This window comes from Calonectris borealis, chromosome 6 (assembly GCF_964195595.1).
Source record: "Calonectris borealis chromosome 6, bCalBor7.hap1.2, whole genome shotgun sequence".
In the NCBI taxonomy this organism is placed as follows: domain Eukaryota; kingdom Metazoa; phylum Chordata; class Aves; order Procellariiformes; family Procellariidae; genus Calonectris; species Calonectris borealis.
The window spans coordinates 41,046,640-41,618,890 of record NC_134317.1 but is presented as its reverse complement, the minus strand read 5'-3'; the positions used below and the strand labels follow the sequence as shown (position 1 = coordinate 41,618,890).

The following is a 572,251-nucleotide window of genomic DNA, read 5'->3' as shown; positions in this document are numbered from 1 at the left end:
AGGGGCAAAGTCTTGCCCTGATTCATGCAATGGACATTTGCAGCCATGTCTTCCAGCACAATGACCGGGCCAAGCTGGGCATGGAGCCGGAGGGCGGAGGAGTGAGGTATAGTGTAGGGAGGCCAGAATTTCGGCTGCCCTTGCTCCATGACAGACCACTCCAGCACCCTCTTGAGCACTAACTGCAGCAGAAATGGGTTCAGATGGTGTCAGCAGCCAAACTAGAATTTCTGCTTTAAAAACAAGGGAAGCATTTAATGGGTTTTTCTTATCCTTTTTTTTCCCCCTTTCTTTTCTTTCAGAAATAGAAAAAATGAGAGTGAAAACCATAGCGGTCACTAGGATTGTGGAGCTGCCCAGCTTTAATATTCAGCTCACAGGTCTGGGGTCTGCCCTGAAATCCCAGCTCACAGGGAGTCTCCAGTCCTCCTGGGGAAGGATTCGCAGGTAAGCTTCAGTATGAAACCCCTAAAACCCACGGGAATAAGTTAAAGACGACACAAATTTTTCTTTAGAAATCCCAATTTTTAAGGGAACATCAGGATTTTCCCGAGGTTTGACTCATCTTGCTTTGGAAGGGCTGCAGCCAGAGACGGAAGCGCAGCTTCCCAAGGGGCGGTGGCAAGGCTGGGATGGAGAGCTGGGAGAGACGAGGTCTCCAGCATCGGCTGCTGTGGGGAGGGAGGATCGTTTCCGTGAGGCAGAGCTCAGCTCTCGCGTGCTTGGGAAATACTTGATAACACAAACTTCTTTTCAAAGTCCTCACCTTGTGGGTTTTTCCTATTTGCTTATTGGCCTGAAAGCTTAAGTTTTTTGGAATTGGAGGTTCCTTTTATTTAACTGAGAAGGTGGCCATGTGGCTAATGCTTTCTTGCCTAGGGTAATTTCCTAGGGTAAGTGTCTCTCTAGCTCATTAGCTCTGGGCTGGGATTCAGTCCATCGACTGGCTTCGAATGCGGTTGTTTTCATTTCTGTCTTCCTTGGCACAGGGGGGACGTAGGCCATGACTAAACTTTTCTGGCTTCGGTGCCAGGGCAATCGTGTGAGAGGTTCCGGGGCTGAAGAAAATGCTGAAGAATCACATCTGAAACAGGAGAGCTTTTTGCACGTCAGGCTGCAGATAAAAATGAGCAACCTCAGGCAAAATTCAGGCAAAAGCTGTTTCTCTTTGGCAGGCCAAAAACCATCCAGCACTTTCCGGTACTGGTCAGAAGTGGCAGCAAGAACAAAGGGCAAATGCAAAGGGCATTTGCCACCTTTCTCCTGGGCTGGCCCAGAAACCTCTGCCCTGATCCACTAGCCCCGACTGGCCCATTGCCGGAGGGTGGGAGCCCCGAGAGATGCAGATGGGCGGTTGTTTAAGGACTGGTGCAGCGAGACCACGTGGGCTCGGGGAAATGTCTGTTATTCTTAAGTTGCCCAGGTCAGCTGGGTGTTATCTCAGAGCCGCTTGGTCAACAAACTCTGTGAGCTGGGTCCAACAGGAACTGCTAGTCCAGGAGCTCCCAGCTGGTGTCCAGCACAGTGCAGGCTTGGGAGACCTCAGCAGCAACCTGAAAATGAAGAAAAGGCTGATATTGATAGTGAAATCATGGAGATCACAAAGTAGATGCCTCACTTCTGCATTACTTAGTGACTCTAGAGATAGCTGACCAAAACAATATATATATATTTAAGAAAATACAGCATTTATACAACTGTCTCCAGAAACTGCGGCGCCTGCTAGAGGCACTGGCAGCAGTCACTCTCCCTTACACTAATTAGCAAAGGCATGTCTCAGAGCTGTCAGTGAAGCTGGTTTTTTCTTTTGTTAATGAGGCTGGTTTTGGTCTCGGGTATAATTTCACTCACCATATGTGGCTTCCTTTTCTGTCGGAGGAGGGAAATGGGGAGTTGCGGTTCGGTGGGCAATACTGGAGCACCCCAAAGCCTGTGCAGAAACCCACCTGCAGGACAAAGAGACAATCCTCCTCCAAAAACCTGCAGTCTAGGTCAGTGCTTGTGCCCTTGTGATAGACTTAGCCCAGCTGCAAAATAAAAAAAATTAAAAATGCCCTGCTGTCTTTTCTCCCTGGTAATGCCTGCACGAAAGTTAGGTTAGCCCAAGAGAAGCAGGACCGTTGTCCTTTCTGTGCCCTGAGAGGCATGCTGGGGAATGCCAGGGCATTAAGACAAATGTGTCCTCGCTTGCAGGTACCACCCCCATGGCCGTCCTAGGACTGAGTTCCCCTGAGCTCCTCCAAGAACCCTTTTGCAGATGGCTGGAGGAACGTGTGGTGCATGCTAGCAGTTCTTGGCGCCGGCCCAGGACCTGCTGTCACCCCTCTCTGCCTTTTTTTCATTGTTTTCCTACAAACCGATGGAAGGCTTGTAAAAGTACTGTGCCGGGACTTTCATGTTAAACCAGGTCACACCTCTGCTTCTTCCAGTGGCTTGGCTCCAGCTGAGCTCAGCTCAGGCCACAGCAAACGCTGCAGAAAACTCCCTGGCTTTGCTGAAAGAAAAGGCAAAGCGGGTCGGTGAGGGGCTAAGCGTCACCTCCTCGCGTCTTAGTCCAGCAAGCTGGTCCCAAATAGGGACCCAGAAAATCCATGTCACCCCACTCCTAGCTCATGCCCTGCCTCACTGGACAGCTTATTTTCTGCTACCAATCCCTTAGTCCGTGGAGGTTGAACTGGGGGAAGGTTTCTTGCCTTGCTTAGATGGTCATCGCACCATCAGCAGCACCGTGCTCCTGCTCCGGACACAGGCAAATCGTGCCTCTCACCATCCACCTCCTACACTTTGGTTTTCCCTTTTGGTATCTACCTGGCTGTCATTCATTTGAAGGAGTTATGTAGCTGTCTGATGTTGCCTGGTCCTCACCATGATCAAGCCATGTCACCTTTTCCACCTCGTTGACAGAGGGCAGGATTTGTGTTGGTCCTGTGGCCCTGCCGGCCACCGGGCAGGAGGTCCCTGTGCGCGCTCGGGGCTGCACGAAGCCGTAACAGCAAATAGTCCCCACCCAAGTTGTCTGAAACTGTTATTTTGCAAGACTGGAAGTATCTGGCCAAAAAGTAAATACATAAATGGAAGAACTGTTTTTCTTTTTGGTTTTTTTTTTGTTGTTTTTTTTTTGATGAATATTTTGTACCAGGCAAATAAACCACATAATAAAATCATTAATCTCAAAAGAAAAAGAAGTGAAAAATGCAATTGAACCGTAAGGTGCTATAAAAGCAGTTAGTACATAAGGTAGTAGCGCTTTAAAACAAGGACTGGACATTGCTGCACTGCACCGGGATGGTGGAGGGTGGCAAAGCACGAGGCAGGGGTTTTTACACCTCTCCAAAAGGTCTCCAAACAGACGAGGAGAGAAGAGCATCCTCTTCTGCTGAGAGGCAGAGGCCGTCTGTGTGGGTCTAAGCGGAGGTACAGAGCCACGTGGAGGAGAGGCCATGTGCTTGGATCAATCTGGACTTAGAAATCTTGTCTGGACTTAGAAATCTTGCTTTTTGCTCTTTTCCTTCTCTTTTTGTCTCCTCCCTGAGCACAAGAGACTGATCCTCCACCACCAGCGTGAGCAAGGGTTGTGGTGTCCTGTGCCAGCAGGAAGGCAAAGGGAAACACAAAAATCCCAACACGTGAGAGGTATCGTTATTGTCTTCACTTGGTGAGACAAACTGTTAAACGCCTTAAATGAAAGGCACCTCTAGGGAGAGGCTTTCAGCCAGCATATAAATCAAAAAAGTTCACCTAACTTTTTCCCTCCCATTTGTGCCAGTGTTTTAATTCTGTTTGATTTGGCAGCCCACGTTCATTTTCAGAATATTAACGAACTGAATTAAATAATTGAATCTTTTCCTTTGCAAACTTCCTTCCCTGGCTCATCGCCAGGTTCGTACCGGGAGGGGGACCAGCTACTTCTTTCAGCAACAAAAATACACAGCAAACAGCGGGCTGGCTTCTCGGTGATCTACCTGGCTGACCGGCACACATTTCCTCATTGTTCGTGTGCCCGAGGGGAATGTACCCCAGGTTTGGGGGTCCCCAAATCCCGGCAGAGGGATGTGGACCACCGAGCAAGCTCCGGCATCGCCGGGGCAGTGTGCGTGGGCTGGGTGCAGGGTGCACGTACAAGGAGTGAACTCTCCAAAGCAGCTAGCAAGCTGACTTCTATTTAATTTTAGGTTTTTTTCATGGACCACTTATCGCCTGTAGTGTTTCCATCCCATAACGGAGCTGTTCCTGAGCACAAAGGAGATTCCTTTGTGCTTCGTTCAAGGGCTTCTCTGTAATGGCAGGTGGGTGCTTGGTGCCACGTCGCCATCCCCTCCGGCAGCATGGGGAGCCCCCGCATCGTGCCCATGCCCGCCCCCTGCTCTGGCAGCACGCTCAGCCTGCGCCAGCCGACCTTCTCGGCGACCCACACCACCTCTCTGGGGACTTTATTTTTTATCCTAGCGATTTTCCCCTTGCCAAAATAACATCAGGCTCTTGCCCACGGAAATAAATTTCCTTTTATCGTTGCTGCTGTTTGATGGTAGTGTAAGTGAAGATGAAGGGGCAGCTGCTGTAGAGGAAAGTGGGATGATAAAAAGAGGAGTCAGGAGAGAGACTTAGGCTCTCACGTGGATTTTGGGTCAAAGTCTGACGTGTTTCAGTGACACTTGTCAGCCCTGACTTAGTGGGGCCCAGCAAACATGGACTGAACAGCACCCACATGGATTTTAATGAATTTTAAAGAACTTCGCAGGACTGTTGTGCTCTGTTACACACCCGATAACATTAAAGCTGGGCTCAGAAAGCTTAAGTCTATCCCAAAAACCAGAGAATGCAAACTCAGTTTTGCAGCAGTATGAAACAGGCTCTTTTGTATCGGTGGGAAGGGAGGTGTGTATTTAGGGTGATACGTAGACCTACGGTGATGGTTTCTAAGCCATGCTTTCTGAAGTCCCCTCGCGGTCCCCCAGCACAGCACATTATTGCAGATGCTTTTTCCCAAAGAAGCCGCATCTCCCTGCCGTCGGTGCGAGCTGTAGGAGACCCGGCTGCTCCCAGGGCTGCGGATCTCTCCACTTCCCAACCACGTTCATTTTATTGCCTTTTGCCCACGTGCCAGCTCTCTGGTTTTTCTCCCTCCTTGGGAAATATCAGAGTCAGCCTGTGGTCAAGTTTTCACGTTGTAGAGATGAATAAGCCCATCTCTCCTCGTGCGCCCTTGCAAAAAAACTCTCAGCGGGGTGGCTGGCTGCATTTGCCCACCCCACCAAGGGGATAAATCCTCCAAAAAGGGTGTTTTTGTGCAAGCCCAAACTTTTTTAAAAACTAAAAAAGCAGGAATGTCTTTGGCTTCTTCACCCATCAGCCTGGCCTTGGTCATACATCCCTGGGTGCTTCTTAGCTGTGGCTGTGGTGGGGAAGTTGCTCGGATACCTTGCTACCAGCCGGCTCGGCATCGCACCCTTCTCCTCGGGGTTTGGGCTTTTTCCTGCCCCTGTGAGAAATAAGTGGAGTATTTAGGCTTTCACTAATTTTTTTTTTTTGCTTTTAAGCTGTTTCATAGAAAAACTTGTTTTTTGCTGTCCAGAGGGTTAAGGGAGGGAGGATTAAGGTTTTTCAGCTTTGAATCGGTTCAGAAGTGGGACAAGGACATTTTTTTCCAGCGCAGCCCAGCAGCATGCAGTTACCTGCCAGCTTCACGCCCCGAGTGGCTGCCAGGAAAGTCGGGCTCTCACGCCTGGCTTTCATTTGCTGTGAAATATCGCCTGGACGTTTCTTCTGAAAAATGACAGGGAAAACAGCCAAATAATGAAGCTTTTGAGGACACATTTTCAGCCCAGCAGTCAACCCCGCGCTGCTGGGAGGTGAAAGAGGGATTTTGGATGAGCAAAGGGCTCTGCCATGTCTCACAATACGGCAAAGTCCCCAGGAAAACAGAGGGGGTTAAGTAAAAGTAAAGCTCGAAGTTTTTCCCACATTAAGGTATTACTATATTAATGTATTACTAGAAAGCGCTGAGTTTCTTTAAGCCCAGCTTGGGCAGTCGGTCGCTGTTGCAAGAAGGTGTTTGGCCATCCCTGTAAAACATGAGAAACCGCACGCTGCGGTAAAGCTTTCTGCAGAAAATAGTGTAAATGAAGTAAAGGAAAAAGATACTAGTTGGAGGAAATTACTAGAAATTCTGCCTTGGATCAGCTGGTAGCAACCCCTGAGTTTCTGGAAAATGGCACAGCCAAGGGCTCAGGGTGCTGGATGGGTTATTGGTTTATTTTTACTGTTTCCTGAGGATTAAGCCACGTTGGTAGGGCTGCAGTGGGCATCCAGTGTGTGACTGTATCAAAGCTCGTTTAGCAGCTTGGTTAACGACTGGGATAGTACGAGTGCACTGTGAGTTAAAAAAAAAAGACCAAATGTCATTTTTGCAAATAGCTTCCCGAAAGCAGCTTGTGGCCGGGAAAACGGGACTACTGGATAGAATAAGCGGTAGTCATCTGAATTGCTCAGAGTCCAAGCTAGTGTATTTTTCTCTTTTCAAAGAGAAGCAGCTTGGGGCTGCCCTGGAAAAGGTGCATCTCCTGGGTGTCCTGGGGGTGCTGGACAGGGAGGGTCTTGCTGCTCATGACTTATTGGGGTCTGAATCGGTCTGGGGCTGCATCTGCCGCACCTGGGCTGCGAGGAGGTTTCCTCCCTCCAGAGCACTCATCCCTTTCCCAGCATTTGAACACCCAAAAGCTTCCTCAGCTGCCAAGAGCTGCAAGGACCAGACCGTGATTGGGGTTGAGAGAGCCTGGGGCTTTGCTGCTGCCCGTTCCCTCCGAAACGTCAATCTGTAAAAGTGTAAGGGTTTGCACAGTGAGCCTCCAGGAGAAACTGGCCTTACAAGAAGGGGTCGTAAAATATTTTCCATTTTAAACAGAGAGTTCCTCCTCTTGCTCCCACCCCACCAAGGCTTTGCTCTCCCCGCTCTGCGGGGAGATGCTGATGGGGTTTCAGCGCTGCCTTGTGAGCCCTCGAGCCTCTCCAGAGAGTAAGTAACTCAGCCTCTCTATATCAAAAAAATACAAAGCCACCAGCTACAAATAAAAGGCCCTGAAAATGCTCTACCACCAACCAGGGGTGTTGGCAAGAGGTGCTTGTGGCATGGTGGTTCCCCTCCAAAACAACCCCCTCGTTTTACAGCTCTTCTTCCCCTTGCCTTGCAGATGGGTCCGAAATCAGAGCAGCCAGTGTTGTCCTCTCCTGCCAGGAGGATGAGGACCACCATCACCATCACCAGCAGTGTTTCCCTAAGGCAAGTGCTGGCTCTCTACCTTGGAGACAGGTGAGGTGACCTCAGCAGAGGAGGAATTAATGTATAGACGATGCTATATAATCCCTAGAGTCAGCAGGTGGCACTCCTACAGCTCGCTCTCTGCACACATAGGGCTGCATGGGAACTGAAATTTCTGGCCCCAGAGCAGGGCAGGTGTTTGGGGATGGGAAGATCTCGGTCTCCAAAGCTGCTGCACTCACTGGAACTTGAACTGTTGAACTGTTTCTGCCTTCTGATTCCTAGCAAGGTTGTTAAAATTAGACAAAAAAAGATATAATTTACCCTGGGTCTAGGATAGTGTCAGTAAGAGTTGAATGAGTTTTGCTCTCCAACTTTTCAACACCGATTTATAATCCTAAACAGTAAAATAATTATTTTTCAAAGCTCTCCCAACCCCAGGACATCTGAGCACAAAAGTAAACCGGCAGCTGAGGGGAGCCAAGAAAGGGCAGCCGGCTTCATTGGCGAAGCAGTGCAGCTGGCACGGTGACTTGCAATGCAAATATCCTGCCACTGGCCCGTAGCCTGCTAATTATGGCTAATTACATTGCACAGCAGCTGGTTCATCAGGGAAGAGGCTCTTCACCAAGGAAAGGGGATTCCCTGTTCGCTGCAGCCCCGCAGTGCAAGAAGTTGCTCTTCTCCCACCGCTCACTGTCGAATAGGGAAACAAATTATTTTAGGCTCACGGGCTGGTTTCAGTCTGGTGGACCTTGAAGCTTGATGCATAAAACGGCGACCAGCTCACATGCCCTTCACCGCAGCCGGAGCCTGAGGGGTGTGCCTGCCCTCAGACTTCATCCCGCTCTGGGCTACGAAAGGTTTAGGAGATGCTGGGGCAGCCCTTGGCATCTCCCGAATGTGTGGTTTGGCTCGCTCCTTATTTCCAGCAAGCTGGTAAAAGGTGCCCAGTCCTGGTCTATGAACGCGGCTCAGCAGACAGACAAGTCCTGGGTTTCTCTTATATATCTATACGTGCCACGCGTGATCCCGAGGAGGGAAGCACCGCATCCGTGGAGCCTGACGGTGTAATGCGGGACCATGTGCATGGCAGCAAAGCTGCTGCCTCTGCTCATACCTAACCTAAAACTCCCCCGCTGCAATTTAATTGCAATCTAATTAATCTCGGCTCCTATGCAGCGAGTAATTTACTGGTTTTACACGAAGACTGGGAATACAGAGGAGGAAAGGCATTTCCCTGCTCTTCGTTGGGGTTTGTCCTTGATTTTGAGGCAGGAGAAGTGTTTTTTTAAACTCCTGCAAGTGCGGAGGGAGTGCAGGAATGAACGTGATGCTTCCTGTGGTTGCGATACCTGGTGCTTATCATTAGGAGGATTAGGTTCACGTTTTTAATAGGAAACGTGTGCTGGCGCTGTAAAACCTAGGGCTGGAAGAGATGCGTGAGGTCATCACGTCTTTTTCTGCGTCAGCGCAAGACTTTCCCTGCAGCCCTTTTCCAGCAGATTTCAACTCGCTGTGCGTGTCCTCGGCGGCCGGGCTGCTACCACCTCTGGGCTGATTGCAAACAGGCTGACGCGCTCGGTCGTGCATCTCCCTTCCTCGGTAGCTGGCCGACGCTCTCACATCATGCTTCTCATTCCTCCTTTTTGCTCTTCCAAAACATCTCCGCTCCACTCCCTTCTCCGTGTCCCCACCCTCCCATCTCTTCTCCTGGGTGTCCTGCCCTGACCCTTGGCCATGCACAGGGTTTGGCTTTTCCTGGCCTCGGTGCTGGCACAGCGGAGGGGCTTCAGGCAGCGACGTGGTGGTGACGAGCTGCCTGTGAACCCGATTTTTCAACTCCAGCCCCGGTGATGAGGTGCGAGGTCGGAGTGGTCCCTGGCAGACCCCTGGGCGTGGGGAGGAAGCTGCAATGAGAGTGGTTGCTACAGTAGAAGGATGGAACCCCCCGTCCCGCTGGGGCTGGGTGCACCAGTCACCCCATTTTAGGGCAGGATAGCATCCCCGCGGGTGATGCACGGAGAAGCAGCCCCCCCTGCTCCACCCTGAGCTCCCCGCGGCGCGCCTCTGGTTCCCACGCTAATGAGAAACAGCTTGAAACATGCTTGAACCTCACTCGCTTTTTGCACATTTTCAAGAGATTAGCGGGGCTGGGTTCACCGTCGGGAAGAAAGTTTCTTATCCACCTTGCCTCGCTAATAAAATCACTTCCAGAAGATCGCAGTGCAGGTGGGATGGCCGTAGCTACGCAAGGGCTGGATTTTCTCACTCACCCCATGTTGGCATCGTCAATATTGTTTGCACGATTTGCTGGGTCTGGGCGTACAACCAGCCTCCACCGCCATCCTCTGCCCGGCGCTGAGGATGAGCCAGCCCATGGGTGTCCTCCAAGTTGGCTCCCACGGGGACAGTAGAAATAAAATCCTGCCTGACAGATGCTTTTACGATTCCCAGAGGATGGTTAAGAGGCTTTATCTGTCGTTTTATCACATGAGGAGGAGTACTAGAGTACCCAAGGTACAGGTGATGGGCGACGTACCAAAATAAATGATGCTTCTTCCATCAGGCCATGTCGTAGCTGACCTGGGGTCATGAAAGGGGGCACAAAACATGGCCATCGTACAAGACTATGAGAGGAATAGCTGTTGTGCACAAACAGAGCAATGAGGAGTACGTGGGGTTTTGGTAACAGAGTTCATCTGTGGCTGAAGCACATTTCTGCAGAATTTGTGCAGTTTTTCTGGAAAAATTTAATGGTATTTTTCACTGGATGGACTGGCTGTGACATGGAGAGGTAGGGGATGAGCCGCCCCGTAGGCTCTCCCGCGGGACCCTGTCTCCACGTGGTGATACTGGTCGTGCAGGAGCCAGAGGAGATGATGGCAATAGCACAAATATTAAAGCTGTTGCTGTTGTTGACCAAATTCTCCTTTTTTTCCACCAGTCTGGCCCTTAGAGCAAGAGACAGCAGCCGTAACGTCAACGAGGGACCTCTTCCAAATCTCATGCGGGGATTCATGGCCACAAATCATCCTCCTGTCTTAACCAGCTCAGAGAGGAGACGGGCCAAGCAGGGTCTTTAAAAACACTTGCTTTTCTGAACAGCGGGTTATTTACTCGCATCCCTCGTTGGCTGAGTGCGTGCTGCCGTGGTCCCCCACCGCGAGCCTCAGGGTCAGCCCCTTTGCCCCTCTCCTGGGCAGAGAGGCAGAGTGATCTGCTCGTGCACGTATTAAATACACGCAGGGCTCAAAGCACTTCTTATGGGCGCAAAAGGCTTTAAAGCTGATATGAATTTTTCCCCCATTTCGGGGTTTAACGGGGAGGCTGTTATCGGCAGAGAAGGGGCTCCCTTGGCTTGGTGGCCTGCCCCGGTCCCCATCCCACCCCTTGTCACCTCCATGAGTTGCTGTAGACCCATGTGGACTTGGCCTCAAGTTTTTTCTTCTTTTTTCTTCTTTCTTCTTTCTTTTTTCTTTTTTCTTCTTTCTTTTTTCTTTTTTCTTCTTTCTTTTTTCTTCTTTCTTTTTTTTTTTCTTTTTCCTTTTTCCTTTTTTCTTTTTTTTTCTTTTTCCTTTTTTCTTTTTTCTTTTTTCTTTTATTTATTTTTATATAGAAATATATTTTTTCCTTTTTCCTTTTTCCATTTTCCTTTTTCCATTTTCCTTTTTCCATTTTCCTTTTTCCTTTTTCTTTTTTCCTTTTTCCTTTTCTTTTTTTTTTTTTCCTTCCCTTTCTCTCTTTAGTCCTCCTTTTTCTTATGCTGCCTTTTCTCGCTTCCCCTTCCCTCCTCAGTCAGGCTGGCGGCACCCCAGCAATGAGCTAATGCGGCTCACCGCTGGGTCCCGGATCTGCGTGGGAGGCAGTGAGACGATGCTCGGCCGTGGCTCAGCCCGGTGCCGGCCGCGGTCGGGGTCCGGCCCCAGCCCGGCGGGCATGGGGCTACCGTGTGCCATCAGAGCCGGGGCAGGCGAGGGGCAGATCCAGACAGCCAAGCGCTCGTTTTGCTGGGGGAGCTGGGAAGGGATTGCAAAAGTCAGATGGGGGCTGAGCTTGGGGTCGGTCCCGGCTGCTGGATGGAGGAGTGCAAGGGAAAAGCATCACTGCACCCTGCAGAGTGGAGCGGGCTGGCTGCCCCGAGGCCGGGGTGATGGGCCCTGGGGTCTGGCTCAAGCCCACCCCATTGGGAGGAGGTCAAACCTGTGGGAGGGTGTTGAGCGAGATGTAACCCCCCCACTCCAATTCCTGCCAGGCTGACGGCAACAGGATGGCATGAAGTCACCAGCACGGGGAAGTGATGGTAGCTGCCGGAGAGAGGGAAGGGTGGGCTGACAGCGGGGTGAGCGGGGGGACCCCGGGGAAGCCAGCGGCTCCGGTGTGCCGGCACTGCCCTGGCTGTTTGCAAACGTGCTTTCTCCTCTATAACCTGCCTTTTAACTTTGCAAATAAGCATCCCTTCGCAAAGTCTCTCTCCTCACCAAAAATTAAAAAAAAAAAAACTCAAAAAAATCAAACCAGGGAGGAGTTGGGCAGCTCCTTAGGTCTAAGGAGGACCTCCGGGCCACCAAGGTCTGAGGTGGCCAAGCCACCATGACTCCCAGGGACGGCAGCAGGCAATGAGGGGTCCCAGCGGTTCGTAGGAGGTGCAGAGCATCTCAGAGGAGCAGGGGCATTAGGCAGCAGCGTAATGGCTTGTAGGGGGATATGATGTACACCATAAAAGCTGGATGCCCTTTGAGGCCCAGGCTTTTTGCTTTCTTGGCTGACTGTGTTCTCCTCCATTTCCATCCTATCACTCATGTCCGTGGCGTATCCGTCATCCTTCAGCTGCTCAGCAGGCTGGACAAACCTCCCTTGTATATTTTAATGTTAAATTTCTTTTTTCCTGTTGCCAACCCCCAAAATTAGGCAATTGGGTGTTATTCCTAGGGGATGCAATCAGTGACAAATTTGGGATTGCGCCGTCTCCCTTGGGATAACCATATCAATCAATTTCCAAGTGACTTTCCAACATATCCCTAAGCTTTCAGCAACACTTCTTGGAATAAGTGTGTGCTTGTTTTAAAAAAATGCAAATTGCAACTCCTTTGAGCGAGAGGGGGATTGCCTCAGGCACAGATGTAGTGATGCACAGAAACACGTACATAAAAAGGGCAAAGAAAACACCTCCTCAGCCCCCTTTCCGCTTGGCCATCTCTCTCCTGCATCTCTTGCTCCACATCTGCATGATGTGCCTGCTACCCTCGTCTTTGTGCAATACAAACCTGCTCTGGTTTTATTTCAAAATACTCTAAGAAATATAATCCCCTATTGTCCCGAAGCGCTGGGAGGTCTTTGAAGCAAAGAAATGACCAGAAGAAGGCCTGGAAGATGCCCTCTCCTTCTCTGTCCAGCCCTGCGCACGTTCAACTTCCAGGTGTTGGACTTTCAGAGCAAATTAATGACCGATGGAGAATTATTTGTGTTTTCGTGCTCTCCAATACTGCGCTGCAAGAGCCTTACGGTGGTGTTCAATGGGAAGCTTGCTGCAAGACGCTGCTTGAGCACCTCAGCGTCGTCTTTCCAGCTCTTCCAAAGTCCGCCGTGGGCTGCTAGCGATGTTCCCAGGGCTTTACAGCTGGGAAATAGCAGCGACCTCCTGAGAGAGCCTGATGTCACAAGATTTTTCAGCTTGATTTCCAGAGCAGTGGTCTGGATGTGCTTCAAACTTCTGACTGCTTTTTCCGAGCAGAGTTGTTGCTCGGGATTTTTGTCTTTTTTTCTTTTTCTGGACTCTTCCTTCCCCGGCGCTCAGACCGTCTTGTGCAATCGGTGTCCCTTCGTAGACACATCTGTGAAAAATGCAGAGATTTCCTGAGAGCGGTGCAGTGGAAATTCCTGAGATTTCTGGTGCAGACAGACACGTACGGAGCTGAGGCTGGAGAGGAGGAGGCAGCATTTTAGGAGATGGCTTTTCTGCAGAAACAAAGCCTTTCCACTCATCCTCTCTGCTCTGCACCTGCAAAAGGCTTGGTCAACCCATGTTAAACCAGAACTGCAGGTAGACTCAAGCATTTGTCGCTGCGCCGAGTTTTCCTAACTACTTTTGTTCCCCTGGCAGGCTGGGGGCTTGCAAACGGGGCTTGGACCTCCCCTTGCCGTGCACAGCGCGGTCGGCTCGAACCAGCCCTGGCCATGCACGCTGCTCCCTGCCATGCAGGAGATGCTGTCCCCAGCTTCCAAACGTCCAGGTGATTTCCATGTGTGGCTGAGAAATGCCAAAGGAGCGAAGGCGTGATGAAAGTTCATTGGAGGTAGTGGATTTTGGCGATGCGTGGCTACCACCCCTGGTGCCAGCTCCTCCCGTGCTGCTGCTGAGGCTGGGAAACTCATCACACGCAGCTTCTCGCACGCCTGGAGGAGCCCGGTGGGATGCGCACCCCAGATAGCGAGGGAGGCTTTGCAAACCGAGTCAGGATGAAGCCCCGACTGAGGAGCTGCCTCTGCCTAGGGAAACCCATCTGGGAAAAGGTTTGAGCCCACGCCTGCGAGGGAGGGGAGCCGGGGACGGGGGCACCCGGGGATCAGCACGGCACTGGTTCGGTAAATCCTTGAGCCCCCGTGGAAGAGAGCTGAGCTTACCACTTACAGGGACAGGCTGTTAAAGAAAATTTGCAAGAGGGGGTGTTCTCCTCCCCATCTTTACGTGACCACCAGCATCAGACGGCCCCGCGATGGAACACAGCTGTAGGGACGATGCACAGGGCTGACCAGAATACAGCCTGCTCTTTTGCAATGAGTTTGGCTCCGGACTACAAACAAAAATGCCTTTTTATTCCCAAAAATAAAACTAAAAAAAGAAAGAAAAAAAAAGAGGCAGCGTTCCAGCAGCTGCCTGTAGCAGCGGCAGAAGAAGAAGGGTGGAAACAAGGTGCCGTTTCCAGTGCGCCGCTTCCTAATCGAGCAATGCTCAAATGCCTGCGGCCAAAATTGGGGGCTTTGGATGAAGGGGGGTCAAATGGACCAGGGATGCCTTAGAGAGATTAAAAAAGCTATTGAATGGCGCATAACTGGGGGACAAACACCCTTTGGGGTGTTAAATGGAGATGTGCAGATGATGGTTGCTGGTTCCCGAAGCCGTGGGGTGCTGCAAGCCCAATGTGGAAAGGGTCACCATCCATTTCCCTGTGCTCACACCTCTTCCCAAGGCAGCTGGGGCTGGCCCGTGTTGGAGGCAGAAAAATGGGGCAGATACAGCTTTAGTCAGATTGGGGAAAAAGCACTAAAAATGGGAAGTAACCCTCAAGTCAGGCTCTTTAATCGGGGGTTAACCCCATCCCCGAGTCCGCACCTGGCTTCCTCGCTTGCCTCCCACTTGCAGGATTAAGCTGGCTTCGATACCAAGCACTTAAGAGCTCCTTAAACTCTTCCAAACAGCAGATATTTTTCTAGTACAAACAAGGCTTTTGCACTTGTCTGCTAAACCCAGCTAATCCGCCCTATCCTGCTGGGAAGTGGGAGAAGAGGGGCTCTTTGGGCTGCGTTGCGAGGATGCTCTGACTTGGCCTATTTCAAGAAATAGCCTCCCTTGGGAGGAGAATTATAATTTTCCTTGCTAGGAGAATTAGCACGTTTCCTAAGATTACGGGCAATGTGCAGATGTCGCCTAAAGCAGCTACTACGAGTTCCGAGGTTCCCACGCTGCACTTAGTCTGTGTTATACCACTGTGTAATGAGCTGTAACCGTCCTCAGAGACCTCGTGGGCTTGTCCACTGAAGTTTTTCAGGGTCACATTTACATTTTTAGGTTCCCCGTTAGACAGCTCGCTGCTTTTAGTCCCGGATTGACGCCTACAACCTGCTCTGCATCGGCAGGCTTTTCGGTGTGAAGAAGGAGTGCAGCTTCCAGGCTGCTCCTCTGCCTTTCTCCCATGGCTGCTTCCATCCTGGGGGAGAAATAGCATTAAATAAAATAGCTCAGCTCAGTAAGGAGCCAGTCTGGGACCACCTGCATCCATTGCTGGGGTGGCACTGAGGGCGATGCGGAGCTTTTGCCCATGGTCTGCATCCCAAGGAAGAGGGATGGGGGACGGAGAGCAAGAAAGCGCAGAGAAAATGAAGGAGTCTTAAAAACGCAACGGGGGTTGGTGGGGATTTTGAGTAATTATTTTGGAAACGGCTTCAGGAGCTGGCAACTTTTTACTGTGTGTCAAACTGTCAGCCGGTCCGTCCAAAATCCACCCCTGCATAACTCCGAGTGCCGCCAGCCCGGGAGTCCAGGGAGCTGGACGTTCCACCCGGCGAGCCGTGCGGGGACCCCAGCACCCAGGGCAGGAGCGAGGGGTCGAGCTCGCTGGCTTTTCCAAAATGATTTCTACATTTCTAGCAGCCTTAAAAAAAATGAACTGGGGCAAAATGTAATGCTGTGAGAGCAGCAGAGCTGTGGGTTAATGGGAAATGTCAGGCTTGCTCTATTTAATCCTGCTGCTGCAAAATGCCTCTTTTAAACCATTGATCATCTTTTACTTAGAAAACTGTTTTTGCCACAAAAATTGCCAGATTTCCGGGGGAAAAAGCATGAGTGTATCTAACTTTCCTTTCCAAATGGCACTTGTTTAAACTTTTAGTTGCTAGACTGTAAGCGGTAACGCTGTCATCCGAGACTTACCTGCGCTGCCGTAAAACCATCAGTAAATACCAGGATGCTCTACGGGCTGGAGTAGGGAAACAGCAGTGAGCCGGGCAGGGGAGCCTGAAACACCTACGCCATAGAAAAGCGGCCGCAGCGGTCCAGTTATTTCCAAAGCAGGCTATGTCATGCCCTCTGCAATATTCCAGTCAATCTAATGCAATGCTCATTTTTTTTCATTAACCTCCAATGCAACCTCCCCATCTGCAGAATTAATCACTGCTGGAAAGCTAGACGGGTACTTTAGAAATAACAAACTACCACCTTCATCCCTAGCAACTTTTTTTCAGGCCTTTCAGTTCCAATCCAGTTCATTGACCACGCTCACGATCTTGCAGATTCCATTTATAAGCTATACATATTAATTGCATACACGCTTAAATAATTTCTACCTTTTTTCAAGCGTGACAGCTTAACTGGACTTTGCCCACTAGGATATCCTAAAATTGAGACACTCGCATCTTAGATGAGATTCCCAGCTTTCACCCCAGTTTTGGAAGCTGGTTTTGATGGGTTCGAGAGCTGGGTGTTATTCCCGGGGTATTTCTCTGCCTGTCTAGGCACTGAGCTAGGAGAGTGCATGCTTCAGGCTCTCAGTTTGGAAATCCCCATTGTTTGCACCAGGCTGTGAAACCATGCAGCACAGCCTTCCCAAAAACTTTTCATTATGGGTGGCCAGAAGTCGCCCCTTCCCCGGGAACGCAAGGCAGGACCCGTCTCTCTCCCACGTCTCTCTCCCACTCGTCTCACTTGCTCCCTGGGTGGGAAAAATCCCAAAAGATGGGTGCCTCGACCTCCTGCCCTCATTCCCTCCGTACTTGCCTTTCCCCAGCCCCACTTTCCCGGAGGCCACAGCCATGCAGATGTGCAAATCTTCAATTATCTGCCCGGGTTATATCTTTATAATATCAGATTTTAATAGAGTAATACGGTGAGGTCATCGCAGCCGGCTGCACTTTTATTTCGGCGCGGTCGCTATAGCAGCAAGGGTCGAAACAAAACATATAGTTCACCAAAGCAAAGTTTCCTGGCTGATGGTGTTCATTTTTCTTTATGAGCTGACTTTGGAAGACAGCGGAGCGGCAGCTAATGGAAACTCAAACGTCTTTCTCTCTCCCCTGTCTGCTCCTCCGTCTCCGCAGCAATCGAGATAAAGGTTAGACATCTGGTTCGGATCTGCTCTCTTTAACCGAAGAAAAGACCCGCTCCTGCCGTCTCGTAAATCATCCCGCAGCTGGAGCGCAGTCCCGGCTATTTGCTGGGGCTGTTTACCCCGCCACGTCCAATTTAGCCATGGGTTTTGCTTGTGGAAAGGCTGCGCTTCCAGCGAGCTGCCTGCTGCCATTTTGTGAGCGGTCCCCAGCTGCTGGACGGGTGGCAAGGGCTGAGAAATTATCATGGGTTTAAAATTATCTCGGGATTTAAAGCCATCGGGGTGCCGGTCTCGGTGGCAGGCACGCTAGCAGCAGTCAGCTCAGCTTGCAGGAACGGTGCTGGCGTGTGGCGAGCTCCCTGCGAGATGCTGCTGCCCCGAAGAGCTTAGGGGCACGCAGGAGCCGTAAGCAAATGAGCACCCACAAAACCTTGCAGATTTAACATAGCATCTTCCGCATCCACTTATCTCAGCTTATCATCTCCTCGTTACTCAGAGGTTTAATGACTTTAGGGTTGGGAGATGTATTTTTTCCATCTCCCAAGCAGGAGGCTGAAGCAAGAAGGGACGAAGGGTAGGGTGATGGCCACGCAGAAAACCCGTGGCCGAGGAAATGCCCAGGCTTATGTCTTAATTATCTGAACATCCTTTCTCCAGACTCAGCTGCTTCAAGTTTATCTGCTGAAGCACTTGGATACAGTCCTAATTTCCAGGAATGCCTGGCGCGGAAGACATCTTTTTCCTTAAACTCTTGACCTTGCAATGTCAACACTCGAGGTGTAGGGCATTGCTTTGGCGTGCCATTGCTGGAAAACCCGCTTTAAGTGAAAGGAGCTAGGCAGGTACCTGTGTACGTCTATATACGTTTAGACTGGCTTCTTTTACTGATGTAATAAATTTAATACTGGCTAATAAAATGTGTCAGAACCACTTTGCCTCTCCTTGTAAAGGTTTCCCAAGAAGGCTATGATTAAATGCAAAGCTACAGCATTAAGAGAACCTAACCAAGCATCAAATGCCGGTGCTATCCTAAATTTAAAGGTCCGGCTGCAATGCTTAACTCTGCTACATGTCCTACTCTTCATTTTTATGATACCATCGGTATCATAAAAGGTTATGTCTTTGCTCTGCTATTGAACCCGGTGGTTTTCACCAGCTCACTTGCATCCAAGGGCAGCACGTTCATCCAAAACCCTCCGGGTTTCAATTACAGCAAGTGAGATTTGAGACTGGCTGTTGCTAAAGCCATGTAATAATTTGTCCCAGGGATGTCCACTCTCACCCTTTAGGGCAATTGCCCTAAATCTCTGGAGTTTTCTGGGAACAGATTAAACAAACCTTTGCAGGGCTGATGTAGGTTGGGTTGACCCTGCCTTGGAGACGTGCATAAAGTCCAAGCAAGTCTTGGATTTAATGCTTTGTCTTCAAGTCCTAATGCTAATTCTGTCCCAGACAGCAGAGCTACCAGCCTTTATTTTACCAGTGACCCTCCTCGCAAAGTATTTCACACTAAGGTTGCCCAGAGGAAGCCACAAAGTCCTACATCCCCTCCTGCATCCACACCTCCTTTTAGGAGTGGCTCCTGGTTGTCTAAACGTGGGCCCCTCCTGCAAGTCAGGATGCTCAGTGGTGGCCGACGATACCTGCGTGGGGTTGGAAGACATGGTAAAGGTTGTAGAAAGCCCCCAGGCATTGTGCAACTGGTGCCCAAGGGTTCTGAAACGACACATCACGCTAGATGTAGGCAACCATATCCCACCCTTATTGTCTATATTGATGGTCAGACCCGCCTAGCGTCGCTTCGGGGTGCCTCGGGGCATGAGTCCCACAGGCGAGCTATGCTAAAACCTGTGGCCAGGCCTATCCAAAAGAAGATGCGAGCAGGTCAGAGTAGGAGGAGGATGCCACGTTACCCTCTCCACTGACGCTGAAGTTTTTTACAAGATGTCTTGGCAATTAGCAGAGGTGATGTAGCTGTTGTGGTCTGGCAATGAGAGGTGCAGTTTATAGGGAGCGATAGTATCTTTTATTCGGCTGATGTGCCTCAAGAAAGCAGGCTTTCAGGCATGCAGGTCCCGTTCGGGCCACAGCCCGAGGGTTTGAGAGCATCAGCCCAACCATGGGACATGTCCTCCAGCAGCTCGCTCAGGGCTCATGCCAAAAGACGGAGAGACTTTCTAAACCGCTTTAGACCACAGAACAAATCTTCACCAGGAGACTTTGCTTCCAGTGAAGCTCTTTTATTTCACAACGTGCCCTCAGCTTATGGGGAAGTGCCGGGCTTGAGTCCAGCTTTTATGTCTTTGCTGTCTCGCTCTCGGGCAGGGGTGGAGGACTGATGCTGTACCTTTCAAAGACGTGGGCGGTTTTGATGCAGGAGATTTAGATGGGACGTCTGCGTAAGAAGTCCTGCTTAAAGGACTGTGTCCTCTGGATTACAGCACATACATCCATCACGTCTGTCTTGAGTTCACCAACACAGTGCCCGTGTTTCTTTCAGGATGCTGCAAAGCAACGGTTTCACAAAGGGATGGGAACTATTTATCCAGAGCTAATTTGTCTGAAAAAAAAAACCACATTAGGAGAGCAGCCCCCTCCCCTAACATGGGGGGTTTGGCAACCGGGGGGGACGGCAGCCGGATCCGCAGCACGGGGATGCTAATAAATGGCGAAGGCCACCCCAAAAGCAGCGAGGCGCGGATGTTGGGGCTAACCATCGGCAGCCAGGAGCGGAGCGCGCTGCTCGGGGCTCTGCCGGGCTGGGCTGAGCTATTTTTACTCCCGGTCTGGTCCCGCAGCCACGCTGGCAGATGCGCTCCCAGCTGCAGATGACTTCCATGTGTAACCCCACGCGGCCGCTGGCCGGGGGCCCGGGGCGTAACGTGCTTCCTTAAAAGGCTCGGGAGAGGCGACTGCAAAGCCCCGCAGCCTCGGGGATGGGAGGGGATGGGGGGCCCCTTCCCAAGCTGTCTGCTCCCCCCCGGCACGCTGTGAAATCCCGGGTTGTGCCTTCGCATCCCGGAGTGGTGCACGGTCCATTGAAAGCAGCTTTCCCGGAAAACGGAGGCGGCACCGGCGTTGGGAAAACCTCTCCCACGCTGCAGAGGGGTGGGAGGCTGGAGGGAAGGATGATTCGTGGGTCGCTTTAACCTAGCTGTAACTTTTATACCCCGTGAGAGCAAAAAAGGGGGTCTTGGGCATGCCCCCGTGTACGGTGAAATGCAGGGCAGGCTGCTCTGTCCTCCGGAGCGGTCACAGCTGGGTGCAGCCATTGCAAGAGCCAATTATAATAATAAATAAAAAAAAGTTACCCATTCCCCTCTTTTTTAATGAAGCCCTTGTGATGTGCTCGGAGAGGGTGCCAGATAAACAGCGCAGCTTCCCAAGCGCGGATGCCAGAGCTCAGCTCGTCCCCACTCGAGCAGTGTCCCTGCCGTCCTCGAGCCCTGCGGAAGTGGCTTGGTACTGACGGGAAATTTTGGGAGCTGGGCTGCTCCGCGTGCTGGGAATGGCATAAAAGCTGGAACACCGAAAAATGTAAATCCCCACGGGGACAAAGCCCAGAGCAGCCCTACGTGCTCCCCTTGCCACAATGAATCTGCAGCCCCACTCACCTGGACAAGTCAAGGTGAGACTCTTGGACCCCCGTGGATCGCATGCAGCATTGAACGGGGAACCTGAAGTATCTGGCCAGTTTAATTTAGTCTTGAAAACGGTGTTATGGAAGGCAAATCCTGTTGGGAGGGCTGCTTACAGAGGCATCGTGTACAACACGTGGAGTGTCTCAAGTCATGGTCCTTGAAGACCCACCTGAAGTGCTTCAGAAAGCGGCAGCCTGAAGTGTGGGGCAGGTGAGCACCAGGTCACCTTCTCCTCATGACAGTCCCACCCTGACCCATGGAGGAAGACACTGGATAAGCCCTAAATTGTAAGCTTGGTCTCCTTTCCAAGGTTTAACCCTGTTCTCCAGAAGTGAGTAAATGCCCTCTCCCCTGTGGACCTGCTCTGGTTTTGGCATTCAGCTGCCCCTTCCATGGCGTGTGTCTGCAAGGCTCACGTCTTCCTTCTCAGCACCTCCACCGGGCCATGGGAACCGTTATCAACCCCCGCCTGCAGACTACAGCTGAGGTTTGGGGAAATTTAGGACCTCAGCCCCACAGCCCAGAGCTGCCCTGTGCCCTGGTGGGGTCGAGTTCATCTGCTTCGTGCTTTTAAGGGGGATTTTTGGAGGGGCAGGGAAACGTGCATTGTTTCTGTGAATTTTAGCTTTCTCTCTTTCTCGGGTCAGCTCAGGTGAGGACAGGAATACCCTGGGGTAAAAATCATCACGGCTATGGGCAGCAAAGGAGACACCTGAAAATGCCCATGGGGTCATTAAGTCATGCAGGTTGGAAGGGACCTCTAGGTGCCTCTGGTCCAACACCCTGCTCCAAGCAGCGCCAGCTGAGGCCGGGTTCCTCAGGGCCATGTCCTGCTGAGTTTAAATTCCTCCAGGATGGAGATATCACCATCATCTCCTGAGAAATCCCAGTTTCCACCTTTTTCCAAGCTGGAAAACTCCAGGTTACCAGCAGCATCTCAGTGATGTCCCCCTGAATATCCATACTACCTCCATCCTCGCTTTAAGGGCCACTGGGATTTCTCTCCAAATAAATGGTTTCCAGACCCTGGAAAATCACTCCACTGATGCCCACCATGGCTTTTACAAAGACAAAACCATGAGTTTCTCAAAACCTCCATTAGACTTTATTTAAAAGTTCTTTGTATAGACTTCCTGACACAGAATCCACAATAAAAATAAAATCCCCCTCCCGCCCGCCGCCCCCCCCTCCCCAAATTGCTTTGCTTTGTATTTTATAAAACATACAACATCAGAAGAATGCCAGAGGCATCCTACACCACAATTTAAAAATTTGTTAACTGAGGCCTTGGTCCCAGCAGTGCATTTGCATTCGGAAACCTTGCTTTTCCTTGCTAGTTCGGTTGGCCACATACGTTACAAATGCATACAAGAGATCTAGTTTGAAATCTAATCCAGCAAAAGGAGAAAAAAAAAAAAAAACAACAAAAAAGGAAGAATGAAAAATTGAACCGCTTGTTTATCAGAATTAGCTACTCTCTTACACGAAGGCTTCCCCTGTAAAGTTATGCTCAGTTATGAAAACGATAAAAGCAAGCACGTAACAGTTGCAGTGAAATTATTACGATTTTTTTTTTTTTTTTGTCTCATTTTTACGGTGCCTTAGATAGGCAGACTGCCGGAATCAGAAAGAAAGGGTAATTCAGGGACGTGTTCAGAGACAATAACAATCTGCAATTAGGTAAATATTTGGTAATGTTGAAGCTATACAATATAACCCGGACACATGTAGCACTCAGTCCACAAACAGTTTAGCACCATATTGATAGGTCATGCAGCAAAACACTTTCTTCAAGGTTTGCTTGGAAGTTAAAAGCATGAAATAGTACAGTGCAAGGTAGTCTATACCCTTAGCTTCTATAGGGGTAAGGTGGCAATGGCTGATGCTCCTGGCTGTCTTAGAGGTATATGTTGGCAGGTCGCTGGCTCTATGTTCCTATCGTCGTCACCACGCCAGGGTTGATGTTACCTGAAAAGGTTTGATGGAGAAAAAGAAAAATAAATGAGGTTTTTTTCGTGCATGGGAAGCTGTGCAGAATATTGAAGGTAAATGGAGTTGATTGCCAGGACTTGCTATGGAGTCCAGAGCACCACAGCCAAGCTCGCTACAGCCATGCACCGGACTGGAAATGCCAGGGAGCTGGCTGGCCCCCCCTCTCCAGCTGCGCCTGCGCTGCTTACCAGGGACGCAAACTTTTTCACATTCTTTCTGCGTGTTAAATCTGTTCTCATTGCCTCCGCAGCCGCCGTACCAGAACCGGGCGCAGCTCTTGGTCTCGGGGTCGTAGTACCATTTCAGCACAAAGTTCCTGCAGGTCCCCTCGTCTTTTTGCAGCCGGCAGATATCCGTGACTGCAGATAAAAACAGGAGCAAGAAGAGTCAGCAATAGCACTCCTGGATGAAACACAGTCTCTCTGAAGGTATGTGCATGGTAGAGAAATGCCTGTGAGCAGGGTTGGCATGCAAGCTCAGAAAGGGCAACCACAGCATAGGCTTCGCACATCTCCTGCGACTAAATCCCATGTCTTAGTTTGCAAAGAGAAGGTCTTTCTTTGGATGTCTTTGCCCAAGAGGACACCAGCCCTCATCCACAAGCCCTCGGCCGTGTTGCTGTCATGCAGCCGTGGAGCGATGCTGAGATGAAGGAAGAGTGCTGCACAGTTGGCAGGTCTCAGAACTGGGAGAGGACTGGCTGGGCTGCAAGGGAAAAAGTATCTGCACCGTCATTTGCCTATTAAAAATACTGGCTTCCCCCGAAAAGAGAAACCTTCTATGTGAAGATGCTCCCGGACCTACCACACGCTGCCCTGTGGCATCCTGCATCCCTTGCTGGGTGCGCGAGGAACAAAATAACAAAGTATCTGGACGTGTTAAAATGAAATTGCCAAATAAATAAAGTAAAAAAAAAAAAAAAATCCGAGATTAGCCACTAATTTACCATCAAGTCACAAACAAGGCATCCCCTGCAGACAGGGATGCAAAAGCAGCTCGTGGCACCTCTGCTCAGCACAGCGTAACCGTCAGCCATCAGAGTTAGTCCTGGAAAAGCCTTGTTACCAAAGCCCCGAGTCGGGCAGAGCCCCAAAATTTCTGGTATCACGCTTATCGCTGCCACTTATCAGCGGCACGGCTTCAAGCTGCTGGTGTCCAGCCTGGGGCATGAGTAAAAATCATTAAGTCATCAGCCAAACACGTATCAGTAAAACAGCCAGCACCAAAAAATGAATGGGGGCGAGGGGGAGTCAGATGGGCAAAGCGTGGAGTTCCTCTTGCTAGAGGGGTATTTGCAACCAGGATCCTTTTTTTTAATTAAGGGGAGGGGGAAAGTCTTTTACCTTCTTTTTTTTTTTTTTTTCCCCGAAAGCGAAGATAAATCAATGTATACAGAGTACACCAGCAATGACTGCTGGGGAAATTCAGGTCTTGAAGTTATCTTCTGATAATCTTGTCTTAGGATCGTGCCTTTTGTAACCGAAGTGCCAGAAATCAAACTCCTTAAAGGACTCGTCTCTTAAATTGTGGTTAATAGTCCCAAATATAGGGGAATATATAGTGAATATAGGGAAGAGTATATAGGTATAGGGTGAATATATAAAAAGGTGTATTTGCAAGCAAGTTTCTTTGGGGGCTGATGAGAGCAAAGGCATGCTAAACCCATCTATAGTTTTCACGGGAAGCAGGGCGCAGAAGATTATCCCTGAAATCCCGACTAGAAAGTAGGTCTGGCAACAACCCCTACACAATAAGAAAGCCCCGGCGGCGGGTTTACTTTAAAGGAAATTGCGGCTGGTGCTGGCAGCTGCCCAGAGCCCAGGAATGCTGCAGCGAGGCCGGGATGCTCCCGGGATGAAGGTGGAAATGCCCAGACCAATATCAGGCATGCTTCTGGGCAGACCCTGCCAAATGTCTAAACTCTTTCTGCCCACTCATTTCAATTGCATTTTTCCCCTCCGTGCCGTGAGCGACGGAACAGATCGCTGCCAGAACAACGCTGTGGTCAAAGGGGTCAGACTCAAGTGGTCCACGCCGCTGCAGTCGTGAAGGAGATGGGTGGTTTGAGCATGGGTTTGCTGTCTAGATAGGAGGAGCTGGGAATATGTCCTTACCAAGAGAGGAGACATGTCTGAAGGGATGCTCCTGCCCATCGTCCTGTTCTAAATGCAGCTTTTTGAAGCAGGATTTCTTTTTTAATCTCCGTTTTTCCTTGGAATATGAAATCAATATTGACCTTCCAATTCAGCTTTGCTTTTGGGCTCCTACAGCCAAAAGCTTCCCTATGCCTTTGGCAGGCTCTTTGCCTTTTATTATTCAGATTCTTTTTTTTTTTTTTTCTCAAAGTCCATCTCCCTTTTTTCCTGCCTTCCAAACCACTGAAAGCCAGCAGATGTGAACACAAGAATGACTCTACCCCAAACCCCGTGCACCCTTTCGGGAATCCAACCAGTAATGAAAACGTTCAGCTAATGGGAGGTATAATACAATTTTTCTCTGCGACACGGAGTCCAGGCAGCCCAGCTTTTCCCCACCCCCTTCATCCCCTTTGAGAGTGGAAGCAGCCTTCAGGATCAGCAGATGCAGAGGGAAATTCAACCACTTTAGAGGCAGATCTGGCTTCAGGAAATAAATGAAACAAAAGCTTATCCAAAAAAATTTCAAAGCATTGATGGAGAGCAAGAACTAGGCAGCTAAAATGTGCTTTAAGCTGTGGCTGGCTCCGGCATGTTTGAAAGATGGGGGCAGCCACCGTAAGGTGGGGTTTTAATTCATCCCATGGGGAAAATGCGCCCAGGCTCCTCAGTTGCACTTACATTTAATTTTGTCATGGTAAAAAAAAAATGAAAAAAAAAAAATATATGTAAAAAATTAAATAATTCAAGGTTGTCACAGCATTTAAAAGGCTTCACATGGGAGGTGGGTCTGGTGCATGTTTTTGCACCCAAAGAGCCCTGAGGTTTGGGAGACCAACTCATTTCTCAGTGTCGCCCCTGGCTCCGGTACCTGCTATGGGCTGAACCGAGAGCCTGACCCAACGCCCAGCATTTTAAAAGCTGAGCTGTACGCAAGCTCCTGTGTCTCTTTTTCCGTGGTGGATTCAAGCTCTGGTTTTGCAGAAAAGAGAATAAAGCGGTGAATAGAGCGGGGGACCTTGGCAGGGCGGGCAGAGACGCGAGAGTCCCTCCAGGGCCCCTCGGTTGCTTTTCTTGACTATCTGCCCAGGGCAGAACGGCGCCAAGTTCATGAAATATCACTTTAGCCTGAACAACAGTTGCTGGAAACATCATCGAGGCATGTGACGATGATCAGAAGGGGCTGGTCTGTGGGACGGGGCTAGCAGAAACACACACCCGCTGAAGAAAAACACATCAGGGAGGCTTCCCTGCTCTGTGAGGGTGAAATCCTGCTCTAAATGGAAGCTACAGGTTTCTGCACAAGTCACACGCTGCTTCCTCTGGCTGAAAAGTCCTCGAACTGCAACCCATGGGTCTTTGTCCATGATGCCCGTTTGCAGCCCAGAAGCACCTTGCAATCTCTTTTTGCAAGCAGCTGCCACCCCAGGCACCTCCACGGCTGGTGGTGGCCTCCTCCTCGCTTGCCCGCATGTTTCTGCAGGAGCACCCACAGCTGGACTCGGGCTGCACCGCTGCCAGTGACAAAAATTCCCAAGACTGATTTAAGGAGCCTAAAATACACCTAAGAAAATCAAATGGGTGGGAGGGGTCCTTAATTTGCCTTTTCAAACCCTATGAGGATTAAAGCCCTTCCATTAGGTACCAGAGCTTGCTTCACTCCTAGGTTTCCCTCCCATCTCTGCAAAGGGCCCTGAAACACCACTAGAAGGGGGAAGCTGCTATGACAGCAAGGCTTTGCTGGGGTCGGGTTCCCATCCCAACCCCTTGCTGAACCAACACGGGTGATTGCAAGTCCTACCTCCTTCCCAGGTCTTGAAGAGGTTTGCAAACACAACCCCTTAATCTCAGAAACAACTTGAGGAAAGGAGGTGGTCATTGCCATTTTCCTGCGGGCTCCTCCCTCAACTTTGATTTTTGTCTTTTGGTGCAAAAGGAAAACATCTGCACGCAAGACCCAAGCCCCGGGGAGCAATTTTCCATCGAGTGTTTTGGTTACAGGCAGTGAAACGTTTGGCAATTCTTTACATCTCAGCAAAGGCACACCGCTGGGTGGTGGCATTGGTTAATCATCCAGCGATAATAGAAACCGCTTTGGGACCGTGCCACGCTCCAGTTCAGCAACTCCACGCTTCTCACGAAATCCAGCCCGTGGTTTCGCCATATAGCTGTGGTTTGCACGCAGGTCGTGCAAACACATGTCCTGGGGTGACAACAGGCATGCAAGGTGACTTGCTCATGCAAAGCAGATGGGAGGGCATGGTCATGTCAAGGAGCAAATGAAAACCAAGTCTATACTACTGGTGATCTTGTACTGAACAAGCTTGGATGCATGCTATGAAATGGTCAAGGTGAAATAATGGATTTGCTTTGGTTTGTGATTATTATTATTTTTTGGGGTGTTACCTGACGATAATCTTTTCTCAAGGGGTGGCTGCTGCATGGCTTTCTCAGCTGCTGCTGGAGGAAAAAGCGCGTGGGTTTGGATTTTAAATGTTGTTTTCTCTCCAATCCAAACATTATTTGACAATATGATAAAATACAAAAGGATTAATCCTCACGTGGTACTTACATGGTTTTAAGCATTTGCTAATGCACTCAGCTTCGGCCTCAAATCTATTGGCATTACCACCGCAGCCACCATACCAACCCTGGCTGCAGATCTTGTTTTTGTAGTCAAAGAACCACACAATCTGATAGTCCTTGCACTGCATACCCATGTCAAAGTCCAGCAAGCAAGGGTCTGGCCAATCTGCATGTCAAAAGGTGCAAAGGTTAAGTGACTCTGAAAGGGTTAAAAGCTGAAAAAGCAAAGAGATTGAAAAGAAAAAAGAAAAAAAGCCCGGTACAGGACTGGTGGCATCTCCTTGTCGTGCGATTTCTCTTGCTGAACGCAAACCTTTCCCAGCCTCCAGCTTGCCTCTCCCCGCTCTTAATCTCGTCATGCATCCAAGCCCCAAGTCCCTGGACCAAGGTGGTGGGAGCCCCTTGCTCCCTGCTGGCGCACGCAGGATCGGGCCCTCACGCAACTCCCCCCATCTATTTTCTAAAGCTATTTGTCCTGGCAGTAACTTTTAATCCTTAAGTGTGTTTATTTTGACTCTAAAGGCAAGCCACACCTGGTAGACTTTAAGGCTTGATGAGGATTTAAACATATGTTCCTTTCCTGCCCAGAAATGATAATTTAGGTTCAAATCCCAGAGTTTTTATTAGCAAAGATAGGTCATCCGTGCTAGCAGCTGCTTTACCTATATAAGGAGGGCAGAATTTGGGGCTTCCTCTGAGGTCCATCGGAAGATTTATGGACGGGTCTCTCCCGTTGCACAGAGAACTAGAGAAGACTCAGCTAAACAACCCATCCCAAATCCCCTGCCCTGTTTAACGTCTTTAGCCTGTTGAAAAACTTCAGCTTAGCATCCTCGGGGAATGTTTCCCCCAAATTGCCGGCTGCCATAAATCCTCGGGCAGAGACGTTTGCTGCAAGTGGGTCAACAAGAGGAGCTGAGATTGAGAGGTCTGCGTTGAAGCGCAGAGTGAGCACACAGCGCATCCAATTTTCCTTCGGGCAGACCTATAGAAGCCTACACACCTTGTTTCCAAAGGGCTGGCACACAAGGGGTTAAACAAAGCCACGGGGTTGCGTGTCACCTGGTGGGGACAAGCCAGGTGAAGACTTCAGAGGGGATGGCAGTGCCAGGGAGAGGGATCACATGAGTGGGAACGCATGGGAAGGGTGGGATGGTGGGACATGCAGCAAGGCAGAAATGAACTGGTCCCTGCCTGGCACAAGCCCTCCGCTGCAGCAAGCTCCGGTGGTACCACCAGCCAGGTACCACCAGGCATGAGGTCCATGCTCATCCCTTTCAACGCGAGCAGCCAGACCCCAACAGCAGCTTTGCAACTCTTGTTGGCTGAACGCACTGAGCAGCAGCATCTCCCCATGCTTCTCAAATCACCTCCGGAAGAAAATGAGCCACAGTGCAAGCAAAATGCTTAAAGAAAAACATGAGTGTGATGATTCAGGGATGAGTTTTGGATGCCAGATCCGTAGTTGGTGCCTGCGACAGGACTGTGCTGCTTTACGAAGGCTGAGAGCCCTTCCAGACCCTTGGAGGAAGGGTTGCAGCCTGGCACTTACGGTATTGACTGAGTGTAATAGCACCGATATAATGAGCTTGATGTCAACAAAAGCAACGAGATGACGTATGAACAGCTACAGTGATTATGGGTTATTAACACAGGTTAACGGGATTAACAACAGAGTAGGAGCTGACAGCTTGCTCCTTTAGCAGTTTACTACACACACCACTGGTGGCAGAGATAGGCAGATGGGTGAAACTGGAGGGAGGCTACCAATTAGCCAAATTTATGCAAATGTTTGACACTAACTCCCCTGCAATCCCTGGCTGTTGGTCAAGCCCTTGTTGAGAGCTGTGTGTTAAACCAAGGAGCCAAGACCTATTCTTTGCCCCAAAGGGGGAGCGAGAGTGTGAACAAGCATCAGGCGATGTTCTGCATCCACGCCTGCATCTACGTGTGCCGGAGAGGCCGTGGGGCACAGCCTGTCCCTGGAGAGCAGCCAGCGCTTGGGTCCTGGCTCATCGCCCATCCTTGCGGTGGAAACAGGACCTGGTTTGAGTCCCCCATGAAGATCACAGTGACTTCAGGGGGCTCTGGATCCAGCGTGGGGCAGAGACCCCAATACAGGGCTCAGGTCTGCATGGACAAGGCTGTCATCTAGCTCATAATCTGCTGGCTCTGCAAAGCAAAGGACTTGCAGATCCTTTGGTCCTAGCGGGGCTCTGAGAAGGGCCGGGTTTGGGAGCAGGCAAGGGGAAGAGCAGTGCAAATGGCCAGGCTCTCGGTGAGGGTCCTGGCAGAGCCCCCCAGCCCAGCACTCCCACCGTCGCCCATACTCACCACCTTCAGGCCCTTCCAGCGGCTCGGTGTTGAGCATCATGTTGGCCAGGGACATCTTGGGCTGCGCCGGGGTCTCTGGGGGGAAGAAGCAGCGGGGTCAGCCAAGGGGAAGGGGATCTGCCGCAGCGCCCTCGGCACAGCCATAAACAAACTCACTGGCCCCAGCTCCAGCACGGGGGACGCACACAAGTCGCAGGAGTCGGGTCTGGATCTGTTTACCCTAGCACATACATTTCAGAAATGTTTATTGGAGGCAGCTGACGGGATGAGTAATCCACAACCTCCCAGCCACGCCGGGACGGGTTCTCCTTGCTCTTCCCAGCCGGCGGCTCTGCTGCACGGTCGCGCTCATCCTCAGGGGTGACTGTGAAGGAGCATCCCCAGGGTGGGACTTTGCTTTGGATGGTCCCTGCTCACCCCACAGCATGCAACTGGAGGGGTCTGGAGGTGCAGATGTGGCCTCTCTGCGGCCACTTTAGCTTTGCTCCTCTGGCCTTAGAGAGGGAAAAAAGGCATCCTCCAGGGGAGCAAATAGTCCATAATGGACCTTCTTTTGTTCCCCTGCAGCCCTCAAGGATTGTCCATGCATTGCACGCCTCTCCTTGACCACACTCGTCCCATCACAGCCTCACATCTCTCTAGGAACCCTCAACTCTTGTTGAGGGCTCTCACCAGGGGAAGAAATCCCTTGTGGTGGAAAGGAGAACGTGGTACACATTGCATCACGCTCCTTTCCAGGGCAACCTGTGGTTCATTTTCCATGGGGCTGGAGGGCAGGAGGGGGCTGCAGCTACAGGAAGGGTTGGATTGGCTTTCCTCTGGTGGAGGGTATGGGTGTGGGAAAGGGAACACCCACGTACCGGTCACAGCTTGTGGCACAGGTGGCATCACCGCTGCCTGCCCAGTTTGTTCCTGTTTGAGATTTACTGTATGGGAAATGCAGCTTCCCTGGGCATCGAGAGCTCCAACTCGGCACATGCGAATGTTACTTCTACACACTGATGTCTTTTCTCAACATTTTTGTGGGCACATTTATTGCTTGCGAAGGTAAAAGACTTCAGACCTGATCCAAACCCACTGAAGCCAATGGAAAGGCTCTCCTTGGGCACTGAAATTGGCTCTGAAGTGCCAGAAGAAGCTGGATGCAACACTGGCAGGACCAGCGCAAACTTCTCCACACCACCAAGCCAAGTCACCTCTACGCCAAACTATATTAAAAAAAAATTGGCTGTGTCTTAGGTAGCAACTTTTGGCCATGCCGAAGGGTTTGGTGAGGTTTATGTGTGATCTCTACACATGGAGCTTGGATCCGCAAAGGCCTAAACCCTCCGTGTAATCTCTTCTTTGTGGGTTTTTTTTGGACAATATAGTACGCGAAGCAGATAGGTGGCTATGGAAATGGCGATCGGGCAAGAAGCTTTTCTTGCTTATTTTGCAATCAGGCTGGACTGAATTTATTCTGTGTTAACCCAGTTTGACTCTTATTATTAATTACAGCAATGCCGGCTGAACCACACCAAGACCCATTGTGCAAAGCCTCCTGCACGTACAATAGGACAAACCCTGCTCTGGGACTGGCTTTCATTCTCCCACAATCTGTGTCGATTTAACACCAGTGAAGTGACAACTTGCATCGGCCAAAGAAACACATTTGCAGCATTTCATAACCGGGTCCTGCTGCTGGTCCGGAGGATGCCAGGCACGCAGTGACACAACTGAGCATCGCCAGGGCCAGGATCATCGGTACCAACTGATTCCCTCTCCCTTACATGGTTTTTTTTCCATTTTTTGTGTCCATTTTATGAAAAAATACGTTTGCGTGTTTTCCTCAAGAGGTACTTACTTGTGCTGAATGTCCCTGTGTAGGTTACTTTGGGTTGGGATTTCTGGTAGCCGGTAATGACGACAAGATATTTCTGTCCGCTTCTGAGTCCTCGGATGACGTGCTCAGTGCCGGTCAGGTTTTGCTTCTGGACGAGAGAGTGGTCATGCGCTAAGGTGATGGTGATATCAAAAGCGTAGGCGTTGTGTGTCTCGGGGCTGGCCCAGCGCAGCCTGGCACTGTTCTCGGTGACATCTGTGATCTGGATGTCGTGGGTCTTTGCTGCAATGCAAAATAGCAGAAGAAGCAAGGACTTGAAGAGAAAACTCTCAAGGCAGAAGTGTCTCAGTGCTGCAGGATCTCCTTCCCAGGTCACAGCAAATAGATTTGTCTGCAGCCAGTCGTGGCATGTGCAAACCAGGCTGTGACTCTGCTATCTCAGATGCCCAACCCAGCACACTGCAGGGAGGCTTTTTTTTTCATAGCCTAGATGATTTACCAAGTGGTTTATTTATTTTTTAATAATCTGCTGCAATCTAGCAAATCAAAGCAAATATTTTTTTTTTTTTACGAGATTTACACAGCCTGAATTGTGATTCCCAGCACAACTTTCCCAACAACTGTAAACGTGTCCAGTCAGATCCTTCTCTAGGGTGCAATGGATTCACTGAACTGCTGAAGATCTTCAAGCAACACCTGCTTAAGATCGGACATAACCTTACACAGGTCAAAGAAGCTATTATGGAAAGGTCTTCCTGCTATGGCAGAGTATTGGACGAGACCTTTATAAATGCTGCTTGCAAGCAACGGTGGAGCAAGAAACACCCAGAAATGTTTGTTCCCCACAAGCTGATGAAAGCATTAACCTTGCAAAAGCCGATTGCTTTTATTTATTGCTTTCTAGTTATTATTTACATGGGGACATGCATTCATTAACTAGTTAAGCATCCCTGTGCTTTGACACATGTTCTTTGTTACTTGTTCAGCTAGTGCAGAGCTGCCTGCACCCCCTTGCAAAAGCACATGGGAAGACTCCTTCACATGAACTGTGCTCACATGAAAGAGCTTTAGCGTTCCCAGATAGGTCTCCGCACTCATTCAGTGATGAACCAACTGAACTAACTATATTAGCTACAATTAGGGTAATGCTACAAGGAAAACATAGAAAGCAAACGGGCCATACAAGAAAGAGAAGTCCTCTGTCGCTGTACTACTCAGCTAGGCAGCGGATGATGGATTGTCCCATAGTTAGATGTCCTGCTTGTGTTTTGCCCAGAGGCAGCCTGTCCCCCACCCGGTTTTGCAAAAAATTCTCAACCCAAGTTGACAAAGCCTTAACCCCCCAGTGCAGATTTCCAGTTTTGCACCTAAAAACTTGTTTCTGCAAGCACGAAATTTGGCCTCTTAGTGACATTTCCCATAGGAATAATCCTCTCAGGGAGGAAGAAAAGCCACAACCCTTGTACAGACAAGCGAGAGGCACTGCTCGCGTGGGGAGAGCCTTTCACGTACCGCCTTGTCTTCTCCTGCCGCCTGCCGCGGCGGCCGTGGTGCTCGAGGTGGTGCGGCCGGTGGCTTTGGTGTGGGCGGCGGTGCTTGCTGCGCCCTGCGCGGTGGCGTTCACCTGGACCACGGTGCTGGTTGTGGTCTGGTCGGTGGCTCTGGTCCGGGCCGTGGTGCTGGCAGTGGTGGTTCTGGCACGGGTGTTGGTGCTCGCAACAGGCTTGATGCTCGCACCGACCGTGGTGCTGGCACTGAGGGTCCGGCTTATGGTCACGTTGGGTGCCACGTACCTGTCAAAAGCAAAAGCAGCTGATACGTCTTTTTTTTCCCCCCTTATAAGCAGAATTTTGGAAGTGGAGGGGAGTTGACATAGAAACCATTGGCAAGAACCCCCCCGAGGTCAATAGTCTTTGTCAGCTTTAGATATGCCCACGGCCAAGCAGTGAAAAGTGCTGCAGAGCACTGCCTAACGCTCGGGGCGCAAGTCTGTCTATACATCAACTTTACACACATAAGAGTGAATTCAGTAGGCAGATCTGCCTGACTTCAAGGGGCTCGACCTTCTAAAGCCAGGACAGCTCTGTACCAGCGATGAGTGAGTCTTGGTGACACAAGCTTTCACTTCTATTCAGAAAATATTAGGATATGATGGGTCCTGAATATCAGATAGTCCAGGGCAGCTCAGCCTCTGAAAATAGTTCATTGAGTGGAAAACCCCAAATTAATAGTAATTTGTGGAATTCCTGACCTGCATGATGGAAGTGGCATATACCTCCTTCATATCCTTTATACATATATAAATATGAAATTTAACCCAAATTTAAAATTATATGTGTACTTGTCTAACTTCCTCTAGTAGATATATCATTGCTTTTTTGACACAGCACTAAAGGAACTAGTAAAATGCTGATAATCCTGATTGTTAGCATTGAAGTTGCTTTTTCTTTCTTTTTCCAAACAGGGACGGGGAAGTGAAGGCTTCTCCCCCAGACAAGCTGTTAGCAAAGCTCATTCTCTGGCAGACAAACCACTACTTACACTGCTTTGTGCCCGGCGTGCCCGGGGCTCTGGCTCTTGGCTTTCTGATCACTCTGGAACCACTCACACTGTTTTCTTATCTCTGGAGACAGGTAGAAAGCAAAGTCGCCTAAAGACAGAGAGAGCCTGGCATTAAACACTGGTGTTGAGGGTGGTGGTTACCTACCAACAACACATTACATATATTTCTTCTTGATTTAAAAAAAAACCTCTTCTCTTCTTGCTTGCTCTGATAAAAGCTATGGAATATCTCGAATATTTGGTGCGGTTACTGCAGCATCCTGGGCTGGGAGGTTTGTTATTCCAATTTACAAACATGAGAGCAGTAACTACAAGGTACCAGAGGGCTGTGTGTCTTGGTCTGTCACATGTAAACAGTTTTCTTATAACAAGGCACTTCCAACCACACAGTTAATATTTTTTCAAAAGTTAGAAGTTTCCAGGACCCCTGTAAGCGGTAAATGGAAAAAGCAAACTGAGAAAACCTAAACATTTATTTCCAGGGAAAGATGTGCTCATGTTTGCTCCCTATTTAGTGCAAGACATTCCTGAATTGGTGGTTTATTAGCCCAGTAGACTGATTTTCAGGACTTTTTTGATAAAACTAGCTTTCCTAGAAAAGGTCCATTTCTTGTCCTTGCTGGCCAGGTCTGTTCAGGGTCTCTGGCAGCTGGCTCTAGCTGGAGATCCAGCCGGGGGTCTCTAGCTAAGCTGAGGTGCAAATTTTCAAGGCACAATGTGCACATCCCAAACACAGCAGCATTATTTATCCCTGAGCAAAGAATCCCATTCATCTGGTCCTTAAATGTGCATACAGCAGCTCCAGATCTCAGCCTGAGCCGTCGAAACGCCTGCTAGAGGTGACGTTTATGCTGAAGTTGGGAAGAAAGATTTGGGTGGTCAGGGAGCTCGGGGGGAGTGCTAGCAGGCTGCTGGGCTGCAGAGGGCCAAGGCTCCCAGCAGAACCAGACCCTATGGGACATGTTGCAGATGTGACCGGCGAGCCAGGAAGGATTAGGTCAGATCCCACAGGTGAGCCCATGGAGACCAAGTCAAATCAGACAGAAGCGCAAACTCTAGTTGGTGGACCAATAGACTGCATGGGATGGGATGGGGAGGCCAAAGTGAACAAAAACCAGACATATTCAACTAGGTAGACCTATGAGCGGCAACAAACAGACCAAACAGTACAGAACTATAATATAATAATATATTAGTTATTATTATATTATAATTACTATATAATTATATAACTATAAAAAGAGACTAACTTCAGCGGGCCCCACTGCCCAAAGAGGTAGCCAGGCTAGAGCCCACCCAACCAACAGGCAGGTAAACCAAACCTGGCAGATTAACCCCTCTGAGGTCACACGTTGCCCCTTCCATAATACTTTGGCTGCAGGATGTTATACTTACTTCTGATAAAAGATGGCAGCAGTCTCCCAAAGCGTAGTAAGGGCTCTTCATGAAGCTCTCCTGGTTTATCGACCAATTTGAAGAACACGTCGTTTGGCTCGCTAGCTAGGCTATAGATATTCTTGGTATTCACCTTCCTGCCAATGCCCAAGACAACAAAGAAGTACCCTTTGCATTTTGCGTCAATAACAACCTTCTGCAGGTGCTCAAGTTCTTGTTTATTCACTTTTCCGGTCATCATCAGAACTATGACTTTTAGATCCCGAGGGTTTGGTGCACTTTCAAAAATATGAGCCATTGTGTGTTCAATTGCACTTCCTATAGCCCTCGTGCCATGGAGCTGGGTCATTTGGTTGTGAAGGTAATTAATGATCTTCTCTTTGGATCCATAATCAGTTAGTGAAAACTCAGTTTTTACTGGTGGGAAGCTTGAGTTGGTTTCATACTCATAAGGAGCTTGCTGGAGAACTGCCACTCTTGCGTGGTGCTGAGATACTTTTGGCTCAGAGCTGATTTCCAGGTTACTTATGAGGTAGGAAATGTACTTCTTCATCTCGTTGAACTGCAGAGGAGTGGTGGACTCTGAGCTATCCATGATGAAGGCTACGTCGGTGTCTACATCTGTTGGGGCTGCCCTTCTGTCTCTGAATGCAGGTCTCTGACTACCAAAACCACAGACGGGATCTGGGTCACACACATCTAGGGAAGAAATACAGTACGTTTCACCTGGAGGAACTGAAGATGACCCTCCCTCGTCATTGTAAAAATTTCTTGTGTCATATGAAATACTATCAAGCCATGGACATTCACTGGTCCATTGCTTGATACCAAAGTAATTTCATCCCGAAACACATTTAGTTATGCATTTAGTATTTTCATGCGCTCCTTTGTCCAAAGGGATCCCTGAAGCGCTCTGTCATAAATGGCAGAAGGCCATATTTTAGAGCGTTTAGCTATCGGTATTTGGGCTGTAAAAGTGGGAACCAGCCAAAAAAGGAGCTTCTCTTTACAAAGTGGAGAACACCCAGAAAGCCTCATTCACAACGCCAATGTTTTCTGCTCAACCTAAGAATACGAATCCCTCGTCTTCAGCAGCAAAAGGGCTGACTCCCAACTGGGCTTCCCTTCTGCACCACTGACAACCGACTGCTGCGCGACCAGAAGGATTTGGCACTGTCTAGAGGAGAAATTGGATGCTTTACCGAGACAAATGTGACAAGTCAAGAGCCTCTGGATAGTTTCATTCAGCTGACTGCCGCTGGTTGGAAGAACAATTGCATGTCCAACCGCTGTGTTGTTGATCTGGTTAGATGCAAACAGAAAAACATGGTGTTAGTAACGCTGCCTTCTGTTGTTTTCAGCTCAAAGCAGGGGAGGGCAATCCACAGCTCTAAGAGATACTCTACTCAGTGTGCTGCTTTTGGTGGATCCCATTTGGAGGAGCCTAATGCCCCCAAAATCAGCGAGCGGGACTAGTTTAGAGACATAAACTCCAAGAAAAGGGTCAAGCACTTGAACCAGCGCTCAGTGTGCTTGTCTGGGGCTATTTTGTTGCTTTAAATCTCTGTACGTCCACTCTCCCTCTGCCAACAAAGCTACTGTACCTCCACCTTCCCACCCTTTGCCTTTCTGTCAGACCTTTCTCACTATGGGGACCGTCTTTTCTTCTGTTTCATACCATTTCATACCACACCTGGCGCCCTGGGGCATGGTCTGGGAAACAAATCATAACCTCACTAGCATTTCACAGCATGCGCCGTGTTTTGGATTTCTCTCCTAATAGACATGCTGGATGAGTTCTCAGCACTAAGCACTTGAAAGGCCTGTGGAAGCCGACCACTGCCTGTAGGAGCAAACACCATCAATCTCCCCAGCAAACCAAACTGAGGTCATAAGCAGAAAATGAAAGAAAGGGTGAATGACCCCAACCTCCAGAGCTCTGGTGAGAACCGGGTCCTGCCTGCTGGTGAGGAACACGGGCATGACGCCGGCATCGTAGAGTTTCAGCACGGCGTCGTTGAGCTGCGGGGAGGCTCTTGTGTCCCCGTTGCTGAAAAAGACAGCCACCTTCCTCATAAGGAAGCCGCTTCGGGCACGCTTGAAGGTATTCCTGGCCACGAAGGACATGGCGGTCTCCAGGCTGCGTGGCTTCGTGGTCAGGGTCGCCTGGAAGTTTTGGATCTGCTGGAGGAGGCTCGATTTCTTCCTGGCATCAGCAAAGCGGATCTCTGTGGTGACCTCATTGTTGTAGGTGACCAGAGCCACCCGGGCACCCCGAGGACAGTTGCTCTCAGCGATGGTTAAGTTGTTGACCACTCTGAGCACGGTTTGTTTCATCCTGTTGAAAACATCCCTCACGACACCCGAGGAGGTGTCGATAGCGAAGGCCAGCTCGGTTGGGAAGACTGGGCACTCCTTGGGACCTGCCAGAAACGTGCATTGGGAACAAACAGTGCCCCAAATAATTGTCAGAGTGCAAGGACCACGTCCTCGGCAGGGGTAAATCATTCATACCGCATACGTGGGGAGAGAAACAATTCTGGCACACGGTCACACTGGGCTTTAAAGGACTGAAGGTGACTTACCATAGCAGCAAGCTGTGGAAAAGATGGGGAAAAAAAGGAGTTTGGTCAGTGCCATTCGTGTAACATGATGGGCATACAAGGGTAGAGACGGGGAATTACCAAAGCACTGATGTACTCACGGCATTTGTCTTTGATGTTCCGCACAAGCGCACATTGCTTTAGAAAATAAAACGAAGGGAGAAAGGGCAAAAAAGAGATATGTGACACAGCCAACAAAAGAGTATTTCAAAACAAGAGATAAATGACGCCACACTTACATCTCGGGATTCTCCTTTATCACCTTTAAGTCCCTGTTTAAAAAATAAAGTAAAATTGAATGCAATGTGTATTTTCAGGGTGCCCCATGAACCCAGATGGAATAATTGTTTAACCACGGGTCATGCAGAAGCCAAAGGGAAACCTGCCTGTTTTCAGTTGTGTTTCCAGCAAAAGAAGGAAACGTTTTGCCCTGTGAGGAGTAAACCTAGCTGAGGCCAAACCCAAAAGGGACATTTACAGTGCTCTAGGTTCATGTGCAAAGCAAGCCACGTCACCTTGGTCTTTCTAGGGTGCTCTGTGCCAGTCAGATTTGGTCATGGACCATATCCTCTGTGGGGTGATAAATGATAAAGAGCTGAGAACTTCCTAGAAGGAGTTTTAAGTGGCATATTGCCATGGGGAAATCCTAGTGCCTGGTAAGAGCCTGTCTCTCGACTTTTTTCCTTCTGCTGTGCATTGCAGTTTGAGCACGGGTGAATGATATCAATGATAAAAGCTAGTCAGGAATTTATAGAGACAGATCTAAGACAAATAAACAGGAATTTGCCCAGCTTGAAATTAGCAGGAGATGGTGATGGGCATATTTTTCAACGCCTGGCACCAATAGGGACCACTACTTTTCTCAGAGAAGCAATCAGGAGTGTCTCCAGGGGGGAAGCCAGAGGCCCCATCAGCAATGCAATGACCACTTACAGATGGTCCAGGGTATCCAACCTCTCCTTTCTGACCGGGTGTCCCAGAATCTCCGGCATTTCCCTAGAGAGAGAGAAAGCAGAGAAGTCCTCTCCATGAACATCCGCAGAAGGACTCCCAGTAGCATGGGTCAACACTTGGGGAAAAGATGTGTACATCTTTCAGGCCCGTTCATGCAGAAGGGAAAAATTGTATCATGGTCCAACTTACTCTGCGGCCTCTGTTTCCTTTAGGGCCAGGGCCTCCAGCAACACCGCGGTCACCAGGTCCACCCTGGTTGGGGAAAAACACAGACGGTTGCTCTAAATCTGCACAGGACCATAGGTAACGGCCACATTGCTTGGAAAATTAATGCATAGCTCACGGGCTGCACCGTACCTTGGGCCCTGCGTAGCCTACGAAGCCGCGTTCTCCCTGAAACAACATAAAGGTTTATTTGAATATGTTTTAGAAAATGAATCTGATTCTGCAGGCAGATCTGTAACAACTGAAGGAATTAAATGATGGAGGGAAAAGAGAGAGAGACTGCAAATTCATTTTGCAGTTTTGTTCCTCATATGATTAATGAAAAGCAAATAGCCGCTCTTTTTAAGGTCTGGTTGCTCCTCTAAGGCTAGTTTCAACTGTAGAGGAGCTGTCAGAGATGCTGGCGCGTTGTTTTCAAAGAAGTCCCACAGACATTCATGGGGCTCTGTGGCTAAAAGGTACAAAACCATTATGCTTCCTCCTTGGAGAAGCTGATTTACGGAGACAAAACCAAGACAAAGGCAGAGGGGAAAGGTTCGAAGAGTCTTGCCTGATTTTCTCACCAGGGTACACATAGGGCTAATGTTTGTGTATCTGACTTCACCTAGGCTCTGCCCTTGCCCATCTGCACTGGAGACCTTGGCTACTTTCTTGTCCTTGGTAACTCATGTTGGGAGATGGCCATGCTGAGCATCCACCTACCTTCCTGCCTTTAGGACCTGGGCCACCAATTCCATCTCGTCCATCATCACCCTAAAATTGGAAAGCCAAAGTCATTAATATGCAGTCATATGTGAATAGCTCACAGATCCAGCGGCATCGATAGAAAGAACCCACAGATGCCGCAGGCCTTTGGGAAGTCCTTCTATAGATGAAATTATTGCAAGAAAAAAAAGCACAAAAAGGTGGTGCCAAAACTACAAATCTGAATTAAAACCTGCTTAGTATACAAATATAATGTGTAAAACCCAGGTGGAAGCCAGCAATGGGGAGCAGATTAGGAGGTCAGTCAATGCTAGGGCTGTACTTACAGCTCTGTCTGATCCAAGCTTGTCCTCCCTTGCTTTGTACAAACCATTTCTTCCTCAGTTGGCTCCTCATTATACGGACTAATGAAAGCGCTCACTTAGTCCGTATGTCCTTTTTATAGGTTACTTAAGACTAGCACACGGGGTCAGCTCAGGGTGTCTACCCAATGCCTCATGCAATGAGCCAGGACGAGGCCAAGCAACTCTGGACAGCCTCTGCCCTGCTGACTGACCTCCGAGATGTTAAAAAGTCACTTTTCAAGTGAACATAATTCACCTCCTCGAAGGGACTACCATTACCAACTACCATGCCAGCTGAAGACATAAAGCTGATTTCCCTCTCTCATATTGTACTATGGAGGATGCAAAGTCCCTAGGGGAGCTAAACCCTCTGCTGCGAAGGACCGTGGCCCATTTGCTACAGGAGCAGGTTCAGCCCAGCATCCTTAAAGGTGTGAGTGCACGGCCACGCTTACCATCTCTCCTCGTGGGCCCTGCTGTCCATTTGGCCCTTTGGGTCCGGGGTTTCCAGGCTCACCCTGAAAACAGGAGCATCTGTTAAAGCATGTGCTGAAGTTCCAGGCAACTCTGAACCTTTCCCACTCCCATCAGCACTGGTTTCTTTACATAGACCAGTCTGCAGTGGTCCTTGCAGCAGAAAGTCATGAGTGGACCTAGACGGCCAACAATGCTACAAAATGCTTGCTCTTTAGTGGGACCTGTAGTGATTTCAGGAAAGCTGAGCTGAACTGGGGACCAGCCAGCTCCCACCACAGGATGGTGTTTGCTTTTTATAAATGCTGCAAAAATAAAAGCTCCCAAGCTCTGGAGGTTTTTCCAGCGCAAACGGACAGTGGAGCAGCCACGGAAATGAACCAGTGTGTGTGAATCTGGAGGGATTAAACCATACGGAGGGTTTGGAGAGATCCAGCACAACCACCTTCCCATCTGGGCATCAGCTGAGAATCTGCCCTGGAAAATTACTTGGGAATCTCAGTTACTCAATTACTTTTGCCTCTTTGTTCAATGAAACGGGAGCCTAATGAAACAACCAGAGCACAGACCTTGCTCTACTCCACACTGTGCAAGCTAGTGAAAATGAGCTAATTTTGCTCCAAGAGGTTCATCTCAAGTATTTTTTTAAGCTCACTCCTATCCAGAAGCTTTTCATTGCTGTTTTAGTTGCTGATGCCCAATGCTCATGAAGACATACCTTTCGTCCCAGGGGACCGATCCTGCCCCGCTCTCCTGGGGTTCCTGTTGGTCCACCACCGGCCTGGAACGGCAACAGGGAGAGGCATGTTGGCAACATGTCAAGAAAACTGGGTGCCAGAAACTAGGGGATTGGGTGACCATAGAAATCATGTATTAACTACTAGGGTGCCTCTCAAAGCACCTTAGGAAATTCCGAAGTCTAATTCATGGTTGGGAAGATCCGAAGGACCAGGTCAGTTCAATGTAAATGTCAGCAGCAACTTATATTGTCCCTAGAGACCCGCCCTGGGAAAGGTGTAAGCAGGAGGGGCAAAGTCCTGCTCAGGATGGGGAAATGCAAGATGTGTCTGGCTTTATGGCCACGAGTCTTGCTGGGCTATGCAGCAGGAGGGAGAAATAAATGCATCGGGGGTGCCCTCAGCCCGCAGTGAGGTGGTTATGCTCTGGCTTCAGGGGTTGAAACATCATGGAGGATGCCCTGCCAGTCACACAGGGATGTTCTTTAATTAAGGTCGCAAACAATAGTGGGCCAAACTCTGAAGTCCTGACCCCTTTGTGGTTGCTTTTAACCCTTTCTTTTCTGCAACTCTTGCTCAAGAAATCTTTAGCGTAAGTTGAGCAGAGAATCATACTGGAAGAGTGTGTTATAGAATCATAGAGTCATTAAGGTTGGAAAAGACCTCTAAGATCATCAAGTCCAACCGTCAACCCAACACCACCATGCCCACTAAACCATGTCGCCATGTCTACACATCTTTTAAATACTTCCAGGGATGGTGACTCAACCACTTCCCTGGGCAGCCTGTTCCAAGGCCTGACCACTCTTTCAGTAAAGAAATTATAAAGGGAAACAGAGTTGGAGCCCTGGAGGGGGTGAATGGAAAGACATCAGCTGCATCTTATTGGCTCAGCGAGATGTTCTTGCTGATCATAGTTGGGTCAATGGCTGAGAAGCAGTTAGAAGGGCTTACCCTGGGTCCAGGAACGCCCTGCTCTCCTCTTATGCCTGGCGTGCCAAGCTGGCCAGGGGGACCCTGTGCAGGGAGAAAAGAGAGACTCTGTCAACACACATGGGCAGAAACGCACCAGCGCTACACGAGATCGCAAGGGAAAGCGAATGCTACAGCTCCCAAGAGATGGTTTTCAGACACATCACACCTTGGGTGGTGTGAATGCAATGGCAGGCTTGATGTCCCGGGGCAGGACAGCCAGGCCACAGTGCACCCAAAAATACCCAAATTCCGACAGTCCTCGCTGCTGAGACTCTTTGAGGAAGTGGCTGTGATGAAATAACGCAACATGAGGTAAGACATTTACTTTGCTGTAAGCTCACTGACCTGTGGCCCTCTCATGCCTTGTTCTCCAGCCGGCCCTGCTTGACCGAGCGAGCCCTTGGTACCCTTGAAGTGCAAAATAGGACAACGCAGGTTAGCATGGGGGGACATGGTCAACACCATGGGGAGGGAAAGGAGATCTCAGGGCATTTACAGCTGCATAAAGAGCAGGGAAGAACAGTTGTTTGGGGTTTTTTTGCAGAATATGGTCATAGCAGAGAATGAGCACAGAACTGGTGGGGTAATTTGCCTCCTGCAATCAACGGGCATCAATCTCCTTTATGCTTCGGTCCCATTATGCTGCTCCAGCAGCACGCGGAGATGAAGCACCTGACCAGGGAACGCTGCAGAGGACGGGCAGCCCCAGGCACGTGGATGGCCGGTTTTGCACCGAGTCCAGCAAGGAGCATACAGGGAGATGAGCCTGAGGAGGAGGAGGGAAATTTGGAGGAGAGAGGAGGCAGAGAAGCAAAGCCTGCATTTCTCTTCTCTTGGCACATCCCTCTGGGTGCTGTGGCTGCCTGGCTGGTGGCATGGCAGGAGCCCCAGGTGTTGTCCCCATCACCACTTACCTTAACTCCTATCGGTCCCCTTCGTCCTGTCATACCCTGCGAACGAAGAGACGATGAGACTTGTTACACAAGTACGTAAGCACACGTTTCTCTATTGCTTTTAGATCCGTGAATCGCCGCCTCTCTTAGTCCAAAATTACGTTTGAATACTTTAAACTACTGGGGAGAGAGGGAGAGAGAAATCCACACAGCCAGCTCTCTTAAATCGAACTTTGGCCTGTTTTTTCCTTCCTCGCATCCCCCAACCCTCCACCACACGAGCTGCTTCCTCACGCGTGCAGGAGCGTGCCACAGTCCCTGGGCAGGGGGCAGGCGGCCGCGGAGCAGCAGGGAACGCGCCCCCAGAACGTCCCAGCTGCACCAGCTCCAGTTTGGGTTTTGCCTTTTAAAAACCAGCAGCCAAATGCAGATGCCCCAGTAAAGCAGGTGTAACTCCACTGATCTTGGGCACTGAGTTACTTGCATGGGAATAAATTCAGGATTAGACTTTTAAATGCAAACCAGCAGGCATTTTCATTCTGAGGGTTTTTTTTTTTTTCTCCTTTATTTTTTTTAGGTTGAACTCCTGACGCTTGTGAAACAAAATACATGGGAAGGCAGGAGGGAAGAAGTTATTGTCAGTCTAAGCTCGGCCGCCGTGGGTCTGGCAGCTCACCTTCCTCCCGACTCCACCGCCTTGGCCATCCAGCCCCTCCGGTCCCGGATCTCCCTAAGGGAAAAGCAAAACTCACGTGAGAGCCCTGACACGAACAGGCATTGGGAAAATAGGTTCAATTCTCAAAAATTTCACGCTCTCGCACAAGTTACTCGATATTCTCACATCGGTGGAAATCCTTCTAACAACTCACGGGGGCTTTCCATCAAGTTTCTGAGCTAGCACAAGCCGACATTCCCATTCTTTGGGAAATGCCTTCTGACATTTTAAGACGCATTTGTATTCTGAGCTGATACGAAAACAAATGGGTTTTGAAATTTTCCAAGGAGCGTGTGGGGTTTTTTTCCAAAGCTTTCAGGTGAATCAGGACATCCAGATTTGGTATCATTTAAACAGTTCTCTGCTTTTATATATGACTCGCAAGAACATATGAAGTTAATTTCCAAGTACAAAGTTGTTTTCTGTGACAAGATCCCAAAAGGCATTGTAAAATAATAATTAAAAAAAAAGCACTTTTTACACAAAATATCTTCTAAACTGACATCTTCCCAGAGAAAGTTTTGGTTGCAAACCAACAACATTTTCTAGTGGAAAAATATTCCATCTGACAAGGCACAGTGAGTTTAAGAAACTTGCACCTTTTTGGCAGTATCGTTTTTTTCTTACTTTCTCTGTCCCATCTTATTGTAAAAATTAAAAAACAACAAAAGACAACAAAGAAACTTTACCATTGGTCCAATTTCACCCTTTTGGCCTCTGGATCCCCGTTGAGTATTATCAGCTCCTGAATCTCCCTGAAAGCAATAGAGCAATGAGAAACATCTGTGTTAAGTGGGACATGAAATTCAGACATCATAAACTGCTCCGCTATAGCTCAGAACCAACATTTCTTTTCTTTTTTTTTCTTTTTTGATTGAATTAGATGAAGTATTATTGGTGTTTTCAGACAGACACAGCTTTTCAAACTGAGAAATAATCATATTGAAGAAGAGGAGGAAGGGGAATTTTAATATAATGAAACAGTGATTGACAGGTATCAAAAGGCATGTGTTACCCACATGTCATCTCCCAGTCCTTGCTCTGTCGCTGGACCTGCCACTGTCAAGCGGCATTTAATAAGCCTGAGCGCATGCTTGCTGATGACCCCCAGGACTGGTGGAAAGTGGGTGGAAAATCAAGAAGATGCCTTAGCAATATTTACCGGGTCTCCGCGAAGCCCACGGTCACCTCGTTCTCCTCGTTCGCCTTTAACTCCCTTATCACCCTGCGAGAAGAGACGGGGAGTTAGCGAGAGCAGCCCTTGCCTGCCGAAAGCATCTCTGCTGCTGCGCACCTCTCCCCGAGGGGAGCGTGAGGGCTTTCCACCCTCCCCTGGTTCAAATCCACCTTTTCACCATCATTTAGCCCCGTCGTAAACCTGATAAAAGCCTACCCTCCTGCCGGAGTATCCCTTGTCTCCCGAGGAGCCTGGCAAACCCTTGTCTCCCTACAAAAGAAAAATATTTTATAAGAATATTTGCCGCTTTTGGGACCCCGCCACTGAAACATCTTGTTATAAAGAGAAAAGCGATTAAAATGACTGACCTCTTCTCCATCAATGCCATCCAGACCCATTTCTCCCAGTTCACCCTGCAGAAGAGAGGCGAGGGGCAAATGCTCACCGAGGGAAAGGGGAACGGGGAGGGGGATACTGATGCGTCCACACGCTCACGCTCACCGCCGTGGCGTGAGGAAATCACTCCATACCTTCTCTCCTGGGAATCCCCGAGAGCCCTAAAGAGATCAGAAGAGGAAGTTATTCCACTTTTGCCCGGTTCATCGCTGTGGGAAGCGATGGGGAAGGGGAGCTGTGCTTGGTGGCAGACCCAGAGCCAGAACCAGGGCAACCCCAGGGCTTGCTGCACCGGGGTTCAACTACCCCTTATTTCTCTCATGCCAATCTTCTTCTTTAGCTGCCTCCTCAACACTCGTGCCGAGATGAAATATGTGCATCATGGGTTTTAGCCACCTGATCCAATAAAATAGTTTACTTCTTAGCCACAACTCTTTCTCCACTGACTTTCTTTTCTCCCTGCACCCGTTTTTATATGAACCCAGATCCAGTCTCGGTGGCTTTGTCCAAGGCTGGACAGCTTTTTAAAGAAAGTCAGTATCTCAGCTGCAACTAATGGGCTTGGTTCATGCACTCCTCTGCTCCCTGCCAGAGGATCCTGTGGTCAGAGCAAATGGTAGGAAACATCCCCTTAATATCACTGAATATTTCCCATAGATATTATATGTTTCACCACCTTTTCTGGCTTGTGGTGTGGCTGCTGTCCTGAACCATTTGCTCAAGGTTCCTCTTTAAAGCAGCAGCCATGGCTTACTTCTCTCCCTCCTCCCCAACAGCAGATTTCCATCTACACACCCAGCCCCGGGCCAAGACACGTACACGCCATTTCTTGCTGTTAAGAACAAATCCATCTCTTCTTACATCTTTCCCCTAGAGCCAGACTGCAGAAAATAAATCAGCCTTGTCTGCAGATTGAGCCTGGGTCGCTGGGCTGCCCTTTTGCTCTTCATAGCAACGCTAAAGCCATGACACCTGCTGAAAGCCTTGGTGCTTGGCCAGGTGGACACCACCATTCGAGTGGACTTGGCGGCCGTTGCGTGACATCCTAAAGCAGCACGAGTTGCCCTCAGTGGACTCCCACCAGCTGGGCTCTGGGTCTGCTCCGTGCAGGCTCCTTGCGCACGTACCTTGGTTCCTCTGTGCCCAGGGCATCCCTGGAAACCCTGCGTCCCGTTCACACCCGGTGGTCCTCGCTCACCCTGTTGCATGGAGGGGAAAATGCAATGGTCAACGTTTGCTAGCTAAGCGCGTTTCTTCAGCTAACTGCATGCGTCAGCAAGCGCAGGAGGTGGCTTAGAAGCACAGGTGCAAACGGAGCATCAGGTTTTGAAAGGTCAATGTGTGGCCATCCCACCATCTCCTGCCCACAACCTTCCTCATGCAGAGACCAACTGCAAGTCTTCATCACTTCCCAAGCTCTCAGCAATGAAAGAGCTTTACAAAACCTCTCCTTCAAAAATAAAATGACAAGACGAAACCCTCAGAGCTCTGCATAGATGTCTAATCCCATCCTGACCTTAAAGCCCCAGGAAAACAGTGTGTCGCACATGATATCTGACAGCAGCGTTTGGCCCCTGCCTGTGCTATTGGAAAAGCGATGAGCATCGCCAGCCCCTTGGCCTCGGCTTCACCTCCTGGGCGTGATGTGTGGCGAGTTGTTTATTCCAGGGGTGACGTGGGATTCATGAAGTAAGAGTTTGGATGAAACAGTGCTAGTAAGAAGTCATGGGATTCATGTTGTCTGCTGCTGTGATGGATAGAAACACCCCTTCTTGGTCCCATTCTTGGACTAACTCAAGTCTTTCAGCTGCATTTGGTATGGATAACTTTGGCACAGGCTGCAGCTTTAATGAAGTTGGGGATTTTATTGTGTTCATAATCACCCTGCCCTGCTCAGAGGTGTTTGGGACCAGCTGCAAACATTCCCACCTGCCTTGGAGGAATAGCACAGAGCTGGGTCACATCAAATAATGGGAGTTATTCCCCCCATCATGCCTTCTCCAGCTCTCAAGGAGCTCCTTACTGACCTTCTCCCACGAGCAGCTGGGACCAGCAACTCAGGCCATCAGGTGGGGGAAACACAAAGTTCTGCTTGCTCTCTCGTCTAATCCACGCCCACATACCCAGAAGAAAATATTTAGTGAAAAAGCCTCCAAACACTTCACTAAGGTGAGGTCCCCAATTTGAGCAGTACTGTGCAGAGCAGGGACAATCACTCACCGGTCCTCCTTCATCACCAGGATAGCCTCCGTAGCCAAGATCACCCGTGGCGCCCTAGAAGACAACAGAGAGCATTCCGCATTTCTTTCATAGTTCTGCGATCTCCCTCTAAATTGATATTCAAGATTTCTCTAGATTTGCACAAAGCAGCTGCTTGATCATCTGTGTAAACAAGTTAATGAGAGAAACCATCTCCCCTTGACATCCCTAAATTGTTTCACAAGACACGTCACCCCCTCCTTCCAGCCACTCATCCCTGCCCTCTTGGTTGTTTTACAACACAGAGGCTGTGAGGAAAGGGAAGAAGAGCAGCTCTCAACCGCTGTGCATGGCCCAGGGCCAGTTTTAAAATGGGGGGTAAGTGGAGATGACCTCCCCGTTATCATCACCCATTACAACGTACACAGTCTGTACGTCACCCACCCATCACCACCGTGGTGGACACTGACCTTGCACAGGGACCCTTCATCCCCAGATGAAGTGACCTACCTTTGGTCCTATGGGGCCCGGCACACCTCTGTCCCCTCTCTGCCCCGAGCACTTGCATGGGACCTTGCAGCACGTCCTCTCTGCGATGTTGTCCTGCAGCAAAACGCACATGAGACAACGGGAAGGTGTTAGAAACCCAGCAGAGCCCCAATGCCATAACTCCTGCAAGCCCTCGAGTGCAATTGCTCCTGTGCCAAGCACAACGTCGGTCCGGCAGCATTTTGGGGTGTCTCTGCCTTGAAACACCCACGACAGCAGGAGAAGGAGGTGTATGTTGGCAGACTGGTTGGGTTGCATGGTTAGGAAGCAGCAGTCAACGTTATCTTTTGGACATCAGAGGCAAGGGTTTAAATGGGAACTGCATGGGGCAGAATTCGTAGAGAGCATTTAGCAGGAGATCAGTCCCCAGAGCGGTGCCTGTCACTGAAGAAAGCAATCTTATCTCTAAAGAAACAAATCCAGGCTGTGGAATAAGCCATGAGAAAGTGGTTGCAGTGAGGAACTCGCCAGCAACCCGCAGGCTGAGAACAATTTGCGAGCATACAGCAAAAGAGGGAAAAAAAAAAAAAAGATAGATATGGATTCAGAGAAATCACAGCTTGGTTTTGCATCATCCAATAGAAAGAAAAAAAAAAAAAAATCACTTTCTTTGCCAAGTACATTGCTGGCTGCAAACGTTTCCTGCCAGCTTTGCACATTTACATTTTGAAAGGATTTTCCTAGGCAACGGAATTACTTGGGGATGGGCTGAAGACTAGCTCTTATCCCAAAACCCAAGGTTCGCTCCCAAGAGGCTGCACTTTGATTTGCAGAGAAGGGCCCAGCAAGGTTACCGCAGGGATCAGTGGTTAAGCCCAATCTTATTAAATCTACTGGAAAAGAAGCTTAACGATGCTGGTAGCAGATGTGAAGTTGGGAGGAACTGGACATACTGAGGTTGATGGTAGCAAATTAACTCAACGAACTCAAGAGGGACTACATACATGGGAGGGAAGTAAATCTATGAAGAAGAAAAGGTAAAACTCCTTCATCTGTTAAAAGCATATCTGAAATACAGGCAGTGTATCAACTCGGGGAAGGAAACCTAGAAAGCAGTGCTTCTGCAAGAGATTTAGCACTGACAAGGCATGACAGTGCATTACCCACAAGGTTAAAAAAAAAAACAATGGTATAAATATAGGCGGAGGGCGGGCTTTTTGGCACAGCAGCTTTTGACAGCATCTTATCCCATCCCGTTTGACCTCATCCCATCGCGCTTAATGTGCTGTAGCCTCGGCTGGAGTACGGCTTCTCCAGGAGTGGTACGAGACTGGGCAGCGCCATGATCTGCTCTTAACTTTATTTGCTGTGGCATCTGTAAAAAGAGCTGACGTGAGGCAGGGAGGGGAGAGGAGCAGAGCCAAGAGGGTGTAATTGAACCACGGTTCAGCCCCGCAGGAGATCCAGCCGTCGGCTTTCCTCCAGCATTACAAGGCAGCGCTGCCGGTGCCAAGTTACTTACGAGCTGCTCTGCCAGCTCGAAATCCAAGTCCAGCAGATTAACTCTGAGCGGTCTGTTGTAGGTGAACCCACGACCAAACTCCAGCTGCATCACTTTGTCAAAATTGCTCACTCGGTCCAGCCCGACGAAGATGAGAGCGTTGACACCTGAGAGGGGGGGAAGCAGAAGGGGTTGTGTGACGGGGCGAGGTGCTCTGCAGGGCCTGTGCACCCTCCCCTGGAAGGATAGAATCATCATAGAATCATAGAATCATTAAGGTTGGAAAAGACCTCCAAGATCATCGAGTCCAACCGTCATTATCTGCCTCTTCGATTGCAAATGGAGCTGCTTCAATCAAGAACAAGCATCTTCAAGCACATTCAGTGCAAGTTACCCACAGGCTTAGGTGCCAGCAGGTAGCTAAATATCACAGGAAGGCAATGAAGAACAGCAAGTGCGCGTAGAAATCATGAAATCCTTATTCATTACTATCAAAAGCTGGTGGATTCATGAGAAATGGTGGTAAAATGGGCCACGTGTTAACATGGACTATAATCACTGCCTTGAAGAGTAAAAAAGTTACCTTCTGTATGCAAAGCAGATGAAGCAGCCTCCAGCTGATCTATCGAGTCATCTGCACCATCAGTAAAATGGATTATGACCTGCGAGAGAAAGATATTTATGTCAGGACCCAGAATATTTCAGGTGTGAAACACAATCAACGTGCAACCCAAAGGGCCTTCTTCCAAGGGACGTTTCATCTGAGAGGAGATGGGGGAATTGCTACGCCCTTTCCAGGACACAAAGCTTTGCATTTCTGTGCCAGATTTCAGTACATCGTACCATGCAGGTGTTTGTTCCTAAAGCGTGAACAGAGAAATCTGGAAAGCAATAGTTTGCAGCCAAGCAGTGCTCATGGGTACTGGCTGCAATAAATTTACTTATTTGATGAATAAATTTATTTATTTAATTTATTATGAATTAACAGTTGCTTTGCCAACTAAAATGCATCAGAAGTCATCTTTCCTGGCCAACACCATCCCAGTGGCCTTGGTTTTGACATACCTTGGTGCTGCCGGAGGGCGCGGATCTGAATTTTTTCAGGTAGGACCTCAGCGTATCTGCTGTGAGAAAATAGGGCCCGCGGGTGCGCATGCCTTGAAACTTCTCAAAGAGCTCAGGCTGGTACTCGGAGAAGTCCAGTCCCTCCACGGGTCCCCCCCGAGCCTGGGCCATGATGGCTACCCTGACGTTGGGTGCCTGGTTGCCGGTGCAGCTGATTTTCTGCATCTGCGTTATTCTGTTCAGCACGGACTCCACTCTGGACTCCAGACCCTTCTGGGAATTAAATATATTTTGGCCGGGCCCGACATCCGTGACGTCGAAGCCAAGTATCACATCTAAGTTGCAATCTGAAAGGGAAATGCAGAAAGAAAGGAGAGGAGAGCGTCACCGTTGAGCAATACAACCATTGCTTTTCAAGTAATGACCTTCCTAGTTATTCTATTAGTCGTTAGAGAAGACACTCTGCATTGAGAACTGTCACCATTTGATACACAAGTGCCTCAGGCTTCCTTTCATCACAGTAACGATAACCTGGGAAAATTTGCATTTTATTAATTTTAATTTTTTTTTTTCCCCGTGCAATTGTTGCTTAGCATGGGGAGGAGCCTACTAAACCAAGTCTAACGGAATTTTGCATTTTCGGCAGGCAGCCAAGACTGCTGCTTTCTCTCCACTGCATGAAAACCTGTCAGTACTTGCACAGTGTGCATGCACCTTCTGCCTGTGCTTGAAGCGACCGTCCTCCAGTCAGGGGGATGTACGGGGAGGTGACAACCAGACGAGTGATCTCAAATCCCTGAAAGGTGTGGCCAGGATTTTTATGGGATAGCTGGGAATTAGTGCAGAAAGAATTGAAGTGGCTCAGCTCAAGCTCGGGAGGTGATGCACAGTCTGCCTTTCTGCAGGAATATTTAGCGTGGGCTTGGAGCCACCCTGCAGCCACCGAGCTGCCCGTTGGTCTGGAGCACGGGGAAATCAGGCTGCTGGATGCCTTTCGTCTGGATGTAACATCTCCTGCGCCTACACGGGCTTTCAAACAGGGAGGTGTTTGAAATTTCTGTGATATTAATCACTCGAGAAGCACTCACGGTTACCACCAGCAGCAGTTTGCTTTTCCCTTGCGCTCAGTTTTTCATCTCGGCTGGAGCTGCTGCTCAGTTTAGGGCTGCTGTGGCTCTCCTTCCAGAGATTCGGGAGATGCCTCTGCTCAAAAGCCAGAGGGCTGACCCATGGTCAGTTGTGCTGGGACTAGGACTTGCCGTACTGTAGTAAGTTAAGCCAGCAGCTGGGAGTCTGGTCCGACGGCAATACCAGCTCGTGTACTCACTCCCAGTAGCCAAATCATGTGATTCCTTTTTAAGGCAATTTTACCTTAAACTACAACCGCTTGTGCCCTAGCTTTTTCTCATACACCTGTCACGAGATCAAGTGGGCACCCTGGATGATCTAGCAAGAGAAATTCTGATTTCCAGCACACCATGCATGCCAGGGACCGAATGGCCAAGGAGTCCAACTGGCTTGTTATAAACACAGTGGGCAAAACAAGGACCATCGCTTTCCGTTTTGGCACTAAACGAGTTGGTCTGCCAACATGCTGCTGGCATCATATGCCTACACATCTGGGGAGGAAGGCAGCAAGATTTCGTCTAAAGGCAGCTAAATAAAGAAGCCCCTCCGATGCGGTGGTAGGAGACCAGTGCTTTAGTGCCTGCCTGTCGTATCTGAAATTATTCCACCACGACTGCACCTCTGCGGTGATGGTACACCAGTCATTCACGTGCTGAAGCACACGAACAGGCAGCTCGTGTACCAAAGGCAGCCTAGCACCTCGCTCACGGAGGAGGTCTGAGCCCGTGGTGCGGCTCAGGCTATAGGCAAAGCACAAGAGCAGGCTGGACGAGTCCATCAAAATGCGTTGGATATTAAAAGCCACACTCAGGAATGATCTGAGCACATTATGAAAGGATTGCGCTTACCTCTTGTAACGTCCGTCGTTCCTGGGCACAATTTCTCCTCCATAGCGGCTTCCAGCGTAACCAGGACCTGCTCATTCAGCTCAGACAGCTCCTGGGCTGTGGATGCTCTGAAACTGGTGGCACTCTCGCTGGCCAGCCTGCTGACTTCCTTCAGGTCGATGTTTTTCACACCGACCGCGAATACCTTGACGCCTTTCTGTGTGATTTCCAAGGAGGCACTCGGCCCGTCATCTGAGGACTTCCCACCCGTGACGATGAAGGCAATCTGGGGCACCCTCTGGTCGATTCGGCTGCCAGCCTCCTTCACAAAGTGTTTTGCCTGGATGTGCTTGATGGCCGCGCCAGTGTTTGCCACTCGGCCACCTTTGTAGATGACTTTGTTGATGGCATCTAAAATCTGAGGTTTGGTGGAGTAGTCTTTGAGGAAAAACTCATCGGTGACATCTGAGTTGTACTGGGCCAGTCCCACCTGGATAGAGTCGCCATCCCTATAAATGGCGTCCACCACAGAGTAGACAAACTGGAGAACTTCTTGGAAGTTATCCCTCCCCAGATTGATGGAGCCATCCAGCAAAAACACAATGTCAGCCTGCTTTTTACCGCCTGAAAAGATTACAAAGAAAACACAGTTATTAATAATTGTTCGTGGCATCTATCATATTTAAGATGCTTAGTGTTTTCTGAAGCAGCGTTGTGTTTCTCTCTTCTTTCTACCTTTTTAGTTTCATTGGTCTTTGGCATGATTTTACATCTGTACAAGAAGAAAGGTTTTATACAACACATTTATTATACTTCATACAACACGGCTTGTTTTTGTGATAGACACCCTCATCTCATTTCAAATTTAATTCTATTCTTTCCTATGCTCAACGAGATCTTCTTCAAAGTCTTCTTTAAAGCAATGTGACTAAATGGTTGGGAATCAAAAGGTGTTATTATGTTGAGCATAGGAAATAATCATTTTCACATTATACAAATTCTATCTGTGCTCTGTCCGGAAAAGTCTACAGGGTGAATAGCAGTCTTACCAGGTCCTGGAATAATAGGGGTTTCTGTTGTAGGTATCGGAAGCTCTTCAAGAATACTCTGCACCTTCTTTTCTAAAGTTGGGAGTCCTGTGAAGTCCTGTACCACAAGCACGCGCTCAGGATCGTTGGTAATGACCTGCAGCTGGTTCCTGTCCACGTTCCTGGCTCCAACACCCAGAGGCTTAATGCTGGTTGAAGTGATCACGTTAGCAGGCCTGTTCACGTCATCCTGGGACCGGTCTCCGAGGATGACGACTAGGTGCTGGGGCACTCCATCTTCTATCCTGCTCCCGGCAGACTTGATGAAGTAGTTCTTCACCACGTAGTCTAGGGCTTTGCCAGCGTTCACGGGGGACCCCCCTCTAAGCCTCAAGCGCCGGATGGCCTGCAGGATGGCATTTTTGGACTTGTGGGTCTTCAGGTAGAACTCAGGGAAGACGGTATTGCTGAACTGCACCACGCCAATTCGCACTTTGTTTGGCCCAACTTCCAGCTGCTGAACAATTCTGCTGATGAAATCCCGAATGTGAGCAAGCCCATCGGGCCTAACACCGTCGGAGCTGTCAATAAGGAAGACTATGTCCTTTTCATCACCAGAAATATCTGCAGGGAAGCAAGAAGAGAGGAAACTATTTGTGTGCCAAGTCGTTGGCTAAGCTTTGCAGGAGGGTTTCTGTGCTATCTGCTCTCGTGTGATGTAAAACTGCACGGTATATTTTAGCCAACTTTAAGCATGGTGCTTGTGTGCAAGTGTGCATGCGTGTGTTAACAGTCTGCCTGATATTCGAAGCATGCATTACTCAGAGCCTTATCTGTTTTGTTCATTAACGCTCTTCTCTGGATTTGTTAACGTTTCCAGCTTCGTTTTGCCCCAGATTTATATCTCTTTCCTAGAGAGCTGCTGAATGGGAATAGGCAATTGTACTTATTGAGGTATTCGACTTGAAAACCAAAATAGGTGCCGTATTTAGGTACTTGACTTGAAAACCCTAAGTTATAATGTATTTAGGTACTCGGGTAGAATTTCCACATATCTAAAAGTTTCCTTCTAAAACTGTACATGTGCTACACCCTTGCTTTTAACTAAGGAAAACCTTGGTTTATAGAGAAAGGATGGGAAGTTATTTACACATTTGGGCAACATTTACTTGAACAGCAACGCAGAGGCAGCCAGTGTTGACAGAGCCTTACCTATGGGGGGCTGCACATCTCCCAGCAGCCGTCTGATTTGGTCGCCAGTCAGGGTTTCGATAGGAGTCAGCAGCTTCTGCTCGAGGCTAGGCAGTTCCTGGAAGCTGGAGACTTGGAATACATAATCAGGACTAAGGGAAATCTGTACCATCTCCTCAGGTTCCACGTTCTTCGCTACCACCATAGGTGCCACCCCCACTTGTTTGACTTGGAGCGACGGGTACTCTAAGTCATCGTCGGATTTGCGGGAGGAGAGGATGATCAAAAACTGAGGGATGCCCTCCTCTATGCGGCTCCCGGAGGGCCGGGTGAAGATGGTCTTTGCCACAAACTCGAGGGCCTCCCCCACGTTCACCTGCTGGCCACCCTGTGGCCGCAGCCGTCTCACGGCGCTCTGCACCTCGTCCTTGGTGGAGTGGGCGTTGAGCAGGAACTCCACGTGGGGATGCTCACTGAACTGGACCACCGAAATCCTGGTGGTGTCAAAGCCCACGTCCAGGTTGTTCACTATCCTCTCAATGAGATCACGGATGAGGTAGAACTCCTGGGCGGCATAGCGGGAGCCGTCAACCATGAACACCACGTCCCTCTTCACACCCGCTGCAGGAAAGAAGGCAGCAGTCAGAAGATGCATCTGGCATTGCTTATGGAGAGCAGCTACATCATCATCTACATCACTGGCCCATGCCTTTGGCCATGGGGAGGATGCTCATTGTTTCGTTGCCTGTGATATCTCCTGGGAGCCCCAGCAGGCAGCTCTGGGTTCAACCCAGGGACAGGACCAGTCTGCTAGGTACATTCCCAGGCAGTGCAAGGACAGCAACTTCCAGAGCAAAGGAAGCAAGAGGGAGCAGGGGAAACGTGCAACAATAATTCCTTGTGGGATCTCCACCCAAGGAAACATAGCCTGGTGATGCTCCTTACTCAGGGCAGGTTGCCAGGCAGCCTGGGGTAGTTTTACACTCAGTACCACCCCTCTTTCTTTGGCTTTGTCCTCTAGGAAAGCTTCTATCCTATTATTTTCTCAGCTTCTGCCTTTTCAGGATGACTCTCTGCTTCCTAATAAAATGTTTTCTGCAGTGGTAATTCAGGTCAGAGCCTGAATTATTGCTGAATATCACATAAATGGGGATGGAGGAAAGCAGTCTGGCTCTGAAGGGAAAGAACAGATAGAGTAGGATGGTGGACTTCAAAGGGACTGATCTGGGGTGGGTACCCTTCACCCCAGGCATACGCTGGCTGGATTTCATTCCAAGCGAGACTAGAAATGGAAGATCTGATCCTTTTCCTGACGCCCGCTTCCAGTTTCCCTTCCCCCAGTGAATGAACGTGGCAAATGTAAGACACATCAGCAGGTCTTACACTTGGCAGAAAGCTGACCTTGATTTATAGTGGTGTGAAGGTGTCCCTGTAGCATCTAAATGACGCAATTCCCATTCCAGGAGGAATAGCATGGACTTAAAATCCATCAACTTAAAATAAGATTAAGGTCATAGCATTCACTTTGTGGGTCTTCCATGTGGATACAACATGGACCACCTTGAGGGGACTGGGCTTAAAGGTGGCCCAGCTTAATTACATAGCTCCTACCAACCCTAAGTACATCAACAGTGAGACCAAGATGGACTTGGAGTCTTAGCCGTGACCATCTTTGCTTTTCTCAGTTTGTGTTGCAACCATGATGTTACTAAACATCATATTTTGCCGCTGGCTCTCGGTGCAGACACAAACATCTTCTCACCTGGGCTGGGTGATGTAAAAATCAGATCAGGGGCAAGTGATTCTATCTCTTTCTTGGTCAGCCGGATGACTCTGTTCGAGACGACCTGCTGCACCGTATCCAGCTGGCTGAAGTCAGGCACAGAGATAGCAAAATCGGGGAGGAAGGAAATCGTCTGCAGCTCTGTGAGGTCGGCATTTCCAATCCCAATGCCAAAGGGCACTGTGCCACTCGTCTTCAGGACCACCGAGGGCCTCCTCACATCGTCCTGGGACCGGTCAGCGGTCAGGAGAATCAGGAACTGCGGGACGCCCTCCGCTATCCTGCTGCCACTCGACACCGTGAACACGTTCTTGATGAGATAGTCAAGGGCTGCTCCAGTGTTCAGAGGAGATCCTCCCATAATCTTCAGCTCCTGGATGGCGCTGATGAGATCTGCTTTGTCTTCGTGGGTGTCAAGTAAGAACTCAGGTTGTATGACGTTGCTGTATTGTGCGACGGCAACACGAACCTTGTCACGACCGATATCCAGGCTTTCAACAACTCTTTGGACAAAGGTCTTCAATAGAGGGAAACCTCTTCTGACACCATCCGAGCCATCGATTAGAAACACCACATCCTTCTTCTCACCTCTCTCAACTACTGTTTGAGACAAGTAAGGGAAGGGGGGAATAAGTGAGATTCTCTTTTGCAGTGATTATTATTCTCCGCATACATTGAACCGAAGGAGTACAAAAGCTCAGGGAGGGGGAAGTGAGGTGTCAGGACGGGTGATTCGGTGCCTTTGCAATCCCTGGCGAAGAGGCAGATGGGTAGAAGTCGGTGGCAACCGCAGTGCAACGCGTGCCATGCCTTACCCACCGAGTCATAGAATCATAGACCCATAGGAAATAGGGTGCCAAGGGACTTCGGGTGCCATCTCCTACCTGAGGTTGGGAGAAGCCGTCTGCTCCCAAGGGGGCTGGGAAGCTGGCACATGGCTTTGCAATATGCAACAGGAGTCTGGGGCATCAGGAATCTTCTGCTCCCAGAGAAAACTGAGTTTCTAAACGAAACGGCATACTGCAGAGAGGGTGCTCACAGGGAGCCAGTGAAGAGAGGGAGAAAAAAGCTTTTCTGAAGTATCACTGAACTCAGAAATAAATAATCCTGCGCATGCTCAGATAAAATAAGAATTTGCTGGAAGCGACATCCAACTGAAAATGCTAAAATGCTTTTCTAAAATGCTAGACACTGATTTTTTTTTTTTTTTTACTAACTTCAAGCACAAAAAAAATGCTAATAGTGACCAAACATTCTTTTTTCTTTTAAAATCAAGACTGTGAAATGTCAATGATCAGAGAACTGTTGATGCATTCTGCTATTGACTAACATTGGCTCAACCAAGCAGAAAACATCACTGCCTCTGAAACACAGCAACTGATGGATGGCATTCCCAAAAGTGCCATTGGCTTGTTTATAGCAGGGTCAAGTGGGACAAGCAGGAGCTCGATCTGTCCCTCTGAAGAAAATCTTAAATATCTGCTTATGAATGCTAGACATATAAAGAGTTAACAAGGGCAGTTGAAGTCTTAATGCGGACTTCAGATCAAATTTATTATTTAAAAGGAATGTTGGAAACTTGGTGGGTTAATGGATAGGACTGGAATATTAATATAGCTTGTGTTGAGCAATACAGGTAGGAAGAGGGAGCAGACATTGCCTAGTATATCCCAGCTTCATACACTTCCTCTAAAGTTCAGGAGCAGGGGAGGAGAGTCCTATCAAAAGTCTCTGGGTAGCAGAAAAAGAAGAAAAGAATATGGGTACTCTTATGAGGTGGCTCTCTTTTAGCCAAGAATACCAGGAAAAGTAGGTGAATGCAGCTATTTGTGAGCAATTAGCACAATTATTCACAGTACTTGGTGGTCAAAGGGATTCAAAATGATCTTGACAAGACTGAAATTGTTTGAGAAGGGAGGATGCAATTCAAGAGCACTAGTTGCACTAGTCTACGTTGAGGCAGAAGCTGCACAAATACGGGAAGGGCGATGATTCCGCATGGAAAGGATGGGCTAAGAGATGACCAGGGGACACCATTGTTACACTCTCGTCATTTGGAGCAGGCTGACATTGGAGAGACAAGGGTGAAAAGGTAGAAAACCTGCAAGACCTACAAGGAAAGATTGAATGAGCTGGGTACACGGCTGGTGACACGAGGACCGAGACAAGATGTACGTGGCAAGTACATAAAGTACTTCATTTACATAAAGTAAATGAAAGGCTGTCATACAAAACACAGGAATGAGCTGACATCTGTATCCTTCTTGAGTTGAAGGAGAAGGCTTGAACTATGACTAGGAAGGCAGAGGTTTGCCGTTAAGGAAAAGTATCTACTGATACAGATAAAAGCAATTGAACAGATTGATTATGGAGGCTGGGAAATCTCCTCCACCGGAGGGTTTTCAGAACAGATTAGACCAACGTGAGCTGGTTCTGGACAAGAAGATCCTGTTGGGGACAAGGGTATGTAGCAGATGGCACCCTGAGATCCCTTCCAGCCCTATTTCTTTTTTATGTTTCTATGATTCTAAGTCCATCTGCCCAGGACTTTTACGAGGAGATGATGTGGATGTTATTACACTTTTCCTTGTCCCCACCTGCTGTTGGGAGACAGGTTAATTCTCAAATTAGGGCTCAGGAAATCACACAGCTGGACATGCATAATTTCCAGTACCGCAGTGTGAATTTATAATTGTGGCCTTGTGATTCTTTTTATGATTTTTTTTTTTCTTCAATTAATCCATACTCATCTACTGAGCTTGTATCGGTAACTGAGTCAAGAGCATCTAATTTATTGGTACGTAGGTAAAAAATGTAGAAACTGCCGTCATATCCTGTAAGAAATAACGGAGCAAGAGTGAATCCAGCGCGCTGCAGTGCTCCTTACGCCCTACCACTCCTCCAGAAAAGGGAGGATGGAAAGAGAAATCGAGACAAGTCTTTATTTGCTTCTTCTAGCTCTTGCCCAGCATTGCACATCAATTTATTTAAGATCTCTGGGGCAACAACTCACTGTTATTTCAGGTTTGTACCATGTTTTACACACTGGTAACAGCACCTACTGCAGCTCTTGCAGCCGAACAAAAGGCTTTTTCCTTACTCAGCTTTAAAATTCAGTTTGGACCCTAACGCTTTGCTGGATCAGGGTCTGACCAGAGGAATATCCAAGTACAATAGCAGTTTCTACATAATCGTTTTAAACATCACCAGACCCAATTGCCCCAGTTCCCAAATTGAGGGGAGCATGTAAGTGGTGGCTTTCAGCCTCTTGGAAACCCCGGGGGTCCCTGTACCTGTTGGCTGAAACTGGATAGTTTTCAACAGGTTGACTATGTTTGGCTGAAGCTCTGAAATCCGAGGGAGGGAGTCGACGTTCAGAATGAATTGCGGGGCGTAAACGATCCTTTCCAGCTCTACAGGGTCGGCATTTTTGGCTTTGATAGCAAAGGTCACAACTCCAGCTTGCTTCAGAGCATCTGACGGTTGCTCCACATCGTCGGTTGATCTCCCAGCAGCAAGGAGGACCAAAAACTGAGGAACCCCTTCCTCGATCCTGCTTCCAGCTTCCTTCACAAACAGCCTCCTTATAGCTTCATCTAGCGCAGCTCCAATGTTCAGTTGCTTCCCGGTTTTTATCTTCATTCTTTTCACTTTGAGAAGCATGTCTTGCTTAGATGGGAGTTCAGCGAAGTCAAATTCAATTTGGATGGTGTCACTGAATTGAGCTACAGCTACTCGTGTGGCATCGGGACCCACGTTCAGGTCAGAAATAACTTTGTGTACAAAGTCCCGGACGGCAGGAAAGCTACCCAAGAGGTTGGCTGAGCCATCAATCAGGAATAAAATATCTTTCTTGCTTTCTAGAATAAATTCACAAATGAAAAGAGGGGAAAAAAAAGATATGAAGGCATTTTTCTTCTTAAAAGTCATCCTAGAAACTTCTCTGCAAATTAGCTGGGTTTCAATATGCAAAGCAAGTGATTTTCATTTACCAACGTTTTCAAAGGCTACAGGATTAAACAGTTCCTTTGACTTATTTATTGAGGAAGAAGGGGAAGCAAGGACACCGCTATCCTAAGACTCAATAAATTCAGGCACCAGGTAGTCATATCATATATTGTATCACACCATAGCAGTCATATCAAATTTGGCTGTTTCAGATTACGCCAGTGACATTTATGGTTTAGCAATATGCCGATGATACAGGCATGAAGCACAACAGCAGTGGAGGGTTGGGTTTTTTTCTATTTAAAGGCTCAGTAGATAACAAATAGACATTAGTTCATATATACATACACACACAAAGCATTTTCTGTATTCTTTTAAAGTACTTCTCCCAGTTGCATCACAAGGAGCATCTAAATCCATAGGAGAGTTATGACTTTGGGAGGAGAAAAAGGCTTTTACCTGTTTCCATTTGATGACCTTTTAATCTCATTGAATATCCAAGGCAAAACCAAGCATCTCATATCTGTGTGTCTTAATATCTTTCATATTAATCTTAATGGTCTCCTTTCCATACTAAACAATCCTGGTCTTCATATGCACATAGCCACAATAAGGGAATTAGTGAGCAAATACCTGTTTAAAAAGGGTTAAACTTGCCAACAGCTGTTGGAGGATAACTTTGAATATCTGGAGTCAAATTCAGCCTCTGGGACAGCCTGATAACAGCACTTTGACAAAGTGGCTCCAGGGAAGGATTCGGCCACCTGTACCTGGCTAGACCCCTGCTCCTCTGTGCTCTTTGGCAGGACTTTAACCTTTCCACGCCACTCCTTGTGGCCAAAAGTGCATGCTCCCATTCCTGAGCTAGAGCAGACGATGCATTTACAGACTGTGACATTATCATGGCAACAGAAAGGGAACACCTGAGTAAGTGGCTGGTGGGCATAGACTCACTGGGATCCTCCTTCAGTCGTGACCTGCCAAAAGACTTAAAATCGTGCTGTCTTTAAAGCGCGCTAGCAATGACTTGAACAAGATGAAGAGCTGCCAGTGTCAAACCACGTATTGACGGTTAAGCACAGCCCCAACCACTTTGATGACTCAGGGCCTTGGACAGATGTGAAGGTGTACATCGGGAACAAACAGTCAAGAGAAACAAGATTAACTTAATGCAGTCAACATGAAGGAAGGTAGGTATTACCTGTTGGGGCGAGTGGAACCTCTTCCACACCTCCACTAACATATGTTGTTATAGGCTTATTTAACTCCTGGGGTAAAGCTGCCAGAGCACTGAAATCATCCATAAAATATACCATTCTTGGATTAAAGGCAATCTGTTCAAGTTCTGCCTTATCCGCACTCCTAACTCCAACAGCAAAAGTCAGCACTCCGGCCCGAGCTAATTCATTGGAAACTTGCAAGAAGGGATCGGCAGACCTCCCTGCCGTCACCAGGACTAGGACCTGCGGCACTTGTTCATTTATTCTGCTCCCACCAGCTTCCGTGAAGTGATTCAAAAGCACAAAGTTCAGTGCAGAGCCAGTGTTCAGCACTGACCCCCCCTTGGGCCTCAGCTGCCCCATACGTTGAATTATGTCTGATTTGGTTTGGTATGAGTATAGAAAGAACTCGGTTTTAGGAGTGTCGCTAAATTGCACTAAGCCAACTCGGATTTTGTCACTGCCGACATCAAGGTAGTTAACTAGGGTGGCAACAAAGTCACGCACAAAGGGGAAGTTGGCATTTCCGACGTTGAGTGATCCATCCAAAAGAAAGATGATATCCCTTTTGGTTACTTGAACTGCAGTAGAGCACAGAAAATAACATGAGACATCACAGAAAACAAAAATAGAAATTTTTTTTCATGTGTGCATACAGCATACGCTGTACACGCATGTAAACATTGTTAGGAGGAAGGGGGGAGAAAAGGAGGAGTGTGATCAGCACAGAAGTAACAAGGACATTGCTGGAAATGACTAAATTGGAGGTTTCTGACTTGTATTGAAAAGTCTTAAATGTCAGGTTTATCAATGAGGCTCAGCCTCTCTCATGGCAGAGGTTTTCAACGGCTGCCAATGCCAGAGTTGCATCCCCGGGGCCAGATCCTTAGCCAGCAAAAGGCAGCGTCATTGGTTTTGGTGGAGCAACACTGAATTACACCTACAGACACCTTGCTTATCTGCAAGTCACCACGCATTTACTTGGGGCTTTCCAACGAAGCTTTAGGGAACGTTTCTGCTTACTGGCACCTAAAGTGTGCTTTGACACCCAGCGCTATCACCCCCTTATTAAGCAATCCCCCGTTCCTCGGGGATGCTCCCGTGCATCCCTAGATGTTGAGAACCATGTCCTGCCCTGCAGTGACTTCCATGGTCATGCTGTGCAGCCAGCAGCGGCTGGCCCGCGGCACAGAGTTAGGCTCCACTTGCATGGGAAAACACTTCTGCCAAGTAACAGATTTGGTTGGTATTTTGAGTGGGTATTAAAAATAGCTTTTACTAATAGGCTTAGAAAACTGGTCCAGACGAGGCTGCAACGGCTGCCTGAGACACCTGCCTTCTTGACATTTTGATATTCTGCATTTGATGCAGAAAACTGCATTTTGATGTCTGCAGTTACAGACATCCATTTTTGGGGCTGTTGAAGGGGGAGAAATTTCCCACTTTTGGCAGTAACCAGCCAGTTCTCAGCTCCTTTTTTAAGACCCCCAAGGCACAGATCTGCAACGTCACTCCAAAGACACCACAGGATCATCCCCCTGTTCTTTTTGCTCTAAACACATCACGTCCAGATGACAGACCAAAATGCCAAAACTTTAAATAAGATCTCAGAGAACTGATGAGTGGGTTCATCCAATGCATCCCCCCTGGATGCCTTCCTGCAAATAAGGTATTCGAGAATATATTTATGCCCATTGCTAATTCTATTCATTATCTTTCTGTTGCCTTGTCCCTGTAAGCTTGCTGTCCTATATATAAAATATATAAATACTGAGATATTAAAACCAAAAGGGAGAAAGGGAGTACTCTTTGGAGCACAGGCATTGCTCTCAGATTTTACAGATTGTCTTGGTTTTCTGTATTTTTAATTTTTTCCAGAAAAGTGCCAGTCAAGCACCAGGGTGAGACAATATCTAGTTGAAATGTAACAGACTGCCCAGTGTCAAAATCAGTTATGTTACTAATAATAGTCATTTTATGGGGTAGGATACGATTACTTGCTTATTGTGTATGTGAATAGCTGTGAGTACAGTAGAGCAAAAGGACTGGAAAAAAAGAGAAGCTGCATGAATGAGCTTTAAAGAACAAGGAAGTATAGGAACATTTTTAATTTACATTGAAAAATAAAAATGTCAGGTTTGGTGTATAGCCATGCAAAACTGTATTAGCAGGAAACACATTCTGAAAAAAAGCTTATTAAATGATAAGTCCCGTGATATTCATCTTAATTAAGGACAAGTGTTGGCAAACTGATTTTAAAATGTCTGCTCTTCATGTACATCAGTCATAGGCTTTAATTCTTTAAGGACTCTTTCAAAAACTCAGTTTCTTTTGCACTGTGGTTTATAATTTCAAATTACTTGGAGAAACTAGAAAAAATATGGACATGGTTCGACACCCACTTAAGCCAATGGGAACCTCACTATTGACCTTACTGGGAGCTGGAAGAAGTCCTGTTTTTCTAATGTTTATATGCCATGAGACAGAAATGCAAGGTTCAAATATGATCCAGCACAATGTTAATTCAACCTCAAACATCTCTATTGGGAAGAAATCTTGAGAGATTTGGTATAGAATCTATATGCAGCTAGAACACTTCTTGAAATGCAGGGGAAACTGTCTCAAAAGACATGACTCTAGCTATTGGATTGCTTCCAAAGTCTACTGATGTCAATGGCAAGACCAAGTAAAAAGAATCCACTGGCTTCACAGGGCTTTGAATCATCTTCTAAACAGATTAAATTAAAATCAACACTGCAATAGTCTCATACGCCTCTTAGGGCTTGAGCTGAGTAAATGATAAGAAAACGGTAAGTATGTTCTTAGAGGGTGAGTTTCAGTCCAACAGTGTCAGGCTAGCTTTCTCGGAACATCTCCGTGAACAAACTTGCTTATTTTCTTTACCCTCAGAAGAAACTTTTAAGCTTTCTCGAGCAAATATCCACTACAGATGATTTTCAAACTGGGAAGAGATTATAACATTCACAGTGTGCCCTGTTCATAGGTTACACAAACCCTAAGTGAGAGAAAAAGCCTCCACTGAACAATTTCAGTACCTAACTAGTAAAGCACATCTTCCACATCCAGGCCTTTAAATGTTGGTGACAAATATGGAATGGGACAAAATCTCCAGGAAGGAATGACAAACCTGTAACAACAATCACGCTACCAAATTCACCGATCTGTTCATGCACGTTTTGCAAATCAAAGAGACAACATTTAGCTACGCTGAAATATGTGCTTGATGCTTTTTTCTCCCTTATCTCTAGATGTCATAGAATAAGACAAACATAGAAACCACATCTCCTTAATTAGAACAAGGTAATTAATTACCTGATGGTGGTTCTTGGACAATTAGTCCTCCAGAGAGCGTCCGGATAGGTGACAACACTTCAGGAAGAATGGCTTGCATGAACTGAACGCGGAAGTCGTTTGGGTTGAACACAAAATCTCGCTCATGGGCAATTTCTTGAAGTTCTGCCAGGTCGGCGTTTCTCGACCCAATGGCAAGGATCACTATCCGGTTCCTTTTCATCTCCGCCGCGGCTTCGTCAACGGCATCCCTGGACTTACCACCAGTGATGAGCACCAGCATGGGGAGCACCCCTTCCTCCATCCTGCACCCAGCAGCAGTGGTGAAGAAGTTGCTCCTCACAAAGTCCAGTGCCGAGCCAGTGTTGAGTGCCGTACCACCCATGAGCTTCATTCTCTTCACGTTAGCCATCACATCCTTTCTGCTCTGGTGGGTGTTAAAATAAAACTCTGGCTTCACAGTGTCTGCGTACTGCGCCACCGCAACTTGGATCAGGTCGGGTCCAACCTCCAGCCTTTGGACAATTTTGGCAACGAAATCACGAATTGAGTTAAAGGGGCCAGTCCCCAAAGCAGTTGAGCCATCTATCAGGAAGACTATATCCTTCTTGTTCACTTCAATAACTGCAAGTAACACATGAACATAATGTTAGCGGAAGCCTTCACCACACTCTGCGCATCAATTCTACATCAACAGTTCAGCAATGTTTAGGACTTCTTGTTTGCTTGAAGTACTGTTACTCTCAACACCTCTAAAAGGGTCTTGCTTTCAAAACAGAAATTTTTTTTAGATTCTAGCAGAGGGCTAATAAGAAATCTGATTGAATGTTTCCCCCTTCTAAAACACAGAAGAGTTGAAGAGTTGCAAGAATTGCATTGTTTATAAAACTTAATATTAAAATGCCTATAGATATCAAAACAAGAAAGGCAAACAAACCGTCAGGAGAAATTTTGGCACTCAGCTGGCACATGAGATAAAATAAGCAGGTGATGCTCCCTCTATCTACAGCGGGCCATGTGAATCATGCCAGAGCATGGTTTGGTCTCAGAAGGATTAGGTTCCCAAGAGCAGCGACACAAGTAAAGAACAGTCTCCACTTATTCAACATACCTGGACTTTGGGTCTTCACATCCTAGATCTTATTCCTTATCTAACAAAAATAAGTTATGATTTTTCTTGGCACAGCTAGCCCAGTCATGGAAGAGCTCAATTATATTCGGGTTGCCATGTCTTTAACAAAACGAGTCCCCTAGGTTGTAATCTCTGAAACTTTATTATTGACGATGGCATAGGACACAGAAAGAGCACAATCATCTTTCCAGTTCCCTGGCTAAGTTTGAAGGAAGATAGTTAGGGAGGAAAAAAATCCTGTTGTGCGGCATTGGAACCAAAGAACCATCATATTTAATACAGCAAATGTACACGAATAAACAGTAAATATTAACAAGACCAATACCATTATGATAAAAGCATTATACATGATCATCAAGGGAGATAATCTTAATACCATCTTTTAGATTATTAACTCACATCATCACCTCCCTGATTTCATGCCATTGAAGTGAAAAAGCAAACCTTGTGTTGCTTCCAAGTTATGATGGAGCATTCTGGATCATTGTGTTACGTTGGACTTGGCACATCCTTCAATTGCCTACCCAGCTAAGAGCTCCTGAAATGGGGTCAATATTCAAGGTGGCAGGTCCATCACCTCCCGGGCTCGCTGATACGTCCAGCGCACAGCCCGGGGGAAGAGGAGACCCAGCATCGTCGGGATCTCACACCGCTCAGGGCAAATGGTAGCAAATACTCTCTTGTCCTGCCTGGATGGAAAAGGGCAGCCCTTTGGCCCATCAGGGCTCCTCTGCGTGGGGGCTATTTACTTTGGCTTTGAACAAAGAACAAAGCTCTGGTTGCAGTCCTCCTTGGCTGGACACCAGCTGGCCACGGAAAGCAATGCTCCCAAAGGCCAGTCTCCATCAGGTTTCTCATTATGGGCGAGTGCCATGAGATTGGGCTACCCCAAGGAGTGATTTAGAACTGGAGATGACATCTGCGACTCGGCTGCCCCCTTTGCCCTTGGACCCCGAAAGACCTCCCTCCGCAAGCGTGAGCCTTTGCAAAAACCTCTCGCAGAGTCCTGCTGGAAATTGTTTGAGCAAGAACCGATTGTCAAAATTTGAAGCTTAAAATAGCCCGCCGTGGTGCTGTCGGACACAAAATGATGAGAACCTGCACGAAGCGAATGTGGTGGTACCCTCCCTGAGCTACAGCCTCACGTGAGCTGCCGGTGGCTTGCAGTTGACTGCCCAGGCTGTCAAAACAGAGCCACTCACAAAGCAACAAGGATTCATTTAAATGATCCCTTTCCCAGAGCCATGATTTCCAGCATTCATCCCCCCAGCCAGGTTTTTTTTCCTCATCAGTTACTCCAAGGAGGAGAGGGCTGAAAACAGGAAACTTTTCAAATGGATAACAAGGGCTGAAATCTCTGCTTTGTATCACCCAGGAGAGATGTCCAAAGCGCTTCCTTAGCTTGTCAGCAGCTAGATACCCAAAAATGGAGACCCTGGAAACTTTTGACTTTATATAGAAGTTTGTGGAAAACATCAAAGGGGCTTTGCAAAGATGAGGGAGGCTGGGAAGGAATAGCTCCCTCGGCTACTCATTCCTCTTGCAGCTCTCAAATCCTGCAGTATGTTTCCTTAGAGAAGAGGAATGCAAGAACCGAAACCAAAACCCACAGGAAGAAACACCCCACGGTGCTAATTTCAATGGACACAATTAAAGCAAAAGCATTTAAGCAAAGCTGTAAACATCTCAGAGGGTCTGATCCAGAGCCCAGTAAAGCTGATGGCAAGTGTCCCTGGAATTTCAGAGGATTTGTGATCAAAGCATTATATTTTTGACTCTAAAAGTTGGGAATGTTGTCAGCATTGAACCCAGCCCTGCGTAGTTCCCTCCTTATTGCCATCTCAGCTATCTTTGGTGAAGCACTTCATCTAATTTAATCATCCAGGCTCCCCCAGTAGCTAAAGGAGAGGGGAGAAGAGAGGCAGAAAGGCACTTTAGTCACCCGTTCATCCCAGGAGGACTAGCGTACAGCCGGAGAGCTAAAGTGAAGCGAGGGGACTTCAGTATTTCACAGGAAAACGCTTGGCACCTCAATGGGTTTGGCATCCCTTTCGGGCTGCGGTGTGTCTCCCAAACCAGTGCTTTACGCTGCAGACTTCCAAGGCACTGATGTGAATCAAGCAGACCAGTCAAAATTAATTTCCATGGATGCTAGGGAAAGGAAATTCCCTAAAGCTCCTGGACCCACTTGTCCATTTAGCATATCCATCTATATGTAATTGCATGGGCTGATGCTCCTGTAGTACCTTCCACAAATGAGCTGGCATTTTAAGTGAAAAATACGCAAGTGCAGATGAAACCAAATGTACCAACATTTTTAATCTTGCCATTCAAACTGTTAAAAATCAGAGAGGCAGAAAGAGAGGTTTTTCCATTGACTCGCATGGGTCCTGGCATGCACATTTTAGCTAGACATGCAGACTTCAGCTTATTTAGCTAAATATGGTTCTCATGGGGTGCTACAAGCAAAAGTTCTTTATGTTCTTTCCTGGAATAATCAAGACAAGGTCATAAAATGATCTTTTAGGCAAATTCCTCCCTTTGATTTGAGCCACGGGATAGCAATCATGTTTAGACATAGATCAGCGAAGACATCTGGAATGCAGTTTTATATGTCAACATACATCATGAGTTGAACAGTATGTACACAACTCCAGACTGGCACTTGGATCCCAAAAGTGTTGTTTGCATTAAGCGTCCTGGTAATTAAGTGCAGCAATTCCAGCCTGGCCCTTTCCAGGGGCCTCTGAAATACGACATATTGTGTCTTTCATAAAGCCTCTCTATCAGTAAGTTTAACTCAGTCATAAAACCGTAGGGTGAGAAACTCTTAATCACCTACTTGCTCCATAAATCTAGATATTCATTATTCTAATGCACCCAAGTTAATGCTAGTCCAGAAATAATGTCAATGGGGACTTAAGAGTGACAAAGTGACCTAAGTGGAATATTGACACCTACCTTTTCAGTTCATTTCCCTTGGCTTCATGTAAACTTTCTCAGCTTACAGATTGAAGGGAAATATACGTTAGCAAGGTAGGGATTGCACTTCAGAAGAACTAAGGGCTGTTTTGCTTTTAAGTTCAACAACACAGGAATTTCACCCTTTTCCCGAGGATAGTGCACAGTTTCGATGACATACAGGATTTTACTGTTTTAGCAAGCTGATAACTTCAACCCTGTGAAATAGGGATCCATTTAACATCCTTGTTAGCTTCCCCAGCCAAATTTCATTCTCATGACACTTTCAACTATATAATGTAAGCTTATGTGACATAAATGTTTTCAGAACTGACAGTGCTGCGGTATTTACTCCCGGGGTGCTTAGATACCCCAGTAAGGATTATATGAGCTTTTTTATACTCTGCTTGTGTCCTTTAAAATCCCATCCCATGCCAGTTATTGGCACAAAACCTCACAGTTTCAAAAGATAACCCACTGGGCAAATGAGTTTCTGCACATTAACCGCAGGACTATTTGTCTTTCCTGTTGTTTCTCCATAACCAGACCAGAGAGATGCATTGCAGAAATAAAAAAATTCAAAGTAAAAAAAAAAAAAAAAAAATGTTTTTAAAGCGTGCAAAAGCTCATTCATTCATCAATTCATCGAAATGCAACAGTCTAGAAAGGCATACATACCTTCAGTCACAATGGTTGGGGCCTCTAACAAAATGAGTCTTTGGGCCACTCCAACAATGTTGGGCAGTAATAATTCTCGAAGAGCATCAAGGTTACGGATATCCAGGGCAGTAAATGCGAAGCTTCCATCAGTAGCAATCTGCTGCAGCTCTGCACTGTCAGCATTCAGGACCCCAATGCTAAACGAAAATATACTAGCTTGCTTCACCGCTAACAAGCCCTCTCGGATATCATCACTAGACTCTCCACCACTTATCAGCACTAAAATCTGAGGCACCGCTTCCTCTATCCTGCTGCCTCCCGCCTGGGTGAAGAGGTTCTCCACCACAAACTCCAGTGCCGCACCGGTGTTCGCTTCCTCGCCACCGCGGAAACTAAGTGCCTTCACGGCATCCAGAACATCCGCTTTTGTGGAGTAGCTGTTCAAAGCGAACTCGGTTCTGGGTTGATCACTATACTGCACCACCCCAATGTGTATTTGCTGAGCTCCAACTCTGAGGCTTTCAATCAAATTTACAAGGAAATCACGTATGGCTTGAAAATTGACACTTCCGATGTTGTTTGATCCGTCAATAAGGAAAATAAGGTCAGCGGACTCTTGAGCTTTAAAAAAAGAAATGCAAAAGGTGAAAGCATTAAAATGAGTGATTACATGCGGTTGTACAGTGTTCTGACATGTTTCTTGGAAAACCAGTAAGAAACATGAAAATGAGAAAACAAAACACATGTTCACTGAGGAGGTGACGTTTGCCTCTTAGTTCTGCATTCTGATTGAATACGAGCTCCCAGCCCCATCCCAGTAGCATCCGCTACCCATCAAGAGACGGCTCGAGCAGACACAACCTGAGACAGTGGCTGCAGTTACACGGGGGTCAGCATTATTGGCAGGCGAGGAGTAAACTTGGCAAAATATAATTTTTGGAAATCTAGATCCGTTCCATCGGCAGCCAATACTGTCCAAATATTTAGACAGAGCCGAAAGAAAAAGGTGGATTTTGGTGGCAATTCACCCTGAAGACAGCGAGTGAGGACAGTAATATTCGTAGGAGGTTTTCCTCATTGCAGTCTCTTTTTTCTTTTTTTTTTTTTTTTTTTTTTTTGGAAGAAAAAAGCCGCCGTTTACTGGATGCATGGAAAGTTTCAGCCTCTCTGTTGCAATTCTGCTCTTTTGTTGATTAAAAACAGCGGCTGAATGGATTGGCTTCTCCCACCATGAAGGATTATTATTTGAAATGCATTTGTTAGAAACAATTGAAAAGGTTTTGGTTATTATTCTTGCACAGTAACTCTTTTACCAGCTGCCAGCATACACACGATGGTATTTGACCAGCAAGCTGACCTGCACAATTGTCAACCCGTGCCATGCAAAAATTGTCTTGCTTTAATTATTTTGCACAAAGATGCATTGATTATCGATAGAGGGGTCTGGTCTGTATTTTTCATATGGACTCTGGATATTCAATCAAGGAATGCAGAATCAGGTTAAAACAGGGTGATGAAATCAGTCATGACACAATTATCCAACTCTATTTGTTGTGACTATATTCAGATGATCGCAAGCATCTGCTGAGAATATACACACACCAAACAAAACTTTTATATGGCATGAACCTGGTTGTTGAGGGGGAAGCATTTTTGCTGTGAGACTTACCGAAGCAGACCCAAAATGTCCTGGTGTCTGCTCTTACTCCTTTTGCTGAACTAATTTTACCATCAACGTCACCAAGAGCTCTATGCATGCAAAAAGGAGGGGAAGAAGTCCCCAAAACGTGTTCAGATGTTTCCATGCTATTACTCTCCGATCTTGCTAAGAAATCAAATTTCAGACTATTTGCAAATGAATGACAAGCAACATTTGGAAATCCCACCCAGCTCTCAACTTTTGAAAGCCGAAGGTGAAACCAGTAGCAAAACCGGCACGTAGTTTAGCAAGGCCAGGAATAAACCTGCGGAATTTGCTATTAACCAATGGTGTCGATCTTTTTTTTTTTTTTTTTTCCTGTTTACTTGTTTTTCTAGTAAATGTTTTCATATATCGCAATGCCACCAAGAGATTCAAATAATGCCGCAATTCCAGCGACAAAGGAGAAGGTCTCCAGGACATCATCGCTTCCCCGGGCCAACTCAATAGCCAGTGTTGGCTTGAAGAACATCAACGTGGTTCAGAATTGCAAAGGGCTCCAGGATTTATTTTTCCATCGAGTCGAAATTTAGGGGTGTCTTTACTGTTGTCTTTACGGTTTACGGTTGTCTTTACTGTGCCATTTTCAGTTGGGAAGTACACTTTCTACTTCATCATATAAATGAAAGGGAAATCTCAAAGCGGTTGTACCCAGTGCTGCTTTAGATGCCCTGGACATCTTTTTGAGAAACGAGGTTTCGGATACCAATGGGCGTCATCACGGCAGCATGGGTCGCTCCCGCAGGAGAGAAAATAGATATGAAACAGATGCGTTGGATAATTTGTCATCACTGTAAAAAAAACCTTGTACTTCAGTGCACATTTATGGAACAAGCTGGTGCTGGAGAACAAATAAAAGCATGCTTGTTACACAACTAAGCGAGGAGGGTCAGATGAGACAGACAGCTAAGATTTAACAAATACATCAGGGCAAACTTGGGGCTGACTTTCATACTTACGCTAGTCAGCTCTGGGGACTGCCACAGACCAACAGCTTTGGTACTCTATACTGGAAGTTCTATGGGACTGGGGTTTTTTTTACATTTCTGTTTCACATTCGGGCTTATTTCTAGCATAACATCCATGGCATTTTTATACATTTTAATGCTACATGGAGTTATCAGCTGAATAAATGACTTCTTAAACTCATGCAAACAGTTATTTGTACCATGCTTTGCACACTATTGTCATCCAATGTTTAGGACCTGTAACATCTTTTCCCATGTTTAATGATACTCTGTAGATCGCCCATGCAAGTCACACAGGGGCAAAACTACAATAGAAGGATTAGCTTAAATTTGTGTTATGGAGTGGAAGGAAATTCTTGCAAAAAATATCATTGAGTAGAAATGAACTTGGAAATGCATGATATACATGAAGTAGGAATTTGCCTTTAAAGCTTTTAAAGACATGTCTGTGACTCCAGATCTTTATGTACTATGGGGTTACTGCTGGCGTGCCCCAGAGGAGGACAGCCAGCCACCAAAGATCAATTCCCCTGTTGATTTCAACGGGGAAGCACTGGGGTCCTTCATGGCGAAGATGCCAAACAGCCGCTGCAGTGCTGTCAGCAGGTTGGGTATAACATTCATTTTCCACATATATTGACACGATTTTCTTAAAATTGGCGAACCTTATGTCATCTTTCTGGGGCAGCTGCTTTTCTTCCCTGTGGCTTTCACGTCATCTGGATATTTGCCCTGTCAAGCACTTTGCACAATAAAAACACACGTGAGCACAGCCTTTTGGTGTTGCTCGGTGTCATGCAGTGATGGAGAGCACCCAGTGGGGCTGGCGTGAGGGTTAATCAGGCAAGACAACACAGGGGGATTAATGTTACGCTGCCTCATTACACTGCCGTTGCCTTACATCACCCCACAAGCTATTGACCTTCAGATGGAGTCTCAGGAATAAAAAGAAAGGTTTGATCTCTGGGACTTCTGTTTTGAAACACAACAAAGCTGCTCAGAAGGCCCTTTCCACGCTGAAATTTCATAAACAGAGGAGGGACGGAGGAAGACTGTCTTTTTTTTTTCCAGGCAAATTGGGCCCCTGGCTTGTGGTCAGCGCAGATCCGTTGAAGCCAACACAATTTGCAGAGAGGTTTCGGTTACGGGAAGGGTCCAGCGCTCCGGCAGGTGGAAGCCATCGGCTTGTAAAGAAGGCATTTGAGTGGCGTCGCAAAAGGGACTCTCCAACCACACACCTTCTCCAAGCGGATGAGGAGAGAGGCTAAGGGCCAGCTCAGGGATGGGGTTTCAGCGGAGAAGTTCTCCACCGAACTGCTTTTGCTGTCTTCAGCCAAGAATGTGACTTTCTGGAGTAGCACATTGCCTATCTCCCCCGCTAGCTGCAAGGGGACATCCCGCGTGGTGTCCCCACAGCCACCAGCGACCTTCTCAGTCTCCAGAGGGTTTTCGGTCAGGACCTCAAAGAGTCACCATCACGGCTGGTGCGTTCATGCCCTATTTCCCTGCCTTGGGAGTGGATAGGATGGGGCAATTTAACAACTCTGCAGAGCTCCCTACGTTTGCATTTCCATGCCATGGGTGCAAAAGGATGGCCAAAGTGGGACACTGCCCATCCAAGGGCTCCTGCGCTACCTCCTGGCAGCTCTGGCAGGGATGCCATCTCGGTCTGCAAACAACGGCACGCTCGATAGCTACAAACACGGGGCCACATGCTTCAAACCTTTGTTTTTAAACCTCTGAACGTCCATCTCAGTCTTGCCCCTACAAAGGCTTTAAACAGCGCAACGCCAGCAGATACCATGCTGATGGGAGCCATCAGCAGTCAGCCATTACCTGTGATGTCTTTAACCAGTCCTTTGGCCCCAGCCTTTTCTGGAGTCATGGATGAACGGACACTCGCCACTAAGTCTCCAACTATGCCGTGGAGAGCGGTAAAATTCTCTAGGTTGAAAAGGTGCATATCGAAGGGTTCGCTCGCTATTTCCTTTAACTCCCCTTCCACTGCATCCTGCACGCCGACCGCAAACATGTTTACACGGGCCGATTTAAGGACAGATGATGGCAGAGCCACATCATCCTGGGATCGTCCGTCCGTTAACACTATAATAACCTGGGGGACGCCTTCACTGGCTCTGCTTCCAGCAGCTTTAGTGAGATGGTTCTCGATTAGGTACTCTAATCCTTTTCCAGTCTTGGTGCCTCCCCCCATGTAAGGCATGTTGGCAATATGGGACAGGACGTCTCGGGTAGAGGGGTAGGTATTTAACTGGAACTCTGTGTGGGGGTTTCCGCTGAACTGGACCAGGGCAAAGCGAAAATCATTTCCTCCCACATCTAAAGCTTTTATAACATCATACAGAAACTCTCGAACGAGTTGGAAATGTTCCTTCCCAATGCTCCAAGAGGAATCCACTAGAAATATTATATCAGCCACGGCAACGGTTTTGACAGCTTTAAAAAAACAGATGGGGGTTTAGGATTTTCTATCGGTCAGCGCAAGCATGCCTCCTCCTCCTCCTCGCCCAAACAACCGACAGCCTCTTTCGCATGGTGAAAGTGAAGCTTAGCTTCCCCTTATCGCCCGCAGCAAAACGAGAAGCGCTGGAGAAAAACCAGGCAGCCATCAGCGCCCTGACACCGCAGGCGTTGGGGGACAGCATGCGACCTACCCTTCCCGGGGAGGGGGAGGCGAGATGCCTCTCCCCTCCCGGACCCTCGCCGCACGGGTTTGGACACCAGCCCTGGGCCAGACAAAGACGCCTGCAGCTTCACGTGTGAATTTAGGTTCGCTCAGCTTCTAGCTGCCCATGGTCTCCTGCGCGTTTTTTGCTGACTCAGGGCTTTGCTGGCTCTGCGGCGGTGCTCGAGGAAGGAAGGGCTGCTCGGTTTAAGCAGCCTGGGTGCTGGCATGAGTTTTCTGTATTTTTCTTGCTGCTAACACCCCCCGCCCTCATGACACCAGCTCTGGTCCCAAAGGCACCAGCACCTCCTCTTAAAAAAACCAAACAGCCTTTCTGCAGGTCAGTGGCAGTGCTCTTCTCACTGCAAAAAGCCCTCCTACACATGCATGGAGGGCAAAACAGCTCTGCCCAGGACAAAACCCGCACGGGGCCACCCTGGGTGCACGTTCCGCACCCCCGTCTCCCGCAGAGCATCTCTAAAGGCACGCCACCGGCCAGCCACATGCTCGGGAAGGTACCGCGCGCATTGGCTAAGGTCTGGGTCCGAAACGACCCTCAGCTGAGTGGGGAGCTGAGGAGCAGAAGGTAAACCACAACGTACCATCGACATGCATGTTAAAAACCAAACGATGCGAACTAGCGGCACGTTTGTACAGCGGCGAAGTCGGGTAAAGCAGTCCGGTCTTACCTGCTTGCTGCTGGGCATGAACCAAGCAAAAGCCTGAGAGTAGGAGGAAAAACATTGCCGCGAAGGGCAAATGTCGGTGTTTCCTCATTTTGGTCTTTTATCTGAGTTTTCCTTTTATTCTCTTTGTTTCAAAGCACCCAATGCGATACCTAAGGGAGAAAAACAGGGAGAGTGAGAAACAGCGGCAGTGCCGGCCAGGCACGGATGAGGGACGAGATAGAAAAGCCAAACCATGTGGGTTTGCAATGCTTTTGTGGCACTTTGGCAAGAAAAAAATATTTTAATGCTGGACAGAGACTGCTTCGTAGCAAGCATTTCTTTGGAAGAGGACTCATCGCTCACATAATTGGCTTTTAATCGCCCCTGAGGACTTTGATGGCTTTCTTCTTGCCTATGCTGTCCCAGGTAATACCTAATATATAAGAAAATGGTCAGCCTAGGTTTCTACCACCAACCCTCAAAATATATGCTGGCCTTTCACTTGTCCTCCTCGCCCATGGATGACCAGCTGAAACATCTTGGCCAACATGTTCCTTCTTGCTGTTGCCCTTTCTTATTTTATTTTTTTACAAACGCCACAATAATAATTGCTCTGAACAGCCCTCTTTGCCTCAGCTCACCTTTTCAGCTGTCCCAAACATACAAATGGAAATTTAATTACTCCAGACCCAAGTGCACTGCGTAATCTGGCTGTACAGCAAAAAGCCCTTGGAGTCCCCCAAGCTCGCAGTCCCGGCGGTGGAATAGCCTGCGCCAGCTGATCACATTTTGGAAAGGCACCAAGAATAATATTTTACGTGTTGGAGCCAAAAATATAATTTATGCAAGTTTCTTATCTGTGATCCACCTGGCAAGCCTTCTGAAACAATGTCTCCTTCAGGAAAGCTGTGTCTCTGTTGTCATAGAGATGGCCAATTTATTATTTAATCTTCATTTCCAAGTCTACAGAGCAGAAACCAGCAAGGCTTGCTTAACTCAGAAAATATCCTCCCAAAAGGGAATGCAGTGATTTAATACTTTTCATTCCCCAAAAGGAGCTCAATTACTCAAACGAGCCAAAAGTGATCCAAATATATCAAGCTATCAACCAGGTCATCATAAAAAAGAAAAAAAAAAAAAATCAATGTTATTATTACCATCTTTGCCAACTCCATCAATCCATAAAGTTATGACCAATACAAGAGCCTAGGAGGGCTAGGGGGAAGACAACCCCCCCTTAAGGAAAACCAGGGTAGTTGCAGAGATAGCCATCGTTAGCACAGCCAGAAACAGAACCAAGTGCCGGGAATTAGGGAAAAATTGGAAATAAACATCTGAACAGCTGATCCCTCTTCCACTAAAGAGACGCTCCTCAGGGCTATCAGAGGGGGTTCAGTGGAAAGGAGGGGACAACATCCACCCTGTTTCCCGAAACCTGACACAATCCTAACACTTCCACTGGCTCCCTGTGTGTCAAAGCTGGGTTGGGGTCTGCTCCTTCTGGGAGAAGGGGTTTGCAGCGTTCGCTCTTCCAGGAGCTCCAGGTGGCATTTATGAATGCCATACAGCACGAGTCAGGCAAAAGCTAGCCCCTACCTTTCCCCCCACATTTGCGTATAATAATAATAATAATAATGACAACAACACCACCACCAGGTGGAGAGACATTTAATAGGCACCCAGAGCCAGCAGCTAGCATGCAGCGTTAATTAAGATGTGACAAGTCTTCCCTGTTATTGGCAACTCCTCAATTTATGGAGGCAGCTGCTGCAGCCTAGAGGTATCACTGTCATTCATAAAAAGACTGAAAAATCATCCTTGTTAGCTGGCACCCATCCATCCCCCCGGCCATCGGAGTCCAAGCCAAACCTCCCAGTGCCTCCAGCGGGAGCGAACCTGCTCTGCTGGACCGTGTCCCTGATTTGCGGCTTGCTCCCAGAAAATCTAATTTCACCCAAAGAACACATGGGGAGGGGAAAGCTGGGCTCTGCTTCCCCAGGGGTGCAGGATCAGCCATGGGCATCGCTGCGGGGTTCGTCCCCGAATACAGAAAGGTCTGTAGGTCCCAGTGCTGAGGTTCGCAAAAAGCACTGAGCTTGTGACAACCCATCCAACCCCACTGGAGCATCTCCCCTCTGGGCAGAAGAGGTTTATGGAAGAGCTGCAAATTTTTTGAGATGGGCTTGCCTTGCATCATCCACTGGGAGTAAAAATGCTGCTAGCAATGAATGAAAAATGTGAAATAAAAGGCACACTACGGAAAAACAGCCCGTTAAAATAATGTACGCTGTAAAAGTGCTAGTATTTCTTTTCCGAAACGCAGGGAGTTATGTTATCCTCCTGTTTATTAGCTGCTGGCATCCTATCCTTCTGCAGGCGCAACAGCTGGGGTGAACAGAGCATCAAGATAAACCAGTGAAAATTAATGTCTTGCCAGCTAATAAATGACAGGACCGAAGCAAACATTTGGGGGTTTTTTGGTTTTAACGTTGAGCAGCTGCAGAGAGCCTTATGGGGCTGTTTACAGCCATGAAACGCAGCAGAAGGGAAAGGCAAATCTCCCCGGTGCTACAAAATCTCCGCCGCCCGCAACACCCCCCATGACCCTCCCGCAGTGGTTGAGCAACTGGGCTTTACATCGAATGGGATTTCCAAACTCAATGGTGGATCTACACCTACATCTTTAGGGTTGCTTTGGCGTGAAACCCCTTGAAAAACTGCCTTGCCCATCTTCAAACAGGGAGCCTGGGGGAGAGCCAGGGGCTGAGCCCACCTCCGTTAGGTCCCTTTGGGTCATGGTTCAGCCCCGGAGCCTTGCGGCAGAGAAACCACCGGCTGTATTTTATGTACCTCCATCCTGGCAAACCCAAACGGCTGAAAGTCACGAGTCAGCCCTTGGGGTACCATGAGATAAACCTGGATATCACAGTGTATTAAAACAACACTCAGTCTCAAGCTTTGGTTTATTTGTCCTGGCCAGCTGGGAAATACAATGCCTTTTTCAAGCAATAATAACTTGGCTGTTCTTTTTAGTCACCTTCTTTTCCGTTTTAGCCTTTAGGAGGCCTCCAGATCTATTTCCAGCTTTCTCTGTGACCTCCGTCATGGTATTTTTAGTTATAGGAAAGCCGAGGGACTTGTTCATCAACAAGAGATGAGTTTTAGCATCACGCTTCCCCAAAACCATCCTAAAATCACAGGAGCAGAGATTAGTTATTAGAAGGAAAGAAGCAGCAAAGTCTTGCAGGAAATGATTGATGTCTCTCAGAAGTCTCTAACAACGTGTGGAAAAGAGGAGCATTTAAGCACAGGTGTTCCTGATCAGGGTTTTCCCTTATATCCCCCCCTCCACAGCACCCTTGTTAGCAAAGGAGGAAGAGTTGGGTGCTTGCAGAAAGGCGTGGGTGAGGAGATGGTCTTCCTGTAGGGGATGGCCCTTGAGAAGAAGAAAAAGAAGCAAGGACGGTAGCTTTTTTGTGGAGGTAATGTGCTTTTTGGGGAGTTTGAATCAAAACTCTGCTCAGATCTGGTTTGACTGAACCAACAGCAAGTTTCTGGCTCAGTGAGAAAAGTGGGTTTAAGACAGTGAATGATGTGATGTTTATTGCTTGGAGGTAGGTCTTGCTTGCCTTGCTTTGCTCAATGTATTCTTGCTTTGAGTCCCAAATTACCACTGGTCACAGAAGCTGGAGGTGGTACCAGCTTGCAGAGGGTGGAGGATAAAACCAGGGATGTGAACTCATGCTAATTCATTTTAATTCTTGATGATGGCAAGTATCTGTTTTTCAACTTTATTCTCCTGGATTGTTGTTATTTTCAATAATGTATTTTCAAAAAGGCAATTTCACCCTGGATTTCTTTTTTAAATTAAAAATTCCTTGCAGTCCTGGGGGGTGAAAGCTCTGGTGGAGCTTTTGATATAACTGTTGCAAGCTGGAAAAAAATGCTGAAAAACCTGGCTACTGAGTGCCTTTAGAAAAGGAAAGCTTTTTCCTGAACTGTTAAAAATTAGCGCCAAAACCTGGGGAGCCAGTCTCTTAATAATTCATGTGCTAAAAGATTAACTCATGTAGTCTTCAATAATCTGAAGTTTTTATGTCTGTCTAGAGTTTATATAGTGTGTGGTGACCTCTTAATGTTACGGTATGTCCTCCATTTCATCAGAAGATCTACATCTGTTACTAATAACGCTTTCAAAAGGCAATCATTTCTACCACTAACGCAATGAAGTGATTTCCTTAAATATTTTTCCCAGCAGCTATTTTTTGCTTATAGCATACTTTGCTGTGCATAAAATCTGACATTTTACATAACTTTTTTTTATTTGACTGGATGTTTCAAATTCACTTTCTAAGCAATCATTCATTTGTGTGTGTTTGGTTTTTTTTTTTTTCACTAAAGTGTAGTTAAAATAAAACCTGTAAAAGTGCAAAGCAGATGAGTAGACTTAAAAAAGCAAAACATGAAAGACAGGAAAAAATTACTACAGCTGTTACGTATCACTTTGATTCATTACATGTGCCTCTCAGCTGGGCTGGCTGGCTTTGAGAGGGAGGGGAAGTATCTATGGCTTTGGTGCGAAGAGAAATGTGATGTGTGTCATGCATAGATATGGATGGGTGCTAGGGCAGGTAGAGGGAATAATTAGTGGTGTTGCAAAATAGCTCTTAAACCTGAACTCCCAGCTGGGCAGTGCTTCAGGCACTGATGCGCTCTCTCTCACTGGACTGTAAGAGAAAGGAATTGGATCCCACAGCTCGAGCTGTCGGAGGGGTTTTCTGTACCAGCGTTTTGTAGTTGCCTGGTGCTTTTCTTCAGGGCTAAAGGGCTGAGCTGGGCAGAACTGACCCTTGGGGTGTGATAAGCAGGAAATCCAAAACTAGTGATTTATTTGTGAGATCTGCTCCCATCAGCTCTCCCTCCCCACGACGCTCTTGCTGCTGCGGGGAGGCGAGCAGCCTTTGGGGAAGGACAGAGGACCCAAAGGAACCGCGGTAGGCAGAGCCACAACTTGCGTGCTCTTCTTCTGGGGGACAAACGGCCTGGGTTTGGGCTTGGCCTTGGGCAGCCTGTGCAGCTTTGCTAGCTGGCACAGCCAGGGACCTTCGGGTTGAGATGCCTCGCTGCCCTCAACCACAGTATGTGTGGTCCAATTTTCCTGCCCAGTCCTAGGGGCATCCCCCAAAAATAGCTTGAATAGAAGCCTGCAAAGCAATTGTGGCCCTAAATTCCCTTTGTATGTGGGGTGGGTTATCTTGCACTGGGAGAAAGATGTGGATTTGCACCTGGGTTCCAACAGCTTTTCTGCAAGGGGATGGGGCAGGACCAGAGGGAGGGCAAAGCATTGTCCTGCAGATGGTGTGGGAGATGACATGCTGCGAGCATCCTTGGAGCCCTCTAAAAGTCTGCTCCATGAGGGTGTCGGGGTCAAAACCAAGGGGCCTCTGCCTTCATCTGTGTTTGCTTCATGGGTATCTCCCCATGCCTTATCGTCACCCTATTTCCCAACCAAACTGCTCAGCCTGAAATCTCCTTGACTTGGCTGTTCTCTGCTATATGCATGTCCCTGGGAGGCAGCAGTGAAGCTGCCTTGCCAGCGGCTTGAAAGTGGACCCCAGCCACCCAGAACAACTATTTGCAATCCCAATAGTGGGATGTACATCCAGTTGTGGCTGTGGAGCAAGCAGGGGGGAGAAACAGCTCCTGAAATCCTGATGTGGAGCCATGATAGTACAGATTGCCCTCTGGAGGTGATGCATGCTCTTCTCTCTGCTGGATTAATCACCCCCCTCAAATTTCTCTACACTGTTAAGAGCTCTGAACTGGGGAAAACATTAGCCAAAAGCCCCTCCTAGCTAAATGTCACAATTATTCCCTGTGAAATAGCTCAGTCACCTTTGAAGAGGGACATAAGCCTCCCAAGCCTCTAGGCACCTGGCCACCCCTTCATCATATGGAACCAAGTATCACCTGGCCACACAGTCTCCAGAGAAGCAAGGCCATTTCTGGAGATTTGGGATGAGCTGTATAGGGCAGATTCCAAATTTATTCATGGCTCTGAGGAGTTAAGTGGAGCCATTTCAATTGGCACCAGCTCTTTTGAAGGGTTTCCATTAATGTTGCTGCCATCTGGCATTGATGGCACTGGGAAGGTGAGGGTTGTTGGGTTGAGGGCTGCTCCTGAAAACATTTCTTCCTACAAAGGTAGACCTGAGCATTAAAAGCAAACAAGCCTAAAAGGGTGGAAAATCTTCCTGCTTTTGCAAACCACTTGAGCTTTGATTTTTGAAAACCAGCATTCAGCAAAGCGACAGAGTTATGTTGCATTTATATCCTACCCAGGCAAGTTCCCTGGGTGCTAGCATTTAATATGAATCACATATTCATTTTTGTTCTTATAAGCATGCTGTTGGCTTAAAATCTGGTTGTTTTCTTCATCTGAAGACTGAGACTAAAATAGAGTAGTTAATAAGAGGAAAGGGAGTATTTGCTAAAAAAAAGAGGAAACTCCCTCAAAGATCAATGACTCTTTATGTATAGTAACCTAAGCCTCCCAGTGCCTCTCCACCCAAACAAATCGGCTCCTTAATGTGGAACACAGATCACTTAAAAAGGTGGAAAAAGTGATGGGCACGCGGAGCGGTAAGGCTGGCTGTGATTCACAGCAGAGAGCAGGCATGCAATGCCCCGGCAGCCAGCCCCGCTGCCGTGCATGCCCAACACGGGGGCAGGTTCATCCCTTTGCTGCAAATCAAATGCATCCAGGCTGGGAGAATACAGTCCAAGGCTGGCAAGAGTGTGCAGTTACCCGAGTTTGCACTGATGGAAGGAATAAGATGTTCCCTTCCCTCCTGTTCCCAGACAGGCACGTAGCAAAAGTTAGGAGAGGAACAACATTTTTTTTTTTTTTCTTTCCTCCTTGACATGTGGGAATAGAGTGGGGGCTGGTTTAGCTCACCCTGAAATTGGGGAATGTTAATGCGTTTGAATGGAAAATTGTAAAGATGTTTGAAAAACAGGAAGGGAACCGGGGAGATTGCTGAAAAATGGAAAGGGAATGAATGAATGATGATGCGGCAGCAGCAAGCGTGCAGCCCTGCATTCCTGTCCTTAAAAACACCATCGCACCCCTGGTCATGGTCAACCTCTCTGCAAAGACCAGGGTGAATGAGGGTATAAGGTTGGGGATGGAAAGCCTGTTGCCCTGAGCTCTGGTACTGGTGAGTCAAGGGATGGTGCTGGGGAGGTGCAGAGCTGGGTCTCTGCTCCGCCACCGCGTTCCTACGCAACCTACCCCCCCCAGCTGGAGACATCTCTGGCCTCCACAAAGCTCCCAAACTGGGCAGTTGTGCCCCAAAAACAGCACTATATAAGCACAGTAATTATCCAACCATAAATACTGAATTTTAAAATTTTTTTTTAAACCAGTAAGTAATGGGGTAAAGCCAGAAGTTTGGAAAATGCAGCATTCCTCCCCTGAGAGCGTACATGAATCATCGCAGCAACCAGAAATGAGCTGAGAGTTTCCCATTGCACCCGCTGGAACCAGAGTGGCTTTGGCCACCTCCGCTCCAGCTGGTTTTGGCCCCTGTGCCTTGTCAGGAAACCAATTTGGCTGCAACCCCTTCTTGCCCTGGGCTCCGGTTGGGAAGGGAGGGCTTTGCTGAGCCAAGAGGGACGGTGGCAGGGGTGTCTCCACGATTAGTCATAGCCACCCCCTCGGCAAGAGCATCGCTGTTTGCAAAGCCCTGGGGAGCAGAGGGCAACTGGGGCTATGGGGGAAAGGGCTGGGAAAGGCAGGAGGGAGCAGGGATGGGGGCTGTGGAGAGGGGAGGTGACTCCATGCAGGACTGGAGAGCCCTTGGGGGGGGAAAAATATCTGATGTTTGGCCAATTTCCCCTCTCCATGGATAACCATAAGAGGATGAGGATTGTCCCTGGAGCCACAGCAGTGCTGGCCCACCCTGGAGCAGCAGGGACATTCCCGGCAGCGGGACCTGTGTGGGGTGGACAGGCTGACAAGCATCTCTGGCAAGTTCATCCTACCTCGCCTTGAGGTAGAAGGGGTGAGGGCTGCTCTCAAACAACCCCCCACCCTGGGGGCATGCCTCGAGAGCAGTGAGACACCCTTTTAGCTGGAGTCCCTGCAGGGTCCCATTCATGCACCCACCTCCTTGTGCCCAAGCAGCTCCCCAAATCACTACATGCCTTCCTGGGAGCACCCACCCCACTGTTTCCCGGGGTATCCCGCTCCCATCCCACCAAGAGGCTGCTGCAGTGATTTCAAGGCATCAAAGGCAAACACCATCCCTACAGCAGCAGGGGAAACGCTCTACTCGGTGCTTTTGAATGAATTTAATTGTCCTGCGGTGGTGGGGCCAGGCGTGTCCCCGTGCACCTGCGGTGCATCGGCTCGGGGAGGAGGATCCCGGTGTGAGCAAGCCCGGCTGCACGGCTCCGTTTTTCCAAGAGCAATGCAAGCCTGGAGGTAGTTTTCCTCTAAGGACACTGCTCTGCACATGGGATGGGTTTTGTCCAAAATTCCTTGAAATCTCCCCAAAGACTAACACCCCGCCGAGGAGGGGAAATGCAGCACAGCAGCTCCTGAGCCCAGGCGAAGGGCTCCCGTGTGAAAAGCAACACTTACCCCTGAATGAACCCAAAAAAAGTTGCTTATTCCAGGATTTTCCACTCCAAAGCGCCTCTCACCCTTGCTTCATGGTGTGCCAGCGCTGCTCAGCCTTCCCGGTCCCCGCTCGCTTTGCTCGGTGGGGTGCAAGCACCGGCGGGGCGAGGGAAATGGGGGTGCGTTGGTCCCCGCGAGACGGCCGCCGCGGGTCTGAGCGAGGCCGGAGGAGGCGGCTGGCGCGGGAGTGCCGGGGGGCCGGGCGATCCGGCGTCGCAAATGGGATCCAGATGGTTGGTGCTGGCGTTCCCGGGGCTGAGGTCAGAGCTGCTCATCACACGCGGTCCCATTCCCCCCCCCCCCACCCCGTCTCCCCGCCCTGGGGGACGCCTCCGCGCTGTGTGGCTTCCCCTTCCTGCGCTGGCTCCGCCGCCTCCAAAAAGTTTCTCCCTGTTGTCGGTGAGAAGAAATTTATTAAAAAAAGAAAAAAGCCCTGCGGGGTTGCGGGAGCTGATTTAACCGTGCCTTTCGGTCGGGAAGGGCCGGACTGGGGTGTCTGGAGGAGCCAGGACGTGCCAAGGACCATACCAAGTTACGCAGGGCTCCGGCAAAGCGCCGTTTGGAGATGCTTGAGGCTGCGGAAAGCTCAGCCTCTCGCCCCGCACAGCTACGAGCATCAGCGCAGGGGGAGAGAGTCTCTTCTTACTGCAGTTTCCTATTTACATATAACAGTTTGGTCGTTTTTTTTTTTACCTGCCCAGATGGGGAGGAAGAAGTGGGGGGGATCATGTTATAGCATAAGTTACAAATAAATGTTAGCCCCTTAGCATAAGGATAAATATTTTAAAGTATATATAGCCTAGTGGAAAGTTTCAAGTAAAAGTTTGAACGTTCCTGACCGGTAATTCTGTTTTGTTTTTTTTTTTTAAATCTAGGCACTGTGAAAAAATACTTTTAACCTTTTATTAGCCTATCAGGCAGATTTGGGGGGCTAATTTTATTCCTCTGCCTTGAGCAATAGCATGTCACTGGCCAAAGTTAAACTGGCCAGTTCAGTCTGGACTGGGTTGTGTTTTGCAAGAAATGGTGGTATGGAAACATTAATTCTTATCTCTTGCTCGGTTCCATATAAGGCTGAAACCGAGATGGTGTCCCTGGAATCAAATAGTCAAATTCTCTTCATTTCAAATGGGGATTTATTATGTTTGCTCTAGGGTTTGTGCTGTTTGAAAGACTAGCCACATAAAGAAATAGCTGGAATGCTTCAGGAAAGTGCTGAGCCCTCAAACTGATGCAATAGCTCGTTTTAGAAATGGTGCTTGGCTTGGCGCTTGCAGAGACTGAGCGCCGACCTCGCAGAGGGGGATGGGGGAAACAGGGTCCGCTGGAAAGCAATGACGAACACATAACAGGGGCCAAGATGGGTGAGGGACAGCTGCTAAGGGATAAAATACATATAATGGAGGTGCACCTTCCTGGCAGAAGTGTCCGACCCAAATTATTTTCCTTCTTAATTCAGCTGTCAGGTGGGAGAGCCCAACTGGGGATGCTGCGGTGGTACCAGGACAACCCCATAAAGCAGCAGCACGTGGCCATGGGTGCTCTCACCCCGTTGCAGCCTCCTCCTGAACAGGCAGGCGCGGGCGATGTGCTGCCCTGCATCTTCTCCTGCCTTTGGGCTTTCGGGCTTTGGGCTTTCCTGCTGTCACCTGTACGACGCACTCAGCAAGAATTACATCCACCGAGTGGGGTCCGGCAGTTCCAGTTTGCCACGACCGTGGAAACCAGTACGGTTCAGTTATACGAGCTCAATGGCAACGGGTATCTGTATTGCCATTAGTTGAGATAACCTTTAAAAACCAAAGTTTTCTGTGTGGCAATGAAGGAACGCAAGAAAACAGTTTTAAGTGACTGCCAAAATGAAAATAAAACACGGGAAAGCTCCAGCCACCCCAGAGCAGTAGTGAAAAACAGCCAAGACAGAGGATCAGAGAGAAGTAATGTAACAATATTGGCAAAACGCTATGACCTGCCTTGTATGCCTATGACAGCTCACTTGAGAACATGTTTAACTTAGAAGTTAGTATTTATTCTTTTCGCGATGCAGAATTTGTCTTAATATGGTTTTAATATTGAAGTGACTTTTACCAAGTGCTCTAACAATTAAATGAGACTACGAGAGGTCTTAAATTCCCATCTGATTGCCTTTATGACTGCAATAACCAAGCTGAAAGGTTTTCCTTTCCAGAAAGGGGCTTTGTAGCTGGCGCACAGGGGGAGAGCAGCCAGCCAGGGTGCTCGGGGTGTTTTGGGGTGGGGTTGTTTATTTTTTTTTTTTCCTTCCACTCGTGATCTTTTCCAATCCTTCCTTTAGCAGTTCCCTCATATTTGCGTTGGTGACCCCTTGCAAAGCGGTCTCCAACCGCAACAGGGAACCTGGGCAGGTCCCCACCGCGGCTGTTGCGACGTTCCAGGGGTCGCAAACTCCCTGGAGCAAAATCCCTGGGGAAGCGTGACATCTGCAGGGACAGACTTCTTTCCATCCCCAGATACCAAACAAATCCTCTCTGATAATTAGTAAAAGACTGAATCGCATTGCATTGGTAATTTTTAGAGGCAGCTGGGACTAAGTTTAGGAAGATTTCCTCCCTGGTGTATTAATAACTAGACGTGATTAATGCTATGAGTCAGGAAGAGGGTTTTGAGGAATTCTCTTTCCACCCACGACAAAAAAGCCCTGTGTGCCCGAATGCAAAGGGGACCCTGATGTCCTCCCATCCCATCCCTAAGGGTCTCGGCTAGGGACCCTGAAAGTGATTCGGTGAAACAGGCAGGGAGTGGTGAAATTTTGCAGTTCTTTTCTGCGTGCGGATGCGCTTCAGCTGGGTCATTTTACCCCCAATTTAAGAAATGCTCTGTGGATTTCCCCTGTGTGATTCACACAAGCACAGGGCGGCCGGCTCCGGGTCACGTATGCGTGGGGACACCCGGGAGCATCCCGCCTTGGCTCCATCCTTGAGCACCATCTGCTGGCTTTTCCTCCAGGGACTCCTCAGGCATCCGCCAAACCCAAGGTCATCTTCTTTCCCTCGAATAAAACCTGCTCCTGCAAGACGGGGCCGCTGCTTACTCTGAAATTAGTGGGTACCACCAAAACCAAAGGTTGCTCTGTTATTTTTTTCCATCACCAGCCTAAGCATCTGCACAGCGGACTGGAGGCACGGGGTCCGGCTGTGGTCCTCGCCCCCTATTTCAAAGAACAAGCTCTTTCTTCTCCTTGCAAAGCAAGGCAGAGAGCTGCTCTGCTAGAACCGGGGCAGGGTTGCAGATTGCATTTTCATTTTGCTCGCAATAGATGGTTTTCATTAGTTCCAAAGGATTTGCCGTTGCTTTCATCCAAATGCTTCCCCCGTCACCAGCACCCCAGTTAGGAAGTGGTCCAGGAAATATTTTTCTGAAGCTTTTCTTGGTTCTGCTTTTCTCCTACACTTTCTGTTTGTCTGTCTGCCTCCACGCAAATGTCTCCCGATGTATTTGTGCCACATTCGATACCACCCTCGACTTTGAAACAGCTGGGGGGAAAGGGCAGGAGCATCTCCAGAGCGTGCAGAGAGGGTGGGGAGAAAGTGAGCTGGGCAGGTCAGGGTGGGAATTTAGGCAAGAGAAGAGCCGCCTGGCTCTGCTCATTCCCATCTCGCAGCCCTGATGAAGAAATTAAAACACTGCTACAACATCTCCCTCCCGTCCTTGAGGATGAAGTTGTGATAGCAGATTCAAAGCAGGCTGCGCTAGGAGGGGGCTTGGGAAAGCCTTGGGGATGCTACGAGCATCCCAGCAACCTGGGCTTAATTGCAATCAAGGGCACATCTCCTAATCGGCACCAGGAGAGGGAGGTTTGTGCCCCAGCACAGGTCGGTGGGGTGGCTATTAGTGTGTTCCCAGGGCTGCTTGGGGTAGTGCTGGGGGAACTGTAATCCTGGGATCTCTCTGCCACCGGCCGTATGAATACGGGTGATTTGTCGGCTCTGCCTCAGCTCCTTATCTGTAAGACAGTGGGGTTTGCCTCCCTAGCTTGTGTCAAGGGCAAAACGCAGCGATCAGTGTGACCGCTATAGGAGAAAGAGCTGTTGTGTGGAGTCAGGCACAGGTTGGGGTCTTTTGATCTTGGTTCCTACAATTTCGAAAAGCAACAGCAGGAAAAGCCTTAAGAATGAAAACAAAAATTTCAGCATCTTCCATGTGACTGGAGGAAAAACCCTCCTGGGAGGAGAAATGGTTTCAATTTTAATTGAAAAGTCATTTCCTTCCTTTCTTCCTTCTTCAATTGTTATCATTTAAAACCAAAGGTGCGATAAAAGCTTCGCCTAGTAGGGCTTATTAGGAGTTACTTTTATTAATATTATTATTTATTAATATATATTATTATCAGAGTTACTGAAATGCATTGCGCTGTGTGTCTTTTTTTTTTTTCCCAAATCAAAGCTTTTAAAAATCTCTGCGCATGCTAGAAAACATTTTTCTTTGGATAAATCGGTGATTTCTTAAAAGGACGCCTGTTTTGTTGTAACATTTCTGAGGCTAATACCGCTAATAAATCACGACAACAGGCTAACCCCAGAAGAAGCAATAAAAACAAACCTACACCAGGGCTGCGTGTATTATCCAAGTGTATATATACTCTTAATCTACGGCCTATAGGAAAGAAACTCGGAGCCCTGACCAACTGCATCCTGCAGAAATCCCTCCTGCTGGAAGGGCTTTTCAGTGTCTGCGATGACAAGGAACAAACTACTCTCAAATATGTGAAGAATGTGAATATTTTCCCCTCTAACACGATGTGCAGCTTGTAGGTCAGTGATGTGAAGCATGATGCTCGGCTTCTAGGAAAAATGCTAGCTGAGCCCTTTTTCAGAATAAAAGATAACTCCGGGAGCACGCGTGAGATGCATTTTGGCCAATGCAGACGTTGCTGGATGTTGCTTTGGGTTGCTCCTGTTTTCTTGCATTAGATACTTCCAGGTGATGCCTCGCACAAGGGGAGCAAAAAAAAATCTTTCCAAGTCTTGGCCTCCGTGTCCTGTGGCAACTGCATAAAAAAAAAAAACGTTTGAAATAGGCTGAATTTCAACAGTTCGATGAAACTTCTCATTTTGTGATGGAAACAACTGTTACTAATTACCGGGGAGAGAAGTGAGGTGGCTTGAAAAGAGCCGGAGTCGGGGAGAAGCCAGAAATACTCGCTGCCCACGCGGGCGGGATGATGTAACGGCAGACGAGCCGAAAAGGAATTATAGGGAATTATTCATACCCATGAGTGAGTGTTATGTTAGTCGGGAAGATACGGCAGAGGGAAAAAGACCTGAGGGTTTGCTGTAGCCGGTTCATTGGAAACCTGCGGTCATTGCGCACCAGCGGTAAAGAGAAAAATTCATGTGTTATGCTAAGAGGGAAAGGACTGGAAATATAGAGCTCTGTAGTGACGTACCATACATCCCAGTCCCCAGGGGGTATGTTCTTGTTAGGGTTCCCTATTAAAGGAATAAGAATATGTATTTTTAACTTAGCCATGTGGGTTTTTTCCATGATAAATGGAGTTTTCCAAGAGCAACTCTTGCTTGCGGGTAGGGTGAGAACAAAGCCAGGGGAGCAGCGATGCTGGAGTCTGAAACACCCCATGGGGATGGTGACCCACCGCCCAACCTCGCCAGGGCTGCTGCTTCTGCCCTGGGGCACCAGGTCCTGAATCAGCCCTATCCATGCTTTCCGTGATCACCGTGCCAGGTGGTCTCCCAGAAACACTGCTGCTTTTTCATCTTTGGAGCCGATGCTAAGCTGAACAGGCTTAATTCAGCTGTGAAAATCGGGCTGCTCCCCTGAATTGAAAAGAGCTGTGAATTAAGGGGAGAAAGAAACCATCTTGTGCTCAAGGTGATCACATGGATTTGAGCAGAGTTGAATCCCCACTCCCCTCTCCACCTCTCATATCACACAGTTTCTTGCTTTCCTCCCTGGGCTTAATTCCTTCGGCTTCATCCCACACCTGATAGTCCCTCTCTGGTCTCCTGGGCCTTAATATAGGACTGGTATTTTCTTTCCTGAGGCTGTAAGTGACCGCAGGAGCTGGCCGGCTGCGGGCAGCAAAGCCTTGCCTCCCGCAGCAGCGTGCTTCCCTGCCTGGGGAGGGTTGTGGTGGGCAGAGGTGGCTGCTCCTCCCCAGGACATCACGGATCTGCTGCAACACAGAGGGTGACACCGCATCTCCCGGTGAGAACAAAAAGTAGCGGTAGGTACTGAGCATCCTCACGTTGCGTCCTGGCATCGCTGTTGCTAAAGGTATCCCAGGGTGGGATGCACTTGTTTCTCCTCTTCTCCTCCATGAGGGGGTCCTTGCTGTCCCCAAATTGGTGGCATGGGGCTCCTCATGCCAGGGAGTCCCGCTGGGTGGGCACAGGGGTCCAGGCTGCGTAATCTTGCTCTCTCCCTTATAAACATCCCGCCGCTTGATGGGGAGCTGATATAAACAGCACCTCCACGTCGTAGCTGTTTTGTTTGGAGTTAGCATTAAAAAAACCAAACAGGAAATAGCACGTACGCGGTCGGTATGTATTTATTCCTCAGGGGCTTGTCTGCGATTTGCGCCGAGCATGTGGTACAACTTGTGCTCGAGATGTTTGTGTCTGAGGCATCTGGAGATGCTGAGTTTCTACCGAGGAGGTAAAACTGTGGTGTTTCCACCTTGCCGTTCGCTGCTTTGGGTAGAGCTGATAACACATCATTTGAGTTTTCCCCTGTAAATGGCTGGAGCTCCTTTGGAAGCTAAAAAGCCAAGGTTTTTGCCCAAACCCATCTAGAAACCCACTTGATGCATAGGTGCATTTCTGGCTGGTCTAGGGGATTTCCAGAGCAATGTATTTTTCTGCATGAGCTGCATCAGAGACGCAGACGCCTCAATCTTTAATTGGATGGTTTTTCTTTAAGCAAATATCGGTTCCTCAGCACTGCCAGGTTATTCACACACGATCAAATGCAAACTATAAGTAAGTGGAATTAACTTAATACTAAATAAAGGTGTCACAGAGTGGAAAAAACCAAAACACACCTGATACAAAGCTGTACAAATGACCAGATATAAGCTCCCATTTAAAATCTGGGTTTTTTTTTAAAAAAAAAAAGCTTTAACAAATTATTTGCCTGGGGAAAAGAATGCTGTTTTGCTGAAGTTTGTAAGTTTGGCAAGTGGATTTGTTGTTTGTTTGCTTTTTTTTTTTTTCTGAGGAAGCCAGCCTGGTTTTACAGAGCCAAAGGAGAAGTTGAGTCTTTTCATCCTGTAGCTCAGTTTTGGGGAGCAAACATTGGCTGCAGAGGCTCAGGAGGTTATGGAAACAACTCCCTGTTACTGGGCAAACCTCTGTGGCAATGAAATTTTTCCCTCCCCCTGCAAACTTAGGCATCCCTTTGGGCAACCGCCTCTTCCCGCAGGCACTTGCAGCTCCAGTGGTGCCAGGGCCCTGCTGCAGCCCCTGGGCTGGGGATGTCCCTGGATGTGAAAAATCAACCTGTCCCAGGGCAGGAAGAGGTGGGGACGGCTTTGCGTGGTTACCGTTGCTGTTTATCGCCCTTTCCAACCGCTCATGGCAGAAACGAGTGGAAAAAAAGCCTTCAGCGCTCTTTATAAAACCCGGAGCCAGCAGGCTTGCCAGCCTTACTAATGTGTCCTCCGTCAAACGTCTCATTCATTCATTCTGCAGCGGAGACACGTGAAAATGGCATCATTTCCCCCAGGCAGAACAACAGCACACTTGTCCCTAAAACATCCCCGTGCTACGTAGCAGCAAGTCACCTGTCAACCACAAGCAAGCTGGAACGGGGCTGATCTTTATGGGACTGAGCATCTATGCAAGAAAAACTCAGGAGGAGCGAGCTTGAGTGCCAGCAAAGCCTGATGGAGTTGTTCTGGCTCCCTGTGGTCCATAAATAACGTGGCCGGGCACGCTGGCCCCTTCCCTCTGGGATGGCACATCACCACTCCTAGGGAGGAGGCGCGTGGAGAAGGCGAGTCTTGGCAGATGATGCTCTCTCCTCATTTCTCACTCCCAAACCAGCTGCCAACGGGCCCTCTGCGCCGTCACCCCGAGGGTTTGCCCGCAAAGGCGAGCTTTCCCCCGGCAATGGCAGAGTCCAGCCCAGCGCCGGTCCCTTCATCTGAACCTGCTCTCCAAAGCTCGGATGCCAGAGTTTTTGAGCGTATCGAGCCTGATCAGCTTTCTCAGGGCGTGTTTTATCTTCTTGCGAGCAAGTATGGGTGAAACATGTCTAATTCATCCCCCTCCAAATATACGTAACCTCCATCATCCTGTCCTAATATCAGCCTATCTGCAGGGTGAGGTGGTTTTATTGTGAATTTTCAAAGTGGGGATGATTCGGAGCTGAATTGAAGGTGAATGTGCTGGGGGCTGTCTGCCTTCCACCAGGTAATGAGTTGTTTCAATAAAAAAATGGAGCAGTCAAAAAAACCTCTGCTTTTCCAGTCTGGTAAATGGAGATGGGGTAGAAAATGTTCTCCATCTTGAACGCCCGTTCTCCACCAAACCTTCTGGTAAATGCTGAATCAGCAGAGGCTTGCTGAGTGCAAAAAGCCATTATTTCAGGCTATTTCTGGGCTTTGTAAAGATGCAAAAAACTGCAGCCCAGCAGCTTTGACAGAGTGCTGCTGCCCAGCAAGGCAGCCACGTGCCAGGGCAAGGTCTTGCATCCGAGATAACTGATGCCCAGCCTTACTTCCGTGGGATTCACCAGTCTGCACCTGCACTTGCGAGACTGGAGGCTCCGTACCGACAGGCTTCTCTTCCTCTTTGGGGATGGGTCCCAAAGCTTGGATCTTCTTGCTTTGCTCTGTGTGTGGTTTTTTTCTGCTTTGTCTAACACTCGGGGGTCTCTGGTCCTCCAGACAGAGAGGAGACGGATGCCAAGTGGCTAACGAGCACCATCCACAAACACCAGCATTTCTTTTATTTGTTTCCTCTCCCAAATCGCAGCTGATCTGCGTTAGGCTTCTTCCTTGCCTTTGGAGCAACCTAATACTTTTGAAGATTCTTTTTTTTTTTTTTGTCATCTGGCACTGGCAGCTTTGATTCCTCAATCCATCGAACTTATTGTTCTTGAATTAGAAAGACTCGCATCCAGCCTGGCTGCCGTTGACATGTGTTTTTGCTTTGCGGGGTCTCGTGCCAGCAGCATCTCGCACGGAGGACGGGTTTTCTCTTGCCGCTTGCCATCAGCGCGGGAGCAGCTTTGGCAGGGAGGTGGCAGCAGGCACCGCGGGGAGATGGACCTCCCCAGCTTTTGCTTCGTTTGCAAGGGAAAGGTAGAGGTACCGGTGACGAGGACAGGTGTTTGGTGAGTTACTGCTTTGGTCGGTCTTCCCAGGAAAGTGAAATGCTGGTGGGTCGCCAGCTGTCCCAAAATCACTCCTAACATGAGTCAGACATGAAGGTAAAAGCTAAATGAGTTCATTGCCCTCAAACGCAAGGCTCCAGAGATGTATTACCCTACCTGGGATGGAAACCCAGAAATGAAAGAGGAAATCACCTCTTACCACAGCACGTACCTGCCCCTAGCTCCAAGAAGCACTCTCCATCTCTTGCTCTGCTGAAACCTGCCAGCACAGCTGCAGCACCATCGGCCGTGACCCAGTCCTCTGGCAAACCTCATCCTCCAGCCTCTTCCCCCAGAAATGACTTTGGAGATGAAGTGGAGTTCATCCTTACGCCCGGCTTTGAGGAAACCTCACGGCAGGACCACCTTTGCTACTCACTCGAGGTGCTTATTTTCGGTGCCTACCCCAAACCTCTCTTGCTGTGCTGATTCGAGGTGAAGTTATCACCAACCAGAAAATAATTGTGCTATATATTGGGTGTTTGCGGTCCTTTTTCGCCTGTAAGGGAAGCATTATCTACAGCGAATGAAATGCTGCTGGCAGGCTGGGTCTTAAACCTTAGTGCATGGCCCTTCCTACCCCGTATATCCAAAATCACGTTGAGTGCAAACAAGGAGAAGACAAAAGCAACTCGCAGCTATCTCTGGGAGGAGGCGAGATGAGCACCCTGCCAACGGGCTGTCAAGGCAGGGGGTTAAATTCCCCCCTCTGCTCCAGCTCCTCATGCTGGTCTTGGCATGACCTCCACCGGGCTGCCCCTAACCTTCTGCCTCTGTGAGGGCACCTTCTCTGGTGACAACAGCATTTTGAGTGCTAACAGCGTAAGGATTGACCTAGAGATGGCTGGCCACACCAGCACCCTCCTGGGGGTGAATGTATTATTAGACAGCAGCTCATAACCTGTCTTCTGCTGGAGATCCCTCCAGCGCAGGGTACACAACTTGGTGGTTGATGGAAATGGCCATATCCTGCAAAAGCATGGCCCAAGCTGCAGCATCGGGGCCCGAGGCTGCCCATCAGCTTCTCCAGATTGCCATTCCCCCCCAGTTTGCGCGCGCACACCAAAAGGTGAGCTCTGGCAGGGCTCTTACATGATGCCCAGACCAAGGAGGGGACGCTGCCGCGTGGCAGCTCATGGTCCAGTCTTTGAGCCGTGGTGAACCAGGGTGCCACAGCAGCCTTGCAGAGCATCCCGCTCCCTCTTCCCCTCCAAAACCTGGCACCGAATGGGCATAAAAACACCAGCCGGTGCCCCCCGTTCAAGGGAGAGTGCTGGGGCAGAGAGCAACCCTATACGGAGCTAACGCCAAAGGATTTTTGTGGATCTGAAGCACTGGTTCAGTAATTTGACCTCCTCCTCTGCTCTGCAGCAGGGAGGCTTTGGTGGAGCAGGAACGTGCAGTGATGTACAGAGTACAGCATGTACGTCGCTCGTGCTGACAGCAGCATGTTCTCACTAATTTCTCCGTTGATCTATACTCTCGAGCAGGCTGCCACTAACATCCTCTCGCTGTGCCACAGAGGAGCGCATGCCTTCTCAGAAAACATCTGGTCATCGAGTTTCGCCAGCTCTCCGTTCTGGGAGTCCCTGGATCAAATTAGACACTCGCGGGCTGAATGAAAAGCCATTGTATGTGAAATATTCCCTGCCGAGACTTGCGTCTTGGAGCAGGCAGCGGGGATGTCCGCAGGGTGCTGACGCTTTGTTTCCCTGGAAGGGCTGATCTGCCTTAACAGCGGGAGGACCATTTCGGGTGAGATGAATGCAGTAACCGGATACCTGGCAGGGGGATGCTCTCCCTGCACCTACGGCATCATCCTGGCGCCTGGATAAACCCCCCGCTAAAGGGAACAAGCTCAGAGGGTGTTCAGGGATCACCTCTATGTCCCACATCTCCCAAGGGTTGCTGACTCCTGTAATGTTTTGGGGGCTTGGGGTGTCACAGGTAAATTGACATTGCATTAGGTGTCTTTAAGCTGACCTATATGGTTGTAGAGGTAGGAGGTCCCATATAGAGGAATGCCTTGGAGGCAGAGGTTTCCTCCAGCTGTGCTTTGCTGGAGCCCAGGAGCGCTGTTTTGGGTCAAGGCTGTGCAAGGTGCTGTACAAACATAGGGTGGGAAACGACCTCAGTCCCCAGGGATTCTCGGGCCAAAGGACAAGATCGAAGAGGTCAATGGCACAAAGAGAAGTTGAAAACACTCATTTCCCCCAAAACTGAGTGCTTCCATATCACAAAGTGGTGGCCCACAGGCATCACAACGAAGTCAGAGTTGGCAGTTTTTGATTGGAAGGGGGGGGGGTATTTAAAGGAAGATGCTGCAGGGGTGTCTAAATGTATAGAAAACACGGGTCAAATTTTCTTTAGTGTTTAATAGCAGGAGCGATTTTTACATAAATGACCTGAAACTCCCGAGAAATGCCAATTTGGCCTGTACTCAACTAGGATGAGGAATACCAGAAAGAGAGAGGAGGAGACTTGGGTTTTTTCCTCCCGTAAGAGGCCAACCCTGGCCGGACTTCACCGGTCATGGGATAGCACTTGGGATTTTCCTTCTCTACCAGGAGAAGGAACAGGGAGGAGAAAAGGGCAATTGTAAGCCCTCTCCAGAGGCTGGGAGAGCTTTCCAAAGGTGAAAAAAACAGTAAGAGGGCCTCTTAGAGATGGTGTTTGTTACTTTTCCATGGTTTAAGCTTTTGGGAGGGTGCGGAGGACACCTCTCTGTTGACAGTACCTGGCAAGAGAGCTGTGAAAAACTTGTTTATGAAAGAGAAATATGCAGTGCCTTGAGTTATAGACAAAAATCTGTGTTTTGTGTCCATGCCCGGCCCCAGGCTGGGGCGGTGGAGCACGCAGAACATGCCTGAGTTCGGGAGCCCGGGCTGAGCTGTTCCTGGGCATCACATCGCCAGAGATCGTGGTTGCCTGAAGTTGCAAAGAGGGTTTTCTAGAGAGTTCCTCTAGAAAAGAGGCCCTGGGTCTGGTTGATAGGAAGAAGAGAGGCACAGCTATTCGGTGGCGTGTGATTTTGGGCATGAAGACTGTGCTCCTGGCCCAGAGCTCATTTGGGTGATGCTTTGGATGCTTCCACCTTCAGGTGATGGCCCAGATTTGCTCTCTCTCTGAACAGAGTAAGGGGGGGTGGTTTCAGCATCCAGAGCTGAGGCAAATACCTCCAGCCTTGAGGTATCATTTGAGGTGATGGGGGCTTTAATGTACTTGACAGATAGCTGTTCTCGCTGCTGGGCTGGCAACCAGGAGAGAGTGAATGGGAAGGCATCAAGATGCGCATTAGGGATGGAGATTTCTCTCAGGGTTAATGTACAGATCAGAAATCAGAGCCCTCAGCTTGAAAGCGGCAAAAAGAGAGCTGCTTTTGCAAAGCAACAACCCTTTTTACTATAAATAGTCCCTTTTCGTGTGCTGGCTTCCCATGCTTGCTGCCTGTATTTTTTGCTGGACTCCACAAGGTGGCACAAGGAAACTGCTCTCTCCAGAGGAGCATCCCCGGGCTGCTCGGGCTCCCCAAACTGCACCTTTCGGCACTGGGTCTGCATCAGCAACCGGCTGGGGGGCTTCAGCTCTAGCCACCAGCAGAACTGGAAAAAAAATCCTACATGGGGATTATTCTTTCTTAGCTCAAGCAATGTTTTGCCGGGTGCCCAGAAAGGACACGTCGAGCAGGGTGATGTGCAGGACGACGCTTTTCTTGCTGTTGGGAGCTTGGAAAACAAGAAAGGATTTGGGGCTGGTCATATTTTGATTGCTGCACCCATGTGGGGATACCTTCCCTTCCCCATAGCTGTTTATTGGGGCCCTTCTGACATGGGGTACCCGCGATGCCCCCGGCCCTGGGTGCATCCCAGGATGAAATCTGAATTGCACCAGAAAAAGCCGCAAGAAAGCGCGCCTGGTCTGGCTGGAGCTCTATCAGAAATGCCAGCAACGGGGGAAACCACAGCTACGGACGCACGGGAGGTTGTTCTTCTTTTATGAAGTGGAACATGCTTTCTGGCTGGGATGGGCTAAAAAGTTTTTTCCTTCTCCTATCAATCCAAGGACCTCAGCAAGACAGCTCTGCCTCTCCCGCTGCTCGCAGCCTTGGTGCTCCTTCTCAAGTCTGGAGTCATCCATGTTGTAACCTGCCAACTCCGTCATGTCCCGCAGACCGTCCTTTACCCCACCAGCCAGAGAATTTCTGGGTGGCAGTTCCCGTCTCCAGACCGAGCTAAGTCATGCCTGCTTCAAGCCACCAGAAGTTAGACACTTCAATTTTGCATCTCCCTTTGGCAAAAAAAACCCCAAACAACCCAGGCTGCCATTTCGAACCACGCCACAAATGCTTTTCCTCATCGCCGCTGTTATTCCCGGGGCGAAGCGGGTTTGGCAGCTCGGATGGAGGGGGGACAGGACTCATATGACTCACCCAAAACCACACGAACACAGTCAGGCTTCTGGTTCCCCCTCCAGCTTGCTCGCTCAGCCTGCCTCAACGGCTGGAGGAAAAGAAAAGCAGCTTATGTTCGTTTATCACCGGGTGTAACCAGAGCGCGTTGATAAGCAGATGACTTATCCGAGCATCTCCAGCGGCCGAGCGAGATGAGCTGTATCCTGCGGAGCCAGCGTGTCACGGGTGGCTTGTGCGGTTTAGAGAGCTTTGCCGGGGGGGTGCTTCAGGCCAGCTCGCTTCCATCGCCTGCTCGGTGCTGTGCAAGTCGCCAGCTCCGTGTTTACCTCTGCGGAGCCAAGGCCTGGCGTTGCTGGGGACTTTTTTAGGGACAGGGAGGTGACGAGGCTTGCAGAGGCTTCGGAGAGGTGGCTGGCGTTTCACAGACTAGGAGGCACCTAAAATCTGGCAGAGACAAAGGCCTCTCGCCCTGCCCGCGTGGCTGGGGTGGCAGAGGTGCCACGGAGGACGTAGGCGAGGACCTGAGCTGGGGGACCTCAGTGCAAAGCTGCTGCTGAGGTGCTAGCTGGGAGCTTCATGGGCGATGCTCGGGTGAAGGACCTCATCCCTCGATATTCCCACCACCAAGCCCGCGCTGCAGCAGGCTGGCGATCTCGAGCGTGAGCTCGCAGAAACAGGAGGGACAGGCAGAGCCCAGTTCTGCCCCCCTGTGCCCCAGCCAGGTCTGCTCTGGCACAGCCAGCCCTGCCCCGCAGCGCAGAGCCTCAGGGCTGGGTAAGTCTCTGAGGATGCTAGGTTGCACGACCACTACATCATATAGAGAGATATATATAAAAAATATATATGTAATATTATATAATGTGTGCATCCCGCAGTGATGCAAGTGGCTCCGGCTCCACCTGGGAGACTGGCACCCTAGCGCGGTCGCCCGCAGGGGTAGGCTGTGAGCGATGGAGAAAGGACAAGGGCTGATGTTGGTTCCGCGGCCTGAAGCAGCAAGACGAGCAGGAACGGTGACGAGAAGCATAGGAGCAGGATCCTAGCTTGAACCTGCTCATCAGACGCTTGTTAGATCAGCAGGGATCAGCCCTCCAGGCTGTCGCATCCCCAGGGATGGCGGGTGCCTGGGCTCTGGCATGCGCCCTGCCTTCCCCCCATCACCCCAGGGAGCGGTGCCAAGCCAAGGTAATGTAAGGAGCTTTCCGGATTCAAGGAGCGGATAATTGCAAGCAGGATTCTTTCCTCACCCTTCCTCCTCTGCAGCCTCTTCGTATTTGGAAGAACAACTCTGCTTTCCCTCCCCCTGCCTGCTCCAAGCCCTGGCAAGTGGCCACCTCATCCCAGCAAGGCGATGGGAGCCAGCAGCACTTTCAAAAGAGGACGGGAATAATGGAGCTCGCTGGTGGTACGGGGCAGAGACGGACGCATGGAAACTCATTAGAGAGCAGATCGACCGGCAAGGCTCTCCTTAGGCGACCTTGCTGGGAGCGCTTGCACGGCGCCGAGGTTGCCAGCTGCCTCCCACCAGTCCTTCCCATCCCTCCAGGGTCGCGTCTGACAGGGAGAAAAGCAACACACTCTGTCTTTTCTAGCTGGAAGGCATCTCACGTCTTGAGCAAGGAGGGCAGTGAAGCACTGGGACAGCTTCAGGAGGGACCAGGGAGCCTCCTGAAAGCTGGAGCTTCAAAATAGAGCCTAGGGCAGGTCGGCGGGCTGGAAACAAGCTGCAGCTCAAAACAAATCCCGTGGCTGGTGCCCAAGCCACCCAGCTTGAGAGCAAAGAAGGGTGCTGCCGAAAAGCGTGGGAAGACTGGCGTAGGGATGGCTGCCAGGGCAGGCATGGCCAGGAGGTGCCCAGGGCTGGGTGGCAAGAATGGAGCAGGTCCATCACAGGGATGCTTCTTCAACCATCACAAAACCATCACAGGGAGCTTCTTCAGGCTCTCCGCTGCTGGTCGGTGCAAACCCAAGCCACAGCAGGTAGCGTAAAAAAGCCACGTGGTTATGGAGGGGATGGGTTTTGGCTGGACATCCATGGAGCTGCAGGCCACGGGGCTAAGCCAAAGGCACTGCCCATCTGCTTGTCCCTAAGCCTCCAGGCCCATCTCCTGGGCTCTGCACCTTCATTTCCATGCCCGCAACTGCCTCATCGTACGCCTGCCCAAACTTTCTCCAACCCAAGACATGCCTTCCTTACACCCTTGCTTGGAGTAAAGGCGGAGACGTCTCTGAGCAGGATGCAGCGGGGCAGGTCTGGGAGTGCCGAAGCGCTGCCTCGCATCGCAGCGGATTACTGGGAGGTAACAGCAGAAAAGATAATTATTTGTTTCAACGTTTATTGAAAATAAATAGAGCAATAGTCTGAAAATATCCCACAGTGTGGGCGCACACTCACAGCCAGTGACTTAGGCGTGACGAACCCGTACAGACCTAACAAAGTAGCTCAGGACAACTTTCAGCCTCTGCAAAGAAAAAAAAAAAAGGCTACTAGACAGGATGGGGGAAGGAGAATTTTGCCATTAGGTCGGCAGAGGTGTGCCAAGCTGCTCTTCAGCAGCAGTGACTGGCCCCAACGCCTGCCCTCCGCCTCCTGCCGGGGGGTCACGGGGAGCCAAGCTCCAGCCCCGTTCCCCGGCGCTGGCTCTAAGGGTCAAATACACTGATTTTCTGCTTAACAGTTCAGAAAGTCATGTCTTCCTCCTGGTCAGGAGCCAAGCGTAGCTTATCTCTACCCCTCTGCCACATGACATGATGCTCCTCGGGGGGTTGAGAAATGCGTCGTGTGCAAGGTTTTAGGGTAAAAAGAATTTAGATTTTAGGATTTTCATGTTAGATAGCTCTTTCTGTGGACTTGCTTGGTTGCTGTTTCCAGTGTTTAAATACTGAAGGCAAAAGCAGATTGACTTTGTTTGCAACCCAGTGCCCAGGAGCAGCCCTGGGGAAGCAGAACCCAAGCCACCTCCAATCCTGGTTCCCGTGTGCCCCAAACCCCCCATTCAGTGAGGTAAGGGTGCTCGGGGTACACAAGGATTTCCAGAGTGGAAACCATCCCGCCTGGCCTCGGAGAGGCTGTGGTTTAGTCCGTGGGGTCTGCGGTGGGGTCCTCTGCCTTCCTCAGGGCTTTCATCACAGAAGATGTTGAGCCCCTTCCTGGTCCTTTGTCCTGATCGCCGTCTTGGGTGAGTTACAAAGCAAAAGCCAGCTGTGATCGCTTGCGTGGGCAGTCAACAAGACCTCCAGGAGGGTTTCTGGTTTGGGGTTTCCCACTGGTGAGAATGGTCTTGCTTTTCCTGTTCCCACCTACAAAGCCTTTTCCAAGCTGTTTTTAGGCTTGATTTTTCCTCTTTTTAACACCTGCGGATCTCCGCTGATCTCCAGGTGCCCTTTAGACAAGTGGAGTCCTTTGTTATCCGTTTCATTACGCTGTCTCCCCAGCATCACCTCTTAGCAGACAGGCAGTAGCAAAGGACAGATGCTTGGGGTCTGTTTCTTCTTTGCAGTGATATCAGCCTCTTATCATGGTAGAGACCCCTCTGGGCTTTAGCAAAGCAGGAACGAGTTCAGCGATGACAGCCTGTGTCTTCAGACAGCCTGGAGCAAGCACCCCAGATATGCACAAGCCGCTTCATTTCTCAGGCGGTTAGCTCTCTAAAACTGTGTTTGTTCCATTTTTGACCCTGCTAATTGTCTGAACAGGAACATCCAGTTAGTGCCCTTACCCGATCACTCTGATCTTCTTCTCGTCTTCATAGATGCTCAAGCTGTTTCCAGTGTAACTGGTGAAGCCTCCAGCCCCTTCCACAGCCTTGTTTTCCATATGGATAGTGTTAACCCAAGTCCCTGCTGCAGGCTGAAATCCCAGGCACAGCATAATTACATTTAAGATTTAAAGGAAAAAAAAAAAATATTAAAATTGTCAGGATGACCCTCTTGGGCATTTGCTGGGATCGCTCGAGTTTGATGTCTGCAGCAAAACTTCCACTTCATCATTGTCAAAATGGCGTGAAAAACTCTAGGTTTTACTGCAAGCTGGATGGGACTATCCTAGAATAGTGCAGCTGGTCCATGCCCTGCCTCGAGACAAGATGGCAAATATGGATGGCATAGGGATGGACTATGGCGTATGCTGTGTTGAAGCTGTTTGCAAAGACCTCCACCTCTGCCAGTGACGACAGAGGAGTCCTCAGGCTATTCTAGGCTATTGCAATGGAGGGTATTTGAACATGTGGGTTAAAGTCCAGCCCTCTGAGATAGGTTAGGACATAGTCTCCGGAGGGAAGGGGTAGAAATCTGACCATCATGATCTGGTCTGGTCTCCTTGTGGAGCACTGGAAAGGACAGGGGATCAGTGCTCTTGTTGCCAGCTGTAAAGGAATGGGAACAGACTGGCCTGTCTAATGAGCAGTCTTCTCCATCCTAGATCTCGTGATCTTTGAAGTATCAAGGTACTCTTGGCCCAATCCATCAGCATTTCGCATTTAAGATGTATTGAACCGTTGGTCTCTGGCATAACTCCTACGTCCGTGTTAAAGTCGATGATGAACTTTAGCGGGACCCAGGTGCTGACCCTGAAGGTGTTTCTCAGATCACATCTCCAAGACTGTGGGTAGGATTTGTGTGGTCTCCATAGTCCACGTAGCCCAGAACAGTCTTTGTTTTCACCCGTTGCTGCTGGGTTGCGATAGGACGTAATCCATTAAGACACCTGTGTCGGAAGTGACCTTGAATTCATGTTGATTTTGTAGGGATTTACTCGTGTTTGTTCAGCTTCTGTTTACCTGGGTGATTCCTATGAGCTGTAGAGGGTGATGGCCTTTGCCAAGTATTTTACCACCTGCCCAAAGACAGATGCTTGAATTACATTTTTGATTACTGCAAATGATGTGTTCCCACAGGACCAAGCTCACCTGGCTTGCTAGGGAAAATCCTGCTCCTGTGAAAAACCTTAATTTCTGGTGGGAACTCTCCCACCAAAAGCTAGCTTTTTGTTAGGCAAGTGTCTGGGTTTCCCTTCATATTAAGGCACTGATCGGTGAATAGAGGTTGTGGCATTTGCTCCTTTCCAAAGGCAAGCTGGAAACAGAATAGGGATGGTTCAGTCTCGCTCGTGTTGGTAAAACAGGTGAGGAAAGTGGAAATAATTCCTGGTACATGGGAATATCGGACTGCGAGTGATATGAGGGCAGTATGGTGAACTTGGATCAGGTTTTGGTGCATAGTCCTCTCTGTAAACAATGCAAAGATGCAGCGCTTCTCACGTCAGGTTGACAGTAGCCTTGCGGCATAATCCATCAAAAATATGATTAGATCCATATTAGAAAAAAAATGGGGTAGATAAGAGAAGGGAGAGATCACATATCCTACTGCACCACCATCCAGACTAAAGCTTTATAATGTTCATATGGTTAGGAAAAATGTCCTTACAGTTTCCACCCTATAAATGATACTTCACAAACTTTGTTTTCAAGTCTTCTGTGACTTTAGTTTTCTAATTGCAACAGATGTCAGAGCATCATTTTCCATGATAATTAATGTTGAATGGCCATTTTCTTTAAGCGAGGCTGTTAGGGTCATTCCAAATGAGATGTGGTCATGCCGTAACATAATTAAGCAGTCGTATTAATAGATAAAACCCGTAGCGATCCCTTGCGGGTCCTGTACAGAAATAGCAGTGGCATTGTACATCCCTTCCCTGTCCTGCTTGTTCTGCTCCAGCGTGAGGGGGATGATAAGAGGTCTTTGTAAAACTGCCAAGAAGCTGAAGGGAGAAGGAATGCCATCCCAGCCCTAAGAGATCTCATGACTCTGAGGTGATTGCAGGGGGATGGTGGGAGAGGCAGAGGCACCCATGAAATTGCCTCTGCCAGCAGCTAAGGCTTCCTTAGGGTCAATGTTTGCTGCTGCCTTGTTTGTTGGAGCTGCCCTGCTTTTGCTATGCTCCTGTGAATAAGGGTCTTGTGTTTTCTCTGCCTGGAGCTTGGAGATGGGCTGGAGCCACTGGTGGATGCTACTGGTCTGACTCCACCTGGCTTTTGGAAACTCCTCTAGTTTGGCAGGGTGCTTGGGATGACCCTACACCGATGGGAGCCAAAACACCCATCGGAGTCGTCCATGGAGTGAGGAGCAAAGCTGGAGTTGGCACCATCGTAAATCAACCCACCCCCCAAGCATCATTTCAGCAGCTTATCCCAATCAGCCTACTGGTTGTTGCCTGCAAGACCCTGTTTTCCCACCTCCGAGGCTGCGGGTGCACCACGCTGTGCTGCAGTCATCCCGGCATGGCGATCCACCGCAAAGCACCGCTTCTGCGAGGTGGAAGCAGCGTGGCGTGTCCTTCTCCTGCATCCCCAGGTGGCATTTGACCCGCTGTTTGCATGCACCAGCATCGGTTTTACGTGCAGGGTGGTGGGAAGCTTGTGCAGGCACGTCTTCCCTCTGCAGCATTTGGGGCAGCTGTTTGGAAAATTAGGCATCGTTATACTTGGAGAAATTGGGGTTTTTCCCCTTGGTTTGGGTAAGCAGGGTCCTCTGCACCTGGAGATGCCAGGCTGAAAAATGAGGATGGGGGAGTGAGAGTGTTGGCTGGTTTCACTGGGGTGGCATTTGCTATCTTGAGAAGAGACTGAACAGTATCCTCATCCACGGTTTTGCTGAACTCTGCTTATGGGTTTACTTCCCATTATCAGAAAAAACACTGTAAAATGGACGGCTGGAGAAGGTCCAGGCCACTTGTCCTATATATCAGTTCACAGTTGTCTTTCAAAAGATTACCAAGAACTGAAAAGATAACAGCTCATGTGAATATTATTTTTAAAAGAACAGCCCTGCTTCTAGAAGGGCATGTTTCTCTTAAAGAAGATACTCCAGAAATCCCATTCTTTTATCATCTGGCGAGACAAAATCAGAAATTGAGTCCGAGCTCCATCCGTACCTGGTTTCCCAGGAGAGGCTTAGCTTGTAACACTTTTCTCTCTCATTTTGTCACCCAGGTACCCAGACCCTCAACTCAACTGGGCAGTTGAGCCTCCAGCTAATAGGAAACACATAACTCACCTTGTCGTTTGCATCCCTGCTCCTAACATCCACCCCACGCACGCGTGGTCACCAACAGGTGCTGGTGAACTTCATATAACATCGTTTGGCCCTAGGACATGGGGTAGTGCCTGTGTGAGGGGCTCTGGGTTTGTTTTTTCTTTCTTTTGCATGAGCTCATAAGATTTGGGAGCCTTCATTCATGGTTGGATGATAGGGGAAAGAGCTGCGGGCAGGCGGGTTTAATTGTCCTTCTCAAAGCAGAGGATTGCTGGAAGCTGGTGGTTGCTGGGTCTGGACCGCTACAAAATTCCACAAATTGCTTTGAAAGAGGGGGAAAAAAAAGTCTTTCTTTGCTGGTATATACGCCACCGAGCTGGGGAAGGAGAGTTTCCCTAAAGAGACGCAGTTCCCAGGCCAACGTAATACTTGAAATTTATTTTGTTTCCCACGCGGTGGTTTTCTGGCAAAACCATCACTTTTTGGGGGTATTGGCACTGCTGCGCACTTGCATTTTTCAAATTTTCATGGCATAGCAGGCCATATCTTCCCAATTTTATGCAACCTCCTTATCCTTTCGGAGAAGAAAGTATTCGGATCCGGGCGGCGCAAACCCCAGCGTTGGAGCTCCTGGCGCGATTGTACCGACAGGCCCTGGAACAGGCTCTCCTTGTGATGTTAATTAATATCTATTGACCCGCGCTGCTGTTCGGATGCAGTGGGGCGCGCATGGGCTCTCAAATACGCTTACGTAAGGAGCAGCCCAACTGATGTCTGGCTCCTGCCAATAAACTAATTGCTTTTGCCGGGACCTCATCTCTGCTGGGAGAGGAGCTAGAAATCAATTTCTGGCTTCCAGCGAAGATCACGCGTTCCTGATATCCAAGCTCAACATTGCAACTGTAATCATCACCTTTTCTGCATAAAATTCATCCAAGTTTGGATTCCAAACCCTTTTCTGGCTCTGTTCATAGGGTTTAATCTAATCTTTGTTTCAAGTGAGTTACCGGGGTGGATAATTCCCTGCACCGCAAGCGCAGTGGCTGAGCGGCAGGGAGGCTGGTCCCATCAGGCAGAATAGTTTTCCTCTTCGGTCTCTCCGTCTTGCTCTGTGTTTAGATAGCTGTCGGGGAAAAAAAAAAAAGTGTGGTTAGTATCGGTATTTGCTCCGATGAAGATGAGAAATGGGTTTCTTTTAACATCCAAGGTTTGGGGAATTCCCGTTTTACTGAGCAAGAGACCAGCTTTGATAGTTGGATTATTGCAATATATATCCCTTTGGGTATGTGCTATGTTTAACATTTTTCTTAAAATCCTGTCAAACCATCTTTTCTTGCTAACTGTAAACGAGGGGAACGCTGCGTCCTAATTAAGCTGCTTGCTACAAGCGAAGCTCAGCTTCCTGAATCGCTGCGAGAGCGGTTAGCAAACGCAGGAGGCCAGTCCCCGGCGCGGCAGTACTGGTGGGGGGGAAGCCAGATGCTCTTGATTTTTTTCCTTACAAAAGCTGTTGGCAGGGGGGAAAATTGGCTTAAGGAGATCAGACACAGAAGAGCGAGCCGGGGAGGCTGGTGGTGGGGCAGGACCCACCGTGATGGAGCCGGTCCCCCCGGGGTGTGCAGGCACGGCTCCTCCCGGGGATGCTCAGCCCCCTCCCAAACCCCGTGGCCTGCCTTCTCCGGGGAGGCGTTTGAAGGTTTCGTTTGATTCGCGCACCCTGCATAAAGCAGGCAGCTAATCTGAGAGTAAACATCTCCTTTAACTCCAGCCAGGCGGACGAGGTCTGGAGCTGCCTGCAGCTCTGGGCAGGACCCCGGGGGAAGGCAGGGCTGCCCGCCCGGGTGACGGGGAGTCCCCACAGCAGATAGGCACCGTGCCAGTCCTGCTCGCCGCCCGTCTCCGCGGGTAGGCTCGCCCGGCAGACCGGCTGAGGTGCTGCCAGGAGCCGGCTCGCCTGCCCGCAGCTCTGCCTCTGCCCGTTTGTATGGTGGGGCCGAGCTCTTCCCCCTCCGTCGGCGTCCCGGGGTACGGGAGAGCGAGCGCTCGGGGTAGCGAGTAACGGGACTGGGTTCGACTCGCCGGGACGAGATGGGGAGGAAGCTGGACCTCTCCAAGCTAACCGATGAAGAGGCCAAGCATGTTTGGGAAGTCGTTCAACGGGACTTTGATCTGCGGAAAAAAGAGGAGGAACGGCTGGAGTGAGTATCTGCTCTCTGGTCCGTGAGGTAGCCGTAGCCGCGGATCCATGTATGTCCTGTTGCATGTGGGTTGTAGGAATAAAGCAACGCATTGAAGAGGAAGAGCCAGGACCTGGCTGTTAAAATCAAACCAGGTGGTTAATAGATTACGTTATCAGCGGTGAGGTGATGCGTTCGGGCTGCAAAGGTGCGAACTGGCGCCGTGCCGCCGGCGGTGACGTGGATCGGTGTCACTACGGCGATTTATGGGGACAAATATCTGGGCACCGCTCAAGAGATGCTTTTGTGGGGCTTGACGGTGGCGTGGCTCTCACGGAGAGACCTTACCTTAGAGCAAAGTATGGGATTTGGCTCCCTTGTTTTTGTTTCATGGGACGGTTCTCGTGCGTTTAGGACAGGAGGGGTATTCCGTGATTCAGTGGGTCCTGGGAGTTCACAGACCCCTGAAGGATCCTGGAAAAATAGCTGAGTGGAATAGCAAGCCTGCTGTAGTAGCCTTAAATATGCTATACAGGGGGCCATGCTGTTCTGGGAAAGTTTTAAGGGGCCACAGATTAGGAAAAGATTGAAAATCACTGGAGCAGCAAATGGATGTATAGGGCATTTGAGAAAAGTGCTGTTTAAAAAATGTTCAGTCAGATTAGATTAAATTTTGAGCATGAGAAGTTGTGGGTTTTTAGGCTTTGTTCATTACCTACATCAGGCATTGAACTTAATAATTTCTTAACTTTGTTTCAAGAAGCTGCAGCGTCCCTGTTCAGGGTCTGGCCACGTTCTCGTTACTATCCCGATGGGATGGCCTGCGTTCCCAGGCTGGGTTTGGGCAGAGCTGTGCCCCCGCCGAGCCCTCGTACCCTCCTAGCTCCGAATGATGTGACCCAGGGCTGGTTCCAATGGCACGGTATTGCTCTAGGGACCAGGAGCTCGTTGGTTCCTCTATCGGATCCAAAGGGAAAGGTGAGGGGTGAGAGTCGTCTTCTTCATTTGGGATATCTGCGTCTGAGCTGTGGAAGCATCCCCCGAAAGCTTGCCATTGTGGGTTTCCACGCAAGGCTGCGTAGGACCCTCTCCGTTCACACCATTAGCCACGAGAAGCTCTCGGTCACATATTTTTGTACCTCCTGATTATTTTTTTTGCCTAAGATAACCCAGCCTGTGTGGGAGGCAGGGATAATTCAGTGTCACCGTCTACTGCCTTCCTCTGCTGCTAGCTCTGAAGTGCGGGACGGAGATCAGACAAGGGTGTTTAAAAAAAATTAGCACCCTGGAAAGGGTGAATGTCTCCCTTCTGATGGATCTGAGCTCTGCCTGGAGGAAGGAGGTGGGGACCCACCTTGCTGTGCCCTGCAGCAAAGAAGTGGGCGAGGTGAATTCCTTACCTACTTGACCTTGGTGCCAGACTGGCTTATCTGGGTCCGCTCTGATGCCCGGGAGGCTCCTAAATTGAGTGCCTTGGTGCGAGAGGGTGTGCAAGATAGGGGGAAGGTCTCAGGATGCTTCTACCCAGCTGCTGTCTCTCCTAAGCAACGTTCCCTCTGTCCCAGCAGTCACGGCTTTTTCTTCTTTTTTTTTTTTTTTTAATTTTTATTTTTTATAAAATTGTCATTTAATCCTGTCCCACCGAGGGCTGGCATTGCCCAGGTCTCTAGGGGAGAGCACGTTACCTGGTCCGAGGCTTGGTTGCCTCTCTCCGCAGGCTCAGCCACAGCCAAGTCCATCCATCAGATATTTCTGTAATACCTGGCACAGACCAGACCACCAGTCTGGGAAAGTCTGCCACGTTCCTGCATGCCGGACACGGAGCTACGGGAGCGTTTTCTGCCTGTAACAAGCTGGGACATGATGTGAGGTTATGGGAGACCCTGCAGCCATTCACCCTGCTCCCTGTGCTCTGACCATCCTCATTTGGTTTTTTATTCATTTGTTTTTCTATTCACTGGGCTTGTCTCAACCTGCAAGCCTCGAAGAAATGTTCCCCCCCATTGTTGGGGGGTCATCTTCTTCCCTTTTTGTTACTTCTCCGTGTTTTCTTTTTGGCAGAAGCTATTCACCCGCAAGGGACAAAGGCTTCAGCTGGCCAGAAACTGCACAACCACGTGAGGGTAATGCTTTGCCCAAGAAGTTAAATAACGGCCACTTTGTGGGGGCTCTCCCTGCTTCTTTCCATAAACACCCCTGCCAGCAACTCCCTGTTTTTGGGACGGCTCTCCTGGAACTCAGCCGGACCGACCCCGCTGCAGTTTGGCATCCCACCGCCGCTGACTTATTCTGCCCTGAGCAGAGCGGGGAAAGGGCTGGCTTGCGCTCCTGCCAGCAAGAGGAGACAAGAGGCATGCGGTTCCTACGGGTTTTAAACTGGTTTGGCTGAGACTTGTCCTTCCTTCGGCAGGTCTCGTGGGCGAGGGAGGGGAGGTGAAGGGAACCAACCGGTCTGTGGGAACCAGAAAAAGCAGTCCAGTGAAAGACGAGATCCTGCTGGAAACAGCCTGAGCGCGGGGTGGAAAAGGAGTACTGAGCCCATTCTATTTGGGGGGTTTGTTTTTAGCAGCCACATATAAATTTTTCTGCTGGACATTTGCACTAGGTCGTTCGAAACACTGCTAGGAGGGCGAACAGCTGAATATAAAAACGAGGTGCCCAGTTCAGTCTTTATACTGATTTTTACATGTCCCAGATCCTCGGTTAATGCAAGTTGGTATCGCTCCAGTGTAACAGCGAACACAGCCTGGCGTGCTGGCAGCGAGCTGGCGATAAGTCATCCCCCGGAAATAAAAGAGAGCTGATCCCTAACGTGCAAACTGATTTGGTTAAACAGAGATTAGCTTGATTTACATTCATGTCGTTCCCACCACCAGCCACGTCGCTGCTCCCGTGGACGTCCTGGCACCGCGCTGCCACGCCAGCAAGGCTCCTGCTGCGGTCACCCCGGCGTCAGCCCGTCTCCCCGGTGGCTGGGGGGCACCGGGAGCATCACCAGAAGCTTTGTGGTCCACGCTGTGTTTCCTGAAGCAGCCTCCAAACTTGATTACTTGAGCTTTTTGGCCCAAATTGACTTCTGCTCGGGAAAATGCAGCTTTCACTTACTATGAACTAACATAGTAGAGAGGAATAAAAAACACAGAAAACAACCTTCTAGGACCTTCCCTACAAGTCAAACATTGCCTCTCAGCCATAGCCCCAAAGACAAACATACCTGAGGTCGTGCGTGGCATGGGGAACAAACAGAAAGCCTTTGGGCAGCGCGGGGGGCCCCCGCCGGCTCGGCAGGCATTTTAGCTGGCCCTGGCTGTCGCTGAGAGTTCGGCCTTGGACAGGCACTTTTCTGCACGGGGTCCTGCTCTAACAGCCGTGTCTGGAGAGCAAAGGAAGCCTGTAGTGATGGACTGCTGGGAGAAGTGCTCTTGGAAAGCACTTGGCTTGGCTGGGCTTTCAAGGGACCATCGTCAGCATCTCCTCCAGCTGCTGTCCTCTGAACAGCCTCGTCCCATGTCACTTCTGCCCTTAGTAAAAGTCTCCGCTGAATTTAGCACGGAAGGACTAGATCAAAACCCCTTTTAATCCTTTTTAATCTCAGCGGCAGATCTTAATGTATAGTAACCTGCCCAGAATCTGGAGCCCACTTCTTTGTTCAGCTTATTTAACTCGTGATATGTTGTTAGATTTGCCCTACAGCTGTTTCCACAAGCTGCAGGACTCGGGATGTTGCCTAGAAAATAATTCTTGAAATGGTGGAAGCATGATGGGGTTTGCCCCGTGAGGGTTTGCAGTGAAATGCTAACAAAACCAAATTTGGGATGTTTTCTGCAGGGAGTTGAAATGCAAGATCGACCAGGAGAGCAGCAAGAGAGAGTTTCTGACGAATCAATCCCACCTCAACGAAACCCACTGCGTCCACTGCCTCCAGCCCTTCAAGTTCCTGCTGAACAGCAAGCGGCAGTGCCTGGACTGTCGCTTCTACACCTGCAAGAACTGCAGCCGCTACAACAAGAAGGAGGAAGGCTGGGTCTGCGATCCCTGCCGTCTCTCCAGGTACCGCTCCTGCGATGGCGGGCGAGGGGCAAGGCGAGCCTCGGGGCTGAGGCTCAAGAAGAGTCGCCCAAACTCAGCGTTCCTTTATGCTGGTTAGAAACCAATTAATCTGGTTAGAAAACAGGCTGCGTTTTTGTTAAGTGGCGGTTTCTGGGTGAGGGTCTGGTCACCGTGAGCGTGGCTGGACTGGCTCACCTATACGTCCATCCTCTCTTTGGGCAGGATGGTGAAGATCGGTTCCCTGGAGTGGTACTACGAACACGTGCGATCCCGTTTCAAGAGGTTTGGAAGTGCCAAAGTGTTGCAGTCCCTCTACGGCAGGCTGCAGCCGGGGCAGGGGCTGAACTCCCCATTTCTAGGTGAGGAGGAGCGGCGGGGTTTCTCCTGTCCTGCTGTGCACGGGGTGTCTGCGCAAGCACCGTGTTGGGATGTGCACCACGGGAGGAACGTCAGCATTGGTGCCGCTCTGAAGTGCCATGTGGTTTCCAGAGGGTGCAAATCATTTTGGGGAGGAAGCAGAGGTTCAAAGCGGTGTGTTCATACTGGGGGCAGCAGAGCAGATGTTCTTGGTGAATTTTTTTTCCTCTGTTAAGGTTTAAGGTTTTACCACAAGACCTGAGAATATCTCGTGCTTAGTTTTAAAAGTCTCATGTCCTGCAGTTTGTAAGTATGTAAGAGTTTGTCTTTCTTTTAGCTCTTTTTTTAGGGGATAGCTTGTGAAATTAATCCAAGTTTAACCTGCAGGTCCAAAAAACTGAGGGTGGATAGAGGCAGCACTCATTTTTTTCCCATGATCTAATGATTTTTACAGCCAATCTGATGATGCTCTGCCACTAACAAAACTGTATCAAAATTGGTGAGTTACCTGTCACCATAGCTATGTTCTTCAGAGCTTTATGGATCTTCAGTATTTCTAAGATTGGTCCAATACTGCATAAACACGTGCTGAAATGTGTTATTAATAGGGTACTATTTACTGGGTATCTGCTAGTTGCTGTTCATACACCTCCTGCACTGCTTTGCCTATTGCCTTGGAAAACCAGTGTGGATTCTAATCCCATCTTGAGGAGCCACAGAAAAGTTTGCACAAATACCATAGACAGGAGCTGATTCAACTGGTCCAATCGTCCTTTTATCCAGACCACTCATGGCAGAAGTATCAGAAAGAGCGTGGAGGGTAGTGGCATTGAATACAAAATTAATGGACTGAGAGACTGATTTTGTGCAGCGTTCAGTCTGAAAATGCATCAGACCACGCAGAAAGAACAATCCGAGAGAAAATCAAACCAAGCGTGAGGACAATAGTGCTTTAGGCTTCTTTAAATTGAGATTCTGATGTCTTTTTCAAAACGAGGTGATTTTGTTGTTATTACTTCATTAACACCGGTGAATTGGCTTGACCCTTGAACAAGCAAGAACCTCCTTTTGGGACGTATCTCGGGTTGCAGGAGGTCCAGCAGAATGACGTGAGACCATTGCGTTTTGCGTGGCCGGCTGCTGTCGGCTGTGCCTTCCCCTGCTGCTGCACTCCCAGGCGCGTTGCATCAGGACTGTGGAAGGGGTGGCAATAAGCTCTTTGACTTTTAAAAGTCAAGTCCTGTCTCCGAGTGCCTGTTTTGCTCTCTCTAAAGAGCCTTTTTGACGATTGTGATGGCTAGAGAATGAGAACTCCGGTTAACCATAGCTCTGAGGCTTGTTCTCTGTGAGGTACCTGGCGAAAATGTGTTTGTTTATTTTTTCCCCACCATTTTTCTTTTCATTTAGGTCTTCATGACAGAGTTTACAGCCTGCCAGACATTAACAGTAAGTAAAAAAAGAGAATTGCAACAGGCGGCTTGCAGTTCAAGAGAGATTTCCGCTGTCTTTTTCTCTCCATGCCCTCTGGCTACGGGCACTCCAGCGCCGTTTGGTGTGGCTGGACCGGGGAGGACGTCTCTCCACTGCGGTGGAGGTGGACTGTAATGGTCATCTCTTGCGCTGCGATACACCTGGGACCTCCAAGGGTAGACTTGGGCTTTTAGTTATATGCCAAACTCGAAGCTTGCAAGACTCATCATCTCAGTGCACTTACGTCATACGCTTAAAGCTGGCCATATTCTTAAGGAACCCACCAGTTCCTTAATTTGGGACTTGAGGTTGTGTTCTTTAGGAGCCCTTGCCGGAAAGATTCACTGCACCTTGCCATTTGATATAGGAAAGAGCATTTTGCCTACCTTGACTTTGGACTTGGGCTGGCATTTGTGCTGTTCCCAGTGTACTGCTGGGCTTGGCAGTGATCTGGGCACAGAGGTGGGGACCCAGAAAGGAACGGGTCACTGCTGTATAGCGGAGCTGGCTGATGGGAACCAGCAATAGCAGAAGCAGAGCCATGTTGGGCTGAGCTGTGGTGCTTTCAAACACTGGAGTCACCCGGGTGGACCTCGGGGTGCTCTCTACGGTGCAGGTGTCCTTCATCTTCCTGCGGTGGTCACTTCCACATCTGTGATGGTACACAGCTGGAAGGAGAAGCAATGAGAGACCAGCCAAGCTTTTGCAAGATCAGGTGCTAAGAGTAGGTTAGCTGCACCCCAAAGAGCTTCTACCCTACAGACCTCAGACTGTGGTCACTGCCTGCCAGCTGCAGCACATGGGGCTATCTTAAGATGTTCCTGTCCCTTTCCCATCCTTTGTCCCCTTCCCTTTACTTGTGCGACCTACTGGCCACGGTGTAGTATGCAAAAAATTAAACAAGAAAAAAAAAATTGGGGAGGTATTTCTAATTTGGACCTTTTCACCCCATATAAGAAGCATGGCCTCACCTACAGATGCATCGGTGCGACCACCACGGTGGGGACTTACCTCCCCCAAGAATGGGGTGCAGGAGCTGCCCATACACAGCATGCCGTTGTCTCCCCTCCAGGTGAATGCCAGCTTCTCACCAGCGGTGGCACCGGGGACGACAGCGATGACGAAGACGATGTCCTTCGTGGAGCTGAAGCAGAGTGCTACAGCAGAGTAAGCATTTCGTTCTGGGGCCCCTTCTGCCTCGCTCTGTGTCCTCAGCTTCTGCTGGCCTGCCTTGGGTGGTGGTGGCGGTGGCGGTAGTGGCGATGGCAGTGGCTTTCTGTGCCACCTTCAAAATGGGGCCTTTCTCTCTGTTTTCCTCCTCTGAGATGAGCCCCTCTCCCAGTTTGCGTAGAAACATCCAAGTCAGTAAAATCACAAATACTTGTTCTCTGGAAAAAAGACCCGCTCTTGACACTCAGGAAGTCCCCAATTAATATAAAAGTCCCGGCTCCTACCCATATAATGAGAGTCCACCTGGTTTTTCACTAGAAGAAGAGATACCTGGTAGAGTAGCAAAGCACAGCTGGGTCCATGATCGAGTTGTCTCCTGGGTTTTTCTGGGACTATGTGTACGGATTGAAATGCAGATTAAGAAGCCTGATGGGAAGTGTATTTATCCCCGCAGCATGTGTGAAATCTGCTGGTGTGTTTGAAATGCTGGTACAGTTACATACACACTGTCACGTACACACCACCCCAGCCTGCGGCTACGGCTATGGGCTGCATTTCATACACTTGATACTTCATTTTGATCTGCTTCTGAAGTCTTGGAGGCTTGTCCAAGCCGCTCCTGCCCCAATGCAGCTGATGACCTCCCAAATATCTGGGGAGATCTGCCCACAGCATCCTTTCTCTGAAGACACGGAGATGCTTCAGGACTTGAAAGCATCTCCTGGATCTCTCTCTGAGCTGTAACCTGGCTCAGCTTTCCCGTAGTGCCTTTATAAACCAGGACAGAGCTTCTCACTGTCTGCTTGTGGCCGCAGTCCTGATCCAGAGACTGTGGAAATCAGGAACCCACTTTTCCTTGACTCCAGCCTAAGCACGCCCTGCGCAATAAACCTGGCTCCCTGCAAGCAGGACAACGTCGGATCCGAATTTTCTCTGCAAAAAGCAGGAGCCTTGCTTTGGGCTGTGCAGCCTCAGGCAAACGAAGGAGACAAGGGCCCTCCCTCCCCCTTCCTTCAAGTTCAACTGTGTTTTATGGTGAATTTTCCTTTCTCGCACTTCGTACGCTGACTAAGATGCGCAAGACAAAGCGCCTGCTGTCTGTCCATTCCTTTGATTTTGAACTGGACTCGGAGTACTCTGCTCAGTCTCGCCGCCAGTCTGTGCAGCTCTCTCCAGCAGCCAGCAGCCCGGATGCTTTCCAGGTACTGGGAGAGTGCTGGGAGGGTTCCTCTCCTCTCTTCTTCCTCCCTGCTACCTTCGCTACCTCCTCCTTCAGCTGGTGTCGAGAGGCGATGGTGCCGATCCTCACTTCCCATAGCCCCGCTTGCTACCCCTTCTCCCGCTCCAAGTGCTTTGCCTAAGGCTGAGTCAGGAGTAGGACATCTGACCGAAGCGAGGATGAGTGGTAAGATGAGACAGCAAGACGCTCTCTGCAGACAACAGTTTTCTTGTGTTGTCCCAAGGCTACGGGACACCCCAGTTTCCAGCAAGCTTTTGGAGGTTCAGTATTCAAAGGGATGAAATGAAGCCAGACTCCTCTCCCATCACCCCATCCAGTTTGGGGCTGGTTTTGCCATGTGGTGGCACTGGGGATGTAGTTGGCCAGCAGCTTTGTGAAGCACACTACCCTTCTGAGATTGAGAAGATGAATCCTGCAGATTCATCTGCAGCGTGACTGCAGGGGCGGCACCTGCAGGGTGGGGGTCCCCAGCAGTCAGAGGGGAGAGAACACAGGGAGAACAAAAACTGTGTGAACACTGGTTATGTCTATATAGGAGACTATATGTGTCTTAGTGGCAGGAGATCCGGACCAGGACCCATGGGCAGCTCCAGCACGAGTGGCTGCAGTGAGCTGCGCCCCGTGATCCCAGCGAGGGCTGGGGGTCAGCCATCCCCACCTTCCAGCTCCGGGCAGCAACGCAGACGGGGCTGCCCTGGATGTGGTAAAAGATCTTCCAGGCTGAGGTGCTTCAGATCAAGCTTTCTGGGCTGCTCCTCTTTGCCTTTTCTGTTGAAATTTCACTTTAAAAAAATTAAGCAGCTTTGAACTTTAAACTGTACCCCGGGGTAGTATTAGGATGTGCTGAGATGTGTAAAAAATGCTTTAAAAAAAAAAAATTCACACCATCCCACATAAATTGATAAGAATTTTGGGCAAACAAGTAGATTCATTCTTTCTTTATCTAAGCCCATCTTTATGCAGCAGAATTTAACGTGAGTCTAGGGAGGGCTGGCCTCTGTCGAGATCATCCGAATTAGATTTATCGGTTGCAAATTATTTGAGGGGCAGAAGGTGGCTATTGTTTAAATAAGCAAAAGGGCATGGTGTTTTAAAAGAGTAGAGCTTTTTGCAGCCCAACTGAAGGGACTCTGTGCCTAGTTCTCGTAAAAATTAACAGTGCCCTCTGGCAGTGATGAGAAGTATTGCTCAGGGTTCATCAGCAAGATAAGGCTTTAAAATGGATTAGGAATTGGCATTATAAAAGGTTAATCCATGCACGTATTGGAGGATAAAGCTGGGAGCTGTTGGCAAAGGTCGGGAGAGGCAGGGAGACCTGGCGGGCAGCTGCTCAGCAGCAATCCTCATCTCTCAGTCCTTCCCAGATTTCCCCAACTCAGCTGAAGATGCCTCCCAGAAGGAGTCCAGGATCACGGAGGCAGATCTGGTCTTCCATCACGTCTTGCAAGAACAGGGATCGGGCGTGAGTCCTCCGGAGCAGCACTTCAGCACAGAGGTTCGGCTCACCGTCAATTCACGGAGAAGGAGCCTGGAAAGAAATGTAAAACCTGGTAGGTGTCTCTGGCCAGGCTCCTCTTGTATCTTGGGGAAAAGTGGCTGCAAGAGTTGGACCAAAGTGAAAATGTCTTTGATTTTTTTTGAACAACCTCAAAGCCACTAAAAGGTTGGAGTGTCAAGACAAAATATCCATCTGCAAAATGACTTTTCCCCCTCCCCCTCCACTAGAGAATCGCCTGAAGTTATTTGGTTGTAATGGGCTGGTTTTGTCCCCAACAAACTCACTTCTCAAAGTCAGAAGGGTTGTTCTTAAGGTGTCCAGCCCTTTCATATCTGGAGGTCTTGTCCAGAGCAAGAACTAGGTACGATCAAATGACGCTACTAGAATCATTAAGGTTGGAAAAGACCTCTAAGATCATCGAGTCCAACCGAAGCCAGACTAGAAGCAACGGGATGTGTTTCCTCCTGCAGGCAGCGACAGATGAATTGAACTTCTTGCCAAAGGATGTTGTAGGAGCAGAAATTTTAGAGTTTTAAGAGGACTTGAACTGGAGTAAGACTAGACAAGAACTGGAGGCAAGCACTGGGGGTTGCTAAGTAGCATCCTTATAGCTGGGCAGGGCGCACCGGCAGGCTGCGGGATCTGTGGTTTCGTGAGTCTATAAATACCCCAGCAAATGACGGTGCAGAATTTGCCTTTTACTACTATTGTTTTTCCTGCTGTGATAGCAGCGGCGGGAGGGTTGGGCACTGGCTCGCGCACATGCAGCTGTAGAATATATACATCCTTCTGGGTCTCCGACTGCTTGGTTGTATTTTCAAGTGCTTGATTTTCAGGGCGCTAGGAAATACTGGATAAACCTTACTGTGCACTGTTTAAATTCGTACTCTGAGCCCCTCTGGAGCGACACAGCAGCACGGCCCCCTGGCTTGTGAATTCCATTTTCTCTCATTGTTTTTGTCTCGTTTGAAGTTCTCCATTAAAAAGGAGAAATTCCACTCTTTTAAATACTCTATCCTAGATTGGTACCTCTCTAGCCTGAGATAGACATCTTCCAGCACCTGAACAATGCATGAAGGGCAGTGTCCCAACCTGTGCCCCAACAAAATTGGGAAGGCAACAGCAGTTTTTGGGGAGGGGTCTGGCTGTTTGGGGCATGAGAGAGCAAGGACAATGCTCCTTGTGCCCAGCGCTATCTCAGCAGCGCTGTGTGGGACCCTGCTGAGCCAGGTGCTGTGCGGCCACAGCGGATGGAGCTGCAGCCTGGCCCAGCGTAGCCATCCTTAACCCTGGTCTTTCTTGCAGAAACATCACCTGTCAAAGGACAGAAAGTGTGATTTGGAGAAGTGCTTCATTATTTGCTTATCTTAAGGATGGGGCCGATGTCCAGGAAGTAACTCAGGGGTGTGAATCTCTTGTACCTTTGTGCTGAAGCCTTCTCTCTCCAAAGGCAGCCCCTGGAACGAGCAGCCCCGGTCCCGGTACTCTGCAGATGTGGACACCTCTGACGAGGACGTGAAGGGAGCCCAGTTCCCTGCCTACCCGCCCCACCACGTGAAACGTCGGAACAGAGCCTCCTCCCAGGAGAACGTCAGCCACTCCGGGAGTCAGGTACCAAGCAGCTGTTGAACCTCTTGTGAGACCAGGGCTGTGAACAAGCCTCTCTTGCCATAAACAGCGCTTGTTATCTGCCAGGTGCAGGGTGGTTCAGAGGAGAAGAGAAGCAGTGGTGGCAAACCAAGGTAGTCTCCCAGCCAGGATGCACAGGGGCAGTTTGGTGCCCATGCTTCCCATCTGCGGGTCCAAGAGGGAGCAGAGCGGCTCCCGGATCTCTGTAGACTCGAGATCCCTCTCCTCCTCCTCTTCAGCTCAGGAACTGAAGAAGCTGGGAGTGTAGCCACTTTGCATTGCCAGAGCAATGCAGCGAGCCTATGGGATGACCTAGGAGCTGGTTCATCCTCGGTGTCACGTCATGGTGGCATGGCACCAGCAAGATGAATGCCCAGGCCATGTGCTGCCCTCCGTGTTGTGAGGGACCTGCCAAGGTGGTTGTGAAATGGGAGCAGGGCTGACACCTGGGAAGGTGCATTTAAGACTCATTTATTCATTAAGGTGAGGAAGAACAGACTTTTCTCTGCACCGTTAGGATGATGCAGAAGTACTCTGGAGCTCTGTGCTGCTTGTCCCAGGTCCTCCTCCCAGCCCTTCCACTTCTACACCCGTGGCAAAGAGAAAATCAGGGACCGGTGCGTCACTCCACCCATGCTGCTCTCGCAATAACAAGCCTGCCTTCGTTGCTGTTAATTTTCCCAGCCTGTCCTTATTAATCTGCGAGTTACTTATGGTTTTCTGTGTCCCCAAAAAGGCTTTCTTCAACTGAATGCACCGGTGCTTTGTGATCAGACCAAGGTTTGGAGAGGGATATTTAATAAGCATCAAGATCCTTTTCTTCCTTTGCAGTGTGTAGTGTTCCTGCCCCCGGTAGGACTGGGTCGAGACGACCCGTCCCGTATCTCTCCTGAATGATGATAACAGGGGGAACAGTCTAGAGAAGGGTGTCAAAAAGGCTGCGAGCTTGTGTTTTAATTGTCAAGTAAGGACCTGCCGTTCCTGATGCCATCTTTGCAAATGGTGGGTAGTGGGAATGGTAAAAAGTATCCCTCAGACCTCTTAAGCCGCAAAATGCGTGGTGATGTCTGACTACGGGGAGACCTGCTCCTTGTTTCTGCTCACGGCTGGTAATTTTGCACGTCCTGGACCCCCCTTTGGGTAATCAGTGGGGGGATCTGTACCCACAACCATCCCTCCCGCTTCATGTCCCTGTGTAGGGAAACCTTTCCTTTGCCTTTTACTTCTCTCAGCACATGTTTTAATCTGCAAATGCCATTCCTTTTTCAGTCAGTGGTAAATGAAAGAACCCTGGATTGGGTGTCCTTAATGAGGCCACGGTACGTTAGGCATGAAATGTGCACTGTGCTTTGCAGTGGGGAAATGGGGCCAAATTCCTACCAATGCTTCAGATGACTTCCTTCATCAGCTGGGCAAGCTCTTGCTTCAGGGCGGTCCGGAGTGCTTTGTGGTTTGCTCCGTCACACCAGTACAAAGGCTGCTGTGGAGCCTTGTCACTCTAATGGTTACGAGACATCTTCTCACTCCCAATTTAACCCCATTTGCTCTTATGCCAACATCGTTCATTAGCTTAAATAGCTCTTCATCCTTCCTGCCCTTTGTGCTGCTGATGGGTTTACAGCTAGCAACCACCCTCCTGCAGAGCCTTCTCCTCAACCAGCAGGAAGAGACCCAGCTCTGTGCTGGACCATTAACTTCAGAACGATGCACGTGTGCATCACTGTCGCCGTTGGCCAAGGAGAGGCCAGGTACAAGCCCAAAGAAGAGAGAGGGCAAGAACATCCAGGTTTTGGTGCCAGCCAGCTCTGCTGTATTGGCAGAGCTGGAAGAGGTTCAGAAGAGGCTGGTGTCTATCCTTTTGTCCTGAGGTTGGAGGAGATGGAGGGGCTAAGGCTGGCAGGAGGGCAGAGACAGGCCACAAGGGATTTGGGACAAGGAGCAGCTGAGGAAAACGGTGGCTCTTGAGCTGTTTACAGGCACTTCCAGGGTATGTCATGTAGTCATCATCAGGGCTTCTGGGGTAACCCAGCCCCTCATGGGACATCCCAGGGGACGGCGAGGATGGCTGAGTGCGACTCGTCACCCTGGCACTGCACTTCTCAGAGGCTGTGCCCTTTGGCGATTCAAGATGTTGGCCTGTGGGGTGTAGGGTCCAGAAGCATGTTTGTTAACCACCGTTAACCCTGTATTAAATCCCATAGCTTGGCTTCAAAAGCAATGTTTTCCCTGTAGACACCTTGTTGGCATCTGAAGGTTTCAAGAGGTGGAGAGCTCAGCTCTTTGCCCTGCATTGCTTTGACCCCACAGATGAAAACCCTCTTTCCTAAAACTGCCTTAGGTGCAAGTTTGTCAAAATATGTTTGATCTGAAAATCGCTTTTGCTTTAATTCTGGAGAGGATATACTGTTCAGTCCCAAACACAAGAAACCTAACTTTTCCAGTGACAAAAGCAGAGGCTGTTCCCTAGCCCTGTGACTCCAGGAGCTGAAGGTGCTAGAACAAGATTTAAAAAAAAAAAAAAAAACCACCACTGTTAAAAAAAGCTCTTAAACCTGATGAGACATGAAAAGAAGCCCTGAATTGGTAACTGTGCAGGTTTTTGCCTTTAGGTCTTTAGAAGCCAGGTAGAAACAGGACCAAGCCACAAGGAATAGCACCAATTTACCAAGTTTCTCCCCCAAAGCTGTTCTGCTGTACCTCAAGGCAGCTCAGTGGTTCTGGATTCCTGAAGCTTTGATGCCATCTGGTTCCTCTTCTTTACATAGAGCTTCTGTTAGAGATCTTGGGTATTTGAGAGACTGGAGGAAGCACCTCTGCTAGAGTCTGTCTTCCCTCCCCAGCAGCCCTAACTGCTGTCCTCCTTATGGGCTGTGTTTTAAGTTTCTTTGCTTTACATCTTTTAATACAGAGCAGCATTTGCCAGCCTTTGTTTTGCGGAGAGCAGTGCAGGGCAGTCCAGCCCCCGATGAGGATGCACCCTAATGGGGTGACCACCGCGTATTAAAACCAGCCTTGCTTGGGAAGAAGAACAAAAGCAAGCTCTTCAGCTCCTATCCTTGTAGCCCATCAACAGCAGACCATGCATTATGCTCTGACCTCTCTGGACCTCTGTGTTATGGTGACACGGTGGTGCCGGGTGCTCCATTTGTCACCATCTCTTCCTCTGAAGCTGATGGCCCATCACAGACTTCTCATTGTCACCAGGAGCAATGCAAGAGTCAGACCTTAAACAGTACTGAGAAACCACTTAGAGATGGATTGGATTGCTTCCTGCCTGTGGGTTTAATGCTCTTTAAAGATGCTTTCAGTTCGGGATGGTAATTACAGCCCTCTGCTCTCCGGAGTGTCAGGTTTTTATATTCATCTTCCCTTAAGCAGATGCAATCTCTCCAAGCTGTTGTGAGGATCTAATTAATCGAACACTAGCAAGCACAAAAACTAAGTGAGAGGATGGAAATGTTATAAAAACAAAGTCAAGCCCTCGCATCTCTTTGTTACCGCATTTACTTACTGCATTTGCTGCTCGTTCCCCTTTGAAAGGGAGGCAGCCACTCAGAACAGCAGTGATGTGGGAGGTAGTGTTATAAAAGGGGCAATATTTCTTATCATTTGTGTTTTATTTGTTTGGATCAAAGGAGAAAGACTTTTTTTTTTAAAAAAAGAAAGCAAAACTTGGATTTCTAAAAGGGAAAAAAAAAAAAGCTTTCTTTAATGTTTTCAGTCATTTAACCACAAAAGTTTGTCTTGGCTTTTGAGCATAGAAAGTAACTTCTCTTTGATTTTCAGGATTTTCTCTGTTCTCCTCCCCTTCCTTCTCCTCTCCTCTCCTTCCTTCTCCTCTCCTCTCCTTCCTTCTCCTCTCCTCTCCTTCCTTCTCCTCTCCTCTCCTTCCTTCTCCTCTCCTCTCCTTCCTTCTCCTCTCTCCATGCCCCTTTTTTCAGTTGGAAGAGTGAGGGAGAAAAGAGGGGCAAGCATCTTGGTAAACTAATGCATGGAGAAGTCAGAAAATTTCAAAGTGTGTTGGGGAGAACTTTCAGGTTTAGTTTTTCTATCTGGAATTTTTCATGGGAAATCCTTACCTTCTTCCCTCTTCTTTTCCAGCGCTGTATTGCCAGGGGGAGGATAGGGTAGTAGCTGCTTGAAAAACGTCTTAGTAGGAAGTGAAAATTGATGTTGACTTGAATTTGGGGCAGCATGCGAATGATGGCAAGATAGATGGCTTTGTTACAGCCTGGTGCTTTTGTCTGGACAAGGGGTCAGTGATGTGGTTTTATGCTTGCTGCTACCGATGCTTTGGTGGGAATTGTGGTGTGCATTGCTTTGAGTTTTCCAGATTCGAGGAGAAGCTGTGCACCTCCTGGAGCTCTTCAGGGTATCCAGGGCCATTATTCCTTAATGTCTTTTAACTCAGCCCTCTTGCTGCTTGCTTTCTTCTGCTGGTTGCACTGTTTTCTCACTGTCCTGGCAGTGGTGGCTGGTCTGTTCTCTACTCCTTTTCTCTCCCTCTCCTTTCCTCTAGATTCATGAGCTCAACAAACGCATGTCCGCAATCGAACGCATGCTGAACCGCTTGGAGGAAAAAATCCTGGTGCGCTCTGATGAGGTAACCGGGCAAAGCCGGGGCACTCTCTCTGCGGGGAGAGAGCGCGGGCTGCGCTGGTCCCTTCCCCTTGTCATCGGAGGGGCTGCTCTGAAACAGCCGGCATTGCAGGGAGAAAGCCGGAGAGACAAAATGGCTCGGATTGTTTGATTTTAGTCTTCTGTTTTGGCCTTTGAAGGCTCTTCTCTACGTTCAGGTGAGGTGCCTTAGAAAACGTTGCATGGCAGGACAGAAAGAGAAGCAAATTTAACCCATGGCATTTAGGCCCCCGTGCAAGCTAGAGCCTTCCTTGCCCCTTCTGCGCAAGGAAAATTGGGTTTCAGGTTGATACTCTACGAAATGCTAATTTCGGGAGTATTGTTAAGTGCGTGTCGGTACATCCACAGATGCTGTGATGGCTCATTTGAAATCATGGGAGAATCAATTAGTACATGTGAGGAAGTTACCTAGTTATTGTGAATATGAGATCTGAGTCAAGAAGGGTTGCTGTATCTCTTCTGAGCTGCCCTTGTCTTATCATGCCATCAAGCTTGGAAAAAACCAGCTAAATTAAGTTAAACCTGGGCAGCGATGTAAAATCTGTGAATACTTAGGTCACTCAACATTGATTAGGGGTTTCTAATTTTAGACCATGCGCTCTTCTTTTCCTTCATGCGAACCCATCACCGTGAGCTGCTCTGGCGGCTGATGGCTCGGTAGAACGGACAGTGATAATTATAGAGAAGTCCCCTAGACGTAGATGAAACAACGCAATTCCTTCTTTTTTCTAAAATTCATAATGGGGATGGCCATGTCTGTAACCATTCAGTGTTTCTATCGGTAAATCTGACCAAGGGAGTAGGAGACCTGCACGCTTGCAGGTTCCCATGCTTTGTTCCCATGTCTAGGGCAGATCAAAATAGAGGCAACAGGTCTAAACTGCTGCGGGACGGTTTGAGGTTCATTATTAAGAAAAGCTTTCTAGCAGAAAGGATAGCAGAGCCCGGGAATAGGTTGCCTGGGAGAAAGATTGCCTCCTGCAGATGCCGTTGTTCAAGATCATTAAGAACAGCTTAAACAAAAACCCATCAGGTATGACACAGATAATTTTATTCCCATCTTAACGCAAGGGACAGCGAGTTCAGTAACTTCTGGAGATCCCTTCCAGCGCCTGGGAGTTTAATAGGATTCTTCTCCATGAATTGCACCTAATAACAAGACGGGTGGAAATATGCCACCTATCCTGCAGGAAAATTTGCTACGTCTTTTCTCATCGCAAATAAGATTACTTAGAGGGCCCACGGCTGCTTCCCTCACCCTGGTGGACCGTGTCTTTGGGTTGCTGTGATTCCCAATGAAAATAAGGTGATTTTTGGCCACAAATCCTCCAAGCACACCTTTTTAAGTGGGGGGGGGGGGAAGGCAATTTTCCACAGGGAAAAACAAGCAAGTTCTGCGTGTGGGGAAAATGGATGGGAGGTTCTTTAGATCAAGAGTTTGTATTCCTCATGGAGCTGGAGTGCAGCTCGCTGGGCTCTGCTGCTCCCCTGGGCAGTCTGGCCGCCCCTTGTGAAAATGAGTGCGGAGAGGGGACTTGAAGTCCCCTTTGCAAAGCCCATCTGTGGTAGGACTCCTCAAGCTCGTCTGCTGGCCAATCTTGCTGAGTGCGTCTGGACCTGGGCATGCCCCATTGTCCACCACAGGAGACTCTTACACAACTCCCTTCTGCTCTTTCAGTCTCCAGCCCCAGACTCCCAACTTGATCCTGATGCTGAAGAGGAGGAGTTGAAGAGGAAGCTGGAGGAGTTGGCTAGCAACATCAGTGACAAAGAAGTCTCTTCTGAAGAAGAGGAGCGTGAAGAAAAGAAGAGAGTGAAGAAACCAGAGATGAGTTCCTCCAGTGATGACATGGCCAGAGATGCTCAAAAGGTAATCTGTGTCCTCCCACACATACCGTTCTGGGCTCCACCTGCGGTTCCCTCTGCTCTTGGTGGTTTATGGCTTACACAGTGATAATGCAACTCTTCTTCTGTCCCACACCCCCACCTCAATGCCTCCCAGGGCTGTCTGGCTCTGCTGTCTGATTAAATAGGGTATTGAGGGATAGGGAAGTCCCAGGGTGTTAGATCTGGACCTTTGTCCTTGTAGGCTCTCCCAGTCTCATCTAAGAGTCAAAAGTCTCATCTCTTAGAGGTCTTGCAGACTACTGCCCATCAGGGAAAGGTACACAACCTCCACATCGATTTAGAAGAGTTGTCTCAGGATCTGGATATCGTTACAGAGAAGAGAGTCCTGGGGTGGGAGGAGAGCTCGGTGATGATTTAGTACGGGCCCCATTTGTCAGGCACCTGCTACAGCTTGAAATGTCTCTTCCAGACCTGTCAGTGCTCCTGCACTAGGCAAGGGACTCCCAAAATCCCTGGTCCCACTTTCGCTCTGCTAGGTCAGCATCTCCTGTACTCACAGCACTGTGCTGGCTCCTGTCCCCTACTCAGTGGTGGGTGATCCGTGGGGACATGGGTCAGGGAGAGGAGGAGGGACACAACATCTATGCAGCCCCATTCCCATCACCCCAGAGAGTCCCTCACCCCCATGGCCCACTGCAGCTCTGATTTATCCCCCCTGCCTGCTGGGTGCGTTTCGGAGATCTGCTTTTCCCCCGTGTATCCCTGCGGCAGAGCTGGCGAAGGCGTTCGTTCGTGTGCAGCCTTGCAGGGGAGAATTGCTCCCCTGGTTGGAGAGCAAGAGCAGACGGAGGCGCTGGACCGCTTCCCCCTCCCCTCGCCCGGCACGCGGTAGGGCTGGGTGACAGGGGTGAGCAACCGATGACGGTTCAGGTGCCTCAGAAAGAAAGGGAGATCTTGTGTGTCCCCAGTTGTGCGGAGCCTCCTGAGATGGTCCATTAGCACAGAATGGAGAGGTCAGCGTTCCCTGTTGGGTCTCTAATGGCTTATTTGTTCACCCCCTCCCTCCTGCCTTGGCGGTGGATGGGGTACGCGTGCTCTGACACATCCGTCGCTGGCGAAGGAAGCCGAGGCTACGGAGACTTTTGTTGTGCCACGAGGCCTCTCTTTAACGTCTTTTTGTTCCTCAGCCTCGCAAGGCAAAACCTGGCGGCTGCTGGGCTTGGCGAGTGTGGCTGCCTGTACACACGCGGTGCGTTTAGCGAGTCTGTCTCGGGTATGGGTGTCTGCACGGCTCTACATAAACTCTCGGGATTAGAGCAAGCGACTGTTCCCAGGACAGCTTCCTTCACGGTTTCGGGTACCGTTTGCTGTGCTCTTACCGACGCCGGATCAGCGGTGCACTGCATCCTTACCGAAACCCTCCTTCACCGCCTCCTTTTTCCCCAAAGCTGCTTTAGATGATTGCTGCAGCCAGACTTAACTACCACGATGTGCATCTTCTTAGTAACCATCTCCAGTGAATTGCAGCACAGGGGATAAGTGGTAACTCACCAAGCCAAGGTAATTTAATTCCCGTGTGAGCTGCTGATCTGCAGCAGACAGAGGCTCAAACCCTGACCTGCACTGGAGATGTTCGTGGGGTATCAGTGTAAGCTTCTTGATTCTTGTAAAGTGAAGCCTGGATTCTCCAGATTTGCTACTTTCTTTGACCAAAACCCAGCTATGAAGCAGGGAGGATACAGGCACGGCGGTTGTGTCTCAGTGGGGTCGTGCAAGCAGGTAACACAGGAGCTATACGACAGCTCCTACGCAAAGAGAGACCCAGCTGGGTTGCAACAGCTCAAGCAGAACCAAATCTGAGAAGTGAAGCAAAATTCATCTTTTTGCATCGCGGCAACACTCCAAGTGTCAAATATCTTCGTGCAGTATTGAGTCAGAAATGCCTGCAGCGATGTAGTCGGACCAACCTTGGTCAAAGGCTATGTCAGTGTGGATTTTTTAACAGCAACTTTCCTTATATTTAGTTATATATTCCTTATATATAGTTATACCAGAGCCAGGCTTGGATTTGGCATGATTCTGAGTTTTTGTTTTTATGCGAGTCTCCTCTCCAGTCAGGAGGAAGTCTTCTAACTGGGGAACACTGTGATGAAAGCACACGTTTCTAATGGAAAACGTGAAAAAACTCTGCTGTACCATGAAGGCACCATAAAATGCTAAAAATATCAGCTGGACTGAGTTAGCTGGTTCTCTGCAGGACGACTTGCCTGGAAATACGTGCAGTTGTAAACACAACTGTTTGTCTCCAGTGCATATATCACCCCCATCTCCTTGGTTTCTAGGGAATTATCAGTTGAGAGGGAGATGATGAGTTTCTTCAGTCTATTTTCACATGTGCTTAGTGCCTCATCAAGTGAAAGGCAGCACTCAGGAGCGTTATTGCCATCAGTGCTCCTTGGGGTGGGAAGGGGACATTAGTCCCAAGTTCTGGCAGTGTGGCAATACAATAATTTTATGGGTTGGGTTGTGTTTTTTTTTTTTTTTTGCCACAAACTTAAGGAGTTATTTGCATCCATGCTCAGGCCTGCTGAAGTGTAAAGCAATATGCTGCAATTAGACCTTAACTGCTAGTAACCGAGTGGCCTTCAGGTGGCCAGGTACTGCTGCTGTCAGACAGCTCCGGTGGCACCGCTTCCAGTGAGCAACACATCCCTTGATAACCTCTTTTCCAAGCCTTTTGAGATTAATTCTTTTGTCACAGCCATCCTCCAGAAAGCACGGGCTGAGATCAAAGCTCTGCTTTAGCCACGCATCCGTCTTTGGTGGAGAGCCCTTCAGGAACAGCGTAAGCCCTTTAATTATCGCTTCTCCATCTTTCTCCAGCTCCTGAAGGTCCGATGCCCCTTTCACCCCCGACTTGCGCTGTTTTTTACACCACATTAAAATAACGTCCTTATTTTTTTCCCCCCCTCCCACCTTCCGCTTTGGCTGTGCCGGGCGTTTGCAGAGATCGTCGGCTCAGGCTTTGAGCGAAATCACGGACAAAGTACTGAGAGCCATAAACACCACGGAGAAAGCGGTGTGTGAGTCGTTGCGTGGAGAAAGCCAGTGCAACGGCGGCTGTGCCCTCCCCGCGGGGCAGCTTCCCGGCCTGGGAGACGGAAAAGAGGTGTCCGAAGCCTACCATGAGCTTGAAGAAAACGTAAGGTTCACGAGAGCTTTCTGCAAGCAGGGAGGGCATTGGGGGCGTGGGAATACAGAGGGAACCCCCCCCCCCCCCCCCCCCCAAAAAAAAATTTCTTGTTAGTGGGTAGGTCAGCATTAATGGAGTGGGCATCACAGAGGGATTAAAGAGTCTGGTCTTGTCTGACAGTGGCCAGGGCTGTCTTAGGAGGGAGATGGCACAACAGCAAGTGCAGATGCTCTGTCTTGTGGCTTCCCTTGCCTCCGGTCCCCAGTTCCCCCTGGGTGAGTGGCAGGGCGAGAGGACGAGTGCGGTCCTCAGCTTGCTGGACCATCGCTTTGCTGGACTTCGGCAGTCCTGTGCTCCAGCTGCAGCAAAAGCTTTTGTCCCGCTTCTCTCCCGCGCTGCGTTTCATCGAGGCTTTTACAAACGAGGAGAGCGTGACCTACCTGTTCGCTAAGGCCGACTTGCGCCTGGGGCTGCTGGGCTCGTGCAGGTGATAAGTTTACATCTAGAGCATAATCCCCTGCTAGGTTTGTGTGACCCTCTGAAGCACCGACAATTTTTTTTTTTACCTACTGTAAACCCATATGAATCGATTCCCCGTGGGAAATGGATTGCATCCGCAGTGCCGTTTACCAAGCTGCAAAGAAACAGTTCAAAGACGGGGCGGAGAGTCGCAGCTCCATCTGGGTGGTTGTAGTTCGCTCTCAGAAACATCCTGCGATGGGGAGTAGGGTTTTATTAACACGCTCTGCGGCTCGTCTCTCGTCGGGGAAAGCTTATACATAAAAGCAGGGAGGTGCTGGGAGCAGAGTGTGCTCAGAAACCGCACCACCTGGCTGGTTTCTGGCCAAATGCAGCATCCCAGGGGAAGAGGGGTGGCTGGATGAAGGTTTTGAGGTTCCCCCTTTCCCAGGAGAAGGGGCTGGGGCTGGGGAAGATGTGAACTTTGGGCTTAGCGCCGCTGCCGTCAGCGGTGAGGTAGGGGCGAGACGGTGGGTAGATGATGGCTACTTGCTCATCCTGCTCTTCCCTCGGGGGCCCCGGCTGAGTCACGGCTGGCTCGCAGCTCTCCGAGGGATGCCACCCGCTTTGGAGGGCACCAACAACAAATTGTGTCCCTGTGACTCACAGGTTGAACGGCTTCACAGAGAGCACCCACAAATATTTGCAACCTGTTACGGCCTCAGGGTTTGCACTGGGATGGGTGGGACCTATGGGCCGTTGGGGAGTGTTGCTGTGGTTTGGGTGGGTGCTCGGTGCTTCAGTACAGGGAGCTCATGCCAGGCAGTTTTGCACAATACCCAGCCCAGGAAAAGCGGAGAGGGCTGGAGGAGCAGGAGTTGCATTAGCAATACCACGATTTTGCGATCAGCCAGCAAGACAGAGGCCACGACCCATCTGATTATTTTATGCGATTGCATACAGACATATTAATGTCTCCTAAATCGCCTTGCTTGGACTTGCGCCCTTGTACTAGCCCAGGAGGAGGCAAGTGACAGCAAAACCAGTGGTTTTATTGGGCCAGGTCCTGTTGGCCTTGTCTAGACAGCAACGGTTACACGTTGCTTCCCGCAGCCACCGTGCATCCCAGTCACTCCCTGGTTCTCCCCACCTCCCTGGCTCCCTCGCACGCGTTGTTTGCTGGGGCTCTCGGCCGGGATCACTCCCGCGTGTCCAGAGCAGTCCCTTGTGCAGGGGTCGGGTGGATTAACCGCCCAGGGCCAAACTCCCAAATCCTGACCCTACTCCCAGGCAACCCAGCAGCGCAGGCACCCTTAGAAAAGACTACGCGGATTTGGAGAGGCAATCTGTCTCCTTCCCGGCTCCCTGCCACCACGGGACATGGCAGCTTGCGCCTGTTTGCAGGCACCCGCCTCCCCTCTGAGCACACGGCATGAAGATGCTGACGGTGCTCCAGTAAGTCACCAAGTTTTGGTCCTTCCTGTGTTCCCATTGAGCCTTTTACCACTTCACCCCGTTGGTAATTGCACTCGAAAAGCCCGGGGGAGGGAGGAAATGAGATGAAAAGCCCTGCCAGAGCTGACTGGTACTGTCTGTGCTGCAAGGCAAGGCGACAGTCGTAAAATAGCAGCAGGAGCTGTTGTGTCTGGGGCTGCGGTCACACCAGGAGAGGAGGACTCCAGGGAGGTTAATTCTGCAATGTGGTTTTTTTTTTTTTCTTGTATTTCAGGTGTACCTGACTGCTGGGAAGACCTACCGGCTTGAGAAGACCCTGAAGGAGCTTGAGGAAGGGGCTCAGCACAGCGGCACTACCGACTCGGAGCTGTCGGAGCTGGAGGACAAAGTGGCCTCGGCAGCCGCTCAGGTGCAGCAGGCAGAGAGCGAGGTGAGGGCTTGGCTCTGAGACCTGCTTTGCCCAGACCCCCGGCCAGTGACAGCAAGCGAAGCCAGTGATGGATCCTCTGGCCACCATCTACATGGGTTTTTTTTTTTTCCTCCCTCTAAAGATATCGGACATCGAATCTCGAATTGCGGCTCTATCCGCTGCAGGGCTGACAGTGAAGTCGGTGGAAAAGGCGAGGAAGAAGTCGAGCGGGCAGGTGAGCGTGGAGGACAGTGGGTGTGAGAGGTCCCAGCCCTAGGACGTACCTGCTGCCCTGGGTCATTGCTGCTGCCCCTCGCTGCCCCCAGGCTCCGAGAGAGGATGTCCCTCTGAGGATGGGGGACAATGCTGATTCCTTACCTTGCATCAAGGGAGGATTTTGGTGGGGACCGGTGCTCTTCCCGGGGCTGCAGGGAGGGCATGCAGGGTTGCTGCATGCACCACAGCCTGGACTCAACTCCGGTATTTCCATATTGATTTTTATAATTGCAATCCATCAGGCAGAGTTGCTGCCATAGCAGCGTGCTGCCTCTTTTGCTCACCTCAGGATCAACCCAGGCTAAACAAAAGAGGTGAAGATGCAAAGAGAGGCAGACCGAGTCGTCTGCCTCCTCTGCATCCCCAGAGAAACCCCCTCTGCCCTTCCTCTGCCCGCAGGCTGCCTGCCTCCACTCCGCCGGTCCCACCAGCAGCAGCCCAGGGGAGCCTTCGGATGACGTTAAAGTGAGTATGTGTTTAACCTCTGCTGGCTAGTGCACCTTCCCGGTGTGCATGTGGCACGGCTTCAAACCTGGGGACAACCGGGGTCTTCAGAGAGCTGCTTTTGAAGTGGTGGCCTTGGGGCGGGGACCTCTGTCCTCCCATCCCCTTCCCCACGGCAGGCTGCTCCCCTTCTCTTGCAGGCCATGCCCGGACCGCAGGGGTTCAGGAAGAAGTTTAACAGTCCTGTCGAAATTGCCGGTAAGGACTTGTGGGTGGGTGGGCTGGGCTTTGGGGGACGCTTGGTCCTCTCTCTCTGCCCCCAGTTGTGTGTCTGCATTGGGGGTCCCCTTCCCTGTGCTCGTGGCCTCCTGTTAGGACAGCCGCAGGGGAAACCTGTGGTGGATAACCTGGAAAGGAGGAGGCAGCTGGCAGGATCGGGGACAGCGATGGCAGAGCAGAGGTCAGGCTGAGATGGCTCAGTCCTCCAGGAACCAGGACTTTCTCTGCAGCCTGGGCTCCTGCCACCCCAGAGACCGGGGAGACATCTGCGTTACTTCATCTGTAGCATGCTGTTAGACCTCAAAGCCCGCCATCTCTTCTGACAGCAATTTCTTCCTAGCTTGGTCATCTTGGGCAAGGTATCCTTGACCCTGTCGCCCACCTTCCTCAGCCACTGGTCTCTGGTGGGGATCAAGAGGCCCTCCACAGCCCAGCTATGGCAAACAGCAGCTTGGGAGTGCTTTGAAGTAAACAGTGACCTGAAACTTGGCACAGCAGCTTGTATGGCAGGGGGCAATCACTAGAAATGTTTCATCCTGACCGATAATCAGCGAGACCCATTAGGAAATGACTTTTCTATTTCTCTCTTATCTCACCTCATAAGCTTAAAGGCAGAAAGAATGGCTCTCCTTCCAGATAATGGAAGATGAAGGGAGGGAAGGGGGGAAAGATCATTTAATGCAGAGAAGAAATCGTGTTTCCCCCATGCACGCAATTAACAGGCCCGTTTCCCAAGCTGAGGCTGGTAGGTGGAAGGGTCCCTTCTCCCCGTGCTGAGGAGGAGTTATCTGCTCTCCTTCCTGCAAAGGGCAGGCAGATAAAGGCAGCCCAGAGGACACGTCAGCCCCGCGAGGAGATACCGCAATCGGGACGGACGTCAGCAGGCAAGCCTAATCCCCGCTGCCTGGGCTTGGGCGATGGGGCGACTCGGTCTCCTGACCGCCCTCCCCACAGGTCGATGACTTGCAAAGTTGGGCCTGCAAAGGTGCAGTTGGCAGAGGTTGGTGGCAGAGAAGGGGAGATGACTTAGTAGGTCAAGAGAGTGTCGTAGGCGTGGGGGGTAAGAGCTCCTCAGGAGCTGGGCTTTTGCCGTACCGTGGAGGTTTCCAGAGCAGAGATCTTGGCAGTTGACTGCTGGCAGGCTGACCCAGCTTGCACACGCGCGGGGACGGGTAACGGGACAGCCTGTGCTTGGGACCGCTGTAGGCACAGCCCAGGAGACACGTCCAAAGGGGCTGGCCCCAAAGTTGACCTGTGTGTGTTGCTCAGTGCTCTGGAAACCCAAGTAGCAGCAGCTTTTGCCTCCCTGTTGTCAAAGGGGTTCCCACCACCCTCCTGGAGAGGGAAGTGCAGTGATGCATCCAAAACCACAGCAAGTAGGGGATAGTAAAACCCAAGCCTCTTTAGTGGGTAACTGAAACTGCTAGCGAGGTGGATGAGGACCTGCTGCCCATCTCTCTTCATTCACTACAGGTCTTGACGACTCCTTTGACCGCAACTCCGTTTACCGTGGCTCTCTGACGCAGAGAAACCCCAACGGGAAGAACAGGAGAGTGGAGCGGCTCTTTGCGGTAGGAACCCAGCTGCCCGGGAGGATTGCTGGCCTGAGCTCCATGTAGGACCTGCCTCCCTGGGCTTGCGCAGAGGGACCTGTCCCTCCCCACGCTCCCTTCGAGCCAGCAGAGCCCCCCTGGCTACCAGCGTTGGTCCCACCATGCTGGTCGGTGAGGGCAGGCACGCCTGGGCATCACCCCATGAGGTCTGGGATGTTGTAAGCCCCAGAGCAGGGGGACCAAATAAGATGTACATCTTTGAATTCTTGCTGCCCGCGTGGTCCATGGGATGGGGCAAGTCCTCGGTCCATGCGGTGGCAGCTGGAGGGGATGGGGAGCGAGCTGGCCTCGTCGCCTGGGGTGGCTTTGGGTGGTGTGGGCACGGCGGTGAGCTGAGGTTTCTCCCTCCGGTGCCTTGCAGAAGCCTGTGATGACCCACTTGTCCTGAGGAGAGGGGGACCCTCCTGCCACCGCATTTCACCGATGATACAAGACCTCAGCACAAAGCCTCGCTGCCTTCCCCCCAACGCTTGCTCTTCCTTCTCCCGCGCCCGTCTCTCCCTGAAACCCCGGACAGGAGGGAAGCCGAAGGCCGTGGGCAGGGGTCTTGCCAGGAGCTGCTGGGGAGAGGAGCGAGGTGCTGGGGTGTGGACACATGGCCAGGGGCTCTCATGGGACGATGCAGGCGTGAGGCCTCAGCTTTGGGCAGCTCTTTGGTACCAGGTCAACCAAGGGGACCAGAGGGGTGCAGAGCAGGATTGACCTCCTCGGAGGGAGCTGGACGTCAGTGTGGCTTTCCAGCATGGGGACTGGGAGCAGTGACATGGCCCAGCCCTTCATAAAAGGCCAATGTCATCTGCCACAGTCATTGCATCACTGTCAGAGCCTGTCCCTGCACTCCAAGGCTGGTTCCATGCGGGGACAGGAGCTGACAGCAGGCACAGGATGCCCTTGGGGTACCCTAGGTAGAGCCAGGCATCCCAGGCTGGGATTCACATCCCAGCACTGGTCCCAGCTCCCTGCAATGTCCCTTGGAGCATCGCTTCCCTTCCCTGAGCAGCAAAGCAGGGTGAGAGCAGCACTGGTTCCCTCCCAGTGAGCGCTTGGCCAACAGATCTTTGCACGAAGCTACGCAAACACCCACTGAGGCTTCTCGCCACTGTGCCTGAAGCAGCTGTGACCATCTGGGGACACGAGTGAGGCGGAGCTCGCACAAAGCAGTGGCAAAAAAGCTGGAAGAAAGGCTGGAGGCCTTGTTGGGGATCGGTTTGTTCTTCCAGCTCTTGAAGATGTCCCCTCTCCCTGTGAGGTTAAACCAGCAAGTTCAGAAGGACTCCAGCAAGCAGAGCGTAGGCGCTTCTCTGGAGGCTTTCCCCGCTCTGCCGAAGGGTCAGCCCATGCCAAGAGGTGCTTAGTGGATGAGCACGTCCCCTGTCCCTGATGATGGGATTGTAGGACCTGGTAGGACCATCTGATCCTTTGGAGGAGATGGCCTTTGGGGGCTGCAGTGGCCCTGGGCTCCTGCCAGGTGACGGCAGCATTGGTAACACCCTCCCCCGGAAACCCCAAATTGCTCGTTTGCCTCCAACATTTAATTCTCCATGTCCACTGACCCAGGTGGATCAGTGCCTGGCCCCGTACCCATGCCCAGGACATCGGGACAGGGAGGGGGTTGCTTTCTCTTGCAGGAAACTTCGGAGGAGGTTCATGTTAAAAAAGTTTTGCTTGATACCCCCTGGTCCCTGTCCTTCATAGCCCCCACCTCCCTCCCTCCGCAGTGGGCAATGCGGGGAGGACGGTTCGCAGCCGGAGCAGGGATGTCAGACCGATGCTGGCAGTTTCCCATCGATGGCCACTCGGACGGGACCATTTTAGGCTGTTTTTGTGCATCCGAACTAAAACCACTTTAATTATGAGCGGTAGTGTGAATTCTCATGCAAGTAACACGTACGTTTGGCTTTGGTAGTAGTAGAGACTGCTAATTGCCTAGAAATTGGTCCCGCGGTCGACCCAGAGCAGTCTTGTAAGTCCATAGTCTGGGCCTTCCAGCTGGAAACAAAACCAGTTTCTTATTTTAAAATGAAATCCTTCTGGCCTGAAGTTCAGAAGGGTAAGTGCAAACCACTGCCGTTGTAGAAACCCTCCCAGACACCGCGGCATTGCCGGGTGCATCTCTTGCTGCTCAGCCGGTCTCGGTGCTAGGATGGCAGCTCCTCGGCTGGCAGAAGGGAGCTCCACCAAGATCTGGGCAATGCTATGGGTTTGCACTCACCCTTCTGGTGCCAGGGTTCAGCCTTCCCCCCAACAGCACCTCTGTTTCAGCTGTAACTCAAGTCCTTCCACGCAAGAGCACGGACGTTTGACCCTCTGAAGAAGTCCTTGCCGCGAGCCTCAGCAGCGCAAACTAAGGTGTCGTTTAGGCTGTAGTCACCCACGTTGTTATTTGCCAGTGTCCTGCCCCATCTGCCTGTGTAGAGATTATATATATGTACACTAAATCATGCAATAAAGCCAATTTTGTGTCCAGAACCTAGGACCTGTTTTGCGGTGTCTGTTCTTTCAGCTCACTTGAGCTCCTTTCTCTTCCCATCCTCTCCTCTTAAAATGAAATCCTTCTGGCTGGAAGTTCAGAAGGGTAAGTGCAAACCCCTGCTGTTGTAGAAACTCTCCCAGACACTGCGGCATTGCCGGGTGCATCTCTTGCTGGTTTTAAAACTAGGCAGGTGAAAGCAGACAGGAGCCGAAGCAGCGGCACCGAAGCAGAACGTGGGGAGATGGTGGTGAAGGGGATGGAAATAGAGCTTGTCAGATGCTGGCCACAGAGCCTGGGTCAGTGGTACCCAGCAGTGAGGCCAGGCGGGCAAAGGGGATGTGCAGCGTGGGGTGAGACCTCCGACATGCGTAGGAGCAAATGTGGGAGCCGAAGCAGCCTGAAACACAAGCCCGCACAGTCAAGGGGGTGCTTTAAATCTGTATTAAATAATAGCAACGACCTTGGGGTGGAGAGAGCCCTGCTGAGCCCAGGGCCTGGGCTTCCTTGGCTGGTGGGTTTTTTTCTCCTCCTTCCATCCCTTTCTCTGCCTTTGATGCCCCTCCGCAACCTCTGTCCCACGCTGCTCCCGTGACTGTCCCCCAACACTGGCTGTGCTCGGGCATCGGAGCTGAGATGGAGATCTGTCCCAGGGCAATGCCAGCCCTGCATGGGGGTGCCAGACAGACCCCTTTCCCCTGCCCACACCCCACCAGCGATGGTGTCTTCACCACCCTGCCAACACAGAGATGTCCCTGTTTCGGGATGTCCCTCTAAGTCCCAGTAATTCCCATTTTGCCTGGGGGTGGACATGTGTTCGCACTCCGACCAGCCCCCCCGTGCTGGGGATCCAAGCTGGCTCCTCCAGCATCACATCTGGCAGAACAAACATCATCAGAAATCTTTACCTGGGGGTAGGTTAACTCATTTAAAAAAACGGGAGGTTTGAAGCCCCCACAGCACAAAGATGAGCCCACTCCTGCCAGTCGCCTTCCCCTCTTCTCCGCATTTAATTTTCTGGTTTCCTTAAAGCAGCTTTTGGGGGTGGTTTGAAGGTGGAGGGTGGTGGCACCTGGTGTAACCCCTGCAGTGGAGCCGGTTTGTGGCAGCGGGACCCCAATGCGCGGCCACAGCATTCGGGGTGGCATCACCCACTGACCCTCCAACGTGGGTTTGGGGCGAGGGGCTCCCTGTGAGCGCGGTGATGGAGCGGAAAACTCCACCGGGTCGAGGACAGGGATTAACATATTCCTAAGCTATCTGCCTCGGCCAGCGGAAGATAAAATGCTGGTCCCTTCTGAGTCACGAAAATCCCTGTGCTGATTTGATGAGAGGGGACAGCGGGGAGGGGAGATGTCCCGGCTCGGTCCCCGCCGGGGCTCGCCTCTGACATCAGCGCGAAACCGGCCATAAAAACGGTGACCGGAGGGGACTCCGGCTCAGACAGCGGCCGCTCGGCTCAGCGGGACGGCAGCCGAGCACCTCGCCTCACCGCGCCGCGGTAAGTGCAGCCCCGGCGAGGGGGGGGGCACCGCTTTTCTCTCCCTCGCGTGATGCTTTTGTCGCTGGATAATCTCCCGAGCCCTGCTTTGCCTGCCTGTGCGTGTCTTTGTGTCTGCCCAGCCGGCTGGGAGGTTTCCAAAAGGGGGCTGTAAAAAGTCAGCGGCCGCAGCAAACCTGAGCTCTGGCTCCTGCCTGGCACGCTGCAAACTTCTCCTTTGCGAAAGTCGCTGGAAATAAAGTTGCCGCCGCGTCCCCGCCGTGTCCTGCTTAACCCGGCTCTCCCGCTTCTGCCCCTCGCCCCGCTCCCTCGTCGCAGGTGGCTGCAGAAATCAAGCCCTTCGCTCAGCCCGCCCTGCACGGTCCCGTTCATTGCCTCGGCAGCATAAAGCATGTTACAGGGTGCTCCTGGGTTTTGATTTCGGCAGCTGGCTCCAGGGGTGGGTGCCGAGGGCACAGAGGTGGCCGTGGTCCATCCATCACCAGGCATCCGGCAGCAAAACCCATTTGTGCCTCCAGCCCCGTGTTTCGGGGGCTTCTCCCCATCTTCTGGGCTGCAGGGTCCTGCCACTGTGGGCACGCTGGGGGTCGTGGCCAGAAAGGGCGATGCCAGGCCTGGCCTAAGGCACTAAGCTAGGACAAAAACCTATTTTAATTAACATGAGGTTTGTACAACTCATGTTTGTGGGGGCGATTTTCCCCGGAGGTATCAGCCCCAGCAAAACCCCCGGGTTTTGATCAAGCTGCCCCGGCGCCCTTTGCATGGCAGCCGGCCCGGGGATGCTGTGATGGGGACGGCAGTCCCATGGCAGCAGCGATACGGTCACCCCATCCCCTCCGTCGCAGCCTTCCCCTCCTGATGGGGGGCTCACCCTGCGAGCATTTAACCCAAGCAGGGCGTCTCTGCGACGGCCAAACCCCTTCGCTCCCGCAGCCGCGTCGGAGGCCGCCGTCTTTGTGGCACCGGTGGAGAGGTGCCGGGGATGAAGCTGGGGGCCGCCTGCCTCCTCTGCCTGCTGCTCGCCTGCCTGACCCTGCCCGTCGCCCACGGCCGCATCCACGAGCACTCCATGGAAATCAGGAGTAAGGGGAGCAGGAGTAAGGGACTCCCCTCAGCCAAACCCCCCCCCCCACCTCCAGCTCCCTCTTTATCCCCAGACTCAGCTGCATTTGGGGGGTGAAGAGGGGTCACTATGCCGAAGCAAAGGTTTGCTTTGAAAGAGCCTTTGCAACAGCTTTTATACCCACCCCAGCCCCTTTTCCCACTTCCCTGGGGTTCATCATCCTCCCCCACCCATGGGTGCAATGCCCTGTCCACCTCTCCATGTCCCCCCCCCCATCACCCCCTGATGTCTCCTCGGCTTTTGCCTTGCAGACCCGGACATCGACCCCTCCTGGTACACGGGACGCGGGATCAGGCCGGTGGGGCGGTTCGGCCGGCGGCGAGCCCTGGGTGAGGGCACCCATTCCGGGGGGGGCAGCAGGCGGCAAGCCTGTGCCCCCCCCCGCCCGCACCTCCAGCCCCCCAGGGAGGAGTGGAACCCCTGAGCTGAAGCCGAAAATAAAAGCCTTTCTCCTCTCATCCCCATGTCCCAGCCTCTCTGCTCCAAACGCAGTGGGGGGGGGTTGCAGGGGGTCGCAGTGCGGGGGGTGCAACCCCCAAAATTGCTGGTCTCACCGCAGTTTTGCAGCCTGCCCCAGCAGTGCGGCACGACATGGCATGTTTATCCCCCACAGACCCCAAAAAACACCCTAAAAATAAGCCCCAGAGCCCCCCCTTTCCCAGGTGCATCCCCTGGGGTCCCCTCAGCATGCCAGCACCCATGGGTGCCCCCGACACCTTCACTTCCATGGTGTCGGGGTCAGAAACAGCCACCCCATTTCCATGGCCTGGGTCAGAAACGCTCGGGGAGCACACAGGGCCCTGTCCATGTCCCCAAACATCCCCTTGCGAGCTGTGTCCCCAAGCCAGAGCATTTTACCCCCTCTCCAGTTTGGGGGTGAGGGAGGGTGACCCTCAGCATCCCTGTCTGCGGCTTCTGGCCCAGCATTGAGGGTCTAGGGTTGTTTGGGGAGGGAAGGGTTAATCTTGGGAGGGAGGGGGCAGATGGGGGGGGATGAGTGGCAATTAGCACCCAATGTCTCCCAGCTGCCCTAATGCAGGGGATTTAGGCAAGAGGAGGCAGCAAATCTGCTTTCTTGCTGAGAAGGAGCCCCTGTCCCGCTCCAGGATGGCCCAACCCTGGGGAAACATCGCAGGTGGGTGTCCCTGGCTGGTGTCGGGTCCTGGGGGGGGGGGGGGGGGGGGGGGTGTCCTCAGGGGGGACCTGACCTGGCAAACCTGGGCAAAGGGTGCTGTGGTTCCCCCCTCTCCATCGGGAACATCTTCAAGGGCGTCTGCTGCCTTGTGGCTGAGCTCAGCCTGGCCAAGCCATGGGCTGGCATCGCCGTCAGGACATGCCCCAAAAATTCAGTGGTTACGTTGCCCTGCAGACAGGGTGACTGGTTGTCCTGGTTTCAGCTGGGATAGGGTTAAATTTCTTCCTAGTGCTGTGTTTTGGATTCAGTATGAGAAGAATGTTGATAATACACTGATATTTTAGTTGTTGCTAAGTATCTTGTCAAGGACAACTACCCTCTGCTACCAAGCTAGACTGGGAGGAGGGAACACAGCCAGGACAGCCAGCCCAGCTGGCCAACGGGGCATTCCATACCATGTGACGTCACGCTCAGTATATGAATGGTAGGCGTGTTCCAGGAAGTACCGATCGCTACTTGGTTATCGGTCAGCACGGGTGGTGAGCAATTGCATTGTGCATCACTCATTTTGTATATTCTATCATTATTATTATTATTTTCTCTTTTCTGTTCTATTAAACTATCTTTATCTCAACCCACGAGTTTTTTCTCACTCTCACCCCTCCGATTCTCTCCCCACCCCACTGAGGTGTGTGTGTGGGGGGGAGTGAGCGAGCGGCTGCGTGGTATTTGGCTGCCTGCCAGGGTAAACCACAACGGTGGTGCCGCTCTTTACCTGTGGCTGTGCCAGCGTTGCCACAGCTCTCCCAAAAGGGGCGACCTATTCCCTGAGCCTGACTCCCCCCGACTTTGCTGGGCACCAGCATGCTTTTGGAGAGAGCCCGGGTGCTTTTTCTTTTTCTTCCTCTTCCAGCCAAGGCGCGTTCCCGCCGCATAGTTCGTATCGCGCAAAGCCCTGCAAGGCACGGGATACCGCGGTGGCGGATACAGCCTTGCTTTGGTCCTGCTCTGCCCCCACACCTGGCAATAAATCGGTGATTTCTCCCGAGGATGGGCTGTGACCCCTGTAACAGGTTGGATGGGGGCCGGCAGGGTGAGGGGAGCACCGGCTCCGGTCCCTGCCACCTCCAGGCTTCCTGTGGTCCCCACCTGCAGGCTGACATCCAGGTCAGGAATAAAAAAAATAACACCTTTAGGGAATTATTCTCTTTATTTGCAGCCTGGGTGTAAAGCCACCGGGATGCATCTGCTTTGCTCCAGAAAGTTAAATCCTCCCTTTTCAGATGGGAAGGGACACGGAGGAGCTGGTGTGCAGCTGGGGCGGGGGGATGGCACCAGTCAGGGCCAGCGGCAGCGGTGCTGGTGGGTCACGCTCCTCTCTGGAAGCGGAAAGTAGGTGGAAGAAACCCCTGCGCTTTACCTCTTGGATGAAGACAGTGCTAGAGGGTTGAAGAGGCCCTGTGCCCCCAGGATGGGCTCTGACCTCCCTCCGAGAGGGAGGGTGGTTGAGCTGAGCTGCCCCTGCGCTTCTGCGTCCCTCCTGCTTTGTCATTGCTCCTCTTGGAGACCTCATCCAGCCACCGCTGAGGTCCAGAGCTGCCCGTCCTCAGAGCCGGCAGCATCCCATCCTCGCCCCGCTCTCCGTCAGGTCGACTGTTGACCTCCCGTGCGGGGATGGGGCGGATGCCTTCTTTTGTTCCTGCTGCAGGAGCTCTTGGGCTAGGAAGAAACACAAGGTGAGAAAGGGCTCATTTCTGCTACCGGTGGGGTGGAGTGCGATGGCTGTCCCGTCCCACCCCAGGGGACCCACCGCCGGCCACAGTAACAGCGTTAGATCTCTACCAAACAGCTACACTGGGGACACTATTACACCTAGCTCAGGTACTAAAGCAAAAGAAAACTGTGGCTTTGGGTGAGGGCATGAAATCCATCTCTGATCTTGGAGCATTCTGGGATGGATCTGTCCATCCTTCTGCCTTAAGAGGTTTGACACGTTGCACTGAAACCAAGGACTGCTGTGGCTAAGACCCTTGAAGCTGCCAGACATGGCGCAGGCTGGACCGGCACGAAGCAGACCTTGGCGGCAAGCACGAGCAGCGAAGGGGGTCAGCTTTGGGGGAGGGAAGGTGTTTGCAGCACTGAAGCAGAAGTTCGGGGCCTGTGGTTCACCCGCCTCTGCTCTCGCCTAAAGCCATCACACAACTCACCTATGGCCATAAAGATATCTTTTACTTGGTGGTTGGATTTTGCGGATGTCTCCATGAACAGGAGGTTTTTGGTCCTTGCAAACTCTTCCCCCTCCTAGGTGGAGACAAGCAGTTATTTTCCCAGCCCGCTCTGGGGCTGCTTGTTCGGTTACGGTGGCATTTCGTGGCAGGTCAATAATTGTACGGGGACTTTGGAGGTGTCTGAAAGCCTTTCAAATTCTCGGCTTTGCTAGGACATATCCCAGCGCTTGCTGGTGAGGGAGTGATGAGGGGGCCTGGGAGCTCACCACAAGCTCTCACCTCGGTGGCAACTTCTCGCTCAGCAGCAAGGTCCATCTTGTTGCCCACCAAAGCAATGACGATTTCATCGGGAAGGAATTCCTTCTCCAAGTCCCTCAGCCACAGCTTTGCTCTGTTGAGTGTTTCCTGGAGAGATGGAGACAAAACCACCCAGTGATCTGGTTTTGATTTAATCCCTTTGCCTCAGGCATAGCAAAGCTGGATGGGCGGGCACCAAACCAAAGAGGGTGGAAGAGATGTGGTGGGGAGGCTTTGATTGCCCTCTCTCTCAAACACCTTTAGGGATAAATGAGCCTTGGATGGGATGCACCCTTTCTGCATGGCAGCAGAAATCGCCCCTGGGGTGGTGGCGTGGTCCTGCACAGGCAGGGACAGCCCCTGGCACGTCCCAGGTGGGACATTCATCTTCTCAGGGAGTGCTCATGTACTGCTTTCTGCTCTACCAAGGACAAACACCATCATCTGGACACCTCTGCCCTGCCCGTGCTGCTGCAGCACGGCATAGTTTCGGTACTGATGGGATCAGCATCCCCTGCCTTACCTTGTTAGCAATGTCGTAAACGAGGAGAGCAGCGTGGGCGCCCCGGTAGTAGAGGTGGCAGACGCTGTGGTACTTCTCCTGGCCTGCCGTGTCCCAGATCTCAAACTTGACAGTGGCTACCTCCAGGTTGAGCGTCTGGGTGAAGAAGGAGCCTGCAAGCAAGATGCAGAGTGCACGTTCGCTTGCAGCAAGAACAGAGAGCTCAGATCTGCTGCCGTGAGGTCAAACCTATCCCGAGGGCCGCTAACCATGCTCTAATGCACAAAATTGGGACGAGTTTCTCATAAGCACTGGCACCGTTGATGGCATGGTGTGCCACAAGGGCAGGCTGGGAGCCCTTCCTGGCAGCAGCTTTGGTGGATGCACACCAGTTTTGATGTCAGATAGCTCTGAGCTCTGTAGAATAGCCCCCAGATAGAGAGCCACCTCTACTTTGCAGGTGGGTCAGAGCTGTGTAGGAATATCCACTGAAAAGGGCTCCCACTGGAGGGGAGCCTCCATCCCTGCTCCCAGGGAGCAGATGGCTGCTTGGGGACCAGCCAGAGCCAAGGCAGAGGGACAAGGGGAGCAGCTCTGCAGCACCTCGCTCTTCTCCACCAGCTAGCTCTTCAGGCTCCAGGTGGGACCACAACCTCTGTGCCTGCTGTGCCTTCTTAGGGCAAGACCCAGGTATATCATGTAAAATAAACGTCTATAATGTCTAGGTGCTGTAGGAAGCTGTGCTGATGCAAACGTACGGGGGAGGCAGCTTGATCCTAGCGGGTGTGTTGGCCCGAGGGAGGTTATAGAGGGAGCAGGGCTCTCACAGTGCTCCAGATGGTTTTCATCAAAGCATGAGCATGCACGTGGCCTGCCTTCGGACGTGGGTTGTTCAGCACGGCTTGTCAGGACAGGACACGGAGGGGCAGACGCTCTCCCCTTTGCCAGTGGGGCAGAGCGTGGGGTTTGCAGCCTGGCCAGGGCGTGGGGAGGTCTGCGCTCTCGTCTCTGCAGGCAGGCTGGAGGAACGAGGCGCTGCTGCAAGCCTACCGTCGGGCAGTGCTGGGGGGGTCCTGGCCACCTGCACCCCAGCCAGAACCTCCTTGCTCCCGTGGAACATTGAGGCTGGGGCAGCACATGTACAGGAGAGACTCTCCTGGGGTGTCCGAATAGCTGTGAGGGCAGCACAGGACCAAGCGTGCATAGGGCAGATGGGGCCACGCAGTTTGGACCCCAGGTGAAACCCCACAGGTTTCACTTATTTTAGTGCTCATCTGCCTCCGAAAAGCAGCGCGAAACCAAACCTGTGCAATTTGCTTACAGCCTGGTGCTGAGGAAAATGGGCTGCAGAGATCTGAAGGTGACCGCAATGGGGGAGGTCTGGCTCTGGGGCAAGTCCATGACATGTTCAAAAGCAGGTCTGTGCTACTGCAGGATATACCAACCTGTTCTCCTGCATCCCACCCCGCTGCAAGGAAGGGCATCAGGCCTGGTCTCTTGTCCAGAGCCATCAAGCTACTGAAGCCACTCACTCACATCCCACAGTTGGCAGCGACTCCTTGAAGTCATTTTTCACGTATCGGTAGGCCAGGCTTGACTTTCCCACTGACGTGCTCCCCAGCAGAACCACCTTGTAGAGGTAGGTGGGACGAATACCCTCTAGGGATGTGCCTGGTATTGCTTTCTGTGCCATGCCCTGCAAGGAAACCAATTCGGTTCAAAACACATCTGCAGTGATCCCAGGTCCATCACTGAGCCTCCTGCATCAACTGCAGCAGGACAGGAGGGGTTTAACCTCAAAAACGTTAATATCCTGAACCAAATTTAATTACATCAACCCATCTGCCAGTGTCAGTTATGACCAGAGGGTGGAGAACTCCAGGAAGAAACTTGATGCAAGAGGCCTCCTTGGATGTAGACAAGGAGATTGGATTGGGTGCATCTCCTTTAAAGAGAGGACATGCTGGAAAAAGTTAATGGCAGAAGGACATCACTTATGGGTGTGCCTTGCTCTTGAGCACGCCTCCGTCCCCAAAGTCCTGGTGAAGAGCTTAGGCTGATGTTCCACACTCATTGTGGGTCTTAGTTAGAAGTTATACCAGGAGAGCCTAACTCAGGTTGGAGGTGAACCGGGGCACGGAGGTGATGCTGCTACCAGCTTGCTAAAGACACTGCCCAGGGGATGGCTGGGCACCCCAAGAGCTGATGGGCTTTGTGGCAGCAACACTTCAAGTCAGCATGTTGCTCACCAGGGTGAAAAAGCAGGAGCGAGAGGATCTGACTCAAACACTCCTGAGGACAGCAGCGCACAAAGCAGACAGCACGTGCTCCTCCACTGTGGGTTAAGAAACCCTGGGCAGACCAAGCCCGTGAAGTCTCATGCCCTCATGACCGTTGCACCATGGCGTGTGACTCTGCATCACTCGGGGTGGAGCTACGCTGCACGGTGACCCGGGACGGCGGGGGAGCATGGCCCGAAATAACGGTGGTCGCCTCAAACCTGACTCGAAGAGAGCCGCTGCAGAGCGTTGGCCGTACCCTGGGAAGAGGACGGTCGGTGTGAGCCCTCCTTGGTGGCACGTGTCCCCTTCTCCCAGCCTTGACCTCAAGGCAGTGACACTGCCTGGCTGTCAGCGGCAGCTGTCAGCGAAGGGCGGCGAATAACGCTGTCTTGCAGCTAGCCGAAGCTTTGCCCTGGCTCCTCCTTGCAGAGCTCCTCCTCTAAAATGACTCGGCTCACGTGGAGAGCTATGCAGGAGAGAGGGAGGTTCATGAAGAGCTTGAAGATGAAGGGTCATGGGGTGTTGAACTGAGCAGAAGGGCATGAGATGACCTTGCATGCATTTATCCCACCTCACAGGCAGCAGTAAAGGGGAAATATGCCACCAGCAAGCCCGTAACTGCTGTGTGCAGAGATGGGATGTGCCTCCCGTATAGATCTAATCTCCTAACACCCAAAGGCAGCAGTGGAGTCTTCTGAAGGATGCTAAAACGTTAGTGTCCTGCTGCTGGTCCCTGCCTGTGTGTCCTGACACTCTCCCTGCTATTTGCATGCTGGGGTGAACGCTGCTGGTGTGGGGTGCTTCCCTCGGCGTGCTTTTGAAGAAAGCCCTGGTCAGCCAGAGAGCAGAGACCTGCAAGACTTACAGTGAAGATTTGGGGCAATTACTCCAATATCTACCTGGGGCTGGCAGGAGTTCGGCATGCAGAACTTGCAGGTGAGCAAAAGTACCTTTATGAAGACACCTAACAGCAGCGCTGGCAATGTAGATCCCGGGCCAGGAAGGTCTCTGCTGCTCCCTCCTCTGACAAAAGCCTCTTGTTCCTGCGCGCTGCTCATCCCACAGGTCTCCTCTATTTTGCCTATCTTCCCCCTGCAATCCAGCAGGCTCCAGACCTTTAATTCTTCTCCCTTCTCTAGGCTGTTATCAAAGCAGGCTGTCATTCAGAGCGTTCCTCGGTGCTGGCTGAACCCAGGTCTGTAGCTTTAGATGCGGGTGGTTTTTCTGCTCGGTGAGATGGGCTTTCATCCCCTTAAAAACCAGGGTTAAAATCTTCTCCCACAGCCCAGTGATGAAGAGCAGCATCGCAGTTTGTGCAGAGCAGCTAGTTAGGGGTGGGTTATATTTTTTTTAAGCAGGAAAAAAATAAACTCTGCGGCACAGCATAAGGGTGCTCCTTATGGTATTAATTACATACATTTGCCTCTTTGTAGGCCTGGAAAGAAGACTGCTGGCCTTTCTGGGCAGTTACGTTAGCTACCATAAGCAATATGCCATAAAACTCTCTAGGGAAGCAAGAAGCTGCATGAAACCCAGATTGTCTATATTAAACTCAATTTCTCATTATTTCACTCTGCTGCTCTCTGTTTAACCCTAGAAGGCTGTATTGATGCTGGATCAAAGCTCACCTGAGAATTACTGTAATGATAGAAATTTCCTTGCAAACTTTTCACGCTAGCAAGCGCCTATTAGAGACGGGGAGTTTTGCCAAAGCTCATTCAAAACAATTTCTTTTCCATGTTAAGAGGCAGAAGGTGAATCTCCCTTTCCACCTGAGGAGAACGGCAAGGAAGCAAAACAATTGGCTTTGTTTTGATTCAATAGAAAACAGGATTTAGGGGAAGCTGTTTTCTTTTTCCTTTTTTTTTCTGTTGAAAAAGGAGTGTATAGAGTAAAACCCTAAGCTCGTTTAGGCTGAGGGACTATGGGAAAAGCCCTCCAGACATCTCATGTGGCTGGTGGTCACCCTTCTGTGGCTGCTCCCTGCCCTGGGGAAGAGCCTGTCGGCAAGACCCAGCTTAGGGTTACATCAGCTCTGCAAATCCAGGATGCTGCTCCAGCAGGGTCACCAATGCCCGCTCCGGGTGCGGATAAGGGTGCTGCTGCCTCGCAGCAAACAGCATCCCTGTTCTTTCAGCCTGCGCTGCCGACGAAGCAGAAGCTCGTCCTTCATCTGGAAACTTCCCTGGGCTGGGACTGACTGACTGAACATATCCAGGAGAAGCATTTAAAGCAACTTTCCTGCTGATTTCTGTGAGTTAAGCCCCAGCAGAGTGCACCTGCATGCCAGAAAGCTTCTGCTGGCGTAATGAGAATAAGTTTGATTTATCTCACTATGAACTCGAAACTCTGAAGAAGTCACCGATGCTTCTGTGCAAAATGGCTTTAGCAAATTTTCCCATGCAACCTGAACCGGGACTGCTTAGATGCTGGATTTGGGGGATTTTTACTTTGATCCTAGTAAAGAATAACTCGGCAATTTAGGGAGCAGCCTGGGGAACAGCTGAGGTGTTACAAGTCCTGTCCTCATGCCTAGAGGCCATGCCAAGGGGCAGGGAAAGCTGAACCTGCTCAGATTCAATTTAAAGAGCCGGAGATTAGTCTAGACAAGCATTTCTCTTCAATCAACTGTAAAAACCCTCTTGGCAGATTTAGTCTCCAGACCCAGCTTAATATTTTGTGACAGCTGGGTCTAACAGCAGGTATTTGGGGGCAGGCTTGCCTGATCTTATACTTGCCTAGAAGGTGAGTACCGAAACGGCCGCAACACAGATCATTTCTCACTTCCTAACTGAGGATTAAGCATCGCTGCACCCAGGAAATTGTGTTCTCGGCATTTTGTTCAATTGTCTGAACGATTGAACTGTCTGAACAGTTGCGTTCAGACACCCCTGTCCCCCCGTCTCGGTGTCTGTTCTCTCCTTCCCGTGGGCAACGGGTGTGTACATGGTGCGGAGGCAGCTCCAACCAGCGTTAACCAGCTTCCCCTATGGAGCCCACTGGTTTAATGTAAATCAACTTAAAGGTAATCTGTTTGCCGAGTACGGCAGCAGCACCAGACCAGTGATACTGCACTTGAACTGCCTGCCCTCACTGCTTCCAAGAAGGAACCTGACAAATCTGTTTATGAGGGTGACTCAGTTGTTTATAATTAGCAGGAAAGTGGACTTTATCTAAGGAGCATCCTTTCAAACTCCTGTTTTATGGGCATAAACACTAGTAATAAAAAACAGAAACATGAGGTGGCAGAGCAGATATCTGCGCTGGAATGCAACAGCAAGGGCTTAGCTTTTGCCACTCAATAAATTGGTATCTCTGCAGTCCTTTTAACCTGGGGACGGGGGATCCCGATATATTTATGTCAGGGGATAAGCCTTTTCTTTCCAAAGGAAAACAGTAAAACAAGAAAAGAAATGCATACCTTTGGGGATGGAGCTACTGAGAAGTGTTATTTAAAACTCTAACTTCCTGGGAAATTAATGATGTTTAAGTCTAATGATGTCTAACTGATGTCTAAGCTTTTCTAAACCACAAGCTCTAAGAAGATCCTAAAACCATTAAAGACATTTGCTGAGTTTCTGCAGGGGTGCAGCAGTGAACAAGAACCACAGTTAATCAGCTCCTCGGAAAAAAAAGGACCCCAATGCCACCCATGTAAGTCTGCAGTATCCAGCCCTGCAATTTTTGGACATAATGCTTTAGGTTCTTTCAGATTTTTTTTTTTTTTTTCCCCACCAGATAGTGGTCATGCACCTACCTCGCCCATTAACTTGTCTAGTATTCAGCTCCTCGGCTTTTAGGAGCCTCCTCCTACCTGCTAAAGCTCTCAGAGTGCTGGTGTAGGAGCGCGGCTGCTTGGAAAGTTCGCCTAAGCCAAGGTTACCAGGGGATACGAAAATCCCAACTGCAGAGGCTTAATGCGTAAACACTGTTAGATTTACATAGTGCTGATTTCTCAACGCAATCAGCCCTCCTCAAAGCTAAGGGGAAGAGAATAAGGGTCATTAACTGTGCAGCTGGAGCGGGTCGGGGAAATAAGGCAGCAACAGAGACTGCCCTGGGCTGTGGGTGAGACCAAGCGCTCTGCTAAGACCTTCGGCTGCCAAAGAGGATGGGGGTAGGGCAGAGGGCTTCCTAAGTCTTCTTAAAATCTCTTCTCTTGGGCAGGGAGCTGCTGAGAATGGTGCCGCCCTCCCCGGTGGATGCCCCTTTGGGGCTGGGATGCGGGACTGCTTCCCGGTGGGGAGGATGAGAGTCCCGGGAGCTTGTCTGGGAAAGGCACCTCGGAGATGGTGGGTCGGGGCTGGGGAGGATCCTCCAGCGGAGAATGCCTTTACCTTCCCGAAGCCTTGCTCTCCTCCAGGCGCTCCGGTCCATGGGGTCAGGGGCGACAGCCCCGTCCGGCTGCCCGAGCCTCTCTGCTCCGGAGGCAGATAAAAGCGAAACCACCCCGCAGCTCCCAGGGAGCGGTGTCAAAGGTGAGATGTGACCGGAGATCAGTGAACCTTAGACCCGCCGGCAAGGCGGGACCACGGGGGCCGCTGTAACGGTGAGCGAGGCCGGTGGCCATGCCCCCCACATCCCCTCCAACCCTCCTTCCCTCCCTCCTTCCCCGCTTCCCATGCTGGGGTTTGGCAGTGGGTGGGTGGATGGATGGACGGACGGGTGTGGGTGGGTTTTTCCCCAAGCCTCGAGGTCCGAGGCCAGCCCGGCTACGAGGAGCATGGGGAGTAAAAGCAGTCCATGCTCCACCATGGGGGTTTGAGGTCCGGGGAGGGCTGGGTGTGGGGCCAGCCGGAGCCACAGCGTGCCAGGGATCTGGCCTTCTCTGGGTTTTTATAATACAGCAATTTCTGCTGACGCACATTAGACCTGGCTTTGGTCTTGTGCCAGGGTACAGGCTCAGATAACTCGGGCCCGGGATTGCTGAAGCAATGTGTTTTCAGGAGCGCGGCTGGTTTACCAGCTGGCAGGAGATGGCACACCTTCTTCCCTTGCAAAGCGCTTCAGCAGACGAGCTGGGGAGGTGTAAAGCGAGCAAAAACTGAGCACTTGGGCTTTTACTGCCTTTTAATTAAGGTAATAGCTAGTTACCACAGGCAGATGGGGCTTGGTGCTTTGGAGAAGTCTGCTCTTGTTAAAGCTCTAATATCTTGAGAGCGAAATCACAGCATGTTAATGCATTGGGATAACAGGTCTGGAGTGAGAACAGGAAGATTGATAATTAAAAATCTAAATGAACATAGCTTTTGTATTTCTGTCACTCGTCTTGTCATAGTCAGTGTCTTTCCTTCAAGTAGCAGTTCCTAAAGTTTTCTGGAAGTGAAACAGACTTTACAAAATCTAGTCCTAGTAGTTATAGGGAGCAGGGTGAAAAGCAGGCATCCTACAAGCAAGCTTAAAAAAATGTCATCCCAGTTTTGAAATGAAGAGCATGTCTTCTGACTTCCAAGGCCTGACTGCTGCGGCTCGATTACTTCCCATTTCTATGATGAAATGCCATGTACAGACACCCGAGAGTTGCACAGACTTCATACGGGAGCAGTGCCCCCACCAAGCGGAATCACCATAAGAGAGAGGTTTTGGTCTGTGAGCCAAATGAGGGTGTTTCCCTTTGTTTGGGAATATGTCCATGCACGGATTTGCACCATCGCAGCAAAACTGGCTTGAGTATATCCAGGTATGCCTCCAGCCTGGGAGCAGATCTTACCCGGCATGCAGCCTTTTTGCCAAAGGGGGAAGGAAAGTGTTTACCTTCCCAGGTCCCTTCCCATCAGCTCTGCAGAGGCTAGAACAGGATTTGGGGATCCTTTGAAGATGATTCCTAACAACCCTATGAAAACCCAAACTGTCTGAGGCCGGTATAATTTTCTCGGTATAATTTTCTCAGCACAGAAGCAGTGCTCCTGTTCCTCTCCCATAACTTGTTTCATAAGGCTGTGCTGTGAAATGAGCTGACTTAAAGCCTTATTTTTTTTTTCCCAGGACTTTGGGTAGATCAGTTCTTCAGTGGGAGTCTCAGTGTGATCCTGTGAACGGTAGTGCTGGCACAGCAGAGGGGTAGAAAGGTGTTTCAGGGTTTGGGAGGGCTGCGGACATGGGTACCTTAGGCTGGGATTGCTGCAGCAAGAATCCTTGCCCACAGCAAGGAGCGATGCTGAAAGGCCGTCTGCTCCCATTTACCCACTGTTTTGGACCTACAAGCGATGGTAACATCATACACCTAAACTAAGCATCTAATTTTTAGCATAAAACGAGGTGCTCAGTCTTGGCTGGAAGGCTTTGAAGCCTTATGAAAGGATTGCTTTGTAGCTGCTAAGAGAAACTTCATTTCCAATTTGCGCCGCTGCAATAAGCACTCGTCTCGTGCTCTGTTATTTTCATACCAGTCTCATCTGCCTGAGCAGATGTTATGTCTCAGATGCCTTTGTTAAGGGTTTTTATAAAAGCAGATGGTGTAAACAAGATGCCCGCACGAAGTGCTATGGCCTGACGGGTGTAGCATTTAGCATTTAGCCCCCGAGTCCTCTGGAGCCCAGGGGAGCGTGCACCTTGCGTGGGCTGGGGCATCTGCCTCCTGGATGGGCCCTTCTCCGGCTCCTGGCGAGCCAGACCCCACTAGAGGGCACAGCTCATCCACCTTTTAAGACAACTGGGATGTTGGCTCCCGAGTCTCATTTCTGAACTGGGCAACCAAATAGACAACAGTCATTGAGGGTGACGAGAGAGACGGACGAGGTCTCCTGCCAGAACTGCATCTGGACAGCCAGCTTTTCTTTGGGTGCGTTCTGTTCTCCAGACAACCGGGACACGAATCTTTGTGATGAACGCTGTTGCAGTGTCAGGAAGGCAGAGCTTTTTTGCATAATACCTCGTTCTGCTTGCCTGCTTCTTGAGTATGCGAATATCTTGCTGTCCTGGATGCTCAGGATCAGACCTTCTTCAGCAGTGAGTGGTTTGCAAATAAAGAGTGTGGCTGCATCGGAACTGGGTCGGTAGGGCACCTGCAGTGACCTGCCAAAGCTAGGGATGCACCTTGCTCAGCTGTGCTTGTGCAGTGAAGGGTTCCTTACCCAAAATAAACTTTACTGGTAAAAACTGGGTACTGGTGGTTTTTCTGAGGTTAGGGATTGCATTTAGTTTTATGCTTGCCTGATGTAATTATGCCACAAGAATTTGTAGGTCTGGTCACAGGGGTGGTGCGGATTAAATACTCCAGCCCAGCAATGCACGATCTGAGCACCTGGAACCCTGTGGTAGACCTTCACCCACTGCTCCACCTCAAACTTTTTCTTTGATTTTTAACTGTGACCGAAACGGTGACATTTCAGCAGTGCACAGGAATACCAGAACAGGTCAAAATAAAACTCCTTGAGTAAACATGTAAGAATAATTCCAATAATCTTGTATTTCTGGCTCTGCCTGCTGCATTTCTTTGGGCAGGTTGCCTCTCCTTCCCTCTTTCTCTGAGTAAAAGGAGGCAAAAGAACAGTGACATTTCTGGAGCAGTTTGGGAGCTCCTGGAGGACTCTTTTTGGGTGGTTGTGTAGCACGTGGTTCCTCCTGACTCTGACTGCTGTGAGGAAGCATTAGCTCATCAATGTGAGCACTGCAAATCATCCCTTGCTTAAGGAAGAGTGGTTGGGTGGAAAAGGCAGCAGTGTTTGGTAATAAAGGCACTACCCTGGGTTGAAAAACAAGACTAAAACCTCAGCTTTGCCACTTGTCTGCCATCTGCCTGTGGGGAAGAGTTATTTTGACTCCCCTGACTTGTTTCTCCCACTCCCCTTGGCTCATCTGCTCAGTTTACGTGTGCTCTGTGCAGGGTGTCCAACCTCCATCGAGGCTCCCACACTGCTGAACCGACACTAAGACCTTGTATTGCTCAGAAATTGTTAACTGCTTAGCCCCAGTTTTAGTGTTTTTGGACTCCTGAGATCCCTGAATACCCCGAAGTTGTTCCTGATGGGTCAGTTTTCATCTGAAACGCTCCCATTTCTTCTTGTTTAGTGTGTTTCAAGAGTACAGCTGCAGTCTCGGCAGCCCTGCCCAGCTGAGTGCTGTTTCTGCCGCTTGCTTGGGCACCTCCAGGCTCTTGTTTTCCACTCAGATCGCAGCGACATTGCACCATTTCGCATGGGGACAGGTGGCCGTGATCTCACTCCTGAATTTGGCTGGTCTGACAGGGAACAGATAGCTGAGAGTGTTTCAGCTGCCCGGATTATACCATGAGCACTGCTGTCCGCGTTGCCTCTTGCTCTCTGACCAGCCGAAGAAAATGTCTGAAAACACAAGTGGCTGTTCCTTTTTGGTTTTTTTTTTTTCCTGCCGCTGCTGGTGGATGTGGAGGAGCAGAAAAAAATGTTATTTACACTGGAAGGGCTTTGTGAAACTTTTCTGGCCTAAACCACAGAGCCGGGATTTGCTAGAGCTGCTTTAAAGTTACACCTGTACAGACTGAAGCTGCCACAACAGGGATAGAGCAGTATGAGCTCACTAGATATGGTGGCCAGGAAATCCTTGTTTGCTTTTTCAGAAAGCCACATATCTATAATGCATGTGCATACGTATGCAGGCATTTTAGAAACTATGGGGTGTGTATTTGATAGCGTTTGAATCCTGCTGTTGTCTTGTGCCATGGTCTGGTGGCTTTAGGGCTCTGGGCTGCGCTGAAAGCCCATAGTGGCCACAGGCCACTGCTGACCTGATGTAAACCCTCTGCTGCTGCAAACTGCTCTATATATAGGCTCTGATGGGCTGCCTCTGTATCGCCAGGCTTTCCGAGAGCGTCGCCTGTCGTCTTGATGCTGTTGCAAAGCCAACGCTGTGTCTATTGTGAGCTCTGGCTAGCTGGACAGAAGTGAGGTTGCGGTCAGATTTAGACAACTGGAGATGGGCATGCAGAGCCCAGAATTAATGGTCATAGAAATGTGGCTTTCGTTATGATCTTGCCTAAGTAATTTTGGCTCCTGGACCAGCTGTAGAACAGACAACTTGTCTCTCTGCACTGTCAGCTTCAAAGGAACCCGTCACTTGTGTGCGAGTATATATAGCATGCCTTGCTTTTGGGATATAACTATTTTCGTTTAGTTGGTATTGCTATAAATGAGCTCACCGATCAGAGTCCACCTGGGGTCCTGACCCTGCTCTTGCAGAGCAGCTCTCCGCACTGTGCTCCTTTGAGCAGGGGTCCAAAATGCTGAGTGTTGGTCTGGGGAGCCCCCGGCCTGCTTTGAGAGAGGTGGGCATGCTGCCTCTCGCTGAGCAAGCCAGCCTGGCCCTTGTCAGCGGCCAGCAGATACAGAGCCTCAGAAATAGGCTGGGGTTCTTCTATTTTTAAAAGCCTATTTGTTTCAAGAAGAAACATCTGAAACCACGGTAAGCAAAATGAGTCCAAAATACTTGGTCCATCCAGAAGTCACAACAAATTATGTTCGCCATACCTGTTAAACATGTAATCCTTTGTTTGCATGATGGTTCTCCTAGAAAACATGGGTAAGAAGTTAATCACAGAGGCCTGGCTTGGAATGGAAATGTTTTTTCTAAGCATCCTGGTATTTGCTGTTTCTTCTTTTCTGTGCCTGCAGTAATGTCATGAACTGATGCAGTAAGATGAATTAGAGTTCAACCCCTGAAGCCCGAAGACCCACGGTAGCCTGAGGACCCAGCGTAGCCCACTAGTGATCATATAGGCAAGGTTTGTCACTGCTGCAATGGAGCATTAAAAGATCATTTTGTCAGTTGTGAGAGGAGGAAGGGTTGTGCCTCTGTTAACGAAAAAGGATTTGGCTCCTCACTGTTGCACTGGTAGAGAGTTAAGAAATATTTTGAGGATCGGTGGAGTTGCAATGATGAACAGATCATTCACACTGAGGCTTGAAACCGAGCCTGCTGTGAACTGCTTCAGGCTTCTAAAATGCTAGTCTTCCTGTATTAATTATTAACATTGCTAAAACACTCGAGAGATTGGCTTGGAAACATTAAACAAGCTTAATATTAATGGCTCCCAGATGATAAGTGATGGTGAACATCAGCATGTGCTAAAGACCAAGGAGGGAAAATAACTACTGACTACAATAAATATTTTAAGTATAGCGGGATTACATTACAGAAAGAATACAAGTGTGAACCACAAGAAAGGCTTTCCTATAGCATTGCCTGCTACCCGCCTGAAGAGACAGGTAATATTGTTTACACCTTTGAAATTACACTTGACGAGTCACAATAAATAGCCTTGAAGCATAGGGATGCGCTGAGGTGGAAAACGTCTGCCACACACCTCCTTACTCTCGAAAGGAGCCACACTTCAGCCAGAGACTGTTGCAGGCAGCTGCCTACCCACGCTGGTTCCCTGCTAGCCACAATCCCTTGCGATTTATAGGGCATTTCTCAAAACTTGTTTAAGAGTTGCTATGAACAGCCCCTGCTGAGGGTGCTGGAGGTGGGACGGAAAGAGAACGAAAAGTAGTCAGTGTTCCCTTTTAGCGCATGGAGTGGTTCTTGCCATATGTCTAACAAGTAAATTGCAGTCTTTTGTGAAAGGTACATGTGGCTTTCTCCAGTAGAAATATATGCATTGAACATTTTGCTTATCCCAAACTTCACATTCTCTTTTACTCAGCGGAGCTTGGCCAGGAGGACCCCCCCTCTGCGAGTCCAACTCGCCTTGCCAAGAGAGCTGCGATGCAGAGACCTTTGGCTCTAGTCTGGGTACCTGACTTCAAAGGGAGAGCCGGCTCCCGAAGGGTATGGAAATGAAGGAAACAGTTCTGTGAAATAAAAGACATTGTTATCTAACAAGGTGCAGGTTTTGCAGCATTTTACATAATTAAAGCGCTTTCTTCCACGTGCATGGTCTGGTGCCTACCACGAGCTCCATATGCTGCTTTTTTGCCAGTGGGGATAATGGGATGCCAGTTTGGGATGGACCTTGACCTCTCCAATAAACTTGGTGGCAACTGGCCAGCTGGCTTAAGCCATTATTCTGGGACCGGCGCACACTTAGAGTGATCACACATGTTCCCTTAGGAAACTAGGCTAAAAATGGCTGTAGGCTGTACCTTTCTACGTGAAGGGCTATAGAGGAGCTCAGTGACAGCCAAAGTTGCCCCCAGCTCAGTAATCTCCCCCAGAAGTGTTTCATCTGTCTGTGTTTGTGAGACAGTTGTAATGAATGCAACTGAAAACGGTTTGCCGGTGCTTGGAAAGAGAAATATTTAAGCAATGCTGTCTAGCACAGACTTGGAAAGCTCATGTGGGTGTGAATATAATTTTATTTTCCCTGAAGTCCCCACCCAGGTTTTGGATGTATAGTACAGACATGTTCATAGGGCATTTTATGATGGGTTTTGCCTCTCCATGCTTTGCAGCAGGCCGGTGGCCACATCGTAGTCTTGTTTTTTTCAGGTCACGTCTAAATGTTTGGCTGGTTTTCAGCTGGTTTTCAGTCTCATGCACTGGGTGTTACAGGCATGGTCTGTAAAGGCACAAGAATAGAAATTATTTCATCAGCATAAGCATGAGCAACCTCGTTTAACGCCAGCCACTGCTGGAAGAGTAGTAAAGCAGTCAGCGTTACGCAGAGGTGAAATGAGTCATCTGTTGCCAATAAACTAGGAAGGAACAAAGATGCCTCGGGGCGGGGAACCATTATCTGCTGTTACCTAGAGCAACTCCTTTTATAATTGAAAAATGTATTAAAAATTATTTTGGGAATTTCTAATTAGTTGAGTTGAGCCACTAATGCGCTCAGGATGTTTCAGAAACTTAAACTAGTAACTGCCCTAAAAGAGGCCACCGCAGAGAAGCGTCTTTCCTGCCTTTCCCCTCTGCCACCACAGCTACAAGGTCAGGGAGGATGAAAACTTCTGTAGAAATTGAGGTTGGGCAACGAAGGCGGTGTCTGTCAATCCCAGGGGAGATGCCTCCTTCTAACAGTGCCCAGCCCTACATGGCCTAAGGCTGGAAACCCTGCAGTAAGTAGCTATATATTGAGTAGCTGTCCTTAAGGAAACGCACAGCTAGGAGAGGCAGAAGGCAAAAGAAAGGAAAAGCAGAGACTTGTGGCTGAGGCCATTCTGTTCCTGCCTCTGGCATCTGTTTCCAGCCTGGATCTTGACAAGCCATTCAGCCGGCTATGGAAGTTGGTGGTTTCTAGATGGAAGCACACATTTTGCTTTCTGTCCAGTTTGGGGTAGTCAAGGCCTTATTTATTTATTTATTTATTTATTTTTACACGCAGCTGAAACAAAAGAGTTCTGCGGCAACTCATCGTGTTTGGGAAAAAATCTTCTTTTAACTGCTTCTACAATCGGAGGGAAAACTAAACACTGGAGAATTTGACAACACTTGCCTGACTGTTTTGGCTCTTTGTTGATGGAGAACAGAGAAGCTGATTCCTTCACATTCCTACAGGGAAGGATCAGAAGGGTTTTAGTGCCATAATAATTAATGCGGAAAAGCCTGCAGGAAAATTGCAGAGCACGGTAACTGCTGCAGGGCTGGGATGGGGTGCAGTAACTAACGGGTGAATTGGCTTGGGGGTGCACAGCGAGGCGGAGGGCAGGGAAAGCGCGCTGGGCAGATGAGTCAGTCCCACATGCCATTCATCAGTCACTTGTGCACGGAAAAACAGGAATGCTAGGGATGCCAGAAAAATGTGTTAGGACTGAAAATCAGATGCACCAACTCTAACATGCTGTGACATCTGAAGTGTTTTGTCTCCGTTTCCTCTAATGTTTTGTTACCAGTATCTTCTTTCACTTCCCAGTTTAGGCAAACTTCTTTATTTCAGGAAACTATAATGACCTGCCTTCCTGCCCTGCTAGTGATTATCACGGCTGGAATCTGAAATCCTTTAGCACCAGCATGGCTTATTTTAGGTAAGCCAGGAATTATGAGCTGACACGGCCGGTTTGCTGCTGTTCTGTGTAGGTGGGTGACCGGTGAAGTGACAGGAGATGGGGTAGCGATGCACAGCTTCAGTTCATAATGCAGAACCACGAGACATCAGACACAGGTGCTCTTCTGTCTGGTGTTAAGTGGTTGGAACCGTTCCCTGAGAAGAGACGTGGCAATTTTTCGTTTTGCTATAAAATAGGTGAGTGGAAAATACGTCTTCCCTGACAAGCATGAAAGATGGTTAGAAGCAGAGCACGGTTAAGTTCTGCTGTGCTTGAGAAAAGGGATGTTTTGCCTCTGATTTGTGCTTTGGATGAATCTGGATGGATTTCCACAGGGACAACAAACAGCACCTCCTTTCCCCTCTTCCGCTCCAGCTGAGGGCGTTAAACTGTGATGTGGTTTCACATAAGCTTTTCCAAAATGATGTTCATATACCATTTTACGGAACAGTATGACTAATTAGTGCAAGCACTTGGTCTGCTACAAACAATTGGTTGTTTTTAGACCATGTGTTGTGGCTATGTTTTACTGCAGTCCAAAACAACTGGAGTTTAAGAAAACCTGGAGGGCCTGATTGGAAAATATGGCTCAGCCTAACTCTGCAACATTTGGGATGGGAGTGGATGAGGCCACACAGCATGGAGCAGAAAAACCACGGGGAAAATCAAATAAGCAGACAGCGTCGAGCCCTTGTAGCAAGGCCACGTGATTCCTCGCTCTCGTGTCTACATGCTGTCAGCAGGGCGAGGACACCGGCACAATGGCGGGAGGAATGCTTTGATATATTAATCCCAAAGTGATGCAGAGCCAGTTCCTCAGCTGCTTCAGCTGATGTAATGCATTGTTTTCGCTGAAGCCATCCTGACTTTGTCTGGCTGAAGGACTAATTAGTTCAGACTATTTTTTTGGACAGACGTAGAGGCTGTATTCCCGAATTAAATATGTATATTGATCTCTTGCCTGCCTTCCGCCCAGGCTCTGGGAAGAAAAGGCGGGCGGTATGCAGGTCTTGTCACTGTAATACCCAAGCGTCCCACAGTCTGGAATGGGTTTTATCCCCATAGCACTTGAGATAGGAAATGAGGAGTGTTTTTAGGCTAGGCGGAAGAGATGTATGATGTATTTTCTTCTGAAAATAGCCTGGGGCTCTCTTAAAACTTAGCTTTTTTTAGATGGCAAAAGGGGAACCCAAAGCAGGAGAAATAGCCAGATTTTGCAGCTCGCTGCGGTGCTGTGGCAGGCTGGGAATAGCAGATAGAAGCGCAGATAGCAAACAGCAGACCGTAACAGGCCGTCTTTGTGACCCAGGCGTGGCAATCGGTTGTTATTCAGCAGCCTAGGATAGGTTTGGCTCCCTGCAACTACAGCTGCTGTGGAGCTGGCTTCACTTTGCTTCGCGCTGAAACACTCTGAGCCGTGGTGTGTCTGTGCTAATTAGATTAGGTCCACATAGGCTGTGTTGAGTGAGTTCCCATTTTTAGCCCGAGATGGGCAGTTTTCAGCGAGCTCGGTGACAGTTTGCAAATTGCAGGTAAGTTCCCCACTTGGCACGGTAATGGAGCGCTTACACGATTGCAGTGTTAGTCTGGGTGAAAGCTAGCTTACATCCTCCAAACAGGAGCATCAGTGGGGCCAGAACAACCTCTCTGGGGCTGCTACAGTGTCAGCCGTGATGGATATTCACGTCCCAAATTTAGTGGCAGGGCGGACAGCCTGCAGTGTTTGGGTTAGTGCTCGTTAAGGCAGACAGACTCTCAGTAAAATGCCTTAACACACTTCATCCCAGCTACCCAAAAACTGCTTTTGGATGCATGTCCAGAACTTTGGCAAGAAACGTCTGATTTCCAGACTACCATTACATATGGCCTGTTTAGCTGTATGCTTTTGTGCTAACTTGGCTCTAAGTTTTACATAGCATCATCCCCACCCCTTTTCTCCAAAGTAGTTTACAGAAAAGAGACACAGTTGTTCTGACTTTAGTTAGAAAAGCCAAACCCTTCTCATCTCAGGAAAGGTCCTCCTGCTGCTTTTCTCTCCCCAGCTATGCAAGTTTGAATTCCTCTTAACATGGAAAAGCAGACTTGCAGGAACTGTTTCAGGTAAGGTCTTGTGGATGGTTGTGCAATGGTATAAATATTTGCATTGGTAGACCCTTACCTGAAGTGCTCTAACATTAAACATAATTCTTTGGTGTTTGTGTTGTGATGGTGGCACACAACCAATCTGTGACCAGTTTATAATCCCAGAACTTCCTTCTCTTCCCTCATTTACAGCAGATGAGATCATGAATTTAGTCTTCGACATGATATTTGCTGTCAGCTTGATTTCATTCCACTTGTTTCTCAAGTCCTTAACCTCTTCCTATTCTTGTATGACTTTATCGTCCTTTATTGGTGATGCTTCATAACACTGCGTCATCAGTGTATTTCATTAGTGCTGTCCTATTTGCGTCAGGGCGCTAATGAAAATATTAAATGAAATCAACCCCAAGGTTAACCTTTGAAAAACACCCTCCAAAGGAAGATTCTTCCTCAACCTTGAAAGGGATCCAATTCTGAGACCTTGAGATCCCCAAAGTGGCATCTTCAGTGACCTGTGAAAAATTTACAGATGAAAAACTATCTCTCATGACATGCCAAGGCGACTAGAGGAGGCCAGTAAGTCATTGAGGGGTTTGGGCAAGATGAAGACAACAAATAAGCCCTCTTCAGAAAAAACACATTTGGTATAGCAAGTAAGTTGCTGTTGGTAAAAAGGGAACAAGATAATCGTCTGCTGCTGTTGTGGGATATTTTTTTTTCCGGTCCTCCGAAAGCTTGGCTTGGAAGCCCACCACTTTATGGACTGTATTCTCCTTGGTCAACCCAAGCTCATCGATCTCTTTTCTGGACCACCCGGGAAGACAGTTATCAGTTACAGCTTTGCTGTGATGAGTCGCTGCGTAACTACAAGCCCCAGGCTAGACACAACGAAGCTAAGCAAGGTTCCCAGCGTGCCAGGGCTCCACTGATGCAAACAGCGACTCTGCTGACTTGAAGAGATGAAGTAACGGTAATGAATCTCATCTGGACAAAATCTGCATGGACACTACCAGTCTCCTGAGCCCTGTCTTGACACTGCTCAAATGCGGCAACAACACCTGAAAGCTTTTCCCAGGAGGTCAGATTTGCTGAAGAGGATCATCTTGGGCTCCTTAGGAGGTGTAATAAAGTACAAGCCCTTTAGCTGCACCGGTGTTTTTTTCTGCAGTGTTTCAGTGCCAGCACATACTTGTCTGTGATGTAATTTTTTTCCATTAATAAATCCACAGACCCTGCTGGATATCACTGCTGTTATGTTTGCAAAATGTTACAATGCTAATGGAGCTCTGCTTGTTTACGTATCTTGACAATGTGAAATATTGGCCTCCTAGGTATGAAACAGGCCTTTCCAAGGTATTTAAGCATTCCACTCTCCTTGGACTAATGGACATCTTGTTAAAGCTGTCAGACTTCATTTCTAGTTTGGCAGATGACGCGATCTTATGGTGTAGCGGAGATTTGCCCTTATGTTTTCTTTTAACACCATCAGCTAGCCACTGGATTCCCCTATCCCAGGGCTTGCCGCTAATTGAGATGCAATCATATTTTGCTGCACAGCGTATAAAAACATCCATTTTATTATGTAAAAGCGGTCTGTTGAGTACAGCAGCAGCAGCAGTTTGAACAGCTGATTGCTTCTTCTGATTCTCAAGAGTGAAGTTTTACAAGATGGCTTGGTTTAAGAGCAGCGCAGAGGGAAAACTGTATCTTTGGGGTGTGCTCTGCATCAAACGGCCTCCTTTTACACAGGATACTGGAGAATGAGGTACGTACTATGCACTTAAAATAGAGCCCTTTGAAACTGGCACGGGATACTCGGTCTTGTCCAAGTATCATTAATCACCGTTATGACTCTCAGACAAAACTAGCCTCAACTTCATGTTGCTTGTTAAAATAAGAAATGTACATTTCAGTATTTCATTTTCAGCTGCACTCACTGCACTTCATAGCATAGCCAAAACTAACGTATTTAAATCATTATTTCACATTTATTTGGACAAATTCTGTATGTATAGTATTTTTATAACAAGATGGCTTATTTTGACTGTATTAAAAGAAAAAAATTACTATCAGTGTCTGGAATGCAAGAAAAAAGAAGGATTTCTTACACTGCAGCGCATGTTCAATGTGTGATTTGAAATCTGACTGCAGTTACCCAATAGCGTCTTATCTTCCAATTTCTTTGCTTTATTTTTAAAATTTCTTTCTTTCTTTCTTTCTTTTTTACAAAGCCCTCCAAATAGTAGGTTTTTGGACACAAACCTGTCTAGCACAAGCCTCAGTTTGGCTGGAAGGCCGAGCCTCTGTAAGGCTTTCAGCCAGTTTTCAGGCAAACTGCACTGATGCAAATCTTACTGCACCACTGAACTGGAAATTCCTTGCATGGATACAGTGATGCAGCTGCACAGGTGGCTGAAAACCCTGGGTAACACGGACCTAAAAATAAGGCACTGCCCCGCCTCTTTAGCCAGAATTCCTCAAAGGGCAGGGGCAAATGCAAGGATAAGGGCTCAGGGAACAAGTTACGCAGAGCTTGAAAGGGTGATAGTGCTAAGCCAGGTCTTGGGGAGGTGAGGTTGGAACTGAGGTGGCTGAAGAAGGGAAGCCTGCGGGATATCTAGGGAAGCCAGACACAGCAAAGCTTTGCCTCCGAAGCAGGGTCAGAGCTCTCTTTTAAGGCCCCTGTGCTGCCTTGCAGAGCAGGTGCTTTGTTTTCTGCTTGTGTGGGGTCAGAGTAAGCCTGACGCCAAATCTCAGGATGTGACACGCTTGTTTTTAATGCCCAAGTAAGGTGGGGAACTCATCTATCTGCTTTTACTGACGAAATAATCATTCGTTTCTTGTAAAGATAAATAGTTGCAGGCGTAAGAAGCAGTATCAATGCAATACCACTACCCAGTCATCAGAAGAGCCATGGTTCCCAACACAACTGTTATGTGAGTGGTGAGTGCACGCACAGGCCAAACGCTGTCTGAAAAGAAGAGAGAGTGTTTGGCTGCTCTGAGAAGGTTGTAGACATTGAACGAGAGCTGGAGCAATGGCAGGATGAAGCAGAGGGTGGGTTTCCAGTTCCCTCTTGAAAGCGATGCTAAACAGGAGAAAACTGTCAAAAATGGAGGGATTCCTGTTCAGGCTGCAGATCCCAGGGCTGAGAAGAGGGGACCTGCCTGATGGGGTGGCTGATCAGGAGGACATCGTTAGGAGCTCTCAATTACTCATCTGCTCTGAAGACAATGGCTGCACCTCAAAGGTCTGCGCAATCTCTTGCCAAGTTCGGACAACAGCGTTTCCACGTGTGGTACTGGGTGCTGGCGGGCACTGTGCTGTGGAGGAGCGGAGGGCAATCACACAGAGACCATCGCTTCAGCCCAGGCACCAGCTATAAATAGACATCTTGATGTCACTCGTATAAAAAAGCAGCAAGTGAGAATTAAATAGTTTCTGAAGAACAAGTACCAGCCTGGGACTGACGGAGGGCATCTATACGCTCTTGGGGAAAGGGATTCTGCTAAAAGTAGGGTTTTTTTTTTTCCTTTTCCTGAAACAGGCACTGATTGCTTTATTCTCTGATACATGCCCTCACGGGAAGGGATGATATATTAAACTGCTTGACACAGTTTTGAATTTGAGGATGACCCAAATCTCGGTTGTCGTACATGAAAACTGCCAGATAAACACTGCGCTGACCAGAGCAGGCAAGCGTCACCTTTTACATTTATGAAGTTTGAATCGATGGTAAAATTAAGTCGTAAAGATTAAATGCAGCTTGCTGGTCTTTGTCAGTAAGGGGGGTGGGGTTCACAGCCCTTTTTCTGTCACGCGTTTGCGTAACGCATTTGGTGTCCTCAGCTTGAGAGGCTTGTAATTCGCATTTAAGGAATTATTGTGAAAATTGACGTACGAGGGCTGTGACGGGAATCCCAGAGAATACTTGATCCTTGTCAATGTTAATTAATTAAGCACTGATGTATCTGACACTAGAATTAATCACGTCCGCTTATCCTTAATAGGAAAATTCATGGCTGAAGGAATCCCACGGGGCTACGAGGCTGGGTGAAGGTTCAGGGCACGAGGAGACGGGTTTCTGGCCCACTCCCCCCATATTTGTGGCAGAGAAACCCCCCAGGTTCACAGCAAGCAAGGTTCGACGCCTGTTTCCCCGATTTCAGGAAAATTTTCTTCAGCTTTGCGGACAAGAGGCCTCGGGAGGGCAGGTCACCGGCGGGCTGGGACGGCCGGGGAGTCCGGGGCTGTGCCCGGCCGGGGGGCGCGGGTGCCGCGGGGAAGGGGGTCCCCGGCGGGGCTGCCCAGGGCTGAGGGGGCTGCTGCGGAGGAAGGGGTGCGCGGGGAGCCGCCAAGCCGCCCTCCCCTGCCCGGGGGGTCGGTGAGGGGCGTGAGGCGGCGCGCGGCCCGTCCCCTCAGGGCGGGGGGCGGCGGCGCATGCGCGCGGCGGGGGGCGGTGACGGCCGGGCTCTTCACGCCGGCGCCGGCGAGCGGCAGAGGCGGCGGGAGCGCTGGGGCCGGCGGGTCAGCGGTGGCCGAGCAGGTCCGCCATGGGGACGCAGGGAGCCGGGCGAAAGCGGCTGCCGAACCGGGAGCGCCTGACGGCGGAGGACGATGCGCTAAACCAGATCGCCCGCGAGGTGAGCGGCGGGCGGCGACCCCTCCTTCCCCCCCCCCCCCCACCGGGCTCCCCCAACCGCCGCGCACGCGCCCGCGGGAAGCGGTCACGCCGGCGATTCAAGGGCAGGTTGATGAAACGCGAAATAAAAAACCGCATTCATCTCAACGGTGTCGGCCTGTTTTATGATCCTAGGGCACGGCTTACGTCCGGAGCGCTTAAAGTGTATATCTGTGAGGAAAACGGCGTGCACTGCCAGCGCGGGCTGAAAGCCCGCCCTGCTCCAGCCCCTCCGTGAGGGGAAATTAATTGTCTGCGGCTGCTGAGGTTGGTGTTAATGACCGAGAACCGGAAAACAGGCCACTCGGGTTTGTTATGGCTACATATAAATGAAAAAACGTAAGCCAGAAGACTGCAAGGTGATGCTAGGTGTAGGCATAAGCGTGCAATCTAACTTGGAAACTCGCTTATATTTATATTTCATGAGTTAGGCTTGCTGCTCACTAGACACTGCATTGTGCTTGGTCTGACTTTAAACAGTTAAAACCAGCTGATGTCTGTTTTCTCTCTACCTCCTTATTCTTACTTGTTGTGTGCAGTTCCATTCAATGGTGAATAGGATGACATGAATTCGTTTTTTATGTTTACTAAAGCTGACACAGGTTGTCCTTCCTTCCACAGTCTTCTGATGGGGGAGATGGGCAGCCCCAACCTGAGATCGGGATAAGCGGCCATGGGGTTGTTCTTCGCTGTGTCTGAGCTGATCCGATGCTGGCTGCTGCTGAAGGTGGCCATCCTCTTACCCCAGCATGGGTTATGTGTGTCTCCTCCCCGCCTTGTGTTGGTCTGACCTCAAGATGGGTTTCAAGATAAAGCATTCATCTAGAAGAGATTTAAGTCTCTCTTGGTTTCTTTTCCTGAATCACAGTCGCAGCAGGATCAGATGAATGCTAACATGGAGCTTATTTTTGGTGGCAACTGGCTGTTAGATTGAGTTAGCTCTAACGTTGTGCACCTTGGATATTATCACTAATGGCAGCCCTAACATAGGAAGTCTTTACTATTCTTGTAACCATTTTTAAGTGGTTTGTAACATCTTTGGAATACATGCAGTAGACTAATTTCTGTGTGATGGATTTGGATAGTGTGTTTCCAGAAGTCATATATTTGTATGATGAGAAAGTTCCTAGGGATAGAGTTTGAGGTAGGAGGACAAGAACGTCTCATGTCCTGGACATAAGATAGCAAGTAAAAGTGATTGTGCTGTCTATTAGAGGTTGAGTCATGATAACATCCTAGGAATTGCTTCAGGATGAGGGTTTAAATTCCACAACTGTGTTCTGGCCATGCTGTCATTTGATCAAGGAAAAGATCAATCTGTAACGGGGGGGGCTAGGTTGTCCTTCTCTATTGCACATTTCTGTCCTGCTTTCACTTTTCTTTAGCTTATGTACTGCTTTTCACTGTATTGTGAAGTGGTTTGTGGCCTTAAGTACTATGTTGTTTTGTGTTTCGTTTTTGTTTTGTTTTGTTTTTTTCTTCTGGGGATTGTTTAAAGGACAACTTTTTGGTCAGAAAGCCTGACACAAGCATGTCTTTTATCTTTTCCCTCGAGTGCTAAAACTGTGAACTGCCAAGTTCAAGGTTCAGCATTTTCCCATATTATTTTAACTCTTTGCATTACTCTGTCTTGGGTTTTATGCACTTATAATAGTTTTGTTGTTTAACTGCCCATTCTCCACACAAGGGATCCCAGATGAATCCTTCCATATGATCTTAAGAACTCTTAAAAATGTAAAGTAAGCCTTTTGTCTCCTCCTAATAAAGATGCTGAGAGTCCTCATGTTGAGAAGGGTTACAAGGATTGCTGACATTTTGGCTCTTCCAGCCTTCCTTGCAGGTGTTCAGGCAAAGCCGAGACATAGACGTGTTGCGTTTGTGCATAGGTTTTCAATCTTTTCTTTCCTTTGGTCTTCCTTTGTTATCTGGAAGCCACAGGTGCTTGCAAGTTATTAGCAGATTCTTGGGTTTCATTTTGCCATGTTCAGGTGGGAGCCTAAAAGAGCATCCAAACCAGATTTATTCATAGAGGTACTCTTACCTTGGGGTCTCTGGGAGTAAGCTGAAATGTGTGCATGTTCTCTCCTTTTGGTTTTCCTCCAAAAGGACTATGCTGCTCTGATACTTTATGGTTTTATTTTGTAATTGTCAGTATATCTTGAAAACTCAACAGTCCTAGCTACACTGCGTGCTTCTGTAAGGACACATTAAGACTTGTAAAGACTCCTGCCATTTGAAGCATAAATTCTTTTGAATTTGCAACTGGGATGTCTTGCTGTGTATGTGCAGTCTTGCGTAGACCAAAAGAGAGCCTTGTGCAGTGAAGAAGGCAGTCCTCGCCCCCGTGGGATGCGAGAACCGTCTTAAGAGGAAGTAACTAAGCAAGCGGAAGGAAATTGTAAAAGTGAAGCATATTGTAGTGATAGGGTTTTAGTAGCAGTATTAGTAATGTTAAGCAGCAGTAGTAAGTTTTAATGTTTGAGGCAATTTCTGAGCTAGATCAGCTGCAAGTAGTTTATAACCTTGTCTAGACCTGTTTAGAGCAGAGGTAAAAGGTACAGTTACTGTAAATCACCTTGCCCATCAGGGAAGAGTAGTACCATACCACTAAATCTGGCTGTTGAGTTTCTGACTGACATGGTAATTAAATGGATGGCAAATATGTAAATATAGTTAAAATAAGAACATGGCGTTCTGAGTTTCTAACGGAAACATGACTGCCACTCAGGACTTGCTGTACGCACACCTAGCTTGTATTGCTGAGGTTATTTTTTCCAGGTGTCAGCTCTTACAGCTGAGAGCGAAGCTGATCAACGATAGGGTTCTCCGCTTTCAGACTCGTGTTGATGCCAGTAGATTATTCTGTGTTTAGGTCAATGGAAACTTTTGGGCTATTTTATTCCTCTCCGTGAATACATGCCAGCAGTGTTTGCAAAATCTAACAGTTTGATACTCCTCGAGGTCTGTGCCAGCACAGCCAGTAGTAGTTGCGTACTGTGCAGTCTGTTCTTTCGGGCGGGTGTACGTGTGGTTCGGGAAGGCAGAGTCCTGGGCTGCTGAACCTTGGAGGGACTGGCTTCCTGCTTTTTTTCCTGCTTGGGATAGATGGGTTTGATATGATAACTTGAGATGTCATTTCGAGGGGAATTTTTTTTTTTCCCTAACTTCGACTCTGCTCTCTGCTAGCTACAGTAATAGTTAAGTGTTACATGAGCAGAAAGAATTTTGCAAATCCAATGAGGAACTGCCATCTATGTAAATGAGATTTCTCTTACAGGCAGAAAATATTAGTTACTGGTTTTTATTTTCTTGAATGAGGAAGAACAAGGTCAAGGTAAATTTCTTGTTTTTATTAGGAAAGTAATTTACACCTTGTTTTGCTAATGTTTTGCAAACAGATGTGTATTACACTGCTCAGAAAAACAATCCTGCCTTGTGTCATCTCTGTGCTAGAAATCTTCTCTTTTTCATCCAGCAATTTACAGAGTAGAAATCTTTAGCTGGTAATTAATTTGAAGTTACTAATTCAAGCAACATGACTTTGTTTTTACTATTAAAGGTAGTAATGTTATGAGGGTTGCTTATTCACTCTTTGTACACTGTATGTCACTTCCAAAGTGTCAAGAACTGTCACCTACATACTTGTATATACATAATTATTCTTTTTTAAATACCTGGCATGATCAGTTTATGGACCGTAGATTTGAGTGTTTCCCTTAAGTTTTTAGTTTGGGTGTTGACTTGCCTTCTTAGTGATTCAAAAATTGGGATGTTACACTCCTATGAAGGAGCAGAAGTGTAGCTGACTAGGTATAGCTCAAAACGCAGGTGAAACCAGCCAGCCAGCTTTACTGGTTACAGTAAGAAGGCACTAAGTAACTTCAAAAGCCTAAATTGGAGTTTCGGGACTAGTGAAGACATACTGTGATCATTGTATGTGGAATCTAAAGGCCTGGCTTTTAAATTGAGGGGATAATTTGGGGAAGAATTCTTTAAATTATACAACAATTTGGGTGACCTGCATAAATAGAATGGAAACAATTTGGTAAGAGTCGAACCTAACACAAGCAGAATGGATATTTATATATAGGAACGGAAGCCACGCAAACTTTATTGAACTGTTATGCATATCAGAGCATTTAAAGCAGCATACTCCCTAAGGATATACTAGGTAACACCAGTGTAAGATCTGTGTGCCTGGCTGGTATAGTGGTAGAACTTTTTTGAGCAGTATTTGGCATTTAAGAGGTGTGTGGAGACTTTTGTAAGCCAGATAGATATTCCAAGAGAAGCCCTTGGAAACAGGCTGTTTTATGTAGCACTGGTTGCTTGTACTTGACTTATTTTTTATTTCAGTACTTTCTGCCTTTATGAGTGTTACCATATCAGCTCAAGAGAACAAATGATCTGAAAAAGCATGCCTGGCTGTAGGTCTCTCTTCTAGAATAGAAAGCTATGAAAGCAAGGGGTGCTCATGGAGGGCTTGACTCAGCCTGGTTGACCTAAATATAGGAAGGAAGGAGGACTTTGTAGGCAATGCTTGCCAGTAGAGTGTGGAGAATTGTTCCAAAACTGAGATGATTTTATTTAGCAAATGTGCTGTTCTTCATCGAACACTCCTTTTTCCTCGTATTTTATGTCTATATACCCAACAAATGGCACTGGCTTCACTTATAATCTTTCCCAAAGAAAATGTGTGAAAAAGTAGCGTTGGATGGTTTAAGAAGCGAGACAAAAATCTTAAGACCCATCTCATTTTAGTTAAATGGGTGATTGTAGCCTGTCTCCCAATGCACAGTCTGCCTCACAGTATGCCTATTGCAACTTCAAATAATTAGTTGCCTGTTTTTGTGTCCATGCCTGGCCTGAGTCCTCTTCAGCTGTTCTCTTGCTGTCTGAGGAAACAGCTGTTGAGGAACTGTGATTCCTATTTCAGTCAAGCAAGAGACTACTGTTAGGATTAACAACATGGGAAGCCCAGCCTTTTTCTTTGCAAGCCCAGATGCTGAGCTTGTCTGCAGGATGTAATGCTAATCATTACCTCATCTAGAAGGATGTTTTTCCAGGGCTGTTGCTGAATAAAGTTGGAGCTCAAGTGTACTTGCAAGGCTTTCAACACTGTTCAGGTTTTTTTTTTCCTCCTTTGGTTGCAAGGAGCATAATCCACATAGCGGTTTGGGCTCGTGAAACAAGGTATTTGTCTCTCCTGTAAAATCAGCAGGTTGCCAGGAGCAGTGAATCTGTCTAGCTAAACATAAGCACTCACAGGCAAACCTTAAAATAGCAGCTCTGAAATATCAGCTGTTGTCTCGCTTGTGTTGAAATACTTTTTGGGGGAGAAGTTGCCCATTGGTATGGGGGGGAGGGAGAGGGAGCTGCAGTAAGCCAAACTTTCCTTCAGATAGTCGTAAGGTGGCTTTGAGAGTTTTGTGGGTGTTTTGTTTTGTTTTTAAGTACCAGAGATGCTTCTGAGAAGCATGGTCACTTCATCGGGGAGCTTTCTCTGTTTCTGGTGTTATTTGGTGCTCTTGCTCATCACCCTGAATCTACTAGAGATGAATAGCTGGCCTTGCACATAGTAGAAAAATAGCTGAAGTTTGGGCTTTCATCACACAGTAAGGATAAGGGAAGTGCTTAAGGGCTTCTTATGGGAAGACATCTGTAACCATTTACTCCCAAGACTCTCTCCTTTTCTTTCACCTTATTTCAGTTAGGGAACAAGAAGTAGGCTGTAGAACTTTCCCAGTTTTAGCTGGAAAAGTAACTGGTATGTGCATTGAAATGAGAATGTTACATCAGGCAAAAATATATTTAGGAAGCATCCATATGGGTAGTTCTGGTCTTCAGTCTTGCAAGTTAGTGTTGGCCAATTCCTGGTGAACGCGTTTTTCATACCATGGGTAGCTGAGATGAGTTGTTGTGGTGCAGATTACTGCAGTTCAAGGTTACTGTGATTGCTAGATTCCAGCCTAGCATCTTTGCCCATAATTTTGTTTTAAAACTAAGATGCTGTAAGGTAAATTGCTGCTGGTGAAGAGCTGCTGGATGCTTCTTCATCCTCTGCCCTGTGAGTAGTGTAATGTCTGACAGGAGAATGAGACTAGTGACTGGAGACAGTAGTCTCTTAAACTGAGTAGTCTGATGTGCTAGTGCTCATTTGCAGGTACTCTTAGATATTTTGAGGGTGGAGAACCACCAGTGTTGCTGGTAGGTAGCAAGAAATGTAAGGCAACTTCCAACGGCCTGTTTGAAGAAGCTTTAACTGTTGAAATTAAAGCTTGGTGGCATAATAAATACTACATAAGGCAATACTTCACTGGTAGGAATTTGAAGGTTTTAATTACCTAGGAGGAGCTGATCTAGTTGCCATGCAGTGCTTGTAGTGTGTAAGTGACTTTAGGTAGGTGAATGACCATGTGACATAATTTTCTGTTATGAAAATGTGGAAGTTCTGGTCAGGCTGTTAAAAACTACTGATTATTGGAGGCTACAGAGAGAGTACAGAAGTCATGTATTCAGAGGCTGGGAAAAAGCATGGCAGTAATACCTTCACGTCGGCAGGAATGTGCCGTAACTCTGACCACTGTACTAGTTTGACAACTATCCATACCTAGAGTACTTGCTGGTTAGACCCCAGTGCCAAAGACACTTCCTATGCGTATTTGGATGGATTTCTAATTCTGACTTTAAACAAACTTAACTAAGTGGCATGAAGTGTGGAGGGCCAGGCTTGGGAAGTATTTCCTGATGCGCAGAGCTAGGAGCAGTTTTATGGGCTAACCAGCTGAGAGTTTTGGGCACTGAGAGAGGAGAAGACGCAAGCTAACTGACTAACGCTGTTTCCAAAACTGAAGGTTGCTTGTTTTGGGACGTGGATGTATGCCCAAACCAAAAACTGGGCAGAAGAAAGGAGTGTATCCCTGGTTAAACGAAGCAGCGTCTCCCTGAGACCGATTTGACTTGCATAGCAGCATCTAGCCTGCAATCCTGTTCTCTGTTCCTTTATCCCTTCAGTGTGTCATGATTTCCTGTAAGTGAATTTCTGATACAGTGTGTACCCCTTTAGGGTGTGGAATTCTGAAGGGGAGGGGCGTGGTTTTCTTCAAATCCTTTGAAAAATGTTGGGTTTATTGGCAGACATAAAAAATGGAAGTTTTAACAAAACTAGCTATTTCTGGATTAAGGGAAGATGGATGTTTGGGGTATTGAGTATAATTGCACATAAATGGCACAACTGTGGTCTAAAACTTTGAGTGACTAATTCTGACTTGGAAGCTCCACTGAATAGATTGAAATAACTTTTGTTAATTTAGGGACTTAAGATACTGTTCCGTGCCAATAAAAACGAGTGTCTGAGCTAATTACTCATTAAAAATTTCTGACCTAGAACTGGAAAGTTGATTGCTTTGTGATGTACTTTCAATAAAATATCCTGGGTTTGATCTGAAAAGAGGCGGATTTGTTCAGCTGCATCTGCTTTGCCCTTCTGCGTGCCTGCAGCCTGTGAGCCAGCGGCTTGGCACAGGCTGTGGTTTTATCCACCTAAATACTACCGCAGCATTTAAGAGTTGAGCTGGAGACAGCAAACAGGGAAAGTGATCTGATAGTGCCAAATCCGAGATGTGTTCCAGTCTCGGATGTGGTGAGGAAGCCTCTTCATTTCCTATTGCTTCTAGCTCCTTGCTGGTTCGTCACCGCTCTTTTTCACAGCTCTTTTCTCCTTCCTGCATGCTGCTTCTGTGTGCAAGATAAGTTTCTCTTGTGATACAGCTTAATCCTGACAATATACGTGCAAAACCACTGGATGCCTTCTAGTTCTTCGATGCTTCATGAGCTCCTGTGCTCTTCGAGAAAATACTTAGATTTTATTTTTGTATTATATGTTGCTGTACAAGAAATCAGAGCCTTTGGTAAACCAAAATTGCCAGATGCATCACAAATGCTGTGTTCCTATTTTTAATACCTGGTAATTAGGTAGGGCAGTGCTTGTTATCATTGGCGTGTGAAGAAATGCAAAAACGATAATTAAGTTTCAGAGCAACAATTTTCTTTCCTCTTACTGTAGGAAGGTTTATGTGCATGAGAGTGGGTTATTCAATTTGTATTCAAACTTCTATCAAAGAAACAAGCAAGATGGTATCTCCAACTGCTTCTGGCTTCCTCAAAAATAGATTCTCAGAGTTGGGTTTTTCCTACCATAATGTCATTACTTGCAGTTTTTAGATGTAATTAGTGTCAGATTGATTTATCTTACCCAGAACGGAAAACTTACTGGAAGAGAGTTCCACAAAAGCAGTTTATTTGTGTGTTTACTGGTTTAGCTTGGTTGGTCAGTGACTTGTGTTTTAGTATCGCCTGCAATGAAGTGATGATGCCTCTGTCCCGAGCGGTCCCACTGGTGATTCTTTGCAGACTGTTCTTGCAATCCCACAGATGCCTCGAGCGCAGAGCTCTGCACAGGCAGGGAACGTAAAGGAATAATGTTTCTTCCCTCTCGGCTTCTGCTCTTGCGTATCTTGTGACCTTTTCCTTTGCCAGTATCTGATTTAAATTTAATACTGTTTTTTTTCTTTGCCTTCCTCTTTTGAGTACTTCCTATGTCCCAAAATATCCTTTCTCTAATCCCACATTTGAATACCAAATTTAGTTGAGTCTGTCTCTTCTGTCTGCTTTTGCCAGCCTCTTCCAGTAGACAGAAACGGAATACAGGAGTATCTGGCACGCTGAACGCTGGGTCAGGCTTTTAAACTTGTTCCCTCAGGTCAGATAGATTTCAGGCATCCCCACTTGGGTCTTCTAATTATGGAGCGTTTATCAGCTAACATACTAGGATGACAGGAGAGCAAGGAAAGGCTCTTGGTGTGCTTCACATCCAGAAAAATCCCTGGGCTCCAGTCTCCTATCGAACTCTTGTAGCCTCACATTTTTTTCCCTTCACTTTTAAAACATGTATCGCTTTAGATTCAGATATGGCTGTTTATACTGGTGCCAATGTACTGCAGTCTTCACATGGAAACACAAAATCATACTTGCTTTTGCTGACTATGAACAGTAAAAGATAACAGCCTACTGTTTTTTTTCATCTGTGTAATCGCTTCTTGTTTCTCTCCCATTGCAAACTTGAAGTTCTTTCAATAGAGTTGCTAGGAAAATAGTAGCTATAACTTTACGTGCTTTTAGAAAATAAGTCAGTTTAAATTTGAATGGTCTACAACAGCCCTATGGCTTTGCCTTGCAACTGTGCATTTCCCGTAATCTGTTTTCTTTAAAATACCCATTTTCCCATATGAAGTGTGTGTGTGCTGGTCTTGATTTTCTTGCTTTGCTGAACGTGTTGCTGAGTTCTAAGAGGATTTACATTGGCAAATATGTTGAATCAACATCTGTTGAAAATTGAAGTGGGCTTTTGGGACATTTTTTGTGATACCCAAAGGTCATGCTATTCCATTGTCTATTAAATATGAAATTTAAATCTGCCCCGATGTGAAATGAGTACATTGAAACAGAGATGTGACCTAACCTTTACATGAACTGTGGAGGAATCTAGGGGCTCTGGGAAATAGTATGCTTGTGTGTGGATACAAGGGATAATGTTGATATATGTAGAGAATGTCAGTGTTTTAATTATAGAGGTTTACACAGTGGTTTTAGTAATGTTTGTACATTCTTGTCTAATTACCCTGGAAAAAAATACTATTATTTGGTGAACTACAGTAAGCGAAGAAAGGTTCTCTGTGCTGGTGAAATGCTTTTGTGTCACTGATGGAATAAATATATATTGTCAGATTTAAGAACAATTTTCAGGCTAGCAGAAAGGCATCTGGTAACCGAGAACTTATTGTCTAACCAAGCAATCTACAAATTTAGCATTAGAAAATAAGGATCAATGGGTTTGTAGTGAGCTACGCTCTTACAGCAATCTATCCTTATTTTTTTGGGGTGGGCTCAACCTGTTGATACAGAAGCAAGCCTCTTGTAGAGATCTGCATTATCTAGAGTTGCTTCTCTGAAGTCTGCTACCTGTGCTGCTGGCATAACAAGTCTGCTCTTCTAGTCTTCCCACCATAAAATCAAAATAGTGTGCCAAAAAAACTAGTCTAATACCTTGGATACGAGCTTTGTGAATACTCAGGTATAAAAACCTGATGTAACACTTCTAAGATTGCTTGGTGCGCCTCAGGAGCTGGTAGTAAATCTTAAGGGAATTGGGTTTTCATTGTAGTTTCCTCTAATAGAATGTGATTCTCAAAGGGCTGAAGTCTTGCTGCTGGTTTATCCTGTTCTCTTGCCACTTCTTGTTACTTGCCATTTTGCAGACACAGCTGTTCCCCACGTTAAACTAATTGATTGACACAATTTGAGTGTTAAATAGACCGTGAGACTGAGGATAAAGTTATAATTGTATCTGCTAGGTGGTAATCACTGTTAGGGGGGGAAAAGGAGCAAGCAAAGAAAGGACTTGACCGGGCAGGGCTGCTGCTGTGTCTCATGCTGTTGACGTATTCCAAGCGGCATTCCTTGATTTTAAAAACTTCAGTAAAGAGCCGTGAAGGTCATTTTTGTCATACAACTAAACAAGGTATGTGTAGCTTCGTAGTGTATTTCAAACTGAACTCATTTGTTAGTAAGGGTTAGGACACAGATTCTCCAGGTAACCCATTATAGCTAAGACCCAGATTGGATACAGTAATCCTGTCCCACCTGCACACAAAAACTGTCCAATCGTTTCTTGAACAATGCTGTTTTTTAGCTTTAATCCGAGCTGATGGGTTGTTCAGCGCCATTTCCCTCGGGGCAAGTTGTCTTGACATGTCCTGGCTCTCTCTGGGAATTCCTCTTCCCACAAGGGAATGAGTTGCGGAATGATAGCAAGCATGAGAGGGTAACTCCTGTCCGCTGGCCAGGTAAGAGTATCTTGTAGATAAAAAACTTTTGAATTGGTTGTAATGGTGAGATATGGCGGATAGTGTGATTTTTTTCTTTTTTTTTAACTTATTTTTGACAGGTCTCTTAAAATTCCTTGAGAAGTGTGAATTTTTAAAACATTTTCTCTGTGAAGCTTCCTCTGTGTGCTTTTTCTGCAAACTGAATGTAGAATTTGGCTCCTCTCCTGAAGAGACATGGTTAGAGCGCTGTTACTAAATGTTTGAAGCTTAATATTTGTGCTTAAAGGACAGAAAATCTGTTAAAGCATGATGTAGTAGAAGCTGGTATCCATACTCTGCAGCATACAGCTGTACTAACAAGAAAAGGCAGTTTCACCACACTTTTTTAAGGTCGTTTCTCTGGATATCAAGACTTTTCCTTAATTCAGATTTGCTCGAGCAGGTTTTGGCATTTCTTCGGTTGACGTTACAAATCAAGAATTTCAGCTTGCATTTGAAGTGTCCTGACTCTTCCATCGGAATGTAGGTAGCCTGAAGGAGAGCTGCAGGTTATTTGTTATAGCAGAATATCTAAGTTAATCAAAAGCATGGTTTCTCTGCAGGAAGGTGGTACAACTTGAAGAATTGCATGCAACTCTCCCACCTAGCTATCCCCAAACACTTTTTACACTGCCTGTAGGTCCTTTTTTTAAATTTGATACAAAGTTGGTGTAGTTGAAGAGGTAATGAAAAACAGTGCCTTGAAACTTGTAACTGTTATACTGTAATCCCACAAAACATCATATTGTAAACACAATAAAATGGTCTATTACCAGATTGCTTTATTAACTCTAATCAGTCTAAAGAGCTAAATTTAATTAAATCTGCTTGTGGTTGAGAACATTCCACCCATGGAAGGGTGCGCTAACGGTAATCTCCAGTTTTGAATCTTAATGTTACATGTAGAAGTCTGTTTTGTCTTTTATTTGCTTGAGGCCAGGTAGGAATGTAGCTTTAAGGATTTTTAAATTATTATTAATTATTATTTAAAGAGGTCTGATCTCCCTGACTTTTTGTGACAGAAAATAGAAGTATACCTATAAGGTGTGAGGAAATAATTTTGTGTATTAGCTATATGTAGTTGTAGATATTTCTTACTTATTAAAAGTGCTATGCAAACAAAGATTGAACTTTCTGTTCTGACTTGGTACTTGAATGTTTGCGTTTTGAACTCCCACTTATTAAAGTACTTAACTGTAAATAGTAAATTGTTTTTTAAATATCCTGAATTCTAGGTCAGCTCTTTCCAGGAAGAAAGGCTCTTAAAAGCGGAAGAAGGAGAATATCTATTTTCAAATACATGGCTGGGAAAGGGAAGTCCCACTGAGTGCACATGGACTTTTTCACTGCTAAGAAGTTGTTTTGGACTGACTTTTTTGAAAGGGTGCTCAAGCAAGATTCTAAAGGCTCCACACTTTTGAGTGGCTTCTGTAGGATTATCCCTTGATTTTAACAAATTTTTTTTTATTACATTTTGGAGGTAGATTCTGCACATCTATCTTACCATGAGAACTTACATCAAGTGTCACAACACACTGATTTTCCTCTTGCTGTCAACAAGCTGTAGGATTGAGGATCAAAACTGTTGTCAAGAGTGCTTAGTATAGATGATATAATAATTATTTTGACTTCCTAACAGTTTAAATAGTACTGATATCAGTTGTTAGTGTCGTATCCATATAACTGAGTTTGATTATGCAATCTGGTAAAGTAAGGCTGATGGGAGCACTGTCAAGTGTTTTCTTTAAAAGAACATGCTATGTAGCACCTGAGATGAGAAGTAAAGCCATGCTGAACAGTCAGTGCTACCTAATGCTGGAGAGATGTGTGCTAAAGCAGAGACCAGGCATTCTGAAAACTAGTCATGTTAAAAATTCTTCCTGCAGCCTTTATCAGTAGTCGGTACAAAAATTCATTTCACTTGAGTTTTTGACATTAAACTTGAGGATGTTCCAAGAACTTCCACTGTGGGCATTGCAGGAAATCCTGCCTGGCAGCCTTGCAAATCCAAGTGTCATCTTGGGAAGGCCTGCAGACTTTTACAAACTCTATCACGGGTAACTGTGTTATGCCTAGATGGTGGTGGTGGGGAAACTTTAGATAGATTTATTTCTATGTAGGATAAACCCCACACTCTTCTATTAGTAAATACATGAAGATTCCTTGGATGTGTCTTCAGATATGTTCTTTTTAAAAGGAAAAGGCATGGGGAGATAGAGGGAGAGGAAGCAAAGGCCACCTGAGGGAAAGATCTGATGCCGTGCAGAGCAAAGAAGCAGCTGACAAGGTCTGATGCTGCAGCCCAAGATCGTATGCAGATAACCCTCTGTGTAACTCCTGAAGTATTTTATCTACTTATGTGCTCAAATGTTTATTTCTACTGCTTTGAGTGACGTGTTTTATGAAAGGCTGAGGTGTGATGAGTCTTTCCAAAGACTGGATCATATTTTTGTTTCTGTTCTATGTGCACTCTTGTTCCTGTGCAAGAGCACAACATTATGCTGTGCTTTGGTGATAGGAAAGTAAGTCCAAAAGGAGATTTCTTTTTTCCCACCTGGGAGAATTTGCATTCAGTGTCAAGCAGGCCATATTATTCAGACATACTGTGCACCAGATAGCCAGTTTATATATAGAAACAACACACTTCTAGTACTCTCTTTAATGTGCTAAGCTTGACAGAATTCCATTTGAGACGCAGTAACTGGTTACTCTGGTGGATTTGCTTGTTGATGAACACTGAGGAAAAGAGGGAGAGTATGGTATGGCAAATAAGGGCAATCCAGATATTTAACATCATAGACTGAATTGTTTCCTTCAAAATATTATACTTGCTCTAGAAATGGCTAATACAGTAGTTATGTGATTTATTTGTTTATTTATTGTCAGACTGTCTTCAGTTTGCTTTTGATTTGATTCTACAACAGGAATACAGGCAGAGTGAATGCAATGAGTTGTAATATTCATCCTAATACTGCCAAACCGGGACAATTGTATAAATGGATTTAATTTCCAATTCTGTAGCATTGAAGTGTGACCTGATTGTACAGGGAACACCTTGGAAAGTACAAAAGTGGGATTGGTTTTTATGTAACATAATAGGCCTCACTGACAGTCTTCTGCTCTCTTAATTATTAATTTGAAATAATTTTTTTTGCACGGTAGTTTTTAAACCAGGCCTATTTTTATAGTGCATGAAAATATTTAGGCTGGGTGGGAGTCTGCAAGAAATATTTTTATTCCCTAAAGAGATGGCTCTTGGCCAACTTCTGCGCTCTGACTCATCAGCTGCTGGTCTTAGTTCTGCTGAATTCAAACTTTTTATCTCTGAAGAGCAGAAATAGTTATTTATGCATGATTCTTACTCTTGAGTGTTGTTTCATTAATGAGATGCTGAGATTCCTTGGTTCTTGAAGGCAGTTCATTCAGGAGCCTGACCATGCCGCTGCTGTGTTTGACTCTGTGCAAATCCATCAATATAGATGTTGGCTTCAAAGCGTCCTTGTTTGTTTCTCAAGTTTTATTAGAGCTGGAGACCTGTGAAAGATTGTATGACTGGCAATGCTCAGTACAACACCTTTTTTTTTTTTCCCCATAGAAAAATGAAATCAAGCCTTTGGCATAAAGGTGTCTCTTAAATAAAAGATCTCCAAACTGAGGGCTGAGTCTGAGCACAGCAATGAAGTTGCACTCTGATGGTTTATCTCCTTGTCCTGTTTGGCTGCATATGCTGTGAGATTATGCTACATAAAAATGAAATCCCAAGACAAAGAAAATATCCTTCAGCTTCCTAGAAGCCTTTTCAGTTTGTCAAGCAGTGCTTATTTTAGAAATGGGCTAGTTCAGGGGCATGAGAGAAAATCATGGTAATGCTATCAAATGCTTCAGTAGTCAGATGTCAAAGTACTTGGCATTTGTTTTGCTTGAACGCTTTTTAATGTTACTGCTTTTAGAAGATAATCAATGTTCTGTGCAACTGCTTTCTCATTTTCACGCATCTCATGCTCATGTCAGCTGTCTTCATTATGGAATATTCTAAGCTCATCAAATCAAAAAGGTTTAGGCTTTTTTTTTTTCAGTTACACTTAAGTGAAGTGCAGAAAACTGCAAGAGCCTGTTTTATTCTGTTGCCTGGTGGCTTTTTCTACCACAGCGTTGTTGGAAATTCCAGGGGAAAGGAGTATGGCTGGAATGGAAATGGAGAGTGAACTTTCCTCACTTGGGTATTGACTCAAACCAAGAACAAAGTGATCCTGGCAGAGTACCATGGGAAAAACTATGCTTCTGGGGCAGTCAGATGCCACGTTTTACAACTGCAACGCTTATTCAGAAGGGGGGGAAAAAAGGAAAAAGAAGTTGATCATGCAAAAAGAGGAGAAGAAGGAGGGAGGCGTCTTATCCCTTAAAATATCTTTGACAGCAAAGTGCTGGTGTTGATTTTAACAGCTCCTTGGAAGTTGTGCCATCATTAAGGGAGGGGGCATGATACTGTAGGTCCATCCAGTGTTCCAATTGCCCTTCTGTAAGAGATGGGGGGAAAAAGGGTGCTTAAGTCTTGCCGGTCTAGCGTAGATGTGAGAGCAGGACCCAGTTATGGTGCATCTTTATCCCCTGTTTCTTAACTCCCAAGCAGTCGCTTCCTCACCTTGCTGTTTCCCGTTGCTTCGGAGGTGAAGCGATGCTGGCTCTGGCAGGGCTTTCAGCTCTGCCAGGGCGATGCCTGTGGCTTAGCTAAGTAGGGAATGAGCTTCCTGTCCTAACAGTTCTGTCTTCTTCCCCTCCCTGCCGCTGACTCATGCTTGTGATCAAATGACAAAGTTAACTCCTTAAAAGAGGAAGAAATAACAACTTCTCCGTGAATGCAGGAAAACTAGTCTCTTTTCCTTTTTTTCTTCCCCCGCCCTCCCCCCCCCCCGGAGTTTGTGTTTTGCCTCAGTACTGGAAATGTACTGACAAGTTGTTCAGGATGAAGTAGGTCAAAACGTGAACTGGCTCAGTCTCTCCAGTTCAGGTGTCACAGGCAGGTGGCAGAGGTCTTCTGCGTGTGTATGTTGCTGGCTAATTTGCAATTCCATTCTGAAACAGATTGGAGATCTGCGGCAGCTTTTTTGGGTTCAGCATCTTGGACATTAGTGATAGCATTACGAGAAAGGCCTTTTTCTTTGTAGAAGACCTGTCTTTTCCTGCCTGGATTTGGCAAGATAGGAAGCCAAAATTGAAGGATTATTATTGAGATGAATTGACTGGAAGGTTATCCTTGATGCCACCCGTCCTTCACCTATCTCCTTGTCAGGATGGTTTTAATCTAGTGTTGGTCTTTCACATCTGAAATCTATTACGAAGTGATTACACTGGATGGAATTGCACTTTGTAAACCACAGTCTGAGTTCAGCAAAAATTGCACTGGACCTACTTATTGTGAGTATAAGCTCCCTAGTGCAATGAATGTTGTATTACAATAATTCTAGAAGACAAGGTATATCTTTAGAAGCAATACTGGTTTATTAATAAAATCTAGAGAAAATGAGCTTTTGTGCTTGGCAATTTTTTCTGCTCCTCTAGTACATCTTTTGTCCAGTACACATGTGAGAAGTCGTGCCCCCAAGTTTGGCAAGTTCAAACTTTTTAAATACTCATCTCAGAGAAGAGAATCAGTAGGACTTAGGAGTTAATGAATGAGGTGAAAGAGTAGGCAGGACGAGCCAAGAGGCTCTTAATAGTTCTGGCTGCTTTTGTATGTAGTGTACCTTTTATCACTGTGTTTGGACTGGAGTCATTTCCTCACATCCAAGATTTTTGGCATCCTGACTCTTCTCTTGATCTAGTTGTAGAAGCTTTAGACCATGATTGTTTAGCAGTAGTCTCAAAGAGCTTTCTGAAAAGAAGAGCTAGAAAAGCATCCTGGTAAAGTTCAGGAGCAGAGCTATTGGCTTCGTCTGTTCCTTGTGCTCTCAGAGCAACAACGCTAGATGTGGGAAGTGTGTGTGAGCAAAGGGGGCAAGGTCATAGCTCAGTTACTGGCAACAAATGGCATACATCTCTGAATGGGCTGTGTAGGTGCGTGTACATTTACTTCTGGTAAAAGACTGAATAATGGTGAAAAACTATATTAGAGCTTTGCACTGTGATTGCAGTTGAGTTTTTCCCCCCTTGTAGGAAGGCTAAAAGCTTAGCTGATTTCTTTTATAAGATTATGTTGCAACCGCTTGCCATCTGAAGCTAGAGTTTTGTCAAAAAATACATTGAAAATGACAGCTGAGAGCTGAAAAAACTGATGCATCTAAAAGAGGAGGAATTCATGATGCTTTTCACTGTTCAGACGCTGGTAAGGGCTTATGCAGGATTTCCTGACGACACCTCCCCGCGTTACAGATGCGTTGCTAACACTATCATATGGTGGAACCAGGTTGTAGTTTTGCAAGTTTGGTCTGTGAGAGTGAAGTCTGCGTGATGTAGTAAATCTGTGCATAACAACTAGAGTTGAACCAGCCTCTGTATGACCAGTTCGAGACCTCCATGTGGCCTCCCTCCTTTGCAGCATCTCCTTTTCATGTTATGACAGTCCCTCTGTAGGCCCCTGATGCTTGCAGTCATTCAGTTGTCACTTGCGGCTAGCTCCTTAGCTTAAAAACTAGATTACCTAATCGCTACAAAATGTGAGTTGAGGTCCAGACACAAGTGGAAGTAACATGATTTATATAAAAGGTTTAAGAGTAGTGTCGATTCTGACACTTTCTCAGAAGTCCATTTCATATCTCCAAGTGAATTTTGGGATTTGCTGGAACAGGAGGGGAAATATAGACTCTTATTTGGGTGCTAATGCTTGTCTACAGAGATGTTGATGTTTGCCCATTTCAGCTGCTCATTGTATTGAGTGAAGTCGCTCCATCATGCCGAGCAATTCAGTATGATAGATTATCAAATTGATTCTTTAAAAAAAAAAAAAAAAAAATTTACTCGGAACTTTGATTTGTACTGGTAATTGCTGCTGAAAACTTCTCTGACTCTTATAATTAATGTTAATAGCATTATAAATATTCTGCAAATATAATTAAAGGAAATTACATGTTAGAGAAGTAAAGATTAAGTTGCTATGTTGGTGAGGACTAACAGACTCTAGCAGAACTGTGATTTGAGAAAAAGACCTCACAGAGAAAGTGGCAGCTTTCTGGCAAAGGTTTTTATTAATACTTCTAGTTTGAGGAAATAATATTGTTTACATACTTTGTGCAATAAAATTAATCATTGTATAGAAGATTTTCATAAGAGTAAACATGCTAGGTGTACTTACTCATGTAAATAGTGTTGAATTTCTGTAGTGTAAAAATAATATTCAGATACGCTCTCCTAATCTGTAAAACTGTAGCTTTACAGTGTCCTAGTGTGTCAAGTCCTTAAAGCTGCTTTTTGTGATGGTGTTTGGCTTTTCAACGCTGAATTTTAATGACATTGAGTTGAAAGTGGCTTTACCTTTCATGAAAGTGAAGACTTTGTGTGCTTGACAAAAGGAGGGGGTTTTAAGATCCAACATCCTCTTGTGATTCATGGGTTGGGGTACGGAAATCAGTTTCTAAAATTAAACCAAACTTTCACATAACTTCCCCCCCCCTCTTTCCCCCAGTGTGAATGTGGTACATAGTCTTCTATAATTATGGACAAGCAAAGAGTCCCCCATTAAAGAATTTTCATACCAGGACTGGTCAACGGTAATACTCCAATCTCTGCTTGAATTTTTGAAGTCTTGAAGGATAGGTTACTTACGTCATCTTGAACCTGATCTACTCTCTTTCCCCTTTCCCCTGTTGGATGGGAAGGGTGAGAGTACGTTTCCTGCAGTCATTCCCTTGCAGGGAGGCGAACAAATAAGGAAGGGTTGTGTTACATGCTGTAGTTATGAGTTATTTGGAGACGGCCGAGTTGGTCAACAGCTGCAGCCCTCTGCTATCGTGTGAATGGTTTGCTTTTTGCCACACTGCTTATTTTAATGAACTCCATCTGTACATAGCGTAGTCCGTAATAGAAAGCAGATTGCTGGGCTGATGGTGTCTACAGTGCAGTATAGATGCTATGAGTTGTCCAGTCTGCTGGGTTGCAGATGAAGGTTGAACATGAAAATGAGGTGGATACCTTTTTGTTTAGTGCAGAAACAGTTTGCAGAATGTTGAAATTTTGGCTGAAAAAGAGATTGCGGGGCGGGGGGAGGGTGAGGCAGCAATTGCTTGCGAAAGAGCTGACATTTTTCTGAAGGAGGCAGCTCATAATCTCTGAAATTTATTTTGTAGTTAAATCCCTGGGTTCCTCCCCCCCTCCCCCCCCATCATGATGGTAGTGGCTTACCATTTGGGATTTCCCCTGCTATTGAAAATTATTTTCTTTCTGGAGTCTATGGTTTTATTCAGATAGTATATTGGTGTAGAAGCTCGATGTCCTGTCCTTTAAGCTCTTGCTAAGACAAATGTGACAAAGGAAAAACAGAATGGGTTCATTTTAAGGTAAATTCCCACTAAAGGTAAATTCCCACTAAAGTCAAAGCACTTAATCAAAACAGAAATAAGAAAAATAACTCTTAGATTAGACTTTGTTAATGAGACTTAAATGACGCCGTTTTTTAGCTGTAGCTTATTCAGGTAACGTTGCTTTTGTCTGAGTCTAAATATATGAAGTATGGCATCCAAAGCCATAGTTGGCTTACTGGGAATGTACGGTGTAGCATATTTTCCTTTTCCTCTGCCATAGGTTGAATATAAATCCTCAAACAGCTTACCATACCAAAAATAAAGCTGTATAAATATCTGAGCACATGGAAAAATAACTCTCCTATTACTACCACATTAGAAATTAAAAGAATTACTCAATTTTAGGCACTCAGTGGGGACCTCTTAAATTAGTAACAATTCTGTGAACCCAAACATCCAGATTTTAGGCAGATTTCTGGAAATGAGCAAGGCAGTGCTGGCACATGCACTGAGATGACCATTACTAAGGAGTATTTCAGGGGAAGTGTTTGTCTGACAGCTTGTACTTCCAACAGCTGACGTTTTTCAACCAAAAGTGTATGCCAAATTAGGTAACTTTATGTTGCTTTTTTGCTCTTTGTATTTGCCTTGCTTCTCCTTTAGAGTGCAGTGTTTACAGAGAGGACGCTTAACTTAATCTGCGACTGTCTGAATGCATAAATTAGTCACCTGAGCACTTGTAATAAACTTAGAATGATACTATGAAAGGGAATTAATGCCTTAGACTGTCGTTAGTGGGATCTGTAAATGCTCATCTCTAGCTGTCAGATTTTTATTGATACTAATGAAGATGCTGTTGCAGTTTGCCTGCAAAAACGATTAGGATGGAAGAGATGCAGAAAAGAAACTCATCTGTTAATCTTGAGATAGTTCGCTGATGGAGATTTCTTGGTGAGAGGAACTTACACTCCATCTCTCCGTGCAGTGTTCATAAAGACTTCAGGATTGTGGCCTGTTGCAGTACTCTTGCTTACATTAGAATAATCTCAGTCTTCCAGGCAGATTTGTGAGTAGGCTGTTTGCTAGCACTTTTGCTGTTAATGAAAAGTTAATCACCACCTACTCCCTACAAAGCCTGTGTAAGGAAGGGAGAGTATTTTACAACTTCTTCTGATTGACATAATTAAGGAGGTGCTAAAATTCTAGATAGTAAAGCTGTCTTGGTTCTGTTCCTTAGGTTATTTTTTCAGTTTAGTTAAAGGTTAAACATGATTTTAATGTCTTATTCATCAAAATACAGGATGTTCATTCCTAGATTTTAACCACAAAAAGACTATGGTTGACGTGCTAGGCTAAGCTTGAGATTCCTTTGTATGCACCATGGAAATGCTTAAGTGTCATTGCTCCTAAAGTCACTTTGCCTATATTTCTGTCTTGGTTGCATGAGGGACCAGGAGACAGTCAGTCATTCCATTTTTTGGGCTGATAAATTCCAGTATTTTCACGATCCCTTTTGTTGTCAATAAAACTGTAGCTTCAACTTTTTGCTTACACTTTATACTTTTGATATTTTAATATTGGCAACTCTTGGATTTCAAGATAGAATTCATATCTTATTTGTAAAGTCAATAAGTCATCAAGATAAATTGTCATCTTACTTCGGAGCTTCCCATTCCACCTCTGCCTGGGAGTACAGTGAGTCATCCCCAAAAAGGTACAGAGATTCACGCAGTGTTGAGGAAGAAAGGCTGAGACTAACTGCCGGTTACTTCTTGGAGATCACTGTATCTTCTCATGGGTCTGCACAGGTCCTGAATCTACTCCCACTGAAGCTGGTGGGAATTACACAGAATATGGTAAAGCCTGTGGTGTTGGAAAGCATCTACAGAAGGGATCGGGGAGATGAATTGAAAAATGCATTCAGACCCGTGTGTTCAGTTTAGCTGTTTGTGTCTAGTGTGGTTAAGTCTTATTTCTCTTCGAAGGAACTGAAGTTTAGGTGGATGCTGTTATGCTTCTAGTGGAAGCAAGAATACGTTGCTGTGTTTCTGGGAAGCTTTTTACATGCTTTCATTGCTTCCAGCCTGAAGTTGAGAATAAAAACACTCTTTCGGGTGAACTCAAGTGTTCATGAAGAATTTAGCCTGTATAGATTTTGCTTTGTAGGACTGAACTTCTTCCACTGCTCCCAGAGCTACAGATCTTATCTTCTGCTTAGGCAGTGTGGGTGAGAGACTGAATTTAGCATGTTGGTTGTTTTCGTGAGCCTGTCCTTTTTCTGTTTGTAATAAACAAATACTCCACTCAGGTATGTGAACAAACTGACAGTGTCAGTTGACAAATATAAAAACTAATGCTAAACACGGGATGAGAATAAAGGGAGTTTGGCTGGATTAACGAGGATTTTGCTGGAGAACTGGGTTAGAAATTGACTGTGTCGTGTGCCAAGGTTCCTTGTTGAATTTGCTGAAGTGGTCCGTTTATAAGTTGTTGCAAAACTAAAACTTTATTGGACTCTGCTTTACTGATGATGTAGCTGATGGGTATTTCAAATTTTAATATAGGCTGTTGTTGATGTTGGTTTAAGTTCAGAATTGAAAAAATCAAGACACTACCCATTTTTAAATACAATATTCTGTAAAAACCTTTGTGTTAACAGAGCTTAATAACTTTTTACTTAAGACCACTTTGTCCATAAGATCTTCTGGATCAGCATGAACACTTTTGAAATCTATCGACTACCAGTGAATTGGAAATCAAAAGCCTAAGGCACAGATCCATGAAAATGTTTTCTTGACTATCTAGGTCTCAGTGACTTCAAAACCACCTCGCACTTGCCCCCATCTCTATAGTTGTCTGCATTTTTTTTTCACGTGGTTATGCAGTTAAGGCTCGGCTTGGAGACCTTGGAGCAGGATGCTTAGGCTGATTGCCTCTCCCCAGTGTGGCTTCATCACGTCAGGGCTTGCCTAAGCTCAGCAGCCTGACACCCTGATTATTCCTTTCAGTAACCAAAGGTTTAATGATGAGAACGTTGCACAGATCCCCATCTTGTGTTCTCTGAATGCTTTAGGTAAATGACTCTTGCAGGTCTGTGTCCATGAGACTGAAAAACCTGTTTAGAAGTACCTAACTCCAAGGAAAAAGGTTCCTATTTAAAAGGTTGATTTTTATAATTTCCAGTCTGAGCAATTGTTGGTGACAGTGGTGACAAGAAGAGAATTGGTGCTTGTATTTTAAAATAATAAAAATAAGAACTTCTCAACTTTTTTTTGTATGCAACTATTTCAGTTTCTCTTCGAAACAGTTTCCTAGAAAGCCCAGTAATGTGTGGATGGACCATTGCTTGGGGAGCTGGGACTGAGGATGCCCCCGGGGCAATGCAGTTTGAATCTAATGGAATGGTCTTTGAATGTTTTAGTGAACACGATTGAAGGATAAAAAGCACAAGAACTGTGCTGAATTTGGGATGAAACACCCCTGTAGTATAAAAGGTTTAAATGTCACTGCGAAGAATGAAAGACTGATTTAAGGAGAAAAGACTATTTTTATATACAGCTTGTGCATTAGAAAAAATGCGGTTGCATACTGTCAATTCTGATGCTTTTTTAAGATCAGGAATATAATATTCTACTTATACTTAGCAGAACTCTGCCTCTGTATGGACACTTGAACATTTGTTTTTATTGTCAAGGCTAAGAGCAGTTCTGTTGGATTCAGAACAGTGCTGGTGCTTCGTGTCACTGAGGGACTATGAAGTTGGGGGCTTCGATAATGTTTATGCTATGGCAACATAGAAGAGCCCATAAAAAACCCCTAATAGTTATGTTTATGAAGAGCATTGATACCTACTAGACATGAAGAAATCTAGTTTTGGAGGGTGATGTATGCTGTGAGGAACACACTGCTTTCTAGAGTCCTGTTTTGGCTTTCATGTCATCAGAATGGCATTTGCTAGTAGTAAATGCATTTAATGAAACTGATTTTAGAACTGTAGGTCAGCACTTAAATTTGTTTTCTCCTTGTTAGTCTCACAACTAGATCAGGTCTTAGATATTATAATAAACAGGACTTCGAAGTCTCATTTCTTCCCCCTCTGCCAGGTACTGTCACACAAGTTGGAGAGCTTGGTTGTTATCGGTTGTGTAGCCTGTACTCTTTATAAAAGTCAGACTCCATTTTTTTAACACTGGAATCATATTTCCAGCACTAGGGTTTTTTTTTTCCTTTCTTACTCAATTTTCCTTTTGTTTCTGATCTTTTGTTTCTTTTGTTAGCGACAGAAATACTGTTGCGCAAATCAGCTGTGTTGTCATGGGGAAACTTCACAGCATGAATGTGATGAAAAATGGCCATTTTTTTTTTCTTACTGAGATACCACAGGGGAACGAGCAGAGAAATCATTTCCTTACCACCCTACGGGGCAGTCTGTGAATGGACAAGGAGTGGTGGGCAGTCTTGGTTCAGCTGTGCCCCTGCTGCTGGATTTGAAAGCTGAACAAAGGAAAAGGGAACTGTAATCTGTTGTCGTATAGGAGTATCCCTTGGCATTCATCAACAGTCCGAGTCAGCCTTTTTTCTTAGTGCAGCAGATTTGTGAAGCACTGTATCTCCTGCAGAAAGAAGCACATGGCGAGTACGCTTTTGCCATCTGTCCCTTGTCGCTCGTATCCATCTACTTAAGACTGGAGCTGTCGTTGCTCCGGAGGACGGAGCGGGACGGGTGGCAGCTGCCGTGCTAGCAGCGCGTATTAATGCTCTAAGGAGATCGGATCAAGCAGTGCCTGCCCACGAGTTGCAAAAGCGGAATAGTGCAGGGTGTACGGATTCAGCGCAGGAGAAATGTGTGAATTCCTCTTGTAAATGCCAAAGCTTTCACCACGTGAATATTCAGGTACTGCAGCTGCCTCTGTGGGCTGGTCTGTGTGTACCTCATTGATCCTCTGGATAGAGGTTTTTATGGGATTGATGATAATTGGCCTATTTAGAGTTCTTTCTGCTGCAGTGAAAGAACATGGGTGGCAGAAGCTCAATCCTGAACATCATTAAGAGAAAATAAACCCTTCATCTGGGTTGGTGGTGGTGAGGGATGTCTGTTATTTCAACTGATGCAATATCATAGCAAAATGATATTTTGCTTTCTTACATGATGCAAATGATCAATGCTCCCAACAGTATACTTATCTAAAATTTACAGGACTACACAGGGAGGGCAAGATGCTAAATAGTTTGTATGTACTTTAATCTCTTCATAGAAGAGACAGCTAGAATGAAAGCTGTATGGTGGTTTTTTGTAAGGAGGTGGGAGTATATGACTTTACAGTGACTGTGGCAGGCAGCTTTCGTTTTCCATAGTATTTAAGCCACGTGAGTCTGCATGGAAGTGAGGAATGGGTTCTAGTAGTAGCATACTAAAGCTGTCACCTACTTTGCTCTCTACACACCATTTGGAGAACAAAACCTAAACAGCATGAAACCTCTAATGTAGAGCAAACATGGATGATGGTATCAGATAACTTGGGTACTATTGACCCAGTAATGGTAGCAGTGTTATGCTTGGTCTGCATTGTCCATCACAGCTACAGCATGTTTTATATAGCTTAAATATTTAGACAGGTGAGTTGTGATCTCAGTTGGTCTCTGGATGCCACCAAAGCGTGAACAGTTTAAAGGATATTTTATAAATAAGGGAGCAGAAATAGAAATTCTTCCCTTATTTGTGAAGAATAAATATTGCAACAGCTGTAATGATATTCCATTACGCTTAATCTGGATGATTTATCTCCAAAGGTGTTAAACCTGAGCCTGGTGAACAAACTAAGGGCAATTTTGTATCAATCTTTTAATATTAGTCACCCTGCTTGTGTTTTTAGTGGGCACATCTTCTGTCAGAGGAGGTCAGGTCATGTTAAATAATTTCTGGTTCAGAAGTGGCCACGGGAGAGGTCGACTTGTAAGTATCAGCGTGGTATGCTCGTAGTGTGTGCGTTGCATCCTTTGCAGTGGGCGTTTGGGTGGCTGGGCTCTCCTCTTAACTCTTATTTGAAAATGGCACCTCCCGAGTCAAGCTTGGATGCAATTTACCTGCAAAGCATGTGTTTGCTTTGCTCTCCGTGATAAGCTCAGTCGGGTCCTATATCTGATGTGGAACATAAAATGCCATCAGTGCATATGGAAAGATGCAGGGCTCGTTGGATTCGGTGCTTGTGTCTAAGTGTAGTCCCTGCCTGATACTTTGTGCGACTCCGGCTTCGGTCTCCGTAGGGAAGCAGGACAGCGGCAGAGCATGCTGCTGGGCTGGCTGCCAGGGGCCCTGGAGAGAAGCTGCAGTGTTGTCAATGCAAAGGCATGCAGCCCCAAGGCATTTCTTAAAGATCCATATGTTGTGGATGTTCCCCATTGAAACTACTGCCCATCTCGGCTACTGTTTGGAAATGTTGGAGAGCAGAGGCATCCTTCCCTCACACCCCTCAAAGTAGTATTTGGGGTGGAGGAGCCTTATTCCTAGGTTGGAGTGGAAGAACTGGCCAGTGAGGAATAGAGGTTGGGCTGAGAACTTCTGTGGCATCTGGCTGTCCTGGCTGCTGCTTACCCACTGTTCAGTATCAGTGCTCAGCATTTAGCGTGCTGTAAAGCAAATTCTGCTTAATATGACGTGACTTGTTTCTCCTTCTGAATAAGACATTGCCTAAATTCTTCAAGAAACAGAAAATTAGCTGTTCCATGCATAGCTAAAGAGCTGTTTCCATGCACATGGTTTTGCATGTAGAGTTTCCTTAGGATGCTACTGTGTGCTTATTTGTCTCTTAAATAATCTATGGAAGGATTTTCTCCTGCTGCCACATTGTTCAGGTAAAAAAAAAAATGAAGTATTTGACAGGCTTAGAAATATTACTGGACATCCTTAATTTCTAGCTACTAAGTGTGCCTTAGGGACTGATACTGATTGCTCTGTGACCCGTTCTTGTATATAATGTTTCCTGGTGTCCGGGTAATTGCCAGGATATTAGCTGTAGTGTCTCTGCAGGTGTAGTGTGTCACGTCATGGTGATCTGATAGGTACTTTTTAAGCATGTGAGCATCTCCAAGCAGTTGGTTGCAGCAGAATGGTTATAATGGCATTTTTGTCAAAACCTGGACTATTTATCATGCTTATTTCTAGTATATAGCTGGATTTATGGTAGAGCTTCTCCCATTTGAAGAGAACTAGCCTTGCTTTTCCTAGACCCACTATGGACGCTATACAGGATTTGCACAAACTGTAATTATATACTCCAATGGCTTTTCCAGTTTCGGTACTCTAGCCTTTCAGTGAAACAGATTTTGCTGACTGCAGCTCTTGCCAAGCCATTAACATAACTGGGGAGTGTCCTCTGAACATTCAAGGTTGTTTTCAGATAACCTTGACATTGCCAGAATTTCAAAAGCCTTGTCAAGTTAATAACGATGTAATTCTGCAGCCTTTTTCCCCCTGTATGAATGGAGCAGTGACGTGATTTTGTGATATTGCTACCCACGGTGAAGTGAGTGTTTCATTAATTGTGTAATGGTGTAAAATCATGCAGCTCCACATGTTTTATTTAGAAGAAATCTTAAACCTGCCGTTAACTAATGCATAGTGTTCTAAGCTGAATGCGTTCGTATGCTGGCCAAATACTCAGCACATCTAGCTTCTGTCTTTGCTTCTTTAAATGTGTTGTTCAGAGAAATAGTGCATCGCTCCCCTGTTTTACTTTATTCTGCTTGTTCTCTGCTTGCAGCTATATGAAGAACTGGCTGTATAGCAGGAACACTACATCTCCTAGATAGACTGAGGCTTGATGACCTCAGAGTTTTTAAAAACCTTTTTTGGCACCTTTGTCTCTGGGTATAAATAGCTCACAAGTCTGTTCCTCAGCATTGGCTAGACCTAAAGTAGTGTTAAATGCTTTTGCAAGGTGAAAGTAGGCTTTCTCAGTTACTTATAGATGGACCATATCCAAGCTGTATGCTATATTTACACACTTCTGTTCCCTAACAAGTCTTATTCCACTTATTCCATAAGATGCATGCAATATCTGCAAATTGGGTGTAGTGTATTTAAAATGCACTCCTAACAAAAGATTTGTGCTGGACTTATTTAAGTCTTTCCATAATTCAGTTTGTATCTAGCTACTGTCAGCAGCTCTATCTTAAATTTATTCATACAATTTTTTAGGTAATATTTTGATCAGCAGCAATTCTTAGATCTTTTGAAGAGTCATTTTAAAATGGTCAGGTAGTGCTACTTGCTTCACTGGTGTTTGCTGTGAGTAGCTGAATAAGTTTGCCATTCATGCCCTTGAGCTTCAGCTGATTGATTTTTGTGGAATTGGCTTGGCAAGTGTACATTTTTATCAGCAGGCTGTTTGTAATGCAGGAAACGAGCGCTTCACAACTGTCTGAAGTACACTGCCGCAATATCCTCATGGAACTGCTGGGGAGGAGCAGGTGGACGTTTGGAGTTCAAGAGGGATAAACTGATGGATTTATCTGTGTGCAAAAGGTCACAAGGAATTCTCAGTGACCTCAAGGAGATGTTTTTCCTTTCAGGCAGCATCTCAGGTTTCAAGGAGCTCTGTAACTTCCCTGGTTAATTGGTGCTGTTGAGCCATGGAGATTTGCTACCTATTAAAGCATCATTGCTTCTGGTGACGTGGAAGGCTTTGAGGTCTTCTCTCCAATTTTATGGCTTAAACTCTTGTACTATCTGACTGTGCGAGGTGACATGGCTGTAAGCATCATTAAAGCTTTTCAGAAGTTGTTGTGAATCTTTTCTGAAATGTTACTATCCATGAAACATGAACTGTTGTCAGAGCTAAGAAAATAAATGGAGGTTATTCTGGTGTATAACTTCCTTATGTTTTGCTTTTTTCCCCCTGTATAACCTAAAGCCTACTCTAACTTTAGTAGTAAACTGTATTGTGATTATTAATAATATTTGATATTAACATTCTTGAATGATTACCAGCAAATCTTGTATTCTCTGGCAGACATGCCTCTAAAACCAATTATGTCTGTGGCTCCGAGCAATTCTGCATGCATAACAGACAGCTTTAAAAAGTCAGGGGAGCATGAGGGGCAGTCAGAGCTTTTATTAAAGTCTGTGTTGGAGCGACTGATGTGTGCAAGGTCTATTCCCAAAGGAACCCAGAACACGTAAAAATGGGTGGGGTTTTTTTGTCTGTGATATTGGCTTGCTAGCCACAGTGCTGGACTCTACAGATGAATGTAAAATACTGATTTTTTTTTTTTAATGACCCAAGGCATAGTTTCAATTAAATTCAAATTCCTACTTTTTCCCCTCTTTCAGGTGAGTAGGCTATGCATATAATGAAATACGTGTTGAGGTCACTGTGGATAATCCCAGAGGGAGAAACCTAGGAAGGGAGAGCAGTAACAAAAACTACAGGGGGGATGAGAAAAGTCCAAGCGCACCCTCCAGCAGCTGCTAGAAGAATTAGTGGTGGGACTCTCTGCCTTTCTGCATGGGGCTCGCCAGACACCGCACCGGCAGGTTCAAGGCCCGAGGGAGTTGTTCCCCGAGCAGAGGCTGCATGGGGCCCAGCTTGCCCAGCATGGGGTGGGTGGTAGCTGGCTGATGCAGCGGCTCCTGCATCAGTGACCCACTCAGCTGCGCTTCGTTGGCCCTCCTGCGATCGCCTTGAATCATGAAGAGAAGAAATTCTGTCTCAAAGTACTCTTCTGTCAAAAATCTGGCAGTCTCCCCTCTCTATAGTTGTATGTGCTCTCTTTACGATTCCTGCTCTTAACTAAGAAAATTATTAATAGATCCTGAAATACTGGGCTGGGAGGTAGGATACAAAGTGATGTGGGAAGTTCTGCCTCTAAATAAGCTTTTAGTTGAGTCCTCAGCTTCCGCTTTGAGCTCTGAGGTGCTCCTACTTAAAAAAAAAAAAAAAATCTGTCAGTGAAGCACGCTGCTGTCTTATTTGTTTCTCTTCTTTCACATAAAACCAAGGCTGTCATATGGTTGTGGGAGCCTGCAAGAAACAATATTGTGAACCTTTTCAAACCTCTTAATATGTTTTCTTCTGCTGCGTTGAAGTGATGCTGAATGCGAAGCTGTTACCTTTTGAAAGGCTGGTAGTTAAAGAAAAACTGTGTCGATTTTGTTGGAGTTCTTCAAAAGCACTGATGAAGCGGAGAGCAAGGATACAACACATGAATTACTAGCAAAATAAAGTTAGTTAGGATTTGTGGGTTTTGGGGCTGAGGGATCTGGAAACTTAACATGAACTCTGAATATCCCCACCCCCCTGCTGCCTTTGTTCTTGTGCTTCTTGAAATGCATTGGTAAGGATAATAATTTAAGGAAGGCTGAATTACTACGTCCTCAGGACGAATACAGAGGAGTATACCTTCTACTGTGGTCTCTTATCCTCTTTGTTATCCCAAGATCAGATTAAAAGGTGCTAATAATTTTCATCCACATTCTCAATAACTGAATAGTCAGGTAATTAAACATTTATACTGAAAATTTGGAGATCCAGCTTTGTGTGATGGAAGTACTGTCTCTTTAGAAACACAAAAAATGTTTGCTTTGCTTGATTGCTGCTCCCTCTTGTGGGTTTCAGGCCAGTTTAAACAAGCTTGAAGTTCATTCTCTGTCTTTTTAGATGGAATAATTAATCAGCAGTACTCGTCTGATCTACTGAGTGGGATATTGACCTTAAGACTTGCTTCACTGCGTATCTCTACAAATTAGAACATTCTTTTATATCAAGAGGACTAAAACTGTAAAAGCATTTAATTCACTTCTAAGATTTAATTTACTTTCTTCCAAGAACTTATACTGCTGTGCTGTTAGTATATAGTATGATTTACTTTTTTGTAAAAGCAGAGAGAAGTCTGTATCATAACTGTAACCAGACTTGACAAGTGCCTGCTATACTGACAGGATTAAGAACTCTCTCACATCTCCTCCCCTGTGGTCAGCGCTTCTGAGTTGCACTTCACAGGCTATTGCTCTTGTCTGCAGAGAGCTGCTATGTTATGCAAGTTGCTCCTGAAAACTAAACTCCGAAAAAGAGCTCTGTTTGCTTCCTGTGTGCTCTCCTGTATACCCAATAAATGCAAATGCCGTAGCTGTGCGAAAGATTAATTTTTTCCTTGTAGTTTCTCAATTGCTCTGCTGCCATAAAAATCTCTGTATGTAATGTGTTGTGTCTGAAGATTTCAAAATACTACTTGTGTTTGTTTTCCTCCAGAGGGACATATAATCTCTATTCTCTGGACAAGAAACTGAAGCGCAGTGGAATTCTGAATTGCTCCTAATTGATGGCAAAGACCTGTGCAACTTCACTGACTAGTTCTTGGCATGAAGCTCTTCAAAAATTTCCCACTGAAACTTAAGAGACAAATTGTTCTGACCTATTGCAAAATGGAAAGGTCCCACATTAGTGTGACACTGAAATAACAGCAGTTCACATGATCTAATTCCAATCTTACACCATTTCAAAATAATGATACAATTTGTCTTAGCATTGGAAGCTGTTCAGTTTCAATCACTTAACTGATGTTGAACTGTTTGTATACAGGAACTGGAATATGGCTATTAAATCTTAGTATGTACTTGTCTCCTATGCTTTTATTAGGCATTTTCGCTCCCCCGCCAATTTTTAATTTTCACTAGTATCTTATTTCCCTTCCCTCTTGTGCTCTCTTGTTCTATATTGATAATTTATTTTGGCTATGTAATGTTTTCTGCATATCCCACTGTGTGCTTTGCTTGGCCTGCAGTATTTTCAGCACCTTTTTCCCTTATCTTCCTTACCTCACACTATCTGTTGCATAATTTCTCAATACCACATAACTTGCATGGCCAAGAACTGGGCATTTCATTAGTGTCTGACCAAGTGACTCCAGTTTTTGGGTATCTGATAACATTTGAAATCTGTTACTGCCTCTGTACCTCTTCAAGAGCATATAATATGGGGGAGTATTCAGTGAATTACTTGAAACTTCTGATCTTTGTTTTACTTAGCCTTAAAAGAATAAATCAGTCTGAAACTTGTCTGGATGCAAAGACCACAGTTCTGTGGAGACACAGTGGTGTTGGTGGACATATACTTTCCTGCAAATGTATTTGTACTTACTGTGGTGCAAGTAAAGGCGGGTTTTTGGTTGGCTTTTTTTTTTTTAAGGTGATTAAACCAGAAAGCAGGTCCACTTGATTTGAGAAACAAAACAGAATTTAATCTTGTATTTATTCCCTTTCTTAAAGCTTTATGTAACTTCTTGTCACAGATTGGGTAATCCATAAACTAGTATCAGTAACCTGTATTTCAAAACCTGTTGGGTATTTGGGTTTTTCTCCCTCTTCTTGACTGGTAGTTTGAGCATTGTTTTAAGCAGTTGCTGAGGTTTGTATCTACATTTTAATGTGCTGAAAGTGCAGAGCTGTGTTCAAGATTTGCCAACTTTTATTCAGATTAAATTTGCAGTTCAGTGGAGAACAGAATGCGGTCCCCACAGATTACATTGCTTGTAGCAGTCCCTGAATTTCAGTTCTTATTTATGTTTCAAGTATTTTTACTAGTCAGGAACAAAAACTCTGTTTATGTCCGTGTTCAAAAAGATGTTGGCATTCGCCCAGCCCCGGAGCCCTCCCCAACCTGTGTTTATGCTGTAAAGAAGCTGGATGAAGTATCACTGTTTATTGCAGGCTCCAGATTTGGTTATGCTGCTTACTTTGTGAGCATGGTCAAGACAAATGTGTTTACTCTTCAGTAATATGTACCAGTGGCTGAATTATTTTTGCATGTGTGCTTCCTTACTGACAGTCTTTCTGCTGACCTCCCCGTGTGCTGGGTGCTTGCGGACCGGTCCTGGTGGGAAACACTGGTTGTAGCTTTGCTCCCTTGCTGGAAAGAAATGGCAGTCAAGCACCAAGAATCTGAAATATAATTCAACTCTTTTTTTTAATTTGTGCTATCATGGAAGGATATCAAACTAGCAAGAATGCAGGGTCATTAAGGTGGTAACTTATCTTTCATCTTTCACTTTATATTTGGTTTAAGCAAAAGTTATCCAGTTCTGTACGTTGCCAATTCATTTGCACTACCTGGATAACCCTAGTGCTTGTATTATAGCAAGCATACTGGTTTTTCTCTCCAAAGAAAGAAATTCAGAATGTCAAACATATGCATTTTGTCATAAAGAAAGATTTAAAGCCTTTTGAGGAGTACAAACTATAGACTTACTGTGGGACGGGTTTTACAAGCTTTTATCTCCCTTAGGTACCCCTTGTTCGCATACTGCCCCTCTTTCAGCCAGATTGCTCTAAGCCCTCTGAAGTCTGCAGTGAACTCTGTGCGACTTTAATTCCAAAGGCTGTTCTACAATCAAACACAAATATGGTATTTAAAAAGCACTCTGGAATACAACCATTCTACTTGTGTGTTTTGAGGTTCGGTTTTATCTAGATTTTAAACAAGGAAAACCGTCGCTGCAAAACACTGCTGATCTAACAGAGGGAGAACTAAAAGGATCAGTGTGGTCACTGTAAAAGAGAAATTTCTCTCTTTGTAAAGAAGCTGGGTAAAGCAAATGGAAGAAACCACTGAATGCAGCTTCATGCAAGTAAGTATTTCAGGAGACAACACTGGGAAGCTCTATATGCTTTTCTTGTGAAATTCCAGTTCATATTTGCTAATACTCAGTTAGTGGGTTTTGTTTAATTTTTTCCTTCTAGGTATCATTGTAGCCTCAACAATTCTGATTCATTTACTTGAATGAGTGATCCAGCTGCTTCCAAGGTCAATGTCGACTCCTTCAAAACTCTTTTTCATGAGTGATAGTCTTGATCTAAAGTATATGAGTGCGGTGTTATACAAGGTGTATAAAACGTGTGGTTTTGTTCTTTGAGATAACAGCTGTAGAGTGGTATCCAAATTCTTCTCTGGTGGGAGCAGCCACTTACTAGAGCTATTTTGAGAGAAAATGCCAATTGAAGAAGTGACAGAAATGTGGTTAGTTGATACTGCGTTGGTCCTCCGCCGGATAATAGAAAATAGAAAGAAGAATAGAAAATTGGTTGGGGTTTAAAGCTGTAACACACTTCTGCAGAGCTGCCAGCCAACATCCTATATTGGAATTGTTCTTTCATCTCTGTTTTGCTTTTTCAGAGTATGGAAACGGGACAAGTTATTTATTGCTAAATAGCAGTGGAAGTGGTATGCCCTATATATACAGTGATCTTCCCATTCTCCAGGCTCTGGAGCTACAGTGCTGATGAAAATCTCTGGGTTTACAGGGTTCTACAGAACTGATTTTCTGCAGAATTCTGTAATTTTCTTCTGAATCTTGCCTCTGAAGCCGCTTTCAACTCTCCAGCGGTTTCTCATGGAGAGGGTTTGTTTGAATTGAAGGATGTACTTCGAGCACTTTTCCCTTCCCTCCTACCACAAGTCCAGCGCATCTTAAAGTGGAATCCAGTTTGCAGCTAACCCATCTGCAGCTAGGCTGGTGGCTTAGTATGCAAAGGGAACCCAGCACTGCAACAGAGACCACGCCAGGTGCGAGCCACCAGAGAACTTGGTGACAAGCTCTTTATTACTAGTGTGCATGTGAAGGTACGTGACCAGGTAGCAGAGGGAAAGAGACCATATCACTTTCCTGAGTAACTAGTAAATTTTACAATCATATCACTTTAAACCCCAAGGGGAGGGGGAAAAAAAAGAAAAAAAAAAATCATTTACTAAGGTAATAAATGCCTCTAAAACACTGCTAGGGTCTATGGAAATGATTACAGGATACCCCCTTTTAACAGGTGTTTTAAGATCCTTGTGGCAGGATTTACTTTGGTAATCCATGCAAGCTCCTGATGGAGTTCAGTTATTGTTTAGACTTTCTTTTTAGCAGCGGCCCCTTGTGACTGCATGACAATATAATTTATGAACTAGGACGCAACTCCCTAATTGCCTCTTACATTGTAGAGCTGTACACGCTGTTCACTGCAGTGTTCTGCAGAATAAACATTCTCCTTCTTTATGGGGGGAAAAAAGGTCCGTGTCAACAAGACTTCCCAGCCTCTGGTCACATGCTTAAATTATATCTGAGAGATGGGTTTCCTGGCAAACACATAAGCGAATGTTTCTCCGAAGTGGACAATGTTCATGTGTAAATTCCTCATTAGCCGTGGGTCTCTTCCCCTCCTCCTCTTCCCAGTCTTCGGCTCAAAATGTTAAGCAAGAAGACCAAGAATGCTGACCCCTTAAAGACAGATAACTCGCAACAGCACCATCGGCATGTCAGAGGGGAGCGTCTGCCTGTTCGTACTCCCTGCTCCTGGCACTTGGGAATTAATGAAAAGAGAAAAACAAAGCTCTGGTATTCTGAGAAACTTTAAAAACAAAATAAGAAATCAGTCTTGGAATGCCCTTGCAAGAAAAATTTTCCATGAAAAAACTTATCGTTTAATCTCCCACCAAACTTCAGTCTTGTAGGATTGCATGGTGTGAATGAGTCCGATTCAGAAAAATAAGCTTAGGTTGCGGTTAGGGTGGTCATGGGAAACTCCATAACAGTTCTTTTGGGCAGTTTTCCTCTGTAGGTGTCCTTATTATCCCCTTTGTATGGGAAAATTGGACACTTCTCAAAGTGAACTGTCAATTCTTTGCTAAGTTGTTTGATAATGAGATTCTTCAGTGTTTGCAAAGGATCTTAAGGTAAAGGCGTGATCATTGTACATTTAAGATGCCAGATTAGTTTATTCTCTGCAGTGAATATAGTCAAATATTTGGGCTGAAACCATAATTATGCTTAGCTGTAAGTCTGAATTTTTGGACTTGGCTTTTACTGTGAATTGGATGCTGGTTGCCTTTTTTTGCGTGTTGAGTTGGAGAGCTTGAGGAGATAACTGTGGCACTCCCAGAGTTTTGAAATGCTGCTTGCGTTTCCGCACCTAACGTCCCTAATGGAGGGTAGGACTGATTTGCTGAACCTCTGCCCTTCTGCATGGTGTTCTTTGAAATTACTGTTGGTCTTCCAATTTACAAAATTTGCAGTCGTGGTGGAAATAGTAAATGCAGCTTCCAACTCTTTAAAGCTGATTCGGTTTGAGGTAGAGCCTGGGAGGTGGCAAAGCCTAATATTGTGGATACACCAGCAGAAAAGCACTTTTTTTAGAAGTAAAAGTCTCTTACTGGATCACTTCTGTGTATGTTTTTTGTTTACACAGATGTCTGTATACTCAGGTTCTGTGAGATGCTCCTAACTAAAGCTTTATTATTTTTTTTTTGTCTGATCTTTTAAAATTCTGTGGGGTTTTTTGGGGTTTTTTGGGTTTGTGTTGTTTTTTTCCCCATTATTAAGCAATGGAACAGAAAAGTTTAAGAGTAGGTCAGGAATTTATTGGCTTATGGAAACTGTTCTTAAATCTGTCTCCTCTAAAACGGAAAGATCATGTAACTTTTCATACACCCGTATTTCAGATTTCTGAAGCTTTCTGATAGTAGCAAGACATCAATATATTCAATCTCAAAATGCTTTTGAGTTTTGAAGTGGAATGGATTCCCTGAGCTGAATGATAAACATGCCATGTACAGGCTGCCCAAGAGTCTTCAACTTCCCCACTAGTTTGTCTGACTTCAGTGTGGCGAGAAGCACTTGCGTCTGGTTCAGCAGTTTCCTTCCTCCTCCTTGCTGCATCGCATTCGAGCCTCAATAGAAAATAGTCTGTTGATACTGGCAGTACATTTTGGTGATGAAAACCGGACATTGTTTTCCTAAGAAGCGCTTAGTTGTGTATATTTGAGTTCATTGCCTTGGTTACGGTTTACAAGGAGGTTTTGTTGACTTTGCCAGCCGAGCTGCAAGGGTGCCAGGATGCCCACAGCAGACAGGGATGATAAAGTGAAATGCATGCCTCGTTTCTTCTGTCTTTGTGATTTCAGATGGGTGTTACTCTACAGATTTTTATAGACTTTCTTGAACATTAAGAAGAACAAGAGTATGAACTTGGCAAAAAAAAAAAAAAGGCTCCAGTAACCAAATTTTTCTTCTGCTAGGATGTACTTTCCAGCCTTTTTCTCCACAAAATGAGACTTGCTTTGTCTGCTCCCACTGTTTGGAAGACCAGTAGTAAATGTGATATGGAGGGACATTACTGAAATTCTAAGAGACACTACTTGAAGAGAATAAAGGAAATGCACAATAGAATTTCTTTTTCTCAGGTATAAATAAAATAAGCTGAGTTACATATGTAGGTGATGGATAGTGTTGGGAGGTAACTGCTGGTATTGCTTAAGAATTGATACTGGCGTGGGCCAAACTGGAGCCAGTGTGCTCTATGTTGCAGGTTTTTTCAGTGTTTAAACCTGTCTGTAAAAGTTTTGACTGCCATATTCCTACTTGAAGCCCTGCTTCCGTACCTCTCGAAGTACCTCTGGCACAACACGCCCTGAAGACAAAAATAATCAATTGGGTGTGACTTGTGTTGGAGGCCAGGCTTCCTTGGAATTTGTTTGCATCATCAGTGATTGTAACATACCTTGAAGATGACTGTATGATCTTTCCCTCTTCCTTTTGATGTAATTCCTTCGTACTTATGAGTAAAGGGTTGCAGTTCTGTGAAACTGATTTTTAGGATTTAGGCCTGTATTTGTGGAGGAATGCAGTGTGTTGTGTGCAGGCATGCATTTTTTGTGTATGCATGGTTGCAAAGGTGAAGTATGTTCCCCAAGGAGAGATAAGGAGTCTGTCATCAGAAACTGTCCTAAGCACCATAATTTTTTTCTGCTTACAAGTACCTGAGATGAACTCAGTTAACCTACCAGGTTTATGAAAATGTTGGCTGACTCTTTTTTTTTTTTCCCCTTTTCAATCTCTCCTGTTACCTGTTTTTTCTTATGCTCAAGTTAGCATTGTGCTACATGTCACGTATATTTCCTTGGTGAACATTCTTCCTGCTTAGATGTCTCCCTGAATTCATGTCAGTCTTGCAATGTCCTATTTCAAATGGGATATGCACAGACGCAAGAACCATCCACTGAAGGCATGATGTTTAGCAGACCTTCAGGTCCTTTGGCTATCTTTCTGAGTATGGCGGAGGTATGACTAGATAGACACTGTATTTCTGAGGTGGGAAAAAAAATAGACTAATACCCGCTTTCAGACAGTGTTCTCTAGGTGCTGTGAGTATCCCCTTGCTCCCCCATGTTACATAGCAGCAGTTGGAAGGGCAAGGAGTCAGAGCTAACTGTTCTCAGGTTAACAATGCTAAATAGCTTTGGCAAGCAAGCAAGTAAAATGCATCGCTGGCTTCCTAGATTGTGGCTCAGCTCCTGTAGTTACAGAACAGTATGCACTTGCTTTTTATTTAGTGGTGTCTGAAGGATCCAGTGGAGTGTGGAGCGCCAGGAGGAAGGAGAGATGAGGAAGAAAGTCTGTATGTGGGCAGACAGAGAACTCCCATTCTTGGGAAATCTGTCAGGACCTGTTTGGAAATCCAAGCAGAATGGGGCTTGCTTCATACAAAATCAATTCAGACATGCTGAAGTGTGTGTTTTGAATGCTGTCAGCTTTCTATTACTAAAAAATGGAAGTTCACTAGTATTAAAAAGACCTCTTGATCCTTCAGTTCCTACCCAGCAGGTCACTTGTGTGTTTGAATTTATCCTGAGGTATGAAGTGCTTCCTCAAGTAAACCAAATAAAAACAAACATCTTGGCTTCCACGTTGATTTAGAAAGTAATTAGAAAAAGGTGTGTGGGGGGGGGTCCTCAGTGATTTATGCCTTGTATAGGAAGTAGTCACATCTCTGGTGTATCTTCCAAGTGACAGATAGTACAAAAACTGTACAGATTTGCTAGTAAATGTAAGGGGAGGTTAATTCTCATTAACCAAGAAAACCAGAACAAATTGTCTATTTTAAGCTAAGATGATAACATGCATACTTCTTCATGCTGAGTTGTTACGATGCTTCAGATTTACACGGTTAACATCGATCTCCTTTCCTTTTCTTTCCTTCTCTGTTAAAACTTCTACATATAAGGCAAGACATATTTTTCCTGAAGAATTAACTCCAGTGCCTGGCCCCCGGCTACCTTGGGGTGAGCTGCCATAGTCCAGAAGTGCCTTCTTCGCAGCTGATTATGATTTTTGGATTTCTGTAATGTTTGATACTGTTTACTGTACCAACATTAAATGCTGAGCACTCTGTGGGAATTAGGGCAGCACTTCTCTTGGACTTAGGGCCATTTGCAAAAGAAAGACTTGCACAGCATCGCAGGGCAGAGCAGAGCAGTTGCCAGCCTGAAGGCAGGATCACCCAGTGCTCGGGGTGCCAGGGTCTTCCTTCCTTCAGTTATTGTAGATTTCTGTTGTTCTTGGCTCTTGCTGATGGAGGGAAAGGGAAACATAGCAGACTAGGAACTTTATCGGCCTTAAATAATGGGCTTAGGGCTGTATGTTGTATCACCTGCTTAGGAAAGCATTTCCTGGTCATGTTATGTTGGCCTGGTTCCTGACTTCAGTATAAGCCATACCAAGGGATGAAATGGGTATCTGTTAAACGTAGATTTAAATTACAGATGTTTTCTCTGTACTGAATGTTGACTGCCTATGAAGTGTGCTGGGCAGACTATATTGACTGGCTTTCCTCTCCCCTTTCATTTCACGTATTTTGCTATGCAGGCACACCTGTCATATCCGTCAGCTAGCAGGTTTACCAAGAAGAAATTGAACACAAGGCTATAGTGTATCATTGAATCTCCAATTATCAATTTTCACAGTCGCTTAAGCCTGACTTTTTCTAATTAAAACCCAATACTTTCAAGGCATGTGATATGTTCCTGCTTCACAGGAACATATATTATTTCTGTTTCTATTAGTTTCTTCATTTTCATGCACACATTGAAGTGGATTTAAGACAGTTCAGATTTATTTTTTAAAAGCAAAGTTGGGTCCTTTACCCTGTAATGAAGGAAAATATGAATCACTAGTCAAAAATAACTTGTAGGCTCAATAGGTTGTTTTGGGGTTTAATGAAAGATGGAGACTTCAGAGACCTTATTGCAGCCTTTCAGTGCTGAAAGGGGGCTTATAGGAATGATGGAGAGAGACTTTTTACCAGGGCATATAGTGATAGGACAAGGGACAACGGTTTTAAACTGAAAGAGGGCAGATTTAGATTGGATACAAGAAATTAATTCTTGATGATGAGGGTGGTGCAGCACTGGAACAGGTTGCCCAGAGAAGATGTGGATGCCCCATCGTTGGAGGTGTTCAAGGGCAGGCTGGACGGGACTTTGAGCAACCTGATCCAGTGAAAAATGTCTCTACCAATGTTGGACTAGATGATCTTCGAAGGTCCCTTCCAACCCAAACCAGTCCGTGATTCTATGACTTACGTAAAACCCCAGTCTGTTTTACAAATGCAAAGCTTCCCTTCGCTTAAGCAGGGTTTCTCCCAGGGCCAGACTGCAAGTTAGACATCCCTAATACCTTTTATTTAAAGGAAGTGTGTCTGGCCTTTCCAGGGACAGTGGGACATGGCTGGGGTCCAGGGACTGTCAATGAATCCAGCTGAAGTATTGTCCCCCAAACGTAAAAGAGTGCCAGCGCTTCCAAATTAGCTAAAATATTGTCAGCAGCACGGCAGCGTGTGCTCTGCCAGCGTGAAAAACCAGATTCTCCGTACTGGGCTGGCAACTCATGGAAAAACTGAGCTCAGTTGCTGGGTGGAGGCTTTGCAGGGCTCCCCGACCTGTGCCGGCTGACCGGCAAGGAGAGGGAGCGCAGGGTTTAGTTGCTAAGGAGCAACCTGTTTTGCTTGTCTCTGCAACCGGAGAAAATCCGGTGCCAGGAAGAGATGACTCTCCGTGTGTTCTATTGTTGCTGCTGCGAAATTGCAATGGATAAAGTGAGCTGCTTGAGCTTTGGGAATTCTCCCTGCGCTAGTGGTTTCCTCCCTGCCCTCTGGCCTCTGTGAGGGGGTAGGTGCATGGACTTCGGATGGAATCGGGTGGAAATCGAGGTGGCACTGATTTCCCTGGAGCCAAGATTTCTGCTCTCACTGTGCTTTGAATTGTTCCTGGCGTATCATCCCATTTAAAAACACCTGTGTCTTCTAATCGTTCTGATTTTTTTCCCTTAGTGTGTTTTAGGCTCTTCCAGCTCATCACAAGAGATGTTTTGAAATGCAGAATTCCCTCTTTTTTTTTTTTTGTACAGCCGCTGTTCCTGTTTTCTCTTCTGCATTACTCTCAGATCCCGAGTAGACGCTGTATTTTTTTTTTTCCTGGCATTTTCTTTTGCTCAATTTTTTTTATTGCTTAGAGTGTAATGCTATTTCTTAAAGAATAAAACCAACACCGGCATATCCAGCGTTGATCCCCTGTTCTAAGCTCAGCTCTACACCACCCAACACACCATACTGATATAATTGCAGCAAATTAACAACAGTTATGCGGTTTATTTCCGCGATGCAAATGCTAGTTGATGTGAATATATATTTATAAGCCTCTGTTCAAGTGCTTCTGAATGTTATCTTCCAGTATGCTGGGAGAAGCAGCTATGCAGCCCGGAGGGCGGGCGTACGCTCAGCAGCGTTGCGTTCGGCGGTTGCTGGGGGTGTTTATCTTCCTCGGGTACAAAAAGGAGGTTTTGAGCTTTGAAGCCGTTCTCAGGATGGCGTTCCGATACCGGCTGCTTAAGGGAAGCCTGATGCTCGGGTTTCTGGGGTGATGGTGGGCGGGCGCAGCGGCCAGCCTGCCGGTAGCCGCAGAAGAGCGCTAAGCGCGCTCCCTTCTGCCGCCGCGACGCCCCGAAGCCGGGAGCGGACCCCTCGCAGCCGGCCGAGGGGAGCGCCGGGCCGCCGGCGGGTTCCCCCGGCCGCGGGGCCGGCCCCGGCAGCGCCCCGCCCCCGGAGCCGCGGGGGGCCGGGCCGGGCCGGCTTCCTGCAGCGCGGCGCAGCGGGGGCAGACGGCCGGCGGCGGCGGGAAGGAGGGGCTGGAGCCATGGAGGCGGCAGCCGACTGCCTCAGCCCGGCCGCCCGGCAGCAGGTAAGGCGCTTGCACCCACCCCACCCGCTTCGGGGGGTGTTGGGGAGCCGGCCCGGACCCCGCGTCGTGCCCACGGGCGTCCGTGGGAGCCGGGCAGCAGGGCTCTCGCCCCAGCAGGGACAGGCGGCCGCGCTGCCCCGCACTCCACGTGGTGGCACGGAGCGGCTGTGAGCCCTTGCGCCTGTCACACCGCCGAGCTCCGCTGCCCGCAGGCTTCCCCTGCGCCCTCGCTGTCTGAGCTCCAGCGTGGCGATCGAGGTGCTGGAGAGCGTGCTGGGGTCCGTGGATTTGTACCGCTTGGAGTTTAGTCTCCTTGTGGGCACGGCGTGTAATTCACAGCAGAGGTTGGTGCTAGTGAGGTACTTAGGACCGCCACTGACTGACAGCCGCGTAAGGTAGCTAATTCTTTAAAGTGCATGGAGTTTTCTAAGGCTTTCTTGTAAAAATCGGTACTAAAATGTAAGCTGCTTACTGCTCAGGTACGGGAGCCCGTATGCCAACTGAACCTGTTTTCTAAATAAAGTTTCAAACAGCCCCATGTGACCATAAAATGTGAATGGGCGGATTAGTAATCCGTTGACATAAACTGTCACTCTCCGGTTCACCGCTGTCATGGTACGAACGGGAGAGGAGCTGTTAGACAAGCCCATGATGGGCCTGTCTGTCTAACCAATGACGCTGGTACGTGGGTATTAGAAGGGAATCCTTATATTTATGTGTAGGGTAAGGTTCATGAACATGCTGCCTTTTAATACTAATTTGCATTTAAGAGAAAGGTAAGGAGTTAAGCAGGATGTGGACTGACCGAGCCCTATGTGATTCATAGGCTCATTGTCATATGAGTAAGTGGTGCAAAGTATGTTTATATTTATAATTCAGATGCAAAAAATGTCAGGTAAATATGCTGGTTTGACCTCTACACACAGAAGTCATTTATAGACGCTCTTGTTTTGATGCTAAGGAGTGTGTGATAACTCATGGTGAGCTCCTGGAACTTGCTGGTTTAGGTCACTTGTTACTCAAGTGGAGACGGAAAAAACATTGCTGTGGGTTAGCACTAGTTTTACCTGGTAGCTATGTTGGTCAGCTGTGTTACAGGAATATTGCAAATCAGGTGTTGCTTGTCTAAATAGGCTTTAAATTCTGTAGAAGTACAACAAACCTTATCAGATTTCTTTTGTCTGATGAAGTATGCCTTATGTAAATAGAGTGAACAGTTGTATAACACTTGAGGAAAAGCCTTTACGTCCAGAATATTGGAATGGGACGGCATCAGTCATGAAAAATTATGCTTGCCCGAAAAGTGACTTGCTGGCTGTATCTTAAGCATGTTAGCAAGAAGTTTAAATCGGCCTGAGAATAGTTATTGCAGAAATACATAATAGTAGTTGCATACAGTGAGCAGGTGTAATTTAGTCAGGCAGACTTGTGTTTTAAAGCTTCTTGGGCAGTGGGATCAGAGAGCTTTCTGAGTATGGTTTGGTGCTGGCAAACTAACGCTTCAGTCCTCCACAAAAAATATGATACTAACTTTGATTACTAGTCTTAGCAGCAGATAATTTTGAGTACATTGGAATTAAGGGGTGCTTTGTATAGATCGAAAACTCTTACGTATGTAGCTATGTGGCAAGTCAACATAGTCATTTTTCACTGCTCAAAAAAGCAGCATAATTTCCTGTCTTTGTTGGCAGTTTCTTGGGGTTTCCAGTCGAACAATGAACTCTTGGACATTTCATAAGGGAAAAGCTCTGAGAATGCACACCTTCAGGATGTGTGTCATTAGCCTCTACCTAACCAAGTCACCTAAATAATTCTCTCATCAAAATGATAATGAATGTGCAGCTTCCCCAACGCTGCGCTCGGGGCCAGGAAGTCGTCGCTTCCGTAACCATTGTGCATTATACGCTGGCCCTGGCAGCGCTGGCTATGGGTGCAACCAGACCTCGCCTCCTCTTCGAGAGTGGTATTTAAGAAGGGGGTGTGTGGGGGTAACTCTCCAGCAGTTGCAAATCTCATACTCCCACCTCTCCCCACTGCCTCATGCTGCAGACAGCAGGAGGTGTTTCTAACTCTTTCCAGCTGATATCAAATATCTCTTTTGGCTTTTTCTTTCTCTCTTTTTTTTTTTTTTTCCAGATGCAGTTGTACTTCAGTAGTGAACCAGGTTACAACCTGCTTAGTTTTGCCCTGTTCAGAGCTAACTGTACTGAACTCCTTAAGGCAGAATAAAGATCTGCTGCTGCATAGGACTGGATTTTTATTTTAAAGCTAAAGTGACCCTTAAGCAGGGGTGTCAAGTGCTGAGCAAATGGACCAACAAAAGCAACGAGCATTTTGCAGTGCAGCATTATTGCACTGCAACAGTATACTTGTTTTGGGGCTTAGGGGCTATAAATCATTCTGGGCAACTGCAATAAAATGACAAAAATGCAGCATGTGTAGTTATAGTATTTGAGCGAGCTACATAAATTAAGGTGATTATTTTTCAGCTGGTGTGCATTTCCGTGTTCATCTCAGCAGTGTGGTTGCGTCTCCTCGTTTTGCCCATAGGACTTTACAGAAGCCCCTTAGGAGGTTTTTTTTTTTGTAAGACATAAACAATACGGCTGAAGCTGCCAGTTCTCCTTGTCAGATGAGCAATACTTCATAAAAGGGAAGTTAAAAACGCTTTGTAATGAGTGCAATTAAGCTTCATATTTTTATTCTTCTGTTTTTGCCAGCGATCTGTCACTTTTGATTGAGGCCTGTATTGCTCACTGAGTCACTAGTGAATTTTTTATGATTTTAGGATTAGTTCCTTCAATTTTAGTGATCCCCGCCCCCCCCCCCCCCATCTTGAATCTGTTGAATAGTTATTTATGCTGGCAACCTTAAGACTGTCATTTTGTCATTTTAGCTTTTGTAGTCTGAATTTCAGAAGGCTGTATGAATTTATTGGTGATTTCATGACATACAGCTGTGTCTCTTGCAGGCTATGGTATCCGTCTCTGCCACTGCCCTTAGAGGTGACTTGGGTCTGGGTTCTAACAAGTGCTTGGGCTGGATGAAGGCCAAAGTCATCCAAGCAAAGCTTGTTCCGTTTTAGTCAGCACAGAGAGAGAAATGTGAAGTTAAAGTTGCTGTTTGCAGGGTGTGCAAGAAATCGAGGTATTTATAGCACAGAACTATTAATGTGAAAACAGAGTCCAAGACTTTTAAAGAGTGTGGTTTGACAAACTCGGACGAGTTCAGTCATGCCTCTGCTTTTGAGGAAGAGGTCCATAATAAATCTGACACCCTTACTGTGTTAGTTTAAAAGTCTGTAGGTGACAGTGGAGGTCCTATTATGAACGTCCATGCCGTGTGGCTTGCTGTTGGGGTAGCTGCTTCTGTCAGTAGGTGAGCTCTGCTTCTGCACGGGAGAATCTGCATGTAATAGTTCCTGTTTGTCTCCCACACTTGCTGCAGAATTTGCTGGACGTTAGGATTGCTACCAGACTTTTAGTTTGACTTTGATAAAATCATACACGATAAGTGTTAGGTGTGGATTCATCCCTGCCCTGATTGATTTACTTCCTCTGAGCTCATGAGCGATGCCTGGTTTGTCACCGATGCCACCTACAGAATACCAAAAATGTCCATTTGGGTTAACTAACTTTATTAATTAAAGCATGGTAGAAACAGGATTATGAAGGGCACAGGCTGATCATTTAATGACCAGCCTGATAATAGCGTAATACGTTTCTGCCGTGTTGGAGAACACCCTCCAAAGGCTTGTGCGTAGCCTCAGATGAGTGGGGTTTGGAAACACTGGGGTAAGATATTGGACTTGTGCAGCTGGGGGACTGTTTTTGCTCTTTGTCAGATGAGGACTTTCCTGGGGACCTGTGAGTATTCGGGAGCTCTTACTTACCCTCCCACGGGCTCTAGTGGTCCTGTTGTCTTAAAGTGCCAAAGGGAGATGGATGACGAGTAAGAGCACGTGAAGTCTGTCTTAACCAACCTTACCTGAGGAAATGAATTAAATTTTATTTGATGGAAATGTTTGGTTCATGCTTAATCATTATCTCAGTGCTATTTGTATCACTAATACCATCAGAGACCACTGCTTATTGCATTGATTAGATCATTGCACTGAGAATTTGTTCTCCTTGCATATTTCTTCTCACCCATAGTCTCATTTTGCTGCGGATTGGAAAACCCTTCAGGGAAGGATGGCCGGTTTCTTACGAACTGCCTTTGTTCAGCACAAATGAGCAGAGTTTTTGTCAGGAACCAGAATGAAAATAACTGTGTAATCATCTAAATAGCACCCAGACACCGCTGAGAACAGGTTTAAAGGTTCCCGTAGGGTATGTGCTGATGGCAGAATTTGTTATGTTAAAAAAAAAAGTTTAAAAGTTATTTAAAAGGATCCAGAATATATTGTTTCTCTTGTTTGTATTGAAAGATACTTGATGCTGAAGAGCTATGTGGCCATGGAAAGAAAAAGTTCATAAATAAAAAATATGCTTGTTCCAGATGTAAGCTATTGTTAGTCAAAGATACTAAGTGAAAACGCATTTTTACTCTTGCATCCCTTAAAGGTTTGCAGATTGGCTTTGCATGAGCAGATGGAGGACTGCAAAGCTGAAATGGAATAGATTAGAGACACCACCCCATGGATTGGCACTTAAAATTGAAACGTATCATACATGTAACCTGTCATTTACTAGGATGTTGCACAAAGAAAAATTAATTTAACTTACTGCAGTTGGTATCGGTATCTAGGGAACTGGTGAGCCTTGTTCTCAGGGAGGCCTTAGAATAACTTGCTAAACTTTTTTTCCCTTCCATTTTTCAAGTCGCTTCATTTCATTGTATATTGTGCTCACTTCTGGAGAACATATAATTCTGCAACATAGCTAGCAAGCATGTAAATCCTTTGGCCCTAATCATATGAGGAAGACAGAAGGGGGAATACTTACATGTGTGTGTTAAGCACAATAGCTGAATTTTACATACAGGCATAAAGATTTTCTAACATGAAAGCTCAGCTGGTTATTGAAATTCATAAGGGCAGTATCTACAATAACTTTAACATCAAAATAATCTTGTTTCTGTCTTTTTCTGGGAGGCGGGATGTTAGAGAGACACAGTTCTGTACTGCTTGTGTATTTTGCTTATGGAGACTTTAAGGTCCTGTGTTTTCCATACGGGGAAAAATACAGCTCATTGTTTGCACTGATGTTGTTCTTCACCCTGATCAGGTGCAACTTTCAAATTAGGTACAGAGTTAAGTTTGTTTACTTTCACTTTTGTGCTGTTTCTTAAAGACTACTTGGAGTTTGTGTGTCAGGATGAGGGAATGCATCTCTAAACCATAAGGAGTCAAAGGTGTTTAAAGCTGTTATCTCCTGTTCTCGCCCTCTCCAAAAAAATCCTTAATGAGCTGGAGTCCTTGGAGGAAGATTCCCCTTCCCTGGGGTTTGTGCATGTTGGGTTTGCACGGCTACTGGCAAAAGGTGGTGGTTGTTCATGTTATCATATGAATCGCCTGGCAGCCTCTTGAGATGAATAGCCCGGAGCAGTCCGTGTCTCTGACGCTGCCTTGTATTTACAGCAGTACCGACTGTGAGGTAGAGGTACAGTGGTGCTTCTTGAAATTTATTTTCAGATAAACAGAAATGGATCATGTCAAGTCAATATCATACTTGTTCCAATATTGTGATTTCTTACCTTTAGCATACATCTTACAGCACGTTTATGTAGTGGGTGTCGTAAATGATTTCAAACATTGCAGGTAAATCATAACGCTGCCTGGCAGGGATTCCGCCTAGTATTTGCCCAGCAGCAGGGGTGTGGGATTTTTTTGGACAACTGCGTCAGGTCGGTAAGTGCTGCTGAAGCCACGGTCCCTTGAAAACGCTTGTGCTAGCACACGCCTTCACCCCGGAGCCTGCTGTCATTTGGCTCTGTAAGGAACAGCACGCTGCGATGATGAGAGGGGACGGTTTTTGGGCGCAAGGGTGGAGGTCTGCTCTAGGTACGAGACCACAGGTGCATTTTGCAGTTTCTCTCCATGGCAGAGCCAGTTACCTTGAAATTCAAGCAATGAACTTGAGTTTGCAGAGAGCAGCACTCTGTGCAAAACCAACCCTTTTCTCTTTCTGCCATGGGCACTTTTTACCCTCTGGGAAGGTTTTTCTGTTGTTACAAGTAATTTTTCAGGCTGAAGTTGTCTGTATTGCAAGGATTAAAAACTCAGCTCATTTAAATAGATCGTATTTGCACAACAGGGAGCTGCAATAGTCGTCAAGGAATCTACCTGCCTACCAGTTCGAGTCAAGGGGCAATAAAGTATAACGGGAGAGAATGTTGGTAACGGCAGTATTTAGGAATTGGGGCTGTTTGTGGTGGGGTTTTGTAGAAGGTGGGTGATGTGAACTTAAATTTTGGCCTAGTGACTGTATATTTTGGATTTTGTTATTGCTGGTGAGGATTTGAGATCAACAGCACTGCAAGGCTCCTAGTCCTCCCATACACCAGCTAGTGCTTGGTTTTCACTAGCCCTTTTCTGTTAGCTGAAAGTTTCAGCCAACCTACTCCTTTTCTGTTTTTTTTCTGTGTTTTGTTTTGTGGTTTTGAAGGTTGTGGCACTTTTCCACAAGTTTGAGTGGTGAATATACTTACAGAAGGGAAAAGAAATTACACCTTTCTTTTTTTTCTGGTTTTCCTTCTGCTTAGAAATGCTAGTGAAAGCGCTGGCATCTTGATTTTCTGTATGCTTGACCTTGATATTTCTGCAGTTTTTCCTGTTAAATTGGATGCTGTACTTACTGTACAAGGTTTCGGAAGCAGAGGAGTTGGGTGTAACGCCAGGGTGACTAGCTGAGCGATGCCTTTTGCTCCCTGCTGAATTACGCTGCGCGAACTGCTCACAGTCGCACTGTAGCAAGCCTGAGCTAATTTTACATTTTTCTCTATAAGACTAACTGCTTTTGCCTGGGATTAAAAGCAGAATATTAAAAATGTTACTGTATAGCATGTTTCAGCACTTCCAACTGGGCTGAAATGAGGAAGCACTGTCGATCTCCTGAGAGGCCTGTTCTTGGCAGATTTCCACTCCAGAGAGGTTTGGACTTGAATATGGATGTCTGAAGGCTTTAATTGAGTTGGTGCATTTTCTCAGGTTCCCTACTCCCTCGCCTCCATTATTTCAGCCTTAGTTGTGCATAGTCATGCTGAACAGCAGTGTTTACCTAACTGCTGTGCCCATGTACGCGTGTGCAATGTCAGCGGTTAGGAAAAATGGCACATAATGTGTTTGCTGTTGGTCAAATTAATTCATCAATAAAAAATAACCTGCGCCTCAGGGGAAAAAAAAAACAACAGAGCAAAACCTGCCTTTCTTAGATAAATGTCGCTGTTTCCTCTCTATCCACACAAATAGTAATTAAGGAAACGCAGGGCACTTTTAAACACGACTGCTAACCAAAGGTAGTGCCTACACGAGGGTGTATTACCTGCCTGTGAAGCATAACAAGTTATGGAAGGCAGGGCCATTACTTGCAATAGGGAATTAACTCCTACAGATGTGTTTACAGTCTTGCCGAGTCAAGTCTCCCTATTTCATGCCCTGCTTAACAAGTGTGTTTCACGTTGAATTGTCCAGCTTTTATTTCATTGCTGTGTTCCCGTTCGCAGGCTGAAGCAAGACTCGCAGCAAAGCGGGCGGCACGGGCAGAGGCACGGGAGATCCGAATGAAAGAACTGGAGAGGCAGCAGAAAGAGGTATGGTCAAGGCTTTTGGGGGGGGGGGGGGAGCGTTTTGATCATCTTCTTCCCTGAATATAATCCGAGATCCTGGAACAAAGGGTTAATCTATATTTTGTTGAAACATTAATAGCCTGTGTAGAGCTAATGTTGATCATAGGATAGCAAATAAAATAGCCTGGAAAAAATACGGATTGTGGCAAGAATTTTATCTTAGTGAAGCCAGTATAATTATTCACGGAAAATACTGCTGGTTAGTTAGTAATCATTGTTAAATATTAAACTTTGAAGTACACAGCTTGTACTGTGGGGGGGTGGATTCTTATCACTTCAATAGAAATCTAATGAATATGGAGGACTCTTGACCATTGTATAACTCTTTACTTGCAAGTTGTTTTGCTTCGTTGCTGTGAAGCTGGCATTGTGGTCGCCCCCGTTTGTAAAAATGATGGTCTGCTGTTGGCAGAAGTAATGATAGAAACTGAACTTGGCAAAACATTACCTTCTCCAGAGTGTTTGAATTGAATGCCTGGTGTAGTCTCTCCCAAATTCTGGAAGAGCTAATTGTTTTTATATCATCAGCAAAGTTTCTGTGCCTCTGCATGTCAGCGTGTGGGAGATCACGGGCTTCCAGTGTAGGAATGATCGTAAAGACCAAAAAGGCTTGTTCTGCTCCTGTTGCGTTTGACAAATAAGAGCTGTACTAAATGTCATTCTCTCCACTCCAAGAAACTGAGAGCAGGGTTTGTTTTGAAGCTCTGGAAGGTAGAGCAGTGCTATTAGAATGGGGCTGCAAGCACGGGTTGGCACAGGTGGACTGAACCAGAAAGGCTTAAAACTCAGATTTGTTGATGTGCATTTAATGAAACAACAGAGTAGACATAACAGGGCCAGCAGCAATCTTAATTTAATTTTTTCAAATATACTTTGAAGGAAAGGGAAGTAGTAAGGCGTTTGGGGGCAGGGTATGGGCATACGTAATAAGAATAAATGTGCATCTGTGCTTTAGGGTGCAGAGAAGGATTCGGTTTAGCTTTTAAGCAGTGAAGGGGGATGCGATAGCAGACTAGCGTCAGTGCAGGCTGACGTGGAACAGAAGCACTTGGGCAGTTTGCCTGTGCTGGAGTCTTGTCTAGTTGAGGCACGTCTGGATGTGTCTTAGCACCCTGTAGCTACAGCAGGGTTAGATGTACCTGCAAACACATCAGGAGTAAGAGCTGTGTGGGAGCGCTGCTGCAAGCACAGTGCTTGTGGAAGAGAGGAGCCTCTTTCTGCTACAGTTGCTGCTTTTTGAGGGATGTTTCTTGCAACCTGGACCACAGTCAGAAAGCCTGGACTGCAGACAAGCATTGGTACTATCAAGTTGCCTGCTGTGCCTACAGCCTGAGTGATGGGACTTGCCGAGCAGCCTTTGGAAGACCTGTGGTAAACAACCACTAGGTGTTTTGTTTGGGCAGCAAACTAAATATGGGTGTCATGGCAGCTGACAGTGGTGTTACCATGTAATTTGCAGATAACTTTAATGCAGCTGATGACCCCCTTGATGATTAAAAACTGATGCTGCAAAGGGCGTCCTAGTAAATTGAAATTTTGGTATGAAAACTAAAGCTCGTGTGTGTGCTCGTGCAGTTAATAACTGAAGAGCTAATGATCTGAAAATCTGTGAAAACTACTTTGTATAGAGAGAAATCGCATGGTACGGGATGTCACTCCAAAATACCAAATTCGGTGAAAGCTAAGCCAGATATCCACTACAGTGGATATGAATTACAGTTTTGTAATTCACTGGCATAAATTAGTAATGTGACTACACATTTAATATTTTGCAAGCTTGGATATTCCATAATTTTTTTTCAAATAGCTTAATCTCAGCCCTCAGATGCAAGGTAGAGCTGGTAAGGATGGCTGCAGGAAGGTTTTCATTGCCAAAAGTATCTTGCAGATATAATGAAAGAAAATACAAATATAGAAAATTCCAAGCAGTGATCAACACAGGAGATTTGGCACTTACCCCTTAGAACATACAGTGATACTGGTGTCTGTACAGCTTGTTGTCTGCCATCTTCATTTTCCTTCGCAAACTTTTCAGAAAAATAAATAGCACATTCCCACTCCTGCCATGTTGAATAACCAGAACTTAAAGCACTTGCTTTACTACTTCAGAAGGCTTTTCAGAGCCAGTTACAGGAGTTAAAAAGCAATAAATAAATTTATTGTATGTGTATGTACTTGTTCATGCTTAAAGCAATGTACGTGCCCTGACAGGCTTCTTGTGGAGCATGGGTTATTTGAGAATATATTTACGTTGTTGGTCTGGGTTAAAAGTTTCCAGATGTTACCATTACAAGCTATAAACATGGCAGTATAGCTCTTGCTGGCAGTGAAGTAGGGTGTTTTAATGATTTGGATTTGGACTGGAAATTGGCTCCTTTCCTGCCCATCATGTAATATTAATGACATTTGCTTCATTTTCCTCATTTTAAACTAACTGGGTGACTTTTGCATCATGAGTCTACATATGTGATTTAACTAACGTCCTGTTGCCATTACAAAAGAAATATCAATGCAAAAGCATCAGGTATTTGAGATTTTTTGTTCTCTTATGAATGTTTCTGTAGGTAGAATGAGCAGCAACTTCATTAGAAGGCTACTAAAGTGCCCTGTGCTGCTTCTGTAGGCTAGCCATGTGTGAAGAATGCACCAAAGACTGGTCACAACTGTGTAGTAAAGCTCATCGGTAAATGACGAGGGCTACACGATGGAATCGCACCGAGCTCCTCTTTCGGCAGAAATTATTTCATGCAGCACATGTAATTGACAGCAGAAATCCCTGCATAGTCAATTCTTTTGGAAATTTAAAATTGTATTCATCATCAGCCACGCTATTGATAAGCTCCTTTCCTTTCAAAAGGAGCATACGATGAGAAGCTCGTGGCAGACAGCTTGGCTTTAGGTGATGGTGAGCACCTTGCCGCAGGTGCGGGCGCAGCCCTTGCTCAGGCTGCCGTACCTTTTGCCAGTGGTCGCTGCTGCTTGTCTCGTGGTCTGTGTGCTCAGAGGGATGGCTTGAGTAAACTTGGCTTGAAATATAAGGGGACTCTAAGAATTCTTCTGGAAACTTAATGCGAAGCAACATACTGCTGTAGTGTAACAATAGTTGGAGAAATTATATAGCAGAAATAGATGGGCTTTTGGAAGAAAACACTCTGAAGTGCAGTGTGAGATGTGGGAAAGTTACTGTGGAAGGCTGCTGCCGTTCGCTCTGGTGGGGCAGGATTGCAGATGTGTTCCAGAGGTGGTGTCATCTCATCACCTGGCATCACCGCATGCCAGGCAGCAGAAAGAAGGATAAGTGTGCCAGTGTTTTGGGGTTTGTTTTCCAGGGAGAGGAAGGTGAGGAGGAGAGCATGAGTACAAGTTTAATAGGAAAGTATAAACTAGGTAAATGAAAAGTGTTTTCTGAAGCTGAAGAAGGAAAATGAGCACAAGAATCATGATCTGATATATGCTAATTTATGAAGATAAGGGTAGTGGTCACTCTTGAATTGCATATGTATGTATATATTTAGTAGAAAAGCGGTTCCTGGACATGAGGCTCTAAGAAAGGCACAGATCTAGTAAATGTAACTGCTTGAATGCTTCTGACTTCTTATTCTGTGCTGCTTTGTTGTTGTTATCCACCAAAGATGTAAATAATTAATCTGGAGGTCACAGTAGGTTTTCTGGTATGCTTCTGTGCATAGTAAGTCAGTACAGGAGAGCTCTCATGTGAGGCAATGCCAACGCGTGTTCTAAGCTGAAGGAACGATTATAATAGATGATACTTGCTCCCTTGCCTGTTTCCATGCCACTGGTCCCCACCCAGCTGGTGGGATTCAGAGCAGTGATGGGTCCTTGTGTTTTGTACCATACTGTGCTGCCATGGTCTTTAAACATTTGGTTTACAGTTGCAGAGTCTAAGGCCAGTCCGTTTGGCTCATATTGTAGAGTCATGTTTGGTACTGAGACAATTGCTTGTGTACATTCAGATATTTGTTTTTAATTCACACAAAAGAGCAAGTCAGGAGTTGTCAGCTCAGTCTTCCTGAGTAACAAATTGTTAATTCTGATGGGGCTACCAGGTGAAATGGAGAGAAGAATTTTTTTCTGTGTATTTTTTTTTTCTTAGAAGCTTGGCATAAAATATATTAAAGCCTTTTTTTCCAAGAAATATTTAACAGTAATGTTTCAAGACACGTAAAAGCTGCAACATTAGGGCTAATTGTAGAGAACGTTTTATGTAGGAGTACCTTCTGTGTGTTCTGCTGGCAAGACTTTAAATGTCTCTTCGAGGACTGACACTTGGAGACCACAATTTAAGCTGATATTAGTGCCTGAAGTGAAAAGAGAATGATCTCCTCCCACTCCTTAATCTGCAGGATAAGATTCTTGCCTGCCAGTTCACACAGCAGATGAGCCTGTACTTTTAGTTCAAGGCAAGAGCATTGTGCTTGTCTCCTCGCTTCATTTTCAGTTCTTGCTTTAAGGACATAGCACAAAACTTGCCTTTGCTATTTTGTAAATTGATTCTTTGCCAGCATACTCATTTGCACGCACTTTTCCTCCTTTGTATTCATATTTCTTTGGAATAAAATGTTACTGTACTTTCTGACGTGGGTTTCTTTTTTTCCATGTCAGTTCCTTGAGCATGTAGTAATTTAATGTACTAAAGCCAAGTTAATGTGGGCAAAAGACTTGCTCACCCATCCTGTTGACTGTGACTTAGGCCCCTTCTTCCCTTGCTAGGATTTTGTGCCCCCAAGTCTGATCTGAGTCAGAGGGTCCCATGGCACAGCTGGCATTCGGGATTGTTCGAAGCTGTTTAAAATCCCTGGCAGTGTAGGAAAAACTAGAGAAAAGCAGAATTCTCGTGCCTTGAATGGGAGGGGAGAGACTGACTATGAAAGTTGGTGCTTGCATATACAGGGAAGAAATTAAGGAGGCTTGTGATGGTTATCTGTATCTTTCTTATACCACTAGTGTGAAGATGCACAGGAAAATTTGGAGGGGGACAATGTTGAAGATGCTTTTAGTAAACTCTGAATTTCTGCCTTCTGCTGCCATCTAACCATGCTTCACTGGCTTGTTCTGTCCGGTTCAAAAGTTACTTCTATGGAAAACGTTACATTTGTGGGAAACCTCAAGGATGAGGAAACCAGGAAAGCAGTCTGCCACTAATACTGTGGACAAAACCACATTTTTTGTCATACTGTAATACAGGAAAGTGCTATTTAAGACATTTGACTGCTTAGATGTCTATCAACTCTGTTAAGCTCTTTGTGGGGGGCATTCCTGCAATAGAAATTATTGCTTAAAAGTGTGTGGTTTTTCCTATAACAGTAGGATTTAGGATTTCCTACAACAGTAGGATTACTTTCCTAGATAATAATCTAAGGTCAGTACGCTGATGAGAGATCAGTCACTTTGGAGCAGAGCTGTTGGCTAACGGATGACCAAAAAATTCCATGTTTTATAAAAAGTTGGAAGAGTTACGATGACGCACTTGGCTTTGTCCCTGTGCCCCTCTCCACCGCCCTCCGCGGTGTCTGGCCCTGAACAAGGGCCTCGTTGTTATCTTACCCACTGGCAATCTGGGTCCTGGACACAAGACCTCTTGTGTGTCTTGCTTTGCACTCAACAGGAATACCTGCCATGCCAAGCCTGAAGCATTGGCATTTGGAAAAGACGACTTCCATGGTGTTGCCTCAAAGCATGGGTGAAACAACGGCATGGGAAAGTCAAAGCTTAAAGGTTAAACAGCTACGTGGTAATTGCCACATCTAAAAGAGTGGTGGTTGGCTTCTGTGTAAGGATGAAAGGCACTCTGTGTGTGCAACGGAGAAGCAAAAGATCAGAGTCGGTGTGCAGTCTTGGGAACTGTGGGAGGGTTTAGTTCATTTTCCTCTCCAAGGTTTTCTTAGAAAAGGTAAGCGAGGTGATTAGTGTGTGGGAATGCTAACTTCAAGTGTGGGTCTCAGTTATCCCCCCTGCGCTTGTAGGAATAGGAATTAATGCTTCTGAGGTATTAAGCTGGGTTCTGCAGTTGTCCTTCACGATCACGAAGGGGAACCTGATCAGCCCGTGGAGGCAGGGATTGAAAGAAGTACGCTCTGCTTCCCAGCATTGGGGTCTGAATTCACCTGAGGTTGCCCAGAAGAGCAATGGATGGCAGGGATCCACTGAATATCCCAAAATTCGGGAGGCTGACTACCCTGCCGCCTTGCTGACCAGCTGAAGGATTGGAGTCAGAGCAATGTAGCGTTCCCCCTGCGTGGTACTCGTAGAGCAGAGGGGCTGGTGTTGGTGTTTATTCAGCATCAGTGCTTATCTAGGAAGATAAGCAGTACGGCAGCTGCGGGCTTTGAGACCAGAGCTGAGATACATTTCCTACATATACAAAGCTAGGTGTTCAGCAGAGAAGCGGGGAGAATGAAGCTGCAGTTTCCTTCTGGATTTGTGCAGCCAGTCAGGTGTTCTTGAACAAGAAGAGTTTCTTGCTTTAGAAATGCTAGGATAGATGCAAGAAAAAACAAGTTTTCTGTTTTCATGTGGATTTACAAAGCTGATCAGTCAAGGGCAGTTCTCCACTTAACTCAGATGTATTAGAGTGGCTATAATGCTTTTGTGTATTATTAAAATGGTTCAGGACTATGGAACAACTTTGTAGAGTCAGCAGTGCATTTATTAGGGCCTGCAAATAGTGTGAGGCTCCGTGGAAACATTAAAAATTGAAAAAGCAACCTGCAGAGATCCTCCAATGCTGGCAATATATGTGCAAGAAATTTTCAGAGACTTTTAACAGGCTGACACTGTGCTATACACAGGTGAAAGATGCATAGCATTGATGCTTTTGTAACTATGCTTCATCAGTTAAGGACAAAATTTGTCCTTAAAAGAAGATCAGATTTTCTGTAGTTAATGCCGTTCACTTTTATTGTGATGGTAGAAGCACAACTGTCATCCTAGGTGAATATTTGGGCATCATTTGTTCCTTTGAAGGAGGGAGGCTGGGAAAGCGAGAGGTCCTAGCTGACAGCTGGGTTAGGCTCTGGTCTGGTGCAAAGTCTGGGGAGCAAATGTTCTGCGTGCCTCCGAGAGCCTGGCGGGTGTGGAAACAGGAATGCTGTGTTCTAGCTGTTCGCGTGGAGGAGGCCTAGAATGTAAACGCTGCTTTCATTCTACTTAATTCTACAGGGCTTTGATATGCACTTTTTTGTATTTGTCTTTTGCTGTATATTCTGTATAAATGATTTTTTTTTTTCCCTTTAGAATGAGTTATGGAACATTGCATTGCTATTTATTCATTCATGCTAGCTTTTGTTTCCTTGTTTCTTTCCTTTCCCTTTTTCCCTAGATCTATCAAGTTCAGAAGGTAGGGCTTGCTCTCTTTCATTCTTGTTTGCATGTGTTCCCACATTACGAGTCTTGCTAGCATTTCAGAAAAACTTCTAAAGAATGGAACATGCACAACAGGCTTTGTATTTCCATGCAATTCCCCCCTTCCCTCCCGTGGTCTTGTGGGGTGGATAATAAAGGGGAGTGGGGGAATATGACCCGTATAAAATGTGTCTGGTCAGGTACTTAATATAATTTTTTCTACAGACTGTTTGGCAAAGAATAAGCAATAAGCAGAAGAGCAATTTGGCAAACTAGCCATCACAGGAGGGTATGGTGGCTCCATGTGTCACCAAGAGCCATACAGACATCTGTGTGTTGAAGGCCAGGAGTATCGCTGAAAAAATTTCAGGCTGGGCAAGCATTTAACAGGTGCCAGCAGGAAGAATGACTTTCAGATGACTTTGTTTGCAGAAAGTCACTGAAGTAAATCAGGGATGCTGTGTTTGAATTTATAATCTTCTGGTAAATAAACTGTATGGCCTTTTTTCCAATGTGACCTAAGCATTATAAATGCTTTTATATGGTTTAAACCTCAGTTTAAAGTCCTGATCTCTTCCCTCCTCCCAATTGCCTTTTCGTAGTTCCAAATGATGGTGGTGGTGATGATGATGATAATAATAATGATGCTAATAATAGCACTAACTGAAGTCGCTTGCTATGTAACAACACAGAGTTTTGGGTTTTGTGTTGTGATGTCTGGCTGTTCTATACTTCCAGCATGTGAACTGTGTGGTACCTAGAAATAGCTCCAAAGAGATTTTGCAGGGAGGGAGAAAGCATATATTTCTTCAAGCCTGCCATTTTCTACCATATTGACTATTTCTTTTTTTTTTTTTCCTGAGATATTTTTATTGCTTGCTGAATGATAAATGTCTCCTAAAACCACAGCCTGTTTGTTTTTGTTCTGGCACTCGAGCTGCCTTAACTGCATGTTTCACTCGCTTGACCTAGCAGTGCGTGTGCTTCTTGGAAATGCTGTCGTCCTCTTTAAGTGCATATGTATATGAAGATAGCTGTTCAAATCATGTGCTCTGGTATTTAATCCTGACCCCATCAATTTGGCAACAAATATATCTTACTCTTGTTTTTATTTGTGGAGTTGACTACACGTACTGAGTGACTCAAATTGACATCTGCCCATGGATCAACAGGCTCGTTATCAATCTCCTTTATAGGAACTAGTTTAATCCTCTGGTACAAACGCAGCCCCATGGGAGACAAGGAGGTTGTTTACTGTTGGTGTCCTGACATGGATGAGAAGATAAGTGGGTTAGCCTTACAACATCCCGTAGCGAGTTTGCAAGTCCAGCAGTTTCACTGTCACTTAGTGAGCAAATCTGATCTGGAATTCTCTCTCAATGGTATTAACGTCATTAGTTATTTAACTGTAATATCACTTTTCAGGGTAGAGGGGAACTTGAGTCTGGCAAAGGCCTCTAACTAAAAACCAAATGAATGGATAAGCACCATATCTTCCTTTAACCGATGCGGCCATTCAAACCCGGCCCCTCGGGGCGGAACAGGAGAGTTGCCGTAGAGAGAGAAATGGGAAGTGGCTGAGGGGGCAAAAAGCCTGAGACTTCAAATGCCGCCAGTTCAGTCCAGCATGAGATGTGCCATTTAAAAGATTATAAATTAAAAATAGTCTCAAGGCAATCACAGTCATTAACATTTTTCTTTTGGGGATATTAAGCATGTAGCTATGTAATTTTAAATGGTGGAGGAAAAGACTGTAAGTGGAACTTAGCTTGTGACATAACAAGTCTTTTAAGGGACATTTCCTTATCTCCCTTTTGCAAAACCGAATTCAGAAGCTTGTGTCAGAAAGTAAGGAGAACAGAGGGCAGGAAAAGGAGGCAGCAGACCTTACAAAAATTATTAGCATGTTTATGGATCCTTCCTATGTGTGAGAAAGGATTCTCTTAGGGGGGGAAAAAGGCCCTAATAAGGCTTTACCTGACCTGATTTACTACAAAGCATATAATCTGTAGGTTCTGATCATGTACACAATCCTGTCCAGCTGGAGTTCATATAATTTCCAGGGGTCATTTTCAGGATGTGATGTACATTAAACTTAACACATACCAACAACCTGATATAAAATTATGCTTCTGCCTGGAAGTAACCAGTCGGAGCACTTGTGAGGAAGTGTGTAATGCTTGAAGAAACAATGGTTCATGTCATGCACTCTAATTTCATATAGTTTAAGGGAGAAGTTTCACTTGTGTGCAATTTGGCTAGGCATTGTATAGGGGTATTAGATATATTTGAGCACACACTGAGATGCTTTGCAAGGAAAGCAGCGGGGAATACTTCTCTGTTCTCATAGGGATGTGGGTAAAGAGCTTGTTGAACCGTTGTCTCTTTTCCTTGTTCCAGAGAGATGTTTGCATACAATTTAAATCTGCAATGCAGTAGATTTGTTTCCTGTTTTCAAATTACTGGCCTAAAACTTATTTTCTAATATTTTTTCCTAATAAATGGAATTGCTGTGAGCTGCTGCCTTTTCCCAATTTGACCCCCAAACTGATAGTGTTTAAAGGTCCTTGTACGGTTTGAGCTATCCAGGATGTGTAATTGAGCACCCTGCTGCCTATTCTACTTCATAACAGGCTTTCTTCTCTCCAGAGCTGTTAAGGTGAAAATGAAGATGACCTTAACATGAAAATAATTTTGTTGTTTAATGAGGAAGAACTCTGAAGTGGGAATAAACTGATACAGTATCAGAGAACACGCATCTGTTTGTTCTAGCTTATTAATAAACAGTGAATGAGGTTTTTAAGGGTGAAAGTAAAATTACATTAATACCATTGAGCGAGTGCTAAATGCACAGTATAATACAGAACAGGTTTCTGATTTTTTTGATCATTACCTAAGGTTTTGACTGTTGATACTCCTGCCTCCTCAAGCCTCCAGGAAAGCTGGCAAGTACAAGCTTGTGTTTTCCACAAATACGTGAACCTCAAAGCACATAATCTAAATTTTTCTAAAATACATATAATGCTTCCTTAAGCAGGATTTCCATTTGCTGATTATTGTGCTTTAGGCCAGTGATATTTTTCCTTCACACAGGAATGTTATGGTCACGATTATAAATGCAAACTTCCTGAGACTAGATTTGAAGCGCGTGTTTGGGGAGGAAGAAGAGTCCTGCTAAACTTGTGGATCTTTGAATAACTTGTTGTCTGGTGGAAATGCAAGTTGACTGGGAAATTCCCAATGTTGTGCAAAGAAATTATGAACTGAGAAACGGTTCAGAAGAGACAGTCTACTAAGAAAATGCATGGCATTTGGTACTGAAATGCCGAGAGCTTTCCTGCATTGGTGAAGCATGTCCTCTTCCATCCTTGTTGGTGATACCACCACTGTCAAGGTGGTTGAAGTGTAGGCAAAAAGCCTTGTGCTCTGAAAAGGAGCTCTGGGGAGTTCTGAATACAGCGAATAAGAATGCACAGAGATTAGTTGTATTGTATTCAACTTGTCTTCCCGGTTTGACAAATCCATACAGTAAACATGATTTGACAGCATTTTTCATCCTGAAAGTGTTCTGCGTTCGGATCCCTTGTAATGAGACTTGACTTAAATGGGTCAGGAATTCAAGACTCATTACGCTCCTTGCCCCTGTCCCCACAGCACTGGTTTTTTTGCAGTGCTGAGAAAGAAGCAACTGTCCAGTACCCTGGCCGTACCCCAGACACCCCTTTCCCCTTGCCGGGCAGCTTTTCCTGGGCACGTGCTGCCGAGGGCTCTGATGGCACTCGGCGCGGCTTTTCCCCGGCATGTTTGTGTGTGTGGAGCTGTGGGGCTCGGCCAGAACCTGTCAATGCATGTCTAAATGTTCTGTGTTTGCCTTTCTCATCTAAATTCTGCTTTTTCCCTTTTCTGTCTGTAGAAATATTATGGTCTGGATACTAAATGGGGAGACATCGAGCAATGGATGGTAGGCCTCGATCAACGTAGCTAAACCACTTTTACGTGTTGAAGTTTTGTATAGTTAATAGAGTTTGAAATTCCACAAAGTAGGTATTTTCATGTATTGGAAACGTGAATTCCACTCTTATCACAAGGATTCTTGCAATCCGCATCAATACCTGAATTGTGGCTTATGATCAGCTTAAAACTGGCAAGGGTTTGGTTAGAGCCAGCTCTTTTTACAGACCTCAGTCTCCGCCCTATCGCTTGAAGATCAGCTTAGCGTATAGACCTGTTAAAGCCACTTGTGATACAAGGAATATACGTACTCATTTTACTACTTGTTTGTTACAATTTCAGTCTTCTCCAATCTGTCTTCAGTTGAATTTTGGGCAAGTTTTATCCATGCTTCTTCAGTTACCTTTGTACTTGCTGGTCCAGGGGCACTGTTTGGATGCATTATTACTGCTACTACGGCAATGCTTGCTTTTTCCGATAATGCAACGTCCTGGATTTTGCTATGTGCTAAGCCAGTGAAGTTGATACCAGGTATGGACTTGGCCAATTAGCAACATCTGGCTGTTTTAACAATCCATAATATAGGATGAAGAAGTTGCTAAAGGGCTGGAAGACATTGGCTTCAAATGTCTTTAAATATAAGTGATTTCATAAACTTGCCGGTGATGCCAGATAAAAACTGGCCTTGCCCTACAAGCTCAGTAGGGCACACTGCAAAAGGCAAAACCGAACAGCTGACTTCCACTGTGGAAGATAACTTTTCAAACTCCCTGACTTCCTTGACCCTTGATAATTAACCGGCATAAATGCTGGTTTGCTTTATGCCTTCTTGAAGGCCTGCTGCCATATGGACCAACCATCCACCCAAGATTGCTCCAATCTCATGGATAAGCCATTAAGTCTCTTCAAATCCTTGCTTGGTGAGCTTAGCTCCACCTTACTAGCAATTCCCTTGCTTAGAAATCAGTTCACCTGTGAGAACCATTAACTACAATGTTAAAACTCCCCCCCCCCCCATTTTCTATCACTGTTTCTAAATTCCATGTAAAATCAGTTTGTTAAAATGAGTTTGTTGAAACGTAATACATCCTACGGCATTCCCAGCATTAACACAGCCTCTGGCCTGCAAAAGGCAGCGGTGCTGCGTATCGCAGAGGCTGTAAGCAAAGCACAGGTGCTTTTGGTCTGGAAGAAAGGGGCAAGCTGTGCCCCTCTGGGATACTTGCTAGAGAAAAACCATTGCCCTGCCACATTATTTCAAACAGAAGATTTTTGAGATTTATTTTGAAGGATTGCAAACTGGAAGGCTTAATTACAGTAAGTATACTGATTCCCAGATGCAGAGAGTTGCACTTGAAACTTTTTTTTGAGATACAGATAAAGGTGTCACTGTGCACAGTTTTCTGTAAAAGTAATGGAAGTGTGTAGCAGAATAAAACGGAGGGGAGGAAAGCTGGGGTCACAAGTGAGGGGAAAAAGGGTTGTTCTGACTTGACAAGGTGTCATCTTCCATTATTTGGTTTAGCATTACTGACTCCTAAACACTGCTGAAGTTCACTGTGTCTTTCTGAAAGCATGCAGTTGGTGTATCTGTCCTTTCAACACTTCACTCTTTGTTTTTCTCTGCTGCCTTGGTAGGAAGACAGTGAGCGTTATTCCCGTAGAGCCCGAAGAAATGCCTCGGTTAGTATCTACTTTTGCTTTTTCTTTATAGCTAGACATTTCAAATTAAGAAAACAGACATGTATAAGGCAGTTCCTTTTTGAAAAACAAAAGAAAACAAGCTTTCCCCCCACCCCGCCCCAGCCGAGTGAAAACCCCAAAGCCACTTCCTGACTTCTCTGCCCTCTCCCCAGTCGCTCCGGGGAGCTTCTGCAAATGTGCTAGAATAAAGGGGGGCAGGGGGTGGGAGGTGGGGAAATAACCTGCTTGGAGTGTTTAATGTTCGTTTATTCAGACCGTGGGCCAAGAGCCTATAACAGGGAACACTCGAGCAAGCTTTTCATTCATCCTGTAGTAAAATGGTTGACAGTGTTTCTTGGGCAGGGTATGATTTCATTTACTTTCCGCTTATAGTTTTAATGCAATTCTTTTTTAAAGATGCTTATTTTATAAGTCTCTCCTTTCCTTCTGTTCCATCAAAGCCATCTGCATTTACCTCACTGCCTGTAACTTGTGTTCTTTTCATTGTTTTCTTGTCTTTATACTTTCTTTTGATAGGCTTCGGATGAAGATGAGCGCATGTCAGTGGGTAGCCGTGGAAGCCTGAGGGTTGGTAAATTGTACAATTTAAGTGTGCATGTGTGTGTACCGATGTTGCTGTCCCCCTGTACCACCAGACTGCTTGTAGTACTCTGATAATATCGTCCTTCCAAGGTCTTGATGTGTCCTATGTTCAAGGCATATGGGTTTTTTTTTTTTGAGTACACGTAGGTCAATAATTCTTTCAAGCGGGGGAATTGTCAGATTTGTATGCGTTCTGCAGGAACACCAGCAGAGCATGAGACTCTACGGAAACCTTTCTGGTAAATGCTGTTTGCTGTTACTGTCACAGGAAGTACTTAGCCAAAACATTGGTATATGCACCTATTTCTTGTATGCACTTTGTAAGCTCCCCTGTTTCGTTACTGATACTGAGAATTTGGGAAGAGGAAGTGCTAGCTTACTCTGTGATCAATGTTTATTAGCTCAGGAAACCAATAGCAAATTATCAGTGGAAATAAGTCTTAAGTGCTTTGGAATTGCAGGTGAACTCTCTCCTCAAAACTGCTTTAGAGACATTTGAAATTCATCTGCAGACTTGAGTTTTGTGGAGGGCACAGAATGCTGTAGCGCACCAGTACTCATCTCTACGAAAAGTCAAACGTTTTTTTCCTCAAAATACCCATACAGTATTTTTCCAGATAATACACATGTATAAACCTTAACTCCATTCTAGCATAGACATAATCAGCTCTTGTAACTTGTGAAGACAGTTTAAGCAATTTAGTAGTTGTAAACGGCTAACGCTATTGTCTCAGCATGTGTTGTTAGTCTTCAGGAGATGATCAGAGCTCACTGCTTCTGAGACCTATGGAGAAGCATTCAGCTAACCACAAAACCGAAACAACCCGTAACAGCACCGTGGAGGAAGCTCTCGGCAGTCTTGAACTTGAATCAGCTGTGACTAGTTTATGTTACGGAGTTGTTTGTGCCTAAAACGGTTGTGTTTGAGAATAATTTTTTCTTCTACTGATGTTGTTCCTAACTTATCAGTAGTGCTAGTTATGTGGTTAAGCTGGATGATCAGTTGTATTTTTATAGAACGAGCAAGACCTGTATCATTCATAGAAAGATCTTTATTTGTAATCCTTGGTTTATGGCTTCTTTGAAGGTTTTATGTCATAAAATGATTATTTTTTTCTCCTTAAACTTGCTAATAATTATCTAGGCTAGAACTACCTTTTTTTCCTGACAAAGTATCCCCTAAAGAACAGGATTGAGTGAAACGCCTCATACGCCTCTAGAAGAGTTCTGGAAGATTAAAAAAAAAAAAATTACTACTGCAGAGCCTGCTCAATGATTCCTAATGGAGTTCACTGTAAGATAGCATAAGATGCACTTAATTTTAAGTGTTGCCTTGTTCCCTTTTTAATGGAATCCTTATTACTACTTACGAAATGCTCTTAAAATCTTTAAGATTGCAAACTTATTCAGTTGCTTTTCTAAGCTAGAAGATGCCTTAAAACTCCCAAAATTCAACAAAGAAAAGCTTATCTTCACAGCTGAACTTGAAAACCAATGTTTATTTTACTTAAACATGTCCAAATTTAACTTTATGAAAGTGTTTTTTGGAGGGGAAAAATCTCTAGATCAGTTGAAAATGTCAATTCTTTCTATTTAGAAGGTGATCACGATACAAATAGGTTGTTTAACCATGGCTATAACTGTGTGTCCCTTAATATGGCAAGATGCAAATACGCTGGCACTGTACTTATAGCGGGAGCCCTGTTCATCTGAAACACCTTTTGTTCTTGGAAATCCATTACTGATTCCTTTTGATGTGTTTTTATAACACTATCCTGCGTTTTACTGTTTTATATTTAAACAGCAGAAGCCTTGCATTCTGTTTCCCCACCATCCCTTGAGAAGAAGCTTTTATGACTTATTTTTTTCCCCCAGAGCAGCCAGTCTCTGGGCTGCCAGCATGCCTTCAGGCTGCGGTAACCACTGCTGGTCTGGTGAACAACGGTCTCTAGCTGGTTCACAGGATGGCCCATAAATACCTAATACTTTTGCAAAGAATGTCCTTTTCTGACAGAAGGATCTGGCTGAAACTTTTCACCCTGGTATTTCTAGTGCACAGACTCCCCCCTGTCCTCGTAAAGTAGCATTCGGTGAATATTCTTATGCAAGCTGACACTTGGGCATGCACAGGAAAAGAGTTTTGACAGAGCTTCCTTCCCTCATCCAAGTGTCACTGGGATTGTAGAAGAAAGTCAACGTTTGCTACTCTGAACTGAAATTTACCCTTATGCATCTTTTAGTTGTTTTATTCACAATGAATTGATAGAACATACATGGATCATTTTCCTAGTGTGGGTTTATAGTAGATTCTTTGAATAGTTTGACCACATCTCTCTATTGGCTATTTGTGAAGGTTTGGCTCTTGCTGTGTGTGTCTTCAAAACAACAAAGTAAAAAAAAAAACAAAACAAACCATGACCAACCTAAAAAATTACCTCTGAGGACTATAGTTCAGTTTGGCTTCTGAGCTATTCTAGCATGAAGAAAACACCAAAAACTATTGCCTTGTGTCCACAAAGGGTTATAAAAGTAGTCAGAGAATCCTGAATGTTCTTCTTTTTTCAGATGTTTGAAGGCTCCTTCCGTAGTTGCAGGATGCCATTGTAATTGGTCTACAAGACTTCCATTTTCTCAAATTTGATCTTGCATCTTTGGCACTTGGACTCATTGCACTGCGAGGGGCTGGTGGTGTTAGGGGTTGCTTTTTGAAGCTATGCTTCTTTTCTGTACAGAAAGTTTTCAATGAAATGAGCCAGTGTCAGAAATGTATTTATCCCTAAGAAATTACCACCCTACTAATCTGTGTGGGTTTTACTCTGGATTTTCTCCTGGAATATTTTCCAAGTGGATGGCTGAACTGCAGGCACCAGAGATCTGCTGAGCTAGCTTTTGGGGAGCTGACCTGGATGCTTCTGTCAGAGCAACCATCAACAGGGACTGCAAAAGCACCTGAGATGTTGATTAGACCAGGCTAGCAAATTGATCTAAGCTCCACAGCTGTGACTATACTGTAAACAGGAGCCTAGTGTGTTGATACAACATTAGCTTGAGTGTATCTCTGCCTCCTTCAGCTGCGATGAAGGGGCATCTTTAGCTGTTCTGTGGCTCATTCTGAACCCATCAAAGTATCCTGCCTCTCTGTTTCAGAAGTTCTGCAAGCTTGGTTCTTTATCATGCAGTTTTTCCTAGGGAAGCTCAGTAACATCATCCTGAGACACTCGAGCCTCGTTTCCGTCTCTTTCCTACTGCAAGAGTCCTTGTTCTCCCACTTCTCAGCTGGCTGTCTCTAATCTGAGACCATCCAACATGAAATATTGTTGTGTTATTAATCACTCGTGATGATGTTTGTGCATCTTCTTTGTTTTGCTTACTCCAAAGTTCCTGACTTCTGGCTTTGTGCAAGAAGTCCTGCATTATCAAAGTTCTTCAGCTGGGAGTTAGATCTTTGTGCCTGTGTTTTTTTTTTTGTTTGTTTGTTTGCGTGTTGGTTTGGTTTGGGGAATTCTTTTGATTGCCGTAACTTGCTTCAGTGTTTTCATTTGTATTCTGATTTTTCTTCTCTCACATGCCTTTACAGTCTCATTTGGAATATGCCAGCACCTACCCAGTGGTGAGAATAGTCTGCAAGTTGCAGTGTGTGTTAAAAACTAATCATGAAGAAGAAACTAACATCAATTATGATAGCTGATCTGAGATAAGGGATGATCAAAAATGATCCTGAGGCAGTTCGTGGTCTGTGATGTAAAGATGCTATTTCCCTTGCCTACTACTCTGACGCAGTTCAGATGAAAAGTGCTGAATGATTAGAGAGATCTAAGTTAGGTCTAGTTCAGTAGTTACCATAGGACAGAGCAGAATAGCTTTTGTTTCTCCTAACAGACTTTCTCTGTTACAGTCTGTCCATCGTTCGACCAGGTATGTCTGGTTTTATTTCAGCATAAATCTGGAAGGGAATAAAACTCTCACAAACTCACTCTGAATAGATCTAGCAAAGATGACAGGGCAAATACACTGCCTACTGAAGCTGCAGCTTGTGTATCAAGCTGTTACCTTTGCTTTGGAGGATAAAATCAAACTCTGTATGTAATAATAAGACGAGAGCAAGTATTTGCATTGAACATATTGAGATAAAGCTGACTCTTGAAAGATCAGAAAGGGCACAGAAGGGAAAATGAGGATTGGGACGTTAAGCTCAGTTTAAAAAATTTCCTCGTACTGTTAGCAGTGCTGTCTTGTGGCAGCACTGTGTCAAAATAGAGCTTTCTGCAGAAAGCAAACTGCGGAGAGCAGTTTTATAGACTCTAGCTTTTTCACTCTCCTTCGTTCCCTGTGCTATTTCAAATTAGGAATGCAATGTATCTATTTGTGAGTGACCTATATACAGAAATAGTTCAAACACATTTGGATTTTGCATGGATGTATTGATGTAGTAAGTATAGACAGCTGGTAGCTCTTTTAATTGACTTAACCCAGCAAGCGTGAATAATTTTAACTGTGGCTACTAAATTTAACAGCGCTATCATCACTTTTAACAATGTTCTTTAATAACTGGTCATTTGACTTTGAGATTTGATTTTTTTTGTGTGTGCTTACTGAGCCATGTTGTGTAGAGCTGGAGGAAAATCGGACTGATGTTGTTGCATGTTGATATGCATGCCTGGCTACGGATGGGTGCGCATAAACTCATTGATCTTTTCATCCTGCATTCTTAATCTCACTGCAGGCTGGATTAGAGAATGAGAGGACCAAAAAGAAGAACTACTCCAAAGCAGTATGTATCTCGAGTAACTGTCTCAAAGAGGTTTTTGCATACAAAACCACTGTGAGAGGACAAGAGAATATGTGCAAGTATGTTGGCTGCAAGAGCTCACCAGCCTCATGTCAAGGATACGGTGTAACTATCAGGACTTGTTGGGTCTGCAAGAATACTGAGCATCGCTTCATCCGCAAAACGTGGTATAATCCAAACACGTCAGTGTTGTACATAAAAAGCATCTTGAAAAACTCAAAACCTAACTTGAGCTTTAACATTATACAGAAATAGGTAATACTGATAGAATATGTATGTAGTAAAGGCTGCATCTTTTCATAAAGGTAGTTCTGCACAGTATTGATGCTTTACTAGCACCTGTACAAATAGGGCACTACTTAAAGCACTGCAAAGCCAAACCTGGATTGAAGGTAAAGAATAACGTGCTTTCACACAAGCGGGATTTCAGCCGAATCTCATGGGGAGCAATTCCAGGGAGTGAAAGAGTAGACAAGAGCGGGCACGGTGGTGTACAGCTGCCGCGGAGGGAAGGCTGCTCATCGCAGAAGGAGGTTGTCAGGCTGGGTTGGGGTTCTTCAGTATATGGACAATTGGCAGAGAATTTTCTGAGAAGTGGAAGTTGGATGTGGGATTGAGAAAGAAGCCTGAAGGAGCAGCATTAGCCACAGTCTAAGGTAAACAGTGTTACAAGTATAAAGGGACATAATGACAATGAGGATGTTAAAAGCAAGAGGAAAACATAGAAAAGAATAGGGTCGATTGCATAGTTATGAAGGGAGAACATGTAAAATCTGAATATTTCAGCCTCCCCAGTATGCAATTTTATTTCTTCCAGTTTTCATGAAGTTTATGATCGGATGCTTAGCATGTTAACGTAGCACAGAACAAAACTGACCCTGCTCTTCAGGAGCTGTCTGGAGCATTTGCCTTCAAAAATATGTGCTGGAGAGGATGGGTCATAGCGACAAGGGAAATGACCTGAGGTATAGGCCTTCAGTTGGAAGTCTGAAAAATACAGGGCAAATTAAACATGTTTAGAAGAGCCTTGAATATAAGGTGATAAACAGTTAACCTGGATTTGTGGAAAATGAATCATGTCAATTCAACTTAATTTCCCTAAGCAGAGAAATTATTTAAGGGCATAAAGGAAAAGCATTAGATGTGACTATAACTTGACTATAAGGCTCTTAGCATGTTTTTACATGACATAAAGTGAAACCTTGGGCAAGATCTAGTTCTTGTTAAGGAAATGCACAGTTAGTTGAAAAATAGCTCTGTTAAAAAACGAGACAGCTCATCTGATCTATTCCCATCTAAGACAGCATCATCTGTTTTTAAAGGAGAAACCAGTTCTACAGGAGTCTGTATTGCCAAGCTGTCTAAGTACAGGGAGTGAAGGCAGTTTCGTGCAAGGTTAGAATAAAAATACTGATGATGAATAGGAGACAACTTGTCAAAACTGAATAATAGTAAAAAAAAAAAAATGAAGAATACCACATTTGGGAAAAACGAAATATACTATTACAAAGTAAGGAATTCTGCATAGGAATGGTTCCGATAATGATCTGAGGTTACATTTAGTCAAATTACATTGCTGAAAAAAGGCAAACTTAATTCCTCAGTGTAGTAATGAAAGGGGCAGTGGAGGTAATGGGTCTGCACGGCACTGTTGAGGCTGCAGCTAGAGTGTTGGCTTCAGTTGCTGAAGATCCATTTTAACCATTCTTCAGGAAAGTATTAGAGAAATTCAAGGAGCCTGGAAAAAAACTAGCAAAAACTGGAAAGAAGCCAACCTGTGTGAGAAGACTATAGCAGTATTTCAAATTCAATTCTTCTTGAAAAAAGAAACTGGATGTTGGCCCTCCATTTGTGGTGATAATACTGCATTTCAATAGAGAATCTAAACTTTTCCCAGAAGTTGCTTTACGAGCTTGGGTCTAAACTGGTTTCTAAGCTAATTTGTTTAATTTTCATGGAAGCCACTGTATAGTATATGATAAATATTTTGCTTGGAAATTGATTCAGATTGGGTTTAGTGGATTTTCATTTTGGGAATGCATTAAAACTTGGACTTCAAAACTTAATTTAATTAGAATTTCTGTTTAAATTTCCACTAAAACACCCACCCCAAATACACAGATTGCTTCCCCATTTTCAATGTTAAACCAGGCCTCATTGTGAAATCATGCCAGAATAGTGAATTGCTTGAGAAATCTGAGCTTTTAATGGTTTTGATTGAGGTGACTTTTGGGTCTATCCTCTTTTCTTCAACATCATGTTTCCAGACTGAAAACTGCATCATAGTGATGGTTTTATTTTATTCCTGGCCCTGCTGCTGTAGGGACTTGAAGCATCTTGCCCTGCTTGTGAAATGCTTGTTCTGAGCCTGTTTGTTTTTTCTCTTGTGAGAGAAAACATCTTAAATGACAACAAGGCAGGCTATTGAGCGTGACGGAGGACAGCTGAACCTAGTCTTTGGACTGCCACACAGAATACTGGGATGTGGCAGATGGTCACTGCCTGGGTTTAAGTTTGATGTAATCAGGGAAAGCTAAAAAGAAGAGATTTCATACAGCATTGCACGTTTACTAAACTGAATTTCTCAAATATAAACTTAGAATTTTTTTGCTACAATTTGCTGCTTTTTAATTGCTTAGCTGCCAGAGGTATAAGTAACTACACAGATAAATTTCTTTTATTGTAGTCTTTCATCCCTAGCATCCCCTTTTTGTCCTGTGTTCCCTTCACAGGGCGTTTGAAGAGGCAGGTGCTATAGCGCAGTAACAATAGGAGAGGGAAAAGTGTTTCTTAACAAGAAAAAAAGGGGTCAAAAAAGGCAGGCAGGAGTATCCTTGACATTTTTGGCTGGTATACAGGTACTGACAGACACACAAATGTTCATGTCCTCATGTTTGAAATCATGACCTGATCCTGCACTTTTCCTGTTCCTGGTGTATTTTTGAAAAGTTCTGTCTCTGCCTTTGCTTTTCGTAAGTGATGACTTTTGCTAAAAATTCCCTTTCGGGTTTGCGTCAATTTTTCTCTCTCCTGTTTTTTTTTTTTCTTTTTTCCTTTCCTTCCATAACAGACCAATGGTTATGAGGAAGACGTGTATGGATCATCCCAGAGTAGAAAATCTAGCAGGGTTAGTAGATGATTTATATTGCTATAAAATCTATTGCTCTATTTAATGGGATTAAAGCTAATTAGCAAATTCTTTTCTGTGGTAAAGCAGGTTTTTCCCGTCTTACGCGTTGTGGGTTTTGCAGTTTGTCAGACGCGGAGGTGCAGCAATAAGCTGTCAAAAAAAAAAAAAAAAAAAAAAAAAAATTAGGCCATGAGTGGGAAGGGAAGTCTCTGAATTTGGTACAAGTAGAACTTGGAAGCCAGAACTGCTTAACTTGTAAACAAAAACTGGGTAGAAGTTAAATTGTGACAAGAAACAGTTTGGTGGCACCTGGCATGAAGGATTTCCATGTGCTGGACAACAGAATGATTGTTTTCCAACCTCTGCAACGTGTTCACGTCGTGCTCTAACACTGAAACTCCCACGCTTCACCTAGAATTTAGTCCATGTCTTTAGATTTGCATATATAAAATGGACTTTGGATTTTGAATTTTTGCCAAATGTATGTTGTTTATTTGAAGTTTGCTTAACTAAATGCTTTTTTTTTTTCCTTTATAAACTGTATCTTAGGGTTTCTGGAAACTCCCACAGAGGTGAACAGCCAGTGCAAGTTATTACTTAGATACTTACCATTGATGTACTTTTATTTCTAGAAATATTCTTGTCAAAAAAAGCTTAATTATTAACTCCATTGTGTATGTGGGTCACAATGTTCCCTTCTGTTCCAGCACAAGTGTTTTGTGTCAATTATAGGAATTCATTGTCCTCCTTTGTTAAATATTGGGGTTTGTGCAAATTATTTAAAGGTATTGTCTCAGAGAGCAGAGCCTCTTTGGGGGGCAGGGAGGGAGTCTGTCTGGGTTTTTTTTTCCTTGCCTTTATCTTAACAAAGGCAGACAAAAGCTCTGAGCCTGTTGATCTTTATGCTGTCAAGACATCTAAAGAAATTTAGTGGTATGCAGACTAAAGCTCTATGTTTAGGGGAAAAATAAACTACTTTTAAGACTCCATTTAGCTAAGTGTTTGAGCAATACACGCTAAACGTCAGACTTCAGCGGGTTATTTCCTTGCAGACATTCTGTGGTGGAGATTTTAATAAATCTATCAAGGTACAGTGTGCAGATCACGACAGCGACGGGGCACATGACTTGATAGGCGCTTTTGAAACAGCGGGTATATTTAAGCATGAAGTTAACCAGGCGCTTATATAAGGTCCCATTTCACTATTTATATTTTATGTCCATTTTGAATTGTTGCTTCCATATGGTTGTATGCATTTAGCTTGTATATGTGGATAAGAGACAATGAAATACTGTTGCTTAAACTGTTAAGAAAACAGTATGTCCTGTTGTTGGCACTCTTGCTGAACCGCTTGACAAGTTCAAGGAACTTTTTTATGTAGTGCTTCTGACAAATGATGTTCTTATGCTTTAATGACATACTCCAGAGCTCCAAGTACTGCAGGAAGAGCGAAGTATCTGTAAGAAAGTCATCCAGGGAAAAGTAGTTGGTTGGTTTCCATTTAAATAATTTAAAATCATTTTGGTATTAGGGTTCGTAGCATGGAGGTCTAGCGTGTGTAGAGCATAATTATAGCAACGTCATTAGTTCCTTGCTGTTTTCATTACTCAGTGTAGTTCAGATTCTTCATTATCTAGGAGCATGAGAGTTTGGGGGTAACTTAGAATAACTGAGACTCCAAAACCACTTCATGCCAGTCTGGCTGGTATTCACTTTTAGGAATACTCTCTCCCAAAACCCCAAACCTAACCGTGAAGATTGCCAAAGTGGCAATGAAAAACTAAGAGGCAAAATTCTTCAGGTCAGCAAGGAAGTGATGAGTCTGCTGATAATAGTTGTTTCCAAAATAGGTGTCCAATTTTAAGTTGCAAAATGGAGCGTTGTCTGCATGGAGATCAGCCTTTGTACACTGTACTTGCAATATCACAGGTCGAATCTTAAAAATTAATAACGCCGTGTGCCTAGGTAGTCCACGTGCCAATTACAAACTCTCTAGGTGGGAATGAAAGTAGTTTCTTTAAGTTCAGTTCAGTGTGTTCAGATTTCTTTTCAATGAAAGTCTTATTTTAAAAGCATTCAGGAAGAATGAGGCAGAAAGGGATCTAAATTTTTGAGGTTGGACAATGATTTATCCTCAGTATATACCTGTGGGTGTTGTCTTATCCACAATGCCTGCAGTGACAGAAGTCCAGCGTCAAGAACAAACAAGTTTAATTTGCCACAAATCCCTCATTTGTAAATGGAGTTAACACCTATACAGTTTATAGTGATGATGCAAGGATTAGTTAGGGCTTGTAAGAAAGCTGAGTAATTGCTGACTACTAAAAGCAGGGTATCTTGGTTGTCTATACCCTGTGAGAAATGACTGGAGAAGCAGGATGTAGAGAACAGCTGGTAAAAGGAGACTCTGGAGTACAGCGAAGGAGGCGTGGGGCTCTTTCAGAACAATCATTCCCGCCGGCGTGCATGCACCCATGGGAGAAGAAGGAATCTAAACAGTGCCTAGGAGGCTTTGAAAATACCTTTGCAACTTGTGTCTTGTTGCAGGGCTGGTTACAGGAGGCTGAGCAAGCACAGAAGGCATTTCACGCGGGTGGGGATGCGGGGAGGCAGCGTTTCCTCCCTCGCCCCTGCACGCTGGCTGCGGCAGCCTGCGCTCGCCCCTAAGCGCGCCTTCCTTGTGTGGCTTTATACCCTGCCCGCTTGGCTCGGGGCTGCATCTCTCCCTGGCGCGCCAGGGTAACTATTTTATCACATCTTAGGTGTGCTTTTAGGCTGCCGTTTTTTGGAAAGTAAGGAAAATACAAAATCTTCCTAGTATGCCTGTATTTTTCTTGATTCCTTTGGCTCTGTGAGATGCATAATGTCTTATATATAGATTTCCAATCTGCATTGAAAACAGACCTTCTTTTACAAACTTAAATATCCCTCCATGTTAAAAACAGCTGTTTATAACAACTAAAGTTGTTCATAATGTATCGTTGCATGCTCCTAAAGCTTTTGGGAAGCCAAAATACTGAGTTCCACTCAGTATTACAAATATTCTACTGCTGTCAGCCTTCCTGCACCCTGGCAAGCCCTACATGCCAGCTTTGTGTCGAAGCGTTCGTGCAGCGGAAATTCTCAAAGATAACACAGAACAGCAGAAAAGCTGAGCTGGCGTCCTATGTCCCAGTACAGGTGCTGGGGGGAATGGATGGAGATGCTGTATATCACACTAGATAAATAAGGTAGTATTTTGGAGAGTAGGGGTGATTTTTAAGTCCACTGGAGTTGTCAGTCAGTCGCTATTGGTACTTTTGGTATTTAACTTGGAGTTGAATTAAGATCTCCCCATTCTTGGGGAGACCAAATAGGTGGACCAAAAGTGCAAGGTTGGCTAGATGCTAGGTAGGAAGCTGCGTAAAAGAAGATGTTTAATTTAGACAGTCTCATTTCTTACAGAAAAGTTTTCTTTGCATTCAGTCTTGCCATATCTGGCAGTGGGCTGCTCACTTTTCCTGATGGGCACACCCAGCAGTTTTGGTCCCTGGCTTTGCTCTCTGTCTCCCAGCAGAGTTGTCCTGACACCTTCTCCTGCATCTCTTGTGGGTTTAGGTTGTAGGGCGTAAACTCCTCAAGAGTTCAGAAGGAAACTGATCTCCTCTCTGACCAGTATGTTTTTCTAGTGCTTGATGGGCAGTGGCTATCCACTCTGCAGCAGTGGGACTGCACATGCAAAGAAATAAATTCTGTAAAGCAGGAGCCTGTTTTTTTAGGTATGAAGCTGTGATGCAGCCGAGTTTGAGCCTGGAAGCTAACACTTCCAACATCTTGGACAACAGATGTCTGTTCTGTTTTACAGAAGCTGGAAGTATGTTGATAAATACAGCTTCACTTAACTAGAGTTAGGGTGAAACTTAGGTGCATGAACTGCCTACATGCTTTCGGAAGTGCAGTCTGTCTTCTTCCAAGTCCCATACAAACCATGTCCTTGCAGCATATTGTCACGTTGGGTCATAGCAATGAGAAGGGAGGAGAAAACGTGAGGGTTTGAAGCCTTTTCAGTGAAAAATAAACCAAGCGGGTATTTTGTGCATAAGATGCTGTGGGGATAGAGGAAAGGCCTTCTGTTTATTTAAAAATCTCTATCTTACAAATGGAAAGAGCACACAATTTTCACACATTCTCATATCTTTAATGCAGTTTCCTTAATGCAGTTCTTTCTTCTTTTTGCATCTGTGACCACTTGGACTCCTTGCTATTTGTAATCACCTAATTTACTTTTTGCTTCCCGTTTAAAGGAATTTAGAAAGTCCATGTCATGAAGCTGAGTTATCAAGGGGTTTTTTTGTTTGTTATTAATGCAGGCTTCCTACTACTCTGATCTGGGTCTTCACAACAGCGGCCATGCTTCCACATCTCAACCTTCTTCCCAAAATGGAAACTGGGTCTGTTGCCCTCTGGCTTTACCTGGCCCGGACTTGTTCTGAATTCATTGGGATAATACAACCTCTTGTACTTAGGAATGAATTTGGACCAATTGTCGAGAGTCTCTGTAGCTCTTTTTAGTAAAACTTAAACAAAACCAAAACAGACCTTTTGAGATTGGAGTGAGTAATGGAAAGCTGTTTTAAACCAAGCACAATTAGTTTTCCTTTGCTGCTCCTCCCTTTCCTACAGTTATTTTGTTTGCTTTTGGCCTCAATTGGTCTGGAAAAATAAGGGAGATTTTAATTAACTGAAGTTCTCTATTTTGTTTGAGGCAACTCTGCTGACTGTGTCAGTCTAACAAGCTTAAGACAATCTAGTCTGCATAAAATGGAATTACAAGCAAGTAATTCACAGACTGCTAGAAGAAAATAGCTGAAGCTTCAAAATCACCCGGGAGGTTGGATTGTCCTCTGCTTGTGGTCAGAGCTCAGCCAGTCTGGCGCTAGCAAAGCAGTGCTTGAGCAGTGGTCCGCAGCCTGTCCTGCCCGGTGGGCAGCAGCATGAGGACATCGCCTGGTGCTCTGTGGTGGCCGGCGATGGGGACGCTGGAGATGAGCGGGGTGACTGGCAGCAGCACGTTGTCTGTAAGCTGTGGGCTGGGGACCACTGCTGGAGTATCTCTTGCACCTAATTATGCCAGATACAGTATGTGCTCTCTCAACTTAATTGCTGCATCTTGTGAATGATGGTTACTAACAGCAAAGTCATTTGTTTTATGGTGCTCTGACTTAAGTACTCATAATTTTGTCCTGAATTATTTGGGTTTTCTCTGCATTTTTGTTTAATCATAAATTACACAAGAGATGATCTTACAGCTGTGTGAAATACTTAAAATGTGTATCTTAAAACACTTCTGTCTTTGTATGTAGCTCTTTTTCTGGCTTTGGTTGAAGTGAGGAGAAACATCCTTTCTGGCTGCTATACACAAATGTGTGTGAGACAATAACAACTTAACAACCTAAAATTAAATTATGCTGTTTTGCCTTTGCATACTGTCGTGTCCTCCCTTCCTGTAGGAAATGCACATGTCTGCTTGGTATTCTTAGTCTTTGGGAGTTGAGATCTAATGCTTTTATGGCGCAGATGACTAATATTCTCTATACTGGGTTTCCTTCTGTTGTAGTTCAATAATCCTAATCTCTTATCAGGAAGGTTAATTCTGCTGTAGCCGCCTTTTTTTGTTTCATTTTCTACGCAAAAAAGTTTTGTGCTTGTCTTCCTCAGCCCTCCTTGCTGTACAGCGATGCCCTGCCAGCCAGAAGTTACAGGGTTTGTTGTACTAATGCTCTAAGCACAAATACCGAAGCCACTCACCTTCAGCCATGCATATGTTGTCTCTTACCTCTGTAGTTCCTGTTGGGTCCATTTATTTCACACTCTGGTGTCTGATCCATCTGAATGCACGTGTGCAATGCTGTTTGTACATACCTGGATTTGCTGGTCCTTCTTTTTATTCCCGTTGGAACTGTGCAACCACTGCTTGTGGGGTTGTGATGCTGCCACAGGCTTCTCTCTGGATGGAGACGGTTGTCTTCATTTTGGTATTTTAGCTACAACGTGCAGGAGCAGGCCAGAGAGAGGCAACATCAATTCTTTCTGGTTGTGTAACAGCTAACTAAACTCTGTTTAAAAAATTTTTGTAGCCAATTTCCACTCTTCTTGTTTAACCTTTTAAAATGAGCTTCTCTCACATTTTATTCTCAACCCTTAAAGGTCGAGTTTCCTGTGTTTCCTGAGCCAGACATTTAAATGCTAAACTGGAGCCAGAGTCTTAGAATATGCATCTTCCTTCTTTTTTTTATTAATTTGGTAAACTGGCTAGTAAGTGAAATTCATCAGGCGTTAAGTGGGGGAGAGGGGGGGTCCCCCTATATTTTGCCAGCACCAGAAATGAAAGTTACAGATTTGAACAACTTAAAGAATTGATGTAGCCGTTTTGTTGGAAGGCAACATGTAAACTGTTGAATTGATGATTGGGAGAACGGTTAGAAATGCATGACTGCGTGATGGACTGGGGGGTGGATGTCAGATTTTGCACGTGTCTTACGGCGTTTCCCAGCTCACTGACCTCAGGTTGTGTTAGATCTTCACTTGCATGTTGCTTGTGGTTGCGTACAGGAGATGTCCCTGTCCTTGCACATTCTGCTCATTCCCCTACGTCCTTCACGCTGCACCTTGTGAATTTGTAATGCTCCAGGCTGAAATCGGAAACTAGGTCTGCCAGTCCTGTTCTGACTCTGTCTTTTAATTGTAGGCGTCTGTGTATGACGAGAGCGTTTACAGTGGGAGTCGTCGGTATAGTGCCTCTAGTTCTCGTGCTGTAAGATGTTTTCTGCATTTCCCTGTTGTCTTGTCTCTGTCCTCCAGTAACCTGTGTGTACCAGAACTCAGCCTTTTCTGGGCTGAGGAACACTTAAGATGGACTGTGTGAGATTCATAGCCTGCTGCTGTAGGCAAAAGCACGAGCACCGTTTCTGTGAGCTTCCCTGAAATAATAAGCAGTGATTGATCTGCCGTTGTAACGCCTGGCCTCGCGCAGACCGGCCCTGGCTGGCACCGGCAGCGCCCGGCGCTAGGCACCTGCCTCCCTGCGGCGAGGGGAGTTCAGCTCTGCCTCGCGCTTGGTTTGCAGATAAAACACCTTGGAAAGACGGTGCATAAAGTCCCTTCCCTCACTGAGACTTAATTCTTCTTTTGAAAACTAATAATAAAACGGGATTTTTTTAATAAATAAATAAAATCATTTCCCCATTAGCCCTTACCTGCTGGCATGAAGTAAAGGATTGTTGTGAATGTATGGCTTGCTCGGTTTTGTTCCTTGGATTTATATTCTGTAGTGGTGTCTCAGGCAACTTGTGACAACGCTTTTGAAATACATCTCTGTGAGTGGAGGGCTCTGTCATATACGGGGAGAGACGATATGAGGAATGACAACATAAGTTGTTTTCTTTCAAAAAAGAGAGGCTGGTTTACAGATTAGAAGGCAGAAAATGCCTTCACCTCTTCTCAGGCAGGGCCTTCATGTCATGGTGGGTGTTTGGGCCAGGCAGTACATCTGCTGCTGTTTTATCTGCCTGGAAAAAATAAACCAGTCATCTTTTGATTTTAAATTCTGCTCTGTGGACCCAGTGCTTATTCTGCCTCTGAACTCCTTCGCTGATTATAAAAAAAAAAAACTCAACCAACCAAAAAAAAAAACCCACCAACTAAAAAAAACCCCAATCAAACAAAAAAAAAACCCACCACCGAAAACCTGAACAGAAAAAAGCCTCAAGACAAAGCATTGATGTTAATTTAACGTTAAAAGTTACAATTTTGTTAGCTTGGAGAAGGACGCAGGCTTTCAACAATGCTTACTAAGAGCTTGTAAGTCTCTAAAGCGCTATGCCATCCCCTTGCAATCACACTGATTGACTAGTTGGGCTGTGCATCTTGCTGCTAAGATGTTAAGCTTCAGATTACTTCGTTTCACATTTGTGCCTTGTTTTCCTTGGCTGCCTTGGAAAATCCATTGGTACTTACCCGTGTGGACTGTTGTGGCAGCCTGCAATTCAGTGAACTTGCCACCGAGGCTGCGCTGAGCTGGTTGTAGCCCTTTGTTTGTACAGGGCATCTTCCTTTGTTTGAGAAAAGTCTCTCAAAGGTCCAGATGATACACTTCTGCTCTTGGGAGAAATCATTGACAGTGGGCTCCGAGCCCAAACGCGGTTTACAAGTCTTTCAGCCACTGTTAATGGGTTGAGCAGGGAACACTGAATAAAATGCTGGTGCCTGTTCCGCTTCCTCCCTCCCATCCCACCCTGTGCCGGAGGTGTTCGGAAGCCTGTGTATAACCCAGCCTTTCCCGCTTCTCTTGCACGGTCCTGTGGTAATGAGAGAGTTGAAGTATGAGGTTTTTGCCTCAAAGGGAATGGCCTTGTCACAATTACCGACTTACCTGTGGTTATTTTAACGTCTCTGAACCTCATAGCGCTTTTAACGTGCAGAGGGTGTGCCATTTGGGTAGGTGTCCCCAAAAAATGTTTTTGGATGATGAGATGGCAAGTGAATGCAGGGGGCGAGCCTGAAACTGGCCCTACTTGGTCTCAGCTGCACAAGTGGCACTTGCTTCTGTATTCTGCCCTGCAATACACAGAGAGCACCCATGGAATTAATAGGTCCCGTGAAGCATTAATGTGGGACTCACCAGTAGTTTATACTTTTTCCCTGTCATATGTCTCAAGTTTATTCTACATCCTTCTTATGTTAAACATAAAACACCAGTGATGGCGCAAGGCTTCTGTGCTAGAACTAGTTAATAAGAAAAAAAAAAAAAAATTTACTTCAGTGCTTTTTGGTTTTAATTTAGGAATTGAAGTGGCTGTGATTGAAAATAGTTGTAAACTCTGTGCAACACAGTTCTAAATTTTGCGTATTCTCATCTCAGAAATGAAGCTCAGTAGTTCAGGTGCGTGAAGCCAGCGTCACTTCACATAAGACATCAGAGGACATGGCTTGGTCACGTTCTGCCCTGCTTCAGGGGCTTGCTGAGGGCTGTGTGCCTTGGAACGTAATGCTTTGTGGTTAGTAACTAAGCCTATGGTTGTACTGTAGCTGGGGTTATTTCCAGCTTACTCTCTTGTCATTTATTAGTACTTACATTATTTGTAAGCTTAATTTTCATTCATTACTGTGCCGCTTTGTTAGCGTGACTAATGATGCTGAAACAGTCTCCTCCAGTAGCTTGGTGAAGACCTGGCTGTCCCTGTAGCTGAGGAGTCCAGGGGATTCCTGTAGTGGCCAGGTAACTTAATGGAAGAAACCTTAAAAAAAGGACAGAGTACATGCATCTCAAAAGCAGGATAATTCTTTAGATTTTAGTGGTTTTGTATCTGAGAAATAGTCTTAAGCGCCTATAAATAGACTCATAAAGGTCGTTAGCAGTATAGTCTGAGCTGCTGAGAAGAGCAGTTCCTTACGCTGGTTCCGGTTCCAGGACTGCCATGCCTCTTTACAAAGGCTGTGTTCACGATTGCCTCGAGGTGGTGGCAATAGGAAAAACGTCATGTCCAGTAAACCTCAAACTTCTTTAATTCCTCTCCGTTCCAAATGTATCAAAATCTCCCTTTTGTATATGCTTATGCATCTTTCTACAAAATTCATCTAAATACGAGATTGAGTGTGAAGCTGCTACTCTGAAATCTGAAAGTACAGGGAATAATTCTAAAATGCATTTCCAGAATAAGTTTTAGTTCTGTTTCCCTGACACTCTAAACTTTCATTTCCCTTCTCTACTTCCACTGCATTATAACCTCTGGAAATAAAACAGCGTAGACACATTCTTTGTCCTGGTCAGCAACAAGTCAGCCCTGTCTGTTCTGCATCACTGCTTAGATGTTTGCTTTTAAGAAGGACTAAAATACTTTCTTTGGCAGGAGATGAGGACTGCAGGTGCTGGAAAAGCAGGAGAGATACTCAATCTCTGAGATGGTCTCAGTTTTTACTTTAATCACCATGTAGACGGATGTTTCTTGCTTTGGCCTGTGGAGCATGGATTCATTTTATATGTGCACAGTGTTGGAAACATGGGAAGAAGGCTCACCAGAGAACCTCAAAGCTCTTGAAGAGTAGTAGGATTGAGCGTTTTGTATAGAGACTGAGAGTTGTTTACTTGTGACTGGTATCTTAAGATATATAAATAAATCATTAGTATTCTGTCATTCTAAGAATTGGATCAAAACTCTGTTTGGTCTGTCAACTGGAATTACTGCTTGCCTTAATTTTTAAATGAACAGTTGAGGTGTCTGTTCTCTGACTTTCACTGCTATTCCTTTGTCCAGCTGCATGTAATCATTTTTGTAACTAACTTCAGATGTAATTCTCTAAATCCTTTCTCACTTCCCTTCCCAATTCTAATGCTTTTCTCTTTTCTCTGCTTGCTATTCTTGGTTTACCTGCGTCAGCCTTCTGAGTACAGCTGCTACCTTGGTTCAGGATCTCGGGCATCCTCAAGAGCCAGCTCTGCTCGGGCCAGTCCAGTGGTGAGCTCCTCTATTTTTCTTTGTCCCTAAATGCTTTAATTCTTCTGTTCTTCAAGGTGTCTCTTGTACAAAGAGGTCCCTCGTGAGACAGTTTCTTGTGGTATTAATTGGACCTTCTGGGCAGCGCTTAAGACAAAGAAGGGGTGAACCGGATGAGAAATTACAAAACCAAAGTAATTTCTACGCAGATGCACATGTTTTTACAATAGAAGTACCCTTTGGGCTCGTGACAATACTGAATTTTTTCTAAGTTGGGCATAAAGCACATCGGCAAGGGTATTGTGAAAAAGACAGGGTTGTTGATGCTAGTGCCGCATCTCCTTTGGCTGTTAAAATCAGGAGACCCTAAATCTTGCTGCAGTATTCAAGTGGTTTAGTTTCTCTCTATTCAGCAGTATTTTGGTGTTGTGTTGCTGCAAGGCTGCAGGGCTATCCAGAGATTGGATTTGAACATACTTGCTGGACTGTAGATGACCCGGCACTGCAGAGTCTTTAGCACGGTGAAGCGCTAGAAGGATTACACGTACCCGGCGTGTCTGACCATCGTGAATTCCTGAGGAGTCATGGCTGAGCAAGGCTCAAATGCTCAAGGCTTGTCCAACCCCTACCACACCCCGAAGATACGAAGTGATGAGGAGGGTGATACTGTAAATTAACACACGCAACGTGCTTCTCTAGTCGTTAACATCCTATTGCTTTTATTGCTTTGCTGAGTAGCTGAAACTTAAGTGCTGTAAATGTTGCCTTAAGGACTAATTAAAAAGGAGTATCTGGAGAGTCAAAGAAGCTACTACAGCATGCAACCCAGTAAGCTGTAACATGAATGTTTGGAGTGTTCCTCTTCAGTAAACACACACAGTCTGCAGTAAGGAGTTGCTTTGTATCTGATGTCCCTCATCGTGCTGGTTCCCCCTTCAAACGTAGCCTGCGATTGAAAACCCGTGCGCTATGGGTGTTTTCTCCCATAGTTAGAAATGTGCGGTAGGTCTGCATCCTGGTGGTGAAGGTTTCTGAGCTCTCCAGGCAGGGTTACTTCTTGTCCTCAGGCAGGGAATAGGTGAGCCTTTTGATCATCAAGCGAGCCCTCTCCTTCGAAGTGAGAAAAATAAACTGGCTGGAGCAAAAGAAAATTGAACTGATAGAATACAGCTATGTCCTCTGAAGTATTAGTGTTTCTTAAAGACAAGGATACATCCACTTTTTAAAATTAATTTTTTTTTTTTAAAAAAAAAAGTATTTTCATCAGATAATGCATGGCAGCCGGTGAGCTATAAATAAATTGAATTTTAATTAGTCCTTGAATCTGAGTCCCTGAGCTATGAGTTCTTGCAGTATATATCTTACATTAGTAATACTTCTCAAATAGCTTTGCAAACTGAATTTCAGTTATCCCCAAAGCAAAAAATAATCAGAATAATCAGGGATTCCATTAAAGTTCTTTAAGTGTAAGAATTGGGTACCCATACGTTGATGTTGGTTTCCATTATGTGTTTTTTGTATGCAGTCTGAGTAATTCGTGCAAGTTGCTTATGGTAATCACAAAATGCAGCTTGCCCCTCCTGGGAAGTATAGGGGATTTTTTGTCTTTTGATTCCCTGCTTACACTTAGCACTATTTATGTGCAAGTGGCTGGAGATGGTTAGCTGTGTCAGCACCGATGCTGGAGAGGTGCCAAGCTGCATCTGCTCTGCAAGGAGACAACAGGCACTTTTTTATTTCCTTTTTTTTTTCTTTAATTAATGGTTTATTGCAGGGTGTGAAGAGCTTCCGTTATTTCTGTGGCCTTGAAGAAGAGCTGAGAGTTAACGCCGTAGTGGGTCTAAAAGGCACCACTGCAGGGGCTTTGCTTCTCCTAATGCAAGGTAGTACAAGCCTTGTTAACGGGCTGGTGTTGCTCTTAAAAATTCTAATTACTACACGGGGGTCAATGCAGCAGCACCTTGTGATTTTTTTTTTTTTTTTTTTTCTTCAGTATTAAACAGACAACACCTTTTCATGTAACTCACAGTAAGGAATCCCTTGCCTTGTCTTTTACTAACAGAGGATTGGAGGTGTTTTGATAACGTTTCCAGTTGTGTACTTGATCTTGGCAGTAAAGGTGCTGAAATACAAATAGAGCCCTGTCTTCTCAGTGGGCTTAGCAGTGTATCGCTTCCACTCGTTCCCAAAATGTCATCTGCTTGGACTTCTTCTAAAGGAAGAATAAAAATCTCCTTGAATGATGGTAATAACTTATGAGATGAAAAAAGTGGTTGGTTTTGTCTATATCAGTAGCCTACGTTAGAACTGGTTTAATATTGCTAACCCCCAAAACTGAGTTGTTCCCTGCCTTAATGTATCGAACCATATGCTTTCTTGATTCTGCTTTATATATCTTCTGGCATTTACACACGTAAAGATTTGATTCCAAGTTTACTTTTCAAATGGCTGGTGGAGGAGGAAGGAAAAGGGGAGTATCTGTTGGGTTGAAAAGCTGAATTTCCAGCATGCTTATGTCACTTGAGAGTGTGATAGTTTATAAAATCCATGTATTGTAATCATGAGTGCTTAACACTGAAGTTGAATATGATTTTCTTATGATGATGGGTATTATCAGGCAGAAAAACAAAACTGAACTGTTCCCAAACCTGACTAACTATCATATATCTTGAGAATGGAGAATGATTCAATTTAACTTTCTAAATTAAAGCATACAGTATCTTGTTACTGCAGCCCTTAAGTCTCTTCTGAGAGTTGTTTCCCCCTTCTATCACTGTTCATTAAACAGTGAGCAAAAAGCAACAGTAGTTTTCCTGCTGTGCACAGCTTTGCCAGCTTGCGTTCTCCTTTGTGTTATGGTGTTTGTAATACAGTAAAAGCCAGGGAGATACTTCAACACAACGTGTGAATATTTATTTGTCTTTGTATGTATTTTTAAGACTTCAGTGTATCTGCATGGTTTGCTGTTTGATTTTTTTTTTTTTTTTTAATGCAGTGAGTAAACATTTTTCCCATTATCCCCACTAGTAATGATTGTCTGCTGTCCTTGCAGGTACTGCAGATAAGCAAATGTGTCATGTTTAATATTAAAGCATTTTACTCGATATAAAATACAGATCTTAAGACTACTGAGAGCAAACATCAGGCCCATCTGTAGAGATTGAGGTAAACCTTGTGCCTGAGCTAGCGGCATGTTTTGGCTGAGATGGGCTTTTTAATATGAATTGCTGGAATTTTTCTTTTTTTAAAATTAATAAGCTACTAGTGAAAAGCAATTATTTATATATTTGAAATAGACTCAGAATGCAATAGTATTTATCTGAAGATTTTCTGAGCAAAGGAAGGCTAAATAATAGGAGAGGGCACGTTTTGCTGCCCTGAGAAGACGATCTTTCACATTAACTCTCTCCCTTCTTGCGGAGGCTCAGAGAGCAGGCACAAGCAGTCGGCACGCGGCCTGGCCAGGCGGGCTGGTACCGGCAGCAGCGTGATCATCCAAGGCGCAAGACTGAAAATGCAAGTGCCGCTTTGCGAGGGTGCAGTCCTCAGGTTATACATTAATGCACACTTGTGAATAGCTTTTTTCATTTGAAGCAGCTTATTGTGTTCTCACCAGAAATAAAAATGAAGACAATCAGAGTTAATTTTCATGGAAGCAGTTATCAGCATACTCAAGCTTTGCCTCCTCTCCTCTACACTCACAGGTTTACGGTAGGCTTGTATCCTAGCCCAGCCACTAACAGTCTGGGTGTGCTTTTGGCCCCGCCGGAGTGAGGATTTGCAGCAGTGCTAACTTGCATTTCAGAGACTGATAAGTTTGTTTAAGCAATGACGTTTGGCATAACACTCATTCCTGAGCGAGGATACTTCTGACAAATCCACTTTAGACCTGACAAAATTCAGCAGTGGTTTTCCCCTGCTGACTTTTGAAGGCTTATTGCTAATTGCTAATGTTAAGGTGGCTCTCATTGGCAAAACAGGCAGGAACGTTCCTCTGTGTTACTGCCTGCCCCAGCCCTGCTGATCAAACTGGTAAGGTGGGGATTGTAGGAGGGGTTATACTGACTGCAGTACTTCTCGTTTTTTAATTCCAGTTTTTGTAGATACCACCCTGTGTTCAGCACTACCTATTGCAAGAATCTATCTTTGGTGTGGGCCGTATTTCCATTTCAAACTGTGCTGTACTACTTTAAGAGCAGGAAATGATCTTAATCTGATTTGTTACGAAAAAAAAAAAACCTTGCTTTTATGAGAAAGTTGATCTAAGTGCAAGATCTTAGATGGAGCCGAGCCGTGACAGCCACGTACTGAACACACTGAAGTTGTTCTCGTACCCGAGGGTGGTACGCGGCGCTACCCAACTGCAGGCGTTTCGTATTTCCCTTCCTCTCTAGCCTTGTTTAGCAGGCTGGAAGCTGGAAATTGTGCCTTAGTCCTGATTCCTCGATTGATTTAAAGATCTAAATAGGTTTTTTTTCTCTTTACTTGCAGCTGGGGTGTAATGCTTACCTGTCCCAGAGTCTCTGGTCTTTTCAGTAGGTGTTTGAGAGTCGTCTTGTTGGATGCACTGTGGTAGTGCTGCGGGGGCTCTGATTTTGGCCTGGACACTCACCAGTGGCAAAGAGCTTCAAGGGTTAACCTGCTAGCTGGCTGTGGAGTAGAGAAAAATACTTTTTCAAACATTATACTAAAATGTTTTTATTATCTATGAAAAATAGGCGATATAGCCATATATAGACTTGTGGGATGTTTTTGCTCTTGTTAAGTTCCCAGCTGCGGTAAGCCACTGATATTGCTGACATTCTTGTAACACGGCTCTGGATTTATTCCGAAATCGCTGTCAGAAGAGGCTGAACTCTGATCCCATGTACTCATTTTGCAGAGAGCAATCTATTCCCCTTGCCAAAACAAAGATGTGCGTGCTGGAGTTCCTTGGAAAATTGCTTCCTTTTCCTGCTTTTTTTTTTTGCACTCAAGTGCAAATTGTGGAAGTTCCCTTGTGGAAATGAAAAATGGTATAACGTTCTACAAATTAAAGGTCTGGTATCATCAGGTGAATTCCTCTTAAGAGCTCCTCTTCTGGCAAATATTCTGTTAGTCCTTTATATTTTCACGTGGAAAAGTCCCAAAGCCAGTATATTTGTATGAAGGGCTATGCTGAGTATAGTACTGTGAAGGTGGAGAGGTTGTTTTCAGTCCTTTTAATCATTACAGTATTTTTTATTGAATGGTAATACAGAAGGTAAGTATTTTGGCAAGAATTTTGTGCAACTTCAAATAAAAATAACCTTTTTTTCCTGACCTTTCTCTGTTTGATTTCTTACTGGATCAAATGCCAAAGGGCTTGTCGGGGAGCGGGAGAAGGCTGAAAACCCGGAGTTCCCTCTGGTGGCTGAGTGCTGATGGAAAACACGATATATCTTTTTAAAGGAATGATACTGTGAATACATTAATCTAAAGATGAGCAGAATGAAAACTCTATAAAATATTCATCGAAAACAGGCTTCTGTCTTTCTACAAGACACTTTTTACAGCTTTTGGTGTATCACTGCCACATAACCATAAACTTAAATGCTGCTTGTTTCAGGAGGCATCTTTGTAATGGAAGGATACTATGTTAGAATGAGGAACTGGCTTTTCTCAAAACAGATCAAATTTTTAAAAGTTAATATTTAAATATCTTGGTAGTAGTAATCACTGTTTTTGAGGAGAAAATGCTCTGAGTATTCCATTCATGGCACCAAATCGATGTGTGTATGAGGGCAAAACGAGGGAAAATGAAATCTCCTGGCCTTTTTTTTTTTTAACCGCCCCAATTTTAGAAGTTACTTCCTAACTTTGTTTGACTGTGTCCTCTCATAAGCCTCAGAATTATTACAGATTGTTTTGCAATAAACGTGCAGCAAGCTTCACAGGTGTGGTTATGAGTGTGCTGAGCAGAAATGTCCCCCATATCTCACCACATTGTCTTCAACATTTTCCCCTTTGGAAGCTTTTATTTGACTCCTGTGATGCATCATTAAAACAAAATATCAAAATTTACTCCCTTCTTTATCCTACTAAAAACTGAGGTTGCACATTTTTTCAGAAAATAGAGGACATTCTGCAAATGGCTTAAGGAAAACAATATTTCGAGTTGTGCCCTGAACCCATAAGGTAGACTTTGCAAAAGGCTGTACTTCAAATTTCTGGAGATAGATTTGGGTGTGTATGTATACACTAATCTTTGGTAACATGCCAGTATTTACACTGCCACAACTGTCTTGATAAACAGCAACATAGCACTTGGCTGGGCTAGAAGGCTGCCAATACACCACTTGGAGCTGTCTGGCATGAAAATAATAGGCTGTTTGCAAAAGTCACTCCATCTTGTTTATTGGGTCTGAACTGAAGTTATCTGCCTTCATTAGTGACCTTCTCTTATTGCATCCAAATTCAGAGCTCCCCCCCAATACTTGGTGTATTCAGTGTCTTTGCAAAGTTTGTATCTAGTGCTTTAAGTCTGGCTTATTTTACTTCGAAGCCTAAGTCTTAAATTTTCTTAATGCTAATCATTACACTGACAGTGTAATGTCTTGTCAGTGTAAAAAGCTGATTTGTAATAGATACCTCTCAATTCTGGGATTTTTTTCCTAGGATACCATGGGTAATATGAAAAATAATGAGTGGGATCATCCACACATTGCTCTGCGTAATTCAAAGAAAAAAACCCCATGCCAAACGTGAACTGATTGGAAAGAGATGTACTTTTTGAGTGTGTTTTCAATGAAACTTATAAACTTAGCCTCAGCTATGCCCTGCCTTCCCCTGGATCGGATGTCTCCTGATATTTTTTTTTTTTCCCAGTCATTTAAAAAACACTGTTCCCTTTGGCTCTTAGTCTTTTGGGAAACCATCTTGACTGTGGTGCTGAATGTTCCCAGAAGAAGTTGACATGTTCTGGACTCCTTGAGTTCTACTGAGATTTTTCTTTCATTCAGTCCTTTTTAAACTTAGTTCCATTTTAGATGGAGATACTTATAAAAAGATTCCGTTGTGAAATGCTCCTCCCCTCCCGCCAATAGCAAAGTGAATAATGATGAAACACTTGATTTTAAATTTCTGCTCTTGGGAACTTGTATATTTTGTTTGGTTTCAGAGCAGGAAAAAGTTGATAGGATGGTTCTCATCAAGGGAAAAAAAAAAACCTGCTCAGGTTGTATGTGGGTTTTGCTCTGTAACTTTTTTAAAGCATTTAAGCTGTCTGTATCCATGGTAATTTTCTGTACTCCTAAATGCTACTTTGGCTCTGTTTTGTTTCTTCTAGACTAGTCCTAGTACAGGATCTCTCTTCTGAATTAGTAAATTCCAGTGAAGTACTGAAACCATAAAAGAGCTGTTTATTTAGACTTTGAACCCTGATATTTGACTTGAGTGTCAGTTTTTGTAGTCTCAGCCTTGCTTGGCTCTTTGCTTGAAGTCGCAGTCACCTTTTGTCTTGAGCAGAGAACACTTATCAGGGGTTTTAAGCTTTAGATTTCTTTTTTCTCCCCCCCCCCCCCCCCCCCCCCAGTTCTTCTTTCAGGAGCGGTGCAGTCCTTCAAGTCTAACTTGGTCCCTTGCTTTTTGGAATGGGGGAGGATATGCTGGCAGGCTTCAGAGGTAGCCTTTTTTTAGTTAAGGTCCATAAAAAATGTAACTTCAAGAAGCTGGCTTGGTCTGGAAATCTATTGATCTTTCAATTAAAAAACTTACCCTCTACTTAAGTAAGTTGCTATTTGGGGTTCGTTTGAGGGATATTTTTAAATTGTTCTAAAGTAAATAGGAGTAGCTGCGTATGTCAGCACAGCAGTTGCATACAGCTGTTTTTATGTCCAGAGAAAAACTTTAAGTTCATGCCCATGTAGGTCTTTGTATTCTTGCATTGTTAACTGATAGATCGAGTGCCATCTTCATGTTTGAAACATTGCGATGTAGAATATGGAAAAAAGTATTCCTCTGTCTCACTTAATAGACTGAATAGCTTTTTATCAGTAAGTGTATTCCACTTAATTACGTGCTGCTTAGAAATTTGAGGTGAATTGTCCAGCCTTGTGCCTTAGATGCTAGCCAGGACACTGCTGTTCTGAGCGAGCTGGCTGCTTTTTGAGTGGGTAGAAATTGCTAATGAAGTCTTTTACAGGTTTAAGAATTCCCTTTCTGATATCTTACTGCCTTCACTTGTCTTTTATTGTATAATGATTCCCTCTAAATCTTTGTTTTACAGATTGAGGAAAGGCCAGAAAAAGACTTTGAGAAGGTAAGAAGTCAATAGTGCTTTCTTCACGTTCTTTTTGGTAGGTAGAACTCACAGTAAGTGTACAGAAATCTTCTAGAAAGTCCACTGTGGGGCAAAACTTTTGAATTATTGGAGCCTTCTACTACTACATTTTTTTTAAGACAAACTTTTAAACCTCTGTGGTTATTCAGAGGTTAAGTAGTTGACCTTCAATAACAGTTTGCTGAAATTGCTTCAGACTGAGCCACATGAATACTGGTTTTGTTTATTAGATTTTAATTATGGTATTACTTAAAAATAATAATAAAAAAGAGGTGGATACTGCAGTAGTGAGAAATTGGCTTAATGCAGAACCCTCAGTAGTTAATGTGGCTACTGCTGCAGAATAGATAAATATCCATGAAAGGAGAGGAGCTTGAGGGGTAGTCAAAAGCATCCACAAAATCTATTATTCCAAGTTTTGAAAATATCTGGCAAGATGATACTAGCCCCTAAAGACTTTGCCTAATTTAGAATTAATACCTAGAAGCTAAGCCATACAAACTCCTATTTCAGTAGTGTTTAAATACATCTGATCAGCCTTTTCTCATTAGTTTCCCGTGTTAAATCTTGATCTTTTGATTTTTATTCGTAGAAAGTTACATTTTAATCAAATATGCATAATTTAGAAGTTCAAGGGTTGGTGTAATGTGGGTATTTAAAAAAAAACAAAACAAAAAACCCAACAAAAACCAACCAAACAAACAAAAACCAAAAAAATCTCAGCCCCCAAAAAAACCAAACTACAAATCCACAATGTATCTAGAAAAAAAATTATAACCATTTTTAACTGTGTGTGATTGTAGGGAGCACGTACTGTTTCAAGTTTATCAGCAGCTACCTTAGCTTCTCTGGGTGGGACTTCTTCCCGAAGAGGCAGTGGGGATACATCTATCTCAGCTGATACAGAGGCATCTATTAGAGAAATTAAGGTAAGAAATACTTAAAACCAGCATAAATTGTTAGGAATCTGTCTCTTAACTATAGCTCTTTTGATCAAAATGTTTTCATGCCTTGTACTTGATAAATTAATAAACTATAAGATTACTTGAAAGTAGTGCTGATGTTCCCATGACTGAGTATAGAAATTGGCAATTAAGAGTTGGAGCTGACGGGCTAATACTAACTAGGACTGTCCCCTGCATTATTATTAAATAGGCTAATCTTATCTGAAGGATATTATTAAATATGCTTTAGACTTCTTTCGAAAAAAGAAACTGTCTTGTCTCCCCCTTTTGGCAGTTCTGACAAAATGAATCGTGTGCTCTAAATGAAAAGTGAATAGCTTTATTAGAGAGATGCTGCTGGGAAGCTAGTGTGTATTGCAGGAATATTTGGGTAAAGTCCTACAGCATATGATAGCAGATCAGACTGATCATAATAGCCACATCTCATCCTAACCTAATGAAATAGGAAATGGACTCAGTATAGCACACTGATAGGAGGATTGAAATAATGCAAGAAGCACTGCACTTACTGGATGCTGATTTGGGGAGGGGGCTGTATTTTGTAATCCAATTCGGGATTCCATGAAGTTAGACACATTTGAATAGTAAATAGCTGTGCAATCCAGTTCGTATCATTGAGTGCTAGTCTGCGTAGTCCATGGCTAAATTGTTTTTTGTAATCTGTTTTTTAATGCTCCGTTCTGAAGACTATTTTAAAATGGGGAATCTGAATTCTGTTAACTTTCATGCATATGATTTACAACTCTTCTGAAATTACAGCTAGTTAAAACATCTGGAATTTGTATTAGGACCTCAGATACAAGCAGGTCTGTCCCAGCTTCAGCGCTGTAAAACAGCTGAAAGAGAGCCATTTGCTGGTGACCAAGGACAAAAGAGGAGAGAGACTGTGTAATAGGACTTAAAATTAAATCTAGTGTTTTCACTAAAAACAGATGGCTTTCATACAGTCTTTCCTACATCTCTAGTATAGCCTGTGTTTCAGGCTTGCTTTGGCAGCCGTTACCCTTAATACCAGAATTCCTCAAAGGGTGATAATCAGTGAAAGGGGTAGAGAAGGGCTGTGTGGCTGGGGCCTTTAATTGTTGGAGGCTTTGAAGCTGGGTCTGCGTCTTGTCCTTAACGTTGAAGATTTCATTTTTTCCAGTCAAGAAGAGCAGAATTAGCATAAACTTCTAACCAAGGCTTCAGATTAGGATCAGACCACTTAACCTGTGTGGTAGAAATATTTAAGTGAGAACTTTGAATACTTGCTTTTCCCTATCAGCTGCGCTTCTGCCCGTTAGTTTCAGTGGCATCATTCACCTTTCTCACCGTTTCCCTCAGGATATCTATGAGTTAAAGGACCAGATTCAGGATGTAGAAGGCAAATACATGCAGGGACTGAAAGAAATGAAGGTACTGGTTTACTGCAGACTGGGAGCGTGATCATTAACACCAGCTAAACGTTCAGAGAGTCAGTGTGAGACCTAGATCTGACCTTGCATGCTCTCACCTGGGAGGGGCTGTAAATTGTGTGAAGAGCATTTCATTAACTGGAAAAGTATCTGTTCTGACCTCGATTGTGGTGAGAGATGCTTCCATATAACTGAAAGGCTGCTGATTACTATTGCATGTTGTCTTTGCTGTTTTGAGAAGGTAGTCATTTTGCTAGCAAATTAAAATTATTAAAATTTTATAGTTTCCTAATCCAGGAAGCCTTGCAATATTGGAAGGTAAACTAAAACTCATGTCCTACAGTGCTATGAAAAATCAGAGTTTAAAAGCTTGTATGTTTTTGTTTTGATAAGGTCCAGCATGCCTTTGGAAAGTTGTGCATGTGAGGTGGTGGCTATCGTTTTGGTTTCATATTTAGATCATGGAAGACAGCCTTAAACAATTCTTGTAACAAACCTTCATGTAACAAAGCTTGTTACGTGAAGAATGAATGCTCACACCAGTTGGCACTGGCGCTTACCGTTTTCATGAAGCCGTAAGTGATTTTTGGTGCAACAACTAACTTGTGCATCTGTGTACCGCCACCTCATCAGTGAGCAGCAACGTCAGCTGCATTTTTTGGAAAAATGTATGTAGACATCCAGGCATATAATGCAACATTTATCAGTATTAATTGCTGACTGTGTTATCAGCTCAACGCTGTAACAGGTGAAGATGCTGCCATTTTAAGTGAGTTCTCAATGGAAAAAGAGTAATTTGTCCCTTTTTGTGTAAAAGCTGTTTTTTTCCCTGATCACTGTGTGGCAGGTGTAGCAAAATAATCCCACTGCATAAAAAACGTAGGTAATTTTTCAATTCGTGTCCCTTAGACTGCCTTTTGTGGTGATTTGTACCTAAACCGCACTGCTTGATGCTAAGAAGACAAAACGTAGCATGCAGAAGGACTGGTGCAGCAACTACCTTAACTTCTTACTTGCATATACTTCCTTTCCAGCTAATTTCTGAAATTTAATCCTACCACTGTTTCCAAATCCTGGCTGCTTTCCTTTCCTTGGTATTTCTCATCCTTGGGCTGGAAAGTGAGCCAAAACACAGTTTGTGTTTGGAACTGTACAAATTCATGTCCTTAAAGACAAATTCTTTTATTTGTCAGTAGAAATGTAAACTAAACTGATTCAAATTTAATTTTGTCGTCATCTCACTACTATATCCCCAGTTCTTTTGACTGAATGAAAGGGGAAGTATATGAAACTCACCTGTGCTTTAGATTAGCAGTTATTAGAAGTACTTAAGTTCTGAGAGAAATCGCTTGATCTGTAAACTAAAATGTTGACATGAGTGTCTTCCTTGTTTGCATATTTGCACTGTTTTGTTTATGTAACTCTTCTTGTTTCTCATTAAAATGAAATACTGCAAAGTTTGCTGCACAACATGGAAAATGATCCTGATCTTTATTTTGCCATCATCCGTTATTATAAGTACTTCAGTATCTTATATTCAGGTCAAGTTGACAGGAGGGATTTTCGAGACCCTGGGAATTGTATCTTACAGAGGAAATTTGTAAAGAAGGGATATGATATAGGAAACCTAATGAAAAATGATACATCAGGTCACAAAAGCTGCAGCTTTTTCATGGCAAATTCTAATTCCTGAGTCAGTGTATGTAGTGGTTCCCACACTGCAAGGATCCCTGAAATTTGTGTGAAGTGGCTGTCAAACTGCCTTAATTTAAGACCTAAGATCATCTAAAATGATCTTAAATCAAGGCCAGTTTACCTTTAAAAAAAAAAAAATTCCGACTTGTCATCTTCAGCAGCTGCTTTGAGCTGCCAGCGTGCAGGGGCAGGGGGAGGAGGGAGAAGGAAGAAAGCTCTGAGAAGGCAGAAGCTGAAGCAGCAGAGAACAGGAAACATTTTATCCGTCCTGAGGTAAGGTTCCTTGCTTGTCAACAGAAGCCTGGTGGGAACACAGGGGAGGTTATCCTTACCTGGGGACAGTTGGTAAGCACACTGGTTTCTGTAGGAGTACGTGGTTTAGTGCTTAATTTTCTTGCTCAAGGGCTTGGTTGGCAAAGTGTGTTTATAACTGACTCTGACTCTGGTGGCTTATTCTTTGCAGGACTCTCTAGCTGAAGTTGAAGAGAAATATAAAAAAGCTATGGTGTCAAATGCTCAACTAGACAATGAAAAAACAAATTTCATGTACCAAGTAGATACCCTGAAGGATGCGCTCTTAGAGTTAGAAGAACAGCTGGCCGAATCCAGGCGGCAATATGAAGAAAAAAGTAAAGTATGTATGTAGCTATGGCATTAAATTTAACAGGGAAAGATTGCGGGGAGGGATGCGGAGACCTTCGGGAGGAGGCAACCAAGTTGCTATTCAGGATTTTAAATAAGTTATTGTTTTAGTTACTGTTAAAGCAAGTGGAATAGCAGCATATTATGTGGTTGTGATCATACGAATGGGAATCTTTCCTAAGTTTCTGTTTTACAAAGCAATTTCTGAAGAAGTGAAGAAATGTTTTACATGGCAAGGCTATATTGATATTATCACGTGTCCTGTTATATTCCATCTTTAAATTCAAAGGCTTTGTTCATAATGACTTCTAGAGGATTCGGGTTTTTTTCTTCTGGAGTATTTTTACACATAAAGCTCTCTTCAGAAGGCCCGTGGGAGAGCTGTGCAGTTTATATAGTTAAGGCAGCCACTTGGTTGAGAATTGAATTAAGTTTTACATTAATTCAGCATCTGACAGCTAGTGAGTTGGTGTTAAATAATAAAGCTGTGACTTGTGTTAGTTTTTTCAGAACTGGCTCTTTAGCTTGGGGCATTTGACTATAGTGCACTTCAAAACACACAGTTCCTGGAAGATATGGTTTTTTTTTTTTTAAGTCTGCAATGTCTAGCTAACTTTTAGTACACAGTTATGTGGAAAGAGTGGGTTAAATTCCCATCCATTCATCTGTGAAGTCTGTAGGACTTGAGTGTAAAAGCTATTCACTGCCAGCCTGCTGCTCAACTTATGAAACTGGCTGAATGATGTCTGTCACTTCTATATTTGATGGAGTAATAGTTTCTTGGAAAAAGGACAAATAAGATAAAAATTGTACTCTTGTGGGATTTTGATTAGAGGAATATTCAAGAATTGCATTGCACTAAGCATTTTTTTTGTGGTTGGGCTTATTTTCTCCTTTTTTCATGGGATGCTATTTTTGATCAATAAAAATGTCATGAATATTTCATTATTCATAGGAATTTGAGAGGGAGAAGCATGCTCATAGCATATTGCAGTTTCAGTTCATGGAAATCAAAGAGGCTTTGAAGCAAAGAGAAGAAATGCTTGCAGTAAGTAATTTTTTTTTAATGGTTTCTTTGATTGGTATGTTCCCAGTTAGCGGTAGGAGTGTAGAAGGTGAGGCATGGAGAATTTTATTCCCTACTCAAGTTTCTCACCTGAAGAAATACTAGTGTTTCAGGCCAAACAGGTTCAGAGCTGACTAATAGAAATAGTACTTTCATAAGTATTATCTGAAGTTGGACTTCTTTTTTGCCTCGTAATACGAAATAAGCTGTGTTTTAGACAGCTGTTTGTGGAGATGCAGAGGAAACCGATGGAACTGTCCAACTTTGTTGCAAGTCATCTTGTGGATAGTAAGATTGTCTTCAGGAGTGTAGGTTTAATTGAGGTGTCAGAAACTGTGAAACTGTGCATGTAGATACTCTTTTACTTTAGCACCTGACTTTTTTCACTCTTTGGCATCACTGCAATCTTAACCTTCTTTGTTAACCTGTAACCTGCTTTCTGTCTTCTTGTTTTGCTCCTGTCTCTCAGGAAATCCAACAGCTGCAACAGAAACAGCAGAGCTATGTCAGGGAAATTTCTGATCTTCAGGAGACAATAGAGTGGAAAGACAAAAAAATAGGGGTAGGACTGTCAACTCCCGAAATGTGTTCAGAGTGGCACTGTCATTCTCCAGCTGATCCTGCTTTTGCAAAACCTTATGAAGAAAATCCTCCTTAGTGACTTTGCTTGGTGTGGCTGTCTTACTATATTACCAGTGAACTAGCAAATAGCAGATTTTGTCCTTGGCCGGTATCATAAAATCCAAGAAAAACTTAGCAGCTGGTCTGATTTCAAAACCTAGGGTAATTTATTTGCTGTGGCGCACCATTTCTATTTGCCATATTGGGAAAGGAAGTGCTATTTATAATGCAATTCCATCAGCACTGAATTTTTGCTTATTCAGATTTAATCTGCGGACTGAGCAGAAACTGGAGTGTGATACAGAAGCAATAGAGCTATTTATAGGCTATTAGGATGAAAGCCTCTAACTCTCCCTTGCTTCTAATCCCTTCCCACCACCCTCTATCAAAGCCAAATGGAAACCCACTCTTAAATAAAAGCATGGCTTTCTCTTTTAATGATGAGCACTGAAAGACTTTGTGAATACAGAAGGAGAAAGGAATCTGGCAACTTGCCCATGCTTGCGATGTCCAATAACTTGTGGCAATTTGAAACTCAAAGTTTTCTGATTTTTGTTACTGTTCTCTTTGTGTATTTATATAGAAATATTGGGGGATTGAGTAGCAAAATATGCATTTGCGCATGGTACATCCCAGTCTAAAGGTGACTTATTGGCAGCTTTCAAATTAACTGAAATGTACTGCACCCATGATGGTAACCCATGGAATAAAAAGACTATTAAAATCTGCTGGGCATGTTTTCATGCCATTCTGTTAACACATGGGAATTGCACTATGTCTTCAATGTGCATGTTGAAGTAATATGGATATGAATGAACTTGTCTAGCAGATAAGAATGAAAAGTGGATCCTCATTTGAAGGATCCCTAATGAAGGATTGGGCTCTGAATGTCTTTAGTAGGAATTCCTGGTTATTGAATAAGCTGTGCATTTCTTGGATTTGAAGTTTATCTGTGTGTATGTAAACTCGGTTCTTTAATCTGTAAACTTTAACCTTTTTCATACATGCCGCTTCCATAAATCTCTGAATATCTTAAATCTGCTCATTCTTGTTTACACTTGCTTTTCATGGTCTTTACTTGTCTCCCTTCCTTTCTTCACATCTTCTTGCCCTCTGTCTGTGTTGGGAACTCAGGCGTTAGAGAGGCAGAAAGATTTCTTTGATTCCATAAGAAGTGAGCGGGATGACCTTAGAGATGAAGTGGTTGTGCTGAAGGAGCAACTGAAGGTATGCAAGAGGAATAAAAGAAACTTATATTCAACTGTTGACCTTTTCCTCCTGTATATTTTTGCAGAAAATTTTAATTAGCTCAGCAGCAAGAACTCTACTTTCATGTTGCCTTTAAGTTGCCGTTTCAGGAATTTTCTATATAATGTCCTTCCCCCTAGTGCTGACTGTGAGCCCGTAGTATAGGCTGTAGTATTAAGTAGTTGCTTTTGTAGGAGATGCTTCTCCGAGGAACATTCTACGCAGCAGATTTATATTTAAAAAAAAAAAAAGAGCTGGGATCGCATGCTGTCTATCATAATGGCTAAACTGATAACTGTAATATTCTGTGCTCTTTTCTGACTTCCAGCCATGTTTAATGGAACGATTGAAGCAATTGTTTATTCAGAATATCAAGGATGAGAACACTTGAACAATCCTTCCCTTTCTGAGCGGTAGGCTCTAAAGCATTGCTTTTGCTTCTCCGCAGAAACATGGAATAATCCCAGACTCTGAGGTAGCCACCAACGGGGAGACATCAGACATTCTTGATAACGAGGGACACTTGGATTCTCCCAACATTGTTCCAGGCACAACTCAGGCATTAAAGACAGGAGGGGAGGGGACGCTAGGTAAGTGCTGTATGTCCTTTCACATCTTCCCATCTGTCTGTCCATTCATTCATCTTTGCTTGGAGTTTGGGCATTTGTTAGTGGGACAATTAACACATCACGCAGCATGCTACCTGTCGAATCACTTTCTATGCATTTTTCTGCTTAATATTTATTATCACTTCAAGTATGTTGTGCAGTTTCCTGCAAAGGCAGACTTCATTTCCCATTCAAGGCGACAAAGGACAAGAATACAAATAAATACATTACAGATAAGTAGCAATCATTCAGATGACTATTTAAACCCTGAATTTGAAAATTGTCCCAGAATAATCCTACTGTTGTTCAATATTTTTCTGCACGTATCTTAAAGAATCAGGAAAAAAGCATTTTAGTTTCCCATAAAGAACTGGTATGTTGGTTCATGTATATTCCTGAGAACTGTAAGTGTCTGCTGAACAACAGTGCTGGGCACTGTGAAGACACACTAACGTATCAATTCATTGTTCTTGGTATCCTGTACTATTGAGCAGTTAATATTAACACTTCAACATTTTTACTTGTTATAACAGTATTAACTCTGTTAAATTCAAAGAATATTAACTCTGAGATGGATAGTGTTAGGAAGGAGAAATCTGGTTGGCAAAAACATTCTCCTTATGCAGTTGTGATAAATGGCTACTCAGAGAACTTTTATACTAGTGGAAAGAAAGGAAATAATAGATTTCTTTTTTTTTTCCCTCCTGTTTTTGTTCTAAATGAACATACTAATAAATAGTAACAGGCAGCCAACTGTTGCAAGAGCAAGTTATCTTGCTTTTAGCTGTTGGCTGCTTTTTCCTCACTCAGTTTTTTTGTGTGGAAACAATCTGGAACACCAAAACCAAGGTAAGGGTATATTTTTAAATGTAATATGTTTTCTCTCCTTATTCTGTTGTTTTTGGAAACAGGTACAACATAGACCCAAAAGCTAACTGCTGAAACCACAAACACTGTTGTTCAAGTCTTGCTTCTAAGTATAAGTTGAAGAAAAACTGTTACAAAAAAAAAAAAAAAAACAAAACCCAAAACGACAGAGGTCCCCATCCCTTTGGGTGGATGAAGTGGCTGTAAGGGGCACGAAGTACCTGAGCTTTGGTCTGTGTTGGTAATGTTAAACAGCTGAACCATTTGCTTGCCAATCAGATTTTATGTTCAGTGTTTGTCATATACACTGATGATGCCTGTTTATGATACTTAGGAGTAAAATATTACTGAACAATCCTTGATTACTTCATTATAATGGCATCAGACACACACTCTTGCATGCATAGAATGGTGTTAGGGTTAAAGTTGTAGAGAATATTGCTGAGAAAAAATAATCTTACTGTTAGTGTTACATCTGCAAGGATATTACTGTTAAATTGCACTGCTTGAAACAGTTGTTCTCATGTACAAAAGCTGTAATTCACACAGCCAAGAGCATAAATCTTTTACTCTACAAAAACGCAAGCCAGCACCAGAGACTTCTTGCTTTGAGAGGGTGGTGGTGAATTTCACTGATCAAAAACCCCGGACCCTTACTAATTCAATTGCTGCTTTGCCTCACGTAATTGGCAAAAGCTGATCTTTTATTAACCTATTCTTTGATTCATTCTCTTTCGGGGTTTAAGTGGGGAGGTAAGTGCTGTGGTGTGGTCCCTTCAACTTTCTCAATGGTCTTTTAGGCAAAGCCAATGAAGTGGACATGAAAAATGAGATTTTGGAGGATATGGGGAAAAGAGAAATCTTGCAGAATACTGAGCGTGAGGAACACAAAGAGGAGTCTGAGGAGCAGGAAGTACAGACATTGCATGCTGATGAAAATGCAAAGGCAGAAAAAATGGTTGAAGACCGTGATGCCCTGTCAACAGCGATGTTACCAGATAGCAGGTTTACAGAACAAATTCAAAGCCTTACAGAACATGTATCAGGGAGCGCTTCTTCAAATGATGATAGTGACACAGATGATTTGAGAAAGGAGGTGGAGTCCGCAGGCACAGCACTCCAACAGCCTGTTAGTACTGGGGCTGAACACTGTGATTTAAATGCAAGGACAAATGAGAATTCGGAGGTGGGCTCTCTGCAAGGTCATCGGATTTTTGAGACTCCTCAGGAAATGCCTAGCGTCTTAGGTACAGAGCACAAACTGGAAAAAGCTGCACCCGAACAGGAAGAACGAGAGGATTTTAAAACTAGCCATGCCCTGAATGATAATGAAATGGATCAGGAAGCCGACATTACAAATGAGAGCCGTGAGTTGGTTTCTGACCAGGCAGGGCTACCAGAGGTTGCAGTAGCAGGCTCGTTTGGTCAAGAGGTAAATGTGGAGTGTCACGCTGAGGGACTCCAGCACTCAGAAGAAAGTGCTGAAAAGAAGGTTACAAATGTCTTGGAGGAAAAGCTTGTTGAAAGCAAAGACTGCACTGATGGAAGAATTGATAGAACAGGAGATGACAGAGCTGAAGAAGAAAATGAGGTTGGGAACACAGTTCAGGGTCAGATAAGGGAAAAAGAGTGTGTGGGGCTGGAGGGGAGGGAGTCGTGTGAACGTGGTGTCCCAGCAGATACAAGTGAAGAGGAAGGTGAAGGAGATGAGGCACGCATGCAACTAGTTTCTTCAGAGGGCAGTCCTTCAGCATCATCAGAGGAACAAGATAAGCAAGATAAAACTGAACTTGAAAATGCTACGGCTGAGAAGGATGGACAGAAGGAAGTATTAGTAGAAGAGTTGGAGATGTGTTCAGATTTTGCAGAAACAGGCGAGCAAGATAAGGCATCTGTGGAGGCTGGAGGCAGTATTACTGAGGTAAAAAGAAGTGTGCTGCAGCAGGCAGAGCCAGGCACGGATGTTGTGAAGGAGGTGACGACTCAGGAAACCAGTTTAGACCCAAGTCTTTTAGATGACAAAATTCAGGAGTCAGAAGTGGAAATAGAGGATGAGCCTGGGAAAGGAAAGGAAAGTAGGACAGAATGGGTAGAAGATTTAAAGCCAAAGGTAGAAGATCAGACAGTTCAGTGTAGTGAAGAAACAACAGGTGATACAGTGGGAGAGAAAAATACTCCTTCAGAAGCGCAGAATGTAGTTAAACAAGAGGAAGGTGAATCTGAAGAGGAGTCAACTGTACATGGTAGTGTAACTACTGAAAACAAAGTTGATAAAGAAACAATGAAAGAAAATGAGAAAGAGTTAGAGCTTGCAGACCACCATGGTGGTGGATTTGCTTCTGAGGAAGATGCAAATAATTCCCTTGCACAGAAAGCTGAGCAGGATGAACACGTTAGTGAACAAGTTAAATTGGAGAGTGAAGCAGAGGAAAGACTGGAAGATGATGGTGATGCATTTGATTTTGATGAGGAGTCAAAACAGATACTAGAAACTGATGAAAAATGTGATGGAGAGAAAGCTGATACACAGAAAGGAGAGGGTGATAGAGCAAATGATGCTGTCCGAGAAAATCCCCAAACAGACGAAGCTGGAGAAAGAACAGAAAAAGTAGAAACCAAGGACGCCTTGACTGAAGATGACAGCTTGCAGCATAAAAAAGGAGGTGAGCCTGAAGAAACAGGGCGCTTGCAAGGGGAAGCATCATGGAAAACTGATGAGAAGACTGATGTGATGGAAGATGAAATCAAAGCATCAGATTCTAATAAAGCAGAAAAAATACCAGATGAAAATGTTTCAGAACAGGATTTGGAAAGTGCTGGCAATAACAGGGATGAAAGCAAGGAGGATTTGCAGGGTGGTAGAAGGGGTAAGGGTAAATCCAGAGATGACTGCACAATATCATAAGTTCAGAATCTCAAGACTACACGAGTTACATGCCGTTTGATCAGTCCCAGTACAGAAGCATGCACTTTGCACAATACATCAGACCGTAGGAATACTCTTAAGGTTTTTTCTTTATAGGTAACTCTCATCATAATACAATGTTACGTAGGTGGTAATGATGCAAGTATTAAGTTATTCACTGACGTATCTAGCCACAAGAAATTGTGCGTGGGTTTGGTTTTGCTGTGTCTCAGGTTTACAGTTTATCACCAAAAGAGCAAGCTTCACAAATCAATTATCAGACTATCTTGCAATTAAAGTACTTTTAGTGTGGATAACTGCTACTGAGGAATTTCTATATGAAATTCTTTTTTTTCCCCTAGTCTAGATGATAGATGTCTTGAATGTACTTACGTGCATTGGACCTTTGTGAACTCATGCGCATACTTATGTGTACTTAGACGCATTAGATCTACAGCGAGTACATTAACACTTCATGAAGGAACTCAGTAGATGAGCAACACTGATCTGATGTTGAAACTTCTTTCTGAATGATTAAAGCCTAGGAACCAATTTATTTGTTTACTATGGAAAATTACTCTCATTCCACTCTGTGTGTATTTCTAATATGGTCATATTCCAAAACATAGTTAGATCACTGTGAATCTGCTTTGTCTAAACACTTTGGAAGAACAATATTCAGTTTGAAGAAAGTGCAACATACAGGTCTTAGTTTGCTAAAAGGAATAAATATATACATGTTTACTTCATCTAGGCACTTTGGACCACAGTAGGCCTTTTACACCATGTCTCACATGGGTTTTTTATTTTTTCTAAAGAAAGTGTCAATACACACTGTAATGTGTGCTTAGGTTTGCTATCAAGTACTGTCTAGCTATGAATATATAAAATATCTATTTTTCCAAGAAGATTTTTGTTTAAAATTGCATTTCCTTACTGCATTATATTTTTTGCAAACTATGATTCTGAAGGAATGTTTTTATCTCTGAAAAATTCTTTCCTCTTCCTTTCTGGAAAGAAGATAACTTTGCATGTCTTAATTCTTGTTGGATACCAGACCATAGACGATTGTTGTTCTGTATACTAGCCCCCATGCCTTTTTGAAAAGCTGGATTGCTTTGAATTGATGGCATAAATTAGACACTTTGACTCCATTGGTATATTTCTTCTTGCATCTTTGCTAGTGCTTGGGAGGAAAAGCATGTTTTGCATAATTAAAAAATCATTTAAAGTTGTTTTAAGCAATGAACGCAAGGGAATGCAAGTTGAGGAGTTGGGGCGGGGGGGCTATGGAAGGCTGTATTTGTGTTGATGTTACAAAGTTGATGGAGTAGAAACAGACTGCAAAATTTCAAGATGTATATCAAAATGTACTGAGCTGTATATAATTGAAATAAACATATTTTATACTTTAAATTGCCTGTCCAGACCACTGTTTATAAACCTGCTTAAATATTTATTTAAATTATATAATTTCAAAAACATTTTTTTGCAGCTTTCTTTGTTGAATTTATCACGTTGTGCTATGTAGCTAGAAAAGCTATCTTACTAGGAATGGGCAGCCTTGGTGTTTGAGGACCTTTAATATGTGATGGCTCCCGTAACTATAAACCTATAACAGGACTGTAAACCTGTAACTTTCATATGGCTTCTCTCCAACTTACAACAGTTCCAGTATGGTTTCTGTAAGTATTAGCAGTTGTTCTTCTTAAGGGTTTACACTAAATGCTAATCTAAAAAGTCATAGATCTTAAAAGCATCTCTTCTTACTATGTATCAGTGTTTGTTTAAAGATTTGTCTCTGCTATACTCACAACTGTAATATGTGGTTTAATGTTGGAAGTACTTTATAATGTTGGAAGTACTTTAAATATATTTATATTTAAATGTTAAATACACTTAAATATATAATTAAATGTGCTTGTCAGGCTTCACCTATAGTTGTGGATGGATCTATAAGCAACTCTGTGTTAAATTAGGCACATGCCAGCATTTCCTGTATTTTTCATGTGAGTTTGTTTCTAATAGAAGTCCTTCTGGATGGTTGAAGGAATAAATGGTGAGCTGTTTTTAACTGGCTTTTCCACTTCAGAAAACAAAGCATGTGTAAGAGAAGTCCTTTTTAAAGCCAAGTCATGGAAGGAGAAACAATGACAACTCTAGTCTTAACCAACTGTCCATGTACCAGCTTTTCTCCCACAGTAACTGGCCAGCTCTCAGTGAAGCTAGGGTAGGAGTAGGAACATGGACAGGCAATGAAGAGTAGCTGATGTACTGTAAAAATCCATTCTTGCACATGAGCTGTTTGGTACCTCTGTTGGCAGCTGGTCCCTCACTTCTGGAATTGGGCAAGTACCGTGGAGGAGAAAGTCAATGGTGTCCTTTACCTCTTTGGTTTTTTGCTTGACTGTATGCACATCTTGGAGATAAAGGGAACTGCGAGATGTTACATTCCAAATTTAATAATTGAAATACTATATGCCAGCCAGCATTTGAGTGAAATGTGTGCCGTAAGAGGGGAGGGGACAGTGTCTCAGGAGGAATTCCCTAGAATATGCATCTTTTGTAAAGTTACACAATGGAAAACTGTTTCTGGCGTTTTCCCTGCGGTATCTAACAGATACAAGATAAGATCTAGCTTGTCCCTTTCATTGGTTTTGAATTTCAAAGACAGCAAAATATCAGAATCAGCCTTCTCTTGAAGTCTACCATGAAACCAAGGAATCATGAGATGAACTAACATCAAGATTCATATTTGCTGCTATTATGTTACCCATTTTGTTTTGAGCAGGGACAGTCTGCTGATGTGTGCTGCAGTGAGCACCACTCTCCGTGTATAAGACTCTTGTCTTTCAGAATAGCTCCATAGCTCCAAATGCTCGCTGGGTTTTCTGTTCAATACCTAGTGGCACATGTAGCCTTTAGCCCAGGTTTGTGCATTACTGTGAATTCAGAGCTAGCGTGAAACACTTTCAAAAGCAGTAGGTGAAGAAACTTTTTTTTCCCCCTTATGCAGCAAGTAATAGTGAAAGGCCTTCGTCAATATTTCCTTTATTATGGGAAAAGAACGGTCTTCCTGTCTCCCTTAACATCAGTATTACAAGCTGGTGTCTTCCAAATCCTATGCTTATTCACTGTCCCAACAGCCTGTCCCCAGCAGTATCCCTCTTCTGAGAAGGAGAGGAAGGCATTTCTCAGTATTTGTCATTGTTGTTGTTTTCTCATGATCCAAAATAAATTAACAGATCTGGAGAAGGAGTATTACCCGACCTGCTATTGATCTGACAGTTGGGTTCTTGCAAACTGTTCTGAGCAGCTGCTTGGGGCTGCTGGTGTGATTTCATGGGATGCCTTCCCACCTTCCAAATACAGTTTACCCCTCTCATTTGCGTCAGTATTAATTATTTGCTGGGCCACACGTCGTACAAATCAGTCAGGTTAAAACCAGCTGCTTCCCACCCCAAGTAGGAGGAGACATCAAGGATCTGTTGATGTTAGGTCAACTGTGCCACTGAAGCAGCACCCTAGCTGGCAGTACCTTGAGTCAACTGCATTACCAAGGTAATGAGAATAGTCACTTGACTTACAAACAGGCCTGTACACTAGCAGAAGACAGTGTTCACCACCACCCCCTCTGTCTGTCCTCCTCTCTCCCAGGCCTTCCCAGGGCCCAGCTCCTCGCATCAGCCCCGTTAAGCTCTTTTGCCTATGTAAGCCATGAATTGGTGCAGTGAGTAGCCTGGGAATCATGTTACCGAAGTTAAATTTCAGTGAGATGAATGTCACACTCTAATTATTCATTGTAGTATCTTCATATGTGAAATAAGGATAATGACTGTTACAGATGAGAATTGTCATTAGCTGCTTCATGTCCTAATTCAGTAGATTGCTCTTTTCTGCTCACCTGTTCTCAAGGTCCTCAGATCCTTCATTTGTTGGAAAAATGTCTCCTAAATGCAAAAAATAAGGTGGCTCTGCAGAGATATCTGTTAACGCTGAAGTAAGTTTTCTTTGTTAGTGTGCGGTTTTAAGATAAGTGAAACCTAAGAGACCTTCATCTATACATGCAGAAAACTTTTCTACATAAATGACAATTTTAGCAAACTAATTTTTTCTGTGGTCTTGTAAATCCTGCTGCCAGCATGTCATCTGTCCAGTGGGGTGCACAGATGTCTCTGATGGTGAGATCAGATTTGAAGGCTCATCTCGAAATGCTAACATCCATTTTGCAGGGAAGGGGGTTGGGGGAAGCTGATGTGCTTCCTTGCTGGAAACTGGAGGAGGTATCCTTTCTTCAGGCAGGAATATTTCACCCCACAGCAGTGGTTGTGCTAATGAAAGTTACCTAGCTGTGTGCATGACTAAGTTATTTTCAGGATCAAGGTGGATTATTTGGCCCCTTTGGAGTCAATAAGCTTGGGCTAATTTTGTAGTGGCCTAGAGGTTTCCTTCTGCATCAGTCCTTGTTCTCTTTCCAATTCTTAGTAACTTCATTTCTTGATCTCTGCTGACCTGTGACTCCCAACCGTATCTCCAAGTCTGAATATCTCTGACCTTTCTTTCACTGTTGGCTCTCCTTGCTTTCTTCATTGACCTTTATTTTTCTTCCCTTTCTTTCGTCTTTTACAGCATTTCTGCTTTAAGCTTCCTTTCCTTCCCATATAGATATGTGAAATTGTTTTATTATTTTGCAGGGGTTTCTCCTTGTAAATTTTTGTTACTCTTGATAGTTTACAAAAATGTGGTTTCTTTGTTGTTTTTGTTTTATTTTGTTTTTCCATGTCAATGCTCAGGTGTAACAATGTTGAGTGTGTTACAAATGGCTAAAAAAAAGGATAGGACTGGAGGAGGTTCAAAATGAATGCATAGAACTGCTGAACGGGGATGTCACTTTAAGATCTGTGTTTGGGTATTGCATCAGAAGCCAAGGTAAAGGTTTTATTCCATGCTCTAGAATGACTGCTGGTATATGGGAACTTGTATTCCCAGGAGGGGGATGACTTACCACGTTATTACTAGCTAATGGACTGTACATGTCTGCCATAGAGGGACTTTAATTTGAAAACTTCAGTTTTCCCCATGATTTGATTCAATATAGAGTCTTTATTCCCTTCACTTCATGTGTTAACAAGAAAAAACGGTGATCCACAAGACTTTGGCCTGTTCAGGATTTCACAATGAACGAGGACTACAGTGTTGGTATTTTTAAAGCTTTTAAAAAAATACTAAAGTCTATCAACAGAATTTACCTGGTAAAAGCCCCCCAGCCTTTTATCTGCAATTTGTCAATTGCTTTCCTTACGTTTACAAGTCCTTTTTCTTGAGTGACCTTTGGATTTTAACCATTTAATTAACAGACATTAGATGTGGAGTTGAGTTCTGAACACCCACTGGCTTGGTTCTGCACAGGTGACCACTGGCTGGCAAGAGAGGCAAACTAAATAAAACTGCAATAAACATACGTGTCAAACTTGTGGAGTAAGACCTGTCTGAGGTCAATATATCCTCTTTTAATAAGAATATTTGAGTGCTATGTTCCAGTGTACTTCTGTTGAGGTGTACCTGAACAAACTTAAGTTGTTAATTAATGAGGTAAAGTAATTTTAGTGATAGAAAAATTTGTGAGTACCTGCTAAAATGCTTTCACATTTTGCATCCCTTAATAGGGAAGGAAAAAAACAAGTGATTTGGTTACTTCTATTTCTTTTTTCCTAGTTGTCTCACTCTGTAGTGTGCACTTTATTAATCAATGCCACACACATCCATGTGCTGATCTGCAGCACTTTCAAGTTCAAGTATAACACAACAGTTGGTCCAGATTGCCCATCACCTGCCTGATGTTTGACCAGGAGAATTGACTGTGAAGGATTAAAGAGAAAAGAATGTTTTACCAGACTGCTGCGTCTGAAACAAAAATAACTTAATGGGCAAATGTTTTTCTGGTCATAATACTGGAGATAACAGAAAATGTTATTACCTTGCTGTTTAGTAAAAGAAGTGAAGATTTAAAGTGCTGAGAATGTGCTTAGCTGTGATTATGGGTGTTTACAGTATTTTCATTATGTTAAACTGTAAAGATTTGTGAGATTTTGTGTTGCAGTTGTGTTGACCCTAGAGTTCTTGCATGCTAACCTAACGTAGAAGATTAGCCTCTTTGCATGCAGCTGGGTGCTGCTACTGCCGTGACAAGCATGTTCTGTGAGAATGACATAACCTCCCCTGGCTGCAGCCCCTTCCCAGCCCTGTCTGTGGCCTCATTTCCTGTGGTACGTGCATAACTACCTTCATCATTAGTTTCACTAACCTTAACGGTTTGGTCTTATATCAGATGCACTTTGAAATGTGCGGCTCGATCAAATCAGCACTGAACTTTCAGTTTTCTCTTTCAGATAGAATGAAAAAACTCATTGATGAACGAGAATCCTTGCTAGACCAGGTAATCACGGGAAAACTGAAATGCTCTGTGTTTACTAAATCTGTGATAAGAATAGTAGAGATTAAAAAAAATCAAAATAGCCCTAACATAAGGTATAGAACAGCAGTGCCATTGCCTTTCAGAACGTGTGCTGGGTTGCTCTTGCTGAGGACTTACTGCGTTGCTTGCTACTTTATTCTTCCTCTGAAACATTTCTCCCACGTGTTAACTCAGGATACAGGGCAAGAAAGATATGACCCAGTGTGCCTGTTCCGTGCTGCTAACCAGTCATATTCAGTGTCCTTAGTCACCTAAAACTTCTTCTCCAGGACTATTTCTGAAAAATAATACTTCAGATCGGTCAAGCCCAAGGGAAAAACTAATACGGCCCAGAAACTGTAGAAGCAAATTTTATCTCCAAGAGTAAGCCTTCCTGATTGGTGGATCTGTGGGCAGTGGGCCATTCATAAAGAAATGCAATTAAAGTAATTATTGCTGCTACTGTGATATTCCATAATGGATATAAAGCTTAATAAAAAAAATTTAGCTGGCCTGTTTGTCTGCAGGGTGCTCTATGCTTTCATTTATGGACTATATCCTTGACCTTGAGATTTCATGCACAGCCAAACACAGTTTGGGTTTTTAAGAATGTTTTATGTGAATGTGCCTACGATTTTCCCTTACTCTATTTTAATAACTATTTATTGTCCTTCAGGTTAAAAAATTAAAGGGACAACTGGAAGAAAAGCAAAAGAATGGCAAGATGGAAAATACACAGTCTGAAGATGAAGTTCTGGAAAATGGGACAGATATGCACATGATTGACCTCCAAAGTGAGCTACATTTTGATTTTAAAAGAACTTTTGTGTCCTGCATGTGAGCGAGAAAATGTATCTGTACAATAACCACATGCTCTAAGTAAAAATGAGCCTTCAGTTCTAAGGGAGCTTCAAACTGGGAGCCAGCCATGCACCTCTACTAGAGGTGAGGGAACAATTATCCTTTGTTTGAACAAGATTGTAATTGGCAATCTCCCTTGTGTTCCCCAGGAGAGCTGGGCTTGAGTTCCTGGTTAATTCTGCTTTCAGAGTGGTCAAAAGGGAATCGGGCAAGATTGGGTGTAGCTCCTATCTGCTGGGCACTGAGTGGGGCTAGCTGCCGGCTCTGGTGTGTAGACAGCATTTGCTACTCTACCGCTGCCCCTAGTAGATCGCTGTAGCATGGAAATTTTATGACAGACTTGTTAGAAGACACTGTTGACGCTTGTTCTGACATCTCTGATAAATCTGCAATTTTTTTAGGAGATGCCAACAGACAGATCAGTGATCTCAAATTTAAACTAGCGAAGTCTGAGCAAGAGATAACAGCATTGGAGCAGAATGTAAGTTTCTGGCTTGTTCTGTTTGTTTAGGCATGGTAAGACTATAAAGAGAAAGTGTATTTTATTATATGATAAAAGAAATCACGATTATTGTGATTTTTCCCTTAAAATAAGAAGCAGGAGTGTTGGAGCATCAGGGCTACTGCACTTAAGTCATAACAACTAAAATGCTTTCATTTATGTATGGGGAATATATTACTCATCTTTACTGAGGGAAAAACGTTCAAAGACAAAGGTATCTTGAGAGCACTTACTGAACTCTTCAGAATACTTTCTTATGCCTCGCTATCAAGAATTTTTAAATGGCTCCTGGCATATGATGTAGTATATATATGGATTTTATGCAAGACTGTTCAATTTTGACTGTTTTCTTTTGTCCAGAGTATGTCAGTGATACTCTTGCTAAGATAAATTCAGTCAATGGGCTGTATTTTTTTGTTGCTGGAAGCATATTAAATATGGATATGTATAAAAGATCTTAAGTTACCATGGCCAGGCTTCCTTGGTATTTTTTTTTTCCTCAAAATATGCCTTTATTTTACTAAAGAAAAGTAAGCATCTCTCTGGTTATTGCTTAACTACTTGTGGAAGAGTGAAGCTTCAGAGTAACTTCTTGGTACAGCTTTTAATTCGGAAAATTTGCCTTCGTCTTAGGTAATACGATTGGAAGGTCAGGTAGCCCGATACAAAACTGCTGCTGAAAATGCTGAAAGAGTAGAAGATGAACTGAAAGCAGAGAAACGCAAACTACAGAGAGAGGTAACTCTAAATGCAAACTGTCATAGGCTAGCAGTCAGCCCGCACCGCGTGGGGGGAGGCCTGTCTGTCTGGTGAATTTTAGAGGAGGAACTACACTTTTTGGTAGAAGAACGAATAGACGTTTGCTTTTTTTAATTGCTTTAGTTATTCGTTCTAAATGTTTAACCAAACTTGCAGCACCCAAACTGGAGTAACGGTCACAACTGTGAACTCCCATTCCTTTTCTCCATTCCCTCCTAAACTGACCCATGCATTGCTTTGTACCAGAGTCAGTTCTCTGGAGCAAATTCAAGTTCTACTTGTACAACTCGAATCTAGAAGCAGCCTTCAAATGCTCGGGCTTGCATGCTATTTGCAGCTGTGAATGTTCACGCGGTTCGACATTCATCAAGCTGAAGAATTCCTATTTCTACTTTGCTGTCCTTGTCCTTCGTTGTACCTGAAGACTCGTTACTTTGAGTGTTACAAATTCTGGGTTTGTAAATATAAATCACTGGTCTTTTTAGAACATGTGATTCAGAAATTGCAGCAGTAGAAAGCTGGAAATCCTGCTGTAAGGTTAATTTGGGCGCTTCATTATTTAAGGAGAGTGCCACACCTTACCAGGAATGACAGTCTAAACTTCCAAGCTTCAGAGTCTGAACTGGAGTGCTAAATGGATGTGAATCATTCTTGTTGAGCCTGTTTTTCTTGCTCTGTCAATCTGTTTGTGCCTGTTTGCTGTAGTGTGTCCATCTGCAGATGCTGTCCATGTTTGTCTCTTAAAACACTGCATCTTCATCCGTAATTTTGACCTTACCAAATTTCATGTTCTCTCCAAGTAGCTGCTACAACCAGCTTAAATACATTTGTCCACTTCTTTCACACCTGCCTCCTGCCTTTTGTTCATTGTGGCTCCTTTCTTTTCCTAAATACTTCCTCTGCTCTGCTGCCTGTAACTATTGCTCTGTGCAGTCCACCTCTCTCTCCCTACCCCCATCCCATTGTGGATTTTATAGAAAACTAAGGCTCCAAAGCCACGGCTGTGGCTGTCGTTCCAGGAACCAGAAACATGCAAGCTAGGCAGTGAGACAGACGTATGTCACCGGCAGGTATCTCTGAGCATCCGTGCCTCTGAAGTTGAGGCAAACTCTGAGCCATTTGTCGAACATTCTGTTAATACCTTGGATTCTTGGCACCATGCTTAGAAAACATCTGTGTCTGTGGCCTTCAAAGCAGTTACACAACATCTACTTTTAACTCCGCTAACAGGAATTTTCAACTGCTTTATATTGTAAGGACATTCCAGCAATATGAGCAGTTAGTGTTGGTAACTACAAACCTTGCTTTATCTTTGGAAAGGGAAAACACTGCGAAAGTTACGTGGGTTTTTTTTTTTCTCCTTCCTTCCTTCAGCTTCGTTCAGCATTGGATAAAACCGAAGAGCTTGAAGTCAGCAATGGTCATCTAGTAAAACGCTTGGAGAAGATGAAAGCCAACCGGAGTGCTTTACTGTCTCAGCAATAATCACCACCTTTCGATGGAAACTACTACTACTTGACAGAATCAGAACAACGTTGCAGATGCTTCTGTCTCTTGCTGTCCGGGATGCTTTGTGTCATGCCTTCTGAGAACAGACAACCCCAACATTTGCTACGTGCCACCCAGTTGTGGTTCTCTCTACGCAGATTCAAACCTACTGCACTATATACATAGGAGTAGCTCATCCAAATGGCTGTGCCTGCGGGGGCCCTTCTACGCCGTTTTTGGGTGCATTTGAAATACAACATCCGTCGACCATATAAGAAGCACATTGGGCGTCACATTAAGTTCTCCATCCAGAAGGCACAGCAGCCATTTATTGCCATTTAAAATGGCATTCAAAGAAAAGACTTTAACTGGACTGGAATTTTGTGTCTTGCTGAAAATTTAAAAAAAAAAACACTGTAAGTTTTGGACTTTCTCATGACAGTATCTGTAATTTAGTGACTACGGTAGAGTTATTCATAGTAGGTTTTTCATTTACAAATCACTGTGGAACCACAAGCCATTACAAAGCAAAACTCCTTCAGTGGAAACCATGGAAGAAGATGGTCTTGGAAGCAAAAGTGACCTTAAATGACTTTGCCAATAAAACAAAGGTGTTTGGAGGGATTTTTGCACCAGTTGAATCATAAGACTATTTTATTTCAGGGTAAATAGGCAATAGCTTCATTGAATTTTCAACTTTTATTTGTATTATTTAATCCCTGCTCTTGGAATTGAAGTAAACTACTTTTAAAGGATGTAAAGTTGCATTAATAAACCAGCATAAGGCCGTGTTTTAAGAAATGGTGGGTTTTGCACTTAGATCACTCACTTCGGTGCATTTGTCAAAGCAAGCGTCATTTGCTTAAACAAAACATGTAATGGGTTTTTTACATCAGAAACTATCTACTGGTCCATGAACTACTAGGAAACTATGCCGCTACAAAATACAAGTCTAATTTTTAAAAAGTAAAGAAGCACTTTAGAAAATATTACTGCCTATGGTTTTTCTACAAATACAGAAGTAGCGAATTATTTCCTTCTATGGTCATTTTAAAGGTTTTCCACTTTTCATGAAAAATAACATACCCAATTGAAACGTTGCAGGCAGTTTATTATACACAACTAGCACTACAGCTCTGTTTATTGGAACTCGTTCTGAATGTACTACTCAAAGGAGAACAGCAGTTACCTGAAGAATAAAGCTGTCCTTCCCCCTTCAGCCCTAACAGAAAAGCTGGCGAGTAAGGCAGGCGACCAGTCCCTTAGCAACCTGCTCACGCTATGAAGCAGCATCTCCCGTTCGACAGGCGCAACCTTCTGTCGATGCTGACTGCCTCCATAGATACGGTTCTATCAAGCCAAATCCAGACCCGGGAGGCCGTTTCTTCTTAACTTGGTCTTCAGACTCTCCGGTCCAGATCTTTCCCTAGCTTCTTCCTCGCAGACTGAGGTTAGAGTATAAACCGCTGCTATTTTCAACGTTAAGGGGATCGCTTGTATCTTCTTAGAGCACCTTCACAAATTAAATAAACCAAAAACAGTGTCTGAATGTGTTTCTCTGGTTTGGCTAGAAAATAACACCTTTCTCTTCATCTCTTCTGAGTGTACCCGGAAATTTAGGAATGAAGTACTGAAATTAATATTCCAGGAAAAGGATGAAGAAGGCTTTTTTTGTGCCCCTGGGAAATAACTATGTTCTTTTTGATCAAGTGTGGTGGAACATGGGGATTAAAGGAATCTTTTAAATGAAATTTCCACTCCAGCTAGGGCTTTGGGTTCTTTTTCTTTTTCTTTTTTTTTTTGTGTTTTTGAGAGGAACATTCAGGTGCAGAGCCGGATTTCTTGTGGAATACCTCAAAATCACCGTGGATACCAATTTACAATTTTCTGTGGTTGACTTGTGTAATTTCTGGTGTACAAAGCCTCTGGGGCCTAAAAAATAAACTAAGGGTTTTCATTTTTCAGAATGCAAACAAACGTGCTAAATACATCATCTTACTAACTGATGATAAGGTGTGTGATTGCCACTGGTCATCTTTTTATTCGTGGTAGCGGTGAAGACTGTCTCTCCTGGCAAGATTGAGGAGAAACAGCCTAGCAACTAAGCGTTGGTCCAAAAGGCTAAAAATAATACTTTGCTCATCAAGAAGTGATGTGTTTATTATTTTGAAGTAGATTGCATCTCGCACCCCATAAGCATTAACCTCATGACAGAAATCAGATGTGTATTTCAACCTGGATATGCTCTTAGTAGAAATCTTTGTGTGTGATAAAGTAGCTGAATGTTGAAGCCACTTTTTCTCCCCCTCCCCCCCCAAACTTTCAGTATGGCTTAGCTTTAGAATAAGGGAAGAAAAAGTACTGGTTGATTTACTGCAAACTGTTTTATGTTTTCCTGTGAAGAATGTACAACAACAGGGCTTCGAATGGTAATGATAGCACACGCCCCGGTCCTTTTAATCGAGCTCCAAATGGGAGAGCCTTGGTACCCAGCCCGCCGATCCAGAGCGGAGCCAAGGTGGTGGCAGCCTGGCGAGGAACGGCTCCTGGGGCAACCAGGACGGATTTTCCTAGAATTTGTATTTAAAATTGCTATCCTTTGTTTTATTTTTAAATGTTAAATAATTTTATTGTTTGCAAATGGAATGTTACCCAAAATGTTTTTTTGTTTGTTTTGTTTTTAAAAATCAAATCTGTTGGGAGATATGAGCGTGGAAGAAGTAGTTCATTAGCAGAACTCGCCAATAAAAAATGTCACTTGTTGGGGTAGTTTTTATGGAGTGGTCTGTCATGATGATGTTACTGCTAAAAGTTCTCTTGGAAAATACAGGCTTTTTGGATGATACTGGTGTAATGGGCTCATTTTCCTTTGTAATATATTGCTGCAGACACACAAACATGAGCAATACTGGTTGTAAAATGTACAAAGGCTTGTGTGAGTAAGGGCACTGATGTGAGGGTGCACTTGGGGAGGCTGGGGGACAGGGACAGAGTCCCATCAGGAGAAATTTGAATGGTATTGCTGATGGGATTCATTGTCCACTTAAAGTATTTATGGTGAACATGGTAACTTTCAATAGGAGAATCCCTCCCAGCAGGAGGCAACTAGGTTCATTAAAAATGTGTCAATTTTAGTATTAAATTTCATCTTGCACTCATCGTCACCCGTTGTCACACAGCAATGGCTTACATGAAGTATACTGAGGAGGAGGTTAGTGCTTGTCTCTGCTTTTTTAAATGCTCTAAACAATGAATTATATGGGTTCGGGGTTTAGTTTGTTTTAGGCAGCTAAGCCATGTTTTGCGTGCTTTGTTAAGAACGGGGCTCTGAGCAACCTGATCCAGTTGAAGATGTCCCTGCCCACAGCAGGGGGGTTGGACTAGATGACCTTTAAAGGTCCCTTCCAACCCAAACCATTCTATGAACTTCACATCCATGTGTTTAAAAGGAGGTGTAAGGGCTAGAACTAACCTTGTAAAAATAACACGCACATTTACAATCGGTAACCTGCGTAGCAGAAACCGGTATTTATGGGGTGACATCCCCCGGTTCACTGCATTGGTCTCCACTGCCTGTAATACGTTCTCCAGCTGCTGGTAGGTTTTAATCCCTGTACGCGAAGCCACGCTGCTGTCCCCGGCAGGCTGCGGTTTGGGCTCTCGGTGCTAGGCGTCGGGAGAACCCCGCTCGGCCCTGACAGAGGAGGGGAAGGGCCCAACCGCCTCTGAGGTGACATGGCCGCGGGCGGGGTCCATGAGGGGGGCGGGCGGCACCCGGTGGGCGCAGGCGCCGCGCCGGCCAATCAGGCGCTGGAGCACCTCCTGTCGCAGCCAATGGGCCGGAGGCGCGGGCGGGGAGCGGCGGGTGTGCGGCCGTTGAGCGCGTGCTCGGCGGGGCCGTTGTCGCCCGCCCGGCCGGCCGGGGCGGAGGCGAGGGGGGCTTCGACGCCGGCACGGAGGCGTTAAGGGAGGGGGGCGGCTTCCTTTAGGCAGCAGGAAGCTTGCTCAGCCTTCCTTGGAGCCAAGGTGAGCGCTGTGAGCGGCGGTTCCCTGCCTGGAGGGTTCCCTTTGGGCGAGCGGGGGCACCGGGCTGCGCTGAGGACTCCCCCCTTCCTCCCTGGGGGCTCAGCTGTGGCTCCCCACGCCGCTCTGCGGAGTGGAGGCTGTGTTTTAATATCAGTGTTGGTTTCTAACCTGCTTGGCTGTTGTTAAGCATCCAGCTGCGTCAGTAGTAGTGACAAGGTTATTGTTATTTATCTGGGGCATACCTAGAGCTATTGTGGTTCGTGTTTCTTAACTCGTTCTTAAGGAAAAAAGTGGGGGGAAAAAGCCATTTTTCTGTGGTAGTATGCTGTAATTTGTGTCTAGGCATCTGAGATGCGCTTTGGCAGCATTATGGCAAGATTTTGAATTTCACAGATACAGTTGCTCAAAACTTCAGTTAGGAGATGAAGGTAAAGTTAATGTGATAAGAAAGCTAACGTTTGTGAAACAAAAATAACCGTAGAAGTGCATAGTGAAAACACGGTAAGGGTTTTTTTGGAGGGTGACTGACTTCTATTGATGACTTCTGTTAAATTATTTAAATGATTTTTATTAAGCGATTTTAAATGATGTCATTTCAATGCTGATCCTTAGCGGAGGAGAATGAGTGGATGCAGATGTGAGAGACAAGCCATTTTTCCCTGTGAGGAAGGGCTGTGATGAAGTTACCTCTTAGGGGTCCATTCTGCAAACCTTCCCATGCAGATACGAGGCCTGGCTCACACTGTTTGTACCTGGAGTGGACAGAGCTCATGTAACTTGTGCGTTAGTTGCTTCAGTACTTCACTCGGTGCCTTACAGACTGTTTCACCCAGCTGGAAACTTCCTCTGAGGGATGAACCAGTGACTTGTGTCTTTAAAAGGGTATGAAACCCAGCTGGGTGTGTTGGTTGGCCTGCAGGGGGAAGAGTTACAGACAAGACTGTAATTTGCTGTGTTCTATGTAAGATTATAGTCAGGTTAGAGACTATAATATAAAATTGTTATGTTTAGTTTTGGTAGTTTAGAAAGCATACCTAGCTGAGAAATGTGTCTAACGTTTCTATGTATCCCTCTCTTCATTATGAGCTTTGGGGGAAGGCAGAGGAGACCTGACAACAATTTATAAGAAACAAGCTTCACAAAGAGCATCTTCCATCCCTATATGCTTTTTCTCTGCTTTTCGTTCATGTTTGCTATAAAACTAGGTTTGTTGCAATCCAGAGCAGGTGTATTGTTTTGGTTTGATGTATCGTCCAGCTTTCTTGTGTAGCTAAAAGAAGCGCTCTGATCCAAGAAACCATCTTCCTGTTTTCCCTTATGTCTTACACTTCTTGGTTGGAAAGATTTTCGGGTTTTCTTACAGCTCTGTGCTCAATAACCATTTCTTCTTGTTTCCCCAGAATTAAAAGGAATATGCTTCTGTTTCTCCCTTGTCCAATATCTGAAGGGGTTTTAGTTCTCTGAAGGCACAGAGCTCTAAGTTCACCTCTTCACTCATTTAAGTAGTTTTTAAAATTTTTATAGCTCCTGGACTGGAGGATGTTGCCTACAGTAAATATACCGGTCTTAGATCAAGAAGCTGTAAGCTTTCTGTGTCAAGGAGTGCTTACAGGCCAAACATACAATCAGGAACGGTGTGAGGTCGGTTTGTGGTTGCTGTATCCAGGATAACATCTGCATCCTGACTCTCAGAGTCAGTACGTGCATTGAAACACCTTGTGTGCTGTCGTGAAGTTGGCGTGCGATGTAAGTAGCTTGCTGTGTATCAACAGGGATTCTGATGATTCAGCCAAGAAATGCTTCTGTGGTAAGAGGATGGAAACTTTGCCCAAGAGTTAAGAAAACAGGATTGATTGGTCTCTGAGGAGGCTTTTACTCAATTGAAGTCAGGCAAGCAAGAACAGTGCATTCTTTTAACGGCCGCCTCTGAGCTCTTAGGATTTCTTTGAGAACGTACCATGTAATTCCTAGCTTCTATACTAGCACGCAGTAGGTAATAATAAGATGGTTAATTTAACATTTTTTAAACAGTAATGTCCTCTTGTGCACCATGGAGTATCTTGAACTTCTCTTATTTTTATTAAGGTGAGAAACTGATAGGAAGAGACAAGCCGATGACTTTGAGAGGTTGCAGTGGAAGTGAGTTGTGTGTATAACTTCTAAGGAGGAGGACTTAAGTGTTTGTACCATGGAATTAGAAAAGAACAGCGATGTTAAAAGCAAAAGGAGATGCTTCAATCAGACCTCGCATCTTTTTTCTTATTCTGAGGAAGCTGAGCATATGCTCATCAGAGACGTTGCAGCAGGAGCTAACCACTCAGGTTTTGGCCAGGCATGTTCTGTCAATGTTTCAGAATTGAAGTTGTCAGAGGAAAGCTTACCTTATTTAAGTTCGTCTTTAGATGCAGATATTGAAATGTACAATAAAATGAGAATGAGAATTTGCTGTGCACAGGTAGATGAAAGCAAGAAAGAAGTTGATCTGTTGGGAAGGGCGTGTGACAATACGCACTTTAATTGCAGGGTGTGTGATGATTGCAGACAAAGCCATTTAGGTGAAGATTCACAGCTGGAGTATCTCAGTGCTAATGAGCAAGCTTTTGGTGATAGGAATAGCTCAAGTGAGTTTTCTGAGCAAAGGGAAACTATAGGGATCGAAACCTTAAAGCTGATAGATCCAGTTCATGAAGTTCCAGGGGGTGTAGTTGCAAAGGAACAAAATCTCGTTGACGTGTTGGAAGATTGTTCTCCTGCATCTGAGTGTGGCGTAGGTGACCAGACCTGCCCAGAAGCAGCTATGCCAGAGCTTCCCCACCTGCTTCAGGACTCTCTGTCTCTGCCAGATTGCAACGGCGTGACTTGTGATCATCAGGAAGAGCAAACAGAGTATCATAGTATTGTTTATGGAAGCATACTTGAAAGTTGTGCTTGTGGGAGTAAAGAAAGGGTCTGTCCAAATCTGCTTGTACGTGACAGTTTAGAAAATGAAGAGGTGAAAGACATCCCGCTGATTGATGACACGCTGCCACCCCGAACGGCTACAAGTGGAGTGTCTGAAAACAATGACAGACACATTCACAGCAACTCGGTGAAGCAAGACAATCCTTTATTGTCACTACGGGAGAGGGCCCCTGCAGTAGCCATGCAATTTTGCAAACGTGCAGGGGACTCCGATTTCTACAGTTGTGAAGAATCTGGTGTGCGCGCACATGGTACCAGCTGCATTGACTGCACTGCAAAGGATGCTGAAACCCAGTTTCCAGCCTCTGCAATTCTCACTAGCGAGAATCCCTTTTTTGAGATGGAAGTTGCAGATGAATCCTCCCGTGGAAATACCAGCTGTCTGAACTCAGAGTTGGAACATCGTGACAACTTGAAAAACGTTGCCAGTGTCTCTACGGTTAACCAGGCTGTTGATGTGTGCTCTGATTTTAGAGCTTGCTTTACAACAAGCAGAAGTACCAGTGCTCAGGTTTGTCTCTCGTCCAGGGCTATTAATACAGAGATAACAATGATGAACAAATCTCGACCCATGGGATGGCGCCGTGAAACCTGTGCAGACGTTGCTTGCAATACAAACTGGTCATGTGGAGCTGGTAGTGCAGTGCAAATTTGGCCACAGCTTACTGAGATGCCAGAAGAACACTCAGATGGCAATACTGCAACAGCTGAAAGAAGCTCACAAATTCAGGTAACTTAAAAAAAAAAACCAAAACATACAGCAAACAATTTTGATATATAGAACATTTTTTTAACTTAAAGTTGCTCAGAACTTGTCTATATGAATGTTAATCTGTAACCTTTTAAAATGTTTTTTGTTTAGGAACAGCAGGAATCAAAAAATGAGTTGTGCAGCAGCGATGTAAAGATAAGCACTGAGAGGTGAGTCATGAATTGTTCTTGGTTTGGAATTCTAGATGCTGGATAAGATTTTTTTCATGATTGAAAGGTTGTTCGTGACTTAGCAAAACTGATGGTATTAAAAGACTGCTGGGCAGCAGCTCTTGTGCTGGAGGGTAGGGCTGCCTTTCAGAGGGATCTAGAAAAGTGAGAAGAATGAGCCGAAGACCTCCTGAAGTTGAACAAAGACCAAAGCAGCCTTGGTCTGCAGTTGCAGACTGTCAAGTCTAAGTCAGCAGTGCTCCCGTATGGTGAAGAAGGGAAACCACATCCTGGGGCTGCATTAGCAAGAGTGCAGCCAGCGAATGGAGGGAAGTGTTGATTCTTCTCAGTTTGGTGCTTGTGAGGTTACAACTGGAAAGGTATCTCCAGCTGTGGGCATTGTAGTGCAAGAAAGAGATTGGCAGACTGGGGAAAGCCCACCAGATGACCATGGAGATGGTGAAGGGGAACTGGTGGAGCACCTGATGTGTGGAGAGAGCTGAGGGAACTGGGTTTGGTCAGCCCGCAGAAGGGAAGGCTGCAGAGGTAGGGAACCTCCTTGCAGTTCTTGGTAATCTTGTGGTGGGTTGCTGAGAAGACAGACTCAAAATCTTTGCAGAGGTGCGTTTTGAAAGGGCAAGAGCTAGCAGTTGCAGTGAGGGGAATTCTAAGTGGGTGTAAGAAAAAGTTTCTTATAGTGAGAGTAGTATTGGAACAGCGTTGGAGGCATGGTACAATCTCCTTTCCTGGAGATTTAAAACAAACAAAAAAACCCAAACCCAACAACAAAGCTGGACTGGATAAGACCCTGAGCTGATTTTGAAGTTAGCCCTGCTTTGAACAGAGGTTTGTACTGCAGACCTCCAGAGATCCCTTCCAACCTAAATCATTCTGTGACTGTGGAAGCAAAGTGAGTGCGTCTGTAGATCAACAGAGTTGCTAAGTTTCTTTTTGTTCTTTCGACTGCACTTTTTGGATAGAAATGATTATGGTGCTCGTGCAGTTTCTGCCTCTCAGTTAAGGATGATTATAATGTGAAAGCTACTGTAAGACATCATTTTTTTCTGTATAGTAAATAGGAAGAACTGATTTCATTTTTCTTTTTTTCCTTGAATTGTATCAGAAATAGCTTCTGGAAAGTTACTTGTTTCAAAATAAAACATAATGAATGTAAAATATTGATTCAAGGGCTTCAAGATTTCATTTATTATTCTTATGTTAAAGGCCGGTACATCTTGACAAACAAGCCGTGAAGAATTCTGCATCAAGCTACTGTCAAAAAATACTGCAGAGAGCAATTGAAGCAGAATTGCAGATTCTAAACACTCATTATCAGATGTGCTATCGGCACTGCTTGAAGATTTACAAACTGGCTTTGGAGGAAAAGACATGTTTTAGCAGGCATGTACTTTAATGTCCTTTTAAATGAAATGGATAGCTTGGTTAAAAGGCATTAATTGCTAAATGTTACTGATGTATTCTATCCATAGCTTCTAACAGTGTTTATAGTTAGCATTGTTGTCCAAAAGAGTTTACGTTCTCGTAACTGCCAGCCTAAATTTTCAGCCTAAAATTTTCTGTAGCATTCGCAGACCCAGCAAAATACAGTTTGTTTCCAGGAATGTCTTTCTGTACAAGAGGAAAAGTACAGAAGGAATAGTACAGAGAATCGATTCAGGAGTGGGCGAGGTGCATAGGGGGGGAGCTGGGGAGGAGGCGGTAAAGGAGAAAGAGAGGAGGTGCAGGATGTTAAGAGGTGAGGCAGGAAGGGGGTGGCGATGGCAGAGTCTCTAGCTGATAAAGCACGTGCCCTGTAACGAACCTGGAATTCAGCCAAGGAGTCCTGCCTCTGAACGCTTTACTGTGCCACGGATAGCTATAAAACCTCATTACCGTAGTGCCTGCTCATAGCTTAGCAGGGGGTTCAAGAGAGCACCTAGTAATGCCGTGAAGCAGAGTATGGCTCCAGAGAGCTCCTGTTCCTGCGCGATGTGGAGGAATCTCTCAACACTGTAAAATGTTTGGGCAATTCTGGAAGCAGTAAAATAAATGTCTGTCTAAGTTGATCTTATTTTCTTATACATATTTTAACAGATATAATGGAAATACTGAATTAGGTTCATCTCTCATGTTGGTTTTGGAAAAGCTGAAAAAGAATTACAACTGTATGAGAATGAAAATAAAAATGGGCATACCTTTAAATGCACTTCCACCGCTATCAGTGGAGATGAAGTTGTTCCCAATCTCTTCTTCTTATGTTCCGTGCAAGGTAATTTCTTAATTGCTTTTTGTTTTTAATATAAATTGTTTTCTTCAGAAAATTAAAACAATCTTTTCTTTTTTGACAGTTGTTTAGAGAGGATCTTTGCTACGAGTAAGTAGTCTTTATTTGTGGTATTTATTAAAGTTCAAAATAAATGAGAAGTGAGTTTAAAAGATGATAAACTTAGAATTTCTTTATTTCAGGATGTATCTTGTTGCTCCAAACTGTTTAGCTGAAAGAGTAGCATAGCACTTTGGTACAGTGATTTTATTTTAAGGAAATTTTTTACTCTGTAGTGTTCTAATATGCAAACTCTGGAGTTGTATTTTTACTATCTTTATAGTGAAATTTTTCAATTTACAGGTAATTTTCCTGGTTCCCTACTTTCACTACTAAAATCTTTGTCTCTAATCTTAATGCTGTCGGTCTTTAAAAAAAAAACAACAACAACAAACAAAACCCCCAAAAACCCACAAAACAAACAAACAAAAAAACCCCACCAAACACAAAAAAAACCCAAAAAAACCCAGACAAACAAAAAAAGAACCACAAAAAACCCACCAAAACAAAACGACTTTGCTGCCAACAAAGATAATATTAGGTATATAAGCAGTGGTTCTGCTAAGATTATCATTTAGTTAAGAAGAATGATAGAAAAATAACTTCCTATTTCAGGCAGACATATGGTACTGCATGTTCAAGAATCACGTCCAGTTACTTTATGTAAGTGGAGATTAAAACAAATTTGGCAATAAGGTTTTACTGCATCAAGTAAACAACTAGAGATCTTTTTCAAATTTCTTGTTAAGCGTTAGTAAAATTAATCAAAAATGGCACAGAGATTTCAAATTGTAAAGACATACACCGAAACATCACACAGAAAGCCATCTAGGTATAAAGGAAAAACAGCCTAACATAAACCTAGAACATAGCTTTCTGTTTCAGGTTGCAACCACTGCTTTTACAAAATACAGATCTCAAAAAACTTAGGTTCTCATTTTAAGCTAAGATTTATTAAGCACATTTTATTTATTTTACTGTGAGCTTTTGGAAATATTTAAATTAGTATTTCAGAGTACTTGGTATCTTAGCAGAATTTAAAATTGTTGGGCCATTTCTTGTACGAAATTCTTTGATCTGTTTTAGTTCTGTTTCAGGCACAAGAAAAGCTGACTTTGAAGCACCAAAACTGCAAGAAAGGGAGATTTCTGTCAACATGGTAGGGACTTCTTCGTTACTGACTGTCATAGACATTGATGTTGTGAAGCATAGTCTCCTCTTAGGTATATGCAAATACAATCAGTCTTCAGGGCTCAAGCTGGAATTCTCTGACAGTAATCACAAATGCAGCTGATGTGACCAGAATTTTGATCGTCCTTTCAAAATAAAATAAAATAACTTGGGGGTTTTTGAAGATGATCAGTAGGTTAAGTTTTTAAAATTTACCTGTTTAATCAATTAATATTCTGAAGCTCAGAAAAATAACGTATAATTAGGTGCAAGTGCTAATGGAACATAACGGAAACATTTTTGTAGGACAATCCGCAGGCTGTATGTTTAACTGATGACAGTCAGCAAAATTACTCTACTTCCTCCAAGACATTTGAAGAACCACATAAAGATCAGGATGTGGAACGTGGTAAGCGATCTGCTTCTGGTACAAATACTCTACAGTATTTGTTAGTTAAGTTGTGGGGAAAAAAAACCCAAACCCTGTGTAAAACATAACATATGGATACTCAACTGTCCTTTCTGTGGTGGAATGCTCAACATTATATCAGCTCTATATTATACTTTGTCATGAAAAAAAATTCTGCTAGTTAAATCAGAAGTGAAAACTAGTATGTGTCACCTCTTCGTAATGTAGTGCCAAGTCATGTAGGTAGCTGGAATCCTCTTAAGCCCACAGAAGTTTGATATTCATTCATGTGACATGCCACGGTCTGAATTTTAACACACTGAAACTTATTTCAACTGTCAAGGTTGTGTGAAAAATGAAGAAGGGAATGAATATTGGTTTGATGCTACGGAGGACTTGACAGTAGCAGATTTTTCAGTAATATCTGAAGAAACAAAAAAGCAACAAGAGAAACAAGACACGTTTGATTTAAGAGGTGAGATCGTGTGCTCTAAGCTACCATATGTAATAATGGTGTTTGTTTATTATTTGAATATTCTGTTCCTTCTACAAGCACAAGTAAACTTGGAAAAAATGCTAGCTGGGTTTTCAGACTTTTTCTTTGACTTGCAGTGAGTACTTGTACAGATATTCAGCTCTTTTCATCCACGTTTTTCTTGAAAACTTTCCCTACAGTGGTTAAACTCAATTTGGTAAATGTCCAGCCAATCATGTCGCTGGAAATCTTCCTTTTTTTTCTCTTCCTCCTCTTTCTGCTTCCTTCCCTGTACTGGCTTCTTAAGACTTAGCTGGGAATGGTCTGTGTTTGGAGACTTGGGTCCCAGTGACGGGCATGGTTAGAAGTCCCAGGGTGTTGAAAGCAGAGAGCTTGTGTGCTCCATGGTGGGGACTCACAGTACACTACCCATGCTTTAGCACTGGTACCTCTTAGTTCAGACCAGCGTTTTCTCTGGTTGTATCTCTTCTGCCTCTTCAACCCTTGGGAAATACTCAGGGAAAAAGAGATTTCACAAACTGAACTGTTCCGCTTCTCATGGCGCTCTCATTTCCTGTTAGAAGATATTCTTCATCCTTTTAGGTTTTTTAAAGGTTTTCTATCTATGCTTCCTGAAATCTACAGAGAAGATGTTAGCTTGAACTGAGACAGGAATAGTTAGTAACACTTTGCTTTCTTACGTTTATTATTAGAAGCGAAGAAAATGGAGAGTGGAAATGACCGTTCTTTTACTTGTGCTGGTGGCCTAAGTTCCTCAGTGTCAGAGGTATGGCTGTTCTTATTTACATAGTAGTAGTAATGTCTTGCCTTTTTTATGAATTTTTTCATACCATACATTTGTAACCAAATATGCTTCTATTTTGTAGGGTGATTTAAGATCACATTTCCAGAAGAATCAGATTTCTGACACTCTTTTCTCTGTGGATTCTAGTAACTACAGGTATATTAATACAAGTTTTAGTTGTTTCAGATTTTTTTTTTCTGTCAAAGTAAGCAAATCATGGGAGAGAGGAGGGAGTTCATTAATTTGTTTCAGTAATTAATGTAGATACAGATAGGTTGACAAAAACTTGTCATTCCAGACAGCTTCTCGTGTTATGAGAAGTTAAGGAGTCTGAAATTGTCTGTTGAGTTTAATGGAGATACAGTTAATATTCAAAAGATGAGAACTATCATGTGTTCTTACTGATAGTAATTTAATGTGTGTTTTACTTAGTTTCCTTTTTTTTTTTTTTTTTTAATTTTATGCCTTAGATATGCATTTCTTTCCTTTAAAGACACTAATAAAGCAAAGTTAGCTGTAGAGGAAATGAACCAGAAAAAAATAAAAGGAAAACCAGTAAGTGTTGAAATTGTAAATACTTCATCAAACAATAAATATTTGGTTTCCCAAGTACTTACAAATACACTTTGGCATGAAATCCAACCTGTTAATAACGGTCAAAGAAATGATCAAGATAAAACATTCACTTCAGCCTCCAATTCTGTGAAAGCACCTGACGCTACCTCTGCTTCTGAGAAAATGCATCTCCTTCCCATAACTTCTTCAAAAATTTCTTGCTCTACGCAAGTACCGTCAGAAACAAAGCGCCCTGGTCCGAAATCATCTACTGAAGATTCGGTACATTATTTGCTTGGAGTTAATCAAAAGGTAAATAATTATTACTAAGGCTCCTTTATATGGCAGATTAAGAGCCTTAAAACGTTTGTCCCATAACATGTTACATTTAATATATATAGAATGATGTTAGGATAGGAAAACATATTATGTGTCAGTAATAAATTTCTGGCATGCTGCAAAAGAGTGAGAGCACCATTCATTTGCCCCTGCATCAATTGTGATACTCCTTTTTTTTTTTTTTTTCTTAATCCTAAACCAGTTGGAACCTAGCCATTTGCACTAGATTTTTCATCTTCTCCTCTTTTGAGTTTCCACTTGTAACACCTTTTTTTATGTGAATGTCTTGTGATTTTACACAGGAAATATTTTGGGATACTGGAGGGGAAACTTGGGTTTTTTAATATAAATCTAAGAAAAATCTATGTATAAATACAGTATTTTGTATTCGCTCAGGTTGGTCCTTGGAGGATAAGGCAAAGGTAGTAATTGCTGGTGTTGCCCTCATAAACTATATAGATATGCTACCTTTGGGGATTTAACTTTAAACATGGTAGTCCTCTGGGAAATATAAATCGGACCTAATTTAAAGTAGCAGGAATGTCAGTTACACATGAATGCATGTAGTAGTTTTATTTCTAATTTACAGATTGCAGAATATGACTGGTTGTATTAGAATAAGTTACTGATTTGAATCTGTATCTGTCATTTTTTCTTTTTCCATAACAGGAATATTTATTAGTAGTAAAGATACGTTATATTACTTGTACAACACTTAACCCATTCAATTTTTGCTTATTTTGATGCAATTCTAGGATACTGGAGAAAATTTCCTGCAGAAAACATCTGTTCCTTTCTCCACTAATTCATATGATGCCTTTATTTCTCCTAATACGTTGAACTTGAGCAGCTTTACCAAATTACTGAAAAAACTTCAAGAAATTCATCCAGAGGCTAGCAGGTGAGAGTATTTGGATTTAATTTCTGCCCTGTTTTGTAATGGATCCAATATCCCTGGTGACTAAGCGCTAAATGTATTGCACAGAACGTGATTTAAACAGTTATTTCTTTTATTCATATAGAGACAAAATTGTGGATGCTCTGCTGGAGGTGAGGAAGAACAACAAAGGTATCCTAAGTGGCTTGTCCATCAGTTCTATTGTGGAAAGGACCTCTGTCATTCTAAGGAAATCGAGACCCAGTTGTGGGTGGGGAAAGCAATGTAAATGAGTGAGTATTCTAGCTTACAGAACTATATTGAAATAAAAACACTTGAATTTGTGTAGCTGTATATAGCCTGACTAGATTAGTAAGTAACTTAGTATAAAGCTCTGCAAGAAGTACCTGAACAAATCCACTGAAACAATGGTTTCTAAGGATTGTTAGCTGTTTTGCAGAACATCTGTAAACAGATTGGCTTGCTAGCTCTGTGCACTCGATAAAACTTGGTATACTGGGAGTTTTATTATGCAAACTGTTTTATTGATTAGCTTAGTGGAGAACGTCGTCATACATATCATGTACAAAGGTGACATCTAATGGCCAGTCCTTGTGTAGCATTTCATAAAGAAATACCAGCATAGGCTCAGTTTTGGTTTAAAAATTGATGATTTCTATCCGATGTATGAGATTCAGTTCTGGACTAGAAATCTAACAGAGTAAGGTTGTATGTCTTTTAGTTTTTTTCATGTTAAAGGATATCTTGCATGATGACACAGCACTGGACGCTGCAGGAAGCTGCAGCAAGCTGAACATGCTAAAACCACGGCCCAGAATTCCAGGGATGTGTATATATATTCTCCTGTAGGAGACATCCTTGAGTTGGTGCTTGTTTCGGTCTCCTACTAAGCTTGGTATTCTGCTTATTTTAGGGCTGCTAGCAGTGCCACTACCAGGTTTCCTGCACTGTCCAGTGCACTGCTCCAGTTTCACTTTTGCCCACAAACACAGTCTGTACGATATTTAGTCTTCTGTAGTGTTTCTTCCTGAAACTGCACCAAATTCTTAATGCTCTGATTTTGGTCTCAAAGCTTCTGTTTCAAGGATGTCCAGGAGTCAGTTTGGTTTTAATCGATACCACCTCTTCCGAGATGAGTAATATTTATGCCGATAGTTTTACATATGCAAGTATCTTTTCCACCCATTGAATGTTGCTTATCAGACTAAATTCTCCCGGTCAGATGCTCATGCACGTGTTACTGTAGCGCACGAGTAAACCATAACACAGCCTTAACTTGAAGAGAACTGCTGTGCATTACATACTAAACTCTAATAGCAGTAGAGTGATTCTGCCTAGTAAGGCAAAGCAGAAGCCTGGGCTAGAAAAGCTTCCATAGATGCATTAAATACACAAATAGATGCTTATAGGTCATTCGTCTCAGTCCTTGTTCTGGGAAGTAATATCAGTGACCAGAAAAGTCCTTCAGAAAGACTGACTGTAGGTTGTGTTAAATACACAGAGACATAGAGTAGGATTTTGCATACGGCATAAGATTATACCTCCCATAGTGAGGAAGAGCATGAAAGAATTGCAACCAATATGCATGTTTGGCTGAGTTCCTTTTGAAAGGATTAATGTAACATAAGTTTTTTAGTTTGGCATTTGACTGCCCTGTGAGCTCTTAGAGATGCGTCTGTAAATCAAAATAAAATCCAAAAAAGAAAAGTCTTCATATTAATCTACTGACTGACTTCCACAGGACTGCAGATATGGACATAAACTCATTTTAAAAAAAAAAAGCTTACACTAGAAAGTATTTTCAATTAGTAGGGTTTTAACAGCCTCAAATGTGTTGTCAAGTGATTTTTTTTTTTTTAAATGATGTGTGGGCTTTACAGTCATAATTGTTCCTATGATAGTATTTTTTTTCTGTTGCTTTGCTAAAGAGATGATGGCCTATAACAATTTTTACTTTCATCATGAGGGAGCTGTGAAATAGCCAAGTCATTAGTAAGTAATGGGGAAAAAGAATTTTCATTTCCATAGTAAGAAACAGGTATGTAATATGTTTAAGAAAAGATGATTCTGCTCAAACCTCATCTATACTAATTCTGGTATGTGTATAGCTTAAGAATTTCCTGAAGGGTAAGTGTCCACTGAGAAATACCACCTCAGAGCCTTATGTTCCTGCAAGCTGATGAAACGTCCAGAGTGGTACAGATAATAGTTTTATGTCACGACATATTACATAGTATTTAATGTATAACAACTTAAATTCAGCTTTAAAGTAAAGCACGATATAATCTTGCTTTTTTCTTTGGCTGACTTAGCCCAGAGTTGGTCATCTGAATGTTTATAGATCTTGTATATTTATCAATTTTGAAGGAGTAACTTCATTAGAAATGGGAAGTTAGGTTTTGGACTGAAAAGTCCTTTTATTCTCATTAGTGAGCAGCTGTCATATTTATCTGAATAGCATGCTTAACCTTTTTCTGTTTTCTAAACCTAATGGTAGGCAGCAGTTAACAGGAATCGTGATGCTATAAAAGTTATTCAGTGCAGCATTAAAAATGGCTGTTTCCTTAAATTTTATCAGTACCAAATGTCTATGCTTGGAAGCTTTCTGTGAAATTAATAATCTGCATAGTAAAAATTTAAAAACATGGAAGAGGGGTCTTATCAAAGCATAACTAAAACAGTGCTTTGAGAAACATAAAGAAATGCATAGAGTCTATATACTCCTAAATGATGATTTTATAACTTAATTTTGAATTAATTGAATTAATAAAAAAAGACCACCAGATATGATTTGTTTCACAAGGATTATATATTTTATTTTATTGTAGTCATTTCTTTCATGTGGTTCTTGAAGCTAGGAAATGTCACTCTTCTGTGTATTTCTGCAGTTCATAGCAAAATTATTATAGCTTCTAGTAGTTTTCTGGGGTATTAAAACTGCTGGTGTTCCTTTTATTTCAGTTTGAGTGTGTACATACAAAATTTACCTGTGGCTTTTTTTGTGAGTGTTTTTTTTTTTCTTTTTAAGTAGATGGCTTTCCGATTATGAAGACTCGATCATCTCCCTTTGGAAGATTTTTGCAAATTCTATACTCCAGCTTGTTCTGGGATCGTACTGTATTTCTTGTTTAATTTATTTCAGCAGATCTTAATGAAAACTCATGTAGCATCACAGTATGATATGCAGTCTTATCGAAGACTATATAACCTGAAGGTCAGTTTGAGGTGTTTTTCTGTTTAGGCAGATATTAAATGATTCTTCCCAGTTTTGTTGTTCCCCGTAGTTGGTTCAGGCATTTCAGCAGGTTTCTGAAAGTTAGAAAGATCACACTTCAGTGAAGCAAGACTTCTCTCATACCGGCAGGGCTTTTCTAGGATGAAGTACACAACCCCCAGTTCTTGCATGCCACTTAACTTTAGGCGTGGTGGTAGCTGCTAAGATGCTAATAAATAGCCAACACGCTTGTGCTTTCCAGATAATATTTTTCTGAGTAGTCTATAGAAATTCCATGTATTCTTTGAACACCAGGGAGGCGCGGGGGAGGCAGCGAGGGCTTCATTCTAGAAAACCAGGCTTCGGCGCTGGCAGCGCTGGCGGATGTGGTTACATAAATCGCGTGCTGCAGCAGCAGCGCTTGCTCGGGAGCAGAGTCATCTCCTGTCCATGTTTGACTCAAGCGTGTCGCAGACTGCAGAGCGGTGATGCGGCCAAAGGTTTCCTTCAGGATGAAGCCTAGATTTTAATTTTTTTTTTTTCCCCTCCCCAGAACATGGCATTTTGTTGTCTCATATTCCACTTCTGTTGCTGCAAACAGAGGATGGGCTTCTAAATCCTCTTTTTGTGTCCCACGGCCTGGAATAGTGGGAAGCACACCCTCCCCCAGACTTTTGGTTTGGGTTGATACAGGGGGGAGGAGGAAAGCTGGGAGTATCCAGTCTTTCATGTTTGTTTGTGTCGTTACTGTACAGAAGAAGTCTAGATTTTAAGTCCTCTTCTGGTAAACAAAGGGAAGGCAGCTTAGGTGTACGTGTCTGGTCAGGGGCTGAGGAGAATTATCCATGATTGACATGGACAGGCTCATGCTGTGATACTGCACGACAAGACCGTACATTGCTGTTGTCCATCTCTCTCTCTCTTTGTTGTACTTTGTTCTAGATCCCGGCTGCATTTGCTGCTGAAAATAGCAGCCTTACTTACCTGTGAATAAAGGTTAAAATGCCTTCTTCAAAAAGTTGTGCCGGTGTTCTGCTGTTTTCAGATCTCGCCTGTTCCTCTCCTCTTAGCAGAAGCACTGTAGGTAATGCTTTCAGAGCCCCAGCCTTGTCTTCGACAGCCGGTACTGTAAACTTGGTCCTGAAGCTGCAGGTGAGGCCTCAGCTTTGGTTTCTTCCCTGTTCATATCAAGATGAAAGCAGGCGTAGGCCTGTTCTACCACATTATTAATAGCAAATGCTCCCCTTGTGTTCCCCAGACTTGATTCTGTAATTAGTTGGGTGTTATTAATAGTTTAGGATAGAACTGGCTTTCTGGCATGCAAGCTGTTTTGTTTCTGTTGGGAAAGCAGAAACGGGTGTGATATGAAACACTGAAGTTAGCATACTGTGTTGTCAAGTTTTCCTGTTGTTCCTCTCCCTTTGAAAGGGAGAGCTAACTTAAACTGTGGGAGAACCCATTTGTGGGGTGATGATCCTTGCTCACTGGGACGATACGCTCCTAATGGCATATCCTAATCTCAGATGTGCTCCTGAAGAGCCCAAGCAGGCACGAATTCAGTTATCATCTGCAGGTGGAGCTGTGCTAGCTCAGTAATGATTTTCCACTCGGTAAAAAAAAAAACAAACCCAACCCACAAAACATTTATTTTCCTCCTAATATTGCATTGCATTCTCTATGTTTGTATTCAACACTGTAAAAAGAAAGGGAAGGTATGGTTTTTAGCCTCAGGCTAGGGAGAAATGCCTTCGGTGGAGATGGAAGGAGGGCTAAGGAAAACGCGTGAGAAGAAAGGATTTCTCGGTGCTTTCCTTCTGAACTTTCTCTCCCTTTCCCGTGTCTCTGGGCTCCCCCCGCGCGTCCCGCGGTGAGGAGACGGCGATAACGCTGCCTTGCCGAGGCTGAGGGTCTCAGCCAAAGCCCGCTGAACTCCTCACAGAGGTTACCTGCCGTCGCTCCTGCCTCGAACCCCCTGGAGAAGCGATCCCCGCCGAGCGGGGGAGCGGCGGCAGGCGGGGCGGCCGGAGCCCCGTGCCGGCCTGGGCCCGCCCCTGCGCGCAGGGCCGCCGGCGCGGAGCTCGCCCCCCCGCCCCCGGGCCCGGGGAGCGGAGCGGAGCTGCGGGGCGAGGATCCCGCCCCATGGGCCGCCGGCAGCCCGCCGCGGCCGGGGAGGCAGCGGGGCAGAGCGCGGCGGCGGAGATGGCCCTGCTCCCGCGGAGATTCCTCTGCTTCGTGCTGGGTAAGTGCGGGAGGAAACTTCCCCGGTATCGATGGCAGCATTCATGCGGGGCGGTGGCAGCGGGAGAAGCTCCCCCGGAGCAGCCCGGCTGTGGCGGTGGTGGCTGCGGGGCGGTTGCGGGAAGTCCTCTGCCTTCCCGAGCGGGGCCGAGAGGTGTGCGCTGCTGAGAACGGGTGTGCGGCGCTGGCCGCCTCCTCCCTGACTTCGGCAGCGCCCGCTGACCTCTTTATTCCTGAAATCTGTCAAGTCTCCAGCTGGGCTTTGCTGGCAACGCAGAAAGCAGGTGGAAATTAAATGGAGAAATCGTTCTGAAGCACTGGGAAATAATAAAAGGTCTAACTTGGCCTCTAAAGAAGTCAGATGACGATGCTATCGGGGACAGCCTGGGTGGTGTGGGATTTCCTGTTTGGTAGGTGAGATTTACTGAGGCATGCTCGTGCTGGGAGCCATTTGTTTCAAAAGTAGAAATTAATTACTAAGAGACTGTTTTAGGAGTCTCTGTTTTCCTATTTCCGAACCACAGGGAGAGGACGCAGCCAGAAGTGCTCGTTCAAGCAAGCCTTTCTAAGCTGAGGTCGGATTCTGGGTTTAGCAGATGATCGACTTAAAACCAGGTTGGAAATTCTTGCATTGCCTGATTATTTTCACGGGATGCAGCGTGCTCTGGTTTCTTTGATGGTCCTAGCATTTCAGATACAACAGGTAGAGACTTATGCAGTGCTTGTAACCTGTGTGTCTGCAGCAGAAAGCTCAGAAGGATCACGTATTGGTACTCTGTGTAAGAAGCAGCGTATTTCTTTAAGGTTACTTAAAAGGGAAACCGCATACCCTCATCCTAATACTGATCTTCCATGAAATCAAAGTGCTCTTTGAGGAAGCGTGGATTTCTCCTTCTTCCCCTTCGTTCTCCCATGCAGGTTTTCTCCTCCGAACCCTGGTGAATAATGCATTGAGCTGTGCTGCGCATAATGGTCTTATCTGTACCACGTAATTAACTATTTACTACTCTTTAGCTGGTGGTTATTCACGGGGAGGGGAAGGCCGTGCACTTAGACAAAGCACATTCTCCGTGCTCGGTAACAGGGAAACGCTCCGGGACCCTGGCTGAGGAGGGAGCAGTCCCGCGCAGAAACCCGTGGCTGATATTGCTGCCGGGGAGCACTAATTTCTGCTTAGTTAGGCTTTATCTCTGCTCTGTTTTCCCAGTCCCTTTTCCCTTTTCCTGCCCCTTCCTTCTCTTGGTTTGGGCACTGTAACTCTTGAAAGTGAGAGAGCAGCAGTCGGTGATACTCCAGGCTGCTCTTTTCCATCTCCAGTAGGTTCGGTCACAGCAGGACGTTGAATTTTGAGGTTGCTGATGCTTCTGAGGAAGCAGGTCTTTTAAAATGAAAAGAAATGTTTTTTAAAAAGGAAAGATAAAAGGGGGAAAAAAGCTGAGCTAATAGACGTGCCAGGATCTTGCTAACATGAGCACTGAGGTAGTAGACAAAGCTGGAGCGCCTCTGCTCAACACCAGATCTCAACGCTAGCGTGGGGAGCATTGTCTCTGTTCCTGTGAACCGTGCCACGCACTGTTGCAGTCTCTTTGGACAGGCAGCAGGGAGGGAGGACGAATTTTATGGCTGTGTGGTGGTGTTTTTACTGCCGGCTCGTGAGCCCTGCCGGTGCCTTGGGACATGCTCTCGGACAGCTGCCTTTGTCACTAAAGCACCTTCCCTTGCAAATTGTTGAGAGCTTTATGAACGGTGAGTGTTGGGTGGTGGCTTATGATGCTCTCCTCCCCAGATCTGTATTTCTGGAGATGTGTCTGCCTCTGTAGACAGCTCAGCCTGAGCTCAGGGGCCTTCGCCAAGCCTGGTCCTGCCCCAGCTCCTTCTTGCTGCGTTCAGCTGTGGCCTGCCGCTGCAGCCCACAGCAGGATGCAGAAGTGGTCTGGGGAGGCCGTCTTTCTGTTTCAAAAGAAATAGATATTGTTTGAGATGCCCAGATGGCATCCAGAATAAAAGAGGGGGAGCAAGGTTGAGGCTGATAGTGTTTCTTTGTGCCTTTGTTGAGTTGGTCATTTCTGCTTCAAGGCAGAGTGCAGCAACTTCTGCCGCCGGTTGGGAGCATCCTCCCTGCCTTGTGACCGCAGCCTCTGCAGGACTTCTTGGTGTGGGGACCGAGCCCCTGGCCTAAAGCTGAGAGCGCCGTACTGCCGACTGGAGAGCTTTCCCCTGGCAGCTCAAAGCTGTTGACTCCCAAATTTGCATGCTGTCCGGGCCACGAGAGGATGACACAGACCCTCTCCCTGCCACCATGACCCCCTGGCTGTACCGAAGCCAGAGTTCAGATCCTGGCGGGATCAGCTGAGCTTTCCTCCTATGCAAGAAAAGCCTTTCTCTTAAAGCTCAAGCCTTTCTCTTAAAGCTCAAGCTTAAAGCAACTTTGCAACCGGCTGCAGAGTCCTTAAAAAGCAGTGATGGTCAGGATATTGCCTGCCTAAAAATAACCCCAGTCTCATTCAGCAGGCCTGAGATCCAGCTGTATCCCAAGGTAACCACTTCCATTAGAGGTAAAATTAGGCTTTTTCTGGTTTTTGGCTGCGGTTCCCTGCAGAGGCTGCTCAGAGAGGAGGGAATGAGCCATGCTCTCGCTCATCGTTTCCGGGAGCGGTGATGATTAGCACCACGCTCTGCTCTGCAGCCTTACGTTGGTGTTTAAGGGCTTACCTGAGGGCCGGGTTTCACAAGGAGACTGGTTATTGCTGGTGATGATGGATGAAGGAGGATTATGGCTCGCGAGCCAGGTCAAGGTCGTGCAGCTGAGAGTTAACAGACAAACCCTGTTGGTTCTGCTAAACCCCATGCAGGTTTGCAGAGAGATGGGCCCACACCGATGGCAGTTCTGCTGCACCGCTTGCTGGAGGTGGTGCAGGGACGTGCCAGTAGCATCCCTCCCATGCCCCCGCGTGCATGCCCAGGGGTGCTGGCTGGCGCGAGAAGGGCCGGGTGATCCTCGGTGCTGTTGTTTGCAGGGCTGTGGTGCCTCTCACAAACGTGCTCGCAGGTGGCTGGAGATCCCTTGGGGATGGACGTTCCCCACGCCGGTGTTTGCTGTTGCCTCCTGTGCCCGTTTCTGCTGGCACGCAGTGCTGCTTGGATTTCTTTCGGGTTTAGGTAGCTGTATTATCGGAAGGGATAAGAGGGAATTGCAAATAAGACCAGTAAAACGTTAATATCGTATTGACTCCCTCCATCTTTATGTGCTGTACAGCATTATGTTTGCATATTCTACAGAAAATGATGCTTTCTTAAAAAAAGAAAACAGTTATTGGCACTATTTATGATCTCTCCTGGAAAATATGAAATTACAAGTGCCTTTGTATCCTCTGTTCGGCTGCTGGAGTCGGGAGAAAAGGTAGCAACCTAAAACCTTTGGAATTCTTTGGAGTGGTTTAAATTGTCTTAACTCCACATATAAACACCACGACTTTGATCCCTGGACTTTGCTCCAGGAGAGGAGGCGGCCGTGAGAGGAGATGCTTTGGGTTTTCTGTACGTACCTGGGTACCTGTATATTCCCTTTGCCCCGTAACCATCCTTAAACCATTACACCTTCCACCTTCATACCATCACTCAGTGCTTTGCAGGCTGTAGTCAGCTGATCACTTGAATTTCCTGGACTCAAAAATAACAGTAATAAGAAAAGATTAACACTAAAAGTAACAAGAAAGGGAAACCTCTGCCTGTCAGCAGGAGCAGCTTTGCAAGTCAGGCGGCTGCACCGCTACTGCAAAATCTTGCGGTGCGTTAGGATTATTTGTGTTTTCCTTCACCCCAAAACACACTCGGTAATGCCTGCGTGTTCTTTGAGCTCGAGCACCTCTTTTAGAAAAATGCTTAGTCTTGCTTTAAAGACTAATTGAAGGCTACTGCATCTCTGGGAAAATTCTCCTAAATATTTAGAGCGTGTCGTGTAATAAATCCCTGACAACAAAGTAAAATGTTCCTCCTCCCTTTCAGAGCATCTCTGAGATGGAGAGGATTCGAGGCTTCCTATACATTAAAAGAAAAGCAAGTGAGTAGTGCAAAAGAAATTACTTCCACCATGTAATTTCACATACCGCTCCCATATGTGCCAGCTCTCTTCCTATAGAAACCAGTGGCATATGGGTTCGGTCGGCTGGATACAGGCTGCATTCTCCGGTCGGGAAGCCACTTGGCTTTGAGAAATTAAATTGCATTTATTAACTCTGAAATGCAATGTTGAATTAAACAGCCATTAAGCACCGACACTGTAATCTCTTATTTGTAATGACCCTGGAGTTTGTGGGTAATGAAAATATAAATGCCATGTCTTGGAATGAAATTAGAGACCTCATAATCGCTAAAAATGGAGTTGGCATCCTTCATGTTTTCAAAGGGCTGGAAATCAATATCGGGTCATTACAGAGTTGAGGGAGGTCTTGGAAACCTGCGGGTGGAAATCCAGAGTTATTGCTCTGCGCGAGCAAGTTGCTTCCGCCTCCCTAACCGGCTGCAAAGTCCGGCTCTGTCGGTATTAGTGGGCACGTTTGGTGGAGGTTTTGGCCCCAAAGCAACGGTTGTGGTCGCAGCCCTTGCCGGCACAGACCGCACACTGAGCGGAGACTGAAAATGCCTTGGGGCAGCGCTGGGTTCAGGGGAGAGGAGCGTTAAAAACTGCTTATAGGGGATATGCAGCGTGTCTCGACTTGATTAAATAGCTAAACACCTTTTTCTCTTCTAAAAGATAATCGTGGCTAGGGTTTGCTGAGCAAATTCCTGCTGTGGATAGGTGAGTACCAAGGAATTCTGAGCCCGGGGCGCCGTGGCTGTGCCATTGCGCTGCTGCGGATGCTGCCTACGAGCTCGGTGCTTTTAATTAGCAAGTCCAGTAATGAATCTGCTTAATGGTCTCTGCGCTTTTACAACTTGAGCTTTTCAGGATTTAAAACCACAGCCTGACACCTCGGGAAAGCATCCCAGCGGGGCTCTGCGCCGGGAAACGGGCAGCAGCCTGGGTTGAAAACCTCCGGCGGCGCTGGATTTCAACCGAGGGTGGGGTGCGATCCATCTGCGCTTCCCCGTATCCTTTAGGTAACGTTTGTTGGGAAAACGGCCGCGCTCTGTGTGGGTGAGTTGCAGAAAAGTGCCATCTCTGCGCGTTATTCAGCTGGAAGGAAAGAAAACTGCATCAAGAAACCTCTGATAAAAGGAAAATAAATTATTCTCGGGCTGGTCACGTGGCTCAGCAACAGATTTTAGTCTGGAAACTGTATATTGAAAGTATTTAGTCAAGTGCTGTTCTTTGCAGCCTGTGATGAATGCACCAAGACGACAGTGCAGCTATTTATTTTGGTTTTCTCCCTAATGAATTTTTATATTTATTTATTATGTGCTTCTTTATAGGCAATCTGTTTGAGTGAATAACATTTGCCTGGGAACTGATTTTTTTATCTCAAAGGTAATTCAGTAAAATGGTTCATAGTCCCACGTACAAGAATAATCTGTTTAACGCATGCAAACCCGTTGAAACCTGAACCAACGGGATCGAAGCGTGTTGTCTCCCAACCGATGCCGGGCACTTTTAACCTCGGTGTTAGTTTCCCTGTTCTTATTATAGCCTCAATCAACTGAAATAGCTGAAGGAAAAAATAGTCTGGGAGTGGGGGGAGAAGAGCGCCTTTGCCTTTAGCACGTTCTTGAGATCTTGAGCGTGGCGGCCGCTCGTTTCTCTATGGCTTTCTGCAACAAGACCAGCCCAGCTTTGAGACCCAGCCAACATCTGGCCTCTTTTGGCATCCCCTGCTTTGCTGATGTTTTAAAAATAACTCTAAAGCATGGGTCCAACGCTGGGTTAAGGTGCTGGGATGACGATGCTGGAAACCACTGTCCTCCCCTGGTAGGCAGGAGAGAGGCGGCTGGTTCCCGGGGGTGGCATCCCTCCAGTCCCTGGAATCTGCTGCCAACCGCACGGGCTTTGTTTGAGAAGGATGGGCACGGAGAATTAAATGGGGACCCCTCTTTCAGCTCATCTAGGTCAGCGAGCAGGTATTTGATGGCGATAATGGTCAGACCCGATTTGAACTAGGAGTGGGCGAAGCCAGTGAAGTCAGGGCTGTACCGTCCCACATCTCCAGTGCGTGTCTAAAACCTGCGTTTTTCCTCCATTAATTTAATCAAGGCAGATTATTTTTAAAAAGACCCTGCTATTCATTAAGGATATAATTATCTTTATAACTAACTGCTCATGGCTGATTTTTCCCTCTCCTGATGTGCAGTCAGCCAGCAGTTGGTTTTCAGCATGGGTTTTGATTCCCATTCTCCTTCCTCCCTTCTCAGCTGGTTTTGATCTTATTTTACTTACTAAATGAATTTTTTTGGGGAAAGAAAAGTATTTGTCATTCTGCCCTACGCAGAATCACATCCAGGGACATGTAAGGTAAGTCCCGTTCCTGGAAATGTGCTTGGCAGACGCTAACGGATAACGAGGACATGCCATAACTTGTGCTGATACGTCTGGGAAACTGAGGCGAGGAGAGAAACTGGACCTGGGTCCTGGCTCTTTGAACAGCCTATTTCAGTGTATTTAGTAGTTAATATTATTTAACAGCAGTACTATATGGCAAAAAGTGAATCCCTTGTGACTCAGCTAAGCAGGACTGTCCTGCACTGGGCAATGTGTTGCAAAGTACCAGCGTTTATTTTGCATTTTAATTTTAATCAAATATTTTGCATCTTACAAGAGCCGTTATGTGGAAACCTGTATCAGGATGATGTTAAATTATCCTTCGTTTGGGGAGGGGTCAGCTGTTGTGTTGTAGGTGCGGGAAAGCTGCTTTCGGAGTTGCTCCATAGAATATTGAACTTGGAAGAAGAATAACAGAGTGCAGCGGTATCTGTGCTACCCGAGCATCTCCTGAGCGTGGCAGGGATCCAGCCGGAGGGGCTGGGGAAACTGTTTTCTGTGGGCTTGTGGAGGCAATCACTCGATACTTTTGTGAGTCACTGTATCTTGCAGTAATTTAGTGCTTTGGAAGCCTTACACCATCCCAAAGCATTTCTGTGTTTCTTAAATCCCTCAAAGCCTCAGAAAACTAATCACTTTGATATTTAGAAGAACTGGAGTTGTCCTTTCCACGCAGAACCTAAATGCCTTTAATCTGGTTTATTAACTTGGTGTAGAAAAGGGGGACTTCATCCAGTGGGACACTGTTCCTGGAACAGTTATTCCCCTTCATTTTATTACACAAAGCAAAATAAATAGATAGCTTTTTTTTTCCCCAGCCAGCCCTAACGAGATATTTTGCATACAGCTGAACATAATCATGAAACGCAAAAGGATATCCGAGGTTTTAATTTTGGCATCCTGTTGTGCCTGCGAAGGAACGTAGTGATTTATCCATTGAGCTGATACTTCGATGAGTTGTAGTCGTTTAGGTTTTTGCTAGGATGCGGGTGTTTGAGTTTTTGCTATCATTTTATAGTTATCCCAAGCATTAAAAGAGGGCACAAAATCGGGGGGGGGGTGGGGAGCAGGGACAGGGTGGCACAGGTCACTCATGGGCAGGGGGGACGGCAAAGCAGGAGCTCTGCAACGCCGATGCCAGGCAGGAGGCGGGCAGCATTATCGGCAGAGGTAGGCAGGTGAAATCCCGCGTGGGCAGGCTGAAGGCTGTAGTGGTTTTCATTTCAGTCTCCCAAATTGTTTTCCTCCCTGTAGAGCTGCCGCCCCGGGTGCGGGGGACCCCGTCTCCGGCTGCAGGACCCCCCGATGCCTGGGGAGAAGCGTGGGCATCTCTGAATATGCTTCAGGCCGGGTCCCTTGTCCCGTGGGAAAGCAGCTGCCGCGGCAGGCAGGGCAGGCACAGGTCCCTGGGGGAACGGGCAGGGAAATCTCCGTTATTGTGTGGTCCCTTCGGCAGGCAGCGAGAGCCAGGACGCAGTGAGGAGGTGTCGTGCTGGGAAGAGAGATGAGGGCTCCTGACCCATGTACCAGCCGGCTTCATTAGCCCGCCGCTCACAAAGCGGCCCTAATTAGGGACCTAGCTATGGAGCTGATTGCCGGGCGCAGCGGAGCGTACTGCAGCCCCGCTCCCTGTGGGGCCGCAGAGCCGGGCTGAGGCGGCGGGGTCTGGGTGCTGGCTCAAGTGAGCGGGGAACCGGTGCTGCTCCGCTCGCTGCAGCCGGGGGAAAGCAATTGCAGCCCTCGGGTGCAACGTGCTTTGGTAAAAACGTGGTGCCCGGTATTGCTTCAGAGCAAGTTGTAGGTGGTGCGTTTATCGAATGGTCATTGGGCTGCCAAAAAAATAGGTAGGGGTGGAGTCCTGGGCAGAAACGGTAGCGCTTTGGTGCTGCGTGCCCTGTTTGCAGGTACGAGGAGGGGACCGGGAAACGCAGCGTGCCGGTACGGGGCTGCTGCGGTCGCTGGGCTGGCGTTTGTGCCGAGAGCCACGTCCGGCTGCCGGTGTGCGGCTGAACTGGAGCCAATGCTTATTCGTGATCCTCTTGTTTCCGTTTGACCTTCTCCAGTTACTGCCTTTTACTGTAAGTAAGTCTTCAAGCCCGGTGATGTTTATCCCCAGAAGCGTTTTCTGGAGCATCATCGCGCTGCCTCCAGCCTGGCTTTTGCAAGGCGCAGCCCTCACGCTGGCTCCGCTCCCATGCTCGTCCGGGCCACGGCCCCCCAGAAATGGGACTTCTGGGGACGCTCCTCTGGAAGCAGCGGTGGGATAGTGCTGGCAGGACTGCAGCGCGCTCTTCAGACCCACCACGTTGTGCTTCGTTCCCGAAGATGTGGAAGCCTTTGGAGGGCATCTGCCACCTGAGCTTTCTGCATGGCCAGGCCCCTAACAGGGGACCGTCCCCAGCCTGGCAGAGCAGGGACTGACTTTCTCTACCGATTCTGCATTCAGGTATCCGCTGTCTCCCAGGCCAGCAAGGTTTTACGCTGACCCTCGCCGCAGCTTACGCCCCTGGCACGGCACTTATGCCATGGCACCTCCCGCCGCGGTGGTCTCATTTCGTTGGGATTTAATGGAATTAGTCAGCAAGTATTTATTCAGGGTTGGGGGAGGCTGCTTCGTGAGCGAGCCCGGATGGAGGGAGATGCGGCGCGCAGACCTGGGGAGCCCGGGGGGAGGCCCGTGGCGATGCTCTGCCCTGGGGCTGCAGCGCCTGCAGCACGAGCAAAGCCACAACCACATGCGTGTTTTTCAGGGGAAGATCTGATTTCCTAAAATTGAGATTTCCTAACCCTGTCTCTTTTCATTTAACATTTTTTCCCTGTCGTGAGGCTTTTTTTTTGCTCCCCAGCCTGAGTGACTTCTCTCCCATCCAAATTTCCCAAATCCTCGAGTCCTTTGAAAGCTTTTGTGGCCTCACAGCAGTGAAGCTGTGGGACAGGTAAAATATGGGCTGAGCCCTCCATCTGCAGACCTCGCTGGGAAGCTCCAGCCATGCTTTGTAACTGCATCCGTGCCGTGCTTACAGACCGCTCCGCTCAGGGAGGAACTGGGTGGTTTCCTTTTGCTGCTCCATCTGCAGCCCCCTGGCGTGGAGGGGAGGCAGGGAAGGGGGAGATGCTCCTTCTCTTCTCTAAAGCGAGCAGTGGCAGCGTGTGGGACATCCTGGGATCAGCCTTTCCAGGTGCTGGGAGAACGGGGAGATGTTCCCCCTTACCTCCCAACATCTGCTCTGCCTCCGAAATCCTCGCTGCGCAGTGACTCAGTGGCGTGTTGAAAAATCCTCGTTCCCTTTCAGCACATGAAAACCCCGGAATCCCACTAATTCCCTCTTAATTTACATCCTGAAGGGCTACGTTGGGAAGGAAAATCCTGCAGATTAAGGGACGGTGTCACAACACGCTGAGTGAACAAGCGTGCAGCAGGCAGGGGAGGCAGAGGCTGCCTGCTTTTGAGACCCGAGGATGCTCCAGAAGCATCAGGGAGCGGGTTTGGGACAGAACAGGTCTCTGAATTAATGCTGCCAGGATGAGAAATGCCCTTCTCACATTAAGCAAGGTGGTGGGTGCCTGCTTTGGGTGGCCAATGAGTCCCTCCTTGTCCTGACGTCGCCGAGCCTGACTCTGGCTGCGTGCCTGCAGGTTGCTGGTGAGGGGGACAGGCTCTTCCCATGGGCTCATCCGCCGCCTGCCAAGCACCTGCATCCCTGCGGCGATCAGGAAATAGGAGCATCTCTGCGAGGACTTCAAACACCTCTGGTTATTTTTGAGGTCCCTAAGCTGGATGCGGGGAGCCTGGTGCTTTGCTGTGGTGAAAGCGGCAGCAGCTCATCCAAGTGTGCATTAATAAATGAAGGTTTTGAGATGCCTGAAGTCCTACATATCATCCATTTTCCTTGGCCAAATTTATTTGGTCGGAGGTGGCGGCAGGGTAGCTCTGGCAGCTGCAGGCTTGGTGGGTAGGTGGCTGTGGGCCCCTTTTCTGCCTATTAAATAACAGTTACGGCTTTTTTGCATCTCCAAGTGCTTTACAGAAGAGACCGAGATGATGGTCCTTGCCTGCAGTTGAGGAAAGGGAGGTACCTTGAGTTAAAAGCTGTTTCTCGGGCAGGAGGGGCTGTGCCCGGGGAGAGCCCCCTGCTCTCTTCCCACCACCTTTGCTGGGCTCGGAAGGAAAAGGTGTCCTGAGCCGTAATGTAACGCTTCTCTAACCCAGGCTCGGAAATCACCATGAAGGAGATACTCAAAGCCCCCACAGATGTTCCTCCACAGCGGGCTGGTAGTGAGAGGGAAAGATGCTGGAGATGAAATATTGCCAAGCTTGGAAGGCAGGAGGGGACCTGGGGAGATGGGCTCAGCCTTCACGGAAAGGGATGGGGATGGGATGGGATGGGATGATCCAGTGCTGGTGGTGGGGCTCAGGCAGGCTGCTTGAGGAGGGGATGGGTCTCTGTCTCCCCCATGATCGCCTGCCGAGTTTGGGTGCCTCCATCCATCTTGCTGTTCCCAAGCCACTGCATGGCCCTGACAGCCCCAGGAACTGCTGCCGGATCCCAGCAGCTTGGGGCCTGACCCAGCTGGGCAGGGAGGAGAGGCTTTAAAAATACATTCCCCATGCAAAATGGGGACAGAAATAGCATCCCCTGCCAGGGTTCAGAGGTTTCGTTTGACTGCGGGGGCACGTCCCAGGCTGTCAGCAAGCAGAGGAGTTAGCGGATGGCTCCCTCCTTTCTGATGGAGAAATAAATCGTGACGAGCCAGCTACCCCGTCGTTCCCCAACACCAACGTCTACATTTTTCTGCCCACCCAGCTCCAGCCGAAGGGGGTTACGCGTTTGCTAAGCACCGGCTTCTTTTTTCCCTGGTGAACCAAGGGAGCGTTTGGAAGCTCTGAAGCCCTCGCTGAGCTGGCAGCTGCCCGAAGCAGCCCCGGCAGCAGGTATATTTTTAAGCAGAAGGTGCCGGACCCTTCCCAGGCGTTCCGGTGCTGCAGATGCTGGAATGGGCAATTGTGCCTTTCTTCCTCCTTCTCCCCAGCTGGCGTGGGTGACTTCCGCTCTCTCTCGTGTTTCTTGGCGTGAGGTTTCTTGCGCAAGACCTGAGCTTCCTGCTAGCTTACACAGTGGTTTGGTTTTTTAAGCCCTATCCGGAGCTGTGCTCCATGGGGGTCTTCAGAGCCTGGTGCGGAAGGTGCTCCTCGGATGGGTGAGCTGCAGAGGAGGTTGGTCCCCAGCGCCGGGCTTGTACCTCTGTTGGGGCTCAGCCCGCTTTTTGGAGAAGACATCTGACTTTCTAATACCGCCATGGGGGCCAGAGGCTACGTACAAAGCGGCAGGCTGGAAATGCCCCCCGTGCCAAATCCGGCTCTGTCTGAGGAGCACAAAATCAGGCGTAGGAGAAGGTGTGGATAGGTACAGGCAGGCGGTCAGGGACGTCCCCGGGGCGGCAGGTTTGCAGTGATGCCACCAGTTTCCACGTTGGCAGTTTGCGGGCGCCAGCCGGAGCCCAGCCCAGCCCTTTACGTGCGAGCGCTGCTGGGAGCGGTGGGTTTATTTTTAGTCCTGCGAGCACTTGCTCCGTCCCCCGCGAAACCATCTGCTGCCTCCAGCGGGGCTGGTTTGTTGGCTTCGAGTCAACAAAGCAAAACCCCTCTCAAGTTTTCCATTTTTTGGCCACAAACCGAGATGTTTTTCACGCTCATCTTCTGCCTCCTGCCCTCCTGTCTTCTCCCCACCCTCCCACGAGTGTTTAGGATGAGAAGTTTTGGGCTGGGTCTGATCCTTCCCTCGGCTTCGTGCTTCAATCTGGGCAGAGCACCAGGGTGCCAGGAGGGGACTCGCTCCGACACGAGCCGGGGATGTTCCCAAGGGTGCCCAAGCCCCTATGGCAGGGGTAGCAGATGCTCACCAGCCCTAAGATGAAAACTGGAAGTTAATTACATTGAGTTACTAATTAGGAGCGGACGTGGTGGCTCTGCTGAGTGAAAGTGAAGATGCTAAGAAATCACAGAATCATTAAGGTTGGAAAATGCACTCAGTGAGGACCGGCTCAGCAGGTCTGTTTGTAAATGTGGGTCCCAACACGAAGGGAAGGGTTGAAAAACGAAATGAGGCAGCCTGGGGCTAATGAACGCGTGGTCCCCGTGTACAGAGCGGCTTTCAAGGCTTCCCTGGGCTGTGCCTGCAAAATCCCCCTGCTCAAAAACCTGCTCTCCCGGAGCCATGCGGTACCGTCAGCGGGGACACGGGGCTGTGGTCCCCACTGGAGGTTTTTGTCACCAGGGCGAGTGGCCCGGCAGGGATGGCTGTGAGTCTGCGGTGGCCGGGGGATGTTGGCCACGAGAGAGTGGGACAAAGTCAGGTTTGGGATTAGCCGCAAGCGATCGTCTCCTTCCCGGCATTGCTCCCAGCTGGTGAGTACCCGGTTTGGCAGCACGTCTGTCCGGCCGGGCTTTACCTGGTTTAATCTCGCAGGTTTGTACCTGCCGGGGCAGGATTCGTGCTGCCGCATGGGGACGTGGCAAAGGCAGCCTTTGCTCCAGCAAATAAGCTCCAGATTTCCAGCTTTTGTTGGGTTTTACTTTGCAACCGGGTCCAAACCACAAGGCTTGTTCTCAATGAAAGAGAACAACCAACCACACCAAAAAGGAGGGGAAAACAGGCTGTTTTCATCTTGGGCTTGTTGAGAACACTAATCATTTCACAGGAGGGATCACAGCATTTGGGAGAAGCCCAGAAGAAGATATTGGGATGTTTGTTCTTTGAGCCCAGAACTTTGCTGGTGCTCAGGTTTAGCTACGTGTGGCTTGTTCATTGCCAGCCCTGCTGTGAGTGTCACTTTGCAATTATCTTTTGGGGTTTAATGAGACCTCTAAACTTTTAGATGAATAACTGGCTATTTTCTGCTCTTTGCTATGAAGCCCTGAATGGTTTCCACCAAAAAAACCCTGCTGGTCCAGCCATAGCCAGGATAGTCTGGTGACTACTCTGCACCCGTAGTCCAATAGTTTCATCCTTCATCCAGCACCATCAAGGGCTGTCGTGGGCTTGGGGGAGTCAAGCTCCCCCATTTGCTGAGTAGCAGTGAGCCACAGCCGTGCTGGGTGGGTCTGGCGGCCCCTCCAACAGCACCCCGTGGGTGCCACTGAAAGGGTTCACAAAGTAGGGTGTCTCTAGTTCCCATCCTATATAAGAGCCTCCATCAAGGGCTTCCTTCTTGGATGAGACTGCAAATGGGGGGTACAGTCCAGGTGCTGGCTGAGGAGCCTTCACCTGCAGGAGCCACGTGGCTGATGGCTTGGGGCTGCCCCGGCTACGTCTGGAGAAACCCGGCAAGCCCAGAAGGATGCGGCATGTGAGTCCACCTTGGTAGGATCTCCCCAAAAATGAGACTGCCTTACTTGGGACTCGCTGCCCCGAACTCTCCGTATATTCCCAGCGCGCGCACGTCGTGGGCAGCATCCAGAGGTCGAATGGCAGAGGCCCAGGGCGGCGAGGCTTGCAAAAAATGCCGACAGTCTCCGTCGTGATGCCTGGGAACCGGGTCCGTCAGCGCTGGCATCGCTTTGACCTCCTGTGCCATGCCAGCCTGGAATGCTCGTCTGTTCTCAGGCTCCGCGGTCCTCCCTGCCTCTGCCTTCCCCCGGGGCTGGCTGCACGTCCCAGCAAGACGAGCCCAAGAAGCCCCAGAAAACTGAGGAGAAAATGGCCGGAGACCAAAGAATTACGCAGAGGGGACGGTGATGTGAAATGCAAAACTTTTCTTGCAGAGAAAGCTCAGGGCTTTCTGCCGGTGAACGGTCACCATGGCAAGTGTGCAGGCTCTGCAGCAGTGGCAGGAGAAGGAGGAGGTGGTGTCCACCAAGTTGTTTTCTGGAGCTGCGAGCCCAGAGCTCTTGGCCCAGACTCCAGCTGTAAGAAGTGCAACGGAAGAAAGTCCAGTTATTTTCCTGATGTTTTTGTAACGATTCAGGGCCAACACTGTTTTTCTGCTGAAATACATGAGCGACTTGAGTTTTTAGCAGCTAACCCTCAGTAAGCTGAACCCTGGTCGACGTTCACTAGGACTCTCCAGGACATCAATCCCAGGGCAATCAAGAGCATCTGGGATGCCTGAAAAAGCCTTCCCTCCAATCACTTCCTCGCCGCTGCTCTCCGATGATCCGGAGGCAAATTAAGGTCCTTAAAGTTATGTCTTTCAACAGGCAATCAGTGCTCCTCTTGGCAGGGAAGGGCGTTCATCAACAGTCGCGCAGGTCCTTGCGCTGAGATAAACACCACGTCGGATGGTGCAGAAGACGTCTTTGCACGCAGAAGGCAGCGCGCATGCGTGCTGCAAGGATGAATTTTGGATGGCTCGCAGTGGTCACCTATATGGATGCACTGGCTGGGGAGACATGGGAAGACGGAGATGACCCCCTGCTCCACGTCTAGGCAGCACCTAAAGACCAAGCGGGGCTTTGAAGGTATGTTCCCAGGGGACCACTGCGTTCCTGCAGCTCCTGATGCCGTTTTTCCCAAGGGAATGGGAGCACCGGGGGCACGTGAGAAGGGAGCTCTTGGAGGCAGCTCAGCCTCGGTATAGTTGGGTTTTGGAGCTCATTTATTCAGCAGCTACTTATAGCCTTCACAAATGGATGCTGCTAAGTACAGAGATGTGACCGCTCCGGAGCTCAGTTATTTCCAGCTCACTGCAGCTGACTTACGCCGCCTCCGTCAGCAGGGCTGAGGGGGAAAGGAAAACCTTCTGGAATGAGAGCCAGGAGATGATAGAAAAATCCCTCACGGCGTTTTTTTTCCCGTGTTGTTACAAACCCTGAGCCCATCCCAGCCTGACGGGTCGATAAACATGAGTTTGGGGGAAATCCGGGAAGCAGCAGGGAAATATCCGTTGGTTTAGGTGGGGACCATATGGAAACATGGCAGGAGCTTCTCCTCACTTTGACCTTAAAATGTGCATTTAAAGCTAAAGCAAATTGTCCCCAGCCAGCTGCAAACAAAAGAACTTTTCGGCCTCGCTGTGCCCAGCTCCATCCTCGCAGCATTTACATGATGGGCTCTGTTGAGCCCTGCTCCTCTTGGATGCTCTTTGCCTCTGATGTATAAAAGAGCCCTTCATGATGATGTTAAAAGTCAAATGTCCTCATGAAATGTCTCAGTCACTGGCTGATGAGTTTGGTTTGCCCAGTCGCCCACGGGAAAGAATTTGCAGACAGACCCCACGTGTAGGTATGGGAGATGCGGTGGGCGAGACGTCTTCCAGGAGCACGGTCTCTGCACCGCTCCTTGGGGTTACCAAGCCAAGCCTTGGCTGTCGGCATCTGCAGTGTTCACCGCTGCAGAAGGCAAGTCCTCATGGGGAAGGCAGAGCTCCTGGAGAACGTTGCGAAGAGCTGCCGGCGGGGGAAAGAAAGGCGGTGCCGTGCCTGCGAAGGACCTTCAGAGCCGAGACAAGAGAGAGGAACAAAGTGCAAGCGTACGAGTCGCGCGCTCGGGGATGACGAAGCCCGTGCGCTGGCTCTCTCCTGGCTGCCCACACCTGTACGCAGCCCACGGCCACGGCCAGCCGTGTCTTTTGAGCTGCTTTGATTGGCAAGTGCTTGAAGCTCCCTGGGGTTTTTGTTTTCACTTGGTTTGGGTTGTTTTTTTCTCTTTCTTTTAATATGCTGACTACCAGATATATGTGGCTTGCAGCTACTCAAGCAGGCGTCGCAGCCAGTTTGCGGTTCTCGGTTGCTTCATCCCCATGGTTTATTTAGAGTTCATCCTCTCTCCACCCAAGGTGGAGCTGCCTGCTAAGGTCTTTTCCTCTAGGTCCATTCTGCAGGAGCAGCTGCGTGGTCGTCGGGAAATGTTTGGGCATCTCTAAGGGTAGTTGGTTTTGTGGTAAAAGTGAGGACTTGCCTCTAGGCTCATCTGTGCTAATTGGGAGTGGGGAGGAGCGAAGCCAGGCGAAGGGCAGCCTGGCCATGCTCAGTTAACTTCTGCTTCTCTTTCTTCTCGTGCTGTATCGCTGTTGAATTTCTTAAAGCGGCTTTGTCTTCTTCAATTTCTCTCCACGCTTTGCGTGTCTCTCTCATTTCTGCCTGGCTCCGTTTCCTCCTTTGCTCCTCAATCCCCTCGGCTGCTCATCCGGCTGCTTTTTAATCTGTTCGTCTCCCCTGCTCTCCTTTCTCCCCTTAGGCAGCTCTCCTGCTCCCCACTCGATGCATTCCCCGGCGGCGTTTTCTCTGCAAGCTGTTTGTCCGGCCGCGTGATGGGCCTAATGTTTGCTTGTCCTTCGCCGTCCGGTGCACGGTCTTCACCGAGGGGTGACCCCTCGGGGTGGCACCTGAACCTCCCTTGGATGCTGGTGCTCGCTCAGCCACATCACTTGTCCACTTGATTTATCCAGATTTGAAGGGATGGGAAGGGGAGAAAAGCCTCCCAGCCATCAATCATCCCTGAGCCTGCCCAGACGGAGATTTGCAGTCCAGCTCGCACGTAAAATTATTGCACCTTCCCTCCTCCTCCTTCTCCTCCTTGCTCGGCGCTTTGCTTCAGCATCCCAAACCTTCCCATTTCAGAGCAGGGCTGAAGTCGTGTTGCGCAGGTGCTGTAGGGTGAGTCCCTGGGCGGTATTAGTTGGGGAGAGCTTTAGATTATGATAAACTCCGTTTTATTGTTGCAACAGTGAGGGTTTAATGCTCCTTAACTCCTTTCCTTGGCTTGATAACTCACGTTGTCTTATCTTGAGTTGGACCGAAGCGGCTGCTGCTGTTGGAGGCAGCGTGGGAGCCCTGCAGCCATCCAGAAACCCTTGCCCAAGGGTCAGGGGGTCCCTCGCCACCCAAATCCCCCAGTGGGTCCTGAGTTCCCATCCGTTGCCATAGGATGCTGGTACCTAAGCGCTCCGAGGATTTGGGGGCTGCAAAGGGACCGCTCAAAGAGGGCATCCCCCAGGCAGGAGCCGCTGGTGATGTCCCATGGCTTTCATATGCAGACCGCTAAATAACTAGCTAAATTCTGTTTTATTAAAAAAATAAGATAAAAATAAAAATAAAGACCCACTCTTTTGCACAGAGTTATTCACGCGTAGCAAAAAATAGAGCTGGTATGCAATGCCTGCCTGCAATGTACTCCAGGAGCTGCAAAGGCACTAGCTGGCACTTTGGGACCAAGGGGAAGGTATTATATATAGCCAGGCTCAGTAAATCATTCCCCCGAAGGTTTTTTTTCTTCGAGCCTGCTCCCTCTTCCCTTTGTAGCATTACCGTCCTTTTCCCTTTCCACTCGCTAGCAACATTGCACTAATTGTGCACAAACTTGTAGGGAAGTAAGCAGCATCTCTTCCTTCTCTGGTCCCAAACCAGAAGGCACCGTGTAGCAGGGACACGTACCCAGAGGTGAATTAAATCCGCGCCGTGCAGCCAGCGATGAATTTCACCGCGCTTGTCCCTGCGCTCCATCAGGGATAGATATTTGTTTCCAAGTGTGGCACCATGCAGGTAATTTTTAAAGGGTCCTTTGCTCAGCAGCAGCAGGGATCTGGCTGGGAGCCGTGGGGTTGTTCACCCTAATTCTTATTGTAAACCACAAAACTGGGAATTTAAAGTCCAAAGATGTGTGTCAAGTGATCAGCAGAGAACAAATCTGCATCCTTACTTATTTATGACTTACCTGACGTATTTTGAATAATTGATTTATGTAGCGTCAGGCACTTGGGAGAGTAATGGAGGACGATGCTGCAGGGTCAGAGGGATGTGAAGAGGGAAATAAAACCCTGAGAAGGAGGTTTTGAAGAGGCTGGTTGAGAGCGGGGTTGCTTTGACGTCCAGCTTTGCTTTGGCAGATGCCCTCTGTCTGAAAAGCTGCGGGGGGACCGCGCGGTGGGGGGGCAGGAGGCCATGACCTGCCGCGGCAGAGCCTAACCCCGCTCGCCCCTTCCCTGTCTTCCAGCCCATCACTTCATCGCGGCGACGGCGTGCCAGGAGGCGGACTACGGCTGGATGATCCGGCACTACTGCCTGAAACAGTTCCAGCTCAGCATGGAGGGCATCGGGCAGCGGCTCTGGTGCGACTGGGATGAGACCGTGGGGTAAGTGAGGTCCCTCTGCTCGTCCCTCCCTTCCCAGCATCCCGGGACCACCTGCACCCGTCATTGATTTTGGGGTGTAAGGAGGTCAGTGGTGGGTTTTATTTCATGGGGGGGGAACAAATGTGCCATTTCACTCCACTTTGCAAGTGCTGATGCTGCCCTGGCTCCATCCCTGCTGGGTCCAGCTGAAGGGGCTTCCCCATCCCAGCCACTTGTGGAGGGGGGCCATGAGGTGGGCTTGGAGGGGAGAGCAGTGGATGTTGTCTACCTGGACTTCAGTGAGGCTTTTGACACCATCTCCCATAAGATCCTCACCGACAAGCTGACGAAGTTTGGGCTGGATAAGCAGACAGCGAGGTGGGCTGAATGGCCAGGTCCAGAGGGTGGTGATCATTGGACAAAGACTAGTTGGAGGCCAGCAACCAGCAGTGTACCCCAGGGGTCAATGCTGGGTCCAGTCCTGCTTAACCTCTTCATTAATGGTCTGGGTGATGGGGCACAGTGTAACCTCAGCAAGTTTGCAGATGACACCAGACTGGGAGGAGCGGGGGCCATGCCAGAGGGTCCTGCTGCCATCCAGAGGGACCTCGAGAGGCTGGAGAAATGGGCTGATGGGAACCTCATGAAGTTCAACAAGGGGAAGTGCAGAGTCCTGCACCTGGGGAGGAACAGCCCCAGGCACCAGGACATGCTGAGGACCACCCAGCTGGAAGGCAACTTGTCGGAAAAGGACCTGGGGATACCGGTGGACACCAAGTTGACCATGAGCCAGAAACGTGCCCTTGCAGCAAAGAAGGTGAATGGTGTCCGGGGCTGAGTTAGAAGGAGTGTTCCCAGCAGGTCGAGGGAGGTGATCCTTCCCCTCTACTCAGCACTGGTGAGGCCACCCCTGGAGTGCTGGGTCCAGTTCTGGGCTCCCCAATGCGAGAGGGACATGGACATACTGGAGAGAGTCCAACAAAGGGCCGTGAAGATGGTGAAGGGTCTGGAGCACCTCTCCCTGAGAGAGCTGGGGCTGTTCAGCCTGGAGAAGAGAAGGCTCGGGGGGGATCTTATTAAGGTAGGTAAATATCTGAAGGGAGGGTGCAAAGAGGACGGAGCCAGGCTCTTCTCAGTGCCCAGTGACAGGACCAGTGGCAATGGGGACAAACTGAAGCACAGGAGGTTCCCTCTGAACATCAGGAAACACTTTTGCACTGTGAGGGTGACCGAGCACTGGCACAGGTCGCCCAGAGAGGTTGTGGAGTCTCCATCCTTGGAGATATTCAAAAGCCATCTAGACATGGTCATGAGCAACCAACTGCAGGTGGCCCTGCTTGAGCAGAGGTGATTGGACAAGATGAGGTGGACCTCCAGAGGTCCTCTCCGACCTCAACCATTCTGTGATTAAATGGACTTTCAAGGAGCCCAACCTAAGCAGTGTTTGGAAATCAGGTTGGCGGTCTTGCTCAATATAGTTATGTACGTATGAAGAAACCACACACTCCAGTGGTGGAGCTTCAACTGGAGAAGACCACTCTTCTCACTGCTACATGCTGGGTGTCGATGTGTTAATAAGGCAGTAGATTGGCATCCCAGTCACGATTCCATTACCTCTTCTGGTGACTCACTGCTTGATGGACATATTTTCCATGAGATTTTTCTTTTTTCTCAGCACTCAGGTTCTCCAGACAGTCCAAAATGCCCTAACTTAGCTTGAAAACCCCACAATCCACTGAGACGCTCTCAGACCTGATGAGAAAATCCCAGGCTGTCCCACTGGACCTGCTCTACTTCCAAAAGTTGTGTGTTGATTTTTCTTAGCAACTAGCGGGAGAGGCTGGCATGGTATGGCATGGCAGTCTTCTGCTAAGCCTCCTGTTTGTAATCACTGTCAGGGAATTAGCGGTGATTTATAATTTAGGAGAACTGGAGATGTGGTCTGCTTTCCTGGTGGAGCGCTCGGCGACATCCTTGGGGGGATAATGAGGGTGATAAGGGAACCCTACTTAATGCAGCAGCATCAGGGAGAGCAGGGATGTTGCATATGGGGAACGTGCTGCTCTGTGGGGGGGGTTTTTGGCCTTTTCGGCATTTCTTTTGGTGTTTTGTTTTATTGCAAATCACCTGAACAACGCTTTCTTTGGATTAGCTCTTTCCTATTTATAATCAGCAGAGCTGAATTTTTCAGCACCGCCATGGCGTAAATCATTCTCCTAGTGAGACGGTTTTTGATTAAACTTGCAAAGACCAGTCAGAGGTATCCATGTATTGGCATGAGGGCATGAAAAGAGAAAATAAAAACCTGTTTTCCACTCTGAGCTGGCTTTCCGCATCGTACAGCGTTGTTGTGCCGTGGCCTTTCTCCAGGAAAACGAAGCAGCAGACAAAAATGAGCTCTTGCAACAGAAGGTAGGGATTGAGGTCAGTTGGAAATGGCGAGCAGATGTTGCCGTATGCCGTGAGTGTTTTGCACAAAAATTAGTGTTTTTGTAAGAATTTGGTTGATTTCCTGCTTCATGCCCCTTTCTTCTGTGCCAAATTAAAATCTCTCTATATGTGTCTGTATATAAACATAGATAGATAGCTTTTGAAAAGGACAGCTTTGGTTTTCTTCCCCTTTATCGGTGACAAAATGGAGGGGAAGAAGAGAGAGTGGAAAGACTGTGGGAGGTTTTCTGGTTCTGAGAAACCTCATACAGGCCTCAAAAATGTCCAGGGCTGCTGCCCTTGCTCCAGCCCCCAGCCGCTGTGGGGGTCTCCACGGGACCTGTCCCCCTCTGTCGCCACCTTTGGAGGCAGCATCCAGATGTGGTCCAGATGCGGGGAGTGGCGGGAGAAGGGGATAACCACCTCCCTGGGTCTCTCGGCTGCGCTGGGGGTGAGCTCCCACCCCTGGGACCTTCCCAGCAGCACTGTCCCTGTGCAGGGGCTGAGTGTGTCCCAGGGGCAGGACTTTGCTTTTGGTCCTGGTTCGGTGCTATCTGCAAGCTTGATGAGATGCAATCCATCTCCTCCTCCAGACCTTCGGCGAAGCCATTGCACGGGAAGCAGAGGTGTATTAAAGAGCTTGTTCTTTATCTCCGACGTCCTGTTTTTCTTCTAAACAGCTTCTACTAAACTTGTTATCCGTGAGGCACTTGGAGGAAATGTTGATAAACTTGCAGTGTTTAATTTGATTGTGTAAGTCCATTCGCTCCGTGCAAACACAAGGCTGTGGTTATTTAAGAGATGACATTCCTCCGATCCTCCTGTGCCCTCAGGACACTGGGAAAAATCAGGTAGAAATAGTTCAGCTGCTGCTGTAAATAAGCTGCTCTGCAAGGATATGGGTTTCAGGTGGCCACCTCACTTGACACCCCTGCTCCCTTGGGTGTGCATGGGACCCACCATCCCCTTTTAGGAGAAGAAGTACTGTTAGGAGATGTCCCAGCAGGAGTGGGCAGGGGGTGGCATGGGGGGGGTCGGTCGGTCGTCCCTCCGGCTTTAGGGGGAAGGACTTGACTTCTACCAGGTGTGAGACAAAGAACTGGAAATAAAACACCTGCCTAGAGCCTCATCTCTTCTCCATATCTTCCCCCAAATTGAGGAATTTTGATGCTTGAAACCTCTCCAAAAATGAGAATGAGAAATATTTGAAGATTTTGCCTCTGACAGGTCCCATCACCATCGTATCATCAGCAGCATCAGGTTTGGAGCTGTGATTTCTCATATGCAGCATTTAGCGGAGAAATGCCTGTTGGGCCCGTCATTTACTGCTCAGTTGAGAAGGACATGATGGGAACATCTGGATAAATTAATTGTCTCAGCAGAGTTTGTAATTGTGGTTTATTGGTCCTATTTATAGGCTGCAGATTATCCTCCCATCTTACTTTCAGAAGTATTAATCTTGCATCACTGGTACGGCTGCGTTCAGGTGTAACGGAGGGGTCTCTCTGGACCAGGAGTGTTTGCTGAGGTTGGGCTTGGACCGTGTGAGCAAGCACCAGCTCTCTGAGAAGTTTTGTCCAACACCGTTGAGCTCTGCTGGCTTTCTTAGCCGTGTTTATTTGGGGATAGTTGATGGTTTTTGGTACGCAAAATCGGGTACCAGGGGAACTTGTGTCAGCCGTTACACACTTCAGGAATGGGATGCCAGGTGGTTTTTAATACAATAATTAGTTCCAGAGGTTGGCTGTGAACGCTGTCTCCTGGGAAGGGAGAAGGACTGCTCCGAGAGGTGTTTTCCCTTGGGGCATCTGGTTTCCTTCCCTCTCTTCCTCCCCAAAGGACGAACAATCCGGTGTGGCCTCGGATGCTCCTGCTGGAGCCGTGCGTGCCGGTGCCTACTGGGTCAGTTGCTGACGTGTGAAAGGTGGTCCCTCCGGCCCCGCCGTGGCATTGCCCCATGGGTCCCTGGCCTGAGAGCAATTTAGACCACGCACCCTGATGTTTTGTTTTCCAGGGCATGCAGGGCATTTCAAGCTGGAGCTGCTTCATGGTCTCCTCTGCTTCATGGTGGTGGCCGAGCTGCTTTGACCGGGAGCTCAGCTGTGCATGACTAATTATCCCGAAGATCAACTTGCCTATTTTGATTCCAGGTCCAGATTAATCGGCGTGGCGATTGAGCCAGGGGATTAGCTGTGGTCTCCCTCGGGGCAGCTATTTTGGGGAGGCAGAGCGCTGCTGGCAGAGCCGGAGCTGCTAGAGGGGTCGGGCTGCTGGCCGCTCACCCATGAATGCATCAGCAGGAGCTGATGACTTATAGATATTTTTGCTGCACGGTTTTAGCTCGCCAGCAGGCCGTGGCCGGGGGACGGCTTGGCACAGCGGTTTTTGCACAGCGTTGGTGCATCGGGCAGCAGCGAGCAGGACAGGAGGATGCTCACTGTGCTGAGCGCTGCCGCAGCTGCGGGTGTCACTCCAGCCGAGCCAGGCGCCTTCATCCCAAATATATCCACCCCGTGGCACGCCTAAAAATCTCCAGGGAATGCTTTCCCATCGCCGTGGGCATCCTGCGGGGAAGGAACTCACCGACATGATGTTTCGCCTGCTGGTCTGACAGCCGGATCCAGAAATGTGCCGATGCTGCCAGCTCCCGGCACGGCTGGTACGCTGCCCCGCTCCGACCCCCGCTGCGGGGCTGCTCTCATGGCGATGAATGCACTCACAGCGTGTCTTCAGGTTATTACCCATTGTCTTATAGACAACAGATTGATCCATTATCTTATTATCTCATTATCTACTATCTTCAGGTTGCCTGGTCCCTTCTGGATACCCCTTTACCACGTCTCCAGTCTGCAACCTTGCAGAGGAAGAAATCAATTTTTTCTTTTAATTTACACAGCAAAAGGAAAGCCTCGTGGGTTTGGTTTTTTCCCCCCTTCTGAAGCAAGGGATATGGGGAGGATAGGAAAAAATCCTGATACTCGTGGCAAAAGGGAGAGCTGGTGACCCTGTGAAGCCTAACTGGTATCTGTAGTGTAACACCATCTGCACCAAGGCGCTGGCAAGGAATAAATGGCAGATCAAATTCCAGTCTCGGTTGCAGTGGTAAAAAACCAGAGGCATTGCTTAGGATTTACAGCGGTGTAAGCATTTGGATCCCGTCAAGCCATAAATCAGTCCTCGATTGCTTCCCACCAGCGGCCCAGCCCCGTCCCCATCCACGGGCGTTCGTCCCCACGTGGTCCCCACGCTGCTCGGCCTCCTCCTGCCGCAGCATCCTTTAAACCCAAACCGTTTCCGTGGTGACGAGGAAAACAGTTTTAATTGCAGTTCACATTAGGTAGGGAAAAAAGATATTTAGAACTAAGCAAAGCCGTGCTTTTCAGGGCAGGGTGCCTGTCTCCCTGCCCGCAGCCTGTGGTGGTGGGATGGCTTGGGAAAACCTGCCCTGTTCCCAGTGCTGTCCTACATCAGCTCAATAATCACAATTTTTTAATATTTTTTTAGTAATTACAGCTAGTCTTAGGCTTTTAAATTAAGATGCTGGTATTTAAGGCAAAACCAAGGCAGGAGGGCAAGAGAAGGAGGTGGCGTGGGTGCAGACCGCTTCTCCTTTCCCTCTCCCCCTTGGTGGTCTCTGGGACACGGGGAGCTAAGGACGCCCCCTGAGCTCAGCGCTCCTCCACGCCTCCAGCCGCGGGCATCCCTCCATCCCTCCATCTCAAAGCACAGGCGACCCCCACCCCGAGAGCTGCTGTTCCCAGGGGAGCCCTTGCGGGGCTGCGGGCGATTTTTGGCACTAGGAAAGATCCCAGAGAAGCCCAAGCCCAGTTGGGAAAAGGGAGCGTGACACAGGAACACTTCTCGAAGCCACCGAGCTCTCCTCGGTGTTGGGGGAAGCAGGACCAGCCCGAGTGCTCTGACCGGGATTTTTTCTGCACATACAACTGGACGGTCCTTGCGAGAGGCAAGAAGAGATTTCAAATACCTTCCCATGGAGGCAGAGGAGCCCGATGGAAAGGCTTTTGTCGCATTTTCTAATTCCAAATATCATCTTAACTAATTCCTACATTGCCAGCCAGGTTTTGCAGCCTGGCTTTCGGCTCTTATGAATAGCACATGGCGCATAGCTTTGGGCTGCGCTGGCAAACAGCGTTAAAAACACCCACTCCTTCAGTTACCTCTTGCTCCCAGGCAGGTTGGGGACATCCTTAGATGTCACATCCTTAGATCCTCTGCAGAGCTGTGGGGACGTGCCACGGTGCAGGTCCATGAGCAGTGGTTTCTCTACCTCCTTATTTACCCCGACCGAACTGAGCCATCGTGGAGCGTGTTGGAAGCCCAGCCAGGGATCTGCCCTGTGGTTAATCCCCCCGCTTTCAGTAACGGCCATAAGGCCGCAGGCAGCAGTGCCCAACCCCGGCAGCATTCCCGGCACAGCGGGCCATGGCATGCCATCCTCCATAGCATGGGACATGGGGCTGGGATTTGGCGACGCCTTTCTCCTGCTTGCAAGGATATCATCTCCGGAGGCTTTGTTTTGGAAGATCTGTGCCCTCGCTCAGTTGGAGGAGATGGTGTTTTGGGAGATGGATGCTTGCAAATGAGCTGTAGGGTTGTCTGACAGCCAGAAGCTTGACTCTACCTTCCCTCCAAAGAGATTTTTCACTCTGCGACTGAGGATTACACCTCTTTCTGGACACCAGAACTAGCATGATCGTTCCTGCAGCTGCCGGAGCTCGGCTCAGCTTTGCCTGGCTGAGCGTGGCGGGAGGACGTCACCCTCCTGGGCTGTGGGGTGGGAGTGGGGGTGGCGAGGAGAGGGCAGAGCAGTCGAACTGGGCAGCAAAACAACCCCTCAAGAGGTTTCACCATCAGCATGGGCTGAATTCCCCGGTGGGACTGCGCTGGCTGGTGCTAATGTAATAACGCGGCTCTGCTGGCGGAGAGAGAGAACCAGATGCTGTTTTGGAGATGCGATGGGACAAACGGTCGCCGCGGCTGTGGCAGGGAAGAGCACGCTCAGCCCCGGGCATCAACACTGCTGCTCTCCGCTGGGATTGTGATCCCTTCTGACAAGGCAGCAGCCTGGGTCCAACCAGTCTGGTTTATCCGTGTATCCCAGCAAATGGATCCCTTTGGTAGCCCTCTACGGTAACTGGCAGTGCACCTGTAATGAAAAGGTCCTCCATGCCGTGTGTCTTGGTGCTCTGCATGTGAGGACAGAAGATGGACGGAGTCTCGCAGGACGGTTCTCCGAACACCGTGAGACACAGCAGCTCAGGACCCACACAGCTGGCAGGGATGGACTCGGCCGGTGGTTGGCAGCTCGTGTCTGTGAATGGCCAAGGCTCTATGAGATCAAGTGGAAGAAATTAAAGCGCTCGGCTACAGTCGAGAGTTCAGCTTTGCTTTTAGTTGGCTGTTCATAAAACTATCACGGTCAAGTAGTGCTTTGTGTAAGCAAAAGGGCAGAAAATCCTCTCTTGAAGAGCATCCAGACTTGGTTCCCCTTGGCCAAGAGCTCAGCAGCCCTCGTTGTCATTTCTACACTTCTAGCTGTTGCTGAAAATGTTTTCTTTTCCCTCCAGGCCCCTCCTCTCGCTCCCCGCTGAGCGCTGGGGGTGTGCGGGGCCGGCGGGTAGCAATACCCATGATGCCACCCTGCTCCTGCCGAGGACGCGATCCCACCCAGAGCAGGGTGGCTTTAATGAAGACAGGGGACATGAAAATAAAAGCGACAGGAGACTTAGGGTATCTTAAGCCACAGCTGCAGACCCTCCATCAGGATGGAAGGACCTCCTTCCACACCTGGACAGACGGTCATAGACTCACGGCCGCCTCCTCGCCCCGCTACGCTGCTCGTGGGGCTGTAGCCGCTTGGCTCCTCTCCTCGGGTCCATCCTCTCCCCAGCCGGTGTGCTGAAAATACGGATGCTGCCTAAGTGCAAAGTGTAATTACAAGTTATCCTTTCATTTGCTGACACCGTTTTGCTTTGGTTACTTGCACGTCTTCACGAATAATGATTGGAGCAGGTATTTATGAGCACGACCGCGTGGTCTGAGCCAGGGAAAGGGCTAAGCCAGCTGCTGTATTGGTCTTCAGTTTTAAAAATAGCTTTTATTTGCTTCTCTCTTAACGCTTTCCCTCTGGTTCCTGAAGATGCTTTAGCTCCTGAGGTCTGCTAAGGCTGATGATGAGTGGGAAATGGTAGTTTTGCACATTGGGATGCTGAGCAGAAGCTGCTTTTAGTGGCTCCATGCGCCCCGTTAATTGAATCACTGGCCTCCGCAGGGCCTCCCTCCGGCACTGCCATGTGCCGATGGGCACGGCAAGGCAACCGCCGCCTGCCCGAAAACCCAGCCGATGAGATGCAGTGAGGCTGCGGTGAGTAGCTGGGAAGCTGCTTATAAAATATATTTCTTCCCCCAGGCAGGTTTTTAATTGGCTACCTGGGTTTTGGTTAGTTCTGCTTCCCTAGGATTAGATGTGAGTAATTGGGATGGGGGAAAAAAAATTATATATATATATATACATATTTTATTTATGCCTAGCCAATTTTAAAGCAGGTAAGATTTGAAACCTACGGTAATACCTGTCCTTCCAGAGGGTGGCTGGTTGGACCAGCACAGGGGCTGTCCTCTCCCTGCGGTGCTTCTCGCTCAGGGCTGCTCCTTGTTTTCCAAATATTTGCAAAAAAAACCCTCAGAAATGGACTTGCTGGCTGCGGAGAGGTGGGATGGGTCGTGGTGTGGTGGACCTGCAGAGAGATGGACTTCAAAAGCATGCTGTCGGTTCATATGCAAACCGCCCCCCCACTTTTAGGCAATTAAGAGGAGAATTTTAAGTAGGTTTTAAGTAGGTTATTTCTTGGATGAACTCGCGCAAGATAAAGGAGGGTGCCCTGAAGGCCGGCAGCCAGGCGAGCTGCTCCGTGGCCCAAGCTGGGTTTCCTGAAGGTCTTTGCCTAAAGGTCCCAGAGGGTTATTTGGGTCTGACCGGTATTTTCTAATAGCACCAGTCCAGCTGTGAAATCCTGCAAAAATTAACACAAACCAAAAAAAACCCCCTTGATTCTAGTAATTTCCTTCTATAAATGAAAACTCCTTGTGCTTTTGGCTGTGGGAGAGCACTTAAAGTGTGCTCAAAGTGGCAAAACCTGATAGGAATTAAAAAAACCCCCACATATATATTTTGATACCTATCTACCTACAATCTCAAAAAAAAACACTAAAAAATTCAAATATCTCAGATAACAATCTCAAATAACATATACACACATCTATAATGGAAAGTATGTAATATTTTATATTATACGGTGGAGGGGAGGTGGCGTGCTCGTGGCTGGGTGCTGGTCCCTGGTGCCACCCCAGTGCCCTTGTCTGTGTTTGCAGCACCTACGGGGAGCTGACGAACTGCACGGCGCTGATTGCCGAGAGGCTCGACTGCTACTGGCCCAACCGGCTGGTGGATGAGTTCTTCGTGGCCGTCCACAAGCAGTACTTCAGGAACTGCTCTCCCTCCGGCCGGGCACTGCACGACCCCCCCAACAGCGTCCTCTGCCCCTTCATCCTGCTGCCCGTCCTCATCACCCTGCTGATGACCGCGCTGGTGGTGTGGAGGAGCAAACGCAGCGAGGGCATCGTGTAGGGACGCTCTGCCACCGGCTTTCGGCCCCCACCCTGAAAGCACCTGGTTTTTTTGGGAAGACCCTGGCAGAGGAGCATCCCGGAGGGTACCAAGCCCAGGAGGCAGAGACGGTAACGCCACCGCTCCTCCCTCGCCGGTACCCTCCGCACCGCACACGTGCCGCTCACCTGGCGGTTTCCAAATAAATGCATCATTTAAGACTTGGTTGTTTGGCGATACGGGATGCCGGTGGCCGGCGAGGCTGCCGCGGGCTGTCCTGGCGGCGGGGAGCCCTCTCGGGGTGCCGGGGAGCACAGCTCGCCTTGGGCATCGGCGCTGTCGCATCTTTCCCACCTGCTTCCCTCCCGGCACCCCACAGCGTCGCGTTTTGCCAAAAGAGGAAAATTTTTAAAAGATAAGAAAGAAAAGGGTTTGGGGGGTTGAAATCCTGCCGGCCCCGCGGCGCCGGCACGGTGTCGGGAGGTGCCGGTGGGCGTAACCATGAGGCCGGCGGGTCTGGGTGCAGCCCCTATGAAATCATCACTGCTTTCTCTTTTTGTCCTTTTTTGTTGTTTTTCCACACCAGGAAAGGCATCTCTTCCCCCAGCCCCCAGCGCAAGGCCGAGGCCCGCATGGGGTGGGTTTTGCCTGGGAGATGGGGAGCAATGGGTGAAAATTGGCGGAGGGAGCTTGGTGGCACCAGTGGTGGCGGTGCCCTGGGCTAACGAGCAACGGGAATAAGGTGCTTTTCCTACCTAAATAAATACATACATAAATAAACCAGGTGCCCATCTCTGGTGCGAATCCTCGGTGCTCGCCCCCTCCATGAAAGCTGGGGTCCAGGTGGGTCAGGGGCCCCCCCAGACACCCTCCTCGCTGTCCTGAAGGAGCCTCTGTGATCCCAGAGACCTCCCCAATAGTGTTGACCGCCACCCCATGGGCAGTCTTTGGGGTGGCACTGGGGGTCCGGGGGTGGGCTGGGGGGATGGGAGGACTGACTGAGTGGGGCCTGCCCCTCCGAGGCAGCGGGGTCCCTGGGTGTGGGTGGGGGAGGTCGGGGGGCCACCCTTTCGGCAGGGTCCAGGAATGGGCTTAGGTCCCTCAGGGGGACACTGGGCAGCATCTGGCATGAGGGGGGACCCCCAAACCCACCGCTGGTCTCTGTTGTCCCCAGTAGCTCCAGACCCTTCCAGATCCTGCTCACCAGCTCAGGGAGGGGTCCCTCAGAGAGACCCAGCTGCTGTCCCCATCTTGGCCTTCAGGTTTCCAAAAAAACCCCCAAAATTGCATGTGCCAGGCAGCGGGACGCCCAGCCATCCGCCCGGCCCACCCCAGGCTGCCCAGTCCTGATTCCTCTTCCAGGATGCTGCAGCATTTTTTTCCTTTGCCATTGGATATTTGGGGCTTTTTTTTCAGGGGCAGTTGAACAATTAGAAAAAAAAAAAATAATCAGCATTATTTGATGGGGAGCACCCAGGGCTCCGGAGACTATGGTCCCTGCAGCCAGGAAGAGCTGAAGAGGCTTTCTGCAAGATGGCTACATGCCTACGATAAAAATAAATTTTACAAAACCCCAAAAACAAAACCAAGAAAAAAAGCAAGAGATTGTCCCAAAAGCTACATGGGAGTTACAAAAGCTGATTCCTGCACAAGCGCTATTTGCTGACAAGCCTCCATCCGCTGACTGGCCCCAAAGGAAGGTGACACTTTGGGGACGTATAGAATAGTTTACCTTCTGCCATGGCAGGGGGTGTGTGAGCATGCAGGATGGTGATGAGCTCCCCGAGATTTCTGTCAAAGTATTTTGGCCACGTGCGGTGAACCATGCCAGCCCGCGTGGCACCCCGGCTTAGTGCTTCAGTGAGAGGTGGAAATCGAGGGTGGCTGGATGGATTATAGATTAGCATCTATACAAATATATATGTAAATATATCTTTAAGTACATGTAAAAATAAATATACATACATAAAAAAACAACCCAGCTCCTCCTGTTCAGGAAAAAATAATTCAGTTTATTTTCCTGGACTGTGAGCTGATGGGCTCTTCTAGAATGAGGATAAGGTATAACATTTTTTCCCCCGTGTATTCTGGATGGGAAGAAACTGATGCTTAAGCCTTCTTGTACAGTATTTACTAGTATCCCAACTTGAATATTCTGCACATCTCCTCTGGGTAAGCAAAAATACGGTGAAGGGATTATACAGCGGGATTGTACTGGGGAGTGGGGACTGGCTTTGCTGACTGCAGCTCTAGCTCTGTGCTCACACAGGCTGCTGGTATCCCAAACCTGCTGCACGCTCTGACACAGCTTTTCCTGGCTCGCTGCAGCAGCACCCTGCGTTTGCTCTGCCCTGGGCACATCTGCAGTGGCTTCCAGGCAAGACTGGGGAGCCAGGCGTGTGCAACAGCCCAAGAAACACGGACTTTTACCCCTTTTGCTGAAGGATGGAAGGTGATAACGGTACCAGGGTGCTGCTACAGCAAGGAGCACACAGCTTCTTTAAAGCAAACTGGTTCAGTGTTTTCAGCTTGAAAATAACAGAATCCTTCTGATTCAATATGCAAAAACTGGACAGGGTTTCCAACCTTTCTATTTTTGTGAGTGCTTTATTCCTTACCTTCCTTGACATTATTATTTTGGCAGCAAAGATCTCTCACTGCAGTTGCTGGCTTAAAATAATATGCTGATCCATGTTTCATTTTAAATAGACACAGTGGCAATATTATCCGAAGACGAAGCTCAATAAGGCTCTCCTCCTGCATGCCAATCTCTGCATTTCATTTCCCTGCTTTCCTAGACCTCCAGTAACGCGTACAGGAGCCTGTGAAGCTGAAAGGGAAAAGGCACAGGGAAAACTTAACAAGCAAGGCTGCACCATGCTTAAAATTCGCAACCCAGCTCTGCCACGCTAATGATGGAGACAATTTTGGTTTCCTTCAGTGTCTGCAGAGGAAAGAATGAAGCGTAATCATTCGGGGGGGATAAACCAACCAACAGTCAATGCCCAAGCGTCACACACACACACTTGCTCCGTATGAAACCACACGAACATTTATTTCTATGGTTTATCTATTTATAAAAGCTTGAATCAGTTCCATTGCACCTCCTCTGCGTGATCGCACGAGCGAAATGCGTTTCGGTCTCTGAGGCTATGCCAATGCCCCCCCGCTCGGCAGCCCCGGGCATCGCCTGGGTCAGCGGGCGAGCAGCGAGGAGCTCTGGCACACGACAGGCAGCAGACTTCTCACGGCATTTACTCTGAAGTGATTCCTGAGGTACATGCTACTCTCTTCTGAAGGATCTCTGCTTGCACATGCTATGTGTTTGATACACAGCTACTTACAGAAAAGGCAATTATAGCATCATATCCTTTCAAATTACCAAAAAAGCCAGGCGCGCACGAGTGTTTAAAAGAGGGTGCAGTGCGTTATTATTCTCAGCTGCATTACTAGTCATTCAATTTCAGTGCAGAAGTTTGAAGAACACAATTAGGTGTTCTCCAGGTAACGGTGCTTGAATTTACTTTCATCAGATCGAACAGCATCTGATGCTCCCTCACCACATCCAGATTGGAAAGCCAAAGGCAGATTTCTTAAAAAAAAATCTCCCTTTCATTAAATTTTCACAGAAATATATAATATATATAATATATATATAATTTTACTAATACTACACATTTACTTAAGTTATGGATTAGCCTATATTTCTTTTAACTACTTCACACAATGAATAGAAACGAAAAAAATACTGTAGCCCAAACAGGAGCTGAAAATAACAATGTAAAAATTCCAAACGTGTGACAAAACCATACTTACATTAAATATCATCAAGAATTTCAATATCAGAAGTAGAATTTCATTTAGCACTTGCATTCTGGCCAGCTCTAAGCCTTAGTTGAATGACTCTTGGAAAAAGCTTGTATTGTTTCTGCTCATCAAAGGCAACAGTATTGTGATTTGGTTCACAGGAGACCATTTTATTGCCAACTTGAAGTGTTCCAAAAACACGCCACCTTTTCTGTTCGGGTTTTTTTTTTTTCCTTCCCCCCTCCAAACTAGGCAAGAGTTAAAAAAAGTGTAATTACAATTTCAATAGTGATTTCTTTTAACTTCTCAAGCATATCTCATCAACAGGATATACAGTACGGTTCAGAAGAGTAAACATTTTTAAAAGTAAGCAAACAACTTTTTCAACCAACATACACAATTTCTTGCTGTATTTATGCTGAACTCTCCTTTTAACATGGACAAGTTATGAAGTTAGTTTTCTTCTTCAGTACAACATGGACACAGGACTAGTACAATCCGGGCTGGTTTTGTGGTTGTTGTTGTTGTTGAAGTTAAGGACAACTCTAGTGTGGAAGCCATGGTCCTGCCATCCATCTCCCTTCATCATCTCGCATAGCGCTTAATGTAATCTTCAACTTTATTCCGAAAGTCCTCCTAGAGGAAAGCACAGTCAGAATTACCCCAAGTATGTCAGAGAGGGACTCACGTAGGACTACAGCGGTGGTGGATTCCCACATTAGCACCAGTAGGGTCAAATTCCCATCAAGTGAAAGCCCCGCCGCTCTCCCCGAGACCCAGTACACATTTCCAACGCGGTGTACGAGAACTGAGGCGACCGCTCGAGTCCTTGCAAGCAGATGTCCATGCTCCGCCAGGGATCTCCTCTGGGGACTGAACTGAACAAAGAGTTTGCCATCGCCAGCTATCAACGTAGGTACAAACAGACTGCGTCTGACAGGTCGCCGGTGCTGGGAGGCCGGGTCCCAGCTAGTGGCACAGCAAAAATCTGGCCACAGTTTTAGAGAAGAAAGGGAAGCTGTCCTTACCAGATAAAAGAGGCAAGGCTACGGCAGAAACTGTTACAAAAGCTGCATGCCCTAAGGCAGCTCTGTTCCAAATACTCACTCTGGCCTCCCCCTGGTAACTGCACAATATCGAAGCTAGCACATAATTAAGCACATAATCAATCACTGCTTTTTTTTTTGGTCATTTATTATAGCCTAGAGAATTAAAAATTCATCATCCAAGTCACTCATTTGTTGAAGTGGTTCAGAGGGAACATGCTTACACCTGTAGCCCTCCACAGAAAACCTATGGGACTACTATATCACCTCTGTATCTCTGGAAAAGCACACATTTCTGGTAGTTTATCTTTATAAAGCACGGAGATGCCAAGCGAGAGAAATTCTGACACAGTTTCCTCATTTGATACTTGTCCAAGCCAGGATGTCAGACAGATGCTACATTCCTGTAATGTTATTCTGAGTCTGAACCTTGCCTCGCGCGCTTACAGCCTGTTATTAAATATGTTCAACACAAGCACACCAAGTGGCCTGTGCTCCAGATTCAAGTGGGGGGTTCACAGCGAAATGCTTCTTGCTTCATTTCCAGCTCCCAGTTTTGCGTGCTGGCTAGAATGTAAAACACCAACAGACACAACAGATGAAGAGGTTTTGAACGCAGTGTCCTGGTGCAGTGAGCTGCCTGGGGAGCAGGGGCCACGGAAGCACTGAAATCCTCTGCCCACCAAGTCAAGGCTTGCTTTTACTAGGAAGGGCACAAAGTCTTGCTGCCGTGACCTGAGGTATCGCAGCAAGGCACGCTCCTGCTTTAAACAACGTACCTTGTCAAAGAGAGCAGCTCCAGGTTTGCCGATACATAAAATGATGCTCTTTGAACGCACACTGAGCGTTCCCGTACAGTCCACTCAGCAAAGAGCTAATTAAAATAAAGTTTACAGACAGAGCAGCAGTTTATTAATTTAATGCCCCATGTAAATAACGGCCGTTCATTGTTCAAGGGTTTTAGTATCGGGTCTTTTTTTACTTTTTTTGTTAACAACAGATAAAAGCTGAGTACCTCAATACACACCATGACTTTGTACTATACTGCTAAGAAGGTCTGAAAAGTAGCGAGTAGTTGCTTTTAACTGTGAAGCTTGTTTTAAAAACAGGGAAAGAGCTGTCTTCCCTTGCAGGGGCATGCAGTAACCCATTCTGAAATTTGAAATATGGGGTAAGATACTTAAAACAGAAACAGAAATCATCAAAGCTAAAATGCTCCCTCCCCAAAGCTAACTTTGCCTGCTTCTAGCTTGACCACATCACCTGTGTGTCCCCCTTTTTCTAAAAAATTTGGATTTTCCCCCATGTCTTGATCAGCATTTAGCTATACACTGCCACTAAAACTTTTGCTAGACATCACATCACGCCAGAATAAAGCAGTAATATAGGCTTTTTGCTACAGCTAGCCTTGGAATGCATCGGTATTTCCTTGGCCCCAACACCACACTTCAAACACTTCCTGATCAGCTCCCTTTACGATGGCTTGGTTTTCCGACAGTGAGTTCTTCTATCAGCAAAAGGATAAAGGTTATTTCATGGTTAAAGTCCCAAATCAAAAGATCAAAGAACTACGATCCATCAGTGACATTGTCCATGATTTGGTTTTCCAACTGATAAAGTGCATCACAGAGATGTCCATGAACTATAGGCAAAGTGCTCTGAATCTCAAAGAAGTCTGAAACACGGTTTAAGGCCAAAAATATCATAGGTGTGGAAACAAAGGTATAAATGCACTTTAGGGAAAAAACACCCACTGCTAATGGCTCTTTTCAAGAGAGGTACAGATCTGTACTTTGGAAGAAATAAAAGCAGGGAGCATAAATTACAAGCATCCATTACAGGAAATCACTGTAAGATGCTTGGCACCTTGGCATCGGGCAGGAGGAGCCCAGGTGCAGAGAGGAACCCTGCAAAGACTGACTGCTAAAAGAAACCAACTCTTCAGGCCTGCAGAAATCCCTTTCCTCCTTAGAGACAGGCTGCCTGCACTTCTTAGGAGAAAGGAGCATCTATTTCGGTACAATACGGCACCTGCTAAAGGCAATATTCTATGTAGTGACTTTTAACTCTGCTGCAAGCACACCCATTTCCATGCTTGTACAACCATACGTTAAGTGTGCTAAGAAACTAATGCTACAGAGCTAATGCTGTCTCCATTTTAAATAAGATTTCAGATACTGGGCAACTTCAATCCTGTGACAACAGTTATGATAGCCAAGTATCACGTTAAAGTGTTTTTGAAGTAACTACTTAGAAACAACACGTCTATTGGAGCGTTTCCCAGATCTCAGGCTGCCTCAGGCAAGGAATCTCTAGGTACCTTGAGTCTGTTAAAATATCACACAAATAAAAGAAAAGTGACCTTTTGAATTTGTTTTCAGCTTTGATACATTGATGCAAACTAGAACAATTACTCATAAAGGCAAACGATGCTGGAAACCTCTAATTTGCTGGTTATGATGGTTGTTCTCAGTATTATGGACCGATCGCTTGTAGCAGCAACACTTGCTGTCAGTTCGTGGGCACTCACAGCATTAGAGCACATTGATCACAACACTGCACCTGATACATGAACCCTCTTGGACTTTCCTACTCTTGTGATTCTCCAAAAGACAGGTCACTAAAAGAAATTGGGCAAAGAAATACCACTGGACATGCCATAGGGCAAACCGCATCTTCACTGTATCTGCAATATCTATACAGGCAGCTCAGAGCATCCTCCGCTTTTTCACCCATACCTTTACGAAGTTTTTAAATGGGATGGTGAGCTCTCGGCACTGACTTAACAGAAGCAGGACCTCAGTGGAGAAGGAACGCTCCAGAAATCCATGCCATCACTTAGGCTGACTTGCCAGATGACGGAAATGACAGTGTTGGCAAGAATATATTAACATGGTACTCGCTGCATGTGAACCTCGTTGCTGAAGAGGAGGTTCTCATCCCATAGCTGTAATATTCCATCCTCACATGCCATATGGCTTAACAGTTCCTGATTAACAGGGGGCACTTTTCTATGTGCACATCTGTTTGTGTGCAGTACTGAATAATCAGAAGTAAAAAAATTAATCAGAGCAGCACGTATTCTGCATTATAAAGAGGCACGTACAAAATCCTGCTAAGAATGCTAAGAGAAAGAAGAGGGACCTTGTTTCACGGGGAGTGGAGCTGGAGACACGTTGTTCACCTGGCACATGGATGCTGCGTGTGCAAGCACCCATCGCCATGCAGTACCTACCTGCCCTGATACTCTCTGCGACACAAAGCAGTGCATTTTACCCTCTCTTAACTCCAAGGACAGATCCTAAGTGTAGAAAGATGGGCTAGAAGGCAGGTTGTGCAAAACACCTACTCTTATTAAAAAACCAAAGCCTACCCACTTGAATGGAGCTTCTTTCTCTGATTCTGCAGGAGACTCCAAGAACTGTACTCAACTCCAAGTCTGATTAGTCCCCTGTGCCCCAACCATCCTTTGATGCCAAGACCGACACTGATGAGAAAAAAGCATACTACATCATGGCCTTGATGCTGAGAGGGAGAAGAGTCAGGAGGTTTGCTGCTGGAAATCCCCCACCATAGAAGCAGTTCATGTCAACAACCATTTACGCGCCTGCCAGAACACTCATCTAGCTGATGGTGGTGGTTGCTCTGCCAGGTGGGGCTCCTGCCACGTCCCTCTGGACCTGGATCACGTCCCACTGCTAGCCTGGCCGGAGGCAGAGCTGCCTGCCTCTACGCTGAGGTAGTTTCCCACGTCATCAGAGTTGTCAGGCCGAAGACTGATGAAGGGGGAGAGGGTTGACTGTTACTGTGACGTTTTACTACAGAAGCACTGATGCTATAACACATGAAACATCAGCAGAAACAACTCAGCCAGCCATTAAGCCCTGGTAGGCCATCAGTGGAAATACCACTTGGAAGAGCTTTTCAAAGGGGAAATCTAATTTTAAACTACCGTCATTTGCCCTTCACCAACCTCACAGTATTACCTTCACAGATTTGAAGATAGAAGACAGATGGAGTAAGAGGTGGATAAAACTGCCCTTGGGTTCTCTGGAGATGTGCTGGGTGGTAGGGAGGGACGAGGCTTGGGTTTCTAGCAGTACCTGCCGCCTTGCCTTGTCTAGGGTGGAAGGACACACAGATGCAACTGGAGAGGTCTGTGCCTGGTGTAAGCCAGGAGATAGACCTCCTCTGTGCAAAACAGAGTGACGTGATTCAAGGACCTTAATGAGGCACTGGCCTTGTAGGAAGTACGGGAAGTTGAAACTCAGACAATGCCAGTATCCCCTTAGCACAACGGCCATGCCATCCCACAGCACAGTAACGGGATGGACAGTACAAATATCAGATTATGCGATTCAAAAAATGCCTTCCCCATACCTTTTAAAGGAAAAAAAAGTATATGATAATCAGCTGGGAATAGGAAACTAATAAAAATGTAAACAAAACAAAACATCATAACTCTAAGCATACTCCAACAGAGCACAGCAGGTCCTCTCCCAGCTCCAGCTGGATGCTAAGAGGTACAGATTAGCCTGGACACAGATTTGTGGGGACCTGCCCCACACGCCACCCCTATAGCTCCCAGGCACCGGGCTGCAGCTTGTCCCCCCTGCCCCACCTCCAGGTCCTTGTCCTATCCCAGTCCTCACCCTGGATAAGCAAGGCCCTGGTGGAAGTCCAGATCTGAAGGTGCTCAGTTCTCAAATCCATGTATGAGAAGAAACCACCTAAAACAGGAGACTTTATACAATTTTGGAGCAGACCCAAAGCAGCTTTGCCCTGAGCTGCGGGGAGGTGAGAGGGAGAGAAGAGCGATATGTGAGTAGCCCTGTGGGAAGTATTTGATGCATGAGTAATGCTGACCAAATTACTGCTTCATTTGATGAAAATCATATGGGGACAATCAATCTAAGGGAAATTCAAAATCCATCAGTGAATGAAGAGTATGGAATATAAGCCACGACATATTTCACAATATCATTAGCAGAAAATTGCATTACAGCACAGACCATAAAGTTAAAACATACATCCCATTGAACTTCTCCTGGGTATATTTTTGTACTTAAACAAAGAACTTTTGTTTATATAAAAAAGTTTAACAAATAGCCTTAAAGCAGATAAATATATATATATATATATTTTAGTAAGAACTCTGGCCAAAGACATCAATTTCAAACAACTAATTTCATGATTTTCATTTGTATTGTATGTTCTTACCAGACAGCATGATATGTACAATGATTTGCATTAAGAAAATATTAAAAAGCAAATCCTTATCTAATTAGCTTTAGATAAAAAAGAATACTGATTGATTTAATATTAAAACAATTCACTTAAGTCTCAACTGATGAGCTGCTCATCTTAAAAACATGCCACACTTAAATGAGATGAAAAAAATATGACAGACTATAAAAAGTTGTTACTACAAGATATTTTACACTGAAGGCATAAACAACCCCAGTACCTGGCCAGAGTGGTAATTTATCACGAATTATGTATCTTTGAGGAGTACTTGGGAGAGGATGTATAGGCAATTATGGAAACAATAGGAAAACAGCCACCCCAAAACCCCAGAAGAGAAGCACAGTCTACAATTTGTAGGAGCATATTGAAGCACGCACTCAAGAACTAGCTACCTTTTTGAAAACTGGGGTTTGACCTGATTTGGCACCTCTAAGAGAAGAGACTTGATTTTTTCAACAATTTATACCGCACTGAGTTGTACTGGTTAACTGCTTGTCTATTATTAAGCTTTTAATTTGAAAAAGAAAGATCTGCTCAGTTATCCAAAGCAAACACAATACTTCTCTGTGACAGCTACCAGAGAAATTTAGAAAAGTTGTAATGGAAACTTTTACCTCAGGAATCTGTACGGGGTTTTTTGTTTGAAACAAATGTAAGAATTACACAATAAAAAAAAACCAAAACAAAGCAGATTTAGCTCATTATCCTTAATATACCCACTACTAGCACCACTTCACACACTGCAGTATTTGGCAACTCACAATATTGACCTCAGTTTCTGCCCTCAAGTACGTTAGAGACCAGAGACTATTCCCGCCTCTCTGGGGGCTGTGTTTGCACGGTTGAAGGCCACACTGGCCAGTCCCTGCAGGAAAATGTGCAGTGTACCACACCTGTCCCTCGATCCTGACTACAAGCACCCAGATACTGTGACAAACTCTGATCCACCTCCACGTTGTTTTGAATTTTACAGACTTGTAAATCTAATGGAGACAAAAAAAAGATCACAAAAATACTCAATTGCTCCTGCCCTTCCCTCCTTTGTGTTAAAGAAAACAATGAAATACTAATAATAAAAAAGCACTATTTTAACAGAACACTATTTTATCACCACGGTTGAATTCCAAACAATTTCTGTCAGGATCTTACTTGTAGTTTTACTTAAAGTGCAGTTTAGTAAAGGGGTCTTCTGAGCACCAGGAACATGACATTACTCAGCTCCAGCCAAAGCTTTAGGAGGAGGATATAATAACCAGGTAGATTTACCCATTAGCCCTATGAATTATATTTAAAGCGACCTTTTCTTTCTTTTCCATCTTGCAGGAAATAATGATTATTCACGCCCATCAACCCCCACACACCCACTCCCATTTAAAAAGGAGCTGAATGAAACCTTTGAGTAATACAAAATCTCAAGTATGAGGTGTTTTTCCAATTCATGTTCCTGCCTTGCTATCATTTCCCTGTCATTGTTTTATTTAGCTTAGCCTCTCCACCATCTGAAGAATTTTCCAAGCTCTATAATTAAATTTTAGTTCTATGAAGAAAGAGAAGAGTGAGGGGTGAAAAACCTATACACAGGTATCTCTCACAGGCTCCCGTGCCCAGCATGTGCAGTCGAAACTGCATCAATTTTCACGGCCCGTGTTCTCTACTTCAGATTTTAAACACCGTTTCTAGACATCAAGCTATTCTGATTTTGCAAAATGACAAGAAAATGCTTTAGTAGATCTCTTTGGTAGCCAAGTCCTAAGGGGAAAAAAAATGGTGGAATTTTTACTGCAGGGGGAAAAAAACCCAAACCAAACCCCAAAAACGCTACTGCTGTTTTTACTGCGACTATTTGGAAAAAAGCAGCATTGTGGGGAAGAAGAGAAACACTAAGTTTTGGACCTTTTTTTGAAAAATATCTGTAGATATAGATAGGTTACAGAATTGGTGTGAAAAGTAGTGACCTGCCTGCCAGGACACTGCTCTGGGGAGAGTCAAAGATGCGTTGCAAAGATAGAGCGAAGCATTAGGACGCTGAACATGAAGCAGCACATCCATTTGTTTGAGATTCTCAGATCTTAAGTAGGAACCATTTCCCTCATGCTTCTACAAACTTTGTTGTTTGCCAGTGAAGCAAAGATAAAGGAAAAAAAGCACTCTCTCAAGTTATCAGAAGAGGAAAGGGCTATGGATTAGGAGGCAGGGTGTGAAAGCTGCCGGGGTAGCCAGGGATAACTACATCTAAATCCCATTTGTGCAAAGGCGAGGGAACCGAGCCAGCTGAAGAGGGCAAAGCAGATTCCCAAAGAAAATCGTTCCCTGGATCAAATGCGATGCGGGTCCTGACACTTTTGCCAAATCTGCCCTTTGCCTTACAGAGCAGCTTGGCTGGAGGCAGATGGTGGAGACTTTTGCGAGTCCTCTGGTCATACGGCCGCAGTGCCAAATGACTCGGGATTTGCCCTGACTGTGACCAATTTGCTTATTACCATCTATGATTTCACCCAGGTTGCTGAAAACAAAGAAAACCTCCTGGGAGTTAAACCAGGGAGCACGGAGATTGCTCGGTCGCTCAGTGCCTGATGTCAGGCGCTTGTCTCCCCGCTCCCCCAACGCTGCAGGGGTCAGCCCGAGGCTGGTGCCAGGCACACTGGCTATCTTGTCGATGCAGTTATGGGAAAGGGTTATAGAGAACGCCCTTCAAGAAAATTACCCGAATCATCCCAATTACACTGATGTTAACCTCCTCTGTGCTGCAAATGCACTTCCACCCATGAGGATGCCACTCGTTCCCAAGAGAGGATATGTCCTCGGGATCTGAGATCTTAATGGATAAATTACAAGCGCAGAGGAAATGGGAGCTGCCTGGGTCTGGCGAGAGGGTTTTTGCAAGTCATACTCTACTCAAATCAAACGATGTTCAAACAAAGCTGACCAGGCAGGTGAGGCACATGGGGAACTCAGCTCAAAGAGGTCAGACTCCTTGTTTGCATTCAACAACCCTCCTGTATGTTTCCGTTTTAAAGCCATGCATTTTTTTAAGGAATGCAAAGCAAAAGCTATCCTTTTAAGCCACTTATTTGCCTAAAGCACGTAAAACAAGCTTTAAAACATCTGCATTTCTTCCGCATTTCCATCATTACCTCAGCAAGTCAAACCATCTGCAAAAGCTTAATCAACTTTGCTGAACCTGAAAGAGGCTCCATCCATAATCAAAGTGTTATGAAAGATGGATAATAGTTTCTATAAATACTTCCAGCATTAGAAAAGTAATGTTTTTCCTATTTACATCTGTTAGCACAATTAGCAGCTGTGCTGTTGCTCATTTGCACATGCCGTTTAATGTACTTTATGCTCACTGGGAAAAGGCTTCAAAGGCTGTAACACGGACATGGAACATAAAATGGGGAGGCAATCCAAGAAAAACCCCAGTGCAGTTCTCTAAATGCAGGAATATTGCAGAAAAACAAATATGTATTCTACTGTGGCTGCCACAATTTCAGTGAGAACAACAAACACCGAACAGAGCGATTGGGTGTGCAGAGGAAGTGAAGGATTTACTGCAATAAATATGGAGATAAATAAATGCAATGACTCATAGGGAGAAGTCTTATGAAAAGATGTTTTTGAACTGGGATGGTACTGTTGTTCTTATTAAGACAGTTAAGCTGTAATCAAAAATAAAAACCACAACAAAAATTAAACAGCTTCCAAAAAAATCACATCAAGTTTGAAATCCTTTTAGGGCTAAATTCTTTTCCAGTGTGGTAAAAGCTTGAAAAGCTATGGTTAGCCTCTAATGCAGTAGATCAAGTTCTTCCCTCAAGAAGCTCCTTCTGCTGCTTACCGACTCATAAACCGTAAATGTGGTGTCCAAAGGCATTTGTACCAGCTGGAGACCCGTGGTCTGAAAACAAATGGCTTGAAGAGAATTTCAGGATAATGAAGATGCTGGGGCTCTAGCTGTGATTTCTTCCCTAGCCCTCCAAATCCAGAGATCTGGAGGGCTAGGGAAGGCCAAGGCAATGACGCACACACTGTCGGCGTGTCACAGCGATACACGCACATCCCCATCATCGGCGTGAAATCGAATCGGTGCGTGGAGCAGCTGACGTCTGAGCGATGGCAGCGTACGTCAGGAAAGTGAGGCTGCAAGTTCTGGATCAGTTACGAGTACTGTGGGATTCATTACAAATAAGGGGAAAAAAAGTTTGCTTACGCAGAGATGACAGGTTTGTCTGGCCAAAGGTGAATATATACTTCCATTCCTCAGATACACTTTGTGGGTGCATTTAATTAGAACAATTCTTCAATACTTCATAATCCCTTTTAGAAGAAATCAGGAAATAGATACTCAATTCAGTATCCAGGAATAAATGCGAGTTTCTTATTTTACTTGAAGAAGGTTAAAAAAACCCTCACACTTTCATCATGTCACAGTTTTGTACTGTTAGAAATAAAAAGCAGTATTCTTGAAGAAAATGTTCAGAACCAGCTACTTCCTATTAGGAAGAGAGACTTCAGGATGTCAAGGGCTGGTGCAGGGCTATCAATTTAAACAAGGCAAAGAGGTTAAGTGGAAAATCTCATACTAGACAACGGACAAAGACAGATCCCAGTCCATGAGAAACGCAAACACGAGTAAATAAAACAGCACAGCAAGGATGAGACTAATTTAAGCAACGCAAATGCAATGCAAACAACCTAAAAAATGAGGGCCTGATAAAGCCAGCCTGAAGCAAACATAATGAGAGCAAGATCTGGGCATACCTCCCCTTGTCAGCTCTAACAATATCCCTGTCTTGACAAGAACTAAACAGCCTTTCTGTTGCCTACCCTTCCTTGAGTTAAGAGCCAACTGCATCAACTGAGTTGTTGACAAAGTCCAGCACTGAACAAATTGAAGATGAAAACATATTAATTTGTATCCTAAATTCTTGGACCCAGATCACAAATCAAAAGCCTGAGGGGTTCCTGGAGGCGCAGATCTATCCTGATAGCTCTTTCTGAGTCTCTCTGGCAAAGCAGTGGGAATGAGTTAAAGGAATGGAGATGACTGTCCTGGGTGGAGAAATCTGCTGCGTGTTTACGGTAGCACTGAAAAGAAAGGTGAGGTCGGCACTCCAATCTGCAACACTGCAAGTCTTAGAGAGACCACTTGTAATGATGACCCCCGTAAAGCAGTTACTCGTACTTTAAGGTATGATGTATCAGAGTTACAAGCTCTGGACCAGCTGAGATCCCAGATAAAATAAACAGACACCAAGAAGAAACAAAACACTTAAGAAGAGAAAAAGACAGTAAAGAGGTCAAGTTATAGCTTACCCATGTCTTTATGCATTTCTTTTGCAAAGATTAATTGGATCACCCCATAGAAAGAACTGTCTGGAGAGCTGTCCTGAAATCTCCTGACACACCGCAACTGGAGACGAAGCATCAGGAAACCCAGCAAAGACCAAGGGATTCCCGAAGCACTGTAGCAATCCCACATTTGGCAAAACATTTCTTATACTACTAAGTTTTAAAAACAATACCTTCTTACTGTTTCTATGGGTATAGAAGTAGCTATATTGCCTCAAACTCTTTTCTGCCATAGCCCTGGATCCCACAGCAAACTCTTGGGAGCTTTCTTTTTCACTGTAATTTCTTGCCGAGAAAGACTGTGACCTCACAAACTTCACATCAGAATAATTCCAAGATCATAGGGAAGAGTGAAAGCAGAGAAGGAGAAATCCAGCTTACAGACAAATTGAAAACAACTAAAAATGATAAGTCGTAATTCAATGAGATGTTCAGACATTCTGAAAAGGCTAGCAGCATGCATGTGAGCAGGGCAGCTAGCATACTATGATACAGTATACAATTTTACGATGGGTTTTACAATGCCACTCTTTCTGTAAACTGTGAGAATTAATAATGCAAGATGAAGAAGCAATAGTTTCAAAGCCTTGACCTCAATTACTTCTTAAGCAATCTTAATAGCATCTATCTTTCTATTGTTGGAGTAAGAGCCAGCAGTACTGAAAATGAAAAAACGAGAGTTGTGCAAAAATCCCCTAAAAATTAATGTATACAGTAGACTGATTACTAATTACTTCAAATGTGGCTAAATATGGAAGAGGAAAAAAGACAAACGCAAGTAAAAATATGCAGATCTCGTGATCAGTATGAAGTAATGGGGCTCCCCATGGCGTTTTAATAGCTTGCGGGTAGTTCTCACCAGAATAAAGCCTCACTTAGTGTGCAAGAGTCTATTGGCAACCCACACATTTTTACCCATACAGCTAGGGAATATCTAGCAAAATCAAGAAAGGGCTTTAAAAGACACATGCAGCAAACAAAGATAACAAAATCTGACTGCCTAAAGATTTGCAGACTATCATTACTGCTCTCCTCCCCCCACCACGATACGGCTTTTCCCTGATACTCTTTACAACCTCCTCTCTCCCAGGAAGAACTCCAGTTCCCTCACCCTCCTGCAGCCCTCTTGGGTTGCACCCAGGTCTCCTTGCCACCAGCTGGGAAAAAGGCAAAGTGCGTGGTCTGCTCCGAGCTGCACGTGCCCACGTGGGCCTGACAACAGCCCACCCGGAGTGGCTGAGCTTGCACGGGGGACTTTCCTGGTGGCTCACTCACAGACCGTCCTCTCTTTGCTGCTGCTGACAGCTTTTGTGGCAGTTATGGGAACTGGATGTAAAGACTCTACTGCTCTGTCAAATTTGATGGAAATTGATGTGTGTTCAAAAGGATTGAGGGGGAGGCTGGGATGAGGGAAGGGGACAGATGGATGGCATCACTGCATAAGCCTTATTCCTTTACAAAACAAGACTAAAAAGCAAAGCAATTGCTAAAGGTTTACTTCAGTGAAGCTCCAAGACAAACTGATTAAGTATGGACTAGATAAAAGGACACTGAGGTGGACTGAACCAGCCGAACTGCTGGGCTCAGGGGGTTGTGATCAGTGGCACAAAGTCCCACTGCAACTCAAGGGGTTGATATTGGGGCCAATACTCTTTAACCTCTTCATTAATGACCTGGATAAAGAGGCGGAGTTTGCTGATGATATAAAACTGGGAGGAGTGGCTGATACACCAGATAGATATGCTGCCATTCAGAAGGACCTCGACAGGCTGGAGAATTGGACAGAGAGGAACCTCATGAAGTTCAACAAGGGGAAGTCTTGCCCCTGAATAATGCCCATCCACCAGTACATGATGGGGGCTGGCTGGGTGGCAAGCAGCTTTGCAGAGAAAGACCTTGGGGTCCTGGTGGTCACCAAGCTGGCCGTGAATCACCAAAGACGACCACTAGCATCCTGGGCTGTACTATGAAGAGCACTGGCAGCAGGTCAAGGGAGGTGATCCTTTCACTCCACTCAGGCCTGATGAGACACATCTGGAGTGCTGTGCCCAGTTCCAGGCTCCCCGGGACTAGAGAGATAGGGACTTACTGGAGCGAGCCTAGCAAAGGGCCACAAAGATGATTAATGAATCGGAGCCCCTCTCATATGAGGAGAGACTGAGCGACTGACCAGGACTGTTCAGTCTGGAGAAGAGAAGGCTTGGGGGGACCTCAATGGATATAAATACCTGATGGGATTTGACAAATTGAAATACAGGAAATTTCTTTTAAACATTAGAAAAAGTTTTTTAACTGTACAGGTGGTGGAACATGGGAACAGGTTGCCCAGAGAGGTTGCGGAGTCTCCATCCTTGGAGATACTCAAAATCTGACTGGACACGGTCCTGGGCAACCTGCTCCAGCTGACTACCACAAGCACAGGGGCTGGACTAGACAATCTCCAGAGGTCCCTGCCAACCTCAGTGACTTTGTGATTCTGTGTAATACCTTCTGAAAATGTCTCAAGGATGAAGTGCTGGAAAACCTACAGTTACAGAACAAACAGCCCTCCTAATGTGATTCAGAATCACTGTTTACTTGGTTATGCTGGGCATAAGCAAGAAAGAACAAATAAATGTTTCTATCAAGACCTTTAACTTGCAGTTACATTAAAAACACAAGCTTATTTTCATGTAACCTGCCAGCTGCCTAGCAAAGTTTTCCAGTGTCTCCTTACTCAATTTCATCATTACCCACCATTTTATATTTCTTCAAATTATTCTGCTGCTGCTGCTACAAGAATATTAGACTGACAGTCTCCAAAACAATATCCAACTTTTATCAGAGAAGTAAAAGGATAGAAAACAGAAATCCTTCAAAAACTATAGTGGCACTGAGGTTGACACATCTATCCATACCAGCGTGATGCACCAAACATTTTGTTAAGAGTCTAATTTTTAGTCTTGAGAACGGAGGAGGAAACTGTCGGGCTTGTCAATTCAGTAATTCCCTTACTCTCAGCTCCACAGAAACTCTTTTGTTCTACATGTAATTACTATTATCTCATATTCCAATATGTTCGAGACCAGATTGTTTCACTTATAATATATGGATGGATTCCCCTCCTTCCCCTACCCAATTACAGTTTTACAGCCTAGGAAACTTTAATCAAAAGATTACTTTAAACCTGAAGTGCCCTGCAGTTCTGTGTCTCTCCCCACTTACAATAATTTACATTAATTATGTTAAATTGATTGCTTCTAATGATCAAGGCAAAAACTTTCTTCTCCTTTCCACCTATTTTAGTAACTATCTGTACTGTGCTGCCTTGTTCAGGAAATTATCCCCCCGATGGCAGCTTTTATTTTTATTTTTAAAGAGATGGCCACTGACTTTAATCACACACAAGAGAGAATTTCCTTTCAGCCAAGGAGTTATAGCTGGGACTGCCTGTAGAATATAGTAATTTATATCATGATGAGTAACCACTCATCATATGGATGAGTGAATGGTGTGGAGCCACTGCCAAGCCATTAAGAGCTACTCTCCTCTCAGCAGCACAAGAAGAATGGTTTCAAAAACCCAGGTGAAGCCTCTTTTTGTCAGTGTTACACAGTGCCAAAGAGGGGCTCCTCAAGGGAGAATGGCTATCTGAACCAGTTCAGACAGGAGAGTTACTTACTATTAGGGACTCAGTCTTAAGACTCGCACTGATTTCCTTGCCGAATATTCTCTACTCTGTTTACCACAAACATAGGCTGATTGTAGGGTTGAAGTTTCTAAGAGGTAAGAAAGAAAACCCCTAGGACAAGAGTCTCAGTTGTGACTGCAGTCAGGGCAGCACAGTGCTGATTTAAATCACAGTCCAATCTCAGTTCAGAAAACCAGAAAAGGGATTTGTTTTGCAGGCAAATTAAAAAAACAGTAGAATGTCAAGCTTAAGTTACAAAATTGGCTGCTTCTTCCTTTGTGCTTTTTAGCTTTTCTATAGAACAGGAACCTCTGGCACCTACAAGTAAGGGCAGCACAGCAGAGAAGAGCGGTCTGTCTTTACTCCTTCAAAACTGAACTTGCCAGAGCAGAGATAAAATAGGTGAGAAAGGTTGTCTGTGTAGGAACATTACAGCAAGACTGAGACACATTCAAGTCAAAATTAAGGAAAAGATACGAAACAGAATGCAATTTAAATGCCACGGTATTAATCCAGGATTAAGAGGATCCAACTGAATGCCCAGACCCCCACTGCTTTATTGTCCTACCCAGGGTGAGTAATTTCCCTCTCTACATCACTACATTCCCACCTGCAAAGTAGCAAGAACACGATGAGCTCTCCATCGGTGTGCTTTGTTTCTTCCACTGATGAAGTGCCCTAAATAAAATCTAGGCATTAGATCTCAAATTTAACAGTGACTTAGAGTGAACTGAGAATGCCCGAGCATCTATGACCCCTTGCTACCCAGGCACTGAGAGGAGGTAACTACGTCCTCTTACCATAATAACGTGTCCTCATCTGCTTCAGGGCTCCGGCCATTTGTATAACTAAGTCCCGTCTACAAGAACCTATGCTCAAAATTGCAATGCTCGATGTTCAAACTAAATTTGTAGACATCAGATCCTATTCTATTCACACAAAAATAAGTGTCAAACATATTTACAAATTCTGCTGTAAACCAACATTAACCAGCTTCATGACACTGAAAGTAAAAAAAAAACCCACCCTATTTTACTTTAAATCTATTTCTTCATTTTATTATTAAAGATATCAAAATGAAATCACTTACAATTACTACTAATCATCATAAGAAAAATCAAGACAAAGTGAAAAGCTTGGCTTGACTGCAGCCAGTGGAGGGAAAAAAACAAATTTGCAGTGGTGAAACATTAATTTTCATTCCTGATGAAGCAAATACGATTCTTAAACCAAAGGATCATCTTTGTTGTTATCTGTTAAATCTTTCACAGGGTTACCTACCTATTTAAGCTTTGCAGACGGACATCTGTGAATGTTCAGACAATATGAAATAAACAGAATATTCAAAATATGTCCAAACCTGGTTTACTGCTTCTTCATCCTATTAAATGTAATTCCTATTTATTTTTCAAGAGGGATTTCAGCCCATGGTTTCATATGTTCAATGATACTGAAGAATCAAAAGCAGCTGTTGTTTTCTACAACAAGCACTGTAAGTACTTTGGAAGTTATAAAGGATTTATTTTCAGTTGAGTGATATGCTAATACCCCAGCAGTGCTAGATCAGTGCTCCACTGCGGTAATGCAAGATATCCAACTACGTACAGCTACAGCAATCGTTAGGTATCTTGTCCCTACAGATTTCACTGCTGGTAAGTACGTACCCCATCAGGTACTTTCGGCCAGCAGAAGTTGCTTCTTTTGTTGCAGCCAAATAAAACACAGTAAAAGCAATTGCCCAATCCTCCAGGATAAATATCTGTAATCTAAGCACAAAATTAGAGTGCCTGACCATAAGCTGACATAGTGGAGAGTACTACCTAATCAGAGAAGAAGTCATGTAATAACCAGCACCCTTATGATATCCTCAGATGAGAAAATCCAGTGGGACCCTTGATTAAAGGGCTCTAGATAGACACAGCTGTTGAATTGTTCCTATGAAACTCATAGAAAGTCTAATTTTTTTTCCAGTGCTAAAAACAAGTACAAAACCTGCTGAAATTGCTGTCAACGTTAACAACTGCTGACTCCAACAGACGGGGTTTGCCACACGACCGCATATGTGTAAGAATGGCGGCTACGATCAATCTGTACACTCAACAGAAGGCCATGGGCTCAGAAGTAATAACTTATTTGTAGGTTCTGCTGAGTAATAGAATATATTACATGGAAAATAATTTGCAGGTTACATGGTAAATGTTTTACTATTGAAATAAAGCTCTTTTTAGACACCAGAAAAATATTCTGGCTTTATAGAATTTGTTAGTGAATATTCACACTACTGACAAGGTAGTCAGTACACAATGACAAGCTGAAGTTTTCAGATAGTTTCCTCCTAAGTCTGCCAACACAGGGCTGGAATCCATAGAAAAGACCCACTCCCTGACAACACTTCATTTGGCAGCTGTAACCAATCCATTTCTCTCCATTTACTTTGCCAAAGTGAACGCAAGGCTAAACAAGGTATTATTTAAATCAGGACTGGCATGGTGCAGGGAAGAGATTCCAGAAAAATTTGTTTATTGCTGATCTACCACTTTCTTATGCCACGTTCAACAGGTCATCAGATGAAATTCCAGACTATTTTGACGAATATTCAGTGTGCTATCCTCCCTTGACTGATGTGTATGGAAACTTGGTTTCATAGCTAAGAACACAACAAGCAAGATGCTGTTAGGCATTATCCCTTCACGCTGTGTCAAGTGAGCCATCAGTCACCATACCCAAAAGCGCTGGCAGAGGCTCATGCTGTGGATGCGCAAGAGCGCGAATAAGAAATCTCTGCCTTTAAACAAGAAACAGCCAGCACCACCAGGTACTCTACACAAGGTGGAGGATGTTGCTTGACTCCATTTTTTGATGATTTCATACCAAAATTCTCCAGCATTGCTTCTGCGCGACACGTGTGCCTGCATCTGTCGCTCCTCAAGTTGTTTTAGAGCAGGAAGCTACTCTGTCTCAATAAATTACAAAATAAATCGGATGAAGGCAGAAATTCAAGCAAGCAACACAGAGCCGTCAGCCATGAATTTGAGGCTTCTGACAAGCACGCAGCAGGAAACAGGACAGTAACGCGACATGCCAGATCTCATAACGCTCTGCACAATTAGCAAAATACCAGGCTACCTACATCACCTTGGAGCTGGATATTATATTACATCCTTCCAGTAACAGCAAAGTTACATTTTGTTTTTATCTCCATTCATTTATGCAAGATTACATTAGGGCATGTTAACCCAGCATGTGACTAACAGCTTGCGATCCTCTCCATACTGTGATCAGCCTTTGTTCTTGCACACAGGAGACAGGAATGAGCGGCAGCTAATCTGTATTCACACTTCATTACTCCCCTGGGTCTTGTAGGAATATTAATGCATTTTCATGTGGCATGCTGAAACGGAGGAAGGACAGTTAGCTAAGGGTATTTTGTGGAACATCTGCTACAAGATCAATGCAAAACTAAAGACCCATCCTGAAAAACTCTGAATGTTCTCAATTCTTTTTTAATTGAAGGAGAAACAGAGTGCATCCAGCACTTTGCACATTTAGATGCACGGCATGACTTACTTGTGTTTTCCAAGCTACCACCCAGTGTCAAACTCCAAAAATTGATAAAGATGCTTTCCCAATATTCTGAAGAGGGTGTCAAATAATGCTTTGATCATCTACATTCTCCATTTGATTGGCTTGACAGATGAAAGAAGGGGTTTATTGTTAAAACATTTTCAGCTTTCAGTTTGTTTTACCATTACGTTATTGGCCAGGATTTAGGGAACAAATTTTGAAAATGACACAAGAATGTGCCCACTTTTTAACCCCTTAAAAATAATTTAGTACAACTTCAAAGCGTCTAACAGTTGGATGTTTTCAGTGAGGGACTACAGGACAGAGCCTGGCATTCAACTAAGAGAAAGACAAGAAAGACGCATCTTGAAAGATGGACTCCAATGTATTCTGACCTGCATAGGTAAGCTTATAAAGCTGACCTTTTAAATCCCCACTTATGCCCCACAAGTAGGAAAAAGCCAGCGCAGTACTAAAAGAGGCAATAGTTGTGGACTCTGAACTCAGAGCCCCCCACTTGCAAACATGCATGCTGTAGTGATGATTTCCAGATTGGACACAGGGTCATTGTACATGCTTTCTTCTGAACGTGAGTACCTAGCCAGATGTTTCCACACTACCTAGTGGGTTTCACTTGGACCGTGTACGCAGGAAATGCCACTTAGTGAAAAAGCAGCGAGTGCAACACAGAATAGGAGAGCCCGCCAGAAACATGACTGCCTCTTTAGCCAAGCTGCAAACTCAAACAGTTCCGCTTTAATCAAAAGCATTTCCATCCAACAGAACAGTCAAGCTTATTACAATGAAGTGTAAAAGATAATTTAGTGAGAAGGCTCTTCAGTAAAATCTGGTAGAAGGGACGGAAGAGCCTCCCACATCAAACAGAAAGAAGAGCCGTGATGTCTAGTTAGATCTACTGCTTCCCCATGTCAACTCTTCCAGTTGCTGCAGTGGGAGAAGAGTATTGCCAGCTCTGGGGAAGCTTCGTCTCAGAGGAGCATCTCCCCTGCTCCCTGTGACTTGAAGCCTCAGAGAAGCCGTGCAAAGAAAAACCAGTCAGGCTCCAGTACGCTACCTTCAGAAAGAAGCAAAGCAAAGGTTTTCCCTCTGTGCTGTGTTACCAATGTGACAACACAAGTCACTTTTGCACGCTCCATCACTTCTCCCCACCATGTCCCCCTGCAGTGAAACAGGCAGGGTGCAGCTGAGAAACTGCTCCTCATCACTTATGGGCATCTAGCACAACCGACCTCATACATGGCTGCTCCTCTAGCACCAGTGCAAACACGTTAATAATAATAAAATATATTTTTTTTAAAGACCACCTGAAATAAACTTCAAGTAAATGCTTTCAAAATAATTTCTCTGTTCTAAGGCTAATTTTCCAGTTGTCTTGAGCCATCACCAAACTTTAGGCATCCGAGCTTAAAAAAATGAAAATAGTAATGATCAGAATTCTTCAACTATCATTAGCACTGTTTGCATACAAAATTTCACAGGGAAACTGGAAAAGTTTAACAAAGTGTATGGCTGTAACAGGAAACGGTTGGCAAGGGCGACGAGTTTGACAAGGAGAATTGGGCTAAAAATAATGCATTGATGAATTAAATGAGCATTATTTTTTGAAAATTCCTTGGGGAAGGCATTAGAAAAAACAGTTTGCCAGTAAAAACCTTTGGGGTGCATTGCCTGGACCTAATCCAATGAAGAAACAAGCATTCAGATAGAAACAGGATATAAACTTGGGTAATACAGAGCTGGTACTCGACTTCTGACCTACCCATATGCTTTTGACTACTTTGCAAAATAAAACCATTTCAACTGTTTTCAGTTTCTTCAAGGAACACTACCCATCAAAGGAACACAGCTATTTCACATAATTCATAATTATATGGAAAATAAAATGCTCGTTTAGAGCTATTTCTAGTGCTTTTTACTGCAAATAATATCTCCTCTGAAATGTACAGTGACAAGATGCAGCATCCACGGACCATGAAATTTTATTTAGTGTTTTATATAGTATAAATGTTTTATACTGAAATGCCTTTGACAGAATCTTGGACAATTTTGGTGACTACTATCCAAACAAACTGTTTGCACCCAAATTCGCCAACAGTCACTATAGATCAGTGGATAGTATTTCTAATTCTCAGACAAATTTACTTCATGATATTTAACTGCTAACTATTAAATCTAGCAAGCAGAAAACCCAGTGATGAACACCCACAGAAAAGCTTTTGCTGCCAGCCACACAAACCCAATTAACTCAAAGCTGGAAGAAATGTTCTTGCAGGTCATTCAGCCTTCATTTACGAAGAGGTGAACCAACCCAAATGCTTTGAGCAAGAAAAGTTAATGCACTAAATGATGCATTCCCTACAATGGTCACGGTACCGGGTTCTGCAGCCTAAGTCTCAAAGAACTAAGCCACTCTGTCGTTGAGTTTTACATAAAGCCAAAGATAAAAATCAAAAAAGCAGAGTCTAAGCAGTTTGGAAGTAAGGAAAAAAACAAGAAAGTTATTTATTAGAATCCTCCTGCAGATGCTTCATTCATTTCCAACACAGATGTTAGCTAGTGTCTCAGCTGAAGGGCAATAGTTCACATCACTCAATTGTTTCAATAAGCAAAGGTGTTGACCTGCATCGAAGACACCAATCTGTAAAGGTGCCTGCGCCGGCTGGCAGCCACTGCCAGCTGCTCTTTCTGTTTCTGTGAAGTTTGGGATGTTTCTGGAAAAGTGGCAAGGGAAAAGACCTGATCTTTTCTGAACAGGAAGAATCACTGCAGAAGCTAAGTGAGCTAAGTACTCAAATGTATACTCAAATGCCTTTGATATAAAAATGATAACAAAAAAAGAGCAGGTATGACAGAGAAACAGAGAAGTTACTCTAAGATCAGTTAAATGAATTACTTTAAACCAGAAGACCTGAGGAAGAAATACAGATAATGAATACATTTTTTCCCCCAATTTTCAAGTTTTAATTTTATTTTGTGTTTGTCTGCTTAGAGGATCCAACACACCTGCAACATGCTAGCATTTATATCACGCTTTTCATTCAGATGCATCAAATAACATTTCAAACAGACTAATCTTCTGATACATGAAATTACATTAATAGAAGAAAACTAGCTACAGAGTGATCAATGACAAGAGATCAAGAAGAATCCAAAACTGAAGACACTATTTAGTTTCAAATGCATTTCCTCAGCTACACAGAAAAATGGATTTTCAAGGTAGTCTTAAATCTAAATGTAATTATGCCCTTATTATGTATAAGCACAGAAATAAAAAGCCAGGAGGATAAAAGTACAGCTGGCCATGACATTATTTTGGAAGAGTCTTTAGAAGGATCAAATCTGAAATGATACACAGGCAGCGAGCTCTGGGACTTTTTAACTGTCTGAAGACATTATCAGACTGAGGACAAAATTACTCCAAACTTCAGCAGAGATGAAAGATCCCAAATCTGCCAGCTTCTCTATTTAGCACCCTGCAAGGCAGCTCGGAAAGAAAAGCACAGGGCTCCCAGTCTGTGTGGCAGATTGGTTTATAGTGTTTGATAAAACCTGAGGTGAGACAGTAACCCCTTTCCACTTTGAGAACGTGCTTAACAAGGCAGACTTAGTAGTTTCTGATGTAAAAAAGAACCACCCACAAAAAAACAAAGAAATCAGCAAGGATGAAACCACTCATGGTGAAAAAGAAGTTTTACAATTTCAAGTTGTTGCTGGTTCTTGGTGGCTCCAGAACTAAAGAGGCTATGCTGGGCAACGACAGTTTTTGATGCAGAGGGACAATTTTAGGGGAAATTCAACTTACTATATTTCCAAAGGGATGCCTAAAGACCTTCTACAGACATGTCTGTATTTGTTTCTTATTTATGATTGTTACTTACAGGCAGACCTCTTGCGATAACTTTCTCTTTCAATGACTTATCTATTTTCAGACGATACATTAATGTCCTCTCCAGAATCTGGCCCAGGCACTGGCATTTTGCCAGGTCTTGCTGGTTCTTGCCCAGTTGCCCAAGAAAGGGTTTGAGAAATTAAAATTATTCTATAAAAAACCTAAACTGTTTGCTATTTAAGGACTCAAAAAAACTGCATACAGTTATGGAAGGTTATAAAAGCTCTTCAGTGAAATATGTAGTCAGCAACTGTTCCTAATTATCAATGGAATTTCTAATGGAATTAGATTAGTGCGCTCACTTGTAAAGACAAGACGACAGTCCTCAAGTAATTCAAGGAAAATGTTCATCCCAGAAGACTCATTAGAACAACCTCCAAAGACTGCAAGCAATTGAGAGGAGAGATTGTTTTTAAGCTTAGTTTCCTAAGGAACTGAGGCTATGTAGGGCAATTAAAATCCTAAGAGGAAATCCTTAAAAGGCAGCTTCAGACGCCATAACACCATGAACATTACAAATCCATCTCCACAGAAACAATCCTGAAATAAAAACCTTATTTTCTTTATTACCAAAAGCCTTGAATAAAAAAAAAATAGCAAACGCCAAGCAGTAATGTATTTTCTTGTGTTAAAAAAAAAAAAAAAGAAAAGAAAAAAGATTCAATAGCTGTCACAGCAGCATGCAAGTGACACAAGGAAAAGTCTGCTCCAGCACTCCTCTTCCCCAATAGCTTCTGGCCTCACATATCACTGGTGCCAGCACTGACTGTGTGATTTATCTGAGGGTGCAGTTCATGAAAATATAGCATTATCCCAGGTGAAATGAGGCTGGCAATACTGTCCTTGGTATCTTCTGGAGGATATTTGCTACCGTGCTAGTATTACTGTGGTGAGGAATCAGGATGAAATGATTTGAGCAGGACTAGAAACCACAACTGTAAGGATTATCTATTAAAGACTAAAGACAGCACTAAGAACATTATGAATTGTCCAGAGTCATGTTTAACTGCAGTATGTTATATACAAATTCTAACTCTCCTGAATTTTCCCCTTAATATTGTTGCACAACCCCCCTCCCTTAGAGCAGAAACACATTGTCTACAAACATCATAACAGCATATAAATCTACCTGAAAACAGATGGACTAGAAATATAGTCAGTGACAACTGGAGCTGCTAAAATTTGGCAGCTATAGTTAAAAATCCATGCTTTCTAAAACCTGGGCCAGAACCAAACACCGCCACACAAACCTATGCAAAATAATTCATCATTAAAGTATCAAAACAACAGCTACAGGCTTTACTAGTGATCTAGCCATGGAAAAGGCAGGGAAACAATTAAAACTACCTTTGCTGACAGCAGCAGAAGATAGCTAGGGGGAAAAAAGGCAAAACCAAGGCCCCTTTTACATTGGGTTGTTGTGCTGCATGTTCTTTAAAACCAGGCAGATACAGATCGGGACGATCAGCACCTGGAAGCAGCCTGTTGGAAGCAGCATGCCGACTCCTCCACATCCAGGAGCAACTGGGTGTTTCCAGCAAAAATTACATTGAATCTGACAACAGTTCTCATTCCTTTGGCTGGGACAAGCAAAGAGAGGGCAATGAAAGCATGGCATTAATGATCTTCTTTTGACGCAATCGCCAGTTACCTGGAGGCAGCGAAGAGAGGTGACACTCTTACTGTTCAATGCATTCCTGTGCTCTATAATCAGAAACATACAACCCTGCCTTCCAAGGAAGATGCAAATAAAATCAGGGCTTGCTGAATTAAGTAAAAAGTTTGTGTTTAAGATGGTTCCTTGGCAAATGCACACTTACTCCAATTAGATTTCTCAGCTTTGGCACTTCAGAGCTGCTGGTAAAAGTCCCATGAAAGAAGATATGCTAGAATTTCACAAGGGGGAAAAAAATCCCTCCAAGAGTGCTATCTATCTAACTCTTTCACAATGACACAGCAGGAAGCGTTTCCATGCACTGAATACTGACAGATGAGTTTCACTAAGATGGAAAGATCATGCAGGAAAACAACACAGGGTGATGTTACTCAGCTTTTCCTATTAAAAGAACTCGAGGCCTCGGTGAAGAAGAAAGCTAAGGAATATTTGGAAAAACGTTTCTACTTTAAGCCACATGAACAGCATACTGAATTTTCTTCTTCTGTACTGCACGTATGGCTTTGAAATGTTTTTTTGGCAAAGGCAACCACTACTAGGAAATATAAGGGCTTTTAAGGAACCCAGCGAATTGCAATGTCCTAAGATAGTTTCTCAAAACAACCATGACAGATGTATGTACGGAAAGTATTTCTAGACTTCAGCTAACAAATAGCAGACACAGGGCCCATAGCACCTCTGGCTAAGGAATGCACAAGTCTTGAACTACCAAGCTGATTTGGTTTTGTATTACCACGGCATATCCCTATTCTTTCAGTATTCAGCCTACCTGGCTGCCACAGAAAGCAAATCCAGAGAGCTCTGTTTGTTCACTGTACAAGACAGCAAATCCTACAATTTTTAGCACATCATTTTTAAGTGAGTAGTCATTAAAACTTAAACACTTGCTCATTGCTTAGGAAACCGTGGAATCAATTTTATTGACGATTAATGGCTCTGGCCATCCACATAATTACTGACAGCCTGACTTCTCTGCTAAATCCAAAGCAATCCCAGCTAATTAACTAGTAAGCAGTTCTTTAAATTCCACAAGAAAACTCATACTACCAAATTGATGAGGTTGTATCAGTGTGAGAAGATTGAATGTTGAGAAACACCTTACTTAGTTTACATAGAGACATCAATTATCTTTTTATTCTGATTTATTGAGCTCTAAACCAAGAGAGCATGGTTGCTTATCTTCCAGTGATTGTGACCTAACTGCAGTGCAATGTGGGTACCAGGAATGTTCTGAAAAGTAACACTACAAAAACGAACAATGCAAACTTTCTCTAAGCTGGAAACAATTAACGAAGACAGAGGGGGAAAAAAAGAAAGAGCGAAGGGAAACTACTATTTTATCTGAATGCTTTATTAAATGCTGAAAGCCACAGTCAACAAGCTTGCAAGAAGGTTTGAGTTTAAAAACTGGCTGAGTGAGGAAGTTGGCACCAGGTCAGCAGAAACACAGTTACTAAAGAGGATGCAGTCAACACGCTGAAGGGCAAATCCACCCTCCAGAGGGACCTGTGTGGGCTGGAGGAAAGGCCGACAGCAACCTCAGGAGACTCAGCAAGGCCAAATGCGAAGCCCTGCCCCTGGGACACACTCAGCACCTGCTCGGGGACAGTCCCAGATGCCGGGCTGGGGAGAGCTCTGCTGGGAAGGCCTCGGGGCGAGGAGAGGCTGAGGAACAGGGCTTGTTGGTGGAGAGGAGAAGGCTTTGGGGGGACCTAAAAGCAGCCCCCCAATACTGATGAGGAGGTTACCAAGAGGACAGAGCCTTCTCGGCGGTGATGGCAAGAGAACATGAGATTGAGCTCAGAAGCTGACAGGGGGGACGTCTGACTGCGTATATGGAAAAAGATTACCATGTGGGTAACTAAGCTTTGGAGGATCCAACATCACTTGATGACAATCATAAGATAAACTCACAGTTGGCAAAACTGAAGCCTTACAAAATTGATCGCAATGACGATGAAATCACTTGAACAGTACCACTTAATGCAGGCAAATACAGGTGTCCTATCTCTGCAAAATTAATTAAAGTCACACAAGGTGGTAGATAGCGTCCTCTGTCACTGAAAAGGTCTTTTGATGAAAACAACCAATTATAACATAGGTCTCCAGATCAATTCTGCAGCTGATAAGAAGGCGGGTTTTGGATACATAAGTAGAGGCCTCGCAAGCCTGAATATTGAGATAATCTCTTTATCTAGCATTTGTGAAAATAGATGTTCGATGACTCTGCCCAAACTTACTGTACAACCTTCCAAAAAGTTACTAACATCTTGCAAAGCGTGTGGAGAAGAACTGTAGAATTATTCAAGCTGTATAAACAATCGTATGCACTTTAAAAAATAATTCATTTAAAAATGACTTGAGGATCACTGGCTGAAGAAAGCTGCAAGGGAAGAGGTTCAGTAACTGACAGCTCCTTCTCGAGCTGAAGGAGGCCCCTGAGGGCTGGAAGCTGAAGCTACACTAACTCAGATCTCAGATAAGACACAGTTTTTTAAAGCAATTAATTGAACAACTTGAGCTCTGAATTTTGTATCATTTTTACATCCTAGAACAAGGCTGCTTTCCCAAAAACTAACAACTACATCCTCAGGTATAAGCCATAGATTTGATGCAAAAATTAAGAGGTTCCTTATGCAGGAAGAGATCATAACTGTCCCTCACAGCCTGATCTGTAACACAAACATTCACAGCACAACTGTTTTCCAAGAATCAATTATAAGGATTTGGTATCTACGATGCGAATTCTTCCAGTCACATTTTTGATGTCTTAATACCAGCCTACAGAACTGAACAAACTCCAGTTTCACATTTTCAATAACCAGAGGCAGGCTTCAGATTAGCTGTTAACCTCTCGGGCAGCCACACTTAGCCTGGAATGTCAGCAAAGGGATCCCAGGATTTGAAATCTGAAATGACATCAGTGAAATACTGAGTCATCTCCTCCAGGAGAACCACAGAAGACAGCTCAATGTACATTTGTTTTGGCTGTTACAAGCCATATACTCCCACGCTGCCAAATGACCAAAGGCTTTCCCTTACAGTATCTGGTAGACACAGATGTTTCTATACAAAACTATTTGTATATAGATATATTTGCACATCTGTTTGTATATAGACTGTGCATGCGGGCATATATATTACATATACACTATTTGTATAATTGTATTATGCACGTAAAAATGTCTCGGAAAATTCATTAGCATTCCCATATTAATCATATCATGCATTGCAAGTATTTTCTTATGAGACAGGACAGGACCACAGCAGTTTCACTTCACAACAAAGAGCTTATATGCTACATGACATCTGAGAGAGACAAAAACTAACTCATGCTGCAATTGCATCCTTTGAGGCTAATTGTAAAAGCAGCCATTTCTCTCCCAAGCATTATCAGTTTTGTCTTGATGTCATTGTAAGACATACTGTTGAAAATCCAGCACTACCTGCTGCTGTCATTATCAATGAAATACCTAAACTAAATTCAGATAAGCTCCAAGAAAGTTAACATGGAAGAACATGAATTTTACAGATACCTGTGGAGACTACTTAGGGTTTACTAAATAAAAAACGTTTGTTCCAAAATATTTTTAATTTAGAAGACTGTCAAAAAACCTACTCAATTTCCCTTTCACTTCTTCCACAGCTGCTTTTATCTGAAAAAAAACCTCAAAACTTCCATGTTATTAGTGCAGCAGTACATATTTTGAGTGCTCACCTCTCCATTTTTGAGGGAGGTGTGTTTTTAAAACATTCTTCCTTTCTGTGGATTCCCAAGATTTCCAATTTCTGAATGAGGTTGTGAGACGCAGGACAGGGATTTCTTAGCATTTTGTCACTCTTTGGGAAGAAGACATTACTGTCTGGCTGGTCTGAGGTCTAACAATTTGCTCGAAGCACTGGTAAGGCTCACCCACCACAGCCTCTGCACACCTGACACAAGACTGTACTAGTACTACGGGAGCATCTCTCCTTACAAAAAACCTACCCAGACACCAGACAAACCGCTTTCCCTCTGGCAGTTAGAAGAAATCGGGTGCCAAATTCAACACTCAGGAATAGGTGTGTAGCCTCACCATTCCCAAAGAGCTACAAATTTCCCTGGCAAGATATTAGAGAATAATTCAATCTAACAATGCAAACAAAGAAAATGATTTGGCCTGCTACCTTCACTACGCTGGTTTTGTTTCTCGAGCTGTATCCCCCCTGTGACTACTTCCAGTGTTTTATGGCTTGGAAGGCTTCCTGGCACTCTTTGCCAAAATGATATAACAAAACCATTAAATAAAAACCCTCTTCCAGAGCAGGTGTCTACTAAATTTTTCTCACCTTAGGCTTACAGTCTCATCCCAGCCCTGCAAACACTGACAAATACCGGAATAGCTACAAGATCTCATTAAACAAGAAAATAGCTAGAAAAATGAGCTTGCAATCCTGATGTTTCCTCTTGAAGAAATGAGACAAATTAGGTGCACTGCCTGATTTTGCATTTTCAATGAACTCTTCAAATCAACATTCACCTGGAAACTTTCTTCAATCTTTAAGGTTAACTTCAACAAAAGTATTGGAAGAGTTTAATTAAAACAAGAGATCTTGAACATGCCAAGTGTAACTTTTATATGCTCGAGGTATGCATCTATATAATGTAACGTGACACAACTTCAGAGATCCATACAAGGGGAAAGTTAGTACTTTGTTCACCTCTACCTCCATGCTCAATCTCAGTTGAGAGGTACATCTCATCTGAGATGTACCTGATGTTCATCAAGCCACTAATCAATACCATGTTTTGCTTTGCCCAGACTGTAATACACACAGAACAAATAGGATCAGTAAAAAGAAAGCAAAGTTTCCACTTCTGTCTTTCAAATGCGCCCAGATTTCTCCTGGCTTAATAAAAGCATGCAACATGTAAGAGTTGTGAAGAAAAAAGTTGCATTTTGAAAGAGACAGAGAAGGATGAGATCTTTTTGCAGGCCTTTTAAGGTAAAGGCTACTCACGTAACTGCGCCAAACCAATTCACTATCATTTGCTGCGCAGAACATGTACAACTTCAGGGAAAATCTCAGAAACAAGAAGGAAAAGATGATCTATTTGGGGGATATGACTACATTATGGTCAACAATTCTAGCATATGGTGAATAACACTACTGTGTTGAGTTTACTTTCCCAGATAAAGCACATTTTGTTTGAATAACTGGTTGCTGATACAATGAGTCACTTGACTGCCTGAAGTACCAGCTTGAATGCTTTAAAACGACTGACTGGGAATCGCTGAGTACAGTATGTCTATTTGTTTAGGAACAACATGCTTTAAATAAACCGCTGACTCACCTTGTCACGCAAATGATGCTCTGCAGCCTCAATATTCAAAGGATCGTCAAAATTCAAAAGATCCTGGAAAAGAAACAGAGAACATTATAGGGTTCCCACTCACTGCATCATACGAGGAATCCAAGCCCTAATGAACAAGATAATGAAACAAAGCAAACAAGACCAGCAAATGTTGTGCCATTTTCTCACTACTTTGACAGGTATCCCTGCCAAAGGTAGATGCAAATGCATTTGATGGTTGCAAACCAAATCACAAGTCAATTAAAGGAGAACAGCAGCAAGGCATTCGACCCCATCTGGTAGCACGCCACACACAGCCCCGTGAGACTTCTTCTGGCAGCGATGCATTTCTATTTGAAAACTGAGACAGTTTTAAGCCAAATTTTGAAGGAACATTCAAAGTTTCAGAAGGCACAATTCCTGTTCAAGGGTAAAGTAAACCCTTAAAAAACCCCTGCAAACAGCCTGGTGGTAAAGCAGGAAGAGCTTCCTTAATACCATCTCCATAGCAAAGCAATTTAATTCCCTCTGTGAAGAAACTACATAACCTGGAGCCTGACAGACAGGAAAGTTTAGTGCAATGGGAAAGACAGGGCTGAGACAAAAGGGAGTGCAAAGACCCCAAGAGCTAAGGGCACGTGGGGCCAGGGAGCAGAAATAATCAAAATAAATTGCAGGTCTGCCAGTTTAATCTCAATAAATATTAACTTCAGAAGGAGAAAGAATCTAGGGTTAAAACCAAAGGAAACCAAGATGCTGATAAAAGAGGAATGATCATAAGAAAAAACCATTGAATCACAAAACCCCCTATTCTGCCTGCAGCCCAGATCACTTTCCCCAGTTTAAGGTTAGCCTGTGACAGCAGTGAAATGCTGTCGTTTCACATGTGTGAAAGGCTCATATCACTCTCCAACTCGTTTTCAAGCAGCAAACCTCCCATTTCACTCAAACCACCAATCCACTTCATTTTCACTCACTTTCTTCAAGAAAACCCCAAAAGAATCTGCAAGGCCAGTACAATCCAATGCCAGCTTTTCAAAGCCTAATTATTTTATAAGAAGCTGGGTGTGAGGGAAATCCAAGAGGCAAGCTGGGAAGCACAGCTCTTACCAGCCATGACAAATCCCCGTGGTCTCCGATGCGTGACCATCGCTCTTTGCAGCTGTTTGCCCTACAGATTATTTTTATGTGCCGTTCCGCCTCTGAAGGCACTTCTTTGTACCTCCAGTGGATTTCGCTTTCTTCCAGTTACTTAGCATGCAGTGGGAGACTAACTGTGAAATGCAATTACTCTTTGTTGAAAAGGCAAATGCTCTCCAATCTTCTAAAACAATTTACCAAAGAAGTTGTTGAAACAAATCAAGCCTTTGGATGCCAGGAAAGCTTAGGAGATTGTAGCCAGTCACTGGCTTGGTCTATGCTAGAGGTTTTAAAAACGTACCATGCTCCTGGTGATAGTGCTGGGAGCACAGTCACTGCTCTGTCCCTCCTCCTGCAGCTAGCGGAGGAAGGAATTTCCCTCTCCAAAAACAGCCTGGGCCTAGCAAAGCCCACAGCGATGCTCCTCATCCAAAGCTTTTCACAGCCTCCTCTGTACACCCTAGAGTGGCTGGGGTAGTTCTCTCCAGAGTCGATGACAAATGTGGCGACCAAGTTAGTGCCTTTCTTTGCTTTCTCCTGACCTTCCTACCCAGCAGCAATGGCTGTGGAAGGGGACCATAATCCTGGACTCCCTAAAAAAGGCAGCTTTTGTACAGTAAAGACTTAGCCTCTCTCCACTTTTAAGGCAAAAGCAGCTGTTGCATCCTGCCTGCCTCTTGCAACTTCCTGCCCTCTCCTCCATCTTCAAGTTGCTCCTGTAATTACGAGGCACAGGTTTCTTGCTCCTGTCAATCTAAGGAAAAGGGGGAAAGTGGGATCCCTGAACAAAATCATATCATTTCTGTGACAAGTTGGGGTTTATGCAAATTCTGTGGGTGGGTACTGAGGCACCTGAACAGGAATGTAAGTGTTCAAAACAGGAATGAGACTGCAGGGCAGCCATTAACTCCTAAACATCTTTTTTAAAAAGCGTCATACAAAAACAATTCCTTCTCAGAGCGATATGAATTTCTATTTCCTGCAAACCAGCGGAAAGAATTTCATACTGTGTGGAAGATCCCAAGCAACTTGTTACCAAAATATCCCATAATAGATTTTTAACCAAAACTAAAAACAATATACGAAAAAGCTGGCATTTCAGACCATCTGTATGAGTCTTGCAGTTATACAAACAAAAGCTCAAACTGATTTCATACTTCAAAACACCCACCGAAGCTAAAGGAAATAATGACCTTAAGTTTAAGAGGCAACAGACAGGATTCACATTAGGTGACACTGAAACCAAACCAGGCAGGAAAAAGGAAAGTGGATATGCAAAATATTTATTTACTTACAGTAAATAACGAGTTTAACCCCCAGACAACATCCTGCAAAGGAAAAGCACAGTCAGTTAGGCATGCATTTCAGGTGAACACATTCACATACTTTGTTTTTCTATTAATCCATGAAATTACTGGAAATCAAATCTAGATTAAGGGTGATGTTTTACTAATTTAAAACAAAATATTGAAAAAGCTTTCCCATTTTAAGGATGCTTGATATTTAGAAGTCACCAAAAAACAAATACTGCATATTCAAATACAAGTTCAGATCTTTCTGTGTGTATAGGAGCCTTATTCCTGTTGCTTCTCTACTCAAGAAGAAGAAGAATACCTCAGTATATGCCACCAACTGACTGCACTGCTTAGTTCAAAGGGTGGGTATAAAACTTAATTCAGCAATCCATTCTTAAAATTAAAAAATTAAACCGGTGTTAGACAAATATTTGAAACTGTGTCAAAATATGAGAGAAAAGACATTTAGGTATAGTATGAGTACGGAAAAATACCATTCTTATATGAGCATATGCCTCAGATCATTTTACTGCCTTTAAGTATCTATTTAAACACAGCTGAATAGAGAGGGTTTGCAATTCCTGCAAACAGGAAGCTTTGGGGGAATCTGCCTCCAAACACAGCTTATTTTGGGTTGGGCATCTCCAAAAGGGTTCCACTAGCACTGACCTAAGAGTTCACATCCTCAACCTTCAAAGAATAAGAAAATGCACAAGATCCAAATATTACAGAAAAAGACTTAAAAGCATCACCTACCACCAACCCCAAGGCTAAGCTTTTCTACCTAGAGGAAAGACTATCTCTTTTAGCTTAGCATAACTAAGCTACCCTACTGCAAAATCCCACTGAAGTCTGGAGCTCACACCTACCAGACAATTAAGTAAGGTCAGCATTGCACCTCCCGCCCTTACAGCCTGCTAGCACTTGACTGCCTACCTATGAAAACCACACTGCCTGATTTCCAGTAGCGGGACAAACACTGCACATCAATCGTTTCATGGCTAAAATGTACCTTTCACAATAAAGATAAAGCCTCAAAGTAAAAACTTCCTATCCACGGCAAAGAACTTCAATAAACGAGCATACTTCAGTTTGTTTCCTGTTCCAGGCCCTCTGCCGAGAGTGGTGGACCACAGAAATCCATACCCTGTAAGAACACTATCCAATTATTCCCTAATGAAAAAGACACATGTCAGCATTACCCGGACAACAACCTCTCACGATCCAATTTCCCTTTGATCTTGCACAAACAACCTACTCAATTTATCTGCTTTTAATAACATGAATCTGCCCAGCAAAGCTGATATTGTCAGACACAGTTTTCAGTTTCAGCATCTTCTCCTAATGGAGCTTCTGAAATCATCAGGTGTGGCAAAGACAGCAACTCTTTCAAACGTACTCATCATCTTCAGTGGCAGCACAGACACATAAACTGCAAAAAAAAGGACAAACCCGAGACACCTAAGGATTACAGTTATCCATACATTTTAAGACTATAGTGCTGAGCAGTCATCCCCACTCCCAAACGACCATACTATCAGTTCCTTGGCAAGTATGAGAAAATGGAGTATTTCAAATAACGGATGAAAGTCATCGTTTTACCCTTTATTTAAGTTCTGTGCTTATTCAACTACAATTACTGTCACAGAAACTCAGCATAGCAGAGGTTAGCAAAACACGGTATTAAGGAAACCTGTATTAAGCAATCCTGGGGATAAACTATTTTTTTCTCTAGCAGTAGTGCTAGAGGAAAAATAAGCCAAAGTCACTGATTAAAGGAGGATTTCAGTGGTGTGGAGAGCCTGGAGAGTAGGAACAGGCATGAAAGTCTCAGCTTCACTTCACTCTCCTGTATTCAGGCATGAGAGGGTGTGCAGCACAGCACAGGCTGCCACGGCGTCACCGCTCTCGGGGTCTGCTCCGCTCCAGTGCCCCAAAGTACGCTGCCCCTGGCATGGATGCAGCCCGAGGACTGACTGATGCAGGGTGTGTAACCAGAGACGGCTGCAGAGAGTCCTCTGTCCGCAGCCAGCCACTCTGCCCCAGCAGGAGCCCCTTCCACTGCTGCCCTCAAAGGCTGTATTGTCCTTCAGGGAGGCAGAGTGAATGTCTCGGGGGTAAAGAAGCAGGAGTAAATTAACTTTTTAAGGGTCATCTTTCATCTACACCATGTGACAGCAGACTGTAGCTGGAGAATGTGATGCAGAATTACAATTTTACTGAGCGTTAAAGAACATCCTAAAGAGGTATGAGCAGCTCATGCTAGCGCACTGGGGTCTGTCCATTTCTAAACCCTGCCTGAACGCCAAAACGGCATTCACAGGGTTGCAAACTGTTCACAGCTGTTCAATCGCTTACCAGCATGGCTAAAAAGAAACAAACAAGAGAGCAACTCAGTCACATTGATTCTGAAATCCTGAAGAGCTCACCTTCTCCTTACATTTCATAGTGTGGAAGCCCCCAGACTCCCAGAGCCTCCCCACCAGGGGCACTTGCAGATTGTCTCTCCAAACAAAACAGATTCTGCTCCAACACAAGCAGCGACAAGCCATACCTGACATAAGTAAATGTTGCAACTCAAAACAGAAATGTAAATTATATCAAATTATTTTCCCATTCCGTAAACACACGCTTTTGAGGTTTACCTAAATTGCTCCCAAATTCTCATTTGCTGAACCCTGGTTTTAAGACTTTGGGACACTTGACTCATTCAGGCTGGCTTTGCACAGAGTTCTACCAGGAAAAAAAAACCACCAGCAAAAACCTCTGTAAGGCTGTGAGTTTTCAGAGCGCTGTACATTTGCACAGCCATTCTAGACACCAAAAAGCATAGAAGGATTATTATTATTACTAAATAACTTATGTGTGAAATTCTTAATATCATTTCTGATGTTTCCACCTATTCAAGTTTTATGATTTGCTGGATTCATTTTATACCCTTGCATGGCTCCATAAAAAATAATGCTAAATTACTACCAGAGGGCAACACTTTTTGTAATGAGTTTGAGGCTAGCCTGGATTTAAATCTAGGATATTCAGAAAGGGAAGTGGGGAGTTTGAGGCTAGCCTGGATTTAAATCTAGGATATTCAGAAAGGGAAGTGGGATGGAACAGATGAGCAAGACTGAAGCGAGTATTTCATATTTGAAAAACTTGACACTGTTGCATTGCAAAAATAATCACTTTGCATTATTGACTTCAGCAGAGCTGCTTGCTGCATGCAGATAAGCACTTGCCTGAATGCTTGCTTCACATTTTCCTGACGAGCTAAAAGGCTTTGCAAGCCACCAAAGATCCTGTCAGATTTAACAGTTCAAAAACTTCTGTTTTCTTTTAATGTAATAAAGCATCATCCTTGGCTTCAAACATTTACTGAACTTTTGGCTTAAGTACTCTGAAAATAGAAAGTTAACCCTACGCACAAGAATTTTTAAAGGTTATCTTCACACGTAGGAGCAGGGCAGATGTCGCATTAAAATGTTAATAATGCACATGTTTATGCTGCTCCACTTCAATGACAGAATCTACTTGCAAAAGGAGAATCAGACACAGGGATGTGCCTGTTCACATGGGGAATATCTGACAAGGCTGTTTCCTTTACAATGCTTCTTTTTGTCTACTTTCTTCTACATGCTTAACATCAAAGTTACAGAGTACAAGTAAAGTCACTACTGAGGGGTAACCTCAGAGCAAAACCAAGGACCTCTTGCGCTTTTCGTAACGAAGCAGCATGGTCTGCTGAGGATGGACCCTGCAGAAAAGGCTGCAGAATTCCCCAAACAGGTTTATCTGTGCCCAGGCAGGCCCTCTCCCTGTCCCCCTGGTCTCCCGGAGGCTTTGCATCAGTACAGATGTCACCACAAGGTTAGACGCCTTCGCGAGCCAACTGCAGGTCACAGGTAAGCAAGTGTTTTTTATTCCTTTCTACTATGTTAGTTCAGAATATTCAAGTATCACACTTGAACTAAAGAGCAGTACCTGGTGAAATCCATAGTAGAAAAGGGGATAACGAAGCAAACATACTCTGCTCCTTGGCAGTGTCACTATTTTGAGCTCAAGCATGGGGAAGTCACCACAAGCAAGTCAGAAGATCAACAGACTGTTATAAATAACCCCTTATAATCGCTCCTTTTCATTCTTGAGTATTTTTGTGTTGCATTTCAGTGAAAAGTTACATTAAAACCCTGCCCACAGATTTATTTATGGCATGCCAAATGAGGAAAAAAAAAATCTGTCACTGCAGCAATGTTTAAAGTTCAAGAGCAATGAATAAAAATACTAAATACAGCTTTTGAAATAGCCTCTCCTGAGGCTAGAGAGTCTCAAAGCATTGCATTTGTAGGAGGTCCTAATTCAGTTAGTCACCAAATCTTCCCAAGTGGCAGTTCTCACAACCACTTCACAAAAGCGATGCCATTGAAACCATGTAAAAGACAAGTGTTTAGCTATGCTTGCCGATGTTTGGAAATACAACCGCACAGCACTTCTTTTGAAGAGAGAGCAAACACGTAAATCATAAATTAAGGTTTTCCTTTAACAGGCAAAGTATATTTAATACATTAATTTAAGCAGACAACAAGCCAGACAAAAGCAGCTAATGAACTTCCAATCAAAGAAACTTCTTTAGAGATCCAAGGCGCATTTCTGATCTAATAGACTGATTAAATTATAGCTCTTTGCTAAACCATTTTTTTATATACAAACAATTTAACCCATTCAGATCAATGAAAGAAGCAGCAGTCATTTATATAAGGAGATGTCTGAAGCAAATTTTTTTTACAAACTGAAGCTGTAACTTCAATAAAACAAGTGCCAAGCTTTATACATCACAGTTTGGAAAAGGGCTTGAAATTACGCCCAAAAACTCAGCAAGCTGAAAGTCAGGCCACTGCATGGCTGTCTCCTGGGGCAGGTCTCCACTGTCCTGTCTGCCTACGCACAAGCTCAAGATGGTTTTCCACTTCCATTCACCTTCTTCCATCATCTCTTCCAAACAAGCCCAGCTTCTTTCTCTCTTCATTGCAGCCTAGAACCAAGCATCCTTCATCCCACCCAGCCCCACCTTCCCCAGGCTCTGTTGGACTTCTCTTTCTGCCTCCACAAACATCTCTGATTTCTCCCCATGGACTAACCACCTGTTTGCAACCACTACAGTGTAATTGACTGCACAAAACTTATCACTGGTCCAAGGGGTTAAAAAAAAGTATGTTTTCATGCCAGAGATGATAGGCACTTTCTAGCTTATGAAAAAACTTCTTCTCTCCTGAACAGTCTTCTCCCAAATAAAATGTTCTCTTTCACATTTCCTCTCCCTGTCCTGCTCCTCTCTAATCTGGCATATAACACTGCTACAGTATTGCAAAAATCCTGTAGCAGGTAAAACACTGTTTCCACCTGGAATAAGGTGATGAAGAGAACGTCAGCTGTCTTTAATCAAGCACAAAAGCCATCTCAATTCTCATGTGCCTGTGATCCCAGCTCATGCTTCCCACCCAAACAACAACAGTAGCTTACTTAGAGGTTACTTAGAGGGCTTTGGGTAATTTAAATGGCATGAACTGCTCCAGTTAACAAACACAAAAAGAAGGAGGAAGGCTGGAAAACGATTTCTTCTGTGCTCAAATATACTAGATGGAAGAAAACAGGAACAATTATAGTCTGTTCTTCTCCCAGACCAAGACAGTTGTGAATTGCCAAGTATGCAGGAGCACTCGTCTAAAATCCCTTACTTTTGTTACTGACTCCTTGACATTTGTCCCCAAGGTTACTTCAGAGCAAGCAGATAATCTTTTATAAATTGTTCCCAGGGGAATTCTGTGATAGGTTCTTAATGAACTACACTACAGTGATTATGAACACTAAGCAATCGCCCTCCGGAGACCAGTCTACTCAACTGATTAAAGTTGACACAAATTGCATATTCAGAAATCAACAATTTGGGGAAAACAAGCATGGTTTAATTAGACTTACTAATGTACTGCACTGTTCTACTGAATCACTTTTTAAAAACGTGCTAGTGATTACAGCTACTGTATTTAAAACAAAGATTAGGCTTTGCCAGAAGCCATTAAAGAGAGAAAAAGAAAATTTTTGCAAATCTTTTATCAAGCAAAGGTTATTACAAGACATGGATTTGTGCAAGTATTTTCACCAGCCTGGGCATGTGCAGAGGGGGAAAAAAATAAATCGCTTCTTACAAAACTGATAAAAGCCGATTTATAAAATCAAAATACAACACAATATATCCCTGCAGACAAACTTCCTGAAGCTTATTTTAAGAAAAATAGAATAATGTCAGATCTACATAGAAGACTCTATTCAGTGGCTTATAACTTTTCTCTGCCAAATACTGGGTCTGAAGTTTTTTCGTCTGCTGCTTATTCAATTTTTAGAGGTGGAGAAGAAAGACAAAGAAATGCAAGCAGTAACAATGAACATTTTAAGCACTTTAGAGAGCAAAGGTATTGAAGAATATGAATCTTTTGCACTGCACTTCTCTTTAGATGACTTCCTTTACAGAGGGAGACTTGAACCATTGAAAGGTACCTTGTGGTAAAGCTGTGCCTTTTGCAACAGCTACAAATACCTATCTAAACTGTCATCAACAAGGGCATTCAGAAACCCCTCTGACTGCGACAACTAAATCTCCCTCGCTTGGTTTTTGCTGAACACGCGCATGCTCTCCCCAGTCCCCGGTGCCGATCAGAGCCACGAGGGACAGCGCAGCCCTCGTGAGAACCTCCCCGGGCCAGGCACTTGCGCAGCGAGCAGGGCACCAGCGCTCCGGTCCGCGTTCGGTTCAGAGCAGCAGTGCCATCTTGAAGTGGAACCTGCCCCTGGCCCCACTGTCCGTGGGGTCAGAGCAGTTGTGGTGTGTGTGAAAAACTTCTGGATAAAGTCAGGCCATATGTTCTGCTGCAGATGCATATCACGTGGGCTCCAGCACCAAGCAGGGATGCAGAGATCTGGACCAAACAAAGAGGACACTACCCTCCAAACCATACCAAAAAGGCAGCTCTGAACCACTGGGAGCTCTTACAACACCCTGAAGTATTTCTTACATTATGAAAAGAGACAAACAGTGCACGTCCTTTCATGTTTGCTGACAAATGCCCTCAAATGGTTGTGACTCTTCTGTCCTTCCTCATCTACCTCTTTACTGGTTCAAAAAAAAAAAACCCAACTAAAAACCACACCACTATCTCTTGCATACCTGCCTCTCCCTTCTGCTGCCACTCCCTACCCCCTTGCTAAATTAGTTTCTTCTGTATTTATCCTCTTGTATTTCACTGCTTCCCTAGAGCTGTCTTCTGCAATGCTGATATATCGCCTTCAGTATCCCAGAAAATACAAGAAGGCATGCAGCTTAGGCCCTGGGTTTTTTGTGGGTTTTTTTTTGTTTTTTGTTTGTTTGTTTTTTGTTTGGTGTTTTTTTTTTTTGTGGTAGTGGTTCTGCTCCTACTTCACTGATAAGAACAGAGTAGAGCTTTGAAGGAGTCCACTTCACTTGGGACATAAAGCAGCTTGCAGCAGATCAGTGCCCATACCTTCAGGGACACGCAATGGTCAACAGGCTTGCTTTTCTCTCCTTCACAGATTCCTTTGATCAAGACCTGCAGCACTCATATCACACCCTTTCAGCAAATAAAGACTAAGTCTTCAGGGAACGAAGTATAAGACTAAACACTTGCACCGACACGTTTCTGTTAAGCTGCAGGTATAGCTCCCTGCTGCTGTGGTGGCCTTTCCCTAAAGCTGTTTGCTTGCAACCATATGTTGTATTTTGTTACTCACTGTGTTGAGTGAGGGAAAGAGTAAAGCTGTTGGCTGCAGGAGACATTGTGCTATGTGGTCCTGGGAGCCTCCATGAGATCAACACGCAGAGTTGGACCTCTACATGCTCTCTGCATGCGAGGGAGGAAGGCAGCTCTGCAAATGAAAAGGATGAGCTGGATGTGACCCCAGAGGGAGTACTCAGAGGTGAACAGACACAGTCCTCCTCTGAACAGTGTTTCAGCCAGAAGGTCACCCATAAAACCTACAGCCAGCCAAGCACAGCATAGCTGAGGTGAGGACTCCCAGAAAGTTATTCTGCACGTCTTGCTCCTCAGAGAAAAGAAAGTCCACATGCCTGGGTGTTAGCTCATTCAGGGCATCCTTCTGGAATAGCTGCTGCAGATACAGAATGAAGTTCACCCCCTTCCTTCCTTCTCACTGTGCCGAACACTGCTCCAGGTGGGGAGTGGGCTTGGGTGAGAGGCACCACCATACCTCTTGGAAACAGCACAAGGAGAAATAAGGTGGTATAGAGAGTCTTAAGTGGGCAACAGTGCAGGAGGCATGGACACATTGCCTGAAACAACATCCACCCGATTCAATTCCTGTATTGAAGACGGAAGACATGTGAAGGCACACCGCCTGAAAAAAAACAGGTAATCTTCTGCCTAATACAGTATTTGAAACTGGTATCCAGTGAATAATTGTAAGCATACTGGGTGATGTTTTTCTCCCCAGCACTCGGAGGCTCTATACTGGTCTATACGAAGAAGTGGCAGACACCTTGACAGAGTCCATCTCCCCCTTGAGATCACACATACAATTTCTCAGGAGCTTGGTTTTGTAACCTTGGTGATCGTGACCAGGAGCTGGTTGTAAAATTCATATTAGATCAAAAATCTCCTTGCCAAGCTATGCTTGACTTCCCGGTAATTTCTCCTCCTGCATAGTAAGAGCTGGCATTTGTGCTCTTTGCCACTGCTATGAAGCCTTTAATTTTCTTCTTTTGATGACTTTCTCCTCCTTACTTTACCAATATGGAAGATAAACATATTCCATCCGGGAAGGCAGCTTTTACAAGCACATGCTTTGACATTTCTACATACAGTACAAAGACTCATTCCAAAATAGGATTTGAATAAATCAATAGCAGAACAATGCTACCATAATGCTGGCTGAGAAAAATACTATCAGCGGCAAGAATTAATGACAACAACACAGAACATACAGGTTTACTTTTTTCCCTTCATCCTGAAGACAGTGACAGTTATTATCTGTTTAAAATACTCCTCTACACTAATTACATATAATTTTGACAGCAGACCACCTGTTTTCATTACGATGATGAATGAAAGTTTTGTGCTTATACTGAAGCTTTTAAAACGACTCAGGTTTATGCTTAAATGTTGAGGTAAAGGTAAGTAGAAAAATTAAGTCAAGACCCTCTGATTTATTTCTCCAAGAGACTATGGTTTGACATTTGCATGACTTCAAATTAAGTTTTACTGCCTGAAGACCACAGCAGAACAACAACACAACACAAGCAATACGGCATATTTTCCCATTTAGTATTAAATGCTAATTAAATAAGCAAGCCTCTTATGGATAAACTCCAAAAAGCAATAGTTTATTGTAAACGAGTCTTAATTCCTTTTAGATTAGATTATCTAATAACACAGACAGGTATTTCTTAACCTAGTATCTGAAGTTATGGGAAAGGAATTCCTGAAAAAAATATTGTTTTCCTATAGGTGGGTATGAAAAGCTGTCTGCATATCTATAATTTAAGATTATCTTGCTGTTTCCCGTTCCTGCTCCTGTCTCTGACAGCAGTAACACGAAAATGACAAAACAGCTCTTTAAAATACCTCAGTGAAGAACTGAAATGCATACACAACGTGAAAATCCTACAGAAAATAGTTCTCCAATTATCTGAAACCAACTGTAGCTGCATCAGAACAGGGTTACAAAAAAGGACCAAATATTCTGTATGAACATTCATCATACATTTTAAAATATTGGTTTTAACACTACTATACTCAGTCCTCCAGAATCAGTCAGCAGAGTTGCACAAGCATGCTTTGATTATTTTTATGGTTCATAAATCAGTCACTGACCAATTTCCAGTTGTAGTTTGTTAGAGATAATTGCAGAAGGAACAGCTTGACTTCTAAAACCAATTAGGCAATCACAATACAGAGATCCACTTCTTCCTTTTTTTTTTTTTAAATCAATCACCCAAGATAATTTTATAGCAAAGTGAAAACAAGCATTTGAGAGAAAGCTGATGAATACTAGGGAGGCCTATCTTAACTAGGCAGATGATACTCATGGCAAATAAGGTACAAGGAAGTGCATGTTGAGGACTAACAGGAGGTACTGAAGCACTTTTGAGTTTGAAACTGGAATTATTGAGGGGGAAGAAGCAGGCTATCAGAGCAACAACAGCATTATTTCATTCTAGGTATTTAAAAGCTAGTATTTAAAAGTCAGTGAAATAAAAATCTGAGAACAGAATGGAATTAAAACCACGTATTTGCTTTCTGCCTGGAAAACTTCAGTTTTGACCATCAGATGTAAAAGCAGGAGAAAAGCAAGTTCAGACAGTCTGAGCAGAGGCCCAAAATAACTTCAGCAGTCCCTCGCTTTATGAGTACTCTGTTTTAGAGAGGAAAGAAGTATGCAATAAAATGATGCAGAACATAACAGAATGGAGACTGAATGGTAAATAAGCTCCTGTTGCTAACTCATAGGTAGCTATAAAGCAGTGAAAGATTACACAAAGATCCGTTAGAAAGCATTGCATCCATTTTTACACAATCCATAAGCAAACTGCTACCAGAAATTATTTAAGAATTTAGGATTCAGAAGTGTTTCTACGAATAAAGAAACATTTACAATCACATTAACAGTGATTTTAAAAGTATATGTAGTTTTAAAGCGTTACCTACTAATGATCTGTTTCAGGGTTAAAGCCCTACTTTCTTAATCACCTGATTTAAAAAGTATCTAATACAGGAATTCAGAAATAGCATATTCAGTGCCTTCACTAGTACACAGGCTGCTGTTAACAGTGGTCCATGGAAACGCTTTCAGTACCAGGAAGAAGTAAAGTGGAAAACAGATAATGCTCAACACTTGGTAACTCAAAGAGAATTCAATCATGGATGAGATGACACTGAGTGCAACAAAATGCTAGAAAATAAAATTGAGTTAGCTCCCCCCCCCCCCAAGAATTCTCTACACTGTTAAAACACTTCTTATCGGATAACTTTTAAAAAGTATCTAGGAGATTTTATTTTTTATTTCAGAAAGTTAAAAGGCATAATTTAAATGCCTCTTCAAGTTTCTACCCATTTGATACTAAAGAAAGTGTTAAACAGGTCACAACAGTTTGTTTTGAAGGATTTTTCATGTAAGAGCTCTGCTGCCACCACAAGGATACAGAAGTTGAGACAATCTAAAACCTCTAAAACTTAACCCTTCTAAAAGGTTAAGCATATAACATGAATGCATACAGTAGCATACCACAGAGCTGGTTTGTGCATGTGGCTTTGAGGTTTTGTGTTATCTATTTGAATGGTTTTACTAATGCACTCAGAATAGCTGCATTAGTAATGCCTGCCAATTTGTCACAGAAATACAGTACATCGCCATTCTCAAATTAAGTATTTTAGCAGTGGTTTAGAGTGCTTTATTGGACAAATTTGGGTGCTATTCCTCCAGAAAACCAGGCTGCCTTCATATTATCGATGAATGGAATATGAAATACTGACTTTCAAAGTTCATCATTGGCCAAGACCGGATACTATCTGCAGCGCTACTGTGCAAATTCACACAATATTCCGCTTGTGGAGATGAGCAGGTTCTCCAAATCATGGTGCCCGAGTGTTGGAAACAAAGGATTCAGGAAGGTTCGATTAGTGGGTGCAAGTGGAGTGTAAGAGATAAAAGTAACCTGGGTCACATCTCATGGCTCTCGTTTGCTACCGGTCACTCACCGGTTTCATTTAATTCTGTGGTCTATAATTAACACGTACCTACCACAATTATTAATGCACACTGACAAATAACTTGACTGTGTGGAGATTGTCAATAAACCAGCACAACTGCATATTTTTCATCTCAGAAGCATGTGTAGCCTGGAATCTAAGCACTTGGACACTAATGAAGCTTCAAAACACATAGGAAGGCATGCGTGAAGCTTCACAGGTGATACTCAGTCAAAGATTTGAAAGAGCACCTGATAAAGCAGCTATCAGGAACCCTGGCTCTGACCAAGACCCACCTTTCCCACATCGATTAGTTCCTTCAAAGAACACACTTGGAAAGGATGAAGCATATCTTCAACAAAGAACAGACTCACTCCAGATGCTAGTTACCATCTAGTTACAACCAAGTAAAAACACTGTTTGGGAAATAGTGCTTGCAGCTTACCAACATCCCCAATGGCTATTTAGGCTCAATTTTTTTTAAGCTCCTTTTGTACTAGAGGCACAGTGTAACAACAGCATTTCTACAGCGGCACAACTTGGAAGTTGGGATCAACATGTGGTACTTATTTTTTGTGATGACACTTCAAACCACATGAAGTGACAACATGACATGTGAGAGAACACTTACTGAAACTGCACATTTATTTAAAAATGGAGACTCTGAAGACAAAAAGTAAGGAATGAAAACTTTGCAATTTGGGGTGGGTTTTTTTAAAGCTATAAAATGTGAGCTTGCAATCGTGGTGCTTCAATGCCCATGGGGAAAAAACAAAATCCAAGGGGGATGCTGGATTTTATTTTATTTTTTTCTTTTTAAAATTAAGCTACTATCTCCTTTTCTCTTGCTGAATCTTTCATTTCACCACCCATAGACAAAGTTCCTAGTGTTTTTTTGTTTGGAGTTATGGAGGATTTTCCCCCTGTTGAAAGTAAACTTCAATAATTTGAGTTTCCTGTTAGTTGAGGATGTTTAATCTATGAAATTAATCACAAGCAATTAGCAAACTGATGCAAGAATAAAATGGAAAAGAAGATTAATACACATCTCCATCATCACTGAGGATAGGAAGTTAAGTACACATAATGTCAGCAGCTATTCCCACCCACAGTCTTAACCTGCAGCAGTATTTTAATCTCTAAGATACCACGAACAAAGCTAGGAGAGCAGATAAAAATATATGTACATTCTTCTCCAGCTGCAATATTGGTATACTAGTTTTCTAATAGCTGAAGCTTCAAACTTGTAGTCCAAAAACTTTCTCTGGGAATGAAATACAGGGACAAGAACAGAACCAGTTAACTTAATTACCCAGTCAGTGTCTTGATTTAACCTAATATGAAAACAGAAACACAAGGGCAAAACAAAATCATACTAGCTGATGAAAAAAATAGGGAAAAGGTGTTTAAGAAAACCCACAAGACAACGCACACAGATTCTACTTCACTTTCCACAACGTCAGATGCTCATGAAGAGATTTTACAGATGAAGAAAGTCAGATCTCATTCATAGTGCCAAAAAGGAAACCAAATATTAGATAAAACTCATTTTCAATTTGCCTTTTGAAAAGAAACAAACACCTGACATGCATACCCTTTATCTACCTAATGTAGCTAATGTTCTTTAAGAACCAATTCTGGCAGGGTTCCTGGTAAGAGCAAAAGGGAGATTGTTGCTCAGTGCTCTGCAAGACTTCTGGCAGCAAGATCACATAACAGTAAATTGCCAGTAACCACTTCCCGTAGCAGGACAAGAGCAGTCACTGTGCTGAAGCACGTCCTTTGCGACAATCTCCCTAAGAGTATTTCATACAGGAACTATGACTCTAAATTTGCTAACGCTGCCCAGCTGTGGTGGGACCAACCTCCGAAGTCCTTCTGCAATCACAGTGGCACAACTACCAGCAATTTTACAGGAGCAAAATTTCACTTACATTTTAGTGACTCGGGTAAAATGACGTTTGAGGCATGATTAAAGGGCAGAGGCAGCTAGTTCCCTACTGGAGTGACTAAAACAGCCAAGAGTGCCATGCTTTATGCAATACTTAAGTGCAAGTGCGCTGCTCCCCCTTTGAACATGGGATGAAACAGAATTCAAGACGGTGCAGTAACTACACACTGATTCTGTTCCACATGGCATTTCTCCCAAATGCAACTTGCCTTTCACTTTTCCAAGTTCCTCTACTCAGAGGAACTTGGCAGGGGGGAAGGAGGGGAAAGTCGGACTATTGATTTATCAGGAATGTCAATACAATGGAAATTACAAGGGTTATGGATTACTGTTAGTCCTGCTCACGTCATGCTCTTGTATTTGTTGCCTGGGTAAAAAGCAGCAGACCATCCTTATCGAGCATGGTTTCTCAGGGTCACCTACAGCCATACCATTCTACAAAACTTTTTATCAGTTAAAGCAGTATTTGTGCAGCTATGCTAAAACCAGCAACCATTTCTATAATCAGTTAGCACTGTACTTGTTTCAGTATTGCCACCAACATCTGTTGAAAGACAAAAAACTCAGTTGTTTCTAGAGCAAACCGCATTATTTGTCTCTTTCCAAATCCATAAAAGTATTTTAAAAGATTTATCTAGTTCGACGTATGTATCTAAAAGGAAATAGTACCTTTAATGTTCTAGTTGGAGCCCAGCCAGTGCCATCAATTGAATGTTCTCTCAATAAACTGGAAAAAAGACACACATATTATACAGTGCAACTTCTAGTTAAACAACCTTTGTCAGAAATCTTCTCAGAAAACATTAAGAACTTAGGAAGTATTTGCAACATAAGAATTACCTCTTGCACTATATGTAGGTACTGGGATTTTAAAGCACAAGAATTGGTATGTCTTCCTAGAATTACATCCTACATAGCGTCATTACAGGTCTCCCAATCCGAGCTCAACCTTTGTCAAAAAACCTGAATTATTTTCATGAAGCAAAGTAAGTGTGACAGAAATCCTTGTGACACAGTCTCGACATTAAACCTTTACTTTCCCCTGAGCACAGACACATGTGCTCCAGTTTAGAACACGTTCATCTTTGGTGAAGAGACAGGCTTGCAGAATGACCCATTTCTCACCAAATCTGGCACAATTCAATCCAAAAAAGGGTATTTTTGGTGGGATATCTAATTAGCAAGAAAGAGGATTATCATCCTCTCTTCTGTGAAAGGACTTTGTCTTAGAGGCAGGGACAGGAAAATGAAAGTTTTGGTCTGTTTGCTCAGGAAGGTTCTCCAACAGCCATAACATGAGCAGATGCATCTCGAGCCTCCGGGGACACAGCGCAGGACAGTCTAGCGGCAGGGTCTTACAGCTTGCCTCTTCCAGCAGGGGAACTATATTGCACGCAGAACGTTTTAAGGCTTTACAGGCAAACTCAACATCATACATCCCCAACTGGAAATCATGATGAAGACTACTCTGGGCAAGAGAGATTGCTCACAGGAGGAAAGAGTTCCTTATAAACTATAATACATGCTCTTGAATTTTAATACAAATGCATATGAATATTAATATAAATAATTAAGATACAGACTTTCCTATATACACACACACTGTTCAGAAATTTTATATGACCTGCATATTATGCTACATATTAAGTCCAGTGAAGCTGTTGACCTATTTACAAGTTGAAATCATTAGGTGTATTCAGTTGGTTAGGCATTCCTGGACCTTTCAGGTCAAAATGTCAGCAGTTATGAGAAGTAAAAATAATGGAGACCAGCTCATTTCTCAATTATCCCCTGAAGTCTTGCTCACATTCATGAAAGCAAAAGTAATAATCTGAATGAGAAAGTCTGGAAAACTCCTTGAAGCATCATTTCACAATTGCATCTTCTTCTGTTAAGAAGTAATCCAAAACTGAAAATTCATACAGCAAAGTAGCAAAGCACAAAAATTCATCATCACCAGCAGCTTCTACTACTGAAATGTTAAGTTAAAGTGAAAGTCAAACTATTAGGTTTTACCAACTTTCAGGATGACATGTATTAAGTCATTTTTAAATTACAGCAGATGACAGGACCATACAGGCTATCCGTATAGTTATTTATTGAATGCGCTGAGTTTTAGGAAATACACTACGACTAGCATTACTCTTTGTTCAATGTAGAGAGGCTAGGAACAGGATGATGATACTGGACAAGACTATTCCATCTTAACTGTGCTGCTAATCTAATTTCTGTGCCTTTAAAAAGATAAAATATGCCATTACCACTAGTGCAGCTCAAAAGTAATTTCAAGAACATTAAAAATAGCATCTTGTGGCTGCAATTTTTGTTTGTATTGCAAAAGTAAAAGCAAAAATGCTGCTGAACAGGCAAGAGCCGGGATTTTCAGGTTTTGAGCAAATAACGGACTTTTTAGCTTGCTTTCTGTCTGCTCCTCATAAAATTTTGCTACAGTACTCCCCTTTACCTCTTCATATAGCTGTGAACTTAAGACTGAGGAATAAGTTAACACACACAAAAAAAAGCATAAAATTATCCACTGATAGAGCTCAAAGTGCCTGAGCATATCAGCTAAGCCTTTCAATACCCTTCCAGCTTCCCAAAGCCTCAGAGCTTGCTCTCAGCATATCTCCAGCTGTGGATATCAGCAGCCAGGACTTGAGAGAAGACACTCATACCCCTCTGGCAGAAAAGCAATGAAGATAGGTAAGTGTACCTTTGCTTCACATTTCTAATTTGCTGATATAATTCATTTTTAGAGCAGGATCCTTGCTCTTCCTACAGATTGGGAATGATCATTAGGCCCCTAATCAAAACCTTTTCCCAGCACAGGGCATTTAGAGAAACCACATGTTGTGTTCTCCACGGGGATGTAACTGCCCTCAGAGCATGATACACACAAACAGCAGAATGAACACCTAGATGAGTAGAAATACACAAAATACATCATAAGCTAGTCTAGCGGGTGAACAAGCATCTGCACATAGCTTCTGTTCAAACATCTGCCATCCACAGGTCCTGCTGCCATAGAGGAGCTGGGCTACTAGGAAGTTCTCAAACAGCACAACCAGCAGAGTTTTTCTCGCCCACTCAATGCTTCAAGAGGTTGCTTTTGACTGCCAGATACACCACAAAAGCCACTTGTTCTACCAAGGTTTCAGGACACCTGGTGGGCAGAAAAACCTGTTTACTTGAAGTGACTATTCTAAAATTGCCAGGACTTTTCTGTCTCATAGAGGAATGCCAGAAAACTCATCTAGTATTATTTAGGTTGAATAAACATTCAGAAGCTTCCCTTGTGATGCTTGAGAATGAATTTGCAAAAGTAAAGAGAGGGTAAATCAACTGTACAATTTCTGCAAAATTTCAGATTACTAAAGCTGGCGAGTGAGTGCATGCCTCAGCGAAGAAGCAGCAGGGCTGACAGAAGGGGGAGTGCTGTGGCACAAGCAGGAGTTTGTCAGGCGGGGAACTTCACCAGGAATGGAGAAGGACAGTAAAACACTATTTCCACTTGCTTTGTCTTCAGCTGTAGTAGGATCTGAGAAAAGCCAAGTGAGTCCTCAGTCACGTGGGGACTGGAACTGATTACCGCACCTTAACATCTGGTGTTTGTAATCTAAGGAGACCTCTGAGAACATGATTTCAAATCCTTATATCCGAGTTCCTATGGGAAGACTGCAATATCACTATTTTTGAAGCTGTAGGAACCAAAACAGCCACTGATGTGACTAGCCAGCTGCTTAGCTTTCATTTCGACAAATATCTTCTCATTCTGTAATTCCTGCACAGAGAAAAGCTTTGAGGAATTTTTTTCTTTTTAAATACACAGCATCCTAAAGAGATCTTGCAAAAACATTTACTGAACTGGGAACTGCATGGCTCTAGCAAGCTTAAAACTTTCTGAAACTCCAGCTGACATGATTTACAGCCTAAGTGACTTAACAACTCCTGTAATGGGGAGATCAGTCTAGGAAAAAAATCTGCTTTACGTAAAGATCTCAGATGAAACATTTATCAGCATAAAATGTTAGTTCCACAAAACTTTTGCCTTCCTTTTGCCAAGAGAAAGTATCATTCAAGGTAAGTTGGAATTAAAAAGCTGTAAATCCACTTCAGAAACCTTCTGTTGGCAGGGACACATTATAGAGGTTTTCCTCTTGCTCACCTCCTGCTGCCCACCTCCCTGCTCAACCCAGCACCACCAGTGCAACCATTCTGGAGGCTGTGCTATAGACTGGATGAGTGGAGCAACTGGTGTAGAAAGTCTTTCTAAAGAGCTTTTTGTTTCCACATTGGCACAGCTGAGGAGACTGGGAACAGCACTAAGGAACAGAAACAAGTAATCAACTTAATCAACTTTTATAACTGGAGAAATTGCAACACTGAGTTATACTAGATGATACAATTAATCAGTCTTCAAACACTTCTCCATTCAGCACCCTTTAATATTACATCATGAAGCAACCAAACCTTAACAAACAACACCTACTGCCGAAAAAACCACATCCAACAACACTGACCACCTCACGACATAGCAGAAAAGCAGTGAAATTTCTGCGTGATTAAACTACTCTAAAAGCTTACGTGGTCAAGGAGGAAAAAACACCTCAGGCAGAGATCACATCAATAGGGGGCAGCCGGGGGGAAAGTCACGCATTGCATATTATCAAGAAAGTAATCAACTGGTGTATGTAGCAAGTAAGCACATCCTTTCTAGGTATCTTGATGTTTTATAACCACATGTGCAGCGGAGGCAATATCCACAAGTATGGTCCAAACCTAACTGATATGGTCCAGTATTAATATGGTCCAGAGTAACTGCAATCCATAAAGTACAGAGAGACAACACTTCTCCCCAAAACTGTTACACTTGACCACAAGTTTAATCATTTGGTACATTTTAATTCAGGGATGATTATCAAACCAACACATACCATAGCGTAAGGTATGTAAAAGACAGTTGGGAAAAATACTGATAAGGAATTTTTTTCTGCTTTTAAAAATAACTGAAGCTATTTTAATGTAAAGACTCTTGTATAAGTTGATTGCAGGTACTATATATAGAGTGCATTCTCCTATATACAGTGTATATATATTGCAGGTACTATACAGAGAGTGTATTCTCTCTAACAGGCATAAAGCAATCTAAGTCATTTTAGTTTTTCCATCTAAATGGTAAGACATTTCAAAGGTTTGACATGTTAAAGTATCTGACAATCAAATAAAGCTGATGTTTCAGTGCAGATGCTGAAAAAATGACTTCACTTCATTAAGTAGAATTACGATGTTCCAACACTGTTCACCTTTCATAATTAAAACATTTAAAGACAAGAAGCAGTGAAATATCCTCAAGAATGTGAGAAGGCTTTATTTAACCTCAGAAGATGTAGCACTGTAGTCAGAGCTTAAATTTTTCACTCGTTTGGTGTCTAGTATTTCTTGTTACCTGGTTCCAAACAGCTCACTTATTCATTTCTTTACTTAGACTATTTGACTCAAAGTGTCTAAGTTTTCTCCAGTGACTAAGCCACAAGAACCCTGGTGGAATTTAAACTGTAAAAACATTATCCTGGAATCAGTCTTCCCTACTGTCAAGCGACAAGTTCAGCTGTGTAAAATGCAACAGTCCTAGAAGCACTGAGAAACACCACAAGTCTGGCAAGTTTTCTAAAAGTAGCGACACGTATTTTGCCAAAACAACCTTCCTGTATCACCAGCATACAGCTCCAAATAACTGTGGACAACCAGATTTTTAGGTAATCTCAGAAGATTTAGCACGTTTTCCACCACTTGTAAATCCTCCAATCCCGAAGTGAGGTAAAGTCTACAGACGCTAGCCCTTGCTGCCTGTCTGGCACCATCGAGCACCAGGAACGTACTACAGCCTCCCGAGGATGGTTTCTGTCAGCCTTAGATGATATGAGCTTCTCAGAAGCATGGAGCAGACCACTGTGGCTAAAAGCACTGATATCAGCTCTTTAGCTGTTATCCGCTGATGAGCCTGACCTGCCCAGCTTAGCCTGGGAAAACTTCATTTTCACCAGGACCTTGAACACAGCATTAAAATGATTTTTGAATCTAGAGAAAAAATTTAGCTTTTTTTTTTTTAAGTGCCAAGTTTTGGATTTGCAGAACAGCTTTCATTCTCACTTATATTCATTGCTTCTGCTTCATCTCTTTTTCTTTTATGCCCCATTAACTTGAAAAATGACACTCATGCTTCTCACTTCTGTTTATGTTTGGTTTCTGGCCAATTTCACCATCAGGTACTCATGATGAAACACTGAAATTACAAAGTTTCAGAAACTGATTTTGAAGAGGAAACATTTACTATCAAGCAAAACCACCCAGCAACAAAAGCCGCTCGCTTTGGTAAAATAAAGCTTTTGGGCTTTGTATTTTGACTTACACTCCCCCAACTCTGTTTTGTTATAACTGGCACATGTGTCTTATAGTGGACATTAAATGTCAAAATAAATAAACGGCAAATATAGAATAGTTACTGTCAAAGTTTAAGGAACACTTTTTCCTTCCTTTTTGAAATATAAATGGTTTTCAAGCACTTAACATGTTCAGGCATTAAACAAGTAAAGCCTTAAGCCCTCTCAGGGCCTGAGGACTATTCAGCTATGGAGGGAGAAAAAAAAAACAGCTAAGTTTGGTTGAGATTGGAGTTTACATTTTTACCTTAAGTAGAACAAAACTTTAAGTCTGAACCTGAAGAGCCAGGCTCTACATGGCCTCTAACACACAGCAAGAACAATACTTTCAGTAGATTTCTAAGTTCCTAAGGGTCACATGCCACTGATTTGCAGAATCTGTTGAAAAAATACTGACATGAAAACTACATACAATGTTTTATTACACAGAAAAATCTCCAAGGTAAAAAAACAGAATGCTGTTGCTACCTTAGGCAGATTTCTCCCGTCTCTGTAATGTTCGGATGCCAGATTCTTGTCGAGCATTTTACCTTTGGAGGCTGCCAGGAGAGAAAACAAGTTATGATGTCATCCTTTAAAATAAAACTATATCACTGTTACAAGTCACAGAACTGATAAAGACAAATATATTTGATATTCACAGCCTATGTTTGTATGTTAACAACCCTGATAATATAACTTACAGGAGTTACACCAGCTTTCCCTGCCCTTTAGTTTCTCTCAACTCTTAACAAAAGTTGGGCTAGTATTAGGCTTTTTCTTAGAAAAACATAACTTTAAAGAAAGCTAAGAAAATTTACTCTCTTCTCCTGTCTACTTCAGGGGAAAGAAAACATTCCATGTCATTCAGTTTCTTAACACTTAACCAGTAAGACAACAATTTAAAACAGAAAACTACTAAATGTTTTCTCCCAATGCTTATCCAAGTCAGGGGTTTGTTAAAAAACAGCAGAGGCTGCAATGATAGTAACTGCGTCAAAAGAACAGCTTCTTTTAAATGCAGACCGCCCTGTTCACAATTGAATAGGAAGTAGCAGAAGAAGCATCAAGAAGGCGCGTTACATCTGAACTTAAGACACTGGCATAAAAAGCCACCAAACTTATTTTCAGGCAAGATCACCATATTTCTGAATTCCATAGTGGGTTTTGAAATACAGATTCTTAAAATGGTCTCATTTGCTCTAGTTTTGTGAAGTAAATAAAGAGTGGGTCATAAAAATCCCAGTAGCTTAGCAACAGCACGTGTTCCACCCATGCTCTCCAAATTACAATTTGCAGCTTTCAATCAAGCAGATGATTTCTTATAGTAAACGTACTGGAATACATCAGCACAGACCAATACCTTTCGTAACTTCAATTAAATCACATATTATAGATGTGGAGCTATTTTCCTCCACTGCTTCCCATGAAGTCTTCAGTCAAGAGACAAAATAGCTCAAATAGCTGTATTTGCATAGCGCCATGATGTGTTTTGTCACATGGCTTTGTTCTCAACTTCCCAATTATCTTTTTAGTAAAATTTTTTTTAACTAAGACTCTTTGGAGAAGAGATAAGGAAATATGCATGGTACTGAGCTACCAATACCTGTCCGGCACTAAAAGAAGAAACATCTATCACCTCAACAAATCTGCAATTTATAATGTAGATGTTGACTTTTCTCCACTCTTATTTCATGTTTGTCAAATAGATCAAAGGACACTGACTGCCCCAGTGCTGAAACATGGCGTTATTAAAAATTAAGTGGCATGCAGAAAACAGCTTCCAACTTTTTACCTTCAGAACAAATATTCTACTAAGAAGTTTTCTAACAGCACAGTTTTTCATTAGCTACACCTTCACATTGTTTTGAAAGATTATGTCTAGTTCTCAAGAAAGGGAAAGCAGCAGTATTTATTCCATGCTAGTAGATCAAGATAAAAGAGTAAATGTCTACCATATGCACCTTCAAACAGGGAATGTATTGATGAGTAGGCAAAAAGTAAGCTTTATACAAACTAAATCTTTTAAAAAAAACAAACACCTCCAAATCCTCACAGTCAGAGTGAATTAACTGTGTCTCATTTTTTGTATCGTGGAAACAAAAGAATTCCTTTATCCTTCCATCAAAGTGTTTTTCATCGCTAAAAATTAGAAAAACCCACTCCTGACAGTAAGACAAAGGTTTTCTCTTTCTCTCTTCTTCTTCCTCTGTTAGACAGACAGGACAACTGCAGCACTACCATAAAATTTATCTTCAGACAGAATTCTCCTTCGAGCTTGTTCCAAGTCATCTTTGAGTCTTTCTTAGATCAACAAATCCACACAAGATTTCCTCGAGAGGATGCTTCACTTGAATACCTCCAGCCACCTCCAGGGCATACATGTGACACTTTGCATAACAAAGCTTACAAAATCCATTTATTTCATTGCTCAAACTCTTCCTTCACCTCAGGTACTGAAAGCTGCACAGGTAGATCCAGCCTCAGTTGGGGGTCACAACAGTGAATGCATTCATTTTCTTCTCCATTTCTAAGCAGCCACTTATCTTTTAGGGTCTCTTATTAGTTTTGATAATGGAAATTGTCTGACTTTCACGTCCATTCTCAGTCCACTTCAACATATCAGTGAATATGTACAGATGGTACAAGAAAGCATTGCAAGCATTTGAGAACTACGCATATACTGACTTCAGTTTTGGCAGAAGTTTTGCAGAACAAGCTTCAGATCAAGTTTGCCTCATTTCTTTGAAAAATGCAGCAAATAATCTCTCCCCTCCATTATTCTCACCCAATGAGAGATTGGATATAAAGTGCTCATCAATAAATGAACTTAATTAACAGTTTCAGATCTTGATCAATTTGGCAAGCCAATCACTAACGTGATAGGTGTACTAATACAGATATGTTTTATCTGTCCTGTAACTGTAGTTTTTCACTTCACAACCTTTTCCCTAGAGAAGGGATGGCGTTCCTAACAGAAATTTGGAATCAATATTTCTTGAAACGTTGTCTCTAGATAGTCACAAAGCATTCTTGTGAACTGCCCTGCAACTACAACTACAGGTTTTTTTCTTCATAGTTTCTACAAAACAGAATTCCCAAAAGAGGCATTAACAGCAATATGGATTCCAGAGACCAAGCTAAGCGTAGCTCTAACATATTTCTTGCCAGTCACTCTTCCCTACCAGTTCCTGACAAATTTCTTGAGATTGGCTGAAACTGCACACCAAACACAGCTAAGCACACAGTACAAAGGAAAGAGTTGAAGAAAATGAAACCACACTGCCCTGTGCTTTTGATGGACTGGATGACCCAGCTCAACAAGTGGAAGCGGCATTGCCTTACAGTAGGAGTGGGCCCTGACACAAGAACTGCCCAAGGGTTCAGGTCCCCTGGCTTCCTTGCACCACCTCAAAATTTCCAGACGGAGGCGTGACGGAGCATGAGCCCAATTCCCATTTCATCGGTTCCAACCCAAGACTTGTATAAAGTAGGGTCACCAAAGAGGTAGATGGAAGCCCTGTAATTGTGACATCTGATCCTTCAGGAACCAAATCCCTTTCAATTATTTGCTGTTTCCACAACTAACATATTGGCCTGAAAAAGGACCAAGATAAGCAGAGCTCTCCTGTTAAATTCCTGGCTTTTGGCCACGCCTAAGGCACCTCATGTCATAAAAACCTTGCTAAACTGGAGAGTCCCTAGGCCTGTCTACTCCGACAACACAATACCATGGGAGCTGCAAGCAAGGCCTGGCTTGCAGTGGCAGACAGTTTAGTTTTACATGAACATTAAACCAGATCTGTACTATTAATCAGGTTCCACTCCTTAAAGCACCAGGTCCCTAGTCTTGTAGCACCCATTATTTCATCAGCTGCACCTCAAGGGCATGTTTGTGTTGGGAGTAAAAATACCGGACAAGACTAGCAAGTCATTATAGCCCTGCCCCAGAGCCTGAATCCATTTTCTAACTAATCTTTTTAGCCTACAAAAAAAAGAACATCTGTTTTTAAACATATATATGCATTTTCATTAATAACCTGACCATAACCCAACAATCAACCCACTGTATTTTTCTCTAAATTGCACAAAGGCAAACTTTTTACTTTTGTGTTGAATGAGAGGTACTCAGAATTTAAAAATATCTAATTAACATTTGCTGTAGATTTTCTGCCAGTGCTGAGCAGGGAACTGTAACAAACCAGAAGATTTTTTTAATTACAGCAATCGAGAATCAGAAAATCCCAGATCAAAATTAACATTCAGCTCTCCCGTTAACACATAGGAAACACTTTCCTGCAGCAGTGTTGTTTAGGTGAACACCTTAAACACAAAAAGTTAAGAAATTAAAATGAGTATATTGTGTATGTTCCCCTGTGCCCAGCATTGCCACAGTGGTTAAACTGCTATTACTGAAGATGACTAAAAACTTAGCAGAGAACATGACAGGGTTTCCCCCTTTATACTGAAGGCCATGTTTCTCAGGTATGCAATGGCACAACTTATTCAAGTTAGAACAAGGATGTAGTCAACCTTAAACGACCACCTTTGCCTTTATAGTGCATAATTTACACAAACTAGTAAAAGTGGCCTGTATTACAGTATGAAATTCTTTGGTGAGGTTAAGGGGAACTTAAAAAAACCACACAACCAAAACCATACAACTGCAAACACTATTAGTACATGGAGGTGCTTTAGATAGAAGTCTATCAATAAAGACAGCCAGGACCCTAAACACTTAAAAAAAAATAGCTCGAGCAGATAATCCTTGACCAATATTACTATGAAAGGAGAGCACAACTATCAAAAAAAGGAGGAGGAAAATTGGAAGTTCTTTTAGAAGTGCTATGGTCCTCTACAAGCGTGAACATTTTAGAAGATACTGTGCATGTCCCATGCATTCATAGATTATAAATAACGGAATATTAGGAAACTTGGGAAGGCATCTTCTGGAATGCAAACCCAACTCCTCTGCTTTCAGAAACATAACTTTCTACTCTACTAGTAGTGCTAATGCACCATTCTCCAAGCTCAGTTAGGGAATTCAAGCTATTACATTCCAGACCACTGCACCTCCTTCGTACGTGTATATAAACAATGCTGTGACTGCAACTACTACCTATATATGATGCTGCATTTAGGCTTGGTGCATCTGAACACAAAAGCCAAAGGTTTTCCCAGACACATTTCTCTAGTATCCTCCCCTACACATTCTTCAGCCTCCCTGAAAGAAGAGTTCTGAACTATCAACACCAAAAGTAAGAAAACAGAAAGCAGAAGGATGGGGGAAAAAAAGTTATAAAAGCAAGCAAAATTATCAAAACCATTCAAACTAAAAAAAAAAGTGCTTCCTTCTTCCTGCTATTTATATATCTAAATGCAAACATTGCAACTCGAATGCTCAAACGATTCTAGCTTCCTTACATATCAAACTATCAGAACACAGAATGGCAGGTGTTAATTCCTGAGAACCAGACATGTGCCCCAACCGTTTTTCATTTTTGGAGTTAATATTGTTCTTTTGACAGCTAAACTCTGAAAACAATGTTTGAAGTTATTTTTATTGTAATTGCATCTCGCCTCCCTTGCAAGGATCTGCAATTTCAGTGAAGTACAATACCACCGACATTTCTCATGCTTGAAAAGGCCAAGTTGTCTGCAGCTTTCTATTTATCTACAATAAGATACCGCGATCATTTGTGGAAAAGCCGTTTCTTAATTTCTGGAAAGCATTTGCTTAATAACCGTTGAAACTGTTATTTTTTTAATGATACTTAACTAAACAGCCTGGGAGACAACCAGTAGAACTGGCGGAGCGTGCTAAAGCAGGCCACTTGTCACCATACCTGTGCTTTCCACGTCCTCCACTGCATGCTCTCAAAAGAGATTGAGCACCTAAGTCCAATATCAGAACTACAAGCACCAGTTTGAAGGCCCCAGAGAAACAAAAAGAAAAAAAAAACTTGTCCTTTCTGTTGACTTATTTCATGATATATCATTTTTTGCAAGAATAATCATTAAATGCAGATCTCAAGAATAATTAACAGGAGAGAACAGATGAGAGTGGCACCACAGCCAGAAGGGAGACTCTCAGGTCTGAATCATCTCCACTTCTGAGCAGCCTCTGCCAGACAGTTGCAAATACTTATTTTTTCTTTAAGGAGTAATATTATTGAGGCAATAAAAGCCTTAAGGCTGTTTGTTTACAAACACTGAGTTACAAAAGAATAGCCAGAGAAATGATTATTCCCACTCCCTGAGACTCATGACACTGCATCTGGAATATTGTGTCCCATTTGAACAGTTCCCATACTGAACTCCCCAGTACCAGATACATTGACAAACTGGAGTGAGCCCAGCAGCCACCAAGACGGTGATGAGACCAGAGCACATGCAGTACAAGGAGAGTTGAGGGACCTGGATTTGTTCAGCCTGGAGAACAGAAGGCTGAAGGTGGGGACCCTATTGCTGTCTACAGGGTAGCAATAGGAGGGTATAGAGGAGATGGAGTCAGGCTCTTCTTAGATGTGCACAGTGATAAAGCAAGAGGCAACAGACAAGCCGCAAAAAGGGAAATTCTGACCTGACACAGGAAAAAAATTCACAACAAAGGTAATTAAACACTGGAACAGAAGCCCAGAGAGGCAGTGGAATCTCCAATATAAGAGATTTTGAAATGCCAACTGTCCCAGGCCTCGAGCAACCAAATCACACTTTAACGCTACCCCAACTTTCAGCAGGAGTTCAGATGACATCCAAAAATTCCAGGTAACCAAGGTTTTTCTACAATCTCGTGATACTTTTACAACAGACAGAAGATCCTTTCTTAGTCTCAATGCCAAGTTCCCTCTGAAGCCCTTTCACCTGGAAAGGAAATCTAAAGTGACAACTGCTACCTTAATGACAAATACTCACCACCATATTGTAGGCATCAGGAACTTCAATTTCAAACTGAAACTTTCCACCTTGGTAATAGCCCTCATCTAACAAAGAAAAAACAACAAAAATAGTTAACTAAGAGAAAATAACATATGCCATACAATACAAAAATATCTGTCGTTACAAAGATAAAATAAGCGCATGGAGTTATCATCAAATACTTAACCTAGTTTCACCATAACACTAGCTGCGTACTACTAGTCCAAAGAGAGTGTGAACGTGGTGTCTTCCTCCATGCCGAAAAACTTTACAGCAGAAATTTATTTAAGCCAGAAGAGTCAACAGTCCCAGAGTGACCCTTCCTGATCAGAGTACCAGACAATACCAAGCCAGAGGAACCTTTGTTTGAACTTTTCATGTCTGTATGAACAAAATTCTGCCACACATCGGCTATATAGCGTGCAGTACCACAACACCGACCCTTGGAATGAGCTGGATACATACTTCACCTGCTAATGCATGCTAAATCCTGCTCCAGGATTTAGCACATCTTCCCAGACTTGTGCTAGCAATCATGTATCGTGAGCAGCATGAATAATGGTGTGCAAGAGCATGCTTCAGAGTGTACTACAATAAAAGATCAAATAAGCTCTTTTATTGTAATTATCTTAGGATGATATATCAGTTAGGAAAATCTGTCGACCTCAGACTCAATACTGAATTATTAAAATGGCTAAATTTTAAAATATGAAATCTGAAAATATCTAGTTGCATTTAACCAGAGATAATATAACAGGATAATAGTCAGCCTGCAACTCTTGAAATAGCTGTGCTTGGAAGCTGAAACGCTTGCAAGTGATCCGAAGTGGGTCTGTCTGGCATTACCATTATTGAGTTTTTTCATTAAGAAAGGGAAACAGACAGATAACCCAGCCCACACTGGGCTTTTGGGACACCTGAGGAATGCTCAGGTTCAAACTATGTTGAGTACTCTGGCTCTCTGTATCACATGGTACACCCATGGTGAAGGCCTGAAGGTCAGGAAGGCTAGTTGTCACTGTCTGACAGTATTTTTTTATATTTTTTAAACCAACATTGCAAAGGAAAGTTCTGTGAAGGAACCCATAGTTTGCAGAAAGATTAAGAAGAGTTTTCTTATTATCTAGCTTGTTCCAAACCACAAAAAACTAGCTCCTCTACTATAGGTCATCAAAATCCTCTTTCATGATGCTGTCTTCTGGACCTGCTGCCTTCCCAGTCCCTACACAGATCTAGCACAACCTTCTATTTTCTCCTACCAACCAATGCACCGCATTCACTTCCTCAGGTTTCGCTCCATGTTACAATCTCACTACGGTCAGCACAAGCCTGTAGCTTCCACACTAACTGCCACAATCACAAGAGAGCAGTCAGCTCCTACCCTCCTCCTCTTTGCAATCTGTTATCAGCTGACTTACTGAAAAGGAGAGGGCATCACCCTGTTAAATAACACAAACCCTCAGTTGTAGAGGGAAGTGAGCCAGTAAAAGCTGATGCTGCCAAAGATGAGACTCCACTGCACCCTATGCCCAGCATGCCGCTCCAAAAGACCTGTGCCCGCAGAACAGCAAAAGAGTTGCTGGGAAGTACATCATGGTCCACCTTCTCCTAGGAGCCTGTGTAGACCACTGACAGCTTCAGCACGTGAACAGCATCCGAAATTTTGGACTGCAACAGCAGCCTAGGCACAGAGTATGAAAACAGAACATGGCTGGTCTTCCCCACCCCACACGGTAATGTTTACAGCTGCCTCCACACTGAACTGTGCAGCGCAAAGCTGCAAGCCTTAGCCATTGCAAATCTCACTTTAATAACCTGTCCAGAACATACACTTTTCAAACACATTCTCCATTTCCACTCCAATTCAATTTTGAAGTGTTTGATTTATTAAGCAGTCTTCTCAGGCATGCTACGCTTTACCAGAAAGTAAATGCACATGCACTGATTTTTATGGGAAAAAAGCAAGATAAAAGCATTTATCTTTTGTTTTCAAATACTGATCTTTATCTCAGTGTAAAGCAAGCCATTTCTTAAGAATGAGATGTAGAAGGTGAGTTATACCAATATCCTTTTGATGAAACTGCTCCCTGTCAAATGTGCAAAACACTCCAAGCAAGACACTGACTGTTCCAGGAAGGAATGATTAGGAAAATGGGCCAATATCCCCCTGGGAGTTCAAACAGCTCAAGCACCACCGAATTACCCTACAGGACACAGCTAACTGCACTTTATCCACCATCTAGCACGTTATAATAGCTTTTTAACCAAGTCTCATGAATCCTCATAATTTCCATGTATGATACTGTCCCTTGTAAAAGAAAGAATCAGACACACAGGTCTTCCAGTGATCGTACTAAACCAAACAAGCAACACCATGCAGGAATTCAGTGTTTTGTTACAGTGCAAGCCATGTACCTCAAAGCCTTCCACGGGCCTCCCCACAGCCCTCTGGCTTATAAGCCCTTATGAAGCTATCATTGCCCGATATAAGCAATCACACAAAATGCCCACGCATGTTTGCACAGGAAGAAGCCTGCTGCCAGCACAGCAAGGTAAAGGAAAAACACCAACACTGTTAAGGTTGCTTAGGAAGTCCAGCAGCAGAAGTTCTCTTCCTTGGCTTAAATTCAATAGTTTCTTGATTTTGTGGACTTGGAGTGAAGTGCACAGCAGCTCTTCATATTCCACCCCTGCTAATGTCAAATAGATGCCTGTTGATGGATGTATCTACATGTGCCTTATGTCAAAGAAAATCCTCAGATTTAATGAATCCTCAGTGTAATACAATTGTCCAAAAGAAACATTCAAGAACAGCTCCAAGGGAAGAGAGCTTGCCAAAAGACAGTCAGATTCCTGCCAGTTAAGCAGCAGGAGAAAAGCCACGCTCCACATCTCTCTGCACACTGAAAACACCAGGCCCACAGCCTCTGCAGCGTGCAGGAACATTATGACAGGCCCTCAACTCCAAGCACAGACAGCAAGATCGCTCTGACATTGCTCAAGAGATGCATGCGGCAGGCGTGGAAAGGTTGAACAGTTCACTTTGTCTGCTCTTCCTCGGCACGCAGACCTAGCTCAGAATAGCTCCACTTCCACCCAGCCATGGCAGAAACTCCCCATGTCCTCCACGTGCAGGATGAAATCAGACAAGGCAAGTTGAAGGGGGCAAGCCCGTTCTCGCTGTATAAAACCATCATGGCAAAGAGAGTGCAGAGTTTCCTGCAGGATTACTGAGATGAACTTGTGTGCAGAGGGGTTAAACTATCACCACTGTCAGCAGAAGAGAAGCAGCAGGACCAGATGGTGAAAGAACACCCCTTTTTCTCTGCAAAAACATTTCGGATTAGCTCAAGCACTTTCTAACCACATATTAACACCTCCACAGGCCGTAAGAGATTCCTCATGTATTACTTCCATTTTCTTTTATTTTTTTTTCCATGTTCTACATAAGGCTGAGAAATCTCTGGAAGACTTAGAGCATTTTAGACATTGTACCTCACACTGCAGGTCACTTCCACATACTTAAATGATTGAGTCTCCCTCAAAGACAAATCAATACTCATCACCGTCTTGCATTACAACTTCTCATTTTATGTCTCGGGTTTACCTTGGCATCAGTCCATGCTAGCACTAACCAAATAGTGCACTGGGTACCCTACTGGTTCTGTTATAAAATAAGCAAGGACATATTTACCAAATCAGAAGAGTAAAGCATCTCTCCTCCCCCTTTTTTACAATTCTCCCTGTATGTTTGTAAATCTTTTCACTAAACAACAATAAAGCATGCTACTCATTATCGATCACTCAGATGTGTATTACAAATTCGTATCTCTGGAGGGCCTCAGTACCCAGCCACAAATCTTGCAATGCATTAACAAGATAAGCTTTCACGATGAAGTCATCTTATGGCATCTCAAGCAAGTAAATAGGTTCTCCCACATGGTAGTTTCCTTCTCTGTGTCCCACAACACCCATGCAGACTGAGACAAAGACCTTCAATTTTTTAGACATGTTATAGTGGTGGGAAAAACTGAAGTTCTGGCGAAGTTAACAGTGAGGAAAGTGCTATAAATAAAACAGTCGAATAAAATAGCTTTAGCACATAACTTAGGAAGTTGGCCACTAATGATACTTTTGCAAAAAGGGATATGTCTGAGCTCCAGTTTTCCTCCTACTGCTTAAATTTATGTCTTCAAGCTGTACTAACAGAGCAAGCATCCCTCCCACTTCAGTCTCGAGTTTCATTATCAACAACCTGACTCTAACCTTACTTCACATTTGTAAGATGTTTTCACAGCTAAAAGTGCTGCAAAAATACTAAACTAAATTATTTTATCGCTTTAAAAGAAAATGCAAGATAATTAGGGCAGGCCACAAAGGATGTGCTTTTGATAGTAGCTCCTTGAATCAGCAGTGTTGAAATGCTCAGCCATGCTCACCAACATTTGTCATTTTATGGCATGCAAAACAGAAAACAGGCTCTTTATTAATTCCCTGAAGAACAGGACTCTAAAATAATCACACCAACCCCAAACCATCCCAGCTGTCTGGGAACTGCAGGAAAATTGCATTAGCTCTACATATTCCTCTAGTTTTCTTCATGTGCAAGCTACCTAAACTCACTTACTTTTTTTTTTTCCAGGTCATTACCATGTTTTAGCCCCAGCTTCCAATTTTGTGCTCCAAATATCAGTGCAGCAGGCAGGACTCTGCCCGCATTATAAGCATCTATCTCCTTATTTTTCCTAGCTTTTGATCCAATAAGGCACTGGCATGAAAATAAGAACAGAGGCAAGTGATGGCATATGGGCATTTTTCAATGACGGAACAATTGTTTCAGATGACAAAAAGAAAAAGAAGCTTCAGACAGCAGAGAAAGCCAGCAGTATCTGCCTCGGGAACACACAGTTTGTCCACTGTGGCAGTAAAATCTAAGTCTTATCCATTTTCTAGTGTGTACTACTATATATCCACTCATGGTGCTTTGCAGAAAGCTGTAACACAAAGGAATCAGAATTTCTCAGGGACAAGTAACTTTATGTGAAATAAGCAGTCACCCTCATCAAGATTTTCTACAAATTGATTTTAATTTAAAACTCACTGTCAGCAGAATAATTTTGTGACATTAAATACTCACTAAGAAAGGTTATTATAAGAAGTGCAGAGCAAGGCAGCTGAAAGTATTTCTGCTTGGTGGTAAAGTTTACTTTCTTATTCAAATTAGTCTTTTTGTGAGTACCTAAAGAAGCTTCTTTCACTGTCCTTTCAAGACCAGCCACATTCGAAATGACTGCATAAAACAAAGCACCCGAGAACAAGCTTTGACAATAACATAAGGCTAGAAAATCGACCGCAAAAGGCATTTCTGTGTTAAAAAACATGTTCAGTCAGTACCTTCATGGTACCCTGACAGCCAGCTACTTGCAGAAACTGTCTTGGTGTAAGATTCCTTATAAAATGTGGTTACAGAATTCAAGCTCTAATGTTAATCAGAATTTAAGAGAACTCAAACATAAAATATGAATATAAAATAATTAGCACCCCTGTAACAGATCTGTCATAAAAGGATGCAATCCTTCTATGTTATCCTATCTGTAACTGCAGATAAGCAAACTGAGAACCCTAAGAAGTGAGCCAGCAAGAACCTCTCCACTGTGCGGACTACCAACCCTGGCTTACGCACACTTACTATATAGGTCCTAACAGTGAGAACTGCAAGGTGGCATTAGCTATTCCCTGGCACCCGCAGCTGCGCTGAGCCCAGCTCTTGTTCCACAATTGGAAAGCTGCAGAGATATTTGCAAAGCGCTCCCTTAAGAGCCAGATGTATGAGCAGGATTTCTAGAAGTAATTCAGCTCCTCAATGCAAGAGACAGTTCCAGGCAGGAGGAGGAAAACTGGCTTACTCCAGACTGTCAAGAGTCATGCAACATTGTTCAGACACTGCAAAAACAGTTGCCTCAAGCAAAGATTTTGGCACATTTGAGCCAGAAAAATTCTGTGACAGCCACTTAGCTGCCTCTCTGCTATTCCAAAGATAACTAAGATTTAGCATACTCTAAAGAAAAACTTCAATAATGAAGGGAATCAGAAAGCTATGAAGATTTTCTTGGTATGTGTTACATTCTGCCTTTAGAGAGTTGTGCTAAGCTGTAGCTGATCACAAGATTCTGTACCTGAATTATGCACAGCTGAAAATAGCTGTTTACTTCGGTCAGGCTGCTACTGCAGAGACTTCAGCTGTGCAGCTATATTTAGAGTAACAAAATGTTAATTAAGATCCTCTCATTCCCAAGATCATTTCAGCAACAAAGCTAGCACAAAAACCATGCTCTGCACTCAGCGACTGTCTTCTGACTGCAACATCTTGCTGCACAGCAGTTAACAGACAAAAAAAAAGACTAAGTATTTAGACACCTTAGAATTAGTATGAAGAAGCTATCATTGCTTCATATTCAAGACGTCCCTAACTCGCGCAGTGATGATCTTGTAAAGTCAACCCATTTCCAAAATATAATAAAGCAGCATCATATAAACTGGAGGACATTTGCTGCAAGCAGACTAACGCTCACCAAGTAAATGTGAATACGTCTCCTATACAGAACGAGAAGTTAAAAGGTCTGTAATAGCACTTCCATTTATTTTTGATTACGCTGACTAGGGCAGTCTTACTCATTTTTCCTTCACAAAAAGGAGTCACATGAATGGACATGTTAACAAAGGCCACCCAAGACTTCTACTGCCGAGGAAGTGCTAGTTGATTTTAGCTAATAAGCAGCAACAGTGACATCTAGCGCCCGTTTGACTTTAAGGTACTGGATTATCAGAAAAATTCCTATCGCTCTGTTAAGCATAAACCATTATCTGTATAGGTAAAACATCAGGACGACTGCCATACTGCATCTGAATTCTGTTGTCAATAAGCATCTACAGAAAATATTGACAATTCTGTTGTCAATAAGCATTACAAGAATTAGTTGGCAGGGAGATCCTGATCTCAGCACATCTAACTCAAACAATTCAGTGTACTGAACACATCAGTGTTCTCATTTAAATAGTTGCACAGAGTCTCAAAGGTAACACACAGCAAAAAAAGAAATGCATACAAGATTTAAGTAATCTTCCATGCAAATTCATCCATAAAACACAAGCACAACTTTCTATTCTAAAATGGACAGCCATGTGAGCAAACTCTGTCATTTCTGATGGCTATTAAGAAACTTACGTGGAAATGATAAATTCTGAAAACGTAGTCCTGAGGTTTTGTTTTTATTGAACAGTGTGCCAGCAGAAGCTTCACAGTATATTTGCATTAGTTTTATTAATAATAAAAGATCTAATTTCCACATACTTGAATATTCAGAGGCTAAGAGACACCTACTTGTTAAGCATCTTCAGACACGCATAGATTTGACGTTTTCCATAGTGTTACATCTGTCATCTACCTTTTCAACTCCGCAGACTCAAGCAATCAGTAGAAAAGAATAAACATGCAACAAGGCTGTAATAGAGTAATTTCTCTAGACATAGTCCAAGATTTTTCTCAGCAAATAAAACAAGGTGGTTTGAAATTGGCTGAGAGGAAAAAAAATGTTTTCAATCAAAGTGAACAAACAAGACCTGAATACTTCCTAAACCTGCTCAGTTTTGATGGGCTTTTTATTGGAATCGAGTTCTCAAAATCCAGCCCAATTTCTCCATTGCCTCTACAAAATAATCACTATATTACAGCCAGTCTTTCTTTGACTAGAAAGTTTATTGTATTCTTGAGCAAACTCTTGGAATTACATTTCCTAAACACCAACACACACAGAAACAAAAGTAACATGTTTAAAAAAATTACCTGGGATTACAGTTAGCTGAAAGTAATGAAGCTTGTTTGGGTCGGGAAAATTCACTTTACATGTACCTGCAAAGCAAAAGAATAATTTATATCAGACAATTGTTTTTCCACTGTTGGAAAAGCAAGTATATCAACTTTCATACTCTCCAAATTCATTCCCTGATTAATCCTTCCCATCAAATGATTTCCTGCTATACTTTGTCTCTAAGCGCCTCTCCCCTATACGTTACAGGTCACCTGCAGTAATGGAACTTCATTTTTTTGAGCTGTGGGAAGCTTATTTCCTTTCAGTAAACCATGCTGTCTCAAAGACCTTAAAACACCAAAGGATTTGGTCTTTTGTGTATATACTAGCTACATGTTAAGATGACAGCATACATAATGAGCATCTCTTCCTTACAAGTTCTTTAATGGTAATGTATGTATCTTAATATTTGATCATACATTGCAGTCTGCAAGAAGTCATGCCACCACAGCCCTATGCTAACAAAGGATTATTTACACCTGTAAGTATAACAAGATACAAGCTTTACTGAAAGCCTCATCCAAAAGCCAGTGAAGTCTCCGTTCAGCTTTCATATTGAACAACTTTCTTCTGCATAACCAATTACACACGTTAGCAGCAAAGGTTATGGAGCATCATTACAAACCAAACACTATGTTTTTATTCTCAGACTAGATGAATTTAAGGAGCATAGTGAGAATGAAGAACAAGTGGGGAAAGAAAAGATAAAACATCAATCTGATGAAACTAGTCAGTGGTTTCAGTTCAACAGATGCACTTCACAGCATAATAGCCCTTTGTTCGCATTTGATGACACAAACTAAGTTGCCTTCCCATGCACGAAACTGGCCTTTCTTGACTATGGGTAGAGAACAAGCTGTCAAGCTGGCACTAGAAGATGTGTATATCCGTGGATACGTTATTATCCATATTATGCAGCCTTTAGCTTCTTAATCCATCAAGCTGGCTGGCTGTTCTTTTTCTGTAGTCAAGGAACCACACAGTATCAGAGATTTGCCTGAAAAAATAACTAGAACTGCACGTAAACCCTAGTAATGCATTCGCACTGTAGTAACTACAAACCCTGATACACCTCAGGTGTTCATTATCCTACAGAAGAGTCTACACAAAAAAGTTCAACAAAAGTTACTCTGTGTAAAATCTCTATAATTGCCTTTAAGAAAGAAGAGCATACAGAAAGGAAGAGTTAAATAATGCCTCTTCCTGCCCTCCCTTTTTGCTGCTTCTGTTCTGTATTTTTCTCCCTTGTAATTCCTTCCATCAGGCAGTCTGTACACTGAAAAGCCTGATTTTTGAGGTCTGAGCATTGATCCGGATTTAGAATCATTAGCAAATAGAAGATGCTCATCAGAAGCAGCCCTCAGAAGTTTAACCTGGAGAGAAAAAAATATGGTCAAAGCTTCCCTTAAATGGGGAAAGACTAGAAACATCATGAGCTACCTGCCAGTGTAATCAGAGAATATTCACTGTTTTTCTTAGTGAGATAAGCATATGGACAAGACAGTGTGAATGCACAGCACGGTAATAACCTGCACGTACGCTCCCGGTCTGCTGCAAGCAGCTCATGCCTCTTTCCCTGCAGGGAAAACATCTTAGATGACTCTGAAACAGGAACATGCACCACAGGAAGTTATGTAGAGCGAGTGATGGGCTCTGAATGTACCTCTGAGCTTATTAGGCAATAACTTGTTGTGCTTGCCTGTATTCCAAGAACTCACGGCAGAATGATGCTGTTCTGGTCAACGCTTGAAGGGAAAGGGAGCTCAGCAACAACTCAGCTTCATTGCCAACACCCACCCTCAGCAACAAACACAGAGCAGCAGGAACTTTACTCCCCTTTATAAAAGGGCTTTGTGTTTTGCAGTCCATTACAGAACTAGGCTTTCTAAAGCTAAAGAACAGAAAACATGTATTTGATTTTTAACTATCTATCCTCAGCTTTAGAAGCAACGAGCCACTTACCCTGTGCTCTTAAAAGCCTATTTTAAAGTGACCATTAATATTTTCAACTTTTTAGCATAACATACAAGTCAGATTCCAGGGCTACAACCCATTATCTTGCCTTTTTTTTTTTTTAAGGAATATGGATTACTTTTTTAAAAGACAATTTTTCATTAGTATTTTCACTATTAACAAACACATCAGGTTACAGCTTGCATGTGAAGTGAAAAAGCACTAGGTTGACTTAATATGTTTCCGGAGAACTGAGCTATTTGCTCTGCCCCTAAAACAGCATCTCTGGTTTTGAAAAGGAAAGAATGGAGGAAAAACAGGAGTGAGGCAGTAAATGCACTCTTCAGTTCCAGGTGCCTTTTGGGTGTTTTATGAGGGAAGCTCCCACGCCATCACCAACCAAATTCTAGAGCCAAATGATCAATACTGCTTCCAAAGGACACTAATAAGGGATCCACCTCTCCACAACCCCTTAAGAGGGAGCAACAAAGAAAAACTGTTCAAGCCTGAGTGGCAGAGTTTTGCACAGCTTTCCCTGGAGTCAACAAATATCATTAGCATTCATACTTCAGTCAAAACATTCAGTTCAATGGTCCTTTTCCCCTTAAAATGCATGCCATTAATGCTATACTTACAAGGTAAATTAGCTTCAAGTTCTGCAACCTCTGTTGAAAGAAAAAAAAAAAATTGTTATTTATGCAAGCATAAAGCCATTCTTGAAGTCCAAATTGGCAGATCTAATTTAAACCACCCTATAAATCAAATTTCGCTTAAAATAATTAAGCTGCACTGGAGGTTTACCTTGAAATTTCTCTTTAAGCCATGGAATTCATTACTAAAAACACTCAGCTGCCCTACATACAATGCAAATGTATCCTACTGCGCTTAGGAGGTTCAGCTCTGCCAAGACTGCTTCTAATACACAGAGCGCTGGCATTTCAAAAGGTGGCATTATCCAAACCTCCAAAGCTGTCTACATAAAGCACTAAAATGCAGAAAGCCATAACCCCACAGCCTGCAAAACACAAGAGCAGAAAAACCTCAAGAATTGGGGTGTCAGTCCAAAAATAAAAACAAGCACAAGAGGTTCACAGCCTGCACAAGCACCACCACTCTCCAGCATCTACCTGCTAATGCTCTTCCACCATCAGCTATAGGACTCCCTCAGGTCATGCACTGCTTTTGTGGAGAATCCTCGGAGCACGATACCACATACTGCACGCTTGGAAACAGCTGCTGAAACCCTACTTCAGTGGCACTCTCATACTAGATGTTGTCCTGCCTGCAGAAGCCAGCATTAAGAGCACCGAAAGAAGAGGGGAAGACAAACCTTCACTTCAAGCACTCAGCACAGCAATGTGCATAGGGAAGTGATAAAAACACCTGCATTTATTGCACTACTCCCCCCCCAAAACCTCTGCACTGTTGAACTCAGAGTGTTAATATTTTTTGCTCCTATCCCTGGATATTTCCCCTCAGAGCACAGTTTGCTATAGATATGCACTCTTGTTCAATTAAGACTTCTTTTTATTTATTGTATTTCCCATGCATAAAACTTAAAAGTTATTCATAAAAGAAAGGAAGTAGCCTGATTCAGTTGCATAGCTCCTAGGAAAGGAAGTTTACTCCTAAGCCCTTTCTCTGCCATGCTACTTTCTCCGGAAGACCCCCTGCTTTCTCCCTCTTTTGTGTATTTTATTAAAGTCTTACTTTCAACTACCTGTATTTCACAGAAGCATGAACGAGATGCAACAAGATATCTACCCCTTTCACTTCTAACGTTCTAGGAAACCTAATCAAATATATTTTTGCATTTCCTGCAGTCTTTTTTTCCACTTGATTTCTAACTTTGCTTTCTGGTCTGCACAGACACAGCCCATTTATTTGGGCTAACAACAATGTGTAAGCGATTTCAACACCAACTCTCAAAAACATATGTCTAAACAAAACTGTAATTCAGTTTAAGATATGGGGAACAATTTCTTGGCACAGAATCCAAACTGATCTCATCACAATTAAGAGCTTGCTAATTCTGCAGAACTTTTCTTGCATCCATGCTTACCAAACCTGGCTGGTCTCTGCAGCGAGCATGATGCTTATTTGACTCCCACCTCCCACTTGCTTGTCACAGCCCTGGTATCCCTGCACCTGCAGCCTACTATACCAAGAGAGAAAATACCACTAAAACCGAAGCACTTGTTTCACACTTACTTAAAAAGTTCACAATTGCACTCTTTAAAATCCCACACTCTGCAGCACTCGAGCAGCCACAGCTGATTTAACCAAAGTTATGTACTAGAAGACCCCCAACACTGGGGGCTTACTTTTGCTAAAAGTTTTCAAAGAGTACTGTCTTTACCATATACCAAAAACGTGATTTCAGCTATAATCAAGGACTTTATTTTTACCTTCCCTTTCTGGTTAAAAAAAAAAAAAAAAACAAGCCATAACCAACTACTGCAGGCTGCAGCTGCACAAACCCATCATAAGAGTATTCCCCCACCCCTTTCACTTTAAACTCACCAGCCTTTCATAGTGGGAGGCACTATCAATCTTCACTAGCAGGTGGAGTTTAGGACCTGGCTCTTATTTTAAGGTGTTGGCTGCTTTCTGTGCTTGTGTGTTGTTCGGCTTAATGAATCCTGCCCACTCTTTGCTTCAATTCTGAGAAAAGGGCAGTAGGGAAAAGGGAAACACCAAAGAACAGAGTATGTTCAAATCCAGCAATGGCCGGGCTGTAGCAGCTCTGCTGAGCCAGGGCCTCGCTTCTACCTCCTGCAAGGTTCAGTAGATAGTTTACTGATCACCATAGCTCCTTTGAAGTGTGAAAAATTTCCTGCCATGCATTCACACTTCTGTGTTTCCGTTTGTCTTGGCACATGAATGAGTGGGTTTTCTTGTGAAAACATGAAAACGAAGGTGCTCACACACATGAGTACGGAACAGCGTGGTCTTTCTTTGAAGGTGTGCAAAGAGGTGGGAAGGCTATGATAACTAATCCACACGAAAGCTCTGTGAACAAAGGCAAGTTCCCCAAAATTAAGGTTTCTAATCAACTCTGCAACAAACCACCGAAACTAAGAATGGAACAACTTATAAAAATAAAAAAAGCAGGTAAAGACCTGCTTCAATAAACTAAACTTTTAAAGTAGCATCAAGTAAGGAAACGGATGTTACTATTAACTGTGCCATATAAACATTGGTGATTAACAATAACCAGCACATTTAATGGGCCAAAGCTACAGCGTTTGTGAGTTTTCCAAATTCTATGACACTTTGGCAGTGACAATCTTGACATTGAAATTGTTTTTGTATTTTACTGCTCAGAAAGCAAACATTTTGGCCGCATCGCTCAAGCTCCATTAAGATTCTTATGTTTTAAGTTATGTCTTTTCTACATAAAGCAATACCACTGACAAGAATATTCTCCATAAGAAAATGCCCCCTGTGCAGTCTGCCAACTTATTGGCATGGTTTAACAGATTTGTAAGTAAGCAAAACGTAGAAACAACAGTTAGACCTCCAATGCACTGAACTTCCAAGAGCTCTAAAAGCCTCACTTAATTAAACAAACTTAATCTTACAATCTTTCTGACTTCCTCTTTCAAAAAACGACTGTAATTACAGCTGAACAGTAAAGAAAATCCAATTCGACTGCTTTTCATAATGTTTTGTGGATAATCGGTATCTGCGTCTCAATTCACAACCAGACACCTCACCGTTCCTTAAGATGCCGAGACAAACAACCGGATAACCCAAGTCTCAGGAAATATTGTGCGAAAGCACTCCAGAACTTCCATGAAAAACCAGTGCTCATCAATGTCTGCTCAGTGCTGGCTTAGCAGAGGTGCAGAAACACTGCAGACCATCTGAATTCCTCTCGCAGTCGAGAGGGCTGATTGCCAAGCAGCAGCAAACCCAGGAGCACCGCAAGGCCCTGCGCCCATGCTGGTAAGCCCTCCTGGGCCGGTCCAAAGGGCTGTAGTGTAAGTGCAGACACATGCCAGAGCTTCTGCAGGGAACAAACTCAGGTGCAGTCAGCCCTGACCCAGACTAGCTCCTGACAAGCCAGTCTGGTGTTCCTGAAACCTTATTTAATCAGATGCAGGAGCACACCCAAGTGGCAGGTATATTTGCAGAGTACTGCTCTTGACCCAGTATGCACCTGTTTGAACAGTTCCAAACACTATTTTAAACCATAAAAAGAGTAAAAAGGCAAGGGTTAAACTTAAACCTACCACAGACTTTGGAAGAGTTGAATGCAAACTGATTATGTCTCAGAAGCAGCTTAGGAACTTTATAAAACAGGGGAAAGCTAAGCCTAACACAAGCAACCAGAGCTATTTATAAACAATTTCACAAATAATAACTTTCCCTACCCATGACAATTCTCAGGACAGAAATAGGAACACACCATCCCGACGTGTGTACAGGCATATGGTTTATGAGAGACCCACGTGAACATTATATTCAGTAATACACAGACTATAATCACGTTGTTCTGCTCCCTCCCCTTCCCCCAGCCCAACTCAACAAGTCAGAATATAGAAGTGCTTTGTTTACTAGCCTTGCCACAAAGACTCAGGCCATATGCTTCCCACTGGACTTTGTTTTTAAGTACACAAAATGAAAGCATTATTTCCTCAACTGAAATGAACGTTCTCATCCACAGAAATACTTACTTCTCTCTGGCTTTGTCCAAAAAGTCTCCCTCTCCTGTTTAGGTCCCCCATTTAATGTGCATCTTTAAGACTGCTAGAGATAAATACCTTGACACTCTAACAAAAACTCTATTTTCTAAGTATTAATTCTAGCAGTATTATGCTGTTTGCCTCCTAATTCTACCCATCTGCCTTTATAGCTTTTCCTACTTAAGCTCCTCTGAACTGTACAACCATACATATTGGTATTAGAAGTCAAACAAGCTGCCTAATACTTCCAGTTTTTCAATAGAGTAAGAGATGTATGTTTTCCTTCCACTTCCAAATGTTTATTTTAAACAAGATACTATCAAATCACATGCTTCAGCTTCTATACACTGTTACAAAACTTATTATCCTGACATTAAAAACCAGAGAAAACAACTGTGGTTGGAAATCTCTAACACTGCAATACATCAATTCATACTCCAGGTATGCTGAAACTCAGAGACATAAGTAGTGAAGCAATACATTGAACCAGGCCACTCTTTGTCAGTGAAATCCTAGAAAAAGTCTCAGTAATAATTTTTCAAATTAGCTTCAATTCTTGCGTGTCTTTTTGGCTTTGCAGTATCTATCACAGTTAGGCTGCAAGCATTTTAGTGTAAACTACTAGTTTCCTCTTTAATAAATATAAATCACTCATTCATCAAGCAGCTTTCCACTGTCTTCTTCCAAAATAAAGGATTTCATTTTGGGGAGGGGCTAAGAAACATCACTGAAGAGGAAATGCTTTTGCAATTTAAGTTGTGCAATGTGCAGAAGTTAATGCAGCATTTTCAAAACAATCCCTCAAGTAACTTCAAGAGTGTTAATGAAGGAAGGTTTTTATTAATTCTCAAGAAACAAGTATTTTTTCCCTTCTCAATTTTCCTCACCTGCTATTGCGAGGAGGGATATTACCGCACCTGAAGGTTTGAAGAAAGCAAATACACGGATTCTCCTCATTTTTACTTACAATGCACATTTACCTCGTTTTTAAGATCGGTTTCTCACTTTCTTCTACAAATGCACACCTGAAACATTTTCCAGTTACATAACTCTGGCTGTAAAACCCACAAATGTTGAAGACAACTGAGGAATAAACCATACTAACTCATCTTCTTAGATATTAAGTTATTTCAAGCTGTCACAACCAAACTAAGCAGCACTGGTAATATAAAACTGAATCATGTTTAGGTGCACTACAAAAAAAGCATTTCAAGGGATAACTTTTGTGATCAATAAGCGTATACATCGCTGCTACTACCGACGTCCTGGCATGTTCTTTATCTTTAATTCAATTTAGTAGTCATGTTCAGTATACAATATTAAACTTAATAGTACTTTGACTTGTCCTCTGCTCCTTTCAAATTTTCAGAAAGGATCTGCCTTTCAAGTTCAGCACTGCATGGCTCACAGCATCCTGCAGGAGCAGTCATGCGGCCCCTATTCCTAACTTCATTAAGTTCCCCCTTAGAGATGAATTCAACATAAAAAATTGACTCTGCAGCACAGAACAAATTGAAAGCTGCTAAAGTAAGTGTACTGCTTGCTCTATTTTAACTTGAGTACTAGGTCTACAGAATTAGGGCCCTACTCTCCAACTGAGCCTATATTGAAAATCCAGTGAGAATAGAGATTCAAGAATAAGTCACACTGAACTTTTAACAAAGTTGTGCTTTATTAGAGCCTCTCTCCCTGCCAGAGAGGCAGCAGAGGCCCTTCAAGCACCATTTCTGTCTGCTCCTCCTCCCCACATCAGTATTTGCTTTCTACCTTCTCCAGTTGTTCACATTTCCTCTCCGTTTGGCTAGTCACTGCTTGGTTTCTCTCCAGTCCACTCCTCCTTGGCCAGAAAGCCTCTCTCCAAGATCTGTCAGCCTGAATTACTATCCTCCCCCTCCCACACCCTCAGACACTTCTGCCCACAGTGATTTCGAAGGGGTGGATGTTTTCCTGCAACTTCCCAGAGTTTCAGAACTACCACCATGCTCCTCACCCCAGACACATGTGCCCTGCTAACCTCCCAAGTGTGCTCCATTAGTTGCTGAGATAATCGGCAGGGGACAGGCCGCTACAAAATCCTGTTTAGCAGCCATGACTTTAACACCCCAGAGAATATCCAGCTCTCTCAGAATTGCTTCCTTACATAAAACTTCCTATCTAGGAATAGAAGTTTTTTCCTTTCATAGTATGTCCATGAAATAACTCAACACAACAGTGCCCTGAGCCATGATTGATATTTGAATATGTAACAATACTGGACATGTAAGCAATCAAAGGCACAGCTTAGAAAAACTAACAAAGGGCACCTGTATTTTAAGAGTGACGTTTTCACAGAAGTGGGGAAAAAAGCCTATGTAACTTGCACCCATCACTAAAGCCAAGTACAGCACCTGACAACACTCAGCTGATAGCTCACGTAGTTCTAGTTTCCAGTTTTAGTAAAAGTATTTCAAATGCCGACTTTGAATTTTCTTCTCATCCATATGGTGCAAATAGCTAACATCATACGTAAATTATCACTTATTTTTCCTACTTTAAGGCAGTATCAGTTAGCAGACATATGTAGTTGGTCTATGCCAAATTTTTAGAAGTTTGTAAGCATCGTTTAGACTTATCACTGGCTGTGGTCACGGCCATCTACCCCATAATCAAAGTGTCATTGATCTATTTACCAGTCAGTGTACACAATACATTTGAGGACTGCGGGGTTATCAGTGTGACAATACATCCTTCAAAGAGATCCTATAATGCCTCCCTGGACAGGACTTTCTATCAACACAAACAAGGCTGTCTTTAATTTATCTCCAGATAAAAACCAGACACCGTCTGTGTCTGGGCAATACTTCTAGTAAAACTGGCAGACATCTGACTGCAGAATTTATTAGACTATCACCAATTTACTGAGGATCAGGAATAGGAGAGTATCTCTCCAGCACATCATCAGTCCAGCAGGCGAACAGCTATCTGACCTTGATTCATACACTATCACCAGCTCCCAGGGCCAGCTGGGGTTTAAGGTACTGTGCCAAAAATCACCCTCAGCTAAGCTTCCAGGACAGCCCACCATGTGTCTAAGCTGCTGTGGAGGATGCTGCACAGACCAGTTGCCCGCTGTTCTCCTATTGACTCAGAAGCTATAGGCTTATTTGAAGCCGAAAAGGATCCAGACGTGCTACGGAAAGAACATAGCTATCACTGAGCTTTCTAATGTACGTGACCACAGTCCCCTGTTCTTTCAACTCGGAGCCTTTACACAGTAGAATAAAACCACCACCACTTACACCGTTAAGAGGTACAACTGAACCAGCACTAACCTCAGCACAACAAAGCAGAACATGCTGGGTCTTTTCTCGTCTCCTCCTGCTCCTTCCTTACTGATAGCCAGCATTTCTTTGCTTTTTTGCAGAACAGATTATTTTTTAATTCATAGTTGCCAAGATATTGACCTGATTGAGCCTGCAACTGTCATCTGTTTGGTTGATAACTCCAGCCTAAACAAACATCAGTAACAACTTCTACTTACAACTACTCTTACAGGCTCCCACCAACTTTGTTTCAAGTCTAATACAACAGCCAATTACAGTTTCACACAATCAAGCAGTAAAAGGCCTCCTCGCTGTACACACACCACTAGCAGGCAGTTCGTCACTCCCTATCAAACTCATTCCTGCAGATCTGGACAACGTGACCTAAAAAAACCTGTCAACATCAGAAGTCCATCTTCACTCCAGCTCTCAACATTGTAGATGCTGCTTCAGCTGACCTAGCTTTAAGAGCTGGAGCAAGTTCTAGAAACTTTTGTAACTGAATGGTCTACATTTAGTTTAAAGTGTAGCTTAAAAGAGAATCTTCCCAACAAGTCTTTTTCAGACTAGCTACTAAATTTTCCCTGTGCTTTCAGCATAGTTATACCGAAGTGATCGACTTCTACTGTCAGTTCCCATTTCAGTCCAGAAACCATTCTAACCAGACTGACAGCCGCTCCTACAACTCTTTTTGGAGAGCCACGTCATACAATCTTTCATGCACAATCAGATCACAATCCAACACTCGCACTTGTCAGAAGGATGCCAGCAGTGACCTGCTTTTAACATTTGTCAGTTTGGGACTCAACTCATTCAATACTTCGTCTGCGCTGATTTGCTAATGGTAGCCATAGCAATTACAATGTCAATACTAATTTTCTATAGCTTACGTTCTTTTCTTCCCCTGCAGATATAGGTAAGGTTTTAGTCATAAAAGTGAAAAAACATGATTACCGTAAGGGCACAGTAAAATTTCTTACGGCACTTCACGCTATACCAGGCATTGCAGTTGAAGTGTATTTATATTATACTGCTATTTTCCCCTCAAGTCTACACTTGCAGGTTAATGAAAATCTCAGATTATATATATTTAGTAATTTAGCTTTGTAGCTTAGCCTGGTTAAAGAGCTTATTCCTCCTGCCTGATATCTCTCCCCCTCAGAATTGGAGTTAACTGCGGATTTCCAAACTGGAAGTCTAAAGCAAGCTCTTTGCAAGAGTTACCACATCAGGGTTTAAAGTGAATTAAAACTCCCTGTCCTCAGAAAAATGCAAAGAGAAAATTGTGACCATAATGTTCCTACAGTCTAGTTGAGGCACTTCCCAGTGCACTGAGCCAGCAGCATTTGCAGTGGAACCTTGCTCCACTATACAGTTATATGGCAGAATCTACCTTAATTCGAAAAAGCCATATGTAACACTATGGTTAAGCAATATCATTCAGGCAAATATACCAGTGTCAGTCTCAAGCCATTCTGAAATAAGACCAGGAAATGGGCACATTTATTTGACTGGCATAAATCCTAACCAGACAGCTTACGCATCAACAGTAGTATACTCGCTGTTGATCATTTTTAGCAGAAACATCAACCTAAACAACATATTCCTTGCCACCAGATGCACAGCTCAAGCATTAAAACACTCAACTATTACCAGAGGGAGTAAACCTGAGTTTAAGCCCATAGCAACTGCAAAGTGTTGGATTTTTAAATATAAGCACCTACGGATTTTTAAATATAAGATTATCTATGCTACAGAAAAAATGAAGAGCCAGAAAGAGCTGTCCCCAATTTTATAGTAAAATAGTTTAATTATTGTCTTACAAACTACCTCATTTATCCGGAACTGCCACAAAGTAAAAGGTTTTTTTCCCCACCAGGGGCGAGCCAGCTAGTAACAACCTACAGTAGCCTTCCTAGAACAGACCATATCATACTACAAAAATGAGTGTTGTTTTTTTATTCACTACTTCATACTCAACTTCCAGTGACTCCAGGCCTACAAAAAATATCTCTCTGCATCGCTTTTTTAAGCATTTTAAAGTTTATTGCCTCTGATCTATACCACTAAAGACCACGGGAACACCGATGTTACTTTTAGGACTTTCTTTCCTGTCACAGGCAGTTATGTTTTGCTCAAAAAATACCTTCCTATCAAAGCAATTCTGATATTCTCCTCCTATGCATTTAGTGACACTTATGTGACAATTTTTTATCATAATGTTTTAATTGATGACACAGTTCCCAACGATGGATTAGTTTTTTAGCAGACTAAGGAGGAGGCTTTTTACATTTTGCATTATTCAATTAAAATAAGTGTCCTACAGGCAAAGAGCTGTTGGAGATGCGATGTATGCCAATATATACCCTACAGTATAAATCCTGAGGTAAGTCACAAGCAATTTTAAAAATACTTCGGGAAATCATTTTGTATGCAATTTAGTATTGTTTACTGGCAATACTCCTGCAAACTGTAAATCCCAAAATATTTAAATATAAGTTCCTTTCACCTTTAACAAGTAATTTGTCTCGAACAGACACTCTCCGAGTTGAATCAGAAGCTGGATTGGATGCACGGGGTCCTCTGACACCATCATCCCGCTTCAACTTGCTTGCCAGAGTTAGCATTACTGCTGCCTTCAATCTAGAACACAAATATTAGAACAAAGTCAATTACCAAAACTAAAACATTGGGGGAGGGAAGTACAAAACCAAGTTACAGTTAGTTCCTTATTCAACAACTATCATCATATTCTTAGCAGTCAAACAAAGAACACGATATATACAGTTAAAATGACTGTGATTAAAGACGAGGATGGCCTAGAGTACTTGAAGAATGAGAGTTTGTTTCAGATTTGAATACTGAGAGGGTTACAGTACGTTAGGCCAAGAGGAAGTTGAATTTTGCTGGAGAAAGGTCAGACTTTCATCATTGTTTACAATCCAATTTCACTGCACCATCTACCACGGCATATCGTTGCTTGACATCGCTCCTTCAAAAGGATTGCTGTGAAAATACCCCTGCCACACCCCTGGGCAGACAACCCGCTACAACTATTCTCATCTTCGCATGACAACATTCAGGATTGAGGGGGCGGGGGGTGGGGAAGAGAGAAACGGGAGGAGGGGGGTTACTGGAACAATTCTCTAACACTAGGAAGTGAGCTTTGAGCCGGCTACCAGGACACAGGAAAGGAAAGAGATTTAAACTGCAAATAGTGCAATCATCTATGCAGCTGCACAACAGTAACCCTTCACAGCGCGAAGCATCAGCACAGAAAGTTACATATTTGATAACTGAAATGAAGAGATTTTTTGCTGTGTCAGTCCTCCACTATAGAAGATAACTGCACTGATAAATAAATTACAATAAAACGTGGACAGAATGCCAAAGTCATAAAACCAAAACATTCAGTCTGTCATGGCTTAATACATTTTTGATACTGCTCCTAGCTGAAGGCAACTCATTCTTCTTAACAGTTTGGCCAAAACCAACATAATGCTGACAAGATCCATACCCTTTAGGTCCAACCACCACTGAAATGGTAGAAGAAATGTTTATCTTTCAGTCACATGAATTAATTAAACAAAATAAAGGCAAAAAAACTGTAAGAAGTCAGCATATAGTCTTTACATGAACTAGTTTGCATAGAAGACCAGACAGGTATGATGCAGCAGTTACGGACATGAAGACATGAAACGGATGCTCAGGTAACATCAGCTCTCATACTATAAAATGGAGAATCAGCAGAGATACTCATAAGGCAAACGATAAAGTCCAGTAAACCACTGAGATGAAGACAATCACAATATAAAATGACAAGACTCGATACAAGATTCATCTCTGTCAGCTTCAGCTCTATGTGTCTCGATGTTTCTTTCCTTCTTGTAAGCAAGCCCTGAAGGGAAGTTTAACAGGTCCACTGCAACGGCAGTTACTTCGCTTGTTCATTTTATTTGTTCTTGCCCCAGAGAAAACAGGAGATAAAGCCCCTGGCCTGCCAATCTGGTCACTACATTCATAAAGACGGCCCTACCGCTTTCCCAAGGCTGTGAGACAGCTGACAGATTTATACCAAATATCAAGCCAACACCAAAATACCGGTGAAGGGGCAAGAAGGAGAAATGAAACGACTGACATGACACTTGGATGTTGAGAAGAACATAATAGATAAGTGAGTAACAAGGTTTAAAAAAAAAAAAAGGAAAGCATATATTTCACAAGAGTAACTAACAGTATGAAACTCTCGTAAGACCTACAAGAAGGTCAAGTTCTCTGAAGTTGACAAGTACGTGTGTTACCCTCAAGATCCAAGTTTAAGAAAAAAAAAAGAAAAGTAAAATTCAGGGCAAATGTAAATCCTGCTTGCTCAGCCAAAACATTCAGTACGTTTTTTTCTCCCACTACCCCGGAGAAAGAAAGAATAAGCAGACAAAACAGTCCTTTTTTCCTTGGAGAAGAGAAAGACAACAGCTCGTTTTTTTTTTTTTTTAAAAAAAAAAAAAAAGAGGGGGCACGTAGGGGAGTCTGGGAAGTAGTGACACAGGGTCCTAAAAGGAAAAAAAAATAGAACAGAAAAACTGTAACTGCAGGCAACCACCTCCCACAAAAAAACCCTTTCACGTGCCAAGTCCAAATGAAAACAACTTCAATGGGAATTAAATGCCTAAACACCTTTATAGGTCTGTTTCCTCACTGCGTGTCCTAGAAAACTAGGAAACCGAAGAGAAGTGTGACCAGTGGGGAAGAGGCGATTCACTCCAGCTATCCCCCAAATTTCATCAATGGAGCACAGCGAGGAAGCACCCAAAACTTGCTAACCGCACGGGGCAAGTAAGGCTTTACCACTGCACGACACCGCGGAGACAGGGGACGGAGGGGTGCTTTGCTTATTTATAGGAAAGGGCAAGAGAGCCCCGGGATTTCTCCAGCTCCCTTGGGAGCGGAGGCCGGCAGCGGGGTCCGCCCTGCCCTGCACCCCCCCCCCCGGTGCCCGCTCCCTGCGCCGCCGCTACCGGGAAGCCCCTCCGCAGGGGGCACGGAGGATCTCTGGGCCCCTGCGGTGGGGGTACGACCCTGCTGGACCAGGGGAATAGTTGCGGGGGGGGCCAGCGGGGTCTCCCCCCGGTGTCGCCGGGGCCCCGAGGCCTGGCGGGCCAGGGCCGCTCCGGGAGATGTGGGGGCTCCGGGTGGGGGAGGGAAGGGGCCGGGCCTGAGGCGGGGCGGGAGAGGCCAGGCCGGAGCTGAGGAGGCTAGCCCCGGCCCGAGGGGGAAGGAGGGGGGGGCGGCCCGCACGTACCTGAGCGCGGCGTCAGGGCCCGGCTCCCGCGGCCAACACCATCCCCGGGGCTGGCCCGGGGCAGGGGGCGGCGGCGCGGCTCCTCCCTCCGCCCTCCCTCCCTCAGCGGCGGCGCCGGAAGTGGGCAGCGCCAGGGGGCGGGGCCGCAGTCACCGCGGGGCGCGTGCCCGACAACAACAGCTTTATCGGCAGCGCGCGGCGATCTCGCGAGAGTTGGTGTATGTGGCGGCGGGGGGGGAGTGTTGTGCCCGTCGAGTTCTCGCGAGAGTTGGCGTTGGCGGCGCGGGCTGGGGAGGGTGTTCGCCCCCGGTAGGGCGGCGCCATTTTGGGGCGCAGAGGCCGTCAGGGACCGGCTGTGCGGCTCTATCAGCGGAGGGGGCTGGTGGGTCCTGGCCTCCTGGGCGAGGGGTCTCACTGTGCCTGAGGAAAATCAGCCCTCTGCCAGCGGGAAGGGCCAAGCCCCGGCCCGGAGCAGGGCCTTCCCCCAGCACCAGTGTCATCTTGTACTGTCCCCTTGCAGGGCTGCGGAAATGTGGACTGATTCAGCTACAATATTAATTACATTGAGTCACTAGGGAGATATGATAAATGGCAACATCACAAGAGGGGGAAAAAACAATCATCAGCATGATTTCATAAGGGGCGCTTAAACACCTGGTTTGCTATAGCCTTTGCATTAGTGCCTGCTTAAATTAATTTGCTTAATCTGTACATTCTCACACCAGATTAGTGGAAGCAATGGTCAATCAGATTAAATGAGTGTAAAAAACGGATTATAAGAGTGCATTTAATATTGGAGAGTAAATGAGTTTGAATCATGACTCGACTAACTTGACCAGTTGAATCTTCAGGAACTCTTTAACGATTGACCTGTAAAACTTAAATATGTGCGTAACTTTACGAGGTCTTCCATGTGTTAGCTTCCAATGAGTAAGGGAACCGAAGTTAAGCCCTTGGAGAAGCATCCAGGTTAGAAGGTTTGATAAAGCAAAGCTAGAGACCAGACACAGGGATAAGTTTGGCAGACAGCTACTGAAATACTCACTGCATGCTAAACATTCACTGCATGGTATCGCTTCCCCTTCACCAAAAAAAGATTGGAATTTATCTTTGTCAAATCTAGTTAAACCAGTGCAGAATCGCAACTCGAAGGCCTTAAATTGTCTTAAACCTTTCACAAGCTTAATGCGAAAGATGAGCACCCAGGTGAATTGGCTGAAAAACATTTGCCTTTTCCACAGTTCTTTTTAGCAGCACCCTGTCCACTGCTAATCGCTTTGGTTTTCCGCTGGGAAAAAACTGTAACCAAAAGATGAAGAAAAAGTATGTGTTTAGAAAAACCTCTCTGCTCTCTGGCTTCAGCAGGGTAGAAAGGAAGAGAGGAATTAATAAACAAACCCAGTGTGTGTATATATGCCGACGATGGCTAGAAACAGTGAATGTGGAAGTCCTCCTGTTCCTACCCCGGCTCCGTGGCTGTGCTGCATGAACATACCGGCTGGAATGTTTAAAAATTGCCAACTTTAAGAAGACAATGATCTCAAAAATTATCCAAAACACTAAATCCTATGGTTTTTTTCTAATTACAGATTAATCCAGGTGCATATTGATTCACAGTGAGCCCATCAGATAGCTGTAGAGATGCAGAAGACGGGCAGGACCCTGACGAGGCACCTCGCACCAGAGGGTACGTCTGTTCAGACCTCACCACCTGCCTCCTCCCTGGCTGTGCCACGGCAGCGGGTCCTTTTCCTTTGCCAGGCAGATGGGGACTGTGTTAGTGAGCGACTCGGACACCAAGTGTCTTAGAAAAGCCTCTGTGTGATTCTGCTTCCAGATTCCCATGCCGGTGCAGCTGGGAACCAAGAGGGTGGCCTGAGGATAGCTGTACTTTCAACAGCCATAAGCTAAAGCCGTTTCATGCTCTGCAGCAGACTACAGAGGGACCTTACAACACATTTTCGTGATCCCGTCATAAAGCCTGCTGGGGCATGCGGGGGCAAACAAAGGTTGCAGAGTCAACCTCAGCACTGGTATTTCCTAGCTTGTTTGCCTTTTAATAGCAACATCCTGGAAATACGAGTTTGAACATTCAAGACACTGTTGTATCTCCTGTTTTTGCTGATATTTTTCTCTCTCCTGCCCACTACCAAAGTCCAAAATTCAGTGAGCAGGACAGAGTCACAAGGGTGTTATTATTAGTTAGGCTTAAAATCCCTACCTTAACAACAGCTAAGCTGCTCTTTAGAAAAGTCAAGAAATCTGCTTCTATTTTATCTTCAGGTATCGCCAGCTGCCCTTCTTTTTCTGTGATACAGCAGTTCAGTTAATATCTGGTCACTGTGACCTGTGCTGGGATTAATAAAGTGTTTTTATGAGCCAATTCATAGAGGTGCTGTCAACAAACTGCTGCCTCCTCTAAAGACTAATTAAAGCTGGGCCAATACTGTCCAGCGCAGTCTGTATTGGTGTCAAGTCTCCGTGCACCCTCTGCCAGTTCCTCTTACTAGCGATGAGCGAAATTCAGCATCCGATGTTCGGTGACCTTTTGGAACGACTTAACAATTTCAATTTACAATGGCGTGATGAAAAGTCTTTGAAAATCAAATTAATCTAAACCCATGGCCCGATTATTCTTTTTCTTCAGGCAGAGGTTGTTGTTGTAAGTCTAGACAGAGACGGCAGTGCTGTTTTCTGGAAGCAAGAGTCTCCTGCTTTTACTGTGATCCCTCTCTACCCACACAACATCTAGTCTAGGAAAAATGAAGTGAACATGTTGTGTATACACAAAATATGTATCATAAGGTATACGTGGCGTGCGCACACACTTCCCAGTGCTGCGTTTTCTCAACTCACATGTATTCATTCTTTTGTTTTGTGTTTGACAAGATGTTTTTCTCATTCTCTCACTTCCTTTTATCGCTTAGGCTCGAGGAGTGTAGTGTAAGCTACTCCTGAAGCTGATTTCTCAGTCACCCAAGAGTGAGGAGACCAGGATCTTGAGAAATACTACGCGCTTACAAAGAACCTTGATTTTCACAAGTACCAGCTGATCTGGGGCAAATTCAAACTGCTCCAGTGAAAACTTTCCCAGTGGATACCCCAAATCAGGCACTGCACTGCCTATTTGAGGCGTCAAAACACAGTATTTCCAAAGGTGCTGCCAAAAAAGCGAGAGTCTCAAAGGTTCAGCGCCTAAGGACATAACCACTGGCAAGAGTATATAAAGTAGTTTCATAATCTTATATCTATACCTCTGTATCAGTTAGTACTTAAAAACACTAATGACTGGTTGAAAATTGTTAATAGTGAAAACCCACTTTCAGTTGATGCACACATGATGGAGTATTTTGTTTTCCCATCGCTGTGTCTGTGGCCTGGCAAGTATTTCATGTTTCATATAGCAAGAATTTGAGCAGTTGCAGACATCACCTGGTGTGGCAAACAAAACCAAGATTTCTCCTCTCTTGGATTTCAGGCAATTACCCAGCCATTTCCATCACCCAGCTGTGACTGTTTTTAAAGCTAGAGAAGATGAAACAAGCATCTTGCATTTAAACTATGCCGCCATTTAAAGAGTATTTAGGTCTCCTTGTGTCCTTTTCTCCTGCTTTTATTTAACACATATGTGTCTGTGCTAAGCAGAGGAAGTCTATTTTTTGTTAAAGTATCAGCTCTTGCCTTAATGAGCAATTGTGGAAGTTCTCGTATTGTCGGGAACAAAGAGAACCAACCGTTATCCTAACTCCCTCATGGGTTCTCTAAACTTTTCTGTGCTTTTCTATGCTTTTACTTTAAAAACGCTAGCTCTATATCCAGACATGTTCCATCTGCTGAAAAATAAAGTAGAAGTCTCTGCTGCTCATGTTTTGGTCCCAGAGTTTGCAGTCTCTGAAGAGATTCTAGTTCTGCGTTTGTACTCAAGTGTTCAGCAAGCCAGGACAGTTGGGATTACACATTTTGCCTTCAGAGAAGCAAGAGAGTGGGCCTTAATGGCCACACCGTTTTAGGCCTTAAAACAGGGGCAGGTTAAGGATATACCTGTTTTTTAAGACTCTTTTTAGATAAGGGATCTGATTTCAAGGACAACGATAAAAGCAACGTGGTATCGCACAATTTGCAGTGTTTAAACAGTGAAGGAAGTCAGAGAGCAAGCAGGACTTTCTGGTGTGGCAGAAAACGTGCTCACGAATAGTCTTTGCTTTCCACCACCTTGCTTGCTTCTTTGGGTTTAACCTGTGCTGGCTTTCTCCCCTCCCTCTCTTAAACAAGAGCATTCCACTTTCAGACTGAAATCGTTAGAGACTGACCTGTCACACCAGACCTGAAACTGGCTTTGGAGTATCAGAAGGAAGAGGATGTTGTGTGACAGTAACTATGGCAATGGCGCTTGCAGTAACACAGCTGCTGGTTCATATCCATGTAGCCAAGAAAAAGTAAATATCACGGATGCGAGGCACGTGAGATCATTGCCACGTGTAATGCTTTGCCTCCCGTGCACTTCGACTCACGTCTGCTGCAAGCCATTTGGAAGAAGAGCAGATCGCTGTAATTTCATTTGGCAATTGTGGTCATGATGGCAATTGTGGAGCATTTTTCCACACGTGGCTTCATTAAAGTCTTATGAAAAGGGGATCTCAAGAGTTCTTGCCGTTACAGCTGGCTTCCCGTTAGTCGATAATTGTGCAGCACTGTGGACAGTTTGTAAGCAGAGCACCGAAGGAGGAACATGCCAAGAGAAAAGCAATACAGCCCCATGGGCTGCATCTCATGATGATTGCCAAGCGGCTGAGATTTGATGTATACTTAATAACAATCACACAACCCTCCGATTAAAATCAGTGTACATGTTTGACTGCTGATACCTATCAGAGACTGCATTGAGCTGGAATTCAGCTGCTGCTTCCCCTGGGCACTGCTAAAATCAGAGAACAAAACACCAGAGCAATGCTTAAAATCAGATTAGAAAGCCAGGTTTTGCCTGCAGGTCTAGGGAAAAAAAAAAAGCCAAAAGCGCCACACTGATTTTGTTTGGTTTTTTGAAGGCTTGGGTTTCTTGCCTAGACAGTCCTAATCTTGACTTTTTTCCTTGGACAGAGTAATCCTCTTTCCACCTCCTGAAGCATAGTCTGCCTGCAGGACTTCACATCCATGGTGGTCACAGCCCCCAGTGACAACCTGGACTTTGGAGCTGGGGTTAAACTGTGGAGGAGCCAGCCCAGCACCAGGAGAGGGTGTTACATTTTCAGCTTTTAGCTTGCTTGATGGTTAACCCCGAACCCTTTTTGTCCTTTAAAAAGAGATTCTGGTTTGTTTTTAGCAGGGCATGCCTGCCCCTAACTGTCTGTGAAGCAGACCTTAAGGTTTTTAGTCCATCCTCTAATCTGTTACCCATAAACATCCTAATGGCCTATATCTATGTGCCGACATGGTGTGACACATAGTCTACAGCCGTGATTCAGTCAGGATGGTCAAAACAGGTGACTGACACCGCAGTCTATTGAGATGACAGTAACTAAGGCAAGTTTTAGGCAGCATTTTGCAGGGATGGAAAGCCAAGCAGTTTAAGACTACAGGCATACCTGGTAGCACTGGTGTGCAAATAGTGCTTGGGATCAACCCTGACTCTTCCTTGCACCTACAAAGCTACGCTACAACAGGCAGCGATCTGGGAAGCTCCAGCTCGTCAGCTTTTAGGGAGCGAAACAGCCTTTGGAAATTTAAGGAGCAATGGACAGCACAAGGGACTGAGAGCTCCTTCGCTCCGATGGGCTGTGGACCTCTCTTTTGCTATATAAAATGATTCCTTGTGGAAATAGCACTTGAAGCAGCATCAAGAAAGCACAGTCATGGTCCTCCATCCCAACCCAGACACATTCTCCCAGACAAAAGACCGTGGGGCAAACGGGGAACCGGGAACAACTTGGAGAAATATTTATGAAGCATATCTGAACTTTTCTCCTTCATCTTTTTTCATTCCAGCATTTAGGGGTGGGACCACTATCTTGGACCTGTGAAGGTCAATGCCTTTTCTCAGAACTTTCCCATAAACCAGCTGGAATTCCCTTATTACTTTAACGGCTCACAGTCGTACTCTAGCAGATGCAAGAGGCTGTTTCTTAAAACCTGAGCCTTTAAATGCCCACACCAAAGATATTTCAATTACTACATTTTCCTGACACACCTTCTTGCATTTCTGGCAGGTTTAGCGTAAATCTCAGCCTTCTGTTTTGTAAATCTACAATTTTTCCTTCTCAAAGGCTATTACTTTTAGCTGTCAAGTCTATCCGTGCTAGGCCCAAAGATTTCAGGCTTTTGTCTGAAGCAACTGGAGACAGAGGGTTTTGTGCAGTGGAAGGAGTGATCGTGCACAAAGAACCACGCATGCCTGCCACCGCCTCCTTGGCAGTCTCGGGGCAGCAAGAAGCAACTTTCTGAGGAGAACACAGAAATCAAACATTTCTTAAATAAAAAATAAAATGAAGAATACCTCAGGACAGGAGCGTCTTCCCTGGAGCTAGAAAGCTGTGCTGGCCCCATCCACAAGCTCTTCTGTCAGAGCACGAGTGCAAAGGGAGAGTCAGGGGACGTGGGTTGCTGGGGGAAGTTCTCTGGAGACGGAGGAAATGGTTCAGTCATGGCTACAAAGGTGATGGCCAAAACGGGACTTCTGGAGTGCAGAGGAAGCAAATCATTACTAATTCAGGCAGCTTTTTGGAGTCCCAGGAGCCTTCAGCAGCTATCTTTTGGCCTGTTCCTCTAGTCCAAAGTCCTGGGTTTTGCATTAAAATGAGTAAACCATCAACTGAAGTCATCTGCAGTTCAAAGCGAAGATTATTTTTCAAATAACCTTTTTTGTCAAAGCAAGTTAAAAGCAGTCGGATCTCACTCAACACTGTCTCCCCGGATGGCAACACGGGAACATCACAACATGATTCCCAGTATGATTGCTAATAGACAGGAATTATTATTTTGAATTATGAACAGCACCAAATGGGAGGAGAAATTACAACATCAAGAGCAGCGGTATCTAGTGTATTAGAAAACAGTACATTCCTGTAACGCTGGCAGCAACTCATTTTCCTATTCCTCAGAGTGCCGAGCATCCCCCAAAAATGGTCCCGCTAACAGTTGAGAGCACATTTATTCCTTACGTATTATCAACCTGCATTCTGGTGGGAGGGTTTGGAGCAGAAGAAGTTTATGACCCAGGAGCGTATAACATGATCCATCAATAAAACTCAGCTGTGGGTTTTCTTGATTTGCCTGCAGAAACGTGATCTGCAACGTGTTGGGCAACGCTCCCTGGGAAGCTGCAGAGGTTTTGGCACTTGGGACCAGTGTAAAGAAGGCTGAACTGAAAAACTCCCAAACTCCACTGTCTTTTGTGTAATATAGTAAACATTTCCCCTCCTTATTCCATAGAACCACAAAACTGCATATATACATGAAATAAAAACAACCCTACCAAAATAAGACTCCATTGCATAAACAGTTCTTGGAGGGAGAAAATGAAACAGATCTCACCGGTACGTCTTAGTCATGTCGCTCATCGCAGGACAAGAATATTTAGATAATGTTGAAAGTGGCACAAAAACCTCAGCAGAAAAGAGCAGCAGTCAGGTAGTTTGTTACTGCCTTACCTTAGCCAGCCATCTGCCAAATCCCACAGGACCTTATCCTATTTTATTTACATCCTGCAGGATTCCAGGAGATCTCTTAAGCCAGCGTAGGTGCCCAGCCTTGAGGTAATGAGAGCAGAGATTTAATGCAAACGAGATCTTGACACCTTCTGCCCATCGATCACTAGAGGGGAGCCGCAATCACCACTGCCGCAAGGCGTTTTGTGCTTCTCAACCACAGAGCTGTCTTCTCACGGTGGCCTTTCCGTTTCACCCTCCAGCAGGTCAGTCTCTTCCACGGCACCAGTATTTTCCCCATGATGCTGCAAATCACAGACGAGCAGCCGGCTCAGGGCAACCCTTCCAGGAGTTGCAGCCTTGTCCTCCTTTTCCAACAGCTCGGTCTACCTTGACGCTTCCCAGCAGAGCCTGGCACAGAAAGCTCCCCTCCATCGCAGGTTAAAGGTGCATCTGTCTACCCACCCCTTTGCGTTTCTTTCCAGTAAATTTTGCCCTTGGGGCCAGAGGTCGGAGTCCACATGGGAACTACAGTAAGTGCCTCCCAAACGCAGGGGCCGTACGGAGTCACAGCAAAAGCAAGGCTTTCTGCCTGTCCTGCTGTTTCTGTGTCTGAACTGAAACTAATGCAGGGAAGAGCATGCCTCTCTCCTTTTCCCTGCGGAGGCTGGGAAACTGCCATTAAACCCGTCTGCGTTAGCGAGCCCAGTGCTCGGCGATGGTTGGAAAGGCTCTGACTCCCTAGCATCACCCTCCCGGCACCCCTCGTCTGAACCTGCAGGGAAAGCTAAAGCACTTTTTGCCCACGTCCGAGCATCCTCTAGGAGAAGCAGAGGGGGCTCGTCCTGAGCTACAAAAAGCTGGCAGAGGTGTTAGGCTAACGCTGGCCAGCTGTGCCACTTGCAGCTCCATCCCTGTCCCCATCAACCCTGCTCCCAGTGCCCCAAGGAGCCTGGGCCATCTGGCAAAGGAACAAAAAAGTCTCCCCAGCCTTAATTTTCAGTGAACTATGCTTTGCATGGGGTATACCGGGAGGTTAACCTGCCAAAGGCAGCCGGGCAGGGGAGCGGGGAAGGTATCGGCACATCTTTTATTTCCTGCCCTCGCAGGATGCGCAAAGCGAGGAGCACCGCAATGGAAATGATGCTTCGTGAACCTGGCGGAGAGATAAAGAGGTTCTGCTGTTCCCCGGGAGCGGTTTCTGCCCTCACCTTCTGCTCGGGAGAGCTGTGCTGCGATCCTGCTGCCGCTTGGGGCATTTCCTTCCCTGGAGGTGGATACGCGGGCAGCCCTGCACCTTCCTCCTGGGCACCCGCAGCAGCATCACATATCGTTTTGTGGGAGCCGCTTTTTGCAATGGCTTGGTAGATACCTTAATGAGGGCAGGAAAATCTAAATACATCTTTTGTGCAGGATGAATAAACACCTTCTGCCCTCGTTAGGCTTTTCTCTCCAGATCCATGTATCATTTGGATATCGCAGTGTAGCACTTTTGATCAGAAAAGTTTTAAAAACAACCTCCCCGCACAGACGTTGGCTATATGTAGGCCCCGTAGAGAGGGATTTCTTGCAAGATTTCAAAACCAAGGGGTGAAACTGCGAGCGGGGCCGGGAGGAGAGGTCGCTGGGGCAGACCCCTCCAAAGCAGGCACTGACGGCATCTGCCTTTTCCTGGGAGCATGTGGCCAGCCAGGCAAAGTATTCCTGCAGCCTGTTTTTTGAGAGAGAGCTGTGCCTCGTTTTAACCAAAACCAGGAGCCAATGTGCAATTTAACCACCAAAACAGCATTTCCCCACTTTTGTGTCCAGCTACCTTAGTGTAAAGCACAATTTGGAAACAGAAGATAAAGCTTTTTTCCCTCCCCATCAGCACCGAGGTTTCGTTTTGACAGCATCCTTGCAAAGCGGGCGTTACCTGGGGCATGCTTTGTGACAAGCATTTATGGCTCACGTCCCCGGCTGTCTCTTTGCAGGAAGCCGTGGCCGTGCTGCAGCTCAGCTGCTGGCAGCTCAGTCACCATCCCTGCAACCTAAGAGCAGCAACCTTAAAATTACCCCAGCCTCAAGCACCTGATGGCTCCCATGCGCTCCTCTCCTTCCCGCTGCCAAAACGTGCGCCTTTTGGGTCCCCAGGCCTTGGGTGGTCCCCAGCTTTGGGTGATCGCTCACCCTGTGAGTGGCCATCACATGTACACGTGGCCACCATTGCTGGCTGCCCTCCCCTGGTGACCTGTCTCCAAAGAGCCATCTCACCGACCTGAGAAAATAGAGATTGAATGAGGTTTGGGTCTGCTCACGGGTCCTTTTCCTCCTCTCCCCGCTGGGTGCCTGCCTTCGCCGGCTCCTCCCTCATCCTGACCTCTGTTTTGGTGGTTAAATCATTCAGGGATCTTCTGAGAGCTCCTCGGATGGCCAAACCCGTACCGGGATGCGACCGTCGCCTTAGGCTGTGGGCTCCTCCAGGCTTCGTGCCCTGGTGTGCACCACCCAAGACGGGCATCCATCCTGGAAATGGATGGCCAGCAGGCTCCTGTCCCCGAGCGGGCAGGGACAGCCCCGACCACGACAGCATCCGTCTGTCCCCAAAGGCAAACCCCGGGGCGGTCAGGGTGCGCCCCCAGACAGCTGGAGATGAACATGAGTGCCAAAGGTTTGCTAATTTTCAAATGCTCAAAATTCACCTCGATGTCCTCCCTCACCCCCCCCAACAACTCGCTTTTCTGAAGGGGTGACATTATGACAAAACGTAGTAAAAACAGATGATGGCAGCTTGTCTATTTAGAGTATCTATTTTATTTTTCATATTAAATAGCAGGTAAAAAAAATAATTTATGCAGGCAAATATACTCTATAATATATTCTATAATAAATAGCAGGTAAAAAAAATAATTTATGCAGGCAAATATACTCTATAATATATTCTATAATAAATAGCAGGTAAAAAAAATAATTTATGCAGGCAAATATACTCTATAATATATTCTATAATAAATAGCAGGTAAAAAAATAGATTTCCTTAAAAACAGTCAGTGTTTTGAAAACCAGCAAAACAAAGATATCCAATAAATACATTCATCCCCATTGAACAGCATCTTTCAGGAACAGCGTTTCTTTACCTCCTCCCGAGCCATTTATAAATACACAATAAACCCCAATAATTTAAAAGACTGAAAAAAAAAATTGCTCCCTGAGCTCACATAAATAAGAAAAATGCTTAAATAGGAAATACAGTCCAGTGATGGAATAAAAATCATTTTTCCCGGTCCTTGGGGCACCCTTTGGGGCGGGTGAGCGCCGTGCCGTGCCGGCCGCGCTGCCGGCGGGGGCTAAGTGCATTGCTCCCGCAGGGCCGCGCACCGCAGGTCGTTCAGCACTTGGAAGAGGTGGAGGATGGCAGAGGCCTCCAGGCAGCCGGTGGTCTCCTGCGGCGGGGAGAAGGAGTGGGTTAGCACCGGAGGCGGGGTGCAGCGGGCCCCGCGCAGCCGTGCGGTCGCCAACACCCCGAAACCCCCTCGCCCTGCTGGCCTGACTTACTGTTTTCTTGGCCGTCTGCAGCTTCTGCAGCCAGTGCCTCAGTTTCCCGGAGGGCTGATGTGAAGGAGCCTCCGTGGCCATCTGCAAGGAAAGCGGCCGCGTAAGGACCGGCGATGCCCCACAGCACTGCCGCCAGCACGGGGGCTGCCGACCCAGCACAGGGCCGGGGGGTTTTGTGGGGGAGGCACTCACGCAGCCTCGCAGGTCCTCCCGGGCTTGGGTGAGGAAGGCCAGGGGCCGCTGGCGCGTCTCGGCGAAGCTGGGGGCAGCGGGGAGCACCAGCATGGCGGTGGTGAGGTCCAGCTCGGCTTCCACCAGCATCACTCGGTCGGGCACCTGCGGGCAGGAGCATCGCGGTTAGGGACACACAGCACCAGGGCTGGCCGTGGGCTGGAGGACGGGGGTCTCGAAGACCTGCCCGGGTGTGCAGGTAGGGGTGGGACCAGCTGACGGGAGGTCCCGGCTGGAGCAAGGGTTGTACCCCCTTTTTTACAGCATCGCCTCACTCTTACCGACAGCTCCGGCGTGCTCCATTTCCGATGGAAGAGCCTGGTGTTGCATTTGCGGTCCGACGGCAGCATGATGTCCTCCTGCAGGCATAAACCAAGAGAGAGGTTGAAAAACTCATCTTGACTTTTGGCAATGATGTTGTGCAACCCCAGTCAGCTTTGAGGGGTTTGAAACCAGGACGAAATTTGGCCCAGCATCCTTCTTGTCCCCAGACTCCCTTGGAAAACATCCTCCTCGTCCCCAAACTGCTGCAGAAAACATCTACCTTGTCACATAGGGTCTCAAATTCGGCATCCCCTCTGCCTCGCCCCCCGCCAGCCCACAGCCCCCCGCTGCCAGCGGCACTCACAAACTGCTCCTTCATCTTCTGCACAGCCTTCAGCTCCTGGGGCTCGAGGAACTGGTACTTGGACAGACTGCAGCTCTTCTTCAGGGCGTCCTGGGGGAAGGCGGCCCCGAGGCTGGCCCCCAGCACCAGTGCAAGCAGTGGGATGAAGCCCAGATGCAGCATTTTGCCGATGAGAGCCCTGTGGCGAGCGGGTTACGACGGGGCGAGGGGGCTGCGATGCAAGAAGCCGCAGAGGACGAACCGGATCCGCTAAATCCCTGATGGAGAGGAGCCTGGTGGTGTTGCTGCAGGTGGCTCCCTCGGCTCTGGGGCTGCTGGGCTGGCGGCCGGTCCTGGGGAGCTGCTTTGCCTCCCTCGCTGTGGCTGCCTCTCTGCCCCATCTCCCCGGCTTTTATGCCACTTGCCCCAGCGTGATTGCGCTTTCAGATTGGCAGGAAAATCCGTGGCCCAGCGGCTCTAGAAAGAGGAAAGCGAAAGCGGCGGCAGAGGAAATCCCACTGCCGCAGGTGCGGCAGGTGTGGGCAGCACCCGCCTCCCGCTGCCTGCCCTGCTGCCTGCTCCGCCGCTTGCCCTGCTGCCCACCTTGACGCGGCGAGCGCGCCCAGCGCCCCGGGGATGCAGGGGGTTGCTCGGGCTACCTTCCCCGTGCACCAAGGGAGCCACAGGTGGGGGACGCTGCTGCCACATCGAGCGGCGCAGAAGTGCTGGCAAGTACAGGGAAGCCTGGGCACGACCCGGCCCGGCACCGCGCCGAAAGCTGCGGGAGTCCCCCAGGTACGCAGCCCCACAGGGACAGCGGGCTCGGGGTGGCCAGAAGGGTGTCGGTGCCTGCTGAGTGGCAGCAGTTTGTGCCTCAGTTTCCCCACAGGAAGCGCAGCACAACGGCCGTGGCAGGGAGGGGGCAAAAACAGTAGCCAGGAGCAGTCACTGCTCAACGCAGGCTGCGGGCATGAGCTTTATGTGCTTCTTATCTCGAGGGACCAGGCTTGCTACAAAAGCAGGAAAAAGGGTGAAAGCAGAAGCATTTCCACTGCGTTTTCCAGGTGGGACATCGGGTTGTGGAGCTGGCTGGGGCTTCTTCCCTGTTTAGCATCGAAACGCAAATATCATCTACTGACACCTCTCCGCTGACAGCTGGAACGGTGTCCCCGTTCAGCAAAACCCGTCCTTCCCCCGAGGTAACCTCCTGCAACGTGAAGCTGTCATCGCTGTGCTTTTAGTTTCATGCATTCATCAAGCATGAAATATAAGAAATATAAGAAAATATAGGCAAATTTTTATATAAGAAAATATATATAATATTAATATATAAGAAAATACATTAATATTAAGAAAATACAATTAAATATAAGAAAATTAGGGCAATCCCTGTATCTAAAAAAAAAATACACAATAATGCAGCAACAGGCATAAATGCACTTTGCAGTGCCTCACGTGGTGGCCATAGAAGAACACTGCTCCAGAAGGACCCAATTTTTAATGTTCATATTTGTAAATAAACTGCTGACTTCAAGGAGTCCAAGCAAATGAGAAAAGTTCTTGCGCGAGGTTGTGGAAAGGTACACCTACAGGTGGGCAGCCCAGCATGACGTGCTGTGCCGAGTTGTGGAGGTGGGCTGGGACCTCTGGACATTGTCCAGTCCAACCCCCTGCTCCAGCAGGGTCAGCTGGCGCAGGTTCCCCAGGACATTGTCCAGTTCTGAATATCTCCAGGGATGGAGACTCCACAGCCTCTCTGTGTTTGACCACCCCCATAGTAAACAAGTGTTTTCTTGCAGACTTTCACGTGTTTCAGGTTGTGCCCGTTGTCTGCTGTCCTGTCAGTAGGCACCACCAGGAGCCCCGGAGCCTTCTCTTCTCCAGGCTAAATAGTCCCAGCTCTCTCAGCCTTTCTTCATAGGAGAGGTGCTCCAAACCCTTCATCATCTTCACGGCCTTTTGTTGGACTCCAGTATGTCCATGTCCCTCTCGCACTGGGGAGCCCAGAACTGGACCCAGCACTCCAGGGGTGGCCTCACCAGTGCTGAGTAGAGGGGAAGGATCACCTCCCTCGACCTGCTGGGAACACTCCTTCTAACGCAGCCCCGGACACCATTCACCTTCTTTGCTGCAAGGGCACGTTTCTGGCTCATGGTCAACTTGGTGTCCACCAGGACCCCCAGGTCCTTTTCCGAAAAGCTCCTTTCCAGCTGGGTGGTCCTCAGCATGTCCTGGTGCCCGGGGCTGTTCCTCCCCAGGTGCAGGACTCTGCACTTCTCCTTGTTGAACTTCATGAGGTTCCTTTCAGTCCATTTCTTCAACCTCCTGTTGAGGTCCCTCTGGATGACAGCAGGACCCTCTGGCGTGTCACCCACCCCTCCCAGTCTGGTGTCATCAGTGAACTTGGTACGCTGCACCTCATCATCCAGATCATTAATGAAGACCTTAAGCAGGACTGGTTGTTGACCCACAGGATCAACCACCTTCCCCATGAGACCTTTCCCTGCACCAGCAGCATCTCAGAGAGCTCAGGTCTTCCCTGGAAAACCACGGTGGAGGAGAAGAGGAGCGGAGGCAGGGGGCAAGGAGCAGCGTGGCTCAGGCAACGGCTATCTCTGGCTTTGACCAAACCAGATGGAGATACAGCTTGGAGAAGAGCCAGGACAGCAAAACACAGCACTAAAGCCCGATAGCGCGGTGGGCACAGGGTTTCCCTTCCTGTGACAGCAAGTCACGGGCGTCGCTGCCAGGCCGGGCTCCCGCCCAGGCTCCCGCGGCAGCCTCCCCCGCTGCAGCAGGTTGTGTGAGGTCAGTAATTAAAAGCCTGAGCCCCGGCCAGGGCTGGGGTCCTTCATCTGCGCTCTTGGTGAACAGGACAGGGGCACTGTCTTTCCTTTCTCTCCCATTAAATAAAAGCACAGATTTAGAAGAATAATTTTTATTCAATGCAACAAGTTCACGATCAATACAACTGTGAAATAAAAGCCCAAACCAGCATAAATAACTTCACGTACGTCACCCAAGCGAGGCACAGCTCAGCTGGAATAGATAGCACCTTAGCAGAAAATCCCGACGGGTGTAAAAATGAACTTGGCCCCGGTGAGGGAGGGGAAGGAGCAGCAGTCCTGGTGCTGCCTCGGAGTGGAGCCTGGACGGCTCCGCAGGGTGTTTCCTCCTCCAGACCAAGACACAAGCCAGGCTGGGGTGTTTCAGCACCCAGGTTGGGACCGCCGGCAGCTGCTGGAGGGGCTGGAGCAGGGTCCCCAGCACCCAGACGGTGATGTCCAGTGCCTGCTGTGCCGGAACGGCCCCATCTGCAGCCTATGCTCCCAGAGCAGGGCTGGAAGATCACCCACGTCAGGCTGGCCCCAGCCGAGGACAGCGCTGGGGATGCTCTCAGGTCACCCGTCAGGTCCCGGAGCAGCATCACATCCCTGCGGGGCCCAGCTCCGTTGGCTCCTCCTCCCTATCACTGCGGCTTTTATCTCCCGGGTGTCATTTCTGTTTGGAGAAGTAAAGTGAAACCTCATCTCTTTGCACAAGCGAAAGGAGATCCCGAGGCATCAAAGGAAAAGTGAAAGCCGAGTGGGGAAGCTGGGGCCACCAGCACAGCTCCTGGCACTTAGGGCGGCCGCGATGAAGGCTTGAAGATCTCCTGGGCGCTTTGCTCAGATGTTTGTGCCTCACTTGCCGCCAGCCGTAGCCGAGCCTATTGGTGCCTGGATGTGCCGCAGCGAGGGCTTTTCCCTGACGGGACGTGGTCTTGCCATCCTGGGAATCGGCACACCAACAAGCATCTCACACGGCGATGCCGTGCTCCACCATACCCCGATCTCCAGCCCAGCTGCATTCGGCACGGCTCCTACAAACTGCGCTAGTGCCGGCTCCTGCCACGACAGCGGAGGGTCTCCCAAAGCCAGCACGGGCTGGGGATGCCGTGCCGTGCCCGGCAGGGTCTGCAGGGCGCTGGGGATCCGTGGCAGTTATCGCTTCAGCCCCGGCGGGCTCCAGCCCCAACTGCAGACGGCACCATGCCGGGAATACGGTGCAGATGGCGACGATGGAGCCCCCTCCTCGGATTCACGTGGCCCAGTGAGCTGGAGCCACTTGAACTTGCTCAGAGCAAGAAATCCCAGTACGCAGGAGGGCCGGGGTGCAAGAAGGAAAGCGAAAATGGGCAGGGCTGCGGGCAGGGTTTACCGGCCCCGGGTGAGGCAATCGCCCCGTGACTCACCAGCCACCGCATGGCGCGAGCGTGGAAAAGCCTTGGCGGCAAGCCATGCCGCTGGAGCGGGGTGGCAAGGAGGAGCCCAGATCGCTCCTTCCCGACCCCTTTTGGAGCTGGTTGGCTCGTTTGGGAGGAACCGGCTCATGCTCAGGTCACTGGTCTTGGAAAAGAAACAGAAAAAAAAAAGAAAAAAAAGTGCCCCAAAAAGCCAGATTTAAAAAAAAACCAAAACCAAAACAACCTGGGTGACATGCGGGAGCCCTGCCCATGGCCCGATGGCACCAGGGCAGGGGACATCAGGTGGCCTTTGCTCAGCAGCCATCACTGGACCCATCCCCACCGGCCTGGGCGTCAGTGCCACCGAAGCGCTGCCAGCCCCGCTACGCACCCTGTAACCCTTCATCGCCTCTTGGCACACGCGATCTGCAGCAGCCGCTGCGGCGTCGGGCTGGTTTGTGCTGTTCCACGTGCCTCGCGCTGCCAACACCGTGCCCGAGCGTGTTGGTGATGCAATCCCTGGTGTTACATCACGGCCAGTCACCCACTGCATCCCGCTGATGCCAGAGAGGGAAGGGCTGTTAATTGCAAAGTTAATTAGTGAGGAGATTTAAACAGACTGGTTTAAATTTAAAGTGAGGAAAAACCCCAAACAAGCACTTTTTCCCCAGAGCCTTTGTGCTAGCACCACAGGGACACGGGGTGACATCTCCCAGGGCACCGCTGTGGGGGTGGAACTCACCAGGAGAAGGCCTGCCAGCCGAGCTGGGGCTTCCCCAGCTGAGGCAGCCCTGCAGGCCACCCACCTCCCAGTAGCTGTGTCATCCGGTGCAGTCCCAGGCAGGGAGAGACCTCTAGTGCTTCTTCAGGAGATGACAAGCCACCAGCCCCATCCTCACCCAGCAAGGGAGGTTTTTATGGGTGCTGCTCACCCAACCACAATCTGCGCCCAGTGCAGCCTTTTCACTGGTGACCTGCAGCAGGGCTTGATCCAACATCACCACTCGATGAGGTCTTCTCCAACAAATGGACACAGAGACCAGCGTAGCATCAGCACTGGGCTTTCCGCCCCATAGCTGTCCTCCTGGGACCCACCAAGCGGGGTCAAAGCCTTTGCTCCCCACCCTGGGCAAGCTGAGCCAGCACTCAGTGACCCCGATGGAGATATGCCCAGGGTGAAGCACCTTCGCCAGGTTAAGGAGGCTCAGTCTCTGCACCCGTGGCAGGACCATACCTGAAAGGACCACAGCTGAAGCACCTCCAGCCCCTGTAAGCCTCCCTCCACACACTCTCTCTATGGGGGAGGCAGATAATAACACACCGAGGTGTAACAGAGCAAGGCCATGGCCTTCCCCGTGGCATCAGAGCAGCCTTCTTGCCAGGGACAGGAATTACAGGAAAGGGAAAGGTCCCTGCAGAGGCTGCGCCTGGACTTTGAAAGTCTCCAGAAAGCAAAAAGGAGGGGACCTGCGCTGGGCTGCGTCTGGCTTTGAACTCCTCTGCCTCCATCTGCCCCTCCCCGAAACGCAGCCACTAATCTTGCTTTTGCAGCGTGGGCGAGCGATAGCTGGCTGGGACCGAGGGGAGCGCAAACCTGCTCCCCTGCGGCAGCGACCCCAGAAAGGCTCCCGAGCTGCGCTGGGGGCGAGGAACCTCGTGAGGGCCAAAGCAGCAGTGCTGGCAGAGCGCTGGGCAAGCCTGGGGTAGATAAGGTGCCGATACGCCTGCGCCAGCCAGCAAAGCACCAGGGAGGGGGTCACGTAGTGGGTGAGAACCTTTCCAGCGAGAACAACCCCTTTCCAGCTCAGCCTTCAAAGACAGCACACAGCTCCTCACTTAGCCTGGGCAGGGAAAGGGGCCCCTTCTGCCTAAAACCCATCTACCCCATGAAACAGAAGGCCACTCGGGGCCTAGGTGAGCAACGTCCATGAAGCGCAGTTATTCCCACCCCAGCAGGTGCTCTACAGCCTCTCCTGAGAAGAGGAACCATAAGCAACTTTTTCTCAGCTTTTTTATTGTTATTAATTGTCTAAGAAATGCAGCAAGTTTCTCAGCTGTTACCGTGACTCTCATCCCTGCATGCAATCCAACCACCAGTCTGAAACTGGACCCTTGCAGTGCTGAGGGAGCGGTGCTGGGCAGACTGGGGGACCAACGTGGACAGGAACCCAAGAGCAGGCATAAACCCGCGTCTGCTTTCCACAAAAAAATTTTTAATCACCAAAATCAGCATCGATCTTCCCAAGGAATAAGGATGGTTACAAGTGGGGTATTAGGAGACAACCCACTTTTTCCTTCCCTTCCAGCAGCAGATCAGAAGGGTTTTCCTCTCACCGTCCCTTGCACCCCAGCACACAGACGTGCCTCACCCAGAACTCCACTGGGGTTTCACGAGAAGAAACTCCCATCGTCTCCAGCATCCTGAAACAAGAAGCAGAGGAAGGGTCTCACTCTGCCCAGCCAGCATGGGGCAACACCCACAACCAGAGATATGTCTCTTCCACCCAAAGCAGGAGGTCTTGATGGCAGATACTTCCAAAACATGCACAAGAGTTGTTCTGATCAATGAATAAGTTAGCAGGAAGAGGGATGCCTCCCCTTCCCAGCTTGGCAGCAGGCCCTTGTTGTGGGCCAAAATAGCTTAAGATGCTTCAATATTTTTCCTGCCCTCTGCTAATCAAGAGCAAGGCAAAGAAACTCAAGATACCGCTGACATGGGGCTTACATGGATACATCAGTGCAAGACCATACAGCTACATGGACTTTAAGTCAACTGACTCAAACTGAGGTCAATCACGCTGTGAGTAGCTGAGGATCTGCTGTTTAACCTCTGACAAATATCCATCCACACGTGGGGGGAAGGAGGGAATACGTCGCTGCACAGCTCACTTCTGGCTTTGAAGGGTCCCCAAACCTCATCCTTCATTCATTGTGAAAGAGGGGTCTTCCATGTCCTGCTTGTTTTCCCAAGCGGTTTTCTCACCTCTTTTCAGTCTCTTGGAGGAGGGATTTTGCAGCGTCGGGGTCATTCTTCATAAAGGCTTGATATGGAGAGACAGACTCCAGGTAACCAACCACACCAGCAACCGTCATGGGAATTTTGTCAAAGATATCAGTGATTCTAGAAGGGAGACGGGGAAGAAGGGAGCATTGCCAAGTTAAATCTCAAAGGCAGTGGAACAAGGACAACAGATTGAGGTGGCGGTGAATAAAATACCTGACACCAAAGATCCAACAGATGGAAACAACATCTGATTGAAACAACATCTGGTTGTGGCATTTGGTGGGCCAGGAGCTCTAAATGATGCTCTACTGGAGAAGCAGAGATGGTCCCAGGGACCATCTAACATAGTCTGTAACTTGAACAGCCCTTTCAGCACAGACCTACCTGCAGAGCCTGTTCCCCTCCAGCAGCCAGGACACCAACACCTCTGCAACACCGCTGCCAACGCATGCTTTTTGCCTGCAGAGTCAGTCCCTGCCCCATGCCTTGGTGGGGAGGCAGGTGCCAGCTCCCTGGAAGTCTGGGGCAGGTTCTTTCTCTCCCTCCAGTTTTCCCCTTCATCCATTAAGTGATCTTCCCAGAAGCCTCAAATTATCATAAACCAACAAGAAAATATCTAACCCAACTCTGCTTTGAGCAGGAAGGGTCCTTGCAGCCGCTAGACCACACTTGCTAGCTCAGCGTAGAGCTGCATTAAATCCAGTGGAGTGGAAATGCAGGCACGTGGCTCTGCCACGATGCAAAGGCATTTGCTGAAACCCAGCAGCCACCTGCTCCGGCAAACCCAGCTCCCTTGTGTCCTCGCTGGGCCGGTGGCAGAGCAGCCCCACGGAGGAGCAGAGACACCACCTCTATCCACTCCTGGTGCTGCGCCGAGGAGTTTCTGCTCACCTCTTCTTGTCTGGAAACGGCAAGGCCTCAAAGATCTCTTCATAGTCTTCCAAGACGAGTTTTATTCTATTATGTGAGTATTTTAAGAGCAGATCCCAGGACTGTAAAGACAGCATATTAAAAAACAAACAAAATCACCTGAAGCTCTCAGTTACCACTTAACTCAGGTTTGCTTGGCCCTCGATCTGATGCATTTTTACATGTACTTTTTTTTTTTTGAATACTCCTTGCATTAAAATTCACCAAAATCTTGCTCAGTGTCAAGAATTCAAGGATCTTATTTTATTATAGAGATAAGGGTCCTGTTCTCTACTGCTGTTACTCATAGCGGAATATCTCCTTTTAGCGAGTTGTTAAAATACTCTGTCAAGAAACATCACCAAGAAAACCTCTTTCCAAACAGTTTCTACTTCCCATTCTTTTCACTGTGATCAGAGTGACAGGAGAAGCCTCTTTGACAATACCAGCCCCTCAAATCTGCTCCGCAGCCCTCCTCATCACACCAAAGTCTGCTCTATTAGTCCTGATGTCCCTCTTCTCATCCAGCCAGCCCCAGCACTGTGTGGGAACCACGAGCACCCCATCTCGACCTTGTCCTTGTATTTAACCATCCCTCTGCCCCACCCATAACAGGAGTCCTCTAGTCCTAGCCCCCAAGCCCATTGCTTTTCTCTCTGCATCTAAGTACTACACATTTCCCCCTGGTCTGGGCAGGAGGGGAAGACCCAAGGCTTAGGTTTCATCACCTCACCTCCCTGAAGACTTTGGTCAGCTTTTCGGAGCAGTTTCCGTAGCGCAGACTCATGTCCACAGTGTAGGTGCTGATGACCACACAACCACCCGGCTTAACCACCCGGTTTGCTTCTCTCATGAACTTCTCGATATCAAACCAGTGCGCGGCCGTAAATGAAGTGAGGAGGTCCACCGAGGCATCCTCGAACGGCAGCTCCTCTGCAGGGCACACGCTGGAAGGGGAAAGGAAAAAAGGCAGTGTATAATACGGGAATTAGGGAGTAGGACATGAAGTCAGTGGGCATTTTTCGGAGTCTATGACAACCGTTTGGGATGCAAGACCATGGCTACCGTATATCTAGGATAATGCCCATTCACACCAGGAATCCCATTAAACGGGATTTTCTTTGGTGCCAGCTGGCTCTTACAACAATCATACTCACAAAACACCACCTCCGTGTGAGGACCTGAATTTTGCCTTCGGCTGAGCTTGCTCCCCCGACACTCACAGGTAGGAGACATTGGGTGGGGAGGGGGCCTTCCTGGCCTCCTGGATCTGCGCTTCGCTGATGTCCGTTCCCACCACCTTCTTGAAGTGCTCTGCAAGGAAGCGGGTGCCTTGTCCGGACCCGCAGCCGACATCCACCACCAGTTCAGCAGGGTTTGCCCTCTGCAGGGAGGAATGGATGCATCTCAGCGGGCAGCCACCCAATTTCTGTGCTTTTACCCCATTTCTTCCCCCAGCATCCACAGAGGAACAGCCTCAGCATGGCACAACCTGTGGAAAGGCTCTTCTGTGCCCACATCTTGCCCTGAGCCCTGTTGGTTTGTTCTTCCCTGTGGCACCAAGCAAGGTAACACTCCCAGCAGGACAAATACATACTACTTGCCCACAAATACATACTACTTGCCCACAAATACATACTACTTGCCCACAAATACATACTACTTGCCCACAAATACATACTACTTGCCCACAAATACATACTACTTGCCCTGTTTTTTCCTGCAGCCTGGCCATACCCCACTCACCTTTCCCTGCAGGTAGGCAAGGATGGTTTGCTGCAGCTCTTTGCCCGGCGCAAACCTGTATTTCTGGTACACGGCCGCGTGCCCTCTCCCTTCGAACATCTGGGTGGCCATGCCTGGGTGACCTGGCACCTGAGAGGAGGCAGCAAGCCGGGTTTGTCACTGCAGGATCAAACTCCTCCTGTCTCCTTAGCCCGTGAGTGCAGGTGCTAAAGTCTCCAGTTCCTGGCAGGGGCCTGGGGAGGACTTTGCCCACGAGGCTCCAGCGAGGGAGCGTGAACCTGCTCCCCAAGCATCCCTCCCACAGGTATAAGCTAAATGCAGAAGCAAACCAGCAATGTCTGACAAGGAAAAGCTTTCTAGGTTTTTAAACCCTTCTTCTCCTCAGTTCTTGGCTTTCCCCACCCACCTGGGTGTTTTCTGAAATAAATCACCATTACAGCTGGAATATCTGTGAATTTGGGGGGGACTGAGCAGAGCATCAGAAAAACTAACAGCAGAAAAGTTTGGGGTTTTTTAAGGAAATCCATGTTTTAGTATTAGCAACACAATCACAGCAACTCCACCCTGTGCTTTCTGAACTGCCTGGTATCTTTTCAGCCCTTCCTGCCCCAGAAACGCTCAAAGTCTCCTTTAAATCCAGCGCCCCATTAAACCGGTCACCCAGAACCGCAGGCAGAGGCGAGCCTGGCCTCACCGCAGGGCCCCTGGGGCCTCCCGCCAGCTCAGCCCCATGCCCACAGCACCATCCGCCCCAGCCATCAGAGCTGCGTTCACAGATACAGCGCACAGCGTTCCCCTGCTTACCCATCGTTTTAACCCCCCGCAGCTGCTATAAACCATACGGTCCCTGCACCCACCAGGCAGGGTCCCACGAGCCGAGGCCCAGTGGCTACCAGCACGCTGCTCGTCGCCCATCGTGCCGCTCCGGAAGGCTCTCAGCCGTATCCGGTTTATCTCGGTGCCCGAGCCGGCAATGGCTCCATGGTCTGACAACAGACCTCAAGAGCCGGCCAGAAGGACTCCCTGCCTCCTTCGATGGGCAACCGCACCCTCTTGCGTGCTCACAGCGAGCGAGGTGGGCAGAAGGATGCAGCAACAGCGAGTTTCTCGAGTGACACACAGATACCCAACATCAGGCAATAAAGGGTTACTGTATCTTGTGATGCGGGAAGAGATGCTGAGCTAGGTAGCGGCTTACCCAGCTCAGGACTAGACGCTCCCAGCAGGGAGCAGCAGCCCTGCTCGGAGGAGAGTCCTCCGGGTGCTTTCCATGCGCTCGGAGAAGGCTTCTCCCACCGCCCCCGGGCAGCTTCACCCCTCCTCTTACCGCCCTTACCTCCCGGCACCAGCAGCTCCCAGCACCGCCCAGTTGGGAGCTGCGGGGCCGGCCCAAAGGGGAAGGCAGGCGCCGCCCCCGGTACCGCCCGCCCCGGCTGCTCCTCCCGCTGCCCGGCCGGAGGGGACAAAAACTAGAAGGCAGGTTCCCGAGTCTCCATCCCACCGAGACCCTGGAGCCCGAGAGCCGAGCCTTAGCCTTTAGACGGTTTCTGGGGGTATTAATGAAGGACGGCTTTCAAAATGCCCACGAACTGGGGGGACGCTCAGCAGCCCTGCAATCTGGGGACCTGGATGTGAAGGCCAGCAGATGCTGGGAAGTAGCAGGAGAACAGGATTCAAATGCTACAGGCACCCAAAGCCATACTCACCGGGGTCTGGCTGCGCTGAAGTCCCCTCCTGTTGTCCGGCAGAAAGAGAAAAGACATAAACAGAGCAGCACCAACTTTAAGGGCACAGAGCGTTGGTATTTCAGGACTAGGCAAAGCCCCTCCCCTGATTTGGGGCAGGAGCTTACCCCTTCGCACACTGGAGTAATGCTTATTACATACAGCTGAAGCCAGCAGAGCCATGGTTCACCTGAAGCACATTCACTTCAGTTTGTATTTTGCACAGAGCTTGTGAATCTATGCTAATTAGCACAGCCTTTAAGCCCATCCTAATTTTAAGGGGAAGCGGTGGAACTTATCCAGGGGCTGAAGATGGAGGCCACCTTGGAGAGGTTTGCTGAATCAAAGCATGCATTAAAGTTGCAGGGCTTGCGTCCCGAGTATTTAATTTGGGTCACCTGCTGCTTAATTGTACCAGGGGTACATCTCTGCACCAGGAGAAAGTACAACACAAGCACCAAAGGCCCCTGTGTTTTTATAACCTGTGGTGTCCTGCAGCATCTGGCAAGAGTCTGGCCTCTTTGGGGTTTAGATCCCCTGATTTTGCCTGTATTTTGCTGACAGCGTGAATGCGTACAGGAAGGGATGCGTCCCAGGCTTCAGTCACCTGCCCTTTTCCTAACTGTGAGGTCCCCATAGCACAGGCTGCTCTCATGGGCGATGTACAGATGATATTTCACTGATTATCCTCTGGCTACAACTGAGACCAAAAGCCTACAGTAAAAGAAAACGTGAGCCAGGCATGGGCTGCAAATGGCACCAGTCCTTTTCTAAGCTCTCCCAGCTTTTGGCACGCTGGATTCAGCTGCTTTTGATTTCCTACCCCAACTCCAGACCGATTTTTATTCTCCAAGTGACAGCTAATCTCTGATGGCCCTGCACCGTGCAGCAATAAATAGCTCTCCTCTGGATTGCTGAGCCTTAGCCCAAATGTGCGTTATACCCCAGGCATAGAGAATCAGACACTGTCCATCATTCCTACCAGCCCACTTATTAAATCCATAGCTTTAAGGAATACCAAAGCGCCCTGGGGTCTTCCTGACTTGTTCCCCAAACCTACAGGTCCTGCAGATTTAAATTATATAGTGGGGTCCTGAATTAATAGACCTCCAAACCCTAACCTTAATGCAGAAAAGGAGAACATACTGGCTCCACACCTACTCTTCTTAAAGCCTTGCCTCCTCCCCACCTTTGTGCCTCTGCAGAATGCAGTGGCAAACCAGCTCCCAGAGCTTTGCTTTTCCAAACAGCATCAGCAAGCTAAGCCCTAACCTTGTCCATGGGCAGGAGATCAATTCCTGTCCGTGGGAGATAGAGAGGTACTCGCTTGAGTGCTTCTGATACCTCTCCGTGTGCCTCCGCTGCCGGCAGTCCCAGCTGGTCCCGTGTCCTCACCTTCCTTCCCACAGCGGTCTTCCCTGCTCGGCCGCGGGGGTTTCACGGCAGCCACTCGGACCATTTCCAGAGAAGTGGAATTTTTTTTTCATTGGGAATGCATTTCACCCTGAAATTTAGATTTTAAAAAAATAAAAATCCATCTATTTTGGGGAAAAAAGCCCAAATGAGACTCCTGTCAGTCTTCCTGCATCATTTGTCAGTGTTATTCACCAACAGCACTGTCATTTCCGCAGAGCCGAAATGTCTCATCTTGATACGGAAAAAGCCATTTTGTTTCTATTATTGTGGTTCATTTCACTGCACGTCAGTAAATATTATACTGAATTCTTGTTCTCAGTGTAATGACCTGACATCCAAGGGAAACAGTGCTGCCTCGTGAAAACAAAACATCCGACGTCACCTTAACCAGATGCTTTGATATTTCTGAAGATTTCCTTTCCGTCCCTCCCTTGTTCTGGTGCCAGTGGGGAAGAGCTGCTCCGTTTTATGCAGAATACAAATGTCACTCTCAGAGCAAGCCTGGCTCTGTAATTGCGTTCACGCTGTCCCTAGCAATAACTTTCTGGCAGAAAAATCTTCCCTAATTTCATGAGGACAACTCTTAACCGGCTTCTTTTCCTGCAACTACAAAACAGTTGTTAGAAAACTCATAAACGCCTTCTAATTAATTACACCTATTTCTCAAGTGGAAAACGAACCCTCATTTATTTTCTCCATGACTGTATTTTAAGCCCAGACACCGCAGCTCTGGGCCCTTTGGTTTTCTACCTGGGCCACTTAAAAAATCATAATGAGTTTTCTCTTTTCCCTAACGATGTGTCATTCACCCTCCTTCCACCCTCCTCCTCTGCAATGAAGCCAGTGTCCCACTCGCCTCCAGGTTACGCCACTCTTACACCAGCTTCTGCCCATAGGATCCTGCCCACGGAGCTCAAATGCTGCCAGATACACCGAGCTACATCTTTTGGAGGTTATCCCAATTTCAGAGGCTCTGAGTACTAAAATAATTACAAAATGTCTTGCTCAGAGGGTTCAATTCTCCACCTTTTCCATGGATAATCCCCTCCCTGGAAACATTCCAGGTCACCTTCCCACACCTACCTGGAGGAATTTGAGGGAAAACCCCAGCTCTGGCAAGCCGCATCCTCACGAGGGAATTTTGCTGTAGTTGCTACTAGGTACGGATGGAGAGGAACGCCACTTAACCACATCTCACTAAACTCAAGGTGCTGAGAAGATGCGTGGCACCTGAAGGGGTTTGCGATACTCATAGTTTTTCTTGTTCCCCTCCTTTCCTCGGGCTGGACGTCTCTGCCCGCTGCTGCTGGCAGCTGTGTAGAGGTGATGCTGCAGGACTTGGCCTCTCGTAGACGACGTGAGTCCTGAATCCTTTTTCCCCAGTAGCAGAGGTGCCCCTTTGGCCAGCTTTTTAAATATAGATGTAAAATTGCAGCAATTCTGTAGCCCACAGCCAAGTCATGGGCTTGCTGCTTTTAATTCGGCACCACCTGCATCCTGCCCCTGCCATGGGAGGAAGGCAAAGGAGGGGACACAGACCCTCAGATCTGTGTAAAGCAGCACTGTGGCATGAAATAAGTGGCCTCGTTTTTAGAGATTTTGAACATCAGGCAATTCCCCAAGAGCAACTGGGACAAGTAGGATCACGACACATGTGCTGGCACCATCGTTACTGCCTGTAATGAGCTCCAGGATGTTATCCTGGGAAAAGAAATGGAGGAGTGCGCTGTGCCCACCCTGGTGATGTCCGTATTTCACCTGACGTTGCTCTGACTCCTCGGCACGATCTGTGGAAGACGCCCAGCCCCATCCTACGCAGCGCTGGCCTGGTGGCACTGAATCCTGCAAATGGATTGCGTGTGGCATGGAGCTACAGGAAGAGGAGGCAAATCACCCCATTGTGGTGCTGCATTTCATTTACAAATTTAATTGGCTTAAATTTCATTTCAGCTTCGACTGATGTGGCAGCTCTTTGCTGGACCGCGCTGGAGGGAAGATACCCAGAGGGCGAGCAGAAAGGGTGAGCAGCTGCCGCGGGAGGGCTGGGCAGACTGGGGCCAACCTCCCCGTCACCAGGATACTGATCCACGATGGGGCTGATGCCATCCTCCTTCCCACCCGACAGCCTTGGAGCTTGGGGGACGTGTATTTAGGTGATAACTATACCGAGGAGTCAAAGGAGTCTGTAAGCAGCAGGCTCTTGCTCACTAGGAACAAATAAATACCGTGCCAATGTCTCCAGCCCGGAGTCCCTCCCCACCAAGAAGGTAGCGGTGATATGAAACTGTAATGGGACCACGGCGCCCGAGGGGGAATGGGCAAAACGCTGAGGGCACGCTGCTCCCCAGAGCATAGCTTCCAGCTCTGTCGCCCGGGTTATTTACACTGTGAAGATGCCGGTGATATTTCTCTTACCTTGTGAAGAAAATGATTTGCTTTTAAGACCCCAGTAAGGCTTCGGCTCTTGGGAGACTTTCCGCTGTTTATTAGTTATCTGATGGAAAAGGAACAAGATTTATTATCACGACGAGGAATAAAGGGATTGGAAAATACTTGGTATTTCTACAAGGCTCTTTTTAAACCTAGAGGGCTCAGACTTTAAATTAATGAAGAACATAATTCTCTTGGCTTACGAGCAGCGGGGCACGGGATGAAATCTCCTTGTAGGGAAGGGAGTTAGCCACAAATCAAGGATGTCTCAGCTGATCGCATGGCTGTGTGTGTTATAGCTGTGCCTCGAGGTCTCGGCTGGGATTGGGGCTGTCCCTGCCCACCCCCTGGCATCTGCGACCCAGAAAAAATCAGTGCTCGTGTGTAAAGAGAGCACAGATGAAAGAGAGACCCAGTGGATCAACCAGCGAGGGAGAGGAGAGGGAGAAGGGAATCTCTGCAGTAGTGACTATTTTGGGGAATGTGCATCTGCGCCCGTGCAAGTAAGCGTCACGGCCAATTGCCGGATCCTTTTAATAGGGGCCAGCACGTTGGCTGGTTATTCTCGTGCTCAAGCACACAAAAGGTTGGAGAAGAAATAAAGGCACGCGGAGGCAAGCTCGAGGGCAAGCTCTGCGGAGGCAGAGCACCCTTGACCTTGAAATCCTGCCTCCCCCCTTAGCTCATCCTGCCGCAAATCCTTCCATATGAATGATGGATGCACAGCACATGGGGAAGCTGAAAGCCCTGGCTGAGAGCAAAGCCCCACCGCTGGGATCTTCTGGAAACAATAAGAAACAAGTCCTTCTCCCATGATTTCACCTTTTAATTAAGGAAGATGGGAAGACTGATTGTGGGGCCAATGAATGAAATTAAATTAAGAAGTCAGATGAGAATCTATGGCGGAGCACGCTGAGATCTCCCATTCCCCATGCAGGGACCAGAGGCTCCTCCGTGCTTCCTGGCTTGCCTTGCGTCTTTATTTGCTGACGACAGTGGCACCAACAGCTTATCATTGTCTCCAATTCATTTGTAACTGTAAAGCCATTGATTTCTCGTTACCTGATGGTCTTAAACAGATGCAAATGTCCCAACTCATCTTGGTGGCACCACAATCCAGTGCTGCAGCCCTCTTGGCCGAGGGGGTTCCCAAGGTGGCTGATGCAAAAGTACCAGATGGTGATTTTGATGTTTGCAAGAACAGCCAGTTCCTGATGGGATCCCCGCAGGCCCATCAGATTTGCAGTGCTGTTGGCTTTTGCTGCTGAAATTCGTCACCGTCTGCAGCTCCCAATGCAGCAAATTGGAGAGAGGGCTGGACCTGTGCAGGAGAAGCAGCTCACCTATAGTTTGGCAGTGGGGTTTCTTTTCTCCTTACCAGAAATGTTTATTTTTAGACACTTGGGAGCCAACTAGATCTCAAAGAGACATGGAAGACTCTTGGGCTGCAGTGCTTTTTGGAGAGCATCAGATGTGAAGACTAAGGTAAGACACCTTCTGAGAAGCACCACGTACATCTACCTCCAGCTTCAGCCCCTGCATGCAGGTGCCCAGAGGTTTCCCACCTTCTGTCTCCTCTGGTGGGTACAGAATTGGAGAGGGGAGATGAGTCCATAGGAGAAGCCGCCACTGATGCTGCCTGGGTTTGTGCGTGGTGGTTGCAATGTCCATGCAGTTCCATTGACTCCTCCTAAATGTGCTCCGGCTGATTTCCCTCTTCTGCCCCGGCTGCTTCTGCACCCTGGCAGGGGTCTGTGAGCCTCCACACTCGATCCCCCTGTGTGGAATAACCATCAGGGAAACCTCACTAGGGCTGGATTCGGATGCTAGGAAGTCCCTGAGCCAAGTATGTTCCTTTATGACATTTTGCAGCGCTGTTACAAAATGGTTGTGCTTTGTCTAGCACAGAACTTCACTTTCCGGGGCTCTTGGGCATCCAAGGGGCCATAAATTCACTGAGGATGAATCAACAAGCCCTGGAATTAAAAAGAGGGAGAGAAACGTGAGTGCCAACTGATTTTATTTCACCTTTCCTTGTGTGCATGGGCTGGCCACAAGGATATAGTAGATGACATTATTATATCTGCTGGGATAAGCAAAAAATTCAGTGGTGTCAGGAAGCTGCTGTACTAAAATTAAATGACCCTGCAGGACGCGCACGGCCAACCACACTTGGAGCGATTGCTTTGGGGACTGGCTGATGCTTGATGGTCTGTTCTGAAATGCAATCAAACCTGTGGCAATTAAACGAGATCCAGGACCATCTTAATTCAGCGTTTAAGCTTTATTCTTGTTCCTTGGGGTCTGAGCAAGGCACATGATAGGAATATTCAGTGTAAGAAAGGGAGAAATAAAGGGGAAGAGAGCAATCTTTTAGGCTCTTCTCTCCTTCCTCCAAAAAACCCTGCGCCAGGAGACGGCTGAGTCCATCATCCCCTGCCCATTTCCCATTGCAGTTCCCAGGATCACAGCCCTGTGTCCCGAAAGCCAAGCGGGAACAAGCCCAGCAGCGTAGTGGTGTGGAGGATTGGAAAGGGGGGATTTCTGGTTTTTGGCGTGCTGCAATGGCCCGTGATTGCCCGTTTCAGCCGGGGCGCCCCGCCTGAAACGGGCATCGAGGAGGGTGCAGGAGGGTGCAGCAGGATGCAGGAGGGGATCTGAGCATGTGGAAGGTGCAGGAGGGTGCATGCAGGAGGTTGCAGGAGGGTGTGTGAGGATGTGGGAGGTGCAGGAGGGTGCAGGACGGTGCAGGAGGATGCGAGGGAGTGCAGGAGGGTGCTGGAGGATGCAGGAAGGTGTGGGAAGATGCAGGAGGGTGCATGGGGGTGCAGGAGGGTGCATCAGGATGCGGGAGGGTGCGGGAGGCTGCAAGAGGATGTGAGGATGCAGGAGGGCACAAGAGTGTACAGAAAGGTGCAGGAGGGCGCAGGAGGGCGTGTGAGGGTGCAGCAGGATGCGGGAGGTGCGGGAGGATGCAGGAGTGTGTCTGAGGATGCAGAAGGGTGCAGCAGGATGCGGGAGGTGCAGGAGGGTGCAGGGGGGTGCGGGAGGATGCAGGAGGGCGCAGCAGGATGCGGGAGGTGCAGGGCGGTGTGGGGGAGTGCAGGAAGCTGCAGGAGGGTGTGGGAAGATGCATGAGAGTGCAGTAGGATGCGGGAGGTGCAGGAGGGTGCAGGGGAGGGCGGGGGAGTGCAGGAGGCTGCAGGAGGGTGTGGGAAGTTGCATGGGGATGCAGGAGGGTGCATCAGGATGCGGGAGGGCGCAGGAGCGTACAGAAGGGCGCGGGAGGCTGCAGGGGGTCTGGCCCTGAGTCAGCCCGCCCAGAGCCGCCGTGGGAGCGGCCGCTGCTGGCGGGGAAGGGCGGCGGGGGCGGCGCGGCGGGCGCGGAGCCCGGCCCTGCCCCGCTCCTCCGGCGGCGGCGCTGCCGGGCCGGGGGAGGGCTCAGCCCGGCCCGCCCAGCGCGGCTCTCCGGCGGCGCCGATGGGGCTGGGGGCCTGGCTGCGCTCGCTGGGCGGTTGCTGCGGCTGCTGCGGAGGGGAGGCGGCTGCGCCCGAGAAGGAGCCCTTGCTCAGGTGAGACCCCCCCCCCCCCCCCGCCGTCCCCTTCCCTAACCCCCAGCCCCCTTGGAGGGATGGGGCTGAGCCCCCCCGCCTTGCGCGGGAGCAAGGATGCTCCCACCGCAGATGGGTTGCCTGCTCCACGGCCACGCGTGAGCCCCTCTTCACCCCCACGCCGGCACCATCCGGACCCCAGAGCCCTTTCCCGCAGGTTGGCTGCCCCTGTCGCGTCAAGCCGAGCCCCATTTTCCCCCAAAACAGTTTCCAGTGATTTAGCAGCCGCTGCTCTCCATAGGGAGTTGGCCATCCCCTGCGAGAGCCGGACGAGGCTCCAAAGGGATTTTCTCCCGAAGGTAACAAGCTGCTTTCAGTTCTCTTTCCGCCTGGGTTGGCTTGCCATAGGGGCCGGGTTGTTTCTGACACCTCGTGGCGTGATGTACGCCGATGCCGTGGGGTTTTTTATGGTTAAGTTTAGCAAGCCGAACCAAGAGCGGCATCTCTTCGGTGTTTCCCGTGCGCCTCTCGCCATAGGAACCGTTCGGCTTTTGTCTTTCCACGGTGGGATTTCAATAGAGGGGGCCGAGGCGCCGAACAAAAAGGGGGTCCCACCTGCGAGCAGGGGTGCCTCGGTCCCTGCATTACTACCCAGGGGTCGCGTTCTGCCGTCTGTGCTGCACAGAGCTCTGTTCCCGGGCCGGGGGTGCTGGAAAGGAGACGTCGCTGCACTGCTGGAACCGGCTTTATGTGAAAGCAGTGCGCGCGCTGATCTCTAGAGAGCAGATTTTTCCCTCCCGCTATCGATCGCATCTGTCTTGTGCACAGAGCCGTGAGGTTGGGGGGGATTTTCGTACAAAAAGATGAAGCCCTGAGTCGCGGAGATGAGCTGTGAGCTGTGCAAGCACGTAAGGAGGTTTTGCATGTTGCAAAACGTCTGTGCCCGGGGTTTGCAACACCTCTCCCTCCTTCCCCAGCTGCCAGCTGGGGTCCTGGCCGCTGCCGAAGCCCGCAGTGGGTATCCCAGCCCTGGGACAGGGCAGGGACCATGCCCTCCCTGTGTCATCGGTGGGACAGAGGCATTTCAAGGAGGGTGGGATGCTCCCCCTGTGGCCTACATAGGTATCGGGTAATAGCAGAGCCGGCAACAGGGCTTAAAACGTCCTGATTTCGTGCTGGTAAAGCAGTTACCTAAATAATAACCAGATAATCCTGAGCATGGGGCCTCCAGCCCAGGAAATTGGCATTAACCTAACGAGAGCCGAGCACACGTGCGGAGAGGCTCCTTCCTGCTGCCTTGTCGGCCGGGGTGGCTGTCACTCACCAGGCACCTTTCTTTAGTAACACGCCTTCCGCTGGCGATCCAATTAATGCTGGCTATAAGTAGGAAAGCCTGTATAAATGCTGGGCATTCGAAAGGCACCTGCTCTTGCACAAGTGTGCCAGCATGATTAATCCAACAGCCTAATCGCTGGCTTGTCCCTCGTTGGGAGGATTTTGGGGTTTTATTTCAGAGCCGGGATCTTGCAGGAGCACGCTTGCTGTATTTTTATTTTTATCGTAGCGTTGTTTAAAATGAATGACTTGCTTGAGGTTTCCGATCTTTTAGCTGAGTTTTAGTTTTTGGGAGCTGGTGTTGCTACCGAAATGTTGACTTTATGACTTTTCACCTTATTTTCCCCAAGTGGAGTGGTTGCAGTCTCAAAAATCCGACGTGTCAAAGAACGAAGCAGTGAGGAGGAGGTAATATAAGTATAATGTGGTGCATCTATTACCCGAGTGTATACAAGGCTGGCTGCAACCCGTGACGAGGCCAGTGAGAGCAGCCAGCACTGTGCGTGGAGGTGGGGATGGAGCATGGATGTAGGCACAGCGCTAGTGCAGGGCTGGGAAAAGAAACCCCAGCCAAAATGCAGCAAAGCATCCAGGCTGCCTGGCTGTCTCTCCATGTGAGAAGGTGGGATCTGGCTCGGATGGTGTCCTCAGGATGCAAATAAACTGAGAATTTGGGCTCTGAATCCTGAAATGGGTTTGATCTGGACTGAAAGCCCCTTGGAGCAGGAATTTGTTGATGAAGCATTATTGCTCACCATTTTCTGGCTACAGCCCAGAGTGTGAAATGGTCTGAGTCCTCTCTGGTCCCACGGAGACTCCTGTAACCTGCAAAGCAGGCTGCCGTTCACGTGCTCCTTTTTTCCCTCCCATTTCTTCATTTTAAATGTTGCTTGGAAGGTCCAGCGCGCTCTGCGGGTGCTCGCTGTTGGCAGAGCTCTCCGTGCTTGTATGGATTTGCTGATTCCTGGGCACTGCCCGCATCCCTTACAGGCTGCTGGATGCTCCGTGCCGCGGTTTGGAAATAGAGATGCATCGGGAAGCACCTTGCAAGCTGTGAGGGAGTGGCTCGTAAAAACTAAGGCGTGTTAGTGATATTGCCAAATACTGGTTTTTAAAGTAAGTAGGTGTTAAGGGTACCGGTAAGTCACTGAGTGGGAAGAAGCCTGTCGAAGGCAGGATGGGACCGAGCTCCTGCTGATAGCATGGCTGGCTCCTGAGTGATCCCTTCCAGGCTGGGATCCTACCTGCTCCACATTTGAAAAACGGTTTGAGCGAACCCATGCTGGCTCCGGTGTAGGAACGGCTGAGTTATGCCATCCATACCCTCCAAGTTACATTCGTTTGCTTGTCTTTAATGAGAGATAATAAGAGATTATCTTTTAGCTTATTACCTGTTGCTCAGGTTTTTGGCTTGTTGAAAGTCTAATTAACCTTCCTGCAGGAATGCTGATGTGAATGATTTTTTTCTATTTTATCTGTGTGCTGGAGCTCCTCTTAGCATCTTTTTTATGGCTTGGCATCAAGGCTAAAGCGCCCGCAGTGTTATCTGAGGTTTCGCTGGATGGGTTCCTTGCGAAAGGAATGGGGTTTGGGTAGCAAATAGAATAAACAGTGGGTTGTTCTAACAAGAAGTGAGCAGCGATTGCCACAGGATGGCTAATGAGACTATTGGGTAAGGCCGAAAATATTTCGCCATTTGTGTTGTTCTGCTCAAGTGTCTGGACATCTTGATTAGAAACATTATGGAAATCCTCTGCTAAAAGTTCTCTTGGCAGAATTAAATAACCATATTAAAAAAATGCACGTCCCAGTAGCAACATAAAGCCATAAAACACAGAACTGCCACCAGTGCAGAGAAAAGCTCCTCGCCTCGGTGGGGACAGCCTTCCCAGAAGATGATGCTCTGCTTTGCTGACGGCTAAGCAAATAAAGCCCAGAGTTCACAAGCAGGCTGAGGACATTTCCATCCCCAAAATAAAGATGGGGCTACATGTCCTTTCTGCGCCTTGGCACAGGTCCTTGCGCAGCTCAGTGCATCGCTGTACCTCTCAGGTAGGAGCTGCCAGGGTGGGTTTTCCCCTGTGGGGATTGCTTGCTTGATTCGGTGGGGTTTGGGCTGCTGGGGAGAAAACAGAGCCCTTGGGTCACACAGAAACATCGTTGCGGAGGTGGGACCTCTGGAGAGCATCCAGTCCAACCCCTGCTCAAGCAGGGTCAGCCGGAGCAGGTTGCCCAGGACCATGTCCAGTTGGGCTTTGAGTGTCTCCAAGGATGGAGACTCCACAACCTCTCCGGGCAACCTGTGCCAGTGTTTGCCCACCCTTGCACTAGAACATTTTTTTCCTATGGTTAAACAGACTTTCCTATATTTCTATATGTGTCCTATCATGGGCCACCGCTAAGAAGGGTCTGGCTCTGTCTCCTTCGCTCCCTCCCATCAGGTACTTATACACATGGATAAGATCCCCCTGAGCTATCCCCTGGGCTAGCCAGTCCCAGCTCCCTCAGCAAAGGTGGCGTGTGTTTTGTCCAAAATAAAACCGTGCCCAACGGCACTGCCTTTGAGGAGAAGATGGGTAGAAGCTGCTTCTTTGGCCAAGAGGCAAGGGAGAGGCTTTGCACGCAGCCATCCCCTTGCCTGCTGCTCAAGGCATATCCCTCTGCGCACAAAGTCTCCCTGGGGACAGATTGTGCCGCTGGGATCTTGGCACGGCTGCAGAGTTAGCCGGGCAGAGAGAAAATACCCTCCGGAGCCGCTGGGATTTTTGAGTCTAAATTAATTAGAACTGTTCCCACGTTAAGCTCGGAGAGGCTGGGGGGGCTTGCACAGGGTTTGGGGTGGGAAGGCGTGATGGGGAGCAGGGCAGGGGGCTGCGGGAGCAATGGGGAGCTGCCGCCTTTCATCCTTACAAATGGGTGCTCCCAGTTCCTCCATCCTAGCTGCTCAAATAATATCTGATGTCTTTAGCAAATGCCTGTTGTCTGATGTCTTTGGTTTCATGGCAGCACTGCCTGGTTTGAACCATGGCTTGCGTGGTCAGGATGTTTGCTAAGGTAAAAAACTCTGACTGCCTTCCCATTCCCCCCTCCTCCTCTTCCTCCTCTCTCCCAGGCAGCACATTGGGCTGCGAGAGGGGATGCCACAGAAATGGGAAGGTAAAAGGATGCAGTGTGATGCTGCGGTAGCTAACGCTGCCTCTCCTCTCCCCCTCTCTGCAGTAACAACAACCCCTACACCTCCTTCGGAGCCACGCTGGCGCGGGACGAGGAGCAGAACCTGTGGAGCACCCCGCACGACGTGACCCACACAGAGGCGGATGACGACCGGGTGCTGTACAACATGATTGTGGTCAGGAACCAGCTGGACAAGGACTCGGAGGTGAGGCGGTGCTGTTCCTCACGCTTGGGTTTCACTGCGGACCAAGGCTCGGTGCTTTCATCGGGTGCTTTGGCAGTGCCTTTATTTAAGCACCCATTAAGCTGCTATAAAGATCCCCAAGTCCCCCAACGTGGCTCATGTAGGCATCAGGTCCTCCCATCTGCTCCATCACCCTCCAGATGTTATCCTATATCTGGTGTGGATCCATCTGTAGCCATCTCACCCTGGGAAGCTCGGGGATGTCTCCGGCGGTTGAGCTAGGAGAGCCGCCCTGAGCTGGGCTGCACGATGCCCTGCAAGCACCTCTACCACCACCACCCGCAAATGTGTACTGGTAGCACTGGGACCCCCAGCTCAATTTCCTAGCTTCACAGGCTGCTTTTTTTGTCCAATATTTCCCTGGTTTGGCCCTTCTGTGATCAGACTGGCATTAGCCCTGCCGGCAGTGGCGTTTGCCCGGCAATGGCAGCGCCTGGAGCTGAGCTGCCGCTCCGGTGGCACATCAAGTTAAATACTCCTCTTATGGGTAGTTCGGCAATTATCGAGAAGCGGAGAACTGGCACAGCTCTTAGCGCAGAAGGGAAAAATCATCGCTGTTACATAAAGGCTGTTTTGCAGCCCTGATTTCCTTTGCTAAAGCACTTCTGCGCAAAGGAGATTTCAGTGGCCTGATTAAGAGCAGGGTGTAGCACATAGTGACACGTTTTCCCCTCCCTGATTGCTTTTAAGACTTCAAAATGTTTGCATGAAAGCCTGGAGGCTTCACATTTCATTTCAACGTGATCCCACTTCATCCAAGAGACCGCAAGGCTGTAACTCTTCCTCCTGTGATGGTCCCCTTAAACCACGAGCTAGGTCAGCTTTCACGAGAAGCCTTAAACTCCAGAGGTACAGCTGAGATCAAAATTACAATTTTTAAAACTTAAAATGAGATAATGCAATCCTTGTATACAGTTGGCCAGAATCCCCATTTAGGTTTTTTTTTTTTTTTTGGTGGGGATTGACTTAATCGTGGTGTTTACAATGGATGGGTTTGTAACAACGTTTTCATGGCTGCATGTAACCGTTACAGCTATCGCAGCTGTAACTGAAGATATCCTCTTCCCTCCCCAGCACTGCTTTCTCTATCTTGCGATTGCTTGTCTTAGAGAAGACAGGGAGCCTCATCCAGCCCAAATTGGCTGAAGAAAACGAGGACAACTCCATTAGGGGGCTGCGCCGGTCCTGGGCTGCTCAGAGCTGGGTGTACTTCAGGGCAGCGCTGAAGCTCCTCGTCTCAGCCCGCACCCAGTCGAGCAGCCTTTTAGCTTGATTTAGGGCTCATTAAGAGGCAGGCCTCCTGAAAGCTATTATTATTTATAAAACGGTATCATAAGTGGACGGGCTGCTAAAAAGACGGCTCCCTGGGCAAGGGAGCGTTGTGTGTCAGCCTTGCTCAGGTTGCGGAGGAGAGCATCAGTTATGGGTGAGCAAGAGAGCGCTCCTGCGCCTGCTTGTCCTAAACCCAACGCTTTCTCTCTGCCTTCAGCATGTCCGTAGGGTTTTTAGCGGGTCTGTGCAGCTGCCATGCCTGCCAGTGAAAAAGGAAAGTACGAAGAGCATGGGGCTTCCTCTCCACAACGAATGTAAGATCACATACTCTGTTTTTTTATGCAGTGCAATATATAAAAAAACCTGAGGAGTACATCAGGCCAACTTTGAAGAAAGCCAACCCGTGGTACGCTTGATTTGAATTATGGCACAGTGCCCTTTGCAGCTAGTGATTGCCAGCCTCTCTGCCGTCTCTCTTTTACAGCTAGGGAAACTGAGGCAGAATATATATAAGCCCCGCAAGCTGCTGCAGTTTCCAGCTGCAGCTTTTTCTGCGTGGCAGAACAGGGAGGGACTTGGCCAGGAAAGCCAACATTCCTGCGTTCGGCCCCGGGTGCCGAAATCTCTCCTTACTCCAGCGAGCATTTTAAAACTAGGCCAGATTGCGTTGCCCTCCCCTCCTAATGAGGCTTCAGCCCTGAGAGAGAGAAAGAAGTCTAATTGCAAAACAGCACTGGGCTGCAAAAGCCATAATCTGCTTTGGGAGCTGCTCTGCTCCCAAAGTCCCCGGAGAGAGCGTGTGGATGCTGCAGGACAGGGGACGGAGGAATGGCTTCTCGTTTATGCAGGGCACAAGCGTTACAAAACCATAGGTCCTTTTTTTTCTCTTGGTTAAAATTGGATTGAAAGGAGAACTAGTCCCTGTATTTCTGCTCCTTCATTTAACAAAGAAATTTCGGCGTGCTGTGCACTTACTGTGTGCTTTGCCATTCCCCACCTTTATCTTTGTGATTTCCTAGCGCAGGACTTTGGAAGGATCCCAAAGAGCAGGTCGCTCTACGTCGTGTGTTTTATCTGTATGGCACCATCTTGGCCTCAAACCAGTATCGCGTTTTTCTTAATCTGGCTAACCCATTTCTGCTTTCCTTTTTTTTCTTTTTTTTTTAAGAATGGTTGTTCATGTAGTGACAAGGTGCTGTGAGCTAGGACAGGAGAAGCGGTGGGCCAGGATGCAGTGGTGACATCGGCACAGTGCTGGAGGTCAGCTGGCATGGTCCATGATGGCTCTCTCCTGGCCTGGGCACCTCTGCACTGAGGATCGGTGTACATCAATAAACCAAACTGTGTATGTGAAGGGCCAGGCGCTCCAACACCGAGTGCACCCTGTAGCTCAACCAGTTTTCTGCGTGTTAGATCATTTGTGGTGGGGCTGCCAGCAACTCACAGCGTTGGTGTCCTCCCTTGGGGTCGGTTCCTTGCACCCATCATGGGGCTGGACCCACAACTGATCCATGTGGAGCCGTTTCTTCTCCTTGCCCCCTCCCGATGGCCCCACTCTGGGAAATTTGGCAACTCCAGCCCAAACTCGGTGTGACCTTAGCTTGCATAAGGATGGCGGGGCTGTTCCACCCCGCTTCTCGTTGAACCAGGGCAGCAAGCTCTTCAAAGCGAGCAGCGTGACGTCCCGGGTGCGCCCTGTTTCACACCCACTTGCTCGTCCTGCTCGGTGCTGTGTGCTGGGAGTGACGGCTCACGGGGCCGTTGGCCGTGGTGGAGCCCGCTGGAGCACCCAGCGGTTGCCAAGCCCACCGTGCAATGGGTACCTGAGGCAAGATTCGCTGGAGCCTCCTAAAATCATGAGGACTGAGCAACTTGCGGCTCCGCATTTCTCTCTGCTTGAGGCCGATGAGCACGGTGTGCTTGGATGCGCTTTCGGAAGCAAAGTGTGGGCAAGGAAGGGTGTGCGCGGAGAAAACCAGAAAAGCCGTAGCTGAAGGGCTGGCTTAAGGGGGCTGGTAAAGCTGATGCAGCCTTTGGAGATCAAAGCTTTTGAAGGCTGGAGTCAACTTTTCAAATATGGAAAAAATGGTTTTTTTCCTGCTCCTACCCTGCAGTGTGATCAAACCTGTTGTGGTGTAAAGTAAAACCCCAAACCTGGAGGTGAAATGGGGACCTCTAGGAAAACAAGATGTTATTTAAGGTGCTGCATAGATACAGGCCAAGTCACTGTTCCAGCACGTACCCTGCTAATGCAGAGAAAAGCATTTTATGGGGAAGAAGGACTAGTGTGCCTCCAATGTTGACAGCAGGAGCTGGGCTTATTTGGCTTATGTGCACGGTGTGGCAGATGCCATCCTCCATGAGGACCAGTTTGTGGTGGCCCTGGTGCCTCAATGCGCTCTGATGGGGTGCATGGAGTTACCCAGCCACGGGCAGAGAGCCTGAGCTGTTGCACCAACACTGGCTTCAGAGAAGGAGCCAGGTTTAGGGCAGCTGCGCCGTGGGTCTGTGGACAGAAATTAAAGGTGGGTTTTTGCATTATGATCGAGGAAAAAACACTGTTCTTATGGCTTGTCGTAAATGCAGTGTTTCCTTCTTCTTTTGGCTTATTCCCTTGGGGAAGGTGGGATCATAAACCCCACTAGCAAAGGCAATTCCTCAGCCTGCATCTCTGCCGGGGGCCTGGCTAGCAGAGCCGCGCTGGCACGATCCTCCTGGCAAGCCCATTAATGAGCTGACAAGGCCTATTTTTCTGCTTCCTCCTGCTCTCCTACAGGATTATTCTTTTTTAAACACATTACAGAGAAGGTCAGTATTGCGACACACTGTTGCTGGGGCATAGAGAGGTGATGGGATTTGGGTCGGGGATGCTGATTGGGGAGCCCAGAACTGACCCACTTAATACATATGAAAAATTATTTATGAACTTCTGCATGCCCCTCTTAAAACTGAATCCAATTTAAGCTTATTCTAAGCTGAGATGTCGGTCGATGGTTCGATGTATGAGCGTGGCTCTAGAGTTCGTATTTGCTCAACTCCTTCCAGTGGGGCCAGTCGCAGAGCCAGAGTAGGAGCATCCCTGGATGTGGCGTGGTACCTGGGCTGGTATTTTGCAGTCTTTCCCTGATAACTCTGTTTTGACCTCATTTCCAAAATAACTCTTGAACAGAACGGTGACACCAATTGCTTTCAAGGGAATAAAGGAGAAGGCTTTGGTAGAGGATTGCTTTGGCGACATGAGGAAAGCTACCTACTAATTAGGAAATTTCCATACGAGCAGGGATGAAAAGTTGGACAGTGCTTGCCTGTTCTCTTGGCACTTTTTTTCCCAGAGCTCTCGGTTATGTACCAACCTGGCTTATATTTCATGCCCAGCATTTCCTCACTTCCATTTGGCATTTGCAGATTTAGTATATCACACTAGAGAGTCTGGGGAAGTTTTTCAGGTAAATATTTGAAGGGCTGAGCACTCAGAGGAGAGAGGCGGCGGGGTTTCCCTGCTGCTCCCGGGATATTCTTGACTCATGCACAAAGGGTTTTCTCAAGCCCCCTCTGGTATATGTTGTGCCCTGCTATGTAGGTTTAAAAGGACAAAACTGGTTGCAAAAAACAGGGCTAGGAACTGCAACCTGCTTTGGTTTCCTGTGGTTAATTCAGATTTTGGCAAAAGGGTATTTTTCTTAAAGGACTGATTTTGAATGCATCGCTGGGATGTCCCAGACCCATAGAAACACCAAGGGGTTTGGTGAAGACCAGTCTCCCACTGAACGTTCCCAGTACTGTGTGCAAGAAGCCTCCTCGCTGCTCCAGAAGTTACATCTAACTAGGCAAGAGGCAGGACGGGGAACAAAGGTGCACACAAAATGCAAAACGAAGCTAAGTTTTGAGAGAGAGCTGCTTGTCCCATGCCTGCACACAGGCTTGGGCACCTCGCTGTAAGGGGCTCTGGGGGGGAGCCAGCCCGGGATGCGGCACAGAGGGCAGCCTGCTCCAGCCTCGCTCTGCCCAGGGCTGCCTAAGCACCGGCGTGCCCTGTCCTGCATCTCGCCGGTGCCCTGGTACGCCGCAGCGGTCCCAGTCACAGGCGCAGCGTGGGCTGAAGGAGAGCGGGGTTTAGCGTGGAGCCCCGGCTGCCTGCCCTGGGGCTGCCCGGCAGCGGGTGCTCAGCAGCCTCGGCCTCGTGATGTTGCCCGGCCCCGACCAAACGCTCCCTCCGCAGGTCACCTCTTGGTGACTCACGGGATGTGCATGGGGAACACCCTCCCCAAAGTCTCTGATGTTGCCCATTCCTATGCGGAGATGCAGGGCTAGGCAGGCTTTGCTCCTCCTCTGCTGCGTAGTTAAAGGGAGATGCTTTTTAGAATAATTTTGGGGGTGGAAAGATGCTCTTAACTATTTCCCTCACTAAAGCAACACAGAGGACAACCCCCTGCCCACAACCTTTGGGATGTCTCTGCTACAAGGAATCATCCAGGAAAATTCGGTGCTTTCTAAGGCTGATGCAGAACAGGGCATGAGTCCCTTCGAGAGCTCAGCCCGGAGCTGCCCCTCCTCACCCCGATAATCTCTGCTCTCTCTAATTGCTTTTCAACAGCTGGCACCATGTGCAGCATCCTCCTCCCAGCTTTCTCTGGGGAAACATAAATACATTCAGCTCCCAGGCAAAAGAAATACCACCAAAACAAGAGGTCCCCCCCCAGGAACCACTGTTAAGCATAATTTTCTGTACCAAAGCCGCTCCTTTGCACACTCCCCAGATTCTTCATCGACAGGACACTATTAGAAGTCCCCTGGGACTAAATATGCACAGTATTCACTTCCATAACGCAACTCAGTAACTATGACGTACAAGAAAGCCATAACCTAGATTCCCTTAAAACAAAAATAGACGAGGGAAAACACGCTGCTGTTAATCCAGAGAAAATCAGGAGCAGCTTCCCTGCATGCTAAGCACCGCTCCCCATTTAGCTTAGCGAGGAGTCTGGCTCGCTACCACGGGGGGTGAATCCGTGCAGCCCTGAAAGCTGCTGCCCAGCAAGCTGCGTTTCGGGGAGGGGAGCATCTTTCCCAGCCCCCCGGCTCGCTAATTCAGTAGTGTGAAGCACGCCTGGAATCACAGCAGCCGTGTCTTGATGGATTGTCTGCATTAAAGCACTTGTTTATCTCCGCGGGAGGGCAGAGACACGCAGCTTGTTTCCCCACCAGCATGCCCAGACTGGTTTGTTCTCCTTTCTGCTTATACCGTGGGGTCACGAGCAGGCTGAGACGTTTCCGAGGGATCCCTGCCAGTGGGGACCGTGGCACCGGGCAGCTTTTATTCTTTATTCTTTTCAAGTTTGCAATAAACTTCCCACAAAGCTTTAATACAATAAAACCCCTCTTCTTTTTCACTGAGAGGAGCTCAATTCCTAGCTACGAGCTGGTGTCACGGGAGAGAGGAGTCTTGTCCCTGCCTCCTTTCTCTAGCAAAGGGCTGAAGAGGCATTTTAATGCCTTGTGCTGGCAGCCAGGTGCCCTCCTGTGCAAACAGAAAAGCTGCTTTCAAGTACTGCTGCAGTCAAGAGAGAAACAGAGCTCTGATCGGCAAAGCTAGCTCGTTGCGAGCAACAACACAAAGCTAAAAATGAAGGGGGATTTGCTCTCCAGGAGGGTGAGCGATGCAGAGCGAGTGGCTGCAGGCAGAGCCGCGTTTCCCCTGCTCTCCTGACCTGAATTCACCAGTGTCTTAACCCCGCCGGCTTCTTCTTCCAAAGCGTAATCTCCAAGGGGTTCCTGCAACTATCACTGAACAACAAGAAAACAGGCTCGTTGTTTATTTCTCTGCAGTCGTGGCGTGTCAGCTGGGGTCAGGAAAAAAAACACTAAGAAATCTCCAACTTTTTCTCAAATCAAGTAAACTCTTTAAGGCACTACGTATCAGAAAACCAGTGGGATTTCTAAAGCACAGCCTACCTTCATGGGTATTATTTAAGCCCTTTGAACCCAGCGTGTCACGTAGGAAAATCCCAGGGAGACGGCACAGATCAACACCCGATTATTCTACAAGAGTCCATCTGTGTAATCTGTTGCTGAGAAATGAGGTTAATTAAAGTTGTTAGCGCAGGGAAATTAACTGAGTGATGTTATGACCCGCTGTGTGGATGCTTCTGTAAATGCATCCTTTGCAGTGTGTGCATTGATTAAACTCAGCTAGGAAAAGTATTCCTGGTTTTCTCGCAGAACACATGCATTTCCACAGGAATGCATACTTATACAGATGTGTTTAATTGTGCTGGTATAACTTTAATAAATAACCTCAAAACCTTGCCCTTTAGGCAGCGTCCTGTTATGCAGATATAAAGCTTGAGGTCAAGTGCAAGGATTTAAGCTGTATGGTTCAGTGAGGCATTAACTGCATCAACTAGCAAGAATAGTTCTAATGTCAAAAGACTCCAGCTCAGCCCTCAAACATCCATGTGAATCCCTCTTCTCTGCTATTTAAAAAAGGGTACCCCAGCCTTTAAAAAAGTCTATTTTTCTTGTTTTCCAGTGCTTTTGAAAACCTGCCTGCTCCAGTTAAATGCCAAACAGAGGGCTGAGCAGTTTGGAGTGTGTGACCATACTGAAAGCAGTAACTTTTTTTTCAAACTTTTAGTTTCCCACGGGCTATCATCAGCTGTAAGAAAATGTGCCATGCCAGTTTAACTGCAAGGATATGAAAATAAGGTGTTGCAATAGTTTATAGAAGGTCATTATTAATACGTGGTCATGCTTTCTCAAGCTGTCAAAGGCCAAATAAGGTATTCTCACAACTTCAGCTTTTGATACTGGCAGGGGTGTCAAGGTTTGGGGTAAAGGGCTTTGGACCAAAGAGACTGAAGCCTCTCAAATGAACTACACTTGGAAGTTCATGTTGTTCTCCAGCCTAGGACAGCGTTATAATTTCCAGCACAGAGCTGGAATTATATTCTTCCTGTCTGACCGAGGAGACCACTTTGGTCATCAGCAATGCCTAAGCTAGATTCTGTAATCCAATTTCAAGGTAACTGGAAGCCTGTTTTGTAGATGCAGAGAAGATACAGAGATGCTGTACCAAATGTCAAGCTAAAATATTTATGCTGGTCAGTGTAATTTCTTCCAGGGGCAACAGCAGCCTGGCCATCAACCTTCACACCGATCCCTCAGTGCCAACACCAACAGTTCAACTCGCTCTGTTTCTAAAGCTGAAATTCCTAGAAAAGCAGCAGAGACCTCCCCACATGCAAATTATTGAATATCTCTTATCCTTCTCCTTTGCAGGAATGGCAAAAGCTCAACTATGATATTTATACCTTACGGCAGACGCGAAAAGAAGTGAGAAACAGATGGAAACACATTTTGGAGGATTTAGGTAAGCTAGAGGACAAAAGGATGTAATTTCTGTGGTACCGAATGAGAGGTCCCATGATGGTTGAGGATGGGAACGGCTCCACAAAATCAGGCTGGTAGAGGAGAAATGGAGGAAAATAAAGTAAGGTCGCTGAGCAATGCCATCGGGTGGCCCACGCGGCAGCCGAGAGCCTGCGGGAGACTCCCCAGAGCTCAGGCATGGCTGGGAGGAGACGGGACCACCGTGTCTGCAGGCAGTCAAAAAGCCCATGAACCATGATCAGTGGGAGAGCCTTTCAAGCCCATAAAAGCATGCCCACTCATCCATTTCAAGCTTCCTTGTGGAAGCTTAGCAGGGATACCTGGGAGTTCACCCTGGATTTTTCTAAATGAGGTAAGCGGGGAGAAATTAATATTCCTTTCAGATTTGAACTCAGATACATCTATTTTCCTTCCTTAGCCCATGCCAGCTTATCAGAGGTAAAGCACCCACTTTGTTTGCTCCTAAGTGAATTTGAAATATTCTTTCACCGAATGAAATTGCTCAACAGTGGGCCTCCTACTCCTGCTATTTCCTAGCCTGCGACCAGTGAACTGCACCTACCGGTCCTGTGTGCTCGGCTGCTGCTCCTCTGGAGAAGGCAGTGGCGGGTGGGACCTGGTTTTCCCAACTGCATTGCACACAGCGCGTGACACTCGGGCCAAGGAGATGTGCTGTGCCGGCACATCAGCTCGGTGACTTGCATCATGCTCTGGAGGTGGTTGGCAGCTAATGAGAAGAGGATGTGCGAGTCGAGCGCACTTGTTGGGCTGTTCAAGGGTATTATCACTGGGAGCAAAAGAGATGGGTATCTCAGCCGCTCCTGCCCTACCTGCCGTTCTGGCATCCGGATGGGAAGAACATTATAAATTCATGACTAGGTATCAGCGTTCATCTTCACCAGGTGTTCGTGCAGCCTGTACAGACCAAACACGGGAGGGATCACTTGACATCTTTACATCTGTTACTGCACGTTGACAAAGGCTCTCCCACATCTCACTCCTATCCGCAATGGCTCCGGAGCTGTTTTGCAAAGGGTGGGGAAGCTCAAGGCCAAGGATCATTTGGCCTTAGTGAAGACAGATGTGCAACCAGTAAGACCTGCTATCTTTTGTTATCTAGACCCGTGCTTTAATGATAAGACCACCACTCTTTCCCCATAAGTGTTTTCAGGTGAGACACATCGCCACCAGCTCCCTGGAGCTGAACAAAGAGTTTATGGTAGCCATTACATTTAAAGATCCCTGCATTCATTCTCCTCCGCCTTTCCTTCCGTGGATACCCTTCCTATAAGAGACGCTGACCGCTACAGGAACAATTACCCATGCATTCATTACTGCTGCAGATTTTTTATCACTGTTACCTCCCAACAACATATAGGCGTAGTCGCTGGGGTGCTGAGGAAGCCCCACCAACCCTGAAAGCTCTGGCAGCTTCAAAAACATGCAGGAGCTGAATCCGCAGCCTGGGTGTGGATGTTCATACGCCTTCTCTGAAAAACTAGCAACAAACTTGCTCTGAATGGGTTTATGGTTTGTTTTCCCCACCAGCAAGCTCATACCTGCCCCAAGTGCAGACATGGGGCGTGCCTCAAGGAAACACTAGTTTGTTTTAGCAAGTAGGGAACGCAGCCACCCAAAGTGGAGGGGGAATAAGGAACCTTGCAAGAGCCTGGAGGGCTCGGGGATGACCCTGCTTGCATGTTTGACTCATTTCTGTTACACATCTCTTTCCCAGGTTTCCAGAAGGAAGCAGACTCCCTCTTGTCGGTGACCAAACTCAGCATCATCAGCGACTCCCAGAACATGGGCAAAGCCCGGGATATCCTGTTAAAACTCTCCGAAGAGACAAACATCTTCCCGACCAGCTGGGAGCTTTCTGAGCGCTACCTCTTCGTGGTGGTGAGTAGCTCCGAGCGTGCCTTCCTCCCCGCGGCCCCCATCTCTGCAAGTGAGCTCAAATGAAGGGGAGCAGATAGGTGAACTGCACCAGAGGATGCTCAAATACATGGTGGCATCTGGGGCTTCCCCATCGGTTGTTGCACTTGTAGCTTGGCTGTTCAGCTTCCTTGGAAATACCAGTGCTGTAGTACCATAAATTTGCCCCCCCAAGTTCCTTTAAGCCTGTGCAACTGGGTGCTCTTGCAGCCTGTTAACGAAGTGGGAAAAGGTCAGACCTAACGCCTGGCTTAACCTGAGGGCAGCTGTGGAGGGAGGACCCTGACGAGGGAGCTGCCCGAAGCAGCCCGTAGTGACTGTAAAACCCCGTTTCTTTGGCAGGATCGGCTCATAGCTCTGGACGCTGCGGATGAGTTCTTCAAGATGGCCAGCGTGGTGTATCCAAAGAGACCCAGCGGGGAAAGAGCGGACGACAGCCAGAAGGCCCCGCAGTGCATCTCTGTCGTGATGCCCTGAGGAACGTGCTTTGCTGGTGCGAGATGGACAGTGGGTTTCTTTCCCTCCAGGACCGGGCTCCTCTGCCGAGGGGTTAGCACAAGTAGTGCCGCTCCGTGTTTTCCTGCAGAGAAGCAAGTGGGCCGGCCAGAGCAGAGCGAGGAGGTCAGCGAGCCGTGCCCCATGAGGAGGGCACAGGAAGGTGGACACTGGCCCCGAGGTGCTCCCAAGCAGAAGGGAGCAAGAACTGCCGTAGCATAGCCCCGGTGGGAGACCGCTAGCCAAGTAGTGTATGCGATAGGCACGAGGGGAACCTGCCGCGCAAGGTGTTGCTACCAGTAGCTGCAAAAGTTGAGATGCCTGTAGTTACAAGCGCTGCGAGGAGATCCACATTTCCACCTTCCGCTGGTACCTGCCACTGTCCCCTCCCTCGACCCTGCGAGCCGGGAGGACCAGCGAGGAAGGAAAAATACCTCAGTCGTCTACAACTCCATGACGTTTCTCTGTGCATGGGTCCTCTTCCCCATCCCCATCCTGTGGCAGCCCCGCCGGGCAGGTCCCAGGGGATTTGGCAAAGAGGCAGGAGCAGCGAGTAGCCGGGAGAGGAGTTGGCGCCGGGCGGCAAAGCCTTGGAGCAGTGTCGCAGTTGGGTGCTGTGTCCCCTGCCATTAGTGGTTTGGAGGTGTTTGTGTCGGGGGGTGCTCAGCCCAACATCTTAAAAGAAGGTAGATTTTAGGAAGGTGCCAAGGTCAGACCTGCTGAGAATTTGACCCCTCAAATATCCTCAGATTGGTTGCCCAATATCTTAATTCATTTCTCAAAAAAACCCCACTATAAAGCTGCATGTACTGTCAATATATACCATCCCTGCTGTTAATGAAGATTTTTAATGAACGCCCTTGATATCTTGGGGTTTTATCTGGTGATGAGCAATAATTTTAGAACACTGGATTGGATCTTCTAAAAAAGAATGGAAGTTCTTCACTGATTAACACATGTGCTGCTAATTGGCCAGTTGAAAATGCTGGTTACACAGGACCTCCCAAAATAGCAAAACAGAGCTTTTATTTGTTTATACCTACAGTGTTTGATAAAAAAATATATATATTTATGAGTTGTTTCTGTTTGTCAGTCTCCCTGGGAAACATTTTTGTCAACTCAGGACATCAGTGAAAACTGAGCTAAATAAACAAAACACATTACAAAACCAACGTTTCTTACTCTCTGCCTATTCAGGCAACAACATTTCTCTTGACTGCTGATAGCAAAAGGGCTGGGGTATTTGTAGAGCATGCACCTCTGTGACCTGTTCTCTGTACACTTACAATTGCCCCTTGACTTGAAAGAGTAGGGTTGTTTGCCAGCCTAAGACCAAAGTCTTTGTCGGAGATGATGGGGATTGAATTTAATTTCAGTGGGATTTGGAGTTAGGTGCCCAGTTCCCATTGATTATTTTTTTTTAAGCAGAAGTTCAGCTGTGCTTTGGAAAACCTCCAATGTTTTTATAGAAAATAAACTTCAGTGCATGGCATCTCCAGAGTTTGATATGAACAAACTGTTGCGGAACAGAGATCTGGCGGTCCGAGGAACACTGTGCCAAAGTACACGACACCACCCAAAAGTCAGCCCTTGGGATGTTATCACTTTATAGTACTACGTAAAACCACCTAACGAGTTGCTAAATCTCGTGGGCGAGAAGAGATATCTTGTTAGCTGTGGTGCTGCTTGTTTGGGCAATGGAGGTCACCGTTAAGTGGTGCCTTTGCAGAAACACCCCTTGCTGTCACTTCTAGCTGTGAAACCGGTTCTGATGTCAACAAAATGCAATTTGTTGTAACTTAATAGGACAGAAACTGCCTAAAAGAGACAACAATTAGGATTTCTGAATGAGAAGTAAGGCCCTGTGCAGGGGAGGTGCTGAGTTTCTGAGCACAGCCACAGGGAGGAGCAAGAATGAACAGCAGCATCGGATCAGAGCGGAGCTGCTCACTTTTGCGCAGCAGGGAGAAGTAACCAGGCTTAGGGACTTGTGCATCAAATTATGTACCGATCACAACATGAACAGAAAAAGGTCTGTCAGTCCCAGCACTCAGATGAAACTGGTCATGGGGGAACCTGGAAATACTGCAAAACAGCCTTAGGTTTAGTATAAGGATGCAGAACTTCTAAAAATCTGCAACTTGAAAAATTACAGAAACCAGCAGAAATTGTTTCCATAGAGGTCCAAGCTCAACTTCGTCATTCTGTTCTTCTCAGTAGGAAGTGCCCTGTCTTTCATGTACTTGAGGTAGAAGACTGATAAACTGAATTTCAGTTAGTAAAATGAAGAGAGTAATTTGCCTTTTCTAATTTGCATAGAAATCACCAGGGAGACGCACATCTTTAACTTTTGTTTTGCTCAGATTTAGGCTTCCTCTGCTGACAGGAGAAGGAAGCACAGCTTAGTTTGTCTCCAAGCAAGCCTTTGGCTGTGTCTCGGGGACCAGCAGTGGAGGACCCTCCACCTGGAACCCAGACACAGCACACACTCACCATAAGGTTCAGATACTGCCCAGTTGCCTATTGATACTGGCCTGCCAGAGGTGCTTAAAAGATGCATTTAGGCTCTGCCACAGGAAAAGCCACCCACGTCTATACAGCAGATATGGTGGGACTATCCTGTTTAAGGGCAAGAACAAAGATGGGGAAAGAAGCGCAAACAAACATCTCCCAATGAAACTCATTCCAGATTTTGGGCAAGTTAAAAATCCCTGGCAGGGATAAGGCTCCTGCGCAGCATTTGCATTTTGGGTCTCAAATTGAGAATGTGAGATTAAACTGAGGAGATGTTCAGATGGTAAAAACAAGTCAGACACACAAAGTTGAGCATCACACCCTGGAGCTGTTCCAGCACAGACTGAGTGTCATAGGCCTCTGGGAGGACAGGCTGCCTCACCAAATGGACCAGGACACCCCATTAAGCAGCGAATTCCTCTCCATTGAGAAAGACAGAATAAAGATTTCATAAAATACATAAATCTCAAACAGCATCCAAGTCAAAGGCTCCCTGGTGATGCTGCATCACCGCCATGGTCCTGGGTGGGAGGAATTCATCCCCCAATTACCTTCTTCTCTAGAAGCAAGTTTGCTTTTCTCTCATTTGATGCACCATCCAGACCTCTAGCTGCCTCTCAGATGGGCTTGAGTCTCCCATATGGCCTGTATCACGCTTGGAGGCTTGTACAGAAGTCTTTGATGTCCTATGGGCCTCAGGTGCCACTAAATACCTGCATGTGGGGAGCCAAATCCTGCCCGTGCCCAGCGAAGGCTGCCAGCACCCACCTGGGAAGCGGTGGCTGTAAGACAGCTCAGCGAACACCAGATGCCACTGTTCCCTTAGCCGTGCTGCAGCGTGCTGAAGGAAATCATGTTTACAATGCAGGGGAAATTTTTCCAACCTTTTCCTGCATGCATTAAGTCTCTCAAGGCTGTAAGAACTGGCTTTCTGTTAAAGGTTGAGTTTTAGATATTTAATAATTGCTCTGGCACTTTCCGGGAGACAGTGGTTGAGCCCATCTCTCTTTCAAAGGTTCGCAGGGCTGAGGCCAGGGACTCTGCTCCTGTTTGGAAGTGCCACTCGGTGTGGGGCTGGCTGCTGCAGGAATTAGCATGTTCATGAAGAACATTTATGTTCCTAAATAGAGGGTGACCTTGGCACCCCTTCCTTAGCCAGGAAAGGAAAAATATCAAGAATTCTTTTAAATGAGCAATGTGAGAGGGTTTAAAGTACATCTGGGTTCACTTAGCTTTCAGATACTTCTCTTTTTTCTCAAATAGACATTGTATTTTACTAATATTTCAACTGGAAAGAAAGAGAAAGAAAAAAAAAAAGGACATTTTTCATCCATCCGTAAGCCACAGACATGCGCCACTTGGGTTTCCTTTTCCTTTGCCACAGTAGAAGCAGACACAACTAGCACAGTTCACATGATAGCTTGAAACCATTGGGTATGAATCAGGGTAGCTTCTCCAAAGTCGAGGAAGAAATCCTGATTTCTACCAACTGATGGTTTAAGCTTTGTCTTCTACCAGCGCCCATTTGGTTATTTCAGATGCTGCCTGCATCAACCAGGCTGTTGAGCAAACCTGTCAAAACGCTTGTGGTTAGTCACTGGCCACTATATTGGCTTAACAGTGGCTGAACAAAACATTTTAGTTTTTTGGGTCATGGGGAGCAACACTGTAGGGTTCCCTTCCCCTAAGTCAAAGCTGGAATTATGTATAGGGCAATCGCCGTCTGTAATAGAGACCAGCTAGAAACAAAAATCAGTTTACAGACCATCTTGACCGTGCATGTGGACACATGGATTCTTCTTTGTATCCCAAGTTTTCCTAGGACATAAATCATGAATTTGGCAGGATAAGAAAAAAAATCATGGTGGAAATTCAGCTGTGATCTGTAGGACAGGCAGAAGGTGGCAGTGCAGGTGTTTGGTAAAGGCTGGAACAGCAGCAGGCGAAGAGATGGGAGGCAGTGGCCTGAAAGGAGTCAGGCTTTCCATTTTATTTGCTATGGATGTAAATCACACCGTAAGTTCTGCTAAATAATGAGAATGGACATGAGAAAGAAAACTGTCATCTTTTAAATGTCAGCTATAGGAAAAATTACCATTTCAAACCACTCAATTTCAAGCACTTCTAACGTTAGAAATTCCAACACTTACATACTCTTCCTGGAGGAAAAGCATGTACTTTTCTAACCTAATGAGGATCAGTAACGTTGAGTGACTTACCACAAAATAGCTCTCCAAAAGCCTTTCTTTGAAGACAAACAACCATTTTTGCATGGGGAGTCCTTGTTAGGCAAGTTATGAATTATCAGAAACATTTCTTTGGCTTACAAATTGCAGACCTAGCGGACAGATCCATAGGGGAGCTGCCCTTGCACAAGGGAGACCATGGAGAAATCTGCTTACCGGCCACTCCTAAATGCCCCAAGCAAAGACTTGCTTGGCCAAAACCTTGTCTGTTTTTTTTATCCGTTGGTCTAACGAAACGTACCACCTCTCCCCATAAGCCTTATCCTTACTCTTTAAGGAGAACAGTCATTTTTCAAAGGGGTAATAAATTCAGGCGACTATTTTGTCTTACTTGGATTAGGAAAGGAAGACGCCATGGAGGCTGTGGGCACCCTTGGCATGATAGGATCCCAGCAGCATTAAAATAAAGAGATTTAGGCAGCCAAACTAGCAAACAGCCAAAGAGGTAGAGCCTTAGGAAAGCAAAGACAAGGGGGCAGCAAACGGGCACAGCCCAGCCACTGCCCAAGAAAAGGAAAGAGTATTTGGCAGGTGGAGAAGGTTGTGTGCAACGGTACAGCATCACTGCCAAAATACGTTGTGATGGCGCGGCAGAGTGCGTCACCTGGGTAGCACCAGCGGGATGAAATGTGTTTGTGTATGCCTGAATAACCATCGTTAAAATCCCCGTTTGATGATCGCGCACCAGCAGATCAGAAAGAGGAGATATTTGTGAAAGGATGTGTTACCAAAAGTTTATCCTTTCAAGAGTGGCAACTTTGTATCTGTTAAGCTGCTGGGATTCTTTCCATTGGCTTGAACTGGGTTTGAGTCAGACTTTGGAGACACAAACAGCAGGGCAAGTCCAGACACCACTGAAGTCAAAAACAAAACTTCTGCCAGCTGCCCATCTATTCCTCTTCTGCATCAAAGTCTCAAAAATAACAAATACGGTTTCTGAAAAGATTTCCACAAGTGATGAGAGGATCTACCTGTACTTGTCTGGAGGAAGAAAATAAAGCCCAAACCATTTCTTATGGCCAAGGGATCACAGGGAAAATTCAGCTTGGAGGAGACCTTGGGAGGTCATCTCAGCCAACCTCCTTCTTGCTTGAAATAATCTCTCCCCTTTTGAAAATGGCGCGAGCAATTTGTACAGAAAACATTATTGGCACACACAATATTTCACCTACTTCAAAGACGTAGCGGCTGGTACAAAGGAATTATATAAAACTTTTTTTTTAATTAAAACAGTGAAATAGAAGATTTGTGAAACTCAACTTGAGGGCAAGTTTGGAATGAATGAATCCCTCCATGAAATACTCCTTTGATACCTCTAACTCAGGTGGCCAGCGTGCTTTAAACATGCTTTTCCATTCTTCCTTAGGCGAAGGAGCCAGGCAGAGGAGCGATGGGAGCCCGGGGCCACGCGGGGTGATTCACCTGCCTGGGACGTGCCCGGCGGGGCGATCTGGCTAGCGGGGAGCCGGCGGCACCCGTGGAGTCAGCATTGGATGAAGGGGGAGGGAGGGAAGGGAACGGTGTTATCTTGGTGATAGGGAGTTGGCCTAGGATTTGGAAACTCAATTTCCCTTCCCAGAGCTGCCCCGTCTCTGTCTGCCCTTCAGGCCATCCAAGTGCAGGATGGGGAGGTTCGCACCTTCTAGAGCTGATGGCAAAGTGCTGGAGGGATTGTCAAGGTCTTGATATTTCTGCATCTGTCTTCAAGCAAAACTTTGTATCTCTAAAACGTTCACAAGCCTATTATCCAAAAGACTCTGCTATAATAATTTCAAGATGTTTTGCTTCAATTTTGACTTTTTTTTTTTAATGCTCTCCAGCTTTTTAGTATAAGCCGAATAAAGCATTGTTTCTATCCAGAATATAAAACTTCAAATTTAGATCACAGCAGTGCCTTTTAAAGCAGTGCTAAAACTGTTGGTGTTTTTTTTTTTTAATTCAGGGGAATATCTATTCCCACAAATAGTTTCAGTTCTGATAAATCAGCATTTCCAGACAGAAAATCGGTTAGTTTAGTTTTCTTTTAAATCCTCACCCTGCCTAATACTTAACTCCTTGTTGTGAACCGCTTTGAGATCTACTAACAAAGTGTGCTGCGTGGCAGTCAGTAGTATCGTGATTATTTTTCAAGCAAAAATTACGTTTCAAAACATAAGGGAAGGGCATCTTTTAATCATTTTGACTATGTTTAAGTGAGATCACCAAGAGAGAGTATAGCTCTGCAAAGGACATGTGCAGGCATGCCTAGGAATTTGGCTTGCCTGCAATTTATCTGTCCCAATTAAAGGCAGATGCAGCCTTTCGCTACCATGAACGTTTATGAACTGGCAGATCTGCAGAACAGGGAGACAGTTAATATATAGCAATGGGTCCTGAACTAATCAGACACACACTTTTACAGTGGTGTTTGGCTTTAGCTTGCCCAATTGCATGAAGAACATTTTCAGTTTTCCTTCCTACCTCCTTGGACAAGATGCAGTACAGAAATTACCCAAATTTGGGTAATCATGTAGTTTGCAGTTTGTGTCACTTCTCCGAAGTCTATGACAAAAGAGGGGAATTACAGGACACGCAAAGTATCAAAGTGGCTTATGCTCTAATTCTGCTTTGCAGAAGGGACGGAGCTTCCCCGAAGTACATGCAAACATACCGGGAATGGTGAACGGTTCAGAAAACCCAACAGATACTTAAATCTGCCTCTTGCTTAAATATCCGAGGAGTCGCACTGGACCTGCACAACCCATTCCCGTGCTCAGATGCTTAGTGCTATCCTGCTGATGAACACACCAGATGCACGGCGAAGCTGCAGCCCGGTCTGCACCAGGGCAGCCCCGATGAAATGAGTGTACCTACGTACCTCGGTCATTGCACACCAGGAGAAAGCGAGGCCCCAGTCAACTCCCCTGCAGCCCTGATGTCTCCCATAAGCTCAATTCAGCCCGGACACACTTCAGAGGTCAAACACGATTGCAAACGCAGCATCGTCTCACTATTACTTGCTCCTTGTACAGCAGCAGCACACAGAAAGCTCAGTTTCAAAAGGCTGTATGGGCAATGGGACCGGCTGCATGGATCCGGCCCCCCTGGTTGCAAGCCAACGCAAACCCTGCTAGACAAGGAGGATGTTCGAAGGTAAGCTCAGTGCAGTTTGTGCTCCTATACTCATAAATACCACTTACTAGTATTAATTTCTCTTTAAGTTATGCATACATGGTATCTAAGGTCTCAAGAAATTTAACAGTAACTCACATGCCTCATGCTACTGTAGAGCATCTGCAGGATCAGAGCAGCGGTTTCTTTCCTCCTCAGCCTTTATTTTTCTTAACACTGACAATTTACATTACTAGTTATAAATACCGGGGCTCGTTTTTCAACCCATCACCTGTTTTCAGATTCTTTCCTTACATTTTATTATTCTTATTTTGTGTTAGGTTTGCCGTTACATGTTTTCTACCTTTGAGCCTTACCTTTCACACCTCCCTATTTCCTAGTTTTTATTATTGTAAACCTGCACATTTTAAAAATTAATGAGGTGGTAGGGGGCTGACTGAGAACAGGACCGCCTGACATCAACGATTACCAGGCTTTTCCTATATTTAGAGCAAGATGTAACCGTGAAACTATGTGAACTGACAGTCAGCAAACCTGCAGCTATACTGTGAAATATGTGGTACAGACGTAACCGCCAGCCTGGGACTGAGTCCCCCACCCACTGCAGTAAGCAGAAAGGCTTGCTGGAGATAACAGAACTCTTTCCTTTTTTAATGATTCATGTGAATACAGCCGTTGACTTCAGCGGAGAGAGCTTGAGGCTTAAATCTGGGAGGGCTAGTAGTCACTGTGCAGTTTCTAGGTAAAACCAAACACATTTCTCAGCAGTGAAGAAGGATCATCCAGAAGAGGAGAGGGGTCCACACCACCCAGCTTTTCATTCCTGTGTTTGAAGCTTCTTTTGGAGATGCTATTCTCCACTTTTTCCATTTCTTTTACATTAAAGACTAGTTGCACTTGGTGAACTAGCATTGGATAAAAAGGTAGCCTTCAAGGAGGGGAAAAATGAAGATGAGCGAGCTGGAGAGGGATGGCAACGATCCTGATGTCATGAACAGTTTAACATTGGGTTTTCCCTTGCTAAACTACAGCTATGAGAACTAGTCCGGCAGGGCAATCTCCTCCAAATACACAAAAGGACATAATACATCCATTTAATCATACAATCTTGCATGGAAAGGGGGTTTTATGTGCAGGGAATAGCGAACTGTGGGTAAAGAAGAGGTCAGCATAGATGTCTGTGACTAAGTTGTAAACACACCTGAGTGAAGCAGTTTATCTTCTTGCTTTAAGTGCACCAAACGCTATTTTTCACTTGGATTCCTTTCTCAAACCCCTCCCCAGTTCAGCGGGATGTCAGCCTGCATCCCCCAGGCCATACAGAGCACCATCACTCATGGCAGGCAGCACCTCGAGATGTTTCAGTAGCTTCAAAAGGTTGGTGAGCAGCAACAGGGTGTGAGAATACCCAAGCCTTCATGTAACAGGGTTCCCAGGATGCCATCCCATCAGACTCCTTCCCATCCTGCAGCGACGATGGATGTTGCTCAGGACACAGCCCTCTCTCGATGCCTTTGGCAAGCTCTCCTGGGTGAGATCAACTCTCCAACCGATGCACAAGTGGAGGGGTCTGTGCCCTGGAGTACGCTCACATAAATCACCGCAGCTCTGCTGATTCCAGGTGTCTCAGGACCTGGCCCCAAACACTGTATTTGTACAATTTCTTCCGTCCCTGACTACCTTTGATTGATTTGTGTCTTTTGAAGATGCAGAACTGATTTCATCCTGAGACAGGGCAGTGGCTCCCTCTGAGAGCTGGTGACCTGTTGCCTGGGTTGATACATGATATATGACAGCGAGGAGCGAAGGGCATTTGCTCCGACTCTCAGATATGTGTCTTCAGTAAACAAAGGGACGGAGGCACACACGCGCTTTCCTAGATATCAACTTTTCAGTTTGAATTTACAGCACTTGTTACAGCTTTTTTGAATGATTTTCCAACCCAGGAAAAGGCAGATGTGATGCTTTCACAGGCTGCATGTACTTTTTGCTCGCTTTGCACTGTGCAGGTCGGCACCTTCCTCAGCTGGAGCATGTGGGGCTGGAGAACGTCAGTGGGTACAACCAGTTTCTGCCATTTCAATTGAGGTTTTTATTTAGTCTTCCTTAGGACCACATGCCTGCTCTGAGAGGAAAGAAGGATTCCTTGCCAGGCAGAGGTGAGCATTTAGGCAACATAGTTTGATGGGAGAGCTGAAAAAACCCCAGGACCCTACATTTGCCTACCCTGAAGCACAGCAGTCTCTCCATAAAAGACTTTGGGAAGAGGAGGAGGTAGCAGGCGGCTCTCTCCTTCTACCCTTACAGGCACTAGCCCCTCCTGAGCTGATATTATTCTCTATGAAAGACCCTATAAAAGATTAGATTCAGGCTATCTGTTCCTATTTGTATTCCTCCTGTGTACTCCTTTGAAGCATACTTTAATTCTCCCTGTTCCCCAACCTCATTTCAGCTGGTGGTGCTGGAAGGTATTTAAAGTTACAGCCATAGTCCCATGGGTCACCATGAAAGAAATCAGAAGAAGGAGGAAAAAAAAAAAAAGAAAAAGGAAAAAACCCAGAAAGAAAGCCTGAGTCTGTCTGATGCACAGCAATGCTTATATTTCAATTACAGAGAGTGAGGGGCCAGACTCAACAGAGTCTGAGACAGCGAAAGGAAGAATTATGTTGGAAAAACCAGACACCAGAGCCATAAAAGAGCGACTGCCTGTAAATGGCTAATCCAGTTAACAAAGCAGGCAGGTGGCAACCATGCTTTCAATCCGAATCAAGTGCCAACACGGCAGGGCACGCTTATTTACACCGCTTGAGGGTCTGACCTGCAGCTGTGCTGCTCCTGCAGGGCAGGAATGATCCACAGGCCCATGCATTAAAAAAACAACACACCAGAAAAAAAAAACCTGTTCAGCCCTGCCTCCTCCATCTCACACAGAGCTGATTCAGAGCAGGCAGCTTCCCAGCTCCCCGACACCATTTCCTTGCTCCTTCTTTCTTCGACACGTTGGTAGCGGGGGATTTCTATCCTACCTGCTGGCGGTTGGTGCTTGCCTCCTGCAAACAGCATTTATGGCAGGCCTGATCCTGCTGCTGCCGAAGCTTGCAGGCACACGCTGCAAGGGGAAGACGAAGGCACCCCCCACCAGCTGAGCCGGCCTGGAGGGATAAAGGAGCTCTCTGTGCTTTCACACGGGGCGCAGCCCCACGCTGATAAGCGGGCTTGCCTGCGCCGAATCCCAGCCCGGCCTAGGCAGGGCTCCCTTCACAAATATAGGGCTTTAGTGGGATTTTATGAATGAGGCTAGGCAGGGATGTGTGTGACGGAGGTGACACGGTGCAGCTGCCTCCCCAGGGGAGGCTGAAGGCGAGATAAACAGCCCAACTGGCCACTTCTCCGATTACCCAATATTTTCCTCTAGGCTCTGGTCTCCATGTCTCATAAATCCCTTGCTGTTTGGCCTCCAAGCAGCGATGGGGGCTGTGAACATGCATCCAAATGATGCACCCTGTTCCCGGGCTAACAAGGGACTGTTTGAAAGAAACTCTGAGCAGGATGACGTCAAGCCAGAAACCTCTCAGAGGATGTTGCAAGCCGGGCTTTGAAGGCAGGGTTTGTTTAGGGACATCAGGTTTCAGCTGGATCCACTGATACTGGACATGCCAATAAGAAATCCCAATTACCAGGCAAAATTGAGTAAGAGGCTTTCAGGCTGCGGGTACCTTTAGCTGAGCAGCACATAAACATCCTGCCCTCTTTGGCAAGGAGGGAAGGAGAAACCACTCTGCCTTGTGTGCTCTGTCTGAATTAAGTCAGAGCTCTCAGGCTTCCCCATCAGCACAGCCATCAGCACCTCTTCCTTCACCGTGCGCCCAGCAATAGCAAACCAGGGCTAGCAGAAAGCCAGCAGAGGCTCAGAATAGATAAGGAAAAGGGCTTTGTTGAAAAGGGCTTTGCTGGGACCCCCCATCAGCCCCTGCACGCACAAATACTCTTCAGCAACAGTGTAAGCTTCATCCTCACCCACTCAAATCCACATGCAGAAGCTTTGCTTGAAAAGGAATAACCGCCCGAGTTCTTACGCATCTTTCTTTAGAAATGCTATGCAAATAGATGCTCTAAGTTTTGAGAAGGGGCTAGTAGCTTTTTTTGGATTTGTGAATGGCTACAAGGAGACACCAGGGGAAGAACAGCTGTTTCACACTCCTAATCCTCAGGCACTGCTGAGGTTTCCAGGGTTTGGGACCCAGCATATCTCTGTAGGACATTTAGGGGCAGGGTGGTATAGCGAGACTGTGCTACACTGTTCTAAATCAGTGCAAAGGAGAATTACACCTGAGACTAGAGCTGAGATATGTTAGATTGCACTGCGATCCTACAGAGATGTCAGTCCAGGCTTATTGAAGTCACCAGGAGAGCTGTAAAACATATACTGCTTTCTCTTTATAAATAAATAAAATAATAAGAAATCCTGCTTGACACCAGGGACAACCAGAGAATGGGACACAGCCTTCTCAATTCCCAAACTGTGGCTTGGATCCGATCCTATTAAAAAATAGGGTTTTAATAGGAGTTTAATTCTTTCTGCTCTTGCCTGCCTTTGCCCAAGCTTTTCCAATAGGAGATGGGGCCGCTTTGGTCTGTGTCCAGAAGTCACTCAAAGTGGGGGATGCTTTATTTCGTCTGGTTTGCTGCTCTCAGTTGGGTCGCATCGGAAGCCAAGTCCTGGAAGCTGTATCAAACAGCGTGGTGCTTTTAGGAGATGCAACAGATGCAGTCAGGCTTTTATCTTCCAGGGCCTCCAAATTGCTGGATCTGTGTTTTATTTCAATGATCTCTCCATTGCTAGTAATTATATAGAGCAAGCGAACAGACCCATTTGGATATCTTTTTGCTTGGTCAAAGCCTATATTTAACTACAATTCCTGGCTCCCTTTCCAGCAGTCCACAATAGGGCTTATTTTCCAGCCTGCATCTGAACACCCAAAAGTCCTCAAGAAATCAAAGTAGAGCTGGAAACGATCCATGCCACCCTACCTGCCAAGAGCCGAGACCAGCGCTTCTAATTGCTGTGAGCTTCCTTTACTCATCAGTGAATCACCAACCTGTAAAAGTGAGAACAGAGAGCTGCTGCACCCAGCCCTCCCTGTGAATGGCGTCAGCTGCTGATGGCCTCTCCAAACAGTTTCATTTCATGCCATAGCTATCCATCTGCAGCTGTATTCCACCAAGTCACTCTTCGGGAACTTGCTGTCCTTATAAAGCATGATTTGGTTTTGTTTAAAGAAACAAAACTGACTGCCTGCAGGATACTTTGATCCTAAACAGTATTTTTAAGTAATGGGGCTGGGTGAGGCTATGAAATGATCTGCTGGTGAGTCATGACACCACTTTCCGCAGTGATCCGCTTTGTCAAACAGCATACCTGATTCTCTTGCTCAGTGTCAAATATTTGCTGTCTGTCTGAGTATAAAGAATATTTCACAGCAAAACCAAATGTCTGTCTTTACAATGGCGCATCCTTTCACTGCTGGCTATTCTCTCTCACACGTGTGTCCACATACTCAGTTGTGCAGGGGAGCCAGACATAAAGCCAAGGTAAAAAAAGCAGTAATCGAAGTTGCACGCAAAGCAAAAGAGACGCCCCAAAAATGCCATTAGCTTCCAGGAAACAGCAAGCTTTCAGAGTCGAAATCACCCCTGGTGGGAACAAGCCCAGCTCCATTAAATTCAACAGACGCTGTTACACTTCACTGAAGTAGGTCTTTTAGGGTTTATTTGAGGTTAACTGCCCAAATCCCTGGCTTACAGACCTCTTTATGTCCAAGATAACAAATGCAAAGGCAAATAGGAGCTAAGAAAGAAGCCGTGCTAGCGGCTGTTTCCCTGCCCTCTGGCTCGCTGTGTTTGCTGACAGCGCAACTATGCAAAGCATTTGGCTCAACACACGGTTGTGGCCGTCCTGCTTTTATTTCAGCGGTTCCCAATACAGCCCTGTTCTCCTCTGTTTGCTCTTCGGGGACTTTGCATAAGAGCCAGGTAGGGATATCCACCATAAAGTAAACAAGTCCTGTCTGCACTTTTCCTTGATTATTGACAACGAGAGTCAATTATAAACAGGGCTTGGCCACCCCAGGCACAAAAGCTGGGCTTTGTCCGGACCTGGAGGATGCTGCAGTGAGAAAAGCCCAGCACTGGTCAAACTGGGACAAACCCCTGTGTATCCCATGGGCTGAGGGTGCTGTTTGCTGGTGCTCTGCCAAACTGAGACGCTGTCTGAGGCTGATGGAGGTGGGGGGGGGAGAACTATGACACCCACCCTGAGTGCTCCCCTGTGTGCAGGGATACCCTGGGGAGCAGCTGCTTGGCCACTGCCCTGCCTAGAAAGTGGGTGGACAAATGAACCAGGCCTTGAATAAGGAGCACCCATCTGAGCACAGCTGTCTGCGTTTGGGTAACACCACCCTGGCCGCTGTCTCATCTCTAAATGGGGTTGACAGTGCTGAGGAGCGCTGTAATACCCAGCTCCCAAAGGCAGTGAGGTGTCCTATGCCAAGGACATAAAACGGTGCCTTTTCTATCTCCACTGAACCAGTGCTATGCACAAAAGCAAAAAAACCAAAAAGCCAGCAAACCCAGACACCCCCCGCCCTTTGCTTTTTCATACTTCTCTTTCAGTCAGTATGATGCTCCTAACAGAAATAAGGGAACATTTAAAAATGCACATTTCTAGAAGTAAAGCTATGGAGAAACCTAAGCTATTAGCCCAGCAATGGGGAAAAGAGCTTACTCTTTATCTTGGTATTTTTTCCTCAAAGCACATCTCAGCCAAGTCAGCCTTATGCCGCGAGAGGCAAGAGCTGCTGGTGTCGGAGAGCTGCCACATAGGACGCATGCTCCCAGAGCAAGGACAGTGGGACAACTGGCCATGCCTCTGCTGTACCATGGTGGAGTTTTCCACCACTGCTCAGCTCCTTGCAAAGTAAATACAGATGCAGATCAGCATCAGGCAAATGTCTTGGTGCCTGGTATTCCACAATATCTCTGAATTATGCTGTTTTCTCACGCACGAGCAAGTCTGTCCTCTACGTGGAAGTCCAGCAATTAAGCTCGTGTTCAAGCGTCTGTGTGATCCAGACTTTAGATCCATTAACCACACAGTGAAACCTCAAAACAGTCTTTTTTTAATGCATACCTATCTCAAAGATCAATAATGGACAGATAAGTTTGTGGGGGGAGGAAGAAGGAAAATGCCATTAAAGACTAGGAGCTGGACAAAATGGTGCTATGCTTTATTAGTCATGCCCCTGGGATCAGCAATAAAACAGATCTGATTTCAAAAGAATACACATATTGGGTGCAAGCTGTTATGAAGCAGAAATCATGTGTTAATAAGAGGGATGTCAGCACAGATGCAATCCTGATCAAGAGGCCAGTTCGTATTGCTATGGGATATGCTGCTTCTGGGCTGGCATTCAGAGAGCACCTCCCTCCTGGGACTTCTGCTCTCCGTATCAGCAACCAACATCCGCAGACCTAGCGCTGGTCAACATACTGTGAATAATGTGCGAGCAATCGCTTGCACACTCTTTCTTGATACTTTCATTTTCCAAGAGGCAAATTTACATACCAATGTCCCCATGCTCACCTCAGGTAACCCCAGACCTTCACTTTCACCCAGCAAATTCACAAACGCAGGCTGCGATTTCACATCAAAGAGGAAGCCGGGAACATGGTGACCGGTCCCAGGCACTGAGCTCTCAGAGACATGAGTTAACTGGAGAAAGTCCAAAAGGGAACAGCAAGAAGGGCCAGAAGACACGATTTATGAGAAAAGAGTGAAAGAACGAGGGTTGTTTAGTCTAGAAGACAGACGATTATGACCCTCAAATACACGCAGCACAAAGAGGAATGGATTAATCCTTTCTCAGCCGTCATGGTAGACAATAGAAGTAGTAATGGGCTTAAATTGCATCAAGGATGATTTTGCTTACACATTAAGCAATACTTTCATACTTTCTTTGCTCTCCAAGCTTGTCTGTTGAGTCTTCCTCTCTGGATTTTTAAGAACAAGACAATTTTTTTTTTTAAGTTGTTGTTGTTGATGATTTGCACCTAGTAGGGGTGAGAGGCCTTAGATTCCAATTTTTGTGATATTTTTGTTTGTCTGTTTTACTAGAATCAGTGCAACCCTCACTTACCAATCTCCTTGTTATTATGGAAGGAGTCCCCACGTGGAAAGAGGTTTTGGGATCAGAGCCCATTATTATCTTGGAGAAAAATATGGTCCTTCATGAGATAAGAAAAAGCCCCAAGCTGTGCCAGACGTCTCGAGGAGATGCTGTGGTGCCTCTCCCAAAGATACAGCACAAAGTTACAGCTGTAATAAGGGCTCAAGCACCATTTCTTACACCACAGGAACATTGACATCTCCCTAGGCTCCTGCAGAGCTTTAGGAAGGAGCTGAGCAATGGTCTATGTAGTGCTTGTACCTGGCTATTCCCAGTATTTCTCTACTTTCTCCCTGTTTTGGGGTCATCTGACTTCATCATCCAGTTCCTCTCCTTGCCCTCAGAACCTCTTGCAGCTATTTATTGCAGCTATTTACACTTTCAAGAGAAGCATAACTACCAACAGTTGCTGGCAGCAGCTCAGCCTTTCAGGATGAGGCAGGGAGCACCATCCGATTTACTCACTGCAAATAAATGCTCCTTCCCTGTAATTCCCAGAACATGCAAGAGTGCAGAGCCAGACTTGCTGGTCTTGCTCACTTTGCCTGGGGACACCTGAGAGGTGGAAGGTGTGGGAGAAATGCACGGTTCCTTACAACCACTTGTGCCCACAGCCTTGGGGAGCTGTGGCGTTGTGGCAATTAAAGACAACCACCTATTTCCTAGCTGCTGTTTCCTCTCCCACAGTCTCTGTGGCCACAGCCCACAGGTTGGGACATGCTCCACTGACTGTTTTATTCATAGAAGGGCCTCCGTGCAGATGCCCCATCTCCACCTATCACACAGCTTGTAGAACGAAGCTTGTTAGCAATTTTAGTTAGACTTGACATTGGCACGCGCTTGCAGCAAATTGTTCCAGTTGCTGCCTTGTGTCTTAGCTTTGCCGATGTGCTTAAATCAGCCACCAATGTCTAATTGATGTCTTTGGTATCCAGCAATAACCAACAGAATCCGAGCTGCACTACAGCTAATATGAATTAGCAAAGCTTTGCTCTCACCCAAAATTGCCTTGAGTGATTACAGCCAGTCAAGTGCCCTACCGGATTTTTTTTTTTTTTTTTAATTGCAACATTTGGTGAAAAGCTGTCACCAGCTTTCATATCAATTTATGATCATCACATCTACATCCCCATATGCCATACTAGCATTGCCTGGGACTCAAAGACCCTGCTACTTTTTCTTCCTCCCCTAGTAGGCAAGGCTCAGTGGTTTGCGGTGTTTTTTTCTTTTGGCAAATAGATTTTTCCCCCCTCCCTACCACACCAGAGACACGTCCATTATTCCGCAGTGGCACCCAAAGAGTTTGCTTGCCCCCGTGCAGCACGCCAACAGCTAAACCCCATTATCCTGACAGTGCCTGATCCCCGAATTAGCGACATCTCACCCTCTCTCTGGCTCAGATACTGGCAACACTCAGAAAAGGACCAACTCAAAGCATCAACTCTCCAAGTTGGCTTGCAACTTCTGCAAGTTGCTTCAACCCAGATACCAGTAGTGGTAACTATAGTCCTTCTAACACTAGTTTTTTAAAAAAGTCCATAAACTCTTCTGAGAGTTGAGAGGAAAAATCCTCCACCTGCACCAGTCTCACCTTTTCTAACCAGGCTGTTGTCGCTCACTTGTGACAGAGTTTAAAGCCAACAGGTCTAACCCAGGCTGTAGTCCCACCTCAGACCACCATGTTGGTCATCCATGGGCTGCAGCGGCCCTTGAAACCACAAACCAGCATTTTGCTGATTTGATGCTGGTTTCTAGAGCCCTGGACTTGGAGGCAAGGACACAGCGAGTGCTGCCCTTGCATCTCAGCAGGAGGAGATGGTGGGATGTGTTATCTCAGGACTGCCGTCACAGCTAGGACAGAGGAGTTCCCAAGGGATGCTCTGGTCAAGGGAAGGCAGCTGGGGAGATGGTGGGAAGGGAAGGAGACGGGGGGGGGAAAGGCAGAACAATAGTTATTTATTTTGTTTCTAAAACCCAAAATTTCTAGTTTGTTTATTCTGTGCTCTGGGGAGAGAGCATAGATTCCCAGAAAAAGTGTCTGGGAAAAAGAGGCTCCCATGTCCTTCAGCCCATCAAAGAATAGGACCACAATGTTTACTTGAATTAAAAAAAAAAAGCACCAAGCAACATCCCCACAACAGTCCCTGTCCCCAGCCACGCATGTGCACAGGCACACAAGGACGCTGGTACATGTTTGCCCAGATTGCCACCTTGGTCTTCTCTAAGCCTCCTTTGCTCCCAGAGCAGGTCTTCTCAAGTGGGTTTTATGCTCTGAACAGGCATCTCCATCCCCCACAGCACTGGTCTCTGCATCTTATATTCACCACCGTAAGATTTTGGAGGAAGCATGTTTGAGAGAGCGGGAAAACAAATGAACAAGTATCTTAACTGACAATCTTAGTGGTTCGGTTCACATATATCCGCAATTTAGGAGTTAAAGAGGACACCTCTCCTCAGCCATTCAATCACTTCTGTCGTTTATACGAATTCTTTCAATTTTCAGGACAGCTCACTCTCGCCCCAAGGCTGACGGCCTGTCTCAGGATGTGATTACCCACCTGAAGCACACACCAGGACTTGCTATTTTACTACTTTTGCCAACTGCAAAGCCCTACAAGTAATCCCAAAGCAAACCTTGAGAAATTAAGCAAGTGGCTTACCAAGTAGTAATACTTGGGTTCTTTTGATCTCAGTTTGTCAGACAGTAGGGTTATATTTTCAGGCTTTGAATCTGAATTGTGATAGCTAGGGCTTTATTAACTTTTTTCACCTCTTCAGTTTACCTCAAGGTCCTCAAGCACAAAATAACACAAGAGTTGCATGAGCTGGTGACACTGTCAGAGAGCAAATTTTGCATCCTGCTGGCCTCTGCTTTTAGAATTGCAAAGGGACATGTATTCAAAAAACTGAGAGTATCTTTCAGTCTGAATCCCTGTGCCTTTTGCAAGAAAACTCTTGCCTCTGCCTGCTGCATGGTATGAGATGAAGCTGCTCTGCAAGAGCGGACCTGGTGGGCTGTAGTGGACCTTGATAAAGCAGAGAAAGGGCTTTGCAGTCCCAAAAAGCACAGCTGTGCCAGAAAGAGAAAAGCAGCAGATTCCCAGGATGGCAGAAGGGGGGAAGAAAAGGGGAAAGTCTATTAAAAAAAAAAAAATCGTACAATTATTAGAATAAGATGTAAGAAAATGCACCGCACATGTTTGTACTTACTGCAAATAATTCAAAATGTGAGGCAGACATCAGTCTGGATGAACACCGAATGGCTGCACAGCATAATACCTCATGCCATTAGACCTATCACAGAGTCCAGATATAGCAGAATTAAATTTATTACATTTCTCCTAGATAGGTTTTAGCCAAAGCAACAGCTTAACTCTTTGGTGTCTTGTAGCAGGCACTACGAAATATTATACATCGGTCTGATGTGTGAGCTAAAAGACAAAGAGCCTTTTTTTGCTTAGACGTCAGACTGGAGAAGCCTGATCTGGCACTGCTTCAGTAGAAGAGAGCTCACGCTCAGCAGAAAAACACCTTTGAAAGCAGGCTGATTGCAAATGTTGGAGAAGGAACCTTGCCTGCAATTATTCGTGAGCATATCAAGCTAATGGGGACAAAAAGACTATCCATAAGCTCACCTGGGGACAGCAGTTCACATGTTGGTGGAGCAGAGGCTGAAATGCCCAGCTGCTGCCCAGGAGAGGTGCGTTTCCACAGGCAGTGATGGCAGGGTCAGCCAGAGGATATGGCCCAGCTCCTCACTGGATTTGGGATAACCCAGGTCAACTAGGCAGGCTGAGATCAGAGAGCACACAGCTTTGCACAGGGAATGGGAGAGATTCAAGAGATGCTGTCCCAGCTCGGGGAGAGACATGCAAGAGAAAGTCTGGCATTGAAGAGACCTGGCTTGGAAAATATGTCAAGGAAAAAACTTGGTGAAAAACCACCTCAAATACATATACATGTCTTGGGGACTGCGTAGGTTAAGACCTGAAGCAGCAACAGGGTCCAACACACATCTATTTTCCTGGCTGGAATCAGCTCAGGAGCCATTTTCACTAAATTGCAAGAATTAGAGACAGATGGCGAGGTCTGAGTTTCTCTCATCTACAACAAGTACTGCAGACATATTCCCCAGACATGATTTACAATATTTACTTGCTGCAATATTCCCTGGATGTGGTTTATCTCCACACCTCAGAGAGACCTCCTGGACTCCCACTTCAGCTACACAGGAGGGAGACGATTGCGATTCACCTGTCACTTCTTCCACTCCTCTGCAAAACATACTTTGAATTTAACACCCTTGGTGGACATTGGAGATCTTGGTGATGCTTTCCCAAGCACAGTCACTAACCAACCCTATCCTAACTTTGCTCTTCTCACTGTTGCTCTGACATATTTGCAGGCTTCAGAGTTACTGGGGCTCAGGGGGGTGTCTGTTGACATTACAGCCCTGTTCCCAGTCCCTATTTGTGGTAGGCAAGGGAGTATTTGGTCATATTTTTGTTTTCACCAGGGGCTGAAGGAAAAGAGGGAATTGCACACCAAGAGGTGCAAAAGGCTATTTTTATCCTGTCTGGGTTTACACCCATGTGTGTGGGTTTGTTGCATAAGCTGATTCTCAGCTGGTAGGTTGTTGAGAAAAAGTAAGGAACAACTCATAATTCTGAATGGAAACACCCTGATTTAAAACAATGAGTGGTCTGGCCTCTAAGATCTACTGTTATAATAAACGCATACATTTCTTGCTAGCAAGTTGTGGAGAAAATAAACTGACAATGAACTCATTTCAGTGTTATTAATATCTAAATAAATTTAACCTTACAAAAGAAGGCTGTTGAAAGAATTTCTGGTATGTAAAATGCTGTTAAGTAAAAAAGGAACATACTAAAATTTGGTATCTGATAGTCATCTCAGAATACACAAGAGAGTAAACCAGACCAAAGATGTAGACACAGCCTTTGGGCTGCAGAGGTTCCCAGGCTGGACTGTGGATGTTGGGCGGGTAAGTCCATGGACATTTCACTCCGTATTGTGCTATTCTTGCATTCTTCCCCTCTGCACCCAACACTAGTCACTTGTGGAAGAAGGATGCTGGGAAAAATGAACCTTTGCTCTGAGCCACCAGAAACGTTCCTACATTTGGTAAACAATGATGATTAGACTGGGCTTTTATTCCCTTCCTGTAAATTTCCATGTTTCCTTTCTAATAAAGTAACCATTACACAAATGACTTTAGGAAATAAAGTGCAAGGAGCAGCCTTGTCTTGTTTTCTTGGCAGCAAAAACATGGAAAAAAGCACGAGAAAATTCTCTTGCTCTGCAATTCTGTGTATCTTTTGAAATGCTTGAGATTGACCATGAGCTCTTCCCAGCCCATGGAGTGTTGCAGCAAGCAGGGTTTGCCCTATGAACTTTCCCTTTCTTCTTCCTCCCCCCAACACACCTACATGCTGATGCCTATCTATATCCAGAAGATCCCTGTGGAAGCAGAAGCTAGAGACTTCTCCATTGGGGAAAGTTGGTGTTGTTTTCATTTTTTAACGCTGAACTTCTTACCCCTTCGCTATCAGAGGCGTTTCACATTCTGCTGACTAGACCCTTCATACACCAGTTCAAGCCAAAGAGACATCCCTGACCAGATCAGAACAATGACAGCACAAATTCAAGATTGTGTACATATTTTTCCCCCTCCCAAAGTTTCTATCCAGTGAGATTGATCAAATATTTGCTTTTCTCAGAGAAGATAACATTTGTGAACTTACAAACTTCAGCCACAAACTCTTATCCCCCTTTGCTATTTATCTCAAGAGTACAAAGGCCAATTGATTTCTTCCATGACAGCCAGACCCAGGCTCTCAGCTTTCACCTCTGCTGCAGTTCCTGGTTTTAGCCTTTGTTTTGGACTCATTTGATATAGAGAACAAGGGAGAATAATAGGGAAAAGAGGGTCAGTCAGGAACAAAAGTGAACCTTAAATAGAGTTAACCAGTCATCGAAGAACAAAGAAACCATTCAGCCCCACCACTGACCTCTCCGTTGTGAAGGATTAATTTAGCCCATGGTCCTTTAAGGTCGTCCCACCGATTTCTGGCACTCTGAACGGAGGCTGGCACTTGCAAAAGGCCACTCCAGCCTCCTAAATGAGTTGGAGAAACTACATACCCAGCTTCCAGTAGCTAAAGTTACCCAAGTAGAGTATTCAGTCAAAGAGTGAATGCCATCCTGCCAGGTGCTCTACAGACCCCGGAATATCAAATATAGTTACGGTGTCTCAGGATTAACTTCTGAACCCTGAAACATGAGATCAAACCTCCAACATGAGGTCAAATCTCCATCTTCAGTTGAGAATGAGAAGCAACATGCTAGTCTGCAAACCCCAAAGCACAGAAGGGGATAGCTGGAGATACTGGCAATAATAAGAAAAGCACAGCTTGGCATAGGGACAAGCTATCACTGCTTCTTACCCTCCCTAACAATTTTCAGATGCAGGCCCACCGGGCCAGGGAGGCTGCTGGAAGAGCAATACCATGAGGATCCGCAGCCTTAGGATGACCTTGAGAAATGGAATCGCTTCAGGAAACAGAGCTATGAGAAAAAGATCAGTTAAAAAAATACAGTGGAAAAAATGCATTACTTGGCTTAGTTTTAGTTTTGAAAGTAGGGGAAAAGCCTTAAGTTTCTCACTCCTGCATTTTGTTTTTCTAAAGCCTTCACTACAGAGGAAAGATCAGTTCTGCCTGTGACTTGTGGCTATTGCCCAAATGCATGGAGAGCTGCATCCACCGATAGTGGGGGTGTCCCTTATTACTCCAAAGGGCTTGAGAGCCAGTCCTTCAACTCTGTGTTATGTCTGGCTTTAAAGTGGTAGGGAACTACTCCACAGGTTTCCTTGCTGCCCTTGTAACAACCCTTCTCACTCTTTGGCGAACTACCTAGCAGGACAGTTGGACACCTCAATCATTCAGTTCAAAGAAGGCCTAATGGCAAGCTCTTCTTCATTTTAACCTATTTGGAATTGTTCTTTCTTGGGCATTGATACTGTGAATGGAAAGGAGACAATAAGAGTTAATCCCTTCCAGGCATGCCATGAGCAGGAGGAGTTAAAGCCAGGGCTGGACCCTCCTCAGGGGAGGACAAGGTAGGGAGCATGCAGAGGGCTGGAGAAGTTGGTAGAAAAATTCAGAGAGTAGAGAAGCAGCCTCACAGACAGGCAGGGAAGCTCCTCTGGAGAAAGCAGACCTCTTGCCAGCAGCCTCTTATGATATTAAATTTGGCACCCTGAGCTTTAGGTTCCCCCAGGACCTTCCTTTCCTCCCCCACGTACCTCTCTGCCTTTCCATTGTGCTTTGGAAAAAGACTCCTTTAAACCAGTGATCTAATTCAGGTTTCTCTTGTTTCAGAAAAAGCTGCTGTGGAAGACAACGTATAACTGTGGAGATGCTTTTTGCTTTTGAGCAATGCTGATGAGTCCTGTACCCACAACGTGAATGCCCGAGATGTTCCTGAGCAGCTCTTCAGCCAATTTTCCCCCCACTACATCCGTTCCTAGAATTAGTCATCATTGAAATAACAGTAAGAGTGGGTATTGTTGGAAGCCAGTTTCAGCCTTGAAGACCATGAAATAGCTTGATCCAAAAGCTCACTAAGGCCTGCCTGGCATTGAGGGGGAGACACATGATTTCCTACTCAACCGACTAAGTTTTTCCTTGTATTCTCTCATTTAATCGCAAATAACGTCATCTGCATAGCATAGATACAGGAGAAAAAACACAAAGCAAGAGCTGCATGCTGGAAACAGAACATGAGAATCAGCCAAGAACAATAATTTATCATAAGACCCCTCACTTCAGAGGTCTTACCCAATTGTTTGAAAAGCATGGTGGAAAAGGAGACCTTATATTGTTTCCCTCCTACAAAATCCCTTAGTTTTGCAAAGGGCGCCAAGAAGCCTGACTCTAGATAGATATGCCCTGTAGAAAGCTTCTACTGTCCTCCGACACTAGAGGAACCTACTGTTTGGAGCTTGGTTTTCGATCTTCCAAAAGACAGAAATACCACAAATATGGCCAGCCACTGCTATCCTGAGGGGTACCTGGGTGTGCTGGCAAGGCACGAGTTGCTACACCACTTCTTCCAGAAGCATAGATGTTATTCCAACTTCCCTCACCGAGACGTGCCCTTGGACATCTCACAAGATTGAGTGAGTTCATTAGACAGAGAGAAGATAATTCAGAGCCTGTCCTTCAGCTTTTTTGGTTTTTGTTGCATATTTCCCCCCCTGTATCTGATATGGTAAAGGATGCCATAATATGTTATCTCTCCATAGACTGGAGCTGTTCTTCATTGTTCTCCTTTAGATATACAGGAGATTTACTTTTTTTAAAGAATCTGAAAGAAAAAGAGGGGCAACAAGATACCCTAGGAACAGGCACAGCTCTACTGAAATTGCTGTGGTTAAAGCAACATACAGAAAGCCAGAGTCAGGAGAAATCCCATTAATTTCAGTTTACATCAGTTCAGAACGTGCCCCTCAAAGTTTTAGGGTCACTTAACCTAGCTTTAAGGAGCTATGTATTATGGGGTCCCATTCACTTTATCACCATGAAATAACATATCTGGAATTTGGGTTGTTCGTACATGAACTCAATAGCAAAGATAAATGAAGTGGGAACTGCCCACATCTCTTGCATATGGAAATCTGTGTTTAAAAACAAGAACACCCACACAGCTAATCATCGTGAGTTGAGTTTCTTGTTGTTTTGTGGTTGCCCTCACAATAGAAACACTGTTTTATGATACAGTATTTTCAGCCTCAGGTCTTGTGATTCTCATGGCACTTTTATTTGCATGTCCAGTCTCACTAAAGCCTGAAAAGTCAATATCAAATGGATATTAACAGCTTATTGATGCACATTGGAGTTCCTGATAACATGCTCACCAGAACTGAGAATCAAAGATGGGGAAGAAGAAAGTACCTAGGCGTTAGAGGATGTAAGAAGAGTCTTATGTCAGATCCACGTTGCACCAGTGGCAGAACTAAGCGGTTGTTTTTAATCTGACCTCCCTCATCCAGAAAGGTTGCTTATCCCTGTTTTACCTCCTCATTTTAAGAGCTTGCTAGGAGCTGCCTAGAAGCTGCCAAGCCCATTCCTTGTGTAAATTTTGTCAGATGCACCTCGCACCAAGTCCAAAGGCCCCACAAGCGTGGCAGCCACTCATGCCCTGGCTTCCCAGGTCAGTGCCATTTCTGGTTCCACTTGGGTCAGGCTGGAACAAGCTTCTTTGATTAGGGACCTGTCACCACATGCAGCAGCTGATTGTCACAGCCCCTCATTACCAGTAGCATCTACTGGCATGGACCCTTAGAGTCTCTGCAGGAGTACAAAGCTTTTATCATTCCTATTATTTTATAGGGGAAGCAAAATTGAGCAGGTTTACCTAGGAAATCTGTGATAAAGAAGAAAAAAAACAAAACAAAACAAAACAGCATGATCTCCCCAGTTTCTGCTGTTCCTAAACCAAGAGTCAAGCCTAGAAATGCTGCATGAGGCCAGGCTACTAGAAAGAATTTCACATTGAAAGAAGTTTAAGAAGGATTTCACAAGCTATTTCTTCATTTGCTCTTACATACTGCAGTAGCACATGAGGAAACATAAGGTCTCACCTATTAGCGGCTGTGAACTGGAATGCAAGTCTCTCATCTCCAGTGCTTCTTTAATTATGAGTGCCTACAGGGAAAGCAGCAGCGAACATGGACAGTTTCTCACAAAGTTGTTCCTTGAGCTTAGCATACATGCTTGGACCAGAGTCCCTTAGAAGTGGTCTCTCTAAGATGAAATTATTAGAAATGGATGGAGGATCGGCCCACCAGTTGCTCACGTGCTTTCATCTATGCTCAGCTAAGACCGGAGCAAGCTCTGTGGAGCTCCAAGGAAGCAAGGCGTTGCTCTTGAAGGTGAGCAGAGCCAATAACGTTTGACAACTGGGTTGGATACAGGGGGAGCAGCCACGTCTCCTCCCCAGCCACACACTGGGCCAGTTCAGCAGAATGTGAGAATAAGGCCCATCCTCACTTCTTTGTCCAAACTCGAGCCCTGCCCACAGCCACGTTCCTCCACGGGAGGAAGAGGGCGGTAATATCAGCACTCATACTTGTCGACAGGCCTTCACACTCAGCTTTCCCTGGAGAGCAGCGAAATACTGCTTTCAGGAAGCAAAGCGCATTTTTTTCCACAGTGATGAACAGGAGAGGTTCTTCCCAGCCAACTGCGAGAACGACCCCCCCCAAGGCCCCGTAGCACGCACACGCCCCACACGCAGCTCGAGAGGATCTCAGCAGGTTACAGCTGGCTGGATTAGTGCTGCCCACGAGGGACAGCAGCATTGGGTCAGCATGAAGCACTGAACGTCACCCTGTAAAACTCCTCACGTCCCACACAAGCTACTGGGAAGCTTGCATTAAATACAAGGACATGTTTTTCATGCTGTCTTGATTGGGGAATAGGCGATCTGCTCTCCCCAGACCAAACTACACAGTAGCAAGCGTTGGCCCCAACCACCACCATTTCAGTTGATCCGAGGTACCACACCGACCCCTGTGGTGCCTGCAGCTGGGACCAAAAGACTCATATCATCAGGGCTTCTGGCACAGCAGGGAATGCACATCATGCTAGTGGGATGGTTGTATTAATATTCACTGCTGGTTCATGGCCTTAGGCTGGTTTCTCCAGAGCAAAGAAAGGGTGTGAGGAGGAAGAAGCCGCAGCTGAGAAAGGGTATTGGTATTTGCTGTGCAGCTCCCAGGACTTCTCCTGCATTCAAGGGCTCATAATCAGAGGTCGAGTCCATGTTGACTCCTGGTAACACGCTCACCTCTCACAGAGGAGACATAAGTCACCACCTCTGCTCGAGTGGCTCAGTACCTCTTCCAAGAGGCCTGCGAGAAAGCAGCAGAAAAAACACCCCAAACACACAGCTCTTCAATTCCCTCAAAGACTCCTCCATCCCACACACGTAGGAGAGTCAGTGGCCTTTGGACCTCTGGGGCTGTAGAGGCTCTCCATAATGCTTTCAATGCCTTGACCCTTTTGGCTAGCGTGATCCCATGCTCAGGTAGCAAAGCCAGCATTAACATTTCACAGGGTGGGTTTAAAGCCAGGAGGAAGATGCAGAGATGCCGGCATGGCTTGCTAAGCCCACGGGGAGCTCCGAGTCAAACAACTAGAAGGAGCTAAGCAGAGCAGAGGAGCCTTTTTGTTTTGCAAATTGTGACAGTTACCAGCTCTTCCTTACCTGCTAAACACATCTCAAGCATGTGGAAAAGCATTTAAGAATGAGATGATGACATCAGCTGATGCTGGTGTAATCTTCTTGCCTAAAGGGCCAAGCTGCAATCAGCTCTCTTGGGAGCAGAGCGTGCTTGGGGCCACGAGCAGGAAGAGGACTCACGCCTGCAGGGAAGCTGACCCTGGGCAGGATGGGCTGATAGCCACCTATCAGCAAGATTTCCATTGCTAGTAGTTGGCAGAGTCTCAAATCTGCTTGGACTGCTGCCCTGCTCCCTCCTCGCTAACCCAAACTTCCTCTGGTCCCAGCCACCTCTCAGTGCTCCCCGTTGCAGCCCTACCAGGCACTGTCCCAGGCGCAGCCCCCTCGCAGATCCCATCCGAACATCTCTGGAGGGCTGTACGCCCTGGTGCAATGCCTGGATCTTTCAGTGGGAGGTATGGGGGAGGGAGGACTCCACTCCTTGGGCTCCCTGCAGTCCCACACAAATCATACATGGTGACAGCCAGCCATGTCTCACTTCTTTCAGCCTGTCAATTCTTGGAGCATATAAAAAAAAACTACGCCAAAACCCCTACAACAAAAAAGACCCAGTGGACATCTGTGCAAGCAAGTGCTTGGTTCAGACATACGTCTCGGCTGGCTGCCGGTGTGGGGCGTGCACCACGTTTAGCAAAGCATCAAAAGATCTGTGGCTATAGAGGGCCAGGGGAGACCCGCTAGAAGCGGGAAGAAAGGAGGGGTTTCTCTTGTCACACTGGATGGATTCATCTGACATGCAGTACACCTGGGCACAACAAATCCTTCAGAGACTGACAGCAAGGGCGAAGGGAGCTCTGGTTTAGCCCATCACCTACAGCACTAGAATCAGAACATATTTGGTCATGTAGAAAGGAAAAACCCAAAATAAAACACACCCCCACAAACACACATCACAAAACAAAACAACCCACCACATTTTTCAGTATAACAAACAAAAAGGGGCCATGAAGGTCCAGGACAGACAAGAGAAGCCAGGCAGGGAGGTTTGGAGCAGGGCTCTGGAAGAAGTCAGGATCCTCCCCTCCTCTCCATCCAATTTCCTCCCCTTCACTGCCCTCATGCTACCACCCCTCCACAACACAAGCAGCAGCCCAACACACCCCACGCCCCCCACCCTTATCCAGTGAACAGCACTAGTATGGCTGTTATGGAGCAGACACGCCACCTGGACCCAAAGCTTGTCATGGCCACAGGAACGCTCCATGAAGAGCAAGCCACACACAGAGCACTAAAATACTCAAGGCCTGACCAACGCTGGTGACACGAGTGGGATTTTGACAAGTTTTTATGGCCTGCTGAATCTTAAAGTGCCACAGTTTAAAACACAGAATTAAGTAGGTCTGAAAAAAGAGGCTAAAGCCAGGAAGGAACCCCAAATACTTCCACTTCGGGGACAGCAGGAGTAAGAAAGAGGAGAGGTTAATCCAAACAAAGGAAACAAAAAAAAGTGTTTAATATATATTTCTCAGCCTGGACTTACCTAAGGGAACTAGTTCTCCTTGTGTAATAGGAACAAGTTGACAAAGGCTGAAACAAAAAACCAGACAAAAACCAATTCATCACCCTCAAATACCAGAAATCCTGTTGCTACAGGACATCACCTGCAATCAAGCACTTGCAAGATCTCAACTACGCACTGCTATGAAAAGTGAGGGCACCCAGCACCGTTACACAGCATTTTAAGAGGTTACAGATCTCCAACTTCAGAGCAGGAGCCAGGCTGAGGGGTTGGGAATTAGCCTCATCTATGAGCAGCTTATCGTTCATAGTCTGTGTTTTACCATGCTACCCAGAGAAGCCTGCCAAAGTCTCTTAACCATGTCCAGTTAAGATTAATAGCACTGTGGGTTTTAATGTCACCCAGCGGAGATGCTGCCATCCCCATGGACTGGTCACAGGGCAAAATATTGGATGTGCAATCTCTATAACAGGTTGCTACTGCTTATTCTCACTGGTACCCCTTTTAGGGATTGCCAGACTATATTTGGTGCTAAACCTATGGCTCCTCCTGCTCTTAGGGTATGGGGGATGCATATTTCCCCAGGAGACATAACATAACAAGGCAGTAGCCCCTCATTTCTTGGCCACATGACACAGCGGTGGTTAATGTCTCTGCCAGGACAGCGCCATGCTTGGCCCAGATCCACCTGCCCACCTACCAAAGGTAACTTTGGAAGACTTGGGTGGAAACTGAACCATGCCCACATGGAGGGAGGAAGGACATAGTGAAAGAACAACAGGGATCTGATGAAAATCTGGCAAAGTCACGTCTTTTAAAATAGATGTCTGAACTTTCATGGGCTTCCCAGCTACTCTGGCCAGACTGAACACATTACTCATGCCCATTAACAGCCCAGACTGGCCAAGAGTTTCACAAGAATGACAAGCATTTGTCCCCAAAATACACAGAGCAATTTGGAATCACTGAGGCAGTTTTACCTCTTCAGTAAAGGAACCCAACAGATTATTTTTTTTCCCTTTGAATTTGTCAGGTTTCCATTCAGTTGGAGAGAAAAAAAATGCATTTTTAATGTGCTGTGATAAAGGCGTAATGGGTGAGCTACTAAGAGATGCTGTGAAGCATGGAATAGGTTTTTAGATTCACTCTGCTTCAACATTGGTCCTCACCATTACAAGTTTGGTGAATGAATCTGGCAGAGGGATACGTTCCTGGAAGTTACTGTGCTTGTTATCTGTGCAGCATGTCTCATTCATTGCTATACCAGGTTACTGAAACTTAGTTCAAAGGACGAATCATGGCACCTGATTCAAGGCACGTGTCAATAGGACGCGTGTCATTGAGGGGTAAGGCAAGAGCCAAGCACAAGGAGCCCAAGCTCAGCACTAAATTGCCTTCCCAGAAAGAGGACAGGCACTCCCAGGCTAGCTTGGCTTTTGTTTCTGCCCTGCTTGTCTACCAGGAACACCTCCATCAAAGAATAAGCTCTATTTTATTTGAGGACGTAGGAAGTTCCCTCTTCTAGCAGCTCAAAATATGCACATAAACTTTTCACAATAAACAGTCCACAGCCCCATCAGCAAGATCTTCTCCATAATTAATTGGACAAACCATTTGTTTATCCACCAAATACGACGGAAGCAATTGTCAAAAGTTACAGGCCATAAACTCAGCATTGAAATTCCCATCCTAAGATCACAGCGTGGCTCATGGTGAGCAGGGCAGGCAGGGATCCAACCTTCAAGAAAAAACAAGGCACCCTTTTGTGAACCCAGCCCTCGGGGCTTCTCTTTGTCATACAAGAGTAATTATTTTGCATATCTCATCCCTTGGTAAGCTTGATGGTTGCATCTCATTACATCCCAGGCACAGGTGTTGTACCAGGCTTTAGGGAGAGCTGATCCTGAGGGGGGCAAGGAGAACTGGATATTGAGAGACTTAATATGAATGAACTACTAGAAAGAACATCGTAGATAAAACAAATATGGCCCCTTTAATTATGCACAGGCAGTAATTAATTCATGTTATTAACTAATCAATGACTCACTTCCAGGACAAGGGAAAATGGTCTGTTTATAGCTTAAAATGATGTTATTGCTGCTTAGAAAACAAAAACAAAACATCAACTGAAGATCAAACAGCTCCGTCAAGGCCTGAATTTGTTTCCAGGAAATGCTGTGTTCTTCTCACCAAGGAGCAGTGATTCATAGTCATGTCTTGCTAAACAGACTGAAGCTGGGTGCTCTCATTTGCTCCACATTGACAAGTTTTTACATTTTTTGTCCAAATTTGCAGATTCCCAGAGCCAAAATAAGCTGCAGAGTGTCAGACAATAATAAAAATTTTAGATTCATTACAGGGTTAGTATTATTTTAGCACTTTGGAGACCTGGTAGAGAGCCAAGACACCCTTCTCTGTCCTCTTTGCCAAGTATTGTATGAAACAGAACAAAACAATATGGTGCCTGCCCTCAAACGCTTGCGCCCCAGCACGCGGGGACAAACACAGGCAGATGGCAAATGCTCCAGGTCATGCAAAAATAGCGACTTTCCTGGGAGGCTGCGATAGCAGTGCATCACGCAGTCCCACACACAGGCTTCGTGCACCCAAGTTTTGGAGAAATAGATGGTGATCTTGCAGTCCTATTACTCTTCCATCTCCAGCAAAGACCAGCCTAAAAAGGCACAATCCCATGTCCCTTTGTGAAGGGAGGAAAGCGATTTAGAGATGTTTCTATTCTCTCTCAGTCCATTTCAATGTCCCATAAAGCTGGCTCCCTTAAGATAGTTATAAGAAGCCACCTGTTTTGTACAGAGAAAGCCCAAGCTCATAGGGCTGCTCCTTGGCTGAAAAAGCAGTAATGTCTCAAACCAAATAAGTGTGTCATTTCCCACGCAAGATTAATGCTTAAGGAGGTTGTTTGTTTGTTGCTGCTCTAGAAATGAGAGATCTGGGGCCAGAATCTCGGCTATCCAAACCTGTAGGAATTGGAACAACTCTGCTGATTAGTTTACGGATGATCAGGTTGTAAACTGTAGTTCTGGCCCACATTGTTTTTCTTCCAAATTTCTCATGAGATGCCTTTCTGAGACAAGGCAGAAGATACAGCTTCAGTCGATTGCTTCTTGCTGATTCCCCTTCTTTCTATTAGGATGTGAATTTCGTCACCAAGCTAAGCAGAAGCAGGTGGAAGAAAAAAGTCAAGCAGGCCTATAGTATCGCAAATCTCAACTACCACAGAAAAAAAATTCAAAAAAACTCCCAACAACCCCCCCCAAAGCCCCTAAACTCACCCCACCCTCATTACTTCAGTTGCACTAAGAGACAAATTGGTCTATACTGAGCATCCTACAAGAAATACAACCACTCCCTAGATATCCTATAATTTCCAGGTCCTAATGAAAGCACCATTTCAGGAAATAAATAGGGGCAAATTACAGCACCAAAGAGCACGCGTGAACATTTGCAACGGGCTTGTCAGTAGATGTGCTAGTACTTGATTCCCCAAAATGCTATGGAGCGCATCACTTTCCTCTTTTCAGCTGAATTCATGGACTCATCACACTTCCAACAGAAGAAACCCGCAATAGTCAAGTGAGCAACCAGAAGTTTGAGTTGAACAGCCTATTTACTGGATTAACAGTCTCCAGCCATTATTAGAAGAAAATATGTGACGGATTTTTATTGGCAACACCAGGTTTTAAAAACATTGATTACTCAGCCTAATCACACAATTGAGTATATCTAATTTGCTTTTGCATTTTTCATGACTTTCTTTGCAACACTGAGGACAAAGCTTCTCTTTTGTTAAAAGAAAAGAAAACCCCCTCCGAATCTCAAGTAGTTACATGACTCTGACCTAGTAAAGAGAAGGGGAAACTTAAAGGTATGCCTAGGTACACAACAGAGACAGAAACACTTAGTAACAGTATGAGAGTGGCCAACACTTGCTGACATTTGACCTGCTATTCCTGGGAAAAACATAGGATTATATCCTCCTCCTCCAAATCCCAACATATGTTATGCTTTCAACTCAGCTCTCTGAACTAGTCGCTACAATTGCAAAAGCCAAAATTACCCAGATGGTCTGTCATTCTGATTATGAAAATAATAATTGTTATTATAACAATAATCACAGTGACAACAACAATGAACTGAAAAAGGATTTTTAAAGGTGTGGGGGGAAATCTACTTGAAACTGTCATAAGTATCGGATGCTAAGCAGCAACTACCTGATGAGCAAGAAGAAACTCAAAAAGGGCAAAGTAATCATGATAAAGTTATAATGGTAAGTTAAGTATTATTGTGGCTTTCTCAGGGTTTTTTGTTTTGTTTGTTTGTTTTTTGTTTGTTTTTTTTTTTTTTTTTTTTTTAAACAGTCCCCCAACATTAATAATGTTACATGTTTAAGGGTCCCCCACCAGCATTTATCCGCCCTGCTGCTTCTCACCAGAGATGCTTGAGACCACCAAGTCAGAGCGGGAATTCCTGACTGCTGAGGGGTTTGCTATTTTGGAAACAGCAGTCAGTAACTAGAATAGACATTGAAGACCAGGCTGAAAAGAGATGATGGATACGAGGACTCTGGAAACACAACTTGGTTCTGAAACTCTTTTCTGCCCTGAGCAAACCAAGATGCTCAAAGCACTTTCCACATTAGCTCGCACCAAGAAGAACACAAAGGGAAAAAAAAAAAAATCTTTCAAAGGGGAAAAATATCAGAGGTCTTGATTTGGCAACTGTTAGAACAGATTAGCCTTCATCTCACAAACACATCCCAAGTAAATACATCAGTTCAATAGGAAAAAAACATTCCAAAATAATATTATTTAGGAAAATGAGCAACAGAATGTTTTAAATTGTATTGCTTTCCAGAAAGCTTTGAAATTAAATTAGTTTTGAAACATTCACAATTCTCACCCTAACTTTTTTCAAGTTGCTTTACAGGAGTAATTTAGGAAAAAATATTCAGATCTGCCTTGCATATGGCTAGATGTGCAAGACAACAATACACGGGCAGCTATAGATATTGTAGCATTTTTTCCAGCCACACTGGCATACTTTTCTGTAATCTTCCATCTGTTCCCAATAGGATTAGAGGAGACAAAACACTGCCTTCAACAAGCTGTACTCTTCTGGATGTAGTTTGAATTTAAAAAAAAAAAAAAAAGAAAAAAAGATTAAAAAAAAAAAGAAAAAATCAGAAAACTGCTGTCAAGGAAACAAATGCCAGGGGTGAAGGGTGGAAAGGAAGAGGATTGCCAAGAGGGCTACAGTTTCCAGAGAGCAGAGCATGAGTCAGCAGAGTGATTTTTTTTTTTCCTTTTTTTTTTTTTTCCCAATATTACAGAACACAGTGATGCTCTGAAGACCACAACAGATGAAACCTCTTTACTCCAAGCCTGTGTGTGTTTTATCAATCAGGCAGCAAGATCTCATTACTTCCTGACAGAGAAACTCCCTGCAAAAACAGCTGTGATGCTTTTTTTTTTTAAAAAAAAAAAAGCTTGTTTATTTTTTTAAAGAGAGCTTGGGCAATCTACATGCCCTTGAAGGGCTTGCCAGCATGAGCAACTCCTTCCATCTCCTTATATCTGATTTGTCACCACAACATACGTGAACTTGCTTTTCTCTCTCACCGAACTTACAGCTTTGTAGGATGTGGGAGTTCTCAAGGGCTCCTTTTATTTGCTCTTAAATCCTGCTGACAACTTTCCCTTTCAGAAAATATTCCCATCTCCTGGTGGCTGGCTATCATTAACATCTACCATCAGCCCCCTTTTGCTGGCGTTTACTCCACTTCGTTGGCACTTACATGCCACCTTTGTGCCTACATTTGACCAACGCTGCACCTCTGCGTGGAGGACATGTGAAAGCTGCACCATACAAAGTCACATACCAACTTTGTCTTACCGTAGAAACTAAAAGAGACACAGACAAAACCCCAGAAGCAGTCAGACATGTCTGCACACCTCAGTCTCACCACTCAAGCCTTCTTTGGGGTCAGGCCCAGGTGCTCTAAGATCCCTTAATCCCCCAAACACTTCTAAGCTCTAATGCAACCTACCAAAATTGCTTTTTTTGCTCCCACTAACATTACAATTTCTAGTCCTCCATCCCGTGACCTCCTGAGCAGCCTCATTATACCACCAAAGTGCCCAATTAGGACATTCGCCACTCGCTGTCAGACTAAAGACTCTGGCTGCAAACCCCTGCAAGAAGGATGGCAGAAAAAAAAGGTGCAATACCTGCACCTTTAATAACTGCCGAGCTCCAGCACAACAGAAGGAAAACCAACATATTAAAATGATAAATACCTGTTATAAATTGCAGCTCCTAGAGTGCCCCAGTGATACCTAATGGCTGTGTCACTGGGGACAGTTATTTTCTCCCTCTGCTCCTGGGAAGAGGCAGGATCCAAGGGTCAGGGTGCAGATCTTGCCTTATAAGAAGAGCTGCCTAATTGGGTGGTGGAGCAGAGGTGTTGGGGAGAGCAGGATCTAACGCACCTGAATCAACTACCCATTTAGCAGGCAGGACAGGTGTCCTCAGCCAGATTCTTGCTCTTCACAGCTTTGGCCCGAAGTACAAAAGCACTTTTCCCAAGCCTCCTCAGAAAGTGTCTCAGGAGTGTTGCATTTGTTTCACCTGCCTCTCCGGGACTGTCCCAGGCCCCTACTTGTCTTCAGAGCTGGACCAGGGCAATCACAAACACATTGCCCACGGAGATGAACACTTTTTGGGCAGTCTGACTCAGAGCTTGGGTCAGGGTGACCCTGAACTTTCTACATGCTGCAGACAGTTCTGCTGGTCCTTCACATCGCTGGAAGGGATAATTAGAGCTCTTCAAATGCAACCCGCCTTTCATCAAAATGACCCCAAATTGTGACACTCTAGAAAATGCAAAAGCGGCCGTGTCTAGTCGGTAATTTCCCTAGACCACCACAGAAGCTGCCAGCACCACCTATGCCGGGAGCGCCTCTGAGCTGGTTTTTCCTAGGTGTCAGGAACAAGCTCGTTGCTTCTCAGCATTGCAGGTCCCAGCTGACCAGGCCAAGGAAGAACGTTATCATGCTTGAGTCTTGATAACACAGGCAGGCTTTAGGAGAAGCGGCTTGTTTCCCTGTCCCTTCTGCGTGAGCACATGGTTTTTTTGGGAGAGCTGGGCTTTTATTCTGAAGCGAGAGCTGTAACAGCTCATGCAGCCTGGGCTGCGCCTTGCAAAGCATTCCTCCCCACGTCTGCGAAACATCAGACACTTTCTGTTCAAGCACATGTGGGCTCTTGCCTAGCTCATCCTCTCCTCTCCCTTGTCTCTGAGTAGGGCCAAATACTTTTCTGCTCTATTTCCCCTGACTGAAATGAGTTTTGACCTCAGTGCTTTCAGACTTGGGGGCCTGAATGTGTGACCTCACCACTCATTTGTATGAAAGCAGGCTGTGATATCACAGACAGAGGAGCGAGGAGATCCAGCATTGACCCAAAACCTATAGGGGTCAGTGGGAAGGCACTCAGGGATGTCATCAGGCTTTGCATATGGCCGTGGATGCCAAGTTCAGGGGCTAAAGCACTGAGCTCAAAAGAAGGCAGTGGAGAGGTTCTGCTCTTGGCTGCTGGGTCTCTCTGTATTTGACCACACTGCTTCCGTAAAACATCTCCATCATGATACAGGCTGCCGTAAAACATCTCTGGCATGATACAGGCCCCCTTGAAACCTTTGGATGGAGAGAGTTAAGAGTCATTAAAAAAACACCCCACTTTTCAGATATCAGAAGACTGAAATGGAGCCTTCTGAAATGAGCTGTGCCACTGAAATTAGTTACCAAGTAGTTCTGAATTATGAATGTATTGGGGAAAGTCAAGGTCAATTTGCAAACAGACTGAACGGGAGGAAATCCGATGCATAAATAATCTGTCATGAACTATTCACCCGTTGCTATTCCTATTACATCCTCAATAAGCTAATAAGCAGTACTGTTGCTCAATGAAAGATTGACAGTATATTTGTCTTCCGTGGTGTGATGTGATCGCTCCTAATTGATTTTGGCCACTGACTCGTAGTGCGTGGTGGATATCTGGGAAGAGCAATAACTTTAACATGCAATCATCCTGGTCAGTGACCAAGACAAGCTATTCTCTAACAATCACTGGATACCTTCCTGCGTGCAGCTTCAGTGCTCCAGCTTAGCTCATAATTTGGGTGTCTTTCCTTTGCAGCCCTGAAGCACCTGCTTTCTGGAAACTAGGCCCCTCGCTCCTGGCCATTTAACCTTGTATTTCAGGACTTCGCTTATTTATGGTGAAATTTTTTATGTTTTTCTTTAGAAAAGCTAAACTCCTCTGTTAAAAGGACTAGAAAATCTCTGTAAAATAGTAACTATGTGACAGACTTTGGAGATATGTAGGGACCAGCTGAGCTGCTATGAACATTGGGGTGACACCACACTCGAATCCTAGCAGAAAGACAGTCATCTCCTCTGGTACTGTGTTTCATTAGCATTTCCACCCCCATTACAGCCCCAAACCTCTCCTTCATCATCAAATACTCTTTTATCTGTCCAGATCTCCTTTCAAGATCTACTGCTTGCCTTGTTGGACTTTCACAGTGAAAATGGTCACAAGAGATGTTTCATTTATTGCTCTAAAACCAACCACCCTCAGTTCATGGCATAGGTTCATCTGCCACCAGAATTTAGGTCTTCACAGGAAAAGTCGTCCACCAGGATCTTGGACCAGAGTTTAAACCATTGCAGTTAAGAACAAGGGTAGATAACCTTACCTAGCTTGAATGGATTTTTGTTTTGTAGGTACTGACTGGGCATAGATTGAAATAAATCTTTACCAGAATGGGAGCTTCCAGCCAAGAGGTGCACTGATTTATAAACCAGTGCAGGTTCATACACCTGCTCCTGGGAAGTCTCTTCCGTCCTGTAGCTGTGCATAAAAAGGCATCAGTGCCCTTAGCTTCTCACCACCTTCCTTTTAGCAGAGGTTGCTTGACGATTCCCAAAAGTGTTTCAGTGCAAGCATGGCCCTTTAGCGTAAGCACTTTAAATAAAGAGACTTCACTAACACATATGGCTTTGACTGAGAAGGACCAAGGGCAATCTGTGCTGGAAAAGGGGAGGATTCTCTTTAGGAGATGGTCATGGCAAGCTGCTGGAGCAGGCCAGCATTGTAAGGTCTTCAGCTAGAAACGAGCATATGAATAGACCCTAACGGCAGCTAAAGATACAGCATAGGGTAGAAACTATCACAGCACTTGTTGAGGTCAAATCGAAGGCCCATCAAACCTAGTATGCCGACTATAGCTAGGGAGTGAGGGCAAGAAGAGGGGAGCCTGCAGGAATCCTTCCATTCGCATGCCCTCCTCCTTGCAGCCACCAGCAGATCAGGGACCGCCAGCTGCATGGATGGACTCCTCCTCCCTGAACCTGACCCGCGCTGTGCTGAATCCTTTACATTTTCAGTCCCTGACGAGGAGTTTCTATGTTGTATTCTCCATGCCAAGCCATACGTGATCGAAAGCCCTCTTTCATATCCCTTCAAGGCACTCATTCCTTTACTTGTTTAACTCCTCCGTGTCTTTCCATTATATCCTTCTTGAGACAAGATCAGTAGGACTGCACACAGAATCCCTACACCAGGGCTTTATATAATCACAAAGAGTGTTTTCTGTGCTGTTTGCTATTTGTCTGTGATAAGTCCTACCTTTTGGTCTCTAGTGAACACTAAGCCGATGTTTGTACCGGCCAATCCATAGTTAACTTTCTGGAGCAGTGATAACTGGGTGCACTTGTGGGGTCCCTTTCTCCTGTGTGCTTTACCTTGCATTTGGCAAAATCAGATCTCATCTGCCATTTTACTGAATATCCCCTCAGTACTGGGAGATCCTTCTGCATCTCTTCGTAGTCACAGCTTTAGTTCTAAATAATTACGTAAAGTTATAGCAAACATGATCACTTTCCCTGCCTGAGTGTTTGTAAAACGCTCCACTGTAAAATCTGAAGATTTCATCCTGTCCTTTGTTTGCTATTGTTACAGGTTTGTAATTGATGAAAAGTCTTTCCCTCCTGGTGAGGGGTCTTGTTAAAAGCCTTCTGACTCTGTCAGCCAGCTCAGCCTTAGCTTAGGGTTCTTTGACACTTCTAATAGTTGTAATAGATTTGTGAAGTGTGATTTCTCCCTACAAATGCCACACTAACTCCCCCCCAGCCTATCAGTTTTATCCAAGTGCCTACTAATTCTAAAATTTCTGCCAGTTTGTCTGACATAGAAGTCAGGCTTCCTGGTATATGGGTCCCAGGAGATGTTTTAAGAACTAGTGACATATTTACCACGCTCCAAACTTCAGGCACAGAGTCTGATTTAAGCAAGAGGCTTCACACTACAGCAAGTGGTGCTGTAGTTTCCTACCTAAGCAACACCAGAGCTTCTGGGAGAACAGCATCTCATTCTAGCAATTTATTGCTGTTCGTTCTCTCAGCTTGGTCTGATCAAGTTAATGAACCATCACCCACCAGGCAAGCTGACTGCATTCATGTCCCATTACAAAGACGGGGGATTTTAAGCTATTGCATTTTACTTCACAACAGAATTGGATGAAGAAGACGCATTTATTCCAGCTTTTCTGACAGGCAGTAACTAATTAGGTAGGACAATTCCACTGCTGGCAATTGTAAATCACTGCCCTTGGCACACACGATGTTCATACTCAAACTAGCTGGAAACTGCCCCAAAATATTCACCAGTTCTATCAGCCACCAAAGGACTTCCAGCCGAAGGACAGGACGGGCACAGGGTGCAGGTGTTTTCTGAGGACGGGGGAGCTCTGCACAAACCCTTGTCTTTGCTGTAGAGCCTGGATTTCAGGCTTACCACCCCAGTCACTCCAAGTAAATTGTGCCGTGGTAGGATAAGCTGGGACTGAGGCTGCAGGGGTGAGAGGTTAAACAACTCTTGAGCTACACAATAGTAGAAAATACATGAGGAGAACTGTTGCCAGGTTAACTCCTAGAAAAATCAGGCTCGGCCCAAAGGGCAGATAATAAATCGGTGTATAAGCTAAACAAAGTGCTGACGCAGCCTTCCCTGGAGCAGCACTCCCAGCGCCTCTGTAATACGGGGCCAGGCTGAAATTCCGCTGTGATTGACACTCTGCCATCACATCATTTGTTACCGATCCCATTTTTCCTCCCTTCCTCTGCTTTTCACTTCAAGGGACAGGACCTGCAGCAGCACAGCCTGCAGAGCCCTCCTTCGATCTGTTTTCCATTTGAGCATCCTCCTCTGAGGATTGACTCATGCTTCTTGACATAAAGCACCGCCTCTTTGTGCCTTTATAAGGAAATAGCATGAGAGAATTGTCTAATTCAGACTTTTTGGCAGACTTCATATACTATGCATTATAGTGTACATTTCTAGCCAATGTCTTTGCCCTTTTGTGGTCATTTCAGAACAAACTGAGCTGCCTCCCTCAACATTTTGGGTACTTTTGCAAACTTGCAATGCCTTAGATCAAACAGAGGTTTGGAGTAAATCAAACTTTGGTGGAATTATTTTAACATATGAACAATAAACACTCCTATTTCTGCTTTGCTGCTAATTCACATCACAGTTACTCCAGGATTTTGCTACAGGGAAATACATTTCAGCATCAGATACGACAAATGAGATGCACAACTATTATTATGGCTATTGCCTGTGTTTATGGGAGCCCTGTATCTGTCCCACACGCAGGTCTTTAAAATTTGAACTGTAAAAAAATGTCTGTAGTGAAACATGAAACCAAATGAGACTGACCTGGACTGGGATTTCGTTATACATGGGAAAGTCAGGCTAAGTTCACCTAGAGAGTTGTGAAGGTTCATGAACCTCGTGAGTGAGCAAAGGTCCAGTTCTGAACAAGCCTAGCCAAGCATTTTCCAGCAATTTTAAATAACTATGTATTTGGGAACAGAGAGATCCTGTAAAATAAATAGTTTTGATAGGAAATCCATTGGAGAGAGACCTGGTGGCTTCAACAATGTTTAGCATTAATGTGTTGAATGAACTGAAAGTTCAAGCTCACACAGAGGCCGAGAAGTGTGAAACGAGTAGGACTGAACCGCAAACCCCTTGGTTCCTGGGGCTCCAATTATAAATATATTTTTTGCAGCTCTAGAGTTAAGGAGAGCTGTATTTTGCTTTATTGGATATCTGCACTATGTCTGAAATACGGATGTCTCTAGCTGGCTGAGACCTTCACATATTGAAAGCATCTCCTCACTTTCTCCTGAAAAGCCTCTCAGGAAAATTTTTTTACTGTAAACTACCAACCTGCCATTTATGCACCTCCTTTTGGCCATGCTCAGCAAAATACTTCACAAACATGAATGCAAGCTACCTGGAGATTCAGTAAGCACTATTGTTAACAGAGAAGGTATTCTTCTGAAAATCACAAATATTTCGTGGAACAGATCCTTAGAGACAGGTCCTCTGATTATCAGTATTATTGATACCCTAAAATAAAATCTGGGAATTCACCAGCGTAACAGAGTTTCCCTGAGGCAAAGAAGTATGCCAGCAACTTGACAGCGGCTGGGGATTTTGCTTTGGGCCACGACTCCAGCTTTTTTTTCCAGATTTGGCCAGAGGAAATGGAAAAAGATTTACAGTACAGCTAAAGACCAGCCACCAAATCTCTTGACTTATAGTCTGGTATCTAATCTTAAAATTAGAAAGGAACCGAAGCCACAGCTTCAGACTTTCATTACCATTACCAGGTTCCTAGAGCTGGGGGAAAAAATACGATAATGCTTTTAAATGCCAGATTGCTAATCCACAGTCTTATAAAGATGCTGCCATGTGTCAGACAAGCTGGTCTCAAAGTGACTCTTTTGTCCCTTACTCCGTGGGTCTGGGCAGCAGTGGTGATGCACAAAAACATTTATATTTTGCCCTGAGCTCCAAACAGGAGGCACGTTGGTGGTCTTGGCCTCATGACCATGCGGTACTGCCAGCAGAAGAGGAAAGCGGGTGTCAGGGGATCAAGCTATTTTGGTGATGAACCTACTCTTGATATATCTGGCTCATGCCCCACCTGACACGCTCACTCCAGAAGTGAACAGAGACAGGCAGGGCAGAGCAGTCAGCTCATCTGGCAGCTTAAAAAAAGAAAGGAAGAAAACTTCACAGCCAGATTTTTTTCCTCAACAGTAAGCCTAGAAATTATCTTTGCTTTTCCCTAAGAAAACTCCCCAACCATACCGTGATGGGCAAAGGATTAAGAATTAAGAGACAGAACAGTGATGCAAATGCCATGAACATCACTTCCGTGTGTGCGCCATTGCCAGAGCACACATAATAAAGCTTAATTTCCTGGTGCCGTGCCCTGACTGTAGTACACTGCCCAGATCTTCCTCCTGCTCTCAGATGAAAGCCAAGTCATTCTATAGGATTATTTTGTTAAGAGCAAAGCTATTTGATCTGAAGAGATTTAGCACTAGATTATGGCCACAGCTTTTTCCGGATCAGCGGCTGCAGAGGAAGAGGGCAGGAGTTATCTGGTGATTTGAGTCAGAGCCTGGAGCTTGGGAGACCCAGGTTCAGTCCTTATGGCAATATCTCCCATATGTCCAGAGATAAGATACCTCCTACTGTTATTTCCACACTGAAATACAGGGTTTGAGGATGGTGACTATGTTAAAGACAGTGAGATGCTCACCTGTTATGACAGGGATGGACAAAAGCTTTGATGCCAACATACCCAAACCTTCTGGAAGCCAGAAGCCACACGCCTTTACAACACTCTTGAACTGCCTTCCACCAGCCCCGTGCCCCATGTCATGGCCCGGCACTTCCACCCTGAAATCACGCCTAGCGCTGTGCGGGCTAGCAGAGAGAACCAGCCCCACGCCAGGCTTCAAAATGAAAGGCGGTTTCTTTCCTGCCTGGTTGGAGGTGCACACGCCACTGGTATGGCCTCACCTCACACCTCTCCTCTGTCATGGGGCTGGCACCTTCCTTGTCCTAGTGCACCAGAAAAAAAAAGCTGGTGATTTAGGGAAAATTCCTGGTTTTCGTTGGTGTCCTTTGTTTCATGAATTGTTTAATGAAAACGAATTCTCCCCTGGACTCCGTGAATTGCAAATACATCTTTTTTTTGCACATAAATATTCACTTTACATACAAACAAGTCTAACTTGAATAGGGAGTGGGAATAGTCTTACAAGTTTCACAGTGCCAGCTTTACAAATCAGCCAGTTCCACCCCAGGTGGTTTATGAAAACTTCCTTTGGACTCTCACACTGTTGGAAAGTGTTACCTGAACATTTCTAGTGAAACACATGTATGAACACCTCTCTAAAAGGTGTACAAAAGTGACTGTACAGATGGGTGCCATAGCTTTCTGGAGGTATGCATAGACAGACTCTGCTTCTAAAAGCACTCTGTGAAAACTCCTTGCTTGTAAGAAATGACTGTTGTTACCATATACTCCCCCAGCAATGCCCTTCTGCCACACTGGCAGCTCTAGAGGGAAGAATGTCTGTCTCAGGGCTCTCAGTTGGGTTGACATCAACACAACCATCATTGGTACCACCATCAAGAAGTCTTTCTGTAGTAGAGTACAAGCTATTTTATAGAGGGATGATCTTGTCAGAATTTCACATTAGCTCTACAGCGAGGGAAATGAAAGGTACCACATATCCCTTCCACCCCATGGGCTGAAATCACACCTGGAGTCCCCGTCCCCATCCCATCCCATCCCATCCCATCCCATCCCATCCCATCCCATCCCATTCCCCTCCATTTCCTAAGCCTGTGTCTATTTCATACACCAAAACCACGACTTTTTGAATTTTATGCACCTGGAGCAAGCTGCGACTCAAAGAACAGCAACGGAAATCATAATCATAACTCCCATAACCCAAAGCAGCTATCACGGGATGCTCTGAATCTCTTCCAACTTCATAAAACAATGGCAAAACCTCCTTTGATTGCTAGGGGAGCAGGTTTTAGCTCTTTCTGAACCAATTAAATACTTCTTTCTCCAGGGCCATGCCTTAGGGTTAATTCTATGTAAAATACTGACAAAGCCATATCCCTTTGAGAGCAAGAATGTAGTAGGTAAGCGGTTCCCAAATCTGTTTTAATTTTTGGGTGTGTGGAACTACTAAGCAGCAACAGAGCCCACCACATACCGGGGTACACATCTAACATGCCAAGCCCTGTGGCAGTGGGACATAAAGCTTCATGTCAGCTAGCGGGGGGCCTCTTCGAATCTCCAGCTTGGTGCAACCCATGGACCAGCTCTGGGACAGTCAGCCTGCAGGATTTTGTGGGCCTTAGTTTAGAAACCACAGAACTACATCATAAAAATAACATAGCAACATTACTTAGACTGGAGAAGAAAAAAAGTCAATTTAAATAAAACATCATGTAATATAACCATAATTACAATATTACCAACTGTGTCTCCACTTACACAGCCCTACCAATTACTGGAAATACTGATCAACTTAAAAATCCGGAAAAACTACTCTTAGAATTGGATATACTAGTGAATCTTTCTTCCCAGCTCCATGATGAATCCCTGCATGGTTAAACAATAAATGAGTATTGGGTACTGTACACATGCTGTAGGTACAAATTAGTAATGGTCAGAAACAAAATGCTGGTAAATGATGGAGATGATTTTAAGCCTTGGTTAAAATTCATTCGATGGACTTGCTAATAGCTTGTGCCAATTGATTACATTTTCACTGTTAATGGGATTAGCTCTTTATATTCCACTTACAGATTAACTTCACTGATGTAGGGATGACCCCAGGTCTTCAGCTTCCCTACTGCAAGAACAAAGCTGACGGGAAATGCAGGCTGGCCAGTGCAATAGTTGTAAGGTTTGATAATTTGAGAAACATGGCACAGAGAAACATGGTCACAGAGATACTGAAGAACAAGTTCCAAAATATTACTCCTGACACATGTGAGAAGGCATAAGCTAGTGGTCCTGAGCCTCCACCAGCCCTTGGGAAAAGGTGGTACTGAAAAGACGGCGTGTAGGAGCCATCACGGTGGCCCTTCCCATCCATTCAGCTGCAGAAGTCGTGACCTCTTTAGACTACAAGCAATGCCACAGGGATTGTGGGCATCATGTTGCTTAAAAGCTTGATACTGAAGACTCTAGCTGAGGCAATGTATTACCTTTCACAGAGGAAATGAGTACAAATTTGGCTAGGGACATAAATAAATATGAGATCATTTTCTTAGTGCTGACTTATGTGATGAATGATTCACGTTTAACTGTTTCCACCGTATGTTGTTCAAATCCTGGAGGTAGTGCCTTCCTTCTGAAATCAACAGGAGCTGCAGATGCTCTTCACCTCAAAAAAACAGGTTTCTTAGAGCCAAAATAAGCACCAGGCACTTTTCAACTCTCTCTTCCAGGATTTTGTTTTTGCCGCATTTTTTACCAAAAAAAAAAAATCAAACTAATCATTGTTAAAGCCACGAGACAAATCATGACTTGTCTTTTTCACATTTCCATCTAGGCCATTTTTTACACTTATCTCATTCTCAAATGCTCACCAAAGTCTAAGTGTTTTGCACTAGATTTTATTTCGTGCATCTATATATTGAAAGAAACCTTTAAAAGTAACACTTTGTAGAAGAAACATCAGTGTGATTTCCAACTGTTTCAGATTCTGATTATTCAAAATTTTATCACAATGCCCAGATCCCAATATTCAGCCTCACGTTTGGAGTTCTGACTGAAAGGATCTGACTTCAGTGGCATGATTATGCACACAGCATTAATAAAATGTAGAACATGGCTATATATACTGCTATAAAACAGAGTTTGCGCTGGTACCCAATTAAGCACTCCAAGTACAAAGTTTGGTTTCTACCATCAAAGCATTCTGTGAACAATAGGAGTCTGCACTGAAATAGCTGCATGTTTTTATCATCAGATGGAGGGAAGATGTGGATGGCCTGGGGGGACACTGAAAGGAGGAAAGCTCTGAGCTCCCACAGATTTGCTTTCGTCAGAGGAAGCACAAAGTATCGCATAAATCTGTGCAGCATCCTTCATGCAACTTAAGACACATGACAAACAACCTTTTGAGCTAGAGACAATGTCACAAGCCATGAAGGGAAAATTTCCAGGTCAAAAAACTATAGGTTTTGACTGCCCTGGGAATAGCTGCATATAATACAAGCTAGAGGAAATGTATGCTGTTTTAAAAGCTGTGGGCTTCTATGTTCTCAAGGTGAGATATACCACGTAATCAACCCCTGCAATAGTATCTTGGGCTTTTGAGTGTTTTACTTGAAGCTTCACTTCATCAGGTCATGTAGCAAAGACCTATGGAAGGCAGAGTGGGGCTCAGTGGAGCATTTTAAAGCTCTTTCATGCTGCCAGACAGCTCCCGTGGCCCTGGCCAGGGATGCTCTCACGAGGAGGCTACCTGCCTTGGGTCCTGTGCACAAGGAGGTTAAAAGCTTCCACTCTTGATCCAGGTCTTGGTCAAATCTGCTTCCCATCCCAGTCCCTGAATTTCTAGGAATAATCTACATATGCTCTGACAGCAGCTAAGGGAATCACAGACTATTCCTGCATTCATCTGCAGTGTTTGTTCCACCAGTCTTTGAGAACTGATGTCCCCAGAGAAAACTCAGGTAAAATAGGCCAAGCAGAACATCATACCTTGTTATCCCATGGTGCTCTCCTGAGATGATCCTGTTCTGCATCATGTCTCTTTAGCCCTGACTGCAGCCAACTTGACTAAACCACGAAGAGCCGTGAGCCGTCTCTGCTAGTATTGTAGGGCCATTGGACTCTGGAGCATAATGTATTTCTTGCAAGTGGCTCTCCATGCAGACAGTCTTGGGAAGAAAAACAGACCTAGCAATGGTTACCCCCCATTCTCCTAACGTCCGTCTATACTCAGGTCTTTAAAAAAATAATGTTGTTGCTACAAGCACCTTGCTGACAATAAATCCTTTCTCATACATCCTTTTAATGCTAGCGCCCTCAGGCAATGCCGAATGGAAAGAGTAAGGTTTCAGGCTCTGTACCAAGGAATTCCTGTTTTCAAAAGGCCAGACACAACAGCTGGGAAATTTTTGGTTATTGCTGCTTTGTGTCAGCTCTTACCCATTCCTGGAGGGGGGTGTAATTTCTGAAGCTTAACAGCATTTGAACCAGGCCGAGCAATCTTTGAATTATTTTTTGGCTGACATTTCACAGAGGCAGGAGTGTGTGTACTAACACATAGCTATATGTGTATTTTATATCTGTATATATACACACATGCCTTGGGGGAAGGAAGGCGGGTAACTCAGCATGTCTAGCCTTTGAAATGCTGATTCAGGAGACTGGAAGCTGCCCCCAAGTTGCTGCTCTACCAGACCCTGCCTAGCTTTCAGCCAAGATGAGTCCAGGGGTGCCTCAGATATCTGTTTAAGGTGAGAGTCCAGCCTGAAAAGCAGTGACTGCTAGCAGCATTGCTGGGCTGTAATTATTAACAGATTTGTTTTTGTGGTATTCACATTCCCAATGCTTCCCCTGCCTTACCCCCTCTCAGAGAGCTGTCTCCTCCTCCTCACATATATGCCGAGCCCCTGCAGGGACACATATTTCCGTGGGCAGCAGCAGTGGAGAAACCATAATGCCAGCCCAGCTGTCTCCTGGAAGCTGCCCCTTGCTCTCTCCAGCACCGCGTTTCCATTACAGCATGAGGGGGCTTTTCTGTCCTCTCACAGGTGCCTTCGTCCTTGGATCCTGGCAGGTGCAACGAAAAGGTGTCATTTTTGCTGGCATCTAGAGTGGTAGTGTGGCTGCCCACACACACACATGCATTCCCACAATCATTTCTTCCCCCAGGCTCTTTTTCGAGACACACGTGTGCACAGAAGAGGAGGAAATCTCCTCATTTCCAGGAAAGGCAAACAAAGCTGTCTGAGCATTTAGCCCCCAAAACTTCTGGACAGGAGGTGAGACCTTCAACACGTAGGACAGAGCAGTACTGGAGACTTGAGACTAATCAGACCAAGCTTTGAGTGTTTGATCAGTCCTTCGCTGCCCTTCTCCAGTACATATATGCTCTTAGGGGCTTTGTCCAGGGTTTGCCATCCCAAGCACGCTCTGCCACGGCAGGGAGTATCCAGTTGCACCAGTTGCATCAAGACACGGAGTAGGGGAACAGACCCTCTAATCCTTCACACTCATCTGATAAAAAGTCTGAGCCACGGCCATCTTTTCTAGCAAAGACTTCATGCCCCGAATATTTTGCTTTCACAAGTTCTTTGGGCCTGAGCCCAAGGAGGAATATCTCCTCCTCTTCCTCCCACCCGCCTGGACCGACAAATGCAGGCGGTGGGGGCATTTCTCAGCGCTTGCCTGCGGGATCTTGAAGGAGATCTGCAGCAAGTCACCGTCGCTGGGTCTGCCGGGCTGCCTGTCTGTCTGCCTCTCTCATGTGGGGATCAGGACTCTGCTGAGAAAAAGCAGATAGGGTTTCACACAATCCAAAGCACATGTACAGTAACTAAAGCTGCGTAAGCACTTTTCTTTCCTAGGGAAATTTTCCAACGTATGTTTCAAAAGAATGTGAAAATATTCCCCCTCCTTTCTTGCCTGCTTCCTATAAATCCAGTCTGATGCAGACAATCCCCTCGGACACTCTTCTCGAAGAGGGATTTAAGGCTTGGGAAGGGACAGGGATGACAATTCTGGGAATTCACGCCTTGAGGAGCCAGTGCAGAGCAGGCCCTTAGAAAAGGACTTATCAGTCATGGAAACCACTTAAGGTTAATCATACATTATTGCCATGAGAAAACACGCTCAAGCACTCAAGTCCAGTGAAAATGGACGTGTTTGGGGTTATTTTCCTCTGTTTAAGCATCGTCAGATGTTTGCATCCTCCACAGGCAATTCAGCGTTTTGGGCATCCCCTCCTCTTCCAGGAATGTCCATGCAAAAGGAAATTTCTCCATGGGAAGTAGTTTGTCTAAAAGTCATTTTTCTTGGAGGAGGAGAAAAGAAAAGCCCTTGACCAAACATTTCTGACCAGCTGCTTTGTGCACATACAGGCTGCAGTGACCGGCTGCTGCAGAGAGCTGCCAAAAACAGAGCTCAAGGGGGAGAAGGCAAAGATAATGTGTGATAGGCAATGTCCACTGCCTACAGAGAGCCTTCTCCTGGCCAGCAACTCCAGCTGCAGGAGCCAAGCTGGGGAACAAGCCTTCGGGATGGTGCCCCACGAACATGGGGCCAACGTGCCCTGCTGATCCTGTGGTGGCTGACCCCAGATCGTATGTCCTTCACTCTCTATGCTAGAAAAAAAGATCTGCCTGTGCTGAAGCGGGTACGTCCGTGTGTACTAACACGTGAGCATGTACATGGCTCCTACAGACTCCTGCTTCTCCCGCCCATCCCTGAGGGCTGACCATGGCCCTCGTCCAGGGTGGAGGGATGCTGGCTGCAAGCAAGGACCTGCGGGGCCATGCGGGAAGCAGCTATCCCTTGAGAAATGGCTGAGAAACACATTCATATCCTCGTTTCTGCACTGTAGATCCCCAACACAGAGCTGAGTCATTCCAGACAGGCTTATGGGAGCTGATTTCCCCTTTAACTCCAAAAGCATTTGCTGGGTTATAATTATTCTTCTTTTAAAAAAACAGAGAAAAAAAAAAACAACCCACAGAAAAAGCCTCCTCCTCCAAACACTGTATACATAAAGTCATGGAGAAGGAATGATAAACTTCCAGTGTTTCTGGTGGGTCACCACATTAATTTGCAGACTTTTGTATTCTTGCAAATTGTCATGTAAAAATGCCATCAAAGGTCTGCACACAGTTCCTGTTATGTGTTCCTATGGCCATTTTATTTCATATATAGATTTAACCAATAAACCTACAGATCAATTTACGCAGTAGAAGGAAAGCTATAGTTTTTGCAGGAGATTAAGTTCCAAAAACCTTTCCAGTGTCTCGGTCTGTACAAGTGTGCGTGCGGGCATGTGTATGTGTCTGCGTTCGAAAGACAGACACTAGAGGTGAAGAGAAGGAATAAATGTTTGGGCCTTATTCCCAGTTAACATCAGTCAGCATAACTGCATTGTGTATTTGTGTTTATTTATACCCACCAAGGATCTAAAATTACAGCTTTAAGCAGGAAGCTAAACCTAGAGTTTTTAACAAGTCAAAGCCGTTTAATTTAATGCTCAGGAGCAGGAGTGACAGTTCTGCTACTAACTGGGAGGAGGGCTAGACTTGAGAAATCATAATAGGAGACAATTTTCACCTTATTATCCATCTTTTTAAATATGCCTCAGGATAGAAGCCACAAAATGTTATTAATGTTGGAAAAGTTTTTCTGGGACTTACAGCAGCTTTCAGGCATGGAAAGGTAAAAATACACCCAGATCCTCTTTTCCTGCAGACAGCTCCAAATCAGAAACTCCTGACACCAAACATGCCCAAATTGTCCAGACTCGCTCAAAACCGCAAACAGAAATGGACTGCAGTCCCAGAAATGGGAAAGGTCAGAGGCCACTAACCAGGAATCTAATTTTGTAACCAGGACCTTTCTTTGATGTCTTTTACAGGTAACTTAGTCCCTGGATAGACCTCATGCTCAGCATCCCTTAGAGAGGGGTGAGAGATAGGCACGAGCTAACTAATCCCGAAAAATTCACTGCATGGGGGAAACTAAGGCAGGCAGCTGTGAAATGACTTCTTACAGTCACACCGCGGGCCAGGAGCAGGACTGAAAAGGAAATCTGCGTTTCCTGGGTCCCAAGGGCACACAAATGCTGAAACTGAGGTTACACATGGCCTGCAGGAAAGAGCGTGAGCTGGAGTGAGGTAAAAGGCCTGACCTGTCATCGGCTTTCCCTCCCACGCCTCATCACAGAGCAGCAAAAAGCAGACGATAGGAGAGTTACCCAATCCTTCCCATCCCTCCTGGTTGCGACTGGGGCTGATGTCCCCTCTCATCAGCCTGCAAAGCCCATTGCCCAGCTGTGCTGGCCACCGCTCCAAAGCTCAGGTGCAGGGTGGAGCAGGTGAAGACAGGAATCCTGCAACTCTGGGCAAGGAGGCAGCTTCCACTTTAAAGGGAAAATAGCACGAGGGAGCTACACGGTCCCATCGCCAGCAGCCACTGTGTCGGCCGAAGCTGCTTCCCATCATAGCATCATTTTTATAATCACGTTTTTAGCTTCCCTCCGTAACAGGTCTGTCCCTCCAAGCTTGTTCCAGGGGAGTCTGGTAAGGGTTTGTCTGAATCTGAAGTCAGCACACAACCCTCTGCCACAGAGGGAAAAAAGTTTTCTTCAGCAGCTCACAACCAGATCTCCGTCTCAGTTTGGTTATTATTCACAACGGCTCTGCCTAGAAATGACTACAAACACAAGCAAAAAGTACCAGACTCTGGGGATGACCATGCAAGCAAACTTCCAGAATGAAATTTCTGGCTGTCCTGCTCTTTCTGGGAGAGGCTGAAAAAGCATAGGAGCCCTTTTCTCACTGTGGTCCGACAATGTGATCCTAAAGCATCCAGGACCTAGTGCAACTCTCAAGCATAAGATTTACTTTAATACATGGCCTCTTATATTTGCCTTTTCAGCAGTCTCTGCAGCAATTGAGTACACTTCACCACACAGTCTGATTTCTAAGTGATGCAGAGAGTTCATAAATGGTCAATAGAGCTCCTTGAGCACGTTACAGACAGGAAAATTATACACTACTGACAGCAAGCTGCTGGGTGCTACCCATTGATTACTCATTTATTAAAACACAAGCCCTTTTCCAACCACTTATAAATAAAAGACTTGCTATAAAATGCAACTCTTGAAAGCACAGAAGTGCATGGAGATGAAATTCCTTCCCAGACATGGAGGTGACCTCTATTTACTGTAAACATTATCCCACATTTAAATTTGGAAATGAAACAAGGGTGAGGCAAGGAGTCCGGATTCCGGTCAGAGCTCCCCTGCAGTCGGAGGTGAGCTCCACTGCCAAGGCTTGCTCGAGTCCTCCTGCCTGCCCGCTTCCACAGAAAACCTCTACTTTCTTTGGATCGTTTTCTACGTGTTTCAGACTGGGTGGAGGAAAGGTTCATTTGCACAGACATCTGATGAGGCTTACTCACAAGTGTTACTCACCAACCACTTGCTTGTGGGGAAAGAGAAGTTCAAGCCCCATTCTTCACTCAGACCCAAGAAACAGCCGCAAATTACCTTAAAGTGAAAGGGCTGGGTTTGATTCAAGATCGTGTACCCTGCGGTTTGTATAAAAAAGCAACATCAGTTGGAAGGAATTTCTCTCAGCCGAAAGTCAGGAAAAACATTTATGACTATTGAATGGTCTGGGTATTTCCTGAATGCCAGAGGACAAAGATAGTTCTCCAGGGTGAGGAGCAGGGGGAATCCTTCCTCGCTGTCAATTGTTGTCTATATGGCCAGCAAACCCTGTTCAGCAAACCACCCCGACCACGTGCTCAACCTCAGACAACCACGTAACCCCTCTGTAGCAGCACAAGGCTAAGCAACGCCTCAGTGAATTAGGATCCTAGCGAGTAAATTCTCTGTGAGAGAGTTACTAACTATAGTTCGCTATATATGTTGTACTGACTGGTTTTTCACCCGTGTAAACGGGAAAGGGAGAGATTTGGCATTTTCAATGAGGGTATGGAAACCCCTTTTTCAGGAATGGCCCTACCTTTCCATCTGCCTTTTCTGATACTCAGCATAAGTGAGGAGTCAGAAGTCTGGCTTGTAGATTTAACCAGCATCCCATTCCCTTTATGTGTGCTTGCAATTCCCAGTTAGGCTTTTGCATCCTACTCTCATCTTCTAGACGAACAAAACCAGACACTGCCAACTTGAAGTTTGAAACTTGCCCCCATTCTGAGAGGGGCTCAACAGGAAACTCAGCTTGCTTCCACCTGAAGATTAGGAGGTTCTGCTGACGTTGGAAAATGCCTGGATCTAGATTCAGCTCCAAGTCCTATCTATACAAGAGCATCTGCAAACACAAATTGAAGCCTGACGGCACTCGTATGACAGCCTGTTCTCCTGGGCTTCCCAGCCCAGCCCCACAACTTTGAGAGAACTGGAGTGTAGATCCAGTTACCCTGTAGAGTATAACAGGTTGTCCTTGTGACTGTCACGCCTCCTCACCCAGCACAGCTCTTTCTTGAATCCAGCAGTATAAAGAGTTCAGTAAATTAAAAATTATCTAAAATCAGTTTTAATTTAAAAAAAATAAAAAAGAAAAGAAAGGAAAAGAATATTTTAAATATTCCTCCACCACTGCATAGATTCTGTTTCCTATTAAAGGCAACTGTGTGCAGCGTTTCTATTAAGATTCTGCTTCCTGTTGTGTAATATGGAATGTTAAAAATCCCCGTATCGCTTAAGAAGTTATTACAAACTCCAGAGAGTTTTCTATTCCCAAGAAATGTCTCCCAGTGGGAAGCTGGAAAAGTTCCTGTTGAATTTACAGTAAATGCCTCAGACCCTATGTAATATTTATGGTGTCCCTCTCATCTTATCCAGGCTGCTTTGCTGTTTTGCTGCTGTGAAAGAAAAGCCTGTTTCAATGGTTAAGGGCTGTGACATTCACTTTGAAGGATATTGAAGCGGATACGATAGCCACAGGAAATGTTCCAGTCTCGCTGAGGTACCTCAGAGAGGTATTTGGTCAAATGAGAATTCACTAATCTGATTCCCAGGAAAAAATCACAGTAACTTAATGAAGAAAGAGAAAGAAATGTGACAGATTAGCATTCATGGCTTGCCAGATCTGGATTCCGTGAAAGCCAGAGGAAAAAATCCCATTCGCTTTCATGGGAATAGGATTTTGACCCCTAAAAAAACTTCCATTCAAACAGAATTATGCTGCATTTTTAAACATCGTGAGAATTAGGTGGTGTCCATTTGCATTAAGAAGAAGTCACTGTATGATATGATGCGGATGTATATTTGCATGGCCACAGATTACAGATACTACAGCCCTTCTCGTCAGCAGATCTCAGAAACGTCTAATAGGGGTAGCAAAACAACCTAGGTAGTGTCGTCCACCACTTCAGTTACTGAGTCAAGAGCAGAGATGCAACCTCCAAAGTGCCGGTCCACATATAAAAGTGCCTGGGCTGTAACAACTGCAGAATAAATGTCTTCTCAAAAGTTGTTCTGACTTTGCTGCCTGCAGAAGAAATGAACATGCAGTGGAAATAGTTGTGTATTCAAACCTGTCAGAGAGACTGGAGATAAAGGGAGGATGCCTCCTTTGGGTTGAGCTTGGTACAATATATAAATGATAAATAGATGATGTATGTGTACTGACAACTCCTTTAGTGAATCCTTTCGCAGTCCTACATTAAAGCCTAAACTTTCAGAACTAGAGGTTAGGGCTTAAAGTCCATATTTAAGTACCTAGAATCGACCATGATTCACACATGCTAAGCACTCAACAGCTTTCATTGGTCGTTAGGGAAGATGCTGGGTGCACAATATTTTTTAAAATATGGGCATTTTCTGAGGAGATGTGAAGCTTGTAACTGGAGATAGCTTATCCCAGAGGTGCTGGAGGCATCAGACAAATTTAAAGGTGAGGAAAAGGGATGTGGCACGTGGATGAAGGGGATGAAATGAGCAAAGAAGCAGCCAGGGGCCGAAAATGAATCCTGGTTGTGAAATCTGCTAGATGGTAGCATCAACTCTCAAAGGGAACTGCCTGAGCCTGAGTCATTGCAAGGTGGTCTGAGCAAAGTCCTGGAAAACGTTGCCAAGATCAACCTGCCCTGTTCTCCGTGGATGGACGACACCACCCAACAGGTCAGCCCATGTCTCCCGCTGTCTCCATAAACAGAGACAAGATTATGTGGAAAGGAGGAACCCGCATTAGCTGTATCCTTGAGGGCAAATTATAGTTCAGGAGACAAACAGTACTATGAGCAAGAAACAGAAGGGGTGCTAAAGCTATATGTTCATTTTTAGTCTCCTTTGTATATTCACACGTACACAGGAAGAGAACTCATTGCACCAAATAAACCACAGCCCTGGTTTAGACATGGACAAATAGTCCCGAACGAATGGAAGGTGACGTTGCAGTGAAGGGAATAAAACTTTTAGTATGATGTCTCAAGAGACATTTAGAGTGGAGAAGATGTGAAACCCTTCATCCAGATAGCAAACTGATGGAAGAACCATAGAACAAGAAGAAATAGTAGCTGTTCCATACTGAAAAGCAGAGATACTGAGGGGAGTGGTAAAAAGATTAAAGTTGGTGTCTGGTTTTATTTAACAACCTCATTAATTCCTTGAGAATAAAAAGGAGTGAGTACATTCACATCTGAAATGACTTTGAAACATGCAGCCAACATCCGTGTTGCACCAAGCACTTAGAAATATGAGGAGGAAACAGTGAAACGAGACTCAGTTTAGGATAGTGAATGCCAGGGAGGGAGAGTGATCCAAAATGCAGATATTCAGTGGGAGAAATACAACTTGAAAGCAGGGATCAGGATAGAGGTTATCATCTGAGACACAGATTTATAAACCAGTAAGGTAAGATAGCTATGATAAACTTGCACGTAACTGTGCTGCGTGCATTAGAGATGGCGCATCTCTGGCAAAAGGATCACTAGTGAGACTGCATGGAAATTACTGGAGATTCCAACACTAAAAGGAAAAAAGGAGAAAACTCAAGCAAGAATAATAGGAATGATTAAGGGGAAAAAGCATATAATTTTAAGACACATTGAAATAGTTAAATTTAGAAAACCCTTAATAGAAGATAAAGTTACCCTTTGAGAGCTGTGATATCACTACTCCAAAAACATTTACAAGCCCCCACTGGGTACTAGGTATTTGTTTAGAAAAATACTCAAAAAAATACTCAAAATCTCAGACTTTCATAAACCTGGTAAGAGACCTAGGATGTGGGACAAGTCAACTAATCTTTCTGTGAAATGGCAACAACCGCAGTGCAGAGATACAGTCATCTAGGTGCTGAAGACATGCATCAGCTCTCTGGTATGCAAAACTAATCTCTAGCCAGGATATATGCCTGTTTACCTATTAACTATGTTTTAAGATCGCATCTGTGAATTTACTGTTTGGGGGATATGGGTGGAAGCTGAGTTTAAGGAGAAATTGTCTATCTCTGCGTTTGAGATCTACTCCTGACTTGTTTATATTTTTCTTTCCTGGGGTGATTTCAAATGAGTTTGCTGCTCATGGCTATCGGTTACAGTCGGAGCGTGCAATGAGGAGGAACTGATGAAAATGCTGTTTGGGATATTCATGCTAAATATCAAAGCACTCCCCTTCAGTCTAGCAGCCCGATTAGACTAGACAAAGCACTTGAAGAACAAAAGTTTAACGCAGGAAGCAAGTCTGCGTGGAAGAAGGCAAAGACAGGCCTGGTTCACATCACCGGCAAATCCTGCACCCCCAGGAATCCTGGATTTCTCCAAGCTTCTCCACGGAATTAGGAGCTGGGCTTGGGTCTGGGCTCTCTTGGCAGCACAGAGCTGCCAAGTGGTTGAGGCCACTAAGACAACGTGGTGTAAAGGAGCCTATCTTTCATGCACGATGTTTGGGAATTTCTTGTGGGACTAATGGCTTGATAGTTAGCCAGAGAAGTGCTGAATTCAACATACATTCCTCTCACCACCTCATTACCTCCCAGCCATTCCCCCGTCTCTGTCTGTTTGTTTAAATGGAGCTCCTTAAGACAGAGGATGCTCGTTAGGAGCCTGGTATGATAAACATGGCACTTGTGCACTTGCCTAATTTGATACATCTGATGAGCCAGAACTTAACAAATGCAAACTGCTACCCAAATTACTTAGATTTGTTCAGTCGCTTTCTGTCTTCCTCAGCATATTCTATGGGCTGATCTCATGACATTCTCCTTCATGCCAGGTTTTTTTTGTCTATCCGAACTTTCTTTTTCCACTAGAAGCCTCCAAGCTGGGCTCCTCTCAGGCACTTTGTGCATATTATTTCACTGCTTCAGTGGAATGGTTCAAATTATAATTTTCCAGCTGAGATACAAAGACTAATTCATTCAAGACCACTTTTTTGTGTGTGACAATGTGGATTCCTCTGTGGCCCTTGAGGAGATAAAACGCACCCAAAGTGCTGTGGGAAAACCAGTGTGCTAGGAGCAAGCGTTTGGGCAGAGGAAGCGATTCGTGCTCTGTAAGTAGAGCGAAATTGTGTGCTTTCAAGTGTATCCCGTGTACTCTTTGGGGATGAGCTGATTGTCGTCCTGGGATGATGGGAGAGAACACAAGATATTAGACACTGAGTAGGAATAATGAACGGCAGATATAAATCCGAGCTGAAATCCTCTGCTGATGCTAATCAAATGAAACCAACAGCAGTAGTCAATGCCCAGAAATTGGCTGCTAATTTTTGAGGCTAACCAGCATGGCTGCCCTCAAGACTGCTCCGGCACTGACGATCAGTGCTATGTTGGGAAGCCCAGGAAGTGATGTGCACCCTTTGCCTTGAAAAACGGCCACTTGTGAACCTTGTCGTTGTTGATCAGGACCTGGGGTGACACGGACCTCCTACCTTCAGCTGCTTGTCCTGGAGGGAACATGGAGTGGGTGGCCCAGCCTCCTGCTCAGGATGGGATGCACTCGGGAGATGGGAGATCGAAACAGCAGCTTTCCTGGGCCAGCCAGTCCGGAGCAGGACTGGGAGCCCGTGGCTTTGAGAAAAGCAGGAGATCTCCACTCTGGTGTTTGTGCCAGGTATGATCTCAGCTCTAGCTTGTAGGAAATCAGGCTTAGGTGCTTCTGATCTTTCCTGGGATGGACAAACTGGACAGAGATGCCTGGGGCTGGTGACATGCCAGGAGGCTTCTGGATGCAGCACAGTGCGTCATCATCCATGCGTCAGCAAGCAGGGTTTACAGCTCCAGAGACTGTTTCATGGCTGTAATCCTGGAGGAGTAGTTCAGGGCAACCGAGATGCACCCGGTAGATGCCTAAAATTAAATGCAGTGAAAGCAGGCCTTAATGACAGCCCAGCAGAGCTAAAGCAAGCAGTTGAGTCTCTGAGCAATGCACAATCCTTTCTTCTCCTGCTGGCACAGCGTGGCTGGTGCTCAGGGCTGCCCTCCCAACACTGACCTGTGTGTCTCAACAAACATCCATGCATAATTCTCCTGATACACCGATGCAAGCATATCTCATCGTTGTGGCCCCACGATCGCCGTGAGGAAAGCAGGCTGGCCTGGAGCTGGCCCGGGAGGACACCAGAGAGATCATCCGCAAAAGCACATTTGGCAACGAACAAACGGGTGCAGGCAGTGGAATGTCACAGCACAAGGGGAAACACATGGGAAAGGCTGAATCCAGGTTTATTTCCACCACTCATGAAAGAAAAAATGGACCGTTTCATGGCCATAATCCTGATATTTGACAAGTAGCTTAAATTCACTTACAAAGTAATCTCATAAAGTAAATAGCTTTGATCCAGCGTGTTTAATTTAAAGCACTTGATGTTTTATTTATCCTTTCACTGTGAGGAACAGATTGCCCTTTCTTTAATAAAGTCTAACAAATAAGGGTTTCCAATCCCCACATAAAGGAAAATTCATACCAGCAATACAACTGTGAAAACTGATTTCCTTGAGCCTGTTCTCACGGAGAAGAAACAATTCCTGTGCCTTAGGAACCGACGCGAAAATGTATTGAATTGCAATGCACCAAATAACTTGGATGAATATTTTGAAAATTAACTCATGGGTGATTCAAGAAGTTGATAAGTGCTCAGTCACAGCAACAGCAAAGAACAGATATGATGATAAAAATCATGGTCTGCCCTGGACAATTTATTAAGGGCCTCAGGAAAAAAAAAGAAGAAAAAAAGACAAGAAGGAATCAGTTTGCAAAATATGATTGTTTTTGAAATGTTTGCCTAGCAACAAACCAACAAATGCTCCAACTATGGCTTTATTTCATATTCTCACAGCAATACCACATAGTGTTTCAACACAAGCCAGCTCTCACTCCGAAATCCACCCTGGTGACCTCAGCTGCCCTGCTCTGATGCTTGGGCATCTTGCGGCTCCCACCGCACACCCTTACCAAGCCGTGGCCGATTGCAGCACCAGAGGAGCAGAAAGTGCATCTGTTTCCGCTTTCCCACGTTGCAACAACCTATTCCCTCCAATTGCCCTCGCTTGGCATGAAGGGAGAAAACAATCTGATGTGCCAATTTCCTTCTCTCTGCTTCTGCTGTCGCACTGGTGCTGCCCACCTCTGCACACACAGTACCGCTTGACCTCACTTTCCCAACATGCTGTCTGAGCTTGCCAATGGAGAAGTCAAAGTTGGGTCATTTCTTGTTGGACACAGAAAAGAAATCAAAGCCCAGGTAAAATCTCTTCCCCACGGACCTCTGTTTACTTTTCCCAACATCTCACACATGCCACTCCCCAGGCTTTGGGAACACAGCTTCGCTTTTCAGAGCAGACTCAAAAATTTGGGTCCAACAGCAAAAACAAATCAGGGAATTTAAGTAAAGTCCCCTGGAGCTGCTGGGAAAAGAAAGGCGCCAGTCTCTCAGAAATTTAGCCTGAAATAAGTTTCAGATCCATTTGTATCCCTGCTTTGCCATGGAGCTCAGAGATAAGAGGGGACAGAGTGGACAGCATAACCGGTGGCTATGCTGTGAGAAGCAGATCGTTGTGTGCGTGGTGGAGAGGTATGGGATGGCATACCACTTCCCTGACTTCTTATTTTGCTGTTGAGGTAGGTATACTGCTGTTTTCAAAAAAGGGTTGGATTTAGGTGCCCCTGCCTCTCGCAGCTGCAAGACACTGCTCAGCAATGGTATTTTGCCTCTGAAGAAAACTACAGGCTCCTGGATCGCCTGCTAAGCTCTGCGCTCAGCGGGAGCTGTGAGACCCTGATGATGCGGAGGCAATATCTTGGGAGAACGGCCACGTCTCAGAGCTTCCGCTGAGCTCTGAACTCCGAGGAAGCTGCGATCCAGCAGCCTACATCCAAAGACACCTCTCCTATCTACTTTCTTGTTTCCTTTGCCAGGAGAATAGCAAGTCTCATGGTAGGCAGCTGAGCACCAAGGGGAGGGACAATTCATCCCTTAAGAACCAGGGCTTGGTGCCCCACTGCCCCATTTGTTAACAGGGACAGTAGCACAACACTATCTCACAAAGGTATTGTCTAGCCAGCAGTTTAAAGGCTGGATATTCTGGTGATGGACATATTAATACATGTCAGATAAAGATGCCACTGGAGACGAATCGCTGGCCAGAAGCATTTTGTGGGTCATCTCCAAATGTGCCCCATCAGCAAAGAGGCGTGTGCCCCGGCAACGGCTGGCATGTCTGGAGAGAAAGCTCAGAAAGGCAGATGTGAGCATGAGCTTGTTGCATTAACTTACATACGTACATATCCTGCTGAATCAGGTCTCGGTGACATTGTGAATTGGGCTGTGCTGGCCGAAGACACCCTCATCCCCGACACCACCTCACTATCCCGTAAATTAAGACAAGCGCATGTCATCTTCTGCTAATGTTGCCCTGGAATCTCTGGCAGAAGGATGAGGCAGACAGCCAGGCAGGTATAGCTTTAACGGGGCCCAGTTTTGAGGCAAAATGCATTAATTTAATCACTTTTCAATACAGGTTAATCAACACAGTGTCACTTTGCAATTTGGGCAGGCTTCGAGCACACATATAGGCAGCAAATGCAGGGCAGCTGACAGGGTACCTGGTAAGCCTCAGCAGCTCTGCTGTATTGAGTAGTGCACCTGAGTGCTTATTTCAGCTGGAGATCTTTTGCCAGTGTAAATTTTGTCCACAGCAGGAGCACCGGCGAGTGCAATTAGACCAGCTAACCTTTAAAACAGACAAAGCCAAGCCCAAGGCCACCCAGAAGCAATTTAGAAGCAAGAGGCTCATCAGCTGTCCTTGGGTGGCCAAAAACTACTTTTATGAGCCCAGTTGCAGGGATTTGGGACTGCAAATCGTCACCTCTGTTCTCTGGGTCTGGGTCCTGCAGATCTCGGTTCCACGGTAACTGGAAGCAGATCTATGTACTTGCATCGTGGATGTAACCCTCATCACGCCAGCTCACACAGTCACATTTTTGAAAAATTATCCAGAGTATATGAGATGGAATTTAGCCTGGCTTCATGCTTTTATGCTAGCTTTGGCCTGGCTGTCAGAAATCAGACAATTCCTAACGCAGCATAACACTTGCCAATGCAGAGTTCACCCAGCTGCATTTTTTTAGAACATTTTTGAGGTAGAAAAGTGACTTTACACTGGATCATCTTGTTTTGCATCAGCCTGCCATCACGTTTTGATCTAGTGCTAGGAACCCGAGAGCTGGATTTACCGTACCACTGAATCATGGTCTTCATATCCCTATCACAAATCAGAGGCAGAGGGGTCAATGGCTAATTAGTTGCTGTCTGCAAAGCACCCTGAGGTCCACAGAGAAAAGCATGGCAGTAAGCGACAAGTGTTACTTATTATTCTCCGAGTTAATAGTCCTTTACTTTGCAGTATATCTTTGACCTGAGCTATCATACCCCTCCTACCTCCCCACTCCAAACCACAGAGGGTTACAATACAGAATACATCTGTTTCCTGTTTCATAAATTGCAATTGCACACTTCCAACAGGGACTTTCGTCCGAGATTTAGAGGAAAGCAATTTTATTTACAAGTAGTATGTGCTCCCGAACCTATCTGGCTCCTTTGCATTGTACTGCCTGCTGAAAATGAAGAATAGCCAAATATAGTAGAAACTACTTTCCTGTTATTTGGAGAAGTTTGCATCATCCCCTTTTTCTCTTACTGCTATTAAAAGTAAATAGGTATCTGAGATATTCTGATATATTTAACAGAAATAAATAATTTAAACACCACACGCAGAGAAAAGACATGCAGCAATTACTTAAACTTGTCATAAATATTCCTTAATAAGTTATTATTAATATTGTTCTTGTTTGTCATGTGAACCTGTGGGCCAAGCAAGAATACGTGCTGGCTTCACTACTTCACTGAAGTGAGGCCAGTGGGTAAAATCCCGGCCAAAAGAAATTAGTGGTTAGAAGGCCCCGGTGACTAGGCTACAGGCTACATCACACATTTCTGCAGAAATCTCTCGCGAGCATCGTCTTTCACCTGTCTAGAAGCGAAATGAAACTTAAAAACCAAATACCCTTTATGTATACCATTGCGCATTTTGCCTTTAGAGACTTTGGGATGAGACTTGAGGCTGAACTATGCCAGTGTAACAAGTCACCACTGTTGTCTGCTGAGCCACAGCAATTTACTGTCCAGTGGGAAGCAGCGCGGTCCCACTCCTGGAGATTTTGGCCCAGTTCCTTTCCCTCCCAGGTGGGGAGGCTGTGAGCACACCCTGCCAGTATCTGCGCCTCAGCTGATGAGTGGTAACTTATGAAGCTGCTGAAAAGCAGTTGTGTATCTGGGCTCGTAAGCTGTCATACACTTAAAGAGGTTACCCTCGACTGGAGAATCAGCCAACACGACGGGATCCGGGCAACACTTTCAGGAAAGGGCACACTTTGTAACACACTGCACACTGGGGCAGGGGCTGCTCCCAGCAGGGTTAGAAACAGAAAGGTTTTGTGCAATACAGCTGTTCAGGTCCATCCAAGATGCTCTGGGGCAAAGCCTGGCCATCCCACAACTTAGGCTTTCTATCACCTTCTGCTAGCGCTTTGGATGCAGACTGGAAGCTCTCTCTCCTGCCAGGATAGTAGCCAGTGAGGCCGAGAGAAATGCATCCATTTGACCATTCCTCTCCCTCTGCCTTTTCTACACCCTGCTGCTGTTTAAAGGAGGTCTCCCTCCAAACCGAGCACAGCTCCCTGCTGTTTCAAGTTAAGCGGCTTGCAACTGATGGGCCTAGCTATGTGCTTAGGGATAAATATTTGTGCAAATATTTGCAGACGTAGCACCCTAATCTAGAGAACATTGACAATCCCAGATATAATTTTGTTTATGAGTGTCGATCCTGGGGCATTACCAAAAGCCCAAGGGAAAAGTCTGTGTTTCAAGATGCTTACACTACCAAGGTCTTATCCCGCAGCCTATCTCAAGCGAGCAGTCTTTACTTGCCACAGCAATCAGTATCTACTATGCAACTAAAATCGCAAGCTGGCACAGCGTAGATACATTTTGCAAACAGAGCTGGAAGTTGAAAACATGCAGACGTGCAAAAGTATTGGCACTTTGCGGGACAAGAATTTGCAAATGCTTTGGCCAGCTCTAAGTCCATCCACGGTAAAAGCTTGTGTGGACTGGCTGCGTATATGGAAAGAGGAGAGAGAAAACAGAAGAACGGCCGCACAGGCCTGCTGTTGCTTGAGAAAGCAAAATACCTGTCTCATTAGCTTCATGCTCATTACTTAGCATAATCCTTTCTCCTTGCTCATGCACCAAATGCAAACATCTCGATCGCTCACAGGCTCCATGTTGCGTTGATCTGCAGGGTATCAGCTCTCTGCTACAAGCTCTTGTCTCTCCAGTCCTTTCTTCTAGCTCCTGAGCTGCAACAAGGTCTTCCAAAGAGTTGCTGCTGCCCAAATCTGGAATAGGAACCAAATCTCTGAACTTCAGGTGCACGCTGTATATAAACCCTCCTTTTCCCTCTCCAGCAAGTCCACGCAGCAGTTTCTCTTTGTGCCAAGTAAAAGCTACGGCACCTTAGCTTTTAGCTCGGAAGATAGCAGCCTGGGCTTTCAGTTTGGCTTAAGCCTCAGCATGTGGACCAATGCGATGGCCAGCACGCACAGCTTCATGTCAGAGTCTAACCTTTTTCGAGAGGTAATTTTAGCAGGCACTTTCCAGACTCAGAGTCACAGTGCTGCGATAGTGACAAACCCGTCAAGAAAAGAGAGAACTGGAGGGATGCCTGAATTGCAGGCGATCGCCTGGTTTTTCCCGGGGCAGAAACCAGTGTTTGGGAGCTACAAAGTTGGCTTCACGTGTTTACAAGAAGATCTGCTGCGCACACAATTTGCTTGATGTTTCCCAGGCAGCTTCACAGACGTGACGGGGATAAGGATAGGCCTCTCGAGACCCAACTCGCTTATAAACAACGCTCATATTTGCAGCGGCTCTTTTCCTGTGAGATCTGAATTCAGCTCGTCTAAAAGGTTTTCTGCAGAGAGTAAATCAATTAATGCCCTTAAACCACTGAGCATCATTTATCATATATCACATTTCTGTAGTGAGAATGCACACTGCGCCTCTTACGGCAATGTGCCAGCTTCTGAAGAAACTTTTGGACAAGATCTCTGCTAGATACGTAGCTGTGAATATGATTTTACGACAGGCAGTGGGCTCTTTTTCTTGGACCATCACTTGATGTGGTAGTAATTATTTTGCAAGAGAATAATATTTTTATTTACCTCCCTTTTTTCCTAAACATAACAGACTTTTTTTGTTGTTACTTCTTCTTTTTTTAGCCTAGATTTCCTCTCAAAGGAAGCTTTGATTCCCGTGTGTACACAGTCACAGTCACTGGTAGACGATGGAGGCTGGAGAACTGTAAAGATCCTACTTTTATGGACTACTCAGATTTTAAACTGTATTTCAAGAGGCCATACCAGATTTAGAGGGAAGGAAAGAGAAAGCATTGTGTGAGATCAGCAATAATTTCAAGAGAAGAAAGGGGGGAATCCTTATGTGCGTTTTGTCTACCACAATCAGGAAATGCAGCAGACACATCTCTTCAGCATCATCTGCTGTCCTTATTCATTCTCCTAGGTTGAGGCACGCTGGAGAGAAAAGATTTTGCAGCCCCAGCAGAAATGTTTGTGAAATGTTTATCTGATCAGCTAAAGACTTTGAAGGCTTGCTTTGGGAAAAAGTTCTAACACTTCATAATTCAGATGCAACTGAGAGGCTTGGTGTCTCCTTTTTGCAAGAGAGGCTTTTTTTTTAGGGCAGCAAAGTGGTGTTTTGTACCAACAGCAAGAGTTAGGATGAAGCCAGGGTGCCACAGTTCACTGAATATATGGGGTTTTTTGTTTGTTTGTTTCTGGCCAAAGCTAGAGATCGGTTTACATGCTGTTTCATGTTATCAGACACACTGTACTGTTCACCACATAGGCCATCCCTGGAAGGGAAAAAAAATCCAATCCCAAAACCCAATTTTGCTGCTAACTGCAGGAACCATCTGCAAATGCATAGTGAGATGCATGCTCTCTCCCTCTGCTCTACATGGAAAGAAAACCTGATACTAGCCCTTATTATTCCTTTCTATGTCAAGAAGGGGACTGCACAGTAGGGAAAAAGCACTGTATGCATCTCTGTGCTAACAGTAAGAGTACTGGCTTTTCGACATGGAAAAAATGATGTGACTGTCAGAGATGCATAAGCAGCTTGGGAAGAGCCAGTTTACTGACCTGCTCCAAAGCTTATCAAACTCCTGGGCAGCCAGGCTCTGCTTCCTGCTCTACTGCATGTGATAAGGGTGAAGCTTAGAAAAAGCAACTCCTGTTATCATCTTTGTACACTACCCAGCAATATCCTAACTTGAAGGTCAGGCTACCAGAAAGATATATTGAAAGGTTTTGGTGTGACTAGTCTCCAAGCTAGACAATTATGGCTTACATCAAGTAGAACTGTGTGGATCAACACAGTCATGTTCTGTGGTCAGGGTTACATTTGCAACCGTATTGCCCAGTGTTTTCTCTACCTTGATTTCAGGTGTTTCTAGCAGCCTGGCTACTTGATGCATTTCAATTGACAAATGGTTCTGACTTTCCATATGATGCCCAGTATGGACACTAAAGACATCTTAAATGGCAGCTGTACTGAGCTCCCTTTCTGACTACCATTTCAGAAGCTTTCAGCTTTCTCCCCAAGCTAGACCTTTGATTACAACATTTCTCTTTGCCTGCAGGTGCTATATATTCATTCATGTCATCTCAAAGACCATGAGCTCAGACATATATCAGTCTGGATTTCCAGCTTCAAAGGAAAAAATAGAAAAAAATTCCATCAGAAAGACTATAATGTGCCTGCTCCTACTTCTGACCACTTGGAGAAATACCATTTTCTCATAACACATCAAGTCACCATGCAATTCCTGAGCTGCATCAGATTCACTTTTAAAGTACATCTACCTGTTAGTCCATTTTTGTCCAGTACCCTGTTCTGAGCTCGGCATTGCAGTGGTGGGGCCATGCCAACACTTTGGGTAGTAGTTTAAAGCCAGCTCCTTTTAAAGCTACATATTGAAGCACTAGGACTGCAGTAGAGACTTAATCAAATCTGAGTCCAACCTACTAATGCCTGAATTTTCAGCAGAGAAATGCATACCAAGCATACTCAAAACCCATGGTGGGAAAGTCTCCCAAAAACAAGTGATGATCCCTGTAACTTCCATTAGCAATAACTTGCTTAAATGCAATTAATTCCCGTAAATCTCTTGATGATACCAATTATTTCCTACAGATAAGGCTGTAATGTCCTATTATCTTCTTCAACTGCAGAAAGAATTCTTTCTTTATAACTTTCATTTTCTGTATGGAGAAAGTTATAATTTCTGCTTTCTTACTTTTCAGTGTCACAGAGTTGCTCTGAACCTTCTCCTAAGTCTCTTTCCCTTCACCTTGCTTTTTTTTTTCCTTCTCCCTACCCTGCCCCACTCCCCACCCCCCACCCCAAATGGGCTGTAATTTGATTGTATTATTCCTGGTATTGCTTCATCTATGCAACTTTCATTGCTGAAGCAAATGGGACTGGAGCTTGAGCAATGTAAGTTAAAAGCAACAAATGAGATAACTGAGGCAGAATGAGACAATATGATGCCTTGCTCTTGCGAAAGAGAAATATAAATTGCTGAGGTTGTAAACAAGTGCTTCCTGGTGGATCAAAACCACAACATTACAGGCAGCAGCAAGGATGGTTTCAACATTTTCAGGGCTGTGGTGTTTAGGATTAGTTTAGCATATTTCGTTTTTGCCATGATTTTAAATCTTTCATATCGCCACAAGGCCATGAGCAACAAGCACTGTGTATTTTAATCTTTGCGGTTCCTCAAAGATACTGAAACGTTTGAAACTTGTTGTACTCCATGGGATGCTACAAAATATTCCTTCAAAAGGAAATCATAGTTGAGATATCGTTTTTGTAAGTTCTACTAGCTACAAAGAAAATGTTTATTTTGATGTTTCCTTCCATGATTCCTTGACTCTACTGAGCACTATAAACGTTTCTAGCAAAAATTATTGTTTATTTGCAAGTTTTATTAGCACTGTGCCAGATGACTAGACAATAATGAGTAAGGTTGGTGTAAATATTATTCAGTATGACAATATCACGTTTACATCCAAAGGGAAAAAAGGTCCCGCCTAGGGGACGCCTCTCCCTATTTAGGAGAATAAAATATAAATGGACGAATCAGGAAAACTATAAGTTGGATGATGAGCTGAGGCACAGAGAAATGAAGGGACCTGTCCAAGGTCACCTAAGAAAGTCACACAGACCCAGATGATCCTACATTTCCTCATTCTTGACTTATGTCCAGGGTGAGAAGTGTAGATATCTCACAGAGAAAACTTTGGCCCCTCTTAGCTACTTCTAGAGACGTATTATTGTTCACATCCCTTTTTTTTGTGAGCCCCAATTCCTGCTGGGATTAATTTAGGACACGGTACAGCTGGACACTAAAGTACAATGCATACAGTGAGCTGACAACAATTAAATCCCTAAATTTGACTCACTTAAAGTCAGCAAAATATGTTCTCAGGTGTCAGACCTATCTGCACTGATTTTATTCAGCAATGCTTCAGGCTTCCTCCTATATTCGTCTATTCCCAGTTTGTATTCAGGGAGATCTGGCTTGCAACTGAGGCAGAGGAATTCGCTTGATCCTACGTAGTAGGAAGAGGTATAAAATAAATAGCTCCCTGGGGCAATGTCAGCAGAAGACTGACAGAGCTTAATATCAGAGCATTTAGAAAATCTTGGGCTATACTAATTAACTAATTGCTTCTGTGGTAATACACCTGATACAGGACATGCTGATAGGTTGTTCTTTTCTGATGAAGAGCCATTAAAATGAGCAGAGTCTGTGTTTCTGTTCTTTGGTTATATGTTTGCAGGGCCCGTCAGAAACACTACGGAAGAGGAGTACCTTCCGATTTCTAGTTTTGTGCTTGGCTGCATCTGTCTCTGCTCCAAGATGTAACAAGAGAATGAAATCTATGCTGGTGCTGCATTTGTTCAACATTGCTTTTTCTTGTGAGCACGATGCAGGAATTAATATACGACTATGAACTTTCCAAATTCACTTACAATCTGGATCTCTGCTAAGCAGATCCCTACAGATAACTGTTTCTTCTGAAAAACTAAGTTCCAAGCTTCCTAACAAAAAAGTACCAAGGAAATCCACAACCAAAATCATAAAAATTTTTTTCTAACTTCTATCCAGTTCTATTTTGAATTCATAGATTGAGTTTTAGACATCAGTAAATGTCATCAATATGATATCTATCAGTACAATCATCAGTACAATTCATCTATCAGTACGATTTGCCATTTGATTTGAACTTTGACTAAAAAGTCTTTCTGTCCTATACTCTGTATCCTTGTGTTTTGATTTTCTTCACTGCAAAGGAAAATAAAAATAAATATAAATATGTCTACCCCTTTTTCACTGGTATAGGTGAATGTCCAAATGTGTAACGCAGCTATGGAGAACGTGTTTGTCCTGTAAGGAGCAGCTGGGGAAGGAAATGGAGAACAACCAACACTTGTGAGTGGGTGATTTGAACTCAAGTGAAATGCAACATCCTTTTCTTATCTACACCCCCTGCTGAGTTCATTTTGGCTTAAACCACCCCCATGGAGGCTTCTCTGTGTGGAGAGGCTGAAGTCAGGGTTCAAACTCAGGCTAAAAGTGCAGTGGAAACTCACCCTGTGCATAGAACAGTTCAAAACCTTTTTATTTTTGGTGTCCATATTTCTAAGATGCCATAAGCTACCCCAGTCTTTCTGGGGGGGGCGGAAAAAAAGTGTTTCTGATATTGCCAGTACTGGAGATCAAGCAGAAAATAATTTTTTCTGATGGAAGAAAAACACTTGGCTGCATTGTTTTCAGAGAAAATACTTTTCTCTGTTGTTGGGAGGGAAAAAGATAGTATTTTGGCCCTCCATAGTGCTAGCCTGTTTCCTCTGGCCTCAAAGAAAGCTTTCCACAAAGTATCCTGATAGAGCTACAGGTAGAAGTATGATCCTCATCTTCCTATGCAGGCATCTCTGAACTGAGAATATCCCACACAGGATTAGCGAACTGCTCACAGCTTGCCTGCAAACAGAAAAGACACTCAAGATTTTCATTTCAAGCAGGTAATTGCCGCTGATCTGAGCAACCAGCTCTCACCTCATTTTTTCCATGCAGCGCACGGCTAGTCCCTGCTACTGAAGAACACGAGCCTGACACCTTAGCAGGGACATAAAGAAATTATGGATGACAACTATATCCAGAGTTATCTAAATCAATCAGAGGCACTTGGAAAAGTTATATATTTCAGGCTGAAGCTGACCTTTAACTGCTGCAAGCTGAAATACTTTTCTGAAGCAGAATATCTTGTGAACTGGTTCATAAAGGACATTTTACACATTCCTCTGAAGCACTGAGTAATGACCAATCTTGTAAACAAGAGACCAGCTCCGTGATCTGTTGGTCTAATCTGGGCTGGCAACCCCTGGTTCTTAAAGGTTTCATGTGTGTATAAATATATGCATATACACATGTATGGGTGCATAGTTTAGCAGAGAAAATGAAGGACAGATGCTTCTAAAGACTTCTAGGTAATCAGGATATCATTACCAGAGTTGTACTCAAGCTAAGCTGTTACTATTCCCAGTTTTATTTGGATTTTACTTTAATCCTGAAGAATCCCATAAAATATACCTTCCTGGAAAATGTAATACGAAAGGATCCTATTGAAGCACCCGCTGTCCTTGCCAATGAGCTGTATGAGAGGGAAAGACATTTGGAAACTAGTGTTCAGAGACTGGGCAGGAGGACTGGAAACTTTGCAGAGATGCTGTTCTGTTGTCCTGTCCTGTTTATCTTCTTTTCCTCTTCTTGCTCAGCTGGCCAGTGGTTAAAGAGAAGTATTTTGACTCTTGTGAGTCATACTTACCAGAAACATTTTGCTTTGGGCATTTCCTTGTTGCCACGATCCTGGTCCCCCTTCTTTCTGTCTTTCCCATTTAATGGAAAGACATCAACTACTATGTGGAAATATTATATGTTCTTGTATGAAGAGCACTGCATTGGTCATGTCCAAATCTTTCCATTACAGCAATCCAGGAACAACTGCAAATAACATTTCTGATCAGAGTAGGACCCATATGATGAGCCACTGATGTCTGAGAGGTTCCTGTCTATGGCTTAAGCAGCTCTCAATTCATGGGAAGGGGGTGGTTAAAAAGCGGGAGAAAACAAAGTTTGGCTCTGGTCCAGACTCATATCTGTACTGGAAGTGTGGAAGAAGAAAATAAAAATTTTCCAAAAACACCACATGGGAAAACACCCATTGTTTCCTCCAATCTTCTCTGTTATCCTATGGGATAGTGCAGTTCACTTACGCGAGGAGCTCTCACCGCATACAAGCAGCTGGTCCAGAGGTTTCTAAGAGGGTGCAAAGATTATGCTTCCAGTGAAGTGGAGAGGGAAGCAAATGGCCACACTGCCCTGTCTCTGCACTGTGGGACCTCCCTGAGCAGGGTGTGCCCTGCCTCTTGCTTCGGGTGCTGAAATCAGTGGAAAGTCCCTCAGGACTTCAAGCTACAGTAAATCACAGTCCTTTTTCAATTTTGAATCACAAAGAAAACAGCCTCAGTAAGAAGGAGTTATCCGCAGGCCCGCTCTGTACAAGAGGTTCAGAAAGCCCCGGTCTTATCTGATGAAAGCCATGGGCTTGCACCAAACATCAGAGAAGAGGCACCAGCTTACAGCTGGTGACAGCCATGGCCAAAATAGCTAGTGAAGTTTTCATGCCTACCTCTGCCCTCTCCTGGATGCACGATGGAACGTGTGGCATCCCTCCAGACAGGCAAGTCTTTCAGTTTCAGGTTTTGGTTACAAACAAGGTTTTCTCATTTCTGCTATTCAATACCAAGAATTGCATTATAGTCAATGGAGATCCACCAAATAGCCATGGCCCCAAGTCACCTCTGATCCAGCAATATAAACATTTTGTAAGATATCCTGACTACCTAAGAACTTCTGAAAATCAGAGAGATTGCCTAGCTCAGAAACAGGTGAACTCTCAGCAGCCGTTCCCTAAGTTTCTACAATGTTCCTCATCATCCTTCTCAGTACCGTGTCCTTAACCGAGGGCAAGCACATCCTTCTTGGTGTCTACTGTTTGCCAGTGTTAGAGCTGAGCGGGTCCCAATCACGCCTGAGGAAGGAGCCCCTCCCTGTCCTCAACATTGCTCATTTTTTAACAGATGTGTAAGTGAAGGATGGTGTCTTGAAGGTCACTCTACAGGGTCTAGCACACAGCCAGCAATCTTCAAAGAATATCTGGAACCACTGTGCAAGTGGAAAGTATTAATAAGCACATGTCGCAAATCCACATGACTCCACCCAAAACTCAGTGGGGTTATCCTTCCTTGCTCCAACAGCCTACCTCAGCCTCTGAGCTATGGTAACTATTGGAAAGAGCTGGAGGTCTGGATCATAACCGCTGCTTTTTGCAGGGCACATTATAAGTTATAATAATATGGTACAAAAACACCCTTTCCATGGCTTCTGATTTCTGTAATAACTTGTCTCTCACCCTGACGTGCAATCGTGTTTTGCCTGTTGTGCTGCTAATGCTCTGACTGCTCAGATTGCCTAGCTGCTCCAGTAAGTTCCTAAAGCTTTCTGGCCCTCGGAGGCTTATCTTGGTCCACAGAGTCCAGCAGAGGATCTCTGCACCTATTTTTGCTCAATGATCTCATGCTGAATATCTGTCCTCCTACCTCCTGAAATTAATAAAGAAAGTATTCCTGCATTATTCCTTTCCTATGTATCAGCACTCGATCTAAACCACGCAGATCTGTTCTCATCCTCATTTTAATTTGTCTGGACTGGGACGTGAAGTTCAGACCTCTATTCAGACTTGATTCTGCTATATTTAAATTCATATCTGATTTAACCCTTGGATTTTCCAGAAGGAGCCCAGATGAGATTTTTCAACTATGCACCATTCCCAACCGAGGTCAGTGGACCAACTCACACCTATTTAAACACCGAGATATGCAACAACATTTCCGAGACAAACTCAGCATGCTGTACTTTGACACCCAGCTGAAGCCAGACTTGGTTTAAATGACAATAATTCTCACCCAGGAGGGCTGGGTGTGTTTCCCTGTTAGAATAGGAAAAAAGTTTTTGTAACACTCAGTGGCCTCACACCTGGCTTGAATGTATGAGTCTGGTTTAAGTCCTGGAGTCAGTCCCTGGCCATCTTTGGTACAAATTTAAATCAAACCTCAGGCTGCTCTAATTTATGCTAAGAGTCAGGATGAATGCCAAGCCAACTGACGATGCAGAGATTCAAAAAGTGACTGAGAGTCATATTCTCTCCTTTATTCTTGTAATGATGAATCTACTGCTGCAGATCTGAGCTACGGAATGAATACTGCAGGAAGCCAGCAGAAAGTGAAATCATCTTGTGACATGCCTTAATTACTTACCTGCGGTTTCAACAACACGCCTAGTAACAATTTAAACTTTGGGGCAGAAATCTGTAAACTTGACTACTTCAGCTAAAACTAAAATCATTGCACTCAGGGAACCTTCTGCAGTGCAGAACCTCTGGTTTGGCTGATGACCATCATTTCCCATTACCTTCTGTAAGCCAAGTGCCTCCCATGGTACATCAGTGCCCTATCACAAGAAAAGACATGACGGGAAGGCATCCTGGGCAATGCTGCACAGCTGAGGAAGCTCAGTGCTATAAGGCATCTGTGCTAGAGCTCCCATGAATTAGCACATCATTGTTTTTCAGATCAAAAAAACATGGTTTGGAGTGCAAGCCAGATGCATTTCTGAATTTCTCAAGTGCTCATCTTAAAGGTAAAAGTTTTCCATGGATGTTTTTCTATAGTTCACAATCTTTTCATTAAAAAAGCTACATTTACTTCTTAAAAAGTCTGATTCGTTGACAAAAAAGCTAATTGGCCACAGCATTTCTGATCAACTACACATATTCTACAAAGTTATCTGAGTTATCACTGAAGGATCCTTAGCAGCAGATGAAAACTGATATTCCACCTCAGCTAAGCAAATGATGTTTTGGGGAGGTGCAAGGCATAATGTAAAGCAAAAGAAAAGTGGAGGGAATGAATCGCTGGTCTGTGGGCTGTTTATCAGCTCTACTCTCACTTTTCTCATGCAGCTCTGTGGGAGGCATTTCTGTGGGACATGATAATAAAAGCTGGGATGTTTTTCCACCCAAATTTTTTCATGCTTTCTTTGCTGTTGCTGTAGATCCCAGAGACCAGATGTCTCATATTAAAGAAAGACTAACTTACTTAACTTCTCTTTGGGGACATATTTAGGGAAGGAAGGGAGAAAGAGTTTGTTCTTTTTGAAATGAGAGTTAAATTGACACACGGTAGATAAATGGCAGGCAGAGGCCAGGCACGTTGTTGATAGAAAAGAGGATAACCCTGAACAGCGAGGCTGATCTCCACAGGAACTGAAGGTATTTTCTGAAAATAACTTTCATCAGGACAAGCTTCTCTGTAATGCATACAACAAAGTACCTACACTTAGAAATTCACCTCAAACAGCTCCCACTTGACACCCACTGTATTAAAATATGTTCTCAGCTTACCTAGCTGATGTACCTTTTAAGTTTCCTCTGAGTGTATTGAACTAAAACACATCCCATGTGCTGCAGTCAGCTGGTGAGGAGAGCTGGAGAGCCAGGAGGGCAATGCTACCTCAACCCTACCCTGAGTGCAGCTAGCCACCGTGCAGATGGGAACTGGAAAAATCGCACTTCACCTCATTGCCCTGTGGCTCCTACCTACCCCGCGCTTCAGGCCGCTTCTGCATCACCCAGCTCTGATATGCATGAGCACAACACCCAGCCTGCCCAAGCCCCATGAAACTCCTTTGGCCATCCTATAGCTAAGAATGACCTGAGCACTTGGTCACTGTGAGGACCTTTGTCTCACAGGGGGTCCTTTCCACCTCCTGCATTTGGGCAGACCCTGCAACATGCAGGGCAAGGCTGTGAGGGATGACATAACTTCTTCATCTATGCAGCTGCCTCAGCTCTGACAGCAATGAACGATGGTAGTATGCTGCGGTGCCTGCTGATTACAGACACGTTAGTCATCCTCCCACTGTTATCTGGGCTTCTGTGTCTGGCTGGGTTCATCTGCTAGTCCTTGTAACACACTGACAACATAAGCCATCTCTTTGCACAACGAATCCCTATGCTTAGCAAATTGGGACCCCAATCCCCCATTTGAGCTTCTCACTGATGCTTTGTGCAAATGTCATCATCCAGGAAAGAAGCTGCACTCAGTAAATCATTCCCTTGACAGTGCTTTGAGAATGGGATACGGACGTCACTTATCTCCACTGGACTGGAGACCAGCTGAGGCACTGAGATCACTCCCCACAAATCCCAGAGAAGCACAGCAGAGGTGTTTAGTCCACAGCACATCCATTCCACACTCGCCGCAACCATAAGACAGACCTAACAAAATAAGGCTGTTAGCAGAAAAGACCAAAACCCTCAAAAACTATAATATGTTACCGGAAGGGAGTGAGGGACTGCAGGCGTTTTGGTGTTCTGAGGTCTTGCAACGCTAGAGAACTGGCATGTCCTTAAGAAACAGACTACAGCTCATTTCTGCCAATGCAAACACAAGGACATTTCAGTGTCAGGTGGCACCAACACACGGTAAAGCAAACAGAAATTGCTGCAGTGTTGCCAGCTGCAGATGTGTAGGACAGCTGAAGGACCACCACATGTTCCTCAACTCTTCCAAGCTTCCTTCAGTCTTCTGACTTTTGTGTCCTCCATCCACCAAGAGTCTTAACAGAGCTCATTTCCTCCATCTTTCCTAGAGCTATAAAGTGGCAGCTACTCCGTAGGATTTATTAGCTCCCACAGGGAGAGAGGAACAGAGATTCACATGAGTCATTAAGTTTAAGTCCTGCCGGCAGGATGACCATTAAAAATGATATTTTAGAAGGGTTTTCATTGGCACTGCTTATCCAGTTAAATGCTTATAGCATAATTACTAAGGGAAAAAGGATGTTTTCAGAAAAAAAAACAACACAACCCAAACACAAAAATACTCCACAGAACCCAAACAAACTACACACATTTCTGCAAATTATTTATGGTGGAATTGGCTGTTCTGCTCAAACAAGTTACAAGGATCAGGTTGTCTGTGTCCACAAAAGCAAGATCCTGCCCAGAAGCTTGATTTTAATTTAAGGGTGAGCAACAGAAAGAATTACTGTCTGCTGCAGAGATCATTAGCATAAAAATAGACCTGGTCAGAAATTCTTCTCGGAATATCTTTTTTTTTTGTGTGGCATAAAAAGACAAACTCAAAAGGATGCTTGAGCTCAAGCTCGCTTTTTACTTTCAGTCAACACTAGGAAACCTGAAACTTTTAGTCAAAAAACATTCATGCAATCCATGCAAGTATCAAATGATTTTTTTTTTCTTTCTGGTATTTTGACTACATTTAATGAAAATATATCATAACTGTAGATAATTATGAGCAAAAATGACCATCAGCAAGCTCTTTAAATCTTTCATTTTCTCCTCTCAACAGAATTTTCCCCTCCTACAATTTTGGTATTACCACCATAATTAGCCCAGCTTCCCAAAATACTGTCACTCGGATTATCCGGCTGCCTCTGCACTGACTCATAGGGAAGCTTGTGGACAGCAACTTACAGACAATACTTTCCATCTGTCCATAATGTCCCTGTCACTGAACATGACACAACACTGGTGCAGCACAATGACACCCACATGCTACGCGAGGTGAGCTGGTCAGATCAATACATGGCTGCCTTGTCGCACGGCTCTCCTTGTGTTTGAGAGTGCACTTATTTCTCTGCCAAGTCCTCTAGCAAGGCTCCTTCTCCCTCTTTTTGCACTGTTCAATCCCTTCTTACCAGCTTAGCAAAGGCTACTGACACAATGATGGGGACTAAGGAATGAATTTCAGCACCTGAGCCCACTGCTAATGTACAGCAGGCAGCTACAAACCATCCTGCCATACAAGCACTGCTTTGCAACATATTGAGAAATACCATATCCTTGGAATTTGGCTCAGCCAGAACCATCAGCTCCTGATGACCATCTAAGTGATCCCACCAGGGCAACAGGAGGAATTGATTGTATTGAGAAAACATGCCATAATTAGAAATGGGTTAAAAACAGATGGACAGACCTCATCACTTGTTTTTTGTTTGCTTTTGCAAAACCAATACCAAGAATGGTTTGGCTGCAGGCCTTATTTCTGAGCTCATAATATTCATGGGTGGATCTGGGGATCAGAGAAATGGTTTCTGTCAAAAGCTGTCGGCAGAAGAGCAGCGAACTATTATCCATTTCAGCATGCTCCCACATTTGTATAGCTGAACCCGCTCTGACCATCACCACATCTGTCACTATGGGTTTGGAAGTTAAATGACTGAATCTGTGAAGCTGCTTCGCTGCCCTTCAGCGCTGGAGTATCACCTCCATATTCAGACTGGGACTCCGCAGAAGATGCACCCGTTCCTCAGCCGAGGATCATCAGGTGTAAGGTGTTCATAGAGCAGCCCACTGCGAACTAGTATTGTAGACTGTAGACTCTGCTCGGGTATGAACAAAGGGCTTTGGTCATGCAGAAGAGAATCCCCTCCCTATTCAGATAGCTCCCCAAGTCCCAGAGCATGGGGCTTATAGATACTGTAACATCTCTGGAGAGGGATACTGCCAGAAACACCTAATTTCCCAGAAGTGAGACAGGACAGCAGAAAAAAATAATTTAGGGGCAGTGCTAATTCCCCTCTGTCTGCCTCTCTCCTTCCTCCCACTCACATCTATGCAAAGTCTTGTCAAGTGTTACCCAAAGGTAATACTACTAATTTCAGTGGTATTGTTTGAGCCGCAGCTACGTGACCTGACAATTGCATAAGCCCCTGTATTTTAGGAGCCTAATAAGTCTCTAGTTAACGTGAAATAAGACAGGTTTAAGTGCTGTTACAGCTCCAGAATTTCTTATGGGTCCTACAATCTCAACCTAATCCAGGAAAACACTTAACAAAATTTATCTTCCACACCACTGACATCCATTGGACTACATCTGCATCAACACACTGCTTTATAAAGCATTAATCAGTAGAAAGCCCCATTACTTTCAGTGTATTAACTTTTATGGAAAATAACTTCTCAGCTGTTTGCCATTTTACCATTCCAGTACCAAGTGATGGAATATTATTATTAAATGTGTTTCCTCAGGCCTCATCACTCTCACGTTCCATCAGCTGCCTTTTTTAATAGATTCTTCATTTGTAAGGAAACATTAAAGCCTTACTGCACGAAAGATCTCATTCTTAGTCATTAGTTGTTCTTCCCAAGCATTAAAGTTCTCCAGCTAAAGGATCTTCTGCTCCCTACAACGCACTGCACAGACTAATCTATAGACAGAAATACTCTATCAGAACAGCTACTGCTGCAGAGGAGTAGCAGCACAAACCTCCGTACATGTTTCAGTCATCAAGACTAAATCTAGATCTGCAGGGACCATCCTGCGTATAAGAAGGTATTTAAGCCTCCAAGCCAATCATTCCTATGTGGTCCTTCCAGCCAGGGCGTGAGTTTCTGCCAAATGAAGTGATTTGCCATCCTACACCCTGTCCACAGCATTGCAGCAAACCAACTTACTTTGCACATATGTCTGAACAGGCTGTTGCAGGGTCACTGGCTTCGGTAAAGATGGGAGATCCACTGCCAATTAACTTCCCTTCGTATGAAGCAAAGTGTTTGAACCTTGGCAGGACATAGAGAGCTGAAACTCATTCAAGCGGTGACCATTATCAATGTCCTGCTCACTTTTGCCTCACTGTTCACAAAGCATTTTACTTGGTTTCTAGAACTAATAGTGGTCTTTTTCTAACTATAGCAAGCAAATAGTCATCAGCTCTTCTCCTCAGCAGAGTTGTGCTATTAATGGTGTTAGACCAATTGTTCGCAGTTGCAATTCAGCCAGAGTTACACTGATTTTTACTAATCAAGGACCTGATCTAATACCTCTCAATTCCTCTGCTTGCTCAAGCAAAGCTACAAAGCCTTTGCTGTGATTCTGCCAGCTTTTGTCGGCTAAGTTGGTCAAGCCTGAACTCTTCCTGGATGGGAGTTTTCCAAGAAAAATCCAGTGACAAGCCAGCCCTCCAGCACAGTGTTCATGGGCACTGGGCTGTCAGAGGAGCCATATTTCAGATGTGGTCATACCCAGGCATGGATTCAGGACTGACTCAAAGGGAAGAATACCACCCCCTGAATCACCAGCACAGCTTCCTGCAAACCTTGAGGTTTCCTGGCTGTACATCAGAAGAGGTTTCTGTTCCTTTTGACATTTTTGTTTACCCTCAGTAATTTTCCACTATGCGAGACTACTTCCGTGGATTTTTCTCATTGGAGCAAGACAGACAGTGACCCAATCAGTTTACTTGGTCTATGGTATGCCAAAGACCTAGCATCTCACCACCACACCCTCATGTGAGGAGTTGGGGCTTTGCAGCAGCTCTGCTCAGCCATGCCGAGGTGGGCACTCTCGCCAAGAGTCTCACATGGGAGCTTGGTCCCCCTGAGTGATCTTCTCTAGAGCTTCTCTAAGGTTACTGAGAGGAAAAAGAAATAAAAAAGGGAAAATGCAGAGGGAAAAGGAACAAAACCACCATTCCCAGCTACTTCTTATTTCCTCCAGAGACTGTGCCTGGCCCAATATCATTCACCAACAAGTTCTTGTGCAGCAAAAGCTCTGCATCCACCTTGCCAGAAACACTGTACAGGACCAAAAGTAAGGCTTCCTCCACCTAGACCCTTGCAGGGAGCTCAGATACAGATCTCTGCTTTCTCCGGGACTACTCCCCAGTTCAGTGCTGGGCTTTGCAGCTCTGTGCTTGTGGGTGGCATGAAATTGCATCAATTGATAAGAGCTCTTTCACTCCTCCCTGTGATATAGAAACAACTTTCTGACAAATTGCTGAGACTGAGGGTTTGAAATCTACCTGCTGAGGCCAAGCACAGGCCCAATGGCAAGAAGCTATGCTCTCTGGCTCTTTGCAAAGGTCTTCTTTTGCAGCTTCTTTCCACTGGAGTTTAATAAAATACCTTCCCACATGAAAAAACCCAATGAGACACTCAAATCTAACTGGATGTGGTCATGGACGACCTGCGTTAGTCAATACTGCTTGAGCAGGGGGTTTGGACTAGATGATCTCCAGAGGATCCTTCCTCTCCAGAGGATCCTTCCAACACAATGACTCTGAGTTTCTTAAGCACACAAACCAATTGACACTTGATGACAAAGAGAGAGAGAGAAGTACGAGATCTTCCTCTCGCCATATTTCATCCTGGAAATGAACATACATGGGTAAACATTGCTTTTCCCCTGCCCTGGGAAAATAGTTGATCTCTCTTTTGAGGTTGGGGACTTTTTGGTGGGTTGTTGTCAGGGGACTCAGGAGAGGGGGAGGTGCTTATAAGTAAGGAAAAATATGTAGGCTTTCATAAATTCAGAGTATGAGAGAATCTGCCTTCATTCATTGCACTCGCTGTTGTTCTCTTCTATTCAATGCAAGGCTGTAACAGCCCCAAAGTCCCAGAAGCCTAATAGCATTCAGAGAAGGTCCTGAAGAGACATAAAATCCCTCCAGAAGCCTGAAGCTGAGATCAAAAAGCCCACAGATCTTTCTACACATGCCCTAGACTTCATAATTATGTTCAAGGGAATAAACTAAGCTCCTTTATTAATCTCCTTTACCTGAAACGGATGCTTCCCCTGACTGTACAGTTGGCATATAGGTTCCAACCTTTATTCCAGGACATGGTTTTGAGCTCAAATTTGGTGGGCTTCTAGTAGTCTGGATATTTACTCAAGGCTGTGCAAATTCGTCCCACCCAGAGGCCAGCAACAGAGGCCTCTTTAGCCAGACTCTAACGCTGGATGTTTATGACTCAAGGCTGACTCGTCAAGTCTCTTGCCTCTGCTGATGCTGCAAGACCATTTACGTGTGACCTGACCACGCTGCCTTGTTTGTCCTTTTCTTGCTGCAAGAACAGCGATGGAGGGAGACGCCTCGTCTGTATCTAGTTAGGGAAGGACTGGCTTTCAGAGAAATACAAAAGCAGCAATTTCTAGGTGTCCTAACTTCAGGGAGGAAGCATAAAGGGATCAAAATCAGAAACTGTGTCTGATCTGCACAGTGCCAGAGAGAGAACACAAGCTGGCTAGCCAGTCCTACGAAATGGGCAGAGTGAAATACTCACAGTATAGGTAATAAAGCAGGGAAGCATTTAGGAGGGGGAAAGTGGAAATTAGATGGGAAGGCACCTTAATAGAAAAGTTCCCAGCCTTGATAAGGACTCAAAAGAAAAGCAAACACAATGTTTTTGAATCTGTTGGGCTATCCTGGGTGCTTACTATTGGAAAACACTATACCAAATAAAGGAAAAAGTGACAGTACAAGCAGAGGCAAGGGAATGACAAAAGGCCATTGTCCTAAAGCTAGAAAAGGAGAAGAGTTTCTTATTGTGGAAATCTAAACTTCCCAAGAGAATTCCTCTGCTGATTTTAGAAGTAGATCCTTTCACTAAATATTTTGTTAAGGAAGGCATGCCTTCGCATATGCCTTTAGTTAGCTTAAAAGAACACACACTAGCAAACCTATTGTGTTTCTCAAGCTGTCTAAAAATACTTCTTGGAAGGGAGTAGAAGCACACTGACATGGCTTTAATTAAAGAGATCACCTGGTAAGGTAGATAGCAAATCTGGTCTGCTGGCCAGCTGAACTGTTCCCATGCTGGAGAGCTCTGTAAGCCTAGGTCATATTTAATCAGGAAATCATTTTCCTTTCAAGCTATTTCTTACTGCATTTACTTACTACGAAAGATACTGCAGCCAACTTTTGCAGGCTTCAGCTCTTCCTCAGTTCAGTGAGAGCTTTGCTCAAGTCAGAGGAAATTCGTGGATTTGTATATTTTGCTAAGGCCAGAAGGGACCCCTTTGCTCATACTTCTTCACATCTTCCACCACCCAGGCCAGTGAGCCTCTGTTATAACTTCTCTGTGGGCGGGAAGTACCTTTCTTTTCTACCTAAGCCACCACTAACAAGCCCAACGGCTTGTGACTGACTTGGGACACATTTTTCAAGAACACGTTCTTGAACTAAGGGAGGAACATGAACGCTGACGTAAATGGTTTTACTTGAACATGCATATTTCTTCTGCAGCCTTTCTGCTCCGTCTCTTTGTTTTAACAGCAAAATAATGTGATGCTGCCACGATTTCCAACAAAATGGTATTTGATGTCATCAGTGCAGAAGGAATGTGACAACGTGATTTCTCTTCCCTGTTTCTCACCGTGCAAAATTCACAGATCATTCAGATAAAGAGGCAGACTCAGATTCCTTTTCAAATGGTTAGCTCTACTTTACCTAGATTTTCTGAAGACGACACTTCTGCATACAAGTATCAGCTTGGCTGGTTTATGACTTTTTCCGTACACCCAATGCCTGCTCAGCTAGCACCAACCTGATGCATTTTTGACGAAAAGAAAAATGCCCTCCATTTGCTCCATCCAGTGGAAAGTGACCCAAAACATTTATTAGACTCAGGTGCTTGTTTGGTTTTCCTTGGTCATAAACTCCTGAGAACGGTCAGAAATGTTTCCTATTACTTCACCAACCTCTGCACAGGTCTCCACATTCACACAGAAATCCTGGAGGGAGGGAAGGAGAAGAGAAGAGTCCAGCTCCCGCAGTCCTTGGTGAGCATTGGGGCGGATGCTCGTACACAAGCACACCTACGTGGAGATGGGAAGCAGAGCTCTGCGCTTGAGGAGGGAGCCTCAGCAGCTCGCGCTTCTGGCAGCAACAGAGCACACGGCTTCTGTAACTTACCTGGCCCTGCCATCAAAGCTAAACTTTCTCAAAGAGCTGGCGGGGTAAGGAAGCATTCAGTGGCTGCTGGGGAGATTGGCCTCCATAGCAAAGGTGCCCTCCCCTCCCTGACCACAGTTTAATCATGACATCCAGAGAGACTTTACACCCGCTACGCTTCCAGACATTACTATATTCAAAAGGAAAATTAATAGATTCTCCTACTTTTTATTCCTTGCGTAAAACACAAATATGTAGAAGCCAAGTTGGTATAAAGTTACTCATGGAAAAACAAAATCACTGCTGGAAAAGAGTAACACAAATATGGGGGGACCCTCAGACAACCACAGCTGTACCCACAGATCCTCACAGTGTTGTGCAAGAGAAACGTGCCCAAATAATGGAGGCGGCTCCTGTCTCCTTGTGTGTTTCTGGCTAAACCAGGGTCTCCCTGGGGCCAGTGCCATCCCCATGCCAGGCACAGGAGAGCCATGTCCCATGATGGGACTCCTGGGCTCATTAGTTCCAATTAAAAACACTTGCCTGGGCGGCGGTGGTGTCTGAGCATCTCTCAAACTGTGTTGATTTATTCTCCTTGCAGCTCTGCGAGGTGAGAAAACACTGTTGTCTGCACTTTCTGCACAGGAAAATTCAGGCATAGGAAGGTCACGGAGTAGCTTTGTACATCCCAGACAAGGCACTTACGCAGGAGGGCTGCCTTCCTCTTTCACTAGGGGCATGCTGCACTGGTTACGGCTGACCTGGGGGAAAAGGTTACTGCTCCAGCCCTTGCCCACCCGTCTGACGGCACCCCAGCATTAGAGCTTACTGGCTCTTTAGTTTTGCTGGTAACAGTGCTGTTTCCTAACAGCTCCAGGCAAAATCATCCTGCTTAGCTTTACTGAATTTTCTCCCCCACCCCAGGTCATCATTCTGAGAAGGGACTACATGAGAAAAAGGAACTGAAATATTCAAATATGACTACAGCTTCTGAATATAGCTCGGGGGATTTTTAAAAAATTGTCTAAATTATTAAGGTCCCACTGAAGCCAAAACAACTCCAGTCGTCCAAGTCCGTCTTCCATACTGCTCATGCTTACAAATGTTGCATCAAAAATCTCAAAGACAGCACAACGAGGACATAAATGCACTTTTTCTCCCTTCTCCGACTCCCCTTGCAGGGCCTCCTCTTTCTTTTGCAAAGCCTTGAACGGCTGATGTGACTTTGACTGGAGGCTTTGCGGAGCCCGACAGGTCTGGTGCAGGCATTAGTAATCCTAGAGCTGCTGCATCCTACAGCAGGCAGGAGCTGGCAGGTACTGAAAAGATGTAAGAAACTTGGCTAAAAATCAGAGTACCGTTTTTTTCCAGACCCCTAGCTTTTCAGACCTCCCCTCTTCTTATCTTAGCTGACATCTGTCTCTGTGTCACTATTTGGGGGAGCTGGACGAACAAGGAGGAGGTTTGGGGGAACACAGACACATGTATAGACAGGGAGAAACAGGCACCAACTTCTGCAAAGTCACCAAATGAGAGCCAGCCTTAACTACAAGTGCTTATTTAGTGTAACTGTATGTATATAGTCAAGCATACGCACGTGCATTTGTATACATTACATTCTCCAGCATCTATATCCGACAAAGGCATATAAAGCTGCATTTTTACACACCTCTGCTATATCCTTTCATGTACTCACAGCATTGCCAAATTTTATGTGCTAAAGAACAGGGCAAGACTCAATGCTGGAGACTGCTTTAAAAATCATAGCCTACAAACACAACTAATTTTGTATTTCTAGTGCTTTAAAGGTGCCAGAACATGAAAATGAGCTCACAGACTCATACCCAACTGAGCATTCAGACATCTCCAGCTGATTCTGGTAATCCTGCACTGCTCCAACATATAATCAGCCATGTCCATAGACCATAAAGAAATAAATTCTGCATTTTTTTTCCCCTGAGAGTATGACACTGAAATTGCCCCCCCCCCTTTTTTTTTTTTCTTTCAGCAGCTTCTGCATCTGTTAAACAAAGTATCTTATAAGGATGCAGAAACAAGAAGAAATTCATCAGTGCCCTCCCGCTTTAACATAACTAGTTGCTGCTTGAAGAATTATACGATAATAAGCAGTAAGAGAAACCCTCGCTGAAAATGAAAGTTTTTCATAAAGCCCCTTTACTTTTGTTCAGTGGAAACTCATTTAAACTTGATTTATTGCACCTTGGAATTTAAAGCTTCAGATCAGATTAATGGGCTCTTTTCTGGTTACATCATCTTCATGGATTGTCAAGACAAGCCTACACTGAAATCACAAAGGAAAGTTTGGTTATAGTCCCCTGTTAAAACACTGGAGTGACTGCTGTTTCTAAGTAACTCAGTTGGATAACATAACAGATAGGCTTCATGAGAAATAAATATGGAATTTCCACTGTATTCGAACAATGAGCTGTAGCAATGTTTTACATTACAGGAACAGGCCATATATTTTTAAATACATCAGACATGACTCATTCTTTAGTCCATGCTCTGATTGGCTGAGAGAACATATTTTTCCTCTTTCAGACTGTATTTTTTTGTGAGTTTGAGCACTATACTTACCCTTTCTAGTATGGTTAGGTTGTAATTCAATAGCGATAGTGGATAGGCTGGAGGGGGAGGATTTCAAAGGCAGAAAAGGATTTCAACGGAAGAAAAGATTGCCACATATCCTATTGCTGCGATTTAAAGCCAAAGCATCGGGACAAGCAGCACTTGCTAAAGTGTTTATTTATATTGCAGTGGCACCTACAGACACCTTGGAGTTTCGATCCCAAACATTCAAAGCCAGCAGACAAACCCATCCTCCTACCCTCCAAGTGAAACAGTGTTCTTAACTGCTGTTGTGAAAAAATGAAGGTTTAGTCCATACCATTTTCTTAGAAGAAAGGTCAAAATTGTCCAGCACTGCAATTTTGATGTGTTTTGTTGTTCTGAGATTTTCTTAAGGCTAGACAGCATTTTCCATCAGCTATCCATACTGGCATGTAAAGAAGAGTGAAAACCAACTGCAAGTTACGCCATCAGCCAGCAAAGCCTCAGGACCAGATGACAAGCGGCACGCAAGGGCTCAAGCACCCACCCAGAACGGCTGGGAGGAGGAAGGACAGCAGATGGGGTTCCCCCCTCCACCAGCCTGCAAAGAGAAATTCTCAAGGGGACATGGCACAGGTCCTTGCAAAAAGCCACGTCCGCTCCTCAGCCAGTAACCCGTCTTAAGGTGGGAGCCGCCCCCATAGCTCTCCGACAGGCTCCGTGCATTTTAGCAGCTTGACAGGCTTCCAGGAATGCAGCCTGAAGCCAATAAATAAATAGCTTAGTAAATATAAGATGCAAAGAACGATACTGTTTGTTAACGTACATCCAACCAATACAGATAGCCAAGCAATTGGATTTGGCTTAGTTTCCATACAATTTCAATCCCTTAGGGGTATCTAGTTTAGAAAGCAAATTTCTTTACAATGAAATGGATTTGGCAGCCCCGCTGCAAATGAAGTTCATCTTCAGGGCAAAGAAAAAAAACCACCACCCTCCAAATCCTGCTAAGCAGTTGCTGTGTAATTTATGTCAAATTATTGGTTGCTAGGAGGAATATATCCAGATTTGCCCACATTTACTACAGAAAAGGGATTATAGATCTTTCATTCAGCCCATCAGAAGCATTATCAGAGCTGCTACTTATTCTGCCAAATATCTGATAAATGACCTTTGGGGGGTTTTGTCCTTAGAGGTTTCATTTCTTTAACAGCCTTGTTTAAACCATGGAGAAGAACATCAGCCGACCGTAAGGCTGAGCCATACATCGAGCTCTTGGAGGACCAATAAAATCAGACTATTTGAGCCTATAAACATCTCAGATTTTTAAATCTCCAGAGGGAAAGGTGTGAGAAAGTGCAATAAAACCTGAAAAGTAGATGTTTCTCAAAGATACAAACTAAACAGGAAAAAAAAAGGAAATGAAAACAGACTTTAAAATACACACTTCCCTAAAAAAAAAAATATTAAGTTTTTAGACTTCTTTTGGGGTTTATGGTGAACCAGCTTTACTTGCTATCCTGCTATAAAGACCTCAAATTCAAGCAGGAGTCAGGATTAATCAGAAATTAGTAGCACTGCAATTTTCTTCACAAATTCACATCTACAGAAGTGCTCATACTTCACTTGGTCTCAGATTTGATCTGAAAGGAATTATAGGATCCTACCAAATAAATGAAAGCCAGCTATCAACCCAAGCCTGTCTGTTCAGAACTAAATATACAGATTTTTCCAAAAGGATGAATCTTTGTAACACGTGAGCAGCTGTTACATCTAGCTCCGATGTATTTTCTTTGCATGGGTTGGAAGTACATAGTAAAGCAGCACGCAGGGTAATTAAGACTGAGACTGAAAGCCAGCACATTTATGGGCCCTAGTAGACATTTCTCAGTAGTTCATAGGGCTTACCATAAATTTATGTGTTTGTTTAACTGAGACTATTCGCTGGATGGGGTTTTTCTTCTGCTTTTATAGATGATTTTCCTAATGTAAGAAAATATAATTCAAGCAAAACCAACATGCCGCCGCATAGGATTCTGCAGCTCTGCTCTGGCAGAAGTACTGGGACAGGCAGAAATTAAATTTAGCTACCTAGTGCTGTTGACCAAAGATTTCTAGATTGTGGCCCATGACTTGACCCATGGTTTGCAAAGTCTGTGGTCTGGGCACAGGTGAGCAGCCACAGGGTCCTCATTCTCTTCCTTTCTGGCCACCTGTTCCCTCCCATTAAACTGGGGCTCAGATTGTGCTCAGTCCAAAAGGTGTTTATTGGTCCTTATAATGGAAAGACCTAAGGCCATTGCTCCAGTTCCTGAAAAGAGGCCACCTAATCACCTCTGGGAGTGGAGGTGCTCCTTACCCTGTGAAATTACCTTGGAGTCATCTATGATTGTGGATGAGACCTGTCCTGGACTGAAGATATGGCTGTTCAGGATGAAAGTGGAAGTTCTGCAACATTAGCTGGCATAATTATGTGACTCACCTCACGCTGCCTGTCTCCCTTCCTAGGAGCAAGATGCCCTCGCAACTTCAACCTACTGACACGCCTGCCTTGCAGTCCCCCACCAGGCTCAAGCTGGGCTCTTAATCATTGCAAGCACTGAAGCCACCAGAGTAGGAGCATGGTGGAGGTCTCAGGGCGCAAGTCAGCTCTGATCCAGATGCAGCAATGCCACCTTTGCAAGACTTATTTGTGCACTGTATGGTGCAAAACACAGTAGCATTGCTTTTGAATTAAAACGAGTGCATCCACATACTCCACAAGCATGGGGATCTCTGCAAGCAGGGAGAATATCGGTTTTACAGTATGGAAATTCCCTTAGTCTTAGGGCCTCCTAGAGGATCTAAACAGTGTGGTAGGAGCTGAGCAGCTCCAAGAGGGTTTGCATCTGCGTTTACCAGTATAGCAGCCTATGCAACTGCCTCCACTGCCCAAGCATAAAAGGTCACCTGCTCTCCAATACTAGTGGACGACAGGACAATGTCCCGCTGAGCAGGTGTAAGTTTGCTTTTGGGTAACCATTAACAGGAGCTCAATGTACAAACAACTCCTCTTTCCACCCACTCCTCTAAACCCCACACAGGGGCAAACCCCAGCAGTGAGTGTAGTTACAGTGCGGTGTGTGCCCAGTGAGCCTTTTATAGTCTTCCCTTTGACCTTCGTTTTGCCCAGGGTACAGCCTTGTTCGGTAACGTTACTTAATACCCCTAACACCACCCCTGTTTTCTCCTGGGGAGACACGGCCCGGTGAGAACAAGTGTGAAGCTGGCTTTTGCTTTGCAGTAATTCCTACGTAGATTTTCCTTTGACTCAGGAAAGCATAGGTATTTGACTACAAGACTATGGAGGCTGTATAGACTAAGGATGTATTAATCTGATCAATACACTTGAGAACTGGAGAGCTCTATTCTGGACCCCCATCATTTCTCTATGTGATTTTGGATGTGCTGCTTAATAATAAACTCTAAAAATGTTCTTAAGTGCTTCGTGGATGTGGAGCCTTCTGTCAAATAACACGTAGCACAAAGATAACGTTCAAGATACACATACTGATCTACGAGGCTGTGTAAAGATGGTCAGGTGAAACTTTGCAATTTTTTGCCACTTTTGTTTTGGTCAAGAAAAATGCAGCTAAGGCTGTAGCTTGTTTAAACCAAAATCACTGTCGAAATGAGCAGAGCTACACTGATTTGGCAGAATTTCTGGTCTTTGATATTCTTAAAATACATATTGCTAGTAGCTGTATTTGCAAAGAAACCAGGCGCTTCCATTGTACCTGTTAACCGCACCTGAATGAAACGCATTTTAAAAGTCCCACGGAGAAATAATTCATTTTCTATCCTATATATTCAGACACCTTGCTCACAGGGGCTTCTCTTCAACAAAACACCATCATGAATCACAGGCGCTGGCCTTTTTCTGTTACTCATAAAATTTTATCCTTGTAATTACTGCAAATTCACCAATATGAATGAAAACCACAATTAAGAAAACTTCATACTGGCCCACCACCACCTCCTTGATAACCATTTCAGCACACATACACGTGACTGGTTACGTCATGTATGTATGCTGTTTGCAAAGTATTCCATAGTAACCAAGAGAATTTGGAGGGATGAATCACCTCAATACAAGTTCTGTTACAGGTCAGCAAAGCAAGGGGAGGGAAAAGCCAACCTAAACAGCACAGGTAATTGATCTCAAATTCTTCTGTTTATACACCCAGTGCCCTGAAGGCATATTGCAAGTCCCTCCAGATTGCTAGAAACTCTTCCCCACGTTTCCTTAGAGACAGGGGTGAATCAGCCTGGAGAAAAGCAGCTGGAGCCGATAAAAATTCCAGGGGGATAACCTGGCCCCTCCGCCTCTTTGCCTAGGACTTCCAGAGCAGGACTCTGCTTTCTCCTGTTACTTCAACCTCAGGGACTTCTGTTTTGAGGGAGGAATGCAACACCATTGCACTAAAACTGCAAGGGTCTCAGGGGGGTTCCTCTTCCTCTCTGACATTTCAGCTGTTTCGCTATTTTCCCATGCTTTGTTTATCCTCCAGTATCTGTTGTTAAGCAAGTGGCTCAGGCAGTCCTGTCCGTCTGTTCCTGCAGCTTCATTAATGTACAATCTGAGCTTCTCGATTAATTAATTCATTTCCTCTGTCCCTCTGACATACAGAATTATTAATATCCTGGCGAGGCGCTTAGGGACCAAAGATTACAGGCATCATTTGCAGCCCATTGGATCAGAGGCAAGCTCTCATTGCGCTGGATCAGGACCAGGAACTGTGCAGCAGAGTTGAAATTTTATTCCCCAGCCCAGCCTCTTTGCCTTCAGCACATCTCCCCTTTAGCTGTAACTTTGGGGTTAGTCCTGTTCAGATCCTCTGCCTTCCAAGCTCATCATTTCTGAAGAGATGCTCTGCTTGGTGTAAAATGCCCCAAATCAGCAATGAAGGACACAAGATGCAGCCACCCTTAAAAAGCATCTTGAAAGGCATAAAATATTCATCTGAAAGCTGCACAATTCCTGAACCTATGGGCCTTTTTGTAAATGCCATCCAAATTACTTACCCGGTTAGTTTTATTCAGAAAGCAGAGGAATCACAGAAGGGTCAGGGTATGTAAATAAATACAGTTAAAACCAAAAGAAACAGATGCCTTTAAAAGAAATGGCATATTTTTATTTACATCTTGGGTTAGAGGTAGTGATCAGTGGCCAGAGAAATATTTTCGGTTGTCTCAGACAATCCTTTTAAATTGATTTCTTTTGTGCTTTAATTTGTATGTTACCTTTATCTCTTTAATGAACTTAATAAAATCTACTGAATTATTTTTTTATTCTTAATTCTAAGCCTCTAAGCTACTACTACTACACAGCTCCAGACATTGCGGGTGTATATTTTAACATGTTAATATGTAACAGGTTCCATTCATAAGCCTCAATATATTCTGTAGCATCATGTGGCCAGAGTCAGATCTGCTGTAATTAGCCGAGACTCCATTCAGACAGAATGAAACTCAGCGTTCTTGTGAATGTCCCTTTCTGGGGAAAGTCTTTGAAATCCACAGCAGACCGGAAAAAAACGAGAAGTTCCCTCCTACTCCTTCCAATTTCAACAAGCTGCATTTTTTTTTTCATTCACGAACATAGAAGCTATTAATAAAATTGCTGAATGAGAATGGTTAACCCCAAAAAGTGACACATACCTTATGCTTCGCAAGCCAACATGACAACAGTCAAAACAGAAATCAGCCTTTCAATACCTCAGCACATAATGCTGTCTGCAGTTTAAAAAAATATATCAGACGACATCATATCAGTTGCAGACAGATGAGTCACTAGAAAGCTTGAGACAAGCAGACCTAGAGTCACCTCCAGCCTGCAAAACACTTCCCGTCTTTAATAAAAAGCGGTGGAGGATTCTGTCAATGAAGTGAAACGCCTGGCAGACAGATGCGCGAGGCGAGAGCCCCACGCTTCCCGTCCCCTCCCGGGGAAGGGGGGACCGAGGGTGAAGAGGAACGACAGGAGGAAAGGGAGAATGAGTTTCCCTCCAGCAGGCCTGCAGTTGGTAGAGCAACAAGATTTGCCCCTGAGCAAAGGAATGCAAAAACAGCCCTCACAAAAGAAAAATGTGGGATGAGGCGCAGATATTTTGGGCTGGAAAGTAACAAAAGCTTTGACTGGTTGGATTTCTTACTCCGGTTTCATCAAGCAAATCTGACATTTTGCTCTTCCCCTCTATCCCAAGGCTTTGTGCCAGCAAGCACTAGTATCTAACAAAGTGACTAGGTGTGTTACCCAAGCAGTGCTAGAGGGCTCACAGCAAGATTTGGGCATCTGTCTGCCTTTAGCAGCGTCAATCTATGAATGCATTTGCATTCTCCTCTCTCCTCCGACCTCTCTGTTAATAAACCAGCAAAAGACCCAATTACCTGGTCCTGTAGTGTCTCTACTTGAGAGCAGTGCAAAGAAGAGGGAATGTTGGTCTCCTCAGCTAAAGGGATCCCCCTTTCCTGGTGCCGGAGACCTCCCAGGTGGGATTCGTATCACAGCCTTCCTAAGGCAGCGTGGGTCTGCCTACAGCATGGGTTGAAACCTACTCCTCTCTTGACTCATCAGCTTTATTTACATGGTTCCTCTGTTGACAAAATTTTCACCAGTGCTCCCCTTCCAGATTTTCAGCAGAGAAAGGAGAAATACAGACAAAAATTCTGCAACCGAACTTCTCTAACTTAGTTCTCATGGAAAGAAAAAAAAAAAATAATCAGAAAAACAACTCCCATCACTAACTCCCCTTGCACTTCTCAGAGCCCTCTTACAGGTTTTAAAGAAAAAGGGGCTGCACAACCTCAGACATGTCCTTTGCTGTCAAGGCTGTTAGACCCCAGGCCCCCTTGTGCCCTGCCCTTTGCTACCACCTTCCCTTGGCAGCTCTGCCCCACAGCAGCGAGCCTGCCGCGAGATGCTTTCAGGGTGGAGCAGGTAGGGCACAGCTCCCAGCCCCTGGAAAAACATCTCCGAGGGTTTGGCTTGCTAGTTTTCCAATAGATCCACACCCATCACAAAGCAGCGCTCGAGGGCAACCGAGTGCTCAGCCCGAGGAGGGAGGGGGAAAGGGGTGGACAGGCTTAAATCGGGGCAGTTTGCTGGGCAAGAAGAGAAATCAAGCGCCTGCACTGCAGCCAGGTGAGCTCCTCGGCTGACTACGCATCTGCGTGCCTCTCATACACAGCCACACAACTGGGGTATAAGCTTGAATTTCTGTCGGGCCTTTGACATTAAAGTTATTTCTTTTGGACAGCTTGCTGCGGTCAGAAACAGCCTTTACTGCCTTCACTACCAGGGCAGCTGCAGAGGGGAGACGGTCAGAGAGTCTAAGAGTGCCTCTGTCTTCAGAGGCCAGTCGAGGTGCTGGACACAGGCTACGGCATGTCCAGGCAGGGGAAAAACACCCAGGCAGGTGAGGCGTGATACACGGAGCCGGAGCGGCCTTGCCAGCCACATTAAGGTGGGTGAGAGGGAGAGCAGAGGTGGGCAGCCTGAGCAAGCGACTTTGCAGCCTGGGGAAGAAGGAGAGGGAGAAGTTACGTACAGAAAGAGGAATGTGTTTTACCTTTCATTTAAAGTTAGAGACACAGGGAGGCATTTTTCTCACCCACGGGTGATTCTGAGTTCAAAAAAGCCAGATGCAACCACTGGATTTAAAAAAATATAAAAATCTGAGCACAAGTGCAGGACATCTTTTGATAAAAAACGCACCAAAGGGTGGTTCAGCCCTAGCTCAGACAGGGTCCCTGAGCAAGTCTTTAATTGCCTTAAGTCTCTCCCATCTGAAAATTAAAGAAGAAAGCTTCCTTGTCACCCAGCGGTGAGGGGACAAGAGGAACAAAATGAAAATGAATGACAATGAGAGATGGAGAAGGGGGTCAGACACTTGGGAAGAATAGTACAGCATCCATTTGCTCTCAATGAGACAACAAATAGCTCTGCTCTGAGCAACCATAATGCTTTAAAACCCCAAATGTTTATCAGTGTGAGCCTTACTTTGCTATTGCTTGCCCCCTCCTATCTTTGGTTTTTGGGTTTGGGATTTTTTTTTTTTTTTTTTGCTTCTTTGCATCCCTTACCAGGATCAGGTCCAGCGTGTTAGGCATATATCAAGACATAGCTCCTGAATATTGCAGAGCTTAAAACAAGCAAAGAGGGGAGGAACATGCACCAATACACTACAGAAAGCCTACCGGTTGTCCAACACCATGTAACTGGAGAGCATTCATCCAGGAAAGTACCTGCCGCAGATACTGTACAGTCAATGTGCCCTTTTTTCAAGCCCACTGAACAGCAGTGAATGGCTAAGGGCTGTATCAACGTAGCGAGGCAATTCACATCTATTTGTTGCTAATTTGTAGAGTGAGTGTTCAAATTCAGGTGGCCAGGCTTGGGAACTTGCATGCAACCCTCACCCCCTTATATCTGAGCCAGGACCCTCTAAAATTTTTCCTGTTTTAAAACATCTCTTGAAATTTTGCTGTCGCTGCCAGTTTTGTACATCAGCTAGGTAGCCATCCAGGCTCGTGTTATTCAGCACATCACCCTATCTCTAAGCCAGCCCAGTGCAGGCACTTACTTTCTGTCCAAAGAAAACAGGACAATCTGACCCTCACGGTTATTGCCGATTAGCCTGACAGCCTGCTCTTGACTGACTTTCCCACGGAGGACCTGTGCTTCACTACTCCCTGACCTGTCAGGTGTTCCCATCGAGGGAGCAAGAAACTCGCCTTAAACCTGGAAACGGCCTCCTAAATTTACACTACAATTAGTTATTGTTCGGTCACCAAACTACCCCCTGGCTAAAAGTTTCCAATAAGAAAACACAGCTTTCTAACCCTTTTTAGCTACATGGGATAAAGCAGCCCAAATCAATTTCCTTTATGGACATCTGTAAAATGTTTTTTTTTAAGACATGGTAGGTAGCTTTTTGCCCTTGTTTGAGTGGAGCTGGGGAGGCTCCTCGACCACCAGCTAACCATTTCCCTGCCATCTTCCAGCTGCTCAGGCTCTCAGCAGAGCTAGAAACAAAATTTAATGTGCATTCAAAGCACTCTACAGATAATAGTTAAACTTCTCAGCATGTAAAGTAGAGTTATTACTGTTCTACTCTTGTCAAAGGGATTTGCTCACAAAACTCAGGTCCCGAATGAACAAGGAGTGGAGTACCCAGTGCTGTTCCCTTGGGGACACCTGGCCATGCAACATCACAGGGAATAGCTCTGGCTACACTGTACTCTGCAGCAGAAGATGGGGCAAAAAATTACCACATATTATCTCCTATATGTACCATTGATTGCCCTCACAATCTCAAGCACACCCCTTTCCAACTGTTAAGTTCCCAAGAAAAAAATATCCTTTTTTTCCTGTGAAAAGCATCACCTCATAATAAATTGTATTTAGTCATAATTTCCTAGTATCTGGCAAAAAAACCCCAGATGCTGATTTTTTTTTTTTACCCATAGGTGAAAAGGGGAAAATATTCCCCATCTTAACTCAGTCTTTTGCTGTCCTTTGCAAAGGACTGAGTTAAGATGGGGAATCTTCTTTGCACAGCAAAAGACTAGCCCACCGAAAACATTGCAATGGTGATACGCACACCACCCAACACCTCTACTTTCTAATAACACAAATACCTTGAGAGCTATAATGGTCATCTCTGTGTAATTTCAATAGCATCTGAAGAAAAACAATGATGAGGAAGAGAGACAGGGAACACTAATGGTGTAAAGTTTTAAGTGTGGATGCAAGTGCTTTATTAAATATTGTCTGCCAAATGCTCTAATGCTGGAGGAACTTTGCCAAGCAGGAATTTGGCTCTGTGCGTTCCTTTGTCCATTTATCGGGTTTCTTTAAGCCTTATTCCAGCCCTTGTTTCAAGGTATTCTGGATGCATAAGTAGGTCTAAGATAGTGATGCCTCTATTAAATATTTATGAAGTAAGGCCGTTAGGGTTTCAAGAAGTTAATACACTGGGCCCAATCCAGCAAAACACTTAAGCAGAATTTAACTTTTCAGTAAACAAGTAGTCCCCGCTGCTCCGCGCAATGATTACGCTTATGCCTGTGCTAAAGATTTTACAGGGTTGTTGCAAAGTTACTTTGCAAGTCCCAACTTCATTTTCTGACAATCATGAATCTAAAAATCATTACTTCTTCCTTCATCCATTGACTGTTATTTACATTAGCTGATTCCTTTCATTCTGTAACTCCAAACCATAAAATCTCCTTGTTTGACTAGATAATGAGCTACCAGCAAGTGATGTATATTTAAAGCATCTTCAAAGAGCCTCACAGTCAACAGGACCCAAAGCTACTCTATACAGTCAGCTTGCCTGTTTATGAAACTGCAAAGCAAGCCAGCGTTTTTATATGCCTATTCAAGATAAAGGTCAGATCCAACAAAACACAATTAAGGGTAATTTAACCCTAAGAAGCATCATAGACCCACATATGGCTACAATGGTGAGAAGGTACCGATTAGGTGTGTCCACAGGCTTCCCGGGCTCCCCACTCGCCACTTCACTCACTAGCAAAGATGTCGCACATGCGTTGGAACGGGCTTTTAGTCTTTCCACTCATCAGCTGCTCCTAATTGCCACTGGAGTTAAGGACTGATGCTGGATGTATGAAGTCATTAGTATTCTTTATATGCCTTTCATGCCAAAACCCTTGGATTCCTTCTCATTTTTCCCGCCAGGCAATAAGTAAGGCCACCACTGTTTGCTACAAGCCAGCCGTGATTCTCAAAGTGGTTTTCAACAGCAAATTTCAAGAAGTTGTAGAAACGCTTCAGGGTCAAAAAGACCTTTCTGGAGCAGGAGGATCAATCACACACAGGCCAGTGGCTCTGAGCATAGTTGAAGGCTAGCATTTCCTATAATTAAGAGCATATATTTAAGAATATAATCATCCCTCACTAACCTGGAGTGCAGAGCTGGAGTGCTGTTCCACCTACTGAAACTCAAGCATCCAAGTTAGACGCGCTGCAAAGCGTACGGGCACAATTACTGCCACAGAACAGGAATTGCCCTGCATTGGCAACTGCGCCAGAGTAGTTCCTAAATCCCATCTTCTTCTCACAACTTTGGCATCTAACCTTAAATTGCAAGCAATTCCTTCCACTTGTGATTCCTAGTCCAAAATCTTTCCTAGAAGCTTATCTTTTAAAGGCTGAAGGAGTAATTGCATGGTCCCCTGCTTCATCTGACAGTTCAGTGCTTGGTGGCAGTCACAGGGGAATTCAGCTCATTGCTGGAGGGACTTAAACCTGCAGATCCTGCTTTGCAGGAAACTGCCCTGGCACCCAGGTTTTTGCAAAGGTGGTGCTCTCATTCCCTCCGACCATAGCCATTAGGCCAGAAGAAGTGAGCTGAGAATTAGCACAACTGTTGCTTGGTGTTTTGGGCAGTGACCTGGAAACAGAGAGAGTTTGGGCGCAGGACCCTAAGCTTGCAAATAATTCGACATTTTTAAATGGGATTACTCCATCCCACCATCAACATTTTACAAGCTAGTAGCTAAAATAACCTTCGGGGAAGAAGGGCGATGATGTGCTGGGTTTGACTCACCTTGGGAAGACCCAAAGCTCAGCATAGCTCATACTTTGAGTGTGCTATAACTATAATTTCTTGAGTAGGGGCAAATGCCACTGTTGCCCTGAGCTGCGCTAGGCATCCAGCCTGCCTCTGCCCGGTCTGAGAAGGTGCACTAGTTTGAACCCTGTGTGTAAGACAAACCTGAGGGTAGCTAATTTATGGATGAGGATTAAGTAAGAACTGAAATGTCTGGCCCTGTCCAGACCACAGGCATACCTAACCATGAGCAGAATTTTAGATGGTTGGCAAAGTCAGCCCATGTTAGTCTCAGCAGCTATGCCAGCTTAAACAGCTCCCACCTTTGCCTGTCTCCCATCAATCATCCCCTCTGCTTTGACAGCCCAGTTGATCTCAGGGCTGCCCAGGACACAGCATTAGTGAACAGATCAGACTAGACTTTTCTTCTAGGATTATTTTATAGCCTGGAGCAGTTCACTGACCCAATTTACCATGCTGGATTACCAAACAGGCATGCCAGGCACTGGGTCGGAAACAAGCAGGTAAAGGGAGGGGACATAGGGGATGCTTTAGGCTACTATTGCTACTGAGGAAAGGACCAGTGGATCTGCCTCTGGGATCGGGCCGCAGCTGAGTGAGGATCCCTTTCTGGATTCAGGTGTTTTCAAGTCTCTTCTGGGGCAACTCCCTCATTTTGAACTATGGAATCACTGGCAGACTCTTTAGTGTTGCTCAGTTAAGTTACTCATAATTAACATTTAAACCTTCCCTGTGACAATGCCTCTCTGCCAGGCTTCTAGACGCACTTTTCCCTAAAATCCCACTAATTTGCCAGTATCATGCTGTTGATGAGTTGCTCAAAACTGAACACATGTTGCTAAGGGCCATAAACATAGAGCCTGTTACCTCCTTGTCTTGGAAACCAGTGCTTCAGGGCATTGAGCCTACCATTTAATTAACAGTTATCAGTGATGGGAATTGTATATATTGCAGAAGCAGCCAGCGAAGAAACACCATCTGGGCAGATGTGTCAGAAAAGGGGATCTCTCTCATCCCTGCAGCCTGTGTAGCACAGGGGTCTCTGGGTTAGATCTCTATTGCTGTTTTAACCAACACATTTGTAAATGCAAGGCTAATTCCAGGACACAAAATATTTGTGGTTTAAGGCTACAACGCGGCTCTAGGTAAGCCACAAATGTTTGTGCTCCAGAGCAAGCATTTCCAAGGTGTCCAGACAATCCAGGAGAATTAATTTGATTGAGCTGTCAGCCAGATGCACAGACTCCTGTCTAGACGTACAAAGCACACGTCAGGACAGGGCAGGTGGACGGGACACACGTATGAGGAGAATGTGGGTGGCAGCAGGAGATAGCGAAGGGAGCAGTGTTCGACAGCGTAGCAGATGTCTCAGCCTTCCGTTTGTCTAACCAATGCCAGACATCCTTACAGGGATTTTATTTGGCAGACAGTCCTCCTCCTTGGTCTTCCTTGAGGCCACATCCTGTCACAAGTCTGCGTGCGATTTGGTATTTGCTAACATGCTTAAGAATGCAGCAACACAAATATGGGCACATAACAAAAATTAGATTCTAGCAGAGAAGATAATTTGGGGATAAATGCAGCTTTTAAACATTTGCCCCCAAATTATAACTTGTTTCCTTGACAGAAAATCTATGGACACTTAACTCTCAAAAACTGGAGCCTCAGCCCCTTGTTGGGGATTCATCTCGGTCTCTTTGGGAACTAAAGTGGAAAGATGCTATAGACACAAGTAGCTAGGACATGGCAAATTGGTTGTTCAATTACCTCTAACTCCCAGGGGACACGGCAGCGTTGGATTTCTCAAAGGACTTATAACCAGCTCAAGTTATTTGGGGTTCTTTGATCACAGAGAGAAACGAGATAGCAACTAGGCTGCAACGCAAGACCACCTTTCACTCTTGCCCCAGATTTAAGTGGGACAGATGATCCCAAGCAATGCTAAAAGCTCAGGCTGGGCAGATCTCAAATCACTGCTGAGCAGGATTTGCCAGTCAAGATACAACTTAGCAACAAAACTTTCCTGGATCATCCCAGCAAAGTATCAATACATCCAGCTGGACATCTGCCCAGACCACAGAGTTGTTTGAACAGCCTTGCTGCAGAAGTAAGTGCCCCAGAAGTCTCCAGTCTGCTTTAACAAACTTTTGCTAAAGCTGGAGTCTCCCAAGAGCTTTAATAAAAAAAAAAAAATATCTCTGCACCCAGTCATTAAAAAGAGGCAACACTGTGTCAGTGACCAAAGGAAATGGCAGGTCCCTCGCTAGTTAAAAAAGCAATTACATTCCTTGTTTGTAAAAATGTTCCCCTGCCAATGGAAACATAATTTTTAATAATTTTTTTAAGAGGCTGTTTTTTTAATAACCACTCTATAAAGCAAGCTGGGAATAAATACCCATTAAAATCAGATATAGAACTCAATATTAAAGAAAAAAAAAAAAGAAAGGCACTGGGTTTAACTTGGTAAACTTTCTCTTCTGCGTTCCTAGACCCTGCAGAGCTGCCTCGCTGTGCTGCACTCTTTGCAATCCTTCCAGCAATTCCCCTATCTCCACTAAAACCCACTTGCGGACATAAACCGGACAGGCCAAACTCTCCAATGATATTGAACCATATGGCTTTTTGCCAGATTATCCGGCCCTTCGGCCTCTCTCCCCTTTTCCTCATTTTTCCCAGCTCTCTTCTTTCTCATTTTCATCTGAAAGGAACTTAACATGGAACAGTCCTTATACACAAACCCCGGAGAAAACAGGTACCATCCATCACAGCACTTTGGACAGAATAGACTACGACACAACTGCAAAGAAGAAAAATGTCTAAAAAAATGCGTATTTTTGCACTCGCATATCAAGCAAATCTCTAAGCATGAGCACTAAAACACAGCCTGCATTTGAGAACTCTTTTTTTTTTTTAAATAAAGATGATTAGGTCCAGACAGAACCAAAGAAACTTCCACCTTGCCAGATGAGCAGTCGTCTCCCAAGGCAGCTGGGAGACATCCCTTGGGACACTAGCTCAAACTGGAGGTATGAGGAAGCCAAAGGGACAAGCTGGTTAAATTATACAAACCTATTTTGCTGGTATAAAAATAAACAGAATTTTAAATTATTTTTGTTCTGAAAGCACTTAAAGCAGACATTGTTTTTTTCAAACTTCCCAAGGTTTTTAAGAAGGTTCCCCAAGTTTTTAATGCAAATATTAAGAGTACATTCTGACTACCAGAAGACAAAAATATTTTGATAAACAATTTTGCTGGAAGTTTTATAACTTTAAAAAAAATGTTTTCACAAAGAATACTTTCACACAGGTACCTTTTTGTGGAAAATTTTGTTTTAAAAAGCCCATTGATCTTCACACTTTTTTTGGACCGCTGCTAACGGGATGAAAGCTGCTCCTATTTATTTATAAACAGAAATTTGTAGGCAGAAGTTTTGGGGCCCATGCAGGTGTGCACACGTAAGTGCAGCCTCACCCTTGCCTTCAGCTCCACACAGCTGTGTCTGGCTGCATCTTGATGCCGGTTAGATTTTTAACAGGGAAGAGGATTATGTTGAAGGAGTTGTAAGGACAAGGTCAGCACCACGTTAACACAGCACAGCAGCCCATAGCAAAGGAGGAGTTGCATTTGCTGATGAAATAGTGTAGACGAGTCTTGAGTTTCCTTCTGTAAAATGCAACCTGTTAGTCGGGATGCTACAGTGGTCATCAAAATAGTGGGGCAGTGGTCCTGCATTTCCACACATGCAGAGAAGAGGGATGCAGAGCTCATGGCAAGGGCTGGAGTGCCCTCTCCATGCACCTGGGGCTCCAGGAGGAGTCATGTCTCCTTTGAAGTACGATTACAGCTGTGCAAATAATTACGTTTTGGTTCCCTGGCTGAACTTGAAAATATGTTTCAGATCCATACAAAATGATTTAAAAATTCTGAGTGCACCAAAAAGTAGAATTGATCCGTCCCCCACCTGAGATCAAATGAAACATCGCATTCAGGCCAGAAGAAAAAAGATAAAACATTATTTTAAAATGTGCATTTTTAGTCAGCGACACTACCCTCAGCGCACTATAAAAATACATGCAACAGAAATAAAATAGCTTCATTTGAAGGGCTTGCAAATCAGTACTGCAAATACATAGTATCTTTCAGAGGGCATGAAGGATTGACACAGGGCCACCTCGGCACAGATGAGACAAGCGGTAGGTAAAACAAAACGGCTATAGGTCTTATGCCTACTTTGCCCGGGTGCCACCTTGATGTTTTACTGCACCTTCCCTTTCCCCATGCCCCTTCCTATAGCAGCCCCAGACAATTATTAGAGGACAAGACTACTTCAGGTGCCCATCTGAGAAGCCCTGAGCCAGCTTGGGATAGACACATTTCCTAACCCAAACACTTGAGTTCACACTTGCTGGTGTGCTCGCCAGCTCCACAGCTTGAGCGCCCCAGGGTAGACCCCATTCCAGCCTAATTCAGCCATGACCTGCATTCAGTAAATGGGTTCCACATTTACACATTGGATAAGGCACATGAAAAAACATATGGTCCTTGAAGAAGTCACTCCTGCTGGAATTGGAGTACATATCCTCTTTTGGAGAAGGGCATAGGCAAATACAGAGCTAGTGATCTCTTTCCAGAAAGGCAACGCATTTATGCATTAACATGCATTAACCTCTCAAACATACTTTATTCCCACCTGTAAGATCTAGAGCTACCTCCACATCTCCACTATAGGAGGAGAGGATCTGGATCAGCCAGACACATGCCAATTCCACCATCCCAGCTGAAGGCACAGGAGAATTGCAACTTGTTCACCTGCTGGGAGGATTCAGCATATGTAGAACCTGGTCCAGGGCCAAGAGGATCCTGACTGCATGTAAGTTTGCTTTCCTTTGGGAGGCCAAGAACTGCTGATTTCAGGGGCTCCTGCCCTTTTTTCCTAGAACACAAGAGCTAGGAGGAGGGGTGCGGAGGAACATGCCTATCACCCTCCCCTCGTCTGGGACTGCTCTCGTGCTGCTAAAACCGCTCCGTCCACATGCTGCCGCCCTCACTGCAGGTGATAACTGTGAAGTTGGTTCTTGCCTGGTGTTGCCATGGGGTTCCTCCTCTCCTTTGCAGGAAGGATTTGCAAAGGAGACTATATCAAGCCCCTGAAGTTAGTGGAGAGGGAAAGGTGCACATAAGCCATGTGAATGCTAAACAGCAAAATATTAGACCCTAGAAGGCCAAATTCAGCAAGTCTGACAATACTATGCAAAGGGGAGTACTGATCCCAACCACAGAGTATTTCCAAACATGTTTGAAAAACAAAGATTGCTACTTATGTCTTTACTACCAGTATAATCTTAAAATAATCTGGAAAGTGATTTTTGGCTTATTAAAATTAACTTTCTAAGAAGTTGGCATTTATCCCCTCTCATAAAGGTAGAAGCAGCCATCAACAGCATTGCCATCACTTGCTTTACAACCACACATGAAATGCCAGCTAGGACTCGCACAGAGAGAGCAGCCTGTGCCCTGAAAGGCCTCAGCACTTTGAGCTCGGTTTGGAGAAGCCCCTCCATGCCAGAAGAGCCCCACAGAAGCCAGTGGGAGTCCATATGACTGAGATTTTGTGGCCAGATCTGGGCTTACGCAAATGGGGTGGATGAAAGGTGACAGAAGTAAGAGGCACTTGTGTTTACACTGCCTGACACAGCAAATGCCAGTTCTCATCCCCCAGGGACCACTATCCTGGCCTGACTGTGGTTGTGCAACTCCTGCTATTATCATGAATATAAGTCTGCCCATAAGTCTCCTTAAAATAGTTTGCATATAAAGTGAAACTGGCATACTTTGGCATATAAAACTGTATTTAATGAAGGACTGGTTTAAAAATCCCTGGTAGTTGCCAAGAATATTTCACCAAATCTGAATAGGCACTTGGCCAGGCTCTTGCTGTTCCAGATGCATTAACGTTAGGCTCCTATTCTGAGACGCTGGATGACTCAACTGCAAAAACGCACTCCAGCCCCAGGCTCAGCACGGAGGGTGGAGGAAACAGTCTGGTCCAACTCGAAGACACAAAGTCAGTGGGAGCCTGTGCATTGCCTTTAGTGGCCTTGGATCTGGACCTGGGTGTGTGTATATTCCCAGCACACATTTCTCTTCCCTACCAATATCCCAGCACTGCATAAGCAGCCTGGATCACCTTCCCCAAATCTGCCTCTGCCATCTCCTCAGGTTTTAGTTTGGTGGTCAGAAGTCAAACTTCTCCTGTATTTTTTCCAGGTTCATTTTCTCCATTTCATAGCACAGAATAACCCCCAAAAATCACATCCAATGTTCTTCAGTGCCTGCAGACTCAAGTCCAACAGTGAGGAAGAGACAATTTAATTACTTGTCTTTTGTTTAAGTCAAAGCTGCAATATTATATTGGGAAGCACTTTTCCTCTATTAGTTGTTAAATCAGATTTATAACAGGCTTCAGCTAATTGATATTTACCTACCTTGCTTATACAACAGAATGAAAAAGTGACATCATAAAAATCCATAATAAAAGTCTTGGGGCAAAACTGTGCGGAAATTTGTGATTTAAGGTCCAGATTTGCCATCCAACTCCTGACTGGAGACTGAGGATTGAACAGAAATGGTCTTGTATTCAACAGCTTTAACAAAATATGTGAAAAGGACTGGCGGCAAAGATGATGGATTGGAGAAGAAGTAGAAGGCACAAGATGGAGGAACAATCACAGCAGAAAGGTTCCTCTGTGTTTGAAGATTGCTTGCACCCAATCTAATTCAAACTGGAATAGATTCACTGTCCTCAGCTACCAGATTCAGGATAAAGAACGATGAAGACACAATATGAATCGAATGGGTCAGGTCCTCAGTTAACATAGGTAAGCCCATTCCTGGTCTGACACGATTGTGTAGCAGTAAATTATTTTAGACAGCAGTTCAGTCATTCTTCGGGCAGGAGTTATCCTGGTTTACAACGCCAGCAGACCCCTGGCCAGCAGCCTCTCTGAAGCTGAATCCTGCACTGCTGAAGGGGTGCAAGGTTCCTTTGCATTCAGCAGATTTGCAGCCTTGTAGCCCATGTCTTACAGATTGATCGTGCCATAATCATGATATGCTACTGGAGTATACTTCACTCCTTGTACTGATACTCCAGCCAAAGTTTCACTGCAATGCACACAACCCCAAAAAATAAGTGTGCGTGTGGTTCTTGGAAGCCTAAAGTTAAGCTTCTTAATAGCATAACAAAAACAACCGAGAGATTATTCAGTGCATCATCCATGGCATTTATTAATATTAGATCACCCACGCTCATTGGCTGCTTTTCTCTTCTGAGTAGCCATCAGTAGAGATTTATTTCCTTCCAAATGATTTCTCCCTTCTTGAGTCAGAAGGGACCTATGTGAAAAAGTCATCTTTTGGAAAAATACAGTAAAAGAAAAAAATCTATCCCTAAATTGTTCCTTTTCAACACAGTCTGAATTACAGTAGCTTTTAACAGAGTAGCAGAATAGCTCAACATACAAGGCTTCCTTTCTGTCACAGAAGAGGCTAAGACAGAAAGTTAAAACTTAATGTTTACATCCTTTTCTAGACAGATGGTTGTTTTTCTTCTCTAACCAAATATGTATATTTGGCCTGTCTCCAGTGCCCCGGTAGTGGTGCTGTCATACTTTACCCTGTTGCCTGAAAAAAAAAAAAAAAAACACATGCTTTTCCTAATATACCAACCTAGACACTGTATTTTCAAGTCCACCACTTGAGCAGTCACTGCTTACCCTTTCAAAATCTTGGAAATGCAAATGACAGCATCTGAGCACTCATTACTAGCACTGTTGCATCTTCTCATGGTTCAAATGTCTTCAGCAGTGAAACTGCTGCAGATTAATCTTCTGCAGCTCCTTCTGCTAAACAGGGTGAAAGGTGTAGACTGCCCATTTACAGCTTTCTCCATAAATCTTGTTTCTCTCAGGGCTCAGAACCTTGCTGATGAAGGACTCGAAGGGCTTTCCATTGACATCAGCAAGAGTTGGATCAGGCCTGAAACAGCTATAAACGTAAGCTTTCTTTGCCTCTAACAAAACTTGTGAGCTTCTGAGGTTGGAATTTTGCACTTTCCAATCCAAGCTCATCAGACTCTCACTCTATTTCTGGAAGCTTTCAAAAACATCCCAGGGAGCGCCTTTCTTGGACTTGCAATCATATAACATATCTTTACATCCAGCCACTAAAGAAGTGAAGGCAATAAATAAATAAATCTGCAAATTCTACCTTTCTTCAGCATGTCATTCGTTGTTAAGTGGCTCAGACAGCAGAAGGTTATAATCACAATTATGCTGTACTTTCCTGAACTGAGAGATTGCAGTTCTGATTTTTATTGGGTTGACTGAGCCATTTGCAAGGGACTTCATCTTAAGTCAGAAAATCTGCCAGCACATGTCTGAGTTCACATTCAGTCAAAGCACCATGTCCATGTCATATTTTCTTGGGCCGTGTGAGCATGTCCTAAGCCTAGTGAAGTATAAAAAAGAGCCTTTCCAAAGACTTAATGGATTTTGAGTTAGGCAAAAAATACTATCATTAATGTTGCTTTTGGAATATCTCTTTTCCTTCATATCAATCAGAGGAATAGTTATTTGGCCCATGCCATCTGCAGTTCTCTAGTTGAGGTTCATCACTGCCTTCCTGACAGCTTCCTTCTAAACCAGTGGTAATTACATGAACATAATTAAGACGTTATAATCCTCTAAAGTTTAATTAACACCTCTCATAAAGCAACAGTTCCACCACAGATCCCAAATCAAGGAGAACTTCATTTCAGGCACCCAAGTGAGTTTGGGGTGGTCTCCAGAGAGCTGATCCATGCACAGTATTATCTATTTCCAATAGGCAAGAATAAACTGAAGTTATGGCTAATGCAACATTTTCCTAGGGAATCCCCCATGTCCTTTCCGCACAACCACAAAGATTGAATCATTTTGTAAAATGAGACAATATAGTACAGACACAGGAAGCTTTTTTGAAGATGAATTGAAAGGTCATATATACACTGCACGGATAAAATTAATGTGTATTAATGAGAGAGACATTTACTTTTCACAAGCAGCCAGTTTCACCTTACTGTAATATAAAAGCCTGGTAAACTTCATGTAAAGAGTGGGCATGTCTATTAAAGTAAATATTGGTAGAACATGATCCTAAATTTAGTATTTACATTAAGTGGAGCTATTTCAAAGAGTGATTTTTCTCTATTTGAAATTATCATTAATAAATCTCACCACAACTTTAAAAATCAGAACTCCCAAAATACTGAAATTGGGACTCTCACCTTCATTTAAACAGTAATCATGCAAGTGTAAGCAAGCAGAAGGATAAATAGAGCCACCATCCCTCCTTTCTCTTTTCTTTATAGCCCAGCAAAGGGTGAAAAATCAGCAGAACTGGGAAGCCATCTGCAGGGATTAAGTCCAGCCACCTCTGGATTCAAAAACACAGCTCTTCTGCTATGTTGAAGCTCAGGTCCTATTCAGGTTTTGATGGGGATAGGGTCGTGAACCTAGAGGGCAATAGGCAACAAGAGGCCACAGACTCAGGGTTGGCTGTGTAGGCAAGTTGTCCACAGGTTTCTGTATTAAGCACTCTGAGGGCTGCTACAACAAGCAAAGCTGAAGGAGGATTTCAGATGCCTCCATTAAATCTTAAAGCATGAGAGCTCCAAAGAATGAGCTGATCATATCCTTTATGCTCTCCCATGGGAAGGACTCTGCATAGAGTTGCATCAACCCAAACCTAATGAAGTTGTGTTATTATGTGGTGCCTCTGCAACAGGAGTGTAGAGACAATCCTTTGTGCTGATGTACATTAGGAAACCAATGTCAGCTCATTCTCAAGTATGTACACAGCTATCCCCATATCGCTTGGTAGTTTCATGAAGACACTGCCAACCTATCTGTAAAACAGCAGAAGCTGCCAGTCCTTTTGGATCAGTGAGCCAAGGTTTGATGCTGTGTCTTGGGAACCTCTGTATATCTTTACCATTAAGCTTTAAATAGAAAATGCCAGAAAGTTGATGTAGTTCCATGGAGGTGAAGCTAAACTTTTCCCATCAACCAGATATTGTCATTTTCCCCTCACAAGACCTCTGGGGCCAACCCTTCCCCAGTTTTCATAACAGCAGGGGTCTAGATTCACAGTTGTTAATTTCCATTGATCCCTGAAGCAGATTACAGAACTCAGAATATTTAAGTCAAAAGACTGTTAACTCACAAGCAGCAGCTGAACCAAACATCTCTAGGCAGCTACTGGATAGGGACCCTCTTCATCAGGACATCCCAAATGATATACTGCCTTGATGATTAAGAGGGACTCAAGACCTTTTTTTAATCTATTGATTCACAGACCTGCGGAAACAGCGTGTCCCCACTTCCATAAAAGACATATCTTGAAAGTGTTGCATGTCAGGATATCTTGATAGGCAGAAGGGAATAGTTTTGGGCAGGAATCATAATTCTTTCCTGACTGCTAACATCTGTTTGCTAAAGCCTACAGAACTTCCCTGGAGTTTTGAGGTTTAAAAACATTGCTTGAAGATGACATACTAAATATTACGAAAAATGTGCCTCACGATCCACACCCAAAACCCCCCAAAGAACATTTCATATTTTCAGACTTTGGTCAACAAAACTTTTTTGGACTGTTTTTAGTTCCTTAAATGATGGGTGTTTAATTAAAAATGAGCCCATGTACCAAAATTGAGAGGGAACTAGACAGCCATAAACCCACAAGGCCAACTTTGAACTAGACTATGATGGGAAAATAGTGGTTATATCCAACAACATCATCTTATTGGGAACTAGGATCATTTGCAACCACACTCATTGAGCCACCATGTATAGGTAAACAAATGGTAGATGGATATTTCCTGTCTCCGACACCCTTGAAAGGTCTGCAATGGTGCGGTATACTCCAGTAAAATGTCACCATTCAGAAGGGTGCCTAATTCATCTTTCAGCATAGCTGTGATTTGATAGCACATCGCTGACCACCTGCAGCCATCACTCCTCTTCCTAGGGTGATATTCATTGACACTGTTCTCCCACAGTCTGCTTTTTCTGCACTAAATTTGCTAAGCTTTTTCTCATTCTTCCCTTTCCCCTAAAATCAATCCTATTCACATTTGTGATTTATGAAGCTTCTCCCCCTCATCTCTCATTTGCTTTGTGTCACTGAATGACTTGCTTGGCTGGATGGACCAGCCATTTTTAACTTCCCGAGTAGAAACTCGCATGTCTACAAATCCATGGTGAAGAAAGGGGCCTTTACCAGTGCAAGTAGCTAGAGAAAGATACTCCTTTCTGCTGATAATACAGAGCATAAAAGAACTGGGACATACAGGTCTATTTAAATACAGGTGACCTCTTTTTTGGAAAGATCCATAAGGATACAGATTTCTCATTAAAACACATGGGACTAAAATACCCAAGCATCTTTAAAAATCTAGCCCTCGTTGCCTTTGGAGAGGGGCGCGAGGCGGGAAATCAAGCCCAGAATACTAGCTCCTCAAAGGAAAGAGGATACAAATCCAAATGGTGGCTCAGGGCATATAATGCCTCTTAGGTTAGTTCTGCAACACTGCAGCCAGCCTTTCAGCTTCAGCCTATTGAATCAGAAAGTTTTTACCTGACTTGGAGGACTTGCATATCATGGATTAGACTACAAGACCATCCAAGCCCAATAACCTTCCTCTAACTGCTGCAGCCAGCTACGTAAGGAAGCATATGAGGACAGGCATTTAGCAACACCTCCCATTATTCTCTCAGTTTTTGGCGATGCTGCTTCTTGAGCCAGAGTCCGCAGGCTTAAACAGACTTTGTGTTTAATAATCCCCAAGAAATCTTCTTTCCGGTAATTTCTCTAAAGCCTTTTTTTGATTTCAGTAGTTGCTTGGCAACTTTTGGCAATGACTTCCACACCTGAGTCATATGTTGTGTGACAAAGTACCTCTTTTCTCATTCATTTTGAAGAATCCAGCTAGTAATTTAATGCCTCTGATTTTTAAAGCATGAGTGACTAAGCCTTCCCCATTGACCTTCACCCTGCAGATCACGAAGTTGAAGACAGTTTTCTTGTTCATCTCTTCCACGCTGAAACAAATAACACTTTCAGTCACCTCTTGAACAAAAGCCATTCCACACCCTTCCTTTATTTTTGTCCTTCTGTGTATACTTTATTCTTCTGAGTATCAAATACCACATGCAGTTCTTAAGGGAAGGATGTGCTGAGGATCTATACATTGCCACAAGTTTGGTTTATTCTTTTTCCTGTCCTGGTAGTTCTTAGCATCATTCAATCTTTTTGTTACCCCAGTTGAGTTGCTATTCCATACAATCACCTACTATATATTTTACTGAAGAAGATGGGTTTCAAAACATTCCTGCTCTCTAGAAGTTAGATTTGCATATGCATGATGAAATGCCAGCCTGGTCACAGAGGGGATAGAGCCACATTAACCAAGGCAATATGGTCCTCTAAAGTGACAGTCCCTCTTCGAGCTCAGGAACTAGCAGAGCATCTCAACACTGTGCTGTAAGGCAAACCTAACTTGTCACCTCAAGACCTGGATGTGAACATAGTTCTTGCAATCAGACACTGTCCACCAGCAAAGGACAGAGCAGGACTTCATCCTTTAAGCGGGCAATGGGCAGACATCAGCTTGGCCATAATGTGTGTTTATATATGTATAAATATATATGTTTATATAGGTATACATAGAGAGAGATTTTTTTTAAAGTCAGTTTGAACTTTATTTTTAGGCCAGCAGAAAGCCACAGATGAGGAGGCCTACTCTTTGGCAGTGATCCAGCTGTGCACATTTTCAGCACCTGGAATGCTAATGAGTCCAGCTCTATTAAAATGGGCTCCTTACCACTTTGCTTGTGCTAGCTCCCTGAAACAGCAGCCAAAGAGCACTTAGCGTAACACTCTTCATAAAAGATGAAAGGACAGCTCAAATACCTGTTAAAGCTTCTCTCCAAGGTCACTTCCAGAATCTGACTTGCTTTCAGGATCAGCCACACTTGGAGCTACAGTATCTGAAACTGGCAGTAGGGAGTTACTGAAATTTGTAGCCAGTGAAGAGAGACCAGAACCAGACTATTAATGAAGTCAGCTCACACTCTTGATATGGCTCAGCATCATCTCTAGTACTCTGCTGGGTTTCTCGTATAATGATGTCTCAGCGATCTTCATACCAGACTTAAGTAGTACAGACTACCTAGAAAGAGCATCCAGTTAAGGACTGGAGGTTGTCTTTTAGCTCTCTACTCTGCTTAGGCATGCATGCCCTTTCAGCATTGATCTCTGCAGGTATCTTTCACCCCTTGTTCCCTTCCAATTTAAGAGTTGGAGACTCTACAAATCTGGATCTTAGATTTTCCTGGGGTTTCCCTTCTGCTAAAAGGAGCTAATTTCTCCTGTTCTCAACTTTATCTGTTTAAAGCAACAGTACTTGAAGTGGGAATTGTACTCAGGCGTCCCTAAGTCAGACTTCGATATTGGCTGGGTTGCAAAAGGTAAATCACTGTCTAATATGTTCAGAAGTTAATTAATACAGCAATAGGCAGCACTAAGCATTAAGTTAACACCATGTTTTATATTGATTAGCTGTGCTAGTTTATGAGTAAATAGCCACGACCATTCTCTTACTCCTTTTTTTGAAAGTTCTGAAATTCACACTATTAAGTGCAATATTAGGACATATGTTTCTTATTGCCATATTATTTTTCCTAAAAATACTCATTCAGTAAATGCCATCATAAGGCATTATGCTTCTTTATTCACCTGTAAAGTCTGAGCACAAAGCCTGAGTATTTTCAGTCTGTTTGGATTCTTTACATTTTGCCCAGCAGTTTAAAAGATATTATAAGTTGTTTAAAAATGAGAACAAAAGTTGAGAACAAAAGCTGAACAGTTTGTCAACAGTTTGACCTGTTTTGGAATATGAAGTTTCAGGAAAAATTCTTACTATTTTGACCAGATTAATTCAAGGGCAAGGGAAACAAACAAACAAAAAAGCCACATAAAAGTGGACTCCTTTTCTCCAACAAAATTCAAAGTTTTAACAATGTCAAATCTATCTGTTTCTCATGTTCTTTTCCCTTGAATCTGTTGAAGTCTATGAAACACATTGGACTCGTTCAAATCAGGGTCTTCAGCTTTGATGACCCATGTGTAAATGATAGGACCAACAAGTGGCCCCCTTTAAAGATTGCTCAGCACACAGCCAGCTCTGTGGTTCCTCACCCCCTCTTCTCTGCATCAATAATGAGAAATCACTTTGCAACCAGAGTAACAGATGGAAGGGGAAAAATAAATCCTTTGCCTTGCCTAGGCATGCACCAAGTAAGTGGGCAGCTTCACCATTGTTGTACAATGTAAAGCCTGGGGCCCAGGTTACACAGGTCACCTTCTGCCTTTATAGTTTTAAACAAGCTATGCTATCCCCAAGTTATAAAAGTTTTCCAGGTACAAATTAATGTACTTTCTCCATACATCTGTTGCCTTTGACAGCTTTGGTTTTGTTCAGGTTTATGTCATGACCTCATATGATGCAATGTTTCTTGTTTATAGGCAAATGGAACAAGATTTTCCCAAACATGCCAATCTAGAATATGCCGAGTGCATTCACTGTAATCGATCTCTGAAAAGGAGGCAGGGGGATGTTCCTTCTCTTTTATATCCCCATGGAGAAGAGCACGTTTCTTCCACTAAGCTATAACAAAAGGCAAGGCCATTTTACTAATACTTTCCCAAACTCCATTTCCAATCATATTGACAGTAATTCATGAAACCTCACCTCAGCACCAACACAGTCATCAAACATGATAAGTATTAACTTTTCTAATGAAATCTAAAAACTAGGTCTGTCTAGACAGGAAGGGATGAGTAATCAAGCTCTCCAATCAATCCAGCTGCACAGGTTTGTAAAGATATTTGTTTTAGCCAGCATTTCACTTCTTACTGGCAAGTTCTACCTTACACTGATACTCCTATTATGCTTCGGCTTAATTTTCTAACCTCAGGTTTATGAGGCCTCTAATGAGAGGGGTCCCTTCACTTCCAAGTGGCAACACCTTCCAGCTTTGCACAGTTCATGTTTCTCCTGGACTAGAGAACAGAGAAAACTTTTTTTGTAGTTAAACACTAATCTAGTGAGTTACCTAAACATATGCCTAACATACGAATAATCTCAGTGAAGTCAATAGGGCAGTCACATGCATAAACCTAGGTATGTATTTAAATACTTTAACTGCAAGTCTAAGATATAACTATGAAGAACACTTAAAACAATAATGATCTTTAACTGTGATCTACAAGTGAAAAGATCAGTGGCAGGGAGCTGTGGTGGTGGAAGTCGTCACTAGTGAGTTCACAAGATTAGTAAATTGATGAGGCTGGTCTAAATGGCAAATTCAGCTGTTTTGAATAAATGGTGATCAAAGGTCCCAGCCTGCTGACTGAATGGCAATGTGTTGTCAGCTAACATCAGCTCATTATCAAGGTCTTCCCAATTTAAAAGAGTCAGTTGACTTCTGTTGAACACTAGTTAGTATCTTCACTATGTTATAACCTAAAAGCCATACTCTAAACAGACAAGGCAAAAAAGTGACTTTTCACAGAGGTAGCCACATTATATTAGGATTGTACAACACAGCTGTGCTCTTCCTTCTCCACTAGTTCAAATTCCTTAGGGCTTTCAGTTTGAATACTACAACCGTTAGAATATAACAGAGAAACAGTCTGAGCAAATACAGGGAGCCAAATGAATATAGAAGATGCAATGGCTCTTACTTTGTAATGAAAACGAGAATTTTAGTTACTGAATGCCTCAAACTACCTCGAATGTGCCAATTCTGCACATAGGACTCCACATCTGAGATCAGCCAGTTCACCTAGCATTATTAGCTGCTCTTCTATTTTGAATGTGGTGTGGTCTGATTTTTCAAAACTCAGCAAAAAGTAATAATATTCTCTGGAGGAGAGGGGAACCTCAGCCTTCAAAATGCTTAAACAAACTCAGGATATTCTCATAGTCATGAGATTTTGATCCTTCCTTTGCTTTCCAATGTAACAGAACATCAGTCAAAGGTTTTCAGAGATTGTTCAAGATTTTAGATAATTGGTGGCTTCAGGAATTTTAAGAGAGCTTAGTACTAACTATGCTCTCAAGGCATACAATGCACAAGAGGTTTCAATATGCTGGGCACTGTTTCCTCTTCAGCTGCTTATGGATTCACCCATCTCTATCATCCCCATTCACAACGCTGAATTTCAGAGATGACCCCATTTGTGGCCATCTTTGTTGGCTCCCCCCAGATACAGACAGAAGACCTTGGTCTGAAAGAAGTAGGCCATGTTTCCAAGCCTGCTAAAATTGCTCCTCAGATCAAAAGACTCAGCTTCCAAGAGCTTTGGTTCCCAGAAAGAGACTGGCTCAGAGTGGGTGGCCACTTGGTAGAACTGCTCAAAAAGTAAAACCATAGTGATTTTTTTCCATATAAGTAAGTGTACATATGTATATTCTAGAGGAGTACCTATATTATAGAAGGGTTCTGGATTTTTTTCTTGTGTTATTTGTGGAACCAGAGTATTCAGTATCTTCAGATATTGGACAACAGCCCAATTCCCCAAAGTTTCACTACAACAGACCCTTTGTCTGAGAACTCATTACAATGTTTATTATTAATTGCTCAGTGCTCTTACTCAGAGGTGTCAGTCATTCAGCTGAGGTGGAGACACAATTCCCAATGGCAGAGGTAACTAATTACAGTTCTCTCACCTCTGAACTGTCTGAAGTGAAGCAAGAACAGCCCACAAGCAAACTCACATTTGCCCATCTATCTGCCCAGTGGGTGGGCTTCAGCACACTATGTAATATTTTACTTGCCCCTGCCAATGGTGAAAGCCTACATGTTTGTGCAGAAAGCAACCAGCCAATAATACATATTCTCCTTTTAGTTCCTTTGGATGAATTCAACTTGTTAGAAAATGGCTTTTGGCTCTGATAAGCAGAGGAAATGGAAAAAGCGCAGCTCTGCCTTTATCTGAGACTCGCTTGTCTTAATCTGCGGTAGGTTTGAAACTGGTGAGTTGTTTTGGATAGCAGAGTGGTTGCCTTTTTCAGCTATGGCAGGTTTAGCCTCGACTTGAGTGGGATTCAAGATGAGAACAGCTAGTAGAAATGAATGGTCAGATAAAAAGCTTTCACTGGAGAGTTTCCAATACTGCCACCTATGCAAACTGAA

General features: G+C 45.6%; 11 protein-coding genes and 1 long non-coding RNA gene across 39 annotated transcripts; 6 read left to right on the top strand and 6 right to left on the bottom strand.

Annotated features, from left to right (window-relative positions):
- Positions 1-22,158: 22,158 nt before the first annotated feature.
- Positions 22,159-84,952, bottom strand: COL6A3 (collagen type VI alpha 3 chain). The gene is made up of 45 exons (XM_075153780.1): positions 84,854-84,952; positions 76,228-76,376; positions 70,207-70,809; positions 65,457-66,059; positions 62,105-62,704; positions 60,249-60,815; positions 56,935-57,555; positions 56,730-56,732; positions 55,194-55,793; positions 54,003-54,605; positions 52,975-53,577; positions 50,999-51,345; positions 50,517-50,595; positions 49,955-50,100; positions 48,454-48,546; positions 47,965-48,018; positions 46,872-46,943; positions 45,879-45,905; positions 45,717-45,761; positions 45,565-45,618; positions 45,334-45,396; positions 44,861-44,926; positions 44,133-44,186; positions 43,478-43,513; positions 42,909-42,971; positions 42,543-42,605; positions 41,570-41,632; positions 40,833-40,895; positions 40,031-40,081; positions 39,461-39,496; positions 39,293-39,355; positions 39,083-39,145; positions 38,389-38,421; positions 38,239-38,287; positions 37,476-37,969; positions 36,749-36,848; positions 35,547-36,245; positions 34,131-34,239; positions 33,102-33,382; positions 31,611-31,871; positions 29,768-29,842; positions 27,420-27,599; positions 27,254-27,307; positions 22,901-23,071; positions 22,159-22,688 (listed from the first exon to the last, which is right to left on the bottom strand). The coding sequence occupies exons 2-45, from the start codon at positions 76,313-76,315 to the stop codon at positions 22,648-22,650; spliced, it is 9,039 nt and encodes a 3,012-aa protein (XP_075009881.1). The 5' UTR covers positions 76,316-76,376; positions 84,854-84,952; the 3' UTR covers positions 22,159-22,647.
- Positions 84,953-106,751: 21,799 nt separating this feature from the next.
- Positions 106,752-136,390, top strand: MLPH (melanophilin). Of its 9 annotated transcripts, none has more exons than XM_075153766.1 (17): positions 106,752-107,908; positions 111,716-111,937; positions 112,160-112,296; positions 113,702-113,740; positions 114,837-114,931; positions 116,008-116,136; positions 117,529-117,728; positions 119,127-119,283; positions 123,821-123,904; positions 125,618-125,809; positions 128,795-128,989; positions 131,169-131,324; positions 131,446-131,538; positions 131,979-132,044; positions 132,224-132,281; positions 133,776-133,873; positions 134,277-136,390. In XM_075153766.1, the coding sequence occupies exons 1-17, from the start codon at positions 107,799-107,801 to the stop codon at positions 134,301-134,303; spliced, it is 2,058 nt and encodes a 685-aa protein (XP_075009867.1). In that variant the 5' UTR covers positions 106,752-107,798; the 3' UTR covers positions 134,304-136,390. The 9 variants fall into 9 exon arrangements, with proteins under 9 accessions (XP_075009867.1, XP_075009871.1, XP_075009870.1 ...); XM_075153775.1 differs by having other exon boundaries at positions 107,642-107,908; positions 117,529-117,724; positions 119,123-119,283; positions 134,277-136,387; XM_075153770.1 differs by lacking the exon at positions 128,795-128,989 and having other exon boundaries at positions 134,277-136,389.
- Positions 136,391-138,868: 2,478 nt separating this feature from the next.
- On the top strand, positions 138,869-139,433 carry PRLH (prolactin releasing hormone). The gene is made up of 2 exons (XM_075153987.1): positions 138,869-138,983; positions 139,261-139,433. Exons 1-2 carry the CDS (start codon positions 138,869-138,871, stop codon positions 139,431-139,433), a joined length of 288 nt encoding a protein of 95 aa, XP_075010088.1.
- Positions 139,434-141,369: 1,936 nt separating this feature from the next.
- Positions 141,370-144,864, bottom strand: RAB17 (RAB17, member RAS oncogene family). The gene is made up of 5 exons (XM_075153986.1): positions 144,708-144,864; positions 143,193-143,344; positions 142,652-142,777; positions 142,352-142,445; positions 141,370-141,863 (listed from the first exon to the last, which is right to left on the bottom strand). The coding sequence occupies exons 1-5, from the start codon at positions 144,862-144,864 to the stop codon at positions 141,751-141,753; spliced, it is 642 nt and encodes a 213-aa protein (XP_075010087.1). The 3' UTR covers positions 141,370-141,750.
- Positions 144,865-163,980: 19,116 nt separating this feature from the next.
- On the top strand, positions 163,981-279,461 carry LRRFIP1 (LRR binding FLII interacting protein 1). The gene is made up of 24 exons (XM_075153904.1): positions 163,981-165,080; positions 214,208-214,294; positions 221,670-221,687; positions 225,606-225,653; positions 227,282-227,326; positions 227,864-227,989; positions 232,653-232,700; positions 235,789-235,845; positions 241,546-241,590; positions 242,576-242,641; positions 246,264-246,341; positions 254,566-254,598; positions 255,423-255,548; positions 256,908-256,979; positions 259,137-259,307; positions 260,271-260,363; positions 260,851-260,943; positions 262,137-262,229; positions 262,699-262,840; positions 273,020-273,066; positions 273,761-273,878; positions 274,347-274,426; positions 275,081-275,185; positions 276,581-279,461. The coding sequence occupies exons 1-24, from the start codon at positions 164,991-164,993 to the stop codon at positions 276,689-276,691; spliced, it is 1,992 nt and encodes a 663-aa protein (XP_075010005.1). The 5' UTR covers positions 163,981-164,990; the 3' UTR covers positions 276,692-279,461.
- Positions 279,462-282,908: 3,447 nt separating this feature from the next.
- Positions 282,909-291,848, top strand: RBM44 (RNA binding motif protein 44). Its single transcript, XM_075153903.1, has 13 exons — positions 282,909-284,411; positions 284,544-284,602; positions 285,827-286,003; positions 286,697-286,871; positions 286,951-286,976; positions 288,012-288,084; positions 288,402-288,504; positions 288,848-288,979; positions 289,693-289,766; positions 289,867-289,940; positions 290,255-290,651; positions 291,434-291,579; positions 291,701-291,848. The coding sequence occupies exons 1-13, from the start codon at positions 282,909-282,911 to the stop codon at positions 291,846-291,848; spliced, it is 3,087 nt and encodes a 1,028-aa protein (XP_075010004.1).
- Positions 291,849-295,337: 3,489 nt separating this feature from the next.
- LOC142083797 (uncharacterized) lies at positions 295,338-296,870 on the bottom strand. Of its 2 annotated transcripts, none has more exons than XR_012674171.1 (2): positions 296,737-296,870; positions 295,338-296,126 (listed from the first exon to the last, which is right to left on the bottom strand). It is a non-coding gene; the product is annotated as an uncharacterized LOC142083797 (long non-coding RNA). The 2 variants fall into 2 exon arrangements; XR_012674172.1 differs by having other exon boundaries at positions 295,338-295,968.
- RAMP1 (receptor activity modifying protein 1) lies at positions 296,863-326,406 on the top strand. 3 transcript variants are annotated; one of them, XR_012674169.1, is made up of 4 exons: positions 296,863-297,029; positions 315,431-315,569; positions 325,371-326,298; positions 326,348-326,406. XR_012674169.1 is itself a non-coding variant. In XM_075153765.1 (4 exons), exons 2-4 carry the CDS (start codon positions 311,871-311,873, stop codon positions 325,624-325,626), a joined length of 483 nt encoding a protein of 160 aa, XP_075009866.1. In that variant the 5' UTR covers positions 296,955-297,029; positions 311,698-311,870; the 3' UTR covers positions 325,627-326,390. The 3 variants fall into 3 exon arrangements, 2 of the variants coding, with proteins under 2 accessions (XP_075009865.1, XP_075009866.1); XM_075153765.1 differs by adding an exon at positions 311,698-311,958 and having other exon boundaries at positions 296,955-297,029; positions 325,371-326,390; XM_075153764.1 differs by having other exon boundaries at positions 325,371-326,398.
- A 2,225-nt stretch (positions 326,407-328,631) lies between these two features.
- Positions 328,632-412,006, bottom strand: UBE2F (ubiquitin conjugating enzyme E2 F (putative)). 16 transcript variants are annotated; one of them, XM_075153760.1, is made up of 14 exons: positions 409,026-409,159; positions 401,047-401,187; positions 399,651-399,805; positions 399,159-399,188; positions 398,100-398,172; positions 396,546-396,611; positions 388,700-388,767; positions 382,274-382,344; positions 376,035-376,092; positions 361,647-361,679; positions 359,212-359,274; positions 346,392-346,493; positions 345,338-345,405; positions 329,631-330,048 (listed from the first exon to the last, which is right to left on the bottom strand). In XM_075153760.1, exons 5-14 carry the CDS (start codon positions 398,134-398,136, stop codon positions 329,958-329,960), a joined length of 657 nt encoding a protein of 218 aa, XP_075009861.1. In that variant the 5' UTR covers positions 398,137-398,172; positions 399,159-399,188; positions 399,651-399,805; positions 401,047-401,187; positions 409,026-409,159; the 3' UTR covers positions 329,631-329,957. The 16 variants fall into 16 exon arrangements, with proteins under 16 accessions (XP_075009858.1, XP_075009859.1, XP_075009861.1 ...); XM_075153746.1 differs by lacking the exons at positions 399,651-399,805; positions 401,047-401,187 and adding an exon at positions 411,816-412,000; XM_075153754.1 differs by lacking the exons at positions 345,338-345,405; positions 399,651-399,805; positions 401,047-401,187 and adding an exon at positions 411,816-412,000.
- A 10,333-nt stretch (positions 412,007-422,339) lies between these two features.
- Positions 422,340-424,010, bottom strand: LOC142083948 (interferon lambda-3-like). The gene is made up of 5 exons (XM_075153985.1): positions 423,849-424,010; positions 423,502-423,579; positions 423,182-423,325; positions 422,990-423,070; positions 422,340-422,877 (listed from the first exon to the last, which is right to left on the bottom strand). Exons 1-5 carry the CDS (start codon positions 424,008-424,010, stop codon positions 422,782-422,784), a joined length of 561 nt encoding a protein of 186 aa, XP_075010086.1. The 3' UTR covers positions 422,340-422,781.
- A 6,039-nt stretch (positions 424,011-430,049) lies between these two features.
- LOC142083946 (putative methyltransferase DDB_G0268948) lies at positions 430,050-435,073 on the bottom strand. Of its 2 annotated transcripts, none has more exons than XM_075153984.1 (7): positions 435,048-435,073; positions 433,712-433,840; positions 433,189-433,349; positions 432,699-432,912; positions 431,948-432,048; positions 431,036-431,173; positions 430,050-430,473 (listed from the first exon to the last, which is right to left on the bottom strand). In XM_075153984.1, the coding sequence occupies exons 2-7, from the start codon at positions 433,820-433,822 to the stop codon at positions 430,383-430,385; spliced, it is 816 nt and encodes a 271-aa protein (XP_075010085.1). In that variant the 5' UTR covers positions 433,823-433,840; positions 435,048-435,073; the 3' UTR covers positions 430,050-430,382. The 2 variants fall into 2 exon arrangements, with proteins under 2 accessions (XP_075010085.1, XP_075010084.1); XM_075153983.1 differs by having other exon boundaries at positions 434,910-435,052.
- A 7,676-nt stretch (positions 435,074-442,749) lies between these two features.
- MREG (melanoregulin) lies at positions 442,750-459,846 on the top strand. Its single transcript, XM_075153980.1, has 5 exons — positions 442,750-442,853; positions 447,387-447,546; positions 456,136-456,226; positions 457,982-458,145; positions 458,524-459,846. Exons 1-5 carry the CDS (start codon positions 442,762-442,764, stop codon positions 458,656-458,658), a joined length of 642 nt encoding a protein of 213 aa, XP_075010081.1. The 5' UTR covers positions 442,750-442,761; the 3' UTR covers positions 458,659-459,846.
- Positions 459,847-572,251: the final 112,405 nt, after the last annotated feature.

What these genes read in the sequence shown, in the direction of transcription:
- MREG (XM_075153980.1), top strand. Translation starts at nt 442,762, where the DNA reads ATGGGGCTGGGGGCCTGGCTGCGCTCGCTGGGCGGTTGCTGCGGCTGC. An exon ending in GAGAAGGAGCCCTTGCTCAG is followed by an intron (nt 442,854 to 447,386) that starts GTGAGACCCCCC and finishes CCCTCTCTGCAG; the next exon opens with TAACAACAACCCCTACACCT. An exon ending in AGCTGGACAAGGACTCGGAG is followed by an intron (nt 447,547 to 456,135) that starts GTGAGGCGGTGC and finishes TCTCCTTTGCAG; the next exon opens with GAATGGCAAAAGCTCAACTA.
- LRRFIP1 (XM_075153904.1), top strand. Translation starts at nt 164,991, where the DNA reads ATGGGGACGCAGGGAGCCGGGCGAAAGCGGCTGCCGAACCGGGAGCGC. An exon ending in GGAAAGACAAAAAAATAGGG is followed by an intron (nt 260,944 to 262,136) that starts GTAGGACTGTCA and finishes TTGGGAACTCAG; the next exon opens with GCGTTAGAGAGGCAGAAAGA. An exon ending in AACGCAAACTACAGAGAGAG is followed by an intron (nt 275,186 to 276,580) that starts GTAACTCTAAAT and finishes TCCTTCCTTCAG; the next exon opens with CTTCGTTCAGCATTGGATAA.
- RBM44 (XM_075153903.1), top strand. Translation starts at nt 282,909, where the DNA reads ATGGAATTAGAAAAGAACAGCGATGTTAAAAGCAAAAGGAGATGCTTC. An exon ending in CTTCTTATGTTCCGTGCAAG is followed by an intron (nt 286,872 to 286,950) that starts GTAATTTCTTAA and finishes CTTTTTTGACAG; the next exon opens with TTGTTTAGAGAGGATCTTTG. An exon ending in GTGGATTCTAGTAACTACAG is followed by an intron (nt 289,941 to 290,254) that starts GTATATTAATAC and finishes TTTATGCCTTAG; the next exon opens with ATATGCATTTCTTTCCTTTA.
- PRLH (XM_075153987.1), top strand. Translation starts at nt 138,869, where the DNA reads ATGAAGCTGGGGGCCGCCTGCCTCCTCTGCCTGCTGCTCGCCTGCCTG. An exon ending in CAGGAGTAAGGGGAGCAGGA is followed by an intron (nt 138,984 to 139,260) that starts GTAAGGGACTCC and finishes TTTGCCTTGCAG; the next exon opens with ACCCGGACATCGACCCCTCC.
- RAB17 (XM_075153986.1), bottom strand. Translation starts at nt 144,864, where the DNA reads ATGGCACAGAAAGCAATACCAGGCACATCCCTAGAGGGTATTCGTCCC. An exon ending in AGCGAGAAGTTGCCACCGAG is followed by an intron (nt 142,446 to 142,651) that starts GTGAGAGCTTGT and finishes GTCTCCACCTAG; the next exon opens with GAGGGGGAAGAGTTTGCAAG. An exon ending in AGATATCTTTATGGCCATAG is followed by an intron (nt 141,864 to 142,351) that starts GTGAGTTGTGTG and finishes GTTTCTTCCTAG; the next exon opens with CCCAAGAGCTCCTGCAGCAG.
- LOC142083946 (XM_075153984.1), bottom strand. Translation starts at nt 433,822, where the DNA reads ATGGCCACCCAGATGTTCGAAGGGAGAGGGCACGCGGCCGTGTACCAG. An exon ending in TTGCCTACCTGCAGGGAAAG is followed by an intron (nt 433,350 to 433,711) that starts GTGAGTGGGGTA and finishes TCCTCCCTGCAG; the next exon opens with AGGGCAAACCCTGCTGAACT. An exon ending in CCACCCAATGTCTCCTACCT is followed by an intron (nt 432,913 to 433,188) that starts GTGAGTGTCGGG and finishes TTCCCCTTCCAG; the next exon opens with CGTGTGCCCTGCAGAGGAGC.
- RAMP1 (XM_075153764.1), top strand. Translation starts at nt 296,930, where the DNA reads ATGGGCCGCCGGCAGCCCGCCGCGGCCGGGGAGGCAGCGGGGCAGAGC. An exon ending in ATTCCTCTGCTTCGTGCTGG is followed by an intron (nt 297,030 to 315,430) that starts GTAAGTGCGGGA and finishes CCTGTCTTCCAG; the next exon opens with CCCATCACTTCATCGCGGCG. An exon ending in GACTGGGATGAGACCGTGGG is followed by an intron (nt 315,570 to 325,370) that starts GTAAGTGAGGTC and finishes CTGTGTTTGCAG; the next exon opens with CACCTACGGGGAGCTGACGA.
- MLPH (XM_075153766.1), top strand. Translation starts at nt 107,799, where the DNA reads ATGGGGAGGAAGCTGGACCTCTCCAAGCTAACCGATGAAGAGGCCAAG. An exon ending in GCAGCCCGGATGCTTTCCAG is followed by an intron (nt 116,137 to 117,528) that starts GTACTGGGAGAG and finishes CTCATCTCTCAG; the next exon opens with TCCTTCCCAGATTTCCCCAA. An exon ending in ACCATGAGCTTGAAGAAAAC is followed by an intron (nt 128,990 to 131,168) that starts GTAAGGTTCACG and finishes CTTGTATTTCAG; the next exon opens with GTGTACCTGACTGCTGGGAA.
- COL6A3 (XM_075153780.1), bottom strand. Translation starts at nt 76,315, where the DNA reads ATGAGGAAACACCGACATTTGCCCTTCGCGGCAATGTTTTTCCTCCTA. An exon ending in ATGGCATTGATGGAGAAGAG is followed by an intron (nt 45,619 to 45,716) that starts GTCAGTCATTTT and finishes TTTCTTTTGTAG; the next exon opens with GGAGACAAGGGTTTGCCAGG. An exon ending in GACTTGTCACATTTGTCTCG is followed by an intron (nt 36,246 to 36,748) that starts GTAAAGCATCCA and finishes TTTCTTCCCTAG; the next exon opens with ATGTGTGTGACCCAGATCCC.
- LOC142083948 (XM_075153985.1), bottom strand. Translation starts at nt 424,010, where the DNA reads ATGCTGCATCTGGGCTTCATCCCACTGCTTGCACTGGTGCTGGGGGCC. An exon ending in GGAGCACGCCGGAGCTGTCG is followed by an intron (nt 423,326 to 423,501) that starts GTAAGAGTGAGG and finishes TCCTGCCCGCAG; the next exon opens with GTGCCCGACCGAGTGATGCT. An exon ending in TGCAGACGGCCAAGAAAACA is followed by an intron (nt 422,878 to 422,989) that starts GTAAGTCAGGCC and finishes TCCCCGCCGCAG; the next exon opens with GAGACCACCGGCTGCCTGGA.
- UBE2F (XM_075153746.1), bottom strand. Translation starts at nt 409,112, where the DNA reads ATGATGGTGTCAGAGGACCCCGTGCATCCAATCCAGCTTCTGATTCAA. An exon ending in ACTTGAAGCTAATTTACCTT is followed by an intron (nt 398,173 to 399,158) that starts GTAAGTATAGCA and finishes TTCCTGTTTCAG; the next exon opens with AGTCATCTAAGATGTTTTCC. An exon ending in GGCCGAAAGTACCTGATGGG is followed by an intron (nt 345,406 to 346,391) that starts GTACGTACTTAC and finishes GATTTTATTTAG; the next exon opens with GGCACTTCATCAGTGGAAGA.